Here is a 544585-nt window from a genome sequence, read left to right as displayed (position 1 = left end):
AACAGCATGTCAAAAATAACCAGCATGTCAAAACATGTCAACTTTGCTTAATATAAGAACATAGGTCAAAAGAAGTCGGGATATCCTTTATCATTTTGCAATTTGTGGCTTCATTTCCAAAATATATGCTACCGAGCGATTTTACAACTTCTTTGAATTCCACAGTCCCCCTGGTGTGGGTACATCTGCCCAAGTAGCTTCAAATGTGTTAAATCAAGCATTCATTTTAGTTTTATAAATTTAATTGAACTTATCGCATTTACAACATTCTTCATATTAATGGAATACCCTGAAAAACAACCAAAAGAATGTATTGTAAATGACAGTATTAATTCTAATACCTTTAGAGCCCTTAAGTTCCTGGGTATAAATGCATTTATTGTCACATTACAACGTGTTTTGCAAATTTCACTCATTTATATATCAGGAATAAAATCTCAAGCTGCAAAATGGTAAAGAATTTCTTGTTTCCTGGGAGAAATTTTGCATACTTCGACTTGCTGCTCATTTTTGGGATACCCTCTGTACATATTTAATTTATACTGTTCCGTTTTATTACCTATATACATTTAGGAAATGAAGTGTTCTTTGCTGCAGTACAATATGTGTAAAGGAACAGAATTTTGAAGAAGGTAATTATACATCATAAAAATTTAAATGAAGTCAACATACGTATCTAAACAAAAAGTTGCTATTGCCATAACAAAATTATGACTGTAGTTAAAGTTCACATATTTAGTACCACATAAAACATGCCATATTGATGCATTAAGCATAATGAAATAGTTGTTGAATACTGATAGAAATGGAAAACAGTATGTAAAAAAATTATTTTAGATTTTTTATAAAAACGATTATAAATATTAATAGATCTTCCGACATTACATTTGTTACCATGCAAATCTTGACTATACAGATTTGCATTCTTCAAATTAACCCTTGGGGGTGAGTCACTGATACAGTGACACGAACTGCAGAGCCAGGTCTACTGGCCTAACATACGATTTAACTATTCCAAATATTGTTTTAAATATTATTTTTTCAATACATGAACATTCGTTAAACAATTTAATACCGAATACATATTTCATAAGATTGGGTTACAATCGACTGAACTTCATTATTCGAGAGTTAATTACACTGTATGAATTGTGTAAAGCACTTGTTTTGAATAGGAAACATTTAGACTACTGCTTTTATTATGAAAGGACCTTATTACTTAAAAAAGATATTTATTTGCTATCGAATGTATATCTTTAAATTGTTTTATTAAAGTTGATCAAATAACATTAAAATTATTTTGCTATTTAGTTGAAGAACTTAAAACTGTATTTATATATGTTGTGCAACTGTATAGAAATAAAATTATGGTTTATGCTTTTGTATAAGTAAAAATCTATGTAAATTGTGACTAATACATAAATTATCCATAGTTTATCTTCATTGTTTCACCGTATTTTTGTCATATTTGGGATAAGACAATAAAAAATTTAAATAGAATTTTATTCTATTGAACGAAATCGTTGGAAACTATTACGTTTTACAGTAATGTTATTTGCTTTATCGTTAACTTCTGTACGTATGAAACAATTTCAAATTACCTTGTACAATATTACGTATTATATTTAATATCAATTGCTTGTATTAATATTTTACTATTTAAATCATATGATGAAACTGCACAAATTCATAATTTGATACAGCTATACTGTTATATACAAAATTATTTGTAATAAATAAATATACTTTCAATATTTCTTATTAGAACTGACTACTGATTGTGTTTTTCAAATTATTTTGACACCTTCTTGTGACTATATACTATGTATGTATGAAGGAAACAATCCAAAACAGTCCAATTCTAATGTAAAGGACGTGAACGTCGCAGTCTTCTATAGTAAATAATTTGTTAATAATTATCATGTAATCTGAAGATCTTTTAGAAAATAGAATATATTTACCAACATTGTTACAAAAACCCTGAAAAATGATATGAGAAAGATCGGTAGGTGAAACCCACAGTAAAGAAGGAAATCCCTTAATTTCCAGCAGCTATCTCAGAGAAATAAATTCATAAGCATTTTCGAAAATATTTATACACATATCACTTGTATATTTATAACAAGCACATTCATTACAAATGTGTGCATTACAAAAATATATTCACTTGCGCATATAAGCATGTGCGTTAATTAAACAACGTACAGACATTCAGTGAGGTAGACAGTCACAATAGTATACATATTCATCTATTAAACATGAGCATTTAAATTACACATTTTTACTTTTGGAACATTAACTTCTATCACTTTTAAGAGAGTATATTCTCTATATAGCATAAAATATCGTATATTTAACGTACACTTTAATACTGCAACACATTGAAGTTTCTTATCGATAACCATAACAATATATGCGTCTGTTTATATATACATACAAAGAGTATTTCAAACAACACTGAAAATTCTCTACACCAAAATGCTAAAGAACTTTTTTATTTCTGTTAGCATATAGAATTTTCAATTTTCATTATGTTAATTGTTTCTTCATCTTATATGCGTATGTGCATGCTGAATTATTGATATTTGAATTTATGAACCATTATACTTAAAAATTATTCAATAAGAAATAAATAGTAAAATACCTGTAACACATCACTCGTACATACATCATAAAAACCATCATGAATTCTTTTTTTATGTAATTTAAATCATTCTCTTATATCCTGGTCCCATATTTTTCTCTCTTGTGTGTTGTAATAAAATAATTCATATCACAAAAATAAATACATTTTATAAAACTTATAAAATTCATTTTCTTAATTAATAAATTAGCTGTAAATTGTTATGATTTTATTTTTAAATAATTTCTTTTCTTTTTACTTTTACTACTTCCAGCATTACAATCCCAGGAAGTACCAGGTATACTTAATTTAAGAGATTGTCCAAGAGTTACATGTTTTCCTTGAATTTCTAAACCTTCGTGATTGTTCTGAGTAGTTTGTGCAGAAATAGGAAGAGTAGGCCGAGAAATAGGACTTAAAGGTTTTCTGTTGCGTAAAGATGTTACTGATGATGATGTTAGAGATCTAAAATTATAGAGACAGTTAGTAGCCACAAAAAATAGTACTTGGTTTGAAGAATTTACCTGTTTTTGCTGTGAGGAAGTTTTGAAGTATCCAATGGAGCAAGCTTCATATTTTTTGGCCACATAGCAGAAGAAACAGGAGTATGCCAAGTGGACTGATAATTTGAAGTTCTTGTCAAAGTTGAAATTTTTCCTAAATTTTTAAAAGTAATATTTCTATTTGAACCTAATATAAAATAATATTAATGCTAAAAATATTTTATATATTTTATGTCACATGTAAGATTTAAAAAATATTTAACATGCCTTGGAAAGTGGACTCATTTACAGACTGTGCCATAAACTTAATTGGTGTGGTTTTTACAGTAGAGAAACTTTCCCTAGTTGATAAAACGTAAGGTACAGGACTAACTACAATCTTTTCATTAAAGACAGTTCCAAGTTTATTTCTACTAGTGTGTGGCCTAGAAAGTTTATCTTCTATAATATCCACCTCGCTTTTTATTTTATCATTATGCGTAGAATTATTATATTTTCTATAAACAAACACAAATTATAAATATTTCTAATATTATAAAATTCTTTTATTTTCTATAGTAGATTGCACACATACTTTTGAATTTCTTGAATGTTTAATCGAGATGTTTCTTTCCGTAACAATGTAGTATGATCTTCTATTGCTTTACATTTGCTGTTTGAAAACCGATTTTCAAGAGAAATTGTTTCTTCAAACCAATTTATACCTTTTGCAAAACTTTTATTGCTGTGAACCGGTGTCATGTGTATTTGCAAAACATCATTGAAATCATCACGTAACAAATCAATTTCATTTTCTTTATTGGGAAATAATTCAGATATTACATATTCATAAAGTATATTAAATATCTCATCTTGGGGAGTTTTTTGTAATTTATACTTGGATGAACTTTTTCTTTCCTATAATAATGTAAACAATATCTATAGGTTGAAAAATTGATAACACTGATTACTGCTATATTTTAGCAAATAACAAACATTAAAAATAATAATATATTCTTTACCTTTAATTGAAGACTATGTTCCGAAAGTGCTTCTTCATTCCAAAAATCAGAACTGCTTCGTATTCTATTATAATTTATATTGAAATCTTCATATTTAGTTTTAGTTGCTAAAAACGGATTTTTTCCAACTACTCTTAAATGAGGTATTTGTGTTCTCCATTGTATACATTCTTCCAAAACAGCTGGTTGGGTAACTTGGTTTCCATCTTCGTAAAGTGTATTTTCAACAGCTTCCCATTGTTGTAAAACTTTTCTTGTTGCAATATTTTCAATTTCTAATGAATAAGATGTAGATGTTATTGCACTAGTTTGATCCCAAGTTGATTCACTGTCATCCACATCTTTCCAAGCTTTTTTCTTTTGTGGTAAGCTTGGTAATTGAAAGTCACTTGATTCATCCTCATTAGCTTTATAATTTTTTAGCTTTGGTAAATTCTCAGGAGTTTTTATCCTGTATGTTAATGAATTAAATCTATATTAAAATATGAACATAACTTTCTTTCGTGAACAAAGTTTTCTTTCCAAAAGTAATCAACTAAATCAGAATTAAACTGCACAAAAATTAAAGAATAAATCTTGTCTAAAGCATAGTTATTGAATTACAAAAATCTAAATAAAGTGAATAGAACTTTGTTATTAAAACATACGTGTTCTGTTTAATTATCCTTTTATGCATTTCATGCTTCTTAAAATCTATCTTAAATCACCTAGAGTCACTTTATCATTTATCTAAAAATACTTTCTACATAGTTCACAATAATTTTATTGATTTTGTTATAAGCACCTCTTTGACTTAAACGTTTAGTTTAACTTATATTACCACTACCATTATGTTATAACATAATTTACTCAATTTTATGGACAATTGAAAAAACATGATCAAATAGTACCTGATTTGTGGCAATGTATAATTTGTCATACAATTTATATTTCATTATAGCGACGAAAACTTTACCGACAGTCCCTAGAAAAATCCCCAGAAACGAGTTCTCACACAGCCGACTCTAGTACATACATACATACATACATACATACATACATACATACATACATGCATACATACATACATGTGAAATGTGAGCCGAATACTACCGAGTCTTGCCGGAATAAGTCGATGTCAGACGAGTACCCTCCTCGCCCCGATTATCAGAGCCTCCCTTGTCTAAAGTAGCAACAGTTTATGCTCGGTCTATATTTTCGTACATATGTGTATGCTGACGACACGCAACTGTATAAATGGCGCTACGGTCGAATTTGGGACCCCCTTCCCTTTCTGCGGGAAACTTAATTCTGCAACACTGTCTTATTAAAACACAAGTCAAACAATTGTTTTAATAATTTTTTGGAGAAATATTTTAACTTAGTGCCTTGTTTCTGTAAAATAATAATAGATGCATCAGAAAAAACAGCAACATAATAAATTTCATAAATTTTATTAAATATATCAAGTGTGTCCCGTAACTGTTGGTACAAGCGAGTAGGGGGTGATTCTACGTAAAAAATTGAATCGAAAATGTAGAATAAAATTTTTTCATATCACGCTTTATTTTCGAAAAAAAATAAGTTTGAAAATTTGTCGAGTACGCGTGCACTTGGACCAGCTTCAGCTCGACGGATTTCATTGTAGATCACCTCCATTCTTGTTCGTAAATGGTTTCAGTGGATCGATGGACAGATTTCCAGAATTCGTCTAATTTATGAACTGTTGGAAGTGATGTCCACGTTGTTGCAAACATAAATTTTCAAGCTTATTTTTTTCGAAAATAAAGCGTTATATGGAAAAATTTTATTCTACATTTTCGATTCACTTTTTTACGTAGAATCACCCCCTACTCGCTTGTACCACCAGTTACGGAACACCCTGTATATACAATTAAAACTTACACAGTAACATTTTCCAATACAGAATATAGTTATTATTCAAAGTTATTTACAATATCGATCTGCTTTCATTTTACTTCTTCTATCTAACAAAGTTTCATGTAAGTTTCCCTCGCGTTTTGCTTTCTCTAATTCAGAACGATCTGCTTGATTTACTTTCAGTTTTTTGTCTTGAAATTTTTGAAACTTTCTCCTAGAAAATACAGTTACATTTCAACTTTTCTGCTTATTGAAGATTACTGTTAGTCTTTATCTTTCTGTATTATATATACGTAACTTACACATAATTTACTTCAACGTCATGAAGAGAACCCTGTTCCTCCTTTGGAATATCTTTATTTGGATCTTGAGTTTTTTGAGTTATACTTCTTATTATACAAAATTCAGAGGTTCCAGCAGTTTTATTTTGACAAATAATATCATCTTCATCTGTGACTGACATAAAGCAGTTGTTGCTATTTAAAATGGCAAGTTTATTATCCTAAAAAGAAAAAAAGATAAAAGATTTGCACAACTGTACATTAAACAAGAAATGTGATATTTAATATCGAATGATATACTTGAAAAATTGGTTCCCATTGTTCAATTGTGCCTACTGCATCGCTTCTTCCAATAACTATACCATTTTTATCAACACCTAAATATTTTCCATAACCAGATTTTAGTGCAATCTTAGTTTCTCCTATTGGAAATGCTGTTAAAATCTCTTCTGGAGAAGGTCCTTCACCTTCGTTGTGAGGTGCACCTAATGTAAATAATCCATTATCTAAAGCTTTCATATAAGTATGATTTCCAAATTCGATTGCCACTGTTCCTGTTACATCAGATACTTGTGTAGCTTTCCACCATCCACCTACAAGATAAATAAATCATTGTAACATAACCAAGTTGTATGATAATATTAATAGTATAAGTAATCAAAATACCGTGAGCTATTGTATCCTTATTTTCAGAAGTAGAAACATGTTCCTTTTCCTGTTTTTTTGATTTTCGTTTCTTTGACCTATAAATTGTGTATAAGACGTTATACTAACAACAAAATAGTTAGGTTAGCTTTAAGATTCATTTATACCTTATCTTTTCACCCTTCAGGACAAGTTTTCCTGTTCTCACTTTATCGTATTCTGACATCTTTATGTTTTCTTTATTTTGTCTACTAAGCACTATATATTATATTGATAGTAATACTTCTGTATTACTCAGTGTTGACAGAAAGGAAATAATAGCACTCACACTTCAGAATTTGTCGACAATATAAAACGCAGAAACTGAGGCATACTTATATCACAATTTCTTGAATACCTTTTTTTTATATTTATTGTCATAATTTTAATTTTATCATTAAAAACATAAGTCAATATTGGTACTATTATACATATGGATTTTTCTGTTCATCTGAAAGTAGAAATACATCAATTTCAATAACAATTATAATCCTACCAACCCCAGTAATAAAGTTTATTAAAATACATTTGTACAACAAACTCCTTTCTTTGTAAGAAGTAAAGTAATTACATTTTTGAAGTGGTTTGTGCATTATCTATATTTTAGTTATTTTAATTCAACTAAATGCTATGTTCTATTGATTCTAGATATAGTATAGACAGAGATAGGTTTCTTTGTAATAGGATGTTGTGTATATTCTACTACAATTCCCATTCTATGCTCAAGTAATTCTAACATCTTTCTTGCAACCAATTTATTATTTTCATGTACTTCTGAATGTTTTAGATAATCACTTATCTGTAAACAGAAACAAACAGTCATAGTAGAAAAAATGTGTAAATAATACAAAATTACCTTCATCCATTGACATTTAGAAATTTCTCTTTCACATTTTTTAATTTTATTGTCATTAGGAGACAAATAAGCAACTATATATACGTCAGAACAACCAAAAACATGATTATGAGTATGTCTAAAACCTAACAGACATTTAAAAGTGGTTTGAATACCAGTTTCTTCTAAGACTTCCCTTTTTACAGCTAGTTCTAGATTTTCTCCTACAATAAAAGAATAGTAACTAACCATGTAATTATACATGTATTCATAGATTTGCAATGACATAAAATACCTGGGTCTACATAACCACCTGGCAGTTTCCAAAATGCTGATTTTTCAACATACTTCTCTTTAACCACTAAGAGTTCAGTAGTTTTTTCATTATAAACAAATCCTCCAATACCTAAATTTGTATGAGCATAATGTGGAACAGCGCATTCTTCATCTGTAACTAACCATCGATAAAGCATAACATACTCTTGCTTTGCGTGATGAAACTTAAATCCTTCTTTTACAAGTATTGGTATCCATTCTGAATGTGGTAAATATACACGAAACCAGATTGTCCTTCTTTTTTCTTTTATCCATTGCTGCAAAGATGCTGTAAAAATAGTACTTACAGTATAATATTATCACAAACAACTTTTAAACTCAATTTTGCGGAAAGTAAATTAAAAAATTTTTATTTTATAAAATGAATAATAAGTTATAAATTTATTAGTAATAATTAGTATATTACACACCTGCAAGAAGAGGTGCCAATGCTTCAGGGCTACAAGACTCTTCATTCGAATCAATGGTTACGCCATTGTAATGGTCTTTGCACCCTTTAAAGTACTTTGAAGTCATAATTATGGGAGCTGTTGCGTAGTGTGTTATACAATATGATACAGGAAAAATGACTGTTCGATATTTAGAAAGAAATTGTTGCCGATTTGTAACTGTAATGATGTGACAAAATTTTGAAATTACGATATACATTACATAAACATAGGCGAATCTACGTAAACGATGAGCATCTTTAAAAATTTTCTGGAGTGCTTTATAATCTTGTTCTGTAAACTGTTGATAGTCTTTACGTAACATTAATGAAATTTTTTTATTCTGACTCATATGGTATTGATATTAACATAACAAATCATTCTAACCTGACATTGTTATTATATGTAATAATATATACATATGTACCTATGTATACATACATATGTATTTATTTACACATGTACATTTTAATTTAAACGACATTACGTCATATATTAAGTAATTTTATTATTATCTAGCAGACATTACAGAATTGATGAATATTTTAATTACAATTATTTATAACATTTACAAGGTACATAAATATCTTATACATGTGAGAACTGTATAACACTAAACAATTTAATTAAAAAATATGAAATCAAATGTACTAAATGGTACAATCTCGTTTTTTGTTCCAAAATGACTCCATATCTTCGTATATTTTAATAGCAGGAACATTATAATGAAGAGCTTCGCAAATGCGACAATAATGCCTCGAAATACTACCAAAATAGCCGTGCTCATTATTTACTTTATAATATTTACGCCATTTATGATATTCCAAATATTTATCATCGTGCTGATTAAGATAACGAATATAATTCGCTAAGGCAGTTGGATTAACGAAATCGCTAATATGAAGAAACGAGTGAGGCGGTAGTAGTTGTTCGCAATTTTCTTTCGGTGCACCCATTATTATCGGAATTGCTAATTTACGATAACCATGCCAGAATACTTTTTCTGTAATATATTCTTTACAATTTGAATTCTCAAAAGCAAGATAAAATTTGTATGCATTCAAGGCTGAACAGTCTTTATCAAAATGGCCTGGACACGCTGTTGTATTACCATTTAAACATTTCCCGTATATATGTAGATCATTGCCGAGAATTGATTTCAACTCATTTACATATTTCCATCGACCATTCGTACCTGCACAATTACTACCCATCACGGTAACTAGTTTAGTTTTTAATTTTCGAATAAAATCTTCGGAAAAACCTGTATCTGAGGAATTGATGAACGATTTCAAAACCGTCCTACCATATGGTACCGGTATATCACTATCCATTCGATAAGTCATAGACCAGTTAAACAAGCCATTATATTCTGATATTTGTTGATTGCCATAGAGAAAAGTATGAATCGGTGATTCGTCTGCCAGGAAGATCCACCTTTGGTTCTGTCGAGTTCTAAATGGCAATTCTGATATGCCCTTCGTTAAATGTAAATGAAATACAACCGCATCAGCTGTGTCTATATCTTTCATTTGGTAACTTAGCACACATTTGTTTACTGTACAACCATCCCACGGTGAAAATCTAAAAAGTAACATTAATTTTATATTCTAATAAAAAAGTCAAAGTTAATGTTTTATTAACTTATTATTAGTGAAATTTGTATTGACAATATTATATTAACTTATTATTAGTGAAACGTTTGATATGTCTACGTTCTAAGAACTTTCCATGTTTCCAAATTAATATTAAGTATGGCTCCTTTTTCGTATTAATTATCGGTGGTGGTAAACTTCCCTCGGGTGATAACAGCCATTTTCCAAGCACAGACGTGTTACTAATCTGGTATAAATAAAAGTTAAGGTTTAATCAATCTTGCTTATAAGATTTCTGATTAATAGTAAAAAAAAAAAAAAAAAAAAAAGAAAAAATAATAAATCAACCCATTAGTGAGAATGACTTTCGCCGTATCCATACCTGTCCTTTCGTTAAATTGTATTTTTTTGATAATGTAGCATAAATTTTATGTGTTTGTTTTTGACGTTCTGTTTGACCTGTTTTTCTATTAATTTTCCCACCAACGAAGTTCGGGAAAGTAATGAAAACTGCACAAAAAATTGTAGAACCAAGGAATATGAATAATAATATTCTAATGTATCGTGATATCCTGAACATTATACTTTCGACTATTTCGACGACAATACGTAGCAAGTGTTAACCGGAGCATATCGACACTTGGTCACGACTACGTTCCTCTTCTTCTTCACGAAGCCGCTTTTCCTTTTTGAAATCACTTATCACAAACGCAAATTTGCATATGCAAATTTAATGAACAAACTTTATAGTGGGAGAATCCTGGTAACAGTACTTGTGATGATCTGAACTATTGCCGACAAAAGAACGATCAGTGAAAAGTAATAAAAGGAAAGTTTAAAGAAAGATATTTGAAAGAAAGAAAATAGGTCTGCTCAACGGCTGAAGCTACCTTTGACGTGTGCTGTAACTGATCGTTGATCTCGATTTTCTTGGTTAGCCAAGTGTGACGGTCCTCAAGAGAATAATTGCGAACATTATCCTGAACAATAATAAAATATCAGTATAAGTGATTCAAAATAAAAAAATTTAAGTGAACGAGAATTTTAAATACAGCTCTGAAATAATGAACGTCCTATATAATTGTCCTGTATATTAATATAAATTAATTAATTTGTATCATTTAAGCATAAATCATTAACAAACTTAAACACCAATTGCGATAATTGAAAATAGTTTACTTACATATTTTGAAATTTTTGAACTTTCCGCATTCTCTTTTATAGCTACGAGTTGTAACTAACGTTTCCCTTCGTGTTCTTAACCAATAACATGATTTTACAACGTGATAGTTAAATTAATTATCTGTGAATATACATAAAATCTTTAATAATATAATAGGAATAATAATAAAATAATTATTTAAAAACTTATTACAGTCTTTATAAACTTAACGGAAGACGAATTTTCGTCCATTTTTGCGCATATTGGTTCTGATTGGTTTACTACATGCTCCATAATCAAAGAGTAACGCAAGCGTTTTTACGATATTTATAACGCCGAGTATATATGTATCCATTAATCTATATAATATTTATGAATTTTCCTTTCCTTCAATACACAATACACATTTTCACTTATTTAAAATCTCATTATTTCGACACAATTGCGTCGAGAAAAATTGAATCTTAGTTCTTGTCAGTAGGACAGATGGCGGAACATGAAATGCTTCACTTTTATGTTAGAGGGGAGTTTCCGGCCCCTGTTCACATTTGGCTTCTGGGACGAAAGCCACGTGCACGAATGTGAAAAGTTGAAATTACAAGTTGAAGAAAAGACTGAAGAGAAGAGCAGTAAAGTATGTATTTAATTGTGTACTAAAAGATGTTATATTATTGAGTTGCTATTTGATCTTAACTTTTTCGTCTGTGGTGTTATATTTTAGTTGCTTCGTTGCACAATTAAAACTTTCGAAGGAAGGATCACGTTATTTCTAAAGAAGAAATTTTAATATTTTTACCACATTCCTAGATATTAATCATATTATTTAATTGCTTTCAGGTCGAATAAAAGAAAAACAATGAAAACTTTGAGATCTACTTCGGAACGTACAAAAAGATTAACGCGCAAGAAGGGCAGTATACAAAGGAATAAAAAAATTGTTTTAAGTACAAATGAATTGAAAAATAAAAAAGTAGGAAATAATAGTGAAGAAAATACAGATTCTTTGAATTTGGATGATTTATCCAGAGAACACATACTACAATGTATCAGTGCTATTTTTCATTTAACTGAAGAACAATTAAAAAATAAAAATGCATTATTCGATGGAGAGAGTAATCCAATATTTATGCAAGTAACGTGCATCAAAGTACCAAAAACGCCAAAAAGATGCATGAGAATGTAAGTCAAATTAAAAATATTTAAGAATTTATTTTTTAAATACGTAAGTAATATGATACTACTTAAGCTGCAAGTGATTATACCTTATAAAATGCCAATGGATCCTTATGAGAAACCATGATTATATTCTTAGAAATGATGCATTCTTTTTTTGTAGTAATTTAATATTATATTCTGATGAAATATATTAACTATGTTGTTATTTATTTTTCAGATTATTGCCACATTCAATAATATCATCAAACGATGAAGTTGCACTTTTTGTAGGTGATTTTGAAAAAGGCAGAAAAAAAGATTATGAACCAACAATAGAATATTATGAAGATCTGTTACGTAAACATGGTTGTACCAGTGTAAAGAGTATAATACCAATGAATCAAGTAAAGACAGAATATGATCAGTATGAACTAAAAAGGAAACTTGTCAACAGCTATGATTACTTTTTGGTAGATGGAAAAATAGCAGGTCATTTGTCTCATTTATTAGGGAAAGAATTTTATAAGAAAAGAAAACTGCCAACATCTATTAGGATGCAAAGTAAAGATTTAAAACATGAAATAGAATATGCTTTGAAAAAGACTATTATGCAAATACATTCTCTTGGAGACACTCATATAGTCCAAATTGGACACACTGCAATGAAAATAGAAGAAATGTTAGAAAACATACTTGCAGCATGTAGTTATTTGTCTAAACATTATCCAGGTGGTTGGAACAATATACGTTCCGTTCGTATTAAAACGGCTAATAGCCTTGCTCTTCCTATTTACACAACATTGAGTAGGTTTTATTATTTAGTTATATTAATGGTAGTAACATATTTTGATATATGTGAATAACATAATTTTTTTTTCCAGAAAACAAAAGTGCTGTTGAAGTACCAACGGAACAACCTAAGAGACCGAAAGCATACCGCAATGTGTCAGGTGAATTATCTACTACAGCTCGTAATGTTGTTGTGACTGTTACTCCAGAAGGAAGTATTACTGTTCAGAACAAAAGAAAAATCATAAAGAGGCTGAGAAACCCTAATAAATAAAACATCTTAATATTTTTTTTGTATCATTTTATTAAAAAGCAATAAACAAAATTGAAGTTACCCTTCTACTTATTATTAAGTTTATCATAATATTTTGTAACATTAATTGTGTTGCGTACAGCTTAGGCTATGAGAAATGAAGGAGTTTCCAAAGACGGAAATTTTTATATGAAGCTTCCGTTTTACCTTCCCTTCATTTGTTAGTGCAAGAGAGTGATAACTTCCACAAGCCATATCCGTAATGTGTTCATTGCATACAGGCTTTGTTACAATAATTGGTATTAAAGACTGTTCGTAACATCCATTTCCTAATTGACCATAATCATTTTGTCCCCATGAATATACCTTTTACATAGAATTATATTATTAAGCAATGTAATGTTATATTAAAGTTAGTAATACTATTAACAGTATAGTCTGATTTCATAAGTTTTAAGTACCTTTCCTTGCTTTGTGAGGGCCAGAAAATGATAGTCGCCAAATGAAAAGGATTTTATATTTTTTTCACATAATTCTTCAACTTTGATTGGATTAAACATAGCATAAGTATTACCAATTCCAAGACATCCATTTTTATTAGTTCCTATAGCATATACCATGTCATGATTTGTTACTAATAAAGCTGACAATGAGAATAACCATGAGAAATCTGTTCAATGAAAATTCATTTTAGGATGTATTATTTGTAATATAATATTTACTTTTCTACCAATATTTGAATAATATACAAAAAATGTAAATTACAAAATAAGCATTACCACGCATAATAAACATACGGATTTTTGAAATGAATTGGGGCTCTAATGTAGAGAAAATTAGCCAATTTTTTAATTCAGAGGAAGAAAGCATCTTTACATTTCAACCAAAGTTTTGAAGTAATAAAATAATCTTAATACTTAATTTAAAGCTTTAATAACTCAAAAAGTTTTCATAAACTGTTCAAATTTTATACACTTGTATCAATTCTCCTTTTGTCCTTCATTTGTTTCATTTTCCATACTTCAACAATTAAAGAATGAACAATAGCATCTTACAATTAGCTTCCTTCTAGTATAAGTTTTATGAGCCTCCTGTAGGTGATTAATTAATTACCAGCAATTTTTAAAGTGATCGTTCCTGTAGGTTGGACATGGAATGATGGAGTTCCTATAATTATTTTAACTAATTAATTACGGGCTGGATTTTTACAAAACCTATATCTGAAAGTTGCTACAAGTACTTATGTAGATTAAGAATCAATCATAAAAGTTCATAAATTGTTCGCCAAAAAGGAGTTATTGATGATTTTTCCGTTCACTATCAATTCTTAAGTTTGAACAAGCCAAACTCTGGAACTAACAAATTAGAAAATACCGTTTTTTGGCAAAATAAGGAATCTTTGAGCTTTTCCAAAGCCGCCAAATGGTTCTACGCAGCGACTACAGATAATAATACTACTCAGCACCAGTGACTGCAGGCACTGACAAGAGACTGTCGGAGCGGAAATTTGAAACACCAAGAGTATCGCACGTGGCTAAGAAGTAATCGAGGCATTCGAACGAGGGGTGGTTTCGCGCTATCTCGGCATAAGTGAAACGACAAGGATGGCATTCAACGAGCCTCGGGTCAGAGTGAAATAGGGCAAAACAAGGACGGAAGTTACAGTGCGAGAGAGAGGCTCTTATGCAGCTTCCGGTTCGGTATGGAATCACGATATGCGTTCGCAGTTTCGTGCACCATCCGATTGGGCAGAGGGAGCCACCTTCGGCGTCCGAGACTCGACGCGATTAATTATTTCGACAATCAAGTTTCTAATCGTGCTGGTTATATATTTTACTCGTTGAGGAATGAACCGCCTCTCTTCTCCGACTATTTGAAAAAATTTCTTTTCTCCTGAAATATGTATGTATGTATGTATGTATATACATACCTACATACATACATACAAAGGTATTTCTCATGTGAATGAGGCATAATGGCTGCGCGCTCGCCCGTGACCTGGTGGTAGGGGCACCTTCCCCTTTAGTGCTTTTTCACTAGATAAACTGATATGGTTTATTTATTTATTTAATCCCCTCCTCTTTTGCAGTTAATCCCCATCGGTAATGATATTGTAAAGAATATTGTAAAAACTTCGGTAAAGATTAAGAATCAACCAGATGTCACAGACGTCTTTGTGCTTAACTAAACATAATTAATTATTTTGACAACCGACTTTCGAATCGAGCTCATTATTCATTTTACTGGTTAATTAACGAACCGACTCGCTTCAGCAATTAACTATTTATTTACGAAAATTTTCTTTTCCGAATACAAAAGCGTCTTCTGGCGGGGACACTTCCCCCTCCGCTGGCTTAGCCAGACACTTTCCCCTCCAAGCATGATCGAAGATGCATATGCTAATCCAACCTCACCTGGGGGTGTTTGGGACCCCAAAATTAAGACCCTTCGTGAACAGACATATCCTATCTTTCTGTATCTGTAGTTACTGTATTTACCTAGACTAGAGTATCGCCATTTCTTTAATAAAAATTTGTTTTAAGAGTAATTGACATTTAATAACCGTGTTTTAATTAATATTACTACTTGCTGAGAAGAATATTATGTACCAAGTGTTAAATTGAAAAATGGGTGAAGATTATAATGGAGGTAAGCGTTCGAAAAGTTTCTGAATATACTGTGCTTTTTGTCATCGTTCCCGCGTTACAACCAGGTAAATAAGTCCGGTGATTGTAATGGCCGGAGAAACGTATTCGTGAAAGTCGTAAACATACTTGAAACAGTTCCTTTTGAAATTTCTTTTCACGCAAGATATCTTAAGTTACAAAACGTTTTCATCAATTTCAGCGTGAATTAAATAACATTTGAACATTTATCGAAAGGTCATTTGATTTTATCGATAACCTGAAAAATAAGCATCTACGAAGATTGTTCTTATGGGTACATTTTTAATTATATACTGATGATATTGTATCATTTCATTCATTTCATTTAAATTTTCCATTGCGTTTTTTGAATTACAAATAAATTTAGTAGCTTTTGTAATTATTTTGATTATAGCCTTGCTGTTTAAAGTTCAGTTGATAAATTTATATAATGTATAGAATACAAGTCTATCTATATGTATTTGAATACATATATACATATGAGTTAAATAATTAAACAAATATATATAAGCATATATATATTTGTAATAAAACACAGTTTGTATTAAAGTCATAAAGTTTTTATACTTCATAAATCATTTTGTTACATTATTAATAAGAAAATGACTGTTAATTAATATTTGTATGATACGTATAATAGATCGTGACCGTCAAGACCGTGACAAAGATAGGGACAGGGACAGAGATCGTGATAGAAGACACAGATCTCGTAGTAGAGATCGTAGGAAAAGATCGCGTACTCGTTCCAAAGATAGAAGAGATAGGAAGAGAAGCAGTTCACCTAAAAAGAGTCGCAGTTCTAGAAGGAGGAAACCTTCTCTTTATTGGGATGTTCCACCACCAGGATTTGAACACATTACACCTTTGCAGGTAACTATCTACAATTAATGAAACTTTGAACTGATGAAAATGAAATTTTTGTATTAACTTCAATTTTTAACAGTATAAAGCTATGCAAGCTGCAGGACAAATACCTGCAAATATTGTAGCAGACACACCACAAGCAGCAGTGCCAGTAGTTGGTAGTACCATAACTCGACAAGCAAGAAGACTTTATGTAGGAAACATTCCATTTGGTGTGACTGAGGAAGAAATGATGGAATTCTTTAATCAACAAATGCACTTATCTGGTCTTGCTCAAGCTGCTGGAAATCCAGTTTTAGCATGCCAGATTAATCTTGATAAAAACTTTGCTTTCTTAGAGGTATTTACTTAAGGAAACTTATTTGAATGTAAGGTTTAAAAATATATAACTAACAGATTATTTATGAAATCGTTTTAGTTCCGTTCGATAGACGAAACAACGCAAGCTATGGCATTTGATGGTATCAACTTCAAAGGGCAAAGTTTAAAAATAAGAAGACCGCATGATTATCAGCCAATGCCAGGAATGACTGATAATCCAAGTATGAACGTGCCAGGTACGGTTCCTGGTATGTTTTATACATACTCTTCAGCATTTTTTGTATGTTTAAGAACTTTAACATTTACATTATGGACGCAAAATAATATAATATTTTATGATTATAGATTCTCCACACAAGATTTTCATTGGTGGTTTACCCAATTATTTGAATGAAGAACAGGTATGCAAACCAATCTGTAATACAATTTCGTTTATTGCACACCTTTGGATACAGTCACCTTTATTCACTGATGTCTATGCGTACGATAAATTTACAAAAATCTATAGTTATTGAGTATTTTAATTAAAATTTGATAAGTATACCTAAATGGCATCAGAGTTTAAAATAACTGTATCGCTGTATAACAATGCTGTAGGATTACTTTAAATATATGCTAGTTCTCAGCATTGTGAGTTATACCAAAGGATTAAATTATAACATAGGTATTTAGCTATTTAGCGGAGATCAAACTAACGAAGATGAGTCAACTACCCAAATGCCATTGAGGTATGTATGTGTATCCATTGGATTCCAGCGTCGACTAGGTTTTATTTAGCTAGGTGTACCAGATTCCGATTCCATATTTTTCGTCGAAGTCTAGGGACAATACAGAATCTTGTCGTGTTTCGCATTTCTTCTCAGAGTACCATTATTAGATAGTGGATAGGGCAATGGTTAGTGGTGTTACAGCATTCAGGTGGTATGCAGTGTCACGGCAGTCGCTTCTTTTACAGTATTTTAAGGAACATCGTGGACCCAGCCAAGGGAATACGAAATTTTTTAATATAGGAATATTTAACAAGATCATTAAATCAATGGTTAAATAAGAAGGAAGGGGGAGGAGGACTAAGTAGTTGAAAATAATTATGCAATGTTGTTAGGTGCAAAAAAGTATCTTCAGAAGTAAATGTTCTTCATATTTTTACATCTGACACTCTCTTGCAGTCTATTTCATTCCAGTGGTATTACATGCAAAGAAAAAAAAACCAACACATTTTAGGATTATGAAAAACAAATCAACGTTTTATCTAGCATATCAGTTTTTTCTTTTTTTCTTAATGGGATTACAGGGTCAACACATAATCTTATGTGCATCTGGTAACAGCTCCAAGTCCTTTGGTACCTGTTCTTTTCAGCAGTATCTTTTCTCTTGCAGCTGTTTTCTTTACAGGCTTTTACAGGCTTTACAGCTCTTCGCCCTTGTGCCTTGTTACGTTTACAGGTTACGCGAATGAACTTATGCGTTCAAGTATCAGTAATGTGCATTTATACAAAGACAGAGTGTAAAAAAAAAGTAAGAGAACTAAAAATCGGTAAATGTGAAACGTTAAACGCCGGAAAAGTTAACATTGTGTTATTACAGTGGTACATTGTTGAAATAATACAATCAAAAAAAAAAAAACAAAACAAAAAAAAATACATAACCATTTGGTTATTATATAGTAACTGTGGACTGATACCAGTGCCCTTTCTCCCCATTTCTTAGCTTAGGGTTGCGCCGATCAAAAGCATTTGCTTACCACTACCACTACTTCTACCACTACTACTACTACTACTACTACTGAACATGACAAAATACCACACTGCCTGGAGAGAGGCTAGCCCAGTCCCTCGAGGCAAGTACTTATATCATTTTCATGTCTTCGTATTGGGCTTATGCGACTTTTGCAGCCCCTTTTCTGAAGACTTTGGTTCTTCTATGTACATGGTGCGTTTTCTAATTGGATAGTTTTTGATTGATAATAGCGTGTTGCTTATTTACAAGGAGTGTAATAGGAAAAATTGTATAGGACTAGAGATATACTATTATTTGCCGAAACTTCACTAATTACCTGACACAGTGATTTAGATTTGTAGATAGTAATACTGCCTAAAATATACATATAAGTTTAACATCTTCTTAAAGGTATAATCCTTATTTGATCATATGCATATAAATGTTTGATATGCATTAGTTACATCATATAATATCCTATGATTCAATATCATATTATAGCTAAGATACAATAGGCTGTATTTATGGTATGTCTTCTTGATAAAATGAACTGAACTGTTGGGAATGTTAACTCCCAGAAATGAAGATAGACAAATTTTCATTAAAGGCAACATGCTGTTATCTCTGCTTCAGAGTTTTCAGTGCTTCTGGATAATGGAAAGACGTAAGTAAGTTTAAGATATACATCTTTTTTCAAAAGCAAATAAAAATAGTTACGAGAGAATCCACCTTTGAAGAGCTGCAGCATACCGTTTAAATTGATCTTGACAAAGATCTATTCCAGACTGGATTAAGACTTTTGTGCGTAAGAAATTAAGTGAAGATGTTAAATAGAATTTTAGTAGGGGAGATATAATAAATTTATGCATTTATAGTGAATTCATTTTTTCATAGACTATGCAACTTTTATTTTAGATTCACATAATGGCATTGTAGCACTTGTTATTTTTATAAAATAAAGAAAATTCATTTTAATAACTTAATAGTGTTATCAATATTTCTCTTTGCTTGAAGAAATTTAGTCAACTATATGTATTTTTTATATAACTGTAATTATTTAAAAGATTGATATACGAAAATCAAACAGGATATTCCTTAATCTTATTTAAAAAACGTAATAGGAATGAGAAGGTTGCATAGTCTATGTAAATTTAAATTATATGAATGTTGTATGATTAAATAAGTAATGTTATTTTCTCAATACAGGTCAAAGAATTACTGATGAGTTTCGGACAGCTAAGAGCATTCAATCTAGTAAAGGATTCAGCTACAGGTCTATCCAAAGGTTACGCATTTTGTGAATATGTTGACGTGTCAATGACTGATCAAGCAATTGCTGGATTAAATGGAATGCAGCTGGGAGACAAGAAGCTAATTGTCCAACGAGCTAGCGTGGGTGCCAAGAATCCTATGATAGGTGCACAAGCTCCAGTTCAAATTCAGGTGCCTGGATTGTCTATGGTGGGCACGAGTGGACCAGCAACTGAGGTAAAAGATTATTTACATTATAATCTTTATTTATTTTATCAGCAATACATATGTTTGGACTGCAAACGGTTAAATATACAATAAAATACCAAATATAATGGAAAATATTATTATGCATTATCAGGTCCTCTGCTTACTAAACATGGTAACTCCTGAGGAATTAATGGAAGAAGAGGAATATGAAGATATCTTAGAGGACATTAAAGAAGAATGTAATAAATATGGTGTGGTTCGATCTGTGGAAATACCAAGACCTATAGAAGGTGTTGATGTACCTGGATGTGGAAAAGTATGTATACGAACTTTGTCTCGTTTCAAAAAGGATATATTTTATTAATTTTGTTTTTTGTATATTGTAGGTATTCGTCGAGTTTAATAGCGTAATTGACTGCCAAAAAGCACAGCAGACACTTACAGGACGAAAGTTTAATAACCGTGTTGTTGTGACATCATACTTTGATCCTGACAAGTATCATCGCCGAGAATTCTAAGATGTAGATTTTTTCATACATTAATTAACTGACTCCAGTGTATAATATATATATTGAACGAATAATCTAACAATCTCTAAAATTAATCATTTTTTCTCATCAGAATGTACAATAAGTAATGTAATTGATTTGCAATCGTACTGTGCATTAAAAAGTAGTTGTTGTAATTTATGTATCTTTCGATGATGTAACCATGTACGAGTAAAAACGTAATTTACAAAATTAATTATTTCCTGGTTTATAGGTAATAAGAAAAACAAAAATTCTGTGAGAGATACAATTATACGATGACGTCATTCACTAATTTATTAGTGAGACTGAAATACATATTAGACTATTGTCAAAATAGAAGTCATAAAAATAAATAATACATTGTCACTGTGTTCATAAGAAATGTTTTTTGTGAAAATGTTTTAATGCTCTCATTATATTTATGTTAAAGGATAAAAAATGAGATGACAAATGCCATTTGATGTGTTTGAATGTTTAAGTTCATGCTTCGTGTTGCAATGCAGGTTGATACGAATGACTTTCTCCAACATCGGCATTGTCAACTACGAATTTTTGTAATATGGCGTAAAGTCCACCACCAGCGAGCAGCAAACTGATTCCTATTAGAAGTACTATAGACCATGCTGGTATTGCGGTTCCCCCTAGAAAATTTGATATGCTTTGTTATTACTCACATTACTTTGTTTTTCCCATGTTTTTGTATTTGGACTTACAGTAATAATGTCTTGTAATTGTCTTTCGTCCTTTTAGAATCTTACGCCTGGCTTCAACTTGATCCATAAACATTCCCATGATTACTGTTTACAAAAATTATTTCTTTTGAGTATAACTATTAATTTCAGGCAGTTTTAAAAAATTTTATTTTCTTACATGATAAAATTTCAACAAAAGAAATTATGTAAATGTTATTCATATAGCTATGATTACTATTATTTGAAGAACAATACTGTAAAAATGGGCGTAGAAAGCCTGATAATACTTCAAATTAATGTTACATTTACTTACGCAAACCAATGGTAATGTAGCACAATAATTTTTTAGAACACATGTTTTTAATAAAAACTTTTACTTAAAATAACATTAAATAATAAACGTTTGAAATCTCGTTAGAACAGCTAAACGGAATAAAGGTGAATTCGTTATGAATCAATGTTCTGATAAAGGGTACAGATAACAGGTGGAAATGCATCTTATCTTACATTTACAAGAGATAAAGAACCAGTGTGAAGTATGAAATCATATTGGATTTACGAATGTAGTTAACGCATTTTTACTAATAATTCTCATTGATTATCTTCCTTTGAGAACTATTAATAATTATTTAAGTAAACATAAAGAATAGCTCAGTTTATTTCAGATTAATTTATACAAGCATCATAATATATTTACAGGTTGACATCAAATATTTGATTAGAATAATATACTGAACGATTTAAGGATCAAATCATTGAACTGTGACATGTTGCAAGCACTTAAAAAAATATAGAACTCCAGAATGCAGCTGGAATGAAGATTATCGGGGGGTGCAGGTCGAAGATTCGAGTAAGTATGGGTAGGATCTATTGAAAAGGAAAAGTTTCAAGTCAATTAATGTGTTTTAATCGCATACTGACTTTTTATTAAATAAGATTCAAAGAAATCAAGTTACAAGTATAACTTATTACATGATCTTTATAATACTACATAAGGCGATGCCAACAAAGAAAAACTCTTTAATTAAAAGTGAAACCAACAAACGCTTTCCTCCCTATTTTCTCATCTTTTTGAAATGTTTCATCTTCAATGAAATATGTTGAACATTTTTTTTTTTTTTTCAATTTTTAACACTTTGGCAGCCAATATCATAGCGTTACAATAAATATAATAATGATTAGCGTTACTTTAGTCGTGTTTTTCTTTTTAAACAATCATAAATTAACTGTTGGCATCTAAACTTTGTATACTGACTCGAATAATTAAATATGCTTCTTTTGTTTTTTTTTTCTTTTTTTTAATATAACATCAAAGTAATTACAACCGAAATAAAGCTTTATGCAACTTACAAGTATAATTATCATAGTAATGTAAATAGAAATAGCTGGCACATATACAAGGCATTCCAAAACATCACCTTTCATATAACAAGCTCCTCTTTACCTTAAAGGGCAGCATTTGCATTTTTTTCCCCCTTTCTCATAATTTCTTCAGCTATATGTATAGTTTTACTATCTTTCTACTTATACATACACACAATCTCTCTCTCTTTCGCGCGCGCTCTTTCTTTCTTCTCACTGGAAACTGTAGTTTCCTGGAGATAACTGAGTTTTCCTCTTATTTTTTGGTTTATATTATCCAGCACCATATGACTTCAAAGAAACTTTCATGCAAGTACGTTTTCTTTTGTAAATCTTGCCTCTGTACCCGTGTCAAGTGCGCCCTTCTGGCGTAAGAATTCCAAAACCATCGCATTTTTAAGATACTGCAATTTGATCCAAGAATATCAAAACCTACATATTCATTGCAGATTAGACATTCTTCGATATGCAGTGCTGTATACGTGATTGTATTACGTTCTTTAACACTCAAATTTTTGTGCTATTCTATGTTGATAAATATTCAACATAATATAAATCGTTCTGCGATACGATTGAAACAACATGCAGACAAAAGTATATTATGTATACACGTTAAATTCTTGGTTTAAAGGGTAACTTTTTTTATCGGTCTCTGAACACAAATTTTTTCTTTTTTAAATTACTGTACACTAACCCGGGGCCGTAAAAAAATCAATGCAGCGTGTTAGTTTGAAATCATACCTTCAGCTAAGCGATTAATAAGATCAAGCATCATCTAATAACAAAAATTTGACGATCGTTTATTAACACATATAATATATATATATATATGTAAGTAGTATATAAATAAAAAATGTATTATATAAATATAACTTAAACAATATACAAGTATTTTGGAATTAAGCCATAACTTTTAGAAAAATATAACTTTTATACATAACTTTCAATGGAATTTCATTCCTTTAAAATAATTATTATACATATGATATATATATATACTTTAAGGAGAAAAATAACTAAAATGTGATACTGATTAATATGAATAAAATGTAGTAGTACAATATAACCAGAAAAGAAAACAAAGAATATTCATTTTGTGTTAATACAAATAGTTACATAACTGTTGATCTCTCTTTCTTATTTCGTTGTGAGCAATATATTTCTCTAGAATGCATTTTCGCACAAATGTTACGTGTATTAAGTACCATATTTGTAGATACATTCATTTGAAAATTTATAGAAACAACCCCCTCATAATAAGCAAATATGTTTTATATTACACTAGGGAGTATAGAAATAAAATAAAATAAATATAAGTAATACTGTACGTTATATGTATAAGTATCAACATTCTCTGCCATTGAATATATAATAATACTAAGTACTTTGTTATTAAATTATTCGTAAAAGAAAAAAAAAAAACAAATTGAACATCGCAAACATAATTTTCTACAAACGTACGAAATAAATCATCAATGAAGAAAATTGTTAGTGTTGATAATCGTGCATCTAATAATATTATAATTTACAAGTTACGTTAAAAGTGTCTAACGTTAGACATAGCTTTCATAGGTTCTCATCTAAATACGAATCTTTGTTTCTCTAAGCTAAAACCTATATGCAATCAAAACCACTTCGTAATCTTTATTTGAAATACTGTATTAGTGGATGGCATAATGATTCAAGGTAGTTGAAAGGATAATGGATTACTTTTAAAGTCTGTGACATTATTATTTCGAAGTGTATTCATTGAAATGCATTTAGAATTAATAGCTATTATTATCGTGTCTCTTAACTCTATTGCAAAGTGTTCTCATGTTGGCTCAACGTATTGCTACCGGTTACTTTACCTTTCATTTAATTCTTCTTTTTTTTTTTTTTTTTGTTACGGAATAACGATGTTCTTTAGTTTACCTGATTTTATTTGCCTCGACATTGATTTCTTTTTTCTTTGTTTTTAATAATTCAGTCAAGTTTTTATTGCGTTTCCGAGGAACGCTTTTACTCTTATTGCAGAAAATTACAGAACTAAATGCGTGTAGTATCCCGTATGTATTTATCCTCGGGGCAAATATTAATTATTAACAATGTTATATATTATATATAATTCCGTTATTATATATTTTATATAACATTAAAAATGAATAAATCCCGAGAAATTTACGAATTGTATACAACAACAAAATTTGCCCGCACGTGTCTATATGTCATCGTATTTTATTACTTTTATATGTTACTATAATGGTTACTCTACAGTAACAAGTATTACCTAGTTGCGGAGCAATGACAGCGGCATTTCTATGAAAAGTTATCGCTTGTTAGTAGTAGTTAATGTTCATATAAATAAATAGATACCGCGAACATCATTGAACATATCCTTCAATATATAATATAATATAATAAATTAATTCAATATATTACCGAATAATGATGTACCTTTTATAAGCTACATTTTTAGGTTTAAACTTAGATTTACCTTGTGGCTAGCTGATGGTATGATCCGAAGTATTCTTCTTCGTTTCGCATAGTGGCGGAGAAGAAATATTCGTGGAGGATGATGAAATACAGTCCTTAGATATTCCTCCATTCAACGTTAATTTGCTACTTTCTTCACTGATGATTCTTTTACTGTTACGATACACCACGTTATAAGATTCGTGACACTCATTTTTTGGTTGCTGTTTAACATTCTCACGATCCAGTGTTTCATTGTCTCTTTCTATAATACCTTCGTTAATTAGTACATTTTTAAAGGTAGCCAAAGTCTTACGGAGTGTTATACAAAAGCCTCTAGACGCTGGTATTAATGGAAATTCTGGTAAAATTTTCTTATCTATGTGAAAAAAAAGAAAAGAAAAGCATTACAATAAAATAATATAAATATATATGTAAGAATAATGTATTATACCATAACATACCAAGGTCAGATATTTGTTTGAAAGTAGTAGGTGTTACTGGAGATAATGGATGCTGATTGTTATGCTGTTCAGAAATTTCCATCCATAAATCTAAGCGTTGTAGAAGTTTCTTTGCATGCCTCTTGAAGTGTTCAATAATGATATCTTTAAATACTGGTGGCGGATGCTGTAACAATTTAGTTTGTGCTTGAACCAATTTCAATACAACCATTTCATTGTACATTCTTGAATTCTCTTTTCCCTGTTGAGAACCTTTCTGTTTCTCAAATCCAGCCTCGTTAAAATATGGTTCTGGTACGAGGATCAGTCCTTGAATAGAAACTATAACTTGTAACAGAGTCGAAGAGCTTGTCCATACTTCTGTTCCACGACCGGACCAAGTTCCGAGTAAACTTACACATACTTTACCATCCTCGTAGAGATTAGGATTCAATCTATCGTTACAGTAAGAAATGTAATGACAAAGTGGTGGTGCAGCAGGATAATCGGCGGACAATTGAAAATCGAAAAGGAAAAGTCCATCTTCGTATGGTGTTTTTTCAGGGCCTCGGAACATTACCGAGTACAAATCTATTCTATCTTCAAATCCTTTTACCCATATGCCAGGTGGAAGGGAACTCTTCAAGAGTTTTAATTCCTTAGACACAGTCCTAAAAAAGTTTGTAGGATCTGTAGGCTGAAACATTGTTAACTTAAATTTATGACTATCCGGCGCAGTTTCATCTATAGAAAATCCTTCTCCTTCCATGTATACTGGCGGTGGAACTTCAATTGAACATTCAGACGATTCCTGTAATAATTCTATACGCTTTTCCTCGTCTTTCTTCTGTTTCTTCAAAGGAGAGGAACCTTTTTCAGCGTCGAATAACCTCATTTTCGATAATCCAAACCGTTTAGAAACTTCTGCATGCGCTAATACAAGCTGAGCTTTTATCAGAGTACAAAGTTTAACGCAAACTTGAGAACTGGCTATGTGAGAGCTCATATTCATTTGCATTCTGCTAGCCTTATTTGATTCAATTTTTTCCATTGAACGATCAGGGATGTTATTTACATCTTCGCTAAGTAAAAATTCACCGCTCGACTCGCTCGAACCTGATTCCTTTTTTGAATTCTCCGCAGAATACAATCCAGAATCTTCAGGATTAGGATTAGTATTGATAAACAATCGATCAGTTGAATCTTCACCTTTTGCATTCTTTTTGTTGCTGTCATCGTTTTTATTATCAGGAGATTCAGTCATATCTGTTACAGTGGTAATGATTTTTTCACTAGGACTACTTCTAGACTGTACACTATTAAAATTTTCACTATTCTCCTTTTCTATACCTTCCTCTGACCCATCAGATTTATGAGTAAACAATCTCGTCACTTGATCCGCCATACGTTGCGCTACATTTGCTCGGCCACGTTCTCTAACTCTTTCTAATAATCCTTGAAAATGGCTTTCATGGAAGAAAGATGTACCCATTAGTTTATCCATATATCGACAATCTTTGTACACTTCCAATAATCTTCTCATAACTTCAGTTGTTTGAAGCGATGGATTCTGAGTAAAGATCTCTTCCAATCTAGACAATGAGATACGAGCTTTCTCGATATGAGCGGCTAATTTTGGCTTGATATTTTCTAGTTCCGTTTGTTCTGTAGCATCGGTGTCAGCGATAAAGCAATCTTCCAATTCCGTTTCCCATGACGCATCAGATGACACATCGTCCCATAACTCTCCTTCGTCGCTATCGTATTCCCCTACTTTGTAGAGATCTTGAGGCCAACACATACTTACATGTCCATCAACCCACCAAACTTTAACTCGTCCCTCTGGATAATTATCTAACACTTGACCCGCAGTACATCCAGCATCTTCTCCTTCGAAATTAGCTATTCGAATTACTAATGTACCTGGTCTGTATTGAAAATCTGGATGATCTTTTAAATCATACACACTGACTTCACGTTCTTCTAGTAAAGTTGGTCTATTAAATATACACATATTTCGTTATTACAGTTTAGTCAAATCAATTTCATTAATATCGATTAGAATAAAATGATTACTTACTGTGGACTCTGACTTGAAGTATATGTTTTGAACCACTTTATTTTAGCTGTTCTACCTTGGTGATCAACACTTTGGACTACACCATACATTCGTGATTCTTCTTTCTGATCAACTACAAAATCACCCGGAAAGAATTCTTTGTCGTCTAAGTGATGAATTGGATAGAGTTGTGTTGATGGAATACCTAAATAAATATAATGAAAACAGTTATAGATGTTACGTATTATAAGAAAATTTAAACAAGTATTATTTTTGAAGTACCAAATTCTACAGAACCATCCTGCCATACAACATTAGCTTTCGTGTTTGTAGATAGTGTTTCTACAACAATTTTAGTTCCTGGGATAAGCGGAACTGGTGGTACTTTCTTCTTTGCTTTACATAATTTTTTTTTCTTTAATACTTTTGTCATTAATGCAGGACCTTTTTTCTTTTTACCCATAGAAGACATGCTTGAACATCCACTAGATATCTAAAAAGAAAAATTTATTCGTTAGTTCTAGAGGTGGTATGAACGAATTTAAAAAACAATCAAATATCTCACCGAAGCGCTATCGCTTTGCGAACCTGTATCTTCCGTATCCCAATCATCAGAACTTTCAGTATTTTGATTGTGTATCGGAGGCATTAAAGTGTTACTACTTGTCACATTTTGTAAATTGTTAATATTGTTTTGAGCATTCTCTTCTAATGCCTGCTGTTCGCTAACTTTATCTTTTCTTTTATCTTCGACCGGCTTTGTAACACTGATATTTGGACGTGTTTTCTTTGGACTATGTTTAGGAACTTGATACATATCTTTCTGTTGCTTCCTCCATTGTTCTCGGGTAATAATATTTTCATCACCTTTAATTACATAGAAATTGCGATCTCCCACTTGTACAGTCGAAGACTCGAAAACATTTAATAATTTTAATTTCTTTAAATTTTCTCCTTCGACTACAAATTTTGGTTGAGCTTGATCAGACCAAGCGCCATCCTTTGAATATGCTCTACACTGCCAATGTACTCCTACCCAATCTGTTTCTACCTTTTCTACTATTACTTTTGTCATCTTTTGTGGTTTAGTTTTCCTCTTTGCTTTCATTTCTTTTGTACACGTAATCCACTGTGCATCCTCTAGGCAGTGAACTGGTCCCCACAAATTTTGACCAGGATAAAATTCAAAAGAACGAGGAAAATCATTGTCCTAAACAAAAAATCTTCGTTGTACTTGGGAGAAAATAATTATTCTAAATGTGATTCTTACATTATCACGTTTTTCTTCTAATTGGCCCAACACACGAGAATCCATTTCGTTTATAACACATCGTGATCCATCTGGTGTAGTAAGCCATAATTTAAAATGTGCCATTTTTATACCACCAACCCATGAATCCATACAAACAGATATATCTGTTGCAAATTCCTATAAACAGAAACTATTAATTATAGCATGCAAGTTACTTTATTCAAAAATAATCGTACAAATGCTTGATTACATACTTCCAAAGGTACTAAATCTTCGCTTCTAATATTTGTAAGGACCTGTTTAGTACCGATCACTTGAACACAAGCAGTAAGCTCAATATCTCTGCAATATCCCCTTTGTGTATCTTTTCCCTTGATCATTCGACGTACAACATCTCCTGGCATCAGTGTTCTATCCGCTAAGTGAACCTACAATTAAAATGATAAAATTAAATTGAAAAGGTTTAAGTGTACTATATATGAAAGGTCAAAATTATTACATCAGAAATGGATTGAAATTTGAATTTAATGTACAGTTGCAAATATCGTTCGTATACAGGTGTCGCTTTACGTAAAATTAAAAACAAATACGATAAGAAAAAAGGAATAACAGTAAACATAAATTACTTTGTACATCGTACGTTTCTTTATTAAAGACATGTTCTTTTACAATATCAAATCTCAATTACCTTCTTCGAGCTGACCAGTTCCGAGACACCGGAGGGATGCCAGACCACGCGAATCTCGCCCTTTTTCCTTTTTGGACTCTCTTCACTGTCAGAACTTTCCTCAGACAAATCTTGGTCGTCGTTTTCCATAACGATCCCGAATACAACGTTACCTTTTTTGTCCACACGGTAGACGACATCCTCGTAAAAGTACTGACATTCTACCCCAAAGTTCGTAGCCATCTTTTCTCTGATCACTGAGTACTCACTCCTCGCCGACGACGGCTGACAGAAGGTTACACGGCGCAACGGTTATGGCGCACGTCGCAAGCAGGGAACTTGACTCCCGACCCCGAACCCGACCCCAACCCCGACTTTAAAACGACCGATTCAAGATGTCTCTTGGCTTCTCACCGATCGAGTTGTTATCGACTTTTTTTTTCAAATCGAGATTGTTTGCTTTTCAACCGTTATTTCAAAGTATCCTATCAAAATAGTTTTGATTTGATGCTTCATTATGAATACGGATAATTTACATAATATATACATTATACATATATTATTGCAATAATATAGCATTATACATGCATATCACACATATGAATCCATGTATGCATATGAAGTATATAGCTGATATAAATTTAACTGTTGTAATGTAACTAACAATAAGTTCTATAGTTTGAAACAACAAAAGTAGGAAATACATTATTACCATAAAAAAAATCTTTTAAAAATAAATATATACATAATATGAATTACAAAGTCATTTATTATCAGAGGTTTTGTAATTGCACGCACATTTGATTGTCTGATAAATACATTTGTATTTACATTTAATGAGTTATTCTAATATAATGAAAGACAGAATATCGATGAGTAATCAATATTAACAATTACATATGCATGGAAAGATATGTATTATGACTAACAGGAAGAAATGTATACGATATACATTAATTTTACTTTAGGAAATAAAATTATACCTTCTTCACAATTTCCTTTTTTATTAGAAGATAAATATTTATAGAATAAAATAAAGAATGTATCCATTCTATAACTGACTAGCTTTATAAGTAGGAATGTTCTACGAACATTTTTATCACGAAATATTGTTTCCATTATTGAAAAGTACCTTTCTCTAAAAGTGTTATTTTTATTTCAAACAATTATACCGCAAAATGAGTACGTTGAAATCCTTGACCCAAACTTTGCAAAATAGTTTGCACTTCTTGCTCATTTTGGCTATAAAATACATATGCATCAAATTTGGTTGCTAGATTACAATTAGTATCTCTGAAAATTGAATTAAAAATACATTTAGATTAATCGCATAGATTATTTTATAATTTTGAAGTATAAATAAATTATTAGATATATTTAAAGCTGTATAATATTATTTGTATTACCCTGCAATGAATGCAAAATAATTAGGAATGTTTCTCGTACGGCCACAAGACGAAATTTCCATGTAACTTTGTTTACATATTACCTAACATTTAAACAGAATTTACTATTATATCATATATTTGTGTTCATTAAGAGTTATGTTTACATACTTTATCATCAGTGTCTTGCGTCACTCTAATTCCAATTTCTAGACATTCAAATTTTGCAGGAATCGACTTTATTTCCTCTGATTTTATTATTAGCAAAATTGCTCTTTCAATTTGTTTAACATCGCCTTCTGTACCAATATATGCAGAACCACAATATTTAACACAAAATCCAGCATTTAATGCCTTGTTTTCTGGTTTTATTGTCTCTTTCTTTTGCTTCTCCTCATTGTTTTCTGAACTGAATTTTTTTAAAATTTTTTTCAAACCTTCGATATCTGAATTTTTTATGAGATGTATAATTGGAATGTATAATTCATTTGTTTCTTTATTACGGTGCTAAAAATCAATTATACAATATTATCTTATATAGTTTGCAAGAAATATTATCTAGAATACATACTTTAATTACATATAGGCACACTGGTTGGCCTACACTTTTTTTCATAATTTTTCGCAACTGTCCTTTAGTATTAGATGTTATAGCAGTTCCATTTATCTCATCTAATATATCTCCAATTTCAACTTTATCCTTGGACAATATGAAAACAAATATTAAAATACATTATTTCATATTTAGGTAAAATCTTAAGTAGGTATTATATTCCTTACATCTTCTGCAGCTACACAGTTTCTGTCCAAATTAACTACCAATGCTTTCCCTTTAATGAAACTACAATGATATAAGATAATAATTAAAAATATAAAATTAGAAGTTTGTTTTAATGACTGAAGTTTCTTACCATACTGAAATACCTAAACTTTTAGATGGTACTAATTCCAAAGTTACACATTCTGGTAATTGCCAGGACTCATCGAGGAAACTCGAATTTCGTAAATTTAATTTAAAATTTAGTTTACTGCTTTGCAGTAATACTGATAACAATATTTCACCAAGAATATCATCTCCCAGAATACTGTTCTTATCATAGTAATTAATAGCCATTAATGGTGTTCTGACCTATGGAGTTTTGCATGTAACAACTGTTAATTGTTAAAAATTAAAAAATCTTGCATTTATAATTATTTGTTAATAATACAGAATAAAAAAAAATGTATTATTCAAAAAATAAGTATAATTTGGGTATACCAGCATTTCGACTGGCACATGAAGGCACTTTCGTATCAAACATGTTCTAATTAAAAGTCTAAGACGTCCAGTAGCTGTATGAACTTTTGGTGATTGTTTTACTTGTTCAACTACCAAAGAGTAGGTACAACAGGAACTAAAACAGTAGCATTTTGATTTCATAAATTGTAAAACATAATGTACTTTTAAATAAAGTATCACTTATTTTAATGTGCAAATAATAAAATAATGGAAAGAATTAAAAAAAAATTAGAAAATATTTCTTTTTGAAGAATAATTTACATCTTTTTATAGACCTAAAATTTTTTTCTGCAATTTCTTCTAGCCAGTACCAAGCATCAGGTAACTTTGGAAAACCTATAGGATTGAAACGAAGCAATATGCCTTTTTGAAAGCATTTCTCTAAACATTTACAAAAGAAAGGCAGATCTATATTTTCATCATCAATCTCTCTGTCTCCTTCTGTTAGCTTTCGTGTCCAGCCTGAAAGTACGTTACCATGATAACAAATTTGATATAATCATTTTCTAATTCAAATAAATAAAAATATTAATATTTGTAAAGGGAGATTAATATTATCATTAGATATTTCATTAGTGAAATACTTTTCTAACCTATGAAAAAAAGTCGTTAATTACCTTTCAGTTCTTTGATAAGAGGATTTGAGACCGTCATCGCATTATTAATCAAAGTTATTTTATTGTTTTAACAAATCAATTTAATCATCAATTAAAAATAACCGAGAGGTTTATCATTTTAATTGATCATGTTTTATGATGTTATAACAATATTTGTGAAGCACACGTTTCTATGCATGTATACAATATGTCATTCAATAGTAATTACAGTGGTAATTATATGTAATCCCAAACATATGGGAGATAATCAATGCAACGTTATTTTTTATGGATCATAAAAGTTTCTTTAAGGGGTTATATGTTATATGTATGGGACAATGTATACAGGGTGTCCCAGAACTGGGGTAGGACCCGTGGAAGAATGATTGTGATTGCCGAGGTCATTTTAAACAACTTTTTCCTTTGCCAAAATGTTGGTTAAGGCTTCGTTTTCGAATTATTAACGAAAAACACTGGCCAATCAGAGCGCGCAGTCAGCGCGGGCTGAACCGCGAGAGTATTGGGCAGTGTTGGGTATGCTCTACGTTCAAACCGTATTCGTAATCAAGTGCATCGGCACCACGTCGGTGTAATATGATAGTATATAGATGACGAATTTTCACTCATTTTTTCGCATATGACTATGTTTCGATTATACAGGGTGTTACCTGTAACGTTACTCATGATTTTTCATCCATTTGCAACCATCTGACAAAAAAAAGTTTAGAACAAGAGTTGCAGGGTATGAAGTGTAGAATAGATATCAGTAAAAAAAATATCGAAAACAGTTTGTTTTCATGGCGAAGTCGAGGTCACCTTGGGTTTTACAAATAGGACCATATATTTTTTTTGTTTACTATATTTAGAGGACATTGAGACGAATTCAAAACACATATTATACGATATTTTTACTAACATATTACTTGATTTACAGAAGTGTAAATGTAAAATATTCAGCTTTTCGTCGTATATTTAACTTTTCTTTAGTTTCTTTACATTTTGAAACAATTGAATACCGCGGCGAATTTCGCGGGAACATGACGTCACGATGTCTTTAGTTGTGTATATTAAAATCAGTGATATGTACATATATACATACATACAAGGTATGCATGAAGAGAAGCGACATCAGCGCCTCCTGGTAGTGAGGCGTAAACCTAAAATTTGCATAAAAATCACAAGAGTGGAGCTTGGAGGGGCTGATTTCTACGAATTTCTAATTCTTTTTTCGCATAATTTCAATAAATTATACTTATTATCATTTCTTACAATCTCATGTTTCATTAAGCGTATAACAATAGTTTACAGAATAAAAATTATTTTATTCAATTCAGCTAAAAAACCTGCTTTTTCTACAATCAAAATTACAAAATATTGTTTGCATGGTTTTTAACTGTTTTCAACTATTTACAGTTTCTCCATACCTACATAATATATTAAAATACTTATTAAAGTTATTAAAATAGTTAAAATCCAGCATTTTCTATAATTATTACACGTCTCTTCATGGAATTGTTTCCTATCAAATTTATCTTTTCCTTTACGCCGAGATTTGAATTTTCGTTCGAATTTCTTGATTTCTTCTTGATTACGCATTTCCTCTACTTGTCGTTTCTGTTCTAATAATGCGGCTTCAGCTTGGCGCTTCTCATTCTTCAACTTAATACAAATTTCATCGCATTTTATAGAAATTTCTTGCTTTTGTACCATCGAACATATATAGTCTTTCTTGATACGTTTGCACGAGCAGAATAATTTTATTTTTTTATTACATTCGTTTTCATTTGTGCATGGACCAGGATGACAATTATTCATGCATCTATGCCCACAAGAATACTGTAACGAAAAACGATTAATTAGAAAGAAATCAATGTATATACGTACTTAGTAATCACTAGAAAAGATTTAATTACATTTTTTGGACACTGATTTCCACATTTAAGTAGTTCATTACGTTGCTCGATCGTAGCTGATGTTAATTCAGAACACCTTCGATATAATGTGCCTATACCACAATGGCATGAAATTTTGACTAATTGCTTGCAAGGACTACAAGGCGCTGGATGACATGGTTTTGGACATAAATGCGTGCAGCCTTGCGGTCGTGGAAACAAGCATGGCTTTTCACATTCCATGCATGGAATGCTATTCTTTGCATCTTCAGAAGATGCTACTTTATGGCAATCTAATTCGCATCTATGATTGGTACAAGGTAATATTCTTCCGCAAAGTCTTCCACAAGAAGTAGGTTTAGCTGCATGACAAGGCCATGGACGTATTTCATGGCCTCCTAAACAAGTTACCGGTACAGATACTTCACATGCCGGACAGGGTAGTGTTTTAAGCTGCATAGTTTCTTTCTGTATATCCCATGGACCTGTGGGTTGCGTTTTCACGTCATTTTTATTCACTTTTACCCAAACTTTTGTATGACAAACAGCAACGCAAGAATGGCCGCATCTTTTATATATCAAACCACAAATTTTTTTGCAAGGTGGACAAGGGCCTTGGTGGCATTTGTGAGTTTCCCTTTTAAGGTGATGACAAATCGGCGGTATCTTGCATGGTTTATTACATGCCGGTGGTTTAATTTTCTTCATCGTACCACACGGTATTGTTATTTTATTATAACCACATCTACATTGAATAATATCGGTTCTCTCGCATGGATAACAAGGACCGCTGTGACAAGGTGCAGAACACTTGTGCTTACGGCAGTTTAAAGCGTTGTCGCATATCTTTTCGCATACGTTGTATATGTTTTTCATTAAACAGTCACAGCATTTTTTATTGCATAAATGTCTTCCACATAGACGCATTTGCGTGCATTTCTTGTTGCAATGGAATTCTTTACCGCATGCAATTTCTTTTTGATAACTACCACAACGGCATGATTTCCTCACTACCTCTAAACATTGACCACATTTATCTGTATGACATCTCATATTACAATAATGTGAGCCACACTCTAATAATTTTCCACACGTGTCTCCACACGTTGGTACCTGTTCTTGTTCGCAAGATACCGCATATCGTTTCTTTCCACAAGGACAAGTCCTATTCTTCTCTAATGGACAATTTCCACAATCGCCAGGTAAATGGCAGGTGCTTTGGCAAATATGAACGTTACATGAAAGTGCTCTACGACAGGGTATGTCGCAAATCCACGAGCCTTCAAAGCATTGCTTCATTTCTTTCTTACTCTTGCAATGACACTCTATCAATAACGCTTCTCCACAAGGAGGGCATTCACCTGTGTGACACACTTGCTTGCAACTATGCGAGCATAGTTTATATTTTTTATCGCATACGGTATCACAGCTCCATTCTTTTGCATTGCATCGTCGTGGCTGTGGCACTTGTTTGCCGCAATAACAGCTTATCGATATTGTTTTTCCGCAAGGAGGACATGGTCCTGGATGACAAAGTAATACACATTTGTGACCGCACTCCGGTTGCAAAGCTTTTCCACAAGTTTCTCCACAAGAATGTGGAATATTCCATGGATAATAAGAAGGATCCACGACTTTTTTACAGAAACATTTATAATTACGAGGAACTTCGTCTTGTTCGTATTCTGTGCGACATTTTGGACTGAAATATGTACAAAAATATGGCGATATATCGCGTTACAGTTGATACAGAGCGTAATATATTTTCATTAACGTGTTACTTACCATGCCCATACTGGTGCGATACCTTTTTCATGTTTAACATTTAAACTATCCCGTATCCAATGCAAAATGCATGATAAATGTAAAAATGCATAACATTTATTGCAGTTCCAAATCTAAAATATTTCCATTAAACAACTGCAATACATTTTCAACGTAAAATTAACAATTTTAAGATACACAATTTAACATACCGCATCTGCTTTCTTTATAGTTGAAATACATATCAAGCAAACAGCACTACCAGATTGAAAAATATTAATTAAATATGATAAAATTTTTTCTGAATCTGCCTCTCTTCCTTGATAAGCGGATAGCACCTTTTCAACCACATTTTGCATATCTTCTTCATTTCTATCATCCTCATCCTCGCTGGATGATTCTAAATAGGCATTAGCTTCTAAATGCTTATTAATTGCTATTTTATTTTCTGCTTGAGCTCGTCTAAATTTTTGCATATTTCTTGTTTTTTAATTGCGCTCATTCAATCAAATTCTAATGATTCTTCTGTAACAAAAATATAAATATTATATAAAACATATTGACTGTATTTATATAAGTAGGTAAATACTTATATAGGTACAAATATTTAAAAAAAAAATACTCAATTTATTTACCTATTTGCATATAATAAAGAAAAAATGTCTAAATGTAAAGAAAAAGGAGAAAAGTGATTCGTTCAAAATACATTTCATTCAAATCATTCTAAATTTCAGCCATATTTCTTCCACGTATATAAATACTTCTTCATTCAGCTTAGTAAAATTTGTAGGTTATGCGCTTAGAGGTTATTCGATAAAAAAGTTGTGGAAGGATGATGGAAGATAACCAATCGTTAATGATATAATGTTTATGGACTATTCGTGTAACCAAGTCAATTTGATTGATTAATTCAGGCTAAATAAAGTAATTATCTGTCTTCTGGAATTATATATTCTTTGCATTTTTAACAAACTGTATTTATTTATTGGATTTATAGCATATATAGTGCCTTCCAAAGTCTTTTTAACCAGGTTAAACTATCTACCGAGCGTAAGGTCTTTTAATTAAATACACTATCCAATAATCTATGAAATCAAAATTAAGAGTGATTCAAAATTGATAAAAATTGTTGGTTTTTTTTTTTATAGCAGATAATTAAAAATTCAATGAACGTTGAGCAATACTGAAGAATGAATGAACATCACTTTAAAAATGCTAACCTTTGGTAATAGTATTTAATCAACGAAATGATTGTAAATATTCATATGTCATTCAAATTTCATTAAAAACGAGTATGACCGAAGTACAGTGGCAGAAAAATTTATATGAAAATTATGGTTTACCAGACAATTATACAGATAGTACATTTTTGAAGCAATTGCGTAAAAATATAAAGCCAAACAATGTAACATTAATTGAGGCAATAACTTTCGGTGCTAGTGTATGTATTCAATTAAACATTGTAATTCTTTTCGTCATTATATTTATCTGGTTAAACAAAGAATGGACCAGTCCAAATATCATATTTATATCGGGTGTAATTTGTACAGTGTTTGGTTATTGTATCTTCTGCTTAAAAGAACCAAATACTTTGACCAAATTAACTAAAGATCTCAGAACTGTATTAATTTTTCTTACTTTCGGATATATTTTATCGCCAGTTTTAAAAACTTTGACCGAAACTATTAGTACAGATACAATTTATGCCATGACAATATTAATGTTTCTTGTACATTTAATATTTAGCAAATATGGTTCTTTGCAAATATCTTTATCAGATTCTTTATCTATTACATCTTCAATTTTTGGTTCCTTAATGTTAGCTTCCAGATTAGTATCTCCGTCTCATGCATTTTCTCTTCTAACAGTTTCTGTACAGTGTTTTGTTTTATTACCATTTTTAATGCATACATTAAGCAATAAAATATTTATTTCAACTTTATTAACATTTAGTACTTTATATCTTCTCTTATTTCTTTCGCAAACTCTATCTTATGTATTCATTATAACCACAGTATTTTTACATTTTATTTGTCCTTGTTGGTATATACAATGTCAAAGGTACAAGGATAATATTTATGGACCATGGGATGAGGCTGTAATCAGTTCTTAAATATTTAATTTATTAGCAGTAAACATTATAGTCGTAAATACTGTTGTAATACGATTTTGGCAGTCGATTGTAAATATACACGAGTATGTAAAAAAATATGTTCTTATATATTTTGAATCGATGTTGGGTACGTAAGTGTGCTGTTATTGTACAATTATAAACTGCAGTAGTCTTTTAATTCTTCTTACGAGAGCTTCGATAAAACTGTGATCCACTGTTGCGTATTCACTATGCGTATCCAGCAGCTGTGTAATAAAACTATCTGTAAACGTCGAAACGAGACCTTGTTTCAATTCCATTAGCGTTTCTGATGATACTTTCCACGCTACCATATCTTCGTCTATACCGCCGGAGGATACTAGAAAAATAGAAAAACAATTTGAAGATTTTGTAGGACACGATGACACATGGGGGAGGGTCAAAGGTTAGACCCCCCTCCGAGATAGGGGGGGGGGTCCCCGGTGTGTTCTTCAGAAATCTCGGGCCCTCCCTATAGCCACCGTGGAGGTTTTAGTGGGTAAAAATCCCACACTACCCCCGGCCCCTCCCCAGGGGGGCAGGGGGTGTCTTTTGAAGATTTCCTCCACGTAAAAAAAAAAGGACACGATGAAGTTTTACAACATAAATGTGTTCAGTTTTACCTTGCATTCGGCTATGCCGAGATACTACTTGTATCATGTAGAAATCTAAGTGGCTCCAAAGAATATACAAAGCATGTTCTATTATCAATGAACAATATTTGATGCATTGACGCTTCTCTTTAACCCAGCGATTTAATCGTTGTTCAACTATAACTCGTTGCTTCTGCACATCGAGCTTCGCTTCTTCCTCTGACATGTATTCCTTCAATTCTGTCGTACTCATTTCTCCTACGATCGCCGATTTCTTGATGAGAGTATCGATCTGAGGCAATTCAGAGTGTAACAAATTTGTAACAGATACAAGCTGATCAACAATCGTTCCCAAGTGTACACCACCCGACGTATCCTTCATTCTATCTTCTCTTCCCCCTGGTTTCGGTGTCAAATGTGGTTCAAACAGCACGTTCCTTATCTTTTGATCCATTCGACTGTGCTGCATCTGATTCCTTGTATACAACATAATATTGGCTACTATTTGAACAGAGAATATATGTTGTTGATTCGCATCCGTTTGCTCGTGACTTAAGCGTATAGGAGGTGGTTGCAATTGAAATTTGCACAATAACGACAACATTAATTTTTGTAGTCGATAAAGATGAGCACGAAGCTCTCTTATCCCAGTGACATCCTCCAATAGACGGTCGTCGAATTCGGTCCTCGTTAATTCCTCGTCCACTAATTTATACATATCAATGTTCGCTGATCTGGATATCACTCCTGTAAGGCAGGCAATCTCTTTCAAGAAAAGAGTGTTCGCTTTTGGGAAAGCGTTTCTTAAGACCATCTCGATGGTATCTCGATGACTCTGTAGAAAGCCACAAACTTGTATCGCACAGGATTGATTCTCTGTTCCCAGAGTGGTGAGCAAAGCATCGCAAAAATATAATGCTGGCAGAAAGATTTGCTGGTAACGTTGCCCGATAGAAGGTATGAAGGAATAATCACCCCCTTCGAAACCTATGTGAACGTCCGGATGATGATCAAAAACAACCATGCTCGACATGCACGATAAGATCTTATTCTCTAAAAGACTCTCAGCGCCCAATCTCGTAGAAGCCATTCTACAAAACGTTGCCATTTTTGCTTCGTACAAATACAGTGGCCTCAGTGTTGGAGGTTCTGGTTGTAACATATACCTCAACATGTTGTCAGATTCTAGCAGACTGTCTATCATATGCTTTAAATATCCTCTACTAGTTAAATAGATTATCCAAGCGTTGTCATAGTCCAATTCCAATATTTTATCTAAACAAGATAACGCCAACATTTTGCAGACGTCGTGACCACCGGAACAATTGTGGCACAAAATGTCCATCAACTGATTTCCAAAACTATTTATCACTTGTATCGTTGCATAACGGTGGGAACGTTCTTGAACAGGCATTACTCTGTTAACAGTACTGTCTAATTGGCTAACGTACATAAAGTCTACGATATTTGTACTTTCTGATTTTTCCAAACCGATCACGCAAAGGAAATTCAATAACGCTGCGTACAGATGAGTGATCACTTTCTGCGACGAAGCACCAGCATTCAAAATCCATTGCAATACATGGCTTAAAATAATCTTCATCATCGTCGTGTTCGAGGGTGACGATGGAAACGATTCGTTGTCGGTCTGTGTGATAAAACTGTTTCTTAAATGCACCAACAACATCAGAACCGTTCCAGATACCAAGGTTTTGATCTCGCTCAATGCTTCGCAAGATGTCATCTTTTGCAATAAATCGTGAGACAAATTCAACAGCAGATGCTGTTTCTGTGCCGTGGGTAGCTGTTGATTTGTCGCAACGCAGAATAGTATCTCTGTTGTCTGACACCAGCCTTCGACGAATTTTACAGTAGCATATGACAACAATTTGATCTGATTTCTCTTCAAAGCGTGCTGCAAAATTCTTTGTACTTCCTGCTGCATCAGATTCCGCTGTGTCGCAGTTGCACTGTTCTGAGTAACCGCTAATTCTTCGGTGATCAAGGAATGCAGTTTTCTGATATCTATAAGACGAGGTCCTCCTATCAAGGTAACCGGAACGCTACACCGTCCTAAAACCATTTCTACCTGTGACGGATCGAAAAAGTCTAGTACCAACGGTGGTTCCAATTGCAGTTGAAATTCAATGTAGTGCAACAGATCCATAAGAAGTTTCTGCGATGGAACGATCTGTCCCTTTTCTTGGCCAAAGTTCCCAACTAATCGTTGAACGAGTAAATTCTGCAAACTACCTCCAGCGACTCGCAATTCGATCGCAGCTATCTTCAACAGCCACGACATGCAACCAAGCTCTGTTGCTTTATTCTGACCTTCGAACGGTAACTTGGAGAGGTGACGTTGCACGAAATCTTGATTAATGCTAGTTCGCAAGAATCTCAGTACTGGGACCGATGTTTTGTTATTCGCAGCCAACGTGTGGAGGAAACAGTAACAAGCTTCGGTTATTTTATCACGACCACGCTCGAGGGATTGTTCAAGAATTCCTAATATAGAGTGGAGACACGTTCGAGGAAAGCCTAGAATACCAGGCTGCTGCAGTATCGTCTTTTTAATGTCTTTGATGTTGATGTCAAATCCTAACAGATAATGAGCAAGATTCGGTGTAGGTCGTGTAATGCTGTGCATCATCAGCAGTAGGATTCTCTCCTTGCAGCTACCAGTGTACTGCTTTTCGTTCGACTCGTTATCGTCGTCGAGAATAATATCTGCGTCTAAACATTCCACGAAACCGTGTCTAATATGCGTAGCTAAAGTCGGTGTGGCTGTGAACGTGGAAAGTAATTCTGAATCAGCCCCTGGCTCGTTCGTCACTTCGTGTATCACGCCAACAGCGTGAAACGCATGCTGTGGAAGCCAAGAACTGTAGAATATGTATTTGGCAACGTTTATCATATAATCAGGCTTCTTCGATTGGGGATCAACTTCTAAAAGCAATCTTGATAATCCAGTTAAGATTTTATGTATAGATTTTGCAGCAGCTAATTGCGACATGTAACTGTGCTGAGTTTTTAATCCTCTTTCCAGTATCTCCAAACAATACAATGTAGCATTTTCAAGATTCTTTTTACCTGGAAATGGTTCGTAGATGTCAAAATTACAGCAACCTTTATCAAGAACGTACAGTATAACGTGCAGTAGCTCCGACTTTGAATGCAACTGGGTCATTATATGATATCCCGGAGCGGAATTAACCACCGTTGTTTCTCCGCTCTGAAGTTCTACCTTACATCCAGTAAAATCCTCTACCGCTGGCTCGTACTGTTTGATCAGTTTTGAGAATATTTTTAAGCACCCCTCTGCCACTTCCCATTTTTCAGCTGGATTTTTGTACGATCGTGTGTGGAACTTTAAAAATACGGTGTTGATGATGAAGTGTAAGTACGGATCAAAACCAGGATTGCGTTGACCCATTCCTAATAATCGTGGTATAGGAAAGTCCGTGAGAACGTCTAATAGTTCTAACATTGCTCGCGTCAACGGATATTCGTCTTTCTTCGATTCGATCTCTTCCAATTCTGTCTGAACACCTCGCGGTTGATAGCTACTTATGGTTGGTATAGTTGAAAGTATCTGGGCAGCTTCTAAACTCTGCCATACAGTCGATGAACTTTCCGGTGATTTTGCTAGCGCGGCGAGAGTTCTTATTAAAACAGCTTTCAATGGAATTGATATTCCACAACTGACTAAACCGATCAGAGACGGTAATACTTTCCATCCAGGATGATCGCATATCGCGATTCTCGACATCTCGTCGTTCTTCGCGATCACCTGAACGACCAAAAGTACCGATTCAAGACCTTTCACTTCCTCGGGAGTGATACCTTTCAGGTGACTTCTCTGACGATACACGGTATCTTGGCTAGGCGGTAGTTCTTTTCTAAGATTAATGTAATAGCGGCTCAGAGAACTGAAGAAGTGATCCCAAGAAATTGTTGTTGATCCGGAAGTTCCTGTAAACAAAGTTAATGTATTACAGGGTGATCCTTTCGCTAGTGGAACCAAAGGAAGTGCTGCAACAATAGAATGAAGAAGTCGACATCCCATGACGGAGGTGGCCCCCTCCCTTTTTTCTTTTTACGTGGGGCGAATCTTCCAAAGACACCTCCAGCCCCCTGGGGAAGGGCCGGAGGTAAGGCGAGATTTTTACCCCTCTAAAACCCCCATGATGGCCACCTCCGTCAAGTAAGCGATGACAGAAATGGGATGTCGACTTCTTCATTCTATTGTTGCGGCACTTCCTTTGGATCCACTAGCGAGAGGATCATCTTAACTAGTTAGTTTCATTTTTATTAATATATTTACCATTTGGTTTAAGAAAATTAAACGCTTGTCGCGCTGCCTGCGGCGAAGACGCGAGAGACGCTATCATTTTAAGATACGGAACAAATAATCCTGCTGGCAATATTTCCCCGGCAAGACGTACAAATTTAAACAAAGCAACCTGTCTAGATGGCAAACGATTGATATAGGCTGGAGCGGATGCGTGCGTCGAGTCAGAATGGTGACACCAATAATCCATAACCAAATCCAATTTTAAAGGATCTTCTTTATATAATTCAGCTACGGTTAACATCAAATATTCGAAATGATTATCTAGATTCAGAGGTGGCTCGATACCCTCTTGCTGATATGCTTGAATCAAACGCATAGATTCGTCTGCTCTATTTCGCAATTCCTTCACTTTCATAGGCATTAGCAATATAAAATCAGAAATGAGAGAGTGAAAATAACGTATATAAAATTCTTCGTAATAGATGATTTTGTTCTTGAACAATACTTCGGCCATAAAATGAAAGCATTTATTCGACAAAGCCGTTTCCAACAATCTTTCGTCTTCTGTGGTTATGTTCAAAAGTTGCACGCTGCTCGCAGTCTTGATCGTTGCCAAAGCAACTGCAAATGCAAATTGTATTACTCCGCACAATCCGGCATTTTCCCAACTGACGTTAGCTGATAATTTCTTGTACAATTCTTCGTGTGCTCCTCTTTCTGCGATTAACGGCATAGAATTTATCAATTCTGGAAAAAAAAGGAGAAACCACTGAATAGTATAACAAGGTTCAAGATAAAAATTATTTCTACGATCGTATGACAAATGTTATTACACCTTCCCCGTTCTCGCGACTGTGTAACGAACTAAAATTAATTGCGTTTAATACACTCATTATGATCGCAAGAGTGACTTTATCTGGACCTCCTTCACCTGCTTCGGATACTATTTGTTTTGTTTGTAAATAAGGTACCAAGTGAAATAAGATTTCATTTGGCAATGAAGACTGAGCAGACCATAGATATAAAATGTCGGCCAAGTCTTGTCTAGAATCGTTGTAAAGTTTCATCACCATATAACGATGTTTCGATCCTCCTAATGCACGATTTTTCTCTAACAATTCTTGTTCCTATCAAATGTGAAATAATAATTTAATTACTGTAGATTTATAATAAAAATTTTAGTATGTATCCTAAAATACCTTCAAAGGATCCATGGTTTCCAATAAAGAGACAATCCTATGTAATAAACCATCTTTTTCCAATTTATTTGTATATTCCGTAATATGTCTTAAAAGAGCAATCGGGGCATCGATTTTCCAGCTATGTCCCATTCTAGCTTGTACCAGCATTCTTAAAGTTGACGTGAGTGCTTTCTTTCCATCATAGTATAATAAAATAGCTGTTAATCCCCGAGGTAACCCAGGATGATGAGACATTTGCAACTGGGCAGTACATAAAAGATCCAATGCCATGAATTCATTAAGCTCATACATGTCTGATATAATTAGCGTTTCATCAACTAATTCTTTTGATAATAATTGATATCCTAAGCCAGGAAGCGTGATACCCTCAATTGCTCCTTTCGTTATTTCTTCCCGGCTATTTGCATTTGGAGGCTACAATTAAATACATCTTAAATCACATAACATAAAAATTTGTAACATTTTTATCGTTACTTGTAATATTGCTCAAATCCCATTACGCTATCACTTACAGGATTTTTTAACAGAGTAAGAAAATTTTGTCTATGGTTTCTCAAAGCTTCTATAAATTCATGATATTGAAGATCATGGGTAGTTGGAGAAGATGTAATGTACCGTTCTACAAGACTTTGTAATTCCTTGTACGGAGTCCACATGTCCTCTGTTGTTCCTTTTTCTATAATGTATATAAGAAAACATTTAGTTCTTTGTTATTATTTTATGCAATTACATATTTTGTAATAATGTGAAAATTTATCCTCATGTATTACACAGTGAAGGTTAGATATTTCATTTAGTATTGAAAGAATATATATACTCATAGAAATTAAAAATTACCTTCAGACATGTTTGCAGAATAAATGAAACGTTATAAAAGTGTAAATCTGCTGGAGCTAAATATCGTACTTATATTTACTAGAAGCAAAGAAATCTCGTGCAACATAATACAAATACCGGTCCTCTGGCGGGAATCGTAGACTTATTGCAGTGACTACAGATACAAGAAGACTGGACATGCTTTGTTACCGAAGGGTGGTTATTTTTGGGGAGTGCGGCTCCCCAGTATGAAGAGAGGGCTAAACTTCCGAAAACTTCCATGCTCCGAATTGGCTCAAATTTTGAAAATAGATTCTTGTTTGATAAAAATGATGATTGCGAGAAGGATTTTTGGCGACTCGAAAAAAAATTTGTTATCACATGAATGTCACTATTTTACCGGCATAGTATCTGTATCTCTGAGGGGATGCGGTTGAGGCTGTTCAAGATGACGCAAGGATCTTCGGGAAGCAATTTTATTTTCAATTCAAAAATTAATATTTTTATATCTCGTGGTACCAAATAATATCTATTGCCTTTAATTTAAATACTTTTGCTTTATTTTCTCAATTAATACATTTGTACATTTATATTCGGTGATTTGTTTCATTTTATCAGATATGCGAGTAGGATAACTAGTAGTCAATTTTGATCTATGCTTTTTTTCGTTCGACTCGCGCTGTTCTGAGTTAGTAATTTAAATGATATTGTTATTTTATTACTTTTCTTATATTGTAAGATTCATAAATTCGTAAGTTCACATTACGACCTACATAATATTTATAAAATTACGCAAATGTACGATGCAGAAGAGTAAATTATATATGATTCAGAATATATGTACATATGTCGCCGGCCGGTAATTTTGTGTACGTGGTCAGTTTTTAGATAGACGGCATCATTTAAATTTTCGTAATTTCATTTTTCAGCACGTAAATGCTATGCTTTATTGAAGTAGTATTTTCACCGCTGTATTAATAGATTTTGATGTGTTGAATATTGAACATTTTTAAACATCTTTACATCAATAAGAAAGCTTAACCTAACGTTGAATGACAAACGCCATGTGTTCTTCATAACACTTTTTGTTATTATAGTTTTTTTAATATACATTAGAAATCCTTCCTGTTTATATTTCTAAAATGTTTGATGGATTTCGGCATGTGAAACAATTATAATTTTTATCCTGAATAAGGGATATTGTTTATATCAAAACAAGTAATGTATATTTTTCATTTTGTGTAGATGAATTAAACAAAGGTGGTGGCTTGACCGCTTGGAAAGGTACCTCAAAGTCTCAAAATGACTGCATTAATGAAGACAAGAGGTTTACGTATGTCTGCGCAAAAGCAGGAAACGCTTTTAAAATTGACTGTGTTATCCCTTGCAGCAATATTATGTAAGATTTCTAATTGCAGAAGATATTCTTACAATATTTTATATATTTGTACATGAAATATTATTTTTTTTTTAGCATTTGCTACAAGGTTGTTTTCAGTACTAAGATTTGAGAGCGTTATTCACGAATTTGATCCATATTTTAACTATCGCACAACAAAGTACTTAGCTGAAAATGGATTTTATAGTTTTCATAATTGGTTTGATGATCGAGTTTGGTATCCTTTAGGCAGGATAATTGGAGGTATGCGCCGTTTTAATTCATACTGTATATATCTAGTTTTTGTAATATAAATATAACACAAGTTTAATATTTTTCACAGGAACAATATATCCTGGTTTAATGATAACATCAGCAGCATTATACCGACTTTTATGGTTATTAAATATTACTTTAGATATACGTACTATTTGTGTCTTCCTTGCTCCATTATTTTCTAGTTTAACAACAATCATTACTTACATGCTTACCAAAGAACTGAAGGTAAAGGTTTTCAAATAAGATATTTTTATTATGCCAATACAGTAAATCATACATTTTTTTCTATTCATAATTTGAAGGATTCTGCATCAGGATTGTTCGCTGCAGCTATGATAGCAATTGTTCCTGGTTATATATCACGATCAGTGGCAGGATCTTACGATAACGAGGGCATAGCTATCTTTTGTATGTTATTTACATATTACATGTGGATCAAAGCGGTTAAAACAGGAGCAATTTATTGGGCTACGTGCGCTGCTCTTGCATATTTTTATATGGTGTCTTCTTGGGGTGGTTACGTGTTTCTGATTAATTTAATTCCTTTACACGTTTTAACGTTAATGGTAACTGGTAGATTTTCTCATAGAATCTACGTTGCATACAGTATTTTATACTGTTTAGGAACAATTTTATCCATGCAAATATCATTTGTTGGATTTCAACCTGTTCAAAGTTCTGAGCACATGCTTGTAAGTATAAGCTACAGTTGCATTAATTTAAATTAAAAAAATGTTTCGTATAAATCTACCTTTTATTACTTACAGGCATTAGGAGTTTTTGGGCTTTGTCAGATTCATGCTCTAGTTGATTATTTACGCAGTAAAGTGTCACAGGACGACTTTGAAGTATTATTCCGTGGACTTGTTATTTCTGCTGTCACCATTTCATTCGTTTTGGGCGTTATTTTAACGATAACTGGTATACATAATGTTAAACAATGATTTTTCATAAGTTACGAGGCAAGTTAACTTCTAAATTTATTGATTTTATTTAAGGAAAAATATCGCCTTGGACCGGACGTTTTTATTCACTTTTGGATCCATCTTACGCAAAAAATCATATACCCATAATTGCTTCCGTTTCGGAGCATCAACCAACATCGTGGAGCTCGTTTTACTTCGATCTTCAGATTTTAGTGTTCTTATTTCCATTAGGTTTATACTTTTGTTTCTCAAAATTAACGGACTCTAATATTTTTCTTATTCTATATGGAGTCACGAGTTTGTACTTTGCTGTGAGTATAATTGTACTTCAAATTTACATTGCAAAGAAATTGAAGTTATTGTTTGAATATTTCTTGAATTGTGCAGGGTGTAATGGTTCGTTTGATGTTAGTCCTTGCTCCTGTAATGTGTATTCTGGGTGGAATCGGAGCCTCCTCTTTACTTGTTACTTACATGAAACAATTAGACAGAGGAAAAGTTAGCGATAAAAAGTCTAAAAAGTTTGAAAGTAATTACGTACTCAGAAGTGAGGTAATAATATCAATCGTAATAAAAATATATACATGCATATACACACACACACACATACAATGAAATAAATGTTATAATATATGTCTGTATATTCGTTTTCAGATTGCTACGTTTTTCATAACCCTAATGTGCATTCTGTTCTTTTCATATGTCATTCACTGTACATGGGTTACAGCGGAAGCTTATAGTTCGCCTAGTATTGTACTATCAGCACGTTCTCCCGACGGTGGTCGAATGATATTCGATGATTTCAGAGAAGCATATTACTGGTTACGCATGAACACACCAGAAGTAATTTCGTAGTATTTTGAATAATTCAGAAATAAAGAAACAAAGAAATAAAATTGTCATGTATAACATTTGGAACTGTATTTTTTAAATGCAGAATGCCAAGGTGATGTCCTGGTGGGATTATGGATATCAGATCACAGCAATGGCGAATCGTACGATCTTAGTGGACAATAATACATGGAATAATACTCACATATCAAGGGTTGGTCAGGCAATGGCAAGTTCTGAGGAGAAAGCTTATGAAATAATGAGAGAACTAGATGTTAATTATGTTCTTGTTATTTTTGGAGGACTTACGGGCTATTCGTCCGACGGTAAGGTCAAAAATCAGATGAAGTAACTAAAAATGTAACTACATTTCAACTGATTACAATTTCAGATATTAATAAGTTCCTGTGGATGGTACGGATCGGTGGAAGCACTGAAAAAGGAAAATCAATAACAGAATGGGATTATTATAATTCAGCAGGGGAGTTCAGAGTTGATAAAGAGGGTTCTCCAGTTTTGCTCAATTGTCTTATGTACAAAATGTGTTATTATAGATTTGGTCAGGTTTATACCGAAGGGGGTAAGTTTTTTTAACCATTTAAGTCACTAGTATAAATACAGTGTATAATATTTTATTTATAATAATTTTAATCATTAAACAGGAAAACCTTCTGGGTATGACAGAGTCAGAAATATGGAAATCGGTAATAAAGATTTTGAGTTAGATACGTTAGAAGAAGCCTACACCACAGAACATTGGCTTGTACGAATTTACAAAGTGAAAGATTTGAAAAATAGAGGAATTTAAAAATGATGAATTAGTAACAAAGGAGTAACGGTACCACAACTTTTGTAAATTTTTTCATAAAATTCCATTCACTTATAAGTTTTATAATTATCTATAAGATACCAACGTGGCACTAAATACAGAATTACATATTTCTATGAACAGCAGTGCAATCGAAACTTTTATAAAAGACGTATAAAATCCTCGCCATAAACATTAATTTAGTAAATGTAATTATCGATTCATAAGATAATTTAGTTTTGAAAGTAATATTTGTTTCGAACGAAAAAAGCGAACAACATATTTATTCTAATAGCGTCTATTAAAATATATTCCAACACTTGTATGTTGAATGGTCTTTGTAGTATATACGATTTTGTTAAGTTCTTGGATAAGCCTTTGTCATTCTCCTCGGGTCCGCTTTCGAGGAGGGGTGGGAACCCGGTGAAGCGCGATACTGTAAAATTTACGGTTCATATATTTCAAGGTGCATGTCTGTACTCATAGCTTTTGTTTTGTAAACGTGTACAGACATGCGTGGTCACCGGTGAGAGTAAAAAAATAAATGTGAACAGACAGAATTTGTTTTTATACATATATTTTATTTGAGATTTTTATTTGTTTCGCAGACTGTAAAATCTTTAAAACTTAAATATTAAGAAATATTTGAACAATAAGTCTTTTGCTTCGGATACCAAGTCAATTATGTTAATATGAATTGCATCGTTTATACACTGCCGTAATAATAACCACCTTAATATTTTTATTACTGTTAAGTTTAGAAACAGGAATGGAAATGTTCAATTAAATAATAAATTTATTAATTGGTGCATAGTAAAATTTCGTTTGTAAATATGTTCGATTATCTTCTAATAGACCATAAAGGATCTAGTTGACTTAAAGGGTCAATCGCTGTTCCTTCTTTAGATTTTTCTTGAATCGACGTTGAAGTTGAATGAGCTGCACCGCTACTGATACTACCTTTTTGTCGACCTAAAGTTCCAAACCATATTTCACTACCAGAAATAACGATTTCTTGTACATTAGGGAAGTGCGGGTACTAGATATTACGGGCTCGGGCGGGCGTCCGATAAATGAGTGCAGTCGGGTTGATTCGGACCAGGTTGATTATGGCCAGCTCCCGCGGGCCAACTCTCATGTATTTTACAAGTATTATTTTTCCACGTAATAAAAATTATCTTATTCCAAAATTCCATATAAAACAGATTTTGCACATGCTTATTACAAGTACATATTAACATAAGTATTGTGGAGGACGGCAGAGAGGCAAGAGGAGATACTACGCATGCATCGACTGACCCCTTAGTTTTACACGAGCCTGATTAGTAGATGTGACCGCGTCGACCAATCATACGTTACGGCCGACGTCACGTGTGAGTTGAGGTGGGGCGCGGCCAATCAGACTGCGTTATTCTCATGGGACTTGTGATCGGTGGACAGTACTTACATAACAGTTGGATCGCGGGCCGCGGGAGCTCGTCCGAGTCAGCCCGATTGTACCCGATCGAACCCGAAATAGTCGGGCTACCCGACTGCGCGCATGTATTGGACGCTCGCCCGAGCCCGCCCGATGTTTTCCGAACCGACCCGACTAGTCGGGAACCCGGCACATTAGTCGGGCCGCACATCCCTAATTTACATACATTAATTCCTACCATAGCAACATACCTTGATGCTCATCATCGGAACGCTGGGCATTAATACCAAGACTTTGAAGGAAATCATCGGAAGGATGCATTTTCCTCGATGTTTTGTCCTTGCTTCCTTTGAATCCTTCGAAGTTTTCAAACGTTGAACGAGTAGACGATAAAATACCACCTGCAATTTGAAGCGTGTTCGGTTTTTTTCTTTTTAGTTCATTCATTTAAAATAAGTTGAAGACGATAAGAAGGTAATCTTTACGTTTCATTAAAATGTCTTGAGCATGATACAATACTAGCTGATACGCAAATAGCAGGGACTCCTTATTTACAACTTGTTTACGACACTTCAAAAGCCCCTTGAATACAAGTGGTACATTGACTATTCCACAACCAGCACGTATATGACACAACGTTGATGCTGCTACAAGGAACAAGCTACTTAATGCTCCACCGTCCCAACAATGTACCACTATTGGTTTTGAACAACGTCTCAATGCTTGTTCTGTCATTACGTCTGTTGCAAATGTAAGCAATGGGCCAGGACTGCTAGGGAAACCACTGAAAATAATAAAATGTTACATAAGCACGAAGTTGTGATTCAGGTTGAAAGTAAAAAGCAAATGTGCGTTAAAGACTTACTTGGTAGGCCATGCAAGAAACTGCATATGCACCACAGTCTTTTCTAATTTTTTCTTAGTATTATGTATAGAAATGATTCTCTGGATATAAGAAATATGATTTACTCTTTTCTTCAATAAAATTGTAAAGCTACCAACGTTTAGAATATCTTCCTCGTTTATAGGCCAATATATTTCATTGTTTAACTGTGAAGAAATAGAAACGTATTAGTTTACAAGGAGAGTGCATGGTAGTGGAAATCGCTTTTGGAATGACACTAGGTGGAAGTTGTAGTATACATATAGGGTTACAAAACCCTAATGCGTTTCTTCAGAACGGGCAAATATTTCCACAATACAAAAATATAAAAACACTGGTGAAAAATAGGATTAGAATAAGAAAATGTTATGTTATAAGTGCATTTGTAATTTTAAAATTTATGTAAAATAATGTATAACGTATACCATATAATGTGTATAATATGGAAGTATACTTTCACAACAAAAATTAGTAAAAAAAAAGAAAAAAATATTATTCACAAGTTTGGATTCGAACCCGCTCTACCACTTCAGCCCCGGAACTGTCCTGGGAACAACACTTACCTGCATGACACCATATACGCGAGGATACCAGAAACTTTACATTAAAATATCTCAAAAATGAAGGCCCATTCTGAAGAAACCCATTAGGGTTTTGTAACCCTATATGTATATTACAACTTCCACCTAGTGCCATTCCAAAAGCGATTTCTACTACCGTGCACTCCCCTTGTTAGATTTTAGAATCTATGTATTCGCGTAAAATATAAACTTACCTGTGCATCGGATACCAAACAGGCGATTATCTCGCTTTCTTGTTCCCAAATCATCGTCCAAAACACTTCCAATTTCTCTGGTAGCGGTGTTTGAGTAATGATAAATGTTATCGGTATCCATTGTGTAATTTCCATGATGTTGGAAGCATTGATGTAATTTGAAACATCCGGTGATAATATTTGTACCCTTGTTGTATCATAAGGAATACATTCCGTTGTTCTATTTTCGGAGGAATGCGCTAATGCTACTGTACACGATTGTTTTCCACTTTCTCTTTCCTGAAATTAAAAGACGTACCTCAATAACGTTATAAACAGGATGTTTTATATTTCTAAAAGCTTACTTCAAATTCTTGAACTTCTTTCCATTTTATATCAAGATTAATTGCTCCGCTTAATGTTTTGACAAGTAGGCTATCAACAAATTTTTCATATTTTTCAACTTCACTAATAAATTTTTGTAACGCTGCTGGATCTCCTAAAGGATCTTTTTTCGGTTGTACATCGTTCGACCATGTATCCCATACAATTTGCAAATTTTCATTCTCCATTTTATCTTCAATTACAGTAGCAGGCTGAGTGTTGGATTGTTCGTTCTCCTTTCTCTTCTCTTTATCATTCTCATTAACCACATCTTTTGGTACAGCTTCTTCTTGTTGAACTTTAAGGGGACGTACTTCTGGCACTAAGGGTGCATGATTTATCGTAACGTCGAGGTCAGAAAGTAAATCCACATTGGATTTCTCTGATGATTTCGTGGTAGATTTGGTAGGATTTCCGCTAGTCGTTGTACTTGTTCCATTGTTAACAGCTTGCATGTACGTTTGGTTGTAATTAGTATAATTTTCGTTTTTACTGGTAGACCCTTGATTTTGCATTTGAAGACCATAAGGTGTAGAATAATAAATATCACTTGAACTCTGAGGTTGGTACCCTTGTCCTGAATATTGAGAAGATGGAGTCTGACTGACCATAGAATTATTGCTAGCATTCGTGTATCTCGCGTTACTTTCTTGTTGTTGGTAAACGTTTAAGCTTGTTTCCGACGTTGATTCCGATGATTGTTGCGACGACACTTGAAGTGGTTGCGAGGCCTGAAGGTTACTGGGATTGTATTCGTAACACTGACTAGTAGTATTATACGTGTAACCCATTTGATGTTTATAAGGTTCTGTCATTACAGTAGTTCCTTGCGTTCTTTGCATGTAATTATTCCTTTGATTGTACATATTTGGATAATCAACGTATTCGTAATAATGCGATTGTTGAGGATATTGGTATGCTTGCGAGTAATTATGGATATTCGTAGACGATTTTGTATGACTCTGAATTATTTCAGGATTGGTAGAACAATTTGTATACGAGTAGGTGTTACAGGCTTCCGTGGGTAACACGGCCTGTGTATACGAAACTCCACTTCCGTGCTGTAAACTGTGATAAGTACTAGGATAATTTAATGCGGTATCGTTGATAGGTACCTGTGATCCATATTGATACGTTATATCCGTATAAATTTTACTCTGTTCCGTAGCATTCTGTTGCGGATATTGTGCAATACTGGAATTGTGTAAATTCGAAGCATACGAAGTAGGTATGTTGTTCACTGGAACGGTCAACGAAGTCGTAGAATGAACAGACTGAGGGACGTTTGTGTTCATATATTGTGTTGGTATATAATGAGCAGTAGCAGCGATGTTCGTAGCTTCGGACGTATTCTGAGTTGTCGTCACTTGCTGAGAATATTGTTCAGGTACATTGTAGTACATCTTAGGTCCGTAATTTTGAGAACAGACAATTTCATTCTGATTAACTTGGGGAAGCGTATAATTTTGTATCTGTGGACTATCAGCCGGTATTACATGTTGACCTCTAACGGCCTGAAGAGATTCTTGTGGAACAAGGTTTGACTGAGGTTCTGGCTTGTATTGTTGCGCTACCTGTTGATTCATGGTAGCATAATGATGCGCCTGTATATCCGCCGTTTTATTAACTATACTCGACGAAGGCATAGACGCTTGTGCTCCTGTCGACGTTTGAGAAATTATTTCATTCTGAATGATATTACCAGTCTTATCTAGATTAGAATATTGCTGAGCAACATTGTATTCGGCGTAATCGATCGAAGGCTGATACGTATCGTATTGCAATGTAATTCCGGGATAGTTATACTGAGCTTGAGTATTAGAATACGCGTGTTGTCCATCCATAGTTACAGGATACTGTCCATTCGATGGAAAAGAATTTACTGGATACTGCCCAGTCGTATTTGCTATATCAGTAGCCGTACTCGTTGCAATCATTTGTGGATAAGCATTTGCAGGATCCGAGTTATTTATTTGCATATAATTTTGATTTAAACCACTGCTCGCAGTGATGGCATTTTCATTATACGCAGAAGCTTCGTGAGGATAAGGCAAACTTGTTTTATAATCTGTGTAGTTTGTGGGATAATACTGCTGCATTTTTGCAGCTGACATTGCATCCAATACAGGAATGCCAGCCGAATGCACCGCTGCACTTTTATCCATTGCATCGTTCATGTATGATTTTACCGTTGCGTCTACTTGACCTTGTTTCTGTCCTTTATATATATTATAATATTGATTTGGAATATTCTCGGTTCTGCTGTTTAAGTAATCCTTTAATTTAAGCCCGCTACCGGCTCGACTACGGATCTGATCGTAATTAGCGGATATCACTGTATCGCTCTTTTCTTGGGAATTTTTGTTACTATCCTGAGCAAGTATATGCTCGCGTTCTTCTTCCTGTACCTTGCACGTGCTCTTCACTCTCTGAAGTAATTTTGAAACATTTATTTCTAACTTTCTATAAAACTCAAGCCCTTTGCTGGATTTCGCCAATAAATCTTCGTAAGCATCGTAAGAACTGATTAAGGAAGAGATAATGTGCTCTCGACGTTTCAGTATCTCCTCGACTCCTTTCCGCACATTAGCAGTTTGAGCATACGAATCAGTCAATACTGCTAAAATGTTATCCTGTGCAGCTAAATTTTGTTCCAACAATGTTACCTGTAATGGTAAATTCCTTTTCATAAATAACCTTTATAACGGAACAAAAATAGACCAGATTTTATAGAAACGTATGTACTAACTAGAGTTTGATGTTTGCTAAGTTGATCTGCAAATAAACGATCCAAGGGTCCAGAATCGGACGTAGCAGTAACTAGCAAACGCGTCAGATCATCCTGTGCGATTGAATCCCGTAATTTCGTATGCAATTCATTTCTTTGTCTACGCATCTCGTCCACTTTATTTAGAATGCGTTTTAATTCTTTAGTATGCATTCGTTCCAATTCAATCGCGGTATGAGATTTTTCAGTGTTTTGTTCTACCAGAAAAAATTGACATAAATCAGCAATATGTACTATTAATTATAGATTTTAATTATTAAATTATTATTTATTTTAAATTAATTTTTAAATCTAGTTCAACCGCTATTGCTGGCACTAAATTTAAATCTAATAAAATTATTTTCCACTTAAAACTTTCATTTAAATAAAAGTATTTTATATTAATTAATTCAATATATTTTATTATTTAAATAATATATATTAAATATGTAAAATACCTGATAGGTATGCGCTCGGCGAAGGTACATGGTTCATAAGCTCGGCGAGAGGTTGGGAAAGTATTTTTAAATTCTTCACGTGCATTGTTATCGCTTTGTGAAGAGCATGATTACTTTCCGAAGCTTTATTATGAGCCTCTTCGTATTTTTTAGCTTCTCTGGTTAAATCGGTAGCCACTATCGACGGCGGTCTTTTTCCAACTGCATCCTGATACTGTTTTTCTCTACAAGAATGAAAGAAACTCGATTACTTTAATTATTACGATTAATTTTACTTAAAATTTTTGTACGATTAGATGGTAACTTTAATTCTTCGTCGAGAAGAAGTTTTTTGATTTCTTTTAATATCTTCTCGACATCTTGGCTGGTATTCGATAATTTTTCCATTATGTCAATCAGTTCTTGAATGACGTGTTGTTTCGCATTTAAGGCTGCGCATCTCTCAATTAATTCGTCGGGAAGGGGTAAACGCTCCCATTCTGTGGTTTGAACATCCGGATCCCATAAACTCAGGTGCTCTAATTTCAAAGATGTCAAATACGTATTGAGCTGCTGATCTTTCTCCTCGATCTTACTACCAACGGATCGTAGTATTTTTGCTTTTTCTTCCGAGTATAAAGAACTTGCTTCGTGTACTTTCATTGGTACCAGTCTGTGTTAAATAGAAAAAATAATGAAGCCAAATTTGTAATACTTTATTGACCATACGGTTGAATTTAAGAAAATGGGGTACCCACCGATAGAGCTGATTTTTTTACCATAGATAGCCCCTGACCTGGTGATTCCAATGGTGGTCATCCTATCCCTTAACTCTCACCCTCCGCTCCCTCAAGGGTCAAAAACTGAAATGATTCCAAAAAGTGGTTTTTTGCACCGATCTCAGTGAGTACATCATTCCCAAAATAAATTTTTAAAAAATAAAAGAAATAAAAATAAAAAATACTAACCTAACCTAACCCAATCTGAAATGATCCTACAAGTAATTCAAACTCAGTAATTCATAGGAAATTTTTTGGAAATTATGTACTCACTGAGATCGGTGCAAAAAACCACTTTTTGGACCATTTCAGTTTTTGACCCCTGGTGGGGGAGAGGGGGGAGTTATGGGATAGGATGACCACCATTGGAATCGATAGATCAAGGGCTATCTATGGGAAAAAAATCAGTTCGATCGGGGAGTACCCCATTTTCTTAAATCCAACCGACAATACTTACCTGGCAAATATATCAGGGCCTGAAACTTCAGGATCATTAATACTGAACGATATTCCTTTAACTAAAGAAGCACCCTTTACTGTGGGTAGTGTTTCCTTTTCAGGTATTTCCTCATGGTATATAAATTCATTTTCATTTTTCGCTGCTTTACGTTTTCCTTCTATCACGTCATTCGTGAATGTAAGCGCCTCTTCTACGATTGTTTTCTCCTCGGTCGACCCGGTTATACCGATCGAACCTTTTGCACTTGTGTAAATTAATTGCGCTTCGTTTAGAGACGCTAATGCAACGTTATAAAATGCTACTCTTTCTCCCATTTTTCTTTGTTCTTCAGCTGCCAATCCTTGATATAAATGAGTAACAGCTAGGTGATAAGCCTTTTTGAATTTTACATAACGTTTCCAGCTCTGGAAAAACGAAAGTTGATCTTTTAGCATTTCATAATTCCATTATGGAAAATAATTTCGGTAGGTACCTTATAAATTTTAGTACCAACTGTATCTGAAATTGTTCCATCTTCGCTTCCACCTTGTTCAAGCGTACTTAATGCCAGAGTAAAATAATCCACTATCTGTCTTGCGACTTTTGCTGCATGATACATATATCTTGTAGAATGATACACAAGAGCAGACAATTAAAGCCACAAAAAGTTTAATATATCTATGCAATTTTTATTTGTTTCATACTTACCTACAATGGTAGGTTTCCGATTATCAAGCATACTCTTTTCTAATATACATTCCTGAGCTTGAGCTAAACAAAGTTGATGCATAAATGTCATTAATTCCGGCGCTAAATCCACACCAGATGGCTGTGGATAGCTATTTTTCAAATGCTCAAACGCCCATGCTGCGCACTGAAAATGAGCACAAGCCATCTTCATACCATCAGCAGATGTCCTTTCTGTACGCGCACCCAGCTGAGTATGCATCGAACCGATATTATACAAGATTGAAATTATTTCAAAACGAATATTTGCTAGCGAACAAACCATGTTCGCGTATGTGTCTCTCCTAATAGAAATCACAAATATTTAGGTTATTGACCTTTGTTAAATTCCAATATCTAAGCATTCTTTTACCATGTAAACGTAATTGCTGCTGCACCATCCTTTCCCATAGGAAATCTACTCTGAAGAAAATGTAACTGACAATAATATTTTTTTAACAATAAACAGCCTGCCATATCTATGGGTGGTCGTATAGCCATTGCCCGTAAACTTTCCAACTGATGTATTTCGTTTGTGTATGACTCTGCATCTTCATTGTAAAAATCACGTATATACTGAAAGATGAGATATAATAAAAATCATTATAATTTCATTTAACTTGGATGAATTGCTATGAAGTAATAAATGATTATCCAATTAAAACAAGTAAAAGAAAAACAATAATTTGATACTTCGAATAATAAAAATAAATAGTAAAAATTAATAATATTATGATTCAAAGTATCAATTGTTGATACCTGTTTCAACTTTGGTCCAAATGTAGTGGGTTCCGGACTAATTTTTAATTGAAAAGATATCATAGGTAACCGCGGTACCGCTTCCATGGTAAATTATTTATTAAATTGTTATCTTTTGGAAATTTCGGTAAACTGACAGCTGATTATCTGTCAAACTCGTAGAAAACGGATTTGTTCGTTGAACATACTTTTCGCTATCACCAGCTATCACGTATTTGTGACGATTTGTCTTTGGGCAAATATTCATGGTTGAAAGTAGTTGCGTCACGTAATTTTTTTATGTTAAAATTCATATTTTATTTGAAATAATGACTTACAATCCTTTGTATTGTCAGTTATCAACGAAAATTTTGGAAACAATGGAATATTGACGAAAAATGTTTAGAAACTTCTAATCCTCGAAAGATCGTTTTTTGTAAACTGATCAAAGAAATACATATGTATTATATACATATATACATATATACGCGTGGTAAGCAATGGTGGTAAGTTCCATCGGAATTAACCAACGGTTCGTAGTAATCGTCCGTGAAAACAGACAGTAGACATTGAACGTGGAATAAATTGTTTATTTATTTATAAATCAAGCATCGATAAAATGTATGGAAACGAATCAAACGAACACTCGTAAGATTCCTAGCGTCATTTTCTTACAACAGTTACAGTGTTGCCAAGTGTTGCTAATCGAAAGCATCACGCGTAAAGTCTAATTTATTTCTCCAAACATAGCGAATGGGAATGTTTGTGTTTCATTTTTCATTTATTCGGAATTATGTACAGAGAAGCATCGAATAAAAGTGAATAAATTTATGTATATATAGTATGTCAGAAACTAGACTTGACATGGATATTGATAACCAAAGCGAAGACGGAGAAATAAAAAAAAGCCCCTCAAAGGATATGGAAGATTTTAGGTATCGAATAACGTGATACTTCATTTTAATTAATCTTATCTTCACTCTAAATTGGTTATGATAAGTTTTTCACCATATAATTTTATACCTTCTTATGGTTTTCAGCCAATAATAATGTTTCTAGCTCTAAAATTTATTTTTCTTTAAATTGATCCAATAGAAAAAGATTTATTTACTTTAATAAGTCATTTTTGTGTATCTGTGCGTTAGTCATTTTGAGAAAAGTATACTTAAAGCTTTTCAGAGGAGGACGGTGGAGATACCGCTGATTCTTTGGATATAAAACCACCGCAGGCTGTTGTTCGCCATTATAAATCAAATTCTTCGAGAAGACGAGATAAGCATGGTGATAGGAGAGATCGTAGGGAAGAAAAAGAACGAAAGTCACGGCATCACGAACGCGGGGAAGACAGGCATAGAGATAAACACAGACATCGTAGACACGGCATGGACATTTTAGAGAGATCAGATCGTTCCGACGGTTCTAAAAGGGATAGGGAAAGATTAGAAAGGTTGGAAAGAATGGAAGGCCATAGAGAAAGAGAATCTAGGCATGATAGAAAAGAGAGAAGTACAGGTGATCGTGTTTTGGAGGATTTGAGAGAGCGGTATAAAAATTTACCAATTATAAAGAATTGATACATTCTTGGTTTATTACTTATTAAAATATTTGATTTACAGATTACTGGACAAAAGACGAGAAAGGCGAGAAGATTCACGAGACATGCGAGATTACAAAGTAGAAACTCGTCGGGAAATTCGTATAGAAGATACTCGCGAGTTACGCGAATCGCGCGAGCGTAGAGAAATACGATTAGAAGACATGCGAGAACGTCGCGAAGTACGTACCATCGCGGATGACGTTAGAGAGCGCCGTGAGATACGCATAGAGGATCACAGACACATGAGAGTAATGGAGGAGCAATATTCGGAAACAGAGCTGATGGAGCGACCTGAAAGAAGTGAGAAACGACACAAGAGATCTCATAAGCACGATCGACTTCGTGATAGAGACAGAGAAAAAGCGGAACGTGAAAAAGAGCACAGAGAGAAACAGTTACGTGAAGCGATGGAAATTGTTACAGAGGACGCTGATGATATGGAAATCAATGAGATACCGATGCAGCCAAAGGATCCAAAGGAAATGACCGAGCAAGAGCTTCGAAAGGAAAGATTGTTAGAAGCTGACAGAGAAATGGCCAGGAGGAAAGAAGTCTCCAGATTAGAATTGCAAGCGCGACGAATGAAAAGAGGAGAAAAACGACCATTAAGCCCTGATAACAATCAAGATCCGTCTGTCGTAGAACTTTCAGATGAAAGTCCAAGCCCGGTTCACTCGGACGAAGTTCGTTCTAAATCTATCGAGTAAGCTTTCATAAATTTTCTAATAGAATACAGTAAAACTTCGATAAGTCGTCACTCAAGGGACCAAGAAATTTTGACGACCATGTAAATTTTAAAATGACGACTTATCCGGGTGATGACTTATAGAGGTTTTACTGTATTTTGAAAACTTTGATACCACATTATTGACTATTGTTTTGTAGGTCCAGGCATTCATCCGACGGTCAAAGGAGTATCCGTGAAAGATCTTCAGACAGACATTCTTCTGATTCATCAGAGTCTAGCAGTGAGGACGACGATGAGTCGAACGATTCGAATAAAGGTTCTAACGCTGACTCCAATGATGGTTCCGATTATAATAATCCAAGCCCGTTATCCGTGGATCGGTTAGCCAAATCGGATCACTCAGACGGAGAATCACCTGGTCACGTTGATTCGAACGGCGCGACAAAGATTGTCGAGGAAGAGGAGAAGAAAGAAGAGGAGCCTGAATTGCCACCGTATTTACCAGCGATTCAAGGTAAACAAGCCAGACTTTTTATATGTATACACTTACGATTAATCTTCATATTGTACAATGAAATATGTTTTACAGGTTGTAGAAGTGTGGAAGAATTTCAGTGTTTGAACCGTATCGCGGAGGGTACTTACGGTGTAGTTTACAGAGCACGAGACAAACGTACGGATGAAATTGTTGCTCTTAAGCGATTAAAAATGGAGAAGGAAAAAGAAGGATTCCCGATTACCAGTCTTAGGGAGATAAACACTTTGCTACAGGCACAGCATCCAAATATCGTTACTGTCAGAGAAATAGTGGTTGGTAGTAACATGGATAAAATATTTATTGTAATGGATTATGTGGAGCATGATTTGAAATCATTGATGGAAACAATGAAACAAAAGAAACAAGTTTTTATACCAGGTAAATTTTGTATACCCTATAGAGAAAATATAGTACAGAATGAGAATACGAGTATCTTTTTTATAGGAGAGGTTAAGTGTCTTATGCAACAATTACTGCGAGCAGTTGCACATTTGCACGATAATTGGATACTGCATCGAGATTTGAAAACGTCGAATTTGTTGTTAAGTCATCGCGGTGTTTTGAAGGTTGGTGATTTTGGTTTAGCTAGGGAATACGGTTCTCCTCTAAGACAGTATACTCCGATTGTTGTAACACTTTGGTACAGAGCTCCTGAATTACTGCTTAGCGAGAAAGAATATAGTACTCCGGTCGACATGTGGTCAGTTGGGTAAGAAAAACGATGTACTTTATTTTTCATATCTGGTTAAACTTCCGAAAACCTTCATGCTCCGAATTGGCTCAAATTTTGGAAATAGATTCGTTTTTGATAAAAATGATGATTGCGAGAAGGATTTCTGGCGACTCGAAAAAAAATGTTACCACATGAATGTCACTCTCTATTTTACTGGCATAGCATCTACTGTTGTCTACGCTTTCTACAAAGCCATCGTAAGAGTTAAAAACCAATAGACATAACGGATGGACTTAAAAATCAAACTTAACTGATATCAATGATTTTAGCATGCGTAATTCATTGAAGTTAAAGGTTGGATTAGGTTTGTATAAAAATTTTATTGATATGCAGAATATACATAATTAATATCATCAAGTAATTGATGATACATTGTAATACTAGTATTACAATTGAAAATAGCAGATTTTACAACATCAGAACCGCCTTCAAATCTGCCTCAAATATTCCTGCTATTATAATTGCGTCGGTAAAGTAGGGAACGATACCCAAATGATAAAAAATTTTTTCTCGAGTCACCAAAAATCCTTCTTGGAATTATCATTTTTATTAAAAAAAAAACCTATTTCCAAAATTCCAGCCAATTTGGAGCATGGAGGTTTTCGGAAGTACAGCCTCATTGTTTTCTACATTAGTATTGTCACTAACAAAATAATGTCTTTTTAGGTGTATCTTTGCAGAGTTACTAAGAATGGAGGCACTGTTCCCAGGTAAATCTGAAATTGATCAATTAAACAGGATATTCAAGGAATTGGGTACACCGAATGATCGTATATGGCCAGGATACAGTAAACTACCAATGGTGCAAAAGATTCCATTTGCTCATTATCCTGTAAACAATTTGAGGCAACGTTTTAGTTTGTCTCTCTCAGATTTGGGTATCGAATTATTAAACAAGTATGTTTTCCTCTTTGATTAACTCTATTTTTAAAGATTAATGTCGTTCGTTCTTTGTCATGATTTGAACAAATGTTTTCAGGTTTCTCACTTACGACCCTCAACAACGAATATCAGCAGAAGATGCTGTGAAACATGGTTATTTTACAGAAGCACCTTTACCGATAGATCCACAAATGTTTCCTACGTGGCCGGCCAAGTCAGAGCTTGGTTTGAGAACGGCAAATGCTTCGCCGAAACCGCCAAGCGGTGGAAAAGAGTACAAACAATTAGGAGACGGTGATGATGCTGATTTAAGTAATTCCGGTTTTCACATGGGTCTTATGGAAGGTGGAAGACAACCGCCTGTCGGTGGTGGTTTTCATTTAAAGTTTTAGATACAACGACGAATTCTGTGCGAATTGAAATAACAGTGATTGCTTTCTAGTTGGTTGAAGAAAAAATCAACAACAGCATACTCTTTTACATTTATTTATTACCGATAACCTTTTATTAAGCTCCAAAGATTTTTGGAGTTTACATGATAAATAAAACGCAATTTAATTACCACTGAATTTTATGAAATATATTACTGTTCATAAAATAGTTATTCAGCAGCTTTTATTTTCCAGCGATGTTCATGTTTTTCGGTAGACCCAGCAGCGAGTTTATTAGCTCAGAATTGCGTTTAGGATGACAGAGCCATTGTGGCAGAAGTAGCAGTCTAGCAAGTTGCAATTCGTTATTCTGTAAAGACAACATTCTACTTACTATTGTTATTATGAATGTAATACAATTGCTTCTTAATATTTATTAATTTGTTATATCATCTTTTTACCAGTCCTCTGCCGTACGGGAAGTTCGGACCTACAAGATTTCTGTTAGACTCTTCAGCTACTCCTAAAGCTTGGTGTGCTACTCCCAGCATCATAATTACGATGATCACGTACTTTGTCGATGCCATGGCTCGTATCTAAACATAGGATTAATAGAAGAATATAGAATATTTCCTACCAATTCCTTTTCCAATAGTTCAGTATCAATTTATTATATTTTAAGAATGTAAAATTTTATTTAGAGTTACCTGTTTTTTTCCAACGGAACAACTGTTAGCAGTGCAAGTAATGCTTCTACCAGACGCGTTAGGTGGAAGTGTTCTGAAATGCTGAGAACAGCATACTTTTATACTGCTAATATCACGGGGGTTAAAATCTGTCCACGACAGATGGATCCTGCTAACGACAGTTATTTCCTCGAGGAAATATCGAAGAAATTTTCCTTCTGTCTCGTGTAATTATTACATAAACGTTGAGAGTCTGTGGATGACAGAATTTTATTGACAAAGTTTCTTCTCTTTTTTTTTCTTCATTCATTATAAATAATCTTACGACGGCATATCATTTCATTATAATGTTTCTGCGCAGGAATCATAAAAGTCTCAGAAGTTTGAAGGTCGTTACTTCCTAAGAAAAAAGACATTGGCCCCGGATCACTTTATCCTTTACCTTTTGCCTCTTACAATGGTTCATCATTCTCACAAAGGTCCCTTAACATTTCATTACTTTTTTTTTAAATTATCCAAAGTTATCCTTTATGAATTTATGAATTTTTCTTTAAGAGGCATAGAAGGGCGATATAATCAATAGATATTTCTAGGTCTTTTACGGTATAGGCAGTGATTATGTAAAACGCAGAGTATGATTTAAAAATGTGTAGCAGCGCTTCAGCAACCCTTAACGCATGTAGAAGACAAATATAAAGATCAAAGTCGATGGCTTAAAAAAGATTGGCAAACGTAACTAATGCTGGCTAACAGGAATAAATTTGAAATAATTAAGGGAATTGTATTTATTCATGAGACACCTACGCAAAAATTGGGCAAGATGAAACAGTGAAGATAGGTCCTGATATCCAGGTGGCCAACGACAGAATAGAAGAAAGAGCGGAAGAGAGAAAAAGAAAAGAAAAAAAAGAAGCGAAAGGGAGAGAAAGAGGAATGGAAGGAAGGAAGGAGCTTAGAGTCCATGCACGATAATCGAAATCTTGGTGTCCCGGGATGGGTATAGGTCACTATATGCTATGGGTATAGCAACCAGAAAGCGGTTTCAGACTGGTGTAGTGGCCTTGATTCGTTTTTAAGACCCTTCGAAGGCGCGATTCTAGTCGATCGTGTTACATTTCAACTTTACCGACACCCGACTGCTTTTCTTCTTAATTATTATTCATCTTCGCGTGAATTTATACATACATAAGTACATGACCATTAGCAACGATAACATCTTGTTGTTTGATCCATTTTATTTTTATATGAAGCATGATTTAAATGATTTAATATTTAGAGGCATAGGGGTTCATATTTAGATAAACTCTATACAGGGTGTCTCATAACTCCTGTAATAGCCGAAAATGGGGGGTTGCTGAGGTGATTCCGAACAACTTTTTCCTTTACCAAAATGTTGGTTGAAACATCGTTTTTGAATTATTAACGAAAAACACTGGCCAATGAGAGCGCGCGCTCAACCATGAGAGCGTTGGCTTTCAACTGCGCTCGGTCCCGGTCGTGAACAAACGCATTGGCACAGCGTGGGTATTGAGGGAAGCGTGCGATTAATTCCATATTGTTCTTAACATGTTGAACGCCACAGTGAAATTGGGCATTTATTGTGGGATAGTAATAATTAATTTTCCAATTTCATGTTTCAAGCTTTCTATTTGCTATTTCACATTATTTGTACCATAGCAATATTACTTAAAATAATATTTTTCTATTGTTTTTTTTTAATTATTCAAGCTTGTGTAAATTGCGAAGCCGGTCACCGGTAAGCTCCATGACGTTCAACGTGTTAATTTAAGACGATGTAACATTTATTGTACAGTGAGTTGCATTGAACTTGTCGCAGTGAAGTTGGCCATGCATTCACTTACCGACGCGGCGTGAATGTGTTTGTAAACTTGTAGCCAACTTCACTGCGACAAGTTCAATGCAACTCATACTGATTGTGAGTCCCATCGAAATTGTCGCAGTGAAGTTGGCTACACATTCACTAACCCATTCACACCGCGTGTCGGCACCTCGCCCATCGGCTCACCGTCGTGGCGTGAATGTGTTAGTGCGACAACTTCGATGGAACTCTACATACGCTTCTCTTGATACCCACGCTGTGCCAATGCGTTTGTTCACGAACACAACCGAGCGCGGCTGAAAGCCAATGCTCTCGTGGTTCGGCCCGCGCTAAAGGCGCGCTCTGATTGGCCAGTGTTTTTCGTTAATAATTCAAAAACGAAGTTTCAACCAACATTGTGGTAAAGGAAAAAGTTGTTCGGAATCATCCCAGCAACCCCCCATTTCCGGGTGTTACGCGAGTTCTGGGACACCCTGTATATAGTATGAAATTTTATATTTGTACAATTTTACGCATTTCTCGTTGCATCGATCTGAAATTAAACGTAAAATCGTTTAATCATGTTTGGTATCATTTTCATAGTAAGATAACCTCAAAAATCAAACTGAAGTTTACCGATATCGCTGATCGATCGTAAACGACAAACGAGTCTCGTAGTCGAACATTGATCGAACAATTCCAAAAAATGGCGGGGATGAAGACGCGGTACAGTGAAAAACCATTCTGTCTTAAGAAATATATATTCTTAGTCTTGCTTTCTACACAAATGTCGTAATTGAAATCTTCGTTGAGAAGATTATAAGTTTAATAGTTCTTGCAAACTTTCCCAAGGCTCAATCACGAAAGTGGTGAATAAATCATGTGATCGTGAAACAGGCAAGTATCGTCGAAACGGGACGAACGAAAAGTATCGCTCGCCGAATTATCTATCACTTTCCTCTTAATGGCTTTTTCGTGTATACATTTATGACCAAAATATTAAGCGATCATCTAAGGATTTTTAGGCGAAGATGCACTAATGGACCGACTTGTCACGATCTGCTATGGTATCGGGTCAAGGATCGCAATGTACGGCAGAAACTGTTTATATTCCTCTGGAAGATATTCCTCGGTTTCTCTTCTCTCCGCGGATGAAAACGCAACGTTTCGTATTGAACGAGAGGAGAATCGTAAAAGGAACGGTATATCTCATCGTTCATCGAAAATATGATCTGTCATAACCGTCTCTAGTCTGTGATTTAATTATGCATTCCTTTAGTTATTGAAACGCTTTAACAGGTTCTACGTACGAAAAACTCATACAACCTGTATCTGTGAAAGGTTTTACTTCCCGATGCCAATGAACTTCCAAACGCTAACGTCCGTAATCCGTATTATCGACGATCATCACGAACAAATTGAATCTCCTATTAGGATCGATCGGAGGTAAAACAATTAATTTTTAAATTTCAAATTTGAATACCCGTCCAGTCAAACTCCTCGTCAAATTTGATCTTTATTCCTCTGACGTCTGAAGGTAGCAGCTCTTCTTTTCCTTCTAACAGTTTCAGTATAGATCGAACGATTCAATATGATTCGATCATTTTCATCAACCCTCTCAAGTTTAAATACTTTTCGCGCATACATAACAATTACTTTTCATTCAATCGAATAATAATTGAACGAGAGGCGTAAACTTAAAAATAATCAATTGATCAACGTGATCAATTTCTTAAAAGTTTCTTCTTTGTTTTTTTTAGAAAATAAGAGGGGGAAACAAGTCGATAAAACGAACATCGGCAAGTTCAAGGTGTTCCCTAAAGTGCCTTATTTTTAGGATTCCACAGGTTCTTGGATACCTGGCGCTATGGCGATCGACTCTCAAATTCTTCAATGGGACGAGTCTCCAACTTTCATCGTCCTTTTCACCTTTTTTCTTTCTTCGGCCATCATTTTGGTAAGGGATTTGAAGACCGTGCCGCGCTAGTTTGAAATTTTTATGGCTTGAAAATTTTTATTTTGATCATTAAGAATGTTCAATGTTCGTCTCTCCTCTGACATTGTATTTTTTTCTAGATGAAACGGAACAGTCGATGGTACTTGAAATTGAAGGTGCATTTGTGCAAATAATACTAAGGAAAAAAAAATATGCATCGTGATTGTCCTACGTTCGTTCAAGGTGATCGTGCCTAGTTTATTCGAAATATGTGACATGAAACGCAAAACAACCATCCTGAATTGCAGAAATTGATGTCGAATACTTCTCAACGTATTCAAATATTTCACGTTAATCTTTTGCTTGTTTTCGTCGTGCTGCTATCATAGGAGCATACTAAATCATTTATTTTATACACATTCTCAGCGAGTCCTTTCAATCGAGGACCTCGAATTGCTGGTATCATTAAAATCAAGCTAACAAATGGACGTGCAAAGAAGGACAAATTATGGATATTATTCTTATCATTCCTCTACGTTCAATAGTTCATGGCAAATACAACGCTTACAGGCGATAATGCACTTTTTCGTTGTAACGATAATATCGTTTGGATATCATTTTGATATCGCCATGTTGCAATGATTAGTCTAGGTACATATGTAGCTACAGTGGCGTGCAAAAGTATTCGGCCACCGTTTGAAACAGAATACCTCATTTCAAATTGGACCAAATCACTTGAGGTTTTTCGAGAAGCTATATAAATTAATTTACTAGGATATGTGCTTTTGTCGTTTTAAAAAATTACAATTTGTCGAAATAGTAAAAGGCAATTTTTCAACTTTTTTATGTGAGCCTATAATGAAAATTTAAAATATGTCTTTCGTAGATTCAAAGAAATTATGTGTATACTGAAAATTTTATCGAGATCGGTGAACGTATATAAAGTTATAAGTAATTAAAATTTCCGAAAATCGCGACTTTTCACCTAAGAACGGAACTAGTCATGTACACTGTATGTGTATATAAAATACGTAAACTTAAACACGCTATATTTTTAACCGACTTCGAAAAAGGAGGATTTTTTTTTAATGTATGTTCACCGATTATTCTAAGAATGTACTCGAAACGAAATCTATTGTATCTCGTAGAGCATGTCTCACAACTGGTCCTGCAAAAAAAATATTTTGCGGGATTATATATAAAAATAATTTTAAGTAAACAATATTCAACTGGGGTCAACATACCCATTGCGGATTTACTACATGTATGTATATCAGAAGTGCTGCAAACTTCTGATACTCTTGTTCTAATTATAAATATTATCAGCCATATCTATAACGTTCCGTATCTTTTCTTACGACTTATTAATTACCAAGTTCGCCATACAGTAATCAAATCGTTTTTGGCAGCATTGTTTATTCCGTTATTTTTAATTTTGTCCTGCCTCCGAAAAGGTTGAAGTGTATTTAATATACTGTTTAAATAGGATTCATTAATAGCTGTGGAGTATTGATATAAATGAAATAGAAGTTATTTTATACCTTTTAGCGTATTTTGTTAATGCAGCAAGAGGTTTCATTAATAATTGTTACGCAGTTGTATAAACGAAATATAAATTATTTTACACTTTTTAGCGCATATTGAAGTCGGTTGTATTTTTTATTAAAAATTATTTTATCTAAAGTACAGGTATTGATTGCTCGTTTATTTCAGGTACTGAAAAACGTGTAGAATCTTCAGAGGCATCGAGCAAGTATGCAATTATAGATAAATCATCATCTTCATTTCCATCGTTTCCTACTTTCCCATACGTGTAACTCTTCAGTCCAGAGTTACCAGATAAATAATCATCTAAGCAAATTTATATGAAAAAAAGGAATACTGTAAAGGGTTAAATAGGTTGTAAAACATGGTTACCTGGTGAGAAGGAAAAGGAAGATATTGGAGGGATTAGAAGGCGAAACACGACGAGGTGTATCCAAGTTGCAGGATCACGTTTGACTTGGTGTCGTTCTCACCAAGTGTCGCTGAAGGGCATTCAACAGTTTCCATTGAAAATTCTAAATTGCAGAAATTCTTGAAAACTTTGAGAAACTTAATAATTTGGCGATGTGTAACTTTCAAGAATCTCTAATTTTTCATTTCTAATTTGTACTGTTCGATGGCCATGTTCTCCTTAAACGAATACCTTGATTTTCACAAATATATTTCATGTGTTATATTGTATAGGTAATATTTTGTCAAGATTACTAGCCCATCACCAGGTATCTCGCGTTTCAGAATTGGTTTACGTACACGGTCGCGTTCTCGTGGTCAAGGACGTTGGTGACAGGGTCTGTAGGGTGCGGGTCGAGGGGTCCCTGGCGATGGAGTAGGTATATATGGGCGACCTCACGCGTTCAGAATACCAGATTCATGCAAGTTAGCCCTCCCCACGAAGCGGGTGGTGCGCTTTTAAAAATTCATCGCGAACCACTTGCCGGAGGAGTGTACGGTGGGGCCGGTCGCGGCTTCTCAATCATCATCGGTCAGTGCAGTAGAATCAGGTGCCATTGACGCTTCGGATTTGAACAGCTTTCAACGGTACACGGTGAAGAAGCTCTGCTTCTTCTTTAAGCCAAGGTTCGTTTAACAATATTATTCATAATTTTCCTTTGCTTTTATTTTTCTTAAAGGTTCACTGATCTATCATTAACGAGAGTCATTATGCATGTGTCATGATTAATTAGAGAATTTAAAAATCATTTCTTTCCAACTTTTAAGATAATGGAGTGATCATAAACACTCATCGTTGAACACGTTAAAAGAATTATTGTCAATAGAACGTTTTTCTCAAAGATAAGATAGAAAATAGAAAGAAGATACATTAAGCAATCGTTAAGCAGTTCGATTCTCGTTAAGTTCAGCGTTTTAGAGGATAATTCAGTCAACAAGTTAATGCGACTGCTATTCTGATATCGTAAGGGTACATTTTTTATATTATTAAATTCATTAACTTTGACTAACATAATGAAATAACACACATCAAAATTAATCTATATTATCTTGTATCTTACAAACGTCTTAGCCGAATAGTGCGACAGGGGGATTACTTCCACTTCCTCTTACATAAACCAAAAAAAAAAAAGAAAGAAAGAAAAAGGTATGAATCTTCTATCGTGTCAGTGAATGTTTTCAAGAATCTTCAAAATTTTTGAATTGAAATAAGAATTGAAACACTTGGAGATTCTACGTTGATCCCAGTAATCGAATTGCAATGCAGAAACTCGAATGCCCATCGCTGCTTGTCCTCTTGTCTCGCGGTCACTTCCACCTACGAGTGTCGCATTTTGAATGGTTAAACATCATCGAAGGAGCAACCGCGTGTCTTTGTCCTCGAGTGAATCAGCGCATGATTCGTCCGCATAAATTTCAATTTTCCGGCACGCATGTATCTGCTGTGATGACCGCCAAACACACGGGCTGCTTCAAATAAAAGTATTATACACACGAATGACAAGGTCACAGGGTCTTACAAGGAGAACTACCCAAGTGTTACACACACTTATTAATGAAACTTTGCCAGCTTGTAGAGTTCGTCGAGCTGAACACGCCAATACCCCGTTTTGTGGGCAGACGGCTAATTGTTTAAAAGATATTAACAATTACAGTTAGTCACTCCTTACATTCTGAAGTTCAAATCCTTGGTTCCCAACATTTTTTTTTAATGATAATTTGTCTCTTTTTGAATATTAAAAAAAAAAAAAAATTCGTAACCCAGGATTTGAACCGAGGACCTTTGGATTACGACTCATGTGTTTAACCACGGAGCAGATCCGTGATTTGCAATTTAAAGGTCCTCGGTTCAAATCCTTGCTTCACAAAAAAATTTTTTTTTCTTATGATAATTTTTATGTAATAGTTATTCAAAAAGAGACAAATTATCATTAAAAAAAAAAAAAAAAAAAAATGTTGGGAATCAAGGATTTGAACCGTGGATCTCTAGATTGCGAGTTGTATGTGTGAGTCTGTCATACTTCTCAATGTATGTAGTAACTAACTTTAATTATTAATATCTTTTAAACAATTAGTCGTCTGCCCACAAAACGGGGTATAGCCGTGTTCAGCTCGACGAGCTCTACAAGCTGGCAAAGTTTCATTAATAAGTGAGTGTAACACTTGGGTAGTTCCCCTTGTTAGGCTAATTCCATGGAAAGTCTTTTGCTTGTGCTAAGGAAAAAAGGAAACGTGTCTGAAAAGCCTTCTCCTGCATTCCTTTGGAAATGTTCAAAGATCTAGTCAACAACTTACAGTTTCATTGTTGAAGCAACAAAGGGTGAATGCCCTTCGAGGATGTTTTGCACGATACTTGTTTACAGTTATCATGACTCGTATTTCTACCAACTAATTATTATGATTAAATTCTCGTTGAGGTGCAATCATCGCAGACTTGTAGCTGTTGTAATGCGAAGCCCACCTCGTTCTATATTCTTCTTTTTCGGTGTCGGCGCATGGAACGCGTGTTCTGACTGCAGGACAGGTTTTAGTGCTCGTCGCACCGATGCACTATAGTTCATAAGTTTCTTTTTTATTTCACGAAAGAATTGTAAGCATCGCCGCTGTTTAAAACAAATCAAGAGTAATAACAAAGGGTATAGCAGGATAAGATGGTCAAAAGTGCCCTTGAACCGATTTTATTTAGCAATGCACCATTTTATAGCTTATAATAAAAAACCATTATACACCAAGTTTCAGCCCTGTATTTCAACCGGGAGGGTAGTTACAGGGTGAGAAAGAAAAAGTGATTTTTGCCATATTTTCCCTATTTAATGGCATTCAAAAAATCTGAAAAAATTCTAGAATATTCTAGCCATGTTTCTTTATGATTGTGAATTTTTTCAGATTTTTTCAATGCCATTAAATAGGGCAAATATCGCAAAAATCGCTTTTTCTTTCTCTCCTTGTAACTACCCTCCCGGTTGAGATACAGGGTTGAAACTTGGTGTACAATGGTTTTTTATTATACGCTATAAAATGGCGCATTGTTGAATAAAATTGACTCAAGGGCCTGTACCCTTTATCGAAATGTTAGTTCTTACTATAAGATCGTTTATCTCTTTCTTGTTTTTTTTTTTTTGCAGAGATGTTTCCTTGGCTCGTTCTATTTCTCATTGGCCAGTCGGTCGCAGGACCATTTCATCGAGCTTACATTCAAGAATATTTATTACCACCCCAATGGAATCTGGATGAAAAAGAAGCGGACGTAGAGTTCATCAACGCGAACGGGTTTCAAAGAAACGCGGTTGAAAATCCGGTGGTAACCGAGAACACTCTGGACGATGATACGATCACTCACGCGGAATACGGTTCTGAAAGATTCCCACTGCGTGATGCGGTTGAAGCATTGCCGGCGAATCAAATGAATCTTCAAGCTGCGAGTCTGCTTTTACAAGATAGCAAAGAGTCAGTGTCCTCGAGAAATATTATCCAGCTATTCCATAAGCTTACAACCGTTTGTTGATATCGAATTTCATCTAGAAGAAAGCGATGGTCATGGTTAATCCTTTGCTTTACAATATTCAAGCAGAGACCAAAGGGAACAGTGAAACTATTTGACAAAACTATGGACTTTTATTATTTATTATGACGTTACGCTTATGGCATAACTGGATGTTTCCTATCAACTCTCTGTCATTGTAGGTAATCTGGGCCATTGATGATGCAAACGAAATTTTTAGCCCAAATTATGTACCAATTTACCTATGGACGGTTAATATTTCGATCAACGCGTGATAGATAATTAATTATTTATTTAGGCCCAGTGGTCGAGTGCCTTTAAGAGACGCGGTGGAACATCGAGAAGCACCATTCTTCAGCAACGTAGATCATGAATCTATATGGATCGAACCCTTGGCTCCACCGACCCTTACCCGAACGCATCAAATCGTAGATCCAAAAATGGTGTGTCATCTAGATTCCGGTGCAGTTCACAGAGTGGAACCATTCTCTCTGTTTCCTCAATCGATTCCAGATCACAAATGCAGTCATTTAGTGTACGCTGCAGCCACTTTAGGTAATTGTTTACGATACTTGATAGAACATTATAAAATAATTGTTCCAGCAGTGAAACGAATAATCTCAATCTTTCAGACCCAGAGGAATTGGTTATCGTTTCTAAGGATCCCGAATACGACGAGATTAAAGGTAATGGGACAAAGTGTTCACAAGTTGGAGGAGTTCAGACAGGTTGAGATTCAAATAAACACTTTTCTATGAACATCCTGCACATGACACATACAGATCAATCAGTCAATCGAAGTACCGTTAATTTATTCCTACCAATTCAAACAGGTGGATATAAAGCGGTAACGGGACACCGATCGAGGAACCCAGCTTTGCAAGTGCTTGTTTCGATCGCAACATCGAACAGAGGTAAACTGTTCTCCGAAGTGACCAAGAACCATTGTACCCTCCATTGCGAGAGACTGGCCAAGTCTATATTGACTTTCTTGCGAGCAAACGACTTTGACGGCGTTGAAATCGACTGGGAAAATTCAGCAGAACATTCCAACGATCTGAGGCTACTTCTGAAGACGATTAAAAAATCCTTCGACGTTCAGGACGAGTATACCTTAGCGGTAGCTCAGAGACCCGAGGATCCGGTAGATCAAGAGATCACCTCTATTGCCGATTTGGTCCTTCTGAGAGCATGGAGAGAGAGTCCAGGGTTCAGACGGGAAAAATTGGCCCTTCATCCAGCACCGTTGAGATACGTTGTTCGTGCAACCAACAGATGGATCGAAAGTGTTCCACGCGAACACAGGTCGAAGATCATTCTTGGTATACCGGTCTTTGGACAAGGGTACACCCTTAAATTTGGCAACTTCACCGATGCTGGTGCCCCCATCATCGGGCCAGGCATAGGGGGTGTATACAACAAGCGACAGAATGGACGGATGGCTTATTATGAAGTAACCCTTTACACGTTTCCTTCTTGAATCTATTAAAAAGAACGGATTCATTTATTTATTCAATGTTCGGGACGATTTTAGATTTGCGAGAAACTGGAGGATGGATTGTGGATATCCGGGAGAGACGAAGAAGGGCCGTACATAAAGCGTGGCGATCAGTGGGTCGGCTACGAGGATCCTCTGTCGGTGAAAATAAAAGTTGCTTACGTTAGATCAACGGGACTCGGCGGTGTGTCCCTGTGGTCTGTCGATTTGGATGATTTTCAGGTACAGTTGTTTATAATTAGTTGAGAGGATTATTTCTAATCCTCAAGAATTGAACAAAAATATTTTGCACATTTTGAACATTTAGGGAATCTGCGGGAATCCTTGGCCAATGCTCAACGCCGCGATAGAGTCAATAGGTTTCTACGACGAGAAACGAGTGAAAAATTGTACCACCGAGGGTCTCTTCACCGACCCAGACAACTGTTCTGGATTTTATTCTTGTTACAATGGTATTGTACCAATCAGAGTTACAAACTCGTATCAATAAACGTCTATCAATATATTTGCATATTTGAATAGGTGTACAATATCAGGGTCAATGTGGACAGGGAAACTTCTTCAACTCGGCAAATGGTCGTTGCGTAAAAGCGAATACAGAATTGTGCAAACCGAGGCAAGTAGACCGGATTCAAGATGGAGGTTCTTCGACCGAGATACGAGAGGTAGAAGAAGCGCAAAATTTAGAAATCACGCCAGAAAAAGGACCACGTGTAGCTTGTTACGTAACATCTTGGTCTCTCTATCGCAAAGGAGATGGAATGTTCGCTCCTGAACGGCTTGACACACGATTGTGCACCGATGTGATTTATGCTTTTGCTGGATTGAATCCAGACACCTTGCTTATTCAACCGTTTGATCCCTGGGCCGACATAGAAAACAGTACTTACCTTTAATCATGGTACAGTAAAATCTCTCTAGTTGTCCGTAAGCTGAAGAGCGAAAATGGACAATCTGGGCAGGATAGACGCGATTTGGTTTCCGGCGACAAGTCGTAAAAGAGAAGGATAGCACGATAGCAGCCGAGAAATTAACAACAGTTTAACTTTCTTATGTTTAGAATTTTCTGGATGCAAATTGTTTTAACATATTGGTACAATTTTTCTGATTAACCCTCGAAGTACGGTCCATCGGGGGGTCTCTCGTGACTCACACCGAGACGTGTCTCCGGAGACCCCGTTCCCGTACTGCGAGGGTTAAAATGAGACCAAACATGACATAATTTAGACTATACGAACGAAAAAAAACATTCGCATTGGGGATGTTTCCTTGCACATAAAATTAAGTAAATATGCTCCAAATTATATCGTGTTTGGTCCCATTTTAATCAGAAGAGTAAAAAAAATTAATATTAAAAAAGTTACAGTGCTTTATTATAAACTACCAAACTCTAACTCTCATCAAAGAAGCCGCGTCGCATATCGCGTGATTGAATCGAACGAACAGAACATAGGGTGAGAAATACATAGGCATAGGACAAAACCGACGGACACTGTCAGCAGGGCAACAAACGGACAACTAGAGAAATTTTACTGTATTCCTGTCTCTGGATCTGTGTTGATACATATATCTAACAGACCTGAATTTTTCAGACCTATACGAGCGTGTAACGATGCTGAAGGGATCCAGAGTGTTATTGGCAATCGGAGGATGGACGGATAGCACCGGTGATAAATATTCTCGCTTAATAAGTAACGGTGCATCTCGTCGCAAGTTTGTCGCGTCAACGATCAACTTTTTGAAGAAGCACAATTTCGACGGGCTTTCCTTTGAATGGAACTACCCGAGGTGTTGGCAAAGCGACTGCAGGAAAGGTCCCGATACCGACAAGCCCAACTTGACTAAGCTGATACGAGAACTGAAGAAGGAGTTCGATCAACAAGAACCGAGACTCACGTTGGCTGTCGCGTTGTCAGGGTACAAGGAAATAATCGACAGAGGTTACGAAGTATACGAGATCTCGAAAATTGTAGATTTCATGTCGGTTATGACGTATGATTATCACGGGGCTTGGGAGTCGAGGACAGGTCATTTGTCGCCGTTGTTCGGAAGCGCTGCTGACCCTAATCCATACTATAATGTCGTAAGTCTCAAACGTAGTTTCGTACAATGAAAACAGTTCGTTACGGGTTGCCTTTTTATTATTCTTCAGAATTCTACCGTCGAGTATCTTGTCAGCCTTGGCGCAGATAAATCAAAACTTCTGATAGGTGTACCCCTATATGGACAAGCTTATAGATTGTCCAGCGAAGATCTGAATGATATTGGTGATCCTGCAACTGGACCTGGAACTGCTGGAGAGTTCACAAGACAACCTGGGATGTTGGCGTACTATGAAATCTGCGATAGAATTAAGAATAAGGGTTGGAAGAATGGATTAGGTAAAAAGAATCAGTTAAAGTATTAGTCGGTTTTTTCTACAGTATAATGATTTCAAATGTTCTTTCTGTAAGGTCCAAACGCTTACCACAGAGACCAGTGGGTGGGCTACGATGACAGAGAGAGCGTTTTTGCAAAAGGACGATACATTTTGCAGAATGGTTTTGGAGGAGCTTCTTTGTGGACAGTGGATTTGGACGACTTCTTAAATCGTTGCTGTTCGGAATCGTTCCCTTTGTTGAAAAGCATTAATCGTGCTTTAGGTTCGTTCGTAAGCTCAAGCTGGCTTTCTCTTCAAGATTTGATCCCTTGAAGTAACAGTAGTCTTCTTCTATAGGACGTTTGAAAAGCAAAGCTTCTGAAGGTTGCCAGCGGCCACCCGAACCGGTCACACCTCAACCTCCAACTCTGACTCCTCACAGCGACGCCGTAGATGGAACCCCACGGCCCACCACACCAATTCCACAGTCGACCACGTGGCCAACGTGGACCGAGAAGCCGAGTACTTCCACTCAGAAAACGACCAGAACCACCTGGCCAACATGGACGTGGAGCCAAAAACCAAGCAGTGGTCCAGACACAACTAGTAAACGACCACAGTCGACGACGCTCAGTATGAGTACCACGTTCTCCTGGACTGAACCAACCAGCAGCAGCGTCTCTTCAATTTGGACGTCAACCAAGTAGAATATTTTCATAACTAACGCTTGCCAGCACTTGAGTGTATTATTTTCAGTTACAAGAATACAATTGTAGGGAACCACCCGTGGAAAGTACAGAAGAGTCATCGGATCCGGATTCGTTGAAACCAGGAACGCCCTGTTACATTGGCGAATACGTGCCAGATCCAGGAAGCTGTAGCAGTTACTTTAGATGCGTGCTTGGAGAGTTACAGCGGGAACAGTGCGCGCCAGGATTGCATTGGGATGCAAGACGAGGCATTTGCGACTGGCCAACTGCGGCGAAATGCGATACGAAGACTAGTAATGCTATATTGTTAGCTCATTGTTAGCTATATCGTAGCTGATGATAAATTCTGATGCATTGTATTTAGGCTCTACAACCCGTAGACCAACATGGACCACCCCGAAGTCAACAACATTCTCGGTCTGGTCTACTTCGAAAGCTACTACACAACGTCCACGTCCATCTACCCAGAGGCCAGGCATCACAGAAAGGCCGGTTCAAAAGCCAGGGAAGAGTTGCGAACATGGTCAATACTATGCATATCCGAATTCTTGTACAAGTTTCTTGGTTTGCGTGAACGGGAACCTAGTTTCACAGCAATGCGGTCCAGGATTAAATTGGAATAATGAGAAAAACATGTGCGACTGGGCCTTCAAAGCTCCCTGCGATAAACCAATGAAAAGTGCTTCACTGATCGCCGCCAATTCCAAATCTAGTGTAAATAAACAGCTTTGACTAATTTTGTTTTTTATTTTTAAAGAAAAAGCAACTCCCGGATAGCTGAACAGATTAACAGCGGCCGTTTTGTTTGTAGCCTTGCATTCCTGGAAGCTACTCGGGCGTTCCAGGAGATTGTCAGAGTTATCAAGCGTGTCTATGGGGTCGCCACGAGGTATTCAAGTGTGCTCCTGGTTTGCACTTCAATCAGCAAACTAGAATCTGCGATTGGCCTTCCCGTGCTAATTGCCAAGAGAAGAATCCTACCTCGACCGAGGATCGGGAGCCAATCACATCTACTACTAGTAGACCTACAAATAGGCCTACCGAAGAACATTGGGAACCAAGTACCACTCAACCTACCTCCACTACGTCATCAACTCTCATAGATCCTGACAAAGTTTCTCCATTAAGCGGATATTACAAAGTAAAGTTTCTACCACTGTTTCCTTCGAATTTTTAACTAGGTAGAATTTACAATTTTCATGAATACTTTCAGGTCGTTTGTTACTTTACAAATTGGGCCTGGTATCGAAGAGGGGTTGGCCGCTATCTTCCTGAAAATATAGACCACACTTTGTGCACTCATATCGTCTACGGTTTCGCCGTATTGGATTATTCAGAGCTCACCATCAAGGCCCACGATTCATGGGCCGACTACGATAATCGTACGTGGTTTATTAAAATTTTAATGTCAATTATGTAATTCATTGATCACCCAGAGAATTTATTTTGAACAGGTTTCTACGAACGAGTCGTCGCGTACAAGAAGCGAGGACTGAAGGTATCCCTTGCACTAGGAGGGTGGAATGATTCTGCTGGAGACAAGTACAGTCGTTTGGTAAACAGTCCAACGGCCAGAAGGAAGTTTGTTTCTCATGTCGTTCAATTCTTAGAGAAATATGATTTCGATGGACTTGATTTAGACTGGGAGTATCCGGTCTGCTGGCAAGTACGTACACGTTCATCTCCTTAGTCTTTTCTCGTTCCAACGAGCCAGTAGATGACATTGTTGCTTTAGGTTGATTGCAAGAAAGGTCCAGCCTCGGACAAACAGGGCTTCGCGGATCTTCTGAAGGAACTGAGCAGTGAAATGAAACCCAAAGGATTGTTACTCAGCTCTGCCGTCTCACCGAGCAAACAGGTCGTCGACAAAGGCTACGACGTTCCAGCTCTGGCTAAATATTTAGATTGGATCGCAGTGATGACTTACGACTTCCATGGACAGTGGGACAAAAAGACTGGTCACGTAGCACCGCTTTATTATCATCCGGACGATGACTATTATTACTTCAATGCAAACTATTCAATCAACTACTGGATCTCAAACGGTGCTCCCCGCAGAAACATCGTCATGGGTACTTACTTGTTAGTTTCTTAAAAATATTCTAAGCTATTCTTACTGATTCTTTAACTTGCTCGTTCCATCTATAGGAATGCCACTCTATGGTCAATCATTCACCATCAACGATCCTAGTGCTGGAGCAGGACTGAACGTTCCTGCCAGCGCTGGACAGGCTGGAGAGTTCACCAGAGCTGCCGGTTTCCTAGCCTACTATGAGATCTGCGACAGAATTCGAAACCGTGGCTGGAACGTCGTTCAAGATCCAGAACACAGAATGGGTCCGTATGCCTTTAAGGGCAACCAGTGGGTCAGCTTCGACGACGTCGAATCCATACGAAGAAAAGCTCAGTATGTCAAAGATATGGGTTTGGGCGGTGGAATGGTCTGGGCTTTAGACCTTGACGATTTCCGTGGACGATGCGGAGAGGGGCAGCATCCTTTGATGCGCACCATTCAAGGGGTGCTATCTGACACTCCGAGCAAAGTTGACGAACGTAAAATCTTTTCATATCCTAATCCCTCTGCCTATTTCTTTTTCTCGTTTTAACGAAGGTACCCTTTACCTTGCAGCCTGCCGGCCACCAATTGAGCAATCGGATTTAGATCAAGCAGCGGTTACACCAGCACCTACAGTAGCAGCTGCTCCCGTCACAACGGCTATACCTTCTTCGACATCCAAAGATCATCTGCAGAGCGATAGTGGATTTAAAATGATCTGTTATTTCACGAACTGGGCCTGGTATCGACAAGAGGGAGGAAAATTCTTACCCGAAGACATAGATACCGACTTGTGTACTCACGTTCTCTATGGTTTCGCCGTCCTCGATGGATCACAGCTGACAATCAAGTCACACGACCCATGGGCTGATATTGATAACAGTAATTAGATAAACTTACCTATACCGCGCAGTTCACCAGAGTTCATAACTGCGACGCGCAAGTTGTAAGATGGTGGGGGAACGCAGCGAGCTCTCCGCCAATCGCTTTCCACTTCGTTTGGGAGTATCGCCAATCAGGGCGAAGATGCGCACTGGAGATGCGCGAAGAACGAAAACTGGTCTTTTCGCAGTTATGGACTCTGATCAACTGCGGTATACCATATCTCTTTACTTACTCTTTTGTGTATCTATATCTCTTGTTTTCAGAATTCTATGAACGGGTAGCAGCTTTAAAATCGAAAGGAATAAAAGTATTGATGGCTATCGGAGGCTGGAACGATTCCGCAGGCGACAAATACAGTCGCTTAGTGAATTCACCATCTGCGAGACGTAGATTCATTGAAAATGTGATACAGTTTATAGAAAAATATGAGTTTCAGGGACTGGACTTGGATTGGGAGTACCCGGTATGCTGGCAGGTAAAGAATACTCATTGCGCTAATTGTTTTTGTAAATTTTTATCTTGAGTGATTTGCTGATCCACAAATTTTAGGTGGACTGCAACAGAGGTTTGACCTCGGACAAGGAAGCTTTCGCCAGCTTCGTGAAAGAATTGAGCGAAGAATTTCAACCAAGAGGCTTATTGTTATCCGCTGCGGTTTCCCCAAGCAAACGAGTTATCGACGCTGGTTACGACGTGCCCACCTTGGCTAAGTATTTTGATTGGATATCCGTCATGACCTACGATTATCACGGTCAATGGGATAAGAAAACTGGTCATGTTGCACCTCTCTATCGTATGCCTAACGATTGGGAGCCGACCTTTAACGCGGTACGTCTAATTACATTATACAGCTTTAAATAACAGGTTCTCATTATTTTAATCATCTCTTAGAACTTTTCCATCCACTACTGGATAGAGATGGGTGCTCCCCCCAACAAACTTGTTATGGGAGTACCTATGTACGGGCAGTCCTTCTCTTTGGCAGAGAGAAGTCAGAGAGGATTAAATGCGCCAACTTATGGAGGAGGTGAAGCTGGAGAAGCAACAAGAGCCAGAGGTTTCTTGTCTTACTACGAAGTAAGCCTATCTTAACTTTCTCAAGTATAATTTTTCTCTTAATATACGATGCTTCAATCTCTATTGCAGATATGCGAGAGAACCTTGAAAAACGGTTGGACCGTTGTGGAGGATAAACAAAGACGTATCGGTCCCTATGCGTACAAAGGTGACCAGTGGGTCAGCTTCGACGATGCGAAGCAAGTCAAGATTAAAGCAGAATTAATAAAGGATCTTGGTTTGGCTGGTGGTATGGTATGGGCGCTAGATTTAGACGATTTTAAGAACAGATGCGGCTGTGAACCTAGTCCGCTTCTAAGAACCATGAATAGGGTTCTAAGAGGATATCCAAAAGGGCCTTTGTGTCCAGTTACGAGCGGTAAATGTTTTATCAGTTAGAAAATGTTTGATGGGTTAGGTCTGAATTTCAATGCAGTTAAAAGGATTCTTAAAACAGAATTCACAACGATCGATGACGACGAGCTTTCCACGTCAACGACCACCCGTGAACCAAGCTGGGAACTTACAACTTCTCAAAGGCCAACATACTTGCCGCCAACATCTTCACCTGAAGATTCGAGCTCGGATATTGATGATACCATTGAAATAGATGTTGAATCTCCATGGGTGATAGCTTCGCCGGAAGACTGCGAAGGTCGTTTGTTCATTCCACACAAAAAGGACTGTTCCAAGTACTTTTTATGCAATTTCGGCAAGCTCACTGAACACTCTTGCCCGCGTGGTCTTTATTGGAACGAGGATCGTTGTGACTGGCCAGAGAATACCAGGTGCAGGGATACCCAACGACAGGTCAGAATTTATTTTTATTATTCCTATGAAGAGAAATTCAATGCTAGAGGTAGTCTTTTGATTTACAGTCTAACGAGTTGTTGCCTCTAACTGCCGCCAAAGAAAATCAGAAGAAAGTCATCTGTTACCTGATGGAATGGGCAAGGAAACGACCAGGAGCAGGAAAGTTTTTGCCAGAAGATATAGAACCTGATTTATGCACGCATGTCGTTTACGGACTCGCCACCTTGGATATAGAACAATTAATTATACAAAATCCACTGGATAGTAGACAAAAGAAATTTCTTAATCGCATAACAAGTATGAGAAGTAGAACTGGACTAAAAATTCTGCTTGGTTTGGGTGGCTGGGAGGAATCCAAGGACAGCAAATATAGCAAATTGGCGCACAATTCCTTAGAACGACAGAGATTCGCACGCTATGCTGCTCAGTACATTGAAAACCATGGATTCGACGGTCTTGATCTTATTTGGGAATATCCAGTCTGTTGGCAGGTAAATGAAACAACAGGTAAAGACGTTGTGAATCACCTATGTACATACATTCGTATCTTGATTTCATAGGTTAATTGCAATCGAGGACCAGCCAGCGACAGAGAAGCATTTGCAGACTTATTAAAGGACCTCAGTGCAACGTTTAAACCCAAGGGACTGCTTCTTTCGACAGCAGTTTCATCTAGCAAAAATGTCATTGATGTGGCTTACAGCGTTCCAGCCTTAGTGCAATATCTTGACTGGATAGGCGTGATGAGTTATGACTATCACGGTTATTGGGACAGCAAAACTGGCCATGCGGCTCCCATTTATCAAGCATTAAACAAACCAACCGATCATTTGAACGTGAACTTTTCGATGTCATATTGGATCGAGCAGGGCGTACCGTCCAATAAACTCGTAATGGGTGTGCCAACTTATGGTCAGAGCTTCACGTTATCCAGGGAACCGCTAACGACGGAAACACCGGCTTTGGACGTGGAAGTGTCTGGGCCTGGGTATCCAGGGGAGTTCACCAAGTCTGCGGGTATACTCGCATACTACGAGGTATCTGTTAAACGTATCTTGCTGCACCCAGATTCCTTGGCATTCATATTTTCATCACTAAATAATCAGACTTATTTATACTTTCATAGATATGTAACAACGTGAGGTATAGAGGCTGGTCAGCGGTCAAAGACCCACAAAGTCTAGTCGGTCCGTACGCGACGAAGGGTGATCAATGGGTCAGCTACGAGGACGTGTCCACTGTAACGAAAAAGGTACTCCATATTCATAAAGGATGCTACAATATCACGAGATAAATACTCGCAATTGTTAAATAAGCGAATGATAATTATTCAGAATTGTTCACACATTTATCTCTACAGGCTGACATCATTAGGGAATTAAATCTTGGTGGGGCGATGATCTGGTCCTTGGATCTGGATGACTTCAAGAATCAATGCTCCTGCGGCAGGTATCCGTTAATAACGGCGCTGAGTCAAGAAATAAAAGGAGAACGGGATCATAGGATGGACTGTACTTGAAACCAAAGTGTCTCAAAGGTTCACGGACGATAATTCTTTCATGTGCGTTTCACTATCATAAATGTTGATAAACCTCCAATCGCTTGAGAAAACGTATCGGATAGCGTAAACCACGGTACAATGCAAAATTGCAGCTTCGTCGCGTCACAAAAATCATTTAGAAAAAAAAACAAAAACAAAAACTAGAATAACCTTGAGGATTATTGTATTATATCGCAATGTTCAACTACGTAAATGAGAATATTTAAATACGATTTCATTCAGAAAGTTGTTATTGATGTGTCAACAGGTCCGGCCCTGGGCCTAGGCAGACCAGGCGGCCGCCTAGGGCCCCTCAAGGTCCAGGGCTCCCATAAGACAATTTTGCGTTTAAGAATGCAAGATTAATGTTTACTTGAATATTAATCGATGTAAATGCAAATCTAAATTAGTTATACAAGCTTTAATGTTAATTTTATAAATTTTATTTGAGGTACTTTGTTTTATGTCATATATGTGAAGGGGCCCTTTTTCGGAACTCGCCTTGGATCCCCGAAATCTCAGGGCCGGCCCTGTCTGTTAAAATGTGACTATGCAGATAAATATTGTACGATAGTTCGATTCGATAGTAGATTACATAAGTTAAATATGACGTTTCTTCATTTTTACGGAACAAGAAAGAATTCGGAAAGATAAACAATAAATTCCAGACGCAGAACGTTCGGTGAGATGAAGGAAAATATTTACAAGCGAACGATGATAACTATTGCAAAAACTCTTTTGAGTGACGTGTACTACGAAATTTCATCCTAGCATTATTATAAGTGGAAGAAGTGAAACTGTCAACGTGTCTCCTGAGAAGGCGATATCTCGCTTAATTATACACGCAATTGTCATGTAAGATATGTATGTATTTTGCGAGTATACGATTCTTAATACATGTCGTTAACTAGAAAATCAATTATGCGCTTCATTATCTACTTTGGTATACAATATATCATTTTTCCTTAAAATTAGTAATTGTGACTGTTAGTAATAACAATTGGTAGTACACTAATCACGTATACAAATGTATATAGTTTCTTTTGCGCGAATTTACCGTAAGAGTTTTACCCAAGGTTAGAATTCATTATACAAGTAAAGAAATGCGTAATGTTAGGTTGAAAGGAGAGGGTAAGAGGGGTGGGGAGTTTGTAACTTCTGAAATCATTTACTGTAATTTGAACTAGTCCCCTGCGAGCAGCGTGACGAAGTATTTGTGTGATTGCGTATCGCGGGACTCGGGTCGTTGGAAAGGAACCTTTTGTAAAAGAAAATATCAGTAAGTGTTAAACTTTTTAATCATATTTGCAATCGAATATCATGAAAAAGTATACAATAAAGTTTCGATACTGCCAGCAGTACGAAACTTGGAAGGTGTTTAAAATATTACTGGTTAAAAAAGAATAAAGGAGTTTATATTGCATACGACAGCAAAATGTTCGTACATATAAAAGAACAAACAATTTAAACGCATCACTAGCAGTCATTGACCGTTGAAAATGTTCAAACGGTCGAGAAGTTTAGTTATCGATTGATAAACTTCGAAAATTGGAATTACGTTATCGATACGATAGACGGTTAAGGTACAACAGAAATGTTTAAAACGAAGACGCGAGTACATAGAAAGTAGGTAACCAGTTTAGAATGATATTCGATTGTAAATGTTTGCAATTTTAAAATAATTATATTTTAAGAATTACTTTCCTCTATATAGATCACGTTTCGCGCATTGTCATTCGAACCTTGGAGACATGCACGATTACCAAGGTACGTACAAAATAATCGATGCAATATTCGCGATCGAGCGTAAAAGTGCAAAATTTACGATTAATTAAACCTTCAAAAATTCATCGATATTCAAGCAGCTATGTTAATTACTTCTATCGGTGATAATTACATGATAATTTATTCGTACCAAGTTTACCAGCGAAAACGTATACTTGATCATTTATGTTATTTACCTAAAATTGTATTAGTCTCAAGGCACTAGAAAAAGAAACAGTAAAAAATTCATTTATATTTAAGTAAATTATTTGAGATCAACTAGGAATGTATCATCATATTTTTGCACTTGAAGTTAATTCGTTGGCATTGACACTTTTCTTTCGGCAGATAATGCGTGCACGTGCACCGCTATCATTGTATTGTGAAATACAACTTCGATTCAGTGTTTATACATTTGCAGCTCCAGACTGTCGATATGATGCAATATGATAAGTGAAATCTTCATACAGGAAACACTTTTCCCGTCCTTCCAGAAAAACGATACCGTTTATATAAATAAATTACAATTTATTAGATAAACTTTGCGTGAAATTAAATATCGAAAATGCATACCGCATTTTATAGTCTTTTTGTAGGGCCGACCCTGGGCCTAGATAGACTGGACAGCCGCCTAGGGCCCTCCAAGGTCCAGGGCCCCCATAAAACGATTTTGCGTCTAAGAATGCAAGAAGAGTAATGTTTATTTGAATATTAATCGTTGTAAATGCAAATCTAAATTAATTATACAAGTTTTAATGTTAATTTTATAAATTTTATTTGAGGTACTTTTTTTGAATGTCATATATGTGAGGGGGCCCTTTTTCGAAACTCGCCTCGAACCCCCGAAATCTCAGGGCCAGCCCTGTCTTTTTGTGTGTTTTTCTTCTTTGTAATCATAAGAGGGAAAGCTAATTAAAATATAAGTATACTTGTGTATTCCGAATGTAAGCTTTCAGGTCGTTCACACTACTCAAATGAAATTGTCTCGCTGACGTTAAAGAATGAAAATACATCTACTCCGTAATTGCGTCACAAGATTTATAAACTTCGTCAACCTGTTATTTCGTGCAGTAGCATTAAACCGAAGGCAACGCAACCGTGTTACGGTCAGCCAGTAGTGTCTATAGTCTAGTGTCATTTACCGTTCAGACATCGTGTCAGTGACACGTGTTGTACAAAGCATGGCGTTAGGTAATATTTCTTCAAGTATTTTCCCTTATTTCCGTTCCTTGTTAGTACAGTAGCAAAATGTTATGTTATTATGATGGTTTTTTTTCGTAGAAACGTTTTTCATTCAATCAAGTACATTAACCTAAATCTACATATCAAGATGTATCTAGAAAGGTCGTATACTTTTGTGTATTGATATATGTGTATATATATGTATATGCAATATACATATATACCATGGAGGTAGTCGATAAGTATTGAATATTGGTGTATGATTATTAATTTTTAATTGCAGATAGTCATGCTGCCGTACTCACGGATGCTGATCGTTCGCATCAAACGACTTCGGATAATCGTGATGAAAGATCGGTAATTATACTTTATTTGGTAAAAAATCAAAAGCACGCTGCACGGCTTACTAATTTCACTTTTAATATGAACATTAATGTAATAAGTTTCACAGGTACTTTAGGGGTGAGAATATCCTTATCATTGCTGCTTTATTCTTCATATTTATTTGATTACATATTTATAAAAATAAATTGTGATGTTCTCTTATAAAAGCAACAATTCTTGAAGCACATCAGATATGTACAGCATTTGTGTCTTGCATAATGTAATGATAATTTCATGTATGTTTCCCCTTTAAAATTCCATTAATGTTATTATAAATGCATGTATTGTATAAAAAAAAGAAGATACAAACCTCTGTCTTACTTATGACTTGTGATGAAGTAAATGTATACATATATTAGTTATCGTTGCTTTATCAAAGTATATAAATGCTGTAATATGTATTTATGTAGCTAATATATGAAAACTGAATGAGAGGTCAAGTTATTTTCCATTATCATATATCTTGAACTTGTCTTTTTTCTAAGTATATTAATTCCACATAATGCGTACGATAAAAGTGTATATAAATATAACAGCTTAACTTAATCTAGATTTAGCAAGTGTCCCAATGATGTTAAGCTTTGTTAATTATTTTTTCTTTTTACATTCTTTTACTTTTTATTATTTTACGTAAAATAATAACTGTTGAAAAATATTCAACAATGTGTGATTAATTGCAGCATAGTTATGTAAAAATTTAATGATAGTATAAGCGATTATAAAAGAGGTAACTTGTACATACAATTATGCAATTGACAAATTAAAACTAAACTTATGTTGAATTTATAAAAAGTTTTAATCATGCATGTTTGGTTATCTAAATAGTTTCCAGGTATACCAGTGATGTGTGGTTTTATTGAGTTTTATCCCATCATTCCATCCAGGCTTTTCTGTTTTATTACTGATTGATCTCTCACGGTGCAACACACTATTGCTTAAGATGCTTAGTTATTTGAGTGGTATGGTTTTCTAGTTTTACACATCTTTATTGTTTTTTTAAGAGAGGGGTTTGTGAAAAACTTATGACAAAGAATATAAATTAACCAGTACACACTTTGTATTACATTACTTACTTATTAATCATTATATTGTTATAAGCTTTATCACATTGTACCTCTATATACCTCACAGCATATACTAAAATGTCTTAACATGTTCCAAGTACAGTTGAATTTCATTCGTTTCATAAATTCTTGTTTTTTGTAAACTGAGATTTATCGTTATCGTGTATTCTACATTTTATTTAATATATTTTTTCTTAATTTTGTTTATTATACCTAATTTTTATAGTTATAATTACGATAAAAGTCACCCGTCTATTTATCATTTTTTTTTTCATGAAATTTACAATTAATCTCTTTATTTTAAAATCTATTATCTTTTATAAATTTCTATCAACTGTTATTTTTAAATTATAATTATGTCTTGTATTTTGGCAAATTCAACTCACAAGAACTGCTTCATTGCTGAATTTCATATTTCATTTCAATGTAATAATTTTTATGTATAATCATGTCCCACTTCACAAACAACTACAGATAATAATTATTCAAAATCGTTTCTTTCAGACACCAGGTGGATGGACTGTTATCTTAGTCCTAGCAGGTGTTACATGTTGTCTAGGTTCAGCTGTACCAGCAGGATTCAACATAGGCGTATTAAACAATGCAGCCCACGTTAGTATTGTTGTTGTAATATCATTTCTAATTAAATGATTTAATTTTGATATATGTGCAGTTATATATTAATTGCAGTTGGTAGAATCATTTTGTAACGAAAGTATTAAGGAAAGATATGACGTGGATGTTTCTCAAAATAATCTAAAAATAATCTGGTCAACCGTTGTTTCAATTTTTCTTATCGGTGGTGCAATTGGTTCATTTCTTGGTAGTTGGTTAGCAGACAGATATGGAAGGAAAAGAGCACTATGTATTGGAAACGTATTTGGCATTGTAGGAGCTGTGATGTTTTTTTTAATAAAAAAGTTAAACTCGATTGAACTTTTATTAGCAGGTCGATTAGTTGTAGGTAAGTTTTAGAGTATTGCACACAAAGACAATTCATATAAGATCCGTTATAAATGATCTTTTTTCCTTTTCTTTTTAGGTTTTTCTGCAGGTTTTGCAACGTGTGTTGTACCAACGTATATGGCAGAAATTGCCCCCCTTAGGTTGAGAGGTGCTGTTGGAGTTTTATGTCAGCTAGGGATTACATGTGGTGTATTTCTAGGCCAAATTGCAGGACTCCATTCGGTTTTAGGAACTGAAAATTCTTGGCATTACATGTTGGGAGCGTTTGTTCCATTATGTTTATATGCTTTAGCTCTTACAAGTATTGCTTTACCAGAGAGTCCTAAATATTTATTTATAATTAAAGAACAAAAACAAAGAGCTTTAGATGGTTAGTAAATATTGATACCGTGATACATAACATCATCATAATTATAGTAATAACAATTATTTTAACATTTTAGAACTTAGTAGGATACGTAATATGGATATAATGCTTTTGCAAGTAGAAATTGCTAATCTACAGCAGGAAATGGAATCGAAGACAACAGCTGAACCTTGGACAATTAAACGTATACTGAAAGATCCAAGTTTAAAGCTCCCTGTATTTTTAGTTTGTATGATACAGTTTGGACAACAGATGAGTGGTATAAACGTTGTATTTTATTATTCTAACTCGATCTTTCTGGATGCTGGACTTGGCATCGCAGGAGCACAGTATGCTACTCTTGGAACTGGAGTAGCTAACATTGCCATGGCATTGATTTCTGTACCAGTGATGTCATCTTTAAACAGAAGAAGCGTCCTACTCGCCAGTATTTATTTATGCTTTGGATGCCTCTTACTTTTATGCATTTCCATTTTGTTAAGTGTAAGTTAATCTCTCTTTATATTAAAATAATTTTCTTTGACTTAAAGAATTATATTTAACAATAATTATTTGCACTGTTACAGCATGTAGGATCATATATGCCGTTTATTTGTACGATAGCCGTATTGGCTTATGTGATATTTTATGGTATTGGTCTTGGTCCAATACCATACTTCATCGCATCAGAATTATTTGATGTTGGCCCCGGACCAGTTGCTATGGCACTCGGTAGTATCTTTAATTGGGGTGGAAATTTCATGGTAGGCATGATGTTCCCAACGGTAGAAAGTATTATAGGACCGTACACCTTTTTAATATTTGCTGGGGCTCTATTACTTCTTGCACAAATGGTTAGGTATGTAACACTGAATAGAATCATTTATTTACAACATATTCAATAATGGTCAAGGTTTAATATTATACTGATAAACTTAGGATATATTTACCTGAGACCAGAGGAAGAAATACGACGGACGTAGCGGCATCGATAAATCAAGGCTTCAGTTCTAGACCAAATTCAATACCAAATTCTATGGCAAATGCTATTCTTGCCGCTTAGAAGAAACAAGTGATATATTAAAAATTTTTTGATACTTAGGTAGGTTTACAAATTTTTAAATTATACAGTTTATACAAGTAATCAGTTCATTAGAATTATTTAGCAAAACTGGCCTAATTTACACTACTATATAAATAAGGAACTTGCTATAGTTCTATTTGTTGTTATTGTTTTAAGTGACTTAAGTATCGGAAAATTGCAATGTTGATATCATTGCAATTTTTTTTTATCAGGTTTTACTATCGGAATATTTTCGGATCTCAGAAGGACTAATTTTAAGGAATATATATAAACATAATGCAAAAATTGAAATTAAGATTTAATATAATCAGAAGTGCACTTAATTCGTAAATATAATGGACTAGCAATCTTGTGTCCTTAAATTTGTCATTGTTAAGTTAAAAAGCACATCACTGCCCGTGTAAGAAATTAATTTATTCTTTCTTGCTATATCATACTTTATGCAATACTTTTAAAATTACAAAATTTTTCTCACTAGTATACGATACGCATGTAACGAAATTTAAAGTTAAGGTTTATAAATGTTGATTTCAAAATTTGTTATACAATTGATCTAATTTTTCATAAAAAACTAAACACAGTACGGTGTGCGGTGCTATTCTCATCCATGTTGGAAAAATTCCTTTGTATAAACCAGTCAGTCCTTCTGTCCGTAATATTTTAATGAACGCGTCCAAAAGTCCATTGTATAACATCCCTTTTCCAGCTGCGTCCGTTCCTGTGTTATCATTGTACAATTATTATGAGCTGAGATTAGTTAAAAGAATTGAATTGATTAAACTTACGTTGATTGTACAATCTCGTTGCTAAAACATCAAATGGTTGCATGGTAAGAGCCACACAACTTCCACCGATTAGAGAAGCGAAAAATGTCAAAAGTAGTGGCTGGTCTGTAAATATCTAAAAGAGAAACATCAGGAACATTACGAATGATTTGATACATTTTTCAGTACCTAATCAAATGCTCACTTTTAACGAGCGTAGCCAATCCGCGGTTAACCCAAAGGTAGTCAACTGTGTCGCAGATCCAACAAAAATACGTGGTATGTTGGCATACCAGCCACGATACAAAGCGAAAATTCCATCTTCTTTCCACAGAGATTTGATCGCAATCCAGGTACCCGAATAATTGTGCTGATATCCAACAGCTATAGACTGTGCCGATTGTGATTGTAATTGCGTTTTTATCTAGGGTGCAGTGATAGACAGTCAATATCACATTGCTTATATGTACATTAACATATCAATTATAATGTAAATTATACACAATATCGATACCGTTCATAAAAATTTAATTTTAGACAATCTTATAGTTGATCTGGTATTTTCTAAAATAACGCAATAGGTATCATAGGTAAGAATTGAAGAGTAGGATTTACCATATAGAAAGGACTACCAAGAACAGCTCCTATACATCCAGCTGTTCCGGTTACCATTACAGTTTTTAAGACGTCGGTATTCCCTTTATCGTTAGTAATAAGCTCATACTTCTTTGCCGTGTTATAAACACCTAACCGTATTCCATTGAGAACCACTTGAAAATAAAGGGCTGGTACAATACCAGCTTGTAAAGCGAATATACCCTCATGTTTCGCTATCAAATATGCCGCATGCGCAGTGTTCTTATATATTTTTTTGTACGTGTTTCGTGCTTCTAATTCCCCTTGTAATTGTAGACGTACTTTAATTACGTCAACTGGATTTGTAAAAAATCCAGCTCCCACTGCCGCTAATCCTCCAATTACAAATTCGATACCTAGACTAATAAAAGAAGAAAAAACCAAAGATCATTAATTGCATTTAAAACTCGTATTCTTTTATTTCGAATACTTCTTTTATTATATCAGATGGATTTCGATTTCAAATAAAGTGCGGAAATTCAAATGATAATATTTACGTAGAAGTTGAGCGTTACGCTCACTTATCAATGAAACTTTGCCATCTTGTAGAACTCGTCGAGCTGAATACGCCTATACCCCATTTTGGGAGCAGACGGCTAATTGTTTAAAAGATATTAACAATTAAAGTTAGTTACTCCTTACATTGAGAAGTATGATAAACTCACACATACAAACGATTAGTTCCGCGATGACTCACAATCTAAAGGTCCACGGTTCAAATCCTTGGTTCCCAACTTTTTTATTTTTAATGGTAATTTGTCTCTTTTTAAATACCTATTACAGCTGTGCTATAATCATTGCATTTATTAATAATTAATTACATACGTTGCAATTTTTATAGAATTTAAGTTATGTGTTCTATCCAGTATGTATATACATACACGAGTTCCATCGAAGTTGGCTACACATTCTCTAACGCATTCATGCTGCGTCGGTGAGCCGATGTGAAGTGTTAGTGAATTTGTAGCCAACTTCACTGCGACAAGTTCAATGCAACTCATCGTACATACATATATGTGAAGGGGCTCTTTTTCGGAGCTCGCCTCGGACCCCCGAAATCTCAGGGTCGGCCCTGGTAGTTCCCCTCGTGAGTTTCGTTGATTCTGTCGCGGCGTGGACTCACGTGGACTCTAACACATATTCACGCCGGCAGTCAATTGGTTGCAGTCTCTCCTTTACGTGCCCCTCGCTCGCCGGCGTGAATATGTGTTAGTGTCACACTCCGCTACAAAATCAACGCAACTACAACCGAAACCAATTTCAATTTTACTTCCGTTAGTTTTTAATTATTTTATGAATTAGTTACCAAGAAATAGTTGAATGTTTACAAATTTAATTGCATTAAAATATTGTATAAAAATATAAATAATACAAAATATAGATTAAATTGTAAATATAAAGCGACGAAAAAAAAAAAAATCAATTTTGGTTACAAGATTAGAAACGGAATTATAAGAATGAAGAAAATAAAACAATTGGCACCAAAGTGTCCTAGAAAAATTAAAAGTTAGGTATTTAAACTAATCAAAGAATAAAATACTAAATAAAAATTAGCCAATTTGAATGAATACTTGAGTCATCACTGATCAGCTGATCATGTTTATAGCTACAGCAGTGATTACAGTCACTAATCACTAGTCACTGTAGTCACTGGCTGCAGTATAAAATGGTAAAAATCGAACATTATTATAAATTGGCGAGTATATAAAAGCAACGGAAAGTGTTATACACTATGGCAATTGTTTCGTGAATAAATCTTTAGTATACAAATAATTATTGGCCGGCCGGTCATCGTTATGGAGTTCATTGCATAACTATCATGACCGTGCTTATATGTACGTATAGAGATGGAAGAAATAAGAAATCTATACGTATAAAGAAATCTAATACGTATATTAGAACTGAGATGAACTAAAACTATAATTAGTTCGAAACGCGTAATCAACAATTAAAACGCTTACGGTTTGCTTGTGCTTGTGTTCGGTGCTGCAGTCATTTTCCGTACACAAAAATAAAACCTTTATCCATACGTGATTAGCAAAAACAAATTTAAATTGAATCACTCAGTTATGCCGCACAGAATCGATACCGTTTCACATTTTAACATTACTGATCTTCCTCTCCTCAAGTTTCGTAGATTTATATCATTCTCACTAATTCTATTTATTTTGTGACACGTGACTAACATTTCAAAATCGTGATAAAAAAAAAATCAAAGTATCTATGATAAGATTATCATATGTGTTTATATGCATAATGTTTATATTCTACAATATGTTACAATACAGTAAAAAATTGCATCAGTGTTATGAATGTAACAAACGTACAGTATATTTACTTTAAACTGTTTTATTATAAATTTACAATCATATCAGAACTATATACATCTTATCAATTATACAAAGTTTTGTAGGTTTTAGAATAGTATTTTATACAATGGTTTCAATAGATGGTTCGACATTGCGGTTATGTAACAGACAAACTTCCACCAGCTTTAGAGATCTTAGCAATTTCTTCCTTAAACTTAGCAATTGTTTCTTTTGCTAATGTTACTTTTTCCTTAAGGTCAATTACCTCCAGTCTAATTTTATTTCGTGCTTCCATTATTGCCTTCATCGTAGATTCCTTTTTTGCTTCAACTGTAAAAGAATTAAGTAAGTTTTTTATGTTAGAACAGTTAAACAGATCAGATGTTACTTACAATCTGTATTATGACGCCATACACCCAGAGTTATAGGCCTACTAGAATTTAATAGATGTTGCATCAATGCTGTTGGATCTTGAAAAACTATTTCCTCATAAAATTCAGATACCAAGCTCTTCTTTCCTAACTGTATTTCGGGTGTTGTTTGAAACAATTTTAATATGTGATATATAGTTACCTATTCAAAGCAATAACATTTACAATTTATACATAATTACTATTACTATTTCTTGTGTTACAACAAAATATATACTTACAGGACGTTCATTAGGATCATGGAAATATATTTTAATAACAATTTCAAATTCACCCCAACCAGTCTCAGTAAGTTCATAAGGTGGTTTTGTCATAATACGATTTGGATTGTTATAACTTTCATGTAACTTGAAGTGAACCTTTTTTACATATGTGGACATGTCTTCATTATGATATGGTTTAACATAAACTGTCCATTGATGAGTGTGACCATCCTCTTCCCTTTTCTTACCAAAATATCGAGCTACATTACCATACACTATTGGTTTCACTATTGTAACTCCCTGAGCAAATTCGGTAAGATTTCGATTATGTAACGGTAATCATCTCTCACTAACTTATGTATGATTGTTGTTTTGTTATTAAAATGCTTTGAGGTTACCAATCTAAAAATATTTTCATTTTTTCATTTTATTTCTTAAATTTACCTTCACTCTGCCACCAGAGTCAGGTCCAAATTCATTAGTCGTTGCCATCACTGTGATTACATGATTATTCCATTGTGTTTTCACAATTTCAAAACATAGATCAAAGAACGCAAAACTCTTTCAAATGTTTACCTTATTCAGTGACCACAGGTATAAGAAAATTGGACATGCCTTTGTTCTCGAGAGATCGTGATTATGGGTATCCCAGGGACCCACAGGTGCCTCAGCGGACGGTGTAGTGGGCAACTTCAGGCAATAAAAATGAACGCTCGCGGGCTCGCGCTAAGGAGGTGGGTCGGCGTGAGCGTCTGACGTCACTAGTAATCCATAGTTTATTCCAAAGACATTTTATATACCAAAAAATGGAAAAAGTAACGTTATATTGTCCCGAAAATGAACAAATGTACGATATAATGTTGTCTTGTGACGATGCTCGTCGTGCTGCTTCAGGTAAGATGATAAATATACAGGGTGTCCCGTAACTCCCGGAAATGGGGGGTTGCTTGCTGGGGTGATTCTGAACAACATTTTCCTTTACCAAAATGTGTACACGCACCTCCGCCGTACCCCCTTTACGCAACTTCGCTGCACCCCCTTTACGCACCTTCGCCACACCCCCTTTACGCACCACCGCCGCATCGCCTATACGTACCACCGCTGCACCCCATGTATTATAATAATCAATATTAAAAAAAAATGTTTTTAAAATACACTTTTTTTCTTTTAAATACCTGTCCCATATTATATCATTACTGCATACATAAATTGCATTTTCTGTTCACTGCGTACGAACTTTTTACTTTTCTGAAATTAGAATTATTTTTTTAACAGAAAAACCATGCATGTCCGTATTTACAAATTGAGTGTGGCTCGATAAAGTAAAAGATCTCGCGGCATTCCTTTGACATGTATTTATCTCACAATCAGTTTATTTCGTTGCGCGTATTCTCTTTCTTTGTCTAGTGAGATATGATAACGCTGTGCTGAAGGCTGTAAGCAAAGGGGTTCAATCCCTGGGTATCGAAGCAATCTTCTGTTACCATCAACGCCTGTTAGACTTAGCCTGTTCTGCAGTGCGAAGTGTTTCACATTTTTGGACTAGGATAGAGCAGATAGCGCTCGTTCTCGAGGCACAAATTCACGAGCAATGTCCAGTCTTCAACTATCTATAGTCACTGATTGCAGTATGATGCTGTAACGTGAAATGTTATCACGTGAATATGTTTAGAGTGGTATAGCGACATTGTCGTGGAAATATTTATCGATAGTCTGTAGTATCGACATGTCTCGAATATCTGTCGAGGACCTTTTGTATCGATGGTTGTAAATCAAGAGCGAAATTTAAACACCACCTGTGCGTACACTTATATAAATAGACAAAGCTTAAATTGTAAACCCCTTCGACGTGGGTGATCGAGCTGAGAGAAGACCGGAAATTCAGAGAATGGAATAGTTTCACTTCGAAGATTCCTAAAAGACTAATTTATGATAGACCATATCCAATTCGTTGTTTTCGACCAAGTCACAAACGGTCCTCAAAAGCTACGAAGTCTTTTCCGATATCCTGCCTATTCATGCATTCTAAGAGGGTCGTAAATTTCCTCGAGAGTTGCCTTTTACCAAGTATAAGGTCTTGTCGTTTCCTATTTTCTCTGGGTCCCACGCTTTCTCGTATGTAGCACATGTGCGTTGCAACGTTCTAGCGTCTTGGCGGAACGCCTCCACTTCCACGCGCTTGAGGGTGGATCACAGCCAGAAGAAGGGGCCTACACAAGACGAGGTGGACTCCTCCACCATTAGACGAGGGATCATCCTGAGGGAGGATCCAGGATCCACCAAGGAAGGGGTATCGACCGACATCACGCGAAGATCTCCTCCGCCAAGCGCAGAATGATGAGATCGATTTTGTCAACCGAACTCTACTGATTGTTCTCGCACAGTCGAACGTTTTAAGTACTTTGCTAATTTTATACAACTGACAAATAAATAGTTGAATTCAAGCCGAAGTACAACAGCGTACAGTATCCTATACCTGTTTTATTTGCTAAATCTTTTACAGTATATTTCCGCCTTAATATCCAGCTTCTTATATTCTCTGCTATTTGGTACCTTATCGAGATAGTAGTATTCTTTGCCATGTCACTAGCGATTTTGCAGAAATAAATATTACACAGGTTAAGATGAATTTTTCAGCAAATATTGACGTCAAACTTCTAGTTAGTATCTAGAAATTCTATCTGTCTACCTTTCACAACTAAGGCATGTTCCACATCGCTAATATAGGTATTAGGGCTATTCAAAGGCTTGCAAGCATCTATTAAAATTCTTAAATCTTCACCATTCAGGTAACTCAATATTTTTTCAGTACAATAAGTTGGTAATTCAAGAAGGCTTTCGCAGAGAGAATGGAAAAACATATTGCATTGTTCCAGTAACTTTTTTTTTTCTATGCCCCTCCTAAATCGACCATTTATTACACTAGCATATATTGGAAATTTCGTTTTATAATCATCTGATTTCAAGGCCTGTACTATATTTTTATTCCTTGCATATATTGCTAATTGACTTATACTCTTTGTCAGGATATCGTAAAAAGAAGTATTGCTACTATCAATCTTCTCGCCTGTCATAATTTCTATTTCTGCTTTACATTCCCTCTGAAAATTGCTAAATTTAATGCCTATAATTTCATTGTCACTAATTTCATTGTCACTAATTTCATTGTCACTAATTTCCATGAGCCTAGTTTCATCGAAATTAATCAAACTTAAATTTCTTGCATTTACGTATAAGCCTGCAGTTTTTACTTTAACTATGTACTGTTTAAGGATCTCAGCATATCCTTCATCATAATCACGATCAGGATCATAATAATCACGATAAGGATCATAATAATCACGATCAGGCTCATAATAATCACGATCAGGCTCATAATAATCACGATCAGGATCATAATAATCACGATAAGGATGATAATAATCACGATCAGGCTCATAATAATCACGATCAGGATCATAGTTATTAAATTGAAGATCATATCTATCCTGTAAGTATTGATCATATCTAATCATAGCATATTCAAGTGGCGTATGACCACCTTTACTTATAATGTTGATGTCAGAACCATATTCTAGAAGAGCATTAATAATTTGTGCATATCCTTCTTCAGAAGCAATATGAAGTGCTGTTTTACCATACTCATCTCTAAAGTCAACTTCAGCACCAAATTCCAAGAGAATCTCAACAATTTGCGAATGACCGTTTTTAGCTGCAATATGAAGTGCAGTTATTCGACCTTTTCGTGTAGCGTTGACGTCGGCCCCTTTGTTTAAAAGCATTTTGCTAATTAGCTCATTTCCTTTCTGAGCAGAAAGATGGAGCAGTGTCATATCACCTTCTACTATATAGTTAACATCTGCATTGTATTCCAAAAGAGCTTCAACGACTTTTGTACATCCATTCTTAATAGCAGCGTGAAGTGTTGTTACTCCATCTTTAGTTTTAGCATTAACATTAGCCCCTTTACTTAGCAGCAATGCAGCATTCTCTCTGTCTTTATCATTTTTTATGTTTCTTTTGGGATTTGCAAAATATTCTTAGTAACATTTGTGCGTCATCTCTGTTTATTGGTACTCTAAAATTGGGTCTTTTCAGTAGTATGTGCGACGTGCGGTAAACGAGGGACTGGTAAAACAGGCACGATTGTCATACTGACTATGTTCTGCATGCAGACCTAACTGTGCTTGGGGGTGGCTGGGACCCCAAAATCATGCACCCTTGCGAACAACGGCACGTCTAGTCTTCTTGTATCTATAGTCACTGGGTTAGGTCTGCAGTGACTACAGACTGTAGTCTACAGTGTGTAGTCACTGCGGTAACAGAAGATTGTTTCGATACCAAGGATTGTAAGTACAGTAATGCTTCGAAATAAGCAAGTGGTCTCTGCTTCGAAATAAGCAAGTCGCTATCCCCTCTTCTTTGTTTGAAGTCGCCCGCAAAGTGAGAGGTACGAGAAACGAGTGAGAGGTCCATGAAAGCGCGAAGCCGATGTTTAGGGTAATAAATTTCACGCTCGACTGAGTAGTGACATCGATTAGTAGAAGAAGGATGGAATATATATAATGCTTTCTCAGTCTGGTATATTTGCTTCGAAATAAAGCATAGTGCGAGAATGAGAGGGCATGTTATATTCTATCCTTGTCCAAAAAATAACATCGCTGCTCGGCCGATCACTTTATGATTTGCCGCTACCTCGGATCTCTCACTCGTTTCTCGCGTTTTCTATCGTCCCGTTTCAAGAACAAAGTCAAGCCGAATAGCTACCTGCTTCGAAATAAGCAACTGTTCGGTCCCGAGCCACTTGCTTATTTCGAAGCATTACTGTATACACATATGCATACCACTTTGCGTACAACCTTTAGCTCAGCGTTGCCATGGCAAAGTTTATTTATATAAACTTTCGAGTACCTGATCAACTTTATGAGTATATTATATTATTAAATATGGGGAGTTGGGGAACATTGATAAAGTCATCATATCTCCTCATGTAAAATATCTAAGGTTATTTATCCATGCATAAATGAATTACAATATTGTTTAATATATGAGATAATGTATGATATAATATACATACATACATTTTGTTTTTACTGTGTATAAAAAAAAGAAAATATATTCTTACTTAAAACATTACTTAAATACTAAAAACTTAATACTGAATTACTTAAATTACTAAAAATTATTTATAACTACTTTTTAGAAATAATACTTCTTTTATAAACACCGTTTACATTTGGGTGTCTCTCATTAACATGAAAAACTTTCACTCGATCCTATATAGCTGCTGGCACTGGTATTAGTAAAAGTTCATCTTCACGCAATAAAAGAATGTTGTGAATGACGCAACAAGCTACCACGTATTCAGCAATTAGATCGATTCGAAACATAGGCAAGCAATATAATAAACTACGCATACGGCACACGGCCTTATAATAGTGCGAAACATCTTTCAACAACAACTCTTGCAAACGATTGACGGAAACTGACATTTTTTTGTGCAGCGGTTAAATGTCCGTTATCTTTAAACGGAACCAAGAGATGTTGATGTAATTCATACCCAGAATCTCCAACTAAATGATTATCAAAAGGAAATTTGCTGTCATCATTTAAATATTCAGCAACTTCCGATTGTATGAAGACTCTCTGGTCATGAACTGATCCTAGATGACCAACATAACAATGAGTAATCATTGCCCTGTGATTACACACCACCTACAATCAATAAAAAAATTAAGAATACAAGCATAAATAAAATTAATACATAACTTTTATAGATATTGTAGTAAGAGTCTACGTGAAGTTGAATGGATTGGTATCCTTTTCGATTTATATAATCTTTAGAATTTTCTTTAGGTACTTCAATTTTAATGTACGTTCCGTCTATAGCGCCAATCGTTCATATAAAACCACTATTTTCTTCAAATTTACGCATTGTAAGTTGAGCTTCATCACTCGAAGGCCAAGAAATACACTGAGGAACCAGGTTGAACAATGCATGTGACTAAGTAGATTATCAACAGAAACTGACAATTCATTTGCTATACGTTTTAAATTTTTAGTTAGAATGCCACATTTTCCTTTTGCATATCTTAACAGCGTATAGTATCCTATACCTGTTTTATTTGCTAAATCTTTTACAGTATATTTCCGCCTTAATATCCAGCTTCTTATATTCTTTGCTATTTGGTACCTTATCGAGATAGTAGTATTCTTTGCCATGTCACTAGCGATTTTGCAGAAATAAATATTACACATGTTAACATGAATTTTTCAGTAAATATTGACGTCAAACTTCTAGTTAGTATCTAGAAATTCTATCTGTCTACCTTTCACAACTAAGGCATGTTCCACATCGCTAATATAGGTATTAGGGCTATTCAAAGGCTTGCAAGCATCTATTAAAATTCTTAAATCTTCATCATTTAGGTAACTCAATACTTTTTCAGTACAATAAGTTGGTAATTCAAGAAGGCTTTTGCAGAGAGAATGGAAAAACATATTGCATTGTTCCAGTAACTTTTTTTTTTCTATGCCTCTCCTAAATCGACCATTTATTACACTAGCATATATTGGAAATTTCGTTTTATAATCATCTGATTTCAAGGCCTGTACTATATTTTTATTCCTTGCATATATTGCTAATTGACTTATACTCTTTGTCAGGATATCGTGAAAAGAAGTATTGCTACTATCAATCTTCTCGCCTGTCATAATTTCTATTTCTGCTTTACATTCCCTCTGAAAATTGCTAAATTCATTGTCACTAATTTCATTGTCACTAATTTCCATGAGCCTAGTTCCACCGAAATTAATCCAACTTAAATTTATTGCATTTACGTATAAGCCTGCAGTTTTTACTTTAACTATGTACTGTTTAAGGATCTCAACATATCCTTCATCATAATCAGGAAAAGGATCATAATAATCACGATCAGGCTTATAATAATCACGATAAGGATGATAATAATCACGATCAGGCTCATAATAACGACCATAAGGATGATAATAATCACGATCAGGCTCATAATAATCACGATCAGGATCATAGTTATTAAATTCAAGATCACGTCTATCCTGTAAGTATTCACCATATCTAATCATAGCATATTTAAGTGGCGTATAACCACCTTTACTTATAATGTTGATGTCAGAACCATATTCTAGAAGAGCATTAATAGTTTGTGTATATCCTTCTTCAGAAGCAATATGAAGTGCTGTTCTACCATACTCATCTCTAAAGTCAACTTCAGCACCAAATTCCAAGAGAATCTCAACAATTTGCGAATGACCGTTTTTAGCAGCAATATGAAGTGCAGTCATTCGATCTTTTCGTGTAGCATTAACGTCGACCCCTTTCTTTAAAAGCATTTTGCTAATTACCTCATTTCCTTTCTGAGCAGAAAGATGGAGCAGTGTCATATCACCTTCTACTATATAGTTAACATCTGCATTGTATTCCAAAAGAGCTTCAAATACTTTTGTACATCCATTCTCAATAGCAGCATGAAGTGTTGTTTCTCCATCTTTAGTTTTAGCATTAACATTAGCCCCCTTACTCAACAGCAATGCAGCAATTTCTCTCTCTTTATCAAGAGCAGTAAAATATAAGGCTGTTCTTCCACACTCATCAGTAGCATTAATATCAGCATCATGTTGTAAAAGAATTTCAACAATTTCTTTGCATTTCTTTTTAACAGCAATACTTAGTAACTCAGGACTATCTTTTATACCAGCTCCATTAGTTAAAAGTAGTTTGGTGACTTTTGCATCAACGTTTTCAATAGCATAAAATATTGGAGTTTTTTCACTTGCATCTTTAGCATTAACATTAGCTCCATAGTTTATCAATAATTTGGCCATTTCCTTTTGCTCGTTGTTGGCTGCATTATGTAGAGGCGTAAAACCTTTTTTATACATTGAACTGTGTAATGTATTAACATTAGCACCATACTTCAACAGGTCTTCAACAATTTTCAAATATCCTTTCTCAACAGCAGTATACAGCAATTTAGGATTCTTTATATCTTTAGGATTAACAGTAAAACCATGTTGAAGAAAAGTCTCAACGATCTCTTTTCTATACCCGTATACTGCGGCTTCAAAAGAGCTTCTGTTGCTTTCATTATTAATATCAGGACAATACTTTAAAATAACCTTAACAATATTTGAATATTTTTGTCCAACAGCAAGATACAGTGCAGTCTTGCCATTCTTATCCTGGGCATCAACCTTAGCCCCATGCTTTAGGAGTAGATTTACAACTGTTTCATGTCCTGCTTTAGTGGCCATATGAAGTGGCGTTAAATTATCCTTTGCGTTAGTATTAACATCAACACCTTTATCCAAAAATAATCTAACAGCTTCTTCGCTACCTGCTATAGAGGCAAAATGTAGTGACATATACCCTTCCCACCCTTTTGAAGTACATACAGAATAAATATAAGCCCCATGATTTAGAAGATCTTTAGCAATCTGTACATATCCTTTCACAGCAGCAATGTTTAGTGGAATTATACCGTAATTGTCTATAGCATCAGCATAAGCTCCCTGATTCAAAAGTAGTTGAGTAATTTCCATGTTTCCAGTTTTAACCGCATCATGCAGCGCAGTGTAACCTCGTTCATTTCTAAAATTAACATCAGCACCTCTATCTAGAAGCAGTTCAACAATTTCTCTGTTACACTTCCTAACAGCTAAATGAAGTGGACTATCAGAGGGATTCTCGTTTTTACTGTTAACTTTGGAACCATTTATTAAAAGTAGTCTAGCAATTTCTGTATGTTCATTTGCAATAGCATCACGGAGTAAAACGTATCCTTCTGACCATGCTTGTGAATAAGATAGACCGTAAACATTGATTAACTCGCATACTCTTTTTAAATCCCCATCACGAACCGAAGAAATTAAACTGTCGTTTATATTTGATCTGCCTAGCATTATGTGCTTATGTTTATACACGAACAAAGACGAGTAAAATCCACAATGGGTATGTTGCAGTGACATACGGTGATTACAGATCCAACCAGTGGTCCCAGAACCACAGTATAGGAAAGAACAGTAGGATCACTGCCAAAAAGTGTACTGTAACGTGAAACGTTATCACGTGAATATGTTTAGAGTGGTGTGGCGACACTGCCATGGGAATATTTATCGATAGTCTATTGTATCGATATGTCTTGAATGTTCTTCGAGGACCTTTGTATCGATGGTCATAAATTAAGAGCGAAATTCGAACATCGTCTATGCATACCCTTATATAAATAAACAAAGAGTAAATTGTAAACCCCTCGACGTGGGTGATAGAGCTGAGAGAAGGCCGGAAGTCCAGAGAATGGAATAGTTTCACTTGGAAAATTCCTAAAAACTAATTTATGATAGACCATAGCTAATTCGTTGTTTTCGACCAAGTCACGAACGGTCCTTAAGGGTTACGAAGTCTTTTTCGATATCCTGTCTTTTCATGCACTCTAAGAGGGTCGTAAATTTCCTCAAGAGTTGCTTTGGCAAGTACAAGGTCTTGTCGTTTCCTAATTTCTCTGGGTCCCACGCTTTCTCTTAGCACATGTGTGCTGCAACGTTCTAGCGTCTTGGCGGAGCGCCTCCACTTCCACGCGCTTGAGGGTGGACCACAGCCAGGAGAAGGGGCCCATACGAGACGGGGTGGACTCCTCCACCATTGGACGAGGGATGATCCTGAGGGAGGATCCAGGATCCACCAAGGAAGGGGCATCGACCGACAACGCGCGAAGATGTCCTCCGCCAAGCGCAGAATTGTCAGAATGATTTTGTCACTCGTTACGGACAAGTCGTTTTCGCACAGAAAGTTCTAAGCCTTGTTAACACAAAGTCAAAGTTCTGTTTTAAATTGAATTCAAAATATTAAAGTACTCAAAACAATAATAACAGTTTACTATTTTGTATATCCGCGCCTTGAGAGCAGAGCGCCTCTGCGCTCCACGGACTGTCACACCTGCACCTAAATCCCCGAATATCCCTATTTTCCGCGACGGACACGCAACAGTACCAATAATTGTTGCTCGCGCGTGATCGAATCGCACAACCAACAATATGGCGGCTGTGAATATATATGATAATAGTTTTTTGCATTTTAACCTCTGTTACTTCTAAAACATTCCTGTTGTGATAAAATTCAGTAAATTTTATACACAGATATAAAATATGTGTGAAAGAGATGGATACCGTTGTTCCTTCAAAGGATGCCAAAGTGTAAGCAGTGACAGCAGTAACAAGCGTTCTGGGACACCCTACATTTTGTATCTGTCAAATGATATTTATCCAACGTTTATTGTACATTTTAGATGTAAACATTATTATTATTATTATCATCATTGTTTTATCAAAATATTACCACTTTAAGATATGATTAACGAATCAAAAAGGAGAACTTGATATTTACCATTATTTACTTCTTTGCCTGATAAGGTCCTATATTTTTTAGGTAGTAGTACCCAGCTAATCCAGTGAAAACCTCCATCTTTCTTATCAGTACCAGTAGAATCATTAGTAAGAACTGTTTGAACGTTAATTATAAAAATAAAAGGCTTATCTAATTCATTATTATAATGATCATTTATTATAGAACCATCCGTAATTTTTCTTTTATAAATATGTTTGAGTGTGTCTTGAACATTATCACCTGTACCAAATCCAAAATTAATAGGGCTTATATAGTAGGCAAGCTGATTGCCATTATTCATAATAGCTGAATTCATAAAAGAATTTATATTTTATTACCTGAATAATCACTATTGAATTTCACTTGCTCTAATTTATTGTAAACATCAGTTGCAGTGAGATGACTTTTGCCTTGCAAAGAATTGTGATTAGATTGAGTCTGTACCTGTGACTTCTGTCCTATCCCTTCCCCAAGAGCATAATTTTCTATATTTTCAGTCAAAGAATGACTATTATCATCTACTCTATCACAAACCTTTTCCCTAGAAACTTCTATAGCTTCTTTAATGTCTTTTTCTAGGTTATTAAGAAGTGGCACAAAATGATTCCTATAATTCACTATTACTACAACTTTTCGACTACCATTTAATCTGTAACTGAATAAGAGCTACTCCTTCTATAAAAACTTCTGGATCATCATTACCCGCTGTAATTTTAATTACTGTAATCTTTTCCTCATTGATTGAATAAAAATAAAGCTCTATACCATACTTACTGGTAATAATCTTGCCTTCGATTTCAGGATGCCCCCATATAGTAATAGGGCCATTCTCTCCAGCCATATTCTTAATATCTGCCAGGTATTTATCAAAAGTCTTTTCCTTGTCTGGAACCTTATTACCTTTTCCATCTTTAATATGACCAAGATTAAGAAAAGCAATATTCTCCTGTGGGACAAAATAGCCCCCTAATTTTACATCCTCCATAATTTTATTTTTGTATTTGTGAGCATCACTTGCACAATCTTCTCTCAATGATTTCACATTAAAAATTATATTGCTTGTAATCGGACCATTACTTTTTAATTCATTTAACCCTTGTGCAACAGAATCAAAAAAACAATCCTCTTCACCTACAACAACTCCTTTTTTAAAGCCGTTAGGTAATTCTTCTCTTAATTTCTTTAACAGTTTTTCATGTTCTTCTTTCTTTCTGCTATTTCCTTCTTTTATGGGTTTAAAAATTGAAATAGGATTCCTAGTAAGTTGTCTAGGAGCTCCTATTACGCCATATTTTGATCTTGTTGACCTTGCATGAATTTTAGCCATTAATAACTATTTAAATAATATAACTTTTATCATATTATTACTAAAATAGTATTACAATTCAACATATTTCTTTAATAAAAATTTAATCATCCATAGATGTCAGCGATATAGTTGATAGTGGTGTTCTAAAGAGAACTTAATTAAAGCCAACCAAAACGGATGATAGTAGACGGAAATCTCGATTACTCTTTGCTATTCTTAAATCAATCTCTATTAATTTAGTATTATATATCTCTAAAAACTTAAATAATACAACCATCTCTAGCGCCCAAAACCAAGGGCCGCGAGAGCTTTTTGTTTTGGAATGTGTTGGTCTACTGTGTAAGATCATCTATGTTTTCTTATTTTCGTTTTCTCTGTCCCGCTAATATTCTGTTGTTGCAGTGATATACCATCTAAAAAGGTAGAAGGAGCTTTTTTAACTTCTTTATGTAATATATTAAGTATTTTATTCGTCGGGTTACTTTTGATAAGATTATCTAAATAATTTGTTTTGTTTCCTTCTTTATCAAAACAAAGATCATGCAGTTTTTCAAAAATAGAACAAATATTAAGTCCTACTCTATCTAATATCTTAGATAAATTTTTTGGTGTAAAGAGTGCTTTCTCGGCTAAAAAGTGATTTAAATAATTTTCTTTATTAAAACAAGATTTATAAAAATTTACTAAAATAGAAGAGGCATTATTTCCTGCCATGGACAATATTTTGGATAAATTACTCGCTGTAAAACCTGCTCTATAGAAATCAACTAAAAGTTGTGTTCTATTTCCTGCCCCATCAAAACAAACATTATGAAAATCTATTAAAGCAGAATAAATATTAGCTCTTGCTCCATGTAATATACTACATAAATTACTCGGCGTAAAACTTTCTTTCTCATCTAAGAAATGGTACAAATATTTTTTTGTTTCTCTTATAAAACAAAAATCGTGAAATTCTTCTAGATTTCCTGCTACCCCACTCAATATATTGCATAAATCACCCAACCTAAAACCTACATTACAGAAGTCATTTAAAAGCTCTGTTCTTTCTCCTTTATCATCAAAACAAACACTATGCAATCTTTCTAAAATAGAAGAAGCATGAACTCCTGCTCCACATAACATACAGGACAAGTTACCCGGCTCAAAACCTGCATTATAGAAATCATCTAAAAGTTTTGTTCTTTTCCCTTTGATGTTAAAACAGACACTATGCAACTTTTCAAAAGCATATTGAGCATTGGCTCCTGATCCACTTAATATACTTGATAAGTTATGTATTGTAAAACCGTTTTTCTTAACAAAATGCTTTAAATGCTGTTTTTTATTTCCTTGCTCATCAAAAAAAGTATTATATAGGTCTTTAAAAGCTTTTACAGCATTAGATCCTGTTCCATGTAAAATACTGGATATATTAGTCAGATTTATTTCTTCTTTTTCTAGAGTTTTTAAATACAGTCTTTTCTCTCCTTCTGCATCAAACCAAAGATCATATAAGCCTTTAAAAGCTTTTGCAGCATTTGATCCTGCTCCACTTAAAATACTGGACATATTAGGTAGATTTATCCCTTCTCTTTCTAAAGTTTTTAAATATTGTGTTTTGCTTCCTTTTGCATCAAACCAAAGATCATATAAGTCTTTAAAAGTTTTTGCAGCATTAGATCCTGCCCCACTTAAAATACTGGTCATATTAGCTAGACTTATTCCTTCTTTTTTTAGAGTTTTTAAATATTGTGTTTTATTTCCTTGCGTATCAAACCAAAGGTCATATAAGTCTTTAAAAGCTTTTACAGCATTAGATCCTGCTCCATTTAAAATACTGGATATGTTAGCTAAACTTATTCCTTCTTTTTTTAGAGTTTTTAAATATTGTGTTTTATTTCCTTCTGCATCAAACCAAAGGTCATATAAGTCTTTAAAAGCTTTTACAGCATTAGATCCTGTCCTACCTAAAATACTGGATATATTAGCTAGATTTATTCCATCTTTCTCTAGAGTTCTTAAATATTGTGTTTTCTTTCCTTCTGGATCAAACCAAAGATCATATAAGTTTTTAAAAGCTTTTACAGCCTTAGCTCCTGCTCCACTTAACATACTGGACACATTAGCTAGATTTATCCTTTCTTTTTCTAGAGTTTTTAAATATTGAGTTTTATTTCCTTGCGTATCAAACCAAAGGTCATATAAGTCTTTAAAAGCTTTTACAGCCTTAGCTCCTGCTCTACCTAAAATACTGGATATATTAGCTAGATTTATTCCTTCTTTTTCTAGAGTTCTTAAATATTGTGTTTTCTTTCCTTCTGAATCAAACCAAAGACCATATAAGTCTTTAAAAGTTTTTGCAGCCATAGCTCCTGTCCCACTTAAAATACCGGATATATTAGCTAGATTTATCCCTTCTCTTTCTAAAGTTTTTAAATATCGTGTTTTGCTTCCTTCTGCATCAAACCAAAGATAATATAAGTCTTTAAAAGTTTTTGCAGCATTAGATCCTGCCCCACCTAAAATACTGGACATATTAGCTAGACTTATTCCTTCTTTTTTTAGAGTTTTTAAATATTGTGTTTTATTTCCTTCTGCATCAAACCAAAGATTATATAATTCTATAAAAGCAACTTTAGCCTTAGCTCCTACTCCATGCAAAATACTGGATATATTAGGTAGATTTATTTGCTCTTTCTCTAGAGTTCTTAAATATTGTGTTTTATTTCCTTCTGAATCAAACCAAATGTCATATAAGTCTTTAAAAACTTTTTCGGCATTGGCTCCTGCTCTACTTAAAATACTGGACACATTAGATAGATTTACTCCTTCTTTTTCTAGAGATTTTAAATATTGAGTTTTATTTCCTTCTGCATCAAACCAAAGGTTATATAAGTCTTTAAAAGCTTTTTCAGCATTGGCTCCTGCTCTATTTAAAATACTGGACATATTAGTTAAATTTACTCCTTCTCTTTTCAGAACCTCTAAACATTTTTTTCCTTCCTCTTCAATTAAAAAATCTAAGAATCGATTAAACCTAGGTGTCCCTTCTCTACCAGCAACACTTTTAGCAAATTTAGCTTCTTCATTGTGCAGCCTCTTCCACACTATGTCACCTTTGTCTATCACAGAACGCCTCCGTTTTCTAGAGCTAGGACCAGCTTCAGAACTTTCCTTGGCTGAACTCCTTGAACGACTACTTTGTTCGGATGGGGTAGTTCTAGCATCTCGTAATGGTTTCAAAGGCTCTTTGCCTAACATAAAAATTACCTCTTGTTCTGATTATCACTTTATTGCATGATATTACAAAAAAAGGAAATTATTTTTGATAACTCACTGTGTGAGCATAGGATATTAGATACCATGTGTCAAGGGATTGCAATAATAACTATAAATCAGCATTCAGCATAATCCGATAACTTTATGCTGTCAATAGCCTATTAGTGTTTGGTTCAAAGTTATAAATTTGTTTTATATTATTTGAAATGCAAATTTTAATTCAGTCACTTGATTTATATTCGTAAATATAAGAATTTCTTATGTAAGAATGGTTAAATAGATCAAATGTTACTTACAATCTGCATTATGACGCCATACACCCAGAGTTATAGGCCTATTAGAATTTAATAGATGTTCCATCAATGCTGTTGGATCTCGAAAAACTATTTCCTCATAAAATTCAGATACCAAGCTCTTCTTTCCTAACTGTATTTCAGGTGTTGTATGCAACAATTTTAATATGTAATATATAGTTACTTATTCAGAGCAATAACATTTACAATTTATATGTAATTACTATTACTATTTCTTGCGTTACAACGTTACAACAAAATATATACTTACAGGGGTTAAACTTCGTCTTAGGGGACCAAAATATGTATTTTTGTAGTTTTTGACCTGAAAAGTCCGAAAATGCAAGTTAAAAGTTTAGGAAACCATAGTTTAAAAGATACGAGTATATAAAAATGTGTGCATGTGAGATATTGACGAAATATCTCCTATTAGATATGAAAGGTTTCATCGTAATCGGTACATACATGCCTTGCAGAGTACATATACCGCATTTCACCAGAGTCCATAACTGCGACGCGCAGGTTGGAAGATGGTGGGGGAACGCAGCGAGCTCTCTGCTAATCGCTTTCCACTTCGTTTGGAAGTATCGCCAATCAGGACGAAGATGCGCACTGGAGAAGCGCGAAGAACGAAAACTGGTCTTTTCGCAGTATGGACTCTGGTGAACTGCGGTATACACATGTATATAAGAAACAGTGGAGAATCGGCGACTTCATGTTAACTCATACTCATACACCCGTAGAGACACGTAGGCATACGTAGAATTCAATGTAATAGTAATAATAGTTTTTCAGGAATACCTCGGAAACCAAAACTTTCCGTTAATTATGCATAATGAAAAAGTTGTTCAGAATCATGTCCCCGACAACATATTAAAAGGACATTGAAATCGTCCAATTTTGACATTAAAAACTTCCTGTATTTTGCAATACTAATGAAAAAATGAAAAATTTTTTTTCATCTCGGAGTAATCGGTGAACACACAAAAAAAAGAAACAAAAAAAAACATATATTTTTATTTCCTTTATTTCCATATTCCTTTTGAATAAGAATGTGAATCTATTTAAAAGTACTTAATACATATTCTGAAAAAACAGGAAATAAAAATTCAAAGTAGAAGCTACTTTTTTATGCGAAATAATTGGTTTTTGATTTTTTTAACTACGTTGCACCACAACAAAAAATCTGAAAAAATTCAAGAATAATAGCTATACTAATGTTATTACCACAGTAGTAATATAAAAATAGTGCTCTTACATTTTCAATAACAAATCGCGGATTTGTTACATATAGGATTTACAACTAGGATTTGCAATGAAAAAATCTAAAAAAATTCCCTAATATGCACTACCGTGTTTGTAGTGTATCAGAATTTTTTTAGAATTTTCGGATGTTATCAAATAGGAGAAATGGGGCACGATCGATGTGGCGTCTTTTTTGCCCCCCCCCCCCCCCCCCCCCCCTCACTGCCCCCCTGGTTAAGATAAAGGGTTGAAAATTGGTGTACAGTATTTTCTTATGATATGCTATCGAATGACGCATTCTGAATTTAATTTGGTTCAAGGGCCATTTTACCTACCTTACCCGGCTATACCCTTTGCAACCTGTATGAATTAGAACTGTTGCCAATATAAATAAAAGATCATCATTATTACAATTATTCAGTAGATATATAAGTGCAATATTGTTGTACTTATTTGATGTTATTTATTTAATGCCTGTAATTTCTTTTCTCAATTATTTATTTAATTGACTTAAATTCTTCCACCATTATAGTTATTCAATGATGCAATATTCAATATCAAACAAGAAGGAAACTTTATTTTATAGTATTTTATAAAGTATTTTATCAAACAAAATGTACAAGTATAAATGAGATCATGAATGTTTATAAACTAAAGTCACCTGTATAAAATTTCAAAAAGATATTTGTTATTTATATCTTGAGCAATATACATACAGTAATGAAACTGTACGTTAGGAACTATTTACCAACTTATACAGGTATTTCTATTAACACTTAAGAATGATAGTTTGTACTATAATGATCACTGAGCTCTACAAACAGGACGGAGCTCAACGACGATAATTTAATACACGTTATATGTTAGTAGAATACTTATGTCGAACTTTAAACTTCAACTTCCAGTATGTAGTATAAGTAACATATTTTTGACATTTATTTGAAAATATAGAATTTCAAAAATTTGCAACTTTTCACTATTTTTACGTATCAAAAATTTTTATATAATATTTGTGAGTATTAATGGTACTTGTTACAAACTACTAGATAATACTATCAGTGATAGCTTTGGTTTTACAACTTGCAAACAAGATTATTTGATTACACACATTTTCATTGCAATCACTATGCAAGATTCTTACTCTATAGGAACATAAGTTTTGCAAATAGTAAATGTAAGGCAAGTTTTAAAGCGAAACATTCTGACTTGCACTTTGCGATATTCCGTTGCAAGTTGCTTCTGTAGTTACAGGTAATACAGGTGTATACTGCATGTAATGCGGTTGTCCAGCAACTGCATACCAGTGTTCTTGCATATTTTGTGGCGGTATAGCGTATGGAGGTGGTTGAGGACACACGTACGGTGGACACAATCCAGAATACGCTTGTGCGTAATCGATGCCTGGGTAAAGTTGCGGTGAAAATGATTGTACATTATTGTTATCTGGTATCTCAGAAGGCGGCAAATAAGGCATCGGAAAGTATCCCGTATTTGGAGTATAATAAGAATTTGCAAATCCTTCTGCCTCGTTAGCATAATATGGATACATGCCCTGCTGCATGTAAGGTACTTGATAAGAGTTCATTGCATTTGTCGGCGTTTGTAATTGTGGAGGTACGATCATCGAATGTTGAACATTTCCATCATCCCCTTTCATTTCCATTTCTAGCTTAGGAGGAGGAGGTGGTGATTTAAAATTGGGTGATTCATTTGATAAATACTGATTGGTTGGCGGTGTGGAATGTTGATTAAAACGGGATCGATCTGTAAAAAGAACAAGTTAATACTACTTTGGTAAAAAAAAATTCATAATTCTTGATTACAGTTACTTGATTCTTGATTAATACATACTATCGGCATTTTTCTTAAATCGTGGACCTAAACCACTTCTATTCATATAGGAAGTGCTTTTATTAAACGGTTCATGTTCTTTGATTTTATCATGAGATGGGTGCAAGTCTTTTCCGTGTTCTCCTTTAAAACCTTCAGCCTGCAGAGTTTGCGTAACTCTCGTATTATTATTACACATCAATTGAGGAGTATTTGTCTCTTTCTGATCATTATTATTTTTTTCGGTCAATGTACAGTCATGTAGTACACCATTTGTAATATTTTCAATGCCCATATCATTTTGAGGTATTCCTTTTATATAAATATATACGATATTAGGAAAGAGATGATCATTAAGCGAAAAATTAATTTTAAATTTCGCTTACCTTGATACCACTGTCCAAAGTCAGGTGCTTGTCCATTTGTTAAATAATTCCAGTTAGTGCTACCGCGAAAATACTACAAAATAATATAATAAAAAGGAACTACGTATTAACGAGTTAATTTTAAACTAAAAAGTAAGACCTACCTCTAATCCTAAATTATAAAAAAATCTCAAAGTAAACGGATCTACAACAGCAAAAAAAAAAATTCTGTGAACATAATTGTTTAATAATACATGTACTAAAAGATATGTATACATTTACCTGATAATGGCAAATCACTACCATTTATATCAACACTTTTTTGTACAGAACAATTAATAGGACGTAGCATCTGATTACTAGGATCTTCTGAATATTAAACAATGCATAAAAGACGAGTAAGTTTCATTAAATATATACGCTGAAAATAAAGTTGTTGATTCGTTACATACCAGAATATGATGAATAATGAGCTTCCTTTTGCACTCTTTGCTTAGAATATAAATTGAACCCTGTATTAACAACTTTATTATTATTATTTATACCGTCAGGTTTTACATTTTTTATCACATTCTCCGAATTTTTATTTGTAAACGAAGTTCTTTCTTTGCGTTGTTTATTATTTTCTTGCCTAACAGGCTCCACTATAGAAGATTGGGTATTATCAAAAATGTTCCTTTGAGGAACTGAATTCTATAAATAGAAAAATAAAAAAAAAAAAAAGAAAGGTTTCATTGTAACATTAAGTCTTTTCTCATTTATAACTATTATATCTTTTGAACTTACGTTAATTGGAAAGTTGGTACACTTTTCCATTGTATAATTTTCATATCCATGTTGAACTACCTTTCTATAAAACCATCAAATAAATATTTTTATCAATTAAACTACAGGCATAAACAAGATACTTACAAAGATTCTTCTTTCCACTGAAAATTATTTTTGTTAATATCATTTACGCTGTTATCGCTGTTCTCATGTTTATCAATATTATTTGAAAAAATATTCATACTAGTAGTCTCTTTAATTTTGCGCGAACCTGAGCCACAGTTTTTTTTCCATTTCTGATCTATCAAAATATGCAACAAACACTTTAAAGAAAAATACAAAAGATTTTGAAAATATTATAAAAAATGTCAAATACTAACTTGAATCTAAAAGTACGTTTCTTTTATACGTTGGTAGCCAATTGTTCTGTTTATTCTTTCTTAAAGGTAGCGGTTTAAGAGCAGAATAGGGTACAATTTTCTTTTCTCCTAGTTCTTCAATAAAAACTAACACTGGTCCCTGATCTTTACTCATTTCTTGAATATGTCCATAAAAGAATGCAGGACCTTGTTTGTCCTTTCTCTCCACCGATTTTACATTATTATTGTTAGATTCTTTTTCAAGAGAGGACATATAAACGCTATTATTATTAGCTTCGTCAATATCGTTCTCATTAAAATCCATTTGTACCAAACACTTGCCACCAACTTGAAGTTCGTGGCTGTTGTGTCTGGTCCATCCCGCATTTTTCACTTCTGAAATATTAAAATTTTCATTACTTCCTTTGACACAGCTACATTATTTTTAACATAAATTTGATTTTTATTACCTCGTCTGATTTCATGCCAAATATCGAAGTCAGTATTACGATAAATATTGGGATCAAGAGCTTTAGCAATTCTATATGGAAAAGGTGGTATATTTTTTGGTACAGCTTGCCCATTATCAACCTCGTCGGTATAAGTTTCAGTTTCAACTTTGGTAAATATTTCTGTAGTCAATTCTCTAACCATATACAAATTAAACTTACATTATGATCTGATCTGAATATTAATAATATAAGTATTAATATACTCACTCTCTAATTTCTAAATTTCCTTTGAGGAAAAACTTATCATGTCTAAATGTACCACTTCGGTCATGTAACATTTTATGAACAGTATCTTCTATATCACTCATGTGAAAGACATTCTTATATAATACTTGATAAACAATGGCTGAAAATAAAATTATAAAAAAATTTGGCACACAAATGGAAGCATATTAATTAAAAAACAAAACAAAGAGAAATAGATCCTACATTGACAATAGGCAGCAGTTGCAACAAAGTCTCTTGTATATATACTTTCATATTGTTTCTGCGGAGTATGGCATAAATATATAGTATCTTGAAAACCATTATTAGTAACATTGTAACTAATTTGCTTTTGACCATTATATATAATAAATTCTCTTTGGTAAAGCAATGACATGGCTTGGATTTCATTTATACTACCCCATTCGGTAAAGCATTCCATTTGCTCAAGATAGTCATCAAATGGAATTATTACATTCTGTGAAAGATTGTATAATTAAGAATTTTATATCACAATACGAAGACTAAAACGAATGCATTAAATATACCTCTATGAACAAATGTTTCATTTTTCGCATAAATTCCACACATTCTTTTCTGACCTTTATATGATAATATTGTGTCATATAAACTTGTTCGCTAACTGCTCTAAACAAACAAGTGGGATCTTTGGGTGCATGTTTCCTAAAATATCCTTCGGTCTGTAGCCATTCATCAACAGGTTCTTGTGATCGTTTTGATGGTTTTCTAGGTGAAATTTCCATTTTTTGCAACTAGAGAAATAACAAGGCATTTTTAACTTTATACGTAGTTTACGTATTTTTCATTGAATTTGTTTTTTAATGAACGTAATTATATAAATATTCTATATCTGCTAAAATTTTCATAGTTTCATGATACGTTTAACAATAAGGTCACACATTTGAAAAACTGTCTCTATATTATAATACTACATATATGTATATTATTACCTGTGAATTGCTAATCTGAAAATAAATAAAATAATTATATTATTTAGAAAGAGAATATATCTGTACCTGTTTATTCGCAAATATGAAAAATTCGTTCGATCAAAGAGTGACAATCGCTCCAAAATTTAGGAGGTTGTAGTACGATTTGACTGTTACTTTGTTCTTAAAATCTTAGCATGGCTACCATAGGATTAGCAACAGGTGTGTGTACTTCTTCGTTACCTTTCTGTTACAACGGATTTCCACAAGACTATTGGACGAAGTCGATTTATCGACCAATCATGATCCGTTATTCGGTACTTTTGGGAATTATTCTAGAAAGAAAAGGACCTCGCTACACTACTACAAGCTTACAGTTACAAATAGAAGTCGCCTTTTTTTTGCTTTCGCGCGCTAGTTTGAATGACCCTCGTCTGATGTAGAACAAGGGTACAGTAATTTCTTTTTTCCATTAAGAAATATATTTTCATACACGAATACTATGTAAATTATATCAAATGATAGATATTGTTGTTTGTGAAGGAATAAGATTCTTATCGCATATCCTAATGAAACTGGTATACAGACATTATAAAACTTCTTGTACAAATTACTTTTTTATTCGTCATAATAATTTTCATCGGAATGACAATGCGATGTGTACGAAATGTTAAAAAAGTACAATAGCCCGTTATATAAAATATGATTTTTACACAAATATAAGATCAACCGCTGCACCATTGCGATATCTGTAACGCATGCAATGCTACCCAATAATTTTGTTGCTATCGAAAATAACGTTTGCTTACGTGCAGCTTTCTTAGTATAAAAAGTACATCCTTTGGCGAGTTATTATTAAGACGGATGTTGATACAAGCCCAAAATCATTGAATATTGGTAACGTTAGGAATGAAATGGACCGTTTGTAAAGTTTGATCGTATTTTTTTTTTTTTTTCATTAAGTTTGGGCCCGACCTTCATCGTCGTTTCATTGTTAATAGTTTTTATGTAAAAAACGACTTGTGCGTCTCGCCGAAAGGGACGCTCATGGCGGTAGGATAAGTATAATCATAAGATTACATTAACACAGTGTGTGTCGCATTCTTCTTTTTTTTTCCTGTGGACAATGTATGAGTAAATTGTTATAAAATTTCACGATATAGAAAATGGAAGAAATGACGAGTCGCTGCTTCCTTTCTTTTCTGTGTTTCCGGTTTTAAAGTTCCCTTTTTAAGCAGCTATTTTTTCAGCGTCGATTGCTGAAACAGAAAAAATATTATTTTACTTATTTTCATGTAAAATCAAAACTATTCTCTTTCTTTTATTTATTAATTCAGTTATGTACCTTCTTTGGTAGGCAAGGGATTTTTCTCGAGCGTTTCGGCGTGTTTTAGCTTCGCAGGATCAAAATTTTCAATTCCAGAGATTAGTTGCTGCTTTCCCTTTTCCTGCTGAATCGCTGTATACAAATATTGAATAACATTCCTTAAATATTTTTTAAACAAAGAGAAAAAATTGCTTTGAAAGTCAGGAAATACGATAATGTACCATCCTTGTCAGGTAGCGGATTCTTTTCTTGAGTTTCAGTGTGTTTCAAACTGGTCGGGTCAAATGTCTCGATGCCCGACATCAGCGTTTGTTGAGTCTTCTCCGCGGCTACATCTATGAAAAAAAAAAGTAAATCGAGGTAAAAGAATGGAAAACAAAACACGGGTGACAGTCATTTTTCACACATCAAAGAGACTTGACGCGTATTATTGTGGATACTGTATAAATGTAGCCACTTCGAAATGTAAAATTTAGGGCGAAATTTCCGTTCCGGTTCCGTGTTTCACCGCCCCCAAAATAGGACAATATATACAGGGTGTCCCGTAATTCCTGTAACTCCCGGAAATACGGGGTTGCTGGGCTGATTCTGAACAACATTTTTCTTTACCAAAATGTCGTTGCGTGAAGCTTCGTTTTTAAGTTATTAACGAAAAACACTGGCCAATCAGAGCGTGCCTTTAGCACAGGCCGAACCACGAGAGCGTTGGCTTTCAGCCGTGCTCGGTCGTGGTCGTGAACAAACGCATTGGCACAAACGCATTCATTATTCATGAATAACGAATGATTCCACATTGTTCTTAATTTAAGACGATGTAACATTTATCGCACGCTTCTCTTGATATCCACGCTGTGCCAATGCGTTTGTTCACGACCATCTCGTGGTTCGGCCCGTGCTAAAGGCGCGCTCTGATTGGCTAGTGTTTTTCGTTAATAACTCAAAAACGAAGCTTCAAACGACATTTTGGTAAAGGAAAATGTTGTTCAGAATCACCCCAGCAATCCCCCATTTACAGGAGTTACAGGACACCCTGTATATTCTGAAAGATCTCGACGAGTCCTATCGAATGAGCCTAGTCTCAGATTGCGCAAATGGAAAAAATTAACCTAACCTAATTGAATCGAGAGAGGAAATGCCGATTGAGCTTTGTATGGTTAAGGTCTTCGGAAAAAAATTGTGTTTTTTTTTGCTCCTCGAGGATTCGAATTCCCTATCTCGCTGTCGAAGAGCGAGTGCCTTAACCTATACACCACTCAGCCGCTATTATAAATAGCAACTTTAAACTTCCTTTTAAGTAAAAAATACAAAAATTCAACCGATTATAACTTTTTTATTATTCGTTTGCGCAACCTGGGACTAGGTTCATTCGATAGGACTCGTCGAGATTTATCAGGGGACATATCCTAATTATTTTGGTTCTACGGACGGTGAAACGTGGAACTGCAGCCATTTTTTTTTTGCATTAATTGACGCATTCATGACCGTTGGACATTAACCCAGCAATAGGTAAACAGAATTCACTATTTCTTTACCCTTACTAAGGAATATTCAAGCTGTATTGTTATTGTGTTATACGTATCTAAAAGATTTATCACCGAGCGGACATAACATCGTGTTATCGTTAAAAGTAATAAAGTAGTACGTAACCGACAAGCGACCGTACATGCAAAACAATCCCTAAAAGCAATAGTGTATAAAAAGTAGGGATGAATCGGTACTTCATAGCAATACATACTCAATTCTTCTAATATTTATACTTTTATGTAAGTATATAAATGACAAAATATATAGAAACGATGAATAAAAGTATGTATCTTGGCAGTATCGGTTTGTCCCTGATAAGAAGCTTGTCTGGGGTGACGTTGGCTGTTGTTCGCGTCACCTCGAAGCACCAAAGAGTCGCAAAATAAACTCCTATTACCCACAGAAGAGATATAGAATCTGCAAGTGTTCCTACGAATCGATAAATTTCTATAATACCTTTGGCATTTGGTAAAATAATCTTCTCTTTCGTGTCGGCATGTTTCAACTGATCTGGTTTAAAAGACTCCACATCGTGGATTAATTCAGAATGTTGTCGCTCTTGTCGCACGTCTAAATTGCAATATTATTATTACATGCATTACAATTACAATTCTAACAAATCATTTCTTAACATTAAACCTCTGTTGTAAGGATACATAATTAAAATTAATAGGGGATAAGAATAATGAAAATTCGTGATGTATGTACGTATGTACCTTCGGCAGAAGGTAAAACATTTTTCTCCGCTGTTGCAGCTTTCTTCATGCAGCCATGATTGAAACCTTCTAGTTCGCTTTTCAAGTCTAAGGCTACTTTTGGCAGGTCTTTCAACGACGGACTCGACATGGCTTTGTGTTGTACTCCTCAATCTAAAACAAACAACTTATTATCATTACTAACAGTAATATACTGTATATTGTAAATTACTTATTAATAATCAAAGGGATTATTACCAAATCTATCGGTATACAATGTTAAAAGATCTTGCGATACATTATGCAGTTTTATTTAAAAATAACAATGTAACCCGCAATTTCTATTTTTGTGGCTGCCAATGTCCAGAAGAATTTCCAAATTATAAAAATGACCAACAACTTGGATCGCAATCTAAAATGAACCATACAGCGTGTCTGTACAAACTATGATGTGCTTTTGTTTAGTACACCGAGTTGAACAAAGGATGTTCCAAGAAATCATTTGTGATAATGAGACGAGGCATAATATCTTTTTGAATATTTGCGATTGTGTTGTCGTACTGGTTTCCAAAATATCCCTAGGGATCAGTGATCGCAACATAAACTTGGATTAAAAGAAGACAGAAACAAATTGAAGTCGCGCAGTTTACAAGAATCGATAAAATACAATTTCATTGCGGTGTCGTTGCGCGATTCCTCCTTCGACTTTATCCCATTGCCTTTGTTCGCGTGCGAACTATAACCACTCAGTGTAAATGTATGTATATCGAAAAGAAGGAAATGCAGGAATCATCGACTGTCAGCAAACGTGTAGATTCATTATTATCTTATTACTGACAATGAGAACGAGACAAAACTGTAAACGCGGCACGTTTGTTCATATAACTACGATATCGAACGCTTCAACTTGTGTATCGACAGAAACGTCGAATTATATCGACAAAGCAACGCGACTTGTTCGCTCGATTCGATTCGATTCGATTTAGAACGAGTAAAATTTCTTAATTTAAAATGGCCGTTCTTGATGTTTGGACTTATACCGAATAGGACGTATATCAAACCAACCTTTCCCATAAGAAGTAATGTAAAAATAATTAATCCGTTCTCATGTAAAAAAAACTTCTATTGATATTATACCTACATTAATGAGGTTGTAAAATAATTTAAACACTGTTTAACCGTTTGAGTCCCAGGGGTAAAAAAAAAAAAACATTGTCGAAAAGTACTGAACAGCACAATAGCGGTGTTATAAACCCAATATTGGGTCTTTTAGACATAAAATCTAAACAGCGCGACCGCGCTGCTTGGGAGTCAAACGGTTAAACACATAAATAAAAAATTCACATAAAAAATTTATGTCGTATACTGAACAGAAGTCGTATACCGAGGTACCACTGTACTTAAATTTAGTGCTGCATCAACAGAGAGAATTGAAAAGAAAAGGTATGAAAGAAAAGGGGCAATAAATTTTCTTTGATCCCAGGTAAGATGCAAGATGAAGACACAAGCTATAAGTGCCATAAATTCCGCGCGAATAACGGCATCGTTTCTGGCGAATGCAAAGGTAAGCAAGCGTTGCTCGTCTACTACTTCCGGTCGTCTCGGTTCTTCTTACAGGCAAAAATAACGGATTTTCCATAATTATGTTGGAACGCTGAATTTTAACGCACACGCTTGTTACACTAATTACGATCAATGGATATAGCTATTCGTTTCGACTGAAATTTAATTTATTTAAAAATCACGATACATATATAATATCTACAATTAAGTTTAATCAATAACTCGTATTTATCTCTAAATTTTCTGCTACATGCTACCAAGTACATAACATGTTACGAAGCGGAAGCTACAAAAGCTTGTTACATCCGGTCTACGTTGCCTTCCATTTCCTTTCTGGTCACATATCCTTCGCTGTAATTTACCTACTAGAAACCTTGGTATTTTTTAAGAAACGGTATAAATATTTTTATTCATGATCAAACATCGTTCATCCTTAAATGCATAAGTTTTATTTTTTCTCCATTTTTTTTATTCAACAGAATTCAACCGGAGCAAGAACAATGATAAATTGCAGACCGAACCATAAATTATTCTAAATGTTTAGTTCATGAAAATATTATATGTACACGTACATAAAAACTGCGACGTAAAACAGATCCTTGATGTTAGTTAAAATAAAAATTTATAATCGTTGCACGTTCTCTTGAAAACTTTGGATTATTCGTATAATATATTCGTACATCGAACTCATATTGCTTTTATACGCATTACAGCTGTTAGACCAGTGATGTGCAATCAACGACACTCGAAACCCACATGATTTTAATTAACTTGAAAGCTCAATTCTTTCACGATCCAGAATTATTGTCTTTGTTCGAATCGTATACTGTTTAAAATCTACCTAATTGCAGATGAACGTGTCTTTACGAATTTACTTAGAAAGGACACATATGTAGTTAAAAAAATGTTTGTGCACCACTGAACATAGAATGACTCATGCTCGCCGAGACTCTTCGTTCCGTTTCTTTCTCTATATATTCTGTTCCTTGTTTAACCTATGGATAATCATTTGCAAGAAAAATATAATGTAAAGAAGTAATTTCTGAATTTCACGACCTATCTCATGGTTAAATATTCTTATCAATATTTAAAACAACTCTGACATAATGCTTGAAGTAATTCGTCATCGTTTTATCAAAATTCAGACCGTTTACTTGAAAATAAATGACTGCTGTTGTCGACTAACTGAACACGCGATACTTCGTCAAAATGTTAAAAAAAAAAACGAAATTACTTTGAAAATTCAGTAATGTTCCTTATTTTCAGCTATTATGAAAAATAAGTAGTTTCGAAAAAACCGATTACAGCATATAGAAAGAGATTGCTTCGAGGAACAGAATCAACGGATAAGCGTTCATCAGAGGCTTCAGGAGAGCGTTTCGAGGGATACGTTCCAACGGTGGGTCAGCATCGACAAGGCTGTGTATAGGTCCTTATATGGTAGCCGGTCGTATGGCTGTATATAGAGAGAGCTCGAAAGAGGCTGAATACGCAACCGTGGAACACGTTCGCGTCCTTTACGTATCCACTCGTTGAATATTTCTTCTTTCCCTATCTTCTGTACACTCGTGTAGGAGTATTGCATCGAGTGCACGAATACACGCGAACCACGTATTGCGTGTAACGGTCAGAAAACGAAGAGGAGAACGAGCACGATTAGTCTTACGGTTGGTACGCGCAAATTCAACCAAACGATACATTTTGATTAATCTTCCCCTCGGGTTAACGTACCTGGTTTTAAGCTCTGCAATTTTATCTATGAATCTTTTCAAAACATGTATATAATAACATTTACATATATGTATCTGTAAGTACAGTAATGTAATCAAGGTACATACATTAAGCTGGAGCGTGTTACACCGTTAAGTCGGTCGATTTCACAAAAGCCAAGAAAGCACGTTCGAAGATGTATCTCATTGGATAATCGCGACACGAAAGGAGAACTGAAAATGTTCAATACGCTGGAGAAACCACGATAAATCCTACTTGATCTCGCGAGGAGAAAAGAGGTCTGCAAGTTAATAAGGAAACTAGGTTGACTCGCACCGACGCGCTAGCCGGTTTGCAGAACGCGTCGGTGTACGACACGCTTCGATGCTTCTACTCATCGCAGAAGATTGTAACATCAGCCAAGGTTTGTCTTCTCAACTTGAATGGGTACCTTAAAATTCTTTCCATATAATTTCTCGTCTCTTTATCGCGTAATTTAAACTATATCATTTTTAGTTACAGGACCGGGCTATGGACCTAGGCAGACTAGGCGGCCACCTAGGGCCCCTTAAGGTCCAGGGCCGCCATAAGACGATTTTGCGTCTAAGAATGCAAGAAGAGTAATGTTTAACTTGAATATTAATCTAAATTAGTTATTCAAACTTTAACGTTAATTTTATAAATTTTCTTTGAGCTACTTTTTTTTATGTCATATATGTGAAGGGGCCGTTTTTCGGAGCTCGGCCGGCCTTGTTTCGTTGAAAACATACTACACTTACTACAACGCTATTATTCGAATAATAACCTGCGAATAATCTACTAAACTCGTGTGTCTGAAACTGATCGACCGTAAGTACATCCTGTCGGTCGATAACATCGGGCAATCGCTGAAGGGTTTCGTCGGTCACCGTCGTCGATGTGGGTTCTCGAGTAAAGAGAGATCTTAGAACGGAGAACTAACGAGTTCGCGCGGGATACCAATTAACTTGGGTAATCGCGTTTAACGAAGGACCGCGCAGCGGTTCGGTTTTCTGCACCTACGTGCAGTAATCACAGAAAAGTGAAGAACGACGAGTATGTGTGTATGTAACAAGTAGAAAATGCGTTGCTATGATTTTCTCTCGCACTCGCAGCGATACAAACGCCCTCTCTTTGTTTCTCTTTCGTGCGACCGTGACGGCTAACGAACCCTGGACGCACGCCTATCGTCGTATCGAGCGGCGGCGCGTACATACATACATTCAGGGGCGTATTACGTGTTACTAAGCGGCTTTGGGATTCACGGACCCCAGAATCGACTTGAAATGAGATACATTTCAAGAATTTAACAAGTCTGGAGCATTTCTAATTCAACTTTCCGATAGAACAAGTAGCAAGAGAAAATTTTAATTCACCAAAGAGCTTTGTTATAACTATGTGTACGAAATTATCCCGTGCTCTCGCCTGATAACGCAAGCGTAAAGGGATCCTCTTCAGCGGTCATGATTTCGTGAACAAGTACCAAGGTGTATACACGGTGAATGAATAGAGCTCCGAAGAGAACCCTTTGACCCAATCTCGTAGATTACAGATTGCTTTCGTCATTACGCTTCGGTTTGACGAGCAACGCTCCCGCTCGTGGTGCTCGTGAAATAGGGGTGATACTGTCGAATGGAAAAGTTGATAAAACTCGGGAACATTCAATCGTTTATAAATAAAATACAAAATAGAAACGATTACAATTAACTTTTAAATGTTTCATCTGCTTTATTGACTAGAGACGCGTAATGCATCTCGAGCGAGCAATTAGCTCACGTTTTAGTCGGTTCCGACCTTGAAGATGCTCAAAGGTGTCTCAGGATACTTCCGTAACCTGAATGAAATATCTGAGAGCGTGTCTGAAATGTGTGTGAATGTGTGAATTCGTATACACGGGGTTGCATCCGGGGGAGCGGTCGACGGGTGGCAGACGGTTTCATCGATTGGCAATGCGGGGGTCGAAGAGTGGGGTTCAACTCCCCCTGCTATCTGTATGTATGTACTACATAACGTATCGACGACCTCGGCTTTCATGGTCATGGTTAAAAAGGTGATTTTTAATATATAGCGTAGGATTCATCTCAATCTACTTACATGCACTTTCCATTAACATACATGTATGCATCAAGATAAACGCGAACGTTACGATTCATTTTTTGTAATTCATACTTCCTCATAAATGATTCTAAATTTATTTTCAGTAACTGCGACAATTTATCAATACGTGTATGTATTTTTTCTCCACGTATGTATCTCTATCAATATTGAACGTAATAGCTTATGAAAATGATAAAATTTATCTCGCCATGTTCTTTCCAAGAATAAGTTGACATTATTTTTTGCAAGAAACGAAGTAAATAAAAATCATGTTTGTAATTCGAATAGAATTTGTTAAGTGTTTTACTTATTTGAAAGACATTCTCGCTCGCCTTGAAACAACTTAAGTTGTTCAGGACATGATAAAATGCAGATATTGCTCGATTCTCCCTTATGAAGACACGACGCGTTAAAGTGTGTACATATATTTAATTAGAACCGAACGCACGTATTGCAACGAATCCGTCGAGGTAAATTTATGTATCGTTGTTGAAATTATTAAATATTTCAAAACTCAACAGTTACACGAAGAATACTTGCTAACCGGTAACGAAGAATACATTTCTGTGCCTGATGCGCAACGGAAATGCATTTGTCAAAACCACGCCCTTATTGAATCCTACCGTCCTACACCGTAATACAACATGTGGAAACTCGAGGATAGCTTTGGGGTAACAACTTCCACTCTTCACTCAATACGATACGTTCACTTCGGAATTAACTCCTGTTTCAGGTTTACCGATTACATGAAAATTTCATTCTACAAAGTATATACCTAAGTACTTACAAGGAACATATAGGATAGTAGCCAGAATATCGTATACTTCAGTTTCCTAAGAACATGATTTTAAATTTATGAAAAATACAAGAAATTAAATATTTCAGATTATTGCTGAAGAAAATGGAAAACAATAAAAATTCTACTTAAGATATGTATATATATATATATATAAAGAAGGTGCATGGAGATTTGACCACACCCCTCCATTTTCGATCGTTGAATAACAAAGACAATCGATATCGTTAAAAAAGCATCGGTACGTTTTTATCAGTTTGCTCATCGAAAACAAACAGCATGAACAATGTATGAATAATGACTGGCTTCGGATAGCTTTCATGATGTTGAAAACACGTATACAAATGATTTATGTTATGTACCGCCTTTCTTCGGTATGTACACGACGAAAGCCGGTCCCATGAGTGGATTGGTACATACAATGACACCGATACGATTCGTTCACTTAGAGGAAAATATCGATGGAGAACAATTTAAGCGACGAGATAGAATGTATCACGGAAGGAGCACTGACCTGTCAGTTGTCACTACAAGAGGTAGCAAGCGCAGGCACCGTCCAGCCGAACGTTCAAGGGCAGGAAGGAGACAGCACACTGATTGACCGGATAGAAATTCCGCGGCACGTAACACCAGGTAACACTGGCGGAGCCACTCTTCCACTTTTCCTTCTGCCGATCCTACGCTTACCGCTCCGACTTTGACTGTGTATCCCCCACCATCGATACCGACCCCGAACGTTAGCCAATCGGGGAGTATAGTTTCCCTCTTCCCCCCCACTGTTGAATTCCTCCTACTATCCTTTGAAGCTTCCTCCAATCGTCGCCTTGACCGTCATCAGAGAGGGTGGCTGACTCACCCTTCGTGACGAGCATGATTTTACATTCGATGCACGAAAAAAGTCCCATGTTGTGTTCGCTATAAACTCGTTTTCCATTTCTTTTATTTTCCTATTAGGCTGTTTTTCTTTTTATTTATTTTTGTAGTTATAAAATATATTATAGACATTCCAAGCTACATTTGTAGCTGGAAACGCGACAGAAGATTCATCGGGATTGTCGTTGCTATTTTTGACAGAATAGGGAGAGATCTGAAGAAGTTTAGGGGTTGACGAGCTCGAATGACTCATCGTGCAGTTATCCCAGCTGCGCGTCATATGGCAGTCCCGTTGGGTGTTACCAGTACTTGAAAATAGCACGGTCTGGTAAAAAAAAAAAAGATAGATTTACTCAGAACAAATGTAAAGAAATAATATTCTGCATTCTGCACACTTTTTTTTCAATGAGATATGTGATAATTGCGTTCATTTATACAATTTAATAGTTTATTTACTCTAATACAACTTAAAAAATATATGTACAATACATACTTAACCTCTATTTTATTAAATATTATATTGGAATCGGTAGGTCTTTTGCAACTAATACTAAAATCTGATCTGTGCTTAAGCACCAATTCACTATATTCTTTGATACTTTACACCAGTTTTCACCGTGATGAGGTTCAGCGGCAATACACCTTTTCTTTACATCTTCTTGTTGCTCCTCTGTTCCATTTAACAATTCAAATTTATAGAAATAAGCCCATGCATCTCCCAAATCTGGATCTATCTTAACCGTTCTATTGAACCAGTCCCTGCATTTGGTGATTTTATGTTCACACCAGAACAATCTAAAAAGTATTTTTAAGTTTTTCATAATAATCAAACATTGTTAACAGTATAGACAAACGTTACATGAAATTATTAGATACTCACTTTGATACTGCCAGAAGTACATGAGGGTCGTGTTCACATTTTTTCAGAGCATCGACACTTTTAGTTTTTCTTTGTGGCCGCGGTTCCATGAAAATCGCTTCAGCCCAAAGTAAACCAGACGTAGGACATTCTTGCAATGCTTTCGCCATTAATGTATTCGCCATATCTCTGACACCTCCACTTTTTAATTCGTTTCTAATAGCTTCCAGCCAGAGTTCCGCGTTTTTCGGATTTTTCAAACGTGCTTTTTCTAATACCGATCGAGCTTTGGTAACTTGACCCTTTCTATGTTCTAATTGTGCCAATAATCGCCACAATGGAATTGAATTCGGACACTTCTTTATCTGGAAATCAAATAAGAAAAGTATGAGTAACAATTAAATCTCTAAGTGATTGTGAAATTAATAAAGAGAAATTTACAGCTTGGTTGTACGTGTCTAAAGCTTTATCCAAACTGCCTTGTTGTTCTTCAATTTGACCCTTCATTAACCATAATTTAGGGAAATCATCGAATGCTTCTAAGGCTTCTTTTAGTAGCTTCAATGCTGCATCGAGGTTGTTTAAAGCCCATTCTAATTTTGCGCTTTTCATCATAACTCGAGGCGTAGGCGCGGATGCTCTAGCTTTAGCGAGCAATCGTCTAGCTCTTTCGTATTCAGAATTTTCCGATTCCAATTTCACAGCCGCTAACCATATCTCCTCCGAATTTGGATTTGCTTGAAACGCGAGTGACAAAATACCTCTAGCTGCTGGAACATCACCCTGTAAAAAAAGAAAACATTATTATGTACAAAGATATTTATATAAAGTTGAATTTTCTATAAATTTTACGTACCGCCAGCCATTTCGATTTTGCACCCATAAGCCAAAGTACTTCGCTTTTGGGACAATGTGCAACTGCTCTTTGAAGCAAGGACTCTAAAGATTCTCGCGTTCCATATGTTTTCTCGAAATAAGCTGCTCGTAGCCAGATTGATTTTTTGCTAGGGAACGTTGACAATGCGTAGGCGTAAACAGCTCTAGCACATTCCAATGCCCCTTGTTGAGCACACTAAAACAGTTAAGAAATGAATAATAATTTATACCACAGTAGACGCAAATGCGTGTTAAATATCTTACCGTTTCTGCGTCTTCCATCCACGTATGTTTTCTATCCTCTTCTTCTACTCCAAAACTTATGATTGCCTTGACGATAACTTGACAAGTATGCACAGCACCAGCCTTTTCAGCCTCCATTGCTTCTTTGAACCAGTGTTCTCTATTAATTTCAACTCCGTTCGCGCTTAGCGAGGATATCGCTCGATCAATAATCTTCTCGACCATGTGTTTATTTCCATTTGCTTCTTCCAATTTCGCAGCGGTGGTCCATATTTGTCTGTCTGTCGGAATGTTTTCTCTTGCTTTGTTGAGCACCTTCCTTGCATTATCATAGGTTTCCAATCTAGCAAGAGCGAGCCATAGATCTACACTGGTCGGACAACACTCGACCGCTCGACTGAGTAAAATCCGTGCATCTTCTGGCTCTTCCAATTCAACAGCTGCTTTCCATAGTCTTACCGAATTTGGGATATGTTCCAAAGCTTTGCGGTACACTCTTCTTTTAGCTTTTGTTTCTGTTTCCAAGTCCGCTGCCTTTATCCAGATTCTAACAGACGTTGGTATATGTCGTACGGATTGTGCAATTACCGCCTTAGCTGTGTCCGGTGGTTGAAGCCTAGCTGCTTCTAGCCACAAATCTTCTGACGTAGGATTTACCTCGCACCCTTTCATTATCAGATTTCGAGCAGCTTGTACCTTTCCTGTAACTTCTTCTAAACGAGCAGACGCGATCCATGCTGGCGGATGATTGGGGTTCGTTTCTCTCACGGATTTTAATAATAATCTGGCCTTTTTGATGTCGCTAAACAAAATATATGAAATAAATATATATGTACATATATTCAATTGAAGGAAATATTAAAGCACTTAATATTTTGCATAACTTACTTGATATCACCACCATAAGTTGGAATCATACTTTGCAAATCTGTTAGATAACCTTTAGGATCAACAACAGTTTGCCCTTCCACGGAATCAGAAACCTGATTCAATTTGACGTTCATCAAAGTGTTTCTAGCTTGTCCAATTTTTCTTAGATCTAAATCTCCCGTAGGAGTTAACATTCCAGGTGTTGCTACACCAGGCATCATAGATGCCAAACCACTAGACGGATCGATACTAGTCGAAGTTTCGCCACCTAAGTTTCTTGCGAGAACAGAATCTGGCAGGGGTGTAAATTTCTCGGCTCTCGGATTTCTCTGTTTCCGGTTTCTCGCATCACCTACTTCTGGAACATTTTTCCATTCTTCTTCAGTTACGTTTACTAATTCTCGTTTTAAGTCTGAGAACTGCTGTTGAATTTTCGGACGTTCCTGACGATATTTTTCTAGTTCTTCTCTAAGCCTTTTTTCCCTATATTCTTTACGTTTTTCATCCATTCGTTTATCAATAGCTTCATATATAGCATCAGCTTCTTCGTCATCTTTATCGTATGGATCCTGCAGAATATTGATAATTTAGTACAGAATACATTTAATGATCATTCTGGGATATTTACAATCAATATTTACTTTACTAAATAAAGAACCTCCATATCCAGAAAATTCATCATAATTAGAATCGTTCAAATCTTCTTCATCCTCTTCCTCTTCCTCTTTCTTTTTTGTTCTTTTTGTAGGTGGAGCATGTCTGTCATCTCTACAAAGAAAATGTAACACCAGGATAAAAAACAAAAAAATAGCACGTTTTCATTGATACAAATTCTTTTTCGATGAAATACTTACGAGACATCATTAGCATCTCGAGCTGGACCGATATCAGATCTAGTCGTGAATCCAGTAGCTCTAAAAAGAAGAAAGAAATCAATGTTTTGATGTATTATGTCAGCGAACTAGGTTACATTACTAAAATTATAGTTTTTTATACATTACCCTCTTCCAACACCAGCAACATATCCCAATGGTGCCGGTACTCCCAAAAAGTGCTTTTTATTTCGGGTTGATAACGAAACTGACGGAACTGCCATTATTATTTACTGTCAATTTACTAACGCAACAGACACAAAATTCTTATACAACCTAACCAAACCTTTATAAATATGAAATAGTGACTACAAATACAAAAAGACTGGACATATCTTTGTTCTCGAGAGAGCATGATTATGGGTATCCCAGACACCCGCAGGTGAAGTTAGGTCTGCATATTATAAAAATTGTTTAACAATTCACTTCATACGCATTGATCAATAAATCATTTGGCTGAACTTTTCTTCAGGGGCCCAAAAATGATGGCCTTTTTTTTTACCTTCTTGAAATATTTTACGCGTAGAATCTAAAAATCCTAGTTTTAAGGCGCGGAATTCGTTGGTTCAGAAGTTATACGTGTGTAAAAGTGAGAGTTTTTAGCGTATTTCACAGGTTAGTTCGACGCCATATTGACTTCTATCTGTAATGTGATTGGTCCGTAGAAATGAGTATTAAAAATACTGGCGACTTCCGCTTACCTTATTTAATTCAAGCGGTTAAAAAGTATATTGTCTTCTGATGGCATCCATCATTAATTCCATCAAATCAATTTAATTTCGACGGCAGAACTTACGCCACAGGTACTCGCAAAGACGGTGAGCAAAATCTTCGTCATGAAAATGAGCTCTATCCCGCATCCAATCCTTTGTTGGCCGCCAATTGGACTCTATTTCTTGGGTGTGAGTACCATCAGTTCCTATCAAATCCGAGGGGGCATTATTTATAAAACAAAAAATAACCTTAGGTATACCGGGTGTGCTATACTCAAGGGCTAACTCTAACACTAACCCTAACCCTAACCCTAGAAATAGTAAAAAATGCAAATTATAATAGAAATCGAATGAAAGCAAAGTTTAGACTAATTTACCTACAAATTTCACGCTATGGTTTACTGACTTGTGAATAAAGCCTTCTTCAGCAAGTCCTACGTAGCTTCTGAAGCAGTCGGTGTGAATTTCACTACCGGCGATAACGTTTTCTTTAATTATGGGAATTAATGTTGCCGCTTCACGATTTCCAACAAGCATCATTCGGCCATCGCCTTCCGATGAACACGGCACATTTTAGTCACCCGCAATAATCTATGTTCGCGAGCCCATGCAACAGCCGCTTCCGTTGACTGAGGCAAATTGGTAAAATTCCATTTAATACTTTGCATGATAAAGGAAAACTTTAGGAAAAGACGAGAATTACGAGGTACAAGCGGAGAAACAATGCAAGCTACAGGTAGTAAAACAAAACACGTGAAAAATGTAACAAAAGACATTTTATTAAAATTTGACAAAAGACATCTCATTCAAATGTTCGTCTAAACGGCCGCCACTCATGTAATTCTGTTTTACCGACGGCGACTCCACTCATTGGATGTGATTGGACGGTAACAAGCTACAAGTCAATATGGCGTCGAAATAACCGGTGAAATACGTTAAAAACGCTCACATTTACACACGTATAACTTCTGAACCGATGGATTCCGCGCCTTAAAACTAGGATTTTTAGATTCTACTCGTAAAATACTTCAAGAAGATAAAAATAATTTTTTGGGCCCCTGAGGTAAAGTTCAGCCCTATTATTTTTTTCTTTTTTTCATTCATTATTCCATACAAATTTTGCCAAACGAGTCCTATTATACCGATGTGGTGTTGATGCACTTGATCACGACAATACAATATCGTTTAATTAATAAATACTTATCTAATATTTATCTTGTGTTATTTTTGTTATTACATAATTCCTTCAAATACTTTTTGCTTGGTAACTTATTTTATTATAAAAGATCTTCAGCACAATGACAGTTGCTCCAAAAAATTAAAAGAACTTTTGCCCATAGAATATGAAACAGAAAATTTAAACGATTTCCGCTATGCGTAACGCGCCGATACGCTCTCCATTGGCATTGGCAAGAGTCCTGAGTATATTTTGCGCAAGCGCACTACAATTATTTATTATAAAACAAACTTGTAGATAATTAAGAAATTATTCACTCACAAACAATGAAAATGATATATTTGTAAATTACAAACGATTTCCAATCAATTACAGTTATCAGTTATCACAAAATCTGTTTATTATAAAAAATTACTAAAAAGTTCCGGCTCACATCATGACTAAAATAAAATTGATAATTACAAAAGAACTAATTTGTCACAAACATTAAAAATAGACTCACAATCAATCACAAACGATTTACAAACGAAATACACTAAGAAAAATTAGAAATAACACAGCCGACTCTAGTACTAGCCGTGCTGAAGTAAAAATGGCAACACCGCGGGAGTCCGGTCTGAATATATCAACACCTACCCTACTCAATCTGCCTCCCGGACTCCCGGACTCTCAGCCAATCAACGTCGTCAGACTCCCGACTACTCTCTGGACTTCACATAACCTCTTTGGTTTCGTTCTAATAATTTCGCTTGTTTCAAGGTTTTTATTAACTTATGTACACGTTTATCAATTCTTAAATGTTTCAATTTGATCCAAAGATGGTTTCATTTTGCTTCACACCTAAATTTTCTTGAAACCACTGTAAATATTTCAAATATCATGCTTCACAACACCAAACTACTTTGAGAGTACACAAAATATATATCACATTTATAACAATTTTATACTACCACATTACTTCTATTTGCCATAGTTGCAACGTTTATATATTGTTTATACATAATTAACACAAAATAGTGTATATTACTACAGCTTTTAATTAAAAAAGACGTTAATTACAATTCCGAGCACAGGACTCTGTTTTTGAAAATAGGACTCCCGATTGTCACGTGAACGGTGTTGCCACGTTGTTCAGCATGGCTAGTACTAGAGTCGGCTGTGGAAATAATCATATTTTATTATTCCTTCCGGCTAGCTTCATGTAAGTAGGTATGTATGTGGCGGCCGGCGTTGAAGTCGGTAAAAAAGAAAACGCCTTCAAGAAAATTCTCAACGCCGCCTTTATCAAATCATGCTTGCTGTTCATTTACTATATTTAAACAAATTCAAATAACTTTTGTGAACATTCATTCCTTAATTAATTCTCAAACCGAAAAAACATGTAAGCTTTTATTATTCTATTTCAAATATATGTATAATTATAATTTAAACTCAAATCGTTCAACTGTAATATGGATTAAAACTCCATATTCTGGTGACCCCGACGTGGGTTAAACTTTGATTCCAGGGACATAAAATTATTGCCCTTTTTTTTTGCTCTTTAATAGTTTTTGACACGTAAAATCCATAAATGTAGGTCGTAACTTTAGGAAATTAGCGGTTCAAAAGTTATGAGTATGTAAAGATCGCGTTTTTAGGGTATTTTACACGCTACTTTGACGCCATGTTACTTCCATCTATTATTTGATTGGCCCGCATAGATGAGCTTTCAAAGTTCCTATGTATCATACTACCAACCTAAAAATTTTAAAGAGGGCCCTTTAAAAGAAATTATTACATTTCAACAGTATTATTATATCACGAAAGCGTTGCCGACTGCCTGACGGCGGTCGGATTTAAGTATATAGCCTAACCTAATCTAATACTTCCGCTTACTTTATTTAAAAATATATTGTTTCTTAATTGCCTCCATTAATGATTCCATCATATCGACTTTATTTTTGCGGCAAAATCGACGCCATAAATACTCGCACAGGCGGTCGGCGAAATCATTATCGTGGAAAACAAATTCAAATGAAACATTTGATTTATCCCGCCAAAATGGCCGCCGAATGCTCATCTATGCGGGCCAATCAAATAATAGATGGAAGCAACATGGCGTCAAAGTAGCGTGTAAAATACCCTAAAAACGTGAAACTTTACATACTCATAACTTTTGAACCGCTAATTTCCTAAAGTTACGACCTACATTTATGGATTCTACGTGTCAAAAACTACTAAAGAGCAAGAAAAAAGGGCAATAATTTTATGTCCCTGGAATCAAAGTTCAGCCCATATTAAAGTTGAACGATTTGAGTTTAAACACAGCCGACTCTAGTACTAGCCATGCTGAACAACGTGGCAACACCGCTCACGTGACAATCGGGAGTCCTATTTTCAAAAACAAAGTCCTGTGCTCGGAATTGTAATTAACGTCTTTTTTAATTAAAAGCTGTAGTAATATACACTATTTTGTGTTAATTATGTATAAACAATATATAAACGTTGCAACTATGGCAAATAGAAGTAATGTGGTAGTATAAAATTGTTATAAATGTGATATATATTTTGTGTACTCTCAAAATAGATTGATGTTGTGAAGCATGATATTTGAAATATTTACAGTGGTTTCAAGAAAATTTAGGTATGAAGCAAAATGAAACCATCTTTGGATCAAATTGAAACATTTAAGAATTGATGAACGTGTATATAAGTTAATAAAAACCTTGAAACAAGCGAAATTATTGGAACGAAACCAAAAAGGTTATGTGAAGTCCAGAGAGTAGTCGGGAGTCTGACGACGTTGATTGGCTGAGAGTCCGTGAGTCCGGGAGGCAGATAGAGTAGGGTAGGTGTTGATATATTCAGACCTGACTCCCGCGGTGTTGCCATTTTTATTTCAGCACGGCTAGTACTAGAGTCGGCTGTGGTTTAAATTATAATTATATGCTTGAAATAGAATAATAAAACCATATATGTCTTTTCGGTTTGAGGATTAATTAAGGAATGAATGTTGACAAAAGTTATTCGAATCTGTTTAAATATAATAAATGAACAGCAAGCATGATTTGATAAAGGCGGCGTTGAGAATTTTCTTGAAGGCGTTTTTTTCTTTACCGACTTCGACACCGGCTGTCACAGGCACAAATTCACGACTCTACCAGAACAAAAGCAAAGCGTCTTGTTTGGTCTTGTTGGATCTGTAACACTGTGGATTTTGCTCGTCTTTGTTCGTGTATAAACATAAGCACATAATGCTAGGCAGATCAAATATAAACTACAGTTTAATTTCTTCGGTTCGTGATGGGGATTTAAAAAGAGTATGCGAGTTAATCAATGTTTACGGTCTATCTTATTCACAAGCATGGTCAGAAGGATACGTTTTACTCCGTGATGCTATTGCAAATGAACATACAGAAATTGCTAGACTACTTTTAATAAATGGTTCCAAAGTTAACAGTAAAAACAAGAATCCCTCTGATAGTCCACTTCATTTAGCTGTTAGGAAGCGTAACAGAGAAATTGTTGAACTGCTTCTAGATAGAGGTGCTGATGTTAATTTTAGAAATGAACGAGGTTACACTGCGCTGCATGATGCGGTTCGAACTGGAAACATGGAAATTACTCAACTACTTTTGAATCAGGGAGCTTATGCTGATGCTATAGACAATTACGGTATAATTCCACTTCACATTGCTGCTGTGAAAGGATATGTACAGATTGCTAAAGATCTTCTAAATCATGGGGCTTATATTTATTCTGTATGGACTTTAAAAGGGTGGGAAGGGTATATGCCACTACATTTTGCCTCTGTAGGAGGTAGCGAAGAAGCTGTTAGATTATTTTTGGATAAAGGTGTTGATGTTAATACTAACGCAAAGGATAATTTAACGCCACTTCATATGGCCACTAAAGCAGGACATGAAACAGTTGTAAATCTACTCCTAAAGCATGGGGCTAAGGTTGATGCCCAGGATAAGAATGGCAAAACTGCATTGTATCTTGCTGTTGAAAAAGGATATTCAATGATTGTTAAGGATATTTTAAAGTATTGTCCTGATATTAATAATCAAAGCAACAGAAGCTCTCTTGAAGCCGCAGTATACGGGTATAGAAAAGAGATCGTTGAGACTCTTCTTCAACATGGTTTTACTGTTAATCCTAAAGATGTAAATAATCCTGAATTGCTGCATACTGCTGTTTGGAAAGGATATTTGAAAATTGTTGAAGACCTGTTGAAGTATGGTGCTAATGTTAATACGTTACACAGTTCAACATGTAAAAAAGGTTTCACGCCTCTACATAGTGCAGCCAACAACAAGCAAAAGGAAATGGCCAAATTATTGATAAACTATGGAGCTAATGTTAATGCTAAAGATGCAAGTGAAAAAACTCCAATATTTTATGCTATTGAAAACGTTGATGTAAAAATCACCAAACTACTTTTAACTAATGGAGCTGGTATAAAAGATAGTCCTGAGTTACTAAGTATTGCTGTTAAAAAGAAATGCAAAGAAATTGTTGAAATTCTTTTACAACATGATGCTAATATTAACGCTACTGATGGGTGTGGAAGAACAGCCTTATATTTTACTGCTCTTGATAAAGAGAGAGAAATTGCTGCATTGCTGCTAAGTAAAGGGGCTAATGTTAATGCTAAAACTAAAGATGGAGTAACAACACTTCACGCTGCTATTAAGAATGGATGTACAAAAGTCGTTGAAGCTCTTTTGGAATACAATGCAGATGTTAACTATATAGTAGAAGGTGATATGACACTGCTCCATCTTTCTGCTCAGAAAGGAAATGAGCTAATTAGCAAAATGCTTTTAAACAAAGGGGCCGACGTCAACGCTACACGAAAAGGTCGAATAACTGCACTTCATATTGCAGCTAAAAACGGTCATTCGCAAATTGTTGAGATTCTCTTGGAATTTGGTGCTGAAGTTGACTTTAGAAATGAGTATGGTAAAACAGCACTTCATATTGCTTCTGAAGAAGGATATGCACAAATTATTAATGCTCTTCTAGAATATGGTTCTGACATCAACATTATAAGTAAAGGTGGTTATACGCCACTTGAATATGCTATGATTAGATATGATCAATACGTACAGGATAGATATGATCTTCAATTTAATAACTATGATCCTGATCGTGTTTATTATGAGCCTGATCGTGATTATTATGATCCTTATCGTCATTATTATGATCCTGATCGTGATTATTATGAGCCTGATCGTGATTATTATGATCCTTATCGTCATTATTATGATCCTGATCGTGATTATTATGAGCCTGATCGTGATTATGATGAAGGATATGCTGAGATCCTTAAACAGTACATAGTTAAAGTAAAAACTGCAGGCTTATACGTAAATGCAAGAAATTTAAGTTCGATTAATTTCTATGAAACTGGGCTCATGGAAATTAGTGACAATGAAATTAGTGACAATAGTAAATTTAGCAATTTTCAGAGGGAATGTAAAGCAGAAATAGAAATTATGACAGGCGAGAAGATTGATAGTAGCAATACTTCTTTTTACGATATCCTGACAAAGAGTATAAGTCAATTAGCAATATATGCAAGGAATAAAAATATAGTACAGGCCTTGAAATCAGATGATTATAAAACGAAATTTCCAATATATGCTAGTGTAATAAATGGTCGATTTAGGAGGGGCATAGAAAAAAAAAAGTTACTGGAACAATGCAATATGTTTTTCCATTCTCTCTGCGAAAGCCTTCTTGAATTACCAACTTATTGTACTGAAAAAATATTGAGTTACCTGAATGGTGAAGATTTAAGAATTTTAATAGATGCTTGCAAGCCTTTGAATAGCCCTAATACCTATATTAGCGATGTGGAACATGCCTTAGTTGTGAAAGGTAGACAGATAGAATTTCTAGATACTAACTAGAAGTTTGACGTCAATATTTGCTGAAAAATTCATCTTAACCTGTGTAATATTTATTTCTGCAAAATCGCTAGTGACATGGCAAAGAATACTACTATCTCGATAAGGTACCAAATAGCAGAGAATATAAGAAGCTGGATATTAAGGCGGAAATATACTGTAAAAGATTTAGCAAATAAAACAGGTATAGGATACTATACGCTGTTAAGATATGCAAAAGGAAAATGTGGCATTCTAACTAAAAATTTAAAACGTATAGCAAATGAATTGTCAGTTTCTGTTGATAATCTACTTAGTCACATGCATTGTTCAACCTGGTTCCTCAGTGTATTTCTTGGCCTTCGAGTGATGAAGCTCAACTTACAATGCGTAAATTTGAAGAAAATAGTGGTTTTATATGAACGATTGGCGCTATAGACGGAACGTACATTAAAATTGAAGTACCTAAAGAAAATTCTAAAGATTATATAAATCGAAAAGGATACCAATCCATTCAACTTCAGGTAGACTCTTACTACAATATCTATAAAAGTTATGTATTAATTTTATTTATGCTTGTATTCTTAATTTTTTTATTGATTGTAGGTGGTGTGTAATCACAGGGCAATGATTACTCATTGTTATGTTGGTCATCTAGGATCAGTTCATGACCAGAGAGTCTTCATACAATCGGAAGTTGCTGAATATTTAAATGATGACAGCAAATTTCCTTTTGATAATCATTTAGTTGGAGATTCTGGGTATGAATTACATCAACATCTCTTGGTTCCGTTTAAAGATAACGGACATTTAACCGCTGCACAAAAAAATGTCAGTTTCCGTCAATCGTTTGCAAGAGTTGTTGTTGAAAGATGTTTCGCACTATTATAAGGCCGTGTGCCGTATGCGTAGTTTATTATATTGCTTGCCTATGTTTCGAATCGATCTAATTGCTGAATACGTGGTAGCTTGTTGCGTCATTCACAACATTCTTTTATTGCGTGAAGATGAACTTTTACTAATACCAGTGCCAGCAGCTATATAGGATCGAGTGAAAGTTTTTCATGTTAATGAGAGACACCCAAATGTAAACGGTGTTTATAAAAGAAGTATTATTTCTAAAAAGTAGTTATAAATAATTTTTAGTAATTTAAGTAATTCAGTATTAAGTTTTTAGTATTTAAGTAATGTTTTAAGTAAGAATATATTTTCTTTTTTTTATACACAGTAAAAACAAAATGTATGTATGTATATTATATCATACATTATCTCATATATTAAACAATATTGTAATTCATTTATGCATGGATAAATAACCTTAGATATTTTACATGAGGAGATATGATGACTTTATCAATGTTCCCCAACTCCCCATATTTAATAATATAATATACTCATAAAGTTGATCAGGTACTCGAAAGTTTATATAAATAAACTTTGCCATGGCAACGCTGAGCTAAAGGTTGTACGCAAAGTGGTATGCATATGTGTATACAGTAATGCTTCGAAATAAGCAAGTGGCTCGGGACCGAACAGTTGCTTATTTCGAAGCAGGTAGCTATTCGGCTTGACTTTGTTCTTGAAACGGGACGATAGAAAACGCGAGAAACGAGTGAGAGATCCGAGGTAGCGGCAAATCATAAAGTGATCGGCCGAGCAGCGATGTTATTTTTTGGACAAGGATAGAATATAACATGCCCTCTCATTCTCGCACTATGCTTTATTTCGAAGCAAATATACCAGACTGAGAAAGCATTATATATATTCCATCCTTCTTCTACTAATCGATGTCACTACTCAGTCGAGCGTGAAATTTATTACCCTAAACATCGGCTTCGCGCTTTCATGGACCTCTCACTCGTTTCTCGTACCTCTCACTTTGCGGGCGACTTCAAACAAAGAAGAGGGGATAGCGACTTGCTTATTTCGAAGCAGAGACCACTTGCTTATTTCGAAGCATTACTGTACTTACAATCCTTGGTATCGAAACAATCTTCTGTTACCGCAGTGACTACACACTGTAGACTACAGTCTGTAGTCAGTGATGCCAGAACCGTGGGACGTGGGACAAATCTTTACCCTCTCCACAACGTCCCACGACGTCCCAGTGACTCCCCTACCGCAGTTGTTTCATCTAACACAAGCGCGTTGTCCCACGTGTCCGTGTGAGCTCTGCTGGTTTGGCAGAGTTCGGCTGCTCTCGTCATTTCTACGATATCGGCTCGATGCTCAAGCCGCTAAAGCACGTGGCAGTAGCATCGACGAATCGACAAAATAATATAATTTCGTCCATGGCAATATGGCTGAATTAAGAAACCAGGAGAATCAGTTCGAATCCCGATTTTACGGTTTCAGTTCTGATTCTTAATGCATTAACGTTTTTTAAATACATAAAAATACATTTTTAATACATTAATACTATGAAATACATTAACTTGGGAAGCAGTTAAAAAAAGGAGTTGAACTGCATCTTTCTTTGATATTTTTTTTAATATTTAAGTTTTATATATATACATATGTACGTACGTCATATGTATATCATATATATGTACGTACATATGATAAAAGTACGTGACAGAGAAGTAATTTCTTCAATTAGATATTACTGTTATTCTAACTATTACAATATGTAAATTCGAAGACATACGAGGAAAATTGGTTAGGTTAAATTGTAAGGATATAAAGAAATTTCAATCTTTAACGGTTTGTCAGTTTTATTTCTTATTCCTTACAACTATTATAATTTTATTCTCTGAATGGTCATTACAATGAAAGATGGATTAGATACAATTTGATTCCTCATTTAATTTGTTATATACATATCAGGTTTCTTGCAACTATTGCACCTGGTCCACGCTTATACGATATTGCATATTTTACTTTCCTATAATACAACCAAGGAATCAAAACTATAATATAGTGATTACCATAATACAATAAAAAATGTTAAGCTTGGTATAAACCTTATGTTTTTTTTGTGTACTTAATCTGCACTTATGCTTCGTTGCTTTATAATGACTGATTTTTCTTTTGAATGAAACTTCCACTAGCGTATTGATGAAATTTTTCGATTAAAACAAGATCAAACACGACGTAATTTGAATTATAGTTACTTTATATATTTGCATTAGGTTTTAAATAAATAAGTAAATATAATGCAAATTATGTCGTGTTTGGTCTTATTTTGATCAGAAGAACCTTCCAATTACATTGGTAAAAGTTTCATTTAGCAAAAATGAAAAATAAAAAAGTTATAGTTAAATTAATATTGTCTCACTCAAATGTTTTTTCTCGGCTCCTTTAATTCTCGGACCTCTTTCTCTTTCGCTATTTGTCTTTTTCTACGTTCGCCAGCATTCAAGAACTCGCTCGAGCTGTGTCGTTCTGCCAGCCTCGCACACTTTCAGGAGAATCGGGAAAATCCAGCATAATAACACATTCTATGCTGAAAGAATATACTAAGTTATCTGTCTAAAAAAATTTTAATAAATCTGACAACAGATTTATTTTCGGGCTGCTTTTCTTAAGTAATCAGCATTTTACCAGTCTCCTGTACGGATCGGGTGTAGCAGTTTGTAGCAAACTCAACATGTTTTCGATATTATGTCTAATACACAACCGATCGAAAAATATTAAAAATCCAGGATATTTTGTGCCGTTTTTTATATGTCAAGGGCCATCGAAATGAAATAAATGATCAACAATGAATATTATAATAAAGGTGATCGCTGTTCATCTATTTCCTTTCTACGATGTATTTCTTCCACAAGAGACGGTTTCCTAACAATTTACAGTACAGTAAAATCTGGGTACATGTAATGCAAGACGTCCGATCAAACTTCGACACCTCGCTCGGATATGCATATGCAATGTTTTGATTCGATCTCTCTGACTTTTCGTCTACTTTTAACATCAATTTTAGCAAGTAATTACAATTCAAACTATATCGTGTTTGGTATCATTGTAATCAGAAAAATCTGGCCAATACGCCAGTAAAAATTTCATTTAAAAAAAGTCAAAAATAAAAATGTTTTATAACTGAATTAGTATTAGTCACACCGATATGTTTCGGCTCTTTCGTTTGATCATTTGACCTCTCTCTCTTCTCCACTGCCTGTCGCTTTCTACGTTCACGCTTGGCTGGCGTCGCGCGTAACCCGAGATTCGACACCTCGCTTGGATCCCATCTCTCTTGCATATGTATATCCAGATTTTACTGTACTGTAAATTGTTAGGAAACCGTCTCTTGCGGAAGAAATACAGGATTGCCTGGAAATAAGCCAGTGGTCTCTGCTTCGAAATAAGCAACTGTTAGGTCTCGAGCCACTTGCTTATTTCGAGGCAATCCTGTACATCGTAGAAAGGAAATAGATGAACAGCGATCACATATATTATACTATTCATTGTTGGTCATTTATTTCATTTCGATGGCCCTTGACATACAAAAAGCGGCACAAAATATCCTGGATTTTTAATATTTGTCGATCGGTTGTGTATTCTACATAATATCGAAAATATGTTGAGTTTGCTACAAACTGCTACACACGATCTGTACAGGAGAATGGTGAAATGCTGATTACTTAAGAAAAGCAGTCAGAAAATAAATCTATTGCCAGATTTATTAAAATTTTATTAAACAGATAAGTTAGTATATTCTTTCAGCATAGAACGTGTTATTATGCTGGATTCTCCCGATTCTCCTAAAAGTGTGCGAGGCTGGCAGAACGACACAGCTCGAGCGAGTTCTTGAATGCTGGCGAACGTAGAAAAAGACAAATAGCGAAAGAGAAAGAGGTCCGAGAATTAAAGGGCCGGAGAAAAAACATTTGAGTGAGACAATATTAATTTAACCATAACTTTTTTATTTTTCATTTTTGCTAAATGAAACTTTTACCAATGTAATTGGAAGGTTCTTCTGATTAAAATAAGACTAAACACGACATAATTTGCATTATATTTACTTATTTATTTAAAACCTAATGCAAATATATAAAGTAACTATAATTCAAATTATGTCGTGTTTCATCTTGTTTTAATCGAAAAATTTCATCAATACGCTAGTGGAAGTTTCATTTAAAAGAAAAATCTGTCATTATAAAGCAACGAAGCGTAACTGCAGATTAAGTACACAAAAAAAACAAGGTTTATACCAAGCTTAACATTTTCTATTGTATTATGGTAATCGCTATATTATAGTTTTGTTTCCTTGTTGTATTATAGGAAAGTAAAATATGCAATATCGTGTAAGCGTGGACCAGGTACAATAGTTGCAAGAAACCTGATATGTATATAACAAATTAAATGAGGAATCAAATTGTATCTAATCCATCTTTCATTGTAATGACCATTCACAGAATATAATTATAATAGTTGTAAGGAATAAGAAATAAAACTGACAAACCGTTAAAGATTGAAATTTCTTTATATCCTTACAATTTAACCTAACCAATTTTCCTCGTATGTCTTCGAATTTATGTATTGTAATAGTTAGAATAACAGTAATATCTAATTGAAGAAATTACTTCTGTATCACGTACTTTTATCATATGTACGTACATACATATGTATATATATAAAACTTAAATATTAAAAAAAATATCAAAGAAAGATGCAGTTCAACTCCTTTTTTAAACTGCTTTCCAAGTTAATGTATTTCATAGTATTAATGTATCAAAAATGTATTTTTATGTATTAGAAAAACGTTAATGTATTAAGAATCAGAACTGAAACCGTAAAATCGGGATTCGAACTGATTCTCCTGGTTTCTTAATTCAGCCATATTGCCATGCACGAAATTATATTATTTTGTCGATTCGTCGATGCTGCTGCCACGTGCTTTAGCGGCTTGAGCATCGAGCCGATAACGTAGAAATGACGAGAGCAGCCGAACTCTGCCAAACCCGCAGAGAGCTCACACGGACACGTGGGACAACGCGCTTGTGTTAGATGAAACAACTGCGGTAGGGGAGTCACTGGGACGTCGTGGGACGTCGTGGAGAGGGTAAAGATTTGTCCCACGTCCCACGGTTCTGGCATCACTGTCTGTAGTCACTGCAGACCTAACCCAGTGACTATAGATACAAGAAGACTAGACGTGCCGTTGTTCGCAAGGGTGCATGATTTTGGGGTCCCAGCCACCCCCAAGCACAGTTAGGTCTGCATGCAGAACATAGTCAGTATGACAATCGTGCCTGTTTTACCAGTCCCTCGTTTACCGCACGTCGCACATACTACTGAAAAGACCCAATTTTAGAGTACCAATAAACAGAGATGACGCACAAATGTTACTAAGAATATTTTGCAAATCCCAAAAGAAACATAAAAAATGTATAATCACGTGAAAGTACGCGTAGTATCCCGTTTGTTCGGTGGCAGAAAACACATTATTCATTTATGATAATCGTGTTTGAAACGGGCGAAAAATCTCCGCCATTGAACAGTCGCAGTTATAAACCGGCAAAGAAGGTGCGCACTCGGGATCTTTCAATATACAAACACCGTGGTTCTGTTCGCTGTATTCCACGCCATGACTAAAATTTGTCGGAAGAGTAGGAGTGCAGTCGCTGTGACAGGTCAAACGGTGAATAGCGAAGTTACTTAATATTTGCCCAATACGCCAAACGTTTCTCGTATCGAAAAACGTCGAATGATTTATTATCAATTCTTCGTTTCTATTTCGTAAATCATTGTTAGCGGTGAAGATTTGCTATTTTCGTAAGAACGGCAGAATTTACGGAACAAGAAGAGAGCAAGCGCAGAAACTAAAAGGAATGGAGGTTGGTTACAATTAATTGTTTCGAAATTAATGTTGCATGATCGATAACACTGTATCTGCTGGAAATACGTTACGTATACCGTGTGTCTTATTTCTTCTCAAAAAGGATAACATCTTCCTTCGTTCCTGGTATATTTACTATTTTCATTCTTACAATTGGGTAATTAATCAAGTGAAAAATTAATTAATCGAACGCTTCTTGCAACATTACATGCAACCTATTTTTTATATTGCAACGATAAGCATTTAGTGTTTCATATCCTTATCTATGTACATGTTACGTTTATAGGTGGACGAATGTTCAGCTGGTGGAGACAGTGCAGCAGAAGAAGACGAAGATGATGCGTCATCTCATGGTTCCAGAAGCAATAGCAGCAGTAGTAGTATTAGCGGAAGTAGCACATCAACTGACAGTGGTGACGATAGCGGAGAAGAACATGCTACCAGTGGTAGCGAAAGTCATAGTTCTGGCGAGGAAGACGAAGAAGATAATGAAAATACAGAGTACTCGATTCAAGCAGATAGTCCAGATACTCTGGTACGATTTATAATTGTATATATTAAATGAACACGTTCTTTCAAACCTTTATTCATGAAAAATTTGTTTTTAGAAATGGGAAACCTGTATCGCTGCAAATACCAAGGTGAAATTGCCACAGGACCTTTGCGAACACGTTGTAGTTTTTAAGGAGTTTTTGGACTATCCTTATATTTTTAACGAATGTCTCACTGAGAGTCAGAGGGAAACTCTGTACTCTTTGTTACCAAGCTTCCCAAAAGATTGTGACGCTGAAGCAGAAACAGAGAAGACATTGCGTATGCTATTCGAACGCGAAAATCACAGGTTAATTAAAACAGACGAACATTTAATGAACTTTTTAGAGATAGAAAATCATTTTAATTATATAAATGGTAAATGTATTTTAGATTTGGTGTAGCGCCTTTAACTGCATTTCACAATCACTTATCAGCCGGTCATTACCGGCCTGACATTAGAAGAATGTGCAGTTTAGTACGGAAAGCGCAGCAAAGAAGGCTGTTATTCGAAGAACGAAAACGATCGTACGAACTTGCCAGCCAGTTATTGAAATCCAGAGAAGGCTTGCTGACAAACGCGTACAAACAAGGTTTCTGTCAGCCGACGCAGAGAACGATGTCGAAAGTCCAATGGAGAAAACCGAAGCCTGCTATGGGTAAGTTAAGCTATTGGCGTGAATGATTATAAAAAGTTTTCTGGCTGTTTATACTTCCCCCCACGCTCCAGCCGTTTGGCAGAGAAGTATGTAGTAACTTCCGAGGGACAATACTAACAAGCAATGAACCGACAGTTGAAGAGAAAACGCAACTGCGCTATGTGGAGGAACTGAATGCAATGAGGACAGAGCTTGGGGCAAGCGCCAAGTTGGCTGCCGACACGACGTCCGAGAACGACGAAAACTATCCGCATTATCAATTATCCGGCACTAAGCAGAAGAAGAAGAGGCGTTCTTTTATGGGTCCTCAAGGTCTCTCGATCAGAGGTTTGCAAATGAATCACGAAGACGAAACGATTCGACCTGTTTTCTCCACGTTGCAACGAGCCGAATATCCTGCGCACAGATCCTTCATCCGTGAACAAACCGAAGAAATTTATCGTGAAATGTTGTTGGAGCATAAAAAGAGGAGAGCACGACGAGATGTACGAGTAAAATAATTATTGTGAAATTATACAGGGTGTCTCATAACTCATGTAACACCCAGATATAGGGGTTGCAAATGTTGTTCAGTTACGGGGAGTTACGGGACACCCTGTATATATATATATATATATATTTTTTTTTAATAATATTATTGGATGTGTTGGTTTAGGTTCATCCGGAATTAAATACGCAAGGTATTGCTTTGGCTGATCTTACTCAAAGAGCACAAATTGGCCAGAAGCATAAACTGTCGATCGGTCCTGCTGTGCGTATAACACCAGCGAAGAAACGAATAAAATTAGAACCATCGCCTTTGTGCCCTCCTGCACCTAGATTAATGAATTCGGTGAAACTCGAGAGTGATAACAGTGATTATTCCCATACAACAGATGAAAACAGACATTCCGGTATGTTGGATATTGATCATAGACTGTTAACACCAATCAAATCCGAACCAATGGACGGGTATGAAGTGCATCCAATGACCAAGAAAAAATTGTACGTTTATTATATTTTATGAACGTGGGATACGTTTTTTTCAGAGGAAGGAACTGTACTAAACATTTTGTACCTTTTCTTGTAGAAGTCCTACCACGCCGAAAGGTATTAAATCTTCTGTGATGACCACGCTAGAAATTAAAAAAGAAATTGAGGATATAGAGTACGAAGATATAAAGACAGAACTTAGTACCGGAATGAACGAAGATGCTCCCCCTGAGACGGAAGAAGACGAGGAGAATGATAAAAAGGAACTGGATTTGGATAGCATTGATATGATGCAAATACCGATTCAGTTGGATGATGGAATTGACATACTGGATGACGTAAAGTATGTCCCCTCCTTCATCCGTTTACATATACAGGCTGATCTACATATCTTGAGACAGGTCAATATCATCTAAACCAGGCCTGTCCAAGTAGGAGAATTCACTCTTGGAGCACATGTTTTGGGTCCCCTTCCAACGCTGCTCCTTCAAGTAAGATGGGACCGAGGAGACAATACCGCCGCTAGGAAAGACGGAGAGACGGTAGTCGGAACCGTCCCATCTTACTTGAAGGAGCAGCGTTGGAAGGGGGCCCAAAACATGTGTTCCAGGAGTGGATTCTCCTACTTGGACAGGCCTGATCTAAACAACACATTTTTGGAAATAATGTTTCAGACAAAAGTTGTCACAATTAAGTTGTAAAATTAAGTTGACCTTCGTATGACCTTCAGGAGTACCCACTAAAAAAAATTTGCCCCCTGACGCGTGATAACTTTTGTCTGAAACATTTTTTCCAACAATGTGTCGTTTAGAAGATATTGACCTGTCTCAAGATATGCGGATCACCTTGTATAATAATGGAGTCGTTGGATTTCACGTGTATTTAATGTTACATTTTAGATGCGAAGACGAAGGGGTAATGTCGATTACACCACACAAAGAAATTGCCGTCCCATCGAATGATGATCATATTGATATTAATAGCGGAGCAGAATTAATGCAAGAGACACACGCATGTTTCTTTTCCCTGTTGAGAGATGCGTTCACCTCGAAAGGTGAATACAGAATGAGCACAGGAGAAATGAAAGATGCTGTGACACAGTGGCAAGGGAATCCTATTTCACCGTTGAACGATTGGTAATTATAGCGAATGGAGCGGTTATTTGCATGATTGCTAAGGAAGAAATTGATTCAGGTATTCCCTGGCTTCTTCCTGGCCAGCGTTGGTTCCACTAGCTTTGGGATTTCTTGCTGGTGAACTGACGTACAATCAGGAATTAGGAGACAGACAAGAACGTGAATTAGAACTCGTTCCCTATTTAGAAAACAAAGGAAACGGACTTTATGCGTGGATCGGAGCTGGACGAGATTCAGATTCTCGGCTTGCTGACTTGTGCGCGAAATTCTTGTTATACAAGTATGTAATCCAAATTTACCGACATATAAAATGATAAATGTATGTTAACAAATAATTGTCACGTTTCAGAGATTCATTGTGTCCACCAGTGTCTATCTCATGCTCCATAGTAGCTGTGAAACAACAATCTCAAATGCTTCAGTCGAACAGCAGTAACGTTAATAGTAGCGTTGGAAATACAACGTCGAGTGGCCGAGATAATAGTCCTGCTATTGAATCGATCAGCGTAGATGGTGGATCTATTAACACGGTCGCAGAATGGGAACCACCGCGCGCTTTGTGGCCAACCGAATGGAAAGTTCGACCGTCTACACCGGATGAACGAGAGGAATTCAGGCGACAAGAGCGTATGCGTTATGCTGCACCTCATAAAGCTTTCACTTACAGAATGCACGGTTACGCGTCGGTTGTTGGTCCTGTGAAGGGTATCTATCAGCACAACGTTGGTACGCTCCTACGGAATAAATTAATCCTTAAAACAATCCTAATCAGAGGTAAAGAATAACCTGTTGAATTTTTATCGTAGCTTCCGGATTGACGAAAGCTCGCGGACACTCGTTATTGGTAGCAGACAGACCAAATTTCGTAACAATCTTAGCGTTAGTTAGAGACGCTACCGCAAGGCTTCCAAACGGCGAGGGAACCCGTGCCGATATTTGTCAATTGTTGAAAGATTCTCAGTACATCAGAGAACAGACGGATAGCGACGATAAGGAAGGATACTTGCATTCGGTTGTGTCCGGTGCTTTGGACAGATTGCATTATGAAACTGATCCGTGCGTGCGGTATTACCCGCGACGGAAAGAATGGCTGTATCTTCATCGAGCACGTTCGGAGTCTGAATTTGGTTTGTATTTATTAATTTCTTTCTTTTTTTTCTGATACAGTTCCGAAAAACGCAACCCTCCGAGTGCGATAAAATTTTAACCAAAGTTCATCCTTGATTAGAAAAGAAATTCCTTGAAAGGATTTTTGGCTACAAGGCCTCGTTTGCCTTCTATAGTATTTTTCACGAGAGAATACGAGTGTTTCGCGCCGCTCGACTGAGCTCAGAAAGTTCCCCCACCACTAGCGCTACCCCACCATGATTTACTACCATTGCGATCCGCCATATATGCGGTGGACAAAATGTACTAATATAGGAACGGCTTATTATAGGACAGAGGTAGTGAATAATTCACAAATTTCTAATCACCCGATATACCCCCTGTCCAGCGTGGCTCACGACATACAGCCGTACGGCGCTTGCGCGTTACCTTGTTAGCGGAGCGTGGCAGAACCAATCAGAGCCAACATGCGCAGACGAGACCAAAATTCGTTCATCCGTACTAGTATTCCCTCGTGAAAAATACTATACATCTCATGAAAGTTTTTACTGCATATTTGGAAAAATATTCATTTTACAGAAAAAAGTTTCAAACAAAAAATGAAGCTCTTAAAAAGCTTTACAAAAAAGATTCGATGCATTTTTCACATAAACCTATCATTTTGGCTGTTATGTAAACAAGTAGTAATTTCTACACTATCGTTGGTATCATTCCCTACCTTACCGACACAATCCGCACTTTCCGGCAACGCTTTCATGAAATAATAATAAATTAATTATAAAAATATGTGTAAATGAAAGCGTTACCGGCGGCCGGATATAAATATATAGCCTAACCTGACCTAAATACATCAATAATAATTATACGTGCATGTACATACATCTAAGGAAAAAATACTATTATTGTTCATAACACCCAAAATGATACGTTTACATAAAAGATGTATATAACCTTTTTTTGTAGAACTTTTCAAGAACTTCATTTTTTGTTTGAAACTTTTTCCTGTGAAATCAATATTTTTTGAGATATGCAGTAGAAACTTTCCAAACTTTGAGGAGATGTAGAAGGCAAACGAGGCCTTGTCGCCAAAAATCCTTTCAGGGAATTTCTTTTCTAATCAAGGATAAACTTTGGCTAAAATTTCACCGCAATCGGAGGGTTGCGCTTTTCGGAACTGCACCCTTTTTTTTAATCTCCCGTTCCAGTAAAGTTACATTACATTTTCCACTTTAGAAATGTATCATCAACAATTGCAAGGTGTTGCAAAGAATAAAAAGAACGTTGGTAGTATGTCTCGTAATAAAGCTTTGCCGCCGGTTATAAAGCCTTCTAACGTCAATAAAGAGCAATCTCCAAACGGTAGCAAAGAAAGTACACCGAAGAAAGAAAGGAAAACTGTAGCCACAACGCAACCAGTTATATCAAGGTAAATCTCCAAACTTTTTTTTTTTTTTTCACGGAAGAAGAATTTAGAGCAGCGTGTTAAAGTATATTTGTTACTCGATACAGGAAGGAACAGAAAAAGAACGAAGAAAAAGTTATCAACGATCATTCTGTTTCAACCGAACAGTCTATTGTTGTTTCTAACGTAATAACTACTATGAATTCAACCCCCACTTCTGCCATCGCTGTATCAGGAACTACGGTTCCTGTTACGTCTCTATCGACTTCCTGCACCTCGATGAGCACCGTTACCGTCGAGAAAGATGTAACAGCCAGTGAAGTGAAACCGCAGATCACAACAACAGCCCCAGCGAAGAAGACGACGACGACGAATATCAGCGGTAAACCAGTCGCTGTTGTGAAGACCAGTGCTCAGAGTTTATTGCAGTCGAATCAGCAACATTTTCCTCATCACCAAATCCAAGTGTCGACCTCTGCGGGCTTGCAGACTATTCGGTTATCTGGACATTCTGTACTACATTCTACTCAGCCAGTCGCAGCCAGTAGCGTTACCAACGCGGGGAACGTGAACACAAGTTTGACGACGATATTGCCACCTGGAAAAACACAAAATCAACAGCAGCAGCAGCAGCAATCGCAACAGTCGCAACAACAGCAGCAACAACAGCAGCAGCAGACGATTGTCACTAATCAAGCAGGAAAAAGTATTTTGCAGACCGCTAATATAAAGCAGCAACAATCTCAACAGCAGCACGTTCTACCTGGGAAGACACTGTTAGCCTCGCAGATAAAATTAGTTAGCCCGGGGCAGATCAAGTCGCTCCTCACGGGCCATGGTCTACAAGGGCAAACAATATTCATTAAACAGTCATCACCGTCTAGTAATCAATCACAACAAATACAGCAACAATTGAAGGTGTGTAAAGAATCACGAAACTGGGTTGAATTTAAGAAAATGGCGGTACCTCCCGATCGAGCTGATTTTTTTTGCCATAGATAGCCTTTGACCTGGCGTTTCCAATGGTGGTCAATCCATCTCTTAACCCCCCCCCGGTCAAAAACTGAAATGGTCCAAAAAGTGGTTTTTTGCACCGATCTCAATGAATACATCTTTTCCAACCTAATCTAACCTAACCTAAAATGATCCTATGAGTAATTCAAACACATTTGTCACAAACAATTATTCGAAAATAAAAGGACGGCCGACAAACGAGCGAGGTACCGGGTCTTCCGCCTTCGTCTCGTTCTCCGCAAACTCCCCAGGTGGAGGGGGGGGGGGGGTAAACGGCCCCAGACCATCAGGAGTCGGGTGGAGACCTCAATCTCTGTGCACTTCCTCTATTTCATCTTTTTTTGTTTGTTTGATGTACTCATTGAGATCGGTACAAAAAACAAACAAAAAACACTTTTTGGACCATTTCAGTTTTTAACGGGGGGGAGTAGGGGTTAAGGGATAGGATGACCACCATTGGAATCGCCAGGTCAGAAGCTATCTATGATAAAAAAAATCAGCTCGATCGGGGGGTACCCCATTTTCTTAAATCCAACCTGAAACTGTTACCTTACAATCTCTTTACACAATCTAAAACACATTGTTTTCATTGTAGCAACAACAGCAGCAGCAGCAGCAACAACAACAACAACAACAACAACAGCAGCAGCAGCAGCAGCAGCAAATCCAACAACGGGTTGTAGGAAATCAACAGCAATCAATACAGACGTCGGGTATGCAACGCATAATCGCACAAATAGGGGGGAAACCGATCGCAGTACAGATACAACAATCACCGCATCAACAACAGCAACAGCAAAAGATTCTAGCAAAGGTTTTAACTAGTTCCGGTGGTGGTCAGCTGATATCCGTGGAGAGTCTTCTTGCTCAGAAGGGATTAAAGTTGGCCACTACAGCTGCCCATGCTAATCAACTGAACAGACAAGGAAAGCAAGTCATCCAAACTCAATATCAGGTAGAAATAATGGTGATAAATAAATCTCTGTGAAAATGAAATAACCCGGTATTTCTTGAAATGTTGATGTAATTTTTAGGTTGTATCGCAAGCGCAAACTTCTTCGGGGCAGGCGAAAATCATAGCCAACGCGCAACAACAACAACAACAACAACAGCAGCAGCAGCAGCAGCAGCAGCAGCAGCAGCAGCAACAACAGTCACAACCACAGCAGACACAGACTGTTCGAATGGTGACTGCACAGTTATCTGGAAAGCAGATTGTTTTAGCGAGTGGCAATAAAAATGTGGGTGTCGGAGTTAGCAGCAGTGGAAGTGTAGTGCTAGGGAAACAGCAATCGTCCCAGCAACAGCAACAAAACCAGCAACAACAACCAATTATTTTACCCAGTCAGTTGCTCAATATCAAAACGTTGCACGGGCTGAAAGTAATACCAACCCCGGCTGGATTAAAAACTACAGGGGCGGCGGTATACGCACGGGTTATCGCCCCGACTACCATAACCTCGACACAGTCGGCTGGAAATCAGCAACAAACGATTCAGGCTCAACAACCATCGAGGAGTAACTCTTACAGCACGCCTTGACAAAATTGACGTTACTTTCTTGTGTTTTAATTTAATTGTTCTGAATTTTGACAATTTCGCGAAGAATTAGAAGTACACAATTTTTATGTAAAAAGAATAAAAGTAATAAAAATATCGGAACTTGATGAAAAAAAAGAAGAAACAATCAGTTAAAGTCAGTCTTAGGTAAAGCTGTGTACTTGTGTATAGCTTTCGCGTAGTAAGGTAACGCATCGAAAAAAATGATGTGGAAAACACTGGAAAATAAGAACAACGCGATCGTGACTTTCTTTTGTAATAAGTGTCGAATTATTTACAAATGCATGGTACGATTTCAAATACAAAACACCGTTTTCTTTTTTTTTTTTTTCTTATATCACGAAGATTCTTGCAGCGTTGCAATGTAACACGTATAAATAAACCTTATTATGTAATGGTAGAACATTTAAATTATTTTTACAGATTCTCTTTGTGGTCTACGTTGTAAATGAGTTTACTATGAATACCTAGGCAGCAGATCGCTACCGCGTCTTTGGTCCGTTACTCGTGAGAGAAGATATCGTCGAAGAGACATCCTACCAGTTCATGAGTTCTATGTACATATTTTTACTTCGTATCGTAGAAAAAGAGAATGGAAGAGAGACGTGTGAATTTACGTGTGCAAATAAGAATAAGCATGTATGTACGTCAGTTTCTCGAGACTCTCGTGGTCAAATTTTCTTTTCTTTTGTACTTATTGATAGAGACTTTCCGGATGAAGGCTGTGTCCAAAATAGGGATGTGCAGGTACCCGATGTTACGGGCTCGGGCGGGCTCGGAAAACATCGGGCGGGATCGGTCGGGCGTCGGATAGCCCGATTATTTCGGGTTTGATCGGGTACAGTCGGGTTGATTCGGACGAGCTCCAACTCTCATGTATACTCGTTAATACTTGCAATAAGGATGTGCAAAATCTGTGGAATTTTGAAATAGGATAATTTTGATGTGGAAAAATAATACTTGTAACGAATTTATTTGAAGTGAATTTCATTCCGTGTCACCTGTATGTTCATTTTATACAAAATAGATTTTAAACATGCTTATTGCTTGGGTCGCGGACCGCGGGAGCTCGTCCGAATCAGCCCGACTATACTCGACCTAACCCGAAATAGTCGAGCCACCCGACTGCGTCTCGGACGCCCGCCCGATGTTTTCCGAACCGACCCGACTAGTCGGGTCGCACGTCCCTAGTCCAAAAGAATAAATATTCAATAGTGAAACACACTAATACTGATGTGCGAGGTAAGGTGATTTAAAGATGATTACCTTGTTATTGGATCCTTATTCTATCAGACACAACATACACTAGAAAGTCTCTACAGATAAATAAGCTTGCATGTTATTGATTAGATATTCTCTTCGTTTATAGCTCGAATGCGTGTGTCCTGAAGGGAAATGCGGTGCAATTATGTTTCTTCAGAGTTCCATATATCTTGGAATATGTCTATCAGATTGTTCACGCCTATCAAGTAGCCATCTTCATGGTTTCCCACTTGCCATTCAGCGTCGTGATGAATACGTGGCAAGTGGTGAGGCAGAGGTAATGTTTTTGCAAAATCTATCATCCATATGCCAGCGTTTTTGGCGTCATGAACGAATAGTAAGCTAGATCCAACTACCTCGTGGGAAGCAAAGAACGGCGACGCCTTCAACGTGGCTCGGATCGCTTTCAGACGCTGAATATATTTGGGTACTGCGTGCGGATAACCTTCCACGAATCGTCTCAACGCTTCTGTCACCTGACAATCAAATTATGGGATAATTTTATTTTCCAAATAACATTTTCCATAAAGTATGTAAGAATGTAAAAAACCTGTTCTCGAGTTCTAGTCGTTTTGAAGTCCTTCGACGAGCCTCCATGAGCAAGTTTAATACCCTCAACGCGAAAACCCAGAGTGGCAGTGCTGGATATCGTTTCTCGCCATACCATGTACCTTGGTTTTGTCACCCCTTGCACGCGACGTTCCTCGGCACTCGGTGCGCTTGGGTCCACTTGTACCATTTTTTCGTACATGTCTTTTCGTAACTGTATTCAGAAATCGAAACACCTTAACTGATTTATATTACCATTCGATACAGATGATTCTGAACTTGAGCTGTTCTTTGAAGGAGGGGGGAGGGGTCGAGGTGGAGGCGTCGAAGACGAATTTTCGGTTCCGGAAGTTAGGTTTAGATTAGGTTTTTTGGAGGAAAGCAGTATATTTGGAGGAAACCTAATATCCGGTCCCGGAAGTGCGGGAACCATCGGCACCCACTTAACCCGATTTACACGCCCACCCGCTGGATATCGCTCATGATCGACCTAAAGGCTTGACTGAAGGGTCGGTTCAGATCTACAGACGACGGGGGACAAGGAAACCAATACAGCTGCAGTCTAAGCACATGAAAATTTTGTACTTAACCTAACCTAAACCTAACCTAACTTCCGGAATCGGAAATTCATCTTCAGCGCATTCCCCTTGACCCCTTCAGATCCCTTTCATTCAAAATCCCCCCCAAAGAACAGCCTTGACTTGGGTTCGTTTCAAATCATCTTCTGCTGACGTTTCTTTACCTTAGGTCTTTCCTTGGCTTTGGCAAGCTCCGACTCGAGATACGTCCTGACGCCGACCTTGCAATCCATCACGCAGGGATGTTCAAAGTCACCGAGGAGATCCTGGAGTTGCAAGTAAGAGGATACCACTGTCCTTTTGTTTATAGCGTCTCCGCCGGTACCGTCCTTTTGAAGCGTCTCTGCTGACTCAGTCTCCTCGGCGTTACCTTCTTCTGCTTCCTTCAGGTCCAATACACCTTTAAACTCCGGCACATAAGGCCTCAACACGTCGTTCATCAACAAACGAAAACAAGCTTCCTCCTGGGGGCAGAGTTTCTTTAAAATCGTCCCTGGCGTTGGTCCTGCTCTGAAGTTTCCTTGGTGCCCTGCTAATTGTACCTGAAACAACACATCTGTTAGAGATTGGTTTGATTTTGATTTCATCAGAATTAGTTGCACTATTTTAATCGTTGGATTAAACATGGTACTCACCCAGGGATACCGTTGTTTCTTGTAGGTCTGGAAGAATGGTGTCCAGTGAACGATGTTCCTAAGTTTTCTCCAGCCAGAAGACTGCAACAAAATTAAGGACCATTTTTTCTTTTAATTGAATCTCTCAAAAGTATCCACGAGGTCCTTCAGACCATTGGATGTGAAACCTAGTGAGATAGGCTTGAATGAAAAACACCTTATCCTAATTACACGTATGATTCTAAAGACATTCGTTTCTTTTTATTTCAGATGAATGACGGTTTCTCTTAGCATTTCTCGCCGGTTACCTTCGGGATTGTACGCTCGTTAGACCTATCCGTATGGTCAGACTCCCACTCAGAACTGAGGTCATCACCGCTGCCCTCTCCCCATTCCAGATTATTCTGTGGCACTTGGAGTAGTTGAAGATACTGTTGGTATCCCGAACGATTCTCCTCTCCGTTATTCTGACCTTTGCTGCACCTACAGCATCTGGAATGCCTGCTCGTACAATCGGTGCTGTCTTTGCCGGAGGACTTAAGGTCATTCACATGATCAATCTTAATTCTCGTTCTCTCATTACCGTCTTCTTTCTTGTCCGTTTTATCCAAGAAACCGTTCTTCTTCAACGGTATTGTTTCAACGGTGTTACTCTCATTGGGGAACGTGTTTTGATCATTTTCAGGGTCATGATCGTCGTTGGACGTTTCGGTGTGCGATTGAGATCTGGTAAACGATGGCGACGGGCTACGAGAAGAGGATGGTGATCGACGATCAACGATCGACGTGGAGAATCGCCTCGAGTGCCTTCTATTTCGTGATCTGATCATTTTCCTTTGGTTCAATGACCTTCTCTCGCAATCCTCACCGCTGTCCACTCGCTCGTCGACGCTTGCTTTAGAGCATACCACTATCTTTGGTATCGTTATCCTATCGTAAGTCTTTTGCATCTTTGATCCTCGTTAGATAAATGGATAGCCCTTTTTCTTTTTTTAATTATTCTTTTTAGAACGTTCCAGAGATATCGGCGACCATTGGAATGAAATTGTCGTTTAAGACAAGATTCTAACGTTTATTTATAGCGCCCTGAACAGTTCTCCAAGCATTTCTACAATTTAAACATTATAACCGTCAGAGACTATACAATCTCTATTGATACTTCCAAGAATAAGACAATTTCTTGAAAGGTTTTCTCCAAAGTAGCAATTTTCATTTACAACCGCAAAGACTATAATTTCCTATGTGTCAGGACAACCTGAATAACCGTGTAAATTTTCTTTTCAGATCATGAAAGGATCCCACGATTTCACCAGAACCAAACAGATAATCACCAATTTCATCGAGACACTTTCTCTTTCAACCAGCCTCTATCCTTCCTGTGTACACCACCAAATGTGAGCATGCTTTTCAAGAACTAATTAACCGACGAAGAAAGGAGGAAAAAGAAAGAAGGAAAAGGAACGACGGTTTAAGAGGCGAACACTTTCGTTTCTCGATGCTTCTTTGTAATTATTTTAATCACGAGCTACGACCGAATCGAGGTAACTGAACAGACTGGACGTGTCCACCCACAACGGGTGTCTCTTCTTCTTTCGAGGAGCGTGGAAAGCGAACGAACCGTGTGTGCCACTTTTTATTCGACGATGCGACTCGGCTCGATCGGAATCGCGTTACGCAAAATTTTGTCGGCTTTGCAATCGCGAGTCCCCCTCGTTAAATATGACAAGTGAAAATGAACGATCCGTAATCGTATCGTTTACCGAAGATACGATATGGTTTAATACGTTCACTGCGGATGCCGCATTGGCAATGATCTTAAAGGGTTACGCGTAGTTGGGATCGGGTAATTTTCAACATTTTTTCTTGCCGTCCTAATAAATATTTACTACCAAGTGAAATATACCATAGAAAAATACATGTTTAAAATTAGTTTTAAGATTTTTTTTTAAAGTAAAATGTTAAATAATGGAACGCCTTTTTCTCGAGAACGCTTGCGGTAGCCACGATATCTTCTAAACCGCTTATTTGAAATCAAAACCAAGGAAGATTGAGATAGTATATTGTATTGTTAAAGGCCTGAACGAAGGATTTTTAATTCCGTTGAAATATTTCTTTTTTATCGCAAAGAAAAGGAAATTTTACCACCTCAAAAATCGGATTTTTCAGTAAAATTCTTGTCATTTTGGTGAAAATCAAAATTTCGGGTAAATCTACAGAATTACGGCTTCTGCGAAAACGGTATTTTAAAAATTTTTTTAAACAATATATTTACTTACAAATAACTATTATATGACGGCGCATCGCAAAAAATTCATAAATAAGAACTTTTTAAGGTTTCTTCATGGACAATTCTAGATGTAAACAAATACTTTATTAAATTAATATCAAACACAAATTCGATAATTGTTTATTATTTATTGTTTCTTATTTTTGCATGCGCCTCTTACACTTATCTTTTTATAAATATTGGAGTATATTCTGACCAAAATCTGATAAAAAAACAACCGTTTTTCTATAAATTTACCAAATTTCACAAAACCCTTTGTTCAGGCCCTTCAATCTTTGATTTTGATTTCAAATAAGCGGTTTGGAAGATATCGTGGCCACCGCAAGAACAGCTGTATTTCCCCCATTATTTAACATTTTACTTTTAAAAAAATCTTAAAACTACTTTAAAATATGTATTTTTCGATGGTATATTTCACTTCATAGGACGGCAAAAAAAATGTTGAAAATTACCCGATCCCAACTAGGTGTAACCCTTTAATAATATTAGTATCCTCACAGTCGGCTTTCAGATCCATGGGATTTCTTCGGATCGTATGTTTTAATCGTCTCGACGAATATCGTTATCGGCTTGCGACGCGATTTGCGATGAATCGGCGTCGCTTAGGTTGCGCGTTCCTCGACCATGATATTACATAATATCGCTGAGGCAAACGTGACGCTTTCAATTCGCGATACATTTACTTCTATTTAACCGATTCAAGACCGCGATTGTAAGGAAAGAAGCTCCAAATCTGGAATGTTTTTTTTTCACGAGTTTCCAATTATTTATTTCCAACGCCTAACACCTAATTGTTTCATTATAATTTTCGTCAATTAATAATGCAAGAATTGTTGGCAAATGACCCTTATCGCGCGTCCGTTCGCAGATCTAAGAGAACTTCCTCTATGCAATACCGATAACGATTTTGAATCAACCGAGTTTTAGAGAACGAACCTAATATGACCCCTAGTAGAAGAAAAAATTTGCCCTTTGACTTCCTAGTAGTCAAATTAATTTTGATTATTTTTAAAGTCCTCTTTTTGAAAAAAATGATGGAAAAAGTGCAAGTATTCATTTGAAACTTAAAAATGAAAAAGAACCAAATTATGGTTTTTGGAAGATTTCTGACTCAACCATATGTAAACATTATTTGTTTATGTTATTAAATAAAATAATAAACAAAATAAGATAAACTTCAACCCCTTAATATTATAATTGAATAAGCAAACACAACGTATCTTTTTCTTAGAATGGGTAGCTATGCTAGTTTATTATAATATTTTAATGCGCGCATTTTACGTATCTACGCGTGTTCGTTTGAGCAAACGGCTACACGCGATCAGCTGTTCACCCAATCGCCTAAAGTAGCACCCCGGAAGTCAATCAGTCCACCGAATCTTCAATCGTCTATTATGTCAATTTCATGTCAATAACGAAAGCTTAAGATTGCATTTCTTTTAACAGAGAGAGAGAATTTATCATCTTCACGGTGTTGAAAATTGCTTTTCTTTTTATTATAGAGTTACTTTGAAACTGCAAGGAAATTTACTTGGACTTGAGAATCTCAAGATCAACGTTCATTAAGAAAGAAATAATAATACTCACTATGGATCACTTACTGTCACACATTACACAGATAAATCCGATTAATTGAAGATAATCAACTTCTTTAATGAAATTTTACATCATCCCAGTGAAGAATTTTAATAAAGGATCTATAAATCCTTTTCCAGTACACTTCTCACAATTTTACAAATGAAACGATTCTATGAAATTGAAGGTTTCATTCTTGAATGAACTAACGTTGATTTTTCACTCGGCACAATAAGGAATTTTTTTCTTCACTAGTTAAATGTTACCATGATCACCGGGCTCGTAGAGCGGAGATTTGTTTTAAAGAATCCTTTATTTTATAGGTAAATTAATAGGTTGATCGCTGTGGTAGACGAGTTTCACGATGAAACCATTCAGCGAGCTCGTGCGAACCGGAGTCAAGCGATCGAAATGCGTCATCGACTAATTAACTAGCGCTTGCTAGCGTCATTAGCGGAATTATCAGGAGTGGATGAAACGTTGGGGCGATCTACTGTTCGACGGGTCTTTCGAGCAACCGGAAGTAGCCTTACTCTATGCTGTTTTCCACCTTTATTGTTAAGGGGTTACGCCTAATTGGGATCGGGAAAATCACGGAATTTTCAAGATTTTTTTTTGCCGTCCTAATAAATGTTTACTATGAAGTGAAATATACCATCGAAAAATACATATTTTAAAGTAGTTTTAAGATTTTTGTAAAAGTAAAATGTTAAATAATGAAGGAAATACAGCTCTTCTTGTGGTGGCCACGATATCTTCCAAACCGCTTATTTGAAATCAAAATCAAAGATTGAAGGGCCTGAACGAAGGGTTTTGCGAAATTTGGTAAATCTATGGAATTATGGCTTCTGTGAAAACGGTTGTTTTTTTATCAGATTTTGGTCAGAATATATTCCAATATTTATAAAAAGATAAGTGTAAGAGGCGCATGCAAAAATAATAAACAATTATCGAATTTGTGTTTGATATTTATTTAATACAGTATTTGTTTACATCTAGAATTGTCTATGAAGAAATCTTAGCAAGTTCTTATTTTATAAGAACAAATTTCTTATTCCATTACTTTAAATATTAATGACCTTTTTATTTATGAATTCTTTGCTCTTCTTGCGGTGGCCACGATATCTTCCAAACCGCTTATTTGAAATCAAAATCAAAGAAGATTGAGTTAGTATATTGTATTGTTAAGGGCCAGAACGAAGGGTTTTGCGAAATTTGGTAAATTTATAGAAGAACGGTTGTTTTTTTATCAGATTTTGGTCAAAATATACTTCAATATTTATAAAAAGATAAGTGTAAAAGGCGCATGCAAAAATAATAAACAATTATCGAATTTGTGTTTGATATTAATTTAATAAAGTATTTGTTTACATCTAGAATTGTCCATGAAGAAACCTTAGCAAGTTTTTATTTTATAAGAACAAATTTCTTATTCCATAACGTCAAATGTTAATAAACTTTTTATTTATGAATTTTTTGCGATGCGTCGTCATATAATAGTTATTTGTAAGTAAATATATTGTTTAAAAAAATGTTTAAAATACCGTTTTCGCAGAAGCCGTAATTCTGTAGATTTACCCGAAATTTTGATTTTCACCAAAATGACAAGAATTTTACTGAAAAATCTGATTTTTGAGGTGGTTAAATTTCCTTTTCTTTGCGATAAAAAAGAAATTTTTCAACGGAATTAAAAATCCTTCGTTCAGGCCTTTAACAATACAATATACTAACTCAATCTTCCTTGGTTTTGATTTCAAATAAACGGTTTGGAAGAAATCGTGGCCACCGCAAGTGATCTCGAGAAAAGGGCGTCCCATTATTTAACATTTTACTTTTAAAAAAATCTTAGAACTTCTTTGAAACATGTATTTTTCGATGGTATATTTCACTTCATAGTAAATATTTATTAGGACGGCAAGAAAAAATCTTGAAAATTACCCCCTCCCAACTAGGCGCAACCCCTTAAGGGGCTATACCAGTGTAACACTTTTGGAAAAACGACCTTTTTTTTGCAATTTTTGAAAGTCTATACTCTCTAGAATATCATATTAAAATTTTAAGGTCGAATCTCAAATAGTTTAGGAATGGCAGCGTTCTAAACAGTAACTGCTGGCATGTCAGAAACGCGCTTACCGCCGATGGATCGCGTTTTTCTCAAATTTGCTGCAGCTCTAACTCGAATACAAATTGTTGCATCGGCTCGAAACTTTTTTCAGCGTGTTCAGTACACGTTTTGCCATACCATGAAGTAGGATTTTTTTGATTGGATGAAAAATGTCAATTTGGCACTATAAAAACTACTATTCTTTTAGGCTACATTCCAAACTTTTCTTCAAAACTTCGCCATTTCGTCAGATTTTGATATTTTTCAAAAATCCTAGTTCATGGTACGTAGAATACCTTCTAGTTTAACAGCGTTTTTATTATTTTTCATTTTAAGCACTTAGACGACGGCAATCACTGCAGCAGTGCAGCAACTTTTTTTTTTTTGGAGTCCTGGGAGATAGCGAATAAGTCGCTTGTGTTTGATTATTTTTGTACCAAAAAATTATTATAGATATATGATTTGTAACTAAATACATCCCTGGAGTTTAAAAACATTGGTTGTAATATTTCTTTAAAAAAAAAATTCCCGAAAATCATCTGATATGGCCCCTTAACACCCTGTACACTGAGTTGCATTGAACTTGTCGCAGTGAAGTTGGCCACGCATTCACTCACCGACGCGGCGTGAATGCGTTAGTGAATTTGTAGCCAACTTCACTGCGACAAGTTCAATGCAACTCAGGGTACAGGTATGTTGATCATCAGCTGACGCGATATTTTTCTTTCATAAATCATTATACGCGTCTCAGTCATTTATACTAATAACTTTTAAATGTTATTAAGTACGTAATAAAAACTCCACATTATGCTGTCATGTGTATCCGAAGCATCGACGAAAAGAAAAAAAGGAGGAACAAAAACCCTTGACCCAAATGCGTTACGGCAAAGAAATATTCGATGATATGCTCCTCCAAGGTTCGAACCATCGGGAAAAGTAATATGAATCGGTAAAAATGGACACGCGTGGACAATTAGGTGACGTCAATGAAATAAATTTCACACATGGGCAACATTTATTCTCTCTGAAAATTTGTAACTTTCTAAAAATAACTTTATAAGATTTCCAAGCGTGATCAAGTTTTTTTTCGTACTCGTTGATTATTCAAATTTATAATAATACGATAACTTGTTTTTTGTTTTGTCTTAATTGAAATACGAGTTACCGGTATCATGCGTGATTAATGATTTACCGTCACTGATTAGCCGTTTTCTGGTTAATTGGCGAAAATCATGATCGCCAAATAAGCAGAGCACAGCATTCCGCTTTTGAAGAGAACTCTTTTTTTTTTCAGATCGGTGTCTAATTGGACCGCGCGCTCGATTAGGCAAGAAGAAATCGTGAACGAAAAGGGGAACGATCGCTAATCAATCCATACTAGTGCGACTACTCCCTAGAGTTGCACAAACTTTTTATTTCATACTAATTATCCGGCTTTCTTATATCTAGAACATAGACAATTATAGAATTGTGAAAATCAAGCAGTAACGTGTTGAAATCTATATAAAAAATAAAAATTAAATTCTGTTCGTTGGTAAGTGCATCACATGAGAACGGCTGGACCGATTTGGCTAATTTTTTTTTTAATGTTGGTAATAGTCCGAATAAGGTTTTTAGGGAAAGAAAAATTGGAAAAGTTGCCCGGAAAAATGGAAAATCCGGGAAACTTTTTTTTTCTCAATTTTACTTTGTTGGCACATTTTCAATAGCTTTTCACAAATTCACAAAACGATTTATTGAAATTTAGACAGGACGTCTGTCGGGTCAGCTAGTTAATTAATAGTTTTTAATTTGTAATATACAAGAGATTGATAAAAAGGGAGAAAATTAGATGGATATAAAAAGAAAGTTCAAACGATTTAGTCCTTCGGATTGATTAGCCAATCGATCATAATTTTCTAATCGATCATCCGGTTGTCGAGCTCTTTGCATTTAATTATATTGGATTGTTCCAAAGCATACAGAATGAGAGTGAAACGCGTATCGATACCTTGACTCGATCGATTTCGAAATCTCTTCTTTTTTTTCTTTCCTCTGAATCGATAATTAATAACTTCGATCCTTGGAGTCGTCAACCTTTTAAAATTCTAAAGCGTTTAAAATGTTTTTTAAAGGATAAGATATCTGAAAGCTGAGCAATTTAAAAAATGAAAAAGAATCGAGATCTTTCAAAGGGAGGGCGCGATCGACGGGATACGGATTTTTTTGAAACTTGCAGTATTTGAAGATGTCCTCTCCAAATTTAATTTCCCAAAGCAGTAGCGCGCGCCCCTCGAGATTTTCCGAGAAAATTGCATGAAAATTGAATAAAAATCGCTGTACTCCGTTATAAACAATTTGCGTATAAAAATGAACAACGCTTCAAATGGCTGATGGCGTAACGTGAAATACTGTCCAACAGTGAATTTGTTTTCCGATTCTGAATGGGTGATTCTTATAGTGTTTTGTACGCTGATTACGAATCTGCATACCGTTTTGCTCCTACTCGTACAATTTTTGAGAAATTTGATTTTGAAAAAAAATCATTTTTCAGATTTAAACAAATTTTCTGACGTAATTATAAAAGATATTGAAATTCTATTTACACTAAAAAATTCTGTAGACTTTCCTGAATACAACGATACCTATCTTTAATACATTGTAAATGTTTAAGTATGTTTAAACGATCATTGAATACGGAGGGACCCCGATTTGGCACCAATTTTTTAGGATATTTTTCAATTTATCTGAAAAAGTAGAGATCCGGCGTAAAATCGAATTATACCACGCGATAGAGCAGATTTTTATCTTGAAAAACCACCTAAAGAAAATTGCAACATCGATTTTTTTATTAAGCCAGAAAGCAAAATAGCTTTGCGTGAGACGAAGTACCAACAGTGGCGCTCCGCATCAGGACGGTTCCTCGGCGTCCCGCCTAATGTAGTTGCTTTAAGTCCCGACGCGGAGCGCCACTGTCGGTACTTCGTGTCCAGCGAAGCTATCACGCTTTCTGGCTTGATAAAAAAATAGATGTTGCAACTTTCTCTGGGTAGTTTTTCAAAATACAAATCTGCTCTATCGCGTGGTATAATTCGATTTTACGTTGGACCTTTACTTTTTCAGATAAATTGAAAAATATCCTAAAAAATTGGTGCCAAATCGGGGTTCCTCCGCGTTCAATGATCGTTTAAACGTACTTAAACATTTACAATGTATTAAACATAGGTATCGTTGTATTCAGGAAAGTCTACAGAATCTTTTAGTATAAATAGAATTTCAATATCTTTTATAATTACGTCAGAAAATTTGGTTAAATCTGAAAAATATGTTTTTTTTTTCAAAATCAAATTTCTCAAAAACTGTACGTATAGGAGCAAAATGGTTTGCAGATTCGTAATCAGCGTACGAAACGCTATAAGAATCACCCAATGGGAATCGGAAAACAGAAAAAAGTTAAAAGGGTATAGCCGGGTAAGATGGTCAAAAGTGCCCCCAAACCAAATTCGACTTGCTATGAACCATTCGATAGGTGATCAAACAAAACCATTCTGTAATATGTGTCTCACAAATAGAAATGTTTCTGATTTTTTTCAGAAATTTCGAATGTCATTAAATAGGAGAAATTGGCCAAAAACCTCGCAATTACATTTTTACCCGTAACTACCCTCCCAAATGAGATACAGGGTTGAAACTTGGCACAGACTGGTTTTTTTTAATCACCTATCGAATGGTTCATAGCAAGTCGAATTTGGTTTGGGGGTACTTTTGACCATCTTATCCGGCTATACCCTTTGCTGGACAGTGTAATCAGTAGGTTGATGGTTCGAGTCTCGCTCTCGATATTTTTTTTTTTTATATTATTTTTATGTTCGATTTTTTTCCCAATGCCCACAAAATAATATGCATAATTAATATAGTATTGGGATAGATGTATAATAGTATTATCTAATAGATATATTGATCTGTGGGAAGGTTGTTAGTTGATTGGAAAGATGGAAAAATAAAACAGATAATCTCAGAGTTTACCTTTTTTCTACCAACAGGAGTCGGGCTACGTTGATAATCATCAGCGATCCCCAACAAGCAATCATCGCACTTGCAATAAAAATTGCTGCTCGATGCTGAATCACTGGACAGCAAAGAATTGTAAGTGCTCCCGCTCGTTTGACTGTCCATCGAGTCGGTTCTACGAAGAAGAAAATTCTTCCTCGTTCTTCCTCCATGATTATTATCCACTTCGTTGTTGTCGACCTCGTGCAGATTTTGCTTCTCTATTTTCGCCAATAGGATCTGTTCCATTAAATTCAGCGTCGGCGGCGTCGCCAACGTAGGCGACGCTAACGTCGTTGGCGACATGCTTCTGCTACCTGTGTATTTAGAGTTTCCACCTTTGTCTTCCGACTCCATCCTCTCGCTTATTCCACGAGTAATTTTTACCTTTCTCCGACGATGCAACACCGGTTTACCACTTTGCAATTCAGATTTCCCTTCTTTCAGAGATCCCTTTTACTTTTACTTTTTACAGAGAATTGCGGTTCAGATGTTAACGTCACTTATCCATGGTTGCAGAGATTTCTTAAGTTTAAGATCCTTCATTTCTGTTGCTTGAATATTTTCAAGGTATACACTTTTTAATTGTTAAATGACGAATTGTAAGTACACTTATTCACTTATTATTTATGGCTGTCAATTTCTTTCCAGGCCTCACCAACACGAATACTGGTAAAATAACTCCTCGTCAAAGAATCACCCAGATTTAGGAAAGAAAATGTTCATTTCAACCCTAATGTGTTACGATCGTGTCTGCGGTGGGTATAATCGTGACTACCTTTGATCTGGCCCGTTTCACTTGTTAATGATTTCTCCCAGTCGGCTCTTGACGCGACCCAAGTTTATATGGGCGGTAACTTAATCAGCGAATCACTGATCGCTGATGGTTATTCTCAGAATAAAACCTCCGCCTATCTTGTTAAACTGGATGAAGGATTTTGGCAGCAAGGAGGAACTTTCGCCAAATAAGTACACCCAAGGGCAAGGACGGCTTTTGTTAGTTAGGGACAATTCTCCCACCACTCGTGTTTCAGACTCTATATGTATTATTCGGTTCCCGTCGAAGAGTGATTTCAGTTGAAGTCAATCAAACAGGCGAACCTAGTTTAACCAAAGCAAGTCATCCTTGTACCTGAATATACTATTCAGAAAATTTGCCTTTTCAGTAAATTAATACTCGCAAAGTAACAGTTCATTGTTATTCTTACAAATACTCCACTGTTTCAGAAGGTACGATCACCTCCTAGATTGGATCTTTGGTGACACGTAACAATACCCACACGTCTCATGGACACGATTGTTAGCCTTGACGCGGTTGAACTTCACTCCAACACGAGGATCAATTTCTGCAGAGTTACGTGTCCCTATGTTATTCAACGCTTAGACAATTTGAACGGTTGAGGAAAGACAAAGAGCGAGCAATCGTCAACAAACGTGATCTCTGCTTTTATATAACCAGCTGCCTGGATCAGGGACTCTAATCGTGAGAACCTGTAACTTTGCGTTTTCACTTTATCTATAAACTGGTTAGTACTGTTGGAATATTCTTTGGATTACAATTGAAACAGTTCGTGCATTCGAAACTCTTCCAAGTACATGTTCCACAGTGAGAGTATATTCAATCTTTAAAAGATTCTACAATTTTCAAGATAAAAGGGTAAAACCACTTTCGATCAAACAGAAATTTCATGTAGAAACATAGTACAATTGCAATGGTAATTCTATCGAGAGGTTGAGAAGAAATAAGATATCGAATCGGCCGCGATCGATTACGTTCAATGCACGGTTGCATAGCTTTTCCTCCGGTGACCCGAATTGACTGTTTCCTGTTACCAGTCGTCCGTGTATTACTATAATAGATCGTCTATCGCATGTATTACATATATGGTATGCAACACGTGCGCTGCATAACCGACTAAAACGTGTGCACGATAACACAGGTGATAATCCTGCTTCTTTGACTCTGTCAACATCTGCCAACATCTGCCGCGACTTAGCTTTACAAACGGCACGAACGGATATTCTCTATAGAGAAGATATTTGAAAATTCTATTCCAAGGTAATCTTCTTTAATTTTCGAATGATTGGATAATTTGAAATTGGAGTTTCACCAGGTTTCATATGTTCTGAAATTATAATTAATAGATACGATAAATTAAAGTGAACACGTCAGAGTCACGAATAGCTAATACTGGCTCGTCGTCGTTAATACGTAAAGGTATTTTTATCCTTTTCTTTTTTAATAATGTGCCGTTTAATCTGTCGTTTCTTCGAGTCATAAAATATGCAAACCGTCAGCTCGGTAAACGGAGAGACACACAGAGACGTCTGATTCATTCAACTTCATCCAGTTACGTCTATCTCTGTTCTTTTGAATGCTCGCGATCATGCTGATCGCCCGACCAGACAGGAAACAAAAGGTGTACGGTTACTCTTAGGGATCGTCCTCTCTTGCATAATGAAGCAGTATTCGATTGACGTAACGTATTTGCGATTCGTTTCGCTGTAAATAGTCCGCGTATCTTTATTTCTCGATCTCGTTCATCTTTCAAACAAATCACGATGACCGTTCGATTTTCTGAAACTTCTACGAATGCACGACTGCTGTGGGCTGAAATACACTGGTGTCCAAAAGTTAAGCATAATTGGTAATTACGTGGATTTTACGAATTATGATTAACTTTTGGACACCAGTGTATTTTGAGAAATTGTACAAATTATTTTATTAAGATATCTACTTTTGTCGTGTTAAAAAATTACAATTTGTTGAAATCGTGAAAGAAAATAGTGAAGGATAATTTTTCAACCTTTTTATGTGAGCCTATAGCTTTGGTAGTATGAGCATATATAAATGGGTCCACCCCAAAATCCCGACACCCAAAAGTTTGGGTGTCCTAACCTAAACCTAACCCTAACCTAACCTTACAAACAGTTACACAGAACTAACCTAACCTAATCTTCCAAAAAGTTACACAAAACTAACCTAACCTAACCAAGAACATGGAGTTTTGGCTGTCGGGATTTTGGGTGCCACCGATATAAATATGCAGTGGGTCACAAAATTATTCGCTCACTGTTTAAAACAGAATACCTCGTTTAAAATTGCACCAAATGACTTCAGGTTTTTTGAGAAGTTATACAAATTAATTTACTAAGATATGTGCTTTTGTTGTTTTAAAAAATTACAGTTTATCGAAATCGTGAAAGAAAATAGTGAAGGGTAATTTCTCAGCTTTTTTATGCGAGCCTTTAATGAAAATTTAAAATATGTCTTTCGTAGATTCAATTAAGGTATGTGGATGCTGAAAATTTCATCGAGATCGGTCACTTAGAAGTTACAAGTAATTAAACTTTCCGAAAATCGCGACTTTTCACCTAAGAACATAATTAGTCACGTTCTTAGGTGAAAAGTTGCGATTTTCGGAAATTACCAATTATGCTTAACTTTTATTCTACTGTATCATTGAATAAAACTTCGAAATTGATACTATCAGCGAGTAGTGGAAAAACTATCAAAGAAGTAAGCATATGCTTACTAGAAGTGGAATGATAAAAGAAGATACGAGTTGAATCAGTTTGTTTTAAGATCTTGATCGCGATGGCGCTCTATCATAATAAAAGACGATATCGTTGCTTATCGAGCCCGGAATCCGATGTTTCAACTTGTTGAACAAGTTAAATAAAGAGCCGTCTAAAAACAGGGAACAAGCCACGGCTTAAAGATGATTCTTACGTCAGTTTTGTAATCGATCTCGTTATGTAAAAGAAACTATTGCATTCCACACTTGAACTCCCTTAAGAGGTTCCTTAGCAAATGAAATATAGCACAATTTTATAGTAGCAACGATTCTGGTTCTTTATCACTGACTTGTTCGATCAGATGAAAGCGATATCCCAAAGTAAAGATTTCCTGCGATGGATATTACTTTCCCTTGTGGGGGTGTGCGGGTACCCGATATAACGGGTTCGGGCGCGCCTTCGATACATGGGTGCAATCGGGTAGCCCGACTATTTCGGGTTCGGGCGGGCTCGGAAAAAATCGGACGGGCTCGGGCGGGCGTCCAATACATGCGTGCAATCGGGTAGCCCGACTATTTCGGGTTCGGGCGGGCTCGGAAAAAATCGGACGGACTCGGGCGGGCGTCCAATACATGCGTGCAGTCGGGTAGCCCGACTATTTCGGGTTCGGTCGGGTACAGTCGGGCAGATTCGGACGAGTTCCCGCGGGCCGCGACCCAACTCTCATGTTACTTGTTAATACTTGCAATAAGCATGTGCAAAATCTGTTTTATATGGAATTTTGGAATAAGATAATTTGGGAGCTCGTCCGAATCAGCCCGACTGTACCCGACCGAACCCGAAATAGTCGGGCTACCCGACTGCACGCATGTATCGGACGCCCGCCCGAGTCCGCCCGATGTTTTCCGAACCGAACCGACCCGACTAGTCGGGAACCCGATGCATTAGTCGGGCCGCGCATCACTGTTCCCTTGCGGAAATGTCAGCAGTGGTCTGGTCTAATTGTAAGATATCCACTTTTTTCGGGTCACCCTGTGAATGTTTCGAAAGCGAAACGTCGCGCTGAGTCGAGTTGAGAATTTTCAATGGGGGCCATACCGTTCCAAATACTATTTTTCAGTCAATCTTTTATTCATAACGCGTTTTGACATACTCTTCTGTCAACTGGCCTACACACGTGTATCGCGCAACAAGGTGGCACTGTTTTTCTTCAATCTTTCATTCTTTTAAAACCATCATATCATGTCTTGTGCCTCCTAATCTCCTAGGCTCTCTCTAAGCTTTTCCAAAATTAATGGGCCAATAATTGATGGCTCCATCGAAGGAAGCATTCTTTTGAATAACGAATGATTGAAATATATAACAAGTCATTTTTAGAGGCGGGCCCCTTCACATATATAACATAAAACAAGTGGCTCAAATAAAATTTATAAAATTAACATAACAGCTTGTATAACTAATTTAGATTTGCATTTACATCGATTAATATTCAAGTAAACATTTCTCTTCTTGCATTATACGCAAAATAGTCTTATGGGGACCCTGGACCTTGGGGGGCCCTGGACGGCCGCCTAGGCAGATTAGGCTCAGGGCCGGCCCTGAATGTATAGCATCAACAGTGATAATTAATAAGTTAATAGATTTATGATTTGACGTAGATTACTAAACATGCGTAATACGCGCGCAATCGTTTTTTATTCCTTTTGTTTGAAATGGATGGTAAACAAATAAAATAAAAGTCAGAGTCGGAGTAAATACCTTCTTTTATCACTACTTATCTTTCTCGGGATTGATTTGCGGTCTCGTATGACTGGCTACCTTACGTCTATTTTTGTGAGCACTCGGTGTCCTTGCTTTTTTTCCAAATTATCAAAGTAGAATCTACTTTCGAAAATGAAAACAGCAATCGGATAACGAGATCTAATAAGCATTTAGACGAATCTATTTAAGCATTTTGCAAGCATGGAAAGTTTAAGACTCTGCCCTGAAATTAACACGGAAATTAACGTGGGTCTACTAAAAATTGCTTAAATGCCAGGCCACAGAAACGGACACAAGCTATAATGAAATATTTTCGGTACACTCGACAAATGAATCTTAGCAACAGAAATGACACAAGTTGCAAGAAATACCTTGTAATAATCACGGTCGACGTTTCTGTCGAGTATATCCTCTAGCCTAAGTTCCCTTTCCTCTCCATATTCGATTTTCATGGTCTTAAATAACCATCTTTCACGATGTTTCACTATCCCACGACGATATCTTCCTTTCCTTCGTTCCAATTGACGGATATTCGAATTCATTGAAAGCACCGCGAATCGCATAGTAACCGAGCGATAAATTCTTTCCTGTTTTTCGATAGCAGGATTGCTGCATATTTTTATCACCGTCCGACAATATCTTGATTAATTTTTCCCCGACAAAATTTGATTTATATACCTTCTTAAAAGACAAACGATAATTGTCTGATGGCGATTAGTCGCTGACAAAGCGTTGATGGAGATATAGATGAATTAAAAAATACTCCACGATTCTTTATCTATGATATTTTGATATCTTGTCGACGGTCGCATAAACAACAGACAATTTTTAGTCACCTGGGATTTCAAAAGCTGCTTCACATTGCAATATGGTAAAGGACTTTAACCGAAACTTTCAATTAAAGTTTAATTAATAAATATGATAATGATTGAGTTACCATTTAATGTTGCGTTAAGCAAGAGAAATTTAGAAATTTTCTACATCAGGAATTTGAAGATCTAAAAGGGACGAAATAAAGCTTCGCTATGCAGAGATTGATCCTCGTTTTCAGCGTCGTTCAACCCATCAAAATATCCTGGAATTACCTCCTCGATTTTACCGCCACACGAAAATACTCCACTGAATATTCCAGTTTATTTTAGCTGCAGGTATTCGTCGTGACAACAAATCTTATCCTCCACTTTCACTAAAACGTTCACAATAAGAATTAGAAAGAAAAATAACGAAGAAACGATTCAAAGTATCTTTCACCGATGGTGATACGAGCAGAGACGTCGGAGAGACTGGAAGAAACGAACCTTCCAGTTTGCGATTCGTACCGCGACTCCGCGATTTTCTTGACCCATTAGAGAGTAGACGGAATGGTCAAAAAGAGTTGGCCAGCTTCGAATCTCGCGGATGAAATCGCGTCCTACGCGCTGCCAATAACAATGTGCCCTCCTCTCTCTCTTTCTATGCTATACAGAATGTCTTTAGAATTACCATCATTCTCTATGCAAATATAAATCAAGTACATGAACAATATTAATGGATAATTCTATGAATCTTCAAAAATTGTTCACCACTTTACCAGCCATTAGAATACCAGCTTGACTGGAGGTGTTGAACTTTTGGCAGTGAATGTATGGAACAGAAAAAAAAAAAAAAATAGAACGATATTTGAAAGTAAAAAGTCGGTTTACCTTTTCAGACTAAAGGATGAATTCTTTGACGCGATGCTTTGATACTTTGATTTAGAAGAGCCTTGGATTATTCTTTTACAAAAATGAGATGAGCTTTTAGATTATATTTCATTCCTATTCCTTTGGATTTAAGATGAAATATTCAAATCATAAAGGTGGTTGTTTCTGTCGTGAACCTTGCCAATCTGTTTCTTTAATTTCGGAATTCCTCTTCCACGTTCCAAGCGAAAGGAATAACAGAATTTACGGGAGTGTTTATGAACCAAGTTTTTGTTCGGATGATAATCGAACTACGTCAATACCGCTATGTTTTCTCAAAGCGAAGAACATTTTAGCCAGACGATAAAAGAGATCCTTTGGTAAATCTAGGAACCTCTTGTTATCTCCGTTAAATATACAATAATAATTATCAATTCTAATTTGAAAAAAAAAAAAAATATACCCTTCCTTTTTTCAAAGTCGGTTAATTAGCCATTCGTATGGCGTAGATTAATGTAATTGTATCTGATAGTCCTCCGTTTATATATAAAAACACGTGTACATATGTAGTTACAAAGGTCGTAGATTTCATAAAACTCGAGGACGTCAAAGTGTTAATACTGTATTACGCTCGAGTATGCTAGAACGCGGTGGACACCGGTTGAACCCACGCAAAGAATGCATAAAACGAACGTACACGCGCGCAACTGGTTTATAAACACGTTGATCCGTATGTTAAACGAGTATTCGTAGATAAAGACAAGGATGCACGTTTGCACGTACAATAGGAGAGGCATAACAGATTCCAAGACCTTCCTAAAAGAATGTTCATTCGCCTGAACATAACACGTTTCACTCTCACGCGAGAGCCTCCCGTTCAATGGGGAAAAATAAATTGGCGAACATTGAACAGTAATTGCTCGTAATTTTCGTTCTTCGGAAACATGTTTATCTCGGAGAGAGGATTCTTGGTAAACTATACCTCTTCGTTTTATCGTCCGTTTCTTTAAGCTAAACCAGAAGCTTTTGCAGATGAAAGCTACAAAGAAAAAAGAAAAGTGAAAAATGAAAAATAATGTGCGTTAAATATAGAAGAATGAAACGTAGTACGAAAGGAATAAGCGTGTAGATAAGAATATCCCTATGTATATATGTGGCTGAGTTCTCGACTTCATTGAACTTGTCCAGATATTAAGAAGAGTTTCATTATTCGACGAATGAACAGTTCGTTTGTTCACAAACTGGAGCAGAAGAATGTGTGACGTTGCGTAAGATAAATTACGCGGCTGTTCAGCCGAACAACAGAACGTGTTGATGGTATCACGCTAAACATAAGCTTCTCCTTCGCTTTAACATTGAAATATTTATACACCTGGAATGGAAGTACGTCAGAATAGCGGAGAAAAACCGTTCAATGGATTTGCGTAATTACTATTTAAAGTTTTTCTTGAATTTCCTTAGCAATTTGCTCGCCCCCTTAAAAATAACTTTAGTTATTTCATAAATACGCTTCCTTGAAACAAGACAATTCCGACGCATAAGGATAAGCTGGAGACTATATTTTAAATAAACCCATCCATCATTTGCATATTACACATACATATTTCTCTTGAGATTTAAATAACCACTTAATCAATAATAAGGTATTTATACATGCTTTTGTCCAAGAAGAAATTGTAATGTTCAAGCTCACCTTGGTAGATTTAACTTGTTGCAGTTCAGGGACATCAGATTCATCCCCGCTAAGGCTAGATGTGATAGAGCAGTCTGAGATCTTCCGTGTTGGTGGAATGTTCAGAAATACCTTGGCTTTCTCTTGCAGCTCTGAGGAATTGTCCGGTGTGTACTGTACAAACTGAGAGTTTAGCTTGGAGTAATAAGCATCGGGATTATCCAAACAGGAGTTCCTTCTATTTCCTGCCTCGTTATAATTTCTAAAAAAATATTCAAGCATTACGCCTGGCAAGCATTAACAACAGTGCAAATATATAGATGTAGCTAACAATGAGAGGTAAATACCTTATAGCAACTGCATTCATGGAATCAAGACACAGACAGCACGAATCCGAATGTCTTCTACTGCGACAGACCTGTAGGTATTGATTGTCTAGAGACTCTCTTATATCGTCACAATCCAAGCAAGAACAACTGCTCGCTTGACTAGGAGTTCCACTGGTTCCATCGTACTTCTCAACATCCAAGTCGTTTCTCTCTAGCTTCTCATCAAGATAAGAATAATCTGAGTAATCACTGACCACTACGCTCGGGGTTCTCCAATATCTGGGTCTTCCCTCGTTCTGTTCAGACTCGCTTCCCTCTACCATATTTGTGCTGTCCCATCCTGCCAAATGATTGCTCGTTAAGTATATTAAATTTCTGTAAGAATTAATTACCAAAATTTTCTGATTATTTAAAAATTTTTATTTCAAACGTTCCAAGTGTCTAATGTAATAGTAAACAGAGGTATGAACTGCTAATGCATTTGAAGAATTTTAATTGTACCGCCATTACAAATAGAAAATGCAACGGGTCAATAGAACTGCGCGCGTAGAAAAAAAAAAAAGGAAAGGAACGATGATGTCATTGACACAGCACGCGTGGTCAGGAATCGTGTTTTCAATAGAGCGTCTCCCCTCTCTCCCTCTCTGTCGCTCTGACTGTAGAAAGCAACTGGTGGCACGATTCCATCCCCCTCACCTTTTATTTGATCCTCATCGCTCAAGACCGCGCTATCAGAGCTACAGCATCTAGTGACCCGTAGTTTGTGTCGTTTCTGTTGGTGTGTGGTCAGCGATGCGTCCTCGTCGCTGGCCGCGGCCGAATCGAGGCTCCAGCAACGCGCCATGGAGCCTCTCCTTCGTTCAGAGTCGGTCTCTATACCCTCGTCGCTTTGCGGGCTTTTGCTCAGGGATCTTACTACCGGCATCCTGACCGTGTCGAACTCGTCGTAAGTCTCGTTCTCTTCGATCGGATCCACGACGCTTTCCACGACGTTCTGTTGCTTTTTCGACTTCATCGTGACCCCGTTACCGGCGTCTCTCTCACCGAACAACCGTTCGAAACCTCGTACCAACTCGCATACCGATGAACCGCCGTCACTCTCGGTGATGTACTGATTCTCCACGATGCCGACGCGTCGTTTACGCGTGATTTGTACGCCCGAAGACGACGTCCCAGAGTTTTGCTTCCTCGATTTCTCCACGACCGTCTCCTCTTCCGATTCTTTGCCCGACCGTTGCCGCGACAGTTTCTTTAATTGGCTCACTTTCGAAATTGAGGGACGCTTGCTGTCACATCGACCGTTTCGTTTTCGAGAGGATACACATCGTCCTCTCAACACATGGTTCCTCGTCGTTCGATTTGAAATACGCGAGACGCATAGCGCATCGACTCTGAACCAATCGCAACCACGGCGTCCGCGATAGTAGAGGCCGCCATGTTCGATTCCATCGACCACGCAAGAGGTAGACGAGAAACGTAACCTGATGAGCTGACCCGGTTTAAATAATCGGCTGCAATTCGATTTAAAAGGATCTCTGTCGTCATCTTCCGAAACAGTACGATCTTCTTTACATTTTTTTCTTTCGTTTAACGTAATTCGTTGCTCCTTGCAATTATCGATCACTCGATCCTCCTCGCTGTCCGACTCGTAGATCGAATCTACCCTCTTTACGAAATTCACCTTCTTTTTAAGGGGATTTCTTCTTCCGTTGACTTCGATATTGTTTCGCAATCGATTCGCAACGACCATATCGTTCGACAGGATCGCCTGACTGGAACGAGGTAAACGTTAAATTTCGATAATAAAGTTTCAGCGCCCGCTCTAGGGGCGAGCAACCCGGACGTTTGTCCGGGGCGCCATTTTGGCTGTAAGTGTGAGAAAAATATTGATGTGTTAAATGCGCGATTAATAAAAAATTTCACATATCGATTTTTTCGTTCGCTAAAAATTTACAGTGCCTAGCGTATTTATATTGTTTATGTCTAAAAGCTGAAAATATTTACACTATTATTGAAAAATTAACGCAGAATTTGTAAAGGACGTTTGTAAATTTAAAAGATGTAATAAAAAAGTTTGCAGAACTGAAAGTAAAAAAAAAAAATTTTTTTGTGATTTTAGCGTAGTTTACCTTGTTTTATTTTCAAAATAATGGCATTTTGATTTTGCAATAATACACATTTTTAATAGCATTTAAAAATGTAAAAAATTATATGGTTAACAATTTGTGGCTAGGTACAGATATTTCTTAATTAATTTCTACTGTTTTGTACAATACATACTGCTTGATTATCAATGTTACGTTATGTTATATGTTTCTTTCTAAATATATGCTTTTATTAAAATTTAAATAAAATGATTTGATTTTTATTGAAAATAAAAAATATGTACCTGTATTTAAAAAATATATATTCTTAAGGGGCGGCAATTTGTCTTTTTGTCCGGGGCGACGTAACCGCTAGAGCGGGCGCTGAAAGTTTCAAAAGTTTCGCAAGTGTTTCGAGTATTTAACAGGTATGTACGTGTTAATCGTGAAAGAAATATTTCTTTTTTACTTACAGTAACTCATTTCATTCTACTCTTCAACAGTCCTATGTAAAAAAAGAAAAGTATGACAACGAGACCGCTTTTATGGCGACACGTTCTAGGTGACATAAATTTTTGTAATACCAACACCGTCATTACCAGCTCTTATCTAATCTCAGAATTATACCATTAGACCTAATGTATCTCTATTTCCCATACAAAATGGTCAACACTGCGCGTATAGATAATGATTAAAACAATTGAGAACAACAAATGGTAATACATAATAATGACGACATAGAAACGATAGCGGTTAGAGTCGATGTAAATAATAATTGTGTAAAATGTTCCCGGTGGGCGACGATTACGTGTTGCTTCGGTTGCTTCTTTGTTCCTTGTCGAAAAATAATGTATTTCGTGAAACGAAGCATCAAACTGGAAACGAGGAGTCAAGGACCGAATATCCGGGTCGAAGAAATTGCGGAGGGAGAGATGCAATGGAAGGTATGCCAGGGTTGCTTCTTGCTCCTTCGATTGACGTCACAAATGCGTCATTGAAGGCAAAGAAACAAGAAAGTGCGATTGAATGATCACGGTTGCAGCAACCGCGTTATATATATATATATGTATTATGCCCCGTTTGGTATCGTTGATTCTTTCTCTTTCTCGACAATCGGTCCATTATCTCGTCAGTTCAAGTGCCCCTTGGCCACTTGAGCCTATCTGTGCTGCTGCGACCGTTCGACTGTTTCATTGTACAAAATAACCGTGCAACGCAACTAGACGGAATTATGATTTTTATTCTCTTCTCTCTTTCTTTTTTTATGTATCGCCCACGCATTAGCTTCTACTGGCTGTGTGTACCTCCTGATTACGCTCGGTATAAAACCCGAGGGGAAGATAAGATTACGGTACAGGATTCCTGTTAGCTTTTTCCAAGAGGAAACGATGTGTAACACGCAAATAATAGAATTGCATTGATGTAAATTCCATTTAGAATAACACCACTGGTAAGAATTTTACATGTTTACCCGTTATATCCTGATCGAACTAAACTCGTTACTTTGTGAAAAAGAGATAAGAGGGTTTCTAAACTTGTTCCGAGACATTTTGATGTAGCAAAGTAACAAGGCGCCTTTCACTTTTCCCTGGTTCAATCGAAACGAAGGGAAGGTTCGACGAACACCGTGGATGGATTTTCTGGAGCTACTGTATTTGAAAATTCGAAGATGACACGAACGAAGGATGGCTAGTCTCGACTAACCCAGGCTCATATTTCTCACGAAATCGGGTCAATGTCGGCTCAAGGCTAATGACTCGTCCGTGTTCCAGATAGGCAATAACATTATGTATACGCTTACATTCAATTTTAGGTACACATGATGGTTTAAACGAATCAGTTAGAGAAATTTAGCCAGAATATCTCTGGCTAAAAATGTTCAATATTCCTTCTGGCGATTCATTGTCCTCAAACGAAGAATAAAATATTAGTTATAAGAGATTCATGCAGAATATGTGTTATTAACGTGCAAGAAAATGAACTTGAAAAGAAGAAATCTTATTTAAAACTTTTTATTTCATGTTATGTTCCTTACCTGTCCATTTTGATGCTGTATTCTGCATTTTATTCTCGTTCGATAACATGAAAGCGATCGCAATGAATTTTACATTTTAAGATATTCAAGAAAAATTTGTAGAAGGTAAGAGAATGCAATTAGTTGTTAATACATAACACCTTTACGTCGCGGTAAAATTCGATTTTTACAATTGAAATTAAAGTAGTTCAGCCAGACGCCTTCAACGCTCATTGTCGTTTCTTGTCCACGGGTATTTAATTTTTGAATCGGTGGTAATTGAGAAACGCAATGTATGCAATGATTGTACGTCAATCGTAGCTGATGGCCGACTGAACTCGAGTTTTGAACTTGACCACTCTGCGGTGACCACCTATACCCGAGTTCCTGTGTAAAAGGAGGGGATCGATTGCATTGAAATCGCTTCTCCTAGAAGGGAAGCTTTCCCACCTACAATTGACGCAAGTGTGTAGTTATGATTACACCTGTAACGCTACAAGCTTTCCATGCCCCTACCATGACCGTGCTAATTTGTTTTTTCTCTTCTGACCGTGAAAATATTATGAAGTTCATGGTTTCAATAAACACGACCACCATTAAAATGATGCGATAAAAATATCTTTCATTCGTTCTCAAGTAATAGTACATTTTATCAAATTGAAATACTTCGTTTCTATCGTCTAGTTGATGTTACAACATAGTAAAAGTAGTTTCTGTTGAATTGGTCAAATTAAAAATTATACTTCTTTTATAGTACTTCGTAGAATCGAATGTCGGAATGTTCATTAGGGTCTAAAATCAATGATCCAAACACTTGTGGTTCTCTTGTAAATTTTTCTGATTCATAAGGTCTCAACCATTTACTTATTGATATTCCAGTTTTTAAAGTTTTAAACGTTGTTTCTATAGGAGGCCTGGTAACGAGAATTGTTCCACTTTGAATGTTTGCCTTCAGAAATTTCCAGATTTCTATGTGCACTGACTCTGCTACGTAAAATTCAAAAGGATTATTCATGATAATGATATCACTTTTTTGTACAATTTCTGGACATTCCTCGATTCTTTTATTTACGATCTCAATGCGGTCATTCATTTTGTATTTATGTACTATATCATACTGTAACATGCAAAGTTCTTTGTTCATTTCAACTCCAATAATTCTTTTAGCAGATGTCACTATATGTGCCTGAAAATATATTAACGAATAATAATAAATATATATTTCTTGATACCACAATCAATTTGTCTAATAAAGATAAAATTACCCCGTACAAAACAGCACCTAATCTTGATCCTATGTCGAGCACAGTCTTATTCTCTAAAGATGGTAAAACAGTATGAAGTATGTACAACATACCAGATACTGATAGAGAATGAGATATGATATCTAAAATGAAGTTTCATTTGTTTTAGTTAATCACAGAATAAAGGACATAAGGAATATATTAATAATTTCTTACTATATTCTTTCACATTATTAGATCCACAGTTGGCGCAATATAAATTATCCACTTCCCCTTGTTCTATGAGTTCGTCAACTTCCTTATTATCATAAAGAAATGCATCAACATGAATTGTTGATGCATCATCACAGTCTGAATTCTGAAGAGTTATTGAACCGATGATACTTCCCTTGTATAATTACCTCACAAATATGATGTGTAACATTACTTTTTATAATATTAAATAGCAAACCTCTCCAATCGTTGGTGGTACAATCTGTTCTGTTGGAAGTATACCATCGAATGGTACTCTGTTTCTAATGTCAAGGACAATATTTTTTAAACTTCTTAACTGATCTTCTTCTATGCTGCACTTATTATGACAACCATCTATCAACAATGTAAATTCTATTAAATTTCTCTATATTTATTTGTAATGAACATCTGAAATGTTATCATACCGGTACAATTTTGTGAAATGGATTGAATCTTTGCTTCTTCAGGCTTCCAATTATCAGCTATAAATGATAAAAATGTTTGTTGATCAACTGCATTTAACGAACGTATAATGTCCGTAAACTTTTTTATAGCTTCTTCAATAGACATTGTAGAGTTTCTGTTAGTTGAATTCATTGATCTTAATATTATCCTAAAAATAGCAAGCTATTTTGTTTACAAGTGGTACATACATACGAGTATGTTGATACATGTGCATTTGTAATAGGTTATGTTTGCCAAAGCCCCATATTTGAATTTTGCACTAGGAAAAATTCACTAGAAATATACGTGTCCACACGTGTCGGCTGTGATGTAGCACAGCCGACTTCAAAGTGAAACGATAGAGACATCAGGTGTCGAACTTGGTATTTTAGGTAATATATGTAACATCCAATTATAATATATTATGTATACACTTATAAGACATCCTAATAAAAAAAAATATATATTTCTCAAATACACAAATTGGTTTTTATTTCAATTTTGCTGTCGAATTAAAGTATGATAAGTCTTATATGTAAAAGAAATAATCTCCAAAAAACATTCAGAAAGCTATTTTATTAAAGTGTAGTAGAACTAAAATGATATTTTTCGAAGAAATGCTTCAAACATAAAGGCTTTCGGCACCGAGCACAAGTAATAATAGCCATATGTGGTTCATTTTCAGATTGATAGTCAATACTTCTAATTGTTTATTATCTGATGTAGCTTTTTCCATATGTCCACTACAGTATCCACTCAACGAATGGAATAGTAAAGCGATTGTTTATAAAACATTTACTTTAAAAATAAAAATATCTTGTAACCTTTGTGACCTTCGCTCGTATAGTCTTATAAATTTTTGTTATTTATATACGGAACTCCCACCAATCGCGCTACGACCACGTGATTTATCGTATAACAATGAGCCAGAGTACGTATATAAAATCGGTGAATGCAGTGACTTTTTACTTTGTCCAGTATTTGAATTCAAGACGTTTAGTTACCGAGACGGATAGAAGTTACATTCTGGACGAACTTTGGCGTTGAAAAGTACGAAGAAAGTAGAAGCGGTAATACAGTCAATTCCATCCACTACTCATAGCTACACTATACAACCTACAATATCTGCAAGCGGAAAACTGCTATCTCCTCTCTTTGCCGTGTTAAAGGAAACATCTGGAGAGTTTGGACCTAGGGTACAACAAACTATGTTTAAACCAACGAACATTTTGGCTACCGCGTCAACATCTGGAAAACTGACCAACGAACATTTTAAAATTTGGTTAAAAGAAGTTTACTATCCTAATATAAACGAGAAGACTGCTTTACTATTAGATTCTTGGAGTGGAAATTGTAGTCATAGTATTGTGGAAGCTACACTGGAAAATAAAGAATTAGTAGCATTTACGATTCCAGCAGGGATTACAAAATATTTACAACCATTAGACGTGTACGGATTTCGTGTGTGGAAAAATTTTGTTCGCCGGTTTTCGGACACAGTCATCCTATTACATTACGAGATTAATCTTCACACGAGGGACAATATTTTAAAACTTCAGTCGCTGGCTCATAATCAATTTTCTTCCCCACGATTTGAAAACTTTATTAAATATTCATGGTATAAAAGTGGATATGTACCATCGAGACCACCTCATTTTGAAAATCCCGTGGAGTTTTGCTATGCTGCAGATAATGAACCACGATGTCACGTATGTGGTGATGTAGTTATTATTATATGGTTATGTGCTCTACATTTTTTGTCATTACATAAATTTAAATAAGTTGTAAAATAATGTTATAAACATTTTTTCCGTTATAAACAAATTGTATTTTCGACAATCTGTTAACACCATATTATTGTATATAAAAAACCATTAAATCCGCCCATTAGAAGTTTTCACGTATCTCTTTTGGTTTTCGAGATAGTAGTTTCAGGTCGAAACTTTGAGGGGCGTTTCAGCAGATATAAAAAAATACGTGTTCCTTATTTTTACCTGCTTAACAAATGTACAATGTTTTTGAGTAGAGCCAACTGTTTGTCTACTGTTGGTTTATTGTATGTACCTGGTCAAGAGATGGCTCTACGGAAAGAAATCTTCAATTGGCCCTACGTATTAAAAGTAACGTGCGATTTACTATCGCTAACGTAATATTTCTGGTTAAATATTTATATTGAACGAAGAGTATGTATATAAAACTTAAATATTAAAAAAAATATCAATAAAGGAAGCAGTTCAACTCCTTTTTTTAACTGCTTCAGAGAGAAAAAAATTTGTGTAATTTTTAATCTCCTCCGCGGTATGATCTTTTCATCCAGTTGCCATCTGTGACAACTGCGATCCACAATATTAATTTTTATATATACATAACACATATATCCTGGAAGTACATACTACTTGTAAGAGAGAGAAAGGACGTTTTTTTTTGTCTCGGGGATCGTCCTGTCAGATTTGTCTCAGTGGAGCTGTCAACAGACGATCCCTGCTCCAGACACCCACCGTACCGATATTCGGAACTTATATATATCCGAACGGCACGCCGGACGAGCGCTTGCGAGAAGCTCCGTTCAATCTCGCCGCCATCTAGCACTCCCCGGTCCGAACTCAAGGCGTCCGGGGAGACAAAACTCCCTCCCCTCCACTAAACATCTCTTACAATACATCGCCTCTTGCAATAGCTAATTCTCTTTTCTCTTTTTCAGCTTCTTCCATTTCGCGTTGTGCAGCCACAATGAAGCAATCGATTATGTCATCCTGACATTTTTCGTACAATCCTTTTCGTCATACAAGACACATTCACGGCAGAGTAATTCCTCCAGTTGATTATATCCGCCGCCCGTAATCATTGTTGCAGAAACAGCGGCATGGTTGATATCCATAGTGCCATCACTCTTTCGAAGATATGGAATGTGTTCTACGTAATTGCACATTCGGCGCTGCACATACATTAGGTATACGTTTTTTCTAAGCCATATTGTTGACATCCAATTATTTCAAAATGTTCAATGCCACAGCCAATAGTTGAATGTTTTGCAAGATTTTTTATTTCTTCGAAGACATATGCAAAATCAACAAATTCCTTCCGAAATTGTTTTTTGTGGCTATTGTGGTTCTGCTTTCTCTACCTCCCAATTTATTTCTTCGTTTTTATTGCTGCTATTTAATTCATCTTCTTTTGTATAGAAATCTACTTCTTCTATAATTTCCTCCATAATTTTAATCTCTTCAAAATTTCCTACGTTTTCTTCATATTATTCTGTCCGTAGGAAAATCATCCGCAGCAGATGTGATTTGTAATTCAGTCGAGGTACCTGTACAAGTACCTGCCTCTGCTACGATATGTACCTTGACTTACCGTGAGGCACGTTGCATTCTTTAAACGTTGCCTAGACGTAGGGGTCAGTAATTAGTAACATCTGGTACATACAGTAAAAGCTGGATAAGTGCAAGGTGACTATCCCCTCCACGTGAGGGGATCCCCTTTTGCGAACCGTGATGCTCGAGGAGGAAACCGTGTAATACAGAGTGATTCTCTCGCTACGCAAGACAAAAGTCGTGCCGCAGACTGGAACTCCTGCTGTTCCGTTTCTTGTCTTCGTCTCAGCCATAAACACACACAGAGCAGTTTTGGGTCCGGCGATATGGCCCTTGGGTCTCTTTACCCGCAAAAACAGCAGAGTTCGATTGTGCGGCACGCCTTTTGTCTTGCGTAGCGAGAGAATCACACTGTATAATCCGAACTGCAATTTCGGTGTGACTAATAATAATTCAACGATAAAAGTTTTTTAGTTTTGACCTTTTCTGAAACTTTTACTAACGCATTTATGAGATTTTTCTGTTTAAAATGAGACCAAACACGATACACTTTGAATTATATTTATTTATTAAATATTTCCAGCAAAGTACTAAACTCGTTGATGGTTTCATAAAGTTATTGTTGCCAGGGTTCAGTTCAGAATATTTCTGAGCTGCGGGACTATTGACTGCACATTAGGTGCGTTGAATTAGCATTAGTCACAGCGATATATTTCGGCTCCTCGCTTTGAATTCTTGGACCTCTCTCTCTCTCACCTCTACTGTCTGTCCCTTTCTACGTTCACGTTTGGCTGGAACCGCATGTAAACAAAATCGTCATCTCGGCTGCAATGTTTGGGTCGCAAATCCCTCTTATATTTCAACAAACATTCTGTACAGTATGGATGGTCTTATAATATTAAACATAACTTATAAAAATCCAATTAATGAAATAAGCATTCAGTAAATAGCACGTGCCAACAAAATTGTATTACTGTGCATTGTCCAAAAGGGTCTAGCTGGATAAGCATAGCGAATCCTGCTTTTCTCTATCTTCGTCGTATACGAGGTCTGCTGGTATTGCTTTCAGACCAGCGGTATAGACAATTGACCATAATAGCGGAACGCACGACGCACGACTCACCTACCTGAAACGGGGGTACACCGCATCCTTTCCCAGCCCATTGTGACGCCAGTTTTCAATTCAAATATAAAAATGAATACATTTCATTAGTACGAAAATTATACCTACCTGAAAACTAGAACTACTAGGGCAATTAGGACTGTTAGAGGGTCCTAGCAATCGGTTTTTTCAATCATGTTTTTATTCCTACAGTGAAATGGTTCTAACAGTATATATGATGACTGGTACATTTATAACAAAATTCTTTTTAAAAAAAATGCTACCTGAACAACACGTACTTACTGACCAGTCAATCTTTCCTTTTTCTTTGGGGGATGTTTGGGACGGTCGACTCTGTTCACCAGATGGCAGAGTAAGGGACCTGGTGACCTGAGGATGCCAGAAACTGTTTCTCTTTTCAGCAGTGTATATAATAATTAATAGTGGTCTTCCACACCACCCTTGAGGTTCCACTAATGACGCGTTAAATTTTTTTATAGTGGTTCTTCGCCTATACAGGTTTATGGTGATAATTATTTCTTCTGACTTTATTTCCTAATCAAATTACATCTTTATGAATTTTAACTTTCATCATATAATATGCAAGATCTTTGAAAAAGGTAAAAATGCCCCCACCTGTTAACAGTACGCTAAGGGACGAATCTCTGTTAACAGTTAAATGATATTTTTGGTTTAAAAATCATTATTTTATGTAATTTTCGAATTATTTTTTATTCAATTCTTCTATTTTTTTTCACAATGTTACGTACCAAATATTCTTATTTTTCATATATTTATTTAATATCCATTATTACAATAATTGTAATATTATATTATAATAAGAATGTAATACAATTATAAGGTAAAATATAATTGTTTTCCAAGCAGCACCGACGAGATAATTATTGTACTGTGGCAAAGCTAAATCATCTCGTTGGTGGTATAACAGTTTTTTTCGGCGGTACAATGGGTAATATCACTATTCTACATTATCCATCATTCCTATTTACCGATCGTACCTCAGGCCCACTGGGCCCACTTGGCGTGCCGAACTTCAACACAGGGGATGGCAGTCTTTAACAGTATCTCGTCGGTAACCAGGCCCAACGAAAAAACTGCTGTAATACCAACGTCCCGAATCGGAAAGGTCACGTGCCGTGTCTACCCCCTTAATGTCGCCTGCAAAGTGAGAGGTCCGAGAAATGAGTGAGAGGTCCGTGAAAGCGAATGCAGTGAGTGACTACTAATTTCGCCCCTACAGGGGCCGGCGATTTTTAGGGACTTATCTGTCCCCATGTTGCCCAATGAACACTATTTGCAGCACTGCCAACCCCAAACCCCGCGCATTTTTGAATTTTGCTTTGTCTTACATTTTTCCGTACTTTTAATTCTATGAGTTTTTGTCATTCCATACTTTTTTACTCTTCCATACTCCATACTTTTTAGTCCTTATGTGTGTGTGCGTGTGTCGTTTTTTGCCAACAGCACACGGTAACCCATCTTTTGGCGAGACCGTGCCCATAGACATATGAAAATTTTCATATGTCCATGACCGTGCCCACTTAGCTTGACTTTGGTGATCTTACGGGTACCGGTATGGCCTAAGTGGCTAAGGCCGTTGACCCGTAAAAGCGAGAAGCCGATGTTTTGGGTAATAAATTGTCACGTTCGACTGAGCAGTGACATCGGTTAGTAGAAGAAGGATGGAATATGTATAATGCTTTCTCAGTCTAGCATATTTACCCCGAAATAAGCGAAATAGTGCGAGAATGAGAGGGCATGCTCTATTCTATCCTTGTTCAAAAAATAACATCCTTGCTCGGCCGATCACTTTATGATTTGCCGCTACCTCGGATCTCTCACTCGTTTCTCGTGTTCTCTATCGTCCCGTTTCGAGAACAAAGTCGAGCAGAATAGCATACTGATCCGTAATAAGCAACTGGCCAGACCCGAACGTGTTGCTTATTACGAGGCAATCCTGTACCGTGTAAAACTTGCTCGTGCGATATCAAAATTTTCATTGCACTCGATGACGGAATCAAAAAATTGCCTATCCGTTGGGCAAAATGTGTAAATAAAGTAGGAGATTATGTAGAAAAATAAGATGTATCCAATTTCTGTTTTGGTGTTAAAATAAATTTAAAAAAAAGTAATTCCCGGTTATATTTGATCCACCCTCGTACATATGTACAGCATGCATCATAGTATCCGTTCGTCTAGTGAAAAAGCACTGACTTTGAAGTCCAAGTTTAACCGCAGCAAATAAATATTCTAAAGCTTTTATCACATGATTATGTTAATTATTTTAACGCTTTTATTAAATAATTGGATTTATGATATTTGCTGCAGTTAAACTTCGATTCCAAAGTCAGTGCTTTTTCACTAGACGAACGGACACTATGGCGCATACTGTACATATCTGCGCAATCGTCTTCGCTACTCGCAAGCTGACGCAGACACAAACAGCATGCCTTTTCTGCGATTCGCGGCAGTGCGTGTTTAGAAGCACACGTGCAGTTGACCGCCCGTGAAAAGAATTCTTTTCGCATTTCAATCCTTGAAAGTTCCCAAAATATTTTAGAGTATCTCTTCAACGAGGGGCTGCAGGGTGGTATTTCATTTTATGGCAAGTTGTAAACTAATGAAGAAACGAAGGGGTCCGATAAACACGTGTTCGCCTTTCGTGAAGTAAACCCTGCTTGACCGCCCCGGTAACAGAAAGCAGACCCACTCAATTGTCAGAAACATTTTCTAAGCAGTTTTTCGAACTATTCACAATTGACTAGTTAGTTTCGTACACATGTTTAAGAGGTTATGGGAAAGTTTGGACAATATTATGATGACACTATACACGTAGTATTTTGTTAGTGAAACAATATTTTTACGAAACATTTGTAATTAAATGTTTACATAAAAAAATATGATGTATTACAGAAAAAATATAATTATTTTTCTTACGTCCGGATACAGTCGGTGTGAAAAGTATTCGTACATTAACCAGTTTAAAATAAAACTTTGTATATTCATGTAAGTAATGAACTTTATCGAGAAAAAAATGATTAATAAGGATTTTGTGTAAGTAAAATTTTATTCCTTTTAACATTGATCAAAATATCGAAAAAATTTTTCATTTTTTCATTGTTATTGCAAAATACATGAAGTTTTTAATCTCAAGGTTGGACAATTTCAATGATCTTTTAATATGTTGTCGGGGGCATGATTCTGAACAACTTTTTCCTTATGCTTAATTAACGGAAAGCTTTAGTTTCCGAGATATTCGTAAAAAACTAGTGTTACTACTACATTGAATTCTACGTATGCCTACGTGTCTCTACCGGTGTATGAGTCAGCATGCAGTCACCGATTCTCTACTGTTTCTATATACATATGTATACTCTGCAAGGCATGTACCGATCGCGATGAAACCTTTCGCATTTAATAAGAGATATTTTCGCGATGATCCCACTTGCAAAAATGTATGGAACTTGTTAGCGTTGAAAACTATCGTTATTGCAATTAACCAATAAGAACGGTAAACCACCTTATGGCATCCTACAAATACTGCTCGTTCCACTAAAAAGTGTGAAATAAAATAATTTTTAACAAAAAATACAACCGACTTCGAAATGTACTAAAAAGTATGAAATAATTTCTATTTCATTTATACAAATATCAAACAGCTATTAATAAAACCTATTTACTCGTTAAATAGTATACTAAATACATTTCAACCTTTTCGGAGGCGGCGCAAAATTAATAATACCCGAAAATCAAAATTGATTGAGTTTGCTACTTCGCTTTCTATTGAATAAAACAATATGAATCTAGATCCGCGACTCCTTCTTTACAAAATCGCCATTTTTCCGAATTTTTTGACATTTTTTATTATTCACGGCTTCAGTTTTCAATCTAAAAATCTGAAAAAATTCTGTAATATGTGCCTCACAAATAGAAATGTCTCTGATTTTTTTCAGAATTTTCGAATGTCATTAAAGCGGAGAAATTGGCCAAAAACCTCGCAATTACATTTTTACCCGTAACTACCCTCCCAGATGAGATACAGGGTTGAAACTTGGCACAAACTGGTTTTTTTTTGATAAGCTATCGAATGAGACCATCTTATCCGGCTATACCCTTTTCTGCCGTTTTTCAAATGAAAACAAAATGCTACATTTGTATTTTCTAAATATATCTAAAGAAGAAAAGAGAAATAAGTATACAGAAATATTATATAACATTTACATACATATAATGAAATTTAAAATTTTTACATTTTGTTTCATCGGTACAAAAGTTGTAGGGACGTACTACTAAGATTTTTCATTTAAAAATGAGTCAAAACACGGTATAAATCGCATTATTAATTAATTGAATAAAAATATACGAATGGGAAAACAATGAATGAAGCAACAGGGGCCAAGTAATGACATGTGTTGCAGTACGCATAGCATAGAATATGTGTACACTGAGTTGCATTGACATGATTTGATTTTCCGCGAGGGTGGCGTACTTTAGAGACTTTCTAGCCGTCCCTTTTTGCCTAACGAACACTATCATCCACGCGCATACGCGCAATTTTAATCTTAACTTTAGTCTGTGTTGCTATACTTTTGTGTCTCGTTCTTATTCGCAATACAGTTTTCGTGGAATCTCTTTTACATGCCCCTTTTAGTCGCCTCTTACGACAGGCAGGGGATACCGTGGCCGTATTCTACTCCCCCCGAGCCACAGGGGGTGAATTGCATTGAACTTGTCGCAGTGAAGTTGGCTACAAATTCACTAACGCATTCACGTCGCGTCAGTAAGCCGATGGGCGAGATCGACTCACCGACGCGGCGTGAATGGTTATTGAAGTTGGCCACGTATTCAATCACCGACGCGGCGTGAATGCGTTTGTGAATGTGTAGCCAACTTCACTGCGACAACTTCGATGGGACTCAATGTACATACGTAGAGATCGACTTACCGACGCGGCGTGAATGGTTAGTGAAGTTGGCCACGTATTCACTCACCGACGCGGCGTGAATGCGTTAGCGAATGTGTTGCCAACTTCACTGCGACAACTTCGATGGGACTCAGTGTATGTAGAGATCGACTTACCGACGCGGCGTGAATGTGTTAGTGAATTTGTAGCCAACTTCACTGCGACAAGTTCAATGCAACTCAGGGTACATGAAACATAACTTACTTTTCTCGCCACTTCTTATTTTTGGACAAACGCTTTGTATATAAATTAGGCTTGTTCCTTTTTGTACTGCCTTTCAAATACCGTTTGTACTTCCTTTTTTTTCCATACCAATGGAATTATCGCACGTCGCACACATTTATCACACACTTATTACAAATTACGCAGAAATGAAACAATTCACAAATAATGAATGTTCCATATAGTATAAAAACTCGATTGCGTTCTGCGTCTTTCTAGCTTTCGTTCTCACTGCATTAGATGCAAATCTTGAGAGGCTGAACGAAAGATAATGGGAAAAGGACAGATATAGTCACTCACAGTGAAAATCGTCCACCCGCAACGGGGCGTATATTAGTCTAAATAAAACAATAAATACAAATAAAATACGATTGCGCATATTAAATTATTCTACATAAATAACTACATAATATAATCTAAAAGCAAAAGATTCTGTGGAATAATAATCGAGATATGGCATTGCAAATAGAATCATGTCCGAAATAAACTTCACAGTGAAAATCGTTCACCTACAACAACGTTTGATAAATTGCAATGGTTATTTGATTTTGTAATTTTTATTGAGTGATTCTTATAGACTTTTGTGTGCTGAAAATAAATATTGCAATTCTTCTGTACGTATACTTTTGACGTATCAACGACTTTATTAGGGAAGAATTCATATTTCGTTCTACAGTTATCCTTTCCCACTTGCCTAACGGCGAAGGAACATCCCCCAAGCATGCGCGGGCACGCCGCGCGTTTTCAAACCTTTGCGCATTCGAATTTTTACGCGCGCCGCTGACGTGTTCCTCGGCCCGTGGTGCAAGTGAAATAGAAAATATTGAATAAGTGAGAAAGATAGTTTGGGCCCTGTCCACCTTTGAGGGTAGCAAAGACTCGATCGTCAGAAAAAAAGTGACCGTCAACAAGTTGACATCGTAAGTACCTTCACGCTTACTACCCTTGTCTTTTTCGCTATACGTGCCGGTAATATGAAAGTGGTCTAATTCCAAATTTTCCATTTAATACATTTTACTTATTTTTTTCATACTTTTTAGTGCGTTTTGAAGTCGGTTGTATTTTTTGTTAAATATTATTTTATCTTCTATCGTATCATGTGTTGGGGCATGGATACACATTGTTGATTTAGCGAATTTATTACGAATCACATCAACATAATAAACATAAAGTTCAATTTTATTTTTTTTTTATTTCGACTGACGCCACTTTCATAATAACCGATACACGTCTACATTTTACTTTCAACCTAAGACGGTATTTAGATATATTGCGGGTGAAGTTTCATTATCGTCACAGTATTGTTATAATTTTGTGTGCGAAATCTATTGTGTCAACTGTGATTGTTTGAGTGTCCGCGTGTTTTTTACAGATACGTGTATTCGTTCTTACGTAGAATAATAAAGTTACATTATAATTCACCTGCAAAATGTCTAGAAAAAATATGTACATTCGGGTGCGATATAGGTTTCCTTTAGTTGAAATTTAATTGAACTTTAAAAATCAAAAATTTGACATTTGAAAATACAGATATTTTGAAACTTGATAATTTAACAATTACAAATTTTGGAAACGTTTGCATTTCAAAGCCTTTGAACTTGGAAATTTCAGCATTTATAAATGAGAATATTCCCCACCTGCGCTAAATCTTGGTCAAAGGAAGCCTATTTTGTAGTCAAATGTTACAACCTTGATAAATATATACTATTCTATTGCAATTTAAAGTATTGCAGTTTCATTGTTTCTTTGACTTGTTTTTAGATGAGTAACAAAGAAAATATGGCTACGGCCGGAAATTCTAAACAAGAAAAATACTGGACTTCACCCCGAGAACGGAGTCCGTTCAGGCAACGGATTCCGTCCCGAGAACGGAGTCCACCTAGAAGCCGGAGTCCGTTTAGAAACCGGCGTCCATCTAGAGAACGGAGTCCGTCTAGAGAACGGAGTCCGTCTAGAAACCGGTGTCCATCTAGAGAACGGAGTCCGTTTAGAAACCGGTGTCCATCTAGAGAACGGAGTCCCTCTTGGAGAAGGAGCAGTTCTCCGACTTCATCTCTGCGCCAAAGCAGCAGACGAACTCAAAGTTCCGGAGGATCCACCACCGGAGAATCGTGGTCGAAGGAGTATTTGCTTTATAAGGAAATGGCGTTAAAATATAAGCAGGAGGTATGTAGATACGTTACGATCGATTAGCGTAGGTCAGCATTTGCATGAGTATACTGTTTCAAGCAAACTTATGCATTGTAATTAACATGAGCTTTGTTCATTTTTCAAATTACAGATCAGCAACCTCAAGAAAGAGTTGAAAAAATTGAAGTACGGGCGAGGAGGAGGTAGAGGAGGAAGAGGAGGAAGAGGTGGAAGAGGAGGAAGGAATAGAGCAGTTTATATTTATCTTTCTAAGAATTAAATGAAAATATAAAAAATAAGGTGTTTCTTTTATATTTCTTCAACCCACCCTTCCACATTTCACATTATAAAACACGATAGTAATAAATCAATACTACCAGTACATATTAGTAAAAATTAATTTCAATTGATGTATGTGTTACAGTAAAAGCGTTACTTCAGTAAATATACAGGGTGCCCCAGAAATCGCTTTGGTCCCTTGAAGGGGTGGTAGCTGGGGTAATTCTGAACAACATTTTCCTTTGCAAAAATGTTGGTTGAAGCTTCGTTTTTGAATTATTAAGGAAATACACTGACGAATCAGAGCGCGGGCTCAGGAACGGCAGCATCGGCTACGAAAGCGGGGCTTGACGTAGGTCGCGAACAAACGGCTTGGCGCGGCACCCCGTTGGCATAGCATAATAAAAAAATTGAACTGGTTGAACATTTTTATTTGTTGTACAATATCATAGTGTCCGTTCGTCTAGTGAAAAAGCACTGACTTTGGAGTTTAACCGCAGCAAATATCATAAATCTAATTATTTAATAAAAGCGTTAATCTGATAAAAGTTTTAGAATATTCAATAATTTAGAATTTCAATCATTTATTTGAAATTACAAAATACAGTAGACGAACGGACACTATGATTGATATTGTACTCTAGAAAAAACGCTGCTCCGCCGTACGCGACGGCGAAATCCCCTACAATACTAATAATTATTTTGAAAACATGTGAATGTGAGAGAAGTAGAGGTGTAGGCCCCGGGGGATGGTAGTAGGTGGAATGGGATTCGTAACGTTCCTTCGAGCCGATCTTACTGCCGAACGCGCCAAGGAGAGCTTCGCTCTAATAAAAATAAATGATTAGCAAAAATGATTAATTAAGGCGGCGTTGACAATTTCTTCTTAATGGACATTTTCTTCATTGTTGACCTCGATGCCGGCCGCCACAGTCTGTGGCGGCCGTTGTCGATAAGGAAGATTGAAGATTATTCTCATCGCCACCTTTTTATAACTACATTTATTGTTCATTTGTCATTTTAAACAAATTAGAATAACTTTTGTAACTATTCATTTCCTCGCCAAATTCTCCAAGCGTAAAGACGTCTCAACCTTTATATCAATATTTCCAAATATATATTTTTATAATTGAAGCGTTGACCATTCATTTTAAATACGGAATAAGTCCTCCACAAGTCCTCCTGAGTAGCCGCCATCTCCTAACCACTAACTGAACTAAATTTGTCACGTGACTTGCTCTGTATTATCCACAAAATGGTGGAACTGGTCTGTGGGAATGCAATCACGATTTTACATTTTTCGTCCTTGTATGAGAATATTTGAGGCTGAGTGAGAGCTCATTCGAAAGAGAAAGGTTCAGTGCAGCGCGTTCTAGTCATCGTTTGAGTCACAAAACTCTTAGTGACTTAAAAATACCTTGGATTCTGCGGATATATTTTCTCGATTCTTTCTCTACTTTGGTTACTCATATTATTAGATATTAACAAAATCTCGTTGAATCATGTCCAGAGCGCGCTGCATTCAACCTTCCTCTTTCGAATGAGCTCTCACCCAGCCTCAAATATTCTCATATAAGGATGAAAAACGAAAAATCCCGGATCCCTTTTTAGGCCCATTTTTGCCGGTAATGTCAGCTTGCTGCATTACCCCTGTCTACCCCCCATGAAATCTTTTGAAGTTTTCTTTTCTTGATTTTGTTACATTATCAATTACTTGTCCTGTAAAATTTTATCATGTTTATTAAAAAAAAAAAATTAAGTACATAAAATGTCGTTATAGATGTATAGGTATATAAATAATTAATCTTAACGTTACTTTGTGTAGGCAAGATGTAAGGCACATGTGCTCTTCCATAAAATCTGAACCATTGTAGTATATACAAAATTTCTTTCTTCATTCGCTTGCAAATTGTTCGCTCACCTTCTCAGATCATTGCGATTACTTTCAAGAAGTACAAAAGATTTAAATAATTAACTTTATATTAAAAATATGTATATATAAAACGCACATAGCGTCAAAAAATTGTTACAAATACTTATTTACAAAGTTTTGCATTTTTCTCCTCTGATATCGAAATTCTATCCAATAAAGATTCTCATATTTTTCTGAAACTTGATTCATTGTAAAGCTTGATTACCGCCAAGAATACAATATTTATCATTAAACAAACCGAGAAAGATGATTGCATCTAGATCGAAGCTAGGTAAATACTGTTATTACAAGTAAACTTTTGTTATAATATATAACAAATACTGTTAGCGACGTATGAGTGAAATAGAATTCTACCATTCTATCATTCTATGTAGCAATGCATATGGGATTTATTCTATAATGCGTATGAGTTTGATCAATGATAGTGTACAAAATAAAACACGATACGATGATTGAAAAATTTTCGATATCCTCATCAGTAACTTTAAAATTGTACGTGTAAATATAAGACACGTAACACAGCTGTCTTTTTTATCAGGCACAATTTCAATTCGTGTCTTAATTCGACATGTAGAGCTACTAATAATTCGCGTATTTACAATATGAAATAATGGACGTTAATTAATTTAAATTAGGAAACAACATAATGTGTAAAAAGCTGCCTGGAATAAAATTAATATAAAAAAAAAAATCTTTAAACGATGAGCTTGTACGAATCAAAGTTTTCCATTCACGCGGCTTTAATTAGATCTAAGTTCATTAATTATCGACCACAAAACGGGTAAGAGATACAAGATAAAGAGAAAGAGAGATATCAAACAGGTACGTATTAAATTTAAATGTACCCGTTTTACAGTCGAACAATTAATCTTCTAATTCTATGTTGAGCTTTCAAGACTGGTATTTGTCGTAGAAAAAAAAAGAAGACTTAAAAACTGAATGCATAGGATACAAAATCACTAGACGAATACGCGTCTAACAGTTCTCTGAAATATTTGAGCATACCTATTACACAACACCCTGTAAAAAAATGTCTTGCAACAGCTTGTTCGTTATAAACCTAAAGGTGGCTAAAGTCTATAAGTAAGGAAGTTCTCACTAACAATAAGAAGCATCTCGTTTGAAATGACGCGTTCTCATCCAGTTTCTTTCTTTTTTTCTTCCCGTCGTAGAATCTCGTCGCTTCTCTTCAGAATAATAAATGTTAAATTGCATGAGTAGATTGCAATGTATCTGTAGTTAAGGACGATACTGTGTTTCATAACATTCGTATAATGTTGTTCATAGAGGTTGTTCGATAGGCAGCGATCCTTGTAGCAGAGGAGGCTCGGTATACGACGCGTTCACGTCGGTTGTTCCAGCTGTGTCGCTGTTGTTATGGTTGTTGCTGTTGTTGTTCTGGCCATTTAGAAACGAGGCCATTTCCATCGGCGATTGTTGTTGCCCGCTCTGTTTAGAAACATGCGTGTTCGTTTCGCTTCTTTCAGATCTCAAACAGCGTGTAAGTAACGTACGCGTGTGTTCGGAAAATAAAACTAAAGAAAAGCGGCTCCAGAGAGAGTGCAGAGAGCGAGTAGAATTAAAGAGCAGCACGCGACCAATGCTAAAGCTAGGAAAGACTAGTCTCCTTAATATCGAATAGTCTGAAAGCAGAAACACGTTAGTCGAATGTAAATACAGATATTGCGTGCGAAAGTGCATAGGGGAAAAAAAAAATAGCACGACAGAGGTGTGAACATCCGAGCATCCATTGTATAAGCGGCGATGCATACGATGAGAGAGAGAAAAGATGTAAGAGGAGTTTCTCTCTCTTTTCAATACCGGAGAAGTGGGGAGAGCCTGCGCAAGAGCCTGCGCGATATGGTTTAAATGCGCAGACGACGCTAATGTAGTATAATAGAGGAAATGACGAACCGACGTGAGGAGATGAGGAGAAGTGCTCCCCACTTCTCCGAGATTGAAAAGAGAGAGAAACTCCTCTTACGTCTTTTCTCTCTCTCATCGTATGCATCGCCGCTTGTACAATAGATGCTCGGTCTATACCTACTATGTCTATGGGTGTGAACGTGCCAATTTGAAAAGTGTAATATCCAGAGGTGTGCGAGTACTCGTAATTTACAAGACGAGCTGAACTCGCTTCGATTGTTCGAGCCGAGACGAGCGATTGAATTTTGCCGAATTACTCAAAATCGGCGAACTGTTTGAAACAAAAGCGAGCTACTCGAATATTCGAGCCGTCGTAAAACTTTGATTTACTTGAAAATGAATTTTCAGCTCGAATATTCGAGTAATTCGATTTTTTCGAATAGCTCGCTTTTGTTTCAAGCAGTTCGTCGATTTCGAGTAATTCGGCAAATTCAAGCGCTCGACTCGGCTCGACCGACCAATAATTGTTTGACTCGAAATTCGAGTACTCCCACACCTCTGGATTATCGTAATTCGGGCGAAGTTCCTAGTTTAATTTAATATCAAGCTTTTATCAGTGAAATTAATTCGTGACCGATTATGATAATAATTGTCCTTGAAATTACGGACTGACACTATAAATTAACACCTAGCGCTCCTATCAATCCATTGACTGTGCGGAAGAGTCGAAGGACACATAGGGGGAGCTAAATACGATGAAGGATTTCTATTAAATTCTTGCATACAGGGTGTCCCAGAACTGGGATAGGACCCGTGGAGGGATGATTGCTGAAGTCATTCTGAACAACTTTTTCCTTTGCCAAAATATTGGTTAAGGCTTCGTTTTTGAGTTATTAACGAAAAACACTGGCCAATCAGAGCGCGCGAGGCAGGTTCAGCGCGTTCCCCGGAACCCGGCTTCGCGATCTACAAAAATTCGCGGTTGAAACTAATAAAAAATTATCTTCAGTCATCAATAAGCCAAAACCGATTTACATCGCTGGCTATTCTTTCAATAGAAAGCAAAGCAGCAAACTCCATCAATTTTGATGACGCAATCAAAGATTTTGCTGCGAAAAAAGCGAGAAAAATTATGTAATATTCATTTTACAAAAAATATATGTAACATCCTTTTTACTTATAATAAATAATTCCTTATTGTGAAATTTGAAAGTATAGGATTTGAATGTGTATTCTGGCTCCAGAAAATTTTTAAACCAGGCCCCGCAAAAGATCATGCCGGCCCTGGTGTTGGTTATGCTCTGCGTTCAAGCCGTGATCGTAATCAAGTGCATCAGCACCACATCGGTATAATAGGATTCGTTGTGCAAAAGTTGTATCGAATAATGAATTAAAAAAGGAAAGGAATAATAGTATCGAATTATTGATTGCTGATAAGCAACGAATCCTATTACACCGACGTGGTGCCGATGCACTTGATCACGACCACGGTTTGAACGCAGAGCATACCCAACACTCGCGATTCGGCCCGCGCTAAAGGCGCGCTCTGATTGGCCAGTGTTTTTCGTTAATAATTCGAAAACGTAGTCTTAACCAACATTTTGGCAAAGGGAAAAGTTGTTTAGAATGACCTCAGCAATCATCCCTCCACGGGTCCTACCCCAGTTCTGAGACACCTTGTATAAAAATACCATATCTGCTACGAAATTTGATCTTTTGATCCAAAAACCGGAACTTAGCACAGAATTACAATCAGACAGACAACACACACGCATACATACTCACACGACAGTATGAATAACCGCGATCACAAACATCGAAGACGTACAGCGTGGGCCACGTACTAATAAGATTGCAGGGTTGGGAAGTAACTCGTTATTTTTAACGAAGTTACAGTTACAGTTACTTATTTTCGGTAACTCTAACTTAACTTCGTTCTTTTTTTCCGTCTGTAACTGTAACTTAACTTTAATTACATATTTTTGGTAACTAGTAACTATTTTAATAGTTAGTTTAAAAGTTACTATTTAAAAATGTCCCTATTTAGAAGATTTATTAGGAATCCGTTCTGCTGAGAGTTCCCCAATTCTTGAACAAAATCTCGACGACCACGATGACTTTCTTGTTTTTAACAAGCAAACCAAAGAAATTAAATCTGTACAAGAAGAATTGTATCGGTTCTTAAAATCGAGTAACTGCAATATCAGTATGTTAAAATATTGGGCATTATTTATGGGCAATAATACAGCAAAATATTGGATATTATTGAGTATTATGCGTAACTTTATTGAATTATAATTGCAGCAAGAAAATAAATTTATCAGTGGTCCGGGGTCCTTTGACACATTTTTATTTTTTATTTTTATTCCAAAAAAGTAACTGTCAAGTAACTCGTTACTTTTTTTCAATAACTGTAACTGTAACGAGTTACTTTTTAGAATTGGTAACTTGTAACTGTAACTAGTTACGCTTTTAGCGAAAAAACTGTAACTGTAATTAGATACTTTTATAAAGTAACTTTCCCAACCCTGTAAGATTGTATTTACGTTCGCATAGTGTATTTTGTTTTTACTTGAAGGGAGAAATCGAATGACCGCAGGAGAGATTGAAATTTTGCTCTTGAAACAAGATAGCAGTGATATAAATCTTTTGTTTTTCGATTTTCTTTCTTTTTCGTTTAAATCACAACCCTCAGTCATTCTCTTCCTCTGACAGAGCAAAGTATTGTTATTGCTACTTACAAATACCGACCTTAGGCTGTATTATATCTTCAGACGCGTCAAGACCAGCGAGTGGATTTGAAGTTATATTTATTTTGGAGTCAGTAACTCCGCCGTTCATTACTCTTCCGTTTGTTATCGGTTTTCCTAAAGAAAAGAAAATATTTTAAAAGAGCCGATGTTTATATTTTTGTAGTATTTTCCGTTTAATTCAAGTTACCTTCGCTTTGCGAGGATTCTCGACTTTGTTTATGTTTAGTTCTTTTATATACCACTGCTATTGCAGTCAAGCCACCCAGCAGAGTGGTCCCACCAAGAACTCCGCCGATAATCGCATACATATTCACGTTTTTATCCTCTGCTGGCCTTACTCGACTATCTAGCGTTAAATTACTACCGTGATTACTACCACGATTATCCTCGCTACGATCATTGTTTTCATTTACAGCCTTCTTTGTTTTTTGTCGGAGAATTTGTGAAAATTCCGAGGCAGCATCCACCGAGAAACTCTGCACTTTAAATTCGTACGTTGTGTCAGGTTGCAAATGAGAAATAGTTATGTTATAAGACTCCTTTCCTTCCACTGTCGTTTTTACGTAATCTCCAGCCGAGCTCGAGGCTCGATGGTACACGTAAAAGCCATCAATGTCGGCCGATTTATCCGGATTCTGCCAAATTAACAGTACTTCCTGTGCCCCTAAAGCCTCGGTGTTCGTCAATAAAGGTATAGGCATTTTATTGCTTTCGAATTCTCCATTTTTATTCAAATGAAAACGCGCCGAATTCGGGCTCAATTTGTTATCGTTATTCGAATAAACTGCAGCGATTCTGAACCGATAAGTATGATTAGGTTGCAGATCCGTCACCTCAAAAGACCGTACGTGTTTCGATATCTCAGAATTTGCTGTCATCCATTTCGCTTGTTTGCCGTTCATCTTTTGTCCAAGTTCCCTGTACTGAACTTTGAAAAACTGTATTGGCAACCCTGTGTTTTCAGGCACAGACCATCTAACCATCACGGACACGTCCGAGAGCCTCGTTACGTTCGGTTGATTTGGTGGTACTAACACTGCTGAAAATTTTAAATACGCTTTTAAAACATCGCAATTACTAATGGTCACCTATACGAATGGTGCAATAGATTACCAGTGCCTTTTCGTTTCCCTTCCTTGTTCCTTCTTCTGCCTCCTCCTTTGGTATGCTTGTGCCTTGAATTAGAAATCTCATAGTTTGGCCTCGATTCAGACATACCAATATGTTGCTTGGGATTAACCCAGAGCAAATTGCAACCAGAATGAGAGCCATACTCGTTGCTCGCAACACATTGGACAATACCAGCGTGTTTCTTCTGAACCTCAGAAATTAGCAGCGTAGAACCTTTGATCTCCACGTTATCGCTGGGTGTCAAAGATTCTCCGTTAATCAACCATTCAACTTTTGGCTGTGGTTCACCGGTTACCATGCAAGACAACTCCAATTCTCCGCCTTCGGAAAATGTTGATGCCTTTGGCGCTCTAATCACTTCCGGTGCTTCCATTACCTTTAATATGATCACAGACTTGATATGCGCACCATTGCTACTCCATATACAGTCGTATTCTCCCCTGTCCGTTGGTTGGACCTTAACTATCGTTAAGCCCATCGAAGTTTTAGTGGAATTCGGTGGCAGTGGACTACCGAGTCTGCTCCAAGTTACGTGCGGTACCGGATAACCAGCACCAAAGCACTCCAGAGTCACATTTTTCCCTTTCAAGACTTTGTACTCCGTTTGTGGCTGTTTAATAAAATATGGCGCTTGAAAGCTGGTATTTGAATGCACGTTCAATATGGTCTTATGATTGCTGGTATAAGTCTGACTGCTTATATAATTGGTAGCGGCACAGTGATACAATCCACTGTCCGACACTTTAGCATTCTCAATAACCATAGTTTTACTACCAATTACATCGTCTCTTTGCATAACATTATTTATTATCGTATTGTCTTTATAAAATTGAACTATGGCATCCGGAGCTGAATAAGGCACAGGGCATGTAATAGGTACAGTATTTCCTGCTGCAACGTTTATAACAACATCACTCTTGTCAGAGAACTTGTGTAGCGTTGCGAGTGTTAATCGTGCTGGATTAGAAGCCAAACCGCTCGAACCTACATAAAAGCATACAAATAAAAAATGTAACTCTTGAATTGCAACATGTACAAATTACAAAATTATACAAATGAAAGTTTACCATAATACGCTATGCAACGATAATCCCCTGATTTTGATTCGTTATCAAAATTCACCACGTGTCTGGAAGTTTTACCACTATTGCTAGGTGTATGGACAACAGGCAACCATTTATCTGACCCCAATGGCCTGTGACGCCATGAAAATCGATCCGCACCAAGGTTTAGATTGCACTCAAAATTCACGTCATCGCCAACCGGTGCTTCTAAGGGTTGAGGGTGTCTCGTGAATGACATACCCAGCTCCTGCCTTTGACCTGAATTAATGAAAGAAATTTTAATAACTGTAAAATCTCATGCACCGTTCTAAACCTTTTGCTTTGCATTTTTTACTTAGGAATGGAAAAAGGAGATTTATTAAAAAGATACTCACCGTGCGCACAGCCAGCTAAAACATGGAGGAGCGCCGTGACGACGCCACATAGGGAGGACACAGGTCGCATCTTGACACATTCTGCAATCAAGGAAGAGGGAAGATACGTTACGTTAGCCACATACTTCGCTTCTCGGCGGTCGTTTTTCCGACCTCGTTCTCCGGGATGGGATGGGATGAAAACTCGCGAGGAGCCAAAGCGCCAGCCTGACGAGAGCCCACTAAAATTAATGCCGGCCAAGCACGTTTAAGTTTAGAACCTGGCGAGTTCACGTGAAAATAGCACAGATTCATTCTAGTTTTGATCGGTACCCGTCATTTCGCCACGAGAACGTTCCTCTTCCAAATGTGTTGCTAATTCCAACCAGAGGAAAGGAGACGCCCGATATACGGAACGGTGAACGAACTTCATTTTAAAAGCTCTTGTCAGGCTAATAGAAAATAAAAATACGTCAATTCGATGTTAATTATATTTAATGGACGTCGAATTGAGCATTCGACAAAAGTCCAAACGAATGCAATGGTTTTTTGCACTGCTATACCTTATAGAAGCAATAACTTTTTTTAACCCTTAAAACGAAACACTGTCTTTAATTCGTAATTAAAGTATTAACCGTAGTGAAAGTTTTACTTTTGGCTATATTACCTTGGTCCATTCAAAGTATGAAAAAAAAAATAAAAAACAGAAAAAAGTAAATCCACGCGCTTTTTAATGACATTTTAAATTGACGAATTGTTTTGGCGCGTCCGAAGAAGTTCGTGAAAGTTTGGAGTGACAATAAAGTTAAATTTTTTGGAGATTTATTCTTGCTAAAAAGATATTTTATAGGTGAGTAACTGTATTTTATGCTAATAAGCGTTTTTTTACTAAAATACTGTTGGTATTCCACTGGTTTTTTACTTGATTCATCTGTTTCAAAAATGATACGGTATGCAGAACTCATGCAAAAAATTAAAACCTACATACTAATTTTTTTTTTTTTATATTCTTGCATAAACCTATATAATAATCTACATATAATAGATTTAAGGGTTAAATGTTTTTCTGTTTTTGAAAATAACCGCCAAGAACATTCGAGCTATGCATTCGAGATAATTCGATATAACATCTGTTTCGATACCTAGTGGATATCGCACTTTGTATCGAATATGTTCGAGAATAGAGATGGCGTGCAAAATCGCTAACGGTGATTTATCACAGTGGTCGTGATTTTCTTATCTTGGATGATTACTTATCGTAATTTTTGATCTTGATTCAACTATTTTTTTATAAAATTCTTCAATATAGTAGCTTGTATAGAAATATCTGCACAGAACGTTCAGTTAGTCATAAGTTTTGGCTAGTTAAAGGTTACCCTAGTTAACTACGGTTTTTACTTTCCACCAATCAGAAGAAAGCATGAAAAATCACGAATCACTGTGAAAAATCACTGTGATTGAAAAAGAACCTGATCAAATCACTTGATCGATTCATATTTTTCTCTTGATTTTGAAGGCGACATTATGTGTATCTAGGGGCTGGCTAACTGGCCCCTTTCTGCCCAACGAAAGTTAGCGTGTCCACGCGCACATGTGCGCCTTTTTTCAAATCTAGTCTAATTTTAGCTTTTTTACACATTACTTCTTTATATATGTGCCATAACTCTTATTTTCCATTCACACATTTTCGCTTTGTTCATTATTCATTTTCGCTATCCGCTATTCGTTGCCAACAGCACACGGTAACCCATCTTTTGGCGAAACCGTGCCCACTTGTAGCTTGACTTCGGTGATCTTATCATATGGCCTAAGTGGCTATGGCTGTTGACTCAAATTACTTGTGATTCACAAGTAACAGTTCTAGCCATCGCTAGTTCGAGAGAGCCGAACAAACAGAAGTGCCACAATGATAACATGAAAATGACCATATACGGTGACGAAAACCGTCGTTCATTGCACGCACCGCTTTCCACCCACGTGCGGGCGCCTAACCGTCGCGAGTGACGATCAGAAAAGCATGCTGACACGTTGAAGATCGATGGAAATTATGTGTTGGCTAACGCGCGCTATAAATGTAGGCAGATCCAATGATGGGGTTACACACTGTGTGCCGTTCGCCTACGTCGACACTTTAAACGCATATGAAATTAATGCTGCAATTCTCTTATATCGAGAAGCTTTCATTTCTACGATTTCGCGCTCGTTAAGAAACGAATTCGGTGCCATTCGAAGGATCTGTTGTCGGACAAAGCATTTCTCTCGTCGAAGTCAAAATCGCAGAGTAGAAAAAAAAGCACGCACACGTTTGCCCGATCGGAGATGTAGTTTAACGTGTTTTAATGCACAGGAGGACTCTTAACTCCTGGTTAAATGGTAGCATAAATGCCGGTGGTATGTAACAGGTGAGAAGGGTTCCAAAGAGGCTGGTTTCCGACGTTGCCTCTCATAAAAATAAAGAACTCGAATTCCAAAGCAGTGGTTGTCAATCCCCTTTGCCCCGCGCGAACGATCCTCCGCGCAACCTAACCTTACGGACCAGCCAATGCCACCCGGGTTACGAACACATGCACCATCCTAATAGCTAAACAAGAATTAGACTCGTTTCTACAACCTGTCGCCGGGCATTAATTCAATTCCGAAATCTTCTTTTCTGCCACGATCTTCATAACCGATCAAAGGATCCAAGTACAAAGCGTGAATTGAGTTCCACTTTCACGGACCCGCGAGAAGGATGTTGCTGGCCAAAATACAGAAAGATCTGTATGATCGAACTCCTCTCGGCTTCGTACGAAGTGTAAAATTTAACGATGATGAAAATCACGATTTTTTACTGTTCATCACGTTGCCAAAACTAAAACTTAACCTAATATTAAACAAAAATATTTCTCGTAAATAAATTTACAAATTCAAATGAATTCTTTTTTTTTTTTTCTTTTTTAGAATGGAAGGGTTATTAAACAGGATTCCTGTTTGAAAAAGGAATCGAAGTTGATGCTAATCTTCAGCATAAGTAAGCTGTTCCGTTTGCACGTAACAAACAGGAACCAGGAAGATCAGGTTCCGTTGATCGAACACATTCGACAAGTGGATCCTTCCTTTTAGCGATCGTCGATTAATCACGCAACCATTTATTCTTCTCACATAGCTGTCGTTACGTTTTTGACAAGACGCAGGAGTAATTTCATTTTCTTCCTCGGCATGCACACCGATCGCCAAGCAAAACGAGCGAAGAATATTTAGCCGTATATGTGTCATACGCTATTTTAATCTACTTCCCATAGCACCCACTTATCCGACCGTTAATCTCTCATTTTTAAACTATAACTTTGTCAATATCATTGTAATTTTTTCAAAGAATTAATATTTAAGTCTTCATGCTTTTTTCAATGACGCCATCGTTATTACGCCGGTATTAGCGTTCGATTTACAGGTACGTATTATCGGTGAGAAGTTGACAATTCATTTATATGGTAACATATGCATATTAAAAGTTATTCGACCGGAATTGGTATTAAGCTTTAACCGGAACGAACATAACAAATATACATATCGGGAACGCAGGCGCATTAAGTAGCGCGGTATTATCCAACGTAGTATTTTTTTGAATTGTTAAACAATTTTTAACAATCGCTCATTTATCATAATATATGTATATACATATGTATATACATGTATTATATACATATATGTTTTGTTAGCTCACCCCTTCCGGCAGGTGACTTCTACAGCGACACCATAAATGAAATTTTTGGTGATAAGTAATCTGATACGATTTCAATTTCAATCGCAACAATCAACTTGAATAAAATGTTTCGTAAGGCATGAACTTATAAAACACTATGGGGATCGACAACAGGGAGGAAGAAAACAAATATCGTCGTACTTGATACACTCACCCTTTTTCCTTCGATCCAACTGTACGATCTATTCGTTCCAGATCCTTTGGATTTTCCGGCGACTGACTACGATCTTCCTCGCAGAGGAATACGACGAGTTCGTTAATAATTTATACCGATGAATCGCTTCATTTTTTTCAGCGATCCTTTCAACGGGTTCAACTTCCTACCAGAATACAACGCTTGGCGTCCACCAGCACACTGGAATGCAGACCGACAGGTTTTGAACCGCGATAAAGTATAGTAAGTAACGACGTGTGCCTTGATCTAGGTAGGTACTAGCCTGCAGGTTGGTACTGCATTGAAGTGTCACGTGATCCACTCTTGTTTGAAATATACAAGTGGAATTTATGATTTTCTATCATAGTTAATTGCATATTTCATACTTTAAAATGAATAAGTGCTTTTAACAATCATCCATTTTGCGTTATATGCAATTAACTTGAGTTTCTTCCATTTGAAGTGCAGTAATTTTCCATCGTAATTTCGAAAAACGTGCGCCGATTATTTCTGCGCATACCGCCACATTTGAAATATCAAAACGCGCTACATTCGAATTTATAAAAAACAGGAATGTCTATTGTTACATTAAAGAATAAAATTTAATTCATGTGCGTGCAGTATGATAGACGTAAATAATTTAAGAGAGTTTAAATATAGAAATATATATTAATATATTATATTCAAATTAACATGGATTAACAACAATCGATCTTTGCATTTTACATGTTTTGCATTCAATAACTTCATTCATGATTATATTATGTATAATGTTATAGCATATTCGACAAGGTTGCAAATTTAAATAATCAACTCCGCTTACATTTAATTTTTCACATTTTTTTCATTAATAAAGTTCGGTTTTGGTTACAATCTAAAATATTAAATATTCTACTCAATTATATAAGCAAGGTCAAAAACTTAACAAACATTTTACAATGGACTTCGTTTAAAATGAGTAATAATTATATTATCAATAATAATAATAATAATAATAATAATAATAATAATAATAATATTATATATTACGCTAACAAAATTCGTACAATATACAATATGTAGATACACATATAAATAAACATCTGTTCCTCAAAATAAATGATTTCTGCGTTTGGCACGATGTCATGTAATGGAAGCAAATTAAACACCATGTTACATTTTGATTGTCCGTGGCTAGTTGCGATGAAATATATGATTTGCTTCGTACATTTGCTTTTTGGTGTTTTAATTATCGATGGTGTTTTATCTGAGTCAACCGGTCACATTTAACAGTGATAATCAATGATTCAGTGCCATGAGAAATAATAATTTTAACGCTTTAAAGGATCACTAAGAAAAAAGAATGATATTTCTATCATGTATAAGCTATAACAATATACAAAAAATACTCAATAAATTAGTTACTTTATATAATTATTTGTTTGATGATTTTTACACTTAGTAGTCTCTATACAAATATTACACTGATTTATAGGTGTTTCCCATTGACCGGCTGACCAAGAGTATTTTGCCCAATATCAGGATGTACTGGTGTATTGCTTTATGTTGCATCACTAACCGATTACTCTAATTTGTGACGGATCGATTAGCTACATCACTATTTACTATAAATGGCATCCCACCCCCTAGTTAATTAGATTAGAATAAACTACGTGGAAGAACAGATCTTCAGTCATAGCAAACGAAAGCTAGACTAAAAGTTTCAACAGATAGTGAAAACTGTGATATTACTTTCAATATATATATATATATTATTAATTTAAAGATGCCAGTTTATCCATCTAGATCAGAATGTTTAGGTGTCAGCAAGAATGCCAATTAATATTATCAGAAAACCATGGGAACACCTTTTCCTTTATCTAACTGATAAAACTTATAAAGCTCTAAAACTTCTGTTTCACCAAAATATAACAACAACAATAACAAGGTACGTTTAAATTTGTAATAATATCACAGACAAATAGAAAAACATAAAATCTACAAAAAGCTGGTCTTACTTGTGTGTATACAAATTTCGAAAAGAACTGCCCAGTCTTGAGCTTGAAGACATGGGCTTTTAAAGCATACAAGTACGTGCAGTAAATAGATTAGTTTAACGTTTACATAAAATTTATGAATGTATGCATGTATGTATATATATATATATATCTCAAAAATTCAAATTCCTTGATCGTTTATAACATGGCATTCTTCCTCGCACCTTTCATCTTGGATTTTTAATCTGTAGCTTGACTAGCTACAATCACATAAAACGTTCTGGCAGCGCGCCTTGTGTCAACATTTGTCCTTTAAAATGTACCTTTTTCATGACGCTAAATTAATTATCATTTTTACATTAATAACAACTGTAATTTGTTAAGTGCAACATCCTTACTGATTGAAACTACATCACTTCGCCAACAAAATATCGCAGTTCTTCGCTTAATTAATTTACTATCAGGCAAATTACAAATTTTTAGACGCAACTAAGAATTAAACATTAGACGATAAACAATGTATAGTTAATAAATTAAACTAAATTGCACCTTTGTTTCTTTTTTTTTTTGTTTCTTTTTAAAAGCAGTAGTTATGAGTTTTATGTCTGAATATATCTGAACCAGCAGTAAACATATATTACAAGTAATAATTTATTCTTATTTTGCAACTGTGACGCTTAAATAGCATTTATCATCAACCTAATAATTCATAGGTTTTTATGTTTACATATATATATATATATATATATATCTGTGTATATACATATATATAGTCATAAGACTAGAAATATCTCCGATTTAAAATTTTGCCATTTTAAATTGGTAACCAAGCATTTCTTCCAGTGAGTACTTTCAACTATTGAGATAAGTGATAAGATTATGCAGTTATTCGTTTAACAAGGATTTTACATTATATGGCATGTGATCTTAAACACATGGATTGTTCAGGCTGCGCTACCATGCTGTGTTTGTAGTGTCACGCAAAATACAATTAGTAAAATGATTTAAGCTAATGAACTGTGTTTTTTTTTTTAGCAATTATTAGGAAGAGCTTTTATCACGCGGGCAGTGCCCTGTAAAAATATACGTTCTCTCTATATAGAACTATATATTAATGTATACAAGACCAGTTTTTCATCATTATTTTACCACACACACACATATGCACGCGCTTAGGCGCACGCACTGTATATATATATCATTATTTATCAGGTATTCACAAGGTTCTTAATATTATAGATAATATTCATTTTTTTTTTTTTTTTTAAATATCTTTTTTATATAAAAATATGTTGACCTCTTATTTTACACATATTACGTTCCAATCAATGTTATCAATTCGTTACTGATATACATATCCTTTAAGAAAATTTTGAAACTGGTCTATGCATACATTATAGGATCTACATATGTACAGCATTGTTGAAAATCATTTCAAAAGCCACGAAGAGAGTAGAAAAAGGCATGAAATGATAATTATTTTCCACATTTCAAATCCATATTTTGGTGTATTGCGATTTCGAATTTTTGTTATTGATAGTTTTTTTTTCTTCTTTTCCTTTTTCCCGGCACACGTTTTACACATACAGCTGCGTACAATGACCAGATGTATTCCGAATGTAAACAAATGAGCACGTGTGTGAACATGAATAATATGTATGTGTACGTGTATATATATATATATAATCTTCTTTTTAAATATATTATCAATTTCTCTATCGAATAGATATCAATTATATTTCTATACATATCTACAAAAAAACCTAATATAGAACTCTATTATCATTAATTAAACTCTCTATTAATTAATATGTATAATTGTCACAACAGGTCTAAAAAGTTTATCGTTATTTTAGTTTTAGTAGACGATAGTTTTCTTCATTGACATTCCATAAACTGTTTAGTTGTATCATGTTTTAAATAACATGTTGAGAAAGTTAATTTTTAACATTATCTCCCTATTATTGCTTGTTGCTTAATGCTACTGAATTCATTTTGGCATATAGCGAGTTCTAAACCCTGAGCGTCCGCCAATTTTTGCTTCCCTCGCTTTCCTTTGTTTCTTTCAATAGAAATGCACCTGACACACATTATTTCTTTCTTTCTTTCGTACGCGTTACAATAACATCGCGTCTCTTTCACTTTAATCCCCCTTTACTTGCCTAAAAATGGCAATAACTTCGATGCAAATCTTTACTGACGTTAGTCGTATTCGAAAGACAATTGATTCATTGTCAATGATGTAAAGTTAAGTCCGTTGTCTCGAAACTCATATTAAAGACACGATTTTAAAACAGATTTCCCGTTCGATGTGGAAACAAAATTAAAAGTTTTCAATGCTGTATATACACACAATCAAAATGTTTATATAATTTGTTTTAAATACCGCTTCCCTTCACTCCATTTCGGCCAATGTTTACGCCTTTTCTCGGGTGGATTCGAGTAATCGTTCGGAGCTGAACGTTTTTTCAACTTTGATGTACCCTCAGACTTTGGCGTTGAATTACTACCTTGTACATGATGTGTCCTATTGTGATTAAGTGGTGCAGTAACACCTGCTAAGTTCAGAAGCGCGTCTACCCCTTCTACTAATTTCCTCTGCTCATCAAAATCGGGATTCGTTTCTTTCCTCGAATATTTGCTTAAAAGATGAACAGAAAAAATGTATAATTTGTATTTCCATAGTGAAAATTATTTGAATATTATAATTATATCCTTACCTTTCTTGTCTTACTGAGGTAATACAACTATAAGTATGATCTTCACTGGAGCTCCTGGTGATTACGGGAACCAACACTTCCGATTCCGGTACTTTTCTTTTACGATCTGCAAAGGTATCGTCAAATTTAGAATACATATTGTATAAATACAATTACTCTATTTTTATTATTATTATTATAAATATATCTAAGAAGGTAATATTATTCACACTATCGAATACCTTCAATACCTTTATTGTGATTTAAAATAATAGGTCCATGTTTGAAAGAAAGCATTGCAGCAGCTGCTGCATCTACATCGCTATCTACTTCAGTGTCTGTGTTATCGGTAATGTTACTTGATGCCAGTCTTTTGGAAAGATATGGAAAGAGAATAGGATCTGGAAGGCGTGTACTTGTATTCTTTTTTTGAGGCTTTTCTGACGAAGAGAGTGTTTGAGCCGTAGGAGGAGGGAAAGGAGCACGAGATAATGCTTGTATCAGATTTGGACGATACTGAGCATCTACCATCCATAATGAACCTTTGCCTAAATTCTGAAAAAAAAAAAAGAAATTACTGTTAATAATTTGTGTTTTTTGGATTGTACGGAAGGACAAAACGAAATACTTACCGGTGCTTTCTCTACTTTGCGGAAACACTTATTTAGGCTCAAATTATGTCTAACAGAATTTTTCCATCCAGTTGGAGCATTCCTAAAATATGGAAAGTGATCCAAAATCCACGCATATACTTCCTTGACTGGTAGAGCTTTTACAGGGCTATCTTCGATAGCCATGAAAATTAAACAAGAAAATGAATATGGTGGTTTACTGTTTCTGTGCAAATGAGGATCATATGGTATATGAGTAGGGTGTTTGTTGCGATTCGAAACTGGCAGATTATTGTTGTTCAAAGAAATCTTTGTTTGATTATTTTGTGAACTATTATAATGATTTTTTACCGACTCCTGAAAGATTGACTTTTGACCATTTTTATTTGAATGCTGATAGCTTTGACTATTACCATGAGATGTTGAGTTATTTATCCTGCCATTATTATCTGCTGTGACAGTGAGAAAAAGAACATGATATTTAACTAATACCACTTTGTTTATTAGATAAAAGTAAGAAAAAAAAAAGATATTGCTATTACCTGGACAGTAACCATCATCTAAACTTGAAACAGAATTTGTATTTTCAGAAAAATCTGCTGTATCATCACAAACATTATTGTTTAAAACATTCTCATTTTTGGTATCTTTAGTAGGATTCGAAATATCCAAGCCCTTTAATAAATTCTGTTGATGGAGCCAACTCAAAGAAGTTAGATCATCGTCCGACTGACTATTTTTCTCTACGGACTTTTCAGACATAGAGAGTTCATCTGTTGAATTTGTTTCAACCAAAGCATTTGTGTTTTCTTTTTCTTTCATTTTGTATACTGTTTCTCCAAAATTCAGAACCTGAGTACTACTCAGTCCTATTTCAGTTTCTGCACCTGATGCATCTGGTCTATCCGGTGGCATATTGTCTCAAGTACTATTTTTGTCACTGAAAAATAACATTAGATTTCTCGATTAACTATTAAATTAATTACCATGTAATTACGCATTGTTAAGGTTTCAAAATTATTTTATTATTTTACATTATTTTCATAATAACAAAACATTAAACTTTCAACGTGTTATAAAAAATAGAAAAAGAAATATTTAAACAATAAATTCAACGCTAACAATAAATGCTTCTTTCGGTTTTTAAGGGAAAGGATGTTTAGTCTGCGAAGCGGGGAGAACTGATAAGCGTCGATGATTCGGTCAGCAACGAAGCAGAATCACTGTCGCCAAGCAACAGCTTCTTCGTAATCCTAGCAACGTAGTTACGTCTTCTATACTCCGATTCGCTTTCAAGCTGAATTTTCTTCATTATTTATCGTGAAAAGAAATTTTTATCAGTTATGGAAGAAATTGAATAGAATCGTCATGTGACATACATATGCAGAATCTAAGAAATTAAATAAAATTCAGTACTAGTATCATGTAGGAAATATTTGTTTTAGCAGTTCAAGAATTGGTGTCATTTTTTATTTTTGGTATTTATGTACGAATACTGTAATTACAAAAAAATATTACGTGGGAAATAAAATTGAATTTTCGCGCGTCTGACGTGCCTACAGCCTCGAACCCAGAGTATCAACATCGTCATTTGTTTATCCACTAATAAGCGACAAAATGGCCGCCCTATTGCGAACGCATTGGTATCGAAAATAAACTTTAACAGGCTCAATTGATTCCCCACCAATTTTCACGTTATCTTGCACTGCAATTAACGGCGTTGCAAACACTGCACACGTGTTCCAATTCACTGAATTCTTCATAGCAATAATATACTTTAAAACGAATTTTAATAAAAATGGCGTCCACGCAGCGCACCAGTTTTTCAACACGTTTGTTGTCCTTATTAACAGTGTTTCGTACCTAGGATCACTTTCGGAGTCATTTTTAAACGATTTTCGTTCCACTTCGCATTTGTTATATCACGATTATAGTATTCACATAAAATCCGACCTACGTGGAATGCGATAAACAGATTTTTCACAGACGTACATATTTTGAGAAATTACGTTTATTCCTTGCAATGATTTTTCTCGCGGCTGCACAGTCGGAATGAAAATGTGAAAATGAATGCATTGTCAATGAACTGGCACCTCGCGAAGCGGCACAAAAATTCGTGAATAAACGAAACACGCCACTGCATTACTTGTTGAATTCAAATATGGAGTTGATAATGATTACGAAACTGGAGCACACATGAAAATGGCCACGGCATCGCTTGCACACGGTATCAACATTACATTTAAGGAACACATATTTTTTAACGCGTTCATAAGTATAATATAGAAATCAGAATTTGTACTGTGAAAATAGGATTCGAGCACACTGAGAATGTTCATCTACCAAACATATTTTATATATTATTACTTTTGCGTCATCTTTTGTGACGTTAAATTTAGAGAAAATAAAGATTTCGATGCGCCACTTCATGAATTAATAATCACTTTATATTATGTTACTAAGATTTTCACAATTTTCTCGATATTCTTTGATGAAAATCAAATTGGAATGCTTAAAAAATGAAACAGCGTTTTGCGTCTTTCTGGTTTTTAACCTGGCGTTCGCTTATCGGTACACGTTTAATCTTCATTATTTACGAATGAACGGGAAAAGGAAAACTGTATAAAGTTTCCGAACAACTCACGTATTTGAGTAGACAGACGGCAGTCCTCGTAGGTTTTCTAAAGACGGGCATTTCAAGCACACTCTACACAACACCCAGCTGATTGAGACGCCATATTTTGACGTCATCACGTGGTTGCCGAAACGTCTCGTATCGAATCGAAAAACATCGATTTATCGCATTTAATTATTTACCCGGGAAACTACGATATCATCAACGTTATCGTTCATTGAAATTATTTGTGTGTGCGTACTATAATTAATGAGGGATTAGTAACAAAGATAGTTACTTCGTTTAAGATTTTACAATTTATTTTGTCATCTTAAACCCGTATGATTTACATAGCTCAACAAAAATTAATAGTTTCTTACTTTCTTCCTCTTTTTTTTCTCTTTAAATATCAAACCATAAAGATACTGAGAATTATACTAAATAAAATCGACAAATGCTTTGTTTGAAATCTTAATTAAAAAAAAGATAAAACAGTTACAATAAACCGCGATACTAGTAACAATTCGCCTCGTATCGTTCATAAGAATATTATTTCATACTATTATAATGTCATACATACTGCTACAATATACTGCACTATACTTTATACTGTGATATTATAACTTTAGTAATTACTTCCTTAACAGTATGTACAATACGTTCGATTTTTTTTGTGTTTAATAATAAATTATAATCATTTTTTTTTATAACACGTTTTGTAGAAAAGATAGATACATTCATGGCACAATCCATAGGAAAAGTCCTTTACAACAATGTATTAAAACATTCATTTTTAATTGATCCAATGACAAAAAATGTTTAATTTCACGATGAAAATAGAAGCTACAAGAATATATAGAAATCTCGTCAGATAATATGTATGACTTGCAAGAGGTTTATACAAAATTTGAAAAAAATATTTTTTCGTTTTATGAATGTTTAGTTTTGTATATTGTGCAGATACAATCAACAATATTTGAAACAAAGTCACGTTCTATCAACGTTTTATCTATCTCTTAGTCAATTTTTATACAAGAATCACATACACGTACTGGTTTATCCCAACCCCTATGCGGTACAGGCTTACGATGTTGCGAACAATCTTGGCACACTCCACGTCCACAATCTCGGCAATGATGTAGAGGAAGTGCTGCAGAAAAATTCTGGTAGCATATGCAACAACTGACAACTTCTGAATCGGGAATCCAATAAGAGGGTCGAACTGTGTCCTTTATGAACGCTAAATAAAATAAAAATGTTAAAATGATATACTTTGGATATTTTAATAATAATTGCATTTCGTACATATGACATCTTACATTTCGAATAATTCAAAACACTTCCAACTGCGCTTAGAGTAGATACTACTTGTTCTGATACTTTTCTGGCGCTCACATCATCCGAAGATTCCGTAGTTTCTTCATTGGAATTTGTATCTTTATTATAACAGATATCACAGACTCGTACTGGTGTGCGCCAATTTCTAAATGGAACACACTTTGTTTTGGATGAACACTGCGAACAAAAGCCTTCGCCACATGCTCGGCAATGATGTTTCGTATCCGTTGATCCAAATATCGTTTTACACTTGTGACAGTGTTTGATTTCGTTATTAGGTCTCCAGTAAGATGGTGCTACCTGGTCCGCAACCCATGCTGACAGCACCTTTGTTGGTTGTAACGAAACGTTAGTTACAGCTTCAGTAATATATGACACGCCATCGATTACCCTTTGTGCTGTGTTTTGAGTCGTTACTGAATTATTTGCCTAGGAAACATAATTGGTACTTTCAGAAAGCATAATTATATTTGGAAAGTTTCATAATGTAATATGCGTTGCCAACATACCGTATTCCATACATGTGTAACTTCGGTAAGAACGGCGAATTCTTCCGGATTTTTATTACCATACCAATATTGACGACTTCTATATATTTCTCCACAATGTGGACACTCTATTACATCTCCTGACCATGCATACTTGACTAATCCATACCAACTATTATCGTTTTCTGTTTGAATTCGTTTTATAACTTGTACTTCATTGCCATTGCTGTAACACTTTTTACATATATATACTAAATTTTCATACTGATGCTGGTACCGACACCTAATAAAATACATATAAGTTAAGAAATTTTAAATATTTATTAATTAAACTGTAAATAATAAATGACTGTAAGGCTGACCTGGTATTACTACTGTGAGGTTTATCCTCTCTAAGGTGTCCCATGCTATTACTACATCTGCATCCACAGCTAAGACATTTAACAGGACAGGTAAAATACTGATCAGGAAATAAAATGTCAGTGAAATTTTCCATTTCCCCAGAAAACTGATCATTTAATACTCTTAATGTATTATAAACTAAATGTGGTTTCCTAGCTGATCGAACAGATGTATTATTTAATTCCTTCTTAATAGCATTTTGCAAAGGTTCGTAATCGGTTGTGGAGTTAGTTGTATGTAAACCAACATATTTTATGGAACTATATGCTTCTGTTTCAAGTTTCATTTGAGCAAATCGCGTTATAAGAATGTCTTCTGCACTTTCTACACCATCTGCGACAGAAAAATATAATATATTTGTTAAGGAACAGATATTTGAATTTGCGAATAGACTTATTTTGAAATTACTGTTAATCTGAGAATGTAGCAATATGTACTATTGGTCAAAGGTCTGGTGTATCTAGTTTCATGTAATACTATAATGCTTGGTCCCAGGGCACTTAAAGAGTTTGAAACTCCTTCTCTTTGTCCTATTGCTTGTAAAGCAGCTTGAAAATGTTGACTATAAGCTCTTGAAGCACTACCGAGAAACATAAATAAATCCCTGTTTAGTCTTTCCGATTGTGTCCTATATACAACAATATCGGACACAGCAAGCACTTTAAGCAACAGTCTTGTTCTTTCATTCTCGTGCATAGTAACACCTAGACAGAGGTAAAATGTATCATGTATAAAATTTTAACTACGTACCGCACAGATATAAAGTTTATTACCTAGTAAACCTTCTGTATCCAAACAAATCACTTTAAGAACTGGATCAAACGCAACCCAAACACCTAATGTACAAGAGCTTTGATCGTTTGAAGTCTTAAAGACTTCTTCTCCTTTAAAAAATGTCTGATTCAACGTATGACTCTTGCCATCGCCGGTATTCCCAAAAATCGATATCACTTTTACTTTCAGATCTTTTTGATCACAATTTAACTTTTCAACAAATTGTTCCGCACTGGAAACCCTAAGATTTTCTTGTCCATCTATTAATAAGAAACTCCTACGCTCGTTACACTGACATTTCATATATACTCCATTTTCAGAAACTCCATTTATAAAATTATAACTGGTATGATGTCCATTTCTGTTGCAAATACACATACTATCCAGACTTTCCATAATAGCTGGTCCAGTGGCCTCCAGTTTATATTCTCTCCATAATGCACTCATGATGCAGTTGAACAATGTTACTTCTGAAATAACAGATAATATTCAACATTCACATTGTCTTATACATGAGAAAATGTTACAGTTTAGACAGATGTACTGAAATGCTTTAATATCGTTTGTTGCTGACAAGTTAAATCAACATCAAAACAACAGAAATTTGTCTGAAATTATTTACGATTTAACGGTCGCGTCGAAGTACAATAACACTAGAAAGTATCAATAGATAAGCAACTTACAGATAAAATGTTTCAAGCATAATAACATATCAGCGTGCCAATAAATAATACGTTACTTCATGATGACGCATAAAAAAAAACACGTTCGATGCAGTTCTACACCCGGTTAACTGCGCAAATTGACAGATGCTGATATGGCGGCCTTACCTTTCCAAGAATCAACGACTTTGATTTAAACAGTGTAGCGACATAACGGTCCAGGTTCATGAAGATTTAAAACCATCGAAGAATTTTGAACGATCCCAAAAATTAAATGTTCATCGATGACACATTTATCACTAACAATCGATGCAGTGCACCGGATTCGTCGATCGCAACAGGCAACTCTTTGAAAATCACTCGAGTTGCAATCGAAAGTACTTCAAGGCTAACATTCTCTGTTCTCTTTTCTATTTACAGTACATATTTCAGGATACTTTATGTACATACAAACTGCAATTTAGTTATGAACGGTTTTACAATTGCAACGCTATTTACGAAAGCTGCATAAGCTTATGTTCGTATATAGTGAAACATATAAATTATTATTGCATTTTCATTTTCATCTTGATAATAAATATTACGCTACTTAATGCTGCGAATTATCACTTTTACGGAAGATAAGATATGATTATACATACACATAGGTGCAGAATCGAACAAAGTAGGCTTTTCCCTAGAAAAATGATGTTAAAAAAGTAGCAGGAATTTTTATATTAATGTTAAAAGTGATTTAAAAAGAATATATAATTTTTAAGTATTAAATATTATAAAATTTAGTTTATAGATAAAAAATATAAACAATATAATAAATATCAATTCGAATTCTCCCGCGTAAGCGCTTATGCGCATGCGCGGAGAGGGCACAGCCTATACCTACCTAACTACAGGGTGATTCTCTCACTACATAAGATAAAAGTCGTGCCGCACAATGGAACCCTGCTGCTCCGATTCTTGCCTGCGTTTCAGCCATAAACACACACAGAGCAATTTTGGGTCCGACAATATGGCCCCCTGGGTCTCTTTACCCGCAAAAACAGCAGGGTTCGATTGTTCAGCATGGCTTTTGTCTTGGGTAGTGAGTGAATCACACTGTATATGCATATATGGGGCCCCCTCCCATACTACATCACTCGTCTCGGGACTGCTTTCGTGAGAAATGGTAGCCCGAAGAAGGGGCAGCCTCTTAGCAGGATCGGAAGGTTGCGGGAAGGAGAGGGGGTGTCGCCATTTTTCGTGGGAAAACCTACCATGCTCAGTGCTGTACAACAATTTACGTATTATGTTCGTAAACAAAATCGATAAAGAAAATGTTTATAAATTACATAAGAAAAGTTTCTGTAAATAAATAGCAGTTCTAAAAACATCGTGTAGTACGTTTCCCTAATACTTTGTTATTGGATTATATTTTACATAACGAAAAATACAATACAGGCTTGCATAATTTAATATAAACAAGTTTAAGTTAATTTATCCTGTAATTATCCTATCGTAACTGGTTCAGTTGATCAGAAATATTAATGATTTATATTTAATTGTAGCGTGGATTAATTTCATTTCAGTACCGCGCGTAATTTTAAAAGCAATCATGCTGCAAACGAGATATTAAAATAATCGATTGTAACGACTCGATTATCGAATATATACTGTGCAAAATATCGATACCGATTGATGAGGAAGTGGTGATAATGCACCGCTAGTAGACCGCTAAAGTGCTAAACTGTTGAGGTTCATTTTATGTTTTGGCGAACAGAAAGTCGTTCTTTGTGGTAACGCGTGATCGCGATCCTGGCCTCATCGAAAGAATGAATGTCAGTGAAATCTAAGAGCTGCTGCCGGCACGTGTACCATAATGTCATCGAAAGATTCAACCGAGGAGAATTTCAAAATACGTTTTTCTATCTTACACGAAAGACAGTGACCCACCCTAACAAAATTTTGTTTAACTACGTTAAATCACTGAACAATGGAGAACCACACGCAGGTTAATACGATCGACATGAATGGAAGTGGTACGTTCGATGCGATAGTAATCTTACAAATGTTCCTTTCGTTTCATATTAGTGACATTTACCTTGGTTAATTTAAAAAAACGTAAAACCATCTTTTTGAAATTATTACAACTACAACTTGTTCTTTGTATGAAAATGTTTCGAATAAAGTATTTGTTACAATTTAGAGGATCTACAGGAAAAAATAAATAGATTGGAATCAGAAAATGTTAAGATGCGAGAAGAATTTAATATTCAGAGAGCTAAAATGAAGGAATTATTTCTCCAGAAAGAAGGTAAATTTAATCTACGCGAAGAATAATCCACAATCATTACATTATAATACTAACAAACTTTATTTGTAGAGGAGTTAAAGAGAAGGTTAGAAGATAACACGTGTCTACAAGAAGAAAATGCAAAACTAAGAAATGAATTGGACGAAGCAAAGAGTCAACTGGTTGTAGCAGATTTAAAAATTCAAAATGATATACTTATAGAGAAAAGAAAGGCTCAGGAGGAGATAGCGTCGTTGCAAAGGGTTATACACGAAACAGTGGAGGAATCTTCCTGTTCGCGAAAACAATTAGATGCAGAGGTGTCTAAGTTAAAAATGACTCTTTCTAAGTTACAAGAAGAAAATGTGTTATTAAAGTCACAATTACCTCGTGATCCACCTATAGATGGGCCACAAATATCATTGTCTACCGTAACGAAAACAATAGCTCGAAAAGTAGTTTCTCAACTAGGGGCAGACGCTTTGTCTTTAGGTCCTGACAATCTCGAGGAAAGCATGAGGAAGGTAAAAAGATATGTACGTAAGCTTGAAACTATGGTTTTTGAACTTTTCTGCAATGAATTTATAGAGTGGCACTACATTTCAGAAAGTGTTCATTAATCATTTAATAGATCATTCTGAGGTGTTTATTTTATTACTTGTTTTTTTACCGATTTCACATAGGTGTGCAAAATATTAGAAACTATTGCTTTATAGGCACAGGAAGATGCAGAAGTTTTACGTTCACTGGTAGTGCCGCTCGAGGAAGAGATAAAAGCCTTAAAAGAGAAACTGAGAGCGACGGACGATGAATTACAGAAATGTAAAGAGGCACAGTTACAAAGAAGGCAACAAGAATCAGATTCCTCCGAAACAACGTGTGATATGTGTATAAATTACGAAGCACAATTAGTTAAGATACAGGCGACTGCTAAAGATTTAGAAAGACAGCTGTTAGACTCTGAACGCCAGTTGCAAGTGCAGAAAGAAGACTTGGCTAAAGAAGTGGAATTCCGTAAAGAGATGGAGGAGAAATGGAACGAGAAAAAGGAAGAGCATAAAATCAAAGTGGCTGAACTCACGGTTACCTCGCAAACCTTACAACAAACTGTGACGGAATTAAGAAAAACTTTCGAACAAGTTCAAAAAAATGTGAAAGATGAACTTGTGAAGTTGACTCGACGCCGAGAAGAAGTACAAAGACACCTAATAGCGTAAGAAAATTTGTAATAACATTTAAGCATTTATTTTCTTATTCATTTCCCATTTAATTTATTGTTTCTCATTTTACTCGTAGAAAAGTAATTTCTTTTATTCTGATATTCCTGACAAAATTTTATTGAAAATCTAGTTGAATCTTTGCAGACTTCAAAAGGAAAATGAAAATCTTGTTGGTAAACAGAGCAAGCATTCCCAGCAACTACAGAGTGAAAGTATCAACATGCCTAATAACGTCGAGGAATTACATGTTAGTCTTTTAAAAATGCGGGAAGACTTGATTACCGCTAAAGTTGCCCAAGAGGTTGCACAAGAAAAGGAAGAGACGTTACGGTATGAAGTGACATTACTTCATGAACAAATGGAACAGGAAAGTAGAGTAAAGGAACAGGAAAGCAGAATAAAGGAACAGGAAATACTTGTATTAAAAAATGAAATTAGTGGACTAAGGTAGAGTACCTTTCCAGTTTGTTCCGGTAACTCTGTTAAGGTTCTTACAATTTTAGTAACAGTGTTTTTTTGTTTCTTTTTTTTAGAACACAATTGGATACATATGTGCGGGATCATCGATCACTTGTCGAGAGGAAAGAAAAGATCGGACGTTTAGAAAAGCAACTGGACACTGTTACGAACGAAAATATAGAAGCCGAATTAAAAATAGCCGAACTACGACAAAGAGTTACTAGTCTTCAACAAGAGCTAGATACTAGCGAAGCAGTTCAAAAAGATTTTGTTAGGTTATCGCAATCGTTACAGGTATTATTATATTAACGACGATGCACGATCAAAATTGTTAAGTTATTAATGTTGTCGTTGATAACAGGTACAATTAGAAAGAATTAGACAAGCTGGTAGTGAAGTTAGATGGCAACACGAGGAGGATGTTGAAGAATGTCCTAGTTGTCATACTGCGTTCACGGTAACAAAAAAGAAGGTAATGTTAATGTAACGGTAAATCTAAATAATAAAAGTACTTGATATCTGTACGCGTTTGATAACCGAGATGTCTTTACAGGTGCATTGCCGTCATTGTGGCCATATATTTTGTCAGTCTTGTCTTTCACATGTTGTGAAAAGTGGACCGAAACAAAGACCATCCAGAGTCTGTGATGTTTGCCATACATTGTTGGTGCAAGATACAGCACCATATTTTAGCCAAGAACCACCACACACACCTGATTAATAAATATTCTAAAAACCAATCCAACAAGATGTGCAATACCGATTCTGGTAATTGATTGCACAATTTGTACGTATAGTATTATCAAGTAAATTTAATAATACTTAATTATGTTTTATTGCAGGAAAATGTAGAAATGCTGTTAGTTCAAGAGGGGGCTAGATAAAGATTCCTATTACCTGACAACTGGAGTGATAAAATAAATATCATGTAAATACAAAGTATGTACTACTTAATGTTTATTGTAATTTAAAAAATTAAAGCTTTTAAATGTATGTCAGTTATTCAAAAATTTATGAATATTTATCTATTATCTTGTTATTTACATTATTAAAACCAGCATTACATACCTATTAAAATATGTTACAAATTTTATTCGACATGGTAATTCGTTTCTTTTAGTCATTTTTAAAACATTAAAAAAAAAATTATGGGGAGTAAATTCATCGTTTTATCTTTTATTTTTAAAGCAGAAATTTTTACATACTCCTATCACATAATATAACTCTCTAATTTAATATTATGAAAATCAACATTTTTTCTAGTCTTGTTATTTATTACAATCTTTATATAGGAACAAAATATTTGATACAAAGTAACATTACATCACATATCACATATTTGATTTCACACAATTTGTGAATAAATCATACAATTAAAATTTATATAAAACAATTATCCAACAAATCGATATCTGAGTATATCTCTGAAATGTACAACGTGTTATCTTTCAAGATTTTGTGAATCAATTGACAAGTGATCCAAGTGACATAAATCCTTACGTAACCATTATAAATTTGTTTGTGTAATAAAAATGTTCTAAATGCGATTGACGATCGATTACAACGCATCAAACTTTTGAGTCTAAGTATTCTTGATTTTTCTGTTAAAACTAATTGTAAAATTAATGCGTAGAAAACGATGAGGTACAAAGTACAAATATGAAGAATTTCACGTGACTATGTTCGAACAATCTTAACGATATTACCGAAAAAATATATTATGATTTATAAAATCCTAATCGTGTAACGTAACTCGTGATTTTATTTATACTTTGGCCCGAGTTACTCAAATAAAATTATAATTATTTTAATAACTGTATATAGAAAAAAATGTATTAATTACATCTTTGATTGGTTGCGGACGTCTCTTTGGATCAATTGGATCTTCGGATTGAACATTTTTATTTCTCAACTCCTTCCAATTGGTTAATATGGTTGCATATTCCAAAACTTTATCGTACTCGTTTAATTTCGTGTAAACATTTAAAAGACCGTGATAATCGTACTCTAAGCCACTGTAGCTTTTGCCAAACAATTTTAAACCTATTGTATATAGTAAGAGGTTAAATGAAGACGTATTAATCGCGAATTTAATAGAATCAGAGGAGTCTATATACTTACTGATTTCAATGCTACGATGATAAAGTTTTTCGGCATCTTTATACCGATTCATATGATAATTGTATAACGAGGCTAAATGTCCCACGCTCAAGCCAACCTCGTGGTCATCCGGTCCTAATAATTGTTCCTTGATCCGAATTGCTTTAAGGTGCATTTGTTCAGCTTCCTAAAATCAATGATTAACAATAACAGCGATAATATGGTTAATTAATGTACCTAACAGCCAACACGTACCTTAAACTTCCTCATACTTTGATACACACGCCCCAAATTGCCATAATGTTTTGCAGTTTGTACATTTTGTTCACCAAATGCTTCTTCTGCCGATTGTAGAGCAGACAAATGAAGGCATTCAGCTTTGAATAGCAGACTTTGTTTTGATAATGGCGTCGATATGTTATCTAATGCTATTTCTTCAAGAATTAATGCATTTATTCTTTTTGCGCTTGCTAACAACAAATGATCTCCATGTAAAAGGTTTTTCATTATGTCTATTGCTTTCTCAATGTGAACACTGTTCATTTAAAGTGAAATAAAAGTATATGACTTTTGAAAATTTTAAAGAGCAACAATTTATAATATTACTTACCTTGCTTCTGGAAATTTACCAGATCTATATTCGTACACGTACAGAGCATAAGCTAAATCTTCGTGAGCTAATGCAACGTGTAAATTCATTTTACCGAATATCTCGGTTCTAATGTCTAACGCTTCCTAAAAATATTACCAAATTATGAATAATGAAAAATTTACACTGATATAAATATGAGTTCAATTCGATGTACTAACTTTATAAATAGTAACACTATTGATAATGCTATCAAAGTTTAACCAGTAATATCCATAATCTATGAGAACATTACTATACACTGGATGATTTACACCGAACACTTCTTTAGCAAGATACACAGCTTCTCTGATCAACAGACCAGCTTTCTGAAATTCGCGTTTCAATACACATGATTTTGCTGCCTGTCTTAGAACATTAATAGTAACACGTGCAGACAATGTGGGTTTCAATTCTTTTAGCGCTGCTATACTCCACCTAAAGAAATGATAAAAATGCAGTTAATAAAATTTATAAACAATAAAAATTGTAAGAGTAAAAGTTAATTTTTACCTGTAAGCTTCGTCATATTTTCCTTTCATATAAAAGAATACACTGAATTCAGTGTACAAGGCAGCATAATTGTAATGATATCTTTTTGCTTCTAATTTTTCTATCAGTTCTACGGCAAGCTTATATGTCTTTTCTGCTTGCAAAAATTCACAATACGCTGCTTGCACATGCAACAAGCTACACATTTAAACAATGTTTACACATTAATATAATGTACATTTATTTAAATTAAATCAAGTCTTGTATTATAAATTACTGCTTACCCGCGATAACATTCTAGCGTTCTACACCAATCTTCAGGCGTAGAATTATTTGCAACACATAATTTTTTACAAGCTAACAATACATGTTCACTTTTTGTGTACCAGCCTGCATCACTGATAAATTCACCAATTCTCAAACCTAGGTTTATTAACTTCTGTTCGGCAACTGGATTTTGATAAGCATGAAGATGACATATTTTGTAACTGATGCGTAAACCTTCCTCAAATAGTATTCCATGATCTATCAGACTCTGAAAAAATTGATTACAGAAAATAAATACATACAAAGAAGTTAATAAAATTTTAATGTAAAAAAGCACAAAATTGTTTATAACATCTTGTATCTTTATACGGTATGTACAAACTATTACCTGAAAACACTGTAATAAATGCACACGGCGGTTGGTAACTGTCAACATTTTTGAGAAGATCTTTAGATCGCTGAATGCCTCTCCCATGAGACATAGTTTCTTTTCCTTGTATAACTGTAAACACAAAAAAAGTTTATTGACATTATTTGCACTTTATTTGTTGGAAAAAACATGGCCATTTTCTTATGGTATAGCAAAATATAATCAACAAAAACTGAGTCAAAGGTTACAGTTCTTTTATTTCATAAAAAAAAATGATAAAATAAAAACAATAAATAAATCACTTTGTGCGCGCCTGTCGCAGCGCAATTTCATACAATTCGAAAACAAAACGACGTATGACATGACGTACAAATGCAAATTAAAAATTCATTAGCAAGAACTGATTTAATGTTACAATGAGATACATGTGGATGAAATATTATTCGTACTTAAAGAATCATCTCATCGTTTTACAAATCATTAAGGTGCATTATAAATATACGAAAAATACAAAAGCACAGAAACAGAGGTATAGGTTAAACATATGACATGTAAGAGTTTCGTAATGCCATTTTGCTTAATCGTTTCAGTATATTTGACATTATTTTATAGTAATTTAAATTAATTCGATGAAATCTTGTCATTGCACGCGTTGCCAAAAGTACATTTTTAGCGAACGTATATAACTGTCACAAGTATGTTATGATCTTTGCGAACGTGTCGATCTAATACGAGACATCGTTTTAAAAGTATCGCAATTGAAAATTGATCTCTCGAACAAATCGAACTGCTATTCTCGAAGAAAAATCCTGACGAGAGAAAATTTTTACTAAAGCTTTAAAAAAAAAAATATATGTACATATGTGTATATATATATATATATGTATGCGTCCATTATTGTGACGGTGTTGAGAGGAGATGTTTTGACATTTACCTGATAATAAATATCGAACAATAAATCGTTCGGTAAATCGGAGAGGTGCTTCTTAAATTTTAAAAACTTCTTCGCTATTACAGATACACTCAGCTGATAAAGAGTTTTCGGGGAAAACACCGGTGAACTGCGTCCTTCGGCCATTTTCCTGATCGATAATCACGAACGCGCACACAGCCGCAATAATTGCTGTCACGTCTTCATGCGCATATGCTGCTGCGATGCTCCGCCATCCAACCGCCAGCGACAACCCCCACTTACTAGAACGATGGTAAAAGTAAATGTCTAGCGCACCAGATACGAACAGCACGTATGCCTTTTTTACACTTGTTGCTACAATGATTTCACGAGTCCCCCTCAAAATGATCTCGCCGAACAGGAACGGAATTTTCGTGAAACTTGTAATCAGTTCAAACAGTGGACTTAAAACGATAAAATGGATATTATTCTTTTGCTGGATTGTTTATCAAACATGCAAATCATGTTGTTTTCTTTCGGCGATACCGAGCGAACATGCGATGTTCATTCCATCAAACGGCGAAATAGAAAGAGAATTGAAAAATATTCTGAATTATCGATAAATAAATGTATCAGTATACTGTACGTTCATAAACGAAAATTGACAAAAGCATAAATGAAATGTTCGTTTCGCAAACGCGACAGTAGCTACATCGTTTTCAGAAAAAAGAGAGTCGATATTGTTGCGATCGTGAACGAGGCTGATTAATGGCGCCAGCATTGGGCCATGTCCTCTTCCGGTCGAGCTGTCTTTTCCGAAAATACAACCTGCAGAAAAAACGTCTAAGGTGATTTCACGTGGTCGTACATTTCTGGCAAAAAAACAAAGTGGTTAAAAAAACGGTAATCGTGCGCGCAAGTGAAAGGAAATCGGTTCGCGTATCGCATCGATCGATTGTGAAAGCTTGAATGTCAAACCGTGCTTTCGATCGCATTACAAATTGCCCCTCTTGTATTGAACGAGTGCCAACATCAATTTCTGCAATTTTGAATTTTTCAAATCATATCCCTGCGTCGAGAAATAACTAACCTTGTGTTCCATCGAACAGAGCCTGTATCAATTATTTCGATTTATCGATAATTGATGCGTGCACGGATCGATTAATAGTCGCGCGCAAATCTATCGGTAAGGTTGTTTCTGTAAACGCGTTACCGGATATGATTTTCAATGCGCTAGACCAGTGTTTCCCAACGTAGGGCCCGCGCCCCACAGGGGGGCAATTTGATTGTTAAGGGGGGCAATTCGAAAATGGATTCGTCCATAGTTTAAGTTAACCGTATAGCGACTCTCAGTAATAATTAAAATAATATAGAAAAATCCTTCATTAAAATTATTTCGTACTTGAATTTCAGTTTTCCATTATATGTTTTGAAAATTAACTTACAGTGTTTCCTCAACAATTTCCTACCAATTTTTTCCTAAAACCTGTCATTTAAGTTTCTTCAGTGACCAATTCAATTTTTGAATATTAAAAATTATGTACATTAAAAACTTGACTAAAAATAAATTTTAAATTAATGTTTTAATTTTTTTTAGATTAATATTATTTATTGCTCTAAGAAATTGTATATATTACATAGGGGCATAAGAATTTTAAAAAGGCTTAGGTGGGACATGGCACAAAATACGGTGGGAAACACTGCGCTAGACTTTCGTTTACCAAGATAAAACCTGAAAGACTTGAAATTCATGTTCGTCGAGTTGAAATTTTAGGAAAATTCAAGAGAAAAAAAAAATACTGTTCAATGATAATCTGAAAGTTTTGTTTCCAATTACTTGTCGTTTCAGGGAACCATTTGATGGTGCACAGGGTGCACAGAATGGAGGAGGAACCGCTTCAAGAGGATAAAAAATCCGAAACATTGGTGGAGGGTAGAATTATGGAATTATCATCGGATGACGTATGCGACGACCGAGCACGTGTTTCCGGTCAGGAAGAGTTCACATGTTCACTCTACATCTCGCGTGCTGTCAGCCCTCAAGGTCAAGCGCAAGGAACGCAAGGTGGCAAATTGCCTGTTTCTTTATTTAACTAAACTTTCCGTATAAATAACATTGTACACGATCACGTAACATAAGGGAAACTGAAATTTTCACATTTTCTTTTTTTCGTTACGGTAACGAGTAAGAATTGTTATAATTGGAATTTATTGCATCAGCATTTAGTTATAAAGCTGTTATATAAAATAACTCTATTTATACAGTGTTATAATTCCGTTATTCCTTAATTATTAATGCAATTTTTCCATGCAATTCCCATGTTAACAATTTTTTGTATCATTAATAATTACGGAATAACGGAATTATAACGCTTAAGTCCGGACACCCTGTATATTGTTAGATGCTTACAAAGGACATCACCCAATCGACACACGCCGATTTTGATGCCCTTTGAGTATGATATAGAACTGAAAAAAATATTTCAAACGTATCTTTTTTTATCGGCAATCGTCCATGCTGAAGGGGTGAAAATAGCCCTCAAAGTTGGGGTTGCAAAACATATTTTCTTGAATATCTCAGGAACTATTAGGTGTAGGCGAAAAATTAAAAATGGAATTGGTGTGTTTTTGAACAGCAAATTTTTTTATCTAGCCACCTTTTTGATAAATTTATTCGTTTAAAATATATATTGAAAAATAATCTATTTTTGTCATTTTTTTCACCCCTTCAGCATGGACGATTGCTGATAAAAAAAAATACGTGTGAAATATTTTTTTCAATTCTATATCATACTCAAAGGGCATCAAAATCGGCGTATGTCGATTGGGTAATGTCCCTTGTTAGTATACATGTAATGAGAAGTAAGTTGTGCCAGGTGGAGAGTTATTACATTCCAATCTCGAAGAGGTGATCCGCGCGTCCGATCCTTCAGCGGGATGGCACGTGTCTGAAACTCCTTGCGGTCTGATAGCGGCGTTTGCGCGAGAAACCGATGCTGAAAAACTTTTACAACGGGGTGACCTAGCGCGAATTTTTCAAGGACCCGTACAAGTATCTTTATTTTTCCTATTACTTTAAATGTAGGTTGCATAATTTATTGCACAGTATCGATCAGTGTTTCACGAACACTGCTTTCAATTCCATTACTACTTAACAAAAAAATAAAATAGAACCTAGTAATGCAAACACGTTATTCAAATTACTTTCACAATAATGCAAATCAGTTAACTTATTCTTCATCCTGCACAGAAAAACACAACAGATAATTATACCGTTCCATTCTTATTGTATAAAAAAAAATGAGAAACGGCATGTGCGACCTTGAAATTTTTGCAGTTATCGTGACAATTAGTCTGGAAACGTATTCGATTTCACTATCTTGTCTCCGACGGTTTAAACGAGCAATATTCGTGCAACTGATGGAATATTTAACATGACACAAGTCCAACCAGTGTACTACACATATGTAGTTATTTCGCGTTGCAATCCGCTTTCCTCTTTGCTTTCTCTTATGTAAGAAAGTGAGATAAGTGAGCTTGCACAACTTCTCATTGATTCTCGGGTCTCTTAGAGAACGCGTTAGAGCGTTTCCTGTTTCTCTGATGTTATACATATGTGATAAATAGCTTTGTTAGTATGAGCATAATATACAGTGCTGGGATAAAGTATTGGCACACCGTTTAAAACAGAATATCTCATTTGAAATTGAGCCAAATGACTCGAGGCTTTTTGAGAAGCTATAAAAATTAATTTACTTAATGTGTTTTGTTGAAATCGTGAAAGAAAATAGTAAAAGGCAATTTTTTCACCTTTTTATCCGAACCTGTAACGAAAATTTAAAATATGTCTTTCGTAGAATCAAATAGGTTATGTGTATACTGAAAAGTTACAAGTAATTAAAATTTCTGAAAATCGTGACTTTTTGGAAATTTTCTTCACGATTTCAACAAATTGTAATTTTTTAAAACGACAAAAGCACATTAAGTAAATTAATTTGTATAACTTCTGAAAAAATTTCAAGTCATTTGGTCCAATTTTAAATGAGGTATTCTGTTTTAAATACTGTCCGAATACTTTTCCGAGCCACTGTATTATACGAAAAGAAATATCTAAGAATTATTATCATTGTTGAACTAGGTGGCTCGATTCTCGGCGAAGGATTCTCGTTACAGACAAGCGGTTCTTCTACGCGATGTACCATGGGCAATTCCTCTGCAGGACATTAACTCGGCCCTGGCGAAGCAAGGAATAGCGACAGGAAGCGTCGAACGCTGGCGACAGTACATACGCGTCGAGGTAATTACAATAATCACACTTTACTTCTTTATCAGACAACTTGCAAATGGCATAGACATTAAGTGGACTAATGTGTATTAACTGTTTCAGGTTAGACAGCTTAAGAATAGATATCGGAATAACTATGAAAGTATTATCTGTGTGCTAATTATTTCTTAACGAAACGATGATAACAAATACTTGAATATAGAACTTGGCTCGTGTACAACAAGCGGATTGGGAAAGGGGGAGAGAAGCTTTTACCGTTATACTATTCGAAGAAATTATTATTATTATACTACGAGTTAATTTAACGTTGAATTGCAAATACGTACAACGTTTTTCGATAACCCGATTATCTGATAAACGACCTCAAAAACTCTAATCTCGTATTAAAGACTATGATTCATAAAATGATGCTTGTAAGAAATTCACGTTAACTCATTGATATTCGTTTCAGGTACTCGATGCAGGACACTACGAGCTATTGTTGCGTCAAGGCTTGGACTTTTTCGGCGCAGCCCGATTCACCGCGGTTCCGGAGCGCTGGTGGCGCGGCGGGACTGGAAATGCCGCTGGACCGTTGCAAGCTGGCCCAGGAATCGTAAATAATTTTCTCGAGGCATCGAACTTCCAAACAGGAGACGGTGTACTACAATGTTACCGGTGTCAGGGTTTCTGGCATATGGCCGCTAACTGCAGACACTTACCGCGTTGCGTTCGGTGCGGTGAACCGCACAGCGTTGAATTTTGTCCCAGGCCACGAAACAATCCTATTTGTTGTCACTGTTCCGGACCGCATCATGCTGGTATATTAATTTTTATATAGTAATAAGATGCAAAATCTTCTGACCTGAGATCAAATATTAAGAGAACCTCTTGGTGGTCCCTTACTAGAATTTCTCTTGTTTCCTTATAGTGAAATATCAGAAAATTATCATATCGCCAGCTACGCGGTCACAGGGGCATTACAAATACTTGTATCGTGTGTTTCGTCAGAAATCATAATGACAAATTAATACAAGTTTGTTTTATCTTTAAAATTGTCATCGAGCCAAATCTGTCTGTCATTTGCAAGGCTACGAAAGAGGAAACGAAAATTCTCGTACAATGTACAGTGGGTGGTCAAATTATTAGAGCCACTCGCATAAATTGATGATTTTATATTTTGAATGATTAATTCTTAAATGGAAACCGAGTTAGAGTTTTTGTTACTTTTTTATGATATGTAAAGTTATGATACACAGTTGAAAAAAGGAAAATTCTCTGGACCTCAACCCCATCAAAAATTTGTGGGAACATTTTCTATTACACGTTGAACGCCATGGGGGTCACCGGTGACCGACACCGCAAATTACACGTGCCTGAATAATTAAAAGAAAACAATAGTTATGGTACATATAATGTAAAATGGTAAATAGAAAGCTTGAAATTTGAAAATTAACTATTTCTATTCTTAATAATTAGAGCTTCAATTATTAGTGGCGTTCAACGTGATAATAATGAATGTTAATTGATTCAACATCTGATAAAAGTATGTGCCAGTAAAAAAGAATTGTGGCAGTAATTGCAGCAAAAGGCGGCGTTACGAGATACTAACATTACATCTGTAAATATAATCTTTTAAATGTATTTGCTTATTTTTATAAATATTTTTTTGTATATTATTAGTGGAGAATTATTGATTAAAAGTTACACAATGTAAAAACCTTAAAATGGCTCTAATAATTTGATCACCCACTGTATGTACATTGAACGGTCAAAGATACGAACATTATTTTATCTAAAATTTAACACAACACGTAACTTCTTTTTTCGTGAAGTTCCAACGGCGAATGAACCGATTAGATATTCTTATTCCTCTCTTTTCGAGAAATCGCTCTCCTATTATCTGTTGTTGACGTCAGCGCACGAAAAACGCATAATTTATACTTGAAATCAGTGATGGTGGATCGTTGAAAGGGTTAACGAGTTCATTAACTATACGTAACTATTAGTCACGTTTTCTTAACGAACGTCTAATATTGTTCTTTGTATTTTCAATTACAGGCTACCGACAGTGCCCAGTTCGTCAACAACTTTTGAACGCTACGCCAATTAGTATCACTCTAAGCACCACCCGGATTGGAAATCAGTACCCGGTGAACGGAGCCTCTAAGACTAACGCCTCGTCGCACGAACAACAACCCTTGAAATCGAGCCAGTCTTAGAGAAATTATTGTATTCGCGTACATTTCTATCCTCGTTAACTAAACGCTCTTAAATTACGTTCATATCGTTTGTACAGGACACTAACGACTTAAACGTTGAATACTGCAATAATCGTATTTAAAAATTTTTAAGTACATATATCATTTATGAGTTACAATTTTTGACATTTACAAGCTGTTAAATCATAAATTCAAAATTAAATCGTTCCAGAACGTACGAGAAAATAAATCAAGTGTAAAAAGTACAAGTTTATCTCCGGTTCTCTGATTACGAGACTCAACAGGTGTTTCGAAATTCATCGGAAGGGGCGTGCAACGCGGTAGCGAACCTCGCCGATTCTAATTTCTCTCGGATTTCTGAAACGTTCCGATGTACACACTGGCCATGTACTAGTCGCATAATTCTCTACTCTTTGTCCCACTTTCTTTGTCCTAGTCTTCTCGAATGTGGGCCCTCCCCCTTGTTCGTCAGGTAACATCATGTAACTCGGTGATAAAGTAAGAGGCATAGTGGGGGAGCCACAGGTGTATACGCTTGTAACGCGTGTAGATCGATAAGCATGCTCTGGCCACGAATGGCGATGGAAGGGAGAGCATGATTCCCGCCACTCGTCCCACCATGTACTGACCACTCCTTCAGGGATCTTCTGAAACTCGTCGTGCTATATATCCTGATTCGATCGTTCAGCCCGCCAACGTTGAACTTCCTGACACCGGCTCGTGCATCACAAGCATGCAAACCGTGTATCATTCGCAAGAGATATACCTCTAAATCCTCTTAACGTCTGGATTATTCTTGTCGAAGGTTCCCGCGAAATTCCAGTGTGTTCCCGTCTGGTCAGCCGTGCAACAGCGGGCATGCGATCGAATCGCGAAGAATGAAGAGGGCAGAATAGACCGGACAGGTACGAACATCCCAATGTTATCGTTGCTTTTCGAACACCGTGGACACACGATTGAACATCTGATACGAAGGCGTTACATTTGACAGCGGAACGGATTCTCGTTTGTACAACATTTTCGCGGCGATACAATTAACATCTCGAAGAATGTCCAGCGGCATACTTTTTAGTTTGAATCTTTATTACGCAATGTATACGCTAGTTTTTGACAAGACCGTGTTTTTTGCAATATTATACAATTATGTATATCAATGTTTAAACGTGTCCAAAGTTCCTTTCATAATTAAAAAATTAACAATTGTTCTAATTAATTGGAAGTGTAAAAACGTTTCTTTTACAGAACTGAAGAGAACGGATATCTCGATCCCATTTATGATCGAGCTGCCGCGTCTTTCTTCTACTGCGGTTCGCTATCTGCTCCTTTGATTCACTATTTCCGGCAGGAAAATTCTTAAACAATGCCCATCGCGTAATCACGCGGTTCTGTGCAAGGAAAAAGTGTTCATCGATACGTAGTATGACGTAAAGCATCGAAATGTACTCTCTTTGTTGGATATTCTTCTTAATCGTAGCGATTAGCAGCATCAGCAAACAGCAGCCAACCTTCTCCAAGAATACGTTCAAGGGATTGAACGGTGTGACAGTATGGAGCGATGCGGAGAACAGAAACGAAATAAGGGCTGTTTATTACCATGACCAGACTGTTGCTGTGGTCGACCTTGGAACTAACAACGAGTTGCACAATTGCAACTTGATTGAAGTATAGTGAGTGGTTTTTGCATCCCACAGAAGTGTTATCCATTTCATGGTCACCTACAATGTTGGAAATTGTTAGTCTAATCAACGGGATAATGCTGTTAGTTTAAATAAATAGTCGAGTTTCGTCCTCTTACAGCGAACAAGATGAAGCCACTGAAGTTCTAAGGAACCTATCGTTGATTACGGCTCCGCAGTTAGTTACATTTCAAGAAATGACAAAACTCATGCAACAGTGTGAACTGTTAGATGAAGTACGCGACGATACGACATCCAGTTCGATGATAAATACAATGAGCAAAAGTATTCATGGAATGGGGAGCGTCTTATCTCTTCTTTCAGGCATCTTACCAGGTGATATCTTGTGTTTGTTGTTCACTGACTGTGCATCTTCTGATTTGAAGCAATCGTAACTGGCGTTGTCATTGTAGGTACCAAGTGGTGTGGAACCGGAGATATTGCTGAAAACTATCATGATTTAGGCGAAGAAGCTCAAATTGATAGGTCAGAAAATAATTTCGGTTAAACTTTACTTTAGGGGAGACGACATTTTTTTGGATATGGGTTCCATCACTGGATGTATTTAAATTATTTATAAAATTGATACAGTAGAAGCAATAAGCAAATGCATGGGCTGTACCCTCTCTCTCTCTCTAAGATAAATATAAACCTAACTAATTCAGACAGTTACGGTTTGACTAAACCCGCTAAAGTGGTCGGCACCTGCTGCCTGCAGCTAGTGACACCGTTGATTGGACAAGAAGCCAATATAGAGTTACAGTGACGTAGCAAATGCACTAAAAGTGTCAAACTTTATATGCTCATAACTTTTTAACCACTGGATTCATAAAGTTGAGACTTGCATTTTTGGATTCTACACAGAAGAAAAAAAAAGTCCAAAATTTTGGGTCCCCTAAAGTAAAGTTCAATCATTAGCTACAATTGTTACAGAAGTTGCATTTATTCCAACTGCAGAGGTTTTAATATATTCTCTTTGTTTTTCTGCGCCCGCACGCATGTGTAGATGTTGTCGCAGTCATGATCTTTGTCCTGTTAAAGTCCGAGCTCAACAAACGCGGTACAATATCACCAACTATTCCATATATACCAAGTATGCAAATACAGTTTTATACAACTTATCAACCTCGTTGATCGTTCAACGTATCCTTGTTAAAATTATTTAATTTTCTTCTTACCTTTGCAGATCGCATTGCGTGTGCGACGAGGCGTTGTATTATTGTTTAAAAGCTGCAACGCATCCGGCTGCCCACATCATGGGTCACTTATATTTCAATGTAATTAAAATACCTTGCATAGAGGATGATCCATCAGCCGAACGGACTTCCGTAGGATTAGGAAGACGATTTATTCCTGTTAAAATGAATTATTAGAATGATTCTGATAGATATTAACAGATGCAATTTATGTTGTATAGCAGTAATTTTAATATTTTTATACCACAAATGTTGTACAAGTTTTTTGTAGTAAGAAATCGGGAAAGGATATTTATTATTTATAATTCTTGTTAATAGTATACATATGTAAATACATTATGATATAGTAAAGCTTACATGACGTTTCCATTCAACTGATTTGATCTGCATTTACCAGTATGCTCTGCTCTGTTGCAGATGAAATTGCTTGCTTCATGGATGGTAACTTAGGTATGATGTTTTGAATAGTATTTTTGATACTGATAACATTGTGATTATAAAGATTTCCTGTGAAATTATTTATATCTGTTTAATTAATTTAAAAAACGATCTACTTTATAATTTAATAATAAAATGTTTTTAAGTTACCTATTAACCACAATGTTTCTTTTCTGATATGTACATACTGACACGAAAGTAATCCATTCAACAATGTTTCTACATCTAACTGGGTATATTTTAAATTTTCTAAAAACAGTTTTGCCACCTTTCCAGATGTTTCCTGCACAGTGTTAGCCAATATTCTTATGCATGCTGTGATCTGAAATAAACAAGTACTTTAATATCCTTAGTTTAGTAGAAAATCAAAAAGTATCAATTAAAAGTTACATGCCTCCGTTACAGCAGTGTAATTATTTTTAATACTTTGATGTAGATAATCCACTATCAAGGGTACAACATTATATACATATATGTTACAAGGTTCCTGCGAAGACAGTAAAGCTAACAACCAAATCATATATGAACTTTCAAAGGAAAGACTTCTTTCTGTAGTAACTCTAGTAAGTTCAACCATTTCAATTTTGCTAAAATGTTTATGCAAATAGTGATATTATTCGAAAGGTACATTTCAGAAATGATATACAAAGCAATTTTGATTACCTAATATGCTGAAAGCCAACGCGCACATAATGCATGGCACAATATGCTACCGCTGATAAAATCATATTATCACAGTTTTGCATTAGCGAAATAATATGCTTTAAACAACTTTGGGCGTGAAATATTTCAAAAGCTTTATTACTTCCAGCAATTAAATTTCCCATTGTCCATATAGAGACTTCCTGATTACAAATAAAATGTTAACTTTATATCTTTATATAATTGCATTTTGTTTTCTGTTTTTTTCTGTTAATAACTTACTACTAAAGGATAGTTTAAACTATCTAATTCCGTAGTAAGATACGATCCAATACTTTTAGCCAATGAAGTACAAGCCTTGGTATTTCCAAGCGCAATATTGCAGGCACAACTGATAGCACATAATTGTATAATTGGATTGTTACCAGAGAAATCGCGTGCCAGAGCAAACAATATGTTATTCACTTTTAAAAAAGCATTGACATTTTCTTCGTTCTATTTAAAATTAAAAAACAATGATCCTGTTAATATACATTTATTAAAAACTTAAAAACTCATTAAAATCATAACCTGAATAAGAGCATTCTGAAGTTGCTTGTATCTTTCAATTGGCAATGGTTTCTTTTTAAGTATTTCTGCCTGTTCAACAACAAATTTTGGTGTGAAAGATGAATCCAAGACGGTATATCCCAAAGCCACACGATTTTTATTTAAAACTTTCAAACGACTCTCTTTTCTTTCGGTAGCAACAAGTTCTCTTACACCTTCTCTAATAATCTCAACAGCATGTTCCTCCGTTGATGCTTCTACTTCCATTTTATTTTAAACTATTCTATAAATTATACAAAAAATACAAAAACCTATATATAAACTAATCTACAGGAAACAAATTTCAACGACGGTATTTCAGAAAGTTCATGGCACAATGTTTACCGACGGTTCGCATTTAAAGCAACCAATCATCATCAATCATGGTGTCCCGTAACTCCTGTAATTCCCGAAAATAGGGGTTGCTGGGGTGATTCTGAACAACATTTTCCTTTACCAAAATGTCATTTGTAGCTTCGTTTTTGAGTTATTAACGAAAAACACTGGCCAATCAGAGCGCGCCTTTAGCGCGGGCCGAACCACGGGAGTGTTGGCTCTAAACCGTGCTCGGTTATAATCGTGAACAAACGCATTGGCACAGCGTGGATATCAAGGAAAGCGTGCGATAAATGTTACATCGTCTTAAATTAAGAACAATGTGGAATTATTCGTTATCCATGAACATTGTTCTTAATTCAAGACGCAGTAACATTTGTTGTTTGTTCACGACCACAATCGAGCGCGGCCGAAAGCCAACGCTCTCGTGGTTCGGCCCGCACTAAAGGCGCGCTCTGATTGGCCAGTGTTTTTCGTTAATAACTCAAAAACGAAGCCTCAAACGACATTTCAGTAAAGGAAAATGTTCAGAATCACCCCAGCAACCTCCCATTTTCGGGAGTTACAGTACTTATAAGTACTGTATAAGTACTTAAGAATTATCTGATTTAAATGTGAACAAATGAAGGTATAATTGCAAGTAGTTTGAAACGTTGCTTGATTGTTTGATATCAATGCCGGAACGTGATGTACTGTTTTATTAAAAATAAAATTACTTTTTATTTTTTTATTATTATTTTATTATTATTATTAATATTACGTTTTATTAAAATTAAAATTACATCATACAATGTTATTATATTCTATAGCTTTTAACAATGATAATTAAGAAAATAATATGTTTAATAGTCGACTCCCTCGAAACATTTCTCGATTAATCCTGTATCTTCCTCTTCGTCTGCGATTCGGGAAATCGATAGAATATTATATATAGCAGTTGGAATCGTGGTTGTTGGACCTAGTATATGCAAGCGAATATCGCATGTTTCCAGCACATACTTCCACTTCAAGTCTGCGCGTTGTGGATATGTCATTTTCTGCAATTACGGAAAAAAATGCAATTTTTAATGACGCTTTAAATGTCGTAAATAGATAAAACATTGTTTTCAAGAACCTGAAATTCGGCAGCCGTGCATCCAATGACCCGTTCAGCCGCTTCTCCAGACAATCGACAGCCAATAAGGTAGCCCGTGTCATCTTTCAGATTTACTTTCAAATTGAGGCACGTTGCGTTCAAAGGCACGCGGCTTCCGTTGCCCGAAGGACACTCGAGGTTCATACATGAATCTTGAGCATCGGGAACAATTCTCTTGCATAACGCGCTACAAGAAACGATAAGCGTGTGTTCATAAAAATAATTACATTTTTTTTTCTTTTTAGCAAAGAGAATGGTTGGGTAACGGAAAACGGGGTAACCTCCGATCGAGCTGATTTTTTCATCATAGATAGCCCTTGAGGTGGGGATTCCAACGGTGGTCATCCCATCCCTTAACTCCCCCCCGCCACCCGCGCAGAGGTCAAAAACCGAAATGGTCCAAAAAGTGGTTTACGCACCGATCTCAGTGAGTACATAAAAAAAAAAGTTGATGTACTCGCTGAGATCGGTGCGAAAACTACGTTTTGGACCATTTCGGTTTTTGACCTCTGTGGGGGCGGCGGAAGGAGTTAAGGGATGGGATGACCACCGTTGGAATCCACACCTCAAGGGCTATTTATGGTAAAAAAATCAGCTCGGAGGTTACCCCGTTTTCCGGTATTTAACCAAGAGAACTAACGAACCATCTTGTAGTTATTGTCCCTGGGCTAAAACTATCCACATTTATATCCATTACGTTGGCTTTTAAAATCGTAGCGAATTGAATTCTCTCTCCGTGCTTTGGTTTTTTGTTCAATTTATCCGAGATATCTTGTATAGTCATTATTGTTGTAATGCTGTCCGCTAATGAAAAACAAAAAGAATGCGATTGAAATTTCTAGTACGCAATGCAGTGGCGGCTCGCGTATAGGCATTGTGGAACTGCAGTACTCCCATTTCCACTTGATATTATCGATAACATTTAATATAATGCGTCCTTCTTTCTTTAATTCTTTCTTTATACTTGTACAATATATAATCCTTAAGCTTAATGTCAGTAGCCATTACCCAGTTTATGAAAAAGATACAAAAATCATTGTATGGAACTGTGCGCTTCACAGTTCCAGCGGCGTGGCGTTTGACTATGTGCGCATGCGCACATCGGAAGCTGCGCGCGAGGCTGCGAGGGAGAGAGAACACCATAGACATAGTAAGTATAGACTGAGCATCCATTGTATAAGCGGTGATGCATACGATGAGAGAGAGAAAAGATGTAAGAGGAGTTTCTCTCTCTTTTCAATCTCGGAGAAGTGGGGAGCACTTCTCCTTATCTACTCACGCCGGTTCGTCATTTCCCCTATTATTCTACATTAGCGTCGTCTGCGCATTTAAACCATATCGCGCAGACTCTTGCGCAGGCTCTTGCGCAAGCTCTCCCCACTTCTCTGGTATTGAAAAGAGAGAGAAACTCCTCTTACATCTTTTCTCTCTCTCATCGTATGCATCACCGCTTATACAATGGATGCTCGGTCTATACGTACTATGTCTATGGAGAACACTGTCGCTCCCGCAGTGCCGCTTTTTTAAAACAAAGGTTAAAAATTTTCTGGACTAGCACCCCCACTGATTTTAGCTACGAGCCGCCACTGACGCACTGCGTTAAACTTCCAGAAAGTTTTAATTATCCTTACGATTTGGCGTCGCGAAGTTTCCGGACATTATGTCATGATCAAAGCACTGCACCGCGCTTCTTACAGATGTTGCTTCTGGCGTATTAGGATTCTCGGTGATCATAGTTTTTTTAACTACAAATATATCGGGATGTAAAAGGGAAAAAATTCGAATTATATTAAATTTTGATTGTTGATAAATTGCAACCTATGGATAATGCGAGCTTTTTCCTAAAATTGTTATAAGCGATACGAGCATCTGTGAGAAGTAGCACGGTTCGTTTAGGCTGCCAGAGAGCGCCTCTTTCAATCCATTCGTTTTCCCATAATATTAAAGATACAACGTCAACCGTGGTTGCATCTGTTGCCTCGAAGCTACGAAATTTTATGTTTCTTCCGTCACGTGTTATCACGTTGCGAATATCACTAATCTGTGAAACAAGGACACTCATTAGAGTCTATGGTTCAATTCCTCTCTATAGTAATCCGTATTATTTTTTTTTTCAATAATATAACGAACATGAGTTATAAGTGGCCAATAAATTTTGTAATTAATAATTTCCCAGATAGCATCGTTAAAACATCCTAAAAATATCTGTTCCAGACATTCAGATATGACGTCTTTACGACGTCCGGGACAAGACATCGTAAAGACGTCCAGCAGGGCCGATGTTAGAAGGGCAATCGTCCAGGGCGCTAGATTTGAAGGGGGCGCCGCAGCCCGGTGTCCCTAGTATGCGAATATACCGATATTTTCTCATTATCTCTTCTCTCTATCTACATCTCATATGTAATATTACATGTATGCTATATATGCTGCGACATTTATGTCTACATCTTCCCTGACGCGTTTTTTAGCCCCTGAATGGGCGCCACGATAATCTTGCTCGGGGCGCCAATATTGTTAAAACCGGCACTGACGTCTAGGTAAGGTCGTAAGACGTTCAGACCTAAAATGGTGTGCTATCTGGGTTAAAACTTACAAAGGTAACGACGACCATAATGTCGACGTATTGATCGCGCAACGTCTCCAAGTTATCAAAAATGCTTTTCAGACTTCGCAACTCGGTCGGCTTTTTAATCGGAAGCATCAGCAAAGGTTCGTATTTTGCGCGCGTCGGTGCGTCATGGACTTGTATCAACGAGTTGCCCTCATTTACGGTTAGATTGCACGAGTTAGATACCCATGGCACAAAATGTTCGTTCTTGTCCTCCGGACGACGTTCTACCACTTTTGGATTAATTACTTCCACTGTAAGTCATTCAATCAAAAAGTATGAAATTTACATGCAATGTAATTTAAATTATGCTATATTCGTGCACCACTTGTTCTGTAACTCGATACAAACCAACACTACCGATATGGAAATCGGAAGACAGTTTTTCGACGAATTGTACGCTTCCCCATACGGTCACGTTTATGGAATCTTCTTCTGAATCGCGTAACGTGAATGTCCACACTCCTCGTTCACCATTGTTAACTGAAACGAACATTTAATCATGTACCAAGTATCTACTTGCAAATCACATAAATACATTTGATTACAATTTTTTATGACTTTCATTCATTTCATTCATTTTTAATTTTTACTTGAGCTTTTTATGACTTTAAATTTAACGTATAGAAAAGTAGAGTTACATTCTTACATCTTGTTCGCGCAGCGTCGATTACTTTCATGTTGAAACTATTTACAATTATGCCAATTACAAGAGCATTTTGCGTACCAGGTTGCAATGAATTTAATGCTTGTCTGTATACATTCGACATCGCTAATTATAGTTGTTTTTGTAATATTTAAACTTGTTTTATTCAATTCGAAAAGTTAGGTGATTTCCACGCTGTTTCCGGAACGCACAGTTACCGGCTGAGTTTTAGCGCTCTTCTTATCAACCGTGTTTGAATTCAAAATCGCGACCACCGCGAAAAAAGAAATTTTTAAAATGCAATTGAATATGTATTTTTTAAATTTTTTAATAATTCCTTGGAGCAATAATTAGCACGATTAAATATTGAATCGAAGTTCAAAAATGTAAAAAAAATATTTAAATATAAAAAGTAACCGATTTCGATGGTGCATTTGAAGCATCGTTGTGAACAAGGGCTAATGCACATGCCCCTTAACGATTGGCTCAGGTTGGCTATCCTGTTGCCGACGATACTTGATTCACTTTCATTGACTTTAGTGACGTCGGTTTGTGGGAGGTGAGCTTTTGTGCGAATTCCATGAGTTGAAGAATTTTTAAAAATATTACTACGCGTTGTAATCGTATAAAATCATGGCTGACAACGAACAGAAAGCGATGCAATTGCTAGCCGAAGCTGAGAAGAAATTGACATCATCGAAGGGCTTCTTTGGCTCGTTATTCGGGTAAGTTTACTACATTGATTTACTTGAACTCGTCCACCACCAAATCTGCTATCTTGCATCGTATTATTTATTTACATTGTTTTACGAACTAGATCAATCTGGTGTTTTTATTATTCGTAACGACGTTTCTCGTTGTCTCAAACTATTTTCTTGTTATTCAGTGAACTGGCAATTCTGCCAATTCGTACGTGTATATCTGGGTCTATATATAACAGTTGCTATCTGCTCGTGATATAGCGTGTCAAAACTAGTAAATTAAGATGCAGCGGAAAAGATGCGTGGAAGCGCATATTTTTCACAGACAAATAGGTCCACATTATTCAGATTCTCCAGTCTGCTACTTGTTACATCTAATTTTCCCATTTTGGAGATTCATTGTTGCTTGGTTCTGGATGACTCATGCTTTCCTTTTTGCACTTCTAAAGTAAATGAAAATAACACGTATTACCATATGTGATAATTCTTAACGACTGTAGGTAAAATTGATTATTACATTTGTTATTACATATCTGATTGTATGCTGTAGCGGATCATCAAAAGTTGAGGAAGCTGTAGAATGTTACCAACGTGCTGCAAATATGTTCAAGATGGCAAAGAATTGGAGTGCGGCAGGAAGTGCATTTTATGAATCAGCAGAGTTACATGGGAAAGCAGGTAGCCGCCATGATGCAGCTAATAATTATGTGGACGCTGCTAATTGTTTTAAGAAATCTGATATAAATGGTATAATAATTGATAATGGCTATTTTTTATTTGTTCATGCACTTAACAAAAGAGGGCATAGATTAAGGGTTGATAACTGATCATTTTAATATTTTTATAGAGGCCATTAGTTGTCTGTTAAAGGCAATTGAAATATACACAGATATGGGTAGGTTCACAATGGCGGCTAAGCATCATCAAAGTATAGCTGAAATGTACGAAAGCGAAGCTGTAGATCTTGAGAGAGCAGTTTCTCATTATGAACAAGCAGCTGATTATTTTCGCGGAGAAGAGAGCAATTCCTCTGCCAATAAGTGTCTTTTAAAAGTTGCACAGTACGCTGCACAACTTGAGAATTATGATAAGGCTATTCAAATTTATGAACAGGTAACTTATATTACAAAATATTATAGGGTTTCAGATTATTGTTAAAGAAAAAGAAGTTATAATATTTTGTTGCATGTATTTACAGGTTGCTTCTGCATCTTTGGAAAGTTCTTTATTGAAGTATAGTGCAAAGGAGTACTTTTTCCGAGCGGCGCTTTGTCATTTATGCGTTGACATGTTAAATGCGCAACATGCGATCGAACGTTATCAGGAGCAGTATCCTGCATTCCAAGATTCTAGGGAGTATAAATTAATAAAGGTATGAGAAGTAAAACTTAATTAAAATATTTGTATATCGGCGACTAAACTTCTGGAATATACCGGAAGAAGATTTATTATTTTGTTTTGATATGGTAGAGAGTGTAATTTTGATTTCAGACATTAATAGAACACCTCGAGGAACAACACCTCGAAGGTTTTACAGAGGCGGTAAAGGAATATGATTCAATTTCACGATTGGATCAGTGGTACACGACAGTATTATTACGTATCAAAAAACAAGTTAACGATAATCCAGATTTGCGCTGATCGGTTGTCCCTCTTTTGTGCTATTTTTTCTCGATGATATTATTAATCCAATTCTATATGTATTCTTTTTTAAATCATACCCTGCTTTCAGTGAAACTTGTAAAGTAGTTTCGTTTTTATACCTAAATATATTTTTCATAACATTTCCTTATTCTCTTGGCAACTACTAAATATTCATGGGTTCAGTTATCGTGTGTGTATTCATAGGATATTGTCATTAAAAGTATATAAGGATATTCTACGAAAACATTACTAGTTCATTTAAATGCCTGTATACGTGGCATAAGAATAAAGTATAGAAATAAATAGTATTTAAACTTTGTTGATATTCATACTTGCAAATATATAAACAGCTTGCTAATAAGCCAAGGCTTCTGCAATTTAATTTAAACTCGTGCAATTGCAATAAATTATCCAAATACACCTATTCATTTTCATAAGTTTAGTAAATTTAGTAAGTGTGGTGCAGTTTCGATTGTATATTTTTAAGTGTTTTATGATACTTACGATCGGTTAGTTCTTTGAGGCATAAACAATAATAAGATTCTATGATAACAGAACGAAGAATTGCAGCCTATATTTACTTTTAATTACAACATGGTTTAGTGTTATTTTGCATGTATGTTTTATCTGGAATTGTTGTAGTAAAAAGACAATGTGTCTTTACACTGCCAGAGTACCAAAATATCAAACGAGGTATAGATTGTCTTTAAAAATTTCTCTTTCTTTCCTTAAACTTTAATTTTTTAGAAATCTTATATTTGATGTACATACGTTATATTATTAATGGAAAGTGAAGAATATGATTATATGCATTTAAGCGCGCATATATAATATGTAAATTTTTTTGTTTTTTGTTTTATTAAGATACACTTGTTTATATTCTTGTATTGTTGAACATTAATTTTGTTAATGTATATTTGTATTTAGAAATAGAAGAATAGAGAGTATAAGTGATAAAAAAGGAATTAAATGAGATTTTAATTCCGTTTTATTTCATGATTACGTATCTTACCTTTATCATAGCATTTTATATTTAAAAACAGGTTGCAATTGTTTAAATACATTTATCAAACAATATATATTCCATCGTTAAGTAGGGATAGTTATTACAAGTTGCATGCATGGAAAGTAACAAGACTAGCATCATATAAATGTACGAAAAGAAACATAAATTCATGCCGTGTTTCAATTTCCCAAAGAATTTTAGAATCGTAAAAAGTTTATCGAATAAAAGCTTTACAGAAATTATACATACATAAGAAATAACATCTGGACCATGTATTCTTCTATTTAATATATTCTTTGAGCATAGTTATGTGTACATGTATTCAGCAATTGTGATTTACTGAATGAGTGAATAATTAATTTCGGAGTAATTAATATACAACTGATTTTTTTTCTGTATTGGGTAGTATATGTACACTCTACAGGATTTTCAGCGATGTAACTGTGGTCTGAAAGTGCAAGTTTCATTCAGAAGCATGATTGAACTAATAATATATTCTCAATGAACTGTAGAAAAAATTGAATGTTACCTGCGTATTTTAAAGTTTATTTTATTGCCTTGTTTTAAAATACGTTTCTGTTAGAAATGTAAATGATTTTGTTATAGATTTATTTATTTTTTTACGTCTGTGAAAATACGCTCATATTGTGTACCTTGATTCCCGAAATTGTGATTAAAATTTATAACTGAACTTACTTTGTTATGTATGCGATCAATGCTATGTTAAGTTTCAACAGAATTTGTAGCACCACATGACAGACTTTTTAATAGAAACGTTAAAATGCTTTAAAAGCTACAACCCCATAACTAATAATAAGAAAAATGCTATGTTGCGAAAAGGAAATATAAGAACCAGAAACACTTTCATGAAACATCCTACGCATTAAACGATAAAATTATGCATTTTACAGGTTCTAGAATGGTAGTGAAATAGACAATATAATAGAGTTATATTTCCGTGAGAAATTTTATAAAATTAAGCTTTTTAAGCATGTGTAATTTTCTTTTTATATAAAAACTATGCAGTAGAATCGTAGATAAACAGGTTGTAGCTTTTCCTATATTGTATTGCGCATAATTAAAAAAATAGATACCTTGTAAATAAAGATAATGGGATACAAGTCCATATTTAATGTCTGTATCGTAAATTATTGTATTTTTAAATTATAAGCTACAATTAATAATTTAGCAATAAATAAAATAAGTTGAAAATATTAGTTTTATTTTCAGCAATAAATTAATCACGATAGTACATAAGTGCTAAGTAAGATATTTTGTACACCATTCTCCCAGTTAATCTGAAAATAAATAGTAGTTATTTGTTATATTGTTGATGGTGTGTAAACGTCAATTATAATTTAATTGCAAACTTAAATTGGTCGTAAAATGTATGTAATATTACAATCGATCATTGCGCCATCTATTCAAAAAAGGCGGAAACTACTCGACAATTATCGACTGATTTACCTACATATACCACTGATGTGGGGTGACGGTAATGCAGATTTGGTGGTCGGTATAATTCTCACTGTCGGTAAAGGCGTGCTCTTTTTACCTTCACCTCACTACGCGCAGTCCTTATGGCAGGTTCATAAACCGATATTTTCCCCCTAACTATATGTACATACTTTCAAACTTAATCTTATTTTACTAATTTTAACAGCTATAAAAACTAATAACATATGTTTTGAAAATAGATTTTTCTTACATTTTATTCCGAAAATGTAAGAACAAAATACCTAAAGGTACTAGGGATATCATAGTAGAGAAACAGACTGTTGGCGATCATTTCAATAATTTCTAGAGAAAATATTCAGGTGGATGAAAATTCTGTAGTATACACAAGCGGAGAATTTTTCTACAACTTTGATAACGTGTTTAATTAGTTTTTGTGAAGCAAGAGAATGCAAGTTGTTGGGGTCGACGGTCGTGTCGTCGGCTATCTTTTTTGTTTTTTAATACTTCAAGCAAAACTTACGAACTCAAGAACCTCTTGGAGGCTCAGTGCTGACAAAGTTGTCAAGACAACAGACTTTGTGAGTACGATCGAGGATGATCCTATTTTCGATATCCTGGCCAGCAGTATCAGTGTCGGTAATGGACAAAGTTGGAGTAGAACAGCTATTTCTGAAAAGCATGATAAGATACAATCTTACTGTCAAGACTGCAAAAATGTTGGTGCTGGAAATCATGAACGGTAAGAAATGATGGAAATTTCATTAATTTTGGGTAAGAGAAAAGAAATACATCTTGTTTTAGAATATCAAATTGGTGCTATTAACGCTCGTTGGAACGAAATAACTGGTACTTATGATTTTAAAAATCCAATGACACGATAGCTTATAGATACATGGAGTGAATTACATTAAGAAAGAAAAGTTACTGGTACCTAAACAACCATCGTTTGGATAACATTGGATTTGAAATATTAATGACTGTGGGTATAAACAAATTATAGAAGATCAATCTATAATACTTTCTTTCCAATGTTAAAATGATTTGATTTAATTTAATTCTATGAATATGTTTGTTTATACTCATTGGTACAAAAATTTTAAACCCAATTTTATCCAAAAAGTGCTTGTCATGGTCATAATTTACCCTTTTAAGTTTAAATATTTCATAGTTTCCTTTCGTGAACCCATATTTTAATGATGAAATAAAACTTATTTCTCTAAAAATGTTGTATTTAATTAAAAAGCATTTATATTTAACTATTCTGAAAAGTGACACACCATTTTATAAGTTCATATTAATTTTCACAACATTGCAATGCATGCATGCAAAACAATGTTAATAATTCTATAAACAAGAGAAATGAAATAATATTGTAATTTGTATTTGGAAGTACTTTTTGTTATATCAAGAAATTGTTAAATGCTTATTCATCAAAATTATAATCAATATTATTGCATGTTATTAAGTTAAATTATAATATATTTCAAGTGCATATATGCATATTTAGTAGCAAGCTACTCTGCATGTTAGTAATCATGTGTTTCTTTCTATTATAATTTATGAGAAACTCAAAAATGTATTAAGCCTTTAAATGTCTAAAAATGTAGTCCAATTAGAAAATTTGTTAATTATATAAGATATACATATATATTTTTTTTTATTCATTAAGCATTGAAATTTACTTTATTGTTTGTATAATTTATTTAATTAAAATCAGTACTTATATTTTAGATTTTGTTCTCCACAATTGTTAAAATTAATCTGATGCAATTTTCTTTTTCTTCCTGTAGTTAGTATTTGTGTGTGGCTTACTGTTCTTTCAGTGTTAAAAAAGCCCTAACTTTGGTCCCCTTGGCAGACGATTCTCGTCATACGTGTTGAAGGATACACCAAATGCCACTGAGTCTTTTCCTTTATCCACTCAAGTGTCGAATGAGCAAATCATGTGTTCTTCTGGACAATGTGAGGATATAATCCTAGACTGTGGGAAGCCAGTTAATTTTACTTATTATGATAATTTGCTCGGTATTGCAAATAGGGATAAACATCCATTGGTTCCAGAACCTAATGTAGCACTCATGTTTAAAAAAAATGGTGGCAAAACAATGGAAGTTGATATTGATTTATTAGAAAAACGATTAATAAAAGCTAAAAGAGAGGTATAAGATAGCTTTAAGAAACATATATTTTATATAGTTATATGTAATGTATGTCTTATTCAATATTTTTTTTTTTCCATTTCTTTTTTACACAGAAACCAAAATCTGTTCAACTTTATAATCAGATTGGGAATTTTTGGAGGATAAAAGGAGATGCACAAAGATCCATCGAGTGCTTTAGAAGGGCGCTTGCTGTGTCACCTCATAACGCAGAAGTTTTATTAAATTTGGCTAGAGTGTTATTAGTTCAACAATATTTGGATGATGCAACATATTTAGCAAGACGTTCATTAGAACGACAAGCTCCAGATAGGAATGCATGGGAACAATATCTTACTCTTGGTCAAATATTCAAGGTGATTAAGACGTTTCAGAAACATATTTTCATTTTCAAAAAATCTGAAAAATATTTAAACGATTTTAAGTAATATTTTAGTATTGCAAAATATTGATGCTTTCTTTTTATGTAGGCATACGGCCATTATCAAGAAGCAGCTGTACACTTACGACATGCTTTAGAATTAAAGCCAGATCTCTCTGAAGCTGCTGAAGCTTTAAGAGAGATAGAGTCACTTCCGGCTGCGAGTATACATATCTACACACTACTGATAATCATATGTTTGGTAGGTGATACAAAAGAGATAAATTATATCACTTTAATTTGTATTAAAATAACTGAATATAAATAGTTTTATATATATATATGTATATCATTTATGTCATATTTGAAGTACATCGCATTTAAATCTGTTTTAGGTGCTTGGAGTACTTTTAGTAGTTCTAAGTAGTGTAGAATGTGACGAAGACTCTAGTCTTGTCAATGGACAACTTCAACGTCCAGTGCAACGGCATTTTAGCCGGGCTATGGCGATGCGCAGTTTACGACTTAACGTTACTCGCAATAAACGTTGTTGATTATTTGCTAAGAAACAGAAGAACTTTGTGATAGAATAAAAATTTCAGCTGCTGTTATCATTTATCTATTTACAAAATATTATTTGTAATATGATTTTTAACAATTATTTAATGTATCAATAAATCTGCAATTTATTATAAGTGAAAATATACAATAAAAAGCAACAGTAGTTCTCTTTTACTACAAGAAAAAAGATATTGCATTTAACATAAAACGCATGTATAAGAGTACATATATGTATAGGGGTGTGTGTATATATGTAATACATTTTTAATTAAAAACGGAATGTAATCTGTGGAATTACAAGATATTTGTGTTGTTATATTAAGTATTAACATAGATATTATTAACAACATTTTTTCAACATCATTTACAGTATACTCAACATCATTTACAGTGACACTAGAGTATATAAATAATTACTTATATATTCTATTCACAAGATCTAATTTTATATTTTTAAATAATTTACAGTTACATACTTAAGGTTTAGATATTTTTTAATATGTACACAAAACAACATCCCTCATTTTTGCGACTGGAGATATGTAACAAATTTGTTTCCCGCTACTTCAATATAGATTAATGAATTCCCTTAACTTTGATTTAATAATATCTTTAAACTTGAAAGAACAGTGCTTTGTCTATGTATTTTTAATCAACTTTTTTGTTATGTACTTTTTACAAGTACTGCCTAAATTTTAGTTAAACAGCAAAATATTTAACTAAAATTTATGTTAATGTAAAATAAATTCTTAAACGATTTCTTAAAAAATTAGAAAGTAAAGTGTAAATACCCTATGCTTAATGACAAACTGTTTCTTCAATGCATTGCTGCAAACTCTAAATATAATTTAAAAACTTAATACATTCAGAAAGTTAGGCCTTACATTTGCATTAACAACTTTAATTTTTGTTTTATGTACAAACACCAAAAATAATACTAATTAAGACAATATATGCCATAATTCAGTTTATAATCTTTTAAGGGTTTTAACAAAGAATGTCTCTAAATACTAGGATTTATTTTACTGTATTTTTTGTTTAATACCGAACTTATCCTAAAAATGTTATGTTTGAATAGCACAGATTTGTTGAATTTTTATTATTCAAGGTATTTCATCTTTTAAAGACTACTCTGTACAAGGTAATAAACTTATCTGGTTACTATTTACATACAAAACATGAATATTATACACGTTTTATGTATGATCTATTTAAAAAAAGAAAAGGATTGTAATTTGCTCTGTGTGTGTGTGTATGTATATGTAGAAACATCTTTGTCAATACTTACCCTTAAAAGATACTTATGTGCACACATGTAGGTATAGAGATGTATATTAGCATACATGTGTGCAGTGGACATAAAAATTACGAATGTATAGCCTATTAATCTATAGCATATCTATATTAAATTTTAATACACCTTGTAAGTTAAAATTGAACCCAACTAGCATTTCCTACTGTTGCTGGTGTCGGTGGTTGAGTTCCAGATTGTTGCGATGCACTAGCAAATTCTCCCCACTCAGAACTTGTTTGATTTTGGTTCTGAACAGGTTTATGGGCAGGTGATGAAGTTGGAGTTTTAGCAGGTGGTGGTGCAATTTTCACACCACCTGGTGGAGGAGGTAAACCCATATTTGTATTGCCACGTTGCTTTGATTTAGAAGAAACTTCGCTACCATCCTTTTTCTATGTTCAATAAAGAAGAATTTTATGATATATTACTTAATATATAATCTAAATTTATATAATAATATATAAATCAAAACAATCTTACAGTAATTTTCATATTTATTTTTATTGTTTCTCCTTCTTTAAATCTGAGATCCAATTCTTGTTTTGGTTTATCTTTCTCCTTTTCTATTTGTTCCTGATTTTTAAGCCATTTAAAATGATCTTGAAGGGCAACATTTAAATCAAAACTATCAGATCTATCTAAAAATCCCACACCAATGAAAGCTGATCTTCCATTATCATCTTGAATTCTTAGAACAAAATAACGGGAAGAATCTGTGACTGGTTCAACTGCAATTCCTGGATATTGTTCAATTGGACATTTAGCAAATAATTCTCCAGTAACTTTATCTTCCAGCTTTATGGTGACTGAGTCTCCCTGAGATACAAGTCGCATACGCCCAGTCCATGAAGGCTCTTGGAGATTCCAATCAGCTGCTCTATACATGTACATAAAATACTTATAATTACACTTATACTTTGTTATGTTTTCTATTAATTTATAATAAAATCTTTTATAGTTTTTATATTATTTTCATGAAACTACATTATTACATGTAATAGAATAAAATATTCAATATTGCTAAAGTGATTTTTAAAAACGGAAAAATTCAAACATACAGAAACACACATTTTAGAATATTCATTCCAGATGTAATAGTATTTTTTTGCACATTTTCTACTACATCTGACGTGTCAAACACCGAAGCTAAGACCGATGAAAACTGTACAATATTGAATTTTCTAAGCGGTAATAAAAAAAATATTGTGTCTAAACGTGGTTTTGTATATATCATTATTTCATGAAATCAAATATTTTTCAAGAAAAATATTGTCAAAAGAAATTAATCGTACCGATAACCCCTATTTGTTGACCTTGGCGGTATTTTAAACACAAATACTTCGGACTTGACAAGTAATACACTTTCATACGTATCCATTATATTTTTAACAAATCACACAGAAAGCACGTACGTACGTCACAAGTAGAATTTAACGAACTACTATTTGAAAATTCGTTTATATTTTGTGACGAATCTTTACCGTGATTTGATAACTTTATCTCTAGTCACGCCTCCCATCCCCACATCGAAACCATTCACCATAGATTATTTTATTAACTATAGTAGGTAAACACGATTCATGCATAAAATGGTATTTTAACATATACTGCAGTTCACGAGAGACCATACTTACTAGATGACGAGTTTTCGCTCGTTTTTGCGCATATGACTGTATTTCAGTTATATATACTTTATAATCTATGGTAATGCGCATGCACTCGACACCGATTGGAAACCCGAGAATATATACCTAGTGAACAGAAAATTTTACAATTTTTCATTCTTGATTCATCTTCCCTTCATTACACGAAAATTACTTTCTATATTCAAAATTCTTTCAAATCTATTTCTTTTAATTTCATTTCAATTGTATCTTGTATCTTTACCATATCATCACCGGGTATCAGTTATCGCACGTCCTATATTTTTGCCCACCATTTATATGATCGCAAAGTAAGAAGCAAACTGTAGAGAGGAATCACACACGTTATTAAAAATCTTCCTAGACCTAATGAGCTGCGCGAATTAAGTATGGTTTCTCGTGAACTGCAGTGTAGAATATTATATAAATATATTTTATTCATATGAATATATAAGTTAATTTGAGTTAAAATATATCAAACACAATAATTTTAAAAAATTATAAATCACTATAATTTTTTATACGTATTTAAATACATACATACATACATGCGTTGTAAATAAGACCAAATAAGATCAACTACCGATATTCGCAAGAAGCCGGCGTTGTTTGAAGAATTATGTCGATGTATTTCTTTAATTTTATCAAATATAATCAACATTTTATTTAAATGTATTCATAAATTATAAAAATATAAAAATATACAAGATTCCATATGCATCCCTAATCGCCGCATTTGTTGGGGAATGTTTTACAGGTTTGAAAATGAATCAAAATTCCACTTGTTTGTAAACTGTTGCTATGAAGTATTTGGCGGTATTTCTCTGAAATGAATAAGATGGTTTTCTTGTTCATGAAAGTAACATAACATTTTTGTTTTAGGGATAACATTGTAAAAAGAGCATTAAAATGATGCATAGAAGAGGAGGTAAAAGAATTCGTATGGATGATCCGGTGCCTCCAGAGTATGAGGCACCGATGACTCCAATGACTCCCATGAATGATAATTCAACTGGTGAAGCTAATGAAGCTTATTCCACTTATACACCATATAGTCAAGCACCACAAACACCTATACATAATCCAACGTATGTATAATTTTAAATGCAAATTATATTTCAACAAAATAGTAATATGTATTTATGTTTGTCTAGCCCTGAACATTATTCATCTGAGAGTTATAGCTCTCCTGGTACGTCACAGCAACAATATCAAGAACAAACAGGAAGTTTTGAAAATCAGTCACAGTTTGAGCAACCAATGACACCGGCAACTCCAACTAATATGAGGATTACAAGAAATACACGTGCTAGATTACGTGGTATGATTCAAAATGATATTTTTATAATTGATTATTATAATAATTATGCTTTGTATGGATAGGGGGCCCAATACAACAACCAAAATATAAAGAAATAGATACAGACTATATTCCAACTACTACTAGTAGAGGAAGAGGAGGTGGAGGCCGTGGGCGTGGAAAACGAACACATCATTCGCATAGTTTAGAAGATGAGGCTAGCCTTTATTATGTTATTAGAAACAACCGATCTTCATTGACTGTACGTTACTTATTTCTACAAATATATTAATTAGGATAACGTACCATGTACATTAATTACTACTGTATTTATAGGCTATCGTTGATGACTGGATAGAAAAATACAAAAGTAACAGGGAAAATGCTCTTCTCATGTTAATGCAATTTTTTATTAATGCAAGTGGTTGTAAAGGACGTATTACACCTGAAATGCAAGCAACAATGGAACATGTAGCGATAATTCGTAAAATGACTGAAGAATTTGACGAAGTATGTTAATATTATTTTTGTAAACGGATATTTTGCTTGTTTGATTAACAGTAATTAATAAAATAGGAAAGTGGGGAATATCCATTGATCATGACCGGGCAACAATGGAAAAAATTTCGTGCAAATTTCTGTGAGTTCGTGCAAATATTGGTTCGACAGTGTCAGTATTCAATAATTTATGATCAGTTTTTAATGGACAATGTAATTTCATTGTTAACTGGTCTTTCTGATTCTCAAGTGAGAGCTTTCAGACATACAGCTACTCTTGCTGGTGAGATATATTATTTTGATCTAGTTCTTATAATTTATAATCTAGATGTTATTTCTTATAATTAAGAACATAATATTACTGATAACATTATTTATAGCTATGAAACTTATGACGGCATTAGTAGACGTTGCTCTAACTGTATCGATAAATTTGGATAATACACAACGACAGTATGAAGCCGAAAGACAAAAAGCAAGAGAAAAACGAGCTGCCGATAGACTAGAATCTTTGATGGCAAAACGGAAAGAACTAGAGGAAAACATGGATGAAATAAAAAATATGCTTACATACATGTTTAAATCTGTATTTGTACATCGTTATAGAGATACATTGCCAGAAATACGCGCGATTTGTATGGCAGAAATTGGAGTTTGGATGAAGAAATTTCATCAAAATTTTTTAGATGATTCTTATTTGAAATATATAGGTTAATATAATATTAATGTATGAACTTTTATATTGCATAGTATTTACTTAAATTCGCTGCAATTTTGTAGGTTGGACATTGCATGATAAAGTCGGAGAAGTTCGATTAAAGTGCCTTCAAGCATTACAACCATTATATGCTTCAGAGGAATTGAAAACTAAACTTGAACTTTTTACAAGTAAATTTAAAGATAGAATTGTTGCAATGACATTGGATAAAGAATATGATGTTGCGGTGCAAGCCGTTAAACTTGTTATCTCGATTTTAAAACATCACCGAGAAATCCTTACCGATAAAGATTGCGAACATGTCTACGAACTTGTTTATTCGTCTCACCGTGCTGTTGCACAGGCAGCAGGTGAATTTTTAAACGAACGATTATTTCGTCCAGATGACGAGGCAGTGGCAGGCGTGAAGACTAAACGCGGAAAGAAGCGTCTGCCAAATACTCCTCTGATTCGAGATCTTGTTTTATTCTTTATCGAGTCGGAACTTCACGAACACGGAGCTTATTTAGTAGATTCTTTAATTGAAACAAATCAGATGATGAAGGATTGGGAATGCATGACGGATTTATTGTTAGAAGAGGCTGGACCTGAAGAAGAAGCTTTAGATAATCAAAAAGAAACATCTTTAATTGAATTGATGGTTTGTTGTATAAAACAAGCTGCTACAGGTAAATTTTCTTTTTCATGTATATGTTCTTATGAAATTTTATAATAATGTACTTGATGTAATTTTAAAAACAGGAGAAGCTCCAGTTGGTAGAGGGCCAACTAGAAAGATATTATCAGCAAAAGAAATGAAGCAAGTTCACGATGACAAACAACGATTGACGGAACATTTTATACAGACATTACCTCTTCTACTTGATAAGTATAGAGCAGATCCTGAAAAGCTTGCAAATTTACTAGCTATTCCTCAATACTTTGATTTGGATATTTATACCAAATCACGACAAGAGCAGAACTTGGATTCATTGTTAAATAAAATTCATACAATTGTGGAGAAAATGCATGATACAGAAGTTTTAGATACAGCTGCAAAGACATTGGAACATATGTGTATAGAAGGGCACGCTATCTTCACCAGGTTAAGTTTAACGAGATAAAAAGATCTGTGGAAAATAGAAGGATATTTAATGTTTAATGTATTTTCCATAGGTGTGATGTAGCACGTTCAACGTTAATTGATTCTATTGTAAATAAATATAAAGAAGCTATCGACGAATATAGGAATTTAGTAGAAGGAGATGAAGAACCAGACGAAGACGAAATTTTTGATGTTGTACAATCTCTTAAAAAGGTCTCGATATTTTATTCCTGTCATAATATGAATCCATGGGGAATATGGGATTCCTTGTACAAGGATATCGAAGATGCTAAAGATCCATCTAGGTATTAATACTATCTGCATTTGAATTCTATGACTAATTTTAAGCAAAAATGATTCTATTCTCTTTTCCTGAATTCCCAACGGTTCTTGAAATATCGGGGTTTGAAGTTTCCAGGTTGTATGGGTAGTTGCTAAAGAGTAAATTACATTTTTGCGACTGGGCAAGGTAATTTAATCTTTAGCAACTTGGCTGGGATTAGAAAACAATTTATGATTGTCAGTTGTTTGTTTTTTTCTAAGCCCTCTAGTCGCAACAATGTAATTTACTCTTTAGCAATTATCCTGGCAACTTCAAACCCCGATATTTCAAGAACCGTTGGGAATTCAGGAAAAGAGAATAGAATCATTTTTGCTTAAAATTAGTCATAGAATTCATATACGAAGTATCTCGGATACCTCGGCGGCCACCCTGTATACATATAACATTTCATATACACAGATTAATTTTATTACAGGTGTTTACCACACGAGGCAGTCAAGTATTGTATAAGTGCATGCTTTTTTGCAATTTTGTGGGGACAAAATCATCTTATGGAATCTGCGGATTCTGGAAATCGAGGTGAAGATGAATGTCGGCAATTAAGGGAACGCTTGCACTCTTTTATGGGCTCTATGCGTCATTTCGTTAGTGGCGACGTGAATGGCACGGTAATTGTTATATTTTTATTATTTCTTTTTCAAAATTTTCCTCGTGTCGATAATACATAATATCTTATAATATTGTCTTAGCCTTCTCCTCCAATTCTACGAGAAGAAGCTTACAATACAATTTGTGACCTGTTAGTGGTATTTTGTAATCAGTTGACATCACATTCTAATCCTTTAATGCATCAATTAGTATACGAACCTGACCAAGCAATGCAAAATATGCTTAATCGATTCATACAAGAATACGTATTTTTTGAAGAAGAAGATGGTATGTTGTCAATAATGCGTTTAATGTGTATTCTCTTAGCAAACAAAACAATCATTGACACAAATGTATTTTATCCTCACAGACGAACATGACGAGCATTCAAAAATTGAAGAATTGCACAAAAGAAGAAATTTTCTAGCTGATTATTGTAAGTTAATTGTGTATAATATGATACCAACGAAAGCAGCAGCAGATGTATTCAAACATTATGTAAAATATTATAACGATTATGGTGATATTATTAAGACTACGTTAGGAAAAGCTAGAGATATTAATAAAACCCATTGTGCTTTAACTATGCAACACAGTTTGAACATTTTGTATAATGAAATAGTAGCTGAAAAAGGCAAGGTTAACAGAAATAGCGAAGAGTTTACTGCTATTAAGGTTTGTCCCTATTGATACTTTATTACCAATCATATACGTATGAATGATACACATTGTATGTATACATTTGCAGGAACTTGCGAAACGATTCGCTTTATCGTTTGGTTTAGATGCAGTCAAAAATCGCGAAGCAATAACCGCTTTGCATCGAGCAGGTGTTCTTTTTGCAATCACACCTCCAGATGGTATCGAACAAGATCCTACTGGACCACCGCCTAATTTATCTTTTCTTGAAATCTTGTCTGAATTTACCAATAAACTTCTTAAACAGGATAAACGGGTTGTGTGAGTATCATTTTACTTCTGTTTAATGTATTTTTGGAGTTTATTATAAGGACCTTTACATTTGTATTACAGATTAAATTTCCTCGATAGAAGATTACAAGCTGGAATGCCGTCCTCCCGCGGTGAGGACTGGCAGCCATTACTTTTGTATAGAAACAGTCTATTACATGGTGAAACAGATCAAGTACCAGTAACAAGCAAACGAGCATATACAAGACGTAAAAAGGATCATTTAGCTGGTAGGTTAATGAATACATCATAGTTATGAAGTTCCTAAATCTTAATTCATCATTTTATTTTATTCTTTTTATTATTATTATTATTATTATTATTATTATTATTATTATTATTTTTTTTTTTTTTTTTTTTTTTTTTTTTTATTCTGTTTTTATTGTACATTTTGCAGAAGAAGAAGAAGCAGATGAGCCTGACGAAGGTTCTGATCATGAGTTTCCTGGGTGAGTTAGGTGTCCATACAAACTTACATTCTTTACATTTTACTTCTTAGAATCATGATAAAAGTAGAATATTTGCACAGTTGCGAGTAATGGCTATATATGTGTTTATAAAGATTTGTAACAAAATTAATCTATAATCTTAATATAATATATAACACGCTTTGTTTGCTTTTAAAATATAATTTATGCTATGAATGATGAGCACTTTAAATAATTATAGAAAGTACCGCAAATGTAGCTACTAAATTTACACGCTTATGTAGTTGTATTAATGCACATGTGATGTGCCCCTTTTTCTTATTATTATTACTATTTGATTGTCATATGAATGAATGCTAACTTAAATCCGTATTATTCAATAGTATTTTTTTATTTTTTACTATTGCTTTAAAATATGCTTTATTATATCATTCTGTTATTAATAATTGTAAACAAAATTTATTTATGAGAAACATTTTGGGTGAAAATATTATTTATAATATAACTTGAAATACAAATCATTGTAAATGTACTAATACTTTCATTTAAAGTCTATTCATTTCTTAATTTTTTTTCTAAATACGGAAATTCTTAAAAATAAAACATTTACTCAAGTTGTTATTTTGTACTTTATCATTTAATTGCATGCCTGTGCTTAATATGTTAATAAATATACCCGTTATTAGTGGCGTCTTTACATAAATCATAAATTTTTTGTGTTTGCATGGGTAGTAATCTTTTATGAATCGCTTGTTGCAGGCTACCTGATCGTTATACAAGCTAAAAGTTAGAATTTTTAGCAAAATATATATTATATTCTGTTATAATAAGGGGCAAAAATTGTATAAGGATTTGATGAGGTCTATTTTTCTTGGTGCCTGTTTTCAAAGTAATGTAAGGAATTATTGAGAATACATATACATATATACATATAACACGTATTGTATGTATATATACGTATGCCATGTTATAAAAATATCAAATTAAATATTAAACGTATATTTAAATACGTTAATGTTGTACATGGAATTGATGAAATCTATCATTTATACTACCTACTTTTCAAATAATTCACCTATAAGCTAATATAAAGAAAAAAGTAATTTAAAAATATATAATGATATTATGAAATGATAATATTTTTGGAACACCTGACAAAAAAAGTACATAGAGAACGATGTGTGTTCTATTGAACCTAAGAATTTAAAACCAAGTAAGTTTAAAATATGTTGTATTCTGTTTATACATATATTGATAATATACAAATTGGTGATAGATATAACGAATATGTGATATTAATTAAAACAAGACCCTTTTATTCCTGTAAATTCCTAAATCCTGCTTATCAAAATTAAAAATCCACAGTAAATAAGTAACATTATATTTTATGCAGCTTTCGTCTAATTGAAATATAATAGACTTAACTCGTTATTTCATAATTTCTACTCTCAACATTGAATTTTTATTGTAGTTTCTTCGTTACTTAACACGCCGTTCTCTATAATCGCCACAATATTACAGAAATGTTTTTAGGTGTTTGGTTTGTTAATACCTGGATTTCTTCGGACATAATGACCAAGTCCATTAATACGTATGTACACGAAGTGAAATTTTGTAATATATACATATGTTCGTATTATATGAAAAATATGTGTGAACAAATGATGTTATTTAATATTAATTTTTGTCCCTTCTTTAATCATTAAACTAACTCCGATATATTTCCATCAATGAAAAATTTTTATTTCAGCAAACACAAGAAGAAACGAGGCCCAAGAAAACATCAGTGAGTAAATTATTTCATTTTCTTATAAGTAGTTTTTAAAAAAATAAACTAAAAATTTGAAATGATTTCATTTAAGTAATTTCTATAAAACAGAATTTCGATGTTATTCGTCCTTTGTAGTACCATTAGCTCGAATCTGTATTTCAGATTAGCCGTTAATAAAGTATCAATAACTCGTGGATCTAGGGCGGCCGGGTTTTATGAAAGCAACGATAATACACAAATGCAGACATCTCCATCGGCAATTATTGAAGACGCATCAACCAGCCCTTCTCAAGACATAGATAATAAACTTAAAACATTACAAATCCAATCGAGGTCGTAAGTAGTTAACGCTTGTACTTTATAAATTCAAATCATTTTTGCCCGCCCTGAAATACTTGAAACAATTTCAATTGCTTCTTAGACGAAGAAGTCAGGATCATATGGAACCAAGAGAACTAAGAAGAACTTCTAGAAATTCTGGTCGTTATATAGAAGGGCAGTACATGGTAAGTTGCAATAACAATAAAATTGTGTTTAACTGTTTAAGTATTTAATATTCATATCTATCATTATCATTACTTTGTTATAGGAGTCCGATTCTGAATAATGAAGTACAATAAAAAAAGGGTACATCCAACACGGAAATACTCTAAAAGGAAGTGATTTGTGATACGTTTATAAGATATATAAATGGTGTTCAGCTACAGGTGGGTATCCTTTAAGGGAAATAGTAGCTAAGATAATTTTGAACAACTTTTTGCTTTATCAGAATGCGCGTTGAGACTTATTTTTTGAATAATTAATGAACAACACTGACTAAGCAGAGCGCGTAGGCTCGGCCGCGTGTGTTTTTCATGAATAATTCAAAAACTGTCTCAGCGAGCATTTTGATAAAGAAAAAAGTTGTTCAGGATCTTTCCAACTACCACGGCTTGCAAGGATGCTCACCTGTAGCCGAATATTCTGTATAGATTAAGTTTTGGAACTTAATCAATCAGTTTACAATCAAATTTCATTTTTATTTACGAGATTATTATAAGGCTTTGTTAAAGCATTTCTTTCCTTTCTAATATTATTTTTATTATTTAGAGTGATATATCTTGTTTTGACTGTATTGTAGTATATATTGAAAACAATATACTACTTAATATCAGGGTCTTTATATTGATAAAATTTTTAAATACTATTGTTATCATAAATCTATTTAATTACTACCGAAATAAATAATTATAACGTATAAAAAATATTTGTCTTATATCGTCTGCTTATTTAAAATTATATTCTATTAGAAACATCATTGTAATTATATATTGATATCATTCACTGTATGTACAATTATAACTTTGTGTATAAGTTAAAAAGATATGTTTACTTAAATTAAACTATTAAATAAAATTTTTATCTGTCATTTGTACCGCGATATTTACGAAAAATACTACTTCTTCTGCGACTTCTTTGTGGCGTAGTAGTCACTGTGTTCTGTAAAAAAATAATATATGTGTAATAATTAATCCAAAACTATGCCATTTCTCATAGTTAATTTTATTAGTGAAGAGCTTACTTCGTCTTGACGTTTCGAAGAGAACAAACTTTTTAATGTGCGTGGTGTCGTTGTTGCCCGATCTTTATTTCTTTCTTTTAATATTCTTGAATTCGGGCTCTTTAATTCATTACCCTTAAAATTTTAAATAAATAAACACTATACATTAATATTCAATCAAGTAACATTTTGTATATAATAATTACATTGTTATTAAATATATTATTATTATTAAACTACTATTATTATTAAATATATTATTATTATTATTATTATTATTACTTGTAACGATAATCTTCCTCCATTTTTACTAGGGGTTGGGGGACCAGGTTTTTTATATGATATCTGCAAGAAATATGACAATATTAAATCAAGAATATAATTTTGCATTATGAACAGAACATTTTGAATAAATTCAATCACGGTTTGACTGCTTACCTGAGTTCTATCTCTTTTCTTAACTTTTTGTTCAGGAAGCAAACTTTGACTTAAACTATCATTGAACATCTCATCTGTTACTGAACCTGACTATAATTAAATTCAAAATAATACAAGTACATATTTTTATATAAATATAAACAAAAACAATACTTACTTTGATTTCTTCTTCTGAAAATGGTAGAGGGTGAAATTGCATTTCAGCAGGATAAGAAGATTTTAAATGTGGTTTGCAAAGAGCATTTCTTTTTTTCAAAATAGATAATCGATCATCAACGTTCGACGAATTGCTCTCTTTCATATCAGCTAATGAATTAATATACATATGTTTAAAAATTTTATGTCAGAAATTTTTTAAATTACACTTAATTGGTTGCTAAATTTACCTAAATAGTTGTTATCAAAAACTTCCTCTTCATCTTCTGCGTTAAATGCATTACCCATTGTTTGTATACTTCTAATACTGTACCTTCTTTCATATGTTGTTTTTTCTTGTATCATTGCAACTTCATGCAAAGTTTCTTCTTTATTTTCCCCTATTCCTTCATACCTGAAAAAAGTTTCAAAGAATGTCTGTAACATATCTAAAAGATTAAATCAGCTTTTGACTACTATGGTAAAAAAATCAGTCTTACTTAGAACTTCTATGCTCTGTTGAGGAAACTACTTTTTCGTCCAAGTTTCGATATTTAACTTTCAGTTTGTTTAATTCCTTTTGTAATTTTTCCTTCTCCTGTTGTTCGCTTAATAGCTTTTCTCCAACATTCCAAATTTGTGTACTCATACTAGCAACATGTGCTTTATATTTACATAATTCATCTGCTTGTTTGCGACATTGTGATTCCATTTTTCTTTGTAGTAACTCCAACCTTTCCTGTACACACTGTTCTTGCTCGTTGTTTAGCTTTGCTATTTGTGCATTGTATGCTGTTTTCTGTAATGCGTTACCAGAAATAAGCGAATCATAATAATTTAAAAAAATAAAAGATATTTTAATATACCTACCATATTTTGTTTGATCTCATCTAATTTAACTCTGTACTTCTCATGGATGTCTTTCAACTGAATATCAACGTCTTCTTTCTTTGGCCGGCTAATTAATTCATTTCTTATTTCTTCCAGCTTTAAGTTCTCTTTCTTTAATTGCATTAATTCGTTCTCTAAATCATCTCTTTCTTTTGATGATGTTATCTTTAGGTTTTCTATCTCAAACTTAAGTTCCTCAATTTCGTTTTCTATTTCTGTATTACTTATACGTGAGCAATCTAATTTACATTGTAAATTGCATTTATCTTCTAACAATTGATTAATTTGTAACTGTAACTTCTCTGTTTCAGATTGAAATTTTGTTTTATTAGATTCGAAATTAATTGTAAAAGAAGCAATAAAGTTTGAAAGGTCATCTACTTCGCTGTGAAGTTGACTAATGTCTTTTTGTAATAGCTTATTTTTATCTAACTCTGCTTCAATTATAACTTTCTCATCACCAAAAATATCCAACATATTTTCATTTTCTATTGAATCCAAATAAATATCCTTTAATTGATGTTCAGACCGTACAAAGTTTTTCCACAAAATAGTATGCAATGGTTTTACATTTTGATAATGATTAATGTACTGTTTAAATAACATATTTTCGAGATGTGTCTTTTTATTGTGTATATATTTCAGTTCATCACATATAGAATCATCCATTACAAAAATATCATGAGATTTTGTTAACAATTCATGCCATTTTTGTTTCAATTCATTTAAAGATGTATCCAAATCTTCTCTTAATTTTACTACATTCCCTAAAGAACTTTTTAATGTATCCTTATGCTCAATGATATTACTTAAGTGCTTTATGTATTCTTCACCTTTAGAAACATAACTGTTTACAATTTCTTTTTCATTTTTCAAGGTTTCATTTAAATTTATATTTACATTAGACAGATATAAAATTAATTCTCGTGCAACCTGCATCTCGTTAACAGATGTCTTTATAGTGTTTAAAATACTCTCAACTTCATCGTCATTATCATTATCATTATCTGCACATGGTTCATTGCACATACCATCAGCATAAAGATTTTCGCTCTTCGGATTTTTGTCTGTTATTACTAATTTTAAGTCATTTATTGTATGCCTTAATAGTTCACAAGCTTGAACAATTTGTAATTTCTTTGTATCTTGTGTTTGACAGTATCCTTTACTTTTACTAAGCTCATTTTTCTCCCTCCTTAACGTATCTTGCAATTCTTCTATTGTTTTTGTTTGTTTATATGACTGTATCTGTAGCTGGGAATTTGTGCTTTGTAAATTTTGGCATAATAATTTTTCATTTTCAAGTTGTTTGCAAAATGTATTTTTTGATTCACTAAATTCTTTCTGAAGTTGTTCTATTATTAAACATTTTTCTTGTAAAGCCTTTTCTTGTGCTGCTAAAACTGCATCTTGATTAGTTCTTACTTCTTGTAAGTTTGAAATTACTTCTTTCATCTTCTTCTCGGAAACAATTGTTTCTGTCGTTAACTTCTCCAACTTGTTCTGCAGACGCTCCAATGTTTCTTCTTTTGCTTTCATTTCTATATTCAATTGATCTAAGCAACGTTGTTTGTCAAGTAATTTTGTTTCCAATCTTCTTACTGCATCTTTCATCTCAGATTCTTCTTCCATTTTTGAACGAAGCACTTGTTCTTTTTCTGATTTTAAAGAAGTAATTTCTGTAATTAAATTTCCAAGTTTCTCATCTTTAGATTTTAATTCGTCTGAAATATTACATACTTCTTGTACAGATAATTTAAGTTCACTGTTCGTCTTACTTAAATTCATTAAAAGTTTTCCATTTTCAGATTTAAGATTCTTTTGTCGTTCTTCCAGTGTTTCCTTTATCTGCTTAAGTTTTTCTAATTCTTGTACAGATTGTGTTAATTTGTCTTTAGTATTCGTTAATTCTAACTCTAAATCGTTTAATATCTGTTTATTTTTTGTTAAATCATTTTCTAATGTAATATTTAAATTTTTGCTATCTTTTAATTCTTTCTTATTATCAGTAAGTTCATGTTCAAGTTTATTTCTATGAAGCTGTTCTGTAATATAATTATAATACAGAGTTTTATGAGCGTTTAAAATATTATTGCCACTTTCTTTATGTTGCTTCTGACAGTCAATTAATTGACTTGATACATATTTCTTTATCTCACTAAATTCTGTTATGAGAGTTTGAAGGTCTGTTTTCAAAGTTTGTATACATTTTTCAGAAGATTGTAATAACAAAACTTTTTTCTTCATTTCTTTTCTACATATACATAAATCTTTTTCTAAATTTTGCTTCTGAACTTGGACTTGTTTCAAATGTACAATTTCTTCAGAATATTGCTCTACAGAAGAAATAAGTTCACTGATCTCTTTTACATTTTGATCAATTGTTTCTTTCAGTTTTGATATTTCTCTGATATTTTGTTCATCTTTCTTTTTCAACTCACATATTTGCGATTGAAAATCGTGTACCTTTAATTTAGTTTCCTCCATTAAATCATTAAGTGACTGAAATTCCATTTCTTTTGAAGTATACTTTTTATTAAAATTATGCAATGATGTTTGAAGATGTTCTATCAGTTGAATGGTTACTTCAGTATCTAAATTATTAACTTCAATGCAATCAGTTTCTGAAATGATCTTCTTTAAACGTGTATTATACAATTTAGCAGAAGCTTTATACACATTAATTTGATCCGTTAAATCTTGAATGCACTTCAAATTTTCTTGTATTTGTGATCTGGTTTCTGCAAGTTCAACATTTAATTTAACATTACGTACCTTTTCATTATCCAATGATTCTTCTGAAGTTTTAATTTTCCTTCTCAAACTATCTATTTCAGCATTTAAGGTATTTTTAGATTCTTCGGCTTGTAATAAAGATTCCTTTTGGGAAGTACACGTAGTTTGTAGATTTTTATTTTGGTCAATTAAAGATTCATTCTGTTTTTGCAAGGATTCAATTTCTTCTTTTAACTTATTTGCAGTAATATTTGATTTCGTTTCTGTGTCTTTCAATATTTGGGACTTTTTTTCTAACAGTTTTGTTGCACTTTCATAGTCCTGACATAAAGAGTCGAATTTCTTATTTAAGGTATCAAGTTGCGTTTTCAATGAAGCAGATTCCTCCTTTGCTTCTTGTAACTGAATCTCAATTACAGAACTTAAAACTTCGCTACTATTCAGGGACGATGAAAGAGAAGTTAGTGGTGCAATTCCTTCGATCTCAAAACTTTGTTCCATAGTTGTTTTGCTAAGTTCTTTTAGATGTACTCGTAACTCTTCGTTAGTCATTCTTAAGTTTATCAGCTCTCTATCTTTAAGCTCTCCCATCATTTGTATGTTTTCCAAATATTTCTCACAATTCTCAAATTTTTCTTTAAAAAATATACATTGCTTTTCCGTACATGTTAATTTTTTTGTCAAGGTATCATTTTTCGTTTCGAGTCTATCTACTTCACATTGTTTTTGCATCAATTGATCTTCTAAATGGTCTATTTCTCTCCTATAATATCGTTCAAGATCCACTGTATTTTTATTTTTTTTACAAGATTGTGGTGTACTTTGCCTATTTCTTTCATCTTGTAAAACTTTTATTTCTGAACTTTTCTCCTGTAACTTTCGCTGTAGATTTTGTACTTTATTCTGCTGAATTCGTAAATCTTCTTGTAAGTCAGACTTTTCAAATCTTTCTACTTCTAATTCAGTTTTTAATTTTCTTAGTTCTTGATTTCTTTCATTTAACAGTTTATGAATCTGAGCAGATCTAGCAACAGGAGAATTAAAAAAGTCTTTAAGAGCTTTTGTTTTTGGTGTCATAGGTGTATTTGGTACACTATCCTCTAATTCAGCAATTATTTCTCTTAATGTTTCTCTATTTATACCTTTGCCATAAGGAATAATCATTTCAAAAAATGCTTTAATCTTGAGCTGAGTTTCGTGCTGAAGTTTATTACACATTGGTTGATAAAAAACTGGCTCTTGAGATACACGTAATAAAAATAAAGATGCAATATATATATGTTCCATATTTCCCAAATCATTGTAATTAAATTTAAATTCAGGATATTCATCTATACGATTAACAAAAAAAAAAAATAATAGATTACATATTATTATTAAATACTCGTGTGATACGTATAGAAATATACCTTGTAAAAATTTTATAATAATGTTTTTTGTATCTGAAGTATCTTTAGCACTTTTCCATGAACTGTAAAAAAAAAATTATTCATATAACTACATCTACTTTAAAGAAATTAATAAATAAATAATTAAACAAGAAGTTACTTACAATAAACTTATTAATTTCTGATAAAATTTTCCATCATCCAATTCTTTCAGATCACTAATACGTGTTTCTAATACATCTAAACAATTCAGCTGAAAATATTAAATTTAATATAGATTATATTTAAAATGTTATATAATAAACAAGAACTTAGAAGTATTTCATGATTATAACAAGAATTTCTATATAATAAACATATTTAAAATTATGTCAACAAACGTCAGTATCTATTTATTTTAACTTAATAATGATGTTAAACAGCATACATATTATTATTTACCCATTCCAATATAACTTCAGTCCATAATTTCATCATTCTAAAAAAGCAATTACTCAATTATTTAGATAAAAAACGGCAATACATAGAATTTACACAAAACCTTTCCGTTATTACTTCTAACGTTTTATGGAAAAGACGTTCAATTTCAAACAATTGCTGCTCTCTTCAGTTAGCAGGAAATACTTGACTACAAATATAATATAAAATTCCCTACATTCTGCTTGAAATCCCTAAATATTTCAATACCGTAATTTTCTTACAAAATTATTAATATACGCAATCTATGGATATGAATGACACTCATAAAATTATATGTGCTTTTTTGTGTATAATTGTTTGTGAAAATAGAAATAAACATAGATATATACATGCAAAGAGTAATAAGAACACGATGCATGATTAAACGTAAGCGTACACATGATCTTATTAATAAATAGTAAAAATGTACAGAAGTATGTAAAATTTTTCAATAAAGTAAATGTCATCAATATTGCTGCCACAGTATTATACTGTGTTGCTGCTTTGACAAAAAAGAAATATTTCAGATAGCGCCACATGCAAATTAATGAAAACACGTCATCGTTACAGTTAACGTATACAAGAAGAGGAACTGAATTTTTCCTCAAGTACACTGTTTAAATGTTAAACATTATGTAAAAAATATTTCATTTGAAAAATTACAAAGTCTTTCATCATGTTTAAGATGTACTTAAAAAACGTAACGCTTGTTAAAGAGTTATGGAGACTGGTCTAACCCAACTTTCTCTCCTTTGGACTAACAGTATATAGGTGGGTAATTTTATTTCGATAACTCAATATTTAAATGAGAAAGTTAGTTTCATTCAGAAATGGTTAAATTAATAACACTGATAATAACATTTTTTACCATAGAAGAACTATTCATTCAAAACTCTAATTATACTGCAAAATTTTTAAAGAAATATTAGTTTCTTTTTCTATTATATAATATATATGATATCATCAAATTCTAATATTTATTAATCATTATATGAAATAATAATGTTTGTATCTTATTTATAGCATAGTATAAAATATGATATCCAATGGTATTGGGATTTCTACTAAGGAAATTGGAGGAAAATCAATGTCAAACAGTGTAAATTGTTCGCCAACGTCGTCGACGTTAAATTCTCCATTAATGAAGTTATCTTCATACTTCCTAGCTGTAAGACCATGGTCATTAAGTGCTTCGTTAATGCCAACACTTCTTGGATCTGCATTAGCATATCGATTAACAGGCTTAGCAAATTTTAGCTGGATATCTTTCATTCTCACAGTATATACAGTGTTTTGCGTACATGGAGCTGGTAATGTAGTAAACACTTATTTTGATTATATAAAAGGGGTGGACAGCCGAAAAAGTGATGACAGAATACTAGTAGACCAACTTTTATCAAAAGATGAGTTAGTATCGCTAGGTGCATTATTATATACAGCAGGATGTTTAGGTTTTGTTTTATTAACTACTATATCTCCTGCAAAAATGGAACATCTTGCACTTGTGTACTTTGGAGGCTTATCCTCTTCCTTTCTTTACACAGGAGGGATAGGGCTCAAATATATTGCATTAGGTGATGTTCTCATTTTGGTTATTTTTGGTCCAATTTCAGTCCTATTTGCATTCATGGCTCAAACTGGTTATGTTGAATTAGGTACAATATATTATGCTATACCTCTTGCATTAAATACAGAGGCTATTCTACACAGTAACAATACACGAGATTTAGAGAGTGATAAGAAAGCAGGAATAGTAACCTTAGCTATCTTAATAGGTCATACTGTGTCTCATGTTTTGTATGCATTTTTATTATTCACACCTTACGTAACTCTTGTAGTGCTTGCATTAAGGTATTCTATCTGGTTTTTATTACCAGTCATTACTTTACCAACTGCCTTCAAAATAGAAAAGCAATTCAGAAGCCCTCATATGATTCAGAGTGTGCCTAAACAAACAGCTAAGCTAAATATGTTTTTGGGCATTTTATATGTTATCGCTTGTTTACTTGTAGATCCTCTGCCTTACCTGTAACACACATTGTAAACATACATCATTTGCAACATTATCTGGAAGAGAACTTACCAATTCAAATAATTATATGGGCAGCTGATAGCCTATGTAGCGTGTAATCTCATACAAATTTTGTTATTTTTGTTATTTTGTTTTATTATTAATCATCTATTACTAATTTATTTGATTCTATTCGAATTTACTCTTTGTTTCACAAGAAATTGATTTATATTTCACTGTCTGTACAAGCATTATTATATGTATGTAATATGAAATTTATTTCTTACTTGAAGTATACTTTTCAATATTTGTAATACAGTGAACATTTAGAGATGGTTTTTCAGTAAAGCGATGATCTTTGATATGTACAAAATAATTACATCATTTAGAATTTAATTACGTATTTGTATTTCTCTAATGTGTGTAATGAGCATAACATTTTCACGTTTAAAATAGGTGTAAAAATGTGAATTTTAAACATATTATTATTTAAATATGTTCATGTATAATTTATCTCATTGTTTAGATTTTTAAGTAGCATTATTTATGTGAAACCATATGCATATCCCAAAAGTTTTGTAATTTTGGAAATGTAACAAAACTTGTCATCAAAATGTTTTTACATTTTATAAATTGATAAATTTTTCAAGATAAGACAATAAATCTTATAATGTATCAATAATAAACTAATAGAATATTGTTTTGTTATTTGATATTAATATAAAGATTTGTAATGAAACAGTTACTGCAAATTACCGATGTAAATTTATTTATGATTAACGTATTGTACCTTTTTTAAAAGTACAGGATGTAATTAAAGTTCACTATATAAAAATAATAAAAACAATTGCAATCCTTTTTTATCCGACCTCGAAAAGGAGGAAGATACTCGATTCGATCAGTATATATTTTTTATTTATTAAGTATAAACAAATATGCTGTACTTTTTTAAATACATAACCAATAAATACAGATTCAAAAGATAAATCTAAAATATATATCGTAATAAATCTTATTCTCTATGTGGTGTGATTATTTGTAAAAGTATTGAATTCAAAAATCAATGTTGTTTATTTCAAAGTCAAATTTGTGTAAATAGTTTTAATGAAAATAAAATGTATCTTTATGAAACGTAATTACAAGACAAAAAGAAAATAAGTTTTTACAGCAATAATTTAATAAATCGTTTTTTAAATCAATTTACATCTTTATTTTTAATTCCTATCTGTAATATTTTTTTTAAAATAATTCTGATCTTTAGAATATGATTGTAAAAGCAAAAAAAATGCATTTTTCAAAGAATAGAAATTAATTCACAGATTTTGTGTATCTTTGAAGTTGTTTAAAAAATGTGAACTCGATATATAATTATCGATACACGCAACACAATCGATATCATTCGACATAAGTATCGAAAAGCTTCGACTTTTTTGCGATTTAGCACGGGTATCTGTATTTGCAAAACATAGCATCTAAATATTTAAAAATAAGAGCAATAATTCGTTGTTTTCAGTTGTATTTGATTAAGTTTTTGCAAGAAGTAAAATATGTATAACTGTCTTAAACTATCTGATTCAGTTGTAATATGCCCTTATAACAAAAATCATTTAATTTCAAAATCTCGTCTTCAAAGGCATATTGTTAAATGTGAAAAAGTATGTAGATTAACATAAATAATATGTTATTGTTTTAATATAACAATGTGTTAAATTCTTGTTATAGAATTATCCTGAACATTATAAAGTTATGTGTCCATATAATGCAACTCATCGCTTGTTCAAAAATGAGATAACCGAACATGTTGTTACGTGCCCTACACGTAATGTATTGGAATCAGAAATGCATTCAGGTGTTTTAAATTCTATATTTTCACATGGTAAAGTAAAATATTTTTTCACATTAAATTCATCGAACATATTATTTATATAATTTTATAGAACCAAGAAGACACGGTGCCATTAGCGTTTCATTAAATTCAGAAATCTCAAGTACAGTAGATTGCGCAGAAAACTGGGATTTAGAAAGAGATGATCATTTGAGAATTTTACACGATGACAAATATTCTTCAGTTGACAGTATAGAAGCACACGAACTTGTTGATTCAGAGTAAAAACACTTTTTTAAAATTTTTTATTATAAATCAGTTTGTTGTATATTTATTTACTTTGCTTTACTGTATGATTTTAGTTCAAGGGATAACATTGAGAAAAAAGGTTTAAGGGCTCCTCGTGGTTTTTCTGAAGCTATGTTGAGAGAAGCAAATGAAGAGTCTTGCGTTGAGGATTTGGAATCGATAGGTAGCTCGTTGGGAGTTGGAAGAGGAAAAAATGCTTTGAAAAGTGGTCAGTTAAAATTAGTTGGATTAGGTAGAGGAAAGCCGTTGGATGAGTTTTAGATTTAAACATTTATTGGTTCACCTTCATAACTGTTGTTTATCACATTGAAAAAAGAAAGAAACGGATGTTTATTTACATAGTACACAATATGTAAAGTTTATGTAGTTGCATAAATACTTTTATTTAAGACATTTACATTATTCATAATATTTACATAGTATAAAGGAATTTGCAAAAAGAAGTTATTTTTTTTTTTTTTTTTTTTTTATAGAACAAAAAAATGTTATTACAAACATTACTACTATATGAAAAAACTAATGTTTTTAAATTACTTATAACATAATTGTGACAACTGCAGTGGCTGATTTATGTTTAGCAGTATTTAAACAGTAATATTAAATGCTTTTTGTAAAAATTACTAATTATAGATTATACATGATTTTTGTATTTTTTTTTTTGTATTCTTATATAACATTACACTAGATAATATAAAATGTTTAATGTTTCTTTATTTACATTTGTAATAAAATTTATCACATTAAATGTTGAAATTAATTTAACATCGTTTAATTATAAATTTAAAAAATAGTAACAATTAAACTGAATATTCAATTGAATAAATTTAGACCACATAAGTCTTATTATAAACAATGGTATTGAAGTAATGAGTACCAGTATAAAACATAAATAGGATAATGAAAGGAAGTATAAATCGATTATATCAATTCAGAAATGAAGTCGTTTAAAATAGACTCTTTTGTGGAAATGAAGAAATACTTGATTAAATGGAATTGTTTCAAGTAACATATTTTTATATATCGTATGTAAGTACATATACATATCTTTGCTCATAAAATTTATTGAACAAATATGCATGATACATTTACCATGTACATCTTTAGAAAGAATTATAGTCGCTGCAAATTATTTCCTTTCTTCCGTGCAACACATCACATGTTAACATCTAAAACGAGACTTAATAACAACTTTGTTTCAAATTTTTTTTCATACAAACCTTGTACATGAACTTTGCAGGAAATGATATCCTCTTTTTACTCTGTTTATGAATAGCGAATTTTAAATGGAAGTTGGGATAAATGTCGATAATCCAATTCTATGTCAATTAATGTTCTTTTTTTTATTTTTTTTTTTTTTATTTTTCTATTCTTCCCCCTTTTCTTTCCTTTTTTATTTTGTTTACTTTTTACCCGCGGTCACGTGCATTAGAACGTACAAAGGAACAAGTGCTAAATTTGTAAATAAGATTTTAATTTCTCTGGATACTGACGTTTCAGCCAGCAGTTATTTACAAGTTTTTAAAAGTATTTTTTCGAGTAATTGTTGGCAGTTACCTAGCTGCAGTCTGTTTAATGTTTAATGTATAAAAACCGTAAATTTATTGAGCGCAATATTTGCACAATAGCGAGATCATTGCACTATATTCATTTACTACACAGACTGATACATCTATTGGTTGGTAAAATGTACCGTGTAGTAATGATATTGGCTACGCAATATCGTGATGGTTTCGTTAAATGGTTATTTATTGTATTACGATCACAACTTATATATTTGTAGTTTTTTTCTTTTGCTGTTTCCACATTGATATCCTTTCCTTTAAATCGAGCACTAAAAATATTCCAAGAATTACGTTATCCGAGTCTTTGTCTGTTACATATTGCTAAGTTGAAATATTTAACTTACTTGGTGTAAGCATATCTTCGCTAAGTGGTTGCCGACTGAAAGGATCTGTAGCGCTATTAAGGAGATGTCTAATAATAACTGCTTTATCCATGACAATACCAGATGGAAGTTTAACAGGTTCTTCCATGAGCGTATCCATAAGTGGATCTCGAAATTCCTCTGGTGCGTCACCGTAATCTTCGTCACGTGCACGATTATCTCTGGCAATAACTGCAGCACGTTCTGCAAGTGCTATAAATCTTTCAATTTCCGTAGTAGTCTTGATTACCGACCTTTCTAATCTATTCGCAGCATCAGTAAATAATTCTTTGCAGAACGAGCGCTACAATTGTAATATTAATTAGACCGACATGATTGTATTAATAATTTTTCCATATGAATTGTGAACTTACTTCGTCGGTAGCTAAAGCAGCCGCAAAATTATCGCAATCAAGATGTAAATATATATCGACCAATTGGCCAAGTAACGATCTTGGTTCCCATCCGTATTTCTGTGGCTTTCTTACTTTTAAATTTTTACACTTAGGGCCACACAACTGTTGTAAATTAAAATTTAACATGGCACATAATCTTCCAACTAGTTCAGGTCGTAAAAACGGTTCTGTGATGTCGACTGTTAAATAATGAAACATGGCAACAGTCTCCTTTGCTAATGTAAGATACGATCTGGCCTGTCTTTCATCTGCCGCTAATTGTCTCATTCGCGAATGTTGTTGTTCGGGGGAAAACGCTGCCCATGCTTTAAGATCGGACATAAGTTCTTGGATTTCATGAATACGCTTCAACGATTCTAAACTTTCATCTAATAAAAACGTCGTGTCGTTCATTAACATATTAATGAATTTCACAAATTGCTTCCCATTATTGCTTTCTTGAATAATTGATTCTCGATGCACCGGACTGTCCCACATAGACTTCAGGATTAAACTAATGTGATAACGTATTGAAAATTTGTCGTAAAATTCTGAACTGGAACCGGTGGTTTCAACGTCGGTATAGAATTTCATGAGGTACGACGCTAATAATGTTTTAGATATAGGATGTGCCATTACTTGATCGTGAAGTGATTCGGTTCGCCCCTGAAAATAAATAATAATAATAATACACTTTGTATTCAAGTTACAATTCAAATAAGAAAGATTAATTAAAATTATTAAAAAATAAAAAGAATTACCTGAACACTAGGATTTATTACAAATAGCACTTCAATAATTTTTGCTATTAAATATGGATTTCGTATACAATGTGGAGTACATACTACAACAAGTAACCATGTAATAAGTGAATTGTCCATGTTATTTACTATTACGCCAGGACTAAATCTGCAAATAACGAATACAATAATTGCATGGTAAAATAAGTTTTTCTTCTAACTCAATGTAACATAATTTAAATAGATACTTACTGAAGGGTAAATAACAAAAATTCTGCAATATCTTCAACATACCATTCTGGTAAGGCTGTAAACTTTTGTGGAACTTCTTGAGTTAAAGGAAGTTCAGGAAGAGGATTTCCTGGCGGAGTTTGAGTTAATAAACTTAGAAGAACCTCTGCTACAGAAATATAAAAATGCAAGCATCTTCTTAATAAAACAGGATCATTTAATCCAGCATCCGTGCACGATTTAGACTTGCCGAGTTGCTTCAATTGTTCTTTACAACGTTTTATTAATTCTTTGTTACGACCTGCGAAAGGACTGTCTTTCCATTGCGGTTCAGTAGCTTGTAGATCGTCGAGCATTTTCTGCACGTCGCGTAAAGTCCTCAGCTTTCTCTGGTATTTCTGTAAAGCCGGTAACAACGCTATATGGTGACAATGTAGAGTAAGAAACCAACATTGTGTTGGAAACTTTGGCTCGACCCACTTGTGTGTCCTTTCTAAATGTTTTAGCCAATCAGCAACTTCTTGGTACGATAGCTTCAACCTTGTGTCATTTTTTATTTCCACAAAACTCGAAGGATGAAACGGATACAAAGGATCCACTGTGTCCAATTTAATTTTCACGGAAAGCATTTGTAAAACTGATAGTAAATTTAACATAAATCCGTCTCCGGCGAGGGAGAATTCTTCCGTTTGTATTTGAGCACGTTTCTCGTTATGACGTAACAACGTTGCTAAGTATGTTAACATTGCTTCACGGCAGTTGCTGTTTGCGAGTATCGCATGAAATATTTTATGAAGCGACGTTCTGGTGCTTTCCAGTTCTTGTTGCAACGTTAAATTCATCGACTTGTCGATGAATGGATTACCGCTGAAGAATTTCTCAGCCACGTTTGGTTCATCTTCGGCAAATACAGACACTGACAAAAAAGGTCCAAGAAAAGACGTTGTTGTGAGTTCTCTACCAGCTGCTGAGGTCATAATGTCAGGCAAAAATTGTACTTGATGAATAATTAAACGACAGATCGGGCGTATGTTACTACTCGGTCCACAACGAATTTCTATTAACTCTTCTAATGCTTCGATCGGTCTTCGATGCGTATTCCCAACCAAACTAGGATGCTGCATTGAAAGGTATAAGCCTTGCAAAAGTGGAGTAAAAATTTTATTAAATACTGCTGAATTTGTATGCGTCCTTGCCACAAGCTCGTGTAAATATCCACGTGGTAAACTCTGCGACAATACTGGGTACAGTAGGGGAGTCATAGCTAAAGGATATGTAGTTGAAGACTGCGAAATACCAACTAGGCCTTGCAATACAAGACTGGAATACTGAACACACTGTGCTCTTAGAATAGCCAGTATATCAGACAATGGCGGTGTACTCGATTTCTGTTTACAAAGAAAATGTTATTACATATTGCACAGAAAACAATTAATTTCGTTCGGATATAGTTATCAGTTATACCTTTGGATTGTTACGTTCTTCAACTGCAACTCTTGAATAGCAATCTAGTAAATAAGTGAAACTCTTACTTTGCGACGATTTACAACAAATATCACACCGGCAAAACGTCGCAACTGGACTTAATAAGGGACTTGTTTGACTATTAGGGCTGTCTTCTCGATTCGAAGATATATCTACATTAATTTCTTTTAAAGGATCTTCGTCTTTCACAAACATACACAGTATCTCCATCAGTGCTTGATTTATTATTTCTGCGGCATCCACAAATTTTTGCGTTAACTCATGTGCCGCAGTTTGTGGTAAGAATACGCAACCTTCTGTAGGTTCCTTCCATGATATGCATAATATACGTGAGATAACAGAATGTATTTGTTCTGTAGTTATCTCTGTACTAGAACTTGTAGTCTGAAAGAAAAAAAAAAAAAAAAAAAGGGGAAAAAAAGACAATTTAAATAATAGATATTGCTGTGCTTAAAAAACTTACACCGATACTTACACGTGATCTTGGTTTTAAATCTTTTCTATCCGATTCTTCAACTTCCATATTTTCAATTCCTGAATCTACATCAACTCCAGAATTATTACATTGTTTATCACTGTTTTCCTCTACTTCCATTGGTATCTCAGAATTCTGAAACTGCTGTTGCTTCGATGGCGATATTATTTGTTCTGTAAATGCTTTCGATGGACCTGGCGTACTCGGAGAAACTGGACCGCTACTGTGATTTGAATTAGTTCCTGAATTAATGGTATCTAAGCCTGCTAAACGAGCCATACGTCTTCTTCTTACCTATAATTCGCATAGATAAATTTTTAATTATATTCCTATTTTCTATAAGGAGAACAAATTAACAAATTTTAATAAACAACATTTAAGTAAGCATAAATTATGTCTATAATTTATACATATTTAATACTTTGACAATGATACATTTTAGATATTTTTTGTTTCCCTTTCATTTCATTAGAAAACATAACAGCAAGCGACAATAAACAAACCTATATAAAATGTAAACAAATAGTTGCTATATATTTATAATAAAGAACACAAAGAATAACAATGAAAAGCAGAATACTGAAATACGTTAAAAATAAAATTTCATCCTGTCTTTAACCTATGAAACAAAGAACATTTATTTACGTTACAAATGAATAAATAACTGTAGCAATTTATGACAAAGAAAACTGTCCTAAGAAATTACAGTATTGGAGAAAATCGGTTTTAATACATTATCGTTATATAATTATCTCAACATAACATCAGAGTGAAACAAGTATTTTACAATGTGCCAGCAAACACTCTTGCCATTGTCGTTTGCATGTGATAAAGCTAGTAAAGCACAACGAAAAAAAAAAAAATGAAACGAATGGTAGCAACAAAACGAAGTCGACAGTGAATAACGATTGAATACGATGCATTGGTACTCACTTCCTCTTGACTTAACTCGTTCATGGTAATTTTCTTATTTTTCTTTCAATCTATTTTAACCTTTAACACAAGTGACCGTGACTTCACGTTTATTGTACTATAAAAATTCAGTAGAAAAGAGGTGTTCACTGTTTAGAGAATTCTGGACGAGATATGTCAAAAATTTGGACAGTCACTCCACATCTGTTTGCGTTTGGACGTGAAGCCAGCAATTCCACGCTGCGTTACGGATAATCACTGCCAAGCTGCGTCGATTCTTCAAAACAGCTGAGCAACATACATCGGAACGCACTCTTGCACTGATAATGCTAACTACCTTGATGAAATTATGTACATATGATAACGTCTCACTTCGATATTTCGTGGTAAAATATTATTAACAAAAATATTATTAACATCGAAAGTATTTACACTGATGTGTTCATGCAATTTATGTTCGTTTATATAATATTACGTTCCAAAATTAATCACCATATTGTAATTTAATACATTTTGGATTTATTAGAAACTTTCTCGTGGGATTGAATCGTTATACATATCGTTAAATACGATTATTAATTACGACAATGACTAACTGTTCAAATAATTTGAAGGTTTGAAAATCTGCACCGGTTTATATCAACTTGAAAATTGTTTTAAAACATGTAATATTAATATCATTCGAAAGGTAATGTTATCAGACATTAAGATTTTAAGCTTCTAACACTTTGTTGTACAGAATAGAAAATATTTTTATAAGTCATTTGAATAATTACATAATCAAATACTGTCATAATGATATTTAACCTTTAATTCATTGTGAATATTCTTATACGCGTTTTAAACCTCCACTGCTATTTTCGCTCTCTTTTTTTTTCTTTTATAACATAATTTAAAAATTCCGTTGTCCCGTGTTCATTACGAAAATTTAATCTTCACTTATACAGCGTTTAATTCAAGGTTAGGTTAAAATATATGCAAAAGAATTGAAATACAAATGTTTTAAAGTAAGTTGGATAGTCACAAAACACATTTTTAACAGACAACGGCTAAATTTATTATAATAATTTTTATAAACGATTACATGAAAACGCGGAGAAACAACACGAAACATAAAGGTACATGCAAGAGCGTTCTTTTTACTTATTCAATAGTAAGTATACTCTTGCTGGTTGCTCCGCTTACAAATGCATTTACGCGTATGTGATTATTACATTTGTCAGTAAATTCGTGTGTGTTGTACATACATACATACATACATACATACATATGTATATTTTTTACGGTGCGTCTACGTATATGTACGCATATCTCTGTAAGGGTTTTTCATAATCGAAATACAGTTTCTTTGTTGCATTAAGATTTAAGATACCAGATTTTCGTTCTTTAAAATTACCAGTTAAACCGTTAACAATTTATATCAAAATGAGCGGGGAAGAAATTATTGATTTTACTACTTTAGGTAAACGTAATATTATCTCATTTATCTACTTTAGTGACATCGATTTTGTTAATTTATTTCTTATGTGTTCAAGCTCGAGTAGTACTAGTGACATATGTCAAATAGTATTACGAACATTCCTTTATTCAATAATTATACATACTTGTTATTTTCGATCAAAATTATTTTTATAAATTACGGATTATTTACTTTTATTATATAAATTACCATAAACTGATGTTATCATTATTATAGTTATGCAATTACATACTATATTTAGATGTATTAGTTTCTGAATCAATTTTGCAGTTTTTCATTGCTTTATATAACGTGCTCTTCAAATTTTCCCGTCAAATATAATAGCACAAGAATATACATATACACACATAGGCTGAACTTCGTCTTGGGGGACCAAAAATTTCTGGATGAAAAGTATCAAATCTTATAGTTTTTGACCTGAAACATTCGAAAATGCAAGTTAAAAGTCCAGGAAACCAATAGTTTAAAAGATATGAGTACATGAAAATGTGTGTACTTGGCGTACTTTGACAGGTCAGTACGACGCCATTTGGTCCAATGAGTGGAGTCGCCGTCGGTAAAACAGAATTATATAAGTGGTGGCCTAAACCTGGTATACCTAAGGTTAAGTTTTTTTTTTTATAAACAATATCCCCTCGGATTTGATAGGAACTGAAGGTACTCACACCCAACAAATAGAGTCCAAACAAAGGATTGGATGCGGGGAAGAGTCAATGTGACATCGTACTGTCCTGTCAAAGTACGCCAAGTACACACATTTTTATATACTCGTATCTTTTAAACTATTGGTTTCCTGGACTTTTAACTTGCATTTTCGGACTTTTCAGGTCAAAAACTACAAGAACACATATTTTGGACTCGTTAATTTTTGGTCCCCTAAGACGAAGTTTAACCCATAATTTTTTATATGCATACACTATTTATAAATGTTCATGTTTTGTAGAACCAGAGATTCAAGTTTTGGTGAAGAAGAGCACAACAGCTCGCGAATATTCTTATTCACCCTATAGTAAGTTCAAAGTTGGAGCTGCAATACTTTGTACCGATGGGACCACTTTTACAGGCTGCAACGTAGAGAATGCATCTTATCCTGTTGGAACGTGTGCTGAAAGAACTGCTATTGTAAAAGCAGTGTCAGAAGGAAAACGAAAATTCAAAGCATTAGCAGTAGTAGCTGATAAAGAACAGAATACTTTTACCACTCCGTGTGGCTTCTGTAGGCAAGCTATCGTAGAGTTTGGTGATATACAAATTTATTTGGCAGGGCCTGACATGAAAACTGTATTAAAAACTTCAATCAGCAAGCTATTACCTCGTGCCTTTGGCTTTGGAAATGCAGAAATATTACAATAAATAATTTCTAAAGTATGTTTTTATATGATTCAATAGCTCTGAAATAAAATCATTTATTTGTACTCATTAACTTTTTTACTATCATATTGTCATATCCCATAGTAAAAATGTGCAACTATTACTTATATCCTATCCTATAAATTGATATACGATTGGTGCAATTATAACAATTGAGATATCAGTTTCGTGTACAGTAAGTTTCAGTGAATACAAAGACAATCGTTAAAAAAAAATATTGTTACTGTAATCTTATTCCTGAGTAGTTTTCTCGTGTTTACATAATAAAAATGTAAGCGATTGTAACGAGGTTTCTAAACGGTGTGACTGCTAATGTACATTATACTCAATAAGCGAGAATAAGACGAATACATATTATATACAATCAATGTAATAATGTAGCTTATTTATGTACAATATGCTCTAATATTATGATGTTACATATAATCATTCCTTAATAATAAAAATGCAAAACAGGAACGAGACTGTTTTATGATACACATCCAAGACCTCATCGATGAAAATTTTTCTTTACCAAAAAGGACACCTGCAATTGAACATAATTTTAATATTATTTATTACCCTTAATAATATGTACGAGTAAAATGACTTATAAAATCGTATAAATTTCAGAGAGATAATGAGAGACTGAAAATACCATCCGATATAACATTGACATAGATTTTCATTATTGGTAGCCTGTTGAATTAAAAGATCAACTTGACGTTGGACGCTTAATGTTTCTTCATGAGAGAAATCGCGTCCTGTTAATTTATCCCTTACTCTTGTTATAATTGTAAGAGCTTTTTTGTTAAGTGCTTCTGGCTGATTAGTGTCACCTGTTAAAAATAAGTTCAATTTTTATTTTCATTCTCCATAAGGGTGAACTTTATTAAAACGATATATTACCTCCATTTTCAACGCTACACGGTACTCCTTTCTTTGGTAACGTGGCAGTAAGAGAATCTAACGTATCGCTATGCTCCTGATTACTACTAGCACTCATCCCTTGAGCATCAGATCTTTTACCTTTCAACGCAGCGCTATCCATTAATCTCCAATTTAACAGAGGATCATAAACAAACGCTTCTAACACCGCCATCAAGCTGTCCTTGTTACGATGCAGAACCGACATTACCGATTCGCAGGTTCTTCTGTAAGTGCCCTCGATTCCCGTTACCTCCATTGCATTGATTAACATTCTGGTTAATCTAAATGGTATTTTTTCAGGAAACTTCTCACGGGTCATGGCCACTTCGAAGCAATCTCCAAAATCGATATGCAATATTTTTCCGCTTAAGCGATCTAACATTAAATTCGAGGGATGCCGATCTCCAAGGCCAAGAATGTATCCTACCATTGACATTACAGCGAGAGAACGAGTATAATTCGTTCTGCGATCAAACCATACTTCACTCGACGGTGATTTTAGCCAGAGAAGTCGCGACAAATCATCACCGTGCGTATGTTCGAGGGCATGTTCGAAAACTTCAACCTTTTGCATAAGCGTAAGATGATCGTAACCCGGAGCCATCTGTATATTAAATTTTCTTTGGTTAGATTATCAAAGAAGATCAAGTTTTGTGCATATAGATGGTGTCTCATAACTCGTGTAACACCCAGATATGGGGGTTGCTGGGGTTATTTCGAACAACTTTTACCTTTACCAAAATGTTGGTTGAAGCTTCGTTTTTGAATTATTAACGAAAAAACACTGGCCAATCAGAGCGCTCCTTTAGCGCGGGCCGAACCACGGGAGCGTTGGCTCTAAACCGCGCTCGGTCGTGGTCGTGAACAAACGCATTGGCACAGCGTGTGGGTATCGAGGGAAGCGTGCGAAAAATGTTACATCGTCTTAAATTAAGAACAATGTTTTTTCGTGGTTGAGCGCGCGCTCTTATTGGCCAGTGTATTTTTCGTTAACACTAGATTTACCGGACCAGTTAATATGACTGGTTTCAAGTTTTTTTGTTTTAAATTACAAATCTTATCGAAGTATTTTTGTTGAAACGTATGTTGGCTATTGTTGAGATAAAGAATGGATGTATGTATTAAATTATGTTTCATCCTCGATCTATTTAATTTACTACGTTGTTTTCAACTTTAAAATAAGTCTGGAAACGTCGGTAAATCTAGTGTTAATAATTCAAAAACGAAGCTTGAAGCAACATTTTGGTAAAGGAAAAAGTTGCTCGGAATCACCCCAGCAAGTTCCAGGACACCCTGTATAACTCATTACACTTACCCGTAACATTATCTTATGTTCTATGTTTAACAATATTTTCTTCTTCTCCCTGTAATCCCTAATTAGAGTATGCAATGTATCGCAATGCGGTACCCAACCAATTAAACCGCTATTCGTGGATAACGGAATTACAGCATATCTCTAAAGGTGGAACAGAAATTAATTTACTTGTTAAATTTATGAAATTTGTATCAATATCTTACTTGGATAGTAAGATTTCTTCTAAATGTATCTGGATCATGCAGTAGAAGAGTATTGACTAGACCAAACAATTGCATCACACGTTCATCCTGCCTAAGATCCTCGTGTCCCTTCAAAAGGAACATGTAATCCTTACCATTGCTACCTGTTGAAATAGAATTTTTAAGCGTTAGCAATTCTCAATCTTATAAATTATAAAATAATTGACTCGTAGAATGAGGCAGACCTTTTATACACAATTTTCGTGGTCGTTGTTTGCTTGTTATCACTTGCATTGAACTATGAATACTTGCTATTCTGACTATTGGCTGTCCAGGACTGTAACTTCCTGGTACGGCTAGTTCCAAATCTCTGCAAAGAAGTAACTTTGGACTAACATATTGAAGCTCTAAACTAGTTAATTGCGGCAATTGCCGGGATATTCGTCGAAATACATGATAGTACAGATCCCAGGCCTGATTCAAATCACGAACATTGCGTGACGCTTTGTATCTGTGACACCATTCCTGTGCTTCCATTAAATCTCTACCGTAAGCTTGATTAAAGGATGTCTCCTTTAAAGTTTGGGGACCTCTTTCTAACATGGCATGTAAAGGCTCCAAAGTATCAAACATCCCTCTGACATTTCTTTCTCCAAAATACAATCTACTAGCTTCTTCCAATCCTTCGTGCCAAAGCTCATGCCAGAGAATTGCAACTCTAATCAATTCATCGCTGACCATCATTGCTTGCTGGACTAAAGTTGGACTATGCTCGCACATACTCTTCAAAATTTTATTCGCAGCAGTTTTCCTGGCATGGCTGGCACTTTTTGAGGCGACGGTCAACGGATAGACTAAAGCTTGGGGATGAGTTTTTCCAATATCTATCAGAAGATGATGTATGCATCGACCAACCAACGCTCTGGGAGTATCTATTCTCGCTATAAGTTGAGGAATTACTTGTAACCACGTATTGATCTCGATCAATCGAATACCTTCGACGATGGCTTCGTACACTTCTGGCCACTGTCCATAATCAAACCATAATGTCAATAAACGAAGCGTATCTTGCAATGAATTCCCATGGGAGAGATTAATAGATCTAAAGAAACCTTCTACCGCTGGTACAGTAAATTGAGATATATATTGTGAACTAGAGAGATTATTGCGAGTTCCATTTCCTGGATTATTTTCAGCGTTAGACTCCCCCTGTTGGTGCTTGTAGAATAGAACTGTTTCAAAGTTGGTATACGCAAAAGCGTGCCATGCTTTGTACCATGTTGGATCGTGTTCCGTTGCTGCGGCATAATAAGATAGAACCGCCGGTATAGAATGTTCGTTTATACCTTGCAAAGCCTCTAACCATTCCCCAAGCTTCAGGTAACATCTAGCGAGTAGCCTCTTCCTTACTTCTTGCTGTTTCTCATCCTCCGGATTTACAATCGACACGGTTGTTGGTTGCAAAGATGTCTGTACGAATCTTTGCAATTGATTGTACGCCTCCTCTCGTTTATTCGCGACCCACATGTGCTTGCAGTAAGCAAAGGTAACCTGAGGATGAATGGTCGGCAACGGTTGATCAGGTGTTAACGATGGATCCGCGCCAAGTAACATCACCAACGTTTTATGGCATAACATCAAGCTACCGTTTTTTCTACAGAGACTCGCATATTTCAGCCATGTATACATATCATCTTGCGGCGAGACCACCAACGTATGAACCTGTATAATCTTTTGCCAATCTTCGACTATCCTTTGCCCACCTTGAAGCCTTTCCCACCACATGGATTTAATGGTATTCCTTCTCTCCGGAACGAGCTTGAATTGTATCACCTCTTCTAATTCAGCTAATTTCTGAACCTCCACCATCGCGTTGTAGGCTCTTTGATAACTTTCACCTGCCATGGCGGTCAGCTCGGTGTCCAGCAAATCTCTGGCGCTGTCGATAAGTTGATGAGCAATATTGTACTGCTCGTCGTGAATCGCTAAAACAGCTCGATAAAATGCCCCGTCTTGACTATCCTTCGGTATCAACGATACATATTTCTCCATGCTCTCCCACTGACTCAAACCCCACGCGGCAGCGGCAGCCATCCTAGCCATTCTCTGTTTAATCTCATCGTTCTGGTGCGACCATTGTTTAGTAGCTACATCGTGCAACTGTCCCCATTCCCCAAGTGCCTCCAAGCATCGCATTTCACCCAAGGTGGATTCCACGTCGTTCATATCGCTTTCCAATCTTTCTCTGTACAACTGCAACGCTTTGTCCCAATTATGTAACTTTTCGTACCAACGAATTTGCACCTTCAGATCTTGCTGATTACTCTGATTCATAACGTACTCTAACAAACCTTCGGCGGCTTCTTTTTGCTGGAGTTTGTTATTAATCGATATCAAAGATTCGAAAACGTTGCTGTTCCTGCTCTTATGAAATTCATCCTCCTTGTAATGCAACGCTTTCGCGTACGCCCTGCAATGCATCGCTCGTTCCCCTAAAATTTTGTTGTCCAACGGTAACGGCCCCTTGTCGCAGTGTTCCATAAATTCCGCCAGGTTCAGGATCGTTTGCGTTATCTCAGGAAGATCCGGCACCATCAACGCTTGCTGCAACGTCTGTATAAGCTCTGTTCTATACGTATCGTCTAGTTCCGTCCAACATGATACAAATGCTGCGTTGAACAAGTCCCTGGGTAACTGGGAATACGTCTGCGCAAGAGCCCAGCAGGATCTCAATGCCGGGGAAGGTGATTCCTTGAGCAAACCGATCGACAAACTTCTCAGCCATTCCAGCCAATCGTCCTTCGATACTCTCCTCGTCGCTGTCCAAGCTTTCTGAAGATTCGAAGCAGACACGTGTAATCGTTTTATCGTTGTCGTGTCCGACGATGTCAATGACAAATCACGGTTCTTATTTCTCGAATGTCGATGCCGTATCAGTAGATAATCTTCGCCATCAGCAACGGTTGTTTCTGTTAAAATTTTATCTATTAGAACGTCGTAACGGGAATTAACAATCTTGTGTTTCGTCATAACTTTTTGTACTAATAATATAAATATTTGATACTTTTTCCCTAATTGTATCACCAATGCACACAACGTGTCCATGGCCGTGTCTCGTAGCTCCGGACACTGATCCAGGGTACGAACCAAAGGATGCACGATTCTAGATGCGAAATCTGTAAAGTCTAACGTGTCGGCCAGATGATCGACGGTCTCCAATGCGACTCTGTTTACTGTTATCGGACAGTCGGTGGCGTGAAACAATTTGACGATAGGCGGCAAGACCAAATGAAGATAATTATCCAAATTGTTGCCAAACTTCTGAAGCGCTTGGAGAAGTTTCACAGTTACCGATCTATCTTTGCTTGTATCGTGTGTAAGAACTCTTAATATCTGTGGCATCAATTGAGGCAAGTAAATTTTGAATTCAGCACCTAAGGCGACCGCAATATGTTCGACTAGAAGTATCAGCGTACTTTGTAACGGGCTGTTTACAGTCCAGAATTCTTTGATCAAATTGAATATATCGTCTAAATAATTTCTAATATGTTGCTTCACGATCGCTATGAGAATGGCCAGCTGTTGGAATAGATATTCTCGAAAATTAACGTCCGCCGTGCGAACAACGTTCAGAAAGCTTGGCATTACTTGAGAAATATATGGCACGCATTTTATTCCTAAACTTTTGAATATAAAAGTTACCGCTTGAACCACCATTGTATGGTGCTGCGATAACGTCGGGTCTCGTATGATCCTCATAAGCGTTGCAATCGCTATAGCTGGATAATATTCCTCCAAGGTAGACGATGACATGTTCACCAACATTTCACTGGTCGTTAAGTCCTGTGTATTCTCAGTGTCGCTTTTAGTGTCAGCCATAGACGTAAGAGTGTCTAACAGAGAATCAATCTGGCCAAGATTCATTTTGTGCTTGTACGGATCCAAAGCACCGAGTAAACCGAGTACTCTTATCGTTTCTCTCCTAATGATCGGTTGCTGTTCAGTTTTCAAGAAGTTTATCAAAACATCTAACAGCGATGGATACTGCATGTACGGTTTTACAACGTGACCGGTGCTTCCAACCAACTGCCCAAGAACCCATAGGGCAACACCTCTTTTCTCTGGAGAACTGGCGTCCACTAGCATTTCGAGCAGGATAGATAAAAGCTCAGGCATCCACTGTTGCATTTCGGCACCGTTCACTTCGGCTAGATCACCGATAGCACGTAATATACCTAAGATTACACCAGGGTTCGATTCGGGTTCCTTTAACTTCGGTACGAGAACTTTTAATATCGGTTCCATGTACGGTCTTATGAGCCTCGGCGCGCTGACAACCAAATGATCTAGCATACGAGCTGCTTGTTCTTTGTTCCGACCCATACCAGAATGCTCCAATTCGGTTAAAAATTGTATCAGCGTTTTCCGAAGAGACGGCATTACGTACGCCGGGTTCATCGTGCTCAATCGTCCGATCGTACGAATAGCTAATTCTCTTATTTCAAACATTTCGTCGTTCATCGCGATAAATAACGCTGATAGATTTTCGGCTTGCGCCAGATGAATGTCGAAAGAATCATCCAAAGAGGCTAAAACCCAGAGTCTCACGTCAGGATCTGTGTCCGTGATACCTACGACTAGCAATTTTCCAAGAACCGTGGAAACGGTGTTGGTCACTGTAGGTCCTGGTTGATTTAACGCTAAACGTAATAATCTCGAACACGTTCTCACCGCCTCTAATCGAACCTCGGCTTGTTCCGATGTGAGAAAATGATCAGCGCATCGTCTGACAAATTGTAAAAGTGGATTACCGTCGAAATTAAACGTTCCAAGGGTTTTCAATGCCAAAACTGTAGATGGAATATCTACTTCTGTAGGAGGGACAGATATGGGGCTAGTTGCAGTCCACGGTGCACCAGGATGTCTTAAAGGTTTTTGCATCAGAACCTGAGACAACATGCGTAGAAGTCCTTGAGATATGTCAGATTTTAATGATGGAACGCTATGAGCTAATTCTCTGAGAGATGTTGTGAGAATTGGGCTCAATCCGGTTGCTAACATTGGCTCCAACAGATCCCTTACATCCGCAGCTATCACTTGTTTCACAGCGTGTCCAAGTAGAGTTATGCAAATAAATACTGCTGGTTCCAAGGCTGTTCCTCGCTTCTTGGTGGATGTCTCTTTAGAAGGTAATAAACTCTTAATTACTTCCATAATTTTTGAAAGATAAGGATTTATTGAATCCTCTACTGCGACAGCTATAAATCCAATTGTGGTGAACGCAGCGTACCTATCTTTTTCTCTACTACGTAAAGTCATTAAAAGATATGCTAGCGACTCTCTCAGATGATCTTTTGTAAATTTCTCTTTATTAAAAGCCGCTAGTCTAGGCAACAACATCATAAGAGCGTGTTGAATATGTGGATTTCTAGACATTCTTTGATTCATTACGTCATTGTAGATGTCATCTAGCCTTTCTTGCATCAAACAACGGCAAACTGCAGATTCATGCACCGGATATAACGTTTGCTGAAAATTAGAAGAACTCTGAGAAGAACTGGACCATTTAGAGACTATAGCCGTTTTTAATCGAGGCATCAAAGACAATATATCGTTTTCATTCTGCTGAGTAGAGCAATTTAATCGTTCCATTAAAGCTTCGTAATTTCTTTCCCATTGAATGTTACTACATCTAAGCAATTCGTTTAATATTAATAACGAACCATGTATTCTATCGTCTCTGTTAACTCCCCTTTCTCTTGTATATACTTCTTCAAATCCTGCTACTATTTCATCGTAGCATTGCTTGTACCATTGAGACTTGTGCATTTGTTTCGCTGTTTCCCTCTGCGCAGTAACAACTAAAGCAGCTCGTAATGCTTCAACAGCACCTTCTCTTATCACAGGTTTTGGATCACGTATCGCGTTAAATATAAGTTCAAAAAATGGAGTTACTTGTTGAAAAAAATATGTCGGCATGGAAACAGCGAGTTCCCTTAAAACAAGCACAGCAGCATGTCTTTTACCTTCGTGTCTGTCTCCACCGAGCCATTCAAAGGCACGCTTTACTTCGAATTCTACATATTCTGCAGTGTAAGTACCTGAAACTAATGCCAATTTTCCAACAGTTTTAGCAGCCAATTCCATAACCCCTACATCGTTGGAAGGTAATAAATTTCTCAAGTAATTTGCAAATCTTATAGTTCGTGTGTTAATATTTCCTACATCGGCTCCAATAAGGCAAACTATAGCTAATATTCCTCCCTTCTTTTCATTGACATCTGATCCGGATACCATTTCAAATATATGGTGATTAAATTCATCCATAAAAGCTGTGATTTCTTCTTGCGATGCTTCACGGAGCTCTGTTTTAACATAGAGACAAAGGTCCCTAGCTGCTTTATTACGTGTTTCCTCATTTTTAGATTTAAGTCTTTGAACAAACTGTTGCAAGAGCATACTTAACATTGTTAAAAATTTACTGCTGTCAATTTTACAACTTAATTCTTGTTAATTTCTTCGTAATGATATCTGAAAAAAATTTGACATTCACGAATACAAAGTAACATTATGCATGAATAGAAATTAACATTTATTTCCACGTACCTACTTGACATCACACGAATTTTGCATTGTGATACAATATTTTCATGATTGTCATTATTTCTTTAATTTTCTTAAAGAATAAAGTTGTAATAAGTATATCTTCAACTACATTATTACGAGGCGATGTCTGTCACATAAATCCTTCATGTTTTGATTCACGCCAATTATATGTCGAATAAACTACAAGCTGCTTCTGTGTGTTGTAAACACACAAATCATTGAATTAGTCGATGTCATTAATTTTGTGAATTTATAGTAAATACAGAAAAAATAAAAGTGGTGTGTTCTTCGAGAGAACTATCTTAAGTTTATAACCTCTACATTGGTTAGTACAGTTTGCTCGTGCAGGAAAATTGTGCGCTTTCAAGAGGCTTCCCCCACTCTGTTTGATAAGCTATGTGTTACCGTTTGAGCCTGGTGTATAGCGATATCAGTTATAAAAGAGGTTATTTATATATAAATACTTCATTAACCGAAATAATTTTAAATGCGTTTCAAACATTTAATTAGAAAAACTATAAAAACATGGCAAATGAAAAGGATATAAATAATATTGAAAAGGTAGAAAGTCGTACACAATATGTGAACATGTGTGATAAAGAAGCATGTTACAATGGAGAGAAAAAATTATTAGAAATAAATCCAAGTTTAAGCAAACGTCAGCAGAAAAAAGTAAAAAAACGAGAAAAATGGTTGGAACGAAAGGTGGAGATAAGGTTTTTACTTTACAATTATCATAAATTCATAAACCTTTTGGGATGAAATTTTATAATAACATTGTTAAGGTTATGATTGTAATACTGCCAATGTTAATAACGTTGTTGATTAAAAATAATATTAATTTTACAGATTACGTGAAAGAGAAAAAGCAAGGCAAAAACGAGCATTTGCTCGTGCAAATAATATAGACCTTGGCCCATCTAGAAAAGCTTTAAAAAGAATTACAATGGCAGATAGTACATGTAAAATTGGAATAACTATTGATTTGTCGTTTGATGATTTAATGATTGACAAAGATATTGCAAAATTGACTAAGCAAATATTAAGATGTTATACTTTAAACAGACGTGCTATTGCACCAATGCAATTTTCACTTACAAGTTTTAATGGAAAATCAAAGACAAATATGGAAAGGCATAATGGATACGAACATTGGGATGTATGTTATTATTTGAACAAGTTCAAATTATTATATGAAATTAGCAAAATCTACATTTAAAAATGTATCAAATACATTTTGTAGGTCAAATTTTATATGGAATCATACTTGAATGTCCATCCAAAAGAGAAAATCATATATCTTACTAGTGAATCAGAAAATGTTATCACTCATCTGGAACATGATTGTTTGTACGTTATAGGTGGTCTTGTTGATCATAATAGTCATAAGGTAAGCTAACTTTCTTAATTCGCATAAGTCTTCTTACATTACATTTATATTTTTAGGGTCTCTGTCATAAGTTAGCTGTACAGGCTGGAGTAAGGCATGGCCGATTACCGTTAGATAAATTTTTACAAATGAAAGCTAGAAAGGTTTTAACTGTTGATCATGGTATGTTTTACTTACAATTTAGTTAATTAATTGATTAAAATATTACTGACTAAAATGTTAACATTTAGGCGTGTATATTTTTCAGTGTTTGAAATTTTGCTTAGGGTTAGCGAAGGAAAAACATGGCAAGAAGCATTTTTGCAGGTGTTACCAGAAAGAAAAAACGCACAACCAATTGAGCCATTAGAAAGAAAGGAAGATGTATCAAAAGTCTATAATGAAAAACAAACATTACTTCATATAAACAATGAGATAGAAGAAAAAATGGAAATTAATGAACTTGAAAGCACAAATGATGTATATACATAATAAAAATGTTATGGATAGAACAGTTATGTATGTATCATATATAACTTTACAATATTGATATTTTATCAAATTCTTACATTTTCTGTTGTCTTTCTATTTTTTCTATTAACACTTTTATTATCACAATACGTTTTGCAAATTAAAAAAAGAAAAAACAAATTCGTTCATGTTCGCAAGAAGCACGATTTTATCTACATAAAAAGTAGATAAAAATATATTTGTGTACTCAAAAAATTTAATACTACATACACATACAAGCAAGTATATATATATAAAAAAAAATAATGATTAAAATAAATTAAAGATGCATATTTTATTTAAGACAAGCAAATTTACTTTTAACGTAAGATTTCTTACACAAAATAAAAATAAGGTAAAAGAAAAGTTAAAATTACATTTTAAAAAAATATAAATCATCAATTTTTCTCAAATTTTGCAAGAAAATTTCAAAAATACTGTTTCTATATTTGTGTACAATTTATATACATACCATTTACACGTATTCCTTTAAAATGGAATAGAATTGTAAAAATAAATTAGAATTGTATAAAACTATACATGTTTTTATATAAAGTATTATAATACAGTAGATTATGACTAGAAAATAACTATTTCCAATATTTCAAAATTAAATTAAAGAAGATTAGATTATTTTCTTAAACACAATTTTCCGACGTGTTACCTCATTTTTCATTTTTTGGTTTTCGGTATATGTTATTTGTACACATTAAAGCTTATGTTTGTACTTTACCAATGTAAAGTGTTACATGTAAAATGGAATAACAGTTATTGCAAAATTTGGGTAAAACTGACACGATAATATTTTAAAATGTATAAATTTATATAAAACGAATGTGAAAATCTTTTTACCGCAAACCATATTCTTTGTTATAAACCATAAAATTTTTATTTAACACATTTTCGCCAAACCATCAGAAGCAGCTAAAAAATCGTCACAAATGATTCATGGACGACTCTATACAGATAGTATCGATAAAACTATTTACACAAGTGACATCATTTTTAGTAGTAATCGTACAACAAAATATGATTATTTAAATAAATTTTAAGATTGTACTATTTCATGATTGAAATTCTCACATTTTATGAACAAATTATTTCTAATCATTAGCAGGCTATTGATTCATGTACACAATTTATGCTCTGTTCACTATTTAATCTGGATTGGACTAAATCAAACTATATTATTTACAAAATATTAACGGTTTGTTTCTGATAAATTAAATTGTTCTCTGTATGAACATGTTTTACAATATCAAAACCAGAGCAAATACTATAATATTTATCCAACTGCTACCTGCTGCATAATGAACATTACAATTTCTAATTCCTTAATTATAATTTACAGCTAAATATTTTCCTGTACTTGATACGTATATACAAAACTATTTTTGACCATGAAGGTCAAAATAATATTTAAACAAAAATTTATTTATTCGTTTTTTCTTTTTTTTCTTTAAAAGTATTTTTAAATTCAAACTTTTATGTACACTAAGAATTGTTTATATATCAGAAATAAAGATCAAAATGATTTTCTTTATTGTACATAGTATGTACAACTTCGTGCATTTACTTCGAATGTACGTAAGTACACCATTGTACTTTTTAGAAAGTTTAAAAATTTCACAGGGTAATTATCTTCGTTTTGTCTAGTGATAAAAGATTTTCGCGAATTTATTAAAGAAAATAGTTGCATTGCACAAATATTCATGAACTGAAGCAGGTAGTTCAAATCTAAACCAAGTAATTTAAGTTGCTTAAATTATTACCTTGTTAACATATATTTAATCATTAATTTTTTTTATCGTTTAACGATCAGTTTTACTTTTAATTCTACTCTGCATAACAATAACTTCACAGTTTCACATACCTGTGAATCTTATGCAAGATCTATGTTATCAACTTCTTGACTGTCAATTATTTCGAATTCGCTACCACTCTCATCACTATGACTAACTAATTTTCTTGATATAGGTTCAAGCTCCGCTTCTTCTTCAGAAGATGATCCTTTTTCGAAATGAGCACTTTGAAATTTAATACCATCCACATCATTTTCTTCGGCGCTAAGCTCTAATTCCGAGACTTCTATATCGTCAGCGCTGCCATCTTCGTGCGATGGCATTTTTAAACCAGTAAGTTCTTCGTCATTAAAAAATTCTGAAATTAAAGGTATGATTTATGTACATATATTTTTTTTAACAGTGTCCGAAAAATATACTCGATATTAAATCACACCATTTTGAGCATCAGATAATACACTGGTTGGTGTTGGAGACTGATCCCCTGATTCTCCTGCTCTTGTAAGAACTTGAAGATTATCTTCAGTTACTGCTGGTAAAAATTCTTCAATTTCGCTATCCCATTCTGTACAAGAATATAAATAATGTTCCTAATTTATCATGTTAAGTGCTGATCATACTTTGATTTTTAATTTTAATTTTAATATTATTATAATATGAATATTAATAAAATATTTCAATATTTAATACAGTATTACTTACCTTTGTGTGATATTCTGCTAGGGAGTTTTAACAGCAATGCAGGTCCAAGTAGAATGCTCATACAAATTGTATATGCAAGAAGTACACCATTTATAGTACGACCAATAATCCATAGGCCCAAAGATAGAGAACATATAGCACTGCAAAACTACAATCATTTTTAATATTTAAAGGTGTAGTATCATTCTAAAATGAATTCAAATTTTAAATATGTTAAACTTTGTATTTTTCAAGTAATGAATATAGTAACATTTAATCATTTAACTACATTCTATTTACATTTTAAAAATATTTAAATATTCAATAGAACTTTACCACTCCCGGTTGATCTTTTCTTAACTGTTTCAAACTATGAATTACTGATTTTACTCTTCTTCCTATTTTTTCTATTTGCTCTGCTTTTGCATAGGATCTATAAAGATATTATGCGTACTTCAATGAAATTGGATCAAAATATGTAAATATAATTTTTGAAAATTTAAACATTTACGTCGATGTATCCAATGCTTTATTTTCTTTTTGAACTTGAGCTTCTAAGGTACTATAGCAAAGGACAATGACCAGCGCAGCACTGCTGGCTGCAGCAAAGCCACGAACCTCTAATACAATAATACCCCTGTAAAAAGAACATCAAATTAACATCGTAAATGTAATATAACTTATGTTTTAAAATTTAACAACAGTTCCATATTTTCTCACATTTATAATAACATCTCATTATTGTACATTAAAATAATTAAGAAATGTATTAATTGAAATAATAGCATAATTTATCATTAAAAATTTTTAAACCCCTGATTATACTTTCTAATTATCAACAATACTGCCATCTAGGCTAGTACTTTTGATCTCCAGTGAAAAACATAGAAAAATTGCAATTCATTCTATAAAGTATGTAAATAAATACGAATGATATGAATGAGTATAATTACAAAAAAAAGAACGCTTTTAATATTACTGGGTCGATCAAACTAGAGGAAAATCATCAATGACCGCGTATCAACTTATTTTCGTAATTATGTATGTACGTAAATAATGTCACGGAAGTGAACTTTTTCTTATCATGAAGAAAGACGTACGGAGAAATACAAATTATTATCGTAACTCTTTGATACTAATATTATTATTTACAACGATATCCAATACCAAAGCGCACACGCTTTAACAAACCTTGACCTAGAAGACGGATTGCTTACAAAAGCATTACGAGATAAATTGTAGTACAACTGTTTCGATACTTCTTTTACAACTGCATTAATAAAAAAAGTATATTGAACAAATTCTGATCATACTCCTGGAGATTCCTGAAGATTGCAAAATATCAAATAATTGCCTATTATATTTTATAAAAATATCTCATTTTTATTTTGCAAATCAAACGAAAATTAAAAACATAATGCGTATTGGTATAACGAAGAAAATAAAAAAGAAAGAAAATCAGTCACAAAATAATTTTGCGAAATCACGCGTAACGCATATAGCTGAGAAATGACGCACACCGTGTCGGACTTAAGTAAACTCACCAAAACAGTATGTTGAATACGATGACGACGGAGATACTGTTTACCGAATTTTCCCAAAGAAGAATACTCTCCAAAATACCACAGAATCGTCTCGAAGCCTCAAAATTGCATCCAACATTCCGATACTGTTCAACATCGATAGTTTTACGCTTGTCCTCGGTAGTCACCTCACTCGTATCACGAAATGTCGCATTTCTCATCCATTGGAAATAACATGCCACTCTTGAAAGTCGTTCCATGACAGTTCCAGGTCGACGTTGGCTGCTTTTGTCGTCCTAATTCCTGTACTCCTTTGGCATGGTACACCCTCGGAAGACTGTGCGGGAGTATTTTTAGCGCGTGACAACGAGAGTTAAGAGTTTTGAGAACGAACGGGAGTTTCCTTCTGCTTTGCCTCGAATAACGGAGTGAGAAGGAGATAGAAAGAGATAGATACGTGTGAGAAAGAGAAGGAAAGAACGGAAAGCGAGAGGAGTAAGAAAACAAAATTCAAACGAAAGGGATAGATTGCTAAAACTGAGGATCAAGATTGACGAAGAACGAGTGAATGAAATATAAGCGGGATGGAGAAAGAGAACGTCACCCGATAGAGAAAGAAAAATAGATAAGTACCGATTGTATGTATTTATATATGTATATCCTTGCACTTGTTTCGCGTTCGCTCTTGTCAAACTTCCGGACCACCTTCTTTCGAATCACAGGGTTTCTTTTGTTTCTTCCTGATTGATTTTTTAAATGTTCCTTGATATTCAGTTACGTTGCGTCTGTTATCCTTCTACTGACGTACGTACGCGTTCAAGCGTTATTTCGCATACCCTACCTTCGCTAACTGCAAACACGTGACAGCTGCGACGCGAGACGCCGTTGCACGGCCACAACGTGTATTACGTCCCTACAATGGAACTGCGTAAATCTTTAAATTTTAGTTTTGTCAATAACATATGACCAGGTGCTCCATTGCCTCTTTGTTGAATATGAAACTACATGTATTTCATTCTTTAGTTATTTAACAGTTTACTCATCCTCCTATGATTGTCGGCATTTTTTTTTATTTTTCACAATTTCGTACCGATCTTAATGAATTATTGTTAATACATATTTGTTTTTTGTTTCAGTAATCTTTAACCGTTGAATATTGTTTAAAAGAATATTTTACAATACGTGTAATCGGAAGTTTGATAAAATATTCCATTACCTACTGTGATTAAGTGCATTTAAAATTCCAATGCTAAAAGGTTAAGAACATTCAATGAGTGATTGTCTTTTCTTTTACGAAAACGGAAACGATAAGTGTTATGAAATCACAAGTTTTCGCTTTATCGTCGGGCAAGAAATGATTTTTTTTTTATTTATTTATTTATTTAACTTCTAAACAGGTGAAATCCTTTTTACACATAATATGAAATAAGTAGAAATTGCTTACATACTAATAGTGAAAGAAAACTTATGCTAATATAAATTAGTTTTTAGTTTATTTTTTATCAAATGTTGTTACTTATGATTGATAAAGGATGCTAATAGGAACAAAAGCTACAGGAATCAATATAATATCGGTAAATGTGTATTCTCAAATACATGATAGTACAATATGTTTGTTTACTTTATCTTGCAAGATAGATCGCAAGATAGACTAATATTATTTCAGTCTATTATTTCATTATTTCAAAATACAGCTGTTATAAATCGGAGTAGTTATTTATATCCAAAACAATTTTAGCACGTATCATTTTTAATAAGTTTCATAGAAGCTGAAAATCACATCTTACTATAATGGAAAATGATTAATACATAACAAAAGCATTCATTTCCAATACTTAGTAACTTAAAACATTGATTTACACTATTTTAATGAACTGCGTTAACTTCTTGTTAATTGTATTTCCATTTGCGTATATTGAAAAAAATAAGTATTCAGTCATGTATAATATTTTATAAAGATATTTAGAAGAGAAACGCAAAATGTCCGTTTTTTAGCAATTGTTAAATGATTTACACTTACTACTATGCACTTTCTTATTTTTTACATTTATACAATTTTTTACATACATTTTTAAATCAATATATGATAAAATTTAAAAAATGTGCGAAAATACGGAAGACGTAAGAAGAAAACATTATTCTTCAAAACACATTCATAAAAAACGTTTTACATCTTGCAATATCACATATTAGAATGTTTATTATTTATATCCCTTTTCTGTCTGAAATATATTAATGTATCAAAAATCTCAATAAATATATTTAAGAGAAGAATTCATTGCACTCTGAATCAGCAATGTTAATATGTTTTATAAATTTCATTTTAAAAAAGGTAATTAAAAAATTACGTGAAACATTTTTTGTCATAAGATAAAAGGCACTTGCATATAAATGTCACAGTAAGATTGAGATTGTACATCCTCAAATCATTGTGTTACTATACTTCTATGCAGGTATTCATTCCTACATTACAAGTATTCATTGTATACATAATTTACACTCGTACACACACATTCATACATAGCAGTCTAAGTTATATGGCAGTATTATAATATCGTACTTAGTGATAATAATCTGATAATATTTCATACTGCAACATTAGTTTCCATTAAATACTTACAAATTACAATGTTAAAAACTATTCCAATTAGTGCTAAAGCTTTGTTTGTTGCATAGTAAAGTTTTTGTTTACCATTTAAATATTAACCAGTTTAAAATTTATATTAAAAAAAAAAAAAATATATATGAAAATAATTTACTGCAATACAATAAACTTTTTCAGTAGAGAGAGAGAGATCATTCTTAATATTTTTATTTTCCAGCATATGTTGGATTTTTAAATGTTGAAGTTGCTTGTTTGTAAATTGGATTTTCCCCCTGATTAAAAAAAAAGAATAATAATTATAATAGATGATCTCATTTTTAAAGGTATCACATTAAAAAGAAGAAAATGCTTACCGTGTCCCATTTTGCCATCATTCTTTCTTTCTCAAATCTTGCAAACTCTCTCCTGTCGTGTATAGTTGTTAATAGTTTCCATAAAAGTAATAATGCGAGCCCAATTAAAACAATTGCCGCTATTACACCTAACACTATTCCGAGCATATAAACTTGCGGTGGACATTCCCTTTCTTTCTGAGCTCGTACTTTTAAGCTATTCGTTTCATTGTAATAATAAACGAAATTATATTTACAATCATCCTCGTCAATACCGAAGCATAAAACTTCGTCTTGATCGACATCTGGTATAACGGTATCGACTGGTTCGGGTACAAATTCTTTGCAATTCTTTGCACACTCTTCTTTGTCGGTAAAATTGCCAGTGCCATACATTTGGCACAGTACACAATTTTTTAACTCTTCGCACCGACTCGGACACGTCGGGCATTTGTTACAATGTTTGCCCGAGTACCTTGTACTGCCTTCTTCGTGACAGAAACATTCACCGCATACGCAGTCTCCCTAAACAGTAAAAGATGAATGTAAATTAAATTCATAAAATATGGTAAATTTTCTTTTATCGTAATAACGAGCCTTACGTGTCCTGAACATAATAATCCATTCGTAGTTCCTGGTGCAATACAAGTTTCGTTTGAAGATCTACAATTACAAGATGGACTAGTCCATCCCGCGTGACAAACACATTGGCCACATTCGCAAGTCCCATGATTTGAGCATAAATGACCTTGATCCCGATCGCACGAAAAATTATCACACTCGCAAAAGTGACCCGATATTAACTGCAATAAATAATATAATATAATAATAGATAGAAAGATATCATGATATACAGGGTGTCCCAGAACTGGGGTAGGACCCGTGAAGGGGTGATTGCTGAGGTCATTCTAAACAACTTTTCCCTTTGCCAAAATGTTGGTTAAGACTTCGTTTTCGAGTTATTAACGAAAAACACTGGCCAATCAGAGCGCGCGTTTAGCGCGGGCCGAACCGCAGGAGTGTTGGGTATGCTCTGCATTCAAACTGTGGTCGTGATCAAGTGCATCGGCACCACGTCGGTATAATAAGAATCGTTGTTCATGAGCAACGAATAATTCGATACTATTATTGCTTTCTTTTTTTAAATTCATTATTCGATACAACTTTTGCCCAACGAATCCTATTGTACCGACGTGGTGCCGACGCACTTGATCACAAGCACGGCTTGAACGCAGAGCATACCCGACACTCCCGTGGTGCGGCCCGCGCTAAAGGCGCGCTCTGATTGGCCAGTGTTTTTCATTAAGGGGGGACACTCAATTAGAAGCATGAAATTTAGCAGATTTTTAAAGATTTTTTTTACAGGATACCAATTGTTCAATCTTTTTGTAACTTAGAGGCTTATTTATTATATATTTAAGTATCTACAAAATATTTTTGTTTGTTTGTTGAAAAAATTTAAAAATGGCGGAGTTTCGGGACATTTTTTGCGGCGTGAGTTCTAAAACTGCGGGAACTGTAGCGACCGCATCGTTCATCTGAAATATATGGAATGAATTTTTTTTAGTAGTTAAGACTTGTAGTTTCTATTTAAACTAAACTGATTTTGAAAATCATTAAAACAAAGTACCTTTTTATCGCAAAATTACTGCGGAAAATTTTACGTTTTTGGTTTTTAGTCTGCTATTTCTGTAATTTTTAAATTTCATACAATTTTTTTAGTTTAAATAGAAACTACAAGTCTTAACTACTAAAAAAAATTCATTTCATATATTTCAGATGAACAATGCGGTCGCTACAGTTCCCGCCGTTTTGGAATTCACGCCGCAGAAAATGTCCCGAAACTCCGCCATCCTTAAATTTTTTCAAGAAACAAAAATATTTTGTAGTAACTTAAATATATAATAAATAAGCCTCTAAGTTACAAAAAGATTGAATAATTGGTATTCTGTAAAAAAAATCTTTAAAAATCTGTTAAATTTCATGCTTCTAATTGAGTGTCCCCCCTTAATAATTCGACAACGAAGCCTTAACCAACATTTTGGCAAAGGAAAAAGTTGTTTAGAACGACCTCAGCAATCATACCTTCACGGGTCCTATCCCAGTTCTGGGACATCCTGTATGTGAGAATTAAATTGTTACACTAAAATTAAGTATATAATTACTTCATCGCGGTTTTCTCTTTCTTCACATTCGCACTGACCACAAGCACAGGTTCCTCTTCCTGAGCAATCTACAAGGGACGTGTTATCAGGCCTACAAGATTGGAAATGTTTATCGAATCCGGTCATCTCTTGATGAGGGCTGCATTCGCAGCGTTTCCCAAAAAATCCATCGTAACATTCGCAGATACCACATTTCAAGGTTCCTACACCATTACATTCTGGTGATTTAACTTCATACATAGCCCCTTCGCGTTCGCATTCACAATCACACAACATTTCCAAATTTACAGTAAGCGTTTCATTAATACCAACCTAGATAACATTAATATGTTTAAATTAAAATGTTTCTTATTTTTAATCGTATATAAACAACAATGTGAATATCTTTATTCTTACTGGATATATGTCAAACTTCTGTATCCATTCAGATCTATTTTCTGGACAGCTTGTAACTGCAATTTCAGCAGTAAATTCTACTTTTGTTCCAACTTTCAATCCGTCGCATTTCGAAGTTTCGATAAGCGGTCCTGAACCCAAACATTTTGAAAAATATTTCACTTTTACAGCACTGCTGGCTGTATCCTTCATCTCGACAGAACTTGAAATTGCAGCGTACTGTTCTCGAATTAATTCTACAATGTTACTTGAATCGTCTGATAATTTGCCAGCAAATGATCCTTCTACGTGTTTAGTCAATCTTTTGTAAACGTTTATCTGTTCCTCAGTGACAGCCCATATAATATTAATAGCATTCTGCTTAACTTTTAAATTGATTTGAGAAATACTTGGATAGTCTTGCAAAGATGAGTGAGTGTAAAGACCGGTGCCATCTAAATGGCATTCACCGTCGTTTGGTTTCACAATTCCACCTAACTTGCCATCACCTGCATAGTGAAAACCGGCATCCGTAGAAAATACTAAAAGTCTACGAGCCTTTTCACGCCAACCAATTTGTCGCCTACAGACTATAGCTTGCATAATAGCATCGAATCCTCCTTCTGGCGCATCCAAGTTTCCAGATACTGAAGCATTTCGTACCAAGTTTGCAAAATGACTGGTATCTTGAGAAAGTGTCATAATGTTTTTATAACCATACGGTGCTGCACAGCCATCGCACGGTTCTATTAGCGATTTTGGCATTGTATTAACATAAGGCATTACAACTTTGTCCACGAAACTACCAAAGCCTAAACGAAAGTTGCTTGTAATTTTACTCATACTTTCTACTAAAAGTTGTCCCAAGTCTGATAACTTTTTCTTGTCATCCTCCATCGATTTACTCAGATCCATAAGATAATACAGATCAACAGGATAATCTTTTGCTTGGGAATAAGCAAAGGTCATTCTATGTGCTTCGTCTGAAAATAATAATGTGTTATAAAACTGTAAATATAAAGTTCTTGAAAACTATCAAAATTATAACAACATACTTATTCTGAGTTTCAGATTAACTTCCTGGGGCCAAATTTGTACAGCTTCCTGCCTTCTGCCACTGTTGATACTAGACTGTGAACTACCGCTAAATGAACTAGAATTCATATATGAATAATCATAACTACTGCTGCTGCTGCCACTGGTATAACCACCTTTTGTTAAATTACGATGTCTTATCATACTGAAAAAATTGTCCGGATTCCATGTGTAGTCTCTTGGACATGTTGCAAATATTTTGGTATTTATATTTGGTAGAAAACATCGTTTTTCAGAAAATTTCTAAAAAAATAATCAAGTTAACATATTTATTACATAAAATTTATAACAGAATTAAAACATTTAAACTTACCGGTGCAGCGCACCAAGCACAATGCGGTGTTTGTATGCATTCGTGACACGTTTGTTTGCTGATACAAGGATTCATCCCTGTCAATCTTTCTGGAGGGGCATAATTTGCCCTTGATAACACAGACGTGATAATTATTATTGCTATAATCCATCTTAAGCTGCCAAACATCCTGTATATATAAATATGAACTCTATTTTAATTTTTCTATTTAAATAAATAATAACAGTATATAATTGTTTTATTCAAATTTTTAGATTATCAGCATAGAAAATATATTTTTATGAATGAAAATAATAACAAAAATTATAACAATCGTACGGTAACTTTGTACAGAAATTTCTTTTGGGAACAAGAAATCAGTTATGAGGTAATATTCCAGTAATTGTTGACTCATCAAATTCTTAAATTATATATCCTCACTGTCTATTTTTATCTTCTAAAAGTAAGAAGTATTAAATATACCGCGTGTAATGATTCATATTATAATTAAGAACATCTAAAACTATAAAATTGTTAATTATTAAAAATTGGGACAAAATATTAACTTCATCTGTAAATATAACATATCAGAGAGCAAAATATTTATAAATGGATTAAACCATTCTATTTATCTTATTTGAGTAATAAAAAATTAATAAAATATAAAATTATAATTAAATACAATTGATGTTTAGATTTAAATAAAAAATTAGATTTTAATTTAACATTTTGTTTTATGTATGTACATAAAAAAAATTGTAATATTTTACATTTGAAGCATTTAGAATGTAGTTACAAGAAGTATTAAAGAAAAAAAACATTCTTAAAATGTAATTAACTCCTTCCTAAATGAAGAAATAAAATGTATCGAAGGTCTGAGGTGCGGCCAAGCCGTATCTCCTACGCTATTAATTTTAATTTTAAATAATACTTTACGTATCATTTAATCGAGAAATCATTTCGTTATAAAGTTTGAAAACATATTTCATTTATATTTTAAATATATTTTATATGTTTAAATTGCAAGTATCCACGATATAAAACAGACCGCTTATTCATTCATAACGATGCCGTCATCTTTATATTTACAAAGTAGAATCATTTTATAAACGAAGAAATTGGATATTAAGACCGCAAGTAAAATATCAGCTAAAACGTTTCGAAGGCTTACTTTTCTTTTAATAGGTCCTGCACCGATTTGTTGTTAAAACATTACAAGTTTGACCAATGTTTTCTTGTTACTTGAATCACCATAAAAGGTAACCCATCAAACGCACGCACTCCACAAACAACTGTCTATACGAGATTGTAGTAGGCTCCCGGGGCCCGGGGAAACTCAGCTTGTGTATATACCATAAAATAACGAGAACTAGATTTGCAATTCTGAATTCTGTATACCACGACCGTAGTGCCCTCGATTCGTGACAGATTTTGAAAGCACGTAGTAACTGTAGCCTTCTCCACCGACGAGAACAGTATCTCGTCGGTGCACTTGGGACGTCGTGGAGAGGATAAAAATTTGTCCCACGTCCCACGATTCTGGCATCACTGGACTGCGGTAGCCTGGTAACTGGGTAACTGGTAGTCAATGACTATGAGTACAGTTTGTGATTTCTGATGGCGGTATTGTTGACGTTTACTGCTCTTCGTAGCTAGAAACAGTTTTACAAATACAAAGTTAAGCACTAAATATTCATTGTCAGGCAGTAAAACTCAAAATATATAATGATTTCGACTCGTATTCTATATATTCCAGTTATAACTGCTTTCTTTTACTGGAATAATTTGTTATGGTGCTATGTTTTTTGTTTACTAACCATATCCTGTTTCTTTATGGGATGTTTAATTGTACTGTTTATAAACATTGCACTTTCACCGAAACACCAAACTGGTGCAGGTACTATAAAAACAGTTGCAGAAATGGATGCATTTCATAATTTATTAATGGTAAATTATTGTTTATCTGTAGATTGATTATTACATTAGATTACTTTGTCTACTTAAAGATAGATAAGATTACAGACAATTAAGAAAAAAGTAATGTTATCTATCTTTGTTCTTTATTAAATTTATTATTTGACAATGTACTTACTGACTAAGCTATGCTATTATTTCAGAAAGGATACATGGTTAAAACTTCAAATAATAAAAGACATATGCGTTATCCATTAGTGTTCACTCGTATGGTGGATGGAGCACTGCAAAACTTGTTGGATTTAGTTTTTCAAGATTTTGTTGGTTTGTGGTTAAGCGAATTGGCTTTCAACTCTGATCAAATAATAGATAACATGAAACAAGACATGTGGGGAGCAATTCAAAGTCTCCACGAACGTTTATCAAAAGTGGATCACACAAAACTGGTTGCTTGTAATATAGTGAATAAAATCACTTTTCATTTTGAAAAAATTAGAATTGCTCAAACTGCTTCGTAAGTTGCGATTAAATCTTTTGGATTATTACACATTAAACAAAATGTAACAAAATATAATTTTTATGTATAAACAGGTCAGAAGGTGAAGATCCAGTATTTATTTTATCAGCGCATTTAATGTCATCTACATCTGAGTTAGATTATTTAAGAAAAGTTAGCGAATTGTATATTTTATTTTTGTTACCCCACTGTTATTCGCTCGCGCCGATCAAGTATTTATTGAGAGAAATTCTTGCATGTAAAAGTAAGTTCAATGACTACACGAGACTATATAAATTCTACGCTTCACTTTATCTTTTATATAATTTTAGTATTGAAACCAGCAATAGACTTAATAACAGATCCTGATTATATTAATCAAAAGATCTTAATGTATATTGATCAGCAACAATTAGCGGAAGCAATGCATAGGAAAACGTATGAATACGCAGAATCGTTTGAAGATTTTATCCGTATGATCAAAAGTTCCAAAGATTTAGAAGTACTTAAACATATCAGATACAATATCGTTACGGAGATTATGCAAGCTACAACAATACAAAATGTTAAAAGAGCGCAAGGTTTAGATCTAGACAATAATGCATTCGGAAAATCTGATGTGATTCAAGCTCGAAAATTGAAGAGGTACATCAGCCAACTAACATACGCTAAAAATATGTGTGAATGTCATATGCAATCGTTAGGATGGAATGGATATCCTGTTCAGGTTACAAAACTATTTTCATTCAACGAAAGATCGATAATAATTATATTTGACGGCAATTTTTTATAGGCCAGCGACGTTACTGACTCAGCGGTGATTACAGAAGAAAAGATTTTACCACTACAGTATATTTTAGATAATGTAATAGGTCGACGATACCTATCACAATTTCTTGAACAAGTTGCTAGTCAAGATTTAATTGGATATTGGGCAGCTGTACAGGAGCTGCGCAATGCGGATAAATCCAATTGGCATCAATTAGGAACAGAAATCTTTTATACTTATATTACCTCGCCTACTGCTGAAATAAAGGTTGATAGAGTTATTCGCAAGAAGATGGAAAGTTTTCTGTTAGGTGACATAGGACCTCATGTGTTTTATGAAGTTCAAGATAACGTTGTCAAAACTTTGGAGGAAAAATATTATCCGTCTTTTGTCGTTAGTGAACAGTATAAAAATATGCAAGAAGCATTACTCAATGAAAGAACAGATGGTAATTAAGAAGCTTTTAATATAGAAATTACTTATTTAATTAAATGATCACTTATATATATATATATATATATACACATTTAGATTTAACAGAAGATCATCGTATAGTAAATGGATCTTTATCAGAAAATATATCTTTGCTCGTTGGAGAACATTCAAACTATGCTCGCAGTAAGTTGGATCAGCTACAAGAAAAATTAAATAACAAAATGCAAGCTTTGCAAGCGCTCAAGTCTTCGTTGAAACCTGAATGTAAGGTTTTAAATTTCTTGGCTAAGGAAGTTGAATGGTTGCAAAGTGAAAAAAGACAACTAGAGGCACATTTAACGCACACTGAAATGTGGGCAGAACATTTGGGTCATTGGAGAGCAGAAGTACAAAGCGCAGAAGTATTATTTTTTCTTATTTGTCTATTCTTCGTTATATATTTATATAGGAGAAAAATAATTTTCTTTTTGTTAAAGAATAATCCTTAATTATTAAAACAAACCAATCTAATTTAGAAAAAAATTGTTAAAAGATGCCAGATAACGGAGAATCCCCGCACTTTGTCTTGGTTGTTCATATGGCAGAAGATGAGGATAATACGGAAGGCATATGTAGCGGTTGGGTAGTGTTACGAAAATTACAAGATTTTCAAGTTCTTCACAGAAAGCTTCGTCAACTTTGCTCCAATGTAAAAACCTTAGAATTGCCATCGCAACCATTAAAATTCTTTGGAAAATCCGATAAAAATACTTTGGACAAAGCCAAGATACAGATACAGAAATATTTAAATGTAAATCTTCTTTAATATTTTCATCGGCACAGTAAAATATATTAACCTTGAATTTTTCAACTGGTATATTCAATATTTTTAGTTTATTTTAGAGGATGAAAAACTGAATCAAAGCGAGGCTTTATATACATTTCTTAGTCCGAGTTCTGAACATCTGAAATATGCTCCGCCTTCTCCTAAAAAATCTCGTTTTTCATTATCGACATTATTCAAAACGTCTGTATATACTTATGGATATTATACCGCACGTATTTACAAAAGTTTAATGTAAAATACTTATTTATTTTAGATCTAGCAATGAACTTCGTGACAAAGAAGACGAAGAAGATTATTCATTATTGTTAGACGATACTGACAGTGGTCGAACAGTAACGGATGGATTTATGAATGTTAATAAAGATGCGATAGCAGAACCTCTTTATGCACTTTTGGGTGAAATTTTTGATTTACGAGGAGTGTTCCGCTGGCTTCGACGTTCTTTAATCACATTCGTTCAGATTACTTATGGGCGAACCATTAATAGGTACAATACTCGGAAGTTGTTTAATAGCAGATATAAAATATGTAATAAATGTAATATTTTAGACAAATCAGAGATACGATTGCATGGGTATTCTCAGAGCCAATGTTACATTATTACATACAGTTATTTACAAAATCTTGGTGGCCAAATGGTCATCTAGTGTCAGAGACAGTTATTCGTACAGACGAGGAGAAATTAAAAACCCGAGGCGAAGCTCGACGACAATTTCTCAATAACATACCTGAGGTTTTAACAAATTTGGTGGGAGCGCAAAGTGCTCAACGCGGTGCAATCAAAATCTTTGATTCTTTACAAAATACTAATTTAAACAAACAATTATTTTATGTAAGTTGTCTTCAAAATAATTTTTAAATTACATTTTGCTTATCACCTACCTAAGTTTCTTTGTTACAGGATATCTTTGAAGTTGTGACGTATGAAGTATTTCCAGAAATACAGCGGAACCATTAAACTTGTGGATGCAATAAATTTTCATTCCATAACATAATTGTTTTAAAAAATTTAACTGATCATTCCATACATTTTGAATCGATGCATAAGAAGTTATGTATGTAAATCACAAAGAATTAACTTGAATAAGTTTTATCGTTACCGACATTTAGTTTTTTTTCTCTTTTTTGTTTTGTTTAAACACATAATATAATCGTTAATAATGAAAATTTGTAATTTATATTTTTTTTAGCGTTTCAATGTCTATCTACAGATCATGGAACATTTTGCATTTTTAACTAGGTATTACGATAAACTTATTTTTATAGAAAACATAATATAGTAATTATTTTACACATCTTTATTTCAGTATGTCTTAAATATCTTCATAGAATGTATACATAATATAAACAACTTTTTATATGTTTTTTTTTTTTCATACATTTAAAAAATCCGAAGATAATTCTATGAAACATGACTGAGGTACAGTGAACATAAATTTTGTACAGATAAAGTCATCTCATAAGTTATACTATTTTAATGTTTAGATTATTTAGTATTTTGTTGTATATAAAAGGAAAATTTTAATATAAAAAATATATTTTCAAAAAAGGTAGGTAATAATATGTATTGTCATTTATAAGAAATCAATATTATTATAATATAATTCGTTTTAGAACAAACTATTAGATGATTAAATATAAAAATGACCGTTTATATCGAAATAATTCTTAACATATTAACAACTAATAACTATCTGAAGTTATCATTCATACTTTCTTAATTTGAGTATAAGAATGACGTTACTTATGCGATGACTTAACATTTTATAATTATTTAAAACACAATTCAAAGATATAGATTCCTTAAATACAGCTGAAGAAGGGACTAGCTTTTACGCTACTTAATAGTATTATCCTAATATGAGAATATTAGTTATTCTCTTTCCATTAACTATAAATCATTTATTATTTTTAATTTGCATATTTCTTGTATAAAGCACGTAATAATTAATATTATTTATTATTCATTATTGTTATTATTTTCATTTAGAACTTACGTTAATGAAGAGATAAAGAGATGAGAGATACATTTTCTGTGAATCTGCACAATTAAATAAAAACATAAGGGTAGAAAATGCATAAGATAGTACAAATATCTATTCAAAAACAAAAATATATTTTTAATTATTAATGCCATACATACAAAGTTTGATAGGCTGTTATAAAATATATATGATTTTTTTAAATTTTCATACCATTTGATCGAATATTTCATTTAATAAAAATATTGTAAAACAAACACAATTTTTGAAAATAAAATCCAAACTATATATATAAAAAAAAAGGATAAATTGTTTTAAAAGGGTTACTATTAAAATTAAATAATTTAAAAACATTTTTTATCAATCTTTGTACGTAGTATAAGGAGTAAAAATAACTGTAACATAATGGTATAAAAATAATAACATATCATAGTGTAGATTACCTTGAAAGAACGGATATCGACACATTATAAATATATAAATATACAGTGTCTATTACTTAGACATGTAATAATATAAATACTGTTGTATCTCTTTAATGGTATCGACTAGAATTATTTACGAGATATTAAAAGTTACAAGGATGATCGTTACTCGCAAAAAACCAATGGAAAGAAAGTAACTTTGGATCTATAAGATTTTGATCAATTACAATGATATTTTATAAAATCTCTGTTGAAGTGTAGTTAACGGAATCCCTAAACCTGATACGTACAGAAAATCGCGAGTAGATTCATGAATAATACCTCATGTACAATGAATGTCTTAATTTTACATGAAATTAAAGATGTATCCTTTGAAAGATATAGAAGAGTTTAAAATGACATATGATATTGTTGACTAGTTGGATCCCTTTTTCTATTGCAAAAAGTATACACATTACCAGAATGTATACCTGCTTTTATTTACTTGGCAGTGAACTCGGGCCAATAGTTTACATAATAACGATGTGTTAACCCTTCAAATAATCTATCCAACCACATAGGTAAACCATCCAAAAGGTTGTCCTGATATAAAACGTTATTTCCGCTCTATAATAGAAACAATCCAGATGTTCCAACTATTATAATAAAAAAGTATAAAATATGAAAATCTATTGCGTACCTCATCTTCGGAGAGGTCAGATTCATTAGAACTGTCGAAGCCAATAAATGCGCCAGCTTCTGCATCGTCCGTTCTTCGAGTTAACTGTTTCGTCATTCGTTCTATCCTCTATTTGCATAATAAAAAATATGTTACCTCGTAATCTAACTATCGTACGACTGGTATATTAATTCTTTTAAAAATATACATGTACCTTCGAACCCTTGCCTTTAATACATTCTGGGTGTTTAGCATGGTACATACAAAAATATTTACGGTGCCCATTCAAAGATAACACAGTTCCCACACAATTTTTTGCATTAATATTTAGTTCCTTCTGTTCTGGCAAAGTGAGGGATAACAGTTTTTTATACCAATCTAATCCTCTCTCAAGAGACATATGTCCAAACATAAGGGTTTTATTTTTTCTACAATCAAACGAAACATTAAATGCTATAAAAAAAAAAAAAGAAAAACAATTTAAATAATAATAACAAAAACCTTACCTATAAGGCCACACAGCTTTATGAAAAGCTGGTAATAGTTTTAGCCTACTTTGAACATCAACTAATAATATAATAGTTCTACAGCCTGGTTTTAATAATCGAACTAAACCATTATATTTTTCTGCTCGTAATTCATGTAATCGTAATTGTGGTTGAGACGGTGTTGCCTTACTGTTATCTTTACACTGAGCACGTTCAGCTTGAACACTTGCTTCCTCTAATTTCCTACAAATGGAAAAATGAATTTCAATAATATAACGTTTAGATAAATTTGTAATTTATATACTTACACTAAATATGACATTCCATATCCTGCAGCACCAATTAACATTAGAGTAGCTATTACCGACACTAAAGGCAATATCTGCTCTTTAGTAAGGCTATCCGAAATATAATCTACAGCTAACAATGCTTTGCCTATAAGTTTATCTACAGTACCCTGTGTGAAGTGATAAATTGAAATCAATAATATAGCACAGGATTGAAATAAATCCATCCTAATACCGAATTTATTTTTGTTCCCAGGAATATACCTGTGCATGTTCATCCGCTAATTCTCCTACAACTGCAGCGTAGGGCAAAGCCTCTGATACACGCAACAATCTTTGTATGGTTTGTTCTAAATTTTGGCGCGTTTCATTCCATTGAGTTTCATCTTGAGCAGCTTCGATCCAATCGGTAGGTAACCATTCGTATTTTAAATGATTTGCATCCCTTCTCCAAATAATAACAATATGTAACAAAGGTTCTAGGGGACTGCCTTCTCCTGTTGACAATGCTGATACAAATTCGGGTTGTGTATCCTTAAACACGTACGTGTATCTAACACGTTCAGTGCTATAAATTGAATTTTGATATGGTATATTATAATTCAAATTCAACGTATATTTAAAATAACATTACCTGTAAGATGATTCTAAAGCTGCTTGTCGAAATTTATGTCTTGCTAAATCATGAAGAGGACTATTCTGCTGTGATATTAACACAGCACACAATCGTTTCTGAGGTCTTAACCATTCAGGTGGACAAACAGAATCTAACATCGCTTGATTCGAAAGTCTAGGCAGAGCAAGGAATTTGTTATTTGAAATCACATTGTGCATTGTATCGCTAGATATATCCTTCATGCTAACAGATGCCATAGGTTTCTCAGAATTTTCATTAAATAATAATAGAGTATCTAAATCCATTGAAATTTTATATTTCGTTGCAATAGATTCTGTTTCTGCTTTATCCATCTGTGAAATGAAAGTAATTAAAAAATTAAATAATTTCAACAGTTTGTACGTTAAAAATAAGAAAAACATTTTTACCTGAACAAAACCAAATGCAACACGATCTCTATAATAAAATGCGATAAATAGATATCGTAATCTTACGGATTCTTTCTTATCAAATATTAAAGCTCGAATTCGATTATCTATCCATCCTGAGAGAAAATTGTCTACATTATTTTTATTTATGCTAGGTATTAATTTATATGGAAATTTGTTTCGTAAAAAATCTGAAAAACAAAGGGATTATTTAAATTTGTTGTTCTATCATGCGATGATGTTAATGAGTTAACGTAACGTACCAACAATTTTTTGAATGCTAAAGAGTGATTCCTTGTAAACACTACTACGACCATCTATCGTAACAACAAGACATGGTAATGAATGAATACCAAGCCTCCTTGCCAAAGCAGATTCTTTTTCGGCATGGGCTGTTGCTAAACCAAGACCCAATGGTTCTAATTCATCGATTAATCGCCGCCATGTCGGTTCTACTTGCAAACAAGCAAAACACCAATCCGAATAAAATAATATCATATATGGTGTGCGATAAGTTTTTGGTATAATTACATTTTCAAACGATCTGCAAGAACCATACATATGCAAATTACAATAATGTATACAAATATACATATACATCTACAAAATAATACATACCGATATGTAATGCTCATCTTATAGAAAAGTGAAATGTCTCGATTTTGGTAATGAAATTTGAAGTTTCCAGCAAACAGTTCTTCCAAAGGATCAAGGACATTGTTGAAGTGACTGTTATCTCTACGTTGCCTAGAGATACTTTCTTCTGTGATACCATGGTTATCAAATTTCTTTCTTCTTTCTGGATCAGTTAAAATCTACATATATAAATTTTCAATTAAAAACACAATCATTGACATTTGATGCTTTTTATCAAGATAACAATTTTACCTCGTAAGCTTTTGTAATTTCTACAAATTTATTTTCTGCACCAGGGTGGTCAGTTTTATCTGGATGCCTAAAGAAACGATACGTCATTTTATTAATAAGTAACAGCATAATATTTAACCGAATCCTTACCATTCTTTGACTAGATTTTTGTATGCCTTCCTAATTTCTTGTAAGGTGGCACGTTTGTGAACACCTAATATTTTATAAGGGTTTCCCAGTGACTCACTTCCACTAGCTGGCGATAGAAGCTTAGTTGTTATTATGAAAAGCACAATAAAAAATGAGAACCTCATTAATAATTTTATATTGTTCACTTTCCTATTAATGTTATTTGATCGTTTGCTTACTGACTCAGAGGTACTTAAAAAATTAATCGATAACATTGTGGTGACACTTCTTAAATTCGTCACCAGAGGGATCGGCTCAGATCTGCTGAAATTATCAGTTCTCAAACGTCTTCGTTAAATTATCTATTTTAATATATATTTCCTCTGAGACCATCTGTACGCCGCTTTTTCTATATAATATGTATTTAACAAGTAACATTACTGATGAGTCCAGGAATGAAAGAACGTTTATGCGAAAAAATTTGAATTAATATTTATATTATTCATATTTCTTAACTATATACTAAATTTTATAATATCAATTAAAAATTATATTATCCTTTTTCTCAAATCACTTTTAATATTATTATCGTCAAAATTAAGATTTTGAGGATTTCTGCTTTCCCTGTAACGCCATTTTCCCTAGGCAAGTTTACTTTCATTTACTTTGCATCGGTAATGATATTATCTTCTTTTTTTTTTAAGTTTAGATTGTAAATTAAAGTGTTGTACGACCTCAGATACATAGGAAAAGTGTCCTCAGAATTGATTTAAAGCTTTAATTAAGAAAAAAAAAAATATCTCCTATGAATTAGATATAATGCCTGTTGGCTCGAGTGTCATATTCAGTGGTGGGGACACCTTCCCCTCCGCTGGCTTAGACCACCATTTTCCCTAGAGGCACGCCGAGCATGATCGAGGATGCACTGACCATCGTAGGCACTTGTGGCGCCACGAAAGATTTGAGAAATTTGTAAAAATAAATTCATAAAAATCAACAAATTTATAAGATAAAATAGTATAAATGTATCGTTTCAAATAAACACAGTTTATACATGAAATTACAACATAATATTCATATTCTGTTGTAATATCATGTAGTAGGACGTTATATACTCCTGCATATGTTCTCGAAATGGAAACCATATACTACTTAATTGTATTACACCTGTATTAACGACGAAAATATCATTAACTAAAGAAATAGCGAAGTTCTTTTAAGGCCATATTAAAAAATAATCGCAGTTTTGATAGAATTTTGTAACACGGTCATGGACTAATGTATGACATAACAGCCAATATTATAGATCCACTTTAATATATATAGAAAAATGGCTACTTGGGCTGAGGATGAAATTGGACGAAAATGGGATCGCTGTTTTACTGATGCTCTTTTTAAATTTGGTAAATATCCTATAAATATTTCTAATCATTAGTAGATTTTGAAAAGTATCGAGTTTCTTTCATATTGAAATAATAATATCATTTTTACAGGAGGAGGAGTTCTTCTTGGAGGAGTATTTTCATTATTTTTTTTCAAACGTAAGCTTTAATTAATTTAACACTTCTGGAAAATGATAACTTTCATATGAATTTCTAGTGTTAAGAAGGATTTTTATTTTATACAGTCATGAAGTTAATTTATATACTTTGAAATTAATATCCAAATGGATATACAGTTACAAGTTAAAGAAAACTAAATTTTTGACTTAAAACAGCAAGTAAAATTATACTTTCAATATTGTTAAATGCTGTTTTACAATTTTACATTCATAGATTTTTTTTAACCTCAAATTTTACTGTTGAAAACTATTTTAACATATACACATGTGAAATGATAGGTTAAATATAATCACTTATTTTCAAATCAGGAATAGTGTCATAATCAATGCATACATATCATTTTCTATAGATATATATAGATATCAATGTAATATTTTTCAGGAAGAAAATGGCCAGTTATAACTGGAGCTGGTTTTGGATTAGGTATGGCATATTCTAATTGTCAGCAAGATTTGAACTCCACATTGAATGTTAACCCAAAATCAAAGGAGTGTAAGAAACCAGGTGAAGATAAAAAAAATTCTTAGCGAAGTTTCTATTGATGAAAAATTATGTTGTTATAAAATAACATACAATATACCAATAAACTAGTTGAACTTGTATTATAGTCTCATATGAAATAAACTTTTTCTTAATTAATTTGTTACAATTAATATAAAAAGAGAAAATGCTGTGAAAAATATATATATATATATATTTATTACTTATGTTATTATTCATAAGATTTGAAAGCAATCAAATAAATGTAAATTACATTTATTTTACATTTATTTTATTTCCCTGAATATTTTAATTTGTATAAATAATTGCAGTGTGTTCAAATAAAAACGAATAAGTAATCGCAGGTATAATACCATATTTCCTACTTATAAAATGAATAAATATGTTAAATTGTAAAAAAAGAAAGACAAAGTATATTCAGAAATTAATGTTGAAAGTGGATCTACGCGAAACAAACTATTAACGCGAGGAAATAAAATACATCTTATTTCAGCAGTAAATAAATATTGAAAACATGAAAAAGGATATTTTTTAAATACTATAATGTCTATTAACTATAATATATGTTAATAAAATATATACATATAGAGATTAAAGTCATCGATCTTTAATAATAATTTAAATTTAACCTTGAAATATGTTTGGTCGAATTTGATCGAAATATAATTTACGTTTTTAATAATTATTATCTTTATAAATACCGTAGTTTTTATAAAATATTTTTATAAATTGATAATAACTACGGATCGAATTATATTATTTCAAACTATGATTCGATATATCTCGATACACGAAACGAGAACTCTCGATGTGCCACAACTGACTTGGATCTAAACGGATCTAAGCAACATGGATATGTGTTGATGCTTAACAGGCTTAGCAGTAATATTTGATTGTAAAAAAATTTAAAAAAGGTCGCGCAATTTAGTGAAATCTAAAGCAGAAAGAAAAGTTATTCTGTTTCGACGAAAAAATAAGAAAAATGTTAACTGCTGCGAATTCGTTGTCAAATAACGGGGGATCATACAGCAATGACAGACCGTCAAATGCAACTGATACAGAACTTGCTACTGATCCTGCTTCTGGTGGATTTTTTCACTCCGATTACAAAAAGTAAATATATTATCTGTGAAAAGTATATTTATATAATTTTAAGTGTTTTTTTGAATTTGTTTTTTTTGTGTTTTAATATAATTCAAATGAGTTGGGCGCTTTTAAATGAAAAAATAACATATTTTGTGTATTATCATGTTTCAAACGTTTTGTGATGCTTTAATTGTGTTTTATAAGTTGAAGATTCAATATGTTATTTGCATGTTGAAACATCATGAATCGAAGATTTCATTTAATATGAAATGTATTAATATTTAATGCACAGTTGTTTACCGCAAAGATACTTTCTCTTTTAGGCATGAAGATTTAAAACAAATGCTAGATAGTAATAAGGATGGGCTTAAATTGGAAGCAATGAAACGAATAATCGGGGTGATATACGTTATATTTATTATATAATTTTATAATTTAATTTCTTATCGAAAATTATTGTCAAACACGCTTTAGTTTGTTATATCATCTTCAAAAGATTTATTAATTTTTGTGTATTGCGCTTAAGCATTTAAAATGATTTTTTAAATATTTTTTTCAGATGATAGCAAAGGGAAGGGATGCATCAGAATTATTTCCAGCTGTAGTAAAAAACGTTGTATCAAAGAATATTGAAGTAAAGAAGTTAGTTTACGTTTATTTGGTCCGTTACGCAGAGGATCAACAAGATCTTGCGCTATTATCTATCTCTACATTCCAACGAGCATTGAAAGATCCTAATCAGTTAATAAGAGCTAGCGCTTTAAGAGTGCTTTCGAGTATAAGAGTTTCTATGATAGTGCCTATAGTAATGCTTGCTATTAAAGATTCAGCCAGTGATATGTCACCATACGTTAGGAAAACTGCTGCGCACGCTATTCCTAAACTTTACTCGTTAGATTCTGAACAAAAAGATGAGCTAATAAGCGTTTTAGAAAAATTATTATCCGATAAAACAACTCTTGTTGTGGGTTCAGCGGTAATGGCCTTTGAAGAAGTTTGTCCTGAAAGAATAGATTTGATACATAAAAATTACAGAAAACTTTGCAACTTGTTAGTAGATGTTGATGAATGGGGCCAAGTTGTTATAGTCAACATGCTTACGAGATACGCAAAAACGCAGTTTGTTAATCCTAATGTAGATGTATGTATAATTTGTTAGAATTACAAATATCTTGATATACATAAGATTCATATTTTTTTAAAATAATTTTTATAGAACCTAGATGATGATGAGAATCGCCTATTTTATGATTCTGATTCTGATTCGTCTAATTCAAAGAAACCAAAATTAACGTTAGATCCTGATCACCGATTATTGTTACGAAACACAAAACCCCTTTTACAAAGTAGAAATGCTTCTGTAGTAATGGCGGTGGCTCAGTTGTATCATCATACAGCACCGCAAAGCGAAGTAATAATTGCTGCCAAAGCATTGATAAGGTTGTTGAGAGGACATCGAGAAGTTCAAAGCATAGTTCTTCATTGCATTGCTAGTATATCAATTACCAGAAAGGTAATGTAAGTACTGATATACTAATAACTTGATTTCTTATAAATTTACAGAGTACGTTAGGTTTATATGATAACTAGCAAAGTAAGGCATTTAAAAATAAAAACTAACCGGTGCATAATTTTTTGATTATTTTTATATAGGGAATGTTTGAACCTTTTCTTAAGTCGTTCTTTGTGAGAACTTCGGATCCTACGCATATAAAGCTTTTAAAATTAGATATTTTGACCAATTTAGCTACTGAAACTAGTATCGGAGTTATATTAAGAGAATTTCAAACATACATTTCTAGTAGCGATAAAGAATTTGTTGGAGCAAGTATACAAGCGATTGGGAGATGTGCAAGTAATATAAAAGAGGTCACTGATACGTGTTTAAATGGATTAGTTTCTTTATTAAGTAATCGTGATGGTAAGTGTTTATCAGGTATACGATTATGCTAGAATATAATAATTGCCATTTTATGTGATTTTTTGTAATTTTTTGTTTAGAGGCTGTTGTAGCAGAAAGCGTGGTTGTTATAAAAAAGCTCTTACAAACTCAACCGAATGAACACAAAAATATAATAGCTCATATGGCAAAATTAATGGATTTCATAACGATACCACAAGCCAGGGCATCAATTTTATGGTTGTTAGGAGAGTATTCAGATAGGGTGCCTAAAATAGCTCCGGACGTACTTAGAAAAATGGCGAAAAATTTTGTAAATGAGCAAGATATAGTGAAGCTACAGATTTTAAATTTAGCTGTAAAGCTCTGTTTCAATAATCCAGTTCAATCGAAACCGTTCTGTCAATACGTCTTCCAACTTGCTAAGTACGATCAGAATTACGATATCAGAGATCGTACACGTTTCTTGAAACGTTTTATTTTTGAAGAGGATGAAAATAAGAAGAAACTTCCGCAGCTAGCTAAAAGAATATTTCTAGCTCCAAAGCCTGCACCCACGTTGACATCTAGATTTAAAAATTCCGAGTATCAGTTGGGTACATTGTCGCATTATTTGGATATGCCATGCGCTGGTTATCGTCCTTTGCCACCTTTCCCTGACGAAGCACCTGATCCATCGGTAAGAGACGTTGCGAATCGCACTACAAGAGACGCTAGGGACGAGTATTATAAGAAAGATAAGAAAGATAAAAAAGGAAGAGGAAAAGATAAACCGTTTTACAGCGATGATGAAAGTATTCAAGCAGAGGGTAAGTTTTAAAATCGTTTAAATTATAATCCAATATTTTTTTCATGGAAATGGTATTCATATTTAGAATTGGATAAAGAAAATGAACCTTCGGATACTTCGACAAGTGATTCGACGGACGAAGACAGCGATTCATCCGAATATACATCGGAATCTGGCAAATCAGAAAACAATAGCGAGAAAAAGAAATCTGTGAAAACATCAGATGATTCTGATAGCGAATCAGAAAGCGATGAATCAGATTCCGAAGAGACTTCGGAAGATTCTCAAGAAAGCGAAGAGCGAAATCGTACAGTTTCAAATCAGCAAACGAAAGAGAAACCAAAAAGTAACATTGATCTCCTTCTAGATTTAGACGATGGTAAGATATATAAAAGGAACAAACGGAAACACGATTTAATATTATAATGAAAATGATATCTACATTTTATTTTAATTACAGTGATTCCAATGACACCTGTCATGCCACTGAGTACAGGAGGTTTTCTTACTCCCGTTAATCCAAATGTTACAAACGACGTGAGAGAAGTATCAACTTCGTTTATTCCAATAAAAAAGTCTGAATTATTAAATAGTATTATGGGTCATGGTTTAAAAATTGAATATAGGTTTACTAGATCCCAGCATTTAGTAAGCGCTTATTTAGTTACTATCGAATTAACATTTTCAAATGAAGGGAATGAGCCGATTAAAGAAATACAAGCAGGGACAAAGGTATGTAATTTGATTTTATACACTTATTGGAAAATGTAACAATTATACTTTACTTTTTATTTTAGAATTTACCAAAAGGTATGGTTATTCATGATTTCACACGAATACCACTTTTGGAAGTAAATTCGAATTTATCTTCCACATTGGGAATCAATTTTAATGACTCTACGCAGCCGGCAAACTTTAATGTAGACTTTTTAATCGGTGAAGAAACATATTCGTTCTCGGTTACTATTAAAGCACCTATCGGAGAAATAATTAGAGCCGTATTGTTGCCAGAGAGTATGTTTACTGCTGAGAAAAACAAGTTAAAGGGTATGAACGAACATGTCGCAAAAGTGGAACATTCGGGCAATGCGAAAGCTCTTCCTCAGAAAGTTTTTGAAATTGCAAATGTTGCAATGGTGTCTAGCAATGGCGAGGAAATTCGGTTAGTGAAGCAAAAAATGTATTTATAGTTTTCTGTTACGTTTCATAATATAAAATTTTCTTTGTATCCTTGCAGATTTGCTGCCCATACTTTAGCATCAAAATCCTTGGTATTAGTGACAATAAAAATGATAAGTAACAATTTGTTGGAGATTTGTGTAAATTGTGAAAAAATGGTAATAGGCTCTATCTTACTGAATGAATTAAAAAGTAATTTAAAAATGAGTTAAGTGTTTCACATTTACAGTTATGAATTATGAAACACAAGTTACATATATTTACAAATCTTGTATAAAGTAAATATACAATTTTTAATTAATGTTAATAAATGTATACAGAAATTTGAAAAATCTAACAAATATATACAACTAAAAACAAAACCTGATACATGTTTTTTACAATAACGCGAAACCATTGTTTGCTAGTCTTGAAAATTATCAAGTATGTATTATATTTGTATATTCAGAATACATTATTTATGGACAATATTTAGAATTTGTTCCTATAAGTTATTTTGAAATTGGTCCGTCTTTGTTTATTTCGATAATTCTCGAATATAATCGGTGTGTGTGTATCGATATATGTATAATCGACTCCAGAGCATGGCCAATGGAAGGAAACACACTATAGTGTATAGGCTCTTTTAGCCGCACGATTTAAGGTAAGATGGAATATGATCAATGGGTCTCGTATTATCAAAGCAATCTCTTCTTATGATAATGAAATAATTGCAGATTTTGCGAAATTTTATATATTTCATACATCTGTTTCCAAAATAACACGATATTTTTTCCTTAATATCATTATTTGTTTAGTTTTAAGAATTTAAATTTTGTAAGGTTAATGTTTGACACTTTATCAATTTTACAAGTAAAGTTAATGTACATTACCCTATTTCAAGTCATAACATTGTATAAACTATTTTGAATTAATTGCTTCACCATTTTTCGCTTATAATCTATATTTAAAGTTAAAGGAAACGTGACATAACCTTCACAAAACATAATGTAAGTTATGTTAAATAAGAAATTAAGTTGATGTATTATTATACCGTTTTAGATGATTGGACACATGGACACATAGAGAGTTATAATTCCTTTAACACCTATGTATGTTTATATTTCAGATGACTGATCCAAAGGAACCAAACGCAAAATCTTTGGAGAAGAAAAACTCTTCTTCAGAGAGAAAGGCTGGGAAGAAAGGTCGAATTAGGCCAAGAAATTATGATTTAGGAAATGGTGTTTATAGATTTAGCCGTACTCGTATGTTCCATAAAAAGGCCATTTATAAATTTCTTGGCAAGAAAACTCCAAAAACCGTATGTTATATAATGTTACATATTTTTCTTAATTATTATTTATGCTGGTATGTAATTTATATGTTTAACATAACAGGTTAAGCCTAAAAAGCCAGTAACCATTGAAAAGAAAATCAGTGGTGATAAAAATGGAGAGAAACGTATTGTATTATTGAAGAAAAGACGTGCAAATTATCCTACAGCAGATCCAGTAACTGTACATCATGCTAAGAAATGTTTCAGTGATCATCGACGTTATTTAAGGTCTTCTTTGAAGCCAGGAACAATTTGTATCCTTCTTGCTGGGGCTCATAAAGGAAAAAGGGTTGTTTTCCTAAAACAGCTTAAGAGTGGTTTACTCTTAGTTACAGGTAAATTTAATATAGATTTACGATAAATGATTAAATAGAAATTAAATTTAATGAAATATTTTCCTTTTTCTTTTAATTAGGTCCTTTTTTGATCAACGCTTGCCCACTTCGAAGGGTTAGCCAGAACTATGTAATCGCTACATCTACGCGTATTAATATTTCCGGTTTGAAAATTCCAAATCATATTAATGACGATTATTTCAAAAGAAAACGGGAGAAACGTGCGAAGAAGGAGGAAGGTGACATTTTCACCAAGAAGAAGGATGAATACAAACCAAGCGACCAGAGAAAGGTTGATCAAAAAGTGGTGGACAAATTTATTATTTCTGCTATCAAGAGAAATAAAGAGAAGAAAATGTTATTTACTTATTTGTCAGCAATGTTTGGCTTGAGGAGCAGCCAATACCCTCACAGATTAAAGTTCTAATCTTTTATGATTTGAATATAAATACACAATAAATACAAAAACAGTAAATAAAATTTCTTTTTAATTCCTTAATTATAAAAAACTTATTGTATGTTTGGAATAATACATTTTATACATCTTTGATGATACAATTGCTTTTATACGTATATAATATTTGTATTTTGTATGAAAAATGTAAATTAATATATATATAATACGTGAAACTAACAATAAGATTAAAGTTGATATTATAGTTGTAATACTTACATAGATATGATTAATTTGTATGACTACAGTTGAATCAGTTGAATTTATTCTCTATGTATACGCATGCGCGTTACGATCTAGAACGTCAAATGAGGAGATTGAATAACGTTACTCAGTGTCGTTACTATAATATGTAAAATATCCATCATCCACAACTATGTATATATCTTCGCATATTGTTTTCAGTCTAATCCAGACAGTGCTCAGCTACTGAATAGTGACATCACTGTGTTGGATTAGACAAGCTACTGCAAATAAGAAGTGTGTTAACACAAATGTGTTGCCTGTTAAATACATATGACATGTGACACGCCATTCGCAAATGTCTTCTCCTATATCAATTAAATCTATTGAGTATTCCGCTAATTATCAACGTTTTGACGATGATGCGAATATATCACTTGAACCAGATATTTCGCACCGCCCATGTCCAAGTGAGTCTCAGTTGAAAATTATGGTTTAAAATCATTTTTCTTTTTTTATAAAATGTATGTTTGTTTTGACAAATGTATAATTAATATCATCCTTCTTAAGTTTTTTATTTTGTAACAAATTAAGTTATTACTGCATGAATTTGTCAATTGTTTAACTTTGTGTAAGCAAACTTTTATACATTGAGAATATTCTTTGTGTTGTTTTTGTTTTAGGATATGGATCTATATTATCATCTTCTTCTGCAGAAAATCACATGAATTCTTCTGTGGAGAATTCAAGAACACCAGAACAATTTATTCAGAAATTTGATACAGCCGAGGTAGACAGAGAAAATATGTCTGAAAATGCAGTTCTTCCGGCGCATGATTCACTTTCAGATCATGATTTACATTGGGAAATGAATTATCATGAAGCTGCAATATTTTTAGAGGTATTTATGTGTCTATAGTACTTTAGCAGTAGCACTTATCATGTTATATATATATATGTATACATGTATGTATATTGATAATTGTTTTAAGATGTGAAATGTTATCTGAAGAAATTATTTTCATAGGAAGGTAGGAATAATGAAAAGTTTGACTCTCATCCAAAGCACCCAGAAGATTTACCAGCGTATCTTTTAGTTCATAATAATTGGTATTATGGGTTAGATTTATTGACCTCTCTTGTACTTCTGGCTTTAGCTTTTGTGGAAGAACCAGCTGTACCTTTGTTTGGTGTAAGTCATTTATAAAAGAATCACTTCTTTTTGAAACATTGGTTTTTAATTTGTGTCTCATTTTAGATGCCAGTTTGGGCACACGGATCAATAGAACTTTTTGCTTTGATAATAATAGGTATAGAATTAGCTTTAAAATTAAGATGGGTTGGCTGGCTAACTATGTTAAAACATAAACGAACAATGTTAAAGGTAACAGCAGTTTTATTCGGTTTGTATTTTGTTATTGTCATTGTACGGAATAAGTTATTAATGCAGCTGAGGATAACATATAATATAATGGTTGTCTTTCACAATACTAATGCAAAAAAAAAGATGAGAATATTAATGAGAAGATAAGAAGCCTCAGAACCACAGACCGTTTTAGATTACATTTTTAACAAAAGAGAATGTGATAATTGTATTATTTCTTCTTTGGTGTATTATATATGCTAACATATTTATTAGGGTGTGCTGTATAAAATACATTTATTTAATTTTTTAATTAACATGATATATGTTATATCAGTGGTGTCTGTTATTGACTTATTAACACTTTGTACTCATTAATATTCAGATCTATCACACAATGGCATAACAGTATTAAATGCTGATAATATGCAATGACCAACCAACGTATTCAGAAGAAAATTTCTTTAATTAAAGGAAAACAAACGTTTACATTATTAATTTCTTCTTTTTCTTTTTGCAGTGCATTACATTAGTCATCATGTTTTTGGAAGCTATGACAGTTTTAGTGCGGCAGTCATCGCATTTTCGTGTAACACGCGCCCTGAGGCCTATATTTTTAGTAGATACAAAATGTTTTGGAGGAGTAAGAAGATTTATAAGACAAATACTTTTAACGTTACCACCGATTTTAGATATGTTAGGGCTGCTTTTATTTTTTGTTACGCTTTACACAGTCTTGGGTTATTATATGTTCAGTGAAATGAACAGAAATTTTTCTACTCTGCAAGACAGTTTTGTGAGCCTATTTGTCCTTCTCACTACTGCTAAGTAAGTATCATTTGCAGTAATATGTAAGTAATAACTAAAAAATTTCTGTTGCTATAAAAAGTATAAATGAAAACAAATATTTTCTTACAATTTCAATGTTTAGTTTTCCAGATGTAATGATGCCATCATATTCGAAAAATAAGTGGTATGCAATATATTTTGTATCTTACTTATCCACAATGTTATACGTGATGATGAATTTAATGTTGGCAGTAGTTAACGAAACATTTACAGCAGCTGAGCGTGATAAATTTAAAAAATTGTTTTTGCATAAAAGAAAAGCATGTCAGCATGCATTTAAGTTGTTAGTTTCCAAACAGAATCCAGATAAAATGCGATTTCGTCAATTCGAAGGATTAATGCGATATTATGCTCCAACTAGAAGTATGTTAAATTCGTATAAAGTTATATCAAAGATTTTTCAGACTTTATGAAGTAAACAAATAAACTTTATGTAGGTATTAGAGATGTTGTTCTAATGTTTCGCTACTTAAATACTTCTGGAAGTGGAGTTTTAAGTTCAGAAGAATTTTTGAATATTTATGATACTATAATGCTTCAGTGGGAACCGCAGTACTCTGCTGTGCCTTGGTATCACAGTACGTCACAGCCATTGCAAATTCTCTGTACAGGAGCTCATGCTGCTATTAGATGGACCTATTTCGAAATTTTAATGTGTAAGTTAAACAAACAAGTGAATTTATACAAAATTAATTTTCACTTTACTATATCCTAATTGTTAATTGCTAATTATTTAGATGCAACAATCGTCGCAAATGGTATTGCTATGATAGTAAGGATATTGGAGCCGAGTGATACTACTGTCCACGGTACACTTTTATTTGCTGCATCTTGGGATACTTTCCTTTTTGGGGGAAGTAAGTAAACAATATTTATAACAATATCGTATAATATTAATATTAAATATAATATAATATTAAACTATGTATAATATTGTTTTTGATTATAGTATTTGTTACCGAAGCATTGATAAAAGTATTAGGACTTGGCACAAGGCGATATCTTAGTTCTGGATGGAATCTTTTTGATTTAGGCACATCTGTAATGACGCTTGTCGCAGCTTGTATTTTATGTCTATTTCCTACGGCAACATTTTTCGTCTTATTCAGACCACTTAGAATTTTAAGATTATTTAAAATGAAAAAGAGATACCGAGATGTGTTTGGTACTCTAGTTATTTTAACTCCTTTAATGTCTTCTACCGCAGTAGTCATGCTTGTTTTATATTATTTCTTTGCGATTATCGGAATGGAATTATTTGCGGGATATAATATGCGAAATTGTTGCAAGTAAGTGTAAATTGAACAACTTTTATTTTTATGAATTTCATTTTTTAAGATATATATATTACATAATTGAACTGTTTGGCAGAAACACAACAGTTGAAGATTTTTATAAATATTCTGTCAATGAAAGTACCACACTAGGATATTATTATCTTAATACTTTTGACAATCTTATAGCCAGTTGTATGACTCTTTTTGAGTTGACAGTTGTTAATAATTGGTTTATTTTAATGAATGCATACGCATTCACTGTTGGAATGTATACAAGAATCTATTTTATGGTATTTTATCTGGTGACAATGATTGTGTTAACAATTGTGGTATCTAGCTTTTTGGAAGCATTTCGATTTAGGATACATTATAAGAAATCAACATCTAAACGCGATGGTGATTATATTTTAATATTTCATCACGATAATCATAAACATATAAATTTTAAAAATACATTTTTCAATTGAATTAAAACTAGATTTATTCTACTTAATAATTCTTGTAATCTTTTTACATGTGTTTTACAGAAGAAAAAATGCTTCATGAAGAAGTGGAATTAAAATGGGATGAATTACAATGCATGATCGAAGATTTTCAAATTTTAGAAAAATTACGACCTTCACTCATAGTTGGTGTAAGTTTATAGGTAATTGGTATTTTATTTATGTGATTTTATAATTGCATTAATGTTACAGGGAACTACTGCATTTATTGGTTCACGGCCTCGAACGCGAGAAGTATTGCAGAGAAAAATGTATACAAATGAAATAAACGAATGGATTGCAGAAGTAGTACAAACTGAGAGACAATTTTTGTCAAATACTTCTCATAATTCGGAAGAAGATTGCACGGATGATATGATCTCGGAATCAAATCATCTAGGAGTAACAGAAAACTTGTGACACTCATCTAATGTTGTATAGTAATAGTAATAAATTAAACCTATTTAACAAATGTATATCCGTGCAACATGCTGATTTAAAAGGTTGTAACATAAACCTAAGTAGTACAAGTAAAATTTTTACTAAATTTATGAAATAAATGTGAAACCATATATTGAATGGAATATGAAAAATGAAATCTTTTTATTTCAGATTACACGCAGTGATTCGTTGATCAATAATTTTATAAAATTTAACATCCAGAATATGAATGATCATTACCTCAGGTACAAAATTTAATTCTCCTATCTTTTTCTGGAGACGAACGTGAAGTACTAATTACAAAATATGATGTTTAACTACATCACAGTTCAATATAATTTTACAAAATTTAATAACTCGTCATATTTTTCTTTTAAAATTCTACAATATTTATTCATCTTTTTTTTGTTATAAACGTGACATTGTTTTAAATAAGGTTTTTTTTTATATAAATCAGACCCTTTCCACTATTTATTATACCCACTACCCTTTCTATCATGTAATAGTATACAATGCACATTTATAATGGTATTAGAAAATCATTAATTCCTAGTCTTTTTAATTATGCTTTCTGTTTTACAATTTTATTTAACAATTGAAATTAAAACAATGAAGGAACAGAAAGTAGTATATTGAAATAGTTATTGCTATGTGTATGTATGGCGCTAATAAAGAACTAATATTTAATATAAATTCTAAAAATTTTTTTAAGGAACAATACTATTATGCTTGTGAATAATTGTAGACAAAATATAGATTATATTAAAATATATTGCAAACAAAAGAAAATTTATTTGTTAATTTAAATTCATAGTATATTATTTATGAATTTGTACACCAGGAACCCCTAAAGTTGTTAACGTGACAGTAAAACCGTCTGCAATTAATTTTCGTGATATACTAGAAATTGTTTCTGGCTGGGTATCAGGTAACAATAAAATAAATGCATGCCCACCGCCTCCAGCACCTGTAAGTTTTGCTGCTAAAGCATAATTTTGTGCCTCTGCACAAATCCTGTCTAAGGAGGGATGCGAAACTTGACATGTAGCTAACAATCCTTGATTCATGTTAATAAGTGTCTGTAATAATATGATAAACAGTAAGGAAATTTGAATATTAAAATTTGTATACATAATAAATACTTACCATTAATTGTTTATAGTTTTCATACAGAGATTCATTATCAGTGGTTGAAAGATTTTTAAGTTTCTGTATGATTTTTATTGCTTCCATTGAAATATTATCAATAGAATCCATAATGAGATCAATAATAACAGGATATTTGTGTTTCAGCTCTAAGTATCTTTCCATCAACGCTTTTGTGCTTCTATTAACTCTTGTGTCTACTAATAGAATTTTCATGGTTTGTACATTGCTTATTGGTTTCATACAATGACCTTTCTTAAATTCAATCATCGATCCGTACGTACATATGGAATTATCTATTCCAGATGGATTACCATGCATGATCCTCTCACAATTTAAAGCATATTTCGAAATCATTTCTAAATCAGAAACACCGAATTCTTTGCAGATATTTTTTCTCAAATATGACCAATGTAAAAAGCAAGCAGCAAGAGAAACTGCGAATGAAGCAGAACTACCGAGTCCAGAACCAATTGCAAATTCATTGTTTAACTGAATTTGAAAAGGTTTTATATTTATATCTTCTTTCTGCGTAATGTATATGAGAAGATAAAAGAATGCCTCTAAACTTAATTTTTGTTGCAGATTTGTATAACTGATATTACCAACAAATTCCTTTATCTTATTATAAAATACTTCATAATTCCCTATTAATTCTATGCTGTTATTAACAACAAGGAAGTTTTGTATTTGTTGAAGAGGTATACTAATAAATAGATTTACTTTAGGAAAATATATTTTAATAACTTGTTCTGCTTCAGGTAACTCAGTTAAGTCTATTGTTGTATGTAAACCTATACTAGCTGCAATAGCTGTTTTTCCATACACTACAGCATGTTCTCCAAACAAGATCACTTTTCCTGGTGCAGACACTTTGAAGTGAATCATATTAAATTTTTTCAATTCTGTTTATGTGGCTGCTAATAAAAAAAAGCTGATTACAAATTGTTGTAAGTAAAAGAACTATCATTCAGAATTTTTCATTTTTTAATTAATCATAATTCATAATTATAAAGATTGCGTATAATACCTTTTATGATAGGACATTAATATTTTGCGTTATAAATTGTTAAATAAATTAGCTCTTTTGTTTTTCCCACTGTTCTGGAGTTAATGTCTTTTGTGAAAATGCATGGATTGTTTTAAGTTCTTCTTCTAAAACTGCATTTACTAGCCTAAGGCATGAAAAGATAATATTTTATTTAAAAACATGTATCTTGTTCGAATCTTTCAAAAACTTAAAAATTATTATACCTATGACGTTGCAGTAAAGGTTTTCCATCAAACACATCAGAGACAATTACTACAGAAAATTTAGCACCACAACCATCAGACTGATCTATCACTTCCTGTAACATTTGAAATAATATAAAGGTAATTTATTGTATATTCTCACATATTAAAAGTTACAGCACAGATTATATTACTCAGAATTAATAAAATTTCAGAATCTTATCATAAACCTTATATTATTGCTATAAAATAGAATTTATGTTTTTATCAATACAGTAACGTATCAGTTTATTTCAAGAACAAATTTTTGTTTCAATTATAAAAGCTCAAACGTTTCAATTTTTGTTTAGTCCATGGACTTCCCTTATTCACAGAATGAAATGTTTTGATACAACTGCCATAAAAGGTTAAATATGCATGCATAATGTTGTTGTTATGCTAATTTAGTTAAGTAATATTTAATAGTAGAGCAAAGTTCAAACATCTGTAGAGGATTATATAATTCAAAAAGAAAAAAAAAGAATATATTTATCCAATACTTAATTACAGTATAATCAAATAACATTAAATCAAGTACAGTATAATTTATGATATAAATTAGAAATGAATAAAACATACATAATAACAGATTTATATGAAACAAATAAGGTATTTTATTATGGTAGTAATAGTTATATGCTATATCCATTTAGCATTTTGTGCAATATGATACCACTGTACTAAATTAATTCACTTTATTTATGATGTTTCTTGATATATCAAATTGTTTGTAGTTGAAATATAAATAAAATATAATAAAATGTGCACAGGAATATATGGAAACTAATAATGAGAATAAATCTGGGTATCTATTTGGTGGTTTTAAAAAACCGCTAACAACAGATAATATTATTATTCCTAAAATTGAGATGTGAAATAAAGTTATTCTCCAAGAATATAGATCATATCTTGATAAGCCACTTTTGCAATAATGAAATGTATCTCTTATTACTTTCACAAAACTTAATCCACTTTTGTTCCTTTTAAGTTTTGTTTTAATTTGCTCTTGATTAGTCATAATATGTACATTTCTATTCAATGATTCACTACTGTTAAACAAATCAGGATATTCCCAAGAAACGAAGAGAAAATAAAAAATTAATGTAACGCAGTACGCTAAATACAAATCATCTTTTATAAACAATGGTAACATGCTAAAATGTGAAATTATTAAAAACCAGAAACAAGGAAATGGATTATGCTGAAAATATAATAAAATTGGAATGGCAACAAGTAAAATTGTCTTCTCATGAACTTGAAATGAAAAAAGGAAAAATGCCAATGCACAATTAATAAGAGAAATAATAAATTTTTCTTTTTTCGGGTTCAGATATAGATCTATAGAACTTGGTAAAACCGCAAATGCGGTTATTGTTAAACAAAGTTTGGCTAGTTGTTCATTTGTAAAAGTATTACGTAATTTATAAAGAACATTTACAGCACACCAAATGTTAGCAACTTTATCTTCAAATATACCTCTGGAAACTGGGAATAAGCGAAGAATTACGCTTGCAAATGTTTCCAGATTTTTAAGAAATGGTAACCATATAATGAAAAACGTTGCGATTACTGTGAAAGATATCCATAATAGCATTTTTAAATTAGATATTCCAATTTTTTGTTTCAAAGGTAAATGTTTCCCAAGTATATAGAAAAATATCGGTAATGCATGATAAAGTTCCATCTGTTTATAATTTAGTGCTGCTACAAACAAAATTGATCCAATAATAAATAAATTTTGAAGTATAAATGCAACTGCACCGATAAATAAGCCCAGTGATACACAATTATATTGAAAATGTCCATTATCTATTAATATCAAACTTGGATAAATTAATACTATTAGAAGGATAATCTGTCGTTTTGTGAAACCAAATATATTTGATTCCCTTTTCCCAATATTTTTCAATGTTTTATTGGTTACTATATAATATATCATTGATGGGACATAAGTAAACATGTCCATAAAAAATACGCTAAGTCTCATGAAATATTTGTGATCTTCAGATTCAAAACCTCTTGATTCATGTAATTTTACATAGGAAGAATTAATCTTATTAGCTATGTAGCCTAAGGCAAAACTATGGTAAGCTGTTAAAGGAGGATAATCTAACCCCCAGTATAATAAATCATTGTCAGTTGTATTGGTGTACCATTTTACAGTTGGAAGATTTAACGTTATTTCTTGCCAGTGTCGCTGTGCTTCATAGTCTCCAAATATTGGAGGTTTCCCTTGACCACTGTACGGGTGGTACGTAATGCACCACCTTAACAAAAGGGCTAAAAGGGAAATTAATACAATTTGCATGCTCTCCTGCATTTCTGGTCATATATGACGACAATCTTCAATAACTTATATCCTTGATTGCAACGAATAAAAGCTATTTTAAAAACAACGTCTAGTTACCTATAGGTTTATGATGGAAAATTTTAGGTTAGAATAAAGACTGATGAAAAAATAAAGAATACAATAAAACATGGATAAAATACGTACCACGTGAGAAGCATTTAATTCCTTAATTAATTTATCTTTAATATAACTTTCAGTATATGGCATATTTAATTATTGATTCTTTAAATCTTGACTTTCGGTTCTGTTGCTTCTTTCAATATGCAGAAATATTATACATACTATACAGTACTGCCTATTATTGCTTATAAAATCAGTATGTAAGTAACGATATATTAGGAAAAATTTCAAGGTACAAGAAGATAAAGTATCCTATTTTTTTTCTTATATGATTTTTATAATTTAAATAGTTTTTATTATTTCGCTTTACGTCAGAGATAAAAGTGACTTTTGAATTCGATTACAATTTGATGGAGTATTATTAATCGATTACCAAATTTCGATCAATCGAATTATCTCAATATTTTAAAGTTATTGCAAACAATTATGTGTGCTGTATTGCTGCGCTTTTGCTAATTTGTTATTATTAAATAAAATTAAGTAAATTTTTCGCTGTAAATATTACCTGACCAACGTAAGCCACTAAGGAACATAGGCACTTTTTCTGATACAAAAGTCAGTTCAAAGTAGGTATACGTAATTATTTACATAATTTTTAATATTTATTATAAAAAAGGATCAAGTATCGATAGAGACTATAATAATATGCCAGGGATAAATTTATTCATTTAAATACATTTTACATTCTGAGGATAAAATGGATGCGAATCGTTTATTACATTATATTTTTTATCTTCTAAATTAATTTTAACTAATTTAGAACAGAAGCTAAGTTTAAAAAAATGTTCATATAAAAGATAAATTTTATAAATGCTCATTATAAAATATATATATTTTTAATAAATGTGTATATATTTAATCATTTTATGTAATAATATTATACATAATTAATTTAAGATTTTTATTACATTTAAACAATGATATATTCTGCAAGTTATGGTAACAAGTAATTTATTTTAATTGTAATATAAATATCAGTTTTTAAATGTGAAGAAATATGTAACAGGAATTATATTTACTTTCAAAGTAAATATAATAATAAGAGCCTTGCACTTATACAAGCATAAGACACATAAATCTTTTAAAACTAAGACAGCTTTGTCTTAGAGCTTAAACCATCAGATTGATAAGCTTCAATTTCTCTTTTTTTGAACTCCTCTTTGCTTTATTTAAGGATGAGGAAAGCTGTGTCATCTCCAGAAACAGAGGAACAAGAGATCATTGTAATGAAAATGACATGTCAAAATTAGATTTAGTTCAATTGAAATTACTGGCTGAAGTCATGAGGTATTGCCTAAATAATGGAGAAACTAATAGGAGAAGATACTGTAAGAAATAATGTGTAACTACTCTTCTTGCAAATTATTTTGTATGCATGGCACAATAGTATTGTCTAATACCTAATTCCAGGTACAGCAATGATTATTATTATAAAAGCAAATTTTCATATTATATGTACCAGACGGTATTAGATACATCAGAATTATATTTTGCTAAATGTTATATTGCATATGTATATCCAGTAATTTGGTTTTAAAGAATTTGACATTATCTTCATACGTCAATGATTACTTCAAAAATTTTTTCATTTGTTTTGTCTGATGTTGCATACTGTATTGAGCATTTTCAGCTTTAGTAACAAGGGAATCTAACTTGGCCAAATGGGATCCCATTTTTTCATTGATATCAATCTTTTTTGATATTACTGGTTCAGTTTCTGCTTTGTCCATACATTTCTCATCATTTGCTAGTTCTATTGTTAAATTTTCTTCATTCATTGATGTTTTAGCAAGAAGATCTTTTGGATCATTGTCATTTTTCTTGCTGTGTTTATGATCTGGTGTACCGTTTCGAGACCCCACTTTTACTTTCAACAGAGTACTTAAACTGCCACAAACATTCTGTAAAATACTTTTGTTCTACAAATTGATGCTTTGAACTTAAATTATATAATTTTTGTGATGTATATGTTTATGGCTACTAACACTGCTTTTAGAAAAAAAATAAAATAAATGGCAAATCATGAAGCAATGATACTTAAAAGAACCATAAACAATTGTTTAACCTTGAATCTATTAATTTTTTTCTGTGTTGCATTGAGAATAGTGTTTAATTCTTCTAATCCACCTCCTATTCGTTGAGCGGCTTCATCAGAGGAATCTAAGTTCTGTAAAGTATAGTATAAATTTCTTTTTAGATATCTGAAGTTATTATTCATTAAAATATTAAACATACTTTTCTTCTGATCACTACAGTAGTAATAGTACTTACAATTTGCAAGAGAATATAAAAAACTATTTTTTGCTACATTTATGCTTGTCTACTGGCATAATAATAATATAATTACTTGAATCACTGCATCGTCGTCATTATCATTGACATGATCGTTCGCTTCTCTCCACTCCTCCTCGCTTGGAATTGGTAATCCTAACAATTCTGCCCTTTCGCAAGCGTGAATGTAGGCCTGAGACATTTTATAGATTAAACTAATTACTTTCTGATAAACGTTCTTTAGCAAGGTGTAACAATAAAGTCTAAATATATTCTATTTTTATTTTTTTGATCTTTTCAAGGATATACTACTAATCAAACAGTAAGTCTATTAAATATTAGTGGAAGATTAAGGGTGTTCCTGGAATCCATGTTCGAACAAATGGTGCGCAAGCTCCGATAGAAAATGAAACTAAGTTTTGGCTATTATTGATACTATAACTGAGAAAAAATTCTAATTCTTGTGAAGTAAACTTTTTAAGAATAAAAGTTCGTTTTGCAATACTCAAACATGCAAAAATGTTAATAGAATACCATGCATGTTTTTATGTTTATTTTAACGTGAAATACATAAAGATTCAATGTAAATAAAGTATAAAATGTTATTTCATATTCTATTATAAAACATTTATTGGCCTAATAATATTTTAAATAATATTTTTAAAAGCACTTATTTTTTAAATTTAGCGGGAACTCTGTAGGTAATCTGGGTTGATCGTAGTTCAACATCTTGTTACCTGATGGCGTTAGTAGTACTATTTTTTGAAAGTGCACGTTAAAGAATTTAAAAACATGAAAACACGGTTTACACGTTGTTTGGAGTTCATCAAATCAATTAAATTTCAGTAATGTATAAAGTCCTTTTTTATCGCTATATGAATTAAATGATAGAAAGTGAGTAACTCTGAAGTGACGAACCATTTGCCGCAGTGTAATTATACATATACAGTCTGAAGAATTCGAAATTAATAATTACATATCTTAGGAGTGATGATAAACGTGCAAAAAACTTTCGAACGTGTTAAAAAGCATTTATGTTCATAACTTGATTACTAACATTTACCATCAATTTCATGTTTTCTTTAATTATATTTCTTAAGAGTGATAAGAAGGTTGTGTAAAAAGGAAGAAAATACATACCTATTAAATGAAATATAACCATTATTACGATCATTTGTTATTACTTTTTAATAGCATTTTTGATATATAATAAATAGTTTATAATTCTTTGGATTGTGCGCAATAATACAGTAGAAATGGAAAGACTAACGAATTGCCACATTGATTGCATTCCTAAATGTACATACTTCATTACTTTCCCAACATTCTTACAATCAACTAAAACCGCGAAGGAATTTTCCCTTTTATTAAATTTATTCGAACTCATATTTTAATCGAAATTCTTTTTTGCAAGTAAACAGTAAAAGATACACAGATATATTATATGTCTACTTTTTTCGTACTATAGATTTGTAGCATTGATTGTTAATAGATACAGCTTCGCAGAATTTTAAATTACACAATCTGAACCAGTTTTTTCAAACCAGTGTAGTTATCGAAAGGTGTAACTGTCAACAGTTTTAGTCACGTAGAATCAACAGATTTTTATCTGCTCACCGAAGGAACATTGGCACCTGATTAACCGAAAAGGTATAAAAAAAAAAACTTCTGAATTGTTTGAATAATATAAAAGAGTTTATTGCTCTAGAAACGTATAATCAGAGTTTCCGAACATGTCGTGTCGTACTTTGAGCGGGGCGAAAGAAAGACAGGATTTCGTCCAGTTGACTAGAGGAAAAGGGGCCAATCAGAGCGCAGCGACTGGCGTCGAATCGGGAGAGTTCGGGATGGGACGAGGTAAGCACGATTTGCTTGCTTCGTGAATCTTGCAATCCGCTTCAATTCAGTCAGTTGAGAAAGATCGCTTTTGGTGGAATGTTGTGTTTCGACGCTGCAGTTTATATCTATCGTATATAGGCAGCATTAAGTAACTGTTTACCACAAAAATCGGAACTTTCCATTTCTCAATACACGTAGAATGGTATACAATTCGGTCATACATTCCGCACGGTGATATATCGGTGGTGCGTAGAAATTATTTTCACCTACATGTACGTGACGGTGCCATTTCATAATTTAACACTTTCTTGTTCTTCGGGTCAGTGAAATTATTCGAAAAAGAGGATATATCTCAGTTACAAATCATCCAAAACATCCGTAATATAGATGAAGTGAATGTTCTTCAGGGGCAAGAAGTTTTGTTTGGTGAGTCTTCCAGTTACTTTTTGTCCTTAGCAGTCGAAAGAATTTTCTGCTTTTTTTTAGTACATACGCGAAGTTTTATATCTCTTATTTCACGAAATATTGACTGAGAAAAGATCTTAGAATGAATGAAGATACAGATTTATTGTATACGTAACTAAAGCCAGGCATGAGTGAAATGTCATCGGAATGTTGTGGTCATAACATTTGAGCACAGTGTGCAACGACAGTAGCGCGTAGGGCACAGTTCGTCTGGTCATTGAATCTGACTGGCGGTCCTCGAACTGCAGAAATTACTTTATCGCAGTTTATGGCGGGGTCGTAAATGGTCCGCATGAAAGTCCTGCGCTGAGGTGCCAGCTAGGCTCCTCCTGCGCGGATTACACAGTACAACCTTTAACCCGTTCGATCAGCAGCGGGAGCTTTCTTTTAGTTTCGATTAGGTAGAAAAAAGGTTAGGTTAGGTTAGGTTAGTCAGCGAAGTACTAATAAAAAAAGGCCTGAATGGCTTAAGTCAGTGAAAAATAACTATGTACTTCATATCTGGAAAAAAAGCATATTCCTGGCAGCCTGGAAGGCCTTAGTCATTCAAAAATATTAATATTAAATTATTTTTCGGCTCTGCAGAACTCTGTATACTATTCTATACCAGGTATGTATACAGTACAGTACCTTCGTGGTACTTCGTAGTACCACCATGAAGTAATTTGTACAATTCATGTACCATTTGACTCGTTAGGCACGAATAAAAGCAGAATACTTCTTTTTAGTTAACTTAGCTCGAAAAATGGTAGAAATAATATGCGCTTGTACAATGACTGAAAGACAAGCGAGAAAAGATTAAATAGTATTTAAGGGGTTAGGTCACTCTAGAGCAAGAAAAAATAGGCATATTTTGAAAATTTTCTTTTTAATGATGGAATTAATCCAAATTCTGCAAGCATGCCTTTATTAATAAACTAATAAACATTCGGCGAGATCGGTTCACCGACGCTGCGGCGTGAATGTGTTAGTGAATTTGTAGCCAACTTCACTGCGACAAGTTCAATCCAACTCATTGTCAGTGTACAATACTTTATTATTTATATGTTTGACAAGCTACGAGAAGCATACATTAGGTTCTAATTTTGGATACACTGTGTGTAACCAAGAAAAAAAAAGGATTGTTTTCTCTTCTCTTAGTTTGTAACCACGTGCTTCCAGCACGAGGAAAGTAATTATCAACGTTCCCTGGCAAATTTAACAAGTAACCTCGTGACTGTCGATTCACATCCTCCCGTGACTTTGTTTGACATACGTATTTAAAATTACAAATTGGTTAAAAATGCGTGTCGCGTTTGTTTTTCGCGCATTAAAAGAACAAACTTCTGGGATAATATCGATTTTGAAGCGTAAAGTTCATTTTGTTTCTCCTTTCTTGGATAACTTTGTAAAGAATTGAAATATTATGTATCTTACGCTTATTGAATATGAAAATTCGATTTTAAAATGACTGATACTCATAATTATTAGTGGAAACGATTAAACTTTGACGAAATCAATTTTTGCAACCTTTCGACCATTTATTTTGGGCTTATCTAAATTATAAACTAAAGATATGTACAGAAACGTCATACTGGGCGTGAACCAATAATAAAAAGGAAGCCTGAAAAATACGAAAATAAATGGACGAAACGAATGTTATCTTTTGAAAAAATTTCACACGAATATTCATTTTATAGTGGAAAGCGAATTTCCTTTAATAAACTGGTAATTAATCGGGTGGGTGAAGATGAAATTCTCAGACATTCATCGAGCATAATAAATGTTATTCGAACCAGTGATATTGAAAAGTAAGTTGGAAAACTACCGTCCCCAATGTTTCGTCGCGTGATAATGTGGAAAATTTTATACCGTTTTTTCGCGGGCATATGCACTTGATATTTATACTTGATAAAAATCTAACCCGGTCACTAGTGTATCTCATTTCCCTGAATTTCAAATTGAAACCATTCGAAATGTATGTAACAGTGGGTCACAAAATAATTCGCTCATCGTTTAAAACAGAATACCTTATTTAAAATTGGACCAAATGACTTGAGGCTTTTTGAGAAGCTATAAAAATTCATTTATTAAGATATGAGGTTCTGTCGTTTTAAAAAATTATAATTTGTCGAAATCGGGGAAAAAATAGTAAAAGGCAATTTCTTAACTGTTTTATTTGAGTCTATAATGAAAATTTAAAATATGTCTTTCGTAGATTCAAATAAGTTATGTGTATGGTGAAAATTTCATCGAGATCGGTCAACGCATTTAAAAGTTATAAGTAATTAAAATTAAATAATTAAAATTTCCAAAAATCGCAGGTTTTCATCTAAGAACATAACTAGCCACGTTCTTAGGTGAAAAATCGTGATTTTCGGAAATTTTAATTTCTTATTATTAAAATCAGATAATTAAAATTAAATAATTAAAATCTCCAAAAGTCACGGGTTTTTCATCTAAGAACATAACTAGTCACGTTCTTAGATGAAAAGTCGCGATTTTCGAAAATTTTAATTACTTGTAACTTCTAAATTTATTATAGGCTCTTATAAAAAGGTTGAATAATAACCATTCGCTATTTTTTCACGATTTCAACAAATTGTAATTTTTTAACGCGATAAAAAGAAATATTTTAGTGAATTAATTTTTATAGTTTCTCAAAAAATTTCAAGTTATTCAGTCCAATTTTAACCGAGGTATTCTATTTTAAACAGCGTCCACTTACTTTTGCCTCTAACTGTATATTCTTTAATCCTCATTACTTTTCTGCTTTGTTCATATGCACGAACGTTATACACTTAGATACTTTTTCAAATTTCTATTCTATTATCTTAGTTCAAACGTTATCAATAATGATATATCGCTTTTTTGCAGAAAAATAAAATTTCTAAAAAAAAAGTTGCGCATGGAAGAATGACATACTTCTCTGAAAGTAGGTCGAAGTTGTTTCTAAAATTATTACTAGTTTAGTACCTAAATTCATAATTTGTCGAGTTAGCGACATGAAATTTTCACCCTATATTAAATTCGTTCCTCACCAGACAGACATAATAAGGTTAAAAGCCGTGGCAATCAGTCTGTGTAGAGTTATCGTTTAATATTAAAGTCTCTGTCTGTCATAAAAAAAGATCTTATATTTCAAGTTTTTTGTACTTAATCATCGAGTTCAGCAACGTAAGGAAAAACAAGATGATGTAATTTTAATTGACAAGTTACTCCATGCTTAAGATTTATTAGGTGTACAAATTAATTCGGTGCCTTTTCTTTATTTTAATTAAAGATTTATTTTTAAAAAGCAACAGTAATTCCGGTTACTGAAATAATCGTTATTATTATTATGTTGTCTTGTCATTTTTCAAATATTCAAAACCGCGGGAAAATATTCAAATCAAATACATTAATTAAGAAGGTATAATACTAAAGGCACCGAATTAATTTGTACACTGTGAGTTACATTGAACTTGTCGCAGTGAAGTTGGCTACAAATTCACTACACATTCACGCTGCGTCGGTGAGACGTTGGGCGAAATCGACTCACCGACGCGGCGTGAATCTGTTAGTGAATTTGTAGCCAACTTCACTGCGACAAGTTCAATGCAACTCAGGGTGTACACCTAACAAAATTCTTGGAAAAACTTGCGCCAAATTTTGTTGCTAATTTTATGTAATTCACAGTACTGTAATATTTTACATAATATCTCGAATTCCAAATGTCTGAGTAAGTAATCATTTTATTCTGTTTACTTATCTACTAATCCCGGCTTCGATAATGAACATAATTTCTGTTGCAGATACAAAAAATTTTGGTTTTTTCCCCAAAAAAATATAGGAAATATTTTTGAAATTTAATATTATCTCATCGGAAGGTTTATTGTTTTTTCAATTGTACGATTTTATTTCGCAGCAAAAAAAGAACGAATAATCTGATTCTTTGTTTATCGAAGCGTATTGTTATTTAGGTCGATGGAGTGTCGAGTTTCCGTTCGCTGCGATTGATATCGCATTAAAATTAGCAACTCTGTTCGAATGATTAATAATTCATGTCTCTCTGTATCTTTCGACAGAAAGAAAGGAACTTTGAAACCGCACGTGTATAGCGATGAGTTGGCAAGCTTAGTATTATACATAGTTCATTACACTAAATACTTTTAATTAACTGAACATGTATTTCCAAATTTCACATAGTTTTTATCGTTTTCAACCATTTCTTCTAACTAGAATGAACAATTTGTTTAGGTTTCTTTTTTTTTTTATTGCTTTTTCAGAAAATAGGTAAAATTGATGTTTCTCAAGATATACGATGTTAATAAAATTTTCTCATTTATTCGTTGCGTTTTCACGGAAATAATTCCACTGAATTTTATTCTTATTTAGTTCTCGCTATTCCAGAAACACTTTCAAACTTAAACAATTATAAGAATGACGTAAGGTGTGTTATTGTAAACTGTACAATTGTTAGCTCAACCTATTCTTAACGTGAAAATCATCCAGCGGTGAAATTTGCGTCATTAATCGTTGAGTACGAACCAGGAACCCGCATAGAACACCGCATGCTATTCGCTCGCGGTATTTTTTCCCTTTTTTTTTTCTTTTTCTTTTATTCATTCGATTTACGGTATTGTACAAAGTTAATTAATATTGATTACTGGAACTAAAAAAGGAAATTGTTTTCGATCGAAGAAATCTGTTATCTTGAGAGTGTAAAAGGAGGCCAGTTGAAGATATTTTCGTAAGCGTTTAATTAAATATTCAGGAAAGAATCGTATATTTCAAATTTAACTCGTTCTTTGCTCTTTGCCGATCGATCTCCTACGAAACAATTTTTTTCCTCTCTTTTTCCTTGTCTGAAAAAATTTCCGGATTAATAATAATGTTTAGTCATCATGAGACTGTATCTCCATCGATAGACTAATCCTTATATTCATTGAGTTCATAATTAATTACAGATGGACTGTTTCTAAGAGAAAAAAGAAGAGAACGATTACATACTTTGTAATTTTAATCAGTTTAATTATTAAGGTATTTCAAAATAGACAGTTTTTTAAAATGACGGTAATGTTATTCCTTTAGTTTTTGCTATCGTTTTGATCGACAAGTTGATGTATGTTCAGTTGGGACTGTATCAGTGTTAATTATCTTTCATTTAGTTGCTGCGGCACTACACCTTACCATGCGAAGGACATTACGATTCTCAATGAATGACTATACCGTTATTTTTATACTATAGCGTTATGCCATGTTGAATCGTTTCTATTAATATATTCTTTTTAATTTGATTGACTCTTTTAATCATCTTTCGTATACAGTTAGAAGCGATACTACATATACTGTTCTCTAAGGTTAAACATTTCAAACGAGCATATAGTCATGTTGGAAAGCTTTGCAAATAGCGTTGGTTTATTACCGTTTGGATGTATTTAGTCTAATGTGTATTTAAAGAAGAATACGAGAGAAGCCGAGTCATTAAGAAAATATACATATCTCCTGTTGTTTGCATTGAATCGATAAGAGATTGTGGCAAAAATGAAGATCCTCTAAAGTATTCGGATAATATTTGCATAAGAAAGTAGTTCACATATAGAAAGCGAAACAACAGAGAGTGATATTCATTTATGAATGAAACGAGTGAATACATACTACTCTTACGTTTGTTTTAATTTGTTTTTTCTTTCCCCAATATCAGCAATAATAATGGGAATAAATTATGCGTGGTACTTGCCCATACCATAAATATTTTCGGCTTCAATTAACGAACGATTCCATCGAATATTACGGAAAGAATGTCTGCTGACGTCGATCGGCTGAAATTTGCAAAATCCTCGAGGATTTTTCCATTATAAAGAAGCAACAACCGGTGATAAGCGAAACATAATATCCAACTGTTCGTGACAATGAAATTTCAGTTCAGATTAAAGGGGAAAAAAAAGAAATCTTCAGGAAGAAGGAGAAAACTTTCCAACTGGCATAAGAAGGAAATAAAATCATTCGATAGTTTCTTCTTTCCTTCGATTCCTTGAAACAATATATTGTGTATATCTTATCACAGCGATAAAGATGAAGGCTAAAATGATTTCTGTTTTCAATTAACACTGTAAATATGCGAGAAGGGAATAAAGTAATATTCTCCCGTGTCGTCATTTAAGGAACTAGTTCAACTTCTAGTAAAAAGATTTTCCTTTCCTTAACGATGGGGTTATACTAGGGATCTACGGACACTCGATATTATAGGCTCGGGCAGGCTCGGAAAAAATCGGGCGGGCTCGGATAAATTCGGGCGGGTGTCCGATAGGTGCGTGCAGTCAGGTAGCCCGACTATTTCGGGTCAGGTCGGATAGAGTCGGGAAGGTTCGGACGATTTCCCGCGGACCGCGGGCCGCGGCCTAATTCTTATGTACAATATCAATCATAGTGTCCGTTTGTCTAATATATTTTGTAGTTTCAAATAAATTATTGAATATTCTAAAGCTTTTATCAGATGATTATGTTCATTATTTTAACGCTTTTGTTAAATAATTAGATTTATGATATTTGCTGCGGTTGAATTTAGACTCCAAAGTCATTGCTTTTTCACTAGACGAACGGACACTATGACTGATATTGTACTGTGTTAATACTTGCAATAAGCATGTGCAAAATCTGTTTTATGTGGAATTTTGGAATAAGATAAATTTTATGTGGAAAAATAATACTCATAACGAATTTATTTGAAATGAATTTCATTCCATGCCACTTGTATCTTCATTTTATACAAAATAAATTTTGAACATGCTGATTGTAAGCATTAACAAGTACATGAGAGTTGGGTCGCGGCCTGCGGCCCGCGAGATCTGGTCCGAATCTGCCCGACTTTAACCGACCTGACCCGAAATAGTTGGGCCACCCGATTGCACGCATATATCGGACACCCGTCCGAGCCCGCCCGATTTTTTCCGAGTCTGCCCGAGCCCGTAATATCGGCTACCCTCACATCCCTAATTTATACATAATGTATAGCCATTTTCATTGAACTTGAAGCTTCAAGTTGGTATACCATAAGTACCATTTTGCGAAACTTTTATGCCATGAAATGATAGAAGACGCACATGTTACAACACATGGTCTGACCAACGTTGAAAGCAATAAAACGCAATTTACGACGGAATCGGATCTGCTTGAAATCCCGTTGTTCTAATTTACCTACGATTTTACGTACAACGTTCCAACCACTCTCTCTGACTCCGCTTAAGTTTTCAGTTATATTTAGCAGTATAGCATATATATACTGTAAAGTTTTAGGAAAACGGCATCGAGCAGGATTTACCGACAATAATTCTCTTTTAGACAAAATATACATTTGTAACGTTCACACGTAACGCGAATCGGTCGGAGGTGCACAAATTTCTTTCCAAGTAAAACTAATCCTATTTTTGTTTATCTGACAGACAGTTACGTAGATTTCACGGTCGATTAAAAAGGGTAATAAATGACGAGCGTTACAATAGTAATGGATCGCGTACCGATGGTAATTACTAGACTGAAAATATACGTTTGAAAAAGCTTTAGCTGACGTCAGATGATAGTGACGCTTGTATATTTATTTTCACTGGCAAACTTGAAACGCCTCAACATTTTTCTTTTCGTTTGTTGCGTTTCAGGTAAGTTGTTTATCCGATGTAAATGCATTTCTCGAGAGGAAGAGAATAATAAAACTATCTCCGTGTCTGCGTCATTCCGTTACGTTTCGAATACACGATTTACAATTCATAGAAGCAGTCTTTTATATCTTTGTAACAATGGGAAACATCCGGATCATGATTTTCACGATTCCTTTTAAATTATGTTGCAAATATGTATATTTTTTTTTTTTTTTGGTATTAATTAGAGAAGCTGCTGAGTTTATCATTTAACGAAAAATCCATCAATGAGTCATTTTAGAATCGAGTCACCCCACTGTCCCACGCAATCTACTAATGGATCGTGATAAAAGTTCACGACCTTACGATAACTCATGTGGGAACCAGCAGCATGAGCACATACATTGATTTTTAACCCCTCGGCATATTGATCGTAACGAGCATTCTTTCGGTCATTAGATCATCTTCGTTTCGGGTATTCCTTCCGACTAATGATCGGGCAATCGTGAAGTAGGGGACACCGGGTACGGTTGTCACAATTGTTATAAAAAAGAAACTAAACAATAGAAATGTACTCATCACCCATGGCAACGCGTGGATATATTATCGCCTCTCCCACGCGATCGTTCAATTCACGACGGGTCATTGTTAGTTTTGATACACTTGAAGTAAATTTTTGCAATATCTTTTCTATTACATAAATATATTGGTTTCTTAGTATCGAATGTAACGGCTTTAAAATCCGATAGTTTAGAGTTTTATCTAATTTAGTCTGATGATCTTTTTGCATTTTTCAAATTTCTTAATAAATGAGTGGATAGTTTAAATTATTTAACGGTGTGGGTCAAGTTGTCACAGAACATTTGGGGTTATTTGTCACATTTGCCATCACTGCGATTCAGATGATTCTGATTAACGATAAGACTGGTGACTGATAAGTGATTGATAAGTTTGTTACAATTATTTGTAATTCATTTTTAATGATTTAGAATTCTTAATTTTATTATAAATATTTCATTCATAATCAATACAAAGAATTAGATTTTTAATTTTTTTTTAAATATTTACAATTGTAAGTTTAATTTTGTATTCAAGGCTATAGTTTCTTAGTTTCATTATTATTTTGTGTTCGAATTTCAGAATGAAACTTTAAATATAAGAGATTTTTATAACGTATGTGATAACATTAATAATCAAATTGTTACTTTTTCAATTGAATTGATTTTTTCTTAATAAATTTGGTTATTTATTATACGGTCTCGCGTTTTGAAAGGCCCCGCGGGCTACTCGCGGTTGAAACTAATAAAAAATTATCTTCGATCATCAATAAGCCAGGACCGATTTACATCTTTGGATATTCTTTCAATAGAAAGCGAAATAGCAAACTCAATCAATTTTGATGACGTAATCATAGATCTTGCGGCGAAAAAATTGAGAAAAATTATGTAATATTCATCTTACAAAAAATATATGTAACATCCTTTGTACTTATAATAAATAATTCCTTATTGTGAAATTTAAGTATAGGATTTGAATGTATATTCTGGCTCCGCAAAATTTTTGAACCGGGCCCCGCAAAAGGTCACGCCGGCCCTGTTTAAATGTGTGACAACCAACCTGTTGAATCGTAAAAGCCAGAAGACGAAAACGCGAGGATTAACCTTCGATTCGAGCCCTTTACAACGGCTACATATAAGCAAGACAATGACGCTCTTATTGACCAATGTAAACTGTTTGGTAAAGGAAAAAGTTGTTCGGAATCACCCTAGCAACCCCCCACTTCCGAGTGTTACGCCAGTTCCGGGACACCCTGTATAGGAGTTCAGAACATTGAATTTCATACAGGGTGATCCTCTCGCTACGCTACCCGAAAGGAAGTGCCGCCGCAATAGAATGTACAGAGTGATCCTCTCGCTAGGGGACACAAAGGAACACTGGCGACAATGTACCCCTTGACCACACTATAAAGAGGTCCGTATTGGGAACCTACCCGGGCCGAGACGACTCTATGTATCTTCATGGTGCGGTCAAGGGAGTCATTGTCGCCAGTTCCCTTGTGTCCTTTAGCGAGAGGATCACCCTGTAGAAGTCGACATCCCGTTTCTGTCATCGCTTACTTCAGGCCTATCCAAGTACGGGAATTTACTCCTGGAACACATGTTTTGGGTCCCCTTCCAACGCTGCTCCTTCAAGTAAGATGGGACGGTTCCGACTACCATCTCTCCGAGGAGACAGTACCGCCACTAGGAAAGACGGAGAGACGGTAGTCGGAACCGTCCCATCTTACTTGAAGGAGCAGCGTTGGAAGGGGACCCAAAACATGTGTTCTAGGAGTGGATTCCCCTACTTGGACAGGTCTGGCTTACTTGACGGAGGTGGCCCCTGCAGCGAACACGGCTGTGTGCGTGAAAATGTGTTAAGAAAATATTCTGTTTTCCGCAGCGTTTAAATAGGACTCTTCTGCTTATTGCACACATTTTCACGCACACAGCCTTCTTCGCTGCAGGGGTCAAGTAAGCGATGACAGAAATGGGATGTCGAGTTCACCAGATTCTATAACTACGAAAAGACCAGTTTTCGTTCTTTCGTGCGCATCTTCGCCCTGATTGGCGATACTCCAAACGTAGTGGAAAGCGATTAGCGGAGAGCACGCTGCGTCCCCCCACCACCTTCCAACCTGCGCGTCGCAGTCATGGACTCTTGTGGCGGCACTTCGGGTAGCGTAGCGAGAGGATCACCCTGTAGCACCGTTTAATCGTCGCTAAAGATCGACACTGCGGTGCATATACATATACAACCCAAGCTCCGGGTACATTGTCACAAAATAATTACTACAGATAATGTGAATTAACTCAGAGTATGGCTGTAGTTCCGAATACGACCGGTCGCCGATCAAGATGAAATTTGGAGGGTTGGTTGGGAGCAGGTAGACGACCCCAAATATAAAGTGGTATCTTCGGCTTCCTATTAGTTTTCGAGATATTAATTAAAAACTTTCGTACAATACATAGAATTTTTCCTATACAGACGTAACTAACACTACCGTCTTCGCTATAGCAACCGTCATCGTGAACTGTCGAACAGCCGTTCACACCATAGCGATATCGGCTTCCGTTTCTATAGGGTGTTCCATGTAAAATCCATTTTTTTAGTTACATTACGTTATGTTTTATATTGTATTACTAATTTTCAAGGAATTAAACACATTTGATTTATACGTAGGTTAGGTTAGGGTAGATAAATTGCAACGCTACAACAGTCGTCGTATCTCCAAAGTTTTGAATAGGACACCCTATAGATATTCAAGTTGGAATCCCCGCTGTGTCAGTGGCTGTTCGACACTTGACGATGTCAGCTTACTACAGCGAAGACGGTTGTGTTAGTTACGTCTGTATAGGAAAAATTCTATGTATTGTACGAAAGTTTTTAATTAATATCTCGGAAACTAATAGGAAGCCGAAGATACCACTTTATATTTGGGGTTCCCTCCCCCCCACCCCCCTCCCCCTCAAAATTTCATCTTGATCGGCGACCGGTCGTATTCGGAACTTCATCCCACAATATTATTGATAGTATTCATAAAACTAATTTTTTTTATAAACTTTCCCGTACCTAGTTTATATTAAACTATGTCTGAATGAATTTCCCTGCAACTATAATCTGTAAAAAATAAAAATAAAAATATGTGACAACCCGGTCTCCCCAAAATTTCAAATGAAATTTCATGACAGAAAAGTATCGTCAAGTGGCACTCGTGGTATGTCAATGTAAAGTTTAAAGATCAACGGAAATGACTTTATAAGCGTCTCATCGATATTCTCAATACTCTCGATCTGGCATGAAATCGTATTAGACTTTATATCTTTCCAAATTCATCACCGTTCACTGAAGCTGGCGTCATTGCTTGTTGTAACTGGCAACCAGCCATTTTGTATCAAGAATACCAACGGTGGGTTTATGTAGTAAATTTCGTTTAACTTTCAGCTTCAAATTGATATATCATAAGTATTATTTTATGATACTTTTCTGTCATCGAATCTCGCTAGAGTTTATGTCTTTCGAAATCAACTGTTTTATATGTAGCAACGTTACTTTGAGGTAAAATATCAAATTTTTGGCATAAATTCAACAGACACTTCTGTTATGACTTATGTGTGTCGTAACAAGTAAATTATAGATTAAGGAGAGAGAGATTAGAGATGTGCTGTCCGAGTACTCGGAATTTACAAGCCGAGCTGAACTCGCTTCGATTGTTCGAGCCAAGCCGAGCGCTTGAATTTTGCCGAATTACTCGAAATCAACGAACTGTTTGAAACTCGAAAAAATCGAACTACTCGAATATTCGATTTACTTGAAGATGAATTTTCAGCTCGAATATTCGAGTAGCTCGCTTTTGTTTCAAGCAGTTCGTCGATTTCGAGTAATTCGGCAAATTCAAGCGCTCGGCTCGGCACGATCGACCGATCATGGTTTGACTCAAAATTCGAGTACTCGAATAAATTGAGCACTCCTAATTTACAAGCCGAGCTGAATTCGCTTCGATTGTTCGAGCCAAGCCGAGCGCTTGAATTTGCCGAATTTTCGAGCTGAAAATTCATCTTCAAGTAAATCGAATATTCGAGTAGTTCGATTTTTTCGAGTAGCTCGAAAATTCGGCAAATTCAAGCGCTCGGCTCGGCTCGATCGACCGATCATGGTTTGACTCAAAATTCGAGTACTCGAATAAATTGAGCACTCGTAATTTACAAGCCGAGCTGAACTCACTTCGATTGTTGGAGCCGAGTCGAGCGCTTGAATTTGCCGAATTTTCGAACTATTCGAAAAAATCGAACTACTCGAATATTCATGCTGAAAATTCATCTTCAAGTAAATCGAATATTCGAGTAGTTCGATTTTTTCGAGTAGCTCGAAAATTCGGCAAATTCAAGCGCTCGGTTCGGCTCGATCGACCGATCATTGTTTGACTCAAAATTCGAGTACTCGAATAAATTGAGCACTCGTAATTTACAAGCCGAGCTGAACTCGCTTCGATCGTGCGAATCGAGTCGAGCGCTTGAATTTGCCGAATTTTCGAGTTACTCGAATATTCGAGCCGTCGTAAAACTTCGATTTACTTGAAGATGAATTTTCAGCTCGAATATTCGAGTAGTTCGATTTTTTCGAGTAGCTCGCTTTTGTTTCAGACACTTCGTCGATTTCGAGTAATTCGGCAAATTCAAACGCTCGGCTCGGCTCGACCGACCGATCATTGTTTCACTCGAAATTCGAGTACTCGAATAAGAGAGATATTGTAAATTATGAATAGAAACAATTAGAGGTTCCTTAAATAATTGTGAAGTATTTATTAAAATTCAAAAAATGACGCAATATGTTCCCTAATACTTCCGTTCACTTTTCAATAGATAATTTTTTGTTATCATTGAAGCCCGCTCGCAAAACGATCAATTTTCTTCTGTACTGCAACGGATATTTTCACAGCTTGTGCCAGCGGGAAAGTCCGTTAAGTCTATATATAAACTGACAGCAACACTTTACTGCAATATATGTATATATTCAGGTCACGTAGAATAATTTTCAGAAAAGAAATTGACTCGTTCCACCACATCATTTTTCGTTTCTGTCAATTGTAAGATTTAGCATTTGTATATAGAAAATATTGGCTTGCGAAAATTGTTTGAAATTGTAACAATGTTTCAGTGAAAAATTATTGAAAAATTCAAGATGAAAAAACAAAGGGATCATAAAATATGAAAAGCCAAAACTAACAAAATCACTGTTTTGCACAATATCTTTCCTCTTACTTTTGTTTCTCTTCTAAAAACGATCAAATAATATTTTCATTGTAAATATTAATTTTTCTTTTTTATATAAATTGCTTTTGTTGGGATGTTACAATATACGTACTTAGAGCGTGTTTTGAATTTTACAACATTTCGAGGAAAACTAAATTGGACGATTATGAATGCTCGAGTGAATGTACGTACATACATTTTTCAAGGTTCGTTTTGAATAAGATAAAAATAGCAAAGTACATAATATTTATTTTATACTCGATACTTGTTTAAGAATACTTCTACGATTAGTCTGTATTAAGAATCTATAAAATCAGTAAAAATTCGTTTAAATACATAAATCTGTTGCGTTTGTTTCAGAATTGTGTCGCATCTATTATACATGAATGGTTGGAGATTCGCCAGACATCGTCGAAGAAGGATCTATCTCAGATCTGGGAGATCTAGAAGGATGGTGGGATAATCAAGGAATCGTGGCATGGAGTTTCGTCCTTTTCGGATGTTTCTTTCTAAATTCCATTCTTCTATTGGCGTTTCTTATACGCCCGTCGCTGCGGACCATTTCCAACAGGTTAATTAATCATTCATTTTGCTCGTTATAATATTATTTACCTACCTTTTATATGTACTCCATTACCTTTGTAAGAAAACCTTGGAATCTTTGGAACTCCTCCACTCCCGGTGCTGATAGTTTCTTCCATCTTGTATCATTTTAGAGCTGTAGTCCATCGTCTCCTATCACAACTCTTGAACCATCTTTAAAGGAAATAGCTATCCAATACGTTAGCCGACCCTCATGGTCCCAGCACATTTTTACCCCATGGAATCCATAGAATATGCCGCCAAGATGATCTGTACCAAGTTTTATCCAAATCGATTAATGGGAACATGGTCAAAATGGCGACTAAATTTGACCCTATTAACATGGGGCTCTATGGGGAATGGTCGAAATCATGCTATCGGCATCCTAGTTTCCGGATATGTTAAACTAGACGATGATACCTTTCAAATGAGCCCATCAGCATCAAGATCGTCACACGGGAACTTATCCGGAAACTAAGATGCCGAAAGCACTATTTCGACCACTCCCCCATAGAGCCCCATGTTAAAAGGATCAACTTTGGTCGCCATTTTGATCATGTTCCCATTAATCGATTTGGATAAAACTTGGTACAGATCATTTTGGCGGCCTATTCTATGGATTCCATGGGGTAAAAATATGCCGGGACCATGGGGGTAGGCTAACGTATTGGATAGCTATTTCCTTTCCCCTACAGTCCGCTAATCAGCCCGTTGATTTTGATTTCAGGTTTGTCATGAACTTAACCGTGTCAAACCTGCTGGTATGCGCCACCATGATCCCGTTATTGATCATGGACGCAGCCTCAACCGCACCTATAGTAGATTCTACGTCCATAGGTAGTATCTGCACGATATCGGAGGGTGCGGTCGCCATCGTGACAACATCCTCTGTGCTCTCGGTCCTCTTGATCGCAGTGGATCAATATTTTGCTGTAGTGGATCCATTACGTTATCGAGCTAGAGTGGACAAATTGAAGGCTGGCATCTTGATCATGTCCATTTGGTTCATCTCCATAGTCTTCGGCTTCCTAGCGTTCTTCAACCCGAATCCTCAGAGTCTCTGGTTATCGTGCTGTTCAAGAAACAACAACTTTCTCGTCAATATCACTTCGTTATCATTCGACAATGAAACTAGAGAAATAAACGTCACCGAATTGCCTCAAGTATTAAATACCTCGGACAATGGTAACTCAATGTTGGATACATTGATGGACAACAGTACCATTACTTATGGCTTCATCTACGCGATTGTATACAGCATCCTCGTTTATTTCATCCCATTCGTCGCCATCTGTTGGATCTACGTCAGTATTTATGTGGCTGCTCATAGAAATTCGGTGAGAACGAGGAAAAGTGGATCGAGACCGATACTCTCTTCGGCTAGCTTCACCGAGGAACAGAATGGCCCGTCTAGAGTTCAGCGTCTGCAGACAGACACTATCGAGGATTTTCGTAAGTTGCCAAAAATATCCAGCCTCTCGTCGATCGACGAGACCAGCGAAACCGTACAACCACCGGGTCAAGGATCTAGAAGACGTTCTTTTTCGTCGGCTCTGGAGATTGAGATTTCCTCCCCGCCGATGGATGACCAACCTTCCTCAGGAATAGTGTTCACCGTTGGACTGCAACCTTTCCAGGTATCCCCACGCTGCTCGAAACATTCGGAACCCACGGACGATCAATTAAGCGATTCTGCGAGTCAAAAAAACGATCCTCAGGTAGAAGAGGAAACAGAAAAATCTTGGAACTCGAGTTTCGTCATCGACCAAACCGCCGATTCGGAGGACGAGCTTCCTCCCGAGTGTTTTGACAAAAAGCTGTCTTTAGAAAACACGTCGAATGATGATAAACAGGATGACTTGGCAGCAACAGGACATCTGCAGCCTGAAACTGACTCAAAGACCCAACGACCAGCAGACAGTGGGATATTGAAGAACTTCTCGGAAGTGAAACCTCATCGTAGATTATCCACCACTTTCGTTGATATAGAACCTAACCTTCCTGATAACTCAACGGTGGTTAGCAACAAGACTGACAAAGACACTGGCACCGGTGGCGGTGCAACAGAATCATCCTCCTGCCTCTTGACACCCATAGTAACGATAACACCTGCGACGAATAAAAACGAAGGTCTTCAACGGGTGGCGAGCGTCAGGAGTACCTCTAGTTATATAAATTCTCTAAAAGATAGAATCAGCAACGGGTCTATATTTAGGCACAGAGAAGAGACAAGAGCGGCGAGAATCAGCGCTGTGGTTATAGTGATGGGTTTGATTTGTTGGTCACCGTATGTGGTACTGTTGTTGACGAAGAATTTACCTCGTTCCACTGGCCAACATTTGCCCCACAAGTACGACGTGTTGGCCTCGAGCTTTTTCATCTTGGCCGCGTATATCAGTCCTCTGTTGTTCGGTTACCGTTCGAAAAGAGTGAAAAGAGAGCTGAGACGGTTCTTCTGTTTCCGTAAAGAGCTCTCCTACAAGAACAACAGGAGCCTGATGGCTAAGAAGGTGCTGAAAAGGAGGCACAGCAGCACCTTGAGTCACTTCGAGATGGACCACAAGTATAATATATTTAACTGTGTTTATGGGAGGAACCGGTGGCCCAAAGAAAAGGTTCAGTTCGTTCAAGTACCGGACACGGCGTTAGCTGTAGAGACATGCAGGAGCAGCTTCTCCAGCGGTGCCAGTACTCAGATCTCTAGCACCTCCACCGAGGAATGTTGACCAGTATCTGTTTCATGTTCCTGACACTTTGCCCTATACTTAATCGTGTTAATCAAGTGTCTGATCAGAGTTACTTATGAACATACCAAATGAAACTTTTTACATTGAATATTGAGAAATATTCGGATTAACCGTCTGTGTAAGTACTTGATGGTTAGAAAGTATTCGATCAAACAGAATTGTTTCGATACGAGAATATACATGTATGTAGATTTCTTTTATTATTTTAAGAATTACGATAGATAAGGATACTGTTAGGTTGTTGCAGATATGTAGTATAAAAAGTCTGACACAGTTTCATGGTATACCGATGTGAAGCTTAAACCTTGATGAAAATCACTGCATAAATGCTTCATTAATGCTCTTAATAGAAGGTGGCTGTTTGCCAAACAGATCAAATGATGAATGATTTCGAAACGTATGAAGTCTGACATAAATTCATGACATAAAAGTATTGTAAAATGGCACTTGTGCTGTACCATTTTGAAGCTTGAAATACAATGAAAACGAGGGTATTAATATTTTGTATAGGAAATGGTTCAGAGTAAAATCTGCAACAATCGAGTAGTGTATGAGTATTTACACTTAATTTTCTATTTTTTTAACAGAATTTTGCTATGTTACTTAATTATCCTCTTACGTAGGAGTTCTACTGAAAAATTAAGTACCAAAGATACACTCTTTGTATTCAAAAAAACTCAAGTATTTATTATTTCAATGAGAAAAAGGTTAGAGGTGACAGAAGAAAATAGTTGTTTGGCTACAATCTTTGTAACCAACACACCCATCTCGCTGAAGGTTACTTTTGTGATGGTAACAGACGTCACAGGTGACTTCTTTTATACACTTACGCGACTCGACTATTTTCAGATGCATTTGAAACGATGGCAGCCAGTCTTTCACTTTCATTTCATTGACAAAGAGAGTGGTTGCCAAGTTTGTTTTTTACATTTGCCAAGAAAAATCAGAGACCATCGAGTAATTACGCAAACTACGAGGATAGTTTAACACGTTCACTGTCGTAGGGGTAATCGTTGATCGACAGACGATCATCATTTCCCATATGCTAGTGAACGTGTTCAATACGTTCGGTTTCTTTCAAAATTTCATTAAAACCTCACGTGATTTTCGCGGTTCGTTGACTAATCGTACATATTTACCGAGATAAGACACGAAATGATGTTTAAAAAGATCAATATTTGCAAATTATCGAACGGAATCGATGAATATTTGCGATGCGTTTAAATGCAAATTAAGCCAAAAAATTGGTTAAGTTATTCTACAAAATAATGTCACTTTCTTGATTGATTAATAATTAACATAATGATGCTAGCTATAAATATGGGTGGCTATGATTTTCATGAAAAAATTCCAAATTTATAGGATGACTTGACAAGAGTAGGTGTGAAAAATGATTTATCTCCAAAAATCAATATTATTTTTCTGTATACCTGAATACATGACAATTTGATTAGATGGTAATAAAAAGAAAAAAGATGGCACTTAAAATAATGTAAAAATAATTCGTTTGGCAGTTCTATAAATAAGGAGCAGTAAAAAAAAAAGGTGGTTGTGCATAGATGACACGCGGTCATATATTTATAGTTCAATGTGTGAAATAAGCTTCACAAACGTTTATTCTCTTACTATCTTTTTTTTTCTTCGTGAAATTTCACTAGTATTAAATTACATATCTGTTAGATTTATTAGTCAGTGTCGACGAGGCTGTTTTAACGCGGTGACATCGATGTTTTGCACCGCAGCATTTATTGAAGCAGCAGAATTATACAGAACGTCTCAAGAATAGTGTACACTGAGTTGCATTGAACTTGTCGCAGTGAAGTTGGCTACAAATTCACTAACGCATTCACGCCGCGTCGGTGAGTGAATGCGTGGCCAACTTCACTGCGACAAGTTCAATGCAACTCACTGTACACTAGGGATGTGTGGGTATCCGATATTACGGGCTCGGGCGGGCTCGGGCGGGTGTCCGATATTTCGGGTTCAGTCGGGTACAGTCGGACTGACTCGGACCAACATCCGCGGGCCGCGGCCCGCGATCCAACTCTCATGTATTTGTTAATACTTGCAAAAGGCATGTGCAAAATTTGTTTTACATGGAATTTTGGAATAAGATAATTTAATAATAAAATAATTTGGGAGCTCGTCCGAATCTGCCCGACTGTACCCGACCGAACCCGAAATAGTCGGGCTATCCGACTGCACGCATGTATCAGACGCCCGCCCGAACCCGGCCGATGTTTTCCGAACCGACCCGACTAGTCGGGAACCCAATACAGTCGGGCCGCACATCCCTAGTATACATTGAGTTTCATCGAACTTGTCGCAGCGTGTGACTCTAACACATATTCACGTCGGCGCGGCAGTCGATTGGCTGCAGTCCCTCCTCCGTCTGTCCCTCGCCCATCCTCCCTCCGACGCGAATATGGTTAGTGTCACACGCCGCGACAAGTTCGATGAAACTCAATGTAGTACGTGGTGGAAATGTTGGGTTGTGATTTTCTTTCATATCTAGGACGCAATTTGTGAAACAGCTAATCGAGTAAGGAGTCAGTTTCTATATTTCTGTAGATAAATATGATTGGTAATCACTTTAAGGTTTAAAGGTTTAGTATCTTTTTTTTTTTAAACGTCCTGTACATACGTACGAACAACCAGGAGACTGTAACTGCTTTGATTACACTTTCAACATAGTAACACTTGAGTAAGCTATTTATTGATACATACCTATCAAAGTATTTTTTTTTCCCCATAAGTACATACGTCGATTAATGTAAATATGTACACAACGTATCTCTCATGACGAATCTTATACCTTGAAGTGTCAAGGATGCTATCCACTCCTCCTCCATCGCTATCTATTTTGTACATTACAAATAAAGGATACTTTTCTCTTTTTTATTTATATTAAATAATCTGTACATATACGATGTGATTTGATGATGAATCTTGGTATTGATTTTATTGTGTGTCACATGTTACACAAACGATGCGTGTTGCGTGTACGTGCGTGTATGCTTGAACCTGTATTTTTGTATATCTACGAAGACACGTGTACATGTATATTCAACAGGCTGTTTTTAATATACGATAATATAATAATATTAGATTTATTGATTCGCCTTTATCAGTGAAACAATAGGTAAAATTGTAGGTAATATTTATTACAGTAATTGACGCTAAATTGTGAAATGACCAGTTTGAAATTTTTTAGAAAAATTTACATTTTACAAAGACATTCAGTGACTTGTAGATTTTTCACAAGTCTGTAATTTATTGAAAAATAAGAAATATTTATTAAGTTATAATCGAAGCACTCTAAGCACCATATTTTCCCTTTTTTTTGTATTAAAAATTTGTCAATTATACGTAATAGTTTCTTGCAGTATTTGAGAATACCTCGTGTGAACCCCGATTCCTGATCATATTATGGGGTTCCCAACTCTTGTTCCACGAAATCCAAGGATTCCACCGGTAAAATTAAGTATTTAATTACGATCGATAAATTTATTTACATAAGGTAATTAATGTTTCAGAAATGAAAGAATAACACAAGTTAGGAACCGATGAATTCTAAACCGTCGTCATAAGGGAGAATTCTGTTTACTATCATGGACACGTTGTAGACATTTTAAATTGCTATTTACACCGGATTCTTTGAAAATGATAGGTATTCCTAACTTATAACCTAGAATTCTCGAAACGATGTGGTGGTGGAGGATATAGTCGAGGAAGTTCTATCGTTGGTACACGTCCTTCGTCGTTAGTAAACGTGTTATTGTCGTATCCAAACTCTGGTTTGGCATTAATAACGGTTTCTGAAGTCTTTGCTTCTCTTTTGCCACCTTCCATGAAGAACATCGTGAAGAAGAACATTATTGAACCTAATAGAAAAACGTTCATTGATAAGTTATCGGGAATTCAATGTACAGGGTGTTAAAAAATATCCTGAAGACCTCTACACCGTTGGATAGATCACGAAAAATCGAAGTGAAAAGTTCTGTAGCATTTTTCGACGTGATCAGTAGTTTAGCTACATTTCGTTGTTAAAAATTGAAAAATTGACTGCGGGGTAAGAAACTAGCCTCCTCTGCCGCTGAGCGTCGCGCTTACGCATGCGCCGAGAGTCTAGTGGAAACGGAATTAATTAATTATTTAAATAATTCAAACGTTGTTTGCTATTGTAAAGATAGCAATTTTATGCTTTTTGGATATGTTCGATATCAATCTTTACTACAGGATACAGACGAAAATTGTACGTGTACAATTTATCAAACCGTTTAATAAATTGAAACAACTGGGTATAACCCAAAATTATTTGCTCTCGGCGCATGCGTAAGCGCGCCGCTCGTCGACGGCAGAAGAGGCTAGTCTCCTACTCCGCGAGTCTTGCCACTCAAGCTGCGCGCTGATTGGTCAATTTTCAACAACGAAATGTGGCTGAACTACTGATCCCATCGAAAAATGATACAGAACTTTTCACTTCAATTTTTCGTGATCTATCCAGCGGTGTAGAGGTCATCAGAGTATTTTTTCACACCCTGTATGTATACGTTACCGGTCAAAAGTATATCATCAAAGTGTTGTCTTTTAAACGCTCGACAAATTATACTTTTGACTGATAGTGTACGTACGTATAACAAAAATCGACTTGAAAGTGTATATAGGTATCATTTGTCAGTACTCGGTAACAGATGATACCTCTTATCGAATTGTTTGATCACTTACTAATACCATAAAAGCCAGCATAGTAAATATAAAGGGACTCTCGAAAACCGATGGCCATTCTAGTTGGCTCGACTAATATTGGCAAGTTCCCGCCTATATTGTTCATCACGAACAAAAAGGCACCAATGGTGGTCGACCTGAGATGCAGAGGTACTATTTCCACGACTACTGCAAACACGATACCAAACCACATTTCAGCTGTAATCAGAGAAACGGTATGTCATTAATGATTCTAGAGATAATAGTGTATAAATTACATATACACATATAATACTTTTGTTCCCTTACCAAAGAAGTAAGAAATACCAAGAGTAATCATAGCCCAAAGAGGATTGAAGTACACCGAGCCAAATGCAAAGGGTGTTGCTATTATCTGACTAATGGCTAATACCGCCACTCGTGATCTGATCCCCATTTTTGCTACGAATTTATCACTAATCACTCCACCTACCACCACTCCGATACTACCGATCACTATAGTTACAGCGAATAACCACCATCCTAGATCATAGTCGGGAAAGTAGTCTCTGTAATAGAGGTCGCAGTTGTAGGCGAAGCACATACCACCTGAAAACAGATAGAAAATCGTTTTCAAGCAACAACATTCTTTGCTCGAAATAGAACAGAATAAATAACGAAGGAAAATTTTCCCGATGTTTCAAATGAAACCAGCCATGTAGACGCTAATATACCCTTCGAACGTATTTCAATCCTTTGCGTCAAGGTATTGCCCTTTACCGCAATGTCTGATGCTGGCAGCCAGGCATAAAATTATAATCCTCGGTTGCAGGATCACTTTCCATACTGGTGTTTTCTTTCCGTCACTGTTTATTTCCTCTTCGCCGATTGATTTTCTTTTCGGTTCGGATAACGTAAAGGTAAGAACAGCTATGATCAATCCGATTATACCAGCTCCGTAGTAACACGCTCTCCAGCCCTGTTTAAACAAATACATGTAAAGATCTTTAGAATTAATGATGAATCCAAGGAACTGTAAGACGGTCAGTTTGAATTTAGGTTTCCTTTATGGTTTTGCTCTTTGGAAATTTTATTTTTGAAAAGCTTCGAAAGGAAAGGTAAAGGTCCTTAGAGGTATACGGCTTAGAGACCATCCGTGTTTCTTGTACAGGGTTAGGACAATCACCTTTCTATTCTCCGAGGGATTTATTTGGACCCCGTTAGTCCCATAAATTTGGAAAATTTGAATTGTACTCGTGGGTCCCAAAATAGCATCGGTTGTCGCTTGTCTTAAATAATTTGATATCTCTCAGATATTGAAATACACCTACCAAATTTAAAATATTTTTATTAGGAATATAACGTCCAACAGGAAATGCAATTCCATATCCTCCATAAATGCCCCAATTAAATATGGACATGACCAGTCCTCGTTGCTCTTCTGGGAACCAGTCAGAAAGCAACCCCGTAGCCAAAGGGTTGCATCCTGCCTCCCTGTTAAGCAATTCACGTGTTAATATGTTAATCATATGCATATAAATATAATTATTTATCACTTACCCTGCTGCTAGAACCATACGTAGAATAACTAATTGCCAGTATTCTTTAACTGCTCCCATTAGAACAATGGCTATACTGAATATCAAGGTGCAAATAGTTAACAGCCTCACCCTGCAAATCAATATTAATTTTCAAAAGAGAACCATGAACGTTTCAACGATCTTTTCATCCACTTAAGGGCAGTTTTTGGAATTTAACTCCCGTTCGAAAAGTATTGGTAATATCAAGCAAGAAGTGATTACATAATAAAATAAATAGCGTCGCCTAACGGTGTACAATACTCGGAACAGTTTTTCCCGATAAACGGCAACAGTAGTGGTAACGGTTGCATTTACGGCTAGAAATGTCAGCTATAAAGACCGATGGTAAAAAGTAGTCATAACTATGATGACATGCATATTGCAATGCTATAAATGTAAAAATAAAATTGCAATTTATATTGCTTTACCGAACGATCTACAGTCTACTCAACTTAATTTTCCATTTAAAAATAATACAACTTCTTCTAATATGTTTAAATAATAATATCAACTATAGCGCTAATTAATTGATATATACACCTGTTGTATTTGTCAGCCGCAATACCGAGGCAAACACCAACGACGGTGAATACGGCTATGAAACTGGGACCAGCCAGGATTTGATAGTCCAAACCAAGGCCGTTATAGTTCCATTCGCAATAGTTGGATCCGTTCAGTTCCAGGGACTCGCAACTGTGAAACAAAATATCTTTAACCAGGTGGTACTGATTTGATCGAAGGTGAAGCGAATGAATCTATTTTTTTATTTTTATTTATTCTGAGTACGGTGAAAGTAGGTACTTGTGGTATGGCCCCTATCTGATGCTAGAGGCTATCTTATTCCATGTTACTCTTTTCTAGTGGGCCAAAAATATATTTTTATGCGATATTTTTATTCTTTTTTCAACAAAAGAACTAACAAACTTGAATTCTTAGCCTCCTCGCATTGAACCGGAAGATCCGCGATGGATAATCTGGTCGTGTTTAATTGGCAGGAAATGTCGCCATAGTGCAAATCCTCTGCTGTCGCCTTGCTTGTGACACCTTGAAAATATGAACATAAAACGAAACTATCTAATTGCGTTGATGATAGTAGTTAATTGAAAAAAAAAAATATATATATATATATATATATATATATATATCAACAAACAATTTAATAACGACAAGAATCTCAAGGTGTTAATTACTTCGATATATATTGCAAAGATAATTAAAGATCGTATCAAGGAACAGGAAGGATAATTGGCTGAATCAAATGCATCGCTTACCAATTAAATAGTGACCTAGCTCTCCAAGAACGTATCCAACCGATACGATAGCCAGTGCGTACGGTTTGTACAAGAACCGTACCTTCTGTAACGCTGTCCCCAACATTGTATCCTGGAAGAGACAGAAATTCGAACCTAACAAGGGACATATGCCGATTTTGATGCCCTCTGAGTATGATATAGAACTGAAAAAAATATTTGACACGTATTTTTTTTCATCGGCAATCGTCCATGCTGAAGGGGTGAAAAAAATCACAAAAATAGATTATTTTTCAATATATTTTTTAAACAAATAAATTTATCAAAAAGGTGGCTACATAGAAAAATTTGCTGTCCAAAAACACACAAATTCCATTTTGAATTTTTCGCCTACACCTAATAGTTCCTGAGATATTCAAGAAAATATGTTTTGCAACCCCAACTTTGAGGGGTATTTTCACCCCTTCAGCATGGACGATTGCCGATAAAAAAAAATACGTGTCAAATATTTTTTTCAGTTCTATATCATAATCAAAGGGCATCAAAATCGGCGTATGTCGATTGGGTAATGTCCCTTGTAAGATTAATGACTCTCACGCGATATCGCGTGCACTGTTACGAATGCTCGAACGAGCTCCCAGGAATTGGCAGCAGACCTAATAGTTAATCATCGAATACGAATTACGTCATTTATGGTGTACGCTATTTACAAGTTCGCGTTAATTATCCTATGAATTATTCGCACAAAATCGTTTACATACTTGTTAACAATCAGTCGATCGTAAATATACGAATGCTGATGGTATCTCCATGAGTATCTCGTGTCTTACGAGAAGAATCATTATTTTTATTGCACGTGCGCGATTGGGATTGCTCGTGGAGCTTAACATTTAATAGTGTTAACAATGAGAGAGCAATAATTTCATAATTACATCAGCTTGTAAAGAAGAATTAGTCAGCAATATTAACTGGATAATTGGGAAAATTGAATGACATCTGAACAAAGAAGGCAAACCAGTACACACCGTGGCGGACAGAAATATTCGATAGAAATGTTCGTACATATTTTCATAGGTTTCAAACGCATGCACCATACGAGTTGGTCACCTTGAGCCCAAATCATTGAGACGTAACGGGCATAGGTTTTAATAGCGTCAATTCTATTATTCGTGACAATGCTGAGAAGTTAGCACCATCATAAATAAAAAAAGAAAAAAAAGAACATAAAGAGACTTCATTGTTTGAGACATTTTTGTCTAACTAGGACATTGTACTTCAATTATTGGTCTGATTCAGACTTTGGTACTGAAAAATATATCCATAAGAGGCACATACATGTAAATGATTTAAAATTGGAAATATATTCCGAATGTACATTGAGTTCCATCGAAGTTGTCGCAGTGAAGTTGGCGCACAAACACATTCACGCCGCGTCGGTGAACCGATGCACCTCACCTATCGGCTCACCGACGATGCGGCGTGAATGTGTTTGTGCGCCAACTTCACTGCGACAACTTTGATGGGACTCATTGTACGGTAGGTGATCAAATTATTAGAGCCATGATACGAAAAATGGGTTTTTCGTGATTGTGTAGAAATAGATCCACAATTTTAAGGTTTTTATATTGTGTAATTTTTAATCAATAATCCTCCACTATTAATATACAAAAAAATACTTATAAAAATAAACAAGTACATTTAAAAGATTATATTTAATTACTGCCTCAATTCTTTTCGGCATTCTTTCAATTCATTTTGATTGCTTTATTTCTGGCCAATACTTCTATCAAACGTTCAATTAATTAACATTTATTATTAATAATTAATATTTCCAAAAATTTTCGATGGGGTTGAATTCCGGAGAATTTCCAGGCCAATAACTCGGTTTTCATTTAAAAATTAATCATTTTTATGTAAATTCATCAATTAATGCGAGTGAATCAATAATTTGATCACCCACTGTACATGTAAATGATTTAATTTACACTCGTTGAAAATAAAAGAAAATTGATAACTCGTTAAAAAGACATTTTTACATTGCAGTAACTACAATTCAATAATCATTAATTCTGTTAATTAACTAACAGTGTACATAAAGTACTTCCGTCTTCCACAGTAAATCATTAATCTACTCGCTGACTAAACGTCGTTTTATAACGTCCGCTAAATCATGACGGTAGTGCGTGATGATCATCGATGCAAGAAACCAAATTGATTTGCAATGCGAGCAACCGGATGTGTAAGATCCTTTTTTATTCCGTGATTCTTACGAAATGAAGGGGAGCTTGGGATAAGAAACGAGAGCAACAGAGGTGCGACCCGAACAGACTATACTTTTCTATAATTATATACTGATATTAAATCGAAGGTTGAACACGTCTAATGGGCGTATACCTGGTACTGAGGACTTCTGATTGGAGAACAGTACACCGGGCCTCTCAATTAAATCACCTGCTGGACACCTTCATGAATAACTACTAAGTACTTGCAATTAATTCTGTTGTTCATTAAATCGCCTGATCAACTTTATTCTCCGCTAACCGTGCGTCACTACCTTTCCGGACGTATATGTATTTGGTATCTATAGGGAAGCAGAGTGCAACTTTGCCAATTGGATAAAAGTGATCAACGTTCAAAGCCTAATTAACGACACTGATTAAGCTTAACATTCGCCAAGTGTCGAATCAGCTATCCTATAAGGAATTTTCAATCACCTGGTGGTATTGAACGCATTAATATTTTTATGCATTAGCAATCAAAGAAAAGTAACAGTTCGATCAATATAATTATAATATAATCTGATAAATGATATTAGAACAAGTTTGCCAACGAGAAAATATAGCTCGACAAGTGGATCGTTTAAAAATCCTCGCGTTAGCAACTGCAACCAGTTATATCTGTTTACAGTTTCATGATAAAAGTTGCGCAAATTATGCAAAATAATAATAATGCAATCGAGGTTCAACCCACGGACGTTTACGTGTTTGCACGATGTAGATTAAAGCAAGCCACATTCGATACTCGAAACGGAAGGTTGTACCGTTTGGAATGAGTTCCGGAATGTAAAACACGTGCGGTCGTGTTTGCTCTTTGATAATCAGATTAATTATGGTCACTCGTGGTAAAATTTTCCACCGACTTCCTTTGAATATCCACTACGATGATTACTGAATCACTGGCTCCAATTAAATTAGTATGAACGCTGTTTTTTCTTTTTTTTTACAATTTTAATAAATCACAATGCATCTATCCTCAAGGACTAAGAGGCATCAATTGACGCAAGCGTACTTTTTTAAAAATTTTTATTTTTATATTCTTCAAAGTAATCATCGCTATCAATACACATGGCATCATGTAACTGGTGTTAGAAGCAAATAAGTTGAAAATATGAAATATGTACATTGTCTGAGAATGGTAATTAATATAATAAGTCATTTTTAACATGACGCCCCAACACAATTTTGAATAATTGTATTTTTTTATCACATATCACGTGTCACTCGACGGATACTTACGTGTTAAAGACGGCCGTTCCACGCGCGAAATTTGAAAGCAAAAACGATTGAGATCACTATTGATTTGTTTCACGGCACAATAACGCGAAACAAAAAGAAAGAAATAATTTTTTCTAACATATGAACCAATCCCTTCTTGTACGAGGGATGGAGCGTTAAATGAGAAACGAGCCGGTGGACAACCTTCATTTATAAGAAAGTATCCAAGGATCGGGCCTTCCGTGGACTTTGTCGAGGAAGGGGCACCAACATAGCTTGCATTAATAGGCAAGTATAATTCTTGCGTATTTATCTCTGGTGGGAGTACGAGATACTCTTGATCTTCGATATCCAAGGTTCTTTCTATTGATCGCCTGTATCATGTTCCTTTACAGGCAGCATGAAAAATGTAATCCTTCAATGGCCGACTGTTAAAACTGCAAATCCCGGAAATCTGGCTGTGAAAGATTCATATACGAATAGACAAAATTCGTTATAATTTGGTATTCCTTGAAGACTCGAAATCTGAGGTGATCAACCTGCGTTTAGATAGACAGATCTGTTCTTTGTACTGGTTGCATTGTCGTCGTAACATTGACACACTTAACTAATTGATTCTCATGCCAGTTAACGCTGAAACATGTAATAACGCAAGTTCGAAGACTTTCCTTGAGATATCTAAGTACGTTATAGTGGTGTAGCGGTTTTAATAGTAGAACGTGACTACAGACCGAACGCAACAGGGCACGTGACTGTATGATATATACGTGTCATTCGAACGTGTATATCACATTCTAGAAATTATTTCTTATCTCAAAATTTGATACATTTGTCATAAAAAATCCTGCTATGCTTGATGCTGTACAGTATGCATCATAGTGTCCGTTCGTCTAGTGAAAAAGCACTGACTTTGGAATCCAAGTTTAACTGCAGCAAATATTAAAATCTAATTATTTAATAAAAGCGTTAAAATAATTAACATAATCATCTGATAAAAGCTTTAGAATATTCAATAATTTATTTGAAATTACTAAATACACTAGACGAAGGGACACTATGATGCATACTATATGTACATACATACATACAATGCTGAGCATGCTAGGGTTCCCTAGGATTCCTCTAGTATTTTCCATTTTCCTTAGGGATCGTGCTCGGTATTATATACATATTTTCATTATTAATAAAGAAGCTTGAAAGTAATAGCGTAAATTAATATCGAGTATCTTTTTTATAAAAAAAGAACCTGCTATGCTCGATACTGTATGTACATGCACTGCTGAGCATGCTAGGGTTCCCTAGGATTCCTCTAGGATCTTCCATTTTCCTTAAGGATCGTGCTCGGTACTATATACATACTTTCATTATTAATAAAGAAGCTTGAAAGCAATAGCGTAAATTAATATCGAGTATCTATTTCTCTAAAAAGTAACAGAAATGTATCAGCCTGATACGTAACGAAACGGAGGTCCAATGTTAATCGGCCCACCCCGAATGAAACCACGACATGGGACCTGTCCCGTACCGCATCGAACGCGTTAAGTATCCATCAACTTGATCTTCGGCTGTAAAATAGAATCGAGTGGCTGTGAAACGGCTGTTTCACTCTCGTGCACTTAAGATTTCGCAGGAACAGGGTAGGATGTAGTACGCACTCTCCCTGTTATCGACCATATCAAGAGAAGTGGTACACCAAAAGGAGAACGAACGATGGCGAGCAACACCGAGTCCAACCGAGGGAGGAGAATCGTGCTCTTGGTGTTGCTACTTTCGTTGGACCCTGAATGGACACTGCATATCCCCGTTTATACAACTCTGATTTACTAAACGTCTTAAATAATCTAATTTTTGTTAACTCGTTTGTTAAATGTACAAAGTTCTACAGGTTGCGCGTGCCCCTAACGCGGTAGGTAACCTACCGTGGTGCCGCGTTTAAATCGCGATCAAAAAACCTCGTTCTTCGTTAATAAAAAAAGGAGAAAGCAGTTTGTGAAAATTGTGTAAATAAGAACGAATCATTGGAGAAATGAATGATATCGTTGTTGGTATCAATGTGTGGGATTCCCCTTAGTCCTGCGGTTTATAACATGGTTTATCGATTATTGCCTACGAAGATACAAGTGATATAAATACACGGTAAATAATGACAGGAGAGTGGTGCAGGTACATGATGATACGTTGAAACGCAGATCGTTTAAATGTGCTTTCAGCTTGTTACGAATCCTTTGTGATTATTTTTCAGTAGACGAAGAAACTGACGAGTTTAGGTGCGTGTGTGCTTTTTTTAAAGCAGTGTTTTCATCGACTACTTTGTATTGGTTTTGTATCATGTGATTAACGAATTAAAATGACTTCGATGGGACGTTACTGGATGAAAAGTCATGTTGAATTCTGGATAATAGAATAGTGCAACTTTAAGAGACGAGGTTTGTTTTCCATCATACTTGAAAATTATTTTCTATACATATACAGGTCTTTACCACGATTCCATTTGAAATGGAAATTTATAGTATAAATTCAACAGCCACGAGATTTCCATTGATTTATGTTTCCAATATATTAACTGCCATCCACGATTGGTCGAAATCCTTCCACGAACCAATATCAAGGCCGACGGCGGTATACGCTTATTAAGCTAACAATTAGTCAGTTCCTCCGTTCTAAGTTCTCGTTCAAGGTCCTGTAGGTGACTACGGGATCTTTATCTTCGTGTGTTTTTTCTCTTTTTTATTTCTTGCATAATTGACGGGATTGCACTCCAAGAATTGCTAGATCAATTATGCAAGACTCCCGCGAAGTACCATCGCAATACGGAGATAATGAAGAACAGCTCACCGCGTTATAACGGAGATTTCACACGAATCGATGAATCCTTCCATTTAAACTATCGAACAGTTTATAATTTTAACTTTAACATAGTGGAAATGAAAGAGCGGATCAGTAATGGATTTGGTACATCCGGTTCTCGTTGTGGACTTAGAGTTCGCTCGAGAGATGATTTCAATCCTCTGCCGGTCAGTTGGATGGTCCGTTATCCATTCACTTGCCGCTCGCTCCATTGCGGCTTTCCCATAAACATTGTAATAACTTTTGTTAATTTCAGGTACACGTAAGCAGTAGATGAATGGATGGAAGGTGAAAGAAAATCATCGCAGCAATGTTAATAACCGCACGCTTCCTTGACAATGATTCGAACGAGAATCAGCGAGGCGTTGGGCTCTAAGGAGATACATTAAAGTAGGAAAAGAGGAAGAAATTAAATCATGGGCTCGTTGCCAAATCTTCATGAATTGTCGAAGGAGAAGCTCGGTAGTCCTGCTTACCGACCAGCACCCATCGGTGGTTTAGGACCTATTCGGTTGCCAGCTCAACCTCCTCCATTAGCGCATACCCATAGACGCGCAAGAAGCAGTGGTCATCACCACACTCTGTGGGACAATGATACTATGCTGGAGGTACGTCTAGTGTTTAAACTTCACATTTAAGATTCGTTAAGACCCCGGTCCAACCCCCTCCAAATAATGTTAATTTACAGCATATGGCAGCATACTCTCCAATCTCCTGTCGTTCAACCAGAACATCAGCCTTGTCCTGGCGTCGACGAGATTCGATGAATTCCTCTGCAGGAGCGTCGTCTGTGCGTCGTTTGATAGCAGCTGTAAGGGCAGCACCTTCCGGTCCAAGACCGCCGAAGAAAGCGATTCTAAGGCATTGCGCTGCTCTTCTGTTAGGACACGCGAGCTGTTCAGCCGCCACGCTGCCCATATTTCCCTTACAGGCTGGTCTTGGTACCTTCAATCCTCAACTGGGGCCGATGTTGTTGGCTCTACTTTTCGCAACCGCAACAATCACCACTTGCTTCGCGCCGATCCTCGTGCAGCGATTTGGAACAAATCTTGCAATAAGCAGCAGCCACGTGGCCACCACCATTTTTGTCGGAGTACATCTTTATCCTAAATGGTGGATTATTTGAACTCGCCAAGTTTTAATCGTGTATACGGATAATGCAATTATTGATATTTTTATTCACAGGTATATATTGCTACCCAGTTACGCTATGCTGGGTGCATGCATGAGCCCAAGTTTCATAGCAAGGGTATCACATGTAAATGCATCGGCAACGAGTTTAGCTCTGGTATCTGTCGATCCTGAGGATCCTGATGAAACAAGACGCGAGTGCCTTTTGAGAAGACTTAATCGAGGGATTAAATTAGCAGAAGATTTGGGTCTTGCATTGGGTATGAACGTTAAAAATCTATGGCTATTATCTTTGAAGAGTAAAGTTATTTACAAATAAAACTTTGTCCTCAGGTTGTCTAATCGCTGCCATACTTGTGAAACTAACAAATTCAATATCTCTTAGTACAATAAACGGTGAGGTAAATGATATGTGCGGAGCAGAATATTGTCCAGAAGAGATTTATCTTTACAATGGCACAACTAATTTACCTACATTATCATCTGGAACATCAAAGATGTTAGTTAGCATATGGCTCGGTCTTGCTGTCCTAGGTTTAAGTATATCCTGTGCTTTCCTCGATTCTAGAATGAAGGAACCACAGACTGTAAATGAAAAACATAGCACTAAAAGTATTCTCACATCTATAAAAACTGCATTTCAAGATCCTAAGTTACAATTGGCTGCGCCGTTAACACTTTTCATCGGACTTGAACAGGGTTTCATCTATGCAGATTTTATAGAAGTAAGTATCCACTGTAACAAAAGCTATTTCACTACTTGAGTAACTCTTATCAAGTTAGTTGCATAAACGTTTCACCTATTATTTTATAGGCATACGTAGTCTGTGCATTGGGAGGAGCTGGTACAGTAACATTAAGTTTTCTAAGTTTAGCATCTTTGCAAGCTCTTGCTGGTGTTACTTTATCCATGCTTTTGAGGCATATTAAAAGGTATTTTGTTGTAGGTAAGTGGTATAATAATTATTCTTTTATTGCTGTTAACAGTTTTAATAATTGATATATATATATACATATATTCTTGAAAAGTTGTAGGATTTGTATTTCATGCGTGTTTATTACTGGTCTTGATCACTTGGAGACCATCTGGTGACGATCCAGCACTTTTTCATGTTATATCTGCTGCTTGGGGAGTTTGCAATTCCATTTGGGAAACTCTAATATACAGTAAGTTACATATCATCCTTTCTGTATAGTTCAAATATTAAAAGAAATCGTTTAATCTGTACAGCATTAGTATTGGGATTGTATCCAAACTCTTGGCAAGGACCTTTATCAACGTCCCTCTTTTGGAGGTGGCTTGGACTTGCTCTGACTCTTGGTTTACATGGATTGGTCTGCACACGATTTCGTGTACTTGGTCTTGCTTGTGTGCTACTTCTCTCGGTAGTTCCTTACATATGGTTAGAGATTAGACTGGCTAAAAGAGGTAAAAGCCTAGCACCATTGTGACTGAGAGATCCAACTACAAGTGATCTGGGTTCAAATACGAAAATAGAAGCTCGTTACAGAGATTGAGATAAGTTCGTTCCATTTGGCTTAAGAAGGACAAGGAGACATAATAGAAACAGGAAGCTCTTTCCAGGACACAGTATATGTAAAACAAAGAAACATTCAAGACGTAGGGTAAACAGTGTTGCTTTCGCGTGTAACACTGAAGAAAATCAAACTACAAATATTAGTACTATCGAACAAAATGTATCCGTGAAAGAGGTAGTGGCAGAAGTTTCTTTGCCATCTACGAATGAACATCGGACAAGCGTTACAGACCACTGCAGTGTTCTTCCTGTATCTGAAGGCTGAATTTTTTATTTCATTTTGAATAAACTCTCGAAAAGATTTTAATTACGAAATATAAGTAATGTCCAAATATTTCTGTACTCGGTACAGAAAGGTGTAGATGCGAAATATGTCTCTATATAATATTGAGCACAACTTATATTTTATATCTGGATTAAAATTAAAAATGAAACATTTCAATGATTTGATAACAATATATTTTAACATGAAATGTTAACAATTTTACAGGCTTTACTAAACATAGTCTTTCTTAAAAGTTGAATGGAACGAACATGAATAAAATAAATCACAAAGAATTCATCATCAAGCATAAATGCTCTTACAGAAAATCTCTTGTTCCGTTATAGTACGAACAATTTAACATAAATTGTCGTACAAGACTGAACGATCATAGCATATATGTAGTACATATAATGTTATTAACGATTGATCATCGTAGTATCTTTCTGACAAATCATTGACGTTGAAACGTCGAAATGTACCTGATGTCTTTCAAAACCAAATTAATTATAATTGTGCGTGGAAAAAGAAAAAAAGGTGATCGTTAAAATATATCTGCCCTGTATCACAGAAACGAAAAATGAAATTACTATAAGTATTTAATATAAGGATAGGTGTCTATTAATTCGTTCAACAGGAGACCATATTTGTTGTACGAGTTTTCGTTCATTCTGCGCATGCGTGGTTCGAGCACGCTACGTCTGCGCAAGCGCGTAGTGGTACTGCGCGGCATATCCAACCATCTTATATTCAGTATACTCCCGATCTTCGTGACGTTAGTACGTGTTTTCTCTATTCGCATATTTTTTTATCCATCACATGAAGGTAGAAGCAGGAGTAGAGAGCATTCCTGAACTGCGTAAAACAGGTATGATCCCTCGTTGAACGAATAATAGTTGAATTATAATTACATATTTACGGTTGATACCAAAGCTTTATCATTCGCATAAATAAGTAACAATTCATTGTACAAATTGTACATTTCTAATTTAAAAAACCAACAACAAAACGTACGCTTCAACGAACAGAAAAAAGAACGCGTTACTCAATTTTTATCGCGCCAAATGCATTATTAATACACTCACTGATCGACAAATTTAGAAAAACGGAATATTATAAGTCTTTTCTGAATAAGACATTGTTACGCTGGAGATTGTGTACATCTTCAACGATTCAAATACTCTCTCCTCTTCTGTAGAGGATGGGCCACGCAGCTGTTCCAGGTGATAACACCGTTATTAACACATTCATAAATAAATGCCAAAAGAGAAAGATAAATGGTTCGAAGGGCACTATATCAGTAGGCTCTTAGATTTTATAAAGTACAATGCACGTGCAATTAACAATTGCATCAATTTTTTAAATGGAAATGCATATTTCTTTTTGCACAGATCGATTCCCTTATTAATTCTGCGTAAAAAACAAAAATAAGTAGTTCTCGAGATATTCACGAAAAACCATATTATTTTCCAAATTTTAAACGGCTCTTTCTCCCTTACTTTCTCTCTGGGCTCTTTCTTCTTCTCTCTTTTCACCCTTTATTTTCACTTTTTTTTTCTTTTTTTTTAGCCAACGGGTGCTGGGCGCTGCACTCTCTGCGAAGCTGAGCAGGGGTGGTGGTACCTCCAAGGACGGGCCTGGTTACAAACCCAAAAGATATCCCTTATGTTACAGGGGCGGAGTGTACGAAGTAAGGTGCTCTCATGTACGAGGAGTTTACTTGGGTCCATTTTGACCCATTTACGCTACAGGTTCACTCGCGAAGTCTCAACCGTGCGAAGGTTCACTGTGTAGCCAGATTCTTCTAGCTGCGCCATGACTTCAGGTCATCGGTCTCACGCGCGCACTTTTCAAGATCGAGGATCGCACTCTCCGTCGCCGATTCGTAAGTAATATTTCCGCGAACTGCAAGGGCGCCTCCAGCTACCATCCCTGATTTTGTAGGATTATTCTTGGCGCGAAACAGCTGAATTTTCAAATACTTTTTGAAATTGAGATTTTCTGAAGCGTAAGCGGATCAAAATAGACCCAAGTTAACTCCTCGTATATGAGGGCACTTTACTTCGCACACTGTGCCCCTGTAACATAAGGGATATGTTTTGGGTTTGCAACCAGGCCCGTCCTTAGAGGTACCATCACCCCCAGTCAGCATTCCAGCACCCGCAGGCTAAAAAATATGAAAAAAAAGTGAAAATAAAGGGTGAAAAGAGAGGAGAAGAAAGAGCCCAGAGAGAAAGTAAGGGAGAAAGAGCCGTTTAAAATTTGGAAAATAATATGGTTTTTCGTGAATATCGAGATATTATACTTATTTTTATTTTTTACGCAGAATTAATAGGGGAATCGATCTGTGCAAAAAGAAATATGCATTTCCATTTAAAAAATTGATGCAATTGTTAATTGCACGTGCATTGTTTGCACTTTATAAAATCTATGGGCCTACCGATTTAGTGCTCTTCGAACTATTTATCTTTCTCCTTTGGCATTTTTTCATGAATGCGTTAATAACAGAGTTATCACCTGAAACAGTTGCGTGGCCCACCCTGTATAATGACCAAATCGTAACGTATAGAAACATTTGAAATTTCTTGATATTTATCGTGTTTTTGGTACATTCGAATGTAACTTGGGCTTCTCGTGATTAAGAATAAGTAGAAGGGAATGAGTTTTTCTCTTTTTCTTAACTAATAGAAGTCTAAGCTGCACTGTACTGTACATCATCTTCCAACACATTTCTCATTGTCTCATAAGTATACATTTAATTATGCTTCCCATAGACGTCACTATATTAATAATACAGTTGTTTTATTAAAAGTTTTCAACTAAGAAACCTTTAAATACAAAATAATACATGTTTTCTTGGACATTGTTACAAAATTTAAAAAATCAACATGTTTAACAGTAATTTTAATAAATAGATATTTGTATGAGATATTTCTTAATTCATAAAATTAATCAGACAAATAGCCGGACTATTTGTACGTTCTCCAGGACGATTTTGAAAAAAAAAAAAAAAAAATCATTCTTGTTGCCATCATTTTGAAGATACGACTGATAAATTTGTATAAACTCATAATTATGTATTCAGACAAAAAGTAACCAATATAAAATTAAGTCATGTAACAATATGATATTTGTATGTACACTGGATATATTTTGCAATCTTGAAATAAATTGTATTATTAAATTCTATATATATATATATAAAAGAAACAGTTCAAAAAGATATGCAAGAGAAAATATTGTTAATCGTTGCTAAAACTAGGACAAGAAACACTACTTCCAACGAATTCTTGAATCTTCAGCAATAAATGTGCTCATTCTGATTTCGATAAGAAGTTTCAATGGTTGAACCAAAATTATACATAAAATGAAAGGGAAGAAAAAAAGAAATGGAAGCAAATGTTTCTGTCCTAGTATATGACTATGGATTTATAAAAAGAGTATAGCGGAGTATGAATATTGGAAAGGCATATACTAATTGTATTTCATGAAATAATAAATATTATCTTATTTTATATTGTCCTCGGTTTCGATTAACTTTTCTTTTTGACAATTTCAACTTGTACCTAATAAAATCTCTCTAAAGGAAAACGAATAGCAGAACATTATTAGAGGTACATACTTGTTTATCCTCATTTTCAATTACATTTCTGTATACCTACACATATTAACTTTCTGGTTTCTTTCTTTTTTATTTTGTGTATCTGTTTTCTTTTAACACTAAATGTCAAAAGTGACATAGTAAACACCATTGTATTACTTTCATCACAAATATATTATTCACACATAGGCAAATATTTATCATAATTATCGAGCCAAAGAAAGATATATGCTATATAAGTTTCATTCTGGCAGTAAACTGTACGTTCTGGATAACGAACGTTTTCTTTCTTATGTACATACATGTATGTAACTAACTCGTACAACCATTGCACGAGGATAATTTTTTTTTTTTTACTTTTTTTTTTTTTACTTTCTTTAGTCACTTTAAACCCTACCTCACTGGTGATGACAAAAATGTAATCCATCATGGCGTATAAGTCTATAAACTTATAGTATACAAGTTATAACATTAACTACCTAAATTATTGTCATCATCACGAGACGTGTAGAAGTTAATTAACGTATCGACATTAAACAGTCGAACAGCTAAATTATAACAAACAGAATTTTATATACCTAAATCACTCGCATTCAACATACCATTATCCACGTAAAAACATTTAGCTAATATAGCATGTGTATAACTTCAACAATGCCTCTTTATTCATCGTTTAAATTTCCTTCTAGATTGCAAATATAACATGATTCCGATATTTGCATGATGCTTAACAAAAATCACATTTCTTTTCTTTTAAAAAAAATAATACTTATACTTGACAACTGAAAATACAAACTACATACACATCTTGAACGCACTTACAACATGTAACAACACAAGAGATGATTACAAATTGTGATAATCTATAGAAGTAAGATGTTTACAACAGACGTAAGATTGTATAGTTATAGTATAATCAATAAAAAAAGAAAAGAGGAAATTCTGTTTTGATTAAAAACCAAACAACATAGCAAAATACTGATGATCAAATGCCAAAACGTTGTTGAACTACTTTGAAAACTATCCACCACAGGTCGAATTATTTTCATTGCTGGCGACGAAAGTAACATCTTAATGTTACGTTTTGTCACGTAAAAAAAAAAAAAAAAAAAATATACATAACATTGCTTATGTCTTTCATTTAAATAAATAAACTTCAGCCAAGCGAAAGCACAGGATTCGTCATTTGATGTGTAAAACAATGAATTGAAACTCGACAAAAATTTATTGTTTATAAATTATAAAGTTTCCTTCGTGTTTTTTTTTCTTCTTAATTTTCTTAAAAAGAAAAACGATTAAGAACTGCATATAAGCCGAGGCGCATCGTCTAAACAGCGCCATACATTTATGATTATTATCTCCTATTTGTTGAGAGAAGAAAAAGCAACATTAGGCTAAAGCAAAATGTATGAAAAAATGTATGACAACATTGTAATTATAACGCATATTTTTTGTTCCAATTCCAATTTTCATAGTTCATCATTGTTTCAGCCTAAGATTACTTAACGCTTATTTAATATGCGTAATAATTGCACACAAAAAATGGCTCTTATTACAGTCCAGAGAAGAAATTGAATAAAACCATCTGAAAATGTTTGCCTTAATTATCAAGAAATTGTACGAGCCATTTTTCTGAATAATGTGCAAACACTCCCGATTAAACAGATTCTACTACCATTCGTAAATTTGCCAAATAGTATCACTTTGGTAATATCCCTTCCTGGTAACTACGCATAGAATATGGAACTAGTTTACTGAATATTTATTCCACACGAATATTTGCTTAATTAAATATAGTAATACGCCGGCGTCAGGATTGCAATATTTTCGTATGGAAATTTGTATTATTTTTTTCGAGCAATTAAAGTAAATTACGTATGTCAACAAATGATCAAACACTCACTGCGAGATTCTTAAATAAAATAGTATAAAATAGAGAAATGAATACGTTTTAAATGTATATTTTGTTTAGAATATCATTCGGATGTTACTTTGAGAACTATTTCATAGAAATTCTTTATAAAAAAGAAGAACAATCTTATTACGAATCTTCATCCTTTTTTTCTCTTTTTTATAAAATAAATTATTAAAAAATGACTGTACATGTTCAATAGAATTAGCGAATGCGGCGTGTATTGAACACGTGATAATTATTTAACAAAGCGTAAAATGTGCTTCTTCTTTATAAAAAGTCGTAGCGTTTTATCACTGAAGAGTTTGTTTCTTTTTTTTTTTCTTTTTTCTTTCTTTCTGACAATGGGCATAACGAGCAATGAACATAGTTCTACCACATGGTGCGATATTGAGCAGTTTGCACTTGATAATTGTCACACTAAGGCAATTTTGTATAATGATTAACACTGCATATACTTCCATTCACACGCGCTCGCGTTGCTCTGCGTACCACAAATCTTTTTTTCTTTTTAATAATTTACAATCACTACTTAAGTTTGATGCTTAAAATCTGTCTGTGCAAACGAAACGACCAACTGCTCAAACGGGAGTATAATTTCCTTTAGGTTTGTAAAATAATTGCCCCTTCACGGCGCGCCTCACTATCTCAGATAACAAAAGATTTTTTTCCTTCCTGATTTTTTTAAGTATACCTCGATTCTCTTGGGCACGCCGAGAAAGATACGGTAATACTTCTTGAACTGGCCCATAAGGAATATATTTATACGCTGAGTATCCAGACTGACCTGAAATTCAAATCAATTACATTATTTTAAAAACTACAGATGCAATCATTTATTTATTGAAATTATTGATATAATAAATTATCAAAAATACTATACCTAACGGAAATGTAATATAATCACACATTCCCAATAACTGGCCGAAACAGATCACTTTGTCCTCTGGTGAGATTCCAATCTCCTTCATTCTGTATTATTACCATAACACTCGTATTAATAACAAATCAATATACAATTATCGTTAGAATTAGAGAAAATATTGTTTTACATACTTCTCGATAGCAAAACGTACTGTGTCCTCGTTATGAGAGGCAACCATAATTCCTATCTTTTTAGGATCTTCTCCTTTATCTTTGTACTGTTTCATCCGCCTTAAACATTCCATCAGAGTTTTATGGTACGATTCAGTAGTAGCATCGTACGTAGGATTTATCGGATCAGGATAACCCATAGCTGCCGCTCTTGCCCTCTCCTAAACGAACGATCCCAAAAATGTAATGAAATTATGGAATAATAATAAATTGAAATGTTTCAGTAGCTATCTAACCTGATCGATATACGCTCCACGAACAAGTTTAGCACCGAAATAAAAGTTCTGACGTTCAGCTTGTTCGAGATCCGTTTTCACTTCATTATATGCTTCTTGCAAATATGTTTGGTAAGTATTGAACACCACAGCCTATGAAGTACACCATTTGGATTTAGACCACTGAAAATTTACTAAGTGATAATATCATATTTACTAAGCTAAATTATTACCTTATGTGTATTGTACTTGCGCATCATTTCCAACGTTAATCGCGATATCGCAGGTTGGAAATACGTTTGTTCGGCGTCTACCATTAAACGTACGTTTAACTTATCAGCCACCTGAAAGAAAAGTTAGCAATTCTGTTTCTGCTAACAAAACTAAACCTTTTTTTGTTATATTTCCTATACACCTAGTAAAATTATTAATAATATTTTTACATCAACGTGTAAGTTTCATTAACACTAAGCGTACCGAGATTTAATATATACCTATTTGTACCGCAACCGGTCAAATAACCTGTCGCGATGACGCTAGGTTATACGTGTTTATCGGATTCAACAAATAAAAATATAAATAAATGATGTAAAATTGTATATTTTTAATAGAAAAAATCATCAAGTCAAATGTAAAAAAGCGATAATATTTTATGCGAATTTTCTAATTAAAAGTTTACAACCGGTCATTTGACCGGTCCATGGTAAGTTTAGTGTTAAAAAAGAAAGAAAAATGGAAAGACGAGAGAATGATGTAACAGTACCTTACATATTATACAAAATATAGATCCCCTCCCTACACCCTAATAAAATGTAAAAGAATGATTTTAGAGCTATTCCTATTAGCATCTACGAAAACATTAACATTTTCAAAGCTCTAATCTACATCTTGAATTTATATTTATACTTATACTTCGTTTGAAAATATTCGTACCGTAACAATGTTATTCAGACGTCTTATCATGTTCCTGAACATTTCTTCTTCCTTTGACGTTAGCTGCGACATCAGCCTCACCATTTTACCAGTCTTAATATCGGGTACTTGGAACGTTTCGCTGAGTTCATAATTCTCGTCTAGAATTCCACTCCACGGGAATAAATGGATAACACTGAAAGCAATAAAGAATTTATACTCATTCGAATAGCGACACTGGGTTAATAATAAACAATAATTTCGATCAATTACCCCTCCTTATCCGATTGAATCTTTTGAAGGAATTTTTGAACTGTCACCTCATCTTTGATGTGTGCTTCTTCAAATTTCTTCATAAAATCATCAGGTTTCGCATGATGGGTTAAAACGGCACCCTCACCCCCAACTACATCTGACATGTATTGTCTTGCTCGCATAATTACTTCTGATAATTGAAGCTGCAAATAATGAAATGTATAATAGTCAATTTGTTTGTTTTTTTTAAGGGTTTCACTTTTCCACTTACCAGAAGTTGTGGACGGCCAAGAGCTGTTAATTTAATGGCTGTAATACCAACTCCCATTGAAGCCGCTGTAACAAGTAACAAATATATTAATTACGTTAATTGTAGGATACAGAAAATTGGTCTTTAAAAAAAAATAATTGAATAAAATACGTTCATGTGGATATGAGAAAAAAAGTTTTTCTTTTACCATGATTAAATAAATATATATTTTGTTCAAGAAAGGGAGTTAAATCTTTTGAACCAATTTAAAGCACCGTTATGTGACGTTATTTGGTCGCATAGCAGAATACAAGATTCTCTACTGGAGATATTTATAGACTGTACGTTTTCGTATCCTTGACTAGCAAAATTTCTGAAGTCCACCCTAAAAAAGTTTACCTTGGCACTGTTAAAGCAGATCCATTAAAATTGCTATTGAACAATTATACTATATACAGCATAATACATGATAGAAAATTAAATGTTCTATAATTTTACATTGTTATTTAACATTAGAAAATTGCGAACATTTCAGATATCTTCAGTTATCATGATCGGTAAATTAATTCGGGAGTCTAGCTTTTTAGCTTTCTCTTTGTTATCCAATTTTAGTACTGATTTGGAATGTTCGAGAACACAAACAGTCTCATGTCGTACATAGATACATAGATCTATGTATCCATACATAGATACATACAGTGGATTACAAAATTATTCGCTCACCGTTTAAAACAGAATACCTCATTTAAAATTGGACCAAATGACTTGAGGCTTTTTGAGAAGCTGTAAAAATTAATTTACTAAGATATGATACTGGATGCTTTTGCTGTGTTAAAAAATTACAATTTTTCGAAATCGGGAAAAAAATTGTAAAAGACAATTTTTTAACTTTTTCATTTGAGCCTACAATAATAATTTAAAATATGACAATTGTAAATTTAAATATGTTATGTGTATGCGGAAAATTTCATCGAGATCGGTTAATACACTTGAATTAAAATTTCCGAAAATTGTGATTTTTCATCTAAGAACATAACTAGTCACGTTCTTAGGTGAAAAGTCGAAATTTTCGGAAATTTTAATTACTTGTAACTTCTAAATTTACAAATGTCATATTTTAAATTTTCATTATAGCCTCTTATAAAAAAGTTGAAAAATTACCCTTTGCAATTTTTTTTTCACGATTTCAACAAATTGTAATTTTTTAAAACGATAAAAATACATATTCTAGGGAATTAATTTTTATAGCTTCTCAAAAAGCCTCAAGTCATTTGGTCCAATTTTAAATTAGGTATTCTGTTTTAAACGGTGAGCGAATAATTTTGTGACCCACTGTACATACATAATGTATGCGAATTCTAATCTCGGATACACGTACTTTTTAAGCATCAATAAAAATTATAATCCCATTAAACTGGAGTATAATTTACAATGTACAATATCACATCCTATTAATCACCTGTTAGTGGCGTTCAATTTTTCAGGTGCGCTAAATATTTTCAATTAGAATGATTTATTAAGTACCGATAAATCCCGTTTGCGATAAGCATTTCATTTTGGAAAATGGAAATACGTGTATCCCTAGGAAGAATATCGCTTTTCCTTCATGGACCATCATCATTTTCATCATGTATTAGATACCAATTTTCTCTCAAATCTAATTCAAACAACTTATGGCATACATGTTTTGTTATATGATTTACTTGATATTCTTTACAACTGTTTTCGTCCCATACTTCCAGAGAATATCAGTAATCTTGTAAAGCAATATTTTTCCTAAACATTATTGGGTATACTTTCGAAAGGCCCCCCCACCCTAGGACAACCAAACTTCGGATTTATAGTAATTGAGGGACGAGAAATCGAATGAGACCATTTTCAGAACTGGCAAATAAACCGTACTCGAGATATACAGGGTATTCTAAAAGTGTGGGACCCCCCTATTATCTCCATAAGAACGCATTTCCACGGAAAATGACTAAAACAAAAGTTGTAGGAGTCGTAAAGTATTATCTTGTAGTGACCTTGAACTTAACCTTGCAGGTTAGGATTAGGGTTAAGGTTAGGGTTAGGTTAGGTTTAGGTTAGGCGTAACGCGTCTGGTGGGTGTAGTCGCTAACCCACGCAGGGTAGCTTTTTCGACCCTAATTCAACATTCCTTACGCCGACAACGGGTCAGGTGTTGGGATTTTCTTACCCGAAAACGATAATTGGCACGCCTGTGTCTAGATAGTTCATCCATACCCGGCGCCACTTGGAGAGTGGCCGGCTAGTGGGAAGTGGATTTATTTAGAGCAATTGCGTCCTTTAACGCAAAAGTACCTGTATCTCTGAAACAGTTAGAGATCCAGCTCTGTAATTGGTCTCATTCGATTTCTCGTCCCTCAATTACTATAAATCCGAAGTGTGGTTGTCCTGGGGTGGGGGGGCCTTTCAGAAGTTTCCCCACATTATTTTATCCAGAGCTTCCTTTTAACGATGCTAGGATAATTTACGCAAAACCTGACTCACCGGCTACAGATTCTAGGCATTTAATAAAAATGTCCATGTTACGTTCACAATTAGCTTCGTTTAGGTAGAAGTACGTTCTCGCTGAAGATACTTTGTATCGACGATCAGCGAACGGTTTTGCAACATGGTACTTCTTCATGGGTCCTTCTCTCCTCTCATCTCCAGCTTCTGATACGGAACCTCTGTTAAACGGTACAAATTATTTTATTGTACGTATAATTCTAATACAATCGTATAATTTTTCAGGTGAACTGATGTCAACACCTACTGTATTTCGCGTCGTTCCGCCTCTTCCTGCGAGATATCTTCTTCGACGGAATAATCAAGGATAGGTTTTACACCGAACTGTCGTAATCTATCCAGGACAGGAGTGATCTGCGCCTCGTCTTCGCCGGCAACAAAGTGACCGTAGAATGTAGCCTTCATAAACTTTGTAAAAAGTTTCTCGCCAAGCAGCTTCTTGGTGATTTTCATTATCTGAAACAAATGGAATGAGAAATATGTACTTAGCAAATACTAAATTATTCAATACTGAGAATAAAACCAATGTAACAGTAACTGATGGATGTAAAACGTATTCAACGTTATGCATTACATAATCAGTTTGAAAATAACTTTGTTCATTTTTCAATGTCTTTATTCTGGTCCATTAAATTAACTAGTTAGCCACAAGTACGTTAAAACCACAAAATTATAAAACTACGTCTTTAAATTTCACCGCAGTATTAACATGAAACCTACTTTAGTAATTTTCCTGATAAAAACTGTGCCTTGTACTTCTGTTCATTTAAATGCCACTTCTTATCCGATGTAAAATTATCTCTGCTATAATTGTTTTCTGTTACACACCGCATTTCTATGGTAAGAAAAAAACTCCTTCGCGATTGAAATTCGAAAAAGGGTATAGCCGGATAATATGGTCAAAAGTACCCCCAAACCAAATTCGACTTGCTATGAACCATTCGATAGGCGATCAAAAAAAAACAGTCTGTGCCAAGTTTCAACCCTGTATCTCATCTGGGAGGGTAGTTACGGGTAAAAATGTAATCGCGAAGTTTTTGTCCAATTTCTCCTATTTAATGACATTCGAAAATTCTGAAAAAAATCAGAGACATTTCTATTTGTGAGGCACATATTACAGAATTTTTTCAGATTTTTAGATTGAAAACTGAAGCCGTGAAAAATCAAAAACGTCAAAAAATGCTGAAAAATGTTGATTTTGTATGGAAGGAGTCGCGGATCTGGATTCATATTTTTTTTATAAGTATATATTATCGATACTATTATTCTCAATTTTTTTGAGAATTTTTGGTCAGGTGCGCCATAGTTAAAAAAATTAAAAACTGAGTTTTTCGCTGTTTTTTGCGTGTTAGAGTTACTTGAACGGCGAATTTTTGTCTGTTTCTTATCAAGTAAGTGTGTTATACAATGTTCAATGTTTTTACATACAATGAAACGCAATAAGAATTAAAAAAAAAAACTAAATAAACCAGAATTATTGAAAGTACTTTATGTGCAGTATATATACAAAAATCGAAAGCTGTTAAAATAGTGTCGGTGGTCTAGCGGTTGAAGCGCCTGAGTGCTAAACCATTGCTGGGCTTTTCGTATGTTCGAGTCGGCTCACGCTGATTTTTTTTTTTTCTGTAAAATACACGTTTTTCAGTTTCGTTCAGTGTAGAAACATTAAAAATCACATAAAACACTAAGTGTATAAAGGTTCTTTTAAAAATTGAAAGTGTTTCTCATGTTATCGCATGAAATATGTCGAAAATATCGGTTTTTAATTTTTTTTAACTGCGGCGCAGTATCGATAATATACACTTATAAAAAAAATATTAATCCAGATCCGCGACTCCTTCCATACAAAATCGCCATTTATCAGTATTTTTTAACGTTTTTGATTTTTCACGGCTTCAATTTTCAATCTAAAAATCTGAAAAAATTCTGTAATATGTGCCTCACAAATAAAAATGTCTCTGATTTTTTTCAGAATTTTCGAATGTCATTAAATAGGAGAAATTGGCCAAAAACTTCGCGATTACATTTTTACCCGTAACTACCCTCCCAGATGAGATACCGGGTTGAAACTTGGCACAGACTGATTTTTTTTGATCGCCTATCGAATGGTTCATAGCAAGTCGAATTTGGTTTGGGGACACTTTTGACCATCTTATCCGGCTATATCCTTTCCTATCGATTATACGATAGAACCGACATTCCTACTGTTCTCTTATTAAACATGCGTGCACTAAATTCGCTTACTGTAATTACTTGTAACGCTCGTTACAGTAGTTGATGGTCAATTTAAAATATTTGTATCGTGTTATAAATAATTTAAAAAATTGAAGAAGACAAAGAGCATGGAATATCTATGAACGGATGGTAAAAAGAAAGGAAAAATCTGCTGGTAAGAATTAAATGAAATGATTGCATTTAATAAAGTGGATAATGTGACGAACTCTTATCTGAATTTTACGTATGAATAGGCTAGATAAGAGTGCGATACGAGATATGTATTCGAAATATGCATTGTAGACGCGACAATCACACACGTCATTGATTAGGAGGACATGTAGGTTGTGTGAAGTGCACCGACCAACTTTGCCAAGATCAATAAGCTCTTGGCAAAAAACGTTCACTCTTAGACATTAGCCAATCGATAAAGTGCTACTGTCAGAATATTCGTTGCCTGGAACTCGGGAATTTTATTTCTATGAAAAATTTCCCCTAGATTAACATTTATACGTTCTTACATTATTTTCATTTTTCGAACATTTACACCGTTTCTTTTAATATCACTTGGAAAGAGTATATTTGAAGTAGCAGTGAATTGGTCTGCGATCGCGATTGACCCAGTTCCATCGTCCAAGGGTTGAATACCCTAACCTAACCTCATCCCGTACCGTAATTCTACTGTTACTGTTTAATCTTCGCGTCAGTGCAGGGTCATTCTGACCCGCTATCACTCGCGTATTCTTTTGACAAGAGGATTTAATAGAATCGTCTATTTAATTGTTACAGATTCGGAAGCGTGCTGCTAATAATTGAAGCGACGAGTATACCAAGAATTAACCGGTGTTATCTGACTCTACCTCGCTCGATTCTGATTGTGAACGCGTCAGGGGTGAAAATAACGAGAGCTGTGTCGCTTTCATTATCACGATATTAAGCTGGAAATTTTGTTAATTTATGCGAGCAAATTTTTCACTTATTCATGGCTCCGTCGATCACTCGTCGATCACAAAGGGATGATAATTCGAAAAATGAGGCAATTTTATTTCAGTTTAATTTCGATTAATAACTAGAATTTCAGGTGTAATCGATCACTCGTCGATCACAAAGCGACGATAATTCGAAAAATGAGGCAATTTTATTTCAGTTTAATTTCAACGACTAACTACAATTTCAGGTGTAATCGATCACTCATCGATCACAAAGCGATGATAATTCGAAAAATGAGGCAATTTTATTTCAGTTTAATTTCAATGACTAACTAGAATTTCAGGTGTAATCGATCACTCGTCGATCACAAAGCGACGATAATTCGAAAAATGAGGCAATTTTATTTCAGTTTAATTTCAACGACTAACTACAATTTCAGGTGTAATCGATCACTCATCGATCACAAAGCGATGATAATTCGAAAAATGAGGCAATTTTATTTCAGTTTAATTTCAATGACTAACTAGAATTTCAGGTGTAATCGATCACTCATCGATCACAAAGCGATGATAATTCAAAAAATGAAGCAATTCAATTTCAATTTCATTTCAATTACTAACTAGAATTAATTAGGTGTAGAAATTAATTTATAATAATAGATAATACTAATTGTAAGTCGAGATTCAAGGAGAAAAACAAAATGCAATTAGTCGTAAGTTCGAAATAGATCCGTAGGATGGTCGTGATGCAAATGGAAAGGGTTGAACGTAATTACGAACACGTTTCTTCATCGATTCGATGTCAATAGGTTTCACGAGACAATTTATCGTGAAATCGTAGGAATAAAGTATCGAGGGAATTTCCAATTGTTAAACAGACCACCAGACTACTTCTATATGTAAAAGAAATTGATCATTATGATCTGTTTATTATCTGAGATTTGTCACCTGAGATTTCAGCTGATCTCTCTAATTAACATACATAAATGATCAATTAATCTTGCGCGACACTTGTCAGATTAATCGACGATGTAAATATCATACAATCTGTATTTTTTTCAATACCGATTTAATAATAGATAAGAAACGTCTGAACAAGGTTTAAATTTCATTGTGATAATAGATTTAAAAATAATACTCGAATGTTAATTTTGAAACAACTGTCGGACAAAATGCTTTTCTCACTATAATTTCCTGTAAATTATTCGTTCTCATTAACATTACATTATATAAAAAACAAGATTAACACGTGCTTAATGATTTGTAAATTAGTCAAGTAAATGTATTATTATCAAAGTTATTTGGATAGTTTGTACTTCGCATTCAAACGTGAATCATTCTTCATAAATTATTTTCAATTTACTTGGTTGAGCTTTCAGTTTCGTTGAAACTTTGCATTCGATGCTGAAAAGATATTAATTAATAATTTCTTTCTACGAAATGAAGTTACTGTTTTGAAAATCAAAGTCTAAGTTTATTATGCATATATAATAGGTAGATTCGTAAAGTATACTTAAAACATTCTTGCTGTCAGTAGTTTCATGATTATGTTACTTATCAGTAAGTATATATGACGTTGGCAAACTTGAATAATCCTCGTAAAACTTTCTTATCGTCATTACATAAACAAAACATTAGCTGATGTGTACAGGGTTTCGTTTCAGTAAATATGTATTATCAGTCAATACCAATTGACGCAGGGTGTCATATGCAACTCTAAAAAAAATGAAATAGTTTTGAATGGAGAAAAGCCTAAGCCTCCCTCTAAAGCAGTGGTAGTCAACCTGGTCCCTACCGCCCACTAGTGGACGTTTCAGGTTTCATGGTGGACGGTAGGGGTTTTGTTCGATACTGAAACACTTTCCTTTTTTTTAATTTAACCCATTATCCGCCAGTGTCCCATTTTTGGGACACATTTTCAAATTTTTTTCTTTTAATAACTGCAACTTCTAATAAAAAAAATTTGAAAATGTGTCCCAAAAATGGGACACTGGAGGATAATGGGTTAATTTACTTTTTAAAAACATTGAAATGGAAATTTTACTTCCTTTACTACAAGCAAAGTTACTTCCCTACTAATAAATCACCATTACTGTGGAACCGGTTGGAGGTTAGAAAATTTTACTACTACAGAGATACAAAACTGAGCGGTAGGTATAAAAAGGTTGACTACCCCTGCTCTAAAGTATCATTAAATTTTCATATTTCCGGTCGTGTAGACCCCGCAATGAAAGTTGAATGATTTTTCGCTAAATTTTAGCCTGCTCTATTGTGGAAATTTTTCGACCAGCTAACCTTGAAACTAAAGCACGCGTCGTTTAGGTTTAGTTCAATGAGAAACCGTGATTTCTCTTCCTCGCTTTCTGATTCATTTACATACACGTATTCTTCTGCTGTTATACCACGTGTCGAATAAATGATCGGTATTTTAACACTGGCACAGCTAAATTCGTCCTGATTCAGAATCAAATCAAGTTCGAAGTGAAAAATAAGAAAACTTAGTAGTCGTTCGGTCTAAATCGCATTTACCTGGTTAAAGCCAGTTAAAACTACCTAACAATTTTTAACCGCAAAGTTTCGTAACTTTCTGATACATTCTCTAGATCTGATGAAACCATGAAATTTTATCCAGGTGACCTTACAGATACTCTTGATTTATTATATCGCGAGATAGACATTTAACAGCATCGGCTATCACGAGGGTCACGATGGCCGAAGCTAAAAATTTAATCATTCTAATACAGAGATACGATAAATCCGAGTGAACAACGTGATGATCGGTGCTAATTAAAGACGGTTCATTTGATATGCAAGAAACTCATCTGCTCGTCTAAGCACGTGAATCAGTCACGCGGCATAGCGATGAATCGATCAGTATGTGCAGCGCAAATACTGATTCTACTCGTAGATACGATGTATATGAAAAGATTCGAAAATAATGTCGTGTCTGTCTGGCAAGTGTCTGAACGAAGTCTACGACATCGACGAGGTTCGAGGCAGCAATCTACTTTGAGTCAGCGTATCAGGGTTACACAGCCAGACAGATAGACAGTGTCTGGAAACGGCAAAGTGAATGCACCAACGCAATGATGCACCCATTCTCACTCTATACTCTATACACAGGGTGTCCTGTTATTTCTTTAATTAATCCAATAAGGAACAAAGAATTTTTTTTCTAATTCTATCTTTCACATTATCACGTTAGAAGATTACTAGGCTGCAGTTCCATGTTTCACCGCCCGTAGAACCAAAATTAGGATATGTCTCCTGATAGATCTCGACGAATCCTAATGAATAATGAAAAAGTTATAACCGATTGAATTTTTGTATTTTTTACTTAAAAGGAAGTTTAACCCGTTCGCGACGGGGTGTACGGGATGAGCCACCGGTGTTGCATGAACTATTATCGCGTCATAGCATTTAAATAACTGATTATTGTAATTAACAAATTTTTGAAAACCCCGCCCCATTGCGGGGACACGAGATTCAGGCCCCATCGCGAACGTGTTAAAGTTCCTATTTATTATAGCGGTTAAGTGGCGCATAGGTTATGGCATTCGTTCTTCGACAGCGAGACCGGGAATTCAAATCCCCTAGGAGCAAAAAAAAAAAAACAATTTTTCTCCGAACACCTTAACCATACAAAGTTCAATCGCATTTCCTCACTCGATTTAATTAGGTTTTAGGTTAGGTTAATTTTTTTCATTTGCGCAACCTGAAACTAGGCTCATTCGACAGGACTCGTCGGAAGACGGTGAAATACGGAACTGTACTCGATTATTACTTTATCGATATTATTAGCTATCATAATTGGCAGCATACAATTTTGTATTTTTAATATTTAAAAAGTATCACTAATTAACGCAAACATCCTGTGTACTTTGAATTGGAATATCATTAGCGGGACAAAATAAACGATGCACCAATTAATCTATCTTTATTCCAGCAGTGTTTCGCCTAGCCGCCAGTCTGTCGTTAATATTCAGTAATTAGAATCTGCACGCCTTTTCAATACTCGTCACACGCGACCACTGTATATCAGTGAACAAACAGGTCACGCGGAATAACAAGCGCATATTATGATATCGAGTCGTAAAGAATCCGATAGAAATCGTTATACGATCGTAATCACTGTTCGGACTGTGTTATTAATTGTTTTATTCTTGTCACGAGGGTAGATATCAACAACATTGACTGCCGCACTGTGGGGGACGTCGGTGTCTGGCGCCTCAAATTAATATAATCCTCTAATTAATCCTACCATCGATTCGACAAATCAATTTGAAATATTCTTGATTTCTTGATTCATTAAGGTCATAGTTACTTAAAATTCGATAGATAATATTTTTCTCAAACATTATAGTAATTGTTGAATTATGTGCACGTAACAATCATTTCTTATATAAGACGAAGGATAAAAAATATTTTTAAAATAATCAAACAGAGTACCGCATCAACGTTTATTCGTGTACTGAACAAATATTATCTCTGAAACATGATCATTTTTATATTATTATTAAAAGAAAAAAAAAGAAATAAATGATTTTTCCTTCATCATTCGAGAGTTCAAAAAACGTTTATCCCCGTGTTTTTTTTTCCCCCATTGAAAAATAAGCTGTTATCGTACCTTTATGATACACTGAGAATTTCATTTTTCAAAATTAATAGGTTTCCTCCCGGTAGCTTCTAATCAAAGACCTTCGGTCTCCTCTTTCATCCAGTACTAACACAATTTACAAGGAATATTAACCCTCTTGTACATTCAGTTCAAATGGATTTTATTATTATAATAAAAAAAAAAGCATAAGTATCTGTTTCTAAATTTTTATTTTCATATCTTTTGTGAAAAAATTTTTACGATATTAGAATTTATTTTTACAAATAGAATTCTATAAAGAATGAAAAGAAAAAAGAGATAATACATTGTTTTGTTATCGGTAACTGAGAATGTAATTACTCAGACACTTGAAATTATCGTTTGATACAGTGCATATTGATTAGATAAAAAATCACAGAAGCTTCATACCAGCTGTATCATTTAATATTTTTAATCGTGGAAAATCCAGAATAATAAACAGCCGTAAATCTTTTTCAACGAAACGAGATTGCTCGGGACAGTCTGAAAAGGGGATCAGTATCGTCTTAAGATGATTATCGTAGCAGCAAGTTACTTTATAAGATGGCTGACAATTTTTCTTTTTTGCATAATAAATAAGATTGTTAAAGAACTTTGCATACATTTTCATAATTAAATAAGCTTGTACAGTTGTTAAAGTATAACTTCAATTGTATTTCTCTTAAGCTTCTTTTCGTAATGTGTTTCCAGCTGTATTTACATATTACGTTTATTATAGTTATTTGAACTGAAATTCTACGCGGGTATTTATTATTTTTACCAAGAAATTCTCTAGTACTTTCGATCACGTGATTTTTCACGATGAATCGAAGGGATGTAATTTTTGTGCAATCTTTCGATATATCGAACACAACATCGCGTATATCTCTTTGTATTTCATGGAAATAATCTATCGATAAGCGTTCGATGAATATAATTTGAGGTACCGCGACAAGTGATAAAAGAACTAATCACTGATACTGTTTTACGTTTTGTTACGTTTCGAAAACGTGTCATCAGATAATTCGATACAACGATTTTTTGGATGACGCATCTGAAACACAATTATTATTTTCCACATATTTTATAGGGATAAATGTTCCTCCGTTTATAGGGATTAATTTTTAGAAGTAGTATTGTCAAATGAAAAAATAATCACTTGTCTCGCCAAGTAAAGAGGTTAGAGTAGAAACGTTATTACGAGTCATGTCGCAGTTTAAAAAATCAATAATGATCAATAGAAGGGTGTCATGGTGGTGTCGTACATTCAGGATAGGAAATGAATCACCAAGTACTAGAATATCTATTTATGTGTAACCGACAAGAAACCGTACTATAATTAAACACGGAGAATTCAATTTTCTTTATAGCAAAACATTGTGTTCTGATTATTATACATAAACAATGCAATTATATATTTTTGACAGAACACGTAACGACGACTATTTCATACCTTCAGAAATTATTAATAGCCTACTTTAGACATTATTAATAACGACGAGATGATGGGTTAGAACAATAGAGCATTAATGGCAAACCCGTACATCTTCGAAATAAATTGTATTTCCATTGTGACGGATAAAAATATTTAAAGCACTATTTAAACGTAATCCTGTACTCAAGCAAAAAACCATATCTGATGTACATTATAAAAAAAGAATTTAACGTATCACGAATATATGAACGGCGATAAAATACTTGTTAATTCGATTAGATATATGTACTATTAATATCCTGATACACAATGAAAAGTAAAGAAACAAAAAAAAAAAATGATACAACGTTACAGTTTACATTTTACTTTCAGAATTAATTTCGTAGCTTGAAAGTAAACAACTGAGCATGAATGGAAGGATTTTTATTACATCAGAAATAAGGAAAAAGATGTTCTCGACGATGTTAAGGATGATTTAGACGGTCCTTTGAACGAACATTTCTAAAGTGTTACGTAATTGGTTACCAGTTTGCGACAAAATTGCTAGGTCGATTCAATGTATTAAGCATTACTAAAATCAATAACGCGCCATGCCACGTCGTACAAATCGCGTACGAATCCCGACGCTGTCAATAAAAGATGTCACTGTTCTACCAACTAATTAATGAAAAGTTTGGAAAATACACATCAATGAATTGCATTCATTAACGTCATTTTAGCGAAAGAATCGTCTACTGATTTATTCGACCGACTCCTCCATGGAATCCCCAACTTATACTGCATTCTCAAGTATGCATCCTTCCGACATCTACACGCATTGTATAACGACAAGTAGAACCTAGGAACGAACGAACGAACCAACCAACCATTTCCCTCAGATGGTAGAGAATTACGTATAAATCTCCTGAACGTAGTTTTTATGACACATTCATCACTTTTAATTGCACATTCATGTACATGTATGATTTATTTCCACGATATTTTTTTAAACATATTTACATTAGTTATATCAAATATATTGACGTGTTAAGAAAAATTATAGTTTCTTATACAGAGAAATGAATTACAGTGTTAAAAATGAAAATGACAGAAACTTTAACAGATATTAATTGTACACTGCCATAATAATATTCTACATTGTATGACGGATTAATCGTGGAATTAATATTAAATAAGAGGTACAGGATAACAAATATTTTTGTATTTTACATTATTATAATCGTTTAACGAACCTGACGAGAAGAAACGAAATCTAAAAAATAACCTTCCAGCATTTATGCCACAAATGATCCAATGATCTTGATATCCTGAAGTACATGATGAACAGCATAAAGAACACATGTCAATCTATTTCCCTCATTTTTCATTCTCTTTCTTTCTCTCTCTCTCTCTCTCTCTCTCCCTCTCTCTACGTCACACAAACATAATTCCTTTACAATATATGGATATACATACACATTATACATATAACGTCATCAGATACGACAACTATTACGAATCATGCAAAACTTACCTTCATATTGTTCTCGACGATATACTCGATTGAACATAGTTGATAAACAATATAAGCACGTATCAGTTCTTTAGTGGTTTTGCTTTTAAAGGCTGCTATCGGATCGTTAAAGTTTAAATCCAAAGGATCAATCTGACGAGTAATCGGCTTCACGTTAACGTTAGCAGTAGTGCCGGTGTATTCGCGTTCGTGCACCTGCACCAACTGCACCGATGGCTTCGTTACGTTCTCTAGAAACCCGACAGGAAGTGGTACACACTTCCTTAGCTTTTTACCGGCACTGCAACGCGGCACCGATCTCAAAAACGCCATACCTTGGTGTCGCGTGTCTAATGTAAGAAATGTCAGCAATCAGACGCTATGTGTAGAAAATGAATGGTAACCCAGCCAACCTAAACCGAGACAATTCCTTTTCGAAGTTTCACTGAAAAAACGTACGAGCTGATATGTACGGTTGACCGTTCCACTGTTAAACGAATATTAAGCAAGGCTATATTCTCGGTGACAAAACGGGGTAAATCCAACCTGCCACGATCGAGTCGGAGACCCCAATACCAATAGAGGTATCTCGTCAAAGCTTAAGCCGAATCACAAGGTGGGGTACTCGCAGACATTCAGCGACGTACAAGGCAACCGCTTACCTTACGACAATACACTCTAATAACGTAAGATCTATTTGAAAGATACGTTTCGAGACAACTTTAAAATGTTTAGAAATTTTTCAACAAACGTTCTTTTTTATTTTGTTATAAATATAACGCGGCAAAGTGAATTTCAATTGTTGTACATTGCCCCAATTATCACATTGTAACGATAGTTACCGGTCCTCTCATTGGACAGTCACAGAGGTGTGTTCGGTTTGGCGAACGTGATTGGTCGGTTAAATTTTGGGAAATGCCAATAAATGCGCCGTAGTACAACGCGCACAGTGGCGCAAAACACGTTTTGCATTGCCCTGAACTGTGCCATATAATTTTATTTCATTGGTCACGATGTATATTTCGACAATTAACTAATTTAAACTACGAATGACATTTGTTAAAGGTATATGTACATATATTTTATTGTGTTTATTTATCTTGTAATATATCTATTACTAAATACCAATTATAGACTATTATACAACATGAATTATTTTCACTACATATTTTATATATATATATATGCTTTACATAGAATGAGTAAATCTTTGTTTATGGTGTTTTATTCAATCAATAATATGTTCAAAATATATAAGTATTATTTCAATCAATTCGATATTTATAATCGAAAGTTTCTAATCAATTTTTACATTTTTATATAATCGTAATATATCGAAATACATTTTTTATGAAACAGACTATAACACTTTAGAATATCGATAATCACGATTAAATGTATGTGTGAATGAAAATTAAAAATATATTCCACGTAAATATACATTAACAATGGAACATAAATTTGCTGTATAATTGAAACACGATAATTTCAATTTTATGTATTGTTAATATAAGTTCCATTAACAACATATAAGTACATAATACTAATAGTAATTTTGAACTGAAATTATGTTTTACTACGGTTATTTGAATTGAAAAGCATTTCGGGAAATATTGTGCCAGACATTTGAATTACATGAATACATGTCACATTCTTCTTTGATATTTTATGTAGTTTATATCTATTCCTATTCGTTATATCTTTTTATGGCTTAATTCTTTGTTTGTTTTTTTTTTCTTTTAAATCAACAAGCAGTACATACGTGTACTAAAATCTGTATTCAAATTATTCGACTGTCATGTTTATAAATCCAAAAAAATAAGATGATATTTCTATGTAATTCAATTTGTAATTGAATGTTACCTTATCCACCCTACCATCTTTTTTCCTTACCACGCGTACAGTCAATTAAATTTCTAACCTCAAATTGTCAAATAAGAAGTTTGCGTAGCAAACAACATATTCACAAATGTGTTTGAAATGTTAAACATTGTGTGTTTCTTATTTAAAAACAGATATCAGAATTATCCTTTTATAAGATACATCTCGTGGCTGATTTGTTTGATATAAATTTTATTACCAAAATATCATTAATACATAAATGCTTCGAATTAACGTTTGTGATAAATGTTTATAATATGTATTATTTATATTGTCATGTAATGTTTGTACATCTAATGAAGCAACATTTATACATATTAAAAGATTCATTGAATTTTCAAAATTAAAAGAAAATGGATAATTCGATAAAATTGGTTATATATAAAGAAAGCTGGATTTTTGATAGCATTATTATTACACCCTATTATGTGATTAGATATGAACAAAAAATTAAAGACAAAAATAGCAATCAAAAAACTGTTAACGTAAACAAATTCCATAAAAACAATTTGGTAGAAGTAAATAAAATTTGTTTAAACAGGAAGGGATATAATGCCTATTTTGTATCGGCGTATGTTGTAACATTAATAAAATCGCAGACATATCGTAGAGCTGCTTTTAGCAAGTTATTACAATATTTAATGTATCAATTATCAGACAAAATAAATATAGAAGTGATCTTAATGAAACTACGTACACCTAAAAAACAATTTTTAGATTATAAGTGGTAAAAATATGACTAAAGATTAATAATGAATCTGTAATAATAACCTTGTTTTAACATATAATGAATATAGAACTTATTAATTTCAGGAATGAGAGGATAACACAAATGGCATTGGAAAGAAGAGAAGTTGATCACGCTATGTCTTGGTTATCTACTTTAGGTGGAGCATTTTCTGCTCTAGGAGAAGAATTTCAGCATTGTGTAAGTTACTTTTAATTATTTGTTGATAAATTTATTGTGACACTTTGAAAAGATTGTAGTTATTTACTTTGTTCATAATACATTCTGTTTCTGCATAATATGAAAATGTATACAATTGTGTACTTGACGTTATACAAGTTCATAAATAATACATTTTTATACAGGCTGAAATGGCTGGCAAAATTTCTATAAAGCAGTTCAAATTAGCACTTCGTCTTGGAGATCCCCTTTTGGTTGCTCGTTGTAAACTATATGCTGCCTTAAGTTTAATTCAGCAAGACCATTTAAAAACACCACAAGAAATAGTTAAAAATGTATTTAAATTTTCGATTAATCATAATGATATTCGTTTACAAAAGATGTGTCGAGGTATATGGGCTAAACTTAAATATTGTTACGAAATACGAAAAGTACGGCATAAAATTAATCGATATTAATTATACAACTATCATAGTTTAGGATTAGGCTAACTGAACTTCACATTCATGTTTGAAAATAAATAATATGTACAAAATACTGTTTCTAAAAATGTATTTTTTGTAATTATTAACAAATAATATCAACAAAAAATAACATTAATTATTAAATTAAAAGTAATAATTAAGGATCCTTACATTTCTAAATGTTTTTATTAATTTCCATACAATCGGTGATTGTTTTTTTCAATTTTTCAGTTATTGGCTTTTTTTTTCCCTTGGAATTATTGACATTATTTCATGGTTTATAGTAAGTGTGTACATTTGAAAAAATATCTGATGACATATCTTAATTTTTGTTTGGTTTCTTATGACATTCAACTGAGAACTTACTTCAAACATTAAATTCATCGTGGTAGTAAGCGAAAAACAACACAAGAATTTCATTGTTGGTAAGCAAATATAAATAGGAAAGTAGATTATACAAGGAATCATCTTAGATTTTAGGAACTATCTTAAATGTACATTGTTAATGTTTTAGCAATTTCAGCAGAGTATGTTACTTCAAATAAATTCGAAAAAAAAAAATATGTTAGATCGTTCAAACCTTATAATTCAAGATCTTAGAATTATTTCTTAGTTGTTATTCAATTAAAAACATTGTTAAAGTCTTAGTTTGTTGTACTTTGTGTACCAGTGTGCTTAAAATTTTGTTTGCCTTTATTTTAAACTCCTTTATTAACTAAAAAATTTCCTCTTTAAATATTTAAGCTTACATTACTATCAGTGAGCAAGAGTACCCATAGGATCCCATGCAGGTAAGATAATAGGTTCTTGTTTAAATACAGCCAAAACATCTGCAGGTACTAATTTTTTATCAATAACTGCTTCAAAAACAAATTCAGAAAACCAATCAGCTGTTAATAACAGATATCCCTTCTGTCCATGATCATCTCCCCAAGAATTTTCTACTCTGAATTGTTTAATTTTACCATCATTCTAAAAACAAAATGTTCAAATAATCCGTATTACATAACTTATCATATAAATTATCTTGTTACTTTTTATTTTAATAAAACCTTGTTGACTTACATCGATAGAAACAGCTGTGAGTGCCATCGCATGAACCATCATAGAATCTCCATATAGTAATCTGTCTGCTTTTGTAAGATTAACTTGAATATCAGTTCCAAACATTAGTTCGAAATCATAAGCTTTCATATCTTGTATACCCTGTTTAACTATTAACCGTTTATTAACGTCACATCCGAACCATACTGGTTCATTTTGTTTTATACTTTCAGCGCATAACTTCATTAGTAACTCAGGTGGTTGATTATTATATAGCGTAGGTCTTCCACCCATAACATTTCCTAAACAATCTATCGTATAAAGTTTTCCATATGGATTAGACGGTCTTGGATCTGTTACTAAACATACTTTATCGTCTACATTGTAATATGGTTTCACATATTTTTCATAAAATTCTAGTGGTGTAACAGGTCCGACAGAATTATAATTTTTAGACTTATCATAATACACCCAGGTGATTGTTTTCGACGGTATTCCTAAACAAATACCGAGTATTTGATAAATCATTATCATCTGTTCCAAGATTAAAGCTTCTATTTCTTTGTCTGTTCCACCCTTAGATACTAAATCTCGTAGGGCTTTGGAATACTCTCTTAGTTTACTTTTTAATATTGTATTCATACGTGAACTAGATTCACAACTATATGATTCTGGGAAACAGGCTTTAGGAACAAGACCATGCCTGTTTATAAGATTGACAATCATGTCCCATTGTCCTCCGTCGCAAATAGGATCGTGCAATAAGAACGATACCAAACGACCTTCTACTGATTCATTTCGTTTAGCTGTTTTTACAATATTATGTAAAAAATAATTGCATCGTTCCAGCTATAAAATTAATAGTAGAATTGTTATATGTATATATATTTATATATATACACATTTCATGATTCATTAAAAATTTATAATATTAACCTTATCCCAGAAGAATAGATAAGCTTGACTAAATTCAAATTCATCTAAATTGTATTGCTTCATAAAGGCAGTTCTTATAATGTTTAAAGTTGAAAATATCCAACATCTTCCTGAATTCTTTTGATTTGTTATGGGCTTTCCTTCGGTTGCAATCTTATAAGTGAAAACGTGTTGCGATTCTTGCAAAACCTTTCTTGATATGCAAGCCTCCAATGGGTTGGTCCTTGTACAGACATTCTGTGCCAAGATGTTGCGCTTATCTTCATAAAATATTACGCGTAACTGATCCAAAACTTCTGTTGTCAAAACACCTGCTACTTAAACAGAATAATAAAACATTTATAACTGAAATTTCATCATCATATTTCTGGAAAGATAATCAGGTATATGTTACTTGAAAAAATAGCTTTACCTTATCTAATCATTTCATATGGTTAAGATAATATTGTTAATGAAATTTTGTAAAGAAACTCTTTCTTTTTTTAAATAAAAATAATTTTATACAGTATAAAATACAGGAATGCAAATATATCAGAAATTAATTAACATTAAGGTTCTTTATTAATACAAAATATATATGTATACGTATAAGTATATATCATTTCTATAATTTAATTACAGTTTAACAGCATAATTTAAAATATAAATAGAACAAAGAAATGAACACACTTATGACTTAAGCACAGTGAAACACATGAAAAAACAAATATATACATTAAAAATGATAGTACATCAAAATATTTGTAACAAATATATCGAGATAACAATGATTTATAACAAATAGAATATTTATGTTGTTCAATTATTCAATTTTAAAGTAAAATGTACCGTTCGGTATCTGTAAATTAACATAAAACATGTACGTGAAAAAAAATTCCACTGTCAATATGTTTTTAATTTCTTCGAATTATACAGCATATTAAAGAAATCGTATTTATTTTTGAACAAAATAATCACATAACCACTTGCTTCATTAAATAATAAAGAGAATCATCATAAATTAAGTAGTTGTTCATTAAAATATAAATACCTTGATAAACAGTATTAATATTAACATTAATAAGAATGGGAGTGGCTAAACGAAACGCTTAATAAACGCTTTAATTTCCATCGCAATAGAAGTTGAACTTCATTTTTATTATATTATAGAAATGTTATATTAAATAAGTACATGGAAACTGAAAATATATACATAAATAAAAACGCAACTCACGAGCATCCATCGTGACGGGTGGATTCTTCTTATGTACTTTAACTGTAACGGATTCAAGAGTTTCCAGTTTCCACCGAGTACTATATGGAGTTTAGAATTGCAAAAACATACCACTTTTCTTGCCTGTATTTCATTCGTCTGATAGACTGGCCGAAAGTGATAATGCTATTTACATCATACATTATTTCATAAACTTTAAAAAAGATCGAGATATTTAACCATTACTCGTAGGCAATTCCAATTTAAACAATTCAAGTATTATCTGTAAACCAATCAGGAAGAGAATTACGACTTACCTATTGGTGAACAAATAGAATATTTTGTAAATTTTTAGAAAACAATTTGTCTTTCAGTGAAAGGAAAATATAATAATATAATTACACATCGATCGTTTATAATTAAAATAGGATGATTGAAAATATTAATAACAATGAAATTATAATTTTTTATCGTAATTTTAATTTTTAATTTTTACAAATAAATTGTAATTTAAATTTTTTATAAATAACAAATTTATTTAAAATATGTTAAAAATAAAAATGATGAAATCAAGGAATGATATTTGCAGGTATTGTAGACTGTTACTTTTATCATGATTGTATGATTACACTTTACACAGATATTTCTTTAGTTGAGGTAAAATATATTTATGAAAAAATCGGTTTTTAAAATATCTGCTTATATTTACAATTACAGAAAACTGCATACTTAACTTCTACTCACAATGTTTACAATCAATTATTACAGCTAATATTATTAATATTGTATATTTAAGTGCCACATATTAAATTTAATCGTTAATCAATTTCTGATATATCAAGAGTTCAATTACAATGACTTTATACTTGGTATTGCATAGTATTAATTATGTATTCATATTTGGTGTAGGTGGTTCTTCTACTTTTGATTCCAATGAAAAAGGTGGAATTCTACAATCAAATGCATACCCATCTTCCCGTTCCATTCTGAATGTACCCCTAAAACAACATAATCATATCATTGATGAAGCTGTTATAAACACAAATAATAAATAAATAACTAAATACATACCACATATGGCCACTTGCAGCTTGCAAACTCACATGACTACTATATTGAAAAGCAGGTAATATTTTCGACAAAATAGGTTCTTGACCAACTACACCTCTTCCTCTAACAGTTTCTAATGTACCAGACAGACTAAATATTCTCCAATGTCTTTCACGTAATTGTACACTTAAATCTCCCAAATTTTCTAAACGTATGCAGTAGCGCCACTATACAAATTTTTTTGTTAATTTATATATGCTTATATTTATTACAAAGTGCATTAGAATACCTACCCAATGTGCAGCTGTCGCTTGGCTTCCTCTATAACCCATATAAAATGGAATAACGGTAACACGAATATTTTCGGTAGTTTCTTTATGTACATCTGACAATTCTAACCATGGATGATTCTTTTTTTGCCAAGCTTTGAGAGTTTCTTGAGCGACAAAACATGGATCATGATTCGGGTTATAAGCTAAGAATTTATCAAAAAGTTCATGTTGTAATGCAGTCTTCTCGTTTGTAGTATAAGGTAAAACATCTTCGTGCGCGACATAATCTAATCCTGGTATGGTATACAAGCTGCGGCTACTTTCATGATTACTCAAAAATGTTACAGCTTCTGTTTGAGCACGCTATACATGTATGTTATATAAGATTTACATACCTTTCATTTTTATCTACTTATTTAATACATTTGCCGTACTTACTATAAATGGGTAATCTCTTTGGTCAATTAATACCTGATAAAATGTATGAGTTCTACCTTTTACTTCTTTTCCTACACTATTATAATTATCATTTGTACTTCTGTAATTATAAATCATTCTTAAATGACTGTTATTATAAGTAAACATGTTTATGGTACAATATGATTTATTGAAAATTTAAACTTACTCTTCTCTTTTATTTGGGATGTCTCTATCGTAAACCCTTGCTGTCCATGGAAATAATATTACACCTCGATAACCAAATACTCTATGTAAAATTAATTGACCAGTTTCATATTTTCCTTGTAATTTTGGTGTTTCCAATTTTCCAACTTCTGCTAATCTAAAGAGGTATGGAATTAATCTGAGATTCTCCCATGAAACATTTTTTATATTGAAACAACAAAAATTAGTCAAAAAGTTTTGATAGAAAGACTATTTCTTGCAGTCATACATTTGCTAGCCGAATTAAGAGACACGCATTTTAGCCATTTCTTCAAAATAATGACAAAACTATTTGATATCATCCTTCATGTAACACGTAGTTTTTATTACCTGATATGTCTTACGTGACACAAACAAAATCTTTTTGGTGCTTTAAGAAAATAGCACCGTAATGTGCAAGTGGCAAAATTTCGCGCAAGTTCCATACTTTCTAAAAGGATTCTTTTTAATACAGTGAAATTTTCAGTTTAAATGATGTGGCACTGAATCCAAAATACATGATGTTTTCTTGACATTTCGAAGGTTTTTTTTACTGCGTTATAACAACGATTATTTGTCCTGTTTTGATGAACGATATTAAAGGCAAATTTTCATAGCAAGAACGATAGAACGAATTTTTTTAAACTTGAAAAACTGACTGCAGGCAGTGACTACAGATACAAAAAGACTTGTTCTCGAGTAAGCATGATGTTGCGGGTCTTAGAGACCCCAAGGTGAAATTTGGAGGGCAGGCTGCGGGCGTCTTTGCACGCGGCCCGAAGAAGAACCTGTACCGGGTACGACCTCCAATGCCGGCTACAGGATAGGCAGCAGCGGGAGGTCCAAATTGAGACCATCCCGGGGAGGGACACCTTTGTACCAGACGTGAAGGGCTTTGGAGTAATACACGTTCCGAAGCCCTTCTTTAGCGCCAGTATCGGTCGCCGTGGGATTTTAGTCAGTAGGAATCTGACACTCACCCGTCGCCCTCCCCCAGGGGACAGTGGAGGATTTTATATTGCAAGAATTGCCCCAAAAAAAATTTTTTTTACAACCTCTGATTCCCTTACATCTCTGCATCTCTTACATTACTGCATCCCTTACATCCCCACATTTCTTATATTCCGGCATTGCTTGCATCGCTGTATTCCTTATATGTACACTATCCCTTACATCCCTGTGTCCCTTATATTCCAGCATTCCTTATATCTCCGCAACCTTTACATTTCTGCATCCCCCACATCAGTGCATTACTTATATTCCTTTTTTCATATCTACGAATCCTTTGCATCCTTGTGTCACTTCTATTCCTGCATCCCATATATCCCTCCATAGCGCCCTCCGGCGGTTGAAAAAGGATCTAAATTTTGTAGAAATTTTGGCCCTTTAGCGGCAAAAATTCGAACTAACATTTCGATGTCGAATCAGCACCCTCTGGTTTTAGAAAAAGGAACTATACCATGCCGAATTTTTGGCCCTCTAGCGGCAAAAATTTAAACTAAAATCTCGACCTCGAATCAGCGCCCTCTGGTTTTAGAAAAAGGAACTATATCATGCCGAAATTTTGGCCCTCTAGCGGCGAAAATTCGAACTAAAATCTCGACCTCGAATCAGCGCCCTCTGGTTTTAGAAAAAGGAACTATATCATGCCGAAATTTTGGCCCTCTAGCGGCAAAAAATTAAACTAAAATCTCGACCTCGATTCAGCGCCCTCTGGTTTTAGTAAAAGGAACTATACCATGCCGAATTTTTGGCCCTCTAGCGGCAAAAATTTAAACTAAAATCTCGACGTCGAATCAGCGCCCTCTGGTTTTAGAAAAAGGAACTATATCATGCCGAAATTTTGGTCCTCTAGCGGCAAAAATTTAAACTAAAATCTCGATCTCGATTCAGCGCCCTCTGGTTTTAGTAAAAGGAACTATACCATGCCGAATTTTTGGCCCTCTGGCGTCAAATATTTCAACTAAATTCGAAACGCCGAATCAGCGTCCTCTGGTGGTAAAAATGAGAACTATATTCGTCACGATTTTTTTATTTGTGGTGTTGGTACATAAGAGATGCAGGGATATATGAGATGCCGGGTTATAAGGGGTGCAGAGACGTAAGGTATGTAGGAATATAAGTGTTGTTGGAATGTAAGGAATATAAGTGTTGTTGGAATGTAAGGAATACAGGAATGTATGCGATGTAGGGATTGATTTTCATGTATATCATGTTTTTAATTTATTAAAGATCAAACAGGTGTTCAATATCATGTACATGAATAACGGAGAGAAGAAGTTAGCTTCATTGAATAACTAAAACGATAGAAGAATTTAAGTCAATTAAATAAACGATTGAGAAAAAAATACCGGGCATTAAATAAGTAACTCAGAAATGAAATTTGGTAAATTAAATAATAATTCAATTGCTCTTTTAAAATGATTTATTTACCAAGGTGCATGAATTGAATACAAGTTTGTTAAATAATTGTAATAATAATAATTGTTATTTTTCAGAGTTGCGGATGATTTTGATGATGTTGATGATGCCAATAATATCGACAGAAGGATAGGGTGGTAGTATAGAGTGTGGCGGCCATCGTCGATGCCGATAATGAAGAGATCTTCGATGTTCATAAAAAAGAGATTTTCAACGCCGCCTAAAGTCATTATCACCACCTCCCTTCGGTGTTATCCTCATCATTTATTTTATCAAACAAATTCAAATAACTTTGTAAAGAATGATTCCCCAAGGGGAATCCAATAAAATACATACATACCATACTATACATACATACATACAATTCAAATAACTTTTTTGTACTTTCATTCGTTCCTCAATCTTCAAACTGAGAAGTCCTGTTAACATTTATAAAGATCAATTTCAATTCCAATAAATGATTTATATTAATTCTATCTAATAAACCTCCATACTTTGAAGCACATCTTCCTTCCCTATCGACGACCGAAGACTGACTGACGTGGCTCAGCGCGAGACGTCTAATTTATAGAATTGTATATCTGCCCCACAAGGACGCGGCCAGTTACATTTACTTGAATAAGATATATTTTCATGGCAGTCTTTTTAAAATACAAGTTTATTAAACAATTATTTTAATAATATTTTGGTCATGTGCTTAACTAGACTACATATAGAGTGATATACCTGTAACATAGAGTGATTGAATTTAGCGTTTCCTTTTATGGGCAATTTTAATTCTGTTTTAATATACACATTCAAATTTATTTAAGTACATATATTAAATCTTTGACTATTTTGTGTTTTTTTATATTGCATTTTTATTCATAGTATATTGAAGGTTTAAATTTTGCAGTAATTATACATTTTCTAGTACACAGTGATGAATACATTTATTTTCATGTGGAAAATATTGTAGTATTTTAATATTATAAAAATTAAATTAATTAAATCTAAAATTATATATAATAGAGGAGATTAATTTAAAAAATATTAAACTTATTAGAAATATTATTATTAATTTCCTTAATTCACAAGTTTTAAGATATTATTTGACATTTTAAACTGTACGGGAACAAATAAATATTATTAATATAATCAGTTACTAGACTTTGGATAGATTAAGAAATTAGAGATATTGAACGCTTTCTAAACTTTGGTCCATTATTTGTTTGGCTAAATAATTAGAATTTAATTTAAAAAAAAAAAAAAGAAATATGATTTCCTAAGTTGTTAAATAAAAAACATAAATAAAGAATATTATTAATAAAACGAATAATTCACAATTCTCAATATTCGGCTTTTCGTACATAACGATACTAAAAGTAATGCATTAAAGTGTGATGCATGAAAAACAGTAATAATTTTTTCATATTTATATAAAAGCACCAAGTTGCTTTAAAAGATAGATACAAAAGAATAGAACAACGTAAAGAATTCTAAGATCAGTGACCTCTTTACAACTTTATCAAAATGTAAGTTTTTAATTACTATACTACGGCAAATTCAAGGACTGTTAAATTTACTGAAATTAATTAGCGCCTGGCTAATATTTGAATTCTTGTCTTATACTGGTATAATAACTTTTCTCTAAAAAGTTATTTGTTAATGAACTTTTTGCCTTGAATTTTGTTTGGTAATGTAATTGGTAGAATTATTTAATGCATTATTTTCCATAGAATTATCTGAAATGTCTTCACTACTACTGCTACGAATGTCACCTTCCATCTGAAAAAATTTTTAATTGGAAGTATTGCATAATCATATTGCATATAAAATTTATATATACAACGTTACTTACTTGACCGGCATAAAAAGCATTATAGGCAATTTTAAGTATTAAATACGTCCATATCATGTGAAGGATTAATAATAAGATTAATAAAAAGTTGAAAATATAATATGCTGGGAACATCGGTACTATTATAGGTGCTTTTATCGATGTGCTGTAATATATAATAAGACAGATTTAGAACAATAATGTGAATAATCTCTAGTTACATTAGTGAATAATGAATATTTACCTATAAATTATCCAAAATGGATAAACGCCGATGCGTGTGAAAATCCATAATATTGTGAAAATAACGAATATGCAATCACATAATTTCTGGTAATTAGCATACTTAGCTATTTTTGCAGCCTAAAATATAAATGTATACGTATTTAGTACATAATTACCTTTACAATTACATAAGTATATATTCAGATAAAAAATGAGTATGTTCTACTTACTTCTAGAAAAATATCTGCACTATCATGCACTAATAGAACTAGCGAACCAATTCTAGTTAGATTTCCGACCCATGAAAAACACATTAATATAATAGTAGCTTCATGATGAATAAACATTTGCCAGAAATCTTTTCTTTTCACGTCGAAAAACTGAGAGAAACTTAAAGACCAGTAAAATGCCATTGATATCATATAATACCACCATACATCATCAGAAACTGGATGATATGGATAATCATAGTAACAATAATTAATGTCCCACAACCATGGTTTATCCCATAAAATAATAAGGCCATAAATAAATGAATATGTATAATATAAACATCGCCAACTGTAACAAAATAATTTAAAATTTTATCAAGTAATAAAGAGTTTGAAAAATATTTTATTAATAAATATACTTTCTAATAGAAAGCTAACCTGTTTTCACAAAATTTTGTAAGAGTCGATGGCTTATCCTGAGCACGTCTTAATCGCAACCATCTTTCTACTTGTCGTTCAGACCAATCTAATTGCTTAGCCAGTGCCAGGATCTTAAAAGACATCCATATATTACAAAAAAAAAATCTATAACATTTAATTTTTCAGTTATTTTCATTAAGATTACATGAATTTGTTTCAAGGATCTAATATTAAACATATAATTTAAAGCTTAACAATCACAGTAATGTTATTTGATTTTATACAATTGTACAACAGATCATTTTTCTTACCAAATTAATTATACCAACTGAATAAATAAAAATAAGATACCTATTAATATATATTATTTCTGCGATTCTTACATGTGATAAATGTAGCCTCTAAACAACCATTTACTAAAATTTATTTCGCTACTTCAATATGTAGATAAAACAAATTAGAACAGTATATAAATTCTACTTTAATTTTTATTGATATAAAATAAACTCACCTGTTTATGTTTAATTTGTCGCTTAACATAGGCTTTTTCCAATAACTCGTTTGGTACTGCTTTCTTTGCTCTTGTATTTTTTATACCAAGAGATTTTCCAATAGGTCCAAAACAATACCTACAAAAAATTAATAAGGTATATTATTTAAAAGAAACCAATTATTTTTCTCAGTTAGAGAATTTAAAGAATATATACATGCACAATGTATTATTACAATATATTAATTATTATAAACGTACAATTCTATTTATTTTGGACAGATAGCAAAATATATAAAAAGTCATTAATTTTCTGTTTATCGAATGTGTTCGATAGTGTAAAATTTGGATATAAGAAAGAAAAGATATATAATATTAAATGAATAGAATAGTTACCTTTCTAAGGCATATCTAATTACTAAAAGAATTAATGCCATAGGTAAAGGATAAATTAAATGCTGATAATTAGCATATTTGTTTTCTGAATTTGGTTTAATATCGTCCCATGTTATGTTAGGCGGTAACCAAATATCAGTTGACCAAAAAGCCGATGACACGTTTTTTAATATATCCATCGTCGAAATGTCTGTAATTAATTATTCATATAATAACCTCATTAAGTATTTTTCGTAGAATTATTGACTTGACATGATAAAACGATTGATATACACTTAAATTACCTTAATAACTAAACTTGCCCTATCTTTCTGTTCTTACACACCACCGCTCGAAGACTGCGCCCGTACCCGTACGTTTAACGCACCGCGTTCAATTTTTCTCGTAATTGTTTCCTCGGAGTGAAAAAATACTTATCTTTTTTTTTTTACGTGCTTGGTTGAAATTCACTGTTCAATGTACAATTAATACGTACTTTAGTTACACAATTATCATTCATAAATGTATATTAAGCGCGAAGTGTAATCATTTTGATAACGAACTTATCATGGATAACCTCGACTATAAATTTCGATTAAATTTTATAATTATAATTTAAGTTATTACTTTGAATGTACTATTTTAATAAAGTAATGTAATATCAAAAATCATCATAAACAGTATCGAATAACTATAATTGAAACATATGCTTGTAGATTCAAATTCAAATAATTTTAAAATTAATATAACTATTGAGATATATATATAATGTATATAATTGTGACCTTTTTATGATATAAATATAATTAATCTAATAATTATATTGAGGTATATTTAAGGTCTTTATACTAAATTAAAGTGAAATATTAAACATGATGCACATACACACATACATAAATACATACAAAATGCCAATCATAATATTATAGTTCAATTATTATATTTCTTTTAGTATATATTAAAGACAGTTGTTTAGGCACTGCCTTTTATTGGTAATAAATATTATTATGAACACTTATGATTAATAGGATATTGTTTTAACAAGTTTTTAATTACTCGTTGATATATTGCAGCATTTTTTCTTTCTTGAACTCTCAAAAATTCTCGTTTTGCCATATTAATTCTTTTTGTTTTTCGTTTAATACCTGGTGTATGGACTAAAAAGGCACCATCAAGTATAACTAATCGATAGTTTAGAAGACACATCTCAAACATCTAAAAAAGACAGAAATAAATTTTAATATAAATTATAATATATTGTAAAGTTTCACCGTCTTTATTTGAAACAGATTATACATTTAAATTCGTATTATACAAATGAATTTGAAACTGGACTTATAGAAATTTATATTACACCTGAGTCATTTTATCTTGTCTGCCTTCCCAAGACATTTCTTCCATGTAAAGTGGATCATTACGTGTTCCAATAAAAACAGGTTCCCATCTATTATGCGGATATTCTCTTTTTGTAACGATAAGTGGTCTAACTTTGCCTGGGTCAGGTCTGAGTAACCACTTGGTAAGACCAGGAAACTTTTGGCAATGTGAACAAAGAAACCTATAAAAGGATGAGCAATTGTATTTTATCTAACGATGATGATATTAGTTATCAATAATAACATTGTCTATTTGGTTTCAATATTATTCTTTACATAAATTCATGCGAATTCACAAACCTATGAAAATATACAGCTCTACCAGCTTCTATTGCTAAAAGCAATTCCTTTTTTGTTGAAGGTGGCTTCTGATTAGATTCTATCTCAAAAACAGGTACTACAAAAACGATGCCAGTTTTTGGTACTCTTCTACGGACGAGTTTCATGAAACCAGAAGCTAATTTCTCACTGGGAAGCAATTCAATATCTGATACTAGAACACGAGTAGTATTTGCTTGCATTCTAGCCACATTTCTGGCCACATTAATGGGATAGGTCATGCGTTTTTGGTTTCTTTCCGTTTCTCTTTCGCCTTTTTGGAGATCAGACGCGGTACAATCACCGTGATTTCGAGTAGTTTCTCCCAAAAGAGGTGGACTGTCCGGCGGAAATACCAAATGAATGGAGACCTACGGTATTAACGAATATTAGACAAAATAAATATACTTGTAAACTGAAGATCTTTTATGAATTACAATTTATAAACACGTTCATTGTGAACTGAGAGCCATGGACAATAAGTAATATAAATAATTAATAATAATAATATAAATAATCATTAAAATGAGTGTAACATTTTATAAATCTAATCATGGTTCTAGCGACTCGTTTTAAGGGCGGGTGCATGAGGAGACCTTGTACATTTCGGGTTCGCATCGACAGGCCCGATCTAGGAGAGTAATGGCGATACCAGCGTCGAGACCAGGTGTGAAAATTGCCAAACTTAATGGTCCCTCCCATCTCCTGGCCAACTCGACGATTCCATAAACCTGATCAGCGGTGGCGTGAGTACAAAGGGTCACCTCGGGCAATTTCTTTCTCTCCTCGGTGCCGCGTAATACAAATGGTAGGATTCTGTAGGGGCTCTTCTCACCGATTTCCGGCCTCCAGATGACTGAGGATCCCGGATACGAAAGAACACGTGGTAGACCGTGGTACCATCTACAATAACTATCGTTCCTAGGTCGTTGACTCGCCATATATGTCCCTGCTACGAACGTCGGTCTTCCATACCGTGTATCGCGTTCAGAATTCGGATGACTGTTCGATATTAAAATTTCGCCGTTACCGATCATCAAAATAGGTAAGTAAAATATGCGATTGACCAATAGACGGCCAACGAAAATCAGAAGGAAGGTTAGGCTCGACCAGATCAGCAACTTTCGACCAGAACAACGCATCCTTCTCTCGTCTATACAAGGTACCTTTCTTCAATCCGCACCGATGATCGTAGTCGAGAAAACGCTTTTCCATATTACAAACAAGCTCGATTCATTGAACTTAGATTTCTGCGGTGTCGTTACAGCCGGAAGAGAGAAACCCTCCAGGTGCGGATCGATGTGGCGCAGGCGTGTTAAACTTTCATCTAATTTTATACAAGTTATAAGTTGAACTCTATAAAAAAGAAGAGAAAAAAGAAAGTGTTAGATTAATGAAATAAATGAAAGGAAAATATATACATATATTATAATCAATCAAATTGATGTTTTTTATTTCTTTGAAAGAGCTTTTTTCAGCTTTTTTTATTAAAAATATACTTTGAGTTTTGCATCTCTGCAGCATCTGGCCTTTCGAGAGTTGATGCACGTTTCATCTCATTTTCATCAATATTTATACCTAACATCTATGTGGGATCAATAACAGTATGTTTGATCGAAGAAAGTAAGAGTCTCGATTCACAATGGAATACATTTAAAATGTACGCGATTGATCGGAAGGTTGCGTTCTAATTTTACTACACCCGATGGGAAATAGATTACTCTGCAACACCTTTCGTTGTAACATGCAACCAGTCAATCTCCATTTCTACTGGGGTCAGTAGTTCCTAAATTATACGAACAGTTGCAGTATACACCTGGCCGGTCCTATCGCGTATTCTGTTTCTTCTTTTCATTTCTATGAATCATGTTAATCGTCACCTGCGAAATCGAACAAAGTAATCGTTATTCGTTGAATAATTATAGCTGCATAAATTATATATATAAGAAAAAAAATGTTCGTTCAAAGATCTATATCGTATGTATATAATTAATCTTTCGTTATTAATAGATACTAGACTATTTCTCAATTGAAAATATTTTTTCTTCGCGCGTGTGCGAGACCGTGCGTATAAATGTTAATTATTAATAATTCACGCTCTCAACTGTGAAGGTGTTCAACAATCACAGGAATAATTTTGTTAGTTTCACCTTGCCGAGTTATGATTCGAGCAATAAAGTAGCCTTTACTCGACCTGTATTCAAAGTTTTTGAACTTGTTTTAATGGAGATGCGTTAAACATGAGGTAGAAGGTAAATTAGCATATTGCATTATTTATAATCCAACACGATCTCTAATTACTTTAACCCTTAATCCGAGATACTATAGAGGAAGAAATAAAATGAATATTTTATAAGATTATCACCTTCTCTAACATTTCCATTGATTCTACCTGTACCTCTACACGAAGGAGATGATTATAGCTGCTTTCATTATCCTTGAACTTCGAATGAAAGTGAATAGATTTAAATGGAAAATCACCGAACATCGTCTCGTAGCGGCTTATAGACAAAACACCCTTGACCTCCGTCGATGGATATACCCTTTTTCCAGCGCCACCGACTCTCGAGGGTGCATCGACGCCTGTTAGTAATGTGGTAAACGTTGGGAAAGTTGCCGTACGTTACCATCGTCCGCGATTGCATGTGTTAACAGAGAAAATGTTGGCCCGAAAACGCGGAAAACCGTTGGGATTAGTCGAATACAATGCTCTGCTCGTAGGAACTTGGTATATCCGAAATCGAAGAACGACGACCAGCATCGAGTTACGGAATTCCGTATAACGATGACGAAGCAACAACCAAACAAGGAAGACGATGAGGATGTGGTTTGCGGAATCGGTATGAGCCTATGAATTATTTTATACAGATACATCTTTTAGGCAGGTTTCAAAAAATTTGATAAAATTTGTTTTTACGAATTTTAGTTCTCAATGGATTCTCTTTGTATTAATAAGCATGTACTGATTGAAATCAATCGTTTATCACTCATGAATCACTTTTTTATCCACATCTGTATTTATAAGCTCCGTGATTTTTAATTAATTTCACTTATATCCATCCGATAATCTTATTGTGGTTTTGTGGAATCGGTATGAGCTATTTTTTCTATAAATCTATCTATGAATTTTTCTATGCTTTCAAGTTGACAAAGTCGATCTACAGGTATCTTTCAGGCAGGTTTCAAAAAATTTGATAAAGTTTGTTGTTAGGAATTTTAGTTTTCAAGATAATGGATTCTCTTTGTATTAATAAGCATGTATTGATTGAAATCAATCGTTTATCACTCATGAATCACTTTTTTATCCACACCTGTATTTATAAGCTCCGTGGTTTTTAATTAATTTCACTTCTATCCATCTGATAATCCTAAATTTATCAAATTTAAACAAGCATTTCAAGAATGTATACACTTGAAGAGATGTTATCACTATTATATTTGGTACAGTCTGTGATAGGATTATAATAGTTTGATTTATTGTTGTCAGATACATCTACGACAATATCAGAAGAGACTCTCCCACGATAAATTTATGAAATTTAAACGAGCATTTGAAGAATGTATACAGCTATTATATTTGGTACAGTCTGTGATAAGATTATAATAGTTTGATTTATTGTTGTCAGATACATCTACGACAATATCAGAAGAGACTTTTCCACGATACAAAACGCCGGTGCATTTAGAAAAATCCGTCAAATCGGTTGCCATTCAAACGATAATTGGCCAACCATTGCGACTAAGAGTTTTGCCATCCGTTAAAGACATTGTTCATGAAAACGAAACGAATTCAGCAGATGTAAAAGGATTTTCTAAAATATGGAAATATATTAGATTCTTAGGAAGATTATCCCTTTCTTTGTTCGGTAAAATAACATCTTATTTCTATCACCAGCGAAAAGATTAAATTAATCTTTCTAAATTATTTAGAAAGAAAATTGTTTAGAAATTATTTAATCTTTCTAAATTATTTAGAAATTATTTAATCTTTCTAAATAATTTAGAAAGAAAATTGTATAGAAATTATTTAATCTTTCTAAATTACCTAGAAAGAAAATTATTTAGAAATTATTTAATCTTCCTAAATTATTTAGAAAAAAAATTGTTTAGAAATTATTTAATCTTTCTAAATTATTTAGAAAGAAAATTGTATAGAAATTATTTAATCTTTCTAAATTACTTAGAAAGAAAATTATTTAGAAATTATTTAATCTTTCTAAATTAATCTTTCTAATCTTACTAAATTAATCATTAATTCATGAAATATTTTTTAAATATAATATACATATTGCAGGATTGTTCTGGTTTCTCATCACCTGGGCAATCGTAGGTGCCATTGTTTTCTGCGCCATCGAAGGGCCAAGGGAACGTGAACAAGTAACAATACTGAAAGATTTGCAAAATGATTTATCAGTTAGCTTAGCAACGGAGTTAAGACAATTGCGTACAGAAAAAGAGGAAGATCTAGAACCACTTTGGAGTGTCAAAGTAGAAAAATATGTGGCGAAACACGAAGAGCTTTTGCTGAGGGCAGTTAGTTCTGGATATGGTGAAAGTGGCAATAGTGGAGAACTTTGGACGCTTCCTGGTTGTATCCTATTTTCTCTTTCACTTCTCACTACTCTTGGTAATTCAGATCTCCGTATTTTCTTATTATTCGTTAACCCTTTCGCTGCCACGGTGGTCCCATGGAACCGGGGCTTGTCTTTTCATTTGGGCCATGGTGGTCACCAGTGACCACCAAGAAAAATGTGCTATTGGCAAGATTGTACCGTTATTTGCCATTATAAAATTTTTAATATGAAATTTCTGGCCCACTGATGCAAGTTCAAAAATTTCCGTGGCAGCGGAAGGGTTAAACTATTTATTAGTTTTACATACATATATTATAATTTCATTTACTTCATAGGTTTCGGTGCTCCCGTTCCACGTACAACAATCGGTCGTACGGTAACCGTTATTTTTGCAGCAATTGGTATACCTGCACATTTCCTTTTGATCATGAACGTCGGCCTTCTGTTAGCTATTCGATTACAGAGATACGCCATATCAAGGAAATTTGATGAATATGATCAAAAGGATCCGAAATATTTAGCACCGATACCCAAATGGGTTAAAATAGTACCTTTCGTTTTTGGAGGTAATTATAAATTCATACCAGATATTTCAATATTATTAGATTAGAATAGATTTTCTTTTCTGTGAAATTAATTCATCTCAAGTCACTGAAAAGCTTTCTTGAAATACGCTGTTGGTATAAGTTGAGAAATTAGAAACCATTCTCCATTCGTATTTAGCAGACCTGCTTATTTCCATAGAAAAATTTAACATATCATTCAGATAACAATTGCAAATGTTAGGCTATCTTTGTACCGCAAAAATCTGCATCAAACAGAGCAACTCGACTCAGGTACAGTTGCTTGTAAGGTTGACTTTCTATCACTGCCTAGGGGAAAACGATGGGTATACTTCCGAAAGGCCCTCCCCACCCTAGGACAACCAAACTTCGGATTTATAGTAATTGAGGGACGAGAAATCGAATGAGACCATTTTCAGAACTGGCAAATAAACAGTTCTCGAGATATACAGGGTATTCTAAAAGTGTGGGACCCCCCTATTATCTCGATAAGAACGCATTTCCACGGAAAATGACTAAAACAAAAGTTGTAGGGGTCGTAAAGTATTATCTTGTAGTGACCTGGAACTTAACCTTGCAGGTTAGGGTTAGGGTTAAGGTTAGGGTTAGGTTAGGTTTAGGTTAGGCGTAAGGCGCCTGGTAGCTGTAGTCACTAACCCACTCAGGGTAGCTTTTTCGTCCCTAATTCAACATTCCTTACGCCGACAACGGGTCAGGTGTTGGGTTTTCCTTACCCGAAAACGATAATTGGCACGCCTGTAAAGATAATACTTTACGATCCCTACAACTTTTGTTTTGGTCATTTTCCGTGGAAATGCGTTCTTATCGAGATAATAGGGGGGTCCCACATTTTTAGAATACCCTGTATACCTCGAGAACGGTTTATTTGCCAGTTCTGAAAATGGTCTCATTCGATTTCTCGTCCCTCAATTACTATAAATCCGAAGTTTGGTTGTTCTGGAAGGGGGGCCTTTCGGAAGTTTCCCCAAAACGATCATCCATTATTCGCTTGATTCACTTGTGCCTCGGTTTCGGCATAATTTCGCTTGTATCGGAAGTTTAGATACTTCTCTTTCCTATTGCATAGATATGAAAGTGACAGGGCCGGCCCTGAGCCTAGGCAGACTAGGCGGCCGCCTAGAGCCCCCCAAGGTCCAGGGACCCCATAAGACGATTTTGCGTCTAAGAACGAAAGAAGAGTAATTAATCAATGTAAATGCAAATCTAAATTAGTTATAGAAGCTTTAATGTTAATTTTATAAATTTTATTCGAGCTACTTTTTTTTATGCCATATATATGAAGGGGCCCTTTTTCGGAACTCGCCTCGGACCCCCGAAATCTCAGGGCCGGCCCTGCAAAGCGAATCCTACATCATATAACGGGTAGAATTCACTCGCTGGCTACCATGACGACTGTGACGCAACGAAAGCGTGACGTTAACGCTCCGTAGACGATCATCAACCATTCCTTTATATTGCCTTCTGTAACGGAAGTATGTAGCAAGCTATACAACGCGATTATGACATCAAATATCAAAGTTCGGAATAATTCCTCCGTACATCTTTGAAAAAGTAATGAGAGCTCTTTAAAAAACCCGTAGAGCTACCACAGAATTCCGACAGGCGGCCGGATCCGACCGTCGGAACGTGTGTAACCGCCTTAACGGCTATCCTTACCGACCGTGTCAGACGCGTAGCGTTGCATGCACGACAGAAGTATAATTCATTAAACATCGCGAATAAGCAACTTATTTAATCGGATTATAATATGTATATATATATATATGTAAAGTATAGTTATTCTTCTTACGTGGCTGTTTTTTAAGAAATAGTACTTATCGACAATTGCCAACAAGCTTGACGTACGCAGAATACAATCCATGAGGGGAGACGGGTGAGAGGGAAGCCCGAAAGGAACTTGGCCATTTCTGGTTTACATTTACAGACATTGAACGTGTCAGACGCGTAGCGTAGCAGACATGACATTTATTCCTCGCAACGTTATCTAATAAGAGAGCTCCATATTTAACGTAACGTAGCTGCACAGACGACGACGACGACAACAGACACGCCCCGTACCAATACGACAATATTCTTACGTAAAATATTTTGTCTGTGCTGGTACGTGTCTGTGCTTGTTTGTCCCCGTTTGCACGGTCAGTGTGAATACTGATTTTAGATCGTACAGACACGGGTTCTTGAAATAATCGTGCGGCAAAAGTTTTTATAGAAACAATGGATAATTTAAAATTAATTGATTTAGTTAGAGAATATAAGTTTCTCTATGATCCAAGTAATAAGTGGTACAGTGACAATCAAAAGAAGGATATAGCGTGGAAGGAAATTTCAAAGCATCTCAGAGTGCAAGGTAAGTACTTTTTTTTTGTTTTTAATAGATTTAATTATGTATGTAATTATATTTTTGTTAATGTATTGAAAAACATTGCAAACTTATTTTCGTTTCCTTGTTTTGATATATTTCTTATACTGCATGGCAAGATAATGTTGTTTTCATCTAAGAAATAAATCCCGCTGAATGTGATAAACTTATATACGTGAAATAAACGTTGTCATTACACGGTTCGGGATTTTAAGACTGGATAGTCCTCGCTAATGCAGGGCCAGCCCTGGACCTTGGGGGGCCCAGGGCCCCCGTAAGACGATTTGCATCTAGGAATGCAAGAAGTGTAATGTTTACTTGAATATTAATCGATATAAATGCAAATCTAAATTAGTTATACAAGCTTTAATGTTTATTTTATAAATTTTATTTGAAGTACTTTTTTTTATGTACAATATCAATCATAGAGTCCGTTCGTCTAGTGTATTTTGTAATTTCAAATAAATTATTGAAATTCTAAATTAATAAAATTTTAAATTATTGAATATTCTAAAGTTCTTATCAGATGATTATGTTAATTAATTATTTTAACGCTTTTATTAAATAATTAGATTTATATTTGCTGCGGTTAAACTTGGACTCCAAAGTCAGTGCTTTTTCACTAGACGAACGGACACTATGGTTGATATTGTAATATATCTGAAGGGGCCCTTTTTTGGAACTCGCCTCGGACCCCCAAAATCTCAGAGCCGGCCCTGCGCTAATGAATAATTAAACTAGGCTCTTCCTGGTTTTCCCTAGATTGTCTCTGATTCTTTTTGGTGCTCCCTAGATTGTCTCTGATTCTTTTTGGTGCTCCCTAGATTGTCCCTAGTTCTTGGTTCTCCCAAAAGAAACCTACGTTATAGCCGAATATCCACGCTATAGAACCTACGTTAGTTAAAAATAAGAGTACTAATACTTATTACTTTTTGTTTCAGAACAAGACTGCAGAAAAACTTGGGCCTTATTGCGAGACTCCTTCAGGCGTGCCATAAAGAAACAGAAAAAGAATAGCCAAGCGAACGTAACTTGCAAGAAATGGAGGTATCAAGACGAGATGTCGTTTCTAATACCGTTTATGAAGGAAAGATCTACTCTTTGCATACTGACACCTCAAACCGACGAGCACGATGATTATGAAGTTAATTTGGATAGTGAAAGTTCTATCCCATCTCTAGATTATACATCCGATAGAGTGTCAACAGACAACAACCCATTCAATCTGAGTACAGCAACGGCCGTGGTGCGTTCAACTAAATGCCAACGAAATAATTCATTTAAGAATCTCTCGAGCGAAGAAACATTAATGAAATACGTATTAGATAATAAAAGGAACTGCGACGACATTGAACAGTTCTTTGCCAGTATGGCCACGACAGTGAAATCGTTTCCTCCGCGAGAGAGAGCTGTAGCAAAAGCTAAGGTGTTTGAACTTATTTCGAAAATGGAAATAGATATTCTAAGCAATCCATCTACTTCTGATAACAAACCAACGATGCCCTTCTAGTCAAATGACACTTATGAAAGGAGTTCTTGCACTACTTCCTCTTTTAACTCGTTCACTGCGGACGTTACAGGTCTGCATAGGCTGTGATTTTGGAAATTATAATAAGAAATAATGTTATTTTTATATGGATATATATATATATATATAAACATATCACTATTTATAGATGATTGATAAAAAAATATTTAAATTTTTACGTTTATATTATTAATATTATTTTTACTTATTTGAATGTCTTTAAGTCTGCAGCGAACGTGTTAAGTCACCGACGTGTGATTTTTTAAATATAATATAATAGAATATTTTTCTTTATAAGATATAAAAATAAATCTGTTCTACGTTGAACAAATGGCTAATTGTTCTTTCTATGATAATACTTAGTTAAAGAATGTTTCCAAGTAATTCTTCATCACTCACCTTATACTTCTATATTCTTTATCTACGAAGAGTGGAGGTTCTATGTTAGGCTTTCCTTGACACTCCTTTGGAGTTCTTTCAGGTTTCCTCAAGATCCAAAACAAACCGGAAGGCTTCCGTTACACCCAACTGCTTCGTTAACAATGTCGTGTCTGGTACGTTCAATGTCGGTAAAATATGTAGCGGGTAAGGCCCCTAAAATAGGCCACCAGAACAGCTTGGCTGTTATCGGTGCTCATCCCCTATAAACGGTTTAAATGTTAAAATTTAATTCTAGAGACATAGTACAAATGAAAACTAGTTTTATTATTTTTAATTATAGCCAGTTACTATCTGATGGGAATTGTGTGCTTTGGACTAGCCAGATCCAGACCGATTGCAGCAAGCGTTCTGTTCCCTTTAGATTTTACTGCTGCCGGTGGTCTATCAACTATCGTTGGCCATGTACGAGTATTGTATGGTCTTTATCTCGAAGGTGCAGTCACTATTGCAGCTTTTGCAGTTGCCGTATTGCGTGTATCAGCTACACAGAACTTGACCAATATCGGTCTCAAATACGGTTTACTAATAGAAGCTTAATGACTTTTAACAAAATATTTTAATTACAGTTTGTTATTGTTCGTATCTTTATTCGTGGTTGTTATACGAAAAGTATGGCATAAACTTATTGCATACTTTAATATAGTATGAAGTAAGCATACCTAAGATGGATAGCGATTCAGTGATACTTCTACGGAGAGGGATGGAAGTCTGTGGTAAGGGATGCCCATGGAGAGGATCAAGAGCCCTTGTATGTAACACAAATAATAAAAAAATTAGTAAATTGAATTAATATCACATTGAAATATATACACATATTAATTAATTATAATGCATTCCAATGATTGTTATAAATTATATATGTAATGTTACATTGTTAGACAATTAATTATTTATTACCATCTTTATAAGAAGTAATATGTACATTTAGTATAAATAAATTTAATTGTCATATAAGTCTGGTACGCAACTAAATTACATTTGGAATCATTGTGTTGTTTTATAAAAGATATAAAAAACAAAACATTAAATGCAAGAGAAAGTATAAATATACTATGTATTAAACGAGAAATAAGGTGCAAAAGAGCACAATATTTTTATCACACAAGTTGTTTATGTAAAATTTTGTACAAATTACTAAAATTAATTATTATTTCGGATAGCATGGATTAAAGGACGTAATGATAAAACAATGATTAGAAACGTAATGATTTGCGTAATTTATTACACGAATAATATATATATATGTATATCATTAACGTGGAACTGTAACTATCAATCTTTGCTGCATACCTTGTTTGGTTGTATCAAAAAAAAAATTTCTGTATATATGAGATAAGCAATGATCCCAATCTATGTTTTCAATAATGACAAGAAACTGCAGTCAATCTTATTTAAATGTAAATAACATTTGTAATGTCAATATATTAAATCTTGTTGTACACCAATTATTTGCTTTTACTTTGACTTTACTTCTTTTATAGATGTTACAAAGGACTAATTCTAATGAGAAACCTCTAACGATTAAACTAAAACTTTAAGACACTTCTCGTCTTCGATGTGTGTCATCGTCTTCATCACTCCTACGAGTGTTCTTTATTCTGGTCTTATTAAGGGGTTGATCTTCTGGACCTTGAGGTTCAGAAGTTGAACACTGGCTATTGGAAACATTTTTGTCTCCCAATGCTATTCGTATAGATTCCACCAAGTGCAAAGGACCGGTATAACTTTGCTTCGAACCTATAAATGCAAAGTATAGAAATTTTTTACCTAATATATTTTTATTCTCATTTTAACGTATCAAATTCGTTACTTTCTTTTCGAAGTAAATTATAATTACTATTGTACAATTTTATATCCCCGCTAAAGATTCACTCACCTACATTTAATTTATCCAAATATAGCTTTCTTGATTTTTTTAAGTAGACCGTCATTTTCAACATTTCCTTCATTTTGTGGGTATTGTCTCGCTTGAGTTTTTACCTTCGGACCTGCCGCGCCTAAAAAAGTATATATAATCTAATGATAAAAGAATGTAATACAACAGTATGCAAAAACAAACACTCTATTTAACCTACTAAACAATTTGTTAATTCTTTTCATAATTCAAAAACGTGTACTTTAGTTATAATGAACGCTAATGAAACGCATACATAAATTTTTACATCATTTATTTAATTAGCAAGGTCAGGTACACGTAAGAAAACTCAAGCGACACACAAATTTTACGTGATTCGATGGAGAACGAAAATCATTTAAAAAATGTTACGTAAAATATTCAGAACTTTGAAAAAATATTAAAACATAACTTACATATAAAAAAAGGCAACGTGAAAATTCACACATTTTAGTTCTCCCATAATTAACAGAATCTTCATTATCATGTTTCATCATATTTATTCTTACCATCTGTTTTGAACGTTATGCCATGTATACTTCCAGGGGTGTCTTCTTCAAGTTCAGCGTAAGCTTGGAGCAATGCTAACTGTTTATCATTTAATTTTCCAGGTACAGCAATTTTAATGTTCACGTAATGATCTCCGTATCCTGTGCCATCCACTTTTTTTATTCCTTTACCACTAAGTCGAATTTTAGTATGGGACGAAGTACCGGGTCGAATTTGTATTGTGTGATCCTCGTAAACACCTTCTATTCTGATTGTACCACCAAGTATCGCTTGTGATATTGAAATTTGAGCATCTGTGTGTATATCTGGACCATCTCTTCGAAAGTATTTTGACTTTTCCACCCGGAATGTTATAAATACTTCTTTGTTACCCACAGCCATTCGAATTGTTTGACCATCTTCAACACCAGCTGGAACTGGGACTGTCACTTTTTTGCGTTGTATCTATTATTGATAAATTTTGTATATAGTAAAGCTATTTAGATATTTAGATATCCATTCGATATATTGATATATAAAATATATGTATACCGATTGTCCCTTTCCTTCGCATTCGGTACATGGGAATTTAATAAACATTCTGGTACCATGACAGTAACGGCACGTAGAACGCATCACAAAGGGACCAGTACTAATCGTTTCCATTCCAGTTCCATTACAATATTGGCATCTAACTGCTTTCGTTCCCGGCTCGCATCTCGACCCTAAACATTTTGGGCAAGTGTCTAATACGTTTAACTGGACATCCTTATTCACTCCTCTGGCAGCTTGAGAAAATGTTAAATTCATAACAACCTTAAAAAGGAAAGGATTAAGTTATTGCTAAATGATATACAAGCAATTAATGTATATTTAATAAAATATATACACACCTCTTGCGCTGCACCAAAACCAAGCTTTGATTCAGCAAAGTCTTCAAAATCACCGAAAGTACCGCTTTGAAAGGCAGCATCTCCAAATATTTTTCTAAATAAGTCCTCCGGATTTACCGATGATCTGAAATGCCAACTTTGGCTAAAGTCTTTGGCACGACCACCACCTCCCCCACCTCCGCCTTGTCCCATTCCCATTTGTTCCGATGTTGATCCCCATGTATCATATTCTTTCCTTTTAGTGTCATCGCTTAGTACTTCGTAAGCTTCAGAAACTTCTTGAAACTTTTTACTAGCATCTGGATCTCCTTTATTTGTATCAGGGTGATACTTTTTAGCCAACTGATAGTAAGCCTTTTTAATATCCTTTGCTGAAGCATTCTTGGATACACCCAATATTTCATAATAATTACGTTTTAAGAGTTTGCTAGTTACGTGTATGCCTCTTTGAGGTTGAGTTAAATTTCCTATTATACCTGCAATTATATTTATAATATTTCAAGTTAAAAACACATTTTCATAAGGAATCAAGAAAAATATAGTATTATATACTATAGAAAGTATTATTATATAGAAACAAAGTTTAAGTAGACCCAATCTATCTTAAAACACGGTATAAACAATAGTTGCCGATGAGGCGAAGAATGAACATGTGTCTTAAAGTGTCAGGTTATAACCCATTTTATAGTTTATTTAATGAAGTTTCAAGAAACAACTAATAAGACGCTTTACGCTAATAATGGGCTTTACGATTCGAAATAAGACATATTTATAGGACATTAAAAATACTTATTATGTGTACAAAAACAGAGTAATAGTGAAATTGTTGAAAAAAGCATGATGTAATCTGTGCTTTTCGTAAGCAGAAGTATACATTACATTTTTCTATTTTCCTCGAGTCCCACTTGTCGACACTCCATACTCCTGTTGTAATAGATCGGTGACATGTTCGACATCTTTGTATAATATCACACGAGAATTTATTTAAATTATTATTGTTGATTAAATTAATAGTCTTTGGTCGAAAAACTATTGCCAGTCCTTTGCCGGTCGCCATGTTGCACAAGAGACGCATGGCCGTGTCACGTGACATATGGAGAATATAACAACGTGCTTTCTAGAAACTATTTGCAAAGATATAAGTTTATATTATGTTTTTAAAATTGGCCTAAATATATAGAATTTTATGTTATCTATTTAACCTACCTTAAATGGACATGTAATTTACAATACATACATATGCACGTGCGCGTATAGGAGGCATTTTTATAGAAAGTTCATTATTAACTATCAGGCAGTGACTACAAATTTAACAAGACTGGACATGTCTTTGGTATCAAGAGGTCTTGAATTTTTGCCTTGAAAACGAGTGCCTTCTGCTCTATCCTAGTATAAAAATGTGAAACACTTCGTGAAACACTGCCAGTCTAACACGTGTTAACGGTAACAACAGATTGTTTCGATATGAACGATTATACCCTACCATTGTCAGTCAGTGGTTCGATAAATTAAACATAAAACTTTGTTTGAATTTGATTTTGAATGTAACAATATTATACTGTAAATACATATATATATCTATAATTCAGTGATTAATTTTCCTTCAAAGTTTTAATTCTTAGAAACATGATATTAAACCAGTTCAATTTTTTATACGGTTCTATTACGCGGGCAAGGAAATTTTTAAAAAATTTGGAACAGCGCCATCTAGTTAATGAGATCCGAACTAACTAGTTCTAGAGAAAATTCACTACAAAAGGACGCTGTCGATAAAATTTTGTATCAAAAATAAAATTTTCGTAATTCGTCCGCAATGTGTTAATAACGCAACAGATTCATATTCTTATATATATATATAATTCGTTTTAAAAATAAAATTTAAATGGTATAAATAATGAGCTGTGAAGAAAAATAGTAAACAAAAATAATACAAGGAATATATGTATTGTTATACGAGTAAATAAATAAAAATAATAAGTTTGCTTCTTACTTACAAACAAAGTCTTTTAATTGCAACGAGTTTACGAAACGTTTAAAGCTGGTATTACTTTCAACATTTCTTACTATGTTTATTTTGCCATTGTGATTGTACTATAATACGTGGTACATACACATATGAAAAAATAATTGTACAACATCGAACATGTAGTAAACGTAGGTTTCTCCGGGTTCGAGGTCCACAAGATACCAACCTCTCCTCCGGCGATCCGAGGGGAATGACGATGCAGTGGATACATTTAAGGGTTAGTGCCCCCCACCCCGCTTAGGTACAAACGTTCACGCGGGAAAATTTGAGTATTGTTCATATACTCAATTTTATATTCAATAATTCAAAATTATATTCTCCTATTTTTCTCAATGACTTTTAAGATTAATATCGTCGAAATTATGATTTTGAGAATTTTTGTTTCCCCTGTAACGTCAGTTACCCTAAGAAAGCCTATTTTGTTCGATGCTGTACCGCTTTTCGTATATAAAAGAAAAAAGAAAAAATTAAAATTATCGCGTAATACCGGCATTTAAAGAATATTTCTAAAATTTATAAACGTAACTTTTATATTATGTACTGTACGATTTTAACATATCATACAAATACAAGATGGGCTGTCAGTTATTAATACCGTTTCGTTAACTTCTAGCCCATTCCGTACAACTTCACTACTTATTATTGTTTTTGTTTTTAAAAAGTTGTAGTTATATATTTTTAGTAGTATGTAATCAATGTGAAAACGTGAACAATATTACCGTTTGTATTACAATAGGTGCAAGTGTATGTTACGAAATAATTTAAAATGAAAAAAATATTCGCAATAACTCACGCTATATACATAAACATAAGGAAAAGAAAAGAAATACATAAATCATGGAAAATGAAACTATCACCTTATAAAACTAATATGAACATCGAGCACATCTAACATAAGACAGTATGTTAAAAGTAATGTAATTTAATTATATTAACAGTAAGTATATTTATATCATAAGATATGATGTATTTGAAATTCTGAGCTTATTAAACAAAACATTTTTCAAATAATTCGAAAAAGTATAGTAATCATCCTAACTAAGAATTTATCAGGTTTTTGCTTTTTACATAAATTTCGTTTCATAAAAGATGTATAACATTCTTCGTTATTTTTTTTCTTTAATGAAATTTAAAATGTCGAAAGATCTTTAATAAAGATTGTCTTTTAGAAAATGTCTAAGAATCAAAATGAAAATAAAACAGTTATAAGAATGTTTAAAAACGATTGTTCAATCATACACATAATCTTTTGGTAAAATTATTATTATTATAAAATTTTTTATTTCAAGTAGTATACTATTTTAATCTAACAAATTTCAGCTAGGTTTGGAACTGTTCAGATGATACAAATACTTTTTTTTTCTTCAGCATTTAGTACATAATACAATTTGTAATTCTGAATAAAAATAATGTTTAAATAAGCTTAATGTTATATTTCATAGAACAGAATATATTTTTCTCATGCGAATATTCCTTTCTTACAATATTTCTCGCTATTAAATAATGTTTCATATGCACAAATCTACACGATGCCATTTTGATTGGCCATTATTAACTGCACTGGCAAATATTTCATTATTAAGTGATCTGTTATCGTTTATTTTAAACCGAGCGAAAAAAGTTCATTGCGTTTCGTTTGTCGCAAATCTTTGTATTGTTAACTGTTAATTACTAATCAAACTAAATCAAAGATTCACGTCATAACAAGGACATAATACATGTACACCGAGGTTCTTGTCGGCTTTTATCCTTCATCGATTTTGTCGTATGTCGTATAAATAAAATTCATCGAGATACAGAAAGTGCTATTACATATTAATTTTGCTAGCAATATATTACTATGATTAGACTTCTTTTATGGTACACATGAAAAAAAAAAATGCGCATACCATTATGGTACTGCACACTTTTTTTCTTTTTTTTTTTTTGAAATAACAATACAATGCTTTTTTTCTTTCGCTCTACAATACATATATAATAGAAGATTATCGTCCTTCTTTTTCACTGTTGAAATAATTGTTAAATAGCTTAATTTACATGTACAGAAAGTCTTTTTCCTTCAGTATTGATAATCTTCTTTCTCTTCTAATATAATTAGAAAAATGATTGCAAAGTAAAACTTTTAATTCGCGCAGAGTGTCAAGTTATAAATAATTTATATTTACACTTTCGCTTTGTTCTTTCAAACATTCATATACATGTGTGTATAGCGCGTATACACATAAGTATATACATATACACGCATATAATCGTTCATACACAAATGCATATATGTCTGCATACACACGTTCATACACGCGCAAACATACACATTAGAGAAATACTCAGGCACACTTATATATGTACATATGTATATAATTTAAACAATATTCGTACGATTCTTTGAATAGATTAACGTATTCATTTATATACAATGCACAGCAATAATACGCTGATCCGTTTAATTTCTGATCACAAATTTGTACAAATTTTGTTTGTACATATCATATTGGTCACCTATTCTATAAATATTTATTCATCTTTTTTCATCCTTAGCAATACATGAGACGCCCTGGGTTTCATTTTCTTTTATAGCAAAATAATCTTTGCGATTCAATATTAGAAAGTGCTTTTAGACGATAAATACTAACTTCGTAGTTTAAATTTTCTTGTTAAGACTAATTACGTGTACAATTGCATGAAAACGATAGCAAATTTTGTCAATTACTAACAATTCTAACTGGTCTTTGGATAAAACACGACAATTAGTTCTATTCTGGTAATGTCTGACACATTGTATTCTTTTTCATAATTTAATTTATTGATACTAGGGATGTGCGGGTATCCGATATTACGGACTCGGGCGGGCTCGGGAAAAATCGGGCGTCCGATACATGCGTGCAGTCGGGTAGCCTGACTATTTCGGGTTCGGTCGGGTACAGTCGGGCTGAATCGGACGAGCTCCCGCGGGCCACGGCCCGCGATCCAACTTTCATGTATTTGTTAATACTTGCAGTAAGTATGTGCAAAATCTGTTTTATATGGAATTTTGAAATAAGATCATTTGGGAGCTCGTCCGAATCTGCCCGACTGTACCCGACCGAACCCGAAATAATCGAGTTACCCGACCGCACGCATGTATCGGACGCCCGACCGAGCCCGCCCGATGTTTTCCGATCCGACCCGACTAGTCGGGCCGCACATCCTTAATTGATACGCGTCTCATATTTCTGTAAATTTACTATACTCACATTAGTTAGAATCCATACATTCGAGACCGTCAGCATGTAAGCTCAACTGTGCAGACTTTCCACGTCTAATCTAACAAGTAGATTGTACTACAGCTTAAAATAATGTTCACCTTTTCACGTTGACACGACAGTACTTGTAGTCGTAGTCGTCGTCGTCGTCGTCGATTGAGCCACCGTTGCCATTGTCATTAAAGTTAACGTAGTACCAAGAGCATTTTGCTCCGATGTTCCTGGAACAATATCCTTTTCAACACACACTTTTTTCGATTCTTTGCGTTCGTCAGAAGAACTTGACTTCCTTTTGTGATTCGAACTCGACGAATGAGAACGACTCAATGCCGAATCAGCCGACCGATTACCGGACGACTTCTTCTGTCGATCCCTGCTACCATGACTATGATGTCCGTCTCTTCTTTTCTCAGATTTCCTTTCACTGTCTTTATTATCTGCACGATCACTTTTATTAGAAACATAATCTCTGGGTAGCGAAATCATTTTTAAAGTATTCCCTTTACTACTACTATTACTACTACTACTTTCTCCTGTTTTATTCTCGGATTTATTAGACTGAGGGCTACGATAATGATGCCTTTTGTGATCTTTATCGCGTCTATCTCGATCCCTTTTGTCTTTATGCCGTTGATTTCGAGAACTCTTATCGTTTCTGTGCTTTCTTTTAGATTCTGAATGTATCGTATGTACATCCGATGAAAATTTCGACGAATTCTCATCGCTACTACCATTCCTCCCGTTACTACTACTGGGTCTTTCAGTTTCTGTTGACGCCGATGTAGATATGATCGAAGAACAAGAAGAGGAACTAGCAATTTTTGATACCGGTATCGAACCTTCCTCGCAGGAATTATCAGTAGTCGATCTACATATCTTTTCATTTTTCGCTCTTTCCTTGGCTTCGTCCTCAGCCATTTCAATAAGCGCTTTCACCGCATTTTCGGTAGCGCATTCCATTTTTGACGTGAAAGCCATCGTGGTTTCCATCTCCAGTAATTGACAATATCGTTCTACTTTTGTCGTATCCTCTTTGTACTTTTGTTCGGCAATTTCAAAACTTTCTTTATGAATTTTTTCTAGCACCTCTTTCGAAGCCTCCGCGACGCCAATCCGCAGAGACTGACATACTTCTTCAACGTCAGTTTTTGACTTATATATCGCAATCTCTAAAGCCTTGTCGACTACTTCTGTTGCATACGTTTTTGCGATCATTTGCCGTTGAGCTAATACGTCCTGCTCAAGAATAACGGTGCTGCCACAGTCGGTAATATTATGCTCCGTTGAACAAAGCTCCGAGGAAGTCAATTTTTTACTATCCTTCGAAGAACACCCCGAGATGTCGTATTTATTTATTGACTTAGATTCGAGAACATTTGAAATGCTTTCTTTCACCGATGCGCTATTACTGCTTGATCGACCGTGATGACTACGATGATGATTATTACAATCATATTTCTTTTTCTCTCCGGAATGACTGCTATTACTACTGCTGTGAGAATGATGATTGGATTTTTCATTTGATCGTCGACGATCTTCGTGTTTTCTATCAGATCTCTTGTCATTCCGTTTCTCGTTACTTTTTTGTTCTGCTGTATTATTTTTAGTACATTTATTATTAAAAATACTCGAACAATTATCGTTACCCCCTCTCGAATTCTTTCTCTTGCTCGAAATCGATGAATGCCTCGAGTGATCTCTACTTTTACGTTCCTCCTTACGTTTTCCGTGATGATCTGATTTCTTCAAATTTCCTTGATACTCAGCTGCTCTTTCTTTCGCTTTCTTCTCTTCGAGCGAATCCACGCGTTGACGATTTGTATTTTCCTTCTGTTCGTCCCCTATATTAGCAGTCTCTAAAAGTTTCTTATCCTTTATACGATGAGACGATTCGTTCCCGACACGTCCATGTCTAACGCTTGAATTATGCTGCGAGTCTGGGTAATACTGTTTTAATCTGACATGCCAGGCTATGCTCGAGACAGCAGAAACTGTTCTAAACTGATGAATTATGTTACGTGGTAAAAAGTAAATGTCATTGTCGTATAAATTTATTCTAGCATAGCGTATACCCTGTCTACGCAATTGATTCAACTTAGCATCCTCGACCCATTGTACACATTGTGATATTGGCGGTTCGTGAAGGTCTAGCTGCAATTTCTCAACTAGCTCAGGAAAATCAGCAGCATAGAAAGCCACAACGTCTTTTGTAATTCTGTTATACTCTGATGGTTGCCCACCATGAACGGCCTTGAGTATGCCAACCGCAGCTGTCGTCATTCTATCCAATCCATGTCCTACATGATCGGCATGTGCCTTTGTACGATCCTCGAACATGTATTCACGTGCTTCGCTAAGACGTGGTAAATACTGTAGATTTCGTAATTCGTTAATGCCTGTTCTACGTCTCTTGCATGGACTTTTGTTGATATCCGCTGTTGGGACTAATTGTTCACCCGGTCTAATCCATAGAATTGGACCGTCGTTTGATTCTTGAGGAGTATCCATCTTTACAACAGACAGTGGTCCCCAAGGCATAGTCTATAACAATAAGTTATATCTATATTCTATACAATAACTATAAAGAAAGTTACGCATTTATATATGCGTATGAATAATATAAAATGGTATCTTAAACAATAACGCAGTTTGTATTTACCAGTTTTAAAAATGGATTTTCTTCTAACTTCTGCAGAAGATCCGGAAAATATCCACCAACTTCTTCGTGAACAGTACCCACGAGACTTATTTGGTGGAGAGGTCCGTACCTAACAGTACCATTACTGTACGCTTTACAAACTTGTTCCTTGTATTGAATCATTGTTGTAGTTTCTATATCACTGTTTCTTCCTAACACACCGTTTTTAACGGTTAACGTAGGATAATTATCAGCCATGTAATCCAAAAGATCAGGAAGATATGCGGCAGAATTATGTACTATTCCCATAACGTGATGGGCATAACCGTTTTCGTCTTCACCAAAAACCACCTGTAATATCGAAACTATTTTCCATATTTGCTTTTTCGAACGATTATTATATTGATAGCAGCGATACCGTTTAAAAATAATTATAATGTACTTAATTTATTCTTAAATTATTTATCTATGTTTACGTACTCTGAAATACTCTTGAGCTAATTCTTCTATTTGTTCACGTGATAATGTATCAATTTCATCTTGATACATATGTACAACAGTGGCACCGCCGTTAGGATAAGTTTCTATATGAATGTACTTTTTATACTTTAGGCCTTCTAACAATTCATTTTTTACCGGTGCATTGTGTAGCATTTTATAATTTTTCGTTTGTAAATTTAACCTGAGATTTTCGTTTGTAGATTTTGAGAATGGTTGAGACATTGGTTTATTACTTAACGAAACGATACTACGATCTCGTTTACATTGTACACCGATACTTGCTCGTTTTATTTTACTTCGCTTGTAACATCGCGAACAATAGCGTCGTTCATTGTGTTCCTTGCTTCGTTTCTCTCGTGACGACGAGTACGATTTAGAATGTGAATTCGAGGAAGTAGAGCCAGCACAGTTTATCGGTTTATCATGGGACAATACAGTATCTGTACGTCCACCTATTGTCACAGGTATATTATCACTAGCCCACTCAGATTTGAGTATACTCAATTGCTCTTGAGTATCAGTCAATTCTGTTTTAATTTCAACCTCTGATTTTACTTCTCTGTGAATAATATCCGTTTGTTTATCCATCTTTTCTTCTTCGTTTGATTTTATTTGTTTAACGGGAACGTGTTCGTCGGTATTTTCTAATTGTCCGCAAAACGAATAAGACAGATTTTTATTCATTTTAGCGGCTAAATTATTTGTATTCTCTGCGTCATATTTTGCTGTATCCATTACGATAGTTGAAATCGTAATTGGCGACGCCATACTACTGGGAAGCGTTGTATTAGGAGTATTCGGACTATCAGAAACTCTTGGAGGATAATCTGGACTTCTTGGACTGCTAATCATTTCACCGCTACTCTGAGGACTTTCCCCTAATTGAGGCGTGTTACTGTGTTCGAAATTTATACATCCTTCTAATTTTGTTGGCAATGCGAGCATCCCACTAGATACAGTTGTATCTTTGTTACATATTGAATCGACCTATTGAATAACAAACATATTAGTTATGATTGTCCAAGTTTCGTGAAGTAAATTTTATAGTTTTACATAATTTCTTGTAGATGCATACATGGACAGGATGTTGAATTGGTTCTATCAATGTTTTTCTTAATTCATTGTTGCAATAATCCGGATTCCCTATAATATTGATTTAAATAATTAAAGTATATACAGTAATTATTCTTTTAGATAATTTATAAAATTCTCATATACTACATATACATGTATATATACGTGCATACATATATCACGCATTCATTGTTTCAACACTTTATCTAGCATTGAATTTTATTAAATTAGATTTATTTATATTCAGTCTTTTGTTTACGCTATAATCAATGTTACATAAACAATAATATATTATGTCTGTTAAATTAATTGTAAACAATATCTTCATCTATATATACAAACATCAACATAAATTTTATATCATATGTATTCTTAATTTTTAAATATATTACGAGTAAAGATATAAATATTTATTTAACAGTAAATAACAACGAAAGATATTACCGTCTGGCTGTTCAGAAATACAGGCAATACTATCCAGATCATTCTTCTGGCTGGACATATTGTGTGTCTCCACGGGTGATATATGTAATTTAGCGTTGACAGTAGGTTTATAAGTATTATGATCTTGCACATCACCAGAGGAGCTCATGAAATTTATATTTTTTTGTAATTCTTGTTCTTCCGTGTTTGCGTTAAACGATGACGCTGTAGAGAAAATCGTGGGCGTCTTGGTAGAATGTAAAGCGAGATTGTCCGAAAAATCGTTTGTCTCTTTAATAACACTATTCCACGTTGTTCTCGGCACTTTTAAACTAGTTGTTTCCGTTTGTATTGGTTCAAATACTTGCTGAATCGTGTTATTTACATCACATCGTTCATTTGACACAATACCCGTACTAGTTTCGGATGCCATCTTGATTCTGTGAGCAATGTCCTGAACATAACGATACTACGCAACATTTGATTGGATATTTCTTAGCCGCCTTTCGAATAGACCTTATTCTATTCGTCTGAAATCGGATAAAGAGTGGGGGTAAAACCAGTAGATATAGAGGTACCATGAAGATTTTTATTCATTCCACTCTTCTACCACCAATCTTGTTTCCTTCGCAATTTTTTGATTATAAAATATCATAGCTCTTTACAATTCTTATGTTATGTATTACATAATTATAGACACTTCAAATTACAATGTTAATCATTTTACAATAAAAGATCTGATAAAAATCATTCTTCGTGAATATTTCATTTTATCGCTAATGTTGAAACTTTAATTAAATTTAAATAACATTTGATAATAATTAAATAATGATGTTTAATGGCCTTAAAACTTGAAAATGATACTGATGCAAATACTTTTCAGCTTAGCAAAGTTTTATACGAATTTTATAAATATTTACCTTGAAGTAGAAAAGTCTTATATTTTATTTATTAATATTTTCATACATGAAATTTCTATATTTTTACCGTGTCGCCATCAATCGATAGCTATTCTTGTAATTGTATGTTTAATGGCATTGTTTCTTATTTCATAAAAATAGGTAGCTCAGTTGTTAAAATATTTTGTTATTTATCTATTGTAATTATATAAACTTCCAAATGTCAACATGTATAATTTTATATTAAATACCATTTATGATTAGAGTAAAAAATTTATTTACATTCATATTTATGAAAATTCCCATCCAGGATTCATTTCTATACATTGTTTAGCTGCGAAATTATTTTATTCTATTTTTCTTCATTTTATTATAAATACATTATTACCATCATCACCTTCAATACAATGTTATTACTTATTTTGTAAATTAAGTTTCGATACAAAACTATAAAGCATAATATTTATTATATATAAACATTTTTATTCATTTTAATCTTGACTTTATAAGCCTGTTTGTATCGTAACATACCATCTAATAACAAAAGAAATATGCTCTTTAAATTATATATATAACGATGTTTAATATATTACTATATTAAAATTAAAATTAATCCTAACAACTTTTGAATTTTACTATTATATATAAGTTTAAATTTACAAATACATTATTTACTGCTTAAACAAAATTTAATTTAACTTTTCTCCATAAAAAAAAAAACAATAAATGAATGTTACATTTGAATTCTAGATCGCTTAATTGAATTTTGATTCTTATCACATTGAGACCCAATTGTTTAACTAGATTCGGTATTAATTTTAGCACAGCTATATCTGAATATATTATAGTTACATTTTTGTAATATTTCTTTTATGTATAATAATTAAATTGTATATAAATGATTATTATAAATAATAAATTATATTACAAATAATATTTAAATTACATCTCGTTTATTTATCAATATTTATTGTCAATGAAATGAATAAATTTATATATTTAGGCATTTATTAATAGCCCGAAATGTGTAAATTTATCCATGAGGGTTTCAATGTGGTAAGTGGTGTATTACTTGTTTTGCAAAAACAAGCAGATATATTATGCTCTGATATGCTCAGAAAAGTTTGAAAAGAAATATGTCAAATATGGTTTTAATTAATATAGTAAAGGAACTTGATAGAAAATAATTAGAATTAAGAAATTATTATTACAAGCGGAAAGCGGTCAGTCACACGACTTTATAATTACAATTGCAATGGTCCATGATCATGGAATTGTTAGAATGCATTCAACACAAGTGACACAATTTATACAGTAATTAATTATATAAAAACTTTTGCATTAAAAAAGCATACAATAGAAATTTTTACTACACAGAGCATCTAAAAAAGAATCTTGACTATGAAAACTATGAATTTTTCATGTCAAACGAAATAAAATAAAAATTCTCATGAATTTGTAAGCTTAGGACTTTACTCACTAATCTTCAATAATTCGTTTCGAAGATGAAGTTATAAATTGTAAAAAATGATAAAGAACTTTTTGATTTCTATTGGCATGAAAAATTTTCATTTTCCATGTACATTTCCTTTGGATACTCTGTATGTTAGATTATTACTTTTAACACGTTGATTGCGTTTTTGATGCACAGGGAAAATATATAATAGATTTCAGATTCATTTGCGAACACAATACCCAATATTACATACTTGCCTTAGAAGTGATTTTTCAAATGATATATAAAACATAAAACATTTCCATGATACAATACGCTTTGGTTACCACAAATAATATATCTTATTTAAATGTTGATACAAAATAAAATATCTCGAACAATGATAATATTTATTTCTACAAACATTGTTTCAATTTTTAAATTATATATAATTAATATTAAATATACACAAAGAATCTATAAAACTCGATCATTTATGGCACAATATTTTTCTGAATTAATATATATACATTAATATATATGTATATATTAAAATTAAGCCTATCTATCATATAATCTTTTTACAAAGTCCATGAAATAATTTTTAAATAATTTACTGAAACAAATTCAGTATAAATACAGAAGTACAAAAAATATTTCTATTTTATTGTTTGCATAATCCTTTTCTACATGTTTGGAAATATTTTATACTATAATGATATTAAACAATATCATTTCCATGTATCTTTTACTATAAAAAAGAAAGAAGAAAAAGATACTGTGTTTTTTTTTTTTTTTTTTTGGAAATAATGTTACGAAACTCAAGTTTAGTATTTGTATAAATTTCTTTTTATTAGCTATCAACGTGTTAAAATTATCTGAATCTGTTTTAACGATCACAAAAGGTAACATTTTCTTTTTTTAAATCAACTGAATTGCACTATCTTTTATCTTTTTACTTTTCTTCTTTACAGCCTTAACTTTCACGATAGTCTTTCCAGCCTTTCCTTTAGTAGATACAGATTTATCTTTTAATGATTTCATTTGTAATTTCATTTCAGTTTTCGGTAATTTTTTGTTTTTTATACTCTTTACACTGAGCTTGCTGTCTTTTTTAACTTTGGTTGCAGTTTGAATCGCTATGCCGGATCTTACACAAGACCCGGGCAGCTTGTACTAGGCAGTAACTTTCACCTTTTTCTTCCTCTTTTTCTTCTTCTTATCGTGATGAAGCTCTTGTTTTTTCGCTATGCAAAAGCGGCAATACCAATCTTCATTTTCAGCTGGTGGCACTTGCATACCAACGCATACCCTGAATCATTTAAAATACACAAACTAAGTATGAAATGTAATTATAAGTTAATTATAGTGTGGTAATTATACGAGAAACTAACATCTTCTTCCTTCCTGTATTTTATAAAACAAACATTGCAAAAGAAGAAACAAATTATAGGTGGTATGATTTTTGTAATCAGGGAAATTATTTAAACCAAGCGTGTACTCATGTGTTTGTTTATAAACGTTTAATTTTTTACTTACCAATGATACCAGGCATCGCAATCATCACAACCAACCATAGGAGATCCATCATCCTGGTTGCCACAAGCAGGACATATCCAAACTTGAGTACCACCTTGATCCTAAAAAACTCATATTACAATAAAAACACAACATATTTTGCTTTTATTATATTTATAGATAACCCAACCCATCTTTTGTACCATCTTAAAATATAGAAACATATTAAATAGTGTAAAAAATAAATAATTTCTTATATTTATGTATGATAAAAATTTGTATATCTTATAGTATATAAAATAATTAATAAACGTTATATTTATTGAAATATTCTTATGTAAAACATGGCAATTTATAAACACAAGTATGATGTATCGAAACTAAAAATTGTAATGCATGACTGATGAGACATAAATATGTAAGATGCTTAATAAATAAGATGTTACAGCAGGTTTAATGAAGATGAAACGGTTTTAAAATTAAACAATTATAACTATTCTGTAATAGTATATTATATATATCTAATAAATACTATTACGTTCAAGTTGTGGTGTATAAGAATAATGGTATGTAAATACACCATTTACTTTTGCTATTACATACATGAATAATAGGAAAGGAATAACACGTTATGTATAAAAATTAAGATTTTGGCTTGTGGTAATTAAATTTTCACTTGGCCCGCAAATAGTAGCAAATATAATTTAGTATTTGATGAGTTACTTAAAGGACCAAGTTCGTTAAGCCAAGATTATAGAATTACTTAATTTTCCCTATCGGATTCACCCTTCTTATAGTTGCACATTTTTGTCACAGTTACAACTGTAAATTGAAATTGTATATGTTACTTTTAAAACTTTTATAAATAAACGTTAATGTTTAAGGCAATTACATGTATAAGACAATGCAATGTATAAACATCAAGACAGAAGTTATGTTCCAAGTTCATTAATAATAAATATGTAAAGGAATGAAAAATCGTCTCAACCTTGACTTGACAATTTTTTGGATACATTAATGATATTAAAATTTTATTACAGAATCATAATTCTGAAGTGTCTTATAATAACATGTGTTGTAATAAGCATTTCATGGAAACTCCAAACTAAATACTAAAAAATTGTCTAAGATCATAAATTCAGGCAAAAACTAAACTGAACACAGGAAATCATACACATGTAGTTTTAATTCAGTTAGAGCAAATAGGAAATAGACTGTTTTATCGTTTTAAAAGGAGTACCTAACGACTTTTGTGTAAAATGGGAATGTACTCACCACAGTAGTGGTCGGTGTTGGGGGCAACACGATCCTGCCATTTTCTTTGTCTTCCTTAGCATCATCCTTTTTAAGAGCTGCATCTGCTTTCGTCTCTGTACCGTTAAAACCGTTGGTTATATTCCTAACTGTTTTGCATGCTTTGTTTAATGACAACATGCAAATTGCATGCAATCAATCAATTCTTCCTATTTTGCAGATTCTTTAATATTTCCCCTTTTGTATTGCAATATTTTTTTGTCAAATTGATGATTATTTGTCAATGTTCTCCTCTTATTTAAATTTAAATGTGCAAATCTTTTTGTAACGGTAAAAGAAACAGCAAAGAACGCTCACTGTCAAATACACCATTCACATCTCTTTGAATAAGTATTGTATTTATTTTAGTAATAATTAACTGCTTTGCTTTTAAAGCACGTTAAATGCAAATTAAATTTCAAATCTTTGTTTTTAACATTAACTTTGTGCAAAAAAGTAGTACATTAATAGTATTTGTAAATTTTTTCCTTACATTGCATTTCAAATATGTAATTCCAACGTGTAAGGAAGTCTAACAGTACTTTAGGGTCTTTAGATGTTTTCACATTGCATGTCATTTCAAAATTTAATGTATAATAATACTTTCTTATTAAACGTATAGAGGAAATCATTCTTTTTTACAAAAAAAAAAAACTGTGTAACAAATATTCTATAAAAATATATAGAATCTTTAGGTGCTGTACAATTGTTTAAGAAAGCATGTATTACAATATTGTACATCAAAATTACATTAACACTTATCTACATGCATATAAGCCACAAACTTCGTTAACAGAAGTATGGTATGTTAAGTTGTTAACTTAAATAATTAGTTAAATAAAAAAGAAGTATTTTCTATAATTACATAGATGCACAAAGAATTATTTAATACATTTAAAAAACAATTAGATGTCAGAATATTTTCTAATTTTCATAACTAATTCAAATCACAGTTGCACTGTACACAAAGGGAGTGTAATCTTATCACTCAAATCATGCAATACTGTTATTTAAATTATAAAACTAGAAAAAAAATAAATTTACTTTTGTATCAGCAATATTTATCCTCACTTGAAAAGTATAAAGAGTATTTCAGTAGTCTGAAATATACTAAACACATTGCAAAAATATTTGTACTGAATCAGTGTAAAACTTTTTATGGCTTATAGGCATCTAAAATAAACATCCTTTTTTTTTTTAATCTAATCCTTGAAGATGTTTTTCTTGAAGTGTAGAGATAAATATGTAATTAAATATGGATGGATGTGTGTTACTGTAAAAACTTTAAAAAATGTTTTCTTTCATTTAAATGTAACATGATAAAATTTATACTGCTTTGTGTATAAATTATTATTTCTATGAAACATTCAATGAACTCAATGATCATTTTTAAAAATCTTGCTCCAATTATGTTAAACACGTATTTTCGTAAAAATTTTGTAATTCTATTACAAAAACCCTCTAGAAAACAATATCACTTTGTATTTGTATTTTAGAAGAAAGTATCAAAAGAAGAAGAAGTTTAAGACCCAGTTGAGCAGTAGTGCAATATGCGAAAGATCTTAAAAGTTGGTTTGTCATATAAAAATGTTTAAAATACAGAATAATTAGGTTTTAAGATTTTTTCTACGCGTAAAGTTCCACCTATATGAAGATGATAGAAGTGTTAAAATTTACAATTAAGTAAACTTATAACCACAACATGAAATACATAACAAATCTAATATAAGCTATAAGATCGTTCTAAATACGATTTAGAGAAACGTAACTATATAATAAAGCAGGCCAAATGAAAATTATACCATCACCGCAAGTCATAAATGCATAGAAAGTAAAATATGAAATACTGGGAAACAGGAAGTTTTGGAATGAAGTGAAATTTGAATAGTATCGATGGGTTGAGTTAACTGTTGCAATAAAAGTAATATCAATTATATATAAAATGATGTTAGATATATGATGCTCAAGTGAAATTTTTGTCAAAAATTTAAATCAGCTATTTGAAATCCACTCCGATTTATGCATTTCTTTTTGTGATAAAGTATATTATATAATTTTAGATAATGAAGATAAGCAATTATGATTGATAAATAACTAATCTGATATGAATTATTTATTACTATGTGCGAACGAATAATAGAATAGGGTTGTCACTTAGGCTTATTCATGATTTTCTTTAATATGAAACTCCTTTCACTTAAATAAATAAAATTATAGTTATAATCATCATAAAAAAACTTTAATAAGATACAAATGTTTATAATCAATTTGTAGCAATATGTATATAAAGAAAAAATTACTTTGTACTAAGATCATGAACTAAAAGCACAAAGAATGATATTAATACAACAAAAATATAGAAAATTAAATACGAAATTATTTCTTTAGATTCATAAGCAGTGACATCCCTAAGCATGAGATTTTAAATTTAATTTCGATAATTCATTTTTTAACACATAAGTATTTGAAAATATAACGTTTCTTTATATTTGAAATATATTTTTACCACATAAAACGTACTTACATAATAATATGGTGGTTGTTGTGGCGTCATAGGAGGTAGGAGTTTGGGAGCAGGATCAAAGTGAGGAATCTCTCTTGGAGGTAAGGCTTTGAAGAGAGATTTCTTTGCTCGAGGAACTGTTGCAAGTGGCACACTAGTAAGACTAGCAGAGAAAGTATCTGTAGGAAGAACAGGACTTCCATCTAATGTTCCCTCCTCTGTTTTCTTACTTGCCAACTTTTGTTTTGGTGGTCGCGTTACTAGTGCTGATATTTTTGCTAACTCTGGACTTGGTTCTCGTTTTGTTTCCTCCTCAGGCTTCTTCAGCAATGTTTTTATCGTTCTATAACACAGTTCCCTAATAATAATATATGCATCATTAAATGGACAGAAATGTATTCAATAAAACCCATGTACTCTATACTTCTATATTAAGTAAAATCAAAAAGGAATAAAAAAACATACTACATTAATATGATAGTAAACACAGCTCCAAAATACTACAAAAAATTATAAACTGTAAATAAAAAGGAGAAAAAAAAAATTAGTGTAAACTTACATCTTTTTCATCGGAGTACTATCAGGCGTTGGTGGTCTTGGAGAAGCTGTCCCTAATTTTAGTGTTATTTTTGGCACAGCTTCTGAATTCTTATCTTCCTTCTGCGACAAAATATTAAATTTGTCATTTTATATTACATATACATAATAAAAATAAAATAAAAACATAATAAATTATACTTGTTGTACCTCTTTTTCTTTTCGCTTATCTTTCTTTTCCTTCTTTTCTTTAATTTTATCTAATTTTTCTTTTTTATCTATCTTATCTTTCTTTTCTTTTATTTTTTCACTTTTCTCTTTATGTTTCTCCTTCTTCTCTTTTTTCTTCTTTAATTTCTCTTTCTTTTCCTTTTTATGTTCCTTTAATTTCTGAAAATAAAAATCATATGCAATAAACAACTGTTCAGGAACAATGTCATTTTCATTTAATTTCTTATTCGCTTCAATTTTTATACAACTTTTATTATATATCCATTTATCGTACATATAATTACTTGATAAATGTCGAAACATAAGAGAGAAAAATTGAACTGAAGCAAACAATTACCTTATCATTTTTATCCGGTTTTTCAATTTGGGGACTTTTTGAAAGTAATAACGGCACGATAGGTACTGGTGTAGAATACGTAATTGGTGCTGCAAGTGCGGATGATAATGGTGGTGCAACAGTATTTGTAGGAACTGGTGTGACAATCTCTTTGTCCTGCTTAACCACCTTTAGTTTATCTCCTTTTTCTTTCTCTATTTTTTCATATTTTGTTACTGAAGGCATAGCTTCGGTAGACGAAGGTGCTGAAGAAGGTTTCTCACGTTCAACAGATTTATGTTTCGGTAAGGTTGACAAATCTTCTGATTTTTGTGGTAAATTTAGAAAACGAGGCGGTAAAGGTAAATTTGGCATTGCTGGATGGGGACCAGTAGTACCTCTTCCTAAAGGTAACGGAAACCTGGGGAACATAGGATGTGGTATTAAACCAGGTGCCGGAGGAAACGCCGGAAAAAATGGAAACGGAAGCGGGAAACTTGGATCTTTCGACAGTTGAGGTTCAGGTGCCTGTGGAGTTTTTGGCCGATCTAATACATCCAGTTCTGGAACGTCGTTGGTAAGCTTTGTCTGAAAAATGGTAATCGCGTATCGGCGATGTCTTTCGCCATCTTCAAGCAATTAATGGTGCTCGCACGTACGTGCACGCACGCACATGTGTATATGTGTTACCATGTTACACTATATAGAAAGAAAAACCAGCTTACCTTTTTCGGACTAACGCAACGTTTCGGACTTCTTGATTTTAACTCCTTCTTTTTACTGATCTTTTCTTTTTTCTTTTTCTTATGATCTGTAGGAGTAGTGGGCATATTTAGTTCAGGGGTTCTTGGCGTACTCGGAGTTCCTGGCGGAGACATATCATCAAACATGTACACATCAGATCCTGGACTTGGTACATCAGTTAATTCTCCTCCGTCAGGTTGAAGGTGGACATCCGGTGTATGAGGTGTCTTCTTTTCTTCTCTCTTCGCATCATTATCATTACTAATTGTTTGCTTATCAATATTTTCATCTATTATTAAACCTGGCGAACTTTCCCTTGAATCGAGTTCCTTGTATTTATGTTGCTCTGATATGTCTTTGTCCTTATCCTCCCGTGGTTTTGAAATCTTCTTAAAAATATTTAATTTTTGTTTATCCGGCTCTGATGGTAATTTATCAATGTTATCCTCCTTTCTTTCAACCGCTATAGATCCATCGACAAGATCAATTACTTTCTCTGTTTTTGCCTTTGGTTGTGCAACTTTTTGCAATTTTGGACTACCACTAGCTTTAGGTGACATTAGTTTTGGAGTTGATGGTCTACTCGATGAACTTGGCATGGCGCATTGTGCTTTTCCACCTCCAGGCTTCAAAGGTTTTAATTTAGCTAATTCTTTCATACCAGCTAATTTTTTAATTTTATTGTTATCTATCTTGTCTGGTTTAAATAATTCTTTAGCACGATTTTTCTTTTTATTCTCTTTATCGATTTTACCGTCTTCTAATCCTTTCTTTATAATCTTTTTAGGTTTCTTATCATATTTTAGTTCGGGTGGTACCATGGGATAAGAACTAGGCTGTGGTGAATCTGAGCGAGTTTGATGAGGTGTTCTTGCTTCAGGCAATTTTCCTTCTCGGGCAGGTGATAAAAAACCAGAAGTAGTCATCATTACACTATGAATTTCACGCAACGGTCTGCCTTCTTCTAATACTTTTACACGCTTCACTATAGGACTTTCATATGAAACAGGATCGCCTGGTCGCTTAAAAACTACTTGTGGTGACATTCTATGTGGAGATGCATTTGTAGAATTATTGGTTGGTGTTGTATTGATCGATGCTACATCAGCGGTACCATTTACTAAATTTTCTGATTTTTCTGCCACATACTCTTCTGTAAAATAATAATTTATTTCATTTTAACAAAATTAACACTTTACTCATTATTGAAATTACACTACATTTTTAACTAGACACTGTTAATACGTTATCTTATTCTCATATTTAAATTTTTCGTACAATTTTTTGTTACTTTAGTTATTTTAATAAATATATATCGAGTTACTAAACATTAAGATTTAAAGCGTCGCAGTTTTGTATTTATTGATGAAATAAGCTTAATTAATGCATAAAGAAATTAATATCATCTTCCATTGTTTAGTTTCAATAATACTGTACATGTTACACTTTATTTTAACATATTCCGATTTAAAAATATAAACAAATAAATATTTCAGCAATTTAATTTATAATTTATGTAACAAAGAATATGTATTAATATGATTAGTACATATTTTACCTTCAGTACCAGGATACATAGCTGGTAAATGTTCATGTATATGTACTGGCCTTGTTACAACCTCTCTACTTCCAGGTTTTAGAAAGTTCAAATGATTTTCTCGTCGGACTGGAAATTTAGGTACTGCTATAGAACATTGAACAGACTCTACATTTTTAATGTACTCTGCCAATTCTTGCACATCAATGTTCATGTGGCGAAATGCTAAACCTAAATCATTTATATTAGCTTCCGTTCTTCCCACTGAAAAAAATTTTAACTTGAAATATATTAACGTTAAAAAGGTATTATGTTTTATAACAGACATTTTGATATTTTTTTAAATACTTACAAATTTCTGCATACTGATGAGTAAGTTTAGAAATTCGTAAAATATATTCTTGCATAAGATCAACCATAAATTCTAATGGCGTAGAATTAATAGAATGCCATCCAATTGTCTGGCAAATTTGGGCAACAACCATTCTTAAAACACCTCTGCTATATTCTGTTGACATTTTTAACTATAACAGAAACAATGAAACTTGTATTAATAGTAAAACCTGTCAGAAATGTTTATAAAAAATTTCAAACAGATCTATTAAAAATCTTAGTGTATTTTTAAATATTTGTATAAAATAAATAACAAGATTTATACATGTATGATATAAATACAAGAATTACATATAAATTAATTTGTGCAATTTTACTTACCAATGTAAAAGAAACTGTACAAGATTTTATCAATTTTTTAGCTTATTATACTAGAATACATACATTTTTATTACACTATTTAACTTCATTTAGCACTTCGGTGTTAACTTGTGCAATTCACTTTGATAATAATACATATTTTACTTGTGAAACGTAATGAAATGTAAATAACACAATAGGCACAAAACGTAATACGTCTTCACCGCCTTCACATCTTCCTTCGAACGTATTTTTACTCCTCCATAACCACCGATGCATATTATAATATACCGTACACCATGATGGCGGAAGGTTTCTTCAGTCATGAAAGTAAAAAAAGTAGCGTCATTTTAGTTCTACTTGAGCCCATTTATAATGTTAATGTGTAAGAAGTTGTCAGATTAAAATTTTACAGTTGTTTAATTATTATCATTTTATTGTATAGATTTATATAATGTTTAATTGCACAAGTACTATTTTATATGAATACAAATTTACTCTACAAAACATTTTATTACGAAAATTTAATTTTCACGGAAACACTACTTTTCGATCCACAGAAAAATTGTGAGAAATTATATTCCATATTTATTTGTTTCTATTTATAAATTGTAAAACAGAACTATTATTTTAATGTTTCAATGTTTATTACGTCCATAAACTACTAATAAATAGAATGACGACTCTGGAAACTATACACATAGCGATCATAGTATATACACCGTCCGCCATACTGCTCCTGCGCAGTACGAGCCAATCAGAGTCAACATGCGCAGAGCGGACGAACATTCATTTTTTGAAAAGTATTGAAGAGAAACACCCTCGCATATTATGAATTAATATTTTATCTAATAGAATAAATATAGTCCAATACATATAATAAAGATCTGAAGAGATCTAGTATGTATGTTCAAAAGGTTCTATGAAAATGAATAACTGAATTTCTTTACAAAATTCAAAAAAAAAAGAAAAAGAATCTTATAAAATGAAGCATATATTTCTTGAGTTACCCTCATCAATTTTATAACAATAAAAAGATAAAATTCTCTTATTTTGAATGTATAATTTTCTAGCTAAGAACTTTTCGTTTTTAACGTAAATTTTGGAGAAGAAAAATCAACTTCCGGCCTGAAGCTATTTAGATCATGTTACAGGAGATTGAAAGCGAGTACTACTCGTACACATGTATGTATATCTTTTAGTCTGCTTTCCTTCTGACCGATTACCTTTCCCACGGCGGCTTATAGGAACATAACTACGTTTATATTACAGTCTGCCGTGTGCATTTAGTCACACGAGCATGCACATGCACGAATAAGCTTAACATACAGATCACTATGAGAAATTCTTATTGCGAGGGCGATTGTCTGTTGCAATCCTAAAACAACGGCGCTGATCTAGTTTGAAAATCGAACGAGTAAAATTCTCTCTACTGAACTTCAGTGATTCGATGACCTAAATATATATTTTACAGTCATTCGTGAATATTTTCAAAACCAACAATTGGTTTTATTTTTTAAAACAAATTATCTACATTCAAGAGCAAAAGTTGAATAATAATTATATGAAATACTTTAAATTTAATTGAACAAAGTTATATAGCTTTGTTCTTAATAAATGTAATAATTGTTATAAATCTTTTTTTTTGGTACTGCAGCAATTGATTTTGGTTTATCCGATTGTGTTCTGTAGTTCAATCATATTTTCAAGCGGTGGTCTAGTTCGTACTGACCCGGTGGTTTGCTCTCGAAATTCTTACATTCACCGTCTGGCGTTCACCTAAGTAGATGATAGAATGTTCTGTTGTCCTCTCGAGCAACTCTACCTTTTAGTATCAATCACATCCTTGTGTAAATTAGATGTAGAAATGAAATCGGTGCCTTTTCATTAATCGAAGATTTATTTGTAAAAAGTCATAGTGACTTTGATTATCTTCTTAATCGTCCATATTATCGTGCGCCGTACTAGGCATGATTGTTTCTACTGTGGGAATCAACGTGTTAAGGTCATATTGTAGAGCGGTGAGGATATATCTAACTAGGGAAATGTAAAATCTTTAATTTACTTGCATAGAATGTTACAGATTTAATTTGAATCTATTTGTAAGGGATATTAAATAAAACTACACTTATTAATAATTGTCTTAAAACGGCCACCTTTAAATAATCGTTGAATTATGCAATCAACTCGGGCTGCTGTTTTCCGTGGTCTGAGCGATCCTATTTCATTAGGAAATAGGATGAAATCATGTTTCAAAACTCGGTAACAAGTATTGCTGAAAATCTATTCCAAAAAGTTTTTAATTTTCACTTAGTAATGGTCAAATTTCTTGTCGTATACTCGGTGAAATGTATTTACGACGACCTATTTTAATAAAGTGAATGTACCAGTTAGGAAGCCGGAACTAATCTGTGTATGCCATGCCGGTTTTCTTACCGATTTTTCACTGTATTTTGAAACATTGAACATTAGAATCTTGTATTTTCCCTGTAGGAATTGTTTAATTCATTTCGTTCCGAAAGTCAACGATTATATAGAAAGTCATGTAAAATGATATTACGTTGCACGCTCATCCATAAACTACATCTTAACATTCAGCTATAGGGTGATTTTCTTTAAATGACTTTGCGTAAGGAATCGCGCCGCTCGGAGGCGCCTGGGAAACGTCGACCCTCTTTGCATTTGGGGTTGCGAAGCGTGGGATCATACATCGGGGGTTACGTTGCTGGCCTGGCACGATTCTTTTATTTTCTTCTATATCTTTTAAACGAAAAGTGAACGGCTATTATACACGTGAAATTACTCAGGACATTGACCTCTATAATCTATAACATATGTCAAGATCATTGAAATCACTGAAGTGTACCCTACTCTATGCAATTACCGCAAATACTCTAATTGTTAATTGCATTTCACTTTGGACAAATGGTATTTTTTGTACGGTACGGAATGTAAAACAACCGTGCAAAATTTGGCATAATGTTAAAAGAAGTGTTAGGTCGTTGGTTGATAATGAGATCCGTAAAATTCAAATGTATATTAATGTCTTTGTTTCCTGCAGTTCGTGTATCCACGATAGTAGTAGACACTTGGAAACAGTTCTCCGTGGAAAAGTGGTTAACAACCCCACCTGATCTGCCGGGCGCGGCCTTTCCCCTTCATCTATAAAGCCACTTGGAAACCATTTCCACTGAACATTCACTCAGCGCTTCGTCACTCATTTGTTCACCATGTGGCTGCTTATCCTCGCAGGTAAGTGTGCTTCATTACCCTCTTCCTTTTTTTTTTTTTTTTATATTTTCATTTTAATAAAAGGATGCGTATTTTGGTGTTTATTTTAATTCGTGTTAACACCACAGTGGAAATGGACGAGTGTAGTTAAATTAGAACTCTGATTATTAACGCTTCAAAGGCCACATTTTGCAAGTTTTATCTCGGCAGGAGATTATCATTAAAATCAACTTCGAGTATTTCATTTTAATTGACATCTGACAGAGTAGATAAAAAGAAGACTAATGATGCAAAAAATTCAAGATTCCATCAATTAATTTTCAGATTTAGCCTTTTTCTTTACTCCCATTAATAACAATTACCATTCAACAGTTTTTTTTAATCCCTCTTTCTGTACGTGCTACGAAATCGACATGTGTGAATTTATTACTAATACAGGAATGTGTCAGATGACCCAGAAGATCAAGAATACACGTTATTGCAACATCTTTGTTCTTATTTACGAGTGTGGGAAAATATTCAGTTTGATACACTTCGCGGTCTGACGCAACAATATACGTGCCTATTTATTTGTTTATTTGAAATTTAATACTAGCTGTGTCTTCAGTGATGATCTACACTTCCCTTCCTATGTTGGTACCCTACTTTTTTTTTTCTCTTTTCTTTTTTTCGAAAGTGTTATAAATTAAGTGTAATAGGTATTCGAGAACATTGCATTGGACTATGTCAACATGTACCGTTCTTTAAAATGAAGAACAGGCAGCACGACTTTCCTTGATTCGTCGGATAAACTGGTGCGTGCGGGCATTGCATTCGCATTAGAAACTTACTTTCTGGACAACTTGCTTCACTTTCGCGTGTCAGTTTATACAAATATACGGGGTGTCCCGCGTATAACTGTCGTCATGAAATTTCAATATTTTCTATAAACTTTGCGCCGGACAAAAATTTAATAATTAACGCTTCTCTCGTTTCACTTGTACGAATACAATTGATTCGTGTATTTTAATTTCCAACCTTGGCTTCGATTCCTTTTTATGCGAATACCTTAGATCATCTAAATCTGTATTATCGTAATAATACAATACTGATTATTGAACAATTGTATCACTTTCTCTGCTTATCGTAACGCAATAATCACACTTGACATTAGTGAAATCTGTTATGGGAATGATCTGAAAGAGAAGACGATATTGTTACGCGTGTGAACCTAATTAGTGAATAATGATCTTCAGCGTGTGTGAAAAATACTAGTCTCAAATCTTCTCAGGTGTGTAATGTAAATTCTATTAACATCATTTTTTTTTTTTTTTTTCTTATCTAATTTTGTTGGGATCTCTTCTGAGAAACAGTCTTATAACGAATGTGAATATTCTAGGATAACAAAGTTCCTGGATTGAAATATATCAATTTATAAATTAGCATAATGAATTGAATTTAATTTAAATAAAATCGAACCTGCTACCATGTCTTACTTTCATTTTTTCATTTCATTTCTTCACTTGATCGTGAACAATTGTGAATAGAATAACGCTTAATGGTACATTGAATAAGAAGAAAAAGTAGACATTGACATTCCACTTTCTATTTTCTTTAGAATTCTGAACAAAAAGAATACCGGTATTTATGACTGATATAATTTTGAATTCTTCCAAAAAGATTTCTGGATCTCTGTCCATGCATTATTTTACAATTAAATTAATCACTACAATCGTATATAGAAATCGTTTCACTATAAAATTCGTATAATAAAATGCACTTTCATTCCGAGAGAAATCACAACCTCGTCCTTGGCGATTTCTTATTAATTCCTATTTTGAAAGAGCCACGATATTTATGTTGATTGTAACTCGATTATGAGCTTCAATTATACATGATAATGAGAATCAAGGATGTGGAAGTCATTGTGGATCGACAGTTATCATCGATCTTACGAGTCATTGTCCGATTGCATCGGTTTCCGGTGAAAAGTTTTACCAGATTTTGCGTAAGATTTTTATTACCATCTCCTTTCGGTTATTAATTTCGAATCGTACATTTCCAATGATTGTAGTGAATAATTTTAATACAGGTAAAGTATCTGACAAGCAATCTCTCGTTCTCTAGAAATAACGATAATAATCGTAACGAGTAAGGAACTTATACAAGAAAAGTGGAAGTCCCTTTCATTTACCCAGAGAGTGGAAAAAACTTGGGAACAATTCTTTGTTCGAGCAAGGCCGCGTCCTAGAAATATTTCACAGAATAATACCTTTTAAAATTCACTCTTTGTAACGAGACACTGATTATTCATACCTTTGTTGTTTTATATAACAAAGTTATGAAAGATTCTTCGATCATTGTAACCGGATTGATTTACCATTTCCTTCTGTTAATCTAAAAAATCTGATTACTTAACGTATTTAAACAAACAGTCTGTAAAATGAATTTGTATCACTTGCCGGTACAGAGAAAAAGTAATAATTATTTAAATAGTGCTACTTAAGAGATGAAGAGATAAAGAGAAGAAAAATATAATTACGACTATACGTAGGATAAATTCGATCAGAAGGGAAATTATTTAATGAATGCTTACGCGGGGGATAACTCGTATGATTAAAGAAAATAACAGCGTTTCAAAAGTAGCAAGATAATTTGTACGCAGAAATCGGTATCGATGGAACTGATCATTACCGAAGAAACGGCAAGCGTGGTTCAAAAGGTCAATCGGTGAAATTCGAGAAGCGGATCTTTCAAAATCGCTCTGCTATTGCGTTTAATAGATTCGAATGTTAATCAGATTGAAATGAAATTATCGAAAGGCAGCATTAATTATTCCATTTCATTGCTGTCCTCTTTAATTTCGACTACTACGGTATAGGTAATCGGTAGAAATCATTAAAAATAATTCTGTACGTAGGTGGTAACATGGAAGTATAAGCCTTTAATTAAATAAGATTTGTTAACCGGAGGTTGTTACTTAACTGTCTTTCAGCTGAAGACCCACAGCTTATTACTCAACGCGAGCAAATTGCTTGTATCCGCGTAATTTCTTGCGAAGGTAACAACAAAGGAAAAGGAGATCCAGTGCTCAAGTTTCCTTTTTCTTTGCCAGCTTAAACCGAGATTTTCCAAAGAGGAAAACGCGTTAAGTAAACACGAGATATAGAAATGGTTTGGCAATCTTTTCTCACAGTGTAGAAACTCTTTATGATTGTTCAGGCTTGTTCACAACTTTGTGTGAAATAATTGTGGTACAGGAAAATAACGGGGTGCAGATTTTAGAATTTGTCATAGCTTTTCTTCGTCTCGATATTATTTATTAAACGGAAAAAGATGATTTATATTATTTATATATGGCGATGTCTCGCGCTCGCGCCCCTTACCGTAGGCATCCTCGAGGAGAATGACAGTGAAGCAAAGAGGGAAGGGATATATAAGGGGCGCTGTGACCTCCCCCCACCACTTTCAGACAAAATACGCGGGAAAATTTCAATTAATATTTATGTTATCTATATTTCTTGAGTGTAATATTTCATTAATAATAATATCACTTAATAAATGAAAGAAAAAGATTCAATATTAAAGGAATTTCAGTTAAAAATGATTTCGATCAGCTGAGTTTATTATACTTTCAGAATAAATTTTCTCTTTATGAAAGATCTGCGAGAAAGTCTTCCGGTTTAAATCATGAACGAGCATAATATCTTATTTAGCAGATGCTTGCTTACGGAATGCACGATGTATCGCGCGGGTATTTTTAAAATAATACTATAGGGGAATATTTTATTATTCCATAGGCTGGCTTTGTCGTACGTTTATCTCAGTTATGTATAATGAAAGGTTTTATTAAAAACATCGAAAGCGAATCTCGTGGGAAAAGTTTCTCAAGAGCGCGTAACTTTCTCTGCGTCGGTCTGCTTTCTCAACTCCCTTCCGCCTTTTAGACTGCACACTCTCAGTCAGCCAGAACGACATAAAAGTCGTTTGCAAATTCGTGTGTTACGCTATTCTTACAGATCCAATTACAAATTGATGAAATTATTTTACATATCTGACATTTTTCTTCATTGAATAGGTCTTTTAGCGATTTCCGTTGGGCAAGAGACGAATCCTAGCGTAGCTGAGAAAACAAATTCTCAAAATGCAGACGACATTGTCATGTTGGAAATCGACGTTAAGGAGCCTGTGAAGAGATCTCCGCTTACAGCCAGTAACGACTATGGGGCATCACCAAATCAATACGTTCTCCAATCTGCTGATGGAACTCAAGAGGTAAGAAAAATGATCAGTTTGCATGTAGAGAATAAGTTTGAAAGTAGCTTCAAAAGGGGTCAAAATGTAGAAAAATTGTTTATCTAACATGATCGTATCCTTATTTCTTTCTCCTACGTGTAACAGTTGACACGAATGTGCATTCAGACATGCATAATAAGTACGACCTTGGACTTTAAAATTTTTAATAAAACGAGAAACTTACTTTCGTATCGTTACATATGTTTCATGTAGGTGTAACAGTTTCGTTTGATTCAAAGGGCGTGTTAAGAATCATTTAATGTATTGTTGATTTATTTATTTATTATTTAAGAAAAGAAAGGTAAATGCCCTAGGAACAGGTAATAACATTGTCTTTAGTCAACCGTGACTATTGGCCACCTATCACCGATTAACGTAGCAGTCTAGTGTGTAACAGCTAAGAGAACTGTACATTTTTCTTACCTAGTAGAACGGAGGGCTCGCCTTGTTGATCTAGATATTGTGTTGCAACAACAATTGCAATAGGTTCATTTCAATTAACGTCGTTACTTAAGATTGCCACTGTCAATCCCATCATTCCGTTTTCAATATGAACTCGAAATATTAAGTTTTCTCTGAAACATAGATAAACGGTATTCGTCTACTCTTAATAAGAAACAATACTACATCTTGAAAAGAGTAAAATGTAAGCGTTATTTTCTCATGTATACTCGTATTTATGTTGGAGTATTTGAACCTCTGGAAAGTGAGAGGAAGTAAATTCCAGAGCACAAGAATGCGTAAAATCTAAATCCTCTTTTCAAAAGTATAACGAAATATTAAAATTATTGTACAATAGATATGATCATTTCAAATAACTCCAACTTAGATTTCCCGATATATTATTATTATTCTAATGAAAATGAATCGTTGTTGAAAAGTTGATCAGAGAATTTCTCCATGACGAATACAATTCAATCTGGTATCCGGTATTATGTAACGTATCGAACGTTTCAAAAAAAAGTGTAGATAGAGAAGAATTTAAAAGTGTCCTGTTCTAAGAATAAGTAAGAGTTCGCATAAAAATAGTCGAATGAATCATTGATCCATAATATCCTGAAGGGGTTTTAAATCTCCTCAACACCTACACCCGTTCATGATCGTTCCGTCGTGTTAAACGCGATCATGCTCTGTTGCATAACTTTTACCTTCTAATCGGTCCGACCAGACAAAACCGGTAATACCACACCCAACGATCGAGAATATATCCGTCTACGAAGTTCGCGGGTGGTAAGATACATTCTCTATATGGTGTCCACGTCCTTGTGTACCGTTAACGTGATAAGTCATATTGAATGAATCTTTATCTTCATTTATGGGTCATCGACTCCTATTATACTACGCGATGAACGCACTCTGAGAAACAGAGACGAACATCGGAACAGGAACATGATATTTGAGAAACCAAGCGAACCAGTTCAAGACAGCATTGCTGCCTTAAGCCCCTGCCACACGGCACCTTTCGCGGATGTCTTTAACTGCAACAAAATATTCACAAAATATCAGCGAAAGAAAATCTAACCAAATGATCTATTTTATTTATTTATTTATTTTTTTTCTATTAGATACCACAAGAATATCTGTCAGTGATACAACAATACGCACCAGAACAAGCTCAAGCGGTGCCACAGCAACGCAATCCACAGCCAGCATACGCGAAACAACAACAAGCGTTGCAACAAGCTTATTACAACTACCGGAAGCCAACGGTCGTCCCGCCCAGACCTCGTCCTCAACTCCATCCTCAAGCTCTGGCGCAAGCCGAAGTGAACGCAGAGATTCAAGCTCAGGTCGAAGCACAAAATCGTGCGGATGCTATTCGCACTGCTCGTTTAGGTTCGAATCCTCCGGCTTATCAACCCACGTCCCAACCGAAACTGGGAACCTTCGAGCAAGAATTATTGCAATTGGTCTCTGCAAATCAAGCGGAAGAATTCAAGTTGATCCCGACCCAGCCTAAAGGTAGCACTTCCTCTTACACTCAACAGTTGGTCAGTTATCCAGTTCAGTACGCGAAGCCAGCAGCGGCGCCTCAACTGTCCGAACAGTATCATATCGAGACATCTCCTCCTCGTTATCAACAACCCCAGCAGGCAGTAGCATCGTATCAGTCCGTCGAAGAACCTGTACAGTATCAACAAGTTCAACAAGCGAAAGCTTACAACCCGGCTCCGCAGTACGATTACATCGAAGACGAGGCGCATTTAAGAGGCCTCGAACAGGCTCAGGCTCAAGCTCAAGCCCAGGCTCAAGCCGACGCGGTTGCGTTTCAAAAGATTGCCCAGGCAGCTTACAAAAAGCACAGGCAAGATGCCTTGGAACACATGAGGATCACTAACGAACGTTTCAGACAACAGTCTGCATTGGAACAGATTCAACAGGGTGCCCAAGTGAGCAACGCTGGACGTTACCATTTACAGGATCAGCTGAGCCCGAAGGGTGCAGAGACTGCCTATAGGGCGAAGCTGAAGGCTCAAGCAGCCGCTGAGACAGCCGAAGCGAGAAAACAGCAACAAGCTGCGGAGTTCAAGGCTCACGCTGATGCTATCAAGAAACTGGAGGCTCAGCAACAAGTTCATCTGAAGATACAGGAACAGGTTCATAATTACGCGCTGAACTTTGAGAAGAATTTAATGCGCGCGCAGGAGATTGCGCAGGCGCAAGCCGAGGCCCTCTACAAGTCGCAACAGCAAGCTCGTGGCCAGGTTAACAACGAGATTCTGGCGATCTCGAAAGGGCAAGTTCAAGGAAAGAAAGTCGACGCGGAATCACCTTTGTATCATTACACTCTATCGACGACCACTCCGCTTCCTTTGCTCAACAGTTATTTCACCAACGAACAGTTGCAGAAGTACCAGGCATCGGGTTCCTCGCCTGTCCCTAGGTCCGTGCCGAAGCCGGACGACACCCCAGCGGAATCTGTGATCACCCAACCGCGACAAACGCACAAATTAAAGATTCCCTCATCGCCTTCGTCTGTTTATGTTTCCGAATCGGGTTTGCTGAAGAAGTCGCCCATCAAATCCATAACTATAGAAGAGGTGATCGAGTCGGAGCGACCGAGCGGTCACGCTATACTACAAACGGCCGCAGCCAAGGGACGTACCTTAACCGAGGATGATATTTCGGCATTGATCAATCAGGGATACACCGTCACTCCGGTACCACCTCCTGCGAAACCTGTCCAACAGATATATGCTATTGAGAACACGTCCTCGGGTTATTACACCAAGAAGGCTCCTGTTTCCAGACCCGAGTACATAACTTACGAGGAGGTAATACAACGTCCGCGTAAACTTGTCAGAAAAAACAAGTCCATCGTGAAACAGGATGAGAAGGAGAGTAATGCCAGTGAAAAAGTTACCTACTTGCTACCTATCGAACCTTCTTTCGGTACACGACAACCTGCCCTTAAGCATCAAGAGTAATTCGATTTAGACGATTTTATTGTCGCCATTGCATCGGGTACTAGTAACTCTTCTATAGCACCAAAATTTGTACTCTGTTAAAAGAGAGAAAAATATTATTTCATTCCCTTTGGCGAACAGTTCTACAGATTTTTAATAACTTTTTTTATATTTTTATATCATACGAAATCGTGTTATAGGAGGGTTACGTGTACAGAGTAATGCAGTATGTAATAATGTAATCGAAATACGATACTCTGCAGTTTATCTTTCATATCTGATTCCATATTCTATGCTGACATTCAAAGGTGTCGATGAATGAATTAATGAAATATTGGAATTATTAATACCACGAATGTGACATAAATAGTATATTAATGTTGGATTGAAAGATCAAGCACGTGAAATAATACATTATTTACACGTATGAAAAATATTTAAAAAACCATTAAATATTAAAATATAACAATGGTTTAATATCTAGATGCAATATCGATAATTCTTCATACACTTCAACTTACATTTTCCTCTTTCTTTTTTTTTTTTTACATTTTTATATCATACATTTGTCTTCGAGTACAGTTAACGCGAATCAAACGTGTTGATTGACAAACGCAAAGAAATTGTTAGATTTTTCTCAATGTAAATGTCAATCAAAGTGAGTGATCGAATTCAATCAAAGCTCCATTATTAGCACAAATATACCTACGTAGATTGAAAAAAAAAAATCAATTTTCTACTGTAAACCAGTAGAATTTAACGTAATATTCTACGTAAATGTCGTTTGTAGACGTTATGTGCTGCGGTGCTGAGTCGAATAATTCTTAATTTATACTTACTAATTGTATATACTAGATGATCTTTTTTTTTACTTAATAAAACAGTTCAAAAGTTTCGCCTCAACGTGTATGACATATTCTCGTTCCTACAAGCGTTCCTTTTTCATCGTTATAAAACAACGAACATTCTTCTGTCAAAAGAAAAGCTCTTATATAATAAGGTAACAATTTCAAAGAATTGTTTGTAGCTGTACTATTTTCGTAATAAAAATATCGAAAAATCACGTCTGAAATGATAACCTTGATCATTATCGATGTTAATATTATTTAAAAATACTAAAGTAACGAAAAAAAAGGGAAAGGATAGTTTTGAATAGCATTAACCCTTTCGCTGCTGCAGGCGATCGCAGACTGTACCACTCTAACTCAAAGTGGTTTTATTTAATAACGTATCGCTTCTACCAGAAGTGACCTTAATAAAAGAGTTAAATTTTAACTGTACGTTTCTATTAGACCAAGAAATTTATTTAATGTATACCTTGCTTTACTTAACTGAAGAAGGAAAAGAGTTATGGGCGTTGTAACAGTCGAGTTGACTACCCTGTATAAAACAGTATTTCACGTAGCAATTAAACGTTGCACGTATCAAATCAGAATAGTCCTTGTTCGAGTTGTGCGCTATTACAGGTAGGACTTTCTCTCCGTCGCTGTGACATAATCTTTTGAACAGGAGAGCTGGAACTGAACGGCAGATTGAAAACTGGATTAGTTTCGTTTATTATCACGTACAGTGCGGACATGACAAGGAACTGTTGCAGCTTTGTTATACCGGTGTTGGGTGTTCTTCTGGTAACAGGGTACACAGCATCGCTTCAGGTAATCGTTATTATTCTTCGAACGTTAAATTGTTTTTGATCCTAAATAAAGCGCGCTTACACTCTTTCACGGTAGTTGACGCGAATTCATATCCGTCTATTGTACCTGTTTAGAATCGAATAGTGGTTGCCGATTACAATTACAAAGACTACCAGCAGGACTACCAAAATTACCAGCCAGTTGGTAAATATGATAAAACTTACAACGACTACCAGCAGGATTATCAAAATTACCAGCCAGTTGCTAAATATGATAAATCGTTCAACGACTACCAAAACTATCAAAACTTTCGACCAGTTGCAAAATTCGATAGACCGATCGTCGTGAAAGCCATCGAGAAGCCGAAAAACGAACAAGATTTTAGTAAAATACCTGGTATACCTGGGGTAGATTTCCCTTTGTATCATACCGTGCCTCCGACAAGCTTCTCCTGTGCACACGTTCCATTCGTGCCTGGAATGTACGCAAACGTGGAAACTGGTTGCCAGGTAATTCATTACATTCTGATCTCATTTACAATTAATTGCGTAAGTATGGAACATATTATGGAAAGCATACCGTAACCAACGGGTAAAGATCGTAGGGTGTCTGCCAGGAAATAATGTTATGTATAGGGTGTTCGACAACAGGTGGGAGATTTTTTAACCCTTTCCCACCTGAGAGGACATCATTGTTGTTGATGGTGCGTCGTTATGGGGTCGTTTAAGACCTTCAGCCTTTCAGGCAGAAAAGTTACCTGGAGGAGAAATAACTGTTCCCAGTCATTACCGGGAACTGATTTTTTCGCCGTATTGAAAGGGTTAAGGAGTGATTCCAGGGATCAAAATAAAACGAAAATCAAGAATGACGAAATAGCGATTGCGGCTTTGTTTTCCAGTAATTAACGTTTAAAAATTCGAGTAAAAAGCGCCTAAAACCCGCAATCTGCCTGACACTGACGACTGAACGTCAGGTCAGCAGGGGCGAGTACAGTCACAACCAAGAATCATTGAATACTAGAAACTTACCTCGTGCTATTCTATAGGGTGATCCTCTCGCTAGTGGACTCAAAGGAAGTATCGCCACACCAGTATGAATGGACCCAAGCCCTTTTCTCGACGGAGGTGCATACTGTAGCTGTGTCCGTGAAAAGGTATCGATGACAGAGAAAGGACTAGGGCCACTTCATGCTATTGTGGCGGCACTTCCTTTGAGTCCACTAGCGAGAGGATCACCCTGTATTTCTCGGTACTGCAGCATTCGGCTTTCTCTTCTTGGTTATGATTGTACCCACCCCTGGGACCAAAAAGATGCCGTTGGGGCCTTGCAGCCAGCCCCAGCGGTAACATGTGCCAACCCCTCCTCCTCGTGGTGTGGTCCGGGCACCGGTTTACCGGTGGCAAACGGGGCTCTGGCTGTGGACGTGAAGCGCCTGGTGGGTGTAGCTGGGAGCCCACTCAAGTTAGCTTGTTAAAAGTAAGAGCGTCTTAGAGCAAAACTCCTTACATGCCGACGAAGAGTCTGGTGTTGGGTCTTCCGTACCCGTACGATGATTGGCTTGCCATGAATGCAATTGCTCCGGCCCGTCGCCCCTTGGTACAGAGGTGACGCTGGGAGTAGATCACTATCACTAATTTTGCCCTACAGGGCCGGCGCTTGTTGCCCAACGAACCCTATCGTCCACGCGCCTATGGGGATGGGTTGGCAGCACTGCGCATGCAGCGGCCAAACCCCGCGCATTTTTTGAATTTTTTCTTTGTCTTACATTTTCCGTACTTTTAATTCCGTGAGTTTATCACTCCATACTTTTACTTTTCTATACTCCATACTTTTTTTAGTCCTTATGTGTGTGTGTGTGTACGTGTGTGTATCGTTGCCAACAGCACACGGTAACCCCCATCTATTGGCGAAACCGTGCCCACTTAGCTTGACTTCGGTGATCTTACGGGTACCGGTATGGCCTAAGTGGCTAAGGCCGTTGACTGGGAGTAGATCGAAATTAGCGCTAAGCGCCCTGTAACATCGCCGGTATAAACGGAAAGCTTCGGAAGTCGTCGATGCTGGGCAGATCACGGGTTTTAGGCGCTTTTTACTCGAATTTTTAAACGTTAATTACTGGAAAACAAAACCGCAAACGCTATTTCGTTATTCTTAATTTTCGTCTTATTTTGATCCCTAGAATCACCCCTTAAAAAATCTCCCACCTGTTGTCGAACACCCTGTATATATACCGCAGTTCACCAGAGTTCATAACTGCGAAAAAGACCAGTTTTCGTTCTTTCGTGCGCATCTTCGCCCTGATTGGCGATACTCCCGAACGAAGTAGAAAGCGATTAGCAGAGAGCTCGATGCGTTCCCCCACCATCTTCCAACCTGCGCATCGCAGTTATAGACTCTAGTGAAATAGGTAGTTAAGTTTATGTTATAATTTCAGGCATATCATATTTGTCACGATGGTCGGGAAGGTCATCAAGGAGCTTCGTTCCTCTGCACTAATGGAACTCTTTTCAATCAAAAGGATTTTGGTTGCGATTGGTGGTATAATGTGAATTGTGCTGAGGCACCAGCTTTGTACAGGTACATACACTTCTGTCATTTACTTAAATAGAGTAATTGGGAAGAGATTAACAACAGGTACATTTTATTTATTTCAGATTAAATGAGGATCCTCTAAAGAATCCGTTCGTGCCAAAGGAAAAGAAAGATTCGTATCGAAAACTAACGAGAATCGTCGTTGTTTAAATTCCATGACCGAAGCGCAAAAAGAACACTGAACCCTCCTACTGTGTTCGGATTTACAGTGACCCAATAGGAGAGTCAAACTCTGGAAGATGAACGCTCTGACAACAAGAGTGAAGCGAATGCAGGCTCATTTTGATCCGTAATTAAAACTTTATCAGATACAAAAAATTTGTTTTCAAGTGTAAGTAGTACATTTGAATCAAAATGACCCTGCAGTTAGAACTGCTTACTTTTGGACAGAAATCTCTTGATGAATGCATTTTATAATATCAGTATTTTCATGAATGTAGTTTAAATCTTCTGTTAGATTTCATTGTACAAATCATATCTATTATTATATGTAATGTGAAATAAAAAGAATTTTTAAGTCTTCTCAAAAATAAAAAAAGTAATAACACGAATAAGTATAAAAAATGATGATTTAAGATTATTACCACTCTGCGTATACATAATTTCGTTTTACTCTGTTAATCATCGACAGAATGAACGTAGACTCGAAATTACGAACCCACGTAATTATTCAGAATGTAGATAAGGACAAAACCGAGGATCACAGAGGTAAACTGTAAAATACCCGCGCAACGACGCTCGCTGCTGTGCCATCTTGCTCTTTCCCTCGGCAAAATTTCACTGACCGTCCCATACAACAAGGTTCCTCCTGCTAAGCCTTGCAAAATCGGTGCCACGATTTTCGTCCATTTGTTGTTCGCCTACAGAAATGTTATCTTTCAGATTTCTGTATAATTCAAGGGGTTGAAAAAGAAGATACTTGCTCGCATCGTTAGCATTCCAATCCCTATACCGAGGGCAGATCCAGCTGAGAATACGAAAATTGCCAACACCAGTCTAACAACAGAACTATTGGCTCCAGCTAATTCTAATCCTAAACAAAAACCGACTACGAACTTATGAGAGGCCACTGCTCCAACCAGCAGAAAGACCTGAAAATGAAAAAAAAAAATTTGGGAACCATGGATTTGAACTCTGAACCTTTAGATTGCGAGTCAAGCATTTTACCGCTGACAACCGTTTGTATGTATAAGTTTATCATACTTCTCAATGTAAGGAGTAACTAACTTTAATTGTTAATATCTTTTAAACAATTAGCCATTTGCCCTCAAAAGAGGGTATAGGCGTATTCAACTCGACGAGCTCTACAATGTGGCAAAGTTTCATTACCAAGTGAGCGTTACACTTGGTTAGTTCCGCTCGTGAGTTGCGTTGATTCTGTTGCGGCGTGTGACACTACGCATGCGCACGCCACGCCGGCAGCCGATTGGCTGCAGTCCCTCATTCGCGTGCCCCTCGCCAATCGGCTGTCCGGCGTGAATATGTGTTAGAGTCACACGCCGCGACAGAATCAACGCAACTCATTGTCAGTGTATTTATATATGTTTACCTCGGACAATGCTTTCTGCAGACCAACCGCCAATCCTTCGAGAATAGCATGAACGGTAAGCGCTAATAAAAGACCCATAAGGTTGGCGTTCGAATTTGCACAGGGTTCCGAGTGATTCCCATGGCATAAGAAGGTCTCTTCGTTGGTAAAGTTAGGAGCGGTAGGTCCATACTGCACTGCTCCATACGTAGAAGTTCTTGAAGTGGAATTATTCGTTCCATTTCCGATAAGATTTGTCTGATACGGATTTACGTCGAATATAGAAACACTTCTGGTAGTATTCCGATTGACAATGGCAGGCCCGACCTGGTGTGAATGACTTCTGCAACGCTCTCTGCAACCGAGAAATCCAGCTTCGTCGTTCTCATCGATACGTGCGATCGATTGCTACCGGTTACAATGCGACCTGATACTAACATTAAAGCAATTTTCATTCTTCAATGTACGTATAACAATTAAAGAGTGAAAATTGCCTCTATCTTTAGACGAAGTCGAACCATCGTTATCTCTGCACAACGAATCAACAAGTACATACATGTCTCCAATCTCCTCCTCAACGCTTGTGAGCTCGCATGAAAGACACTCTCGTAAATACTAAATATTAAATACAGTAAAACCTCGATAAGTCGTCACTAAAGGGACCGAGAAATTTTGACGACTTAAACGGGGTAAAAACCATGTAAATTTTAAAATGACGAGGAAAGGAAAATGACGACTTATAGAGGTTTTACTGTATTTCTACGTTAAAAAATCCCACTCAAGTACTTATACGTACACTTGACTTGCCGTGTTCCAATCGGCGGGTTTACAATTGTTCAAATGCGTCGCAGATCGATCGTCGATATTCCAAAAGTAATGAACAAACTCGTCTATGAAATACAATAGAAGAAAACCGCAAGAGAAGAGTAGCTCCGCGTACTCGGGCATAGACTCGCGGATCTCTGGTAACATGTGAAGAATCGCGGTTGCAAGCAGTACACCACCACCGAAACAAAGAGTACACGAAAGTAATAGTTTCTGCTGTAGATAACGTACACGCGAAACGAAACACGAGGGTGCAACGCCGACGATGAAGCTACCGGCAGCGATAGCGATCATCGAGGCTAGTTTTGCCTGGACCACGGTAACAGTCATTTTCGAGATGACAGACGGAATACGTTCACTGTCGGCTGACACTGCCAAGAACGATTGACGCTAATCTAGCTAACGTGATAAGGTCAATCGACTCAAGAGATAGGAGCACAATCGTGACACTTGAGAAAACGACTATTATATCGAGGAAATTAGAAAAACCGAAAATCTCAACGCAACAAATCCCCTCGCTATTTCGCTCTAACTAAATACATAACGACGTATCTGCGATCGTCGACGTGCGTCGATGATGAAAAATGCTACCGCGAAGAACGCATCAGGTAGCAGCAATGTAGATATAGTAATAACATAACATAAACTGTTTCCCAGACTTTGGACGTTAACAAATGCGTTTCGCATCCTTCACCTCCAAAGGATGGCGGCGTATTTTAGGGACATTTCCGTCCCTTTATGCCCAACGAACATTATCGACTGCTGATATAGTAATAATGATATTGTTATGCTACCGCAAAGAACGCATCGGGTAGCAGTACTGACCGGAAGCAACACAAAGACGAAGAAGATACTGACCAAAGTTTTATTTGATATCGATAAACTGCTTCGATAATGTATTCTTACGTTCACTGTTGTTTAGACCTTTATCTAATAGCTATTTTTGTATATCTTCCCTAACAAAAGGAAAATTGAAAGATCGTGACACTGTTTTGTACAAACAGTTATTCATACTTTATCTTCTTGTTGTGGTGCTAACCGAACTAATATATGTAGTTCGAAATATTACTATTTTAAAGGAATAATGAAAACACGATTATACTAACTTGTTAAAATTTAATTGAAGAATATACGCATTAATCATAAATAACTTAAGTTTCTAAATACATGTTACCTTTATTTTTAAGTTGATTGCAATTAGTAAGCATTAAACGAACAAACATAAAACTTGAAATTGACATATTTATATTTAAAGAAGACTATGGCAGTATGTAGTAAGATCCCCCCTCGTAGAGGCTTCCTTTCCCACGAGGTTCCGCCAAGCACCGTCCCTCTCCAACGACACTCGCGAAGAGAGTGACGAGTGACGAGTGGAAGTGGAAGGAGGCCCTCTATATATATATGCCTGAGACTCCCCACCACTTACCTATAAGCGCCTACGCGGGAAAATTTGATTACATTTCATTTCGTTTATTATATACTGCGTACGAACACATAACAAATGTTACTCTATAACGTAATATATTTATACAATAATTATAATCTATAATAAAAATTTGATAAATAAAAGTGTCAATAATATTATATTCTTAAAAGATACATATATAAAAAAATTATTCTTATGTATTTAAGGTTACGTCATGAAAACGTTATAGGTAACAGGTTATAAGTTATAACATTCTTCTTTTACCACAGTATGAGCTCACAATACGAATATACTAATAAATTTAAACGTGAATATCAATATGACGATAGACGAAAGAAAAATAAAAGTAATAGTTCCAAATCACTACCCAAACAAAGCTATAACCAAGAAATTGTATCAACTGACAGAGAAGTAATTTATAAATCTGATAAAGATTATGACAGTTTCTGTTTCACTAAATACAAACATGAATTAAACAAAATATTCTCAGGGAATTTGAATACAGTACAGGACACTGATGATTTTTGGAAATTTGTTAATAAATATGAAACTGTACAAAAGAAACTTAATACTTCTGATGCTGCAGTTAATTTTTCGTTGAATGATATTGGTGTACCAAAGATATATCACAAATTACATTGTATAAATTTCAAACTGAGTTTAAACTTTAATGAATTATTTGCACGCGTTCCTCCGACTGAAGCATTAACAAAGGAACAGTTATCAAGATTTCAGAACATAATAATTTTGTATTTAGATTTTAAACAGAAAGAAAAGTTTACTAAATTGAAGAAGCTTAGAGAATCACAAGCAAATTTGCCAGTTTATCAGTATAAGAAAAAGATTATAGAAACAATAAAAGATGAAAGAGTAGTTATTATAGCTGGTGATACTGGTTGTGGAAAGTCCACTCAAGTACCACAGTATTTATATTCGGCAGGCTTTCAAAAAATTGGTAGGTGTTAAAATTACAATTTTAACCATTTGTGCTTTCAAATGTTTTTCCACAGAACATAATTATTGTATTAAAACAATTTCTTATAGCTTGTACGCAACCCAGGAGAATAGCTTGTATATCATTAGCCAAACGCGTTGCCTTTGAAACACTGACAGAGAATTGTAACCAGGTTGGATATCAAATTCGTTTTGAGAAACAAAGAAATCAAGATACTAAAATTACTTTTATAACAGAAGGACTTTTGTTAAGACAGGTAGAAATTATAATAAAGCTAAAAGTTCTATTAGTACTACAAATATTAAAGTATTATGTTTTGTTTAGCTATCTGGAGAATCTACTGTATTACCCTATGATGTAATTGTTTTGGATGAAGTACACGAACGTCATTTACATGGAGATTTTCTTCTTGGCATTATGAAGTGTATCATTAATCAAAAACAGGACTTAAAATTAGTGCTCATGTCTGCTACCATTAACATTGAACTTTTTGGTAATTACTTTGCAAAAGAGGATGTTAAAATAATACAGGTAAATCTTTAGTAATATATAATTATTAATTAATTTTGAAACATTCTTATAATAATAATTTCTATAATAGGTTCCTGGAAGATTATATCCCATTCAGTTATTATATAGACCTATTACCATAGAAGATTTTCGGTATAAAAATGATAGATTCAATCCAAGCCCTTACGTACAAATAATGCAAATGATTGATCAAAAATATCCAGGTAAAAAGTATTATTTGTTAAATACAGCTATTTTTAATCGTATAATTAATAATTAGTAATTTCAGTTGATGAAAAAGGCGATTTGTTAATATTTCTAAGTGGAATGAGTGAAATTACTGCAGTTGTAGATGCAGCAAAAGAGTATAGTCAGAAGAAAAATAACTGGATTGTTTTACCGCTTCATAGCACTTTAGCTATTAGCGAACAAGACAAAGTATTCGATTACGTTCCTGAAGGAGTAAGAAAGTGTATCGTATCAACGAATATAGCTGAAACTTCTATTACTATAGATGGAATTAGATTTGTTGCTGATAGTGGAAAAGTAAAAGAAATGAGTTATGACCCCTCGTGTAAAATGCAACGGCTAAAGGAATTTTGGATTAGCAAAGCCAGTGCCGAGCAAAGGAAAGGAAGAGCTGGTAGAACAGGACCTGGAGTGTGTTATAGGTATATCAATAAATCATATTATAGTTTTATAACATGTATTAATACGAGAATATTTCCATGTAGATTATACTCGGAAGAAGAATATATGGGGTTAGAAAAATATTCAACTCCAGAATTACAACGCGTGCCTTTAGACTCCTTACTTTTACAAATGATAGCCATGGGACTTCCAGATGCGCGAAAATTTCCTTTTATAGAACCACCACCATCAGACAGTATAGAAAACTCTATTTTATCATTAAAAGAACATGTTAGTACATTTGATACTAGCCAAATAAATTGTCAACTCAACGAATGAATAAAACATACATCTCTTATTATAGGGTGCACTTACAGATAATGAAAAGATAACGTGTATTGGAAAAACACTTGCACGTTTACCTGTTGATATAACAATAGGGAAAATGTTAATAATGGGTTCAGTTTTTCATCAGGTTGAACCAGTACTATCCTTGGCTGCCGCTTTAAGTATACAAACACCATTTACAAATAGAGCGTACAGAGATCCAGAATGTGAGGTAATAGAATGTAATTGATAAATTCTTAAAAACATTTTTAATTATATACTAATTCAGTGATTTTAAGACATCTAGAAAAAAATTGGAATCTGATCATGGTGACCCAATAACATTACTAAACGCATTCAGAGAATGGTTAGAAATGAAACAACAAAATTCTCAGGAATCTAGAAGTTCTGGCAATAGCAGTAGAAAATGGTGTAAAAGAAGAGGCTTGGAAGAACAAAGATTTTATGAAATGACGAAATTAAGAGCACAGTTTAAAGAACTACTTCAGGTAAATTAACATCCCCCGGTAGCATTGATTTATGAAATCCTTTTACTTTAACATTTATAATTTACAGGATTGTAGCTTATTAAAAAATCTTCCGGAACCAAATTCTTCCATGAGTAGTGCAGAGCGTGCAATTAGACATGGAGAACTGAAACTTCTAAAGTCTTTGAAAAGAACTTATAAGCAAAGTGAACCCAGAAAGCGAAAACAATTAAAATTGGAGACTTTTGATATACACTTAGAAGATAATGATAACGACGATAAAGAAATTGACATAAAAGATGTTGAATTTCGTATGAGAAACGATCCAAGTCAAGTTCAAAATTTATTGGTCGCAGCTAGTGCATGCAGTTATAAGGATTTAACAATGTTAAAGTTAATATTGTGCAGTGGTTTATATCCACAATTTGCATGTGCCGATGAATTTAATTATTGTAAGGTAATGTTAATTTGTGCTTTTCAAGTAGTTGAACTATTTGCCGATGAATAACATAAATTTTCAGTCAATGAGTGAACAATTGTTTCATACAAAAGCAAAACCGTATATTGCCTTACATCCAATGAGCTTCTTTGGAAACCATCCACAAATACTACAGTTAGAAGAAACTGATATTGTATCAATACCAGGATTCAAAAGTAAAACTCCTGTTAGTCCAAAACATACAATATTAGCATATTTGTAAGTTTTTAATCATATTTTACATATCATTTCTACTGTAATCAAACGTATTAACTTATTGTACCATTGACAGATCTCTTTTAGAAACGACAAAGCCTTATTTAGTAAATACCCTTAGAATGCCTGCTGCACAAACGTTACTTCTGTTCGCACGTGAAATTGATACGAACAGTACATTTTCAATGTGAGTGTATAGCATACACAGTAAAACCTCTATAAGTCGTCTCCGGATAAGTCATTTTCCTTTCCTCGTTATTTTCAAATTTACATGGTTTCTACTCCGTTTAAGTCGTCCAAATTTCTCGGTCCCTTGAGTGACGACTTATCAAGGTTTTACTGTAATTAGATTTAACAAAGATATATCAATGTTGTATTGCGTTCTATGTTTTATAGAATTGTATGTGATTCCTGGTTAGCATTAGAATTTCCTGTACCTGATAGCGGTCAAACGTTATTAATGAAAGCTACTAAATTACGACACAAATGGGATTTTTTACTAAATCAACGCTTACAAGGTATTGTAAAAAAGTATTAAAATCCAGAAACAAAGTAGAAAGTTATTACTTAACTTAGATTAATGACCGAGTTTTAATATTAATTACCACAAATATTTTACAGAGCCAAACACAAATGATAATGAAAAACAAGATTTTAGTGAAATCGAGTACACACTTACTCAAGAATTGATTGACTATATGCACACCACAGTTCCTTATACATTAAAACGACTTTTACCAGCCGATTTGAAGACAATCTATGTGGGAAGCACCGACAACAACGTATCTATAGATCCTAATCCATTTCAGTCAGATTTTCAAGTAATTTCCAATTCAACTAAAGGGGGAGTTCATTTAACAAATACCATCACATATAATTGGTAAATTATTCCTAATTTATTTTTATGAATCAACAAGGTATAATTTAAAAAATCCATTAACTATAATTTATTTTTAGTTTGAAAGAAACTGAATGGAGTGATAAGCTTTTTTTAGAAATGTCAGAAACAGAATGGCAATGCCATAATTGTAATATGCAAGCAATTCTTACAAGCATACAAAAGTTACAACATCAACAGTCCTGTAATAAGCAATATACAAAGGAAATTGAAAAGCCTTCTAACAATATTAAACGTAAATCCAATACACAGACTTACGAGTGTCCTGACTGCGAGCAAATACTGCATCTAACACCAATCGAAATACTTAAACACAAGAAGTCACATATTAAATGAATCTTTTTTTTTAAAACTTTCCTATGAAACATATTTTGTATTTTAAATTATCATCACTCGTTTAATTATAATTGTAATAATTTACATTAGCTTATAATCTTTGTTATAAAGCAATATTGTATATTACAATTTTGTACATATTTGATATAATCATATATGGATTATATAAATAATAAATATTTAAATTATTCAACATGAAATAAATCATGTCCATGGTAAGAAGTTCGAAAACATGAAACAACCTATAACTGTATATCCTAAAAAGTAGAATAGTATAAGTTTATCTCGTAAAGCATATTTTTTCTGTTTAAGGAAAAATACTCTCCATTTGGAACATGCATTTTCTTCGCTTTCATATGCCTTGTTATTAATCGAATGAGGAGTATACGTTAAAGCACAATACCAATATATCAATGGACTCGCTGAACTTATCAAACGTGTGCTTACTTGAATGTGTACAAAAAGAATACAAAATACGGTTAAAAATAAACCATGACTAACAAATACTAACATTTCTATTGGATATTCCTTGATTTTTATCTGTTTCTCGTTTTGAATATTTGGGATAAATCCAAATGTATAAAAATATCTCTTATGTACAAAAAAGTATTCCTTAATACATCTAATCATAATATAAAGTATTGGAATTGCTAGAATAAAATTTGGTATTTGTTTTAATTCATAATAATTTAAAAATCCTACATTCCAATATTTTTTCTGTATGTAACCATATGCTACTGGAATTTTTAAACTGCACCACTCGCTATTGTTGCTACCTGATAATACTAAATTATTTTTTATACCATAATTAGTAATATGTTCAGGAATAAATGTGTAGTTTAAATTTGGAATACAGAATGTAATATAATTATACATTTGCAACAGAACAAATGGAATGATTGATATAATTATTGTATTAAACATTACACAGATGCTTCTTAAAGTTGTTAGTTTGAATATAAATTGACATAATGTTTTTAATGAAAAATTTGTGTGCTTTATTAAATAACTATAGGCTAAATTTTGTAATCTAAAATATATAGGAAATCCAATATTAATCATACCGTTTGATCTTGTAAGAATGGACAAACCTATTGGAAAAGATACGTACGGATCTAATTTAATAGATCTCAACATGCTATAAAATGATAAATAAGCAAATAAAGATTCTGTGTAAATAGCAGAAAAGAATATGGTAGCTGGATTTATACAATAAAATATTGCTGCTCTGTAGGACGTATTTGTATTTTTTAATACCGTCTTACTAAGATCATAAAACGTAACAGCAGATTTAATGAAGCACACAAAATTAATCAATGTAGCTGCAAGAATGATAGAACTATGAAGATTCAATACAAAAAATATCTTCTTAATAGGAGTAGCAACAATTCGAATCAATAGAGGGTATAATGGATAAAAAGCTAAAGTGTTTTCATATGTGTAACCATATTTTGAAATATGTATAAAATATTCACCATCCCATCGCGTGAGACCGCTAAATAAAAATGTAATTATAGTATCGTATATTGAAACTTGTTCAGAATTACTTGTGAAACTTTTAAATGCATCTGCGCGATGATCAGGGCATAGAATATTAAAAATAAATTGTAAAATTAAAATTACTATTCTACTAATTATTGCAAACCAAAATATCTTTCTTCTTGGACTGTACATTATTACTAAGTTGTGTATAAATACGTTCCTTTGATAATACTTACATTAATTATAACTTTGGTTCCATTATAACATTTTGTGTAAAGTTATCAATGCATTTTATTCTTCTTAGTTTTCTGTTTTTTTATATGAAAACAGTATGGTTGTACATAAGGTATTCCTCTTCCTGTCTCTGCTTTCTATTTTGGAGAAGTGCATAACTAAAACAAATATTGTAAATCATACCACATTAATACTTTTCCTTAGTATTACTTCATTGAATAACACAAAGAAATGTTTCAAATTAACAACGTTAGTTAATAATTTTCTCAACATTAGTATTTTAAGAAACAAAATGAAAGATTATCACTTTTTAATACCATACTCTTTCAAAAATATAATTGAATAAAATTTATACAATTTAATATATGTAAATATTTGTTAAACAATTGTTTAGAAAATAAAATTTTATTTACAAAACACGTAATAAGTTTATGCTTTTACACCACAAACTTTTTTAGCAAAATCTGCAATATGGTGATCTTTGGGTACACATTCATATTCAATAGTTTCCGCGTATGGCATAGGTACATCGATACCAGTGCAACGAACAGCTGGTGCATCAAGTTGAAAAAATACTGGATTTTCCATTACTGTTGCTACAATTTCAGAACCAACACCACATGTTGGCCATCCAAGTTCTACAGTCATTAGTCTATGGGTTTTTGTAATTGATTTAAAAATTGTATCCCAATCTATTGGCCTAAGAGAACGTAAATTAATCACTTCTGCTTCTATTCCTTGTCCCGCTAGGATTTCAGCTGCTTGCATCGTATACATAGTACTTTGGCCGTGTGACGTTAAAGTAATATCTTTGCCAGGTTTTTCAATTTTAGCTTTACCAATAGGTATCGTAAAATCTTTGTCCATAGCTTCATCTGATACAGGAAATTCAAAATTATAAAGCACTTCACTTTCTAAAATCACAACTGGATCAGGATCTCTAACAGCAGCTTTTAAACATCCTCTATAATCTTCGCAAGTTGAAGGTGACATAACTTTTAAGCCAGGCACGCTCATATACCATGATGCAAGACACTGAGAATGTTGTGCTGCCAAACCTTTAGCATTACCATTTGGACCACGAAATACAATCGGTACAGGCAACTTTCCAGCAGTCATGTAACAAGTTTTAGCAGCCCCATTTACTACACGATCAATAGCTTGTAATGAGAAATTAAATGTCATAAATTCACATATCGGTTTTAAACCAGCAAGTGCAGCCCCGATAGCTACACCACAAAAACCAGCTTCTGTTATAGGCGTGTCAATTAATCTTTTATCTCCATATTTTTTCCAAAGATTTTTTGTTACTTTATATGCACCATCATATTCTGCAACTTCTTCCCCCATAATAAATACTTTTTCATCACGAGCTAACTCTTCGTCAAGAGCTGAATTTAATGCATTTCTTATAGTCATTTTTTTAATGAATCTATAATTTTGTTTCCAAAAATTACATGATATATTTGACAGTATACTACTTCTCAAATAATGTAAAAATAACATCATAAATGGTATATTTAATAACTAAAAAAATTTGGAAGAATGTATTAACATGTTCTTTCTCTCTTTTAATATAATTTGGTTTATGTATTACAATTGTAATCAATATTGTGATTAGTCTGGTGAAAAAATTTATAATGAAGTTTTAATAAACTAACAATATCAGTATACTGTTATTAATGAATGATTACCTGAACAAAAAAGAACAAATCTTCCTTTACGCAATGCTAATACGTTGAAGTTTCTACTTTATTAGGTATTTTGTTTATATTCCTTCATATCCTTGAACCTGTAAACAAAAATTAAATTGAAATAATTATATTAAGTTACAATACAATTACATTTCTTAAATTACCTCTTATATACGTTCAGAATATAAAACTAATGTGAAATTATTGATTACTATCTTATAAAAGATAACAATTTTAAAGATGTATATATATTAAATTAAGTATTCACTAAGAAAAGCTTCAGTGATTAAAATTATCACTTTGATACAAATCATCAATATACTATACATAATAATTTTATTATAGCTTTATGGTAACATAACCTTTCCTGTCATTGAAATAAAAAAAACTTTTGATGGTTAGAATTATGTTTGCTCCAAACGTTTTAAAATTTGGTGATTTATTAAAAGTAAATCATGAAATTAGAAAATCCTCAATCAAACTTTTCCACACACGTAAGTACTCTGCACTTCGAATACAATATTAATTTAATGAACAGGATGCTAATTGTTTTTCAGAATTTCAAATACTGTTTTCAAAGGAAAATGAAACAACTGAAAGTCCAAGAATCCGCGAATTTAGAAAAAAGCTAAGGGAGCGGACACCCATAGGTATATTATGAAGAAACATTTATTAAAAAATTATAAATAATATTATTTTAATAAAATGACATTATTTAATTGATGACAGAAAAATTAGAAGAACTGGAAGAAGGAAAACATCCTTATCAAGAAAAAGAACCTTTGAAACCATTTCCAAACAATATTAATCCAGAAACAGGTGAAATAGGAGGCCCACGTGGACCAGAACCAACTCGATATGGTGATTGGGAAAGAAAAGGCAGAGTAACAGATTTTTAGACGTAAAAATTCTGTACGCATAGTTCTTATAGAACAATATCTAGTATTAAATAATACATGTATACATATATGTATGTACATGTATGTATAGTATAGCTAATAGCATACTTTTATTAGAAGTTTTGTTAAAACTATAACAAAAGAATAGCATCAAATTTCATTGATCCTGCTATCATACTAATCAAATATGCATATTTTAAAGCTAAATTTATTTTTAAATAGTGCTGGTTTCAGTAAGTTTAACTTTTTAAATAAAGTTTTAATGAATCAGCCAATTTTCACATCCAGACAATTTGCAACAAGTATGAAATGTACAAGTTTTAATTTGCAACCTAATAATTTTGATATTTTAACCATTGTATATATTATTATATTTAGCTACTTTATTACAAACTGAGAAATCAAAGCCAGGTAAAAAAGAGGAATCAACAAGAATGAAACAGTTTCATAAGAAATTAAGATTGCAACCCATACCAAGTAAAATAAATACGAATTGTAAATAGTGTATAGATTACAGGAGCTAGATTATTATAATCGTTATAAATATGATAATAGGAGTACCGCCACGAGAACGATTTGTAGATTTGGTATTAGTAGAAACTAATCCAAAGAATGGAGAAGCAATAACAGATAGCGAGAAAGATCCAACAAAGTGGGGAGATTGGCAAAACGGTGGACGAGTGACCGACTTTTAATAAAAAATATTCCAGTTCATATATGATTTTGATTTGAAAATGTAAATTAAAAACGCGGTATGACACGAAATAAACTATATTTATAGATATAGTAATATTCTCGTTCATATGAAATTGTTTTCTAAAGTGCATTATTTTATATTTACAATACAATTTCATATTACAATATGAATACAGAAATTTCCAAGTCACACTTTCATGATGCGCGATACACAAAATACAAAATTTGTTTATGAAAAGTTAAAATTAAAAATAGCGAAATATGTACATAGTGGTGATTCTTACATTATAGTTTCATCCTACTCCTAACAGATCCATAGATGATGTATTAAAAATAACATCCAAAACATCTTTAATGAAAGAATTAAAATTAATTGCTTTTCCAAACTGAATCATTTATGATTAATACAAAACAGATCTTTGTAAACTTCTTAACGAAGTCAATTTTCTAATGCTTTTACTTACAAACCGGAAATCAGTAGTGTTGTAAGAGCTGTAAAACGAGAAAAATGATCTGGAAGTACAGATACGCTCATATTCAAATAATAGTTTTTCAGTCTTTCATCTAGCATCGACGGACCTGAAAATTGTTTTAAGGTAGCATCGAATTTTAAAGATTATAGATCTTAACGAATTATAAGCTATAAAGTTTTATTGATGGCTAACACATCTCGCATCATCATGTTTTTGAGCGTCCATAAGGCATTCACCACATTTCCATGGTTGCCTACACCGTTACCTAACCATTCAACAGGTAATTTTGTTACATCAGGAATTTGTGTGTTATCAGGATTAGCATTCATTTGTTTATCCCAATTTGATATGTATCGGTTTTCTACATTTAATGCTTCAATGTATCTAAAGAAATAAATAATGTGTTTTTAAAAATTCACAAATTTGACTAAAATTATAAAAATTTACCGTAAGTAGGCATCTGAATGTAATACACGACTTGGTCTTGGAGGAACAGCAACGAACATTGGTTCAGGTTGCTTAACGACTGGTATGTTACTTGTTTGCGTCGCAGCTGCCGATGTTTCTATAATAAAATAAATGTACACATAAGAATAGACAGAATATTAACATGTTCCCCTGTTTGCTTAGATGAAATTTATATTTTTATCGTTAAAAAGTTGAATTGTTAAAAACCAATTACCTGTTTCCATTGGTGGTAATACCGTTGGACCTTTTGATGCCATGTAGTTTCTAAAATAAAAATAATAAAAGATACTGAATCATGAATTTAAAAATACGTATTTATGGTATAGTAAGATTTAACATACTTGCTTCTCTCTAAAGGAGGTATGATGCGACCATTCGACTTAAGAATATGAACCTCTTTAACATGCCTTGCAAGCCTTTGTACACTTGGAAATGGAGGTACAGACTTTTTCGTACGACCACAACCTCGCCACTGGCATTGAAATTCTACATCTATTGAAGCGTATAAATCTTAAAACTTTATTCTTAATAGTATTAGAATAATATGATACACTTACCACTAGCGGCATTAACAAAAGATGATTGAACATGACCATTTTGTTCGGCGATACAATGGTCGATACAATCAGTCATATCTTCAAATTGCCAGTCACAATTATCCCAACAACATTCGTATACTACATCTTGTAAAGCATTAGTGCCTACTGAAACAGCATTTCCTTTAAGTTGTCCACCATCCTCGTTCATTTTAATTGCTCTTTCTTCCCAAGCCTGTTTCTCTCCTGCTGGCAATTTTCTCCACTGAAATTGAAAAAGGATATTTTGTACAATTTCTCCTTCTATTTTAATTAACTTTTCAGAATGCAATATTTCAAACCTTTGCAAACCTAATCTACAGTATGTTTCAACAATTATTGCATACAATGTTTGTGTTCAAATAATAACTTTTATCACAGTAATAATATTTGCTGTTTTGGCGGGAAAATCGTAACGTACTTGAAAGAAAGATGAAGCATGCAGAATGACACAACACTCCCTCGACAATATTTGATAAAAATAATTCGGTAACTTTCTTTATAATATTATGCTTGGAACCATTTAATCTGCATACTTTCCTTCTTCGATGAATTCTTATAGTAAACTAAAAATCAACAGTAAAAAATAAATAAATACCTCGTTACCAACAATTCTGCTAATCTCCCCAAAGGATGATTCAGGATTGTTTTGTGTAATCTGCGTTCGCATTTTACTCGAATATAAAATATAGCCCGTAACTAATTTCTTACCCGCCGTTTTCTAAACAGAGGAAAACACAAATTATAATGTCAACGTCTTACCGATATTATACCTTCACGGATAAAACATCTAATTGTCGTTCTAATGTTAAATAACAACGCTGAAACGGTGCAAAACAAAAAATATGCTGGCATATTTTTTTAAATAAATAAAATTAAAATGAAATAAATCAAATGAAACATATAATCAAAATAATGTCACGATAAGGCCTACCTTTTTAGTTGACACAGGTGTTTGAGTATTGGAGAGCACCGGTTGAGCTTCTGCAGATCCAACGGACGGTGGACCACCAGCGTCCATGCTGTCCTCCCCAACTCCTACTCCTACTCCCACTCCTAATCCTACTCCCATGCCTAGTACATCGGGTTCCAGCTTCGGTAACAATGGTGATGCCTCCTATACCATTTACGTTATGTTACGTTCATTATCCGTTACCGAATGTAATGTTATGAATATATATATGTATATATTTTCTTTTGATATCAATATAATAATTTTGTATAATCCTACCGATTACATAGACTTTTCTTAGTTACAGAAATTTACAAATATCATTTGTAGTACAAGTTAAAGTATAGCAATAATGATATTATTTCAATAGTTCAATTTGATTTTTTGTCTATATCCTAAAACCTTGATATTAGTACTTTATGCATACATTCCATTTAAAGTAAAATGCTTGATTTTTACATTATTTGGGTTAGAGTGACATGGAAGCGAGACTTTTGGTGGTATTCTACGTACATCGTATATGTATGTACATACATATGGATAAACCCAACAGGTGCTCTGAATTGAAATCCACGAAAAATAATGTACTTCTATTAAATACTACATAGAAAAATATACTTTCACGAAAAGAAAAACATGTAAGAAAGAAAAAGAAAGAAAGAAAGAAAGTAAAATGAATATGCCGGCATAAGATGAAAAGCATGCTCAGATATATGAACTAGTACACAATATTTTTATCACATGCAAGTCATATTGCATATAGTGTATAGTCATAATTTAAGCTCATAATATTTGGAATCATTATCAATTTGCATGTGAGCTTGCGTGTGATTTTCATAGAACATGCATTTCCATAATATTGTTAACAGATGAAACTTAACAGTAGTTAATGATAGAAATTACCATTTCAAACTGAGTTGAGCTAGGAGTAACAGACTTGACTTGATTTTGCGTCTGAGCCACATCGCCCGGAACCTATAACACACACATCACATGCAAAGCAATTATATTCAGTTAGTTGCATATCAAATAACAGGCTACTTATTGTTATTAGACTTTTGTGTAGGATATTACTCAAGTTTTCTCACCTTAGCAGGATTAATAGGCCTTCGAAAGAAATATATTTCATCTTCAGTTACTGCTGAACTATGATTTAATTTTTTTAAACCTTCTTGTCCAAGTTTTTTCATGAGGCTTTTACTTTCATCGTATAAAGATTCACAAATATATATATCATCTTCTGGAATCTCTGTGGGTCGACCTAAACAAGCGTATCAATTTGAATAAAAGTATAATGTTTCTATAAAATGCATACTTATTAATGTACTACTACTAATGTACTCTTCGTATACTTACTACAAATATATTCTCCATAGTCAAGAACAGCACACTTTCCAACAATGGCCACGATAGGATGAGTACCATCTACTGTAGATAGGAATAATTCTTGTTTATAAAATAACTTTGTAGGCGTATGTGGTACTTCTGCAGGCATTAACAACCATGGCCCCTTAAAGTAACACTTTCCGCTAAAAAAAAATTAAACAGTTGTTTGAATTTCTGTATACGATATTTATTTCTAAAATGTATCACTTACTCTTTTGTCGACCATATAGCATCGATTTGTGCAATTTGTTGCCTGCCTCCATCTGTTGCTACATAAACAAAATCTCCAGTTTTTACAGAACCCGCACATGTATTATATTGTTCATAATAAGTATTCTCCGTGTCTTCTGGATTATATAGTATCACATTCTATAAAACAGAAATAATTTTTAAAGCAAAAAATTACTATATCATATTGTAATGCTATGAACTGTTACGAATTTGAATTGCTCACAGGTCTTTCTTTTTCCGTCAATTTTTCTCCTTCTTCTAATTCAGCAATTTCTTCTTTATGCTTTTCTAATCTTTCTTTATAAACTGATATAACTCGCTTTGGTTCTAACGGTTTCTCTCTTGAAATTAATTTCAAATGATCCGGATCGAAATTCCACACTTTGATTTTTTTGAAAGCTCTCGCTTTCGTCGAGTATCGTGATTCACATACATAAACATCTTTTTCTATGAAACCTTCTGGTTGCATTCTAAAATAATCCTTAACACTTAAAACACAACACCTTCCAGCTACTTTAGCCAAAGGTACAGCGACATGGGCATCGCTTTTAAATAACTCTTTATCAAGAAATTTTCTAGATGCTACATGATAAGTTTCACTTGGTCTATAAAATAAATTGCCGTATAACATTTGTTGTCCTTCCGCATTAGTCCATAGCCGTTCTATAAGAACTACACTATACTCCATCCCTCGTTCTGTAGGTTCTATATACGCAAAATCACCCGCTCTATATACTTCTTGATTAAAACTCATTGAACCACCATTATCACTATTATTTCTCTCTGTGCTGGTATTTGTTTCAGCATCCTAAATAAACAAAATAAAAATATTTATAAATTTTTGTAATTTTTATAGAAAATTATATTTTATGACGTGAAGTATTACGTACTTTTGCCTCATTTCCATCGCAACTTTCATCTTCGTTGGGTAATGACAATTCTTGTTGTTGTTTTGCACGTTTCAATTCTGCGACCTGAGTAGAGAGATCTAAAAGTGTATAGTTGAGTGCAGGTGAGTGTAATAAATCTCCGCCACGAGTTACTTCATCGCGAGTACGTAAAAAAAATGCTTGAAGCTCCACGCTATCTTCAAATGGTTGTGAATCTGTACGTGATAATCTTCTAGCTCTTTCTAAACACGTAAATACATCTTCTTGGAACCGGTCTAATCGCTTATACACTCCGCGATCTAATCTCCTTTTAATTAAATCCAACGATAATCCTCGTACCCTAATACATAAAAAGAATTTATTCAAACTGAACGGGTAATAAACAATTGTTAAATAACGCAAATTAAATAAGAAATAACATACTTCTTTTCGTCGATAATATCATGTTCTGGAAGTTCCGCCATAGAATCTGAGTAACATCTTCCTTCTTCATCTTGATGATTATAAAGAGCAGTAAAAATTGTTGCTAATATTTCTTGAACTGCAGCTGATACATCTGGTACACTTTCTTCATCTTCACTTAATTGTAACTTAGTTTGAAGAACTAATCGTTGCAAAATTAATGCGTCCTAGAATATCATTTTAATATTTCATAAATTATTAACGTTTTATAGATAAATAAAAATATCTACAAGAAGAGAATAATATATTGGAAAAAAAATAAGTTAACTGTTTACTTCTGCTTCATTTGTCTTGCATTTTTTTGATAAACGTTGATCTACTTCTTTATCTCTCATTAAACGAATAAAACAAGGTCGAACTTTTAGTGCTCTTTGTATAAAAATATTACTTTCATTGCTACTGTCTCCTTGTTCAAACATTCTGAACAGAGCACACACACATGCACAAAAATCTTACAAAGCAGATCACTTCTATTATTATCTACTGAACACTTTTCCATGAACTTTGTGTATAATTACTTTGGTAAAATCACATATTCGCAAAGAATTTATTATTATATTTATTCGCGGATAAAAATTATTTGTTATACGTTAAAATTTTTACGCGAAATGACATGAAACGACAAAGCTGCGGAGGAAGCTTACTTCGCGTAACCTCAAAAACTATGACCGTAAACACATCGAGCTTTCCATGTTTTAGCGCGAAATTTCAATTGAACCTTAATATCCACATTATTTTTACACACTATAGTAAAGATTCTATAAAATCAATTTAATCTGGGCCATAAATACAACAATAATTACATCTTTCAATAATATTTGAGGTCATTAACTAACGTAAAAGTAACTGCTATCAATTACGATAAATTCGTTACTCTATATAAATGATTTATCTTTTCTTATATTTAAAATTATTAAAAAGAAAATAACAAAGACTATAACTTTTAAATAAATAAATCTTTGTTTCGTTTCGAAATCAATATCATGATTTATTTAAAACTTTATTTTACTCTCAAATAAATATTTCAATATATATCAAATACAAACCTTATATATTTGTGAATCAGGCTCATTATATTTGCAAGCATTATCAAACATTAAGATGAAATCGGACACGAGTTCATCCAAATTGTCATATCCATTATTTTTCAGCGTAGAAGCAATTTTTTCCATATTCATTGGTTGTTTTATAACTTCATAATAATCGGGATACTCGTTTTTATTTGGCAATTTCATAAAAATTAAAGACAATTGTCTCCCTTTTGCATCGTGATAATCCTTTATAGTATCATACATAGTTTTCAATTTTTGTAAGTGTAATGGTACAACTTTTTTAGGTCTCCTATGTAATTGTAAAAATGTATATTACATTTTTACACATCAATTATGTTACAACCTTTGTAAATAAATTCTAATATATGTATATTTCTGTAGTCATATACAGGATGTCCCAAAAACCGAAAATCTATCCCAAAAGCCAAAACAATATTTTAGGACATCTTGCATATATAAACATAATACATACCCAACATTACGAGTAGGCGTAGATGCACTGGATTTCGTAGGTTTCGGCGTGTCTGGCAAAGGACCTAACTCTTTCACTTTATCCATTAAAACTCTTTCCAAAGTATTTGCATCTTCATATATTAAAGAACCTTCTTCATTGTATTGACGACAGTTATTAAACATTAACTGATAAGAAAAATGCGATATAAAATACAGTAATAAATATTTAGTTAAATATATAAATATATACATGTATAAAATATACCTTGAAATCTTGTATCAATTCGTTTTCACTCTGATATTTTTCTGCTTTGATATTAGCTTCAATAGCTAACATATCAATAGGTTCTGCTATTACTTGATAATAATCTGGATATAATTTTTTTGAAGGCTTTTCCATGAACATTAACATTGGTTGCCGTCCATCTTCGCACTGTAATATAACGAAGAACTCTATATTGATAAGCTTCAGTTTCAGTATTTAAGATTGGAATTACTTACAACGTATTCCATAACACATTTAACCAATGCATACAATCTCTTTTTCAACGGAATATTGTCTTTATATTTTCCACGTGTTAATAGATTTGAAGCACGTTTAATAAGTTTAGGTTGATGAGAACTATTTTCAAATTCACTATCTGAATCTGAATCCTAAATGCAATATAAAACATGTAAAATTTATACACAATTTATTTAGTATAAAAAAACAGTTTGTGTTAAAATAATCTTTTATATAATATTGATTGATATTTCAGCACATTAAATATTCTAATGTGCTAAAATCTATTACAATTCAATTGTAAAAGAAATTATATAATTAAAGAAAAATACGTTCTTACCTCGACAGAGTTTTATTTACCTGATCAAATTCTAATAATTCTTGCACTTTCTCCTGCATAATCTTTTGTAGTTTTACAGCACACTTTAACACAAAGCAATAAAAGTAAGTAATATAAGTTAAGAACATAGATAGATTTAAATCAATTAATATACATTACCTTGTATAATCTAGATGTATGAATATTATACTTCTTTGCATTTTCAAACATAATATTCATGTCACCAGCTACTTCACTAACAGTACCATATTCACCTTTCTAAAATAACGACAAATTAAATAACAGTAATTTTGAAAAGGTGAGATCATTATTTTTTTTTTTTCTTCACTACCTTTATCTTCGTACGAATTTGTAATAAAGAAATAGGATTCTTAATCATTTTATAATAATCAGGATATAATCTCTTCGATGGCAGTTTCCAAAAATATTCACTCATTCTAACTCCTATGCAAGGAACAAAAATATTACTAATACTATTATCATAAAACATTGTAACATTAGAAGTATTGTAAACCATTTAAATACCTTGATTGTTAGGTGCTGTTCTTATAGTCTGAAACAGCTGCCATTGTGGATTGTCAGCTTCTTCAGTTTCTGCAGGTTCCTCTTCTTCGTCATCACTTTCTTCATCTTCGTCTGGCAACGACGCAGTTTGGGCTATTAAAGATTGTGCCATTGTACGACTTCCTCTTTTACTTCGTGTCGATGGCGCAGTTGTCGCAATTTTTGGAATATTGCTACTTATTCCGGTATCTTGTTTTCTTGTTGCAGCGGTAATAATCTTCTTTAAAAGCTTAGCATCTTTATAAATTTGTGAACCAGGTTCATTAAATTGACAAGCATTACGACACATTAACATTAAATCCTTTTCCATATCTGAAATAGTATTATAAGCTCCTTCTTGAATTTTTCTTGCAACTGTTTTTAGATCTACCGGCGTCTCGATCACATCGTAATATTCTGGATATAACTGAAAATGTAAGATTGTTCATACGATATTTCAGTTTCGAAAAATGTTGATATTTCACTGGTAAAAAGTTATTACCTTTTTAGATGGTTTCAATTGAAACATTGTGTGTAATGGCCTATTATTATCAGCTGGATCTGTTGCTGTCATAACTGCTGCAAATAAGTCTTCAAATTGTTGCATTGTCTCTTCATCAGGATTCGTAGAACTTTCAGATGTATCTTCCGCATCTTCTTGCTTTAATGTAGCTTTTCGAGCCTGTATAATTAATTTTATACAAATTATTAATTATAATATGCACATAGTTTTATGCCGTTACCCACCAGTCGTGCTACTTTTAGAATTAGTTTCCCTTTGGGTTCTGGATCTTCATATTCTTCCATAATACGGTTTTTTGTATTTACACATAATTCCCAAAGTTCAGTGGCATCTTTGTATTCAGGAGATGTACGCTACATTTAAAAAATTATTATAATCAAGATATTAATCTATGTCGATATAGATGTACATTAATTTGATTCAACATATATTACCATATAAAAAGCTTTTGCATTGTTAACCATAAGTTGAATATCAGCAGCTAAATCATCCATATCCCTATATTCATCTGTTTTCAATTTTTGCTGAACCTTTAACAGGTCTATAGGATTTGTTACAACTTCATAATATCCTGGTTCTTGTCGACGTTTAGGCACACGTATGAATGCGTCACACAATAGCGTTCCATCTTCCTTTTTTTGATTTCTCAACACATCATACAATTGTTGACACAAGTCACTCTAAACATTTTAAATCAAATAAATGTTAAGATTCAATTTTCAATTCATTTTATATATTTAAGAATCTACAACAAAACAACTTACAGGGTCCAATTTTTTTCGTCTCTTTGTTGGTTCACGTGGTATATCATCCCCATCATCTTCTGTTCCTCTACTTGCAACTGAAGATGTTCTACGGCGCTTGTTCATTGTAAGTAATCTTAAAGAAGTATAAAAAATCAATACGTGAATAGACATAAAAACAGTAATATTTGAAATTAATATACAGCTACTGTATTACAATTCTTTATTTCAGTCATAATGTCATAAAGAATATACACAGGACAGACTAATTGCATGTTATGCCTAGCTAATACAATATAATTACATCACTTTGATGCAGATGATTAAAATGCAATTGAAAATTCAATGAAAAAAATTTTATATACAATATGTCAATTTACTAAATATGTTATTTCACAAAGAAATTCCTTGGCGTACGTATTCGGTATGAAAATAACCGAGATACACAACCGCAGCTAAGAAATTCTTGTCGCCATGATATGTCGCCACTGTGCTTTAAAATGCAGAAACATACAGCATTTCAATTTTTAGCTATAACTTAATATTACAAACGAGCCCGCTTTACTTGTAATGTAACACAAAAATTGTGACACACTCACATTTAAATAACCGATGAAATAATTAAAGAATATTACCGTTTTACAATAAATGCTTGCCTAACTAAAATTTGCCGCCATATCAAAACCTCACTGAATCTTTGAACAGAACTCGCCTACAAATATCATTTATCTCTTAAGGCACTGCTGTTATTGTTCACCTGAAATTTTCACTTACCGTTAAAGTATGTATAAAAAGTTTTTCATTAATATACAACATGTAAAATAAAAACGTTATAAATGTATTACACTTTTCATATGCAACGTACAATGACACACGACTTGGCTAACGCCATGCCGTAAGCAACCGCGGGTTTATACCCGCACAACCTATGCGATCCTATAGGCAGAATTAAAGACTATTTTATGTAACTTTTCGTATATAAATTCACCTAGTCGATAAGGTAGATGCATTTCAACTTTTTATTAAAATTTTGCAAAATATCTAATAATAAATTTTAAAAAAATATTTGAAAATGTATACATATGTATTACTAATATCTATCATATCAAAATTTACAATACAGAAAAGTGTTTTGTACGTTGCATTAATTATAGAAAATTACAATTTCACTTGTTAATTAATTTCATTGAAATAACAGTATTATTGATACGAAGTTAAAATCTATCGTTTAATATAAAACAATTATTTGTTTAACGAAATAAACATATTTCTTTTCTACGAAGATGTTTCTTAGAACAAAATTAAAAATTTTTCATGAATAAACTGAACCATCATCATAGTCGTTTAAATACTAATTGTCAGATACAAATTACATATCGATAGTTTATTTATATATACATATATATATATGTATAGATATATACATATACATACATATTAAGTACTTATGCACATACAATGTATTACCCATACGAATATACCGAACCATGATCTAACCCACTCCACTGTACAACGTAGTAGCCATATTACGTTTCCTTACATCTGAGTTTGCAAAAAAAGTAAGTTTTCACTTACTTTGTTAATAATTGCGTGTAATATTGAGTAATATTACATTATCATACAATAATGTATTATTTCTGATAAGTTAAAACATATATCATTTTAATTTTTACATACTTTTCGTGCAATTGAGTGTTAGATAACCACCGAACGAGATGATCAATATGTAATGTAGAAAAATTAAGTGCTTTTATATATTTTTTAATTTCATGTTGTTGTAAATTACATTAATATTTCAAAAGTATTTAAATATTTTATCAATAATATTTCGTATCTAAGTTTTTATACTTCGTTTTTTAATATAATCACATATCTCGTATCAATAAAGCTTAAACAAGGGATTGACTTCAAAATTTTAGATAATATGGGTATTTATAAAAGATGAAATATAAAAAATTTTATACATCATTAAATAATCTTATTATTTCAGTACACAATGGCTAACAAGTTATTCCTCTTCCGTTTACGACAAAGTGTACCATATATGTGTACCCGTGGAATGGCCTTGCCTGGTCCAGTATTCCCAGATAAAATTGGTAATCGAGATATAGTAGGCAATGGATACAATGGGGAACCTACCTACTTAGATCGAGCTGATTTTCCTATGCCTGCTATTCGATTCAAAGCAAATACCCCAGATATCATGGTAAAATAATTTGTATAATTGTAAATTTCCAAATATAATTGACAAAATATAGCTGTTATATGTTTTTCATTAACAAATTAAATGTTTCATTATTTTTTATATTAATCTTTATGTAGGCATTAAGAGAGAAAGAAAAGGGTGATTGGAAAAAATTATCAATAGAAGAGAAGAAAGCATTATATCGTGCCAGTTATCGTCAAACATTTAGTGAATTCCTAGCCCCATCAGGTGATTGGAAAGCATGTCTTGGATATACATTCTTGGGATGTGCCTTCAGTATTTGGTTGTTCATGTTCCTTAAAACATATGGTAAGTTAAATTCTATACATATTATGTATCAAACTGTGATCTATAGTTTATAAATATAGTAAATTGAAAAAGACGAATTGATTAAGTTAATAATTTAAAATAGTAATATCCTACTTAATATTCACTATTAAATAATTTAATTAAATTCTATAGCATACCCACCATTACCAGAATCATTTACCGAAGAAAGTAGACTTGCACAACTGGAACGTATGCAAATACTTGAAGTCAATCCTATAACTGGAATTAGTTCTAAAAAATAAATTATCTTGGTATAAAAATATAGTAAAAAAAATATACAGTTTATTGTACAGTAACAGTTAAAGAAATGTTCTGTATATGCTTAGTGAAACAAAATTTTAATAAATTATTCCTACCAAATTAAAGGGATTTTGAAGTATAACACCTGTGTTCTAAATAAATTAGAAATAGAACATAAGCAATGTATATTGTACATTATGTACCAAATATTAAACATTTATCATTTTTATTATTTCTTAATTTTTCTGAATTATTCTTTACCTAGAATTAATTGTTGTTATCCTTTACAATCAATTAATTGTGTAATTTATTATTTACTCTCTTATAACATAAGGTTTGAAAAAATAATGTATATAATACTGACAATTGAAAAAAAAAAAACAATAAAAATGATGGAAAGAAACCTGTTATTATTGTTTATTAAATTTTTAATACTTACACATCTTTTAATAATTTCTGAAGATAGACAAACACAAATCATAAGTTATTGATAATACAATTTTATGAAAATTTGATCCCCAATTAAAAAATTTGCAATAGTTTTCGCAGACTAGTTAGCTGTAATAACAACAACAATAGTAATAATAATTACATGTATAGCTTTAAGAATTTATAAGATCCATATTTTACTGTTCACATACGCACACACATCATACTAATTACAAATCGAATCACAGAGCTTATAATAAGAATTTTGAGGCTTTCGCGGCTCGGTTTATTACAGCTAATAACTGTTTGAGGCTTTCGTTTATAACCATTAAACATTATTAACTGTCAGAGCTTATTGGAGCTTATAATAGTATTCATGAACAACGTTTCATTGAATAGTATATAGAACACTCCGCATGTGTTATAAAATTTGCAGGAAAGTAAATACTATCGTTTTTTACTGTTTCATTCGAATTTAATAGAAGACACCGTTTGAACTATATTACAACCTGTATTAACACAAAATGCAATCTAGATAAATATTCTTAATCAGTAAACGCTTGCTATAATAAACGCAGTCGTTTCTGTAGTTAATTTTAGAAATAAAAATTTACATTGAAAAAACGGAATGTAATTTTTTAATAATAAATTAAATATAAGATAAATTTTACAAATATCAAGAGTCTTCAATAATATAAAGGCCTTCTGCGTATTGTCATATACAAAATTTTTGAAATGTTGCTCAGTTTTTTAAATATTTAATACAGAATACGTTTAAATGCAATATCTGATTCGTGCATTGAATTCATGTGACGTTCTATCATGATGTATATGCTTACTATTAGTTTTCGTAATATAAAAATAATGTATTATTGTTCAGGGGAGACTAAAAATTACAAACTAGTGTTACGAAATCAGCAATTCTGTATAAAAAGTAAAGTATTACGCACAATTACAACTTGAAAGAACACGATGTAAAAATCTAAAATGTATTATATCATTTTTTATCGATGAGTTAGTATTTTCAAAAATATTTTTATTTAAAATTTCTTGATCATCAGCACACGAACTTATAGCTTTATTAAAATCCGAAAAATATACCAAAACATTTTCACAACAATATTGGACTTACATATTACAGAAAAAATAGATAATTCTCACATAGACATAGACGTGAATTTCAAATGATAAAATTATTATAACAAAATAGAAAAAAAAAAAAAAGATTTAGTAGGTAACTCTTAAACTTATGTTTCTATGTTTGATAATATATATTACAATATTTACAATAGGTAAGTTCCAATATCACCAATTTGTCTGCCACCCCTTTGTTATAAGAATATAATTCCATATAGAAAACTAAGTCTTTATCATCATTGTTAGAGCTTGTTTTATGGCTTCATGAAATCTTTAAGAAAACTGTACTGTAAATAATTTTTGTATATATCATTCATATCATATAAATGTATTACAATGATTTTATCGTGATTATGAACACAATTGCTATTTAAAAATTGCAATAAGCTTATAACCTTGTAAACCATAATTAGTAAAATATTACATTATTTTCTCAGTGTTACTTGTAATATGTGCAGGAATACGAAATGAAAGTAAAACTAAATCAATCTATATTACAATTCTGTACGTCTTTGGTATTTAAATTCTCGTACAGAATAAAATGTTTCTGGTGAAATGGAGAACTTAATTACACTGGGGCCACTTTCTTGTTCATATAAGAAAAAAGGGACATAGAGTTTTATCAACTCCACATCGTTATAGACACTGAGCCCCTCTGTACACTAAAATGGAAAGGATAGTTTAGTTGTGTGATGAAAGTTAATCCAGTGTTTTTTCACCACACGATTATGATATTGAGCTCTCTACTTAAGTGACAAACAAAGTCCAACATTATTTTGCACGTTTCATCACCGCACACAATCTCCTGTACCACGAGGTGTAATGCACTGTTTTTTTCGTTTAACGGTTTGTGACCTTGAACTTGGACTGTGGCTATTATTATTACTTCCATTACTATGAAGAGAATGTTTTGCCTTACTCTGTCCACTTATGTTGTTATTTATTCCACGATGATGATAATTTCCTCTAGAACTGTGATGATGATTGCCTGCAATAAATAAGAGTGAAGCTTTTAAATACGTTAAAAAAGGGTAAGGTTAATAAAATGTAAATTTAATCGCATTCTGAAAAACCTAAAATATTCGTACCATGAGCAGTTCCTTTGAATGGCTTTTTCCACTGTGAATGATGAGTATGTTGATTATTATATACATTTCTTTCCTTATTCCTATCTTCTCCTTTTCCCCCAGTATTAGGAGAATTTCCACGGCTACATTCGGAATCCTATTAATGTTAAGGTCGTATGTTAAGAACAATGATTAGTATGTAATTATTTTCGTTTATAAAATAATTTATTAAAATTATTTTATACCGTATCGCTAGCTGGAGCAGACAGTGTTGATGCATCTGATCCAGTTGAACTTGACAATGAATCTACCTCGCTCAAAGGTAGTGGGAATGTTTCTTTGATCCATTTGCGGTATTCTATTACTTCATCTGTCACGCGAATTATTCTTCCTAATATACTGTATATAACATATTTTTTTAGAAAACGTTTGATCGAGTCGTAATATGTACCGATGAAGATTAGATGTATAAATAATCTCACCTTACTTTATTTGCATCATTAACTAAAATATTTAAAGGGCTGACAGCCTGTGATAGAACATAATAAGCCCAATCAAACGCATCTTTTACATACAGAGCACCGTAACTGCTACGACCTATATCATTTCCAGGTGTAAGCGGATCTTCTATGCATAATAAAGAAGGTCGATGACCATCAATCATATCTCGTTGAACCTATGAATCATACATATAAAATATAAAATTTAAATTAGAGTATGAATTATTATATTGTATTTGTATTTATTTGTACTTATTACACTAACAAATTTTCGTTCAAATATTTCTGTATTCATGTAAACATTATATTCATCTAGTCATTAATTTTTATCCCACATTTTTAAATTTAAATATTTATTTTTACTTACTACTTTCTCATTTTAATTAATTAGTTTATAATTACTCCACGTGTTTAATTACTGTTATTATCGTTTATTGTTAGAATATAATATTCAAAAAATATACGCTATTATGTTAGTAATGTTTACTTCATAAAGACATAGACTATTGTTTTTTTTTTTTTAATTCATAAATAACAAAATTCCTTTGATAGCATCCAAATCATTAAATTATATAGTATTTTATAGGACGTACGATCTCTTTTACGCATATACTTTACCTCTTCTTTTGATATGTAAGTACCACCATCTTTTACTCGAATTCCTGTTTTAACATAATTAAATTTCCTACCATATAATTCCAAAAATTCTATTAATAGCACCCCAAGATTAGCATTTGAGCAATAAGCATTTTGCCTGGGATGTAACTGAAATAAAAATTTGACTACATGGTAAAAAGATTAGTTGCTCACCTTTAATTTGCTAATATATTAAATTTAATAATTATTCCCTTTATTTAAGCACCAAAGATTTAAAATAGATTATTAATCTTACCTGTAAAAAACTGATAGTCATTAATATTAAACTGTAGGAGGAGATTCCACCAGTAAACACTTCATTCAGGTCTCTTTGCAACAAGAATTGCTTTAATACCATAACTAGTTTCTCCAATACTGGATATCGTTTTTTAAAAGAATTTATCAATTCTGCAGACTTAACCCCATTACTCATGTTAAAACTGATATCTACTTTAATTTCAGTTTCTTTATCAGTTAACTTAACAATCGGAACACTAGCTTTATCCAGAACTTTAATAGAGGAAGGTTCAGCAATATTTTGATCCAATAAAGCACGTTCCAGAGTACGCAATGGAAGATTTGTCCACATTCCTATTACTACTAAATCTATATCACTGCAAAAAGAAATAAATTCTATGCATTCAAAAAACATTTCACGATACACATAAAGTATCAACTAGATTAGTTTTATTACTTTAAAATAATTAGTATTACTTCAATGTGATAAGTTATTTGCATATAGTAAATTGAATATTATATACATAAAACATTTACAGACATAGGAAACATTAAAACTGATTTAAAAGCTATATATATCTCAGTATGAACACATAACTAAATACAATCTGTTTTAAATATGTACATTGATACGTACCTTGTAGGTAAATATAAACCAGTGCGAAAGCTGCCAAATACTTCAACCTTAGAATCTGGCCACAGATCATGTATTACTTGTTCTATCCTTTTGACAACACGCATTCGTAAGTTGTGCTCCTCATTAGAGGGACACATGTAAGAAAAAAAATCTTCAATCTCTTCATGTAATCTAAATACAATGAACAATTGTATTATTAAAAATATTTGACAGATATCAATTTATAAAGAGTTGTTTCGTATAAAAATATATCTAGTTTAATTATTTTTAGTACATAAATAATTTATGGACACTTATTACCATCATTACTTTTTATAAAAAATCAATTTTCAAAACAATACATAATGATTTTCATTGTAATATATGATTATAAAATTTGTGAAAATAATGAAGAAATATGTTTTTAAATTATTAAGAACTTTCAAGTTCAATTGCATATATGCATAATTTATTAAATTATAAAGATAATTGATAGACTACTTATATTTTAACTTAAAAAAGAATATGAGTCAGAAGAATAAAATAAAAATAATCTAAATACACAAAATATTGAATCAAATAAAATTTTTAGAATCTTTTCAGATAAAAGGTATCTTACTAAATCTTAACAAACTTGGATGTACAATACTTCAGAAACGCAAATTATTGAAAAGCAGTGAAAATAAACCGACTGTTTGAAATAAAAACATGTATTATAAATATCATATTTGTTTGATACATAAACTCAAATTTACAATAAATATAATATTCCTGTATAATTTATAATTAACAATACTTCCAAATTGAAAAAATCGTTATCTGGGTCAATTATTTAAAAAATAATAGATAAATTTTACAGTACAAGCAATATGAAATATTATACAGCCAAAGATAAATAATCATGTTATATAAACATCCACGTGTGTTTACAGAACCTTTATATTCGTAGAGATTAAAAATGCAACAAGAGAATTTGCGTAAATAGTGAAGAAAATCGAAATTACTTAAAAATATTCTATTAGATCGAATTCATTCACCAAAAGAAAGTAAGTTCTTCTTTGCAACATTTCTAATTATAAAGGGACCTTGTTATACCCTATTTGTAAACGAGCGTGCAAGCTACATAACCTTAGTCATGCCCATATGGATAAACCATGTAAACCTTAATAGCTTAGTTTTTCTAACACAAATAATGAATCAAGGCTTGACGGCAAGACTTACCCGATAACCCCTTTTGAATAATGTTTATTGGGTACCCTCCACGGGCAACCGCCGTATTCGCCGACTAAGGCATCGTAATTGTAGTTCATGCCGTAAGTACTAGCACGATTATCACCTTTCCTACGTGACGGATTATAATAGCTGTTACAAGTATTAAGTTGCATTCGGTCCCCTGTACGAGAATTAGCAGAATCCAAAGATATAAAGTCCTGCTGAAGTTTCACTCCCATAACATTTGAAGACGAGTCGTTCTTCAGCGTTAAGATATCCAGGCCTTTCTCAGCTTCCCAAATGTGTAACCACAAATCCTTAGCGGGGCCGAACTGCTCCGGTTGATACCAACCGATAGTCGGATCCATTAAATAGTTCTCGATTCTATATCTTACGATTAATGGTCCTTGTGCACTACACTATAATTTCAATCTTAATTCAACTTTAATTGAAAAATTGTCTGATTTATTGTAACCTGCGAACACTATGAAATTCATACATACAACCAATGAATAACAGTATTTTAGAAAGAACTTCATATACCGTGGAAGCCTTACTTGAACATAGAATAATACAGCTACCCGAAGAGTTTGCCCCTGCAGATGGCATTTTCACGTACACACCTGAAAATAGTAATTCTTGCTAAAAATGGAGATAAAAAGTAGTTAAACAAATTTTCAGAGTACATACAAGTTGTTTAAAACATTTTTTTTTTATTCGATTTGCTTTAATATTTGAAATTTATAATAATAATAAAAATTACTAGACTATACGAAATATCACCGAAATATGATAAGCTGTGGAATTCGAACATGCGGGAACATTAGAATCCTCTAAATAAAAACAAATAATGCAAAGTACATACAAATATTTAGATATTAACTGTAAGATTAGAAATTTCTTAACAAAATTAGTAAACAATAATATTAATATTTATAAATAAAAAGTAATATTAAAAATATAACTTAATTATTACTTTATACTAACTAAGAAGATATTAAACATTCACTTGGAAGATATTATAATATTTCAAATGCAGATTGCATAATTCACGTATAATTTAAATTATACTAACATCGAATTTTTATTTATTCATATTTATTGCACAAATCGTTTGCCCTTCAATACGATCATGTCGATAAGTGCTCACTTCATACAAGTGGCAACGTGATGTTTCAATTAAAATAGTAATTGAAAAAAATGTAAGGGGCAGCATCAATAGCAATGAACGAGAATGAATTATCAAAAGTTCTAAAATAATTTAGTCTTCCAAATAATTATAAATGTACTACTTATACCAATTATTTATTATATAATTTTACTTGTATATCTGTACACTGTGGTTAACCACTTATTAAATTTACGACAGGTAGGTTATTAATTTGTTAATATTAACAAAATCAGTTGTAGTACGTTTTTAGTATTTAAGTGATAACACAGTTGTGTTTCAAAAATAATTTTGCACAAGCTGAAGCAAATTATTTTAATTTTTACATTGCTTATGTACCAAAAATATTTTAATATATAAATTTGTTTCTCTTTTCTTTCAGAAATGTCAGAACATGTTGAACTCCAGCATTTAGTTGATGCTGATGTTGAAAGTAATATAACAACACGACAGAAACAATTTTCAATTTTAATGTGCAAATCCTGCCCTTATCTTGGCCTAATATTAGCAACACTGTCATCATTATTTTTTTCATTGTGCAGTGTCATTGTAAAGGGTTTAGTAGAAGTAAATCCAATGGAATTGGCAGCATTTCGGTTTGTGGGTGTATTGTTGCCAGCAATACCAATTGTGATATACAAGGGAGAACATCCTTTCCCAAAAGGACGTAGATTAATGCTAATATTAAGAAGTTTTGTAGGGACCACTGGCCTCATGCTAAGTTTCTATGCATTTCGACATATGCCATTAGCCGATGCATCTGTTGTAGTTTTCTCAGTTCCTGTATTTGTAGCTATATTCGCAAAAATATTTTTAAAAGAGCCTTGCGGATTATTTAACGTTATTACAGTCTGTTTAACACTGGTTGGTGTAATTTTGATAACACGTCCACCGCTTATTTTCGGACATACTGTAGAATCACTTTCAGATGGACATGTAAAAACAGCACACGCAGATTTATGGGGTGCTGCAGCAGCTTTCTCTGCAACTCTTTTCGGTGCAAATGCGTATGTTTTATTGCGAGCTTTGAAAGGTCTTCACTTTTCAGTAATTATGACAAACTTTGGGTCATTTGCTTTAATTCAAACAATAGTTATATCTTGGGCTATAGGTGCACTATGCTTACCAAGGTGTGGAACTGATAGACTTTTGGTTGTTGCACTCGCTCTTTTCAGTTTTGGGGGTCAGATACTATTAACTTTAGCTTTACAGATGGAACAAGCAGGACCAGTTGCAATAGCAAGATCAGCAGATATAGTGTTTGCCTTTTTTTGGCAAGTTTTATTTTTTAATGAAATACCTAATCCTTATTCAGTAGGAGGAGCAATTGTAGTTACAAGTTCAGTTTTATTAACAGGATTGAGAAAGTGGGCTCTTTCATTACCAGAAACATCTAATGTAAAAAAGTCGTTAGGTATTTTGGTAATGTAGAGTATGAATTGTAAAGAACAGAGCAAACTTACTAAATGTATCATATCTTTATAATGTATCTTTGATTCAATTCATTCTTTTTTCACAAAAGTATGAATTATGATCTTTTGTTATAAAACTTCCTTGATACATTTTCAAGTGTAACCAGAAATATACTACAATTGTTCAAGTTGTTTATTTAAATGTATTTATAAAAATAAATAATATATTTGGTCTATACAAATAGACTTAGAAAATTTTATAATACTAAATTATTTGAACTTTGTGACAGCAAAAATATCTCTATAAGCATGTTATAGATTCATCTAATAAAAATAAAGCTATCATTAAATATACACATAAATGCTTTAAAATATTACTGGTTATTTGTACTTAATATGCAATAGGTCAGAAACAAATTGAAAGTTTTAATCATATAAAATATTTCAACTGAATGAAATTTACAAATATGAAATTAATACAATGAAGATTTTGGTTTGTACGTATGGTCAAATAGAAATAGATAGCTAAATCTTGTAATAGAAACTCATTTGTAAGATTTTTATTTAATTTCTGAAGAATGTACCTTTCCTTCAATATTATTATGTTCAAATTATTCCAAAGAAATACTTATTGTAAATTCTAGTCTAAAATGCAGTATTATATATATTTTTTATCATATACATATATACATATATAAGTTTTAATTTAACTTTGTGTATGTAAGTAATTGTATTTGTTTTTATAGAATGCACAAAATAACTTTTATGTACTTCGTTATGTTGATAAAATACTTCTTACATAAATACCATATTTTAATTAATATAAAGCATTTAAATAGTGCACAAAGATATGTATATATATAAGATTATTTAACTTATAAAATATTATAAGTTAAAGAAAATACCGTCACGTTTTTTAAGATCATAAATTTTTCATCATTGTTAATACAAGTCATTTTAATAAACAAATTTTAACGAAAATAAGTAATCTGACAAAATAATAGCAGTATTTATTCATTTTTTTTTCGAACTGTTTCTGAATTTAAAATCATATGATGAATGGAATTCGTATTGCTTAAAGTTCTGTAACAAAAATTTGTTCAACAACGAAACAATAATGTAATATTTAAATAAAATCTAATTTACGATATATAAATTTAGGTAAATTTATATTTACCAATTACAATCATATATAATAAAGTTTGTATTAGTATCATTATGTTTATTTATTTCAATACTGAAAAAATCTTCCATATTTCAAATTAATAAACTTATGTAAATTGTTTTTAAATTATCGTAATCATTTATCAGAAGTAAGTCTCAATTTGCATGTTCAGAGCGAAATTTTTACACTGATTTAAAAGCTGTTTCCTTTTAAATTGACGCGTTTATTGCATAAATTTCCTGTAGATGTCGATGCATAAAATGATTATAAGGAAATCATAAATATTGTTCTTTCAGTTCGTTTTGGTATAAAATGCAAAACTTATATATATATGTATTTAAAAATAAAATATACAGACATAATATTACGAAGTTCAAAAAAGTACTACATTACATAATAATGTAAGAGATAAATTGTGTTGTAAATGCTTGTATAGATAAAAACATGTGTAATTATTGACGTAACAGAAACAGTGAAAAACATAATACTATTATTAATTTCATTTACTAATATTAATATTTTTAACAATATTACAAAAATTGTAATATATGGCATACCGTATTGATTTCGTAAAATAACGTTAAAGGTATAATATCAAATTAAATTGTGAAATGAAATTTACAAATTTATAAACCTTGAACAGTGTAATACATTTTTTTATGTTATTAATAATAATTGTGATCATAATTTTTGTGTACATTTAAGAAGAATAATATTTTTAGTAATATCAGTATTTTATGTAATATTAAACATCAACAGTCTTCAGTAATCAACTTACATCTTCAGTAATCAACATACTCACATTATCTTAATTTATGATTGAAAAGTAGATAATAATCTTATCAATGATATATAACAAAGCTGATTTAAATCAAAGCTCTTCAGTAATATAGAGAGATACTGTTTGAAACATTTAAATGATTTAATTCAATTATGTGTATCTTATTTATTTATCGTAATCCTGATGCTACCTCTGAGTCCTATCGATTAATTTTGGCCTCAAATCGTGATGAATATATTAAACGTCCAGCATTACCTGCCCATTATTGGGAAAATCATCCAGAATGTTTAGGAGGTATGCTAAAAATATCTTTACCTAGAAGTAAATTTGAGAAGTAGTCAATTTTCTGAGTAAATATTATAATGTAAATTGTTACACAATTACATAAATTAATATTATTCTCTTATACCTTTGTATTAAAGAATTGTTATATTTTTGACACATTGATTTGTTATAATAATTGCATTTATCAAAATAAAGTGTTATATTTTTTTGTATTTATCATTACAAAGAAATAAGAAAAGCTGACTTCTTATTTATTAATTCTATTTTAATAAAAATCACTAATCCTACTTATAATTTAAAATAAAATTATAATTTATCAGGTACTGATATGGAACCTGGAAAAGAAGGCGGAACATGGTTAGCATTATCTGTGACAGGGAAAGCTGGCATTGTTTTAAATTTATCTAATGAAGCAAGTTTAACTGATACTCCAAAACAGGGACGAGGATTTTTAATACCCAATTTTATTACTTCAAATGATTCTGCAATATCATATTTGGATAAATTGTATAAAGAAAATGAAATGTACAATCCATTTTTTTTGGTTTTAATTAATTTACAGTATGTAAAAATAATTTTTGAAGTCTTAATAACCATAGTGAATATAATTAAAGAATATATATTGTATTTATTAGTAAATTATGTACTATTCAATATTATAATCTTGTAAATTAATAAGACATTGTTTATTTAGTAATGCAGATGTTCACTACCTCAGTAGCTCTATTAACTCAATGGGACCTTCTTCAGAACAGAATAGTATACTAGGGTTTAGTAACAGTGGCCTTGACGTTCCTTATAAAAAAGTTGAAATAGGAAAAAAAAGATTTAAAAATATTGTTAGCAATGCTAAAGTCTCAAAACAGACAGAATTAATTGAAGATCTTTTAACATTTTTGAAATCAGAAGAAAAGTATACATCATTTAAACAATTATGAGTTATGTACTTACTATTAAGGCACAAAATATAATATCTTGAATATTTACAGGCATTTACCAGATCCAGAGTTGCAAAAGCGAAATCGATCACATTATGAAGAACTCAGCTCAATTTTTGTATCTGCTGGGGAATATTCGACACGTACTCATTCTATAATATTAGTTAATGGAAATAATGAAATAACATTTGTTGAAGAAACGCTTATGCCAGACTTAACATGGAAGCGTCAAATATTTAACAACTTAATGTGTAACTGTTGAAGTAAGGAACAATATTTATGTACTTAACTTAATATTAATTATATAAATAGTATAAAACGCGAAAAAGTATTGTAGTGTACGATATTTTGTAGATTATGTACAAAAATAATAAAGATGCATTATTATTATAAAATGCAAGTTTTCTATCATAGTCTATATTTAATCTTCATCAAGATCATCACTTGAATTATCACTCTCTAATATGTCTGGTGATACATGAGCTACATCATCAATAGCATCAAAACTTGATAAAGTAGTACTTGCTTCTGATGATAAATTCTAAAAGTATCAGTAACGATATGAAATATAACATTTGTAAAAAGCATCTTAGATTGATTTTTAAAAGATTAACTAACAAACCTGTGAGAGAATTTCATGACCTTCTAAATTTTTGTTAACAAGATTTCCCATCCAAAAAGCAGCAGGACTGTTATTAAGAACTAACATTCCTTTCACACTATAAATTAACTTCTCTAATATAGATTTAGCTGCAGGGACATATTTTGTTAATGTAAGGTCTTTCTTTTCTGCACTATCACAACATATTGTATGCAAATATCGCGTACCCCCTAAAACATAAATAATTTTATATTTAATACATATTATTTATATTATGTTAGTGCTGTTATCGCATTTCGCATATTAATTATATTATGTGAATTAAAATTTATACCTTGCATCATTTTTAATATTTTAGTAACATCTTCCGTTTGATATTTTAAATTATATTCAAGAACTGGCATACCAAGACTTAAAAATGATTTCAATAAGATGGGCATATGCTTTAAAAAAATTAATATGTTAATTTTTGTAGTTAAAGTTTTACATATTTGAACTAACTTCTGAACATTTGCCGCAACTTCGTACCATAATTTTATCCTTTTGGGATCACTAATAAAAAATTAATAATTTAAAATATTTATTCAATATGAAATAGTTTAAATAACGTAGAATGTATGTACTTATTGGTTAATGGAAGTGCTATTTTTATACCAGTAATCAGACCATCAAATATTTTTTTAAGTAAACAATGGAAGTTACTTCTTGTTATTGAAGGTAATCTACTTAAAGAATTTTGAGGCTTTTCCAATTTTGCAGTTTCATCTGGTAACCATTCTAACATTAATGTAATTGTTTTTAGCGGTAATGGCTCATTATCAATCCAATTATTTAACAATTCAATTACTGCTGTTTTATACTGAGGGCTAGAATACTTCTCCTCTGGCCATTCAAGAGATAAGAATCCAAATGCTATTTTTGCTAAAGATATTTTAGAAATACATAATCATGATTTGTTCAAAATCCATGTTGATGTATAAATTATAAATAATGTATAATGTTACTTACCATATTTTTCCTTACTTTGTTTAGTATAAGATTCAGAATGTTTCATTAAAGATTTGGACACATTAATTAATGCAGTAGCTAATGATATTTGTGTAACAATATCAAATAAAGATTCGAAATATTTGCAGCCTTCTGCAACAAGTTCTTTGCAGGATCTTAACATAGCATTACTTTCATTCACTTGACTTGCTAAAATTCGTAAGCCCTCTAAACAGAAAACAAAGAAATTATTAATGTGTACAATTTTATGCAATCATTATAAAATTATTATAATAATTATTATAAATATACCTCTTAACAACACGTTATAAGTGACACTTTCAAATCCTTTCCAATAAAAAATTTTTGTTAACAAACATAACAGTAATCTAGTAGCGTCTCTATTTTGACTATTACTGTCCGTTCTTAAACTATCCACAATGTCTTGCAATTTTGAACAAACTTTGGGTAATAATTCAATTAACTCTGTTATGAACTTTTCATTAGCATCATATTCAAAAATTCCTAGCAATTCTTTGACAATGAAACATATTTGCTTCACAGATATAATGTAACTTGTAGATTGTGATTTATGCATTTCTACTTTTACATCTAACAAATGTACTATCTATGAAAAATCGTTTCATTTACATAAACATTATTATAAATTTAAATCAAATTAAGTACAAAATAAAATAATAAGATGACTACACATGCATACCGTTGCATCTAATCTTCTAAAATAGACTGGGTTTTTAGAACATATTTTAGACCCTAATTCCCAGTTTTCATCTTCATTAAAACTGACAGATTTCTTCTTAGGTTCCTTTTTTTCTTTTTTACTTGTTTTACCTACTTTTTTCTCATTTTTCATAAACGGTGGTATCGGAAAATAATGAAAATAACTTGGAGGTGGCTGGTACTTTGTATCACACAATGAAAGCATCATGCTTAATTTACTTTGTAAATATATAAGATTATCTAATCTTTGTAATACTTTCTTTTGTAATAAAGGATCTTTTTGTGTAACAAAACCACTGATTACTTCTCGAAACCTTAAATTTGTTCTTATAATTTTTTTTTTTTTGAATTATTATTGAATTTCAGTTTACTTATTTGAACTTTAACTTACCAGTTAATACAGCATATTGTTAAATCCATTATATAATTTTCTGTAATATCAAAATGCTCTGGCATTAATATTGCACATCCTAAAAGAGAATTTATAGCATCCAAATCTCCTGTTTCACTTAGTCTTGTACAGCAAGTCCTCAGAAGTTTAAACGAAATTGGGACAATTGCGCCATGCTTTTTGTTTTCAAAAGTTAAAACATCATTTCCTGGTTCATGTTTTGTATTGTTCAACCCAAATTTAGGTACCAATTCTCCTCTAGAAATAATATACAAAAAAATTAAATTAAAATGTTATTATAAACATTAAATTTAAAACTATAAATTCCATACCTGTAGGTTGTTTTATCGATCATATTTTCGTTAATAAATTCTTCTTCGATATAATCTTTAAGGTTTTCCAGAAACTGTTCATTAATATTTTGAGTTTGAGAAATAATACATGTTAACTGATCATAAAATAAAGCTTTCGACCTTGAACAAGTCTTCACATTATTTAATACCGTTTCTATAAAACAAACCAAATTTTGCTTTTGTAATGTATCTAAATGAACTAAATTTTAATACATATTTCATAAATACTTCATGATGCGTACTAAATAAATTATAAGCTGCATCAGATGTTTCTGCTTTTAACATCAAGTGTTTTATTGCCATAACTGCTGCTAAAACACCTTTACATTTTATTCTGAAAAAAAAGAATTGTTTAGCTTAAAGAACTCCATATAATATTCATAATTACTTTAAAAGAAAATGCTTATATTTAATTAATACGTACAATGGTTTAAAATTAGACAATTGCTTTTGAAGTAATATGAATAAATCATCTCGTAAAGAGTCAGTTATAGAACTGGAGTTTGAACATAAATGCTGCAATAAATCATTTAATGTGCCAACTTCTTCTAAGCCTAAATTATCCATTTTTTCAAGTAAAATACGAAGATGATTACAATGCTGTGCTAAATATGGTTTTTCTTCTTCTGTCATTGCCATTTTACAAAGAAATGCAAGAGCATTTTTAACTGTTTGATCATTATCACCCATGAGAAATATAATCTTTTCTAGAATCTCACGTTGTTTAAATATATTTCCTTTATGACACATAAACTGTAAGCGCAACCAATGAATAGCAAAATCAATAAATACACGTTGATCTGTTTTTAATAAATTACTTGATATTTGCAATGCAGCGGATTGTAACTCTTGCACAACCTGAAACAAAATACTTTGTTATGTTTTAACGTTTTACAGTATCTTTCACGTTTATATTATACCTGTTTATAATTATTATATAATAAGTTTAATAAACTTATTCTATAAAATCCAGACCGTATATTTTGTTTAAACATAGTTTCAATATTTTTTTTCTTTAGCTCTGTTGTTGAAAATATAAGTAGTAAAAGAATGATATCAAATGGTTTTGGATCATTGGTAATATCTTTTATAACTGTAATAGCAGTATTTACTATACTTTTTGATGTAAACATATTCATTTTTAGAGTGTTGATTATATTCAATTGATTTTGATAACATTTTTCAACTTCTTCTCCAACAAGTGGTTGCATGTCAATATTGCGTAATATTAGTAATGTTTTTTCAAAAACTTCTGTATCAGTACAATCCTCTAACACAAAGCTGCAAAAATATTAATAATGTAAATCAATAAAGTATACCTTTATACTGTGCTTTAAACAACTAAACGTACCTTATAATAGCAGGTACCGCATTTAAGTTTACATTCGTTTTTAATAAGTTTAATGTCTTTTCCTTGTATTCGTTTAAATATTCCTTTCCAAGATTTAAATTACTAATACAATTTAATATTAAATTTATTAGTTCAGAATTTTCTTCCAAAACTTTATTTAAAATGTCAGCAATAGTTTGATGTTGTTTATCAGTTACAATATCAGGTAAGAACAAAAGTAATTCACTTTGAAACCATATGGGGCATGATTCTAAAAGTTGTTCTAAGCTACTAGTTAAGGCATCAGAATTAGTTACAACATCCAAAAACCGAAATTGTTGCAACAGTGAAAGTGCCCAAGGTACAGATTCAATGGAATCACTAAAAATGTATAAAAGGTTTTTTAAAAATTATAAGAATTATTGTATTCATAAAGTGATATAATTGTAAACCATACGCTATCAGCACAGCTTCATTAAGTTTAGACAGAAGACTACTGTATATGTCTGGATGCAGCTCTGAAACTTGTAATAAGATTTTTATAAGAGACGAACTGTGTAAAACTTTTGATACTTGATCATTAACAAACAGTTCCATATCAGTTAGTGCATTTTCAAGATTTTGTTCATTCTCAAAATATTTTTCCATTAAGGAAATTATCTTTTGTTTTTCATACTTTCTTGAGTTTAATAATTCCTTCATTTTCTTCTGAACCTTTATAATATCTGTACCTAAAATTTGACGAGGTTTATTATTAATATAATATATATATATATTCAAATTTATATTTTAATAACATTAATATAACTTATAAATATAAAATTTAAATGATAAGAATTAACAAATACTTACAAAGCAAATGTGGAGCAACTGGATTTAATTTAATACCTGATTCAGATAAAAATTCAACAAATTCAGATTTTATAGCAGGAACTACATTTGTATGACTCTCCACTGTAACTAATAAATTTGTTGAACCATTTTTACAGTTATTATATACAGATTTTTCCTGTATAATATCAGTATCATTTCGTCTTTTTTTTAAAACAGTAGATTCTGCCAAAGGAAGACCCAGGTCTTCATCACTTTCGCTATTTGGTATATTAAAACTTAAAGATTTGCGTTTACGAGATAGTATACTATCTTTAAGTGTTTTATTTTTTTCTGCTTGTGTAAATGCTTTATCCTTATTTAAAAATATATCTTCATCTGATGATTTGTTTTCACCTATAAATATACCTTTTATTTAGTAATTTATTTTGATTTTAGAATGTTTGTTTGCTGTTAACTTACTTTCTGTTGACAACGTCTTTTCAGCTAATAATAAACTTTTACTTCTTGCCGGCTTTGCGGTTAATGATATATCATCAAGGTTACTTTGTGACGATGTTTGGCTACCTATCAAGTTTTTGTGCAAACTACCTTTCAATTTTATCTTTCTTCTATCCATAATTGATATGTATAATTATTAACTGACTGTTTTATACGGAATCGCACATAACAACTTTTCGCGCGAAAATAGAATATATTTATTTACGTACATTGTACAGCATTGAGTATGTATGTATACCGTAGTTCACCAGAGTTCATAACTGCGACGCGCAGGTTGGAAGATGGTGGGGGAACGCAGCGAGCTCTCTGCTAATCGCTTTCCACTTCGTTTGGGAGTATCGCCAATCAGGGCGAAGATGCGCACTGGAGAAGCGCAAAGAACGAAAACTGGTCTTTTTGCAGTTATGGACTCTGGTGAACTGTGGTATACATACATATACATATAGCATTTTTCACGAGAGAATATTACCATTTCGCGCAGCTCGACTGAGCTCAGAAAATTCCCTCACCAGTAGCGCTACCCCACCATAATTTACTTCCCATTGCATCCGCCATATACATGGTGGACAAAATATACTAATATAGGAACGGCTTATTATACAGGGAGATTCTCTCGGCGCGCAACACAATAGCCGCCCCGCACAATGGAACCCTGCTGTGTTTGCGGGCAAAAAGCCTAGGAGGTCAAGTCGCCGGACCCAAGACTGCTCTGTGTGTCTTGGGCCCGGCGACTTGACCTCCTGGGCTTTTTGCCCGCAAACACAGCAGGGTTCGATTGTGCGAGGCGGCTATTGTGTTGCGCGCCGAGAGAATCTCCCTGTGGGATAGAGGTAGTGAATAAGTGAATCATAATTCACAAGTTATGATCACCAGATATACTTTCTGCCACTAACCATGCTGAACAACGTGGCAACACCGCTCACGTGACAATCGGGAGTCCTATTTTCAAAAACAGAGTCCTGTGCTCGGAATTGTAATTAACGTCTTTTTTAATTAAAAGCTGTAGTAATATACACTATTTTGTGTTAATTATGTATAAACAATATATAAACGTTGCAACTATGCTAAATAGAAGTGATGTGGTAGTATAAAATTGTTATAAATGTGATATAAATTTTGTGTACTCTCGAAGTAGTTTGGTGTTGTGAAGCATGATATTTGAAATATTTACAGTGGTTTCAAGAAAATTTAGGTATGAAGCAAAATGAAACCATCTTTGGATCAAATTGAAACATTTAGGAATTGATAAACATGTATATAAGTTAATAAAAACCTTGAAACAAGCGAAATTATTGGAACAAAACTAAAGAGGTTATGTGAAATCCAGAGAGTAGCCAAGAGTCTGACGACGTTGATTGGCTGGGAGTCTGGGAGTCCGGGAGGCAGATAGAGTAGGGTAGATGTTGATATATTCAGACCGGACTCCCGCGGTGTTGCCATTTTTATTTCAGCACGGCTAGTGTTTTTGCCCAGCATGGCTTACGATATACAGCCGTACAGCGCTTGCGTGTTACCTTGGTAACGGAGCGTGGCAGAACCAATCAGAACCAACATGCGCAAACAAAACCAAAATTCGTTCATCCGATAGTACTACTCTCTCGTGAAAAATACTATAGATATTAGCGGCGGTTGAATGTTTTGAAAAAGTGTGTTCAAACCAGTTCAAACACGTGGTACGTACAATAAAGTTCAATAATCTGCCGTTTCTTTTTAATTTTTTTATAAAACTTATATTTGTATGCTTTGGTGTCTTCATAAAGTACTGATTGGGTATAAATTTCGGATAAGTACTTACCTTCCCCCCTATTAATGACGTCGGATATGTTATCATAAAAGTTCACGACGTAACTTGATACAAGGTACATATCTCTCAATTGAATAAATTTTCTTCTCGTAATTAATTCAAATTGGTCTGTGACACGATCGCGCTTATATTTGTATCTGATTAAATATTTTATTGAAAATAATGGTAAGTGTTAATAAACATTTATGCCTAACATGGAAAAGATATTTTGTAATTTCAATATGTTAAAGACCTTAAACTACCTTTAAATTGATAAGATATGCGTTTCTTTTAATGTTGTAATCTAGCTTAATGAATTAAAAACATAAGATTTTTATTGCAGGAAAGTTTAAGAAGAAACTTCAGGCCACCAAAAATGCTACTGAAACTGTATTCTCTGTTTATCTTAACATTGGATCTTGTGACACTATTATTCGGAATAGTTTTTGCTATCTTAGTTACATTTTATAGAATGTTTAGACCTCCGCCTTTGAAAAGTCTTCGTGGAGAAATAGCAATGGTAATAAGATGTGAAACTTTATTTGTTGTAATAATCTGTTAGAACTACAATGTATTTTCATTTTGCTGTAGGTTGTTGGTGCAGGACGTGGAGTGGGAAGAGAATTAGCAATTCATTTATGTCAGTTAGGAGTTAATGTTGCTTGTGTAGATATCAATGTTGAAAACTGTTATGGTACCATACTACAAACATCTAGAGGTTTTGGAGTAACTAAAGCATATATTTGTGATATAACAGATAAAAATGAAGTAAGTATAATATTTGGAAAAATGATGTTTACAAAGCTTAATAGATGTCACATTGATTTGATTGCAAATGAAATATAATAGGTAGCTCATACAGTGAATAATATTCAATCAGAATTAGGTGAAGTTACAATGCTTTTCCATTGCTGCAGTATACCTAGCCCTAGAGCATTACTTCAGGATCCACCAGAAATAAGGCATACAATTGATTTGACAGTTATTAGTCATTTCTGGGTAAATATTCTTTGGGTGGTATGTATTTCATCGGCGACACTTGTAAATTTAAGTGCCTCTTTAACTTTTTTAGTTATTGGATGCAGTTTTACCATGCATGGAGCGTGTTGGCAGAGGGCATATAGTAGTTCTATCATCTGTGGCAGGGCTTTCAGGTGGTGCTACAGGAAGAAGTAGAGTCCCTTTATCCACTGCACAGTTTGCAGTTCAAGGATTGGCTGAATCATTGCATACAGAATTAAGACATTCTAATAGCAACATCATAATCACTTTAGTTCACGTTTATCCGTTTATTGTAGGCGCTGAAGTGGCAAAAGATATTCGCTTCAGGTGAGGAATAAAATAAACTATGTCTCATTAAAGTAAAACTTGATTTTTCATAATTCATGCAGAATACCGAGTTACTTTGGCACGATGCCAGCTGCAGAAGCTGCTAAACAAATTTTGGACGGTGTTCGTCGGAATTATGCGGAATTCAGTGTACCTGGTTATTTACTTTATTTGGGACACATTCTTAGGTAATTTTATACTAATGTTGGTAATAAACGTATCGGGAATTCAGAATTAGCTTATATGTAATCAATATTTTATATTTTTAGGATACTACCAAAAAAAGCATCATTTATGTTACGCGATTTGCTAGATACGGGCGTTGATTTTGGATGATAGGTATTTAACATTATTTTTACTGAAACAGAAATCAATCTTGATTATATAATTTAAATATGTATTGTGAGAAGAGAGTTTGTAGTTTTGGCACTAAGAAAAACTTCGAGATATATAAAAATTAACATTTTATTTTTTTTTTTTATATATATATATATGGTTTAATCTTTGAGGCATTTTGTAATAAAGATGTTATTTATACTCTTTTGTTTCATGTTTTTGATATGAAACCTGATATATGCGTATGTATTTAGTTTCTTTACATGTCTAGTAGTTACAAACAATGAATTAATCGCGAATAATCCATAAATGATTTACTACTTAATATAAAAAAATATATCATATAATTAACACTTAGATATAAAATAATAACTAGGATTTTTATACTTACTGTTAAGCTTATGTTATCTACATGTTCATGTACAAAGACTGAAATTTCATATTTGTTAAATGGTGTGAATGCAATATGGATCTTATACATTTTATGGTGATTTAATTTGGCTAAATATATTTTTTCATATACAGTAAACTATACTTTGGGATCAATTTTCGTAGTTTTTCCAAGAAAGTCTAATTCGCTCGATACTGTACATTTATAACGAACCTTGATGTTTTATCGAAAACGGTATATATATATATATATATATTTTTTTTTTACGAAGGCTGCCAAATATTAATAAATAAATGTTACTGATTACTAATCGTATTGAATTGTTTGAAAAGTAGAAAAGATAATTGTGTATTTTATAGACACGCAAATGTGTCGACATTAAGAATTACTACAACGTGATTAGAAATATACATTACTGTGATAATAACACGTGTATGTGTGTTTACAAGTATGAAAAAACTATTTACAAGACCTAAATCAGGGAGTAATTTGTCATATCCATAATATAAGCTAAACTTTCAGCAAATTCTAAAAAAAATAAAAAATAAAAATATGTACATATTCTGTGTCCTTTAAAAAATACGTGGATCTAACGTTTCAGATCATCAATGAATGTTGAAAACAATTTATGATTTACAATGTGAATTCGTTAAAGTTGGGACAATCGGTAGATGATGATTCAGATCCCAACACTGGAATGAGTTTATGCTAATCTAAACCAGGGGGAGCTGGTTCTGAAACATCAGTTTCCATTGTATCTGGTTTTTGTTCGATCGGATAATCACCGGGTGGTGCCTGAAAGAAATTTAGGGGGAAACTATTTGGATCAGTTCACATATTTATTTTGTTTTTATGATAGTATAAAAATTAATTTTTTTATATACAACTACTTTTACTCACAATATCAAATTCATCATGCATGTCACAAGGTGATTTACCCTGAATAACATCCATTATGGACTGCGGAATGTGTGCTTTCTGAAACATCGATGTCACTTTTATTCCAAACACCGACGAAATACAATTTTTCAATACAGCATACATACATATGTGCAATTACCTGATTTTCAGCAAAAGCTTCGACGTGCGCTAATAAAGGTGCTCGTAAATTGCTAGCCATTTTTAATGCTTCTGATAATTGTGCGGGAGGAAGCTGTAAAATAACAGCAAAACTCTGTGGTTGCGTACGTTCACAGCACTTCACGAAACCCTCCCAAACTTTCGGCTGTTTCCAAACTTGCTTAAGAATTAACCGTTGCAGTATATTCATAACGAATCCGCTTAACCTTGGATACAGTGCTAAACTTTGTATCACTGTTCGCATTAACAAGGTAGGTAGCGGAGTCATTTCCATAAGATGTTGCATTACCACAGCTACAGTTTCTTGCGTATATACTTGTTTCTCCGCGAAGCACAGAGATGTAGCTGTAAATTGATATTATTAAAAAAACATTATCATAAACGCCAAGATGTGGTATTATCACTTAAAAAGGAACTAATATATCATACCTTTTATGACTGTTTTTAATTCTGCTTTACTAGGATCTATATTATGTAAAGCAATTAATAATTCAGCAGGTGTAATGGGTGATGTATGAGGTACACCACTTTCATTATTATGAGTGCCTAACAGCCTGTTGAATACCTGCAACAGAGTCATTGAAATATATTGTACAATCTCTGTTTTAGATTTGAAACATCATTGTCAAAAACGCATTTACCTCCTTAACAACAATAGGATTTAGTTTTATAAGTTTTGGGAGGGCAGCTATGACTTCTTTTTTCGTTAAACCGTTCAGAACGGGTATTAAAAATCGAACATCCGAAACTCTGGTCTGATAAAGTTCTCGTACCCTTGCTACTAATTCCGCGCTTGGCGCAGCTAAATTATAAAAAGATATATTTATTAGGTACACAAAACAACACGAATATAGAATGTACAATTGTAAGTTTCCATACATTTTTCTGTAAGAATATGAATGATTCTCGTAACTAATGTTTCGGCTCCTTTAGGACAATTTTCAACTAACGCTAATAACTGTGGGCTGCCCATTCCTAGAGATCTTACAGGTCCTTCTACTAAGCGAAGAACCATACGTTTTACGTCTGCGCTCATCGACGTGTAAACTCTCGCTAATCTGAAAGACACTGTTAATAATAATTTAAATTTAATATTTAATATGCTTATTGGGATGTGAACCTACTCATGAATTAAATCTTGATGTTCGCTCAATAAAGCAAGATACAATCCAAGACAAGCTCTCGTAGTAGACTCAGTCCATTGGGTTTCCACCTGCGGTCTACCCCTATCTTGCCCAAACACTATTTCCGGTGGAGTATGAAGTCGTAAGAAACCTAAATAAAGAACTGCATACTCTTCTATGAGTTTACTCAGTTCAGGGCGACTATACAGTTGGCAAACTAATTCTATTGCAGCTTCCCTTATCTAATCAAAAACCGAAGTTAGAACATTTTAAATATCTAAATAAAACAAGTTTGTAGTGTTTCAAAAAGAACAGCATAACGTTTTAATTTACCGTATTGTTCTCGTGACCGGTATGACATAGTAATACATTTAGAAAAACTAATTGTTTCGTCGGTCTACGAACAACCATCTCTTTTAATAACTGTAGAGGTGCTAACCCTCTTGTTTCATCGGAAGATACCATTTTCAATGCCTCCACGGCATCCTCGGTGATTAAAGGAGCTTCCAAGTACAATCTTTTTCGAAATACGTATAACAGTTAGTACTATTTATTTAATTATCAAAAACTTATGTGAAATTATTTATTACCTGCATAGTAATGTGTCGCGATCTTTTCCTTGGACTAAGTCTATCGCGGATACTAAAGTGCACAATAGAAAATTGTAGGCTTGGTGTGGTGCTTCTTGGGGCTTTGTACATAATGTAGTCCGTCTTTGGAAACCCTGAAGTAACGCATATTCTTCGTATAACCAACCTAAGGCTAAATCCAAACGATTTCTCATATCGTCAGTAATGTAATGTAATACTGCTTCTTTAATGTATGGATTAAACGTTGCAGCTAAAGTGGTTAAAATCTTTGATCTAAAATGAAATATAATTAATGAATTATATTTTTCAAGAGGTACAACAACTCTTTACCTTACAGCTGCTACGCCACCAAATACAGCCGTTTTTTCAGAAAGTAGAATCCTATTAACTGCCATTAATAACATTTTTTCTTTTACTTCTTTTGACAATGGTTTCGTCACTTCAGACAATTTTAAAGCTTTCAAGCGTGTTCTTGCTTTTGCAAGAGATTTTTCATGAGCTTCCAAAGATGCCTTTGCTTCCTTTTCTTTTTCCCTATCTTTTTCACGCTTCCGTTCTCGCTTTGCTTCGGCTACACTAATAGTTGGATTTTTCACTAAATCTTCCATCACGGCATCTTCATCTTTAGCTTCTTTTTTCTTCTTCGTTTTAGCTTGTTTTATTTGAATTGCTAGTAATTTAGCGATAGTCTGCCGTTGAACATTTATGTCGGTCGTGGAAGTAGGTTGGTATTCTCTTTGGAAAATTGTCGTCATCGTATCTGGTACCCAAGCCTATCAATGAAATGCACTTTGTAAAAGAGAACCGCCAGTGATAACGACGTTTATGGTTTCTGTATACAAAATTATGTACCATGCTATCCATTACTAAATCTGTAGCAATTTCCACGCTTAATCTTTCGGCAATAAAACTTTCAGAAAGTTCGATTAATTCCGGTAATTTCGGGGTGGATACTATACTGGGTACAACTTCTGGTTCATCTGGTATCAAAGGTGCTTCAATTTTAACGCGTTTCGCAGCAGAAGCAGCCGCAGCTTCCTTAAAAATTATACAAATTATTAATAATAGAATATGTAATTATATCGCTAACAAAAATCAATTAAATATTTACTTGCTGACGCTTTTTTATACGTCGAATATCTTCCGGTTTCGGATAAGCCTTAATTATTTCCTGTTCTTTTGCACCTAACTGTGTCAACTGTTTAGCTATTGTAGAGGCAAATTCTATGCTAGCAGGATGTTTCATTAGTCCTAACAGAGTTAATTTCAGTTGTTTCTGTACACTAGTTACTTGAGAATCGGATAGCGTTGGCGGTAAATCATGCTGTAACCTTTGTATAGCTGCAAATCAAAATCTTGTAGTTATGAACTTGAGATAAATAAATCATATTTCTAACCGTTTTACGCACCTTGTATTACACCTGGCATAAACTGAGGTCTCGTTTTAGCAATTAATGCCAGAGATCCCATGCATGTCATTAAATTGACACTACTAACATGTGGAGATCCATGAAATTTAATTAATAAATCCATTACATCATTGGCTTCTTCCTCCAATTTTCTTCTTCTAGCTATTTTTAATGTTAATGGAATATCCTCTAAGGAGAAATCATCTGGTTTTTTAGGAGAATCTGGGTCGGGGTATGTTTGAATCAAAACAACACCCTCAAGAAATTTTACAGCTTGTGTTCTAATACTGAAATACAAAAGAATATTGTTACTTGTACATAATGTATGCAAATAAAACAAGCAAAATAATTTTCTTACCCATCATTATCGCTATCGATCATGTTAATAATTTGAATTTTAAGAGTACTAAGTTGACTCCATGCTACTTCCATTTCTGGTGTAACAGTAGTAGCACTAGCTATCCATTTTAATGCAGCCCTCAATATTCTACCACTAGCTCTGAGGGCTCTTTTAGCAACGGCTGACGATTCATCGGAAACTAATCTCAGAAGTATCTGAACTACACGTGGAATTACTTCTGGTTGTTTCACTCTGTAAATAAATATATAAAATTTATATACAGATAACCAAAGAATTATTATGAATTACCATATAATACATTTGAATTATGATCATTACCCAGCTTCTTCTATAAAACCTGTAACTGTTTTCCTAACTTCTGCATTTCTATCTAAAGAAAACTGTAACGCTTCATCTAAGTATAATGGAAGCAACTGTGGTTCTTTATTTACTAATATTTCTTGGACTTTGCATAAATTGGTAATTTTCATTTCTTCCCCTGGACTTAAAGAAGCTTCATTTAGCCATTCAACTACCTGTGAAATGATAATGCAAAGCAAAATCATTTATAGGTTCTATTGTAATGATAAAATGTCTGGGAAACAAATTTTAAGGTTATGACACTGACCAGATCACCCGGTCCCTTTTCCGGCTCTGTCCTTCTGTGTATTCGAGGATCCATTGTATTTAATATTAAATTGTATAAAAGTAAATGTGAATAATGATTACTGAAAAGGAAATTATCGGATAATTATATGTCCAGGATTCGATATGCTATATATAATATGTTATATATAATTAGCACACTCTTCTATTGCTCATAGATTTAGCCTACTTAAGAAACCAAATAATTTATCAAATGATCCAGCTAAAAATGATCTATATTCTTCCATACGATAAATTTTCTCAATATCGTCTTTAAAATTATTAATCAATAAACGTTAAAAGTAGCCTCAACATTCAACAATCTCTTGCGCTGCCATCTTGGCATTTTTGCACATTTTTCGTTACGCGCTAAGCGCTACATTCGTTTGATGTATGAAAAGCGGGAATTTTTAAATTTTCATGAACTTTTCCCTACCTGTTGAAAATATTTTTACTTTACAATTAGCTCTTAAAAAAATGTGTCAAAGTAATTTATAAAACCGTCTATAAAAGATCAATCGAAAGGAAAATCATTAAACGTACGTATGTAATTTTTTTATAAATTTACATTTGATATAGAAAAGAACTCAAATTTTAGGCAAATTGAAATTGTAAATGAAATAATACACCTCGGATTAAAACTATTCTATGATAAACAAATTTTATCACTATTTTTGGCGCAATAGTTAATCCGGGGGTTTAAAAGTTATCAATAAATATGGCTGGATCAAAGGTCAAGTAGATTGAACTGATACACATGTAAGCCGCATAATCTAATCTAATAGATATTAAAAGGAAGTGTATATAAACAAAACAACACAGAATTGGTTCTCGAAGTATAAAATTTCTTTGCGCATATATTATTCGATTAAACTTTTGTCGTCTGTCGAAGAGAAACTTAATGTGACTTGCGCTTTCCAATCAGTAAGTGATATGATTTCAAGTTTTTATGAAAGAATTGTGGGTACGTGTTCTACAACGGAACCGAACCAGCCAAAAATCCTTTGTGTCGGGTTAACCTGTATAGATATCATACAAACCTGCTGGCAATATCCCGCGGAAGATTCTGATCAAGGGTGAGATAGGTGTTTATATTTCTACGCGCGATTGCGCAATGTTATACTTGATTCGCATTTTACTGTTTACATCTATCAGCTGATATCCACGATATCTGTTGAATAATGATTAATCAGTAATTAAGCAATGTAATTAAGTTGTTATGCATATATTCTTTGATCGATAATTTTCGATACACTGCTCTCTAACCTTAACTACAAAAAAATGTATGTATTTTATTTTTTTATTTTATAGGATGCCTGTATTAAAAAAATATATAAATATCATGGAAAGTTACAGTTTTATTTGATCTTAATTTAACCTGATTTCATTATGTGATTTACAGATCTCTAGACTATAGATGGCAAAGAGGAGGCAACACGTCAAATAGTTGCACGGTACTTTCTCAGTTAGGAAGTCTATGTGAATTTTTTGGTAACCTAAGTGCAGAAGAACATTTAAGTTTCTTGCAAAATGATATGAGAAAACATAACATTGACTTTTCTCATTGTCCTATAGTAGAAAATATTGGATGTCCAACATCTATTGTCATTTTGAGTTTAAGTTCTGGTTCTCGTACAATTCTACATCATAATCAAAATCTACCAGAATTAACATTAAAAAATTTTGAGCAGTTGCATTTAGAAGATTATAACTGGATTCATTTTGAAGGCAGAAATTTGAACGAGGTTTTATCTATGATGCAATGCATCGAGAACTATAATAACATGTTAAATTATAGTCAAGACTCTAATAATAAGGAAGCAGGCATAAGTCAGATACCGATTACAGTTAGCGTAGAATTAGAATGTCCGAAACAAGAACTTTTAGATTTATTACCTTATGTTGACGTAGCATTTATATCAAAGGAGTTTGCTCAAAGTAGAGGATACGATAATATGAGTGAAACATTGAAAAACATAAGCGAGGATGCCAAGTCTGGGTATGAATTAATGTTAATAACTAACTTTTAATTTGTACATATACAGTGGCTCTACTAATAAATTAATTCTCTTCTAGAGCAACCCTCATTTGTGCTTGGGGTGATCGGGGTGCTATGGCAAGAACTCCGGATAATATTATAGTACAATCTCCTGCATTTCCACCACAAAAGGTTGTGGATACTTTGGGTGCCGGTGACACTTTCAATGCAGCGGTGCTGCATTTTCTAAATAATGCAAAATTAGAGTTCTTTAAGACAAAGACATTAGAAGTAGACGAAGCGAATAGTACCTTCCAAAAAAATGTTACAAAGAATTATAACATTGAAAGTTTAGAATATAGCCATGCAGAATTTATCACCCCAAACGTGTTGCAGTCAGCTATAACATTTGCCTGCCAAGTAGCTGGAGCCAAAGTTGGTATAAGAGGTTACGATAAGTTAGATGAAATTTTCAAGGATACATTAAGAAGGTAGTTAAAATGTAACATTAAATTAGGCTATATATAAATATTTCATAACATCAGATTGTGATTGGAGGAAGGGGATGTTGACAGGAATTTTCCGAGATTTTTTAGAAAATTATATCCACAATGACTTTACACATGTTTACAGTGTAAACTGAATTACAGTAATTAATTTTATTTTTGCATCAATGTTGTTTGTATGCTTATTGATTGGAATAAAATTCAACTTTAACAAGGAACAGAATGCATAAAGATAACATAAACTCATTTGTATATTCATTTATTATCATATTAAAAGATGTATAAACAATACGAATCGTTACATATACATCAAGATATATCCTAAATTATACTTTAATCATTATACAACCGTCTTCCTTACAAAGTATCAACGTGAACAAAAAGAGATAGATTACATGTGATAACAATGGTAGAAACTATGTAATTGTGTTAAACATCTTTTTTTTTTCACATACTGTAAAATTATCTACAAGTTTATAAAAAAATAATTACTTATAATAATTGTACAAGGGTACTAGAAAACAGATACCATAAGTAAGCGACACGTGGTAAATAAGAGATTATTTTTTTTTGATAGTTTATAAATATCGTTGTGAATGGTATTTGATCTTGTTGATATCGTTGTGAAGCAAATGTATTTTTTGTTAAACGTGTCCTTACACAGTGCTTATATAATTACACAATACACTTCTTTATACGGTATGTAGGAATATTAAATATTCGCTAACTTTCTGCTTCGAGGCCGGCGTCAAAGAAGTCTAACGTAGAGCGTAAACTCCCGTCGGGAGTACATCTGTAATATAAAGGAAAAGTGTTAACGAACGATAAAGAATGTTTTAGATTGTTTTGATAAAGATTGTTTACCTGAGAAAGGCGTTAACGTATAGCCAACAGGAGGGGATAGATAATTCTGTGTAATTTCGCCTCTGTGCTTTAACTATTTCAGCAGCTGCTTGTTCCGGCGAAACGAGCGACATGATGCTTGGAAATCTAATAAAAGAAATATATCGTTTTATTAATTACATTTCATTAGTCATTAAATTATTATCTCTTCTCTGTACAATATGTTTCTACCTTTGAGCCAGTAATCAAGTCTGCATGCAAACAGTATATTATAAATGTGCGTGTATATTAATTATGTTTGTTACATTTGTTCTTTTAAGCGATATTAATTATTTTCTTTAAGTTAATTCACCTGATTCTTGGATTTTTACAGAGACCCGTGTTCACCATATACGGATAAATTGTTGTGAAATTGATATTTGAAGTTTTATCCTTGCTCATTCCTCTGATCTCTTCGTTTAAAGCTTCCATTAATCCTGGATAATATAATGAAGAAAAGAAAGAATGTTGATGCAAGAGCAGTGAGATTCCGCGTGAGTGATTATATTTACCTCTGACTGCAAACTTTGAGGCACAGTAAGGAACGATATTAGCCAGACCAATAATTCCAGCCATAGATGAAAGGGCAACAATGTGACCATAATTTTTTTTAATCATGTTGGGCAAGAAAGCTTGCATGGTCTGTAAATAAACCAATCGATAACGTTAATCGCTCGAAAATGATAAATGATCAATCTTTTTTTTTATTTCAAATAACTCACCCAGAAATGTGCCATTACATTGATATCAAATATTCGTTTAATATCTTCAGGTGTATGATCCAGGAAAGCACGACAAGGCATTATGCCAGCATTGTTGATTAGGATAGTCACATTTCCAACTTCTTCCTTGACTTTCTCAGCTACCTTAAACACCTCTTCTCTATTCGACACATCGCATCTGCAAGATTTATTAATTTATTCAAATTACTAATTCTGTTATGACAATGTCGAATAATCATGAGGTAAATCATTGAATCTTATGCATACTTATAAGCGTAAACTTTAGTTGCACCCAATTTGTTAATTTCGCTCACAGTTTCTTCGTTTCCTTGCTGATTCAAGTCCCAACAGACAACAGTAGCACCCAAAGCCGCATATTTTAATGCTAATTCTCTGCCAATGCCATGACCAGCACCTGTGACCTATGCAAGTACAGCAGATATAATTGATTTATCTCGTCAATCTTGAAACGACCAAGTTCTTAGTCCAAAGTAATTCAATATTTTAATGAGGATAGAGGTAGAGGTTAATTGTATAAAATGTTGTATAAGTATTATGTTTTATATGCAAAATGTGTTTCTTATATCTGGATTGATTCAATTATCTGTCCAACACGAATATTGTTTTTCAATAACCATTGGATGATCGTTGTAGAGTTTTTCGTCCTGAACACGAATCCGAAAACCGAATTACTCTATCACCCTCAGTTTTCGAAAAACACGAGTTTTTGTAAAAACATGTGTTTTGGGGGGAAAATCAACTATTACGCGGAAACTAAAAATGCTGGAACATTCGGATTGGTTTTAAAAGATGGAGGAGAGTTTTCCGAATATATTGATATTGTATATAGTTATTATATTACGTGATTTTGAATAGATGTAAATGTTGATGAAAGTTTAAAAAACAGCCGACGCACGCATTTCCTACGTATTACTTTTGTATTTTTAAGAAAAGTTGTTTATCTAGCGCGAATTCTTTATACAGTGCCAAATTCTGTAGACATTTCCGAAGAAGAAACTATGTAGGGTAAGTGTTGCGCGCAGAGAATAAATTTTTTCTCTGGGCAAAATACCGATAATTTTAGTAAGGAAGGAAGGAAGGAGTTTAATAACGTTTATAAAAACACTTTTAATGTACGTAATACAATTTAATAAACAAAAAAGGAGTGTTTAGTCACTTTACACTATGATGCCTTTAATTAGTAAAGGCGAACTGAGTAGAACTGGGTACTTTCAGTCGAAGTACCGTGCGAATTAGTCGTGTGATCAAAATCTTGGTTATAATTTGTTTTCGTCGTGAAGAGCGAAAGAGTAGCTCTCTCGTCATCGCGTCGCGGTTTTTATAAATATTAGCGTTGTTTTCCACTAAGTGTTGGAGCAGTATGCAATTCGAGTAAATCGAAAAAATATATCTGCCGGTGACGCGCGTACGGCGTTTTGGCGCCAGACATTCATAGCTCGCTCTCCTTGGCTAGTCAGTGCCGTAGCTACGCGTAAGCAACATCAATGGGGTGGGGTTCAATGTGTATCCAATTTTTATATCTATAATATTTGATTTTTTCTTGCTATTATTATTTCTCTTTCATTGTTATTCATTATTATTTTTAGATACCAACGATAAAATGATAAAATACTTTAATTTAAATATCGATTGACTAGCATTACGACTTTATCAATCGACACTCGATTGAAGACAGTTTTGACATTTGTTTATGATATAAAAAACATATTTATTGTTTCTCCGATTGTATCGAGGATTCGAAAGTAACGTCAAGTGGTGCCTATATTTCGAAAGAGCGCTAACGATAAGCGATCTGAGAAAATTGTATTACATTTTCATGTCGAACAGGCTTTCAATAGTATTGAATTTACAAGAAACCTTCTTATAATTTTCTTGAAAATCATAGAGTAGAAAATTATATTTCCATAATAAATAAACTTCTATATTTTTAAATTCGTTTGCTGCCGGTAATTCTTTATCTTATACATTTTATTTTTTCTATATCATAAACAAATGTCAAAACTGTCTTCAATCGAGTGTCGATTGATAAAGTCGTAATGCTAGTCAACCGATATTTAAATTTTAAATTAAAGTATTTTATCATTTTATTGATGGTATCTAAAAATAATAATGAATTACAATGAAAGAGAAATAATAGTAGCAAGAAAAAATCAAATATTATAGGTACAAAAATTGGATACACATTGAACCCCATTATTGGTGTTGATTACGCGTAACTACGGCACTGACTAACCGAGGAAAGCGAGTTATGTCCGTCTGGCGGCAAAACGCCGTGCGCGCGTCACTGGCAGATATTTTTTCGATTTACTCGAATTGCATACTGTTCCAACACTTACTCCGCATAGTTTCTTCTTCGGAAATGTCTACAGAATTCGGTACTGTATAGAGAATTCGCGCTACACTTGCCGTCACCAGAGTCCATAACTAAGCCGCGCAGGTTGGAAGATGGTGGGGGAACTCAGCGAGCTCTCCGCTAATCGGTTTCCACTTCGTTTGGGAGTATGACCAATCAAGCCGAACATGCGCACGAAAGGACGAAAACTCGTCTTTTCGCAGTTATGGACTCTCGTGACGGCAAGATAAAACCCTTTCCTTAAAAATACAAAAGTAATACGTAGGAAATGCGTGCGTCGGCTGTTTTTTAAACTTTCATCGACATTTACATCTATTCAGAATCACGTAATATAATAACTATATATATCAATATATTCGGGAAACTCTCCTCTATCTTTTAAGACTAATCCTAATGTTCTATCATTTTTAGTTTCCGCCTAATAATTCATTTTCCCCCCAAAACACGTGTTTCTACAAAAACTCGTGTTTTTCGAAAACTGAGGGTGATAGAGCAATTCGGTTTTCAGATTCGTGTTCAGCCAATGGCTATTGGAAAACAGAAGATAAGTTTAAATTTGTTTAACGTACCAGAACAATTTCTCCAAGGACACTTTTTTCTTCGGCTGGCACGAACAACCTGTACGTTGCTTCAACGATGTAGCAAAGAATTTTTAGAAGAAGAAGCAACACATCCGCCACGATCAACACACCCCCGTACGCCTTTACCATGATTTCCTGAAACGTTGCTCTGTAACGCGAAATGTTACTCATGAACATTTTTCATGATTTTTCATAATGTGGATTAATCTTAATTGTCGGTGTCAGTAAAATAATGAAAATCGATTGATATGTTTAGAATGATCATTGTAGTAGCAACATTATGCGTTGTTGCATAATGTAATAGCATATCGACGATTTAAAACCGGTCAGTTTATAATCTTTCTTGTCGAACGACTGTTTGTTCGTTGCATTGAAAATTGGATGAGATGACTCACAAGAAAAAGTGGTTATATAAAATCTGCACCAAGCCCAGCGTTTGACCTTTCAATTTCACCGTTTACGAAATTTTGCACGTTTAATCGGGGACAAACGAAAAAATTGTGAAATAGACGGTAGAGAAAATTGAACGTTTATAGCTTTGCCAATTAGATTTCACTTTTATCGCAGTCGTTGAAGCGTTAATTATCTCTATCTATGATTATAATTGATGTAATTGAAAGTTGAAACTGATGTATTTCAATGCAATATTTTTTTTCATAATTACCGCTTACTTATTCTGTTAGAAGAAGCAAAGAGCATATGTTCAATTTAAAATACTGAAGAATTTTATCAGAATGCCTTCGACCTGGACGATACGTGTTTGAAAAAAAAAAAGAAAAAAAAAAACCAGGAAATGAAAAATTGTAAATACTTTTATTCTCGTGATCTTCAAGCACACGCTTCTGTAATTTCTTATCGTTCGCTCGGTAGCACTTTGAATAACTACAAGTATTTATAGATCGCCTTCTTAGTATACGAAACGCTAATGATCTTGAATTTTTCTATAAAACGGTGCTTACATAAATGAAGCACGCGAAGATGAAATATGAATGAATTTCATAGAGGATGATCTTATCGAAGATTAACTGAAGCACGCAATGAAATTTTTAATCAAGTATTTTCTCGCTTTGTATATACATTCATCATTAGATCAAAGATAATAAGTTTCCGTTTATCTATACGTAAAGTGTTTGGATATCTCTTCATTGAAAATCGGCGTGTATGTACAACGTATAATTGGTGTCAGTAACCGATTATCGTTAGTAACACTTAATTATTGATAATTAAGTTACATTCGAAAGTAATTCGAAAGAGAAAATTGAATCGTTAGATTGGAACATCCACCGACTGCAAATCCTTAATACGCGTAGTGATTTATCTTAGAGCTATGTATATTACTATCATGGCATTAAATGCGTGAATCGCAAAAACGAAATCCATCTCTGTAGAAACAGAAATTCTACAAAAAGAAACAAAGAAAGAGATAAGTACAGAGTTTCCTTACCAATATCAAACACCTGGAGGTTCTCCAAAAGAAGCAACTTTACTGGAGGAAACAAAGAACTTCTTTCAAGGAAAACAGAGGTCTTATTCAAGCAAACGAGATAGGCAATATTTGCATGAAACTGAAAAAAAAAAGTACGCGAAGCGACGAACCGCAGTCGTTCGTGTTCAGATCGCAACTAAACCATCCGACTATAATGCTTCTGACCACTACCACTCTTGACATCGTCATCGAACGAATGTTCGACTATAGGATGATCACAAATACCGGCCAGAATAGCAGGTGATAGCGTGGGTGGCCATGCACTTCCGGAAGCGTGTAATAATTTCGATGAAACGTTATTATAATATTAAATCCTATTAGCAATATGGTTGCAGAGTTTATCATTCAAAATAGAATCTTTTAAATATCTTCGTGAAAAATGTTCGTTTGTATCTTAAAAACGATTCCGAGGGTAATAGAGATCGAAAGGTTTTGTATCATTTTGCAATCGAAGTGAAGATTAGACGTCGCGACTTCCGGGGTGTGCTGCTCGAGTGTTGATCAGCTGTTCGCTTAATCACCTAACAAGGGACATTACCCAATTGACACACGCCGATTTTGATGCCCTTTGAGTATGATATAGAACTCAAAAAAATATTTGACACGTATTTCTTTTTATCGGCAATCGTCCATGCTGAAGGGGTGAAAATAGCCCTCAATGTTGGGGTTGCAAAACATATTTTCTTAGATATCTCAGGAACTATTAGGTGTAGGTGAAAAATTCAAAATGGAATTTGTGTGTTTTTGAACAGCAAATTTTTCTATCTAGCCACCTTTTTGAGTAATTTATTTATTTAAAAAATATATTGAAAAATAATCTATTTTTGTCATCTTTTTCACCCCTTCAGTCAAATATTTTTTTGAGTTCTATATCATACTCAAAGGGCATCGAAATCGGTGTGTGTAGATTGAGTAATATCCCTTGTAAGATTCAAACAGGCCACCCCGGAAATAGAGCGGTCAATCTTTTAATCTATTATTCTTTATTCGCCACTATTCGAAATACCTTCAGATACCTTCAGCCTCGGGAAAGATCCAGCAGCCCTTTGGTTGCAAATTGGAACTGTCTTCGTAAAATAACGAAAACTCGCACTATTGTGATCGTTTCTTTTAACACTCTTCTTCCATCGACTTTTCTTCTTCGCTGTCGTTGAACGAATGTCGATAAAAGCAACGGGTCATCGATAACGCGTTTCCCGATTTCGTTTCACCGTTGAAGAAAGACCCGTCCCGATGACCCCCGTACGATAAATTCCTCCAATGTGATGGTAGCACAATAATACGAATGAGAGAAGAAAAATGGAGGTAACCAGTTCGAAAATACGAATATCGAACAACACGTGCGTCACTTTCGCTTTCGTGCGAACAGCATCACTCGCACGAAACTGCAAGCGTTTCTTCCTTCTTTTCTGGTTGCAACGGTCCACGGTTTATACCGGTTTTCGTGTGTCGTTTATGCAATCACTTTCGTTCTGCGATGTACAGGGTGTACTGAGCTATTTATTGGCCGGTGCTTCTCTTCTAACGCGCGTACCAGCAGAGATCAAAGAGGAAATCGTTTTACCCTTCTTTCTTTTTTATTTCACTTTGAGTGTGAAAAGTGTTTGGACACCGTTTAATACAGAATACCTCGTTTAAAATTGGACCGAATGACTTGAGATTTTTTGAGAAGTTATAGAAATTAATTTACTAAGATACATATGTGCTTTTGTCGTTTTGAAAAATTACAATTTGTTGAAATCGTGGAAGGGTAATCTTTTTTATGTGAACCTATAATGAAAATTTTAAATATCTCTTTCGTAGATTCAGATAAGTTATGTGTATGCTGATAATTTCATCGAGATCGGTCAACGCGTTTAAAAGTTGTAAGTAATTAAAATTTTCGAAAATCGCGATTTTTTATCTAATTGTAAGAACGGAACTAGTCATTTTCTTCTTAACTTCTACGCATAAAAATAATTTCACAAGGATTTGGAAATTTACAAATTACACTTAATGAAGAGAAAAAAAAAAGCAGTAATCACCTCATGTAATCACCTCATACTGCTTATTGTATAAGATGAAAATAAATTAGAAACAGCTAATTAATATGTATAATAATATTACGATCATAAAATGTTAATTCATTTGCAAGTGACACGTGCCTGGTAAAACGAAAATTGCTGAATAAGTTAATTATTATGGTAATTACTTAATTAGATGAAAAATCGCGATTTTCGAAAACATTAATTACTTGTGACTTCTAAGTGCATTGACCGACTTTGATAAAATTTTCAGCATACGCATAACGTACTTAAAAATGTCATATTTTAAATTTTCGTTACAGATTCTGATAAAAAAGTTTAAAAAATTGCCTTTTATTATTTCCTTCCCGATTTCGGCAAATTTCAATTTTTTAAAACGACGAAAGCACATATCTTAGTAAATTAATTTGTATAACTTCTCAAAAAACCTCAAGAATTTTAAACGAGGTATTCTATTTTCACCGGTGTCCAAACACTTTTTACACTCACTGTATAAGAATGCTGTTGATCTTTGTATCGAGGACTGTCTTCGTTCATTATTCATCATTTATTTAGAATGTTGAAGAAAACAAATGAAACGGTCTCTATGTAAATAAGGATAAAGGAATCATTAATTTCAAAGTTACAAGACGTATGCTGCATTTGTCATGTCCATGGTACATATTTAATATAGAAGATTACATAAAGTTACCATTAATACGTAACCCAACAAGTGCGTAGAAGGAACAGTTATGTATTACTAAGTAACACGATTGTGATTAGCAGCCAAGATAAAAGTTAGGTACCGATAAGATACGATAATATAATCAATTTAAGGCCATACATTTCTACAAAGGCTGTGCCAGTTAATAATTGTTACAGTTGTATTTTCAAAAGAAAATCTTCTCCCTCACCTCGAACAAGGTTTGTTTAGCTGTTTGCGTTTCAAGGGTAACTTCTATGTGTAAAAGTAATTTCGCAAGGATATGGAAATTTACAAATTACACTTAATGAAGAAAAAGAAAAACAGTAATCACCTCATTAACACAATGAGATGGTTAATTCTCATACTGCTTATTGCATAAGATGAAAATAAATAAGAAGCAGCGATCTATTTGTGGTAACGTAGTTTAGAACTTACAAGGGACATTACCCAATCGACACACACCGATTTTGATGCCCTTTGAGCAGGGCCGGCGTGACCTTTTGCGGGGCCTGGTTCCAAAAATTTTGGAACTATACTTAAATTTCACAATAAGGAATTATTTATTATAAGTAGAAAGGATGTCACATATATTTTTTGTAAAATGAATATTACATAATTTTTCTCGCTTTTTTCGCCGCAAAATCTTTGATTGCCTCATCAAAATTGATTGAGTTTGCTACTTCGTTTTTTATTGAAAGAATAGCCAGAGATGTAAATCGGTCCTGGCTTATTGATGACTGAAGATAATTTTTTATTAGTTTCAACCGCGAGTTTTTGTAAACCGCGGGTCCTTTCAAAACGCGAGGCCGGGTTCCGGCGAACGCGCTGAACCTGCCTCGCGCCGGCCCTGCCTTTGAGTATGATATAGAACTGAAAAAAATATTTGACACGTATTTTTTTTTATTGGCAATCGTCCATGCTGAAGAGGTGAAAATAGTCCTCAAAGTTGGGATTGCAAAATATATGGTGTAGGCGAAAAATTCAAAATGGAATTTGTGTGTTTTTGAACAGCAAATTTTTCTATGTAGCCACCTTTTTGATAAATTTATTTGTTTAAAAAATATATTGAAAAATAATCTATTTTTGTCATCTTTTTCACCCCTTCAGCATGGACGATTGCCGATAAAAAAAAATACGTGTCAAATATTTTTTTGAGTTCTATATCATACTCAAAGGGCATCAAAATCGGCGTGTGTCGATTGGGTAAGGTCCCTTGTTAGGGTAGTTTATATTTCTAAAGGCAGGAAGAAAGTCATAAAAGAGAAAGGCGATGACGAAAACCAGGCCCAAGGGTCGGCGATTGTTTATCTTTGGCCGTAGCGAGGGGTGCGGGTGTAAGAAAAACTATGTATGAATGCGAGTGCCTTTCCGGGATGGGTCAGATTTGAGCTGACTTTCGAGGAGTGAAGAACGTTTAGTTTGCGAGCTACCTTGTCAATTTTGTATCTTATTTAATACCGTCTTTTATTATCAAATCTATTTGATTAAATATATTACCACATATTTAAAATGTATGATAATATTACTATCATAAAATGTTAATTCATTTGCAAGTGACACATGCCTGGTAAAAAGAAAATTGCTGAATAAGTTGATTATCATGGTAATCACTTGATTACTCACCGTGTGTCTTGTCGATCCATCTTGCTGCTGGCTAGTTTGACCAGAACGAAATAAATCAATGCAAGTTATACGAGCGAGCAGGTGAACTTGCGATATCACGTTCAGCAGATAAAAATTTGTCAAACAGATAAACAACGGTTGAACGAGAGAGCAAAGGATACCTGGTTTGATTAAAAAATATAAATATGTAACAAGGAGATAAACGATTTTTGCATTCGACGATAAACCGGCAATTTGGTTACGGTTGGTTAGCTGTGGAATCCTTTAACGTAAGTTGTAAGTCCAATCGGTCTATAGACCATGGGTCAATGCACCAATTAATCGATTTCCCATGGGATAGGTAACGTGGCTGTTCAATAGTTGGACGAATATTTATTTGTCGATTTCTGTATCGATCGTATCATAATTCGTGACACATTTAACGACCCTTTGTTAATGATCAGCGTGTAATTTATACGAGGAGTAGCAAAAGAAATCTTCAGATTTATTCCCCACATATGTGTTAATTAAAATTATCTTGGTACATACTTCGTACGAGATGGAGAATTAAAGTGCATTCTATTGTATGTATACGGAACGCATAGAGTTATAAGTTTTTCCTCGAGTATGAAAATTGGTCTTGACCGCAAGGTCTCAAGATTTTTTCCCCTTGTTTTACTTGACAAAGAGTTTGAACCACGACATAGACGTTATTGTTAGACCGTTTGATGCATGTAAGAGAGGATAGTCTATTGACCGTTCTTCATTGTGTCTAGGAATAGTGAGATCGATATAGGGTTCAGGAACCTCCCTTTGCGAGGAAAGATTCTCGCTTCTCCAACGCATCAAATAATAATGAATGTTTCCCAACGACAGAACCTCGCGAACATGACATTTCAAGTACAATAGAAAAAACTCTGCGATCTAGTTTGCGTACATAAGTCGACGATAGAATTAAACTCTGATAATTTAAAAATACTCGAATGTTGCTGAAAATGGAAATAAAATATTGTTTTTTATTGGAAAAGACTAAACAAAATTGTGGGTAAGAAATAGTAAAACTCTGAGGTGTAGTAACCAGGTTGACTAAGGGCACCATGCTAATGCGGAGGTCACGGGTCAACCCTTCCGTGAATTCCAATCCGTTTTTGCAAATAATAATTTCAGTTTAACAATAGAGAATAAATAAACAAAATGTAAAATTTTGCAAAAATCTGCATGTAACTCAGTTGGCCCATTAGCTCAGTTGGTTAGAGCGTCGTGCTAATAACGCGAAGGTCGTGGGTTCGATCCCCCCATGGGCCAAATTTTTGTTCAAATTTACACCGTTTTTATAGTTTAATAGATACTTATGTGAAAATATTTAAGTGAGTGATTAAATTATTGAATGAATTATTTAACTTTTTGTCATATTCACCGTTATCGATTCCAGGTGGAATAAGATTACAACGCTAAGCCGGTAGGAAATGAAACTAATGGTAATAAAGTTATCTACTTTGACGATAATTGATACATATTTAAATTAGATTGTATAAAACCTATCCAAATGGTAAAGACATAATTTTCCATGTGAGTTAAGACAATAATTATAGTTGCAAATTACGGTGCGATAGCCGCCCAATTTTCAAATTTAAAACTATCACGTGCTGTTCATGCGCATGCGTTTGCGCATGCGCAAAACGTTGCAATAACGGACGCATTAAAAATCCTGAGGTAAGAAGTGTAATTATTAATAACTAACAATTTAACGCTTTTTTATGATCGTTAATTAAGAAATATATTATCACTTGTAATTATTATGTTCTCTAGAAATATGAGTTGCGTCAAATTTATCGCTACATGACATTATTCGAAACTGTAGGCAGGGCAACGCACATAGTTTCAAATCTAAGTTTGTTCATCATAGACAAGGTATAAAACAAGATCGTTTGTAAGACTAAAAATACAAAACACAATATTATTTTTATTTCTATATTTCGTATCATAACCAACAATATGGGATTTGTCTAGATGACTGTCAGGTTTGATTTCTCTTACACGATTTTATCTTTTCTGGAAATACAGGTAAGAAATGGTGCAATAGAGATCTTTTAATAATTCGATTTACTGATATCATTCATTCTTATAGCCTCAGTTAGATAAGTACATACATATAATATCAATCATAGTGTCCATTCGTCTAGTGTATTTTGTAATTTCAAATAAATTATTGAATATTCTAAAGCTTTTATCACATGATTATGTTAATTATTTTAACGCTTTTATTAAATAATTAGATTTATGATATTTGCTGCGGTTAAACTTGGACTCCAAGGTCAGTGCTTTTTCTCTAGACGAACAGATACTATGATTGATTTTGTACATAAAACCAATTTGACGGCTCCGTATCTTTCGAAAAATCCTTCATCGGGTAAAGGCGATAGATGGAGCGTTAAAGTGTAAGTAGCTTAGGTATCAAACGAACCAACTACCGATCAAGTAGAACTGCCAGGTAATTATCTTGAACAGTGAAAATCAAAGTTTGAACATATATTCTCCTGTATTGGAATACATTTTTATGCGGTTACTTTTAGAATTATATCTGAAATATATAGCAAGTCTTAATATCGCAGGTAACTGATGATACTAAATCAGCTGGCATAAAACCAACTTGATACTCTTGAAACATCGACGATGCATTACGGACGGTATTCAACTCCCGGGCAGCCACCTGTCGCGCGCATGCGTGTTTTACGGTAAGACACCTCGCTGCTTATTCCTGAGTGCCAGTGTAAACCAAAATGGCGAGCATAACGATAGGTCGTGACAGCCCTCGGCGTGTTTCGCTCGTGTTCTCAGATTTCTAAACGGGACGTGCGCGGGTATGTGATTCACGTGACATATCTAACTACGAACGGTGAGTGAAGAATAATGATCTATTCGTGGGAAACAGCGATACGCGATTATTTCGGATTTCTTCGATGGGATCGACACCCTTCTGTTTTCGACGGACAGTTACGGGGTGACACTGACGTTACTGCTTGAATATAACTGCCCCTTTGGTTGTCCGTCCACCGGAATCTTTTTTCTCTCTAACACCGAATGTCTGCTACCTGTATTAACACGAACAACGGAGGAATATCTCTTACCTGGGTGTGTATCGACATTAGTATATGTATTTAAAAGAAATGAACGTTAGAAAGAGAGATCGCATTTGATAGTGTTGATTATTATTGTTTCGCGGAAGTGTCACGAGGTGTGTATTGTTTCGAAAGTCTTGGTTCTGTTCTGTGTCGTGCACGTTCGAACGTGCACCGCTTACGTTCCTAGTCCCTGATCGTAGATACTGGATAATATGGATATCGTGCGTGTAATATTTTTTAATTCCAACTCTAACATTTGTACCGATGACCACGGTAAATCGATATTCACGATCACGTTAAATATCGTGCAATATTCTCACGTGGTTTATAGGTGAGTCTCTTCATCGACAGGATCTTTCATGCATTTCCAAACGATGCTTAACATAGTTCAATCGAAATGTCAGAGGCGACTGCCATTCATGGGATTTGTTAAATATAACAAGTATATACGTGAATCGATAGAAAGGTTACTCTTGCCTACGTGTATTATTTCCGTTAAAAAGGTCACAAACGCTTACTTGTTGTTTAAAGATAAAAGACATCAAAGGACGATAAAAGATTTATTAATGAAGTAACAAAGTTTAAGGGCTATTTGTGTAATAGGTAAAAAGAGCAGGAGCGAATTGGTCCTGTGGCGCAACGGATAACGCGTCTGACTACGGATCAGAAGATTCCAGGTTCGAATCCTGGCAGGATCGACGTGTTTTTTTTTTTTTTTTTTTTTTTCAATACTTTTATAGTTTTATTTGCAATATGTTTACATGCCGATTAAGGAACGTTTTTTAACAATAGTTCTTTGTTTCGTAGGTGTGAGTGAAAGTTTGTGCACGAGTGTCTTCGTTTAAAAGCACATTTTCGAGGGAAAAAATTCGATAAAGAATGTGTGTTGAGAGGGAGCGCGAGCAGGAACAAAGTTTTTCGCAAATACGAGCAACGAGTCACCGAAGAATCTCCAGGAATAGTACACATTTACGACAGACCACGATGCCGATGCTCTTTAGTCCTCCCTTTGCATTCTTTGCCTCGAAAGTTCACCCGGAAGATAAACACAGCTACGGCTCTTAATCTTACAAAATTTACTTGTAACTATTACAGAGTTTAACTCCTTGCCGTGTAAAACGAGCCTCGCTCGTGTCACAGGGTATATGAAATTTTAATTCGGACTGTAATCACAATTTATAGACATTGAACATTTTCAACGATTAATATTTTAGTAAAAAAATAATCATAAGGCAAGGGGTTAAAATCGATGCGAAGTGAAAGGATTAAAAATTTTGTTCGACCACGCGATAAACTTTCTCCGTTTTTGAACGCACTTTACATTTTCATTTTTTTACTCGAGTCTATTTCTAGCGAAATTTCAACGAAAGAAACGTACGTGGGCGTTAAACGCTTTTACTCGATCCATACATGTACCGGGAATCGAAAAGCGAAAATATGCAGTTCGGACCGCAAAGGGTTAACGATTCATCGTCCTCGCTGATGCATCCTTTACGCCCAATAATTACGGACTAATGACTAATTGAGTCAATTAATCGCAGTTTGATACGATTAAACGAAAATTGTCGCGACAGCTGGATCGCCTATCGGTCGATAATAGATTACTCGCGCGTAAACGCTCCGGCTCGCCGGACAAATTGCGCACGGATCTTGTTTCTCTGGTTCTTGCGTTGCTCGAATTATCATATGCATGCGGAATAATGTGTGCTCGTCTGTTGGTCACCGCGTATCTCGTTTGTCGTCTCCCTCCAACTTCCGTCCAGGGACGTGAATTTCCACGACAGGATGTTCCTATATTCCCTCTTCCTATGCTCGCGGTCTAAACAAGCAGAACCAATCGCGATTTCTCTCTCTCATTCTTGCCCCTCTTTTGCGATTGTTCCTCCTCTCTCTTTCGACGATTCGTTTCCTACAACGTTCACTTTTCTTAGCCCGCATTTACGGTGCTCATTGTAATTCAACACTAGCGTGTACATTAACAGAAACATCGTTATCTTCGTGTAATTTTGTTTTTCATAACTCGTTAGATCCGAAGAAAGTTTATCTGTATCCAGCCGTACTCCAATCGTGATCTGTGCAAGTGTAATAATTGTTTTCTTTTCTGTCTCGTGATATTTTTGGTACGTTCGATGTAACGAGCGTTCTTTTTTTTTTCTTCTGCTTCGTCTATCGCTTGGAGGGGGTCTGACATTTTTATCTATCGACATTTACGTAATCGACTAATGCCTTATCGTGGAACAGTTTTGTTTTGGTAATTATCTTACGTAAGGTTTATTAATATTCCAAGAAAAATAAACTTTTCAGATATTCCTAGAATTGATGTGATTCCAAATTTTCTTATCGTTCAAACAAAGTTCAGTGAATATTTTCTTTATCGTTTATTCTGAATATTCCCAAGAAAAATTTTCGAGGACGTATACAGCGGAATAGTTGAAGCGTGTATTAGAACTCTCATGGAATCTATTGTTCCTCTCGATGTAACCGAGATTCTTATCCAGAAGGTGGGTGCAAGTGAAAGGGAACTTCTTTCGGCTATCTTTCCGTGTGGGCAGATGCAGTATTGTTCCTAAAATTTGTTGTCATAAATATTTAAATATTTTATTTGTTGCATCAATTTGAATGGTTAAAATTTGAAAATAAAGTATTTAGAGGGCTATAATCATATATTTTTAGTGATCAGTAAAATATGTTTGTAAAATTTGATGATTTTTTATAATTGAAGTAAAAAAATGTTATATATAACTACATTATATTAAAAACAACATATTTAATGAACGATGCAAAACACTGAAAAATTTGTTTATTATATAAATATATAATACATTTTTAAACAAACTTAAATCCAAAGTGATACATTTCTTAAAATTTAATTAAATAATAAACTTTAAAAGTCATAAACCATACTTATCTAAAATTCTTATCAATATTTTATTACAAGTATTACTTTGAATAAAAAAATAAGGTTTAGAAGGCATTATACGATATTTTTAAACATTCGAAATTACACAAAATTACACTCTGTAAATACCACAGAAGATAAAACTTGTTACTTATGAAAATCAATTAATGTTGTGGTTTTATGGGTTTTATTCCGCGTGTATATTTTACGCACATTGCGTATCGTTTTCTTTGCTTTTCTGTTATCGTCCCAACCTGCCACTTGTTTAATCATCGTAATTGACGTCCATTGTGCCACGTGACCGTGCGGCTATTTTACCTCCTCACTTTTTTCCCTTTTTCTTTGCAATCTCGAATCTAATCTTGATTTCAACCGACTAAATTCCCATTTTACTTCTTCGTTCTCCAATTTCGCGCTTTATGGATTTTATTTTTAAGCTCTGTTTTCGTTGAAAACCTCTTCCTTCAGTTTGATTGGATTATTTCCAATTCTCGTTGGGCGAGGTATCCTCTTCTCATCGTCAGTTTCAATTTTTAATCGAACTTTTGTCACGAATCTGGTTCTATCAGATTTTCAACGAGCCACCTTTCCTTTGAAAATTTTCTATCGATTTTAAAGAGCAAACGGTTGAACAACTATGAGATAGACGCAAAGATGTGTTACCGAGGAAAAACAGGAAACTAATAATTAACCCGTTCTCGCGCTGACCTTGATCGTCCTTTCGGCTGCGTGGATGTAGATTTAAACTTACGCAACTATGTATTACCTCGCACAGCGCCGCGATTATGCACTTGTTTGTCAGTAATTTTAGTTGCAAGATAAAAATAAATCTGGCTACTCGGTTCTTTTTCAGTAGGGGAATCACGGGTTCGAACTGCATATTAATTGCGCTCGGAGGAAACTGCATTCGGCCGGTGCATCGGATGCATTTTGGTCGAGTAAATCCAAACGTTCGAAAATGTGTATACGGAAATTTGTAATTTTCGTGGATCATTTTGACGCGCGAAAAGATCGGAACACGCGATCGTAGTTGTAAAATAAAAATAGATCGAAGCGGACCGATGCGAATGTTATTGCTGATACAGATTTTCGATTAGCAAATCCTGTACGTTTGAATTTGCAATATTTTCTGCTCGTACATACAACCGTGTGATCGTCGAATATTATAAAAAGAGAAGGGTATACCTCCGAAAGGCCTCATCACCTCAGGACAATCAAACTTCGGATTGATAGTAATTGAGGGACGAGAAATCGAATGAGACCATTTTCAGAACTGGCAAATAAACCGTTCTCGAGATATACAGGGTATTCGAAAAGTGCGGAAACCCCCTATTATCTTGATAAGAACGCATTTTCACGGAAAATGACTAACCTAACCTAGGTTAGGGTTAGGGTTAGGGGACAGGGTATTCGAAAAGTGCGGAAACCCCTTATTATCTTGATAAGAACGCATTTTCACGGAAAATGACTAAGCTTACCTAGGTTAGGGTTAGGGTTAGGGGACAGGGTATTCTAAAAGTGCGGAAACCCCCTATTATCTTGATAAGAACGCATTTTCACGGAAAATTACTAACGTAACCTAGGTTAGGGTTAGGGTTAGGGGACAGGGTATTCTAAAAGTGCGGAAACCCCCTATTATCTTGATAAGAACGCATTTTCACGGAAAATGACTAACCTAACCTAGGTTAGGGTTAGGGTTAGGGGACAGGGTATTCGAAAAGTGCGGAAACCCCTTATTATCTTGATAAGAACGCATTTTCACGGAAAATGACTAACCTAACCTAGGTTAGGGTTAGGGTTAGGGGACAGGGTATTCGAAAAGTGCGGAAACCTCATATTATCTTGATAAGAACGCATTTCCACGCAAAATGACTAACCTAACCCTAACCCCAACCTAGGTTAGGTTAGTCATTTTCCATGAAAATGCGTTCTTATCAAGATAATAGGCGTTTCCGCACTTTTAGAATACCCTGTCCCACTTTTAGAATACCTTTGGAATATCTCGAGAACGGTTTATTTGCCAGTTCTGAAAATGGTCTCATTCGATTTCTCGTCCCTCAATTACTATAAATCCGAAGTTTGGTTGTCCTGGGGTGATGGGGCCTTTCGGAAATTTCCCCAAAGAGAAGGTACAAGGAAGCACGGATTAAATCGCGCAGTTAAATAGTAAACGTCAGGATTGATCGAGCATGGCGAAGTTTTAATAATCAGCGAGGAAAGCGAGTCCTTGTTTTCTCACCGGTTTTGCATGAACGCAAGCGTGACTACCAGTTACATTAGAAGCTTTCGCTTTCAGAAACATATATATATGTTGACGTTACAACTTATTATCCAGCCACGGCTGGAAAAACACATGTGTCGCAAAGCGATTAAATTATTTTACTCGTCGTAATTTTTGCCTCTGTTTCCACTGTCAGTAATTATTAATAGACACGGTAACGAAACGCGATTGATGCTACGATGCGTATAAAAACGAAAGAGTTAAGTTGGTGATCGAAGGACGGTGATGTAAAAACGATGCGCGACAATGCAACGCGAAACAAAACGTGCCAGCGAGATCTGAATACAACAGATGAACAAGGAAAACACTTAACACAGTGGGGTCTCGTTAGTAACGGCCAGACAATTCGTTGTTGCGGCAACCAATTATTACGGCACTGCTCGCGTCGCAGTTTCAAAACTCACGAGGAGTAAAGTTTAATTTGTTTTTAATTGCGTGACCATTCTAACGACGACACGTTCGTCTACAGGGTGTCGAGAAAAAGATATCTACACCGTGAGAAGTAAAACCGAGAAATCTAAGGCTTCGAACGCTAAGAAACCGGTGTGAATGCCCTCTTACTAATTGACCGTGCTTACCGAGTGTGCGTTTTGTTGCGCCAATGAAGCAATTTGCGACCATGTGACCGTCTGATTCTCACCTAAGGTTTAAACAGAGCACCCCGGAAGCGAATAGATAATTTTCTATCGTTTGCGTCTCGAAAGCTAAGCGTCAGATTACGAAAGGATACAGGATTTTTCACATCGCGAAAAGATTATCATTGTCTTTGTTCGAGGATTAATCCCCTCTAGAGCGATTTTCAACGAACGAGTTTACGTATTATCGTGTCCCTCTAGGATGCGCAAATCTCGTTACAGACTCCAGGAAATTGGATTAATTCGGCTACACGTTTGTCGCTCTAATTCGAGTAGCTGCAGGCTGCGAACTGTCCGCACAGCGTCAACGAAGACTTTCAACCAGCCAAATCCGATGCACGATCGCTCGGATTCGTTCTCGTTTAGAGAGTTGTACGGTTCTCGAACGTTTTATTTCTATAATCTGATCAATTTAGAAAATCATGTATCATTTTATGTAAACTGTTTGCCCGTTGAGATATCTATTGATAGCGATAGAGTCTCTCGAAAGAAGCTTCCACGCGGCGGTGGTAGAAGAAGAAACAAATTTCATCGTTTCCTTAGTGAAAGCATATGGCGTGTGTTTGTACGCGTTGGTCGAATCTAAGAGAAAAAGAGTCAGTTAGTGAACCAAAACAATTTTCAGTAGGCTGCGAGGAGAAACGAATGAAAAGTATAGCGTGAAAGTGAAAAGAAACGTTTGAACGTTGCTCCAATTGTGTCCGACGACCAACACAACGGAGTCTGAGAAAAGTCTTTGGTGTCACGAAGGTTGAACAATGGGTGGTATAAACTCGTTAAAATTTCGTCGTCGTGCGGCGAACACTTGATTTACCCAGTTTTCTTGCTTCTTTGACCGAGATTCTCACGGATTTTCCTTAGCTGAAGTATGATTATATATCGTTTGTTACTCGAGAGGATGTTTCTTTTTTCTTATTTCACGCTGAAATAACTCGAACTCACAAGGGAACATCGGGTACTGATACACTCCGATTTTGATAAAACTTTGCATAAATATTTATGAAGATAACTGTAATTCGTTGGTGCCCGTTTTTCACTATGAGGGAGATATCAACCCTTTTATCCGAACCGCCCTTTCTATATACGTGCTTATAAATCGTAAACAACAAAAGATATCAAAAAATAGTTGAAATAAAAGTTATACCGTTTCTTGAGGTCTATAAAACTGCGTGTAGTTTTTCAAAACGGAGGGGCAGGGGGAATTCAATTTTGCAAAAAGGATGATTTAAAAAAAAAACTTACACGCAGCTTTATAGACCTCAAGAAACGGTATAACTTTTATTTCAACTATTTTTTATAAGCACGTATATAGAAAGGGCGGTTCGGATAAAAGGGTTGATATCTCCCTCAATGTGAAAACGGGCACCAACGAATTAGTTATCTTCATAAATATTTATGCAAAGTTTCATCAAAATCGGAGTGTATCAGTCCCCGATTCAATAAAAATCCAAATGTTCGCTGACGAATGGAATCGAAAAGCTTTTCATTACTTTGCAAGCTGCTGCTTCGTTTTTCAGGTACGATTGAAGGTACAGCTTTCAAGGTGCTCTGTTAAATCTTAAAACGGCGTCAATATTAGCGTTTAACCAAACAGGATTTTACGGTGCATTCGCGTCTTGTACCCATCTGGTCAGTATAAAAATACTAGAGGGAAAATTGAAAAGTTCTGTTAGTCTCGTACACGGATTAATCGATTCTCAAGCTCAAAGTGTGTCAGCGTGCTATATGTGGTTCATGGACTCGCAACGCGAGTGCTATTCTGACCCACATGGCTGCGAACGCGTTAACGATCACTTGTTGCGAGCGGAAGTTGGAAGCGAAAACGCGGAAGATTCAGACGGCTGTTGTCTACCGCCGCAACAATGCCTACTAACAAGTTCCTTGACACGACAGGAGCTTCTAAGGAAATTCACAATCGCAACGCTGTAGTGGTTCATTATTACAAGATTCCGTTACGTATTTGCTTCCTATTCGATTCAAATCATTTATATGCCAAAACAAATGTATACCAAAACTGTTTGTAAGCATTCGTTTAAAATCGTTTAAACAAATGTCCTCGTGTTTTCTGTTTTCCATCGTAGATGGAAACCGTGTATGCGCTTAAAACAAACAAGCTCTCGCAAACAATGAAGCGTCAGAAGCGGTTTTGTACAAACGTTTAATGTCATCCTATGATAAGAATCGATAACAAAAGAACGAGCAAACGAGGTTTCTTCGTTCTCTTGTCAGACCGCGGGCACGACGTTACTTTTCGTAAAGCGAAACTAGGGAGGGTTAACCAAGCTCGATTGAGAAACGTGATTAACGAGCAATTAGAGACGGAGCGGTGTCAATCGCTAAAATTAACCTTTGCTCGGAGCATACTAGATTGTTTGTTCTTACAAGAACTACCCAAGTGTTACACTCACTTATTAATGAAACTTTGCCAGCTTCGTCGAGCTGAACACGCCTATACCCCGTTTTGTGGGCAGAGGACTAATTGTTTAAAAGATATTAATAATTAAAGTTAGTTACTACTTACATTGAGAAGTATGACAAACTCACACATAGAACTCGGAATCTAGAGATCCACGGTTCAAATCCTTGGTTCCCAACATTTTTTTTTTTTTAATGATAATTTGTCTCTTTTTGAATAACTATTACATAAAAATTATCATTATACAAAAAAAAAAAAAAAAAAAAAAAAAACAGTGACCCGGGATTTGAACCGAGGACCTTTAAATTACGAGTCATGTGTTTAACCACGGAGCAGATTGTGACTTGCAATTTGTAGGTCCTCGGTTCAAATCCTTGATCCTCATTTTTTTTTTTTTTTTTTTTTTTTTTTTTTATGATAATTTTTATGTAATAGTTATTCAAAAAGAGACAAATTATCATTAAATAAAAAATAAATGTTGGGAATCAAGGATTTGAACCGTGGATCTCTAGATTGCGAGTTGTATGTGTGAGTCTATCATACTTCTCAATGTAAGTAGTAACTAATTTTAATTATTAATATCTTTTAAACAATTAGTCGTCTGCCCACAAAACGGGGTATAGGCGTGTTCAGCTCGACGAGCTCTACAAGCTGGCAAAGTTTCATTAATAAATGAGTGTAACATTTGGGTAGTTCCCCTTGTTAGACACGAATAACATCAATTCTAAATTGATGCAAGTTTTCAACGTCCTCTGCTGTGAAACAGGAAGGAAATTGAATGCATTTGGCTGAGGATTGTTTGAAAGATGGACATTTTGAAACGTGCATGTTATATAGGACACTGCGGCGACCCTCGAGTCTGGGCCGAAGGTTGAATTTCAGCTCGTTTCTCGTAAAACCCAGTCGAAGGTTAACCTTCCCGATGAATAAATATGGAAAGTAAATCAAGTACAGCTGGAAGGAACAGGTTCCAGAGAAGCGTTTACGCAATATCTTTTATTTGCGAACCATCTCGAGCTTGTTCACCGTTTAGGAAACGCGAGCACTTCTCTCGTTAAATGTCAAAATAGGTATGAAGTTAAAGAGGTCAGCGTTTCAATGGCCAGTCGTTGGTCGGAACATTAATGAGAGCGCGTAGAAGGCGATCGGCGAGTGAGTTTTTTGGTCTGAAAACCATGTGGCCCATTGTTTCTCGCGGAAGTATTCTTACCTTCTCTTTATCTGCGTTCTTAATATCGATAAGGTAAGCCCGATTCTCATTGGGCCTCGATTATCTTTCCGTGATTCACCGATACGTGGCTCGGTGTGACTCGTCAGTTAATGCTGTGCCTCGGATCAGGAACTCAAACGCTGACGCTTAATTAATTCAATCGTCTGGTAAGAGCACGACCTTAAATCTCGGGAATTGTGTACGACAGAGTGATTTATACGATTATGTCGGGTGTTCAGAAACTTCAGACTTTCGTGAAATAGGGCCTCGTTTTTGAGACGCGTAAGCGAGTCAAAAATTGGGCTGTTTCGCTTTCGGTGCTGCTCCGTTTCACTTTTATACTCGGATCGTCTAAGACTGAAATAGGCCACCCCGGTTCTCGAGCGATCAGCCTTCGAAAACCTCAGGTGCCTCAGATTGCAAAATGGAAAAAGGCTTTTCGGTTTCTTTTACCACGAAAAATTTGCATTAGCTGTTGTCGCGCGACTGGTTTCGTCCTCCTAGCTGTAACGTCTATCCGAACCGTTTCTCATTCTCTGAGAGGCTGTGACGTCAAAACTGGTGTTTCGAGAAGAATGATTCAGACGGTTAGCAGGCGGAAAGGGAGCGGTAATGCGACGTTTGTTCCGGTATCTTTATCTTTAATGCTGTGTACCAGTGGCGGGAAAATTGCGACATTGTTCGCTCACCCTGACGTCCCGGTGCATCCAAGCTACGACTGGTTACAGTCGGGAGAGCATGACCGGTCCGTGAATAACTGTACTATAGTCTCTCATTTTTGTCCACCTTTCCTTGTTTCTCGCATCGAAAAGAGTCCTAAGCGTGCGAAATTTCGAACACGGTTACTTTCTTCATTTTTTTACTTGTAAACTACCTGGTCAACCTTCTTAAAATTCTCTGCTCCGTTCTTGCCGCGATGAGTCACGCAGAAATCTCAGTTGAGCAATCGGCGATTACTCACCTAAATATATGATTTTCTGGATGGCCAGGTAGCGGTGCTTGTCCAGTCAACTCACTAGTGCACTTTCTAAAGTGTACAGGGTGTAAAAGAATTAATGATTATGACTTCAGAGGGTGAATCTACACCCTAGAATCAATGGACATTTGTAAAAGAAAACTTGCCGCAAAATTGTTTATAACATTGAAAATTAATGTCAATTTTTTTCTACATCAACGTGTATTCTGTGTATTGAGAAGAATTCGAGAAGAATTTTTCAATAATTTTTCCTGACCAAACAATTTCCGACGTATGGTTTCTCTCAGACTATTTTTCTTCTCAATGCGTAGAATACAATGCAAAAAAAATGTAACATTAATCTGCGGCAAGTTTTTTTTACAAATATCCACCGATCCTATGGTGTAGATCCAAATAGGGGAATTTACTCCTGGAATACATGTTTTGGGTCCCCTTCCAACGCTGCTCCTTCAAGTAAGATGGTACCGAGGAGACAATACCGCCGCTAGGAAAGACGGAGAGACGGTAGTCGGAACCGTCCCATCTTACTTGAAGGAGCAGCGTTGGAAGGAGACCCAAAATATGTGTTCCAGGAGTGGATTCCCCTACTTGGACAGGCCTGGTGTAGATTCACCCCTATTAATTTTTTTACACCCTATACAGATAGCAGGATCCTATAATTTCGAAAAGATTTTTCTACCTGTTCTCTGCAGAAGATTTTCCTGTTTTCCCGTTGTCGATTAAAATCCCCACTTAGCCTGGGTTAGCCGAACCACTAAATCAATCTTCCGAAGCACAAAGGTTCGAGCTGCACTCTGTCTACGTCGATATTAAACGCGTATCCACAGGACTAATGGAGCATTGTCCCGACAGGCAGAGAAGGATCGCGAAGTGAAACTTGAACCATTCGACGAGTCGCTTCAATTATCCGCATATTCAGTGAAAGCATAATTTTTAAAAAAATTTTCAATGGGTCTTGTATTACGCTGTGAATCATTGATCTGTTCCAGGATCATTCGAACTTCCGCTCTGTTCTCGGTTCCACAATAACGATTACGCAAGCGATCGACTAATATTGTTCTGTACACGTTCTGTTCCAGGTACACACAGATGACGCGATGACGTTGCATTGGTGGATGCACTGGTTCTGGGTTACCGCTCAATTTCTCGGTGCGTTCTAAATAGAAGCTAGAATCAAGGACATCCCGTGATTTTTCATGCCTTTCACGCCTTCGTTCCTCGGCTCGTTGTTTGCCACAGTCGTTACGGTCCAGATAGAATTCGCATGAAATTACTAAGATCGTTCGACGAAGATCAAGGTTTTCGACGATTCTCTCTTTTTCTTTGAAATTTCATTTTATTTCACCGGGGATATAGAAAGTTTCGGAATATCGTCATCGATCGATGCGTAAAAGCTCGTTTATAAGTATCGACTGAAGCGTTGAGTGGCTCTGGTTGCCAACATCTGATGCTTGTCAGCTGACTGCGGTGTCAGCAAAACGCGAGGATACTCATCCTCTCGAGCACGAATTGCGGCTAATTTTCGACTTTTTAACTCGTCCCACTGTCACGGTGAAAACGAACATGTGTGGTAAATCTGTTTCCCTGTTTTACACTTGTCACCAGAGGAATTAGGATCCTACTATCTTGAGAGTCCTCGCCTACGTATCTTATCCCTTTCCTCTTCCGCGACATAATGTCTGTAAGTTTGCGCGAATAGCTGGGATCTACTCGTAGATCTACCGGGCGAAACGGACTTTTGATCGGTAACTTTGATTTTCTTTCAGTGATATTAGGAAACCCGGTGCCGTCGAGCACGTCGGAGCCGCGTAGCCAGGTGCAGGATCGCCTGAGCACCGAATCGACGCCCGAAATCACCTCGATCGAGACGGATAGTCCGGAAGCTAGACAAAACTTGCGCGTTGCCAAAGCTATCGGTCTTCATCCTCCCACCAACGCGGCCGTCATCTTCGACAGACAATCCAGCACGATTTCGAGTAACATGGAGGTCGGGCCGAGCGTCGTCGAAACGAGCACAGATCTGGTAGGCGAAGAGTATCACGGGAACGGCAGCAACGCGGTGAACCTGGACAGGGTTAAAGTTTTAACAGCCGAACGAGCGACGGAGAGCACGGACATAGCTCGTGGTCCTTCTACGAAAAAGGACAGCAAGATCACATGGATCCTAACGTCGAACAAGGCTGGAGTTAGATCGAAGTACGAGCAGGAAGAGAAAGTGGAGGAAAATGGGAATCGGAACGGCAGTAACGACCAGGTGGAGGATCTCACGGTGCTACCACTTCAGGAAGAAGTGTCTAGAATCAGGCTGGTACTGAACAAAACGAAATCGTCGTCGTTTCTATCCTCCTCTTCCTCGTCACTTTCCGCGTCCGTCGGAAGTTCCGACATCAGGACGTTCAATCGGTCGGACGACGTTGAGATCGACGAGGAGCTGGTCGAGCCTCAACTCTTTGCCACAGCTGCATCGATTCTCGAGGGTATGTAAGAGCGGACTGCAGACTTTACCTCCGTGAAGTTGGCAGCTCAAAATCAAAACTTTGAAAAATTCTAGAGTTCTCTATCAGTTTTAAAAACATACTGAAAATAGCATCTGAAGGTATAGAGGGGCCAACTTCTCATTTTCCCAACTTTGAAGAGCTATAACTGTTTTGCTATCAACTTTAGCATTTTAGTTGTTAATAATTATCAATAGAACTCTTTGGGGGGCTGCCAGGACTGTCAATAGAACTGCCTGTTACTAAGAAAAATGTTCACCCCTAAAATTAACCAGAAAAAGTTTGAAAGTTCTGGTAGCCCCCCAAAGAGTTCTATCAATTATCCTTAACAACCAAAGTGCTAAAGTTGCTAGCAAAAAAGTTATAGCTCTTCAAAGTTGCGAAAATGAGAAGTTGGCCCCCCCATACCTTCAGATGCTATTTTCGGTACTTTAATCGACGGAACTATTTTTAAAGCTGATAGAGAATTCTAGAACTCTTAGGGGGGCATTCAGAAATCTTATCAATGTTTCAAATTTTTGATAATGGGGGGCCAAGTTCACAGAGGTGCAGATTTTCTATCGGCCGATAGTAAGACTTTACGTGACGTTACAGTAGGAGTAAGCGAATCCACGCGACTGAGTAGAGCGAGGAGCGCGTTCCCGAAGGATTTTCAAAGGGATCAGGTACAGGAAGAGCAGCTTACCGATTACAATGAAAGCAGTAGCGAAGACGCGAAGCAAGAAGGTGGTGCATCGGGATCGACGGTGGACATTGCCGCTATTACCGGCAGCTGTTTAGCGACCGTGGTTCTACTAAGCACGATGGGCAGCCTCGGATTCATTATGTACAGGTAATCGATTAACGCGGTAATGAAAAAGTGGTGTCCGTTCTAAGGAAAGATACGCGTTACAGGCGCAGGTACCTGAACCCACCGCAGACGCTGAACAGCGATAAATGCAGTAATCCAGATAGTTCCGGTTATATCGATGATTCCACTATTCGTGTAAGTATACAACGGTACAGTGACCTCCTGCAAAATGTCGTTTCGTCTATTTTACACACCGTTTCCTTGGAACTTAAGGAGCTATACCAGTGTGACCGCTCTAAAATTAAGTGACTTTCAGGAATTTTTTTTTTAAAGAAATGTTATATCCAATGTTTTTAAACTTCAGGGATGTATTTAGTTACAAATCATATATCTGTAATAATTTTTTGGTACAAAAATAATAAAAAACAAGCGACTTATGCGCTATCTCCCAGGGCAGCTGCAGTAATTGCCGCCACCTGAGTGCTTAAAATGAAAAATAACAAAAACGCTGTTAAACTGGAAGGTATTCTCCGTACCATGAACTAGGATTTTTGAAAAATATCAAAATCTGACAAAATGGCGAAGTTTTGAAGAAAAGTTTGGAATTTAACCTAAAAAAATAGTAGTTTCTTTAATGCCAAATTGACATTTTTCATCCAATCAAAAACCGCCTGAGTGCTTAAAATGAAAAATAACAAAAACGCTGTTAAACTAGAAGGTATTCTCCGTACCATGAACTAGGATTTTTGAAAAATATCAAAATTTGACAAGATGGCGAAGTTTTGAAGAAAAGTTTGAAATTTAACCTAAAAAAATAGTAGTTTCTTTAATGCCAAATTGACATTTTTCATCCAATCAAAAGAATCCTAGTTCATGGTATGACAAAACATGTACTGAACGCGCTGAAAAAAGTTTCGAGTCGATGCAATAATTTGTATTTGAGTTAGAGCTGCAGCAAATTTGTGAAAAACGCGATCCATCGATGGTAAGCGCGTTTCTGACATGCCAGATTTGAGATTCGACCTTAAAATTTTAATATGATATTCTAGAGAGTATAGACTTTCAAAAAATGCAAAAAATAAAGTCGATTTTTCAAAAGTGTTACACTGGTATAACCCCTTAAGCTGGATCGAGCATCGATGAAGGAAATTTTATACTCTTTCTTTGCTTCGTTTGCAGGATAATTCGGAGGAGATGTACAGCTTGGATAACGACTCGTTCCTAAATTCGTTAGAAGCGATGACAATACAAAATTACTGGACCGACAGCGTGAAGCACACGAAGCTATGACAAAAGAGGATAATCCAGTCCGGAAAGAGAATGGAAACGTTCAGTATTTCCGACGGTGAAGCGCACGAACAAATATCGTTGTTGGAGCAGTAGTACTTACACGGCGCGTATCGAACGAAGATAAAGGAAGAGTGAATTTTTTAACGTAGCCGTTCAGACACGCAGGGAGACACCGTTGTTTATTTCCATTAAGCGATGTCGCTGATCGTTAGCGAGCCGCGTACAAAAAATAAGTGAACAAAATGGTTTTAAACGTTTACGCAGACTTTTTAGGTAATCTCCGTCGATTTTGCGGTTTCTTAAAGAAGATTGACGACGTGTCAAAATTGTTTGGCGCGCGACTATTTTTATACATATTCGTGCTATACATCGTACGCGTAAACATTTTTTGGGTTTAGACGAGGTTCGTGTATGACGTATAACGCGGTGTATACAACGTATATCGTGCGTATAGCCAAATTTTGATCACGTCACTTGCATCGTTCCCTATATTTTTCTACCGCTGATACAATTGGCAGAAAATCGGTTTAGAGAGTGAAAGCGACGACGTATCGCTTTTAGTTGGACTGCAGTAATCGGATAGTGCAATAAAATATGTACTTTATCGACGCGATAATTAATGTTACATTATTAGGACAGTAAGTACAAATGAATTAAAAAACCATTAATTTTTAGCTAGACGTATTAGGGAGTGCGAAAAGTAATTTAATACAAATGAATTCCTACGAATCGCCAGAGAGATACTTCCGTACTACACGCACTGTGAATTTCAATTTATACATACACATACAAAACCATACCTGTGTTTGTCTTTTTAATTCGGGAGTCGAGCTTGGAACGTTTCGCAGTCTTCGAACTTTAAAAAGAGATCAAACACGGTTCTAATATATAGAGTAATAGAGATCAAACTAATCGCTTAGCGTACACGATCAGCTTTAAATATTTTCGAAACAGGATCGGGCTAACAAACAAGATTGGACCAAATACAATACCGTAGTTTGTAGCTTTACGCCTTTATAACATATCCAGCAAAAGGACATGAGAAGATTTCATTCGTGTTTTCCACTGCACTTCTAGCTTGTATATATCTATGTACACATGTACATGTACTATACAATAATTACAAGTATATCTATTATGTATAGACATGCGAAATCCGTGGCGATTTCTCGCCATCTTCCAAATACGATTTACGTTTCAGTAAAAGTTAGCACTTGTTTGTTCAAATATATTTCTATACGAGTCTCGCGCAGAGAAGGAAGAAAATTTATTGTGATAGATTATAGCGTTTAATAAATGTAAAATTATCACCGATTCACCTTATGGTACCGGTTGTGAATAAACCCAGTCGCACATTATTATTATCTTTTTAACCATTATCATCATCATTATTTTTTTATTTATTATGTTACACTTTTTATTGTAATAAAAAGATCTAAAGTTTAGTCATATGTTTAAATGTTCAGAAATTCGACCGCCGCGCCATCTATACAAAAAGAGCGGAAACTATTCGACAATTACCGACCTATTTACCTACGCCGATTTAACTACTATCGCCACCTATACGAAAACGGCGGAAACTACTCGACAACTTACCGACTAGGTTTCCGGAAGGTTAATTTAAATTATTTATTGGAAATTAAATTTATAAATGTTATCAAGTCTTCTTAGTTGATGAATGCTCAGGAAAGTTATTTGAATTTTGTTCGTTAAAAATAAATGATGAGTGAAAATACCTAATTGAGACGGCATCAACAATTTCTTCTTTATCGACCTCGTCGGTGCCGCAACCGGGATCCGGAAAATTCATCGCCCGCAATTCACCGCCGCCGAGATGTGTTTGGTCAAAAAAGTTATTTTTTAAAAAAGTTAGGTCATAAAAAGTTATTTTTTATTTAAGCATATTTTTGAAGTTCTATGAATGGCTATAGTTCCAAATGTCCCTGGTCACTGATCTACACGAAATTTAGAAATCGGGTTTCCGTATGTATAGTGTGTCCTTTATAAAATTCATTTTCAAGAAATTTTGTTTAACTTCTTTAATTAAACAAATTTGATTTATATTTAAGATTTCTAGTTAGGTTGGGTTAGGCTAGATAAATCTACGGCCGCCTTCCGGCGGGCGGCAACATTACGACAATCGTTATATCTCCGACATTTTAAATAGAACACCCTATAGATATGCTAGCGATCATTTTTA

At 34.1% G+C, this 544585-nt stretch overlaps 95 protein-coding genes, 4 long non-coding RNA genes and 2 other non-coding genes across 237 annotated transcripts in view; 46 read left to right on the top strand and 55 right to left on the bottom strand.

The window, feature by feature from the left end:
• qm (geranylgeranyl pyrophosphate synthase quemao) overlaps nt 1-1491 on the top strand; it is a 3236-nt gene extending 1745 nt beyond the window's left edge. The window contains exon 7 of one of the 2 annotated variants that reach the window (XM_034337539.2): nt 1-1491. This exon is cut by the window's left edge and continues 258 nt beyond it. The gene's annotated coding sequence lies outside the window, so the exon portion shown is untranslated. The other variant, XM_034337540.2, reaches the window with a different exon arrangement.
• Nucleotides 1492-1806: 315 nt separating this feature from the next.
• On the bottom strand, nt 1807-5157 carry LOC117610293 (uncharacterized). 3 transcript variants are annotated; one of them, XM_034337526.2, is made up of 6 exons: nt 5018-5157; nt 4128-4578; nt 3701-4023; nt 3394-3623; nt 3148-3313; nt 1807-3088 (listed from the first exon to the last, which is right to left on the bottom strand). In XM_034337526.2, exons 1-6 carry the CDS (start codon nt 5044-5046, stop codon nt 2845-2847), a joined length of 1443 nt encoding a protein of 480 aa, XP_034193417.2. In that variant the 5' UTR covers nt 5047-5157; the 3' UTR covers nt 1807-2844. The 3 variants fall into 3 exon arrangements, with proteins under 3 accessions (XP_034193417.2, XP_034193416.2, XP_034193418.2); XM_034337525.2 differs by having other exon boundaries at nt 1809-3088; nt 4775-5138; XM_034337527.2 differs by having other exon boundaries at nt 1811-3088; nt 3148-3280; nt 4775-5137.
• Nucleotides 5158-5218: 61 nt separating this feature from the next.
• Nucleotides 5219-7221, bottom strand: FRG1 (FSHD region gene 1). 2 transcript variants are annotated; one of them, XM_076691737.1, is made up of 6 exons: nt 7081-7221; nt 6935-7011; nt 6569-6861; nt 6290-6489; nt 6012-6201; nt 5219-5501 (listed from the first exon to the last, which is right to left on the bottom strand). In XM_076691737.1, exons 1-5 carry the CDS (start codon nt 7137-7139, stop codon nt 6054-6056), a joined length of 777 nt encoding a protein of 258 aa, XP_076547852.1. In that variant the 5' UTR covers nt 7140-7221; the 3' UTR covers nt 5219-5501; nt 6012-6053. The 2 variants fall into 2 exon arrangements, with proteins under 2 accessions (XP_076547852.1, XP_034193433.1); XM_034337542.2 differs by lacking the exon at nt 5219-5501 and having other exon boundaries at nt 5545-6201.
• Nucleotides 7222-7265: 44 nt separating this feature from the next.
• LOC117610298 (uncharacterized) lies at nt 7266-9039 on the bottom strand. Of its 2 annotated transcripts, XR_004582852.2 has the most exons (5): nt 8534-9039; nt 8083-8391; nt 7809-8011; nt 7524-7751; nt 7266-7403 (listed from the first exon to the last, which is right to left on the bottom strand). XR_004582852.2 is itself a non-coding variant. In XM_034337537.2 (4 exons), exons 1-4 carry the CDS (start codon nt 8901-8903, stop codon nt 7581-7583), a joined length of 1053 nt encoding a protein of 350 aa, XP_034193428.1. In that variant the 5' UTR covers nt 8904-9039; the 3' UTR covers nt 7428-7580. The 2 variants fall into 2 exon arrangements, 1 of the variants encoding a protein (XP_034193428.1); XM_034337537.2 differs by lacking the exon at nt 7266-7403 and having other exon boundaries at nt 7428-7751.
• A 25-nt stretch (nt 9040-9064) lies between these two features.
• On the bottom strand, nt 9065-11744 carry LOC117610296 (4-galactosyl-N-acetylglucosaminide 3-alpha-L-fucosyltransferase 9). Of its 2 annotated transcripts, none has more exons than XM_034337535.2 (6): nt 11522-11744; nt 11330-11449; nt 11037-11126; nt 10529-10934; nt 10236-10393; nt 9065-10135 (listed from the first exon to the last, which is right to left on the bottom strand). In XM_034337535.2, exons 4-6 carry the CDS (start codon nt 10724-10726, stop codon nt 9202-9204), a joined length of 1290 nt encoding a protein of 429 aa, XP_034193426.1. In that variant the 5' UTR covers nt 10727-10934; nt 11037-11126; nt 11330-11449; nt 11522-11744; the 3' UTR covers nt 9065-9201. The 2 variants fall into 2 exon arrangements, with proteins under 2 accessions (XP_034193426.1, XP_034193425.1); XM_034337534.2 differs by having other exon boundaries at nt 11540-11744.
• A 60-nt stretch (nt 11745-11804) lies between these two features.
• LOC117610297 (ribosomal L1 domain-containing protein 1) lies at nt 11805-13586 on the top strand. Its single transcript, XM_034337536.2, has 4 exons — nt 11805-11942; nt 12146-12487; nt 12702-13267; nt 13345-13586. The coding sequence occupies exons 2-4, from the start codon at nt 12165-12167 to the stop codon at nt 13524-13526; spliced, it is 1071 nt and encodes a 356-aa protein (XP_034193427.1). The 5' UTR covers nt 11805-11942; nt 12146-12164; the 3' UTR covers nt 13527-13586.
• Nucleotides 13587-13628: 42 nt separating this feature from the next.
• Nucleotides 13629-15026, bottom strand: LOC117610308 (RCC1 and BTB domain-containing protein 2-like). Its single transcript, XM_034337549.2, has 4 exons — nt 14880-15026; nt 14619-14672; nt 13967-14175; nt 13629-13871 (listed from the first exon to the last, which is right to left on the bottom strand). Exons 3-4 carry the CDS (start codon nt 14123-14125, stop codon nt 13629-13631), a joined length of 402 nt encoding a protein of 133 aa, XP_034193440.1. The 5' UTR covers nt 14126-14175; nt 14619-14672; nt 14880-15026.
• A 951-nt stretch (nt 15027-15977) lies between these two features.
• U2af50 (U2 small nuclear riboprotein auxiliary factor 50) lies at nt 15978-24548 on the top strand. Of its 4 annotated transcripts, XR_013063278.1 has the most exons (9): nt 15978-16154; nt 16812-17041; nt 17115-17375; nt 17454-17604; nt 17702-17757; nt 20279-20560; nt 20685-20849; nt 20920-22291; nt 22455-24548. XR_013063278.1 is itself a non-coding variant. In XM_034337530.2 (8 exons), the coding sequence occupies exons 1-8, from the start codon at nt 16133-16135 to the stop codon at nt 21049-21051; spliced, it is 1299 nt and encodes a 432-aa protein (XP_034193421.1). In that variant the 5' UTR covers nt 15978-16132; the 3' UTR covers nt 21052-24548. The 4 variants fall into 4 exon arrangements, 3 of the variants coding, with proteins under 3 accessions (XP_034193421.1, XP_034193422.1, XP_034193424.1); XM_034337530.2 differs by having other exon boundaries at nt 20920-24548; XM_034337531.2 differs by having other exon boundaries at nt 15979-16154; nt 17454-17592; nt 20920-24548.
• hoka lies at nt 21544-22211 on the bottom strand. Its single transcript, XM_034337545.2, has 3 exons — nt 22069-22211; nt 21777-21860; nt 21544-21704 (listed from the first exon to the last, which is right to left on the bottom strand). Exons 1-3 carry the CDS (start codon nt 22109-22111, stop codon nt 21544-21546), a joined length of 288 nt encoding a protein of 95 aa, XP_034193436.1. The 5' UTR covers nt 22112-22211.
• On the bottom strand, nt 22486-30396 carry LOC117610287 ((E3-independent) E2 ubiquitin-conjugating enzyme). 4 transcript variants are annotated; one of them, XM_034337510.2, is made up of 9 exons: nt 30014-30396; nt 29580-29753; nt 29344-29502; nt 28639-29283; nt 28356-28566; nt 28095-28278; nt 26036-28011; nt 25594-25950; nt 22486-22622 (listed from the first exon to the last, which is right to left on the bottom strand). In XM_034337510.2, the coding sequence occupies exons 1-8, from the start codon at nt 30233-30235 to the stop codon at nt 25601-25603; spliced, it is 3921 nt and encodes a 1306-aa protein (XP_034193401.1). In that variant the 5' UTR covers nt 30236-30396; the 3' UTR covers nt 22486-22622; nt 25594-25600. The 4 variants fall into 4 exon arrangements, with proteins under 4 accessions (XP_034193401.1, XP_034193402.1, XP_034193400.1 ...); XM_034337511.2 differs by lacking the exon at nt 22486-22622 and adding an exon at nt 22657-23892; XM_034337509.2 differs by lacking the exon at nt 22486-22622 and adding an exon at nt 24969-25415.
• A 381-nt stretch (nt 30397-30777) lies between these two features.
• Nucleotides 30778-33759, bottom strand: LOC117610294 (uncharacterized). Its single transcript, XM_034337528.2, has 9 exons — nt 33274-33759; nt 32932-33118; nt 32636-32771; nt 32289-32506; nt 32158-32218; nt 31949-32077; nt 31549-31884; nt 31399-31481; nt 30778-31285 (listed from the first exon to the last, which is right to left on the bottom strand). The coding sequence occupies exons 1-9, from the start codon at nt 33308-33310 to the stop codon at nt 31159-31161; spliced, it is 1314 nt and encodes a 437-aa protein (XP_034193419.2). The 5' UTR covers nt 33311-33759; the 3' UTR covers nt 30778-31158.
• Nucleotides 33760-34552: 793 nt separating this feature from the next.
• On the bottom strand, nt 34553-37684 carry LOC117610290 (NF-X1-type zinc finger protein NFXL1). Its single transcript, XM_034337517.2, has 5 exons — nt 37544-37684; nt 37121-37433; nt 36930-37042; nt 35166-36846; nt 34553-35088 (listed from the first exon to the last, which is right to left on the bottom strand). The coding sequence occupies exons 2-5, from the start codon at nt 37382-37384 to the stop codon at nt 34660-34662; spliced, it is 2487 nt and encodes an 828-aa protein (XP_034193408.1). The 5' UTR covers nt 37385-37433; nt 37544-37684; the 3' UTR covers nt 34553-34659.
• Nucleotides 37685-38202: 518 nt separating this feature from the next.
• PIG-C (phosphatidylinositol glycan anchor biosynthesis class C) lies at nt 38203-39088 on the top strand. The gene has a single exon (XM_034337541.2). It carries the CDS (start codon nt 38203-38205, stop codon nt 39019-39021), a length of 819 nt encoding a protein of 272 aa, XP_034193432.1. The 3' UTR covers nt 39022-39088.
• Nup205 (nuclear pore complex protein Nup205) lies at nt 38880-46117 on the bottom strand. 2 transcript variants are annotated; one of them, XM_076691734.1, is made up of 7 exons: nt 45966-46117; nt 45641-45804; nt 45126-45542; nt 44762-45053; nt 43957-44673; nt 39663-43604; nt 38882-39379 (listed from the first exon to the last, which is right to left on the bottom strand). In XM_076691734.1, the coding sequence occupies exons 1-7, from the start codon at nt 45973-45975 to the stop codon at nt 39165-39167; spliced, it is 5757 nt and encodes a 1918-aa protein (XP_076547849.1). In that variant the 5' UTR covers nt 45976-46117; the 3' UTR covers nt 38882-39164. The 2 variants fall into 2 exon arrangements, with proteins under 2 accessions (XP_076547850.1, XP_076547849.1); XM_076691735.1 differs by lacking the exons at nt 45126-45542; nt 45641-45804; nt 45966-46117 and having other exon boundaries at nt 38880-39379; nt 44760-44893.
• Nucleotides 46118-46638: 521 nt separating this feature from the next.
• Stt3A (catalytic subunit 3A of the oligosaccharyltransferase complex) lies at nt 46639-50166 on the top strand. Its single transcript, XM_034337518.2, has 12 exons — nt 46639-46813; nt 47190-47343; nt 47419-47586; nt 47666-47826; nt 47904-48293; nt 48369-48522; nt 48600-48838; nt 48915-49079; nt 49182-49370; nt 49465-49684; nt 49750-49938; nt 50021-50166. Exons 2-12 carry the CDS (start codon nt 47247-47249, stop codon nt 50164-50166), a joined length of 2118 nt encoding a protein of 705 aa, XP_034193409.1. The 5' UTR covers nt 46639-46813; nt 47190-47246.
• Nucleotides 50167-50997: 831 nt separating this feature from the next.
• Nucleotides 50998-59871, bottom strand: mop (tyrosine-protein phosphatase non-receptor type protein myopic). Of its 2 annotated transcripts, XM_034337506.2 has the most exons (14): nt 59512-59871; nt 59126-59328; nt 58735-59057; nt 58520-58632; nt 58045-58451; nt 57134-57481; nt 56830-57053; nt 56354-56589; nt 53586-56270; nt 53242-53520; nt 52449-52633; nt 52069-52367; nt 51835-51984; nt 50998-51138 (listed from the first exon to the last, which is right to left on the bottom strand). In XM_034337506.2, exons 1-14 carry the CDS (start codon nt 59596-59598, stop codon nt 51008-51010), a joined length of 5670 nt encoding a protein of 1889 aa, XP_034193397.2. In that variant the 5' UTR covers nt 59599-59871; the 3' UTR covers nt 50998-51007. The 2 variants fall into 2 exon arrangements, with proteins under 2 accessions (XP_034193397.2, XP_034193399.2); XM_034337508.2 differs by lacking the exons at nt 59126-59328; nt 59512-59871 and having other exon boundaries at nt 58520-58649; nt 58735-58873.
• A 101-nt stretch (nt 59872-59972) lies between these two features.
• Pitslre (cyclin dependent kinase 11B pitslre) lies at nt 59973-64644 on the top strand. Of its 3 annotated transcripts, XM_034337515.2 has the most exons (9): nt 59973-60425; nt 60662-61033; nt 61107-61387; nt 61511-61790; nt 61973-62289; nt 62365-62691; nt 62758-63022; nt 63713-63943; nt 64026-64644. In XM_034337515.2, exons 1-9 carry the CDS (start codon nt 60334-60336, stop codon nt 64318-64320), a joined length of 2460 nt encoding a protein of 819 aa, XP_034193406.1. In that variant the 5' UTR covers nt 59973-60333; the 3' UTR covers nt 64321-64644. The 3 variants fall into 3 exon arrangements, with proteins under 3 accessions (XP_034193406.1, XP_034193407.1, XP_034193405.1); XM_034337516.2 differs by having other exon boundaries at nt 59974-60425; nt 60670-61033; nt 61107-61790; XM_034337514.2 differs by having other exon boundaries at nt 59974-60425; nt 61107-61790.
• Pdf (Pigment-dispersing factor) lies at nt 64529-65980 on the bottom strand. Of its 3 annotated transcripts, none has more exons than XM_034337546.2 (4): nt 65790-65980; nt 65007-65238; nt 64761-64895; nt 64529-64669 (listed from the first exon to the last, which is right to left on the bottom strand). In XM_034337546.2, exons 3-4 carry the CDS (start codon nt 64884-64886, stop codon nt 64544-64546), a joined length of 252 nt encoding a protein of 83 aa, XP_034193437.2. In that variant the 5' UTR covers nt 64887-64895; nt 65007-65238; nt 65790-65980; the 3' UTR covers nt 64529-64543. The 3 variants fall into 3 exon arrangements, with proteins under 3 accessions (XP_034193437.2, XP_034193439.2, XP_034193438.2); XM_034337548.2 differs by lacking the exon at nt 65790-65980 and adding an exon at nt 65311-65708; XM_034337547.2 differs by lacking the exon at nt 65790-65980 and having other exon boundaries at nt 65007-65708.
• Nucleotides 65981-71163: 5183 nt separating this feature from the next.
• Nucleotides 71164-85315, top strand: LOC117610284 (putative chitinase 10). Of its 2 annotated transcripts, none has more exons than XM_034337504.2 (29): nt 71164-71362; nt 73861-74182; nt 74536-74792; nt 74870-74923; nt 75071-75690; nt 75772-75957; nt 76043-76187; nt 76258-76617; nt 77328-77818; nt 77888-78116; nt 78189-78377; nt 78452-78797; nt 78871-79097; nt 79169-79518; nt 79616-79945; nt 80018-80186; nt 80259-80470; nt 80540-80876; nt 80953-81357; nt 81434-81742; nt 82009-82220; nt 82295-82573; nt 82637-82822; nt 82892-83180; nt 83259-83611; nt 83665-84105; nt 84175-84651; nt 84741-84866; nt 84975-85315. In XM_034337504.2, exons 2-29 carry the CDS (start codon nt 73863-73865, stop codon nt 85131-85133), a joined length of 8058 nt encoding a protein of 2685 aa, XP_034193395.1. In that variant the 5' UTR covers nt 71164-71362; nt 73861-73862; the 3' UTR covers nt 85134-85315. The 2 variants fall into 2 exon arrangements, with proteins under 2 accessions (XP_034193395.1, XP_034193394.1); XM_034337503.2 differs by having other exon boundaries at nt 71165-71362; nt 83680-84105.
• Nucleotides 85316-86222: 907 nt separating this feature from the next.
• On the top strand, nt 86223-102850 carry LOC117610292 (solute carrier family 2, facilitated glucose transporter member 1). Of its 3 annotated transcripts, none has more exons than XR_013063277.1 (10): nt 86223-86921; nt 88384-88457; nt 90053-90160; nt 90239-90512; nt 90591-90884; nt 90958-91364; nt 91448-91719; nt 91800-91962; nt 92157-95179; nt 96873-102850. XR_013063277.1 is itself a non-coding variant. In XM_034337522.2 (10 exons), exons 2-9 carry the CDS (start codon nt 86906-86908, stop codon nt 91921-91923), a joined length of 1569 nt encoding a protein of 522 aa, XP_034193413.1. In that variant the 5' UTR covers nt 86223-86433; nt 86869-86905; the 3' UTR covers nt 91924-91962; nt 92157-96705. The 3 variants fall into 3 exon arrangements, 2 of the variants coding, with proteins under 2 accessions (XP_034193413.1, XP_034193415.1); XM_034337522.2 differs by lacking the exon at nt 96873-102850 and having other exon boundaries at nt 86223-86433; nt 86869-86921; nt 92157-96705; XM_034337524.2 differs by lacking the exon at nt 96873-102850 and having other exon boundaries at nt 86223-88109; nt 92157-96705.
• LOC117610299 (solute carrier family 25 member 35) lies at nt 92081-95447 on the bottom strand. Its single transcript, XM_034337538.2, has 5 exons — nt 95306-95447; nt 93324-93705; nt 92914-93132; nt 92730-92844; nt 92081-92662 (listed from the first exon to the last, which is right to left on the bottom strand). The coding sequence occupies exons 1-5, from the start codon at nt 95338-95340 to the stop codon at nt 92475-92477; spliced, it is 939 nt and encodes a 312-aa protein (XP_034193429.1). The 5' UTR covers nt 95341-95447; the 3' UTR covers nt 92081-92474.
• Nucleotides 95811-96785, bottom strand: Gas41 (YEATS domain-containing protein 4 Gas41). The gene is made up of 4 exons (XM_034337543.2): nt 96732-96785; nt 96306-96587; nt 96046-96226; nt 95811-95983 (listed from the first exon to the last, which is right to left on the bottom strand). The coding sequence occupies exons 1-4, from the start codon at nt 96777-96779 to the stop codon at nt 95811-95813; spliced, it is 684 nt and encodes a 227-aa protein (XP_034193434.1). The 5' UTR covers nt 96780-96785.
• Nucleotides 97048-102850, top strand: LOC143306014 (uncharacterized). The gene is made up of 2 exons (XR_013063279.1): nt 97048-97181; nt 98435-102850. It is a non-coding gene; the product is annotated as an uncharacterized LOC143306014 (long non-coding RNA).
• On the bottom strand, nt 98749-105293 carry LOC117610162 (uncharacterized). Its single transcript, XM_076691604.1, has 4 exons — nt 102592-105293; nt 102219-102513; nt 101774-102002; nt 98749-100326 (listed from the first exon to the last, which is right to left on the bottom strand). Exons 1-4 carry the CDS (start codon nt 105291-105293, stop codon nt 98945-98947), a joined length of 4608 nt encoding a protein of 1535 aa, XP_076547719.1. The 3' UTR covers nt 98749-98944.
• Nucleotides 105294-113437: 8144 nt separating this feature from the next.
• LOC117610320 (uncharacterized) lies at nt 113438-118619 on the bottom strand. Its single transcript, XM_034337567.2, has 14 exons — nt 117891-118619; nt 117402-117626; nt 117079-117331; nt 116857-116995; nt 116608-116783; nt 116159-116533; nt 115923-116079; nt 115797-115860; nt 115463-115703; nt 115293-115379; nt 115175-115215; nt 115032-115104; nt 114667-114957; nt 113438-114579 (listed from the first exon to the last, which is right to left on the bottom strand). The coding sequence occupies exons 2-14, from the start codon at nt 117615-117617 to the stop codon at nt 114002-114004; spliced, it is 2691 nt and encodes an 896-aa protein (XP_034193458.1). The 5' UTR covers nt 117618-117626; nt 117891-118619; the 3' UTR covers nt 113438-114001.
• A 155-nt stretch (nt 118620-118774) lies between these two features.
• cib (thymosin beta cib) lies at nt 118775-128222 on the bottom strand. 2 transcript variants are annotated; one of them, XM_034337568.2, is made up of 6 exons: nt 128048-128222; nt 121371-121523; nt 121111-121224; nt 119352-119465; nt 119149-119262; nt 118775-119062 (listed from the first exon to the last, which is right to left on the bottom strand). In XM_034337568.2, the coding sequence occupies exons 2-6, from the start codon at nt 121498-121500 to the stop codon at nt 119034-119036; spliced, it is 501 nt and encodes a 166-aa protein (XP_034193459.1). In that variant the 5' UTR covers nt 121501-121523; nt 128048-128222; the 3' UTR covers nt 118775-119033. The 2 variants fall into 2 exon arrangements, with proteins under 2 accessions (XP_034193459.1, XP_034193460.1); XM_034337569.2 differs by lacking the exon at nt 121111-121224 and having other exon boundaries at nt 128048-128217.
• A 617-nt stretch (nt 128223-128839) lies between these two features.
• On the bottom strand, nt 128840-132769 carry Prp6 (pre-mRNA processing factor 6). Its single transcript, XM_034337566.2, has 10 exons — nt 132629-132769; nt 132256-132520; nt 132109-132168; nt 131896-132022; nt 131273-131823; nt 130406-131186; nt 130122-130337; nt 129707-130048; nt 129287-129630; nt 128840-129201 (listed from the first exon to the last, which is right to left on the bottom strand). Exons 2-10 carry the CDS (start codon nt 132348-132350, stop codon nt 128922-128924), a joined length of 2796 nt encoding a protein of 931 aa, XP_034193457.1. The 5' UTR covers nt 132351-132520; nt 132629-132769; the 3' UTR covers nt 128840-128921.
• Nucleotides 132770-137215: 4446 nt separating this feature from the next.
• Nucleotides 137216-140640, top strand: LOC143305992 (uncharacterized). 2 transcript variants are annotated; one of them, XM_076691527.1, is made up of 3 exons: nt 137216-137315; nt 137561-139059; nt 140499-140640. In XM_076691527.1, the coding sequence occupies exons 2-3, from the start codon at nt 137610-137612 to the stop codon at nt 140507-140509; spliced, it is 1461 nt and encodes a 486-aa protein (XP_076547642.1). In that variant the 5' UTR covers nt 137216-137315; nt 137561-137609; the 3' UTR covers nt 140510-140640. The 2 variants fall into 2 exon arrangements, with proteins under 2 accessions (XP_076547642.1, XP_076547641.1); XM_076691526.1 differs by having other exon boundaries at nt 137216-139059.
• A 5323-nt stretch (nt 140641-145963) lies between these two features.
• Nucleotides 145964-155819, top strand: NFRKB (nuclear factor related to kappaB binding protein). 3 transcript variants are annotated; one of them, XM_076691781.1, is made up of 15 exons: nt 145964-146472; nt 146957-147205; nt 147279-147511; nt 147595-147860; nt 147996-148345; nt 148516-148844; nt 148930-149175; nt 149732-149968; nt 150027-150248; nt 150318-150694; nt 150775-151095; nt 152309-152501; nt 152585-153395; nt 154087-154446; nt 154526-155819. In XM_076691781.1, exons 1-15 carry the CDS (start codon nt 146419-146421, stop codon nt 155030-155032), a joined length of 4755 nt encoding a protein of 1584 aa, XP_076547896.1. In that variant the 5' UTR covers nt 145964-146418; the 3' UTR covers nt 155033-155819. The 3 variants fall into 3 exon arrangements, with proteins under 3 accessions (XP_076547896.1, XP_034175296.2, XP_034175297.2); XM_034319405.2 differs by having other exon boundaries at nt 145965-146668; XM_034319406.2 differs by lacking the exons at nt 145964-146472; nt 146957-147205; nt 147279-147511 and having other exon boundaries at nt 147719-147860; nt 147932-148345.
• A 637-nt stretch (nt 155820-156456) lies between these two features.
• On the bottom strand, nt 156457-181831 carry IP3K2 (Inositol 1,4,5-triphosphate kinase 2). Of its 7 annotated transcripts, XM_034319414.2 has the most exons (8): nt 181111-181821; nt 177688-178763; nt 177010-177331; nt 176684-176924; nt 158076-158156; nt 157605-157982; nt 156864-157076; nt 156457-156789 (listed from the first exon to the last, which is right to left on the bottom strand). In XM_034319414.2, the coding sequence occupies exons 1-8, from the start codon at nt 181116-181118 to the stop codon at nt 156457-156459; spliced, it is 2652 nt and encodes an 883-aa protein (XP_034175305.2). In that variant the 5' UTR covers nt 181119-181821. The 7 variants fall into 7 exon arrangements, with proteins under 7 accessions (XP_034175305.2, XP_076547901.1, XP_076547902.1 ...); XM_076691786.1 differs by lacking the exons at nt 176684-176924; nt 177010-177331; nt 177688-178763; nt 181111-181821 and adding exons at nt 168026-168366; nt 168437-168603; XM_076691787.1 differs by lacking the exons at nt 176684-176924; nt 177010-177331; nt 177688-178763; nt 181111-181821 and adding an exon at nt 173701-174064.
• On the top strand, nt 157039-159479 carry LOC143306021 (uncharacterized). 2 transcript variants are annotated; one of them, XR_013063296.1, is made up of 4 exons: nt 157039-157177; nt 157218-158989; nt 159064-159253; nt 159339-159479. It is a non-coding gene; the product is annotated as an uncharacterized LOC143306021 (long non-coding RNA). The 2 variants fall into 2 exon arrangements; XR_013063297.1 differs by having other exon boundaries at nt 159064-159241; nt 159339-159475.
• LOC143306020 (uncharacterized) lies at nt 176234-180817 on the top strand. 3 transcript variants are annotated; one of them, XR_013063293.1, is made up of 3 exons: nt 176234-176373; nt 176452-179052; nt 179409-180421. It is a non-coding gene; the product is annotated as an uncharacterized LOC143306020 (long non-coding RNA). The 3 variants fall into 3 exon arrangements; XR_013063295.1 differs by lacking the exon at nt 176234-176373 and adding an exon at nt 180684-180817 and having other exon boundaries at nt 178760-179052; nt 179409-180525; XR_013063294.1 differs by lacking the exon at nt 176234-176373 and adding an exon at nt 180635-180765 and having other exon boundaries at nt 178760-179052; nt 179409-180525.
• A 6-nt stretch (nt 181832-181837) lies between the features above and the next one.
• On the bottom strand, nt 181838-182757 carry LOC117602009 (uncharacterized). The gene is made up of 4 exons (XM_076691603.1): nt 182740-182757; nt 182550-182691; nt 182355-182476; nt 181838-182275 (listed from the first exon to the last, which is right to left on the bottom strand). Exons 1-4 carry the CDS (start codon nt 182755-182757, stop codon nt 181838-181840), a joined length of 720 nt encoding a protein of 239 aa, XP_076547718.1.
• Nucleotides 182758-183932: 1175 nt separating this feature from the next.
• Nucleotides 183933-185228, top strand: LOC143306005 (uncharacterized). Its single transcript, XM_076691602.1, has 2 exons — nt 183933-183959; nt 184028-185228. Exons 1-2 carry the CDS (start codon nt 183933-183935, stop codon nt 184790-184792), a joined length of 792 nt encoding a protein of 263 aa, XP_076547717.1. The 3' UTR covers nt 184793-185228.
• An 11536-nt stretch (nt 185229-196764) lies between these two features.
• LOC117602003 (interference hedgehog) lies at nt 196765-208264 on the bottom strand. 3 transcript variants are annotated; one of them, XM_034319411.2, is made up of 7 exons: nt 208039-208263; nt 204164-204244; nt 203793-204047; nt 202708-203709; nt 201782-202633; nt 201593-201708; nt 196765-198424 (listed from the first exon to the last, which is right to left on the bottom strand). In XM_034319411.2, exons 2-7 carry the CDS (start codon nt 204231-204233, stop codon nt 198257-198259), a joined length of 2463 nt encoding a protein of 820 aa, XP_034175302.2. In that variant the 5' UTR covers nt 204234-204244; nt 208039-208263; the 3' UTR covers nt 196765-198256. The 3 variants fall into 3 exon arrangements, with proteins under 3 accessions (XP_034175302.2, XP_034175304.2, XP_034175303.2); XM_034319413.2 differs by having other exon boundaries at nt 198283-198424; nt 201583-201708; nt 208039-208264; XM_034319412.2 differs by lacking the exon at nt 196765-198424 and adding an exon at nt 198461-198618 and having other exon boundaries at nt 208039-208264.
• Nucleotides 208265-210165: 1901 nt separating this feature from the next.
• LOC117602007 (uncharacterized) lies at nt 210166-216096 on the bottom strand. Of its 7 annotated transcripts, none has more exons than XM_034319423.2 (6): nt 215969-216096; nt 213867-214264; nt 213346-213776; nt 212956-213268; nt 212735-212840; nt 210166-212655 (listed from the first exon to the last, which is right to left on the bottom strand). In XM_034319423.2, the coding sequence occupies exons 2-6, from the start codon at nt 214237-214239 to the stop codon at nt 212379-212381; spliced, it is 1500 nt and encodes a 499-aa protein (XP_034175314.1). In that variant the 5' UTR covers nt 214240-214264; nt 215969-216096; the 3' UTR covers nt 210166-212378. The 7 variants fall into 7 exon arrangements, with proteins under 7 accessions (XP_034175314.1, XP_034175319.1, XP_034175320.1 ...); XM_034319428.2 differs by having other exon boundaries at nt 213346-213773; XM_034319429.2 differs by having other exon boundaries at nt 212965-213268; nt 213346-213773; nt 215969-216095.
• Nucleotides 216097-216257: 161 nt separating this feature from the next.
• LOC117602005 (zinc finger FYVE domain-containing protein 1) lies at nt 216258-220197 on the bottom strand. 2 transcript variants are annotated; one of them, XM_034319418.2, is made up of 7 exons: nt 219771-220197; nt 218940-219410; nt 218604-218870; nt 218127-218499; nt 217786-218047; nt 217258-217705; nt 216258-217178 (listed from the first exon to the last, which is right to left on the bottom strand). In XM_034319418.2, exons 2-7 carry the CDS (start codon nt 219385-219387, stop codon nt 216955-216957), a joined length of 2022 nt encoding a protein of 673 aa, XP_034175309.2. In that variant the 5' UTR covers nt 219388-219410; nt 219771-220197; the 3' UTR covers nt 216258-216954. The 2 variants fall into 2 exon arrangements, with proteins under 2 accessions (XP_034175309.2, XP_034175310.2); XM_034319419.2 differs by lacking the exon at nt 219771-220197 and adding an exon at nt 219624-219762.
• A 1069-nt stretch (nt 220198-221266) lies between these two features.
• Nucleotides 221267-224605, top strand: Rbpn-5 (Rab GTPase-binding effector protein rabaptin-5). Of its 2 annotated transcripts, none has more exons than XM_034319421.2 (9): nt 221267-221614; nt 221782-221889; nt 221959-222404; nt 222585-223081; nt 223233-223535; nt 223622-223841; nt 223909-224019; nt 224101-224315; nt 224390-224605. In XM_034319421.2, exons 1-8 carry the CDS (start codon nt 221569-221571, stop codon nt 224266-224268), a joined length of 1899 nt encoding a protein of 632 aa, XP_034175312.1. In that variant the 5' UTR covers nt 221267-221568; the 3' UTR covers nt 224269-224315; nt 224390-224605. The 2 variants fall into 2 exon arrangements, with proteins under 2 accessions (XP_034175312.1, XP_034175313.1); XM_034319422.2 differs by having other exon boundaries at nt 221959-222392; nt 224390-224604.
• A 148-nt stretch (nt 224606-224753) lies between these two features.
• On the bottom strand, nt 224754-228482 carry Pat1 (Protein interacting with APP tail-1). Of its 2 annotated transcripts, none has more exons than XM_034319060.2 (9): nt 228339-228482; nt 227423-227536; nt 227052-227302; nt 226789-226965; nt 226458-226713; nt 226258-226382; nt 225903-226182; nt 225669-225834; nt 224754-225590 (listed from the first exon to the last, which is right to left on the bottom strand). In XM_034319060.2, exons 1-9 carry the CDS (start codon nt 228480-228482, stop codon nt 225355-225357), a joined length of 1749 nt encoding a protein of 582 aa, XP_034174951.1. In that variant the 3' UTR covers nt 224754-225354. The 2 variants fall into 2 exon arrangements, with proteins under 2 accessions (XP_034174951.1, XP_034174952.1); XM_034319061.2 differs by lacking the exon at nt 228339-228482 and adding an exon at nt 227854-228213.
• LOC117601839 (uncharacterized) lies at nt 228476-234782 on the top strand. 4 transcript variants are annotated; one of them, XM_034319067.2, is made up of 6 exons: nt 228476-228609; nt 230146-230361; nt 231173-231348; nt 232435-232593; nt 233033-233381; nt 234622-234782. In XM_034319067.2, exons 2-6 carry the CDS (start codon nt 230157-230159, stop codon nt 234780-234782), a joined length of 1050 nt encoding a protein of 349 aa, XP_034174958.2. In that variant the 5' UTR covers nt 228476-228609; nt 230146-230156. The 4 variants fall into 4 exon arrangements, with proteins under 4 accessions (XP_034174958.2, XP_034174956.2, XP_034174955.2 ...); XM_034319065.2 differs by having other exon boundaries at nt 228476-228615; XM_034319064.2 differs by lacking the exon at nt 228476-228609 and adding an exon at nt 228842-229144.
• LOC117601838 (uncharacterized) lies at nt 232070-239820 on the bottom strand. Of its 7 annotated transcripts, none has more exons than XR_004580810.2 (10): nt 239668-239820; nt 239305-239566; nt 239017-239229; nt 238756-238937; nt 238487-238679; nt 238243-238414; nt 238012-238161; nt 237637-237811; nt 236578-236901; nt 232070-236497 (listed from the first exon to the last, which is right to left on the bottom strand). XR_004580810.2 is itself a non-coding variant. In XM_034319063.2 (6 exons), exons 1-6 carry the CDS (start codon nt 239548-239550, stop codon nt 238025-238027), a joined length of 1143 nt encoding a protein of 380 aa, XP_034174954.2. In that variant the 5' UTR covers nt 239551-239661; the 3' UTR covers nt 238011-238024. The 7 variants fall into 7 exon arrangements, 1 of the variants encoding a protein (XP_034174954.2); XR_004580807.2 differs by lacking the exon at nt 239668-239820 and adding an exon at nt 237381-237533 and having other exon boundaries at nt 239305-239661; XR_004580808.2 differs by lacking the exon at nt 239668-239820 and adding an exon at nt 237390-237533 and having other exon boundaries at nt 239305-239661.
• LOC117601840 (uncharacterized) lies at nt 236220-238012 on the top strand. The gene is made up of 5 exons (XM_076691780.1): nt 236220-236449; nt 236580-236794; nt 236872-236944; nt 237465-237551; nt 237645-238012. The coding sequence occupies exons 1-5, from the start codon at nt 236220-236222 to the stop codon at nt 237829-237831; spliced, it is 792 nt and encodes a 263-aa protein (XP_076547895.1). The 3' UTR covers nt 237832-238012.
• A 600-nt stretch (nt 239821-240420) lies between the features above and the next one.
• hdm (meiosis specific with OB domains hold'em) lies at nt 240421-244443 on the bottom strand. The gene is made up of 8 exons (XM_034320601.2): nt 244051-244443; nt 243753-243884; nt 243387-243655; nt 242612-242834; nt 242425-242538; nt 241438-241597; nt 240773-240980; nt 240421-240695 (listed from the first exon to the last, which is right to left on the bottom strand). Exons 1-8 carry the CDS (start codon nt 244169-244171, stop codon nt 240501-240503), a joined length of 1422 nt encoding a protein of 473 aa, XP_034176492.2. The 5' UTR covers nt 244172-244443; the 3' UTR covers nt 240421-240500.
• Nucleotides 244444-244562: 119 nt separating this feature from the next.
• Nucleotides 244563-246536, top strand: alphaSnap (Alpha-soluble NSF attachment protein). Of its 2 annotated transcripts, none has more exons than XM_034320606.2 (5): nt 244563-244772; nt 245299-245495; nt 245596-245861; nt 245947-246120; nt 246240-246536. In XM_034320606.2, exons 1-5 carry the CDS (start codon nt 244681-244683, stop codon nt 246387-246389), a joined length of 879 nt encoding a protein of 292 aa, XP_034176497.1. In that variant the 5' UTR covers nt 244563-244680; the 3' UTR covers nt 246390-246536. The 2 variants fall into 2 exon arrangements, with proteins under 2 accessions (XP_034176497.1, XP_034176496.2); XM_034320605.2 differs by lacking the exon at nt 244563-244772 and adding an exon at nt 244885-245196.
• Nucleotides 246537-249186: 2650 nt separating this feature from the next.
• Nucleotides 249187-251930, top strand: LOC117602496 (uncharacterized). The gene is made up of 5 exons (XM_034320602.2): nt 249187-249595; nt 250715-251015; nt 251111-251371; nt 251486-251638; nt 251772-251930. The coding sequence occupies exons 1-5, from the start codon at nt 249303-249305 to the stop codon at nt 251928-251930; spliced, it is 1167 nt and encodes a 388-aa protein (XP_034176493.2). The 5' UTR covers nt 249187-249302.
• LOC117602499 (NECAP-like protein CG9132) lies at nt 250507-254753 on the bottom strand. Of its 3 annotated transcripts, none has more exons than XM_034320608.2 (3): nt 254524-254753; nt 253712-254108; nt 250507-253623 (listed from the first exon to the last, which is right to left on the bottom strand). In XM_034320608.2, exons 1-3 carry the CDS (start codon nt 254607-254609, stop codon nt 253366-253368), a joined length of 741 nt encoding a protein of 246 aa, XP_034176499.1. In that variant the 5' UTR covers nt 254610-254753; the 3' UTR covers nt 250507-253365. The 3 variants fall into 3 exon arrangements, with proteins under 3 accessions (XP_034176499.1, XP_034176498.1, XP_034176500.1); XM_034320607.2 differs by lacking the exon at nt 254524-254753 and adding an exon at nt 254290-254443; XM_034320609.2 differs by lacking the exon at nt 254524-254753 and adding an exon at nt 254300-254439.
• A 597-nt stretch (nt 254754-255350) lies between these two features.
• On the top strand, nt 255351-263801 carry SA1 (stromal antigen). Of its 2 annotated transcripts, XM_034320599.2 has the most exons (20): nt 255351-255631; nt 255757-255962; nt 256029-256195; nt 256258-256436; nt 256511-256684; nt 256751-256955; nt 257053-257382; nt 257453-258058; nt 258132-258474; nt 258546-258779; nt 259233-259425; nt 259507-259693; nt 259776-260080; nt 260154-260365; nt 260438-260604; nt 260772-260823; nt 262553-262588; nt 262736-262909; nt 262995-263079; nt 263163-263801. In XM_034320599.2, exons 2-20 carry the CDS (start codon nt 255784-255786, stop codon nt 263178-263180), a joined length of 3846 nt encoding a protein of 1281 aa, XP_034176490.1. In that variant the 5' UTR covers nt 255351-255631; nt 255757-255783; the 3' UTR covers nt 263181-263801. The 2 variants fall into 2 exon arrangements, with proteins under 2 accessions (XP_034176490.1, XP_034176491.1); XM_034320600.2 differs by lacking the exons at nt 262553-262588; nt 262736-262909; nt 262995-263079; nt 263163-263801 and adding an exon at nt 261562-262510.
• A 30-nt stretch (nt 263802-263831) lies between these two features.
• Nucleotides 263832-270433, bottom strand: mud (mushroom body defect). The gene is made up of 11 exons (XM_076691914.1): nt 270143-270433; nt 269866-269954; nt 269723-269784; nt 265557-269644; nt 265187-265485; nt 264938-265101; nt 264709-264857; nt 264552-264641; nt 264396-264458; nt 264135-264248; nt 263832-264052 (listed from the first exon to the last, which is right to left on the bottom strand). Exons 1-11 carry the CDS (start codon nt 270176-270178, stop codon nt 263972-263974), a joined length of 5235 nt encoding a protein of 1744 aa, XP_076548029.1. The 5' UTR covers nt 270179-270433; the 3' UTR covers nt 263832-263971.
• A 4-nt stretch (nt 270434-270437) lies between these two features.
• Nucleotides 270438-273119, top strand: heix (UbiA prenyltransferase domain-containing heix). 3 transcript variants are annotated; one of them, XM_076691915.1, is made up of 3 exons: nt 270438-270547; nt 270688-270931; nt 271184-273119. In XM_076691915.1, the coding sequence occupies exon 3, from the start codon at nt 271197-271199 to the stop codon at nt 272190-272192; it is 996 nt and encodes a 331-aa protein (XP_076548030.1). In that variant the 5' UTR covers nt 270438-270547; nt 270688-270931; nt 271184-271196; the 3' UTR covers nt 272193-273119. The 3 variants fall into 3 exon arrangements, with proteins under 3 accessions (XP_076548030.1, XP_076548031.1, XP_034176494.1); XM_076691916.1 differs by having other exon boundaries at nt 270444-270547; nt 270731-270931; XM_034320603.2 differs by lacking the exon at nt 270438-270547 and having other exon boundaries at nt 270661-270931.
• A 458-nt stretch (nt 273120-273577) lies between these two features.
• LOC117602012 (uncharacterized) lies at nt 273578-275342 on the top strand. The gene is made up of 4 exons (XM_034319435.2): nt 273578-273826; nt 273894-274020; nt 274109-274277; nt 274359-275342. The coding sequence occupies exons 1-4, from the start codon at nt 273719-273721 to the stop codon at nt 274564-274566; spliced, it is 612 nt and encodes a 203-aa protein (XP_034175326.1). The 5' UTR covers nt 273578-273718; the 3' UTR covers nt 274567-275342.
• Nucleotides 275343-275636: 294 nt separating this feature from the next.
• Nucleotides 275637-281190, bottom strand: Ube4B (Ubiquitination factor E4B). Its single transcript, XM_034320063.2, has 8 exons — nt 280489-281190; nt 279556-279849; nt 279060-279464; nt 277617-278983; nt 277386-277533; nt 276604-277290; nt 276212-276533; nt 275637-276136 (listed from the first exon to the last, which is right to left on the bottom strand). Exons 1-8 carry the CDS (start codon nt 280510-280512, stop codon nt 276072-276074), a joined length of 3312 nt encoding a protein of 1103 aa, XP_034175954.2. The 5' UTR covers nt 280513-281190; the 3' UTR covers nt 275637-276071.
• Nucleotides 281191-281748: 558 nt separating this feature from the next.
• LOC117602275 (cytidine deaminase) lies at nt 281749-283362 on the top strand. Its single transcript, XM_034320075.2, has 2 exons — nt 281749-281929; nt 282891-283362. Exons 1-2 carry the CDS (start codon nt 281893-281895, stop codon nt 283298-283300), a joined length of 447 nt encoding a protein of 148 aa, XP_034175966.1. The 5' UTR covers nt 281749-281892; the 3' UTR covers nt 283301-283362.
• Nucleotides 282890-292743, bottom strand: Tor (serine/threonine-protein kinase Tor). Of its 2 annotated transcripts, none has more exons than XM_034320061.2 (7): nt 292331-292743; nt 285970-292255; nt 285746-285888; nt 285543-285683; nt 284207-284831; nt 283956-284136; nt 282890-283844 (listed from the first exon to the last, which is right to left on the bottom strand). In XM_034320061.2, exons 2-7 carry the CDS (start codon nt 292190-292192, stop codon nt 283829-283831), a joined length of 7329 nt encoding a protein of 2442 aa, XP_034175952.2. In that variant the 5' UTR covers nt 292193-292255; nt 292331-292743; the 3' UTR covers nt 282890-283828. The 2 variants fall into 2 exon arrangements, with proteins under 2 accessions (XP_034175952.2, XP_034175953.2); XM_034320062.2 differs by having other exon boundaries at nt 292335-292743.
• On the top strand, nt 292743-294476 carry LOC117602274 (tRNA methyltransferase 10 homolog A). Of its 2 annotated transcripts, none has more exons than XM_034320074.2 (5): nt 292743-293046; nt 293180-293489; nt 293574-293720; nt 293777-293882; nt 293987-294476. In XM_034320074.2, the coding sequence occupies exons 1-5, from the start codon at nt 292856-292858 to the stop codon at nt 294067-294069; spliced, it is 837 nt and encodes a 278-aa protein (XP_034175965.2). In that variant the 5' UTR covers nt 292743-292855; the 3' UTR covers nt 294070-294476. The 2 variants fall into 2 exon arrangements, with proteins under 2 accessions (XP_034175965.2, XP_034175964.2); XM_034320073.2 differs by having other exon boundaries at nt 293968-294476.
• A 270-nt stretch (nt 294477-294746) lies between these two features.
• Nucleotides 294747-299275, bottom strand: LOC117602272 (uncharacterized). Its single transcript, XM_034320071.2, has 7 exons — nt 298849-299275; nt 298237-298552; nt 297204-297329; nt 297029-297125; nt 296714-296861; nt 296448-296576; nt 294747-296369 (listed from the first exon to the last, which is right to left on the bottom strand). The coding sequence occupies exons 2-7, from the start codon at nt 298473-298475 to the stop codon at nt 296092-296094; spliced, it is 1017 nt and encodes a 338-aa protein (XP_034175962.1). The 5' UTR covers nt 298476-298552; nt 298849-299275; the 3' UTR covers nt 294747-296091.
• A 298-nt stretch (nt 299276-299573) lies between these two features.
• mys (position-specific antigen beta subunit myospheroid) lies at nt 299574-306406 on the bottom strand. 2 transcript variants are annotated; one of them, XM_034320070.2, is made up of 8 exons: nt 306251-306406; nt 305101-305269; nt 304748-305030; nt 303714-304675; nt 303318-303629; nt 301755-301955; nt 301174-301677; nt 299574-301092 (listed from the first exon to the last, which is right to left on the bottom strand). In XM_034320070.2, the coding sequence occupies exons 2-8, from the start codon at nt 305266-305268 to the stop codon at nt 301027-301029; spliced, it is 2496 nt and encodes an 831-aa protein (XP_034175961.1). In that variant the 5' UTR covers nt 305269; nt 306251-306406; the 3' UTR covers nt 299574-301026. The 2 variants fall into 2 exon arrangements, with proteins under 2 accessions (XP_034175961.1, XP_034175960.1); XM_034320069.2 differs by having other exon boundaries at nt 305101-305290; nt 306251-306387.
• Nucleotides 305366-314331, top strand: LOC117602269 (sorting nexin-25). 2 transcript variants are annotated; one of them, XM_034320066.2, is made up of 11 exons: nt 305366-305467; nt 307197-307507; nt 307585-307754; nt 307822-308216; nt 308283-308706; nt 308790-309094; nt 309226-309483; nt 309566-309699; nt 309773-310006; nt 310069-310351; nt 310421-314331. In XM_034320066.2, exons 1-11 carry the CDS (start codon nt 305381-305383, stop codon nt 310475-310477), a joined length of 2658 nt encoding a protein of 885 aa, XP_034175957.2. In that variant the 5' UTR covers nt 305366-305380; the 3' UTR covers nt 310478-314331. The 2 variants fall into 2 exon arrangements, with proteins under 2 accessions (XP_034175957.2, XP_034175956.2); XM_034320065.2 differs by lacking the exon at nt 305366-305467 and adding an exon at nt 306650-307026.
• l(3)80Fg (dnaJ homolog subfamily C member 16 l(3)80Fg) lies at nt 312393-315933 on the bottom strand. 2 transcript variants are annotated; one of them, XM_034320068.2, is made up of 12 exons: nt 315421-315931; nt 315292-315358; nt 315022-315218; nt 314667-314947; nt 314404-314594; nt 313994-314328; nt 313624-313927; nt 313381-313529; nt 313091-313315; nt 312799-313012; nt 312606-312713; nt 312393-312532 (listed from the first exon to the last, which is right to left on the bottom strand). In XM_034320068.2, exons 1-12 carry the CDS (start codon nt 315672-315674, stop codon nt 312407-312409), a joined length of 2451 nt encoding a protein of 816 aa, XP_034175959.1. In that variant the 5' UTR covers nt 315675-315931; the 3' UTR covers nt 312393-312406. The 2 variants fall into 2 exon arrangements, with proteins under 2 accessions (XP_034175959.1, XP_034175958.1); XM_034320067.2 differs by having other exon boundaries at nt 313994-314594; nt 315421-315933.
• A 361-nt stretch (nt 315934-316294) lies between these two features.
• Nucleotides 316295-317652, top strand: LOC117602276 (MICOS complex subunit Mic10). The gene is made up of 3 exons (XM_034320078.2): nt 316295-316802; nt 316893-316940; nt 317343-317652. Exons 1-3 carry the CDS (start codon nt 316730-316732, stop codon nt 317486-317488), a joined length of 267 nt encoding a protein of 88 aa, XP_034175969.1. The 5' UTR covers nt 316295-316729; the 3' UTR covers nt 317489-317652.
• Nucleotides 317653-318268: 616 nt separating this feature from the next.
• On the top strand, nt 318269-322682 carry rb (adaptor related protein complex 3 subunit ruby). Its single transcript, XM_034319724.2, has 10 exons — nt 318269-318575; nt 318872-318947; nt 319108-319689; nt 319765-320061; nt 320202-320469; nt 320550-321257; nt 321324-321617; nt 321699-321970; nt 322036-322400; nt 322476-322682. The coding sequence occupies exons 1-10, from the start codon at nt 318445-318447 to the stop codon at nt 322627-322629; spliced, it is 3147 nt and encodes a 1048-aa protein (XP_034175615.2). The 5' UTR covers nt 318269-318444; the 3' UTR covers nt 322630-322682.
• A 235-nt stretch (nt 322683-322917) lies between these two features.
• RpL6 (ribosomal protein L6) lies at nt 322918-324620 on the top strand. Its single transcript, XM_034319747.2, has 4 exons — nt 322918-323060; nt 323526-323720; nt 323797-324070; nt 324151-324620. Exons 2-4 carry the CDS (start codon nt 323526-323528, stop codon nt 324495-324497), a joined length of 816 nt encoding a protein of 271 aa, XP_034175638.1. The 5' UTR covers nt 322918-323060; the 3' UTR covers nt 324498-324620.
• A 127-nt stretch (nt 324621-324747) lies between these two features.
• On the top strand, nt 324748-329598 carry Tpcn1 (two pore segment channel 1). 3 transcript variants are annotated; one of them, XM_076691657.1, is made up of 13 exons: nt 324748-325177; nt 325424-325608; nt 325735-325899; nt 325966-326091; nt 326591-326898; nt 327002-327282; nt 327357-327575; nt 327657-327776; nt 327869-328208; nt 328291-328592; nt 328724-328830; nt 328892-329181; nt 329291-329598. In XM_076691657.1, the coding sequence occupies exons 1-12, from the start codon at nt 325066-325068 to the stop codon at nt 329096-329098; spliced, it is 2472 nt and encodes an 823-aa protein (XP_076547772.1). In that variant the 5' UTR covers nt 324748-325065; the 3' UTR covers nt 329099-329181; nt 329291-329598. The 3 variants fall into 3 exon arrangements, with proteins under 3 accessions (XP_076547772.1, XP_076547770.1, XP_076547771.1); XM_076691655.1 differs by having other exon boundaries at nt 325391-325608; XM_076691656.1 differs by having other exon boundaries at nt 325391-325608; nt 328892-329208.
• A 145-nt stretch (nt 329599-329743) lies between these two features.
• LOC117602138 (garnysstan) lies at nt 329744-331153 on the bottom strand. The gene is made up of 2 exons (XM_034319746.2): nt 330266-331153; nt 329744-330198 (listed from the first exon to the last, which is right to left on the bottom strand). Exons 1-2 carry the CDS (start codon nt 331151-331153, stop codon nt 329938-329940), a joined length of 1149 nt encoding a protein of 382 aa, XP_034175637.1. The 3' UTR covers nt 329744-329937.
• Nucleotides 331047-334170, bottom strand: LOC143306011 (bolA-like protein 2). 2 transcript variants are annotated; one of them, XM_076691666.1, is made up of 4 exons: nt 334032-334170; nt 331520-331614; nt 331296-331440; nt 331047-331185 (listed from the first exon to the last, which is right to left on the bottom strand). In XM_076691666.1, the coding sequence occupies exons 1-3, from the start codon at nt 334092-334094 to the stop codon at nt 331344-331346; spliced, it is 255 nt and encodes an 84-aa protein (XP_076547781.1). In that variant the 5' UTR covers nt 334095-334170; the 3' UTR covers nt 331047-331185; nt 331296-331343. The 2 variants fall into 2 exon arrangements, with proteins under 2 accessions (XP_076547781.1, XP_076547782.1); XM_076691667.1 differs by having other exon boundaries at nt 331047-331182.
• On the bottom strand, nt 332168-334170 carry LOC117602135 (dolichyl pyrophosphate Man9GlcNAc2 alpha-1,3-glucosyltransferase). Its single transcript, XM_034319739.2, has 2 exons — nt 334032-334170; nt 332168-333944 (listed from the first exon to the last, which is right to left on the bottom strand). Exon 2 carries the CDS (start codon nt 333855-333857, stop codon nt 332223-332225), a length of 1635 nt encoding a protein of 544 aa, XP_034175630.2. The 5' UTR covers nt 333858-333944; nt 334032-334170; the 3' UTR covers nt 332168-332222.
• Nucleotides 334171-334824: 654 nt separating this feature from the next.
• LOC117602142 (uncharacterized) lies at nt 334825-336685 on the bottom strand. Its single transcript, XM_034319749.2, has 3 exons — nt 336355-336685; nt 336073-336174; nt 334825-335908 (listed from the first exon to the last, which is right to left on the bottom strand). The coding sequence occupies exons 1-3, from the start codon at nt 336478-336480 to the stop codon at nt 335576-335578; spliced, it is 561 nt and encodes a 186-aa protein (XP_034175640.1). The 5' UTR covers nt 336481-336685; the 3' UTR covers nt 334825-335575.
• Nucleotides 336686-338191: 1506 nt separating this feature from the next.
• On the top strand, nt 338192-358612 carry LOC117602131 (uncharacterized). 2 transcript variants are annotated; one of them, XM_034319727.2, is made up of 4 exons: nt 338192-338362; nt 338442-338543; nt 352330-352540; nt 353279-358612. In XM_034319727.2, the coding sequence occupies exons 3-4, from the start codon at nt 352356-352358 to the stop codon at nt 355275-355277; spliced, it is 2184 nt and encodes a 727-aa protein (XP_034175618.1). In that variant the 5' UTR covers nt 338192-338362; nt 338442-338543; nt 352330-352355; the 3' UTR covers nt 355278-358612. The 2 variants fall into 2 exon arrangements, with proteins under 2 accessions (XP_034175618.1, XP_034175619.1); XM_034319728.2 differs by lacking the exons at nt 338192-338362; nt 338442-338543 and adding an exon at nt 339171-339192.
• A 98-nt stretch (nt 358613-358710) lies between these two features.
• LOC117602136 (hexuronate transporter) lies at nt 358711-366470 on the bottom strand. Of its 2 annotated transcripts, none has more exons than XM_034319740.2 (10): nt 366330-366470; nt 362836-362947; nt 362485-362608; nt 362105-362257; nt 361545-361655; nt 361316-361478; nt 360765-360963; nt 360315-360593; nt 360027-360224; nt 358711-359182 (listed from the first exon to the last, which is right to left on the bottom strand). In XM_034319740.2, exons 2-10 carry the CDS (start codon nt 362939-362941, stop codon nt 358980-358982), a joined length of 1536 nt encoding a protein of 511 aa, XP_034175631.1. In that variant the 5' UTR covers nt 362942-362947; nt 366330-366470; the 3' UTR covers nt 358711-358979. The 2 variants fall into 2 exon arrangements, with proteins under 2 accessions (XP_034175631.1, XP_034175632.1); XM_034319741.2 differs by having other exon boundaries at nt 362836-362970; nt 366330-366462.
• Nucleotides 366471-383218, top strand: LOC117602133 (UNC93-like protein). Of its 7 annotated transcripts, none has more exons than XM_076691660.1 (11): nt 366471-366600; nt 366708-368471; nt 368554-369417; nt 369464-369763; nt 369844-370268; nt 370341-370546; nt 370620-371011; nt 371101-371233; nt 371316-371453; nt 371518-372954; nt 373761-376809. In XM_076691660.1, exons 4-10 carry the CDS (start codon nt 369572-369574, stop codon nt 371736-371738), a joined length of 1707 nt encoding a protein of 568 aa, XP_076547775.1. In that variant the 5' UTR covers nt 366471-366600; nt 366708-368471; nt 368554-369417; nt 369464-369571; the 3' UTR covers nt 371739-372954; nt 373761-376809. The 7 variants fall into 7 exon arrangements, with proteins under 7 accessions (XP_076547775.1, XP_076547774.1, XP_076547773.1 ...); XM_076691659.1 differs by having other exon boundaries at nt 368551-369417; XM_076691658.1 differs by having other exon boundaries at nt 366708-368734; nt 369228-369417.
• slgA (proline dehydrogenase slgA) lies at nt 377904-394140 on the bottom strand. The gene is made up of 11 exons (XM_034319729.2): nt 393565-394140; nt 383106-383314; nt 382838-383019; nt 380348-380412; nt 380095-380279; nt 379843-380017; nt 379143-379253; nt 378931-379062; nt 378656-378855; nt 378483-378571; nt 377904-378386 (listed from the first exon to the last, which is right to left on the bottom strand). Exons 1-11 carry the CDS (start codon nt 393874-393876, stop codon nt 378181-378183), a joined length of 1866 nt encoding a protein of 621 aa, XP_034175620.2. The 5' UTR covers nt 393877-394140; the 3' UTR covers nt 377904-378180.
• A 1279-nt stretch (nt 394141-395419) lies between these two features.
• Nucleotides 395420-397091, top strand: LOC117602141 (uncharacterized). The gene is made up of 3 exons (XM_034319748.2): nt 395420-396151; nt 396238-396352; nt 396517-397091. Exons 1-3 carry the CDS (start codon nt 395778-395780, stop codon nt 396787-396789), a joined length of 762 nt encoding a protein of 253 aa, XP_034175639.2. The 5' UTR covers nt 395420-395777; the 3' UTR covers nt 396790-397091.
• Nucleotides 397092-397345: 254 nt separating this feature from the next.
• On the bottom strand, nt 397346-400185 carry LOC117602137 (bleomycin hydrolase). Of its 3 annotated transcripts, none has more exons than XM_034319742.2 (4): nt 399989-400185; nt 398776-399092; nt 397861-398688; nt 397346-397767 (listed from the first exon to the last, which is right to left on the bottom strand). In XM_034319742.2, the coding sequence occupies exons 1-4, from the start codon at nt 399996-399998 to the stop codon at nt 397552-397554; spliced, it is 1371 nt and encodes a 456-aa protein (XP_034175633.1). In that variant the 5' UTR covers nt 399999-400185; the 3' UTR covers nt 397346-397551. The 3 variants fall into 3 exon arrangements, with proteins under 3 accessions (XP_034175633.1, XP_034175634.1, XP_076547780.1); XM_034319743.2 differs by having other exon boundaries at nt 398776-399089; XM_076691665.1 differs by lacking the exon at nt 399989-400185 and adding an exon at nt 399806-399945 and having other exon boundaries at nt 398776-399089.
• A 457-nt stretch (nt 400186-400642) lies between these two features.
• On the bottom strand, nt 400643-402580 carry POLDIP2 (DNA polymerase delta interacting protein 2). The gene is made up of 6 exons (XM_034319388.2): nt 402283-402580; nt 401915-402070; nt 401728-401827; nt 401311-401652; nt 401039-401244; nt 400643-400965 (listed from the first exon to the last, which is right to left on the bottom strand). Exons 1-6 carry the CDS (start codon nt 402375-402377, stop codon nt 400854-400856), a joined length of 1011 nt encoding a protein of 336 aa, XP_034175279.1. The 5' UTR covers nt 402378-402580; the 3' UTR covers nt 400643-400853.
• Nucleotides 402581-405443: 2863 nt separating this feature from the next.
• Nucleotides 405444-408463, bottom strand: schlank (ceramide synthase schlank). Its single transcript, XM_034320471.2, has 8 exons — nt 408199-408463; nt 407915-408104; nt 407540-407657; nt 407047-407159; nt 406627-406957; nt 406416-406534; nt 406193-406337; nt 405444-406119 (listed from the first exon to the last, which is right to left on the bottom strand). Exons 2-8 carry the CDS (start codon nt 408091-408093, stop codon nt 405997-405999), a joined length of 1128 nt encoding a protein of 375 aa, XP_034176362.1. The 5' UTR covers nt 408094-408104; nt 408199-408463; the 3' UTR covers nt 405444-405996.
• A 395-nt stretch (nt 408464-408858) lies between these two features.
• LOC117602440 (beta-1,4-glucuronyltransferase 1) lies at nt 408859-417488 on the bottom strand. Of its 3 annotated transcripts, XM_034320470.2 has the most exons (6): nt 411087-411223; nt 410754-410943; nt 410184-410589; nt 409570-409958; nt 409250-409451; nt 408859-409108 (listed from the first exon to the last, which is right to left on the bottom strand). In XM_034320470.2, the coding sequence occupies exons 3-6, from the start codon at nt 410526-410528 to the stop codon at nt 408899-408901; spliced, it is 1146 nt and encodes a 381-aa protein (XP_034176361.2). In that variant the 5' UTR covers nt 410529-410589; nt 410754-410943; nt 411087-411223; the 3' UTR covers nt 408859-408898. The 3 variants fall into 3 exon arrangements, with proteins under 3 accessions (XP_034176361.2, XP_034176360.2, XP_034176359.2); XM_034320469.2 differs by lacking the exon at nt 411087-411223 and adding an exon at nt 416535-417488 and having other exon boundaries at nt 410184-410943; XM_034320468.2 differs by having other exon boundaries at nt 410184-410943.
• On the top strand, nt 411462-420417 carry LOC117602439 (uncharacterized). 12 transcript variants are annotated; one of them, XM_034320466.2, is made up of 7 exons: nt 411462-412184; nt 412309-412427; nt 413214-413453; nt 413882-414214; nt 414497-414727; nt 419354-419506; nt 419640-420417. In XM_034320466.2, exons 1-7 carry the CDS (start codon nt 412120-412122, stop codon nt 419714-419716), a joined length of 1218 nt encoding a protein of 405 aa, XP_034176357.2. In that variant the 5' UTR covers nt 411462-412119; the 3' UTR covers nt 419717-420417. The 12 variants fall into 12 exon arrangements, with proteins under 12 accessions (XP_034176357.2, XP_034176354.2, XP_034176351.2 ...); XM_034320463.2 differs by lacking the exons at nt 419354-419506; nt 419640-420417 and adding an exon at nt 418046-419033 and having other exon boundaries at nt 411462-411839; nt 412141-412172; XM_034320460.2 differs by lacking the exons at nt 419354-419506; nt 419640-420417 and adding an exon at nt 418046-419033 and having other exon boundaries at nt 411462-411839; nt 412141-412184.
• Nucleotides 420267-424482, bottom strand: LOC117602438 (dnaJ homolog l(2)tid, mitochondrial). Of its 3 annotated transcripts, none has more exons than XM_034320453.2 (8): nt 424344-424482; nt 423556-423735; nt 423229-423473; nt 422350-422825; nt 422009-422272; nt 421477-421921; nt 420950-421070; nt 420675-420810 (listed from the first exon to the last, which is right to left on the bottom strand). In XM_034320453.2, the coding sequence occupies exons 3-7, from the start codon at nt 423440-423442 to the stop codon at nt 420961-420963; spliced, it is 1509 nt and encodes a 502-aa protein (XP_034176344.2). In that variant the 5' UTR covers nt 423443-423473; nt 423556-423735; nt 424344-424482; the 3' UTR covers nt 420675-420810; nt 420950-420960. The 3 variants fall into 3 exon arrangements, with proteins under 3 accessions (XP_034176343.2, XP_034176344.2, XP_034176345.2); XM_034320454.2 differs by having other exon boundaries at nt 420679-420810; nt 420954-421070; XM_034320452.2 differs by lacking the exon at nt 420950-421070 and having other exon boundaries at nt 420267-420810.
• Nucleotides 424190-432713, bottom strand: LOC117602436 (uncharacterized). Its single transcript, XM_034320443.2, has 5 exons — nt 432272-432713; nt 431829-431896; nt 430733-431740; nt 430274-430603; nt 424190-430155 (listed from the first exon to the last, which is right to left on the bottom strand). Exons 1-5 carry the CDS (start codon nt 432681-432683, stop codon nt 427720-427722), a joined length of 4254 nt encoding a protein of 1417 aa, XP_034176334.2. The 5' UTR covers nt 432684-432713; the 3' UTR covers nt 424190-427719.
• Nucleotides 432714-435193: 2480 nt separating this feature from the next.
• On the bottom strand, nt 435194-444524 carry Taf3 (TBP-associated factor 3). 7 transcript variants are annotated; one of them, XM_034320445.2, is made up of 11 exons: nt 444041-444524; nt 443616-443787; nt 443285-443527; nt 441708-442879; nt 441004-441570; nt 440646-440825; nt 440458-440558; nt 439920-440256; nt 437378-437472; nt 436124-436224; nt 435194-435896 (listed from the first exon to the last, which is right to left on the bottom strand). In XM_034320445.2, exons 2-11 carry the CDS (start codon nt 443779-443781, stop codon nt 435832-435834), a joined length of 3027 nt encoding a protein of 1008 aa, XP_034176336.2. In that variant the 5' UTR covers nt 443782-443787; nt 444041-444524; the 3' UTR covers nt 435194-435831. The 7 variants fall into 7 exon arrangements, with proteins under 7 accessions (XP_034176336.2, XP_034176335.2, XP_034176340.2 ...); XM_034320444.2 differs by having other exon boundaries at nt 435196-435896; nt 443978-444524; XM_034320449.2 differs by having other exon boundaries at nt 435237-435896; nt 440129-440256; nt 443978-444522.
• Nucleotides 444525-447059: 2535 nt separating this feature from the next.
• On the top strand, nt 447060-455417 carry LOC117602426 (uncharacterized). Its single transcript, XM_034320424.2, has 3 exons — nt 447060-447208; nt 451245-451441; nt 453028-455417. The coding sequence occupies exons 1-3, from the start codon at nt 447187-447189 to the stop codon at nt 454888-454890; spliced, it is 2082 nt and encodes a 693-aa protein (XP_034176315.2). The 5' UTR covers nt 447060-447186; the 3' UTR covers nt 454891-455417.
• On the bottom strand, nt 451438-453994 carry LOC143306032 (uncharacterized). Of its 2 annotated transcripts, none has more exons than XR_013063346.1 (4): nt 453874-453994; nt 453068-453586; nt 452611-452940; nt 451438-452037 (listed from the first exon to the last, which is right to left on the bottom strand). It is a non-coding gene; the product is annotated as an uncharacterized LOC143306032 (long non-coding RNA). The 2 variants fall into 2 exon arrangements; XR_013063345.1 differs by lacking the exon at nt 453874-453994 and having other exon boundaries at nt 453068-453376; nt 453442-453581.
• Nucleotides 455418-455583: 166 nt separating the features above from the next.
• Zip88E (Zinc/iron regulated transporter-related protein 88E) lies at nt 455584-462526 on the bottom strand. The gene is made up of 4 exons (XM_034320431.2): nt 461420-462526; nt 460645-460978; nt 460019-460186; nt 455584-459955 (listed from the first exon to the last, which is right to left on the bottom strand). Exons 1-4 carry the CDS (start codon nt 461776-461778, stop codon nt 459746-459748), a joined length of 1071 nt encoding a protein of 356 aa, XP_034176322.1. The 5' UTR covers nt 461779-462526; the 3' UTR covers nt 455584-459745.
• LOC117602432 (uncharacterized) lies at nt 456435-459245 on the top strand. Its single transcript, XM_034320436.2, has 4 exons — nt 456435-456524; nt 456638-457012; nt 458938-459080; nt 459158-459245. The coding sequence occupies exons 1-4, from the start codon at nt 456447-456449 to the stop codon at nt 459243-459245; spliced, it is 684 nt and encodes a 227-aa protein (XP_034176327.2). The 5' UTR covers nt 456435-456446.
• A 618-nt stretch (nt 462527-463144) lies between the features above and the next one.
• LOC117602425 (putative ATP-dependent RNA helicase DHX34) lies at nt 463145-467712 on the top strand. Of its 4 annotated transcripts, none has more exons than XM_034320423.2 (14): nt 463145-463829; nt 463919-464085; nt 464154-464360; nt 464431-464563; nt 464629-465010; nt 465074-465260; nt 465334-465528; nt 465596-465805; nt 465873-466241; nt 466306-466481; nt 466555-466665; nt 466875-466996; nt 467100-467358; nt 467436-467712. In XM_034320423.2, the coding sequence occupies exons 1-14, from the start codon at nt 463145-463147 to the stop codon at nt 467710-467712; spliced, it is 3480 nt and encodes a 1159-aa protein (XP_034176314.2). The 4 variants fall into 4 exon arrangements, with proteins under 4 accessions (XP_034176314.2, XP_034176313.2, XP_034176312.2 ...); XM_034320422.2 differs by having other exon boundaries at nt 464620-465010; XM_034320421.2 differs by having other exon boundaries at nt 464629-465260.
• A 204-nt stretch (nt 467713-467916) lies between these two features.
• On the bottom strand, nt 467917-469424 carry PIG-V (phosphatidylinositol glycan anchor biosynthesis class V). Its single transcript, XM_034320426.2, has one exon. It carries the CDS (start codon nt 469384-469386, stop codon nt 467917-467919), a length of 1470 nt encoding a protein of 489 aa, XP_034176317.1. The 5' UTR covers nt 469387-469424.
• Nucleotides 469425-469735: 311 nt separating this feature from the next.
• Nucleotides 469736-471625, bottom strand: LOC117602430 (pyruvate dehydrogenase E1 component subunit beta, mitochondrial). Of its 4 annotated transcripts, none has more exons than XM_076691893.1 (3): nt 471485-471625; nt 471123-471220; nt 469736-471050 (listed from the first exon to the last, which is right to left on the bottom strand). In XM_076691893.1, the coding sequence occupies exon 3, from the start codon at nt 470935-470937 to the stop codon at nt 469858-469860; it is 1080 nt and encodes a 359-aa protein (XP_076548008.1). In that variant the 5' UTR covers nt 470938-471050; nt 471123-471220; nt 471485-471625; the 3' UTR covers nt 469736-469857. The 4 variants fall into 4 exon arrangements, with proteins under 4 accessions (XP_076548008.1, XP_034176321.2, XP_076548009.1 ...); XM_034320430.2 differs by lacking the exon at nt 471485-471625 and adding an exon at nt 471287-471458; XM_076691894.1 differs by having other exon boundaries at nt 469737-470860.
• On the top strand, nt 471476-472021 carry LOC117602434 (succinate dehydrogenase assembly factor 4, mitochondrial). Of its 2 annotated transcripts, none has more exons than XM_034320440.2 (3): nt 471476-471616; nt 471661-471772; nt 471852-472021. In XM_034320440.2, the coding sequence occupies exons 1-3, from the start codon at nt 471578-471580 to the stop codon at nt 472019-472021; spliced, it is 321 nt and encodes a 106-aa protein (XP_034176331.1). In that variant the 5' UTR covers nt 471476-471577. The 2 variants fall into 2 exon arrangements, with proteins under 2 accessions (XP_034176331.1, XP_034176330.1); XM_034320439.2 differs by having other exon boundaries at nt 471479-471616; nt 471680-471772.
• Nucleotides 472022-472182: 161 nt separating this feature from the next.
• Nucleotides 472183-473020, top strand: LOC117602435 (uncharacterized). Its single transcript, XM_034320442.2, has 3 exons — nt 472183-472323; nt 472400-472498; nt 472577-473020. Exons 1-3 carry the CDS (start codon nt 472209-472211, stop codon nt 472714-472716), a joined length of 354 nt encoding a protein of 117 aa, XP_034176333.2. The 5' UTR covers nt 472183-472208; the 3' UTR covers nt 472717-473020.
• polybromo (protein) lies at nt 472697-483847 on the bottom strand. 10 transcript variants are annotated; one of them, XM_076691885.1, is made up of 28 exons: nt 483768-483847; nt 482332-482446; nt 482002-482247; nt 481792-481920; nt 481547-481726; nt 481027-481471; nt 480833-480945; nt 480661-480759; nt 480522-480584; nt 480161-480313; nt 479925-480092; nt 479679-479845; nt 479201-479495; nt 478116-478321; nt 477693-478032; nt 477026-477610; nt 476783-476940; nt 476542-476714; nt 476274-476446; nt 476089-476160; nt 475168-475350; nt 474832-474954; nt 474216-474459; nt 474000-474150; nt 473873-473922; nt 473638-473755; nt 473383-473574; nt 472697-473296 (listed from the first exon to the last, which is right to left on the bottom strand). In XM_076691885.1, the coding sequence occupies exons 1-28, from the start codon at nt 483797-483799 to the stop codon at nt 473278-473280; spliced, it is 4992 nt and encodes a 1663-aa protein (XP_076548000.1). In that variant the 5' UTR covers nt 483800-483847; the 3' UTR covers nt 472697-473277. The 10 variants fall into 10 exon arrangements, with proteins under 10 accessions (XP_076548000.1, XP_034176310.2, XP_076547999.1 ...); XM_034320419.2 differs by having other exon boundaries at nt 472697-473574; XM_076691884.1 differs by having other exon boundaries at nt 472697-473574; nt 480164-480313; nt 483768-483842.
• LOC117602433 (cytochrome c oxidase subunit 4 isoform 1, mitochondrial) lies at nt 483729-485326 on the top strand. Its single transcript, XM_034320438.2, has 4 exons — nt 483729-483869; nt 484301-484516; nt 484633-484825; nt 484979-485326. The coding sequence occupies exons 2-4, from the start codon at nt 484307-484309 to the stop codon at nt 485086-485088; spliced, it is 513 nt and encodes a 170-aa protein (XP_034176329.2). The 5' UTR covers nt 483729-483869; nt 484301-484306; the 3' UTR covers nt 485089-485326.
• A 1365-nt stretch (nt 485327-486691) lies between these two features.
• LOC117602427 (terminal nucleotidyltransferase 4B) lies at nt 486692-491452 on the bottom strand. Of its 2 annotated transcripts, none has more exons than XM_076691519.1 (8): nt 490930-491452; nt 489730-489900; nt 489112-489469; nt 488838-488984; nt 488202-488395; nt 487965-488118; nt 487741-487876; nt 486692-487661 (listed from the first exon to the last, which is right to left on the bottom strand). In XM_076691519.1, exons 1-8 carry the CDS (start codon nt 491286-491288, stop codon nt 487441-487443), a joined length of 1740 nt encoding a protein of 579 aa, XP_076547634.1. In that variant the 5' UTR covers nt 491289-491452; the 3' UTR covers nt 486692-487440. The 2 variants fall into 2 exon arrangements, with proteins under 2 accessions (XP_076547634.1, XP_034176316.1); XM_034320425.2 differs by having other exon boundaries at nt 486692-487640; nt 490930-491450.
• Nucleotides 491453-492026: 574 nt separating this feature from the next.
• LOC117602431 (solute carrier family 35 member G1) lies at nt 492027-494179 on the top strand. The gene is made up of 2 exons (XM_034320435.2): nt 492027-492289; nt 492471-494179. The coding sequence occupies exon 2, from the start codon at nt 492473-492475 to the stop codon at nt 493517-493519; it is 1047 nt and encodes a 348-aa protein (XP_034176326.1). The 5' UTR covers nt 492027-492289; nt 492471-492472; the 3' UTR covers nt 493520-494179.
• Nucleotides 494180-495598: 1419 nt separating this feature from the next.
• Tango2 (transport and golgi organization 2) lies at nt 495599-496931 on the top strand. Its single transcript, XM_034319341.2, has 4 exons — nt 495599-495740; nt 496052-496292; nt 496426-496644; nt 496721-496931. The coding sequence occupies exons 1-4, from the start codon at nt 495599-495601 to the stop codon at nt 496929-496931; spliced, it is 813 nt and encodes a 270-aa protein (XP_034175232.2).
• A 140-nt stretch (nt 496932-497071) lies between these two features.
• Nucleotides 497072-503020, bottom strand: Fancd2. 7 transcript variants are annotated; one of them, XM_034319338.2, is made up of 17 exons: nt 502874-503020; nt 502366-502576; nt 501925-502299; nt 501530-501803; nt 501094-501453; nt 500663-501023; nt 500167-500600; nt 499985-500076; nt 499722-499896; nt 499390-499647; nt 498979-499312; nt 498570-498885; nt 498279-498485; nt 497894-498191; nt 497605-497822; nt 497292-497500; nt 497072-497210 (listed from the first exon to the last, which is right to left on the bottom strand). In XM_034319338.2, exons 2-17 carry the CDS (start codon nt 502520-502522, stop codon nt 497091-497093), a joined length of 4188 nt encoding a protein of 1395 aa, XP_034175229.2. In that variant the 5' UTR covers nt 502523-502576; nt 502874-503020; the 3' UTR covers nt 497072-497090. The 7 variants fall into 7 exon arrangements, 4 of the variants coding, with proteins under 4 accessions (XP_034175229.2, XP_034175228.2, XP_034175231.2 ...); XM_034319337.2 differs by lacking the exon at nt 502874-503020 and having other exon boundaries at nt 502366-502794; XR_013063240.1 differs by lacking the exons at nt 497072-497210; nt 502874-503020 and having other exon boundaries at nt 497470-497500; nt 497605-497713; nt 497799-497822; nt 502366-502799.
• A 413-nt stretch (nt 503021-503433) lies between these two features.
• LOC117601902 (17-beta-hydroxysteroid dehydrogenase 13) lies at nt 503434-506549 on the top strand. 4 transcript variants are annotated; one of them, XM_076691502.1, is made up of 8 exons: nt 503434-504081; nt 504196-504263; nt 504531-504707; nt 504779-504955; nt 505037-505186; nt 505260-505516; nt 505579-505704; nt 505786-506549. In XM_076691502.1, exons 3-8 carry the CDS (start codon nt 504564-504566, stop codon nt 505850-505852), a joined length of 921 nt encoding a protein of 306 aa, XP_076547617.1. In that variant the 5' UTR covers nt 503434-504081; nt 504196-504263; nt 504531-504563; the 3' UTR covers nt 505853-506549. The 4 variants fall into 4 exon arrangements, with proteins under 4 accessions (XP_076547617.1, XP_034175139.1, XP_076547616.1 ...); XM_034319248.2 differs by lacking the exon at nt 504196-504263 and having other exon boundaries at nt 503434-504077; XM_076691501.1 differs by lacking the exon at nt 503434-504081 and having other exon boundaries at nt 504088-504263.
• Nucleotides 505980-511792, bottom strand: Sym (symplekin scaffold protein). Its single transcript, XM_034319243.2, has 17 exons — nt 511622-511792; nt 511415-511514; nt 511126-511322; nt 510805-511038; nt 510447-510733; nt 510149-510378; nt 509890-510075; nt 509368-509810; nt 509038-509310; nt 508781-508964; nt 508448-508689; nt 508203-508381; nt 507965-508125; nt 507753-507888; nt 507304-507668; nt 507144-507221; nt 505980-507038 (listed from the first exon to the last, which is right to left on the bottom strand). The coding sequence occupies exons 2-17, from the start codon at nt 511466-511468 to the stop codon at nt 506952-506954; spliced, it is 3336 nt and encodes a 1111-aa protein (XP_034175134.1). The 5' UTR covers nt 511469-511514; nt 511622-511792; the 3' UTR covers nt 505980-506951.
• Nucleotides 511793-512169: 377 nt separating this feature from the next.
• LOC117602043 (ketohexokinase) lies at nt 512170-514380 on the top strand. The gene is made up of 3 exons (XM_034319524.2): nt 512170-512507; nt 512834-513430; nt 513508-514380. The coding sequence occupies exons 1-3, from the start codon at nt 512365-512367 to the stop codon at nt 513902-513904; spliced, it is 1137 nt and encodes a 378-aa protein (XP_034175415.2). The 5' UTR covers nt 512170-512364; the 3' UTR covers nt 513905-514380.
• firl (firelighter) lies at nt 514159-524327 on the bottom strand. 5 transcript variants are annotated; one of them, XM_034319525.2, is made up of 8 exons: nt 524293-524327; nt 518463-518622; nt 515787-515941; nt 515520-515697; nt 515310-515439; nt 515111-515234; nt 514780-514905; nt 514159-514708 (listed from the first exon to the last, which is right to left on the bottom strand). In XM_034319525.2, the coding sequence occupies exons 1-8, from the start codon at nt 524310-524312 to the stop codon at nt 514639-514641; spliced, it is 963 nt and encodes a 320-aa protein (XP_034175416.1). In that variant the 5' UTR covers nt 524313-524327; the 3' UTR covers nt 514159-514638. The 5 variants fall into 5 exon arrangements, with proteins under 5 accessions (XP_034175416.1, XP_034175419.1, XP_034175420.1 ...); XM_034319528.2 differs by lacking the exon at nt 524293-524327 and adding an exon at nt 520967-521439; XM_034319529.2 differs by lacking the exon at nt 524293-524327 and adding an exon at nt 520977-521439.
• Nucleotides 524328-525502: 1175 nt separating this feature from the next.
• TRNAI-AAU (transfer RNA isoleucine (anticodon AAU)) lies at nt 525503-525576 on the top strand. The gene has a single exon. It is a non-coding gene; the product is annotated as a tRNA-Ile (tRNA).
• Nucleotides 525577-527019: 1443 nt separating this feature from the next.
• On the top strand, nt 527020-543830 carry LOC117602042 (uncharacterized). 7 transcript variants are annotated; one of them, XM_034319517.2, is made up of 6 exons: nt 527020-527167; nt 538890-538959; nt 539577-540287; nt 540900-541137; nt 541200-541290; nt 542275-543830. In XM_034319517.2, the coding sequence occupies exons 2-6, from the start codon at nt 538908-538910 to the stop codon at nt 542383-542385; spliced, it is 1203 nt and encodes a 400-aa protein (XP_034175408.2). In that variant the 5' UTR covers nt 527020-527167; nt 538890-538907; the 3' UTR covers nt 542386-543830. The 7 variants fall into 7 exon arrangements, with proteins under 7 accessions (XP_034175408.2, XP_034175413.2, XP_034175407.2 ...); XM_034319522.2 differs by having other exon boundaries at nt 527039-527132; XM_034319516.2 differs by lacking the exon at nt 527020-527167 and adding an exon at nt 527174-527403 and having other exon boundaries at nt 540903-541137.
• Nucleotides 528019-528091, top strand: TRNAR-ACG (transfer RNA arginine (anticodon ACG)). Its single transcript has one exon. It is a non-coding gene; the product is annotated as a tRNA-Arg (tRNA).
• Nucleotides 543831-544585: the final 755 nt, after the last annotated feature.

This window comes from Osmia lignaria, chromosome 13 (assembly GCF_051020975.1).
Source record: "Osmia lignaria lignaria isolate PbOS001 chromosome 13, iyOsmLign1, whole genome shotgun sequence".
Taxonomy (NCBI): domain Eukaryota; kingdom Metazoa; phylum Arthropoda; class Insecta; order Hymenoptera; family Megachilidae; genus Osmia; species Osmia lignaria.
This window is presented reverse-complemented; position numbering and strand designations above follow the sequence as displayed.

Excerpts from the sequence above, each read along its gene's own strand:
- Nup205 (XM_076691734.1), bottom strand. Across the intron at positions 45,543-45,640 it reads TTACTCTGTTAAAAAATCCT|CCTCCAAATGCAAATAGCCG; the intron begins GTAAGTGATAGC and ends ATTTAATTGTAG. Across the intron at positions 45,054-45,125 it reads AAACCATGGATCCTTTGAAG|GAACAAGAATTGTTAGAGAA; the intron begins GTATTTTAGGAT and ends CACATTTGATAG.
- mys (XM_034320070.2), bottom strand. The coding sequence starts at position 305,268 with ATGTTTGGCAGCTTAAGATGGATTATAGCAATAATAATTATCACGTCT. Across the intron at positions 301,678-301,754 it reads GATTATTATGTTCAGGACAC|GGAGACTGCGTATGCGGTGA; the intron begins GTAAGGCTCGTT and ends TTTACTGTTTAG. Across the intron at positions 301,093-301,173 it reads TGATGGCAAAATGGGACACG|GGGGAAAATCCAATTTACAA; the intron begins GTAAGCATTTTC and ends TTTTTTAATCAG.
- Zip88E (XM_034320431.2), bottom strand. The coding sequence starts at position 461,778 with ATGACTGTTACCGTGGTCCAGGCAAAACTAGCCTCGATGATCGCTATC. Across the intron at positions 460,979-461,419 it reads TGGAACACGGCAAGTCAAGT|AGAGCGTTGCAGAAGTCATT; the intron begins GTACGTATAAGT and ends TCTCGGTTGCAG. Across the intron at positions 459,956-460,018 it reads TTGGAATGCTAACGATGCGA|GCGAACAACAAATGGACGAA; the intron begins GCAAGTATCTTC and ends ACATTTCTGTAG.
- LOC117610320 (XM_034337567.2), bottom strand. The coding sequence starts at position 117,617 with ATGGAAATTTCACCTAGAAAACCATCAAAACGATCACAAGAACCTGTT. Across the intron at positions 114,958-115,031 it reads CTTTGGACAGTGGTATCAAG|GAATACCTCAAAATGATATG; the intron begins GTAAGCGAAATT and ends TTTATATAAAAG. Across the intron at positions 114,580-114,666 it reads ATTTAAGAAAAATGCCGATA|ATCGATCCCGTTTTAATCAA; the intron begins GTATGTATTAAT and ends TTCTTTTTACAG.
- LOC117610292 (XM_034337522.2), top strand. Across the intron at positions 88,458-90,052 it reads ATAATCGTGATGAAAGATCG|ACACCAGGTGGATGGACTGT; the intron begins GTAATTATACTT and ends CGTTTCTTTCAG. Across the intron at positions 91,720-91,799 it reads CTTCTTGCACAAATGGTTAG|GATATATTTACCTGAGACCA; the intron begins GTATGTAACACT and ends TGATAAACTTAG.
- rb (XM_034319724.2), top strand. The coding sequence starts at position 318,445 with ATGTTAACTGCTGCGAATTCGTTGTCAAATAACGGGGGATCATACAGC. Across the intron at positions 318,576-318,871 it reads TTTCACTCCGATTACAAAAA|GCATGAAGATTTAAAACAAA; the intron begins GTAAATATATTA and ends TTTCTCTTTTAG. Across the intron at positions 319,690-319,764 it reads TTGTTAATCCTAATGTAGAT|AACCTAGATGATGATGAGAA; the intron begins GTATGTATAATT and ends TAATTTTTATAG.
- polybromo (XM_034320419.2), bottom strand. The coding sequence starts at position 483,799 with ATGGTTCGGTATATTCGTATGGGTAATACATT. Across the intron at positions 481,472-481,546 it reads AATTGAAACCATCTAAAAAG|TTATATCCAGAATATTACGA; the intron begins GTAATAACTTTT and ends TTACATTTTCAG. Across the intron at positions 480,585-480,660 it reads ATACATCTAGATTATACAAG|TGTGCTGTAAAACTACAAAA; the intron begins GTAATGTATATT and ends TTTGTGTTAAAG.
- LOC117602438 (XM_034320452.2), bottom strand. The coding sequence starts at position 423,442 with ATGTCACGTGACACGGCCATGCGTCTCTTGTGCAACATGGCGACCGGC. Across the intron at positions 422,273-422,349 it reads GTTTTGGTGCAGCGCAAGAG|GTTGTTATGAATTTAACATT; the intron begins GTGTGTATATAT and ends TTCCTTTTTAAG. Across the intron at positions 420,811-421,476 it reads CATAACGTTCAAAACAGATG|GTTCGAAGCAAAGTTATACC; the intron begins GTAAGAATAAAT and ends TTGCATTTATAG.
- mud (XM_076691914.1), bottom strand. The coding sequence starts at position 270,178 with ATGATGAAATTATGGACTGAAGTTATATTGGAATGG. Across the intron at positions 269,955-270,142 it reads CTGAAGTTATATTGGAATGG|CTGAATTGTTTAGATGTATT; the intron begins GTAAATAATAAT and ends TAATATTTTCAG. Across the intron at positions 269,785-269,865 it reads CAGAAATTAATAAGTTTATT|TTCATGGAAAAGTGCTAAAG; the intron begins GTAAGTAACTTC and ends TTTTTTTTACAG.
- PIG-C (XM_034337541.2), top strand. The coding sequence starts at position 38,203 with ATGACCGAAGTACAGTGGCAGAAAAATTTATATGAAAATTATGGTTTA.
- LOC117602012 (XM_034319435.2), top strand. The coding sequence starts at position 273,719 with ATGTATAACTGTCTTAAACTATCTGATTCAGTTGTAATATGCCCTTAT. Across the intron at positions 273,827-273,893 it reads ATATTGTTAAATGTGAAAAA|AATTATCCTGAACATTATAA; the intron begins GTATGTAGATTA and ends TTCTTGTTATAG. Across the intron at positions 274,278-274,358 it reads CACGAACTTGTTGATTCAGA|TTCAAGGGATAACATTGAGA; the intron begins GTAAAAACACTT and ends GTATGATTTTAG.
- LOC117602133 (XM_076691662.1), top strand. The coding sequence starts at position 369,572 with ATGGGCTCGTTGCCAAATCTTCATGAATTGTCGAAGGAGAAGCTCGGT. Across the intron at positions 370,547-370,619 it reads AGATTTGGGTCTTGCATTGG|GTTGTCTAATCGCTGCCATA; the intron begins GTATGAACGTTA and ends CTTTGTCCTCAG. Across the intron at positions 371,454-371,517 it reads TTGGGAAACTCTAATATACA|CATTAGTATTGGGATTGTAT; the intron begins GTAAGTTACATA and ends TAATCTGTACAG.
- alphaSnap (XM_034320605.2), top strand. The coding sequence starts at position 245,033 with ATGCAGCGGAAAAGATGCGTGGAAGCGCATATTTTTCACAGACAAATA. Across the intron at positions 245,197-245,298 it reads TTCCTTTTTGCACTTCTAAA|CGGATCATCAAAAGTTGAGG; the intron begins GTAAATGAAAAT and ends TGTATGCTGTAG. Across the intron at positions 246,121-246,239 it reads GGGAGTATAAATTAATAAAG|ACATTAATAGAACACCTCGA; the intron begins GTATGAGAAGTA and ends TTTTGATTTCAG.
- Fancd2 (XM_034319338.2), bottom strand. The coding sequence starts at position 502,522 with ATGGATAGAAGAAAGATAAAATTGAAAGGTAGTTTGCACAAAAACTTG. Across the intron at positions 498,886-498,978 it reads TTAGAAGATTAGATGCAACG|ATAGTACATTTGTTAGATGT; the intron begins GTATGCATGTGT and ends GATTTTTCATAG. Across the intron at positions 498,486-498,569 it reads TTATAACGTGTTGTTAAGAG|AGGGCTTACGAATTTTAGCA; the intron begins GTATATTTATAA and ends TTTTCTGTTTAG.
- Tango2 (XM_034319341.2), top strand. The coding sequence starts at position 495,599 with ATGTGTATCTTATTTATTTATCGTAATCCTGATGCTACCTCTGAGTCC. Across the intron at positions 495,741-496,051 it reads TCATCCAGAATGTTTAGGAG|GTACTGATATGGAACCTGGA; the intron begins GTATGCTAAAAA and ends ATAATTTATCAG. Across the intron at positions 496,293-496,425 it reads TTGGTTTTAATTAATTTACA|TAATGCAGATGTTCACTACC; the intron begins GTATGTAAAAAT and ends TTGTTTATTTAG.
- LOC117610293 (XM_034337526.2), bottom strand. The coding sequence starts at position 5,046 with ATGACAAATTATACATTGCCACAAATCAG. Across the intron at positions 4,579-5,017 it reads TATACATTGCCACAAATCAG|GATAAAAACTCCTGAGAATT; the intron begins GTACTATTTGAT and ends ATTAACATACAG. Across the intron at positions 3,624-3,700 it reads AACATTCAAGAAATTCAAAA|AAAATATAATAATTCTACGC; the intron begins GTATGTGTGCAA and ends GTTTGTTTATAG.
- LOC117602435 (XM_034320442.2), top strand. The coding sequence starts at position 472,209 with ATGCATATTTTAAAGCTAAATTTATTTTTAAATAGTGCTGGTTTCAGT. Across the intron at positions 472,324-472,399 it reads ATCCAGACAATTTGCAACAA|CTACTTTATTACAAACTGAG; the intron begins GTATGAAATGTA and ends TATTATATTTAG. Across the intron at positions 472,499-472,576 it reads AAGATTGCAACCCATACCAA|GAGTACCGCCACGAGAACGA; the intron begins GTAAAATAAATA and ends ATATGATAATAG.
- LOC117610299 (XM_034337538.2), bottom strand. The coding sequence starts at position 95,340 with ATGACTGCAGCACCGAACACAAGCACAAGCAAACC. Across the intron at positions 92,845-92,913 it reads ATTGGCTACGCTCGTTAAAA|ATATTTACAGACCAGCCACT; the intron begins GTGAGCATTTGA and ends TTTCTCTTTTAG. Across the intron at positions 92,663-92,729 it reads AACGAGATTGTACAATCAAC|GAACGGACGCAGCTGGAAAA; the intron begins GTAAGTTTAATC and ends ATGATAACACAG.
- LOC117602426 (XM_034320424.2), top strand. The coding sequence starts at position 447,187 with ATGTGGCTGCTTATCCTCGCAG. Across the intron at positions 447,209-451,244 it reads GTGGCTGCTTATCCTCGCAG|GTCTTTTAGCGATTTCCGTT; the intron begins GTAAGTGTGCTT and ends TTCATTGAATAG. Across the intron at positions 451,442-453,027 it reads CTGCTGATGGAACTCAAGAG|ATACCACAAGAATATCTGTC; the intron begins GTAAGAAAAATG and ends TTTTTCTATTAG.
- LOC143306011 (XM_076691666.1), bottom strand. The coding sequence starts at position 334,094 with ATGCCATATACTGAAAGTTATATTAAAGATAAATTAATTAAGGAATTA. Across the intron at positions 331,615-334,031 it reads AATTAAATGCTTCTCACGTG|GAAGTGATAGATCAGTCTGA; the intron begins GTACGTATTTTA and ends CAAATGTTACAG. Across the intron at positions 331,441-331,519 it reads CCTTTACTGCAACGTCATAG|GCTAGTAAATGCAGTTTTAG; the intron begins GTATAATAATTT and ends TTCATGCCTTAG.
- LOC117602136 (XM_034319740.2), bottom strand. The coding sequence starts at position 362,941 with ATGTTGGGGACAGCGTTACAGAAGGTACGGTTCTTGTACAAACCGTAC. Across the intron at positions 360,964-361,315 it reads ATAAAAATATTTTAAATTTG|GGCTGGAGAGCGTGTTACTA; the intron begins GTAGGTGTATTT and ends TTGTTTAAACAG. Across the intron at positions 360,594-360,764 it reads TGCCAGCATCAGACATTGCG|GTGGTATGTGCTTCGCCTAC; the intron begins GTAAAGGGCAAT and ends ATCTGTTTTCAG.
- LOC117602042 (XM_034319515.2), top strand. The coding sequence starts at position 527,353 with ATGTCTGCTACCTGTATTAACACGAACAACGGAGGAATATCTCTTACC. Across the intron at positions 538,960-539,576 it reads GGTTACCGCTCAATTTCTCG|TGATATTAGGAAACCCGGTG; the intron begins GTGCGTTCTAAA and ends ATTTTCTTTCAG. Across the intron at positions 541,291-542,274 it reads TCGATGATTCCACTATTCGT|GATAATTCGGAGGAGATGTA; the intron begins GTAAGTATACAA and ends CTTCGTTTGCAG.
- firl (XM_034319525.2), bottom strand. The coding sequence starts at position 524,312 with ATGGATCGACAAGACACACG. Across the intron at positions 514,906-515,110 it reads TGTAAAAATCCAAGAATCAG|ATTTCCAAGCATCATGTCGC; the intron begins GTGAATTAACTT and ends TTCTTTTATTAG. Across the intron at positions 514,709-514,779 it reads TACGTTAACGCCTTTCTCAG|ATGTACTCCCGACGGGAGTT; the intron begins GTAAACAATCTT and ends TTTATATTACAG.
- LOC117602433 (XM_034320438.2), top strand. The coding sequence starts at position 484,307 with ATGGCTAACAAGTTATTCCTCTTCCGTTTACGACAAAGTGTACCATAT. Across the intron at positions 484,517-484,632 it reads CAAATACCCCAGATATCATG|GCATTAAGAGAGAAAGAAAA; the intron begins GTAAAATAATTT and ends ATCTTTATGTAG. Across the intron at positions 484,826-484,978 it reads CATGTTCCTTAAAACATATG|CATACCCACCATTACCAGAA; the intron begins GTAAGTTAAATT and ends TAAATTCTATAG.
- slgA (XM_034319729.2), bottom strand. The coding sequence starts at position 393,876 with ATGGCGTTTTTGAGATCGGTGCCGCGTTGCAGTGCCGGTAAAAAGCTA. Across the intron at positions 383,315-393,564 it reads TCGTCGAGAACAATATGAAG|ATAATGAAAATCACCAAGAA; the intron begins GTAAGTTTTGCA and ends CATTTGTTTCAG. Across the intron at positions 380,413-382,837 it reads ATGCCTAGAATCTGTAGCCG|CGGCTTCAATGGGAGTTGGT; the intron begins GTGAGTCAGGTT and ends TACTTGTTACAG.
- Tor (XM_034320061.2), bottom strand. The coding sequence starts at position 292,192 with ATGTTAAGTATGCTCTTGCAACAGTTTGTTCAAAGACTTAAATCTAAA. Across the intron at positions 285,889-285,969 it reads ACGAAAATTGTGTATAAAAG|GTAGCAATGGTAAGGATTAC; the intron begins GTCTGCCTCATT and ends CTATTTCAACAG. Across the intron at positions 284,137-284,206 it reads GTGTAGCGTTGAAAATGGAG|GTGACACTAATCAGCCAGAA; the intron begins GTAATATATCGT and ends TATTTTTAACAG.
- LOC117602003 (XM_034319411.2), bottom strand. The coding sequence starts at position 204,233 with ATGCGACCTGTGTCCTCCCTATGTGGCGTCGTCACGGCGCTCCTCCAT. Across the intron at positions 203,710-203,792 it reads TCGTTGCATAGCGTATTATG|GTTCGAGCGGTTTGGCTTCT; the intron begins GTAAACTTTCAT and ends GCTTTTATGTAG. Across the intron at positions 202,634-202,707 it reads AGGGAAACGAAAAGGCACTG|CAGTGTTAGTACCACCAAAT; the intron begins GTAATCTATTGC and ends TAAAATTTTCAG.
- LOC117602131 (XM_034319727.2), top strand. The coding sequence starts at position 352,356 with ATGGTTGGAGATTCGCCAGACATCGTCGAAGAAGGATCTATCTCAGAT. Across the intron at positions 352,541-353,278 it reads CTGCGGACCATTTCCAACAG|GTTTGTCATGAACTTAACCG; the intron begins GTTAATTAATCA and ends TTTTGATTTCAG.
- LOC117602496 (XM_034320602.2), top strand. The coding sequence starts at position 249,303 with ATGCAAGTTGTTGGGGTCGACGGTCGTGTCGTCGGCTATCTTTTTTGT. Across the intron at positions 249,596-250,714 it reads GGTGCTGGAAATCATGAACG|ACGATTCTCGTCATACGTGT; the intron begins GTAAGAAATGAT and ends TCCCCTTGGCAG. Across the intron at positions 251,639-251,771 it reads TACTGATAATCATATGTTTG|GTGCTTGGAGTACTTTTAGT; the intron begins GTAGGTGATACA and ends AATCTGTTTTAG.
- LOC117602425 (XM_034320420.2), top strand. The coding sequence starts at position 463,145 with ATGAGCTCACAATACGAATATACTAATAAATTTAAACGTGAATATCAA. Across the intron at positions 464,086-464,153 it reads AAGGACTTTTGTTAAGACAG|CTATCTGGAGAATCTACTGT; the intron begins GTAGAAATTATA and ends TGTTTTGTTTAG. Across the intron at positions 467,359-467,435 it reads AATACCATCACATATAATTG|TTTGAAAGAAACTGAATGGA; the intron begins GTAAATTATTCC and ends ATTTATTTTTAG.
- LOC143305992 (XM_076691526.1), top strand. The coding sequence starts at position 137,250 with ATGCTAGGCAGATCAAATATAAACTACAGTTTAATTTCTTCGGTTCGT.
- cib (XM_034337568.2), bottom strand. The coding sequence starts at position 121,500 with ATGTCGAGTCCGTCGTTGAAAGACCTGCCAAAAGTAGCCTTAGACTTG. Across the intron at positions 121,225-121,370 it reads TGTTTTACCTTCTGCCGAAG|ACGTGCGACAAGAGCGACAA; the intron begins GTACATACGTAC and ends ATTGCAATTTAG. Across the intron at positions 119,063-119,148 it reads TCCCTTGCCTACCAAAGAAG|CAATCGACGCTGAAAAAATA; the intron begins GTACATAACTGA and ends TTTCTGTTTCAG.
- heix (XM_076691915.1), top strand. The coding sequence starts at position 271,197 with ATGATATCCAATGGTATTGGGATTTCTACTAAGGAAATTGGAGGAAAA.
- LOC143306005 (XM_076691602.1), top strand. The coding sequence starts at position 183,933 with ATGAGCCAGAGTACGTATATAAAATCG. Across the intron at positions 183,960-184,027 it reads AGAGTACGTATATAAAATCG|AAGTTACATTCTGGACGAAC; the intron begins GTGAATGCAGTG and ends CGAGACGGATAG.
- FRG1 (XM_076691737.1), bottom strand. The coding sequence starts at position 7,139 with ATGTCAGAATACGATAAAGTGAGAACAGGAAAACTTGTCCTGAAGGGT. Across the intron at positions 6,862-6,934 it reads TAAGGATACAATAGCTCACG|GTGGATGGTGGAAAGCTACA; the intron begins GTATTTTGATTA and ends TTTATCTTGTAG. Across the intron at positions 6,202-6,289 it reads GACGTTGAAGTAAATTATGT|GAGAAAGTTTCAAAAATTTC; the intron begins GTAAGTTACGTA and ends TGTATTTTCTAG.
- LOC117601839 (XM_034319067.2), top strand. The coding sequence starts at position 230,157 with ATGGTGCACAGGGTGCACAGAATGGAGGAGGAACCGCTTCAAGAGGAT. Across the intron at positions 232,594-233,032 it reads GACAGTACATACGCGTCGAG|GTACTCGATGCAGGACACTA; the intron begins GTAATTACAATA and ends TATTCGTTTCAG. Across the intron at positions 233,382-234,621 it reads TTCCGGACCGCATCATGCTG|GCTACCGACAGTGCCCAGTT; the intron begins GTATATTAATTT and ends TTTCAATTACAG.
- PIG-V (XM_034320426.2), bottom strand. The coding sequence starts at position 469,386 with ATGTACAGTCCAAGAAGAAAGATATTTTGGTTTGCAATAATTAGTAGA.
- LOC117602043 (XM_034319524.2), top strand. The coding sequence starts at position 512,365 with ATGATTTCAAGTTTTTATGAAAGAATTGTGGGTACGTGTTCTACAACG. Across the intron at positions 512,508-512,833 it reads GCGGAAGATTCTGATCAAGG|ATCTCTAGACTATAGATGGC; the intron begins GTGAGATAGGTG and ends TGTGATTTACAG. Across the intron at positions 513,431-513,507 it reads AGCGAGGATGCCAAGTCTGG|AGCAACCCTCATTTGTGCTT; the intron begins GTATGAATTAAT and ends ATTCTCTTCTAG.
- LOC117602274 (XM_034320073.2), top strand. The coding sequence starts at position 292,856 with ATGGCAAATGAAAAGGATATAAATAATATTGAAAAGGTAGAAAGTCGT. Across the intron at positions 293,490-293,573 it reads ATGGATACGAACATTGGGAT|GTCAAATTTTATATGGAATC; the intron begins GTATGTTATTAT and ends TACATTTTGTAG. Across the intron at positions 293,883-293,967 it reads GGTTTTAACTGTTGATCATG|TGTTTGAAATTTTGCTTAGG; the intron begins GTATGTTTTACT and ends TATATTTTTCAG.
- Rbpn-5 (XM_034319421.2), top strand. The coding sequence starts at position 221,569 with ATGGAGAACCACACGCAGGTTAATACGATCGACATGAATGGAAGTG. Across the intron at positions 221,890-221,958 it reads ATTATTTCTCCAGAAAGAAG|AGGAGTTAAAGAGAAGGTTA; the intron begins GTAAATTTAATC and ends CTTTATTTGTAG. Across the intron at positions 223,536-223,621 it reads AATGAAATTAGTGGACTAAG|AACACAATTGGATACATATG; the intron begins GTAGAGTACCTT and ends TCTTTTTTTTAG.
- SA1 (XM_034320599.2), top strand. The coding sequence starts at position 255,784 with ATGATGCATAGAAGAGGAGGTAAAAGAATTCGTATGGATGATCCGGTG. Across the intron at positions 256,685-256,750 it reads TGACTGAAGAATTTGACGAA|GAAAGTGGGGAATATCCATT; the intron begins GTATGTTAATAT and ends TTAATAAAATAG. Across the intron at positions 259,694-259,775 it reads ATTTTTTGAAGAAGAAGATG|ACGAACATGACGAGCATTCA; the intron begins GTATGTTGTCAA and ends TTATCCTCACAG.
- Tpcn1 (XM_076691655.1), top strand. The coding sequence starts at position 325,066 with ATGTCTTCTCCTATATCAATTAAATCTATTGAGTATTCCGCTAATTAT. Across the intron at positions 327,777-327,868 it reads TACTTTCCTTTTTGGGGGAA|TATTTGTTACCGAAGCATTG; the intron begins GTAAGTAAACAA and ends TTTTGATTATAG. Across the intron at positions 328,831-328,891 it reads GACCTTCACTCATAGTTGGT|GGAACTACTGCATTTATTGG; the intron begins GTAAGTTTATAG and ends TTAATGTTACAG.
- LOC117602276 (XM_034320078.2), top strand. The coding sequence starts at position 316,730 with ATGGCTACTTGGGCTGAGGATGAAATTGGACGAAAATGGGATCGCTGT. Across the intron at positions 316,803-316,892 it reads TGATGCTCTTTTTAAATTTG|GAGGAGGAGTTCTTCTTGGA; the intron begins GTAAATATCCTA and ends TCATTTTTACAG. Across the intron at positions 316,941-317,342 it reads TTCATTATTTTTTTTCAAAC|GAAGAAAATGGCCAGTTATA; the intron begins GTAAGCTTTAAT and ends AATATTTTTCAG.
- Ube4B (XM_034320063.2), bottom strand. The coding sequence starts at position 280,512 with ATGAACGAGTTAAGTCAAGAGGAA. Across the intron at positions 278,984-279,059 it reads AAGAACGTAACAATCCAAAG|AAATCGAGTACACCGCCATT; the intron begins GTATAACTGATA and ends CTTTGTAAACAG. Across the intron at positions 276,137-276,211 it reads CGAAGATATGCTTACACCAA|TGCTCGATTTAAAGGAAAGG; the intron begins GTAAGTTAAATA and ends GAATATTTTTAG.
- LOC117601838 (XM_034319063.2), bottom strand. The coding sequence starts at position 239,550 with ATGGAAGTAGAAGCATCAACGGAGGAACATGCTGTTGAGATTATTAGA. Across the intron at positions 238,415-238,486 it reads ATTACACTGCTGTAACGGAG|ATCACAGCATGCATAAGAAT; the intron begins GCATGTAACTTT and ends TGTTTATTTCAG. Across the intron at positions 238,162-238,242 it reads AGAAACATTGTGGTTAATAG|GAAATCTTTATAATCACAAT; the intron begins GTAACTTAAAAA and ends ATAATTTCACAG.
- hdm (XM_034320601.2), bottom strand. The coding sequence starts at position 244,171 with ATGTCGAATGTATACAGACAAGCATTAAATTCATTGCAACCTGGTACG. Across the intron at positions 243,885-244,050 it reads CGACGCTGCGCGAACAAGAT|TTAACAATGGTGAACGAGGA; the intron begins GTAAGAATGTAA and ends TGTTCGTTTCAG. Across the intron at positions 242,835-243,386 it reads TTATGGTCGTCGTTACCTTT|ATTAGTGATATTCGCAACGT; the intron begins GTAAGTTTTAAC and ends CTTGTTTCACAG.
- Taf3 (XM_034320445.2), bottom strand. The coding sequence starts at position 443,781 with ATGTCAACAGAATATAGCAGAGGTGTTTTAAGAATGGTTGTTGCCCAA. Across the intron at positions 440,257-440,457 it reads AGTACTCCGATGAAAAAGAT|GGAACTGTGTTATAGAACGA; the intron begins GTAAGTTTACAC and ends TATTATTATTAG. Across the intron at positions 437,473-439,919 it reads AACAACCACCATATTATTAT|AGACGAAAGCAGATGCAGCT; the intron begins GTAAGTACGTTT and ends TTAACGGTACAG.
- Pitslre (XM_034337514.2), top strand. The coding sequence starts at position 60,334 with ATGTCAGAAACTAGACTTGACATGGATATTGATAACCAAAGCGAAGAC. Across the intron at positions 60,426-60,661 it reads AAGGATATGGAAGATTTTAG|CTTTTCAGAGGAGGACGGTG; the intron begins GTATCGAATAAC and ends GTATACTTAAAG. Across the intron at positions 62,692-62,757 it reads GAAACAAGTTTTTATACCAG|GAGAGGTTAAGTGTCTTATG; the intron begins GTAAATTTTGTA and ends TCTTTTTTATAG.
- LOC117610298 (XM_034337537.2), bottom strand. The coding sequence starts at position 8,903 with ATGAGTCAGAATAAAAAAATTTCATTAATGTTACGTAAAGACTATCAA. Across the intron at positions 8,392-8,533 it reads ATTGGCACCTCTTCTTGCAG|CATCTTTGCAGCAATGGATA; the intron begins GTGTGTAATATA and ends CTATTTTTACAG. Across the intron at positions 7,752-7,808 it reads CTAAATGTCAATGGATGAAG|ATAAGTGATTATCTAAAACA; the intron begins GTAATTTTGTAT and ends TTCTGTTTACAG.
- LOC117602436 (XM_034320443.2), bottom strand. The coding sequence starts at position 432,683 with ATGGCATCCGAAACTAGTACGGGTATTGTGTCAAATGAACGATGTGAT. Across the intron at positions 431,897-432,271 it reads TATTTCTGAACAGCCAGACG|GGAATCCGGATTATTGCAAC; the intron begins GTAATATCTTTC and ends TCAATATTATAG. Across the intron at positions 431,741-431,828 it reads CAATTCAACATCCTGTCCAT|GTCGATTCAATATGTAACAA; the intron begins GTATGCATCTAC and ends GTTATTCAATAG.
- hoka (XM_034337545.2), bottom strand. The coding sequence starts at position 22,111 with ATGTGTTCTAAAAAATTATTGTGCTACATTACCATTGGTTTGC. Across the intron at positions 21,861-22,068 it reads CTACATTACCATTGGTTTGC|TAATCATGGGAATGTTTATG; the intron begins GTAAGTAAATGT and ends TTTTGTAAACAG. Across the intron at positions 21,705-21,776 it reads AATTACAAGACATTATTACT|GGGGAACCGCAATACCAGCA; the intron begins GTAAGTCCAAAT and ends CAAATTTTCTAG.
- LOC117602137 (XM_034319742.2), bottom strand. Across the intron at positions 398,689-398,775 it reads ATCTATTCTTCTGGGATAAG|CTGGAACGATGCAATTATTT; the intron begins GTTAATATTATA and ends TTAATTTTATAG. Across the intron at positions 397,768-397,860 it reads TCACAGCTGTTTCTATCGAT|AATGATGGTAAAATTAAACA; the intron begins GTAAGTCAACAA and ends TTTTGTTTTTAG.
- Prp6 (XM_034337566.2), bottom strand. The coding sequence starts at position 132,350 with ATGGCAGTTCCGTCAGTTTCGTTATCAACCCGAAATAAAAAGCACTTT. Across the intron at positions 130,338-130,405 it reads GGATGGAAGACGCAGAAACG|TGTGCTCAACAAGGGGCATT; the intron begins GTAAGATATTTA and ends TAACTGTTTTAG. Across the intron at positions 129,202-129,286 it reads GTACTTCTGGCAGTATCAAA|ATTGTTCTGGTGTGAACATA; the intron begins GTGAGTATCTAA and ends AATACTTTTTAG.
- LOC117602141 (XM_034319748.2), top strand. The coding sequence starts at position 395,778 with ATGGATAATTCGATAAAATTGGTTATATATAAAGAAAGCTGGATTTTT. Across the intron at positions 396,152-396,237 it reads CAATTTTTAGATTATAAGTG|GAATGAGAGGATAACACAAA; the intron begins GTAAAAATATGA and ends TATTAATTTCAG. Across the intron at positions 396,353-396,516 it reads GAGAAGAATTTCAGCATTGT|GCTGAAATGGCTGGCAAAAT; the intron begins GTAAGTTACTTT and ends ATTTTTATACAG.
- LOC117602269 (XM_034320065.2), top strand. The coding sequence starts at position 306,805 with ATGATTTCGACTCGTATTCTATATATTCCAGTTATAACTGCTTTCTTT. Across the intron at positions 308,217-308,282 it reads GGAATGGATATCCTGTTCAG|GCCAGCGACGTTACTGACTC; the intron begins GTTACAAAACTA and ends AATTTTTTATAG. Across the intron at positions 310,007-310,068 it reads TATGGGCGAACCATTAATAG|ACAAATCAGAGATACGATTG; the intron begins GTACAATACTCG and ends GTAATATTTTAG.
- LOC117602135 (XM_034319739.2), bottom strand. The coding sequence starts at position 333,857 with ATGCAGGAGAGCATGCAAATTGTATTAATTTCCCTTTTAGCCCTTTTG.
- LOC117601840 (XM_076691780.1), top strand. The coding sequence starts at position 236,220 with ATGTACTCTCTTTGTTGGATATTCTTCTTAATCGTAGCGATTAGCAGC. Across the intron at positions 236,795-236,871 it reads TCTTTCAGGCATCTTACCAG|GTACCAAGTGGTGTGGAACC; the intron begins GTGATATCTTGT and ends TTGTCATTGTAG. Across the intron at positions 236,945-237,464 it reads GAAGAAGCTCAAATTGATAG|ATGTTGTCGCAGTCATGATC; the intron begins GTCAGAAAATAA and ends ACGCATGTGTAG.
- LOC117610284 (XM_034337504.2), top strand. The coding sequence starts at position 73,863 with ATGTTTCCTTGGCTCGTTCTATTTCTCATTGGCCAGTCGGTCGCAGGA. Across the intron at positions 79,519-79,615 it reads CCGCCAATTCCAAATCTAGT|CCTTGCATTCCTGGAAGCTA; the intron begins GTAAATAAACAG and ends TTTTGTTTGTAG. Across the intron at positions 81,743-82,008 it reads ATGGGCTGATATTGATAACA|AATTCTATGAACGGGTAGCA; the intron begins GTAATTAGATAA and ends TCTTGTTTTCAG.
- Pat1 (XM_034319060.2), bottom strand. The coding sequence starts at position 228,482 with ATGGCCGAAGGACGCAGTTCACCGGTGTTTTCCCCGAAAACTCTTTAT. Across the intron at positions 226,714-226,788 it reads AAATATGACGAAGCTTACAG|GTGGAGTATAGCAGCGCTAA; the intron begins GTAAAAATTAAC and ends TCATTTCTTTAG. Across the intron at positions 225,591-225,668 it reads TCATCGTAGCATTGAAATCA|GTTTAAAATTGTTTGGCAAA; the intron begins GTAAGTATATAG and ends TATATACAATAG.
- LOC117602427 (XM_076691519.1), bottom strand. The coding sequence starts at position 491,288 with ATGGATCCGACTATCGGTTGGTATCAACCGGAGCAGTTCGGCCCCGCT. Across the intron at positions 488,396-488,837 it reads CTTACATATCAAAAGAAGAG|GTTCAACGAGATATGATTGA; the intron begins GTAAAGTATATG and ends TATGATTCATAG. Across the intron at positions 487,662-487,740 it reads ATTCAAAGGAACTGCTCATG|CTTCACTCTTATTTATTGCA; the intron begins GTACGAATATTT and ends CGTATTTAAAAG.
- RpL6 (XM_034319747.2), top strand. The coding sequence starts at position 323,526 with ATGACTGATCCAAAGGAACCAAACGCAAAATCTTTGGAGAAGAAAAAC. Across the intron at positions 323,721-323,796 it reads GCAAGAAAACTCCAAAAACC|GTTAAGCCTAAAAAGCCAGT; the intron begins GTATGTTATATA and ends TTAACATAACAG. Across the intron at positions 324,071-324,150 it reads TGGTTTACTCTTAGTTACAG|GTCCTTTTTTGATCAACGCT; the intron begins GTAAATTTAATA and ends TCTTTTAATTAG.
- LOC117610308 (XM_034337549.2), bottom strand. The coding sequence starts at position 14,125 with ATGGTATATGCTATAGGAACTAATAAAAATGGATGTCTTGGAATTGGT. Across the intron at positions 13,872-13,966 it reads CCCTCACAAAGCAAGGAAAG|GTATATTCATGGGGACAAAA; the intron begins GTACTTAAAACT and ends TCTATGTAAAAG.
- LOC117610294 (XM_034337528.2), bottom strand. The coding sequence starts at position 33,310 with ATGACGGTCTCAAATCCTCTTATCAAAGAACTGAAAG. Across the intron at positions 32,507-32,635 it reads ATGTGCCAGTCGAAATGCTG|GTCAGAACACCATTAATGGC; the intron begins GTATACCCAAAT and ends AAAACTCCATAG. Across the intron at positions 31,286-31,398 it reads TATTTTGCATTCATTGCAGG|AGATACTAATTGTAATCTAG; the intron begins GTAATACAAATA and ends TTCAATTTTCAG.
- U2af50 (XM_034337530.2), top strand. The coding sequence starts at position 16,133 with ATGGGTGAAGATTATAATGGAG. Across the intron at positions 20,561-20,684 it reads CGAGTGGACCAGCAACTGAG|GTCCTCTGCTTACTAAACAT; the intron begins GTAAAAGATTAT and ends ATGCATTATCAG. Across the intron at positions 20,850-20,919 it reads ATGTACCTGGATGTGGAAAA|GTATTCGTCGAGTTTAATAG; the intron begins GTATGTATACGA and ends TGTATATTGTAG.
- LOC117602430 (XM_076691893.1), bottom strand. The coding sequence starts at position 470,937 with ATGATGTTATTTTTACATTATTTGAGAAGTAGTATACTGTCAAATATA.
- LOC117610162 (XM_076691604.1), bottom strand. The coding sequence starts at position 105,293 with ATGTCACTGCAACATACCCATTGTGGATTTTACTCGTCTTTGTTCGTG. Across the intron at positions 102,514-102,591 it reads CAGATAGAATTTCTAGATAC|TGACATGGCAAAGAATACTA; the intron begins TAACTAGAAGTT and ends CAAAATCGCTAG. Across the intron at positions 102,003-102,218 it reads TGAAGCTCAACTTACAATGC|GTGGTGTGTAATCACAGGGC; the intron begins GTAAATTTGAAG and ends TATTGATTGTAG.
- LOC117602434 (XM_034320439.2), top strand. The coding sequence starts at position 471,517 with ATGGTTAGAATTATGTTTGCTCCAAACGTTTTAAAATTTGGTGATTTA. Across the intron at positions 471,617-471,679 it reads AATCAAACTTTTCCACACAC|AATTTCAAATACTGTTTTCA; the intron begins GTAAGTACTCTG and ends ATTGTTTTTCAG. Across the intron at positions 471,773-471,851 it reads AAGGGAGCGGACACCCATAG|AAAAATTAGAAGAACTGGAA; the intron begins GTATATTATGAA and ends AATTGATGACAG.
- IP3K2 (XM_034319414.2), bottom strand. Across the intron at positions 158,157-176,683 it reads AACAAGTTAAATCTACCAAG|TCTTCTGGCTGGAGAAAACT; the intron begins GTGAGCTTGAAC and ends ATTTTGTTGCAG. Across the intron at positions 157,983-158,075 it reads AGAAACAACGGTATCCCTGG|GTACAATTAGCAGGGCACCA; the intron begins GTGAGTACCATG and ends GTGTTGTTTCAG.
- POLDIP2 (XM_034319388.2), bottom strand. The coding sequence starts at position 402,377 with ATGGAACTTGCGCGAAATTTTGCCACTTGCACATTACGGTGCTATTTT. Across the intron at positions 401,828-401,914 it reads ATCCCAAATAAAAGAGAAGA|AAGTACAAATGATAATTATA; the intron begins GTAAGTTTAAAT and ends TTATAATTACAG. Across the intron at positions 401,653-401,727 it reads AAAGAGATTACCCATTTATA|CGTGCTCAAACAGAAGCTGT; the intron begins GTAAGTACGGCA and ends ATACATGTATAG.
- LOC117602005 (XM_034319418.2), bottom strand. The coding sequence starts at position 219,387 with ATGAGTGCATTATGGAGAGAATATAAACTGGAGGCCACTGGACCAGCT. Across the intron at positions 218,500-218,603 it reads CACCAGACCTTTGACCAATA|ATGGTGTAGAAAGTGCAGAA; the intron begins GTACATATTGCT and ends TTTCTGTCGCAG. Across the intron at positions 217,179-217,257 it reads TGTTTTGAATTATTCGAAAT|CGTTCATAAAGGACACAGTT; the intron begins GTAAGATGTCAT and ends TATTTTATTTAG.
- Stt3A (XM_034337518.2), top strand. The coding sequence starts at position 47,247 with ATGACTGCATTAATGAAGACAAGAGGTTTACGTATGTCTGCGCAAAAG. Across the intron at positions 47,344-47,418 it reads ATCCCTTGCAGCAATATTAT|CATTTGCTACAAGGTTGTTT; the intron begins GTAAGATTTCTA and ends TTTTTTTTTTAG. Across the intron at positions 48,294-48,368 it reads AAAGTTCTGAGCACATGCTT|GCATTAGGAGTTTTTGGGCT; the intron begins GTAAGTATAAGC and ends TATTACTTACAG.
- schlank (XM_034320471.2), bottom strand. The coding sequence starts at position 408,093 with ATGGATATATTAAAAAACGTGTCATCGGCTTTTTGGTCAACTGATATT. Across the intron at positions 407,658-407,914 it reads ATTAGATATGCCTTAGAAAG|GTATTGTTTTGGACCTATTG; the intron begins GTAACTATTCTA and ends AATTTTTTGTAG. Across the intron at positions 407,160-407,539 it reads GACAAATTAAACATAAACAG|ATCCTGGCACTGGCTAAGCA; the intron begins GTGAGTTTATTT and ends ATGTCTTTTAAG.
- LOC117602499 (XM_034320608.2), bottom strand. The coding sequence starts at position 254,609 with ATGGATACGTATGAAAGTGTATTACTTGTCAAGTCCGAAGTATTTGTG. Across the intron at positions 254,109-254,523 it reads TCAACAAATAGGGGTTATCG|AGCAGCTGATTGGAATCTCC; the intron begins GTACGATTAATT and ends GTACATGTATAG. Across the intron at positions 253,624-253,711 it reads AAATAAATATGAAAATTACT|AAAAAGGATGGTAGCGAAGT; the intron begins GTAAGATTGTTT and ends TATTGAACATAG.
- LOC117610297 (XM_034337536.2), top strand. The coding sequence starts at position 12,165 with ATGAAAACTTTGAGATCTACTTCGGAACGTACAAAAAGATTAACGCGC. Across the intron at positions 12,488-12,701 it reads CCAAAAAGATGCATGAGAAT|ATTATTGCCACATTCAATAA; the intron begins GTAAGTCAAATT and ends TTTATTTTTCAG. Across the intron at positions 13,268-13,344 it reads TCCTATTTACACAACATTGA|AAAACAAAAGTGCTGTTGAA; the intron begins GTAGGTTTTATT and ends TTTTTTTTCCAG.
- LOC117610296 (XM_034337535.2), bottom strand. The coding sequence starts at position 10,726 with ATGTTCAGGATATCACGATACATTAGAATATTATTATTCATATTCCTT. Across the intron at positions 10,394-10,528 it reads ACAATTTAACGAAAGGACAG|ATTAGTAACACGTCTGTGCT; the intron begins GTATGGATACGG and ends TATTTATACCAG. Across the intron at positions 10,136-10,235 it reads AAACGTTTCACTAATAATAA|ATTTTCACCGTGGGATGGTT; the intron begins GTTAATATAATA and ends GTTACTTTTTAG.
- LOC117610287 (XM_034337510.2), bottom strand. The coding sequence starts at position 30,235 with ATGGCTACGAACTTTGGGGTAGAATGTCAGTACTTTTACGAGGATGTC. Across the intron at positions 29,503-29,579 it reads AAGATTTAGTACCTTTGGAA|GAATTTGCAACAGATATATC; the intron begins GTATGTAATCAA and ends TTCTGTTTATAG. Across the intron at positions 25,951-26,035 it reads CAAACAAATATCTGACCTTG|ATAAGAAAATTTTACCAGAA; the intron begins GTATGTTATGGT and ends TTTTTCACATAG.
- LOC117601902 (XM_076691499.1), top strand. Across the intron at positions 504,956-505,036 it reads ATATAACAGATAAAAATGAA|GTAGCTCATACAGTGAATAA; the intron begins GTAAGTATAATA and ends GAAATATAATAG. Across the intron at positions 505,705-505,785 it reads TATTTGGGACACATTCTTAG|GATACTACCAAAAAAAGCAT; the intron begins GTAATTTTATAC and ends TTATATTTTTAG.
- LOC117602009 (XM_076691603.1), bottom strand. Across the intron at positions 182,477-182,549 it reads TAATAATGTGAAAGAATATA|ATATCATATCTCATTCTCTA; the intron begins GTAAGAAATTAT and ends ACTTCATTTTAG. Across the intron at positions 182,276-182,354 it reads TAGGTGCTGTTTTGTACGGG|GCACATATAGTGACATCTGC; the intron begins GTAATTTTATCT and ends ATATATTTTCAG.
- LOC117602431 (XM_034320435.2), top strand. The coding sequence starts at position 492,473 with ATGTCAGAACATGTTGAACTCCAGCATTTAGTTGATGCTGATGTTGAA.
- LOC117602142 (XM_034319749.2), bottom strand. The coding sequence starts at position 336,480 with ATGTCTCAGGCCTACATTCACGCTTGCGAAAGGGCAGAATTGTTAGGA. Across the intron at positions 336,175-336,354 it reads ACGACGATGCAGTGATTCAA|AACTTAGATTCCTCTGATGA; the intron begins GTAATTATATTA and ends TATACTTTACAG. Across the intron at positions 335,909-336,072 it reads AAAAAATTAATAGATTCAAG|AATGTTTGTGGCAGTTTAAG; the intron begins GTTAAACAATTG and ends AGTATTTTACAG.
- LOC117602440 (XM_034320469.2), bottom strand. The coding sequence starts at position 410,729 with ATGCGTTGTTCTGGTCGAAAGTTGCTGATCTGGTCGAGCCTAACCTTC. Across the intron at positions 409,959-410,183 it reads GCGAACCCGAAATGTACAAG|GTCTCCATTCATTTGGTATT; the intron begins GTCTCCTCATGC and ends TTAATACCGTAG. Across the intron at positions 409,452-409,569 it reads AGAGCTGTATATTTTCATAG|GTTTCTTTGTTCACATTGCC; the intron begins GTTTGTGAATTC and ends ATCCTTTTATAG.
- LOC117602007 (XM_034319423.2), bottom strand. The coding sequence starts at position 214,239 with ATGCCACCGGATAGACCAGATGCATCAGGTGCAGAAACTGAAATAGGA. Across the intron at positions 213,777-213,866 it reads AGATGATGGTTACTGTCCAG|CAGATAATAATGGCAGGATA; the intron begins GTAATAGCAATA and ends TCACTGTCACAG. Across the intron at positions 213,269-213,345 it reads GCAAAGTAGAGAAAGCACCG|AATTTAGGCAAAGGTTCATT; the intron begins GTAAGTATTTCG and ends TTTTTTTTTCAG.
- Pdf (XM_034337546.2), bottom strand. The coding sequence starts at position 64,886 with ATGGCATCGACAAAGTACGTGATCATCGTAATTATGATGCTGGGAGTA. Across the intron at positions 64,670-64,760 it reads TCCCGTACGGCAGAGGACTG|AATAACGAATTGCAACTTGC; the intron begins GTAAAAAGATGA and ends TTGTCTTTACAG.
- NFRKB (XM_076691781.1), top strand. The coding sequence starts at position 146,419 with ATGACTAAAATTTGTCGGAAGAGTAGGAGTGCAGTCGCTGTGACAGGT. Across the intron at positions 148,845-148,929 it reads CCAATGACCAAGAAAAAATT|AAGTCCTACCACGCCGAAAG; the intron begins GTACGTTTATTA and ends CTTTTCTTGTAG. Across the intron at positions 150,249-150,317 it reads GCGAAATTCTTGTTATACAA|AGATTCATTGTGTCCACCAG; the intron begins GTATGTAATCCA and ends GTCACGTTTCAG.
- LOC117602272 (XM_034320071.2), bottom strand. The coding sequence starts at position 298,475 with ATGGAACGACTTTCAAGAGTGGCATGTTATTTCCAATGGATGAGAAAT. Across the intron at positions 297,330-298,236 it reads GTATTCAACATACTGTTTTG|GGGTATTATTGTATTAGAGG; the intron begins GTGAGTTTACTT and ends TTCTTTTTACAG. Across the intron at positions 296,577-296,713 it reads TAGCAGAATATCACACAAAG|AATGGGATAGCGAAATTGAA; the intron begins GTAAGTAATACT and ends ATTCTTGTACAG.
- LOC117602275 (XM_034320075.2), top strand. The coding sequence starts at position 281,893 with ATGAGCGGGGAAGAAATTATTGATTTTACTACTTTAG. Across the intron at positions 281,930-282,890 it reads TATTGATTTTACTACTTTAG|AACCAGAGATTCAAGTTTTG; the intron begins GTAAACGTAATA and ends CATGTTTTGTAG.
- LOC117602439 (XM_034320458.2), top strand. The coding sequence starts at position 412,120 with ATGGATATACCCTTTTTCCAGCGCCACCGACTCTCGAGGGTGCATCGA. Across the intron at positions 412,185-412,308 it reads CGACGCCTGTTAGTAATGTG|GAACTTGGTATATCCGAAAT; the intron begins GTAAACGTTGGG and ends CTCTGCTCGTAG. Across the intron at positions 414,215-414,496 it reads TTCACTTCTCACTACTCTTG|GTTTCGGTGCTCCCGTTCCA; the intron begins GTAATTCAGATC and ends TTTACTTCATAG.
- Gas41 (XM_034337543.2), bottom strand. The coding sequence starts at position 96,779 with ATGGCAACGACTAATGAATTTGGACCTGACTCTGGTGGCAGAGTGAAG. Across the intron at positions 96,588-96,731 it reads ACTCTGGTGGCAGAGTGAAG|GGAGTTACAATAGTGAAACC; the intron begins GTAAATTTAAGA and ends GAATTTGCTCAG. Across the intron at positions 95,984-96,045 it reads ATGGCGTCATAATACAGATT|TTGAAGCAAAAAAGGAATCT; the intron begins GTAAGTAACATC and ends ATTCTTTTACAG.
- Sym (XM_034319243.2), bottom strand. The coding sequence starts at position 511,468 with ATGGATCCTCGAATACACAGAAGGACAGAGCCGGAAAAGGGACCGGGT. Across the intron at positions 509,811-509,889 it reads ATTTAGTAATGGATAGCATG|GCTTGGGTACCAGATACGAT; the intron begins GTACATAATTTT and ends TTTCATTGATAG. Across the intron at positions 507,889-507,964 it reads ATCCTATTGTTGTTAAGGAG|GTATTCAACAGGCTGTTAGG; the intron begins GTAAATGCGTTT and ends ACTCTGTTGCAG.
- LOC117602432 (XM_034320436.2), top strand. The coding sequence starts at position 456,447 with ATGACAAGGAACTGTTGCAGCTTTGTTATACCGGTGTTGGGTGTTCTT. Across the intron at positions 457,013-458,937 it reads ACGTGGAAACTGGTTGCCAG|GCATATCATATTTGTCACGA; the intron begins GTAATTCATTAC and ends TTATAATTTCAG. Across the intron at positions 459,081-459,157 it reads GAGGCACCAGCTTTGTACAG|ATTAAATGAGGATCCTCTAA; the intron begins GTACATACACTT and ends TATTTATTTCAG.
- LOC117610290 (XM_034337517.2), bottom strand. The coding sequence starts at position 37,384 with ATGCAAAAATTTAGACGAGCTCAAGCAGAAAATAAAATAGCAATTAAT. Across the intron at positions 36,847-36,929 it reads ATCGCACCAGTATGGGCATG|TCCAAAATGTCGCACAGAAT; the intron begins GTAAGTAACACG and ends TACATATTTCAG. Across the intron at positions 35,089-35,165 it reads GAAATCAGTGTCCAAAAAAT|TATTCTTGTGGGCATAGATG; the intron begins GTAATTAAATCT and ends TTTTCGTTACAG.
- LOC117602138 (XM_034319746.2), bottom strand. The coding sequence starts at position 331,153 with ATGATTCACTTCAAAGTGTCTGCACCAGGAAAAGTGATCTTGTTTGGA. Across the intron at positions 330,199-330,265 it reads AAAACTATAAACAATTAATG|ACACTTATTAACATGAATCA; the intron begins GTAAGTATTTAT and ends ATATTATTACAG.
- mop (XM_034337506.2), bottom strand. The coding sequence starts at position 59,598 with ATGGAAGCGGTACCGCGGTTACCTATGATATCTTTTCAATTAAAAATT. Across the intron at positions 59,329-59,511 it reads TTGGACCAAAGTTGAAACAG|TATATACGTGATTTTTACAA; the intron begins GTATCAACAATT and ends CTCATCTTTCAG. Across the intron at positions 57,482-58,044 it reads GGCCCTGATATATTTGCCAG|ACTGGTACCAATGAAAGTAC; the intron begins GTAAGTATTGTC and ends TATTTAACACAG.